The 480,904-nt window shown below is 39.6% G+C and overlaps 2 protein-coding genes and 1 pseudogene across 8 annotated transcripts; 1 reads left to right on the forward strand and 2 right to left on the reverse strand.

Moving 5' to 3' along the window:
- The first annotated feature begins 34,920 nt into the window (after positions 1 to 34,920).
- KCNIP4 (potassium voltage-gated channel interacting protein 4) lies at positions 34,921 to 439,219 on the forward strand. Of its 3 annotated transcripts, XM_054729845.1 has the most exons (9): positions 270,698 to 270,809; positions 340,159 to 340,260; positions 363,296 to 363,420; positions 408,621 to 408,690; positions 416,551 to 416,621; positions 431,357 to 431,464; positions 433,377 to 433,481; positions 434,336 to 434,398; positions 439,018 to 439,219. In XM_054729845.1, the coding sequence occupies exons 1-9, from the start codon at positions 270,698 to 270,700 to the stop codon at positions 439,063 to 439,065; spliced, it is 804 nt and encodes a 267-aa protein (XP_054585820.1). In that variant the 3' UTR covers positions 439,066 to 439,219. The 3 variants fall into 3 exon arrangements, with proteins under 3 accessions (XP_008138406.1, XP_054585820.1, XP_008138405.1); XM_008140184.3 differs by lacking the exons at positions 270,698 to 270,809; positions 340,159 to 340,260 and adding an exon at positions 34,921 to 35,020; XM_008140183.2 differs by lacking the exon at positions 340,159 to 340,260.
- LOC129151025 (high mobility group protein B1-like) lies at positions 327,353 to 327,972 on the reverse strand (annotated as a pseudogene).
- Positions 439,220 to 440,463: 1,244 nt separating the features above from the next.
- On the reverse strand, positions 440,464 to 455,393 carry PACRGL (parkin coregulated like). 5 transcript variants are annotated; one of them, XM_028143602.2, is made up of 11 exons: positions 455,234 to 455,393; positions 453,735 to 453,780; positions 452,845 to 452,911; positions 452,543 to 452,703; positions 450,445 to 450,512; positions 448,897 to 448,987; positions 447,687 to 447,821; positions 447,105 to 447,212; positions 444,436 to 444,516; positions 441,870 to 442,090; positions 440,464 to 441,026 (listed from the first exon to the last, which is right to left on the reverse strand). In XM_028143602.2, exons 3-10 carry the CDS (start codon positions 452,894 to 452,896, stop codon positions 442,034 to 442,036), a joined length of 753 nt encoding a protein of 250 aa, XP_027999403.1. In that variant the 5' UTR covers positions 452,897 to 452,911; positions 453,735 to 453,780; positions 455,234 to 455,393; the 3' UTR covers positions 440,464 to 441,026; positions 441,870 to 442,033. The 5 variants fall into 5 exon arrangements, with proteins under 5 accessions (XP_027999403.1, XP_008138402.1, XP_054585796.1 ...); XM_008140180.3 differs by lacking the exon at positions 453,735 to 453,780; XM_054729821.1 differs by lacking the exon at positions 453,735 to 453,780 and having other exon boundaries at positions 455,117 to 455,393.
- Positions 455,394 to 480,904: the final 25,511 nt, after the last annotated feature.

Genomic DNA, 480,904 nt, shown 5'->3' on the forward strand with positions numbered 1-480,904 from the left:
CTTAAGTTCTCCCTTAGACTCAATTTTCTTTTTAAAATGAGAAAGATACTGCCTGCAGTGTACAGTGATTACTGGTTAGAGGAGGTCAGAAAGATCATTATACAAAAGGATGTTACAACTTCACAGAATTAGACATATGCAAAGTAATTGAGTAGTTGATGAAGATGAGCATATGGAAGTACTAGAGGAAATATGAAATATTATAAAAATGACAAAGGATTTTCTATACAATCAATTCTGTTCTCTCTTAGGCACCAGTTATGCAATTCTAAATTCTGTATATATTCTAAGAGACATTCCGTTGGCATATCCTACTCAACATATGTAAAATCCAACATCTTATGTTTTGTGATCTCGTTGCCTCGTGATCTCATTCATGGCAGCAATAGCCAAGGTAAAAAATCACAGAGGATCATGAATACTTTCATCCTTGTTTCCTAAAAATAGATCTTCAATTGACATTTCCTCTTTACTATGCCTTTCAAATTCTCTCATCTATTGTCATGCTTTCCATCTCCATTTCTTCAGAGCCCATATTTAGATCTATCACTCACACTCAGGAAATTGTTGTTTCTGCTTTCCTCTTCATTCAACATTCCAGATGAAGTCGCCACAAGCATGATTCTGCCTTTATTATGATACTATTTAAATAAATCCCATTCCTTGATTGTATTGCTTAGTTTTCTGCTTTTTAATCTTCTAGTAATTGCCTTTTCATATTCTATATTCTAACTAAAGCATTCTACCTGTCATTCTATGAATTACACGATGCAGTACTGCTTCTGTGTTGATTCCCACCATTTACTCTGGAATAATTTTTCTCTCATTCTTTCTGTAGATACTCATCAGTATAAGATGAAGAAATAGCTATTTCTGTAATTGGATAACACTAAGTTATCATACTGTCACTTAGCCAAAGTCAACTACTTATGATCATGTTTTATCTACCTAGCTGCAAAACACTTTGCCTCTTTTGTTTTGTTTTAAGTTAAATAAATAAATTAAAAATAAGACTGCCATATTATCTAGCAAAACAACATCACCAGAGGATATTTTTCCATTGCTTTTGGAGAGAGTGAAGGGAGAGGGAGAGACAGAGAGAGAGAAACATCGATGTGAGAGAGACACATCAATTGATTGCCTCCCACACATGCTCCAACCAGTGCCGGGGATGGAGCCTGCAACTGAGGTACCTGCCCTTGACCTGAATCAAACCTGACACCCTTTAGTCCATGTGCCAACACTCTATCCATTGAGCCAAACCAGCTAGGTCAGGACTTCATCTCTTTAGAGACAGTCCTTGTGGGTCTTCGTGGGCTATGGTAACTCAGGCAGCACAAAACACACCCATGGTGGCATTTATTCCCATGAAGCTTCCTTAGGTTCCTGCACTTTACCAAGGCTAGCTTCCTAGCTCTCTTCTCATTTGATAATTCTGTTTCCTTCCAAAGCTCTGCTTATTTGTCAGATTAATTTGTTTCATCGAGTATAATGAAAAAATATGTGAGTAGCAGAATCAGAGGAAGATCTTAGTAGATGTGTTTTTTAATCAGGGCCATGAAGGGTTAACATGTCCTTGAGGGAATAGCTATAACACTATTAATCACACATTAATATAATTATTTTGGGATAAGAGTTAGTGAATGTTTACTACATTCATTTTGTGTTTAACTTTCAAAGTAACTCTTTAATGATGATATATAGCAGGCACTGTAAATTACCTATCAAATTTTTATGTTGGCATCTCCCTTGGGAAGAGAACCTGATTTTGTGTGGGGTAACAATGTACTCAGCAAAAATATTTAATCTTTCAGTTTACCATACAACAAAGTATCACCATATTTTTTTGGTTTTGGCCAGAGTTTCCTTCTGAATAAAAACACAGTCCTACAAAGGGAATTATTTTGACCTCTTCTTCCTTGTTTCTGCATCATACTCAGAAACAATGTTTAGTGATAAAGAGCTATTTTAAAACCAAGGACAGAAAATACATATAAAGAGTGGTAGAAAGTGTTCCCTCAAATTCTTTGCCCGTTTTTATTTTATTTATTTATTTTAAAAAATATATATTTTATTGATTTTTTTACAGAGAGGAAGGGAGAGGGATATTAGAAACATCGATGAGAGAGATACATCGATCAGCTGCCTCATACACACTCCCCACTGGGTATTTGCCCACAACCAAGGTACATGCCCTTGACCAGAATCGAACCTGGGACCCTTGAGTTCGCAGGCTGACACTCTATCCACTGAGCCAAACCAGTTAGGGCTCTTTGCCCATTTTTAATTAGTTTGTTTGTTCACTTGTTTGTTTGTTTTCCTAATGAGTTCTTTGTACTGTACATATTTTGAATTGAATATGTACTTTACAAATTGGATATGTACTTTACAAATATTTTCTCTATTCTTTTATTGTGATGATTTCCTTTACTCTGAAGAAGCATTTTAGTTTGATATAGTCAAACTTATTTATTTGCTATAGACTTTTTTTTTTTTCAAAAAGAGACATACAAATGGCCAATAGGTACATGAAAAGGCATTTAACATCACTGAATATGAGGGAACTGTAAATAAAAATCACAATGAGCTATCACCTCACACCTGTCAGGATGTCTGCATAAAAAAAGACAAGAGAAATTCTGTGAGGATGTAAAGAAAAGACAACTCTTGTATAATGTTGGTAGGAATGTAAAGTGGTACAACCATTATGGAAAGTAGTACAGAGGGTCCTCAATAAATTAAAAATAAGACTGCCATATTATCTAGCAAGCTTACTTCTGGGTATACATAAAAAATTATTATCTTAAAGAGATATCTGTGCTCCCATTTTCATTGTAGCATTATTCAAAATAGCCAAGGTACAGAAATGAATGGATAAAGAAAATGTGGTATACAAGAAAATACTATCCAGCCTTAGAGGAAATGCTGCTTTTTGCAACCACATGGATAAACCTAGAGAGCATTATGTTAAGTAAAATAAGCCATATAGAGAAAAACAAATACTGCTTGATATCACTTTTATATAAAATCTAAAACAAATAAAGTTGAATGCATAGAAATTGAGCATGGAATGGTGGTTGCCAGGGGATAGGGAAGTGGGGAAAGGTTGATGAAAGGCTACAAACTTGTATTAAAAGATGACTGAAGTCTGAAGATCTAATATATAACATAGTGACTATAGTTGATATACTGTATTGTATAATTGAAATTTGCTAAGAGACTATAACTTATTTTCACACACACAAAAATAGGAGATATACAGATAGCAAACAAGAATTTTAAAAGAATGTCCACTTCATATGTCATCAGGAAAATGAATATTAAAACAACCATTATACAACTATTGGACTGCCAAAATCTGGAACACTGACAATACCAAATATTGGAATAATAGGAACTCTCACAAATTGCTGGTGGGAATGCAAAATAGTTTAGCCCCTTTGGAAGAAAATTTGGCAATCTATATATATATAAAAGCCTAAGCTACTGAACAACGGAACAACCAGAACAACCAGAACTACCTGAACAATGGGTGGCTATGACATGCACTGACCACCAGTGGCAGACGCTCAACACAGGAGCTGCCACCTGGTGGTCAGTGTGCTCCCACAGTGGGAGTGCTGCTCAGCTAACCCACCCATCCCTGCAGCAGCCACTCACTCCCTCAGTAATCCTGCAGGTCCGATCTCCAGAGAACAGGCCAGGCACTGACAGACCAGCATTGCCAGCATGATTCTGACAGTACTGCCAGCCTCCTGGAATTCGGCCTTAGGTACCAGGGCCACTTCCCCTCCCTAGACACTCCTCAAGGGAGAAACAATATAAAAGCGGCCGTCAGGTGGCTCCTGACAACCAGTGCGAATATCAGTGGGATGGATCCAGATCCCCTGGAGAGCTGAACATATCCCGGCCCTCCACCTCTAACCCTCTGGGGAATCCCTGTACATGAATTCGTGCATCAGGCCTCTAGTTTCTTATAAAACTAAACCTACGTTTACCATACAATCCAGCAATTGAGCTCCTTATATTTACCCAAAGGATATAAAAATTTATGTCCACCTACATACCTTTCCACATATGTTTTTAACAACTTTATTCATAGCTGCCATAACTTGAAAGCAACAAGAAGGTATGTTCCCTAGTATGTGGTACATCCAGACAATGGAATACTCAAGATTTTAACCTCTGTATTTTGCTTGCTAGGTCCATGCTTTTAACCCATAATAATTTATTATATTCAAAATTTGACAGACTATTTTTCAAAGCGAAATTCTTAGCTATTCTTGCATAAAATGATGGGGCTTCTTAGAAGGCATTTGATTTCCTCCTAGGAATAAAATTTATTTTTGTACTAAAAATATTGGACTTGCCCTAGCTGATTTGGCTCGGTGGATAGAGCATCGGCCTGCTGACTGAAGGGTCCCAGGTTCAATTCTGGTCAAGGGCACATGCCAGGGTTGCGGGCTCGATCCCCAGTAGGTGTCGTGTGGGAGGCAGCCAATCAATGATTCTCTCTCATCATTGATGTTTCTCTCTCTCTTTCTTCCTCTCTGAAATCAATAAAAATATATTTAAATATATTTTTATTGACTGGGAAGACTAAGATTCCATCAGGTTCTGAGAGTTTTCTATATACCAAGTATGACTAAAACAATAAACTCTTTGAAACCCACCTACCAGAATTCAAAAAATCCAGAAGAGAATGTTCCTGGGAGGTAGTCACCTTCGAAGGCTACATTCTTATTTCAACAGCGCTTCCTCTCAATTTTCAACCCCCTGGGCAGTGCTGTTTGAGAAGTGTCTATCTAGTCAAGTTGATGAGCCCCACAGAAACGAGCTTTATTGCTTCATTTTAAAGTGAAAATAAAATGACCATCTGTCTTAGTTATAGATTTGATCCCAAATTGCTTTGGGGATGATTTAAAAATCAAATCATCCACAAAATGATGAACACTTTGACATAATGGAAAACACAATGTTCCTTGGCCTCATGCGCCAGAACTTGCCTCACTCCTGGTACTCTAGCCACACCCACCTCTTACCTCAGCTCCCTCCACTCATTTGCTTTCAACATGGAGGGTTTCTGGAGGATCTCGCTCAATGAAACAAGTCAGACCGAAAAGGACAAGAAGGATATGATTGCACTCATATGTGGAATATAAAATAAAAGGCAACAAAAGAACAAACACAATAAATAAATGAACTCATAGACACAGACCACAGAAGAGTGGGTTATCAGAGAGAAGGGGGGTGGGTGTGTGAAAAGGGTTAAGAGGGTCAAATATAAGGTGACAGAGCAGACTAGACTCTAAAATATCCTGGTATGGACTGAGCAATTTTGGAGTAAAGGCAAAAAAAGTGCAATCACTCAGATGGGCATTTTGAAGGTGATGGTTGCTATTTGGATCTATACTTTTGGAATGTTTGATTAAGAAAATAAAAGGACAAACACCCTATTCTGCCCTAGCTGTGAAACGTGGGGTGGAGGGTACAGACTTCTTCTCATGGGTTTTTGTCCGACAAAGATGAAGAATAAATTTGTGGACTAACAGATTTCTTTAATAAAAATGTAGAAGTTTATTGGAAGCATATACAAACTTCATCGGGCAGAAGTGTCCCCAAAAGGGACCCCTTAGGGAGGGGCCCCAAATGGGAAAAGCCTGCTCCCTGCCTCTCTCTCTCTCTCTCTCTCTCTCTCTCTCTCTCTCTCTCTCTCTCTCTCTCTCTCTTTTCTTTCTTTCTCTCTCTTGGGAAAAATTAAAAAATCCTGCCTCGTGTCCCTTTTTCCTCCAGTTTATATATGCTGCAGTTCTTTGATTCTTTATGCTCCATTCTAATTGGACCCCTTCTCCACTTTATGATCCTATGTTCTTCTAATTGGTCACTCTTTTTGCAGAATATCAGCTTCAAAGGCTAAAGCCCACATGGTGCCTCCCCACCTTTTCTCTCCCTTTGTCATGAAACATTCCTCTATTCTCTGTGACAAGATGTTTCCTTTTTCCCTTCATCCTCTGATTTTTCTTTATCTCCCTTACCCTGTGGCATTTCTTTATCCTTTGTACAAGTAAGGTAAGCATTTTGGAGTCTCCAAGCTGCTCAGGTCGGTACTGCTTTTGATCTACCTTATAATTGCTTTAATTGCTCAGGCTAGAGATACCTCTGTCCTTCACATATGCATTCCTCCCCCATGAACCCCCTTTATTCCCTAAGACTCCCTAAACCTACCTGTTGTATCTCTAAAATTCCTTTCAGCAGGGTAGCTCTATTGGCTAGATCAGTGGTTGGCAAACTCATTAGTCAACAGAGCCAAATATCAACAGTACAACGATTGAAATTTCTTTTGAGAGCAAAAATTTTTAAACCTAAATTTCTTCTAATGCCACTTCTTCAAAATAGACTCACCCAGGCTGTGGTATTTTGTGGAAGAGCCACACTCAAGGGGCCAAAGAGCTACATGTGGCTCGCGAGCCCCAATTTGCTGACCACAGGGCTAGAGCATCATCCTGATTCACCCAGGTTGGGGGTGGGTCCCCATTCAGGGCACATACAAGAATATACCAATGAATGTATGAATAAGTAGAACAATAAATTAATGTTTCTCTTTTTCTCTGTCTCTCTCTAAAATCAAACAACAACAACAAAACACCACCCTATTCTGTTGTAGTGATGTTCGTTTTATGCCCAGTTAACTCGGAATAAAATGACTGCTTTAGCAAAATATGGTCAGAGAAATATTGTGACACGCAAGAAGAATCTCAGAAGCAAAAGACACATATTTAGAGTGCCAGCTTGTATATCTTGGATTCCTTATGTGGTGGGGGAGTGTACAAATATTCCCTGTGTCATTCACTGAGTGTGTCATTCTCTCATATCTAGTACTAGCCTCCCACGCAGGCCCAGGCCCAGAGAGTGCCTGAGGCAAGGGAGATGATTCACTGAGTGAGTTTTTGGTTTTGTTTTGAAATTTTTTAGTAACTCAAAGTATTGTGAGATTTTAAAGGTAAAGGACCCCAGAGAACATCTAGTGTTTGGTTCACAAATGAAGACACCTAGGTGCTGAGAGGTACAGTTTTCTCTCAAGGTCACAAAGAAATTTAGGGAAAAAGGGGGGGAGACAAAATCTGATGTACATTTTTCCACTTTATTATATGAGGTGACTGCTAGTAGGTACCGGTGAGCTGGATTAGAATTCAACTTCTCTCTTCATCTAGTTGCACTATGGTTCTCAACCTTTCTAATGCTGTGACCCTTTAATACAGTTCCTCATGTTGTGGTGACCCCAACTGTAAAATTATTTGTGTTGCTACTTCATAACTGTAATTTTGCTACTGTTATGAATCGTAATGTAAATATCTGTGTTTACTGATGGTTTTATGCTCTACAGCATCAGTTCTCAAGCTGTGGGTCACGACCCACAGGTTGAGAACCACTAGCAGGGTCGCCTAAGACCATCAGAAAACACAGATATTTACGTTATGATTCATAACAGTAGCAAAAATACAGTTATGAAGTAGCAATGAGAATAATTTTATGGTTGGGGGTCACCACAACATGAGGATCTGTATTAAAGGGTCATGGCATTAGAAAGGTTGAGAACCACTGCACTAGAGTCTGTGAGGGGCAGATGCTCCCTTAAAGTGAAGAAAGGAGAGTGTTGGGAATCTCCCCAAAAGAAATGAAACATGTGTCTATAAAAGGACTTGCAAGCAAATATTTACAGCAGCTTTATTTGTAATAGTGACTCATATGCCTGTCAACTGGTGAGTAGAAGAATAACATATAGTAGGTTGATGGAATGGAATCCTATTTAGCAATAAAAAGGAACGAAGTAGTACTGATTCTTGCTTCCACAGGGATGGACCTCCACATTATATGATGGGAAAGAAGCCAGACAAAAAGACAACCTATTGTATAATTTCATTTATATGAAATGTATGGGAAACATAAATCTATAGAGACAAAAAGTAGACTGTGGCTGTGTGGGCCACAGGGGCATAAGGGATCTTTTCAGGGTGATGAAAATGTTCTAATGTTGGGTTTCACTGATGGTTGTGCAACCGTGTCAGTTTGCTAAACGTCATTCAGTCATGCATGTAAACAGGTTGCAAATTATACCTTAATAAAGCTGTTTTAAAAAATGAGGAAGGGACAGAGTATATTCTTAAAAGACCTAAGGTTATTTGCCTCCATTAACTCCAGCAGCTACCCTGTTATCCTTCCTCAGAACTTATATTCTTAAACCTCAGGATATCTTAAATTTACATCTCTTCAGACACATTATTCTATGGCAAAACTAACTTGGTTTTTTAACATCTTACTACATAGTGGGCATTTTGCTTATTTTGCCTCTTTATTCCTCACCACAACTGTATGAGGTAGACACTTTGTTCGCCCTATTTTAGTGATGAGGAAACAGTGATTTGCTTAATGTCACAAAACTTGAACAAAGTCGAGTCTTGAACCTTGATTTCCAGATCCTGAGTTTCAACCACACTCCACTGCTTGTCTACCCGGTGCTCTATGAATGGCTATGAGTGGCTGTTGATGAAAGAAGAGGAGTTTTGGGGGCTGCCTTCTGGAACTGGCTTTGCAACAGACATTTGCCATTTGTATTATGAACTCTTTTTGTCAAAGGTTTAGTACATTTAGCTTTTATTATTTCCTGAAATTATTTTAAAGTGATATGATAAAGTAGTGGTATAAAAAAACCTCAGGATTTTTGGACTGAATTATTAAAGAATAAGCAAGTGCTTTCCCTTTGGCCAGAGTCATAAAATACTTAGTCTTACCGCCAGAAGGATTCATTCTTTCTAACACATTTTTAACTTACTCTGGCAGGTTTATGTAAGAGATTTTTATTAATTACATTTTTTGGTTATTTTCAAAGACAGAATGCCATTGTGTTGTCATGTTTGTTTTTTTTCCTTGACATATTTATTTTTAAAATTCCCTGATTTTAAAAATCATGATGAAATGCCAGCAAGAGGTAGAAACTAAGTTTAAAGAATTGTTTTGATAATGCAGAATGGAAAAACAGTAAAACACTGGGATTGTTAGATTCAGAAATGTAAGTTAAAATCTGAAAATGATATTAACAGTTTGAGAAACTTACTTTCCTCATCTTTTCAATAGAAATAATACTATACACTTTAGAGTGCTAGTGTAAATATGAAAAGTATATGAATGTGTGGATATATAAACTCAATTAGGGCCTGTCCAGTTTATTTATTTTAATTATTCTATTGCATTAGTTGTTCAATACATATTGCTTTAAATGCTTTGCTCCTTACTGGTCTCTGGGGATAAAATGGCATGTGAGACTCTTCTTTGCCTAAAAATGTTTATAATCTAGGAGGGAAGAAAAATAAGATCCAAATAAAGAGAAGTGTTATTTAAGAAAAGTTACCAATTGTGTTCAGAGTTTGGAATCAATCAAATAAGATGATGAGAAAACTGAAAAATTATGTATTACTGCCAGGTTGAGAGCACAGGTATTTAAATAGTGTGGTCAAGGAAGGTCTCTCTGAGGAAATGTTATTTGAACTGAGACCAGAATGCCAAGAAGGAACTAACCATGCAAAGATGAAGGGGGAAGAGCATTCAGGAAGAAGGAACAACATGTGCAAAGGCTCTGAGCAGGGGAGGAACTTGTGTTGTAGGAACTCAAAGATCACTAAGGCTGGAACATTGTAGGATCTATTGGAGAGGGAGGCAATACATGAGAGGTCATCAAAAGGAGTTGGGGTTTTTTTCTATAAAAATGTGAAGCCACTGAATGGCTATAAGGGTTAGGGTGACCCAATATATATTTTAAGAAACCACTTTGAATTGAAAGGAGTAAAAGAAGGAATAAGGAGGACAGGTAGGAAATTGTTTTGATACCAAATAATTAATGGGGATCTTTTTTATGTTTTTTTATTTCAGAGAGAGGGAGGGAGGGAGAGAGAGAGAGAGAAACATCAATGATGAGAGAGAATCATTGATCAGCTGAGTCCTGCATGCCCCCCTCCCCCACTGGAGATCAAGCCCACAACTCAGGCATGGTACCTTAACCAGGAATTGAGCCAGGACTTTCTGGTCATAAGTTAACACTCAGCCACTGAGCCAGACCAGCTGGAGGAAATCTTTCTTAATGCAATTCATTACAGGAGATAGAAAGAAGGGTTTGGTTCGTTGTGATGAGTTCTCAGCAGGGCATGTTAAGGGATGGTTGAGAGGGGAGAGAGAAAAGGCAAAGCCAAGACCACATCAAGGTTACTGTGGCCGGGTTTCTGACTGGAGATATTGGACAGTGCCATTTTCAATGATGCAGGGCACTGAGGGTTGACTTGAGAGTTCTCTTTCGGACATATCAGGTTTGAGATGTCTCTGAGAAATTCCAATGGAGATGATTCATACTGAGATAGAAAAGAAATGTAGAATACAGGGACTTTGGAGATGGAGATAAACACGTGATAATATTGAATGCCTGTAGTTAAATGGTGAAGAAAGCTCCATTCTTCTAACAATAACCTGTCAGATTCCTTGGATTCAGCTCCATATAGTATATCATATTAATTAGCTTATAGTACCCGTGTATATAAATATACATTCCTAATGGGTTTTGCATTTTTGGAAATAGACAATCAAATGTATTGATTATTATTTTATTTAAATAAACTGTTCTGGATTAATACTATATGGCTTTAAAACGTTTAGAGATCAATGGAATCACTTGATTTGGGCTTGCTTGTGGATAACACTACTACACTGCACTGTTGTTTTTATAGTATATCCTGTACAAGTAAGTGCACTTACTGTCATCGTTATTACTGATTGAGGACCTACTATGTGCCATACATTGTTACAAGTATGAGGAGGCTGAGATCATGTCCGTTCCCACAGAGCAAGTTGAATTAGGAGAAGACACACATGTGAGCAAATCATTATTACAAAATGGGTTAAATGTCATATTCTGGGGTGATAGTAAAGACAAGGGATCAATAAACTTCTAACAAGTAGAAAATATTTTATGAGAAAACCTGGCATTTAAGTTGAACCATGAAGAATGAAGGGAGATTTTTAGGAAGACAAGATAGGAGAGAGTACTCCAAGAAGCAGGTATGAATAAGATAGAGAAGGTGAAACACAGAGGGAAAGACATCATGTGGATAAATCAAATAGTGAGTGTGGTACGTAGTAGGGTTATCACATATTACTCAGTAAATATCTGTTGAATGAATGAATGAATGAGCCCAATCGTTTTGCATATGCAGTTCAATTTTCTGAGCTCCAATTTCTGGGCAAAGGAAATAGGAGAAGGACTTCATGTGTATAGATTGTCTGTATTAGCATGAGATATAAACTATATAGTTGCATATGAAATTCCTACAGGCATTATAAACAGTTATTTGATAGGGTGGTAAAGTGTATATGATTGCGAGTTTGGAGGGAGCCAGATATCAAGGAAGGAAAAGAGATAAAGGAAGAAAAGGAGAGTGAAAAATAATTTTTAAAAGCATCTTGAAGGGAAATGAGCATTAAAAAAATTGCAATAAAATGACACTTGGTTATAACCTGTGAAGTACAAACTATGAACTATTGGACTCAGGAAGGCAAAACACAAACCTGAATATTGGTTTTATCCAAAGAAGCAAGAAATAGACTATAGTCAAAGTTAGTAATAGGGAGTCAAAATGAGAGACTCCATCAACCAAGGGAAGCAGGATACAGTTTTATGGAGGGACAAAGCTAGACAATCAGGAGTGGAGGGAAACAGAGAAGTCAGTAGGAAAATAAGGACAGAGCAATTTGGGAGTTAATCTAATTTAATCTTAGTGCCTGACTCAGGTTTGACTTTGAAGGTACAAGTCTTAGCTTTTGGAACCAGCGCCTCAGTGTCTTAAAGGTGTAATTGAGCATTGCTGGAAGTGATGGGCAAGAAATGGCTAAGAAAAATATGGGTTCTTTTCAAAAAGCAGCAAAAGAGAAGGGGAGACATAAGACATTGCTGAGGATGGAGTGGGCAGATTCTGCTAGAATTCATTTGCAGAAGGTAATTATTCACTGAGATAGGAGTGATCAAGTTCAGTGATAATACTGATTATGTTTGAAGAGGAAGCTATAGAGCTTGTTATTTTTTAAGGACATCACATTTTTGTTGAAAACCATTCATGGAGAATATTTAATGAGGTTTCAATTATATTTGTCCAGGATTAAATGTGAAATTATTCCTTGTTTTCACTTTAAGAGAATGAATACAAAAAGCGTTCTCTAACATTATAAAATGGCAGAATGAATGTCATCACTCAGTGTTTTCATTTATTTTTGAGTTAAATTGGATAATGCAGCTGTTTAATTCTTATCTATAATAATGAAAGCATAATATGTAATTAGACCCGACGTCCTTCCGGACGACCTTCCTAATGAAGCAGGGGCTGTGAGGGAAGCCCGGGTCCTGGGTGCCGGAGGGAAGTCCAGGTCCTGGGTGCCAGAGGGAAGCTGGTGCTGGCAGCCGGGGGAAGGAAGGCCACTCTTACATGAATTTCATGCATCAGGCCTCTAGTAATTTATATAATCAGAATTCTGTAATCATAAATGTCCTCATAACTTTGATTCCACTGTGTTCCTTAACTTTATTGCTTCAAAAGAATATTTTGCAGCAGTATTCCTGTGATTCTAAGACTTACATTGAATGAGAAATTTCTATAATGCATCCATGCTGATCAATTTATTTGTGTACTCTTGTAATTACAATTACATATTTAAACAGAATGATGCTCATGTCTTAGTTTCATATTTATATTTATATTAGTCTTAGTTTTACATATCAGATATTCATGATACTTCTGCTGCATTATGATTGATTTCCCAAAAGTAGATATGCTTGTGAACATTATTGAACATTTAAATTATATAATGATTTACAAAATATTGATAATGGTCCTCACATATTTACTGTACTAACCTAAACAGGCAGGTATGCTTTAGCTTGTATAGTCTAAATATATTGCTTTTAATTATTGCTTTTATATATTTTATTGATTTTTTACAGAGAGGAAGGGAGAGGGAATAGAGAGCTAGAAACATCGATGAGAGAAACATTGACCAGCTGCCTCCTGCACACCCCCTACCGGGTTTGTGCCCGCAACCAAGGTACATGCCCCTGACCGGAATCGAACCTGGGACCTTTCAGTCTGCTGGCTGACACTCTATCCACTGAGCCAAACCGGTTTCGGCTAATTATTGCTTTTAAGTATTGCTTTCAATGATAGTGAAGAAAGAAAATTTTTCCATATGTTGGTTGGGATGAAGATCCTACTTGAGATGATCTTAAACTCATCTCAGTATTTATGGACATCTTGTAGACCTGAAAAAAATAATCTGGAATTGAGATATTTTAGGTATTGATATCATCCTCCCAATCAAATATTAGTAATTTTTCAAGTACTTTCTTCTACACAATTCTGTTTGTTTATACCTGTGTGGTCTGAAACATAATATTTCCTCTTCTTGGAGTGCTCTTCTTTGTTGGCCTGGACAACCCCTACTCATTCTTCAAGACCCAGCTTGGCCCTCACCATTTTTTGGAAGTCTTTCTTGATAAAATCTTCAGGCCCACTGTCAGCAGAACTAAACCTTTCCTCATCGGCATTTCATAGAAACATATGCCTTTCTCCAAAGTACAAATCGTGTTGTTTGGGAATTGTGTGTTGACAAATTTTCTCTTCCATTAGACCAGTGGTTCTCAACCTCTCTAATGCTGCGACCCTTTAATATAGTTCCTCATGCTGTGGTGACCCCAACCATAAAATTATTTTCTTGACCCACAGGTTGAGAATCACTAGCAGGGTCGCCTAAGACCATCGGAAAACACAGACATTTACATTACGATTCATAACAGTAGCAAAATTACAGTTAGGAAGTAGCAACGAAAATAATTTTATGGTTGGGGTCACCACAGCATGAGGAACTGTATTAAAGGGTTGTGGCATTAGAAAGGTTGAGAACCACTGCACTAGACTGTGACTCTAGAAAGCAGTGATCTCATCTTATTTTATTTTATTTTTTTGAATGTCAATGCCTAACATTACTCCAGGTCAGAGTAGGCAATACATAAATATTAGAGGGATGAAATGTATTGGAAAGAAAATCTCAAATGGCTATTTAAACTTTGATTTATTTGCTTTCTCGTGCATTGATATTGCCTCCCAATGGAATTGCAATCTATGTAAATACAGGGACTGGCTATCCTATTTCTCTGTATTTCTTGGGAGCACATAACAGCATTTTTTTATATTGTAGATAATCAAGTACTAGTAATGTATATTAATTGTCAGTCTTTTCTTAAACATTTTTTTTTTTATTTCAGACAGGAAAGGGGCGAGAGAGATAGAAACATCAATGATGAGAGAGAATAATTGATTGGCTGCCTCCTGCATGCCCCACACCAGGGATTGAGCCTGCAACCCAGGCATGTACCCTGACCAGGAATTGAACCCTGGCCTTCTGGTTCATAGATTGTCATTCAAACACTAAGCCATGCTGGCTGGGCTATTTGTCAGTCTTTTTTTTTTTCTCAACAGCATAACATCATACATGATATGAAGCATTTGTGTGGTTTGTTTTATACAGTTATCATTTATTGAAATAATCCAGATACTAGCTCTATTTTCTGTTTATAGGAGACCAAAGAAATCTAGTATATAGTTATGGGGAAAATAAATGCCAAAAAAGGCAAAAGGTACTTTGTCTTTAAGAGATGCTGTTTTATACATATAGCCATAACTGGCTTATGCATAATTTAGCAGTTGGTGAAAATTGAGCAACACCTCAACTCATGGCCAAAGTTATTGGAGATTCTTTTTAGATCTCAGTTACATCATCAACCCCCTTCAATGGACTTTAGCATATATCAATTGTTTGCTGTGTGTTAGGAGCTGGGCAACTTCCTGAGTGATAGGTAAATGGAAAAACATTAAAGATAAACAGACTGGAATTATCTTCATTCCTGGCTCATTGTCTTACTATCTAAAAGGATTTAAGGAAAAATATCTTCTTTGACCTCAGACTTTTAATGTGTGAAATGAAGGATATGAATCTTCACCTCAAGGGAGGTTTTAAAGGAGACAGGGCTGGCACAGTGTTTGTATCTAGTTGGTGCTCAACAAATGATAACCTTGTTATTCATCACAAGGAGCATCTTTTCTGTCACTTCACCATTTACAGTAGAGGCGGGACCCATGAAGGACCTCTTCAGAAGGCAGGTGCCAGCGGCAAAGAGATAATGGGACTATAGGTTGTTTCCAGATGTCTTTACTTTAATAGCATTATTATGTGTTGGAGTCTTATAATTCGGTTTCAATTACAGTAACTGTTATGTGCAGCAGGCGAGCCAAAGGTTGGCAGGTACCTTGTGCCCAGGCCTTAGATTTAATACCATTAATGGCTACTTCAGCTCCTCATTACTGTCGTCTGGTGATTTAGTGGCAGCCTTCCCCCCAGAGGTAGGGTGATGATGCCATCTCAGTGACTGGCTCAGGTTCCTGGAGGAGACTTTCATTTTGCCGGAGGACTGCCAGGAATCTGTTTCTTCTATTCCTGTGTTGGGCCCAGTACAACATGATACAGTTCCCTATTTCCTTTTCTTCTTCTTTTTTTTTTTTTTTTTTTTTTGCAATTTCAGTCACCAGAGTCATTTTACAGAAGCATTCCTTACATTCTGTGGATTCTATTTTTATTAAGTCACTCATGAACATTTATTTACTAAAATATAATGATGAGTTATATATTTTATATTTTGGAAAAAATATCCAGAAAGCAAAATCTTGCTGGTGTATTTTATAGAGAAATATATGCCAGGGGAAGAGGGGATTGAAATTTTCTTTCATCCTTCCTTCTACTCTCCCTTCCTGCCTTCTTCCCTCTCCTTTCTTCTCCCTCATTTCTTTTTCTTCCATTCCATTTTCCTTTCTCTTTTCTTCTTCCTCATACTTCTGCTCTTTTTATTCTTCTTCCCTTCTTTCCTCCTCGCTCTTTCTTCTCTTTTTGTCCTCCTCCTTCTATGTTTTATTTATTTTGTTGATTGTCCTGCTGAGCTTAATGGATCCCCTTATCCTCTTATTGTCATCTACAGTTTCCCATTTTAGCCCATTTCATCCCTGCTAGTTCTGTCCTACAGCCCATTTAGAGGTCTTATGGATTACCCATATTTCCACCCTCCTGATATTTGTAGATTTTTATCAGATCCCCCGGTTGTCACTTAGCCAAGTAATAAGCATTTGTCTCCTTTAATCTGGCCTCATAAATCAAACCGACTTTTTCCTCTAATCACTTTTTTTTTATCATTTCCTAAATGGTTTCCAATTTATCTACATCTCTTTGAAATGAATGTGCCTCAACCTCAATGCAGGGATCCGTGGCTGAAACCTTGTTGGCTGCTGTGAACAGACTTTTAACTGATGCTTGTGTACACATTTGTGTACATATTTGTATATGCCCGTGTAAGGTGATAGAAGAAAATGCTGGACTGACTTCACCAGTTATAAAGGGCATCCACCTTGATGGGGACATTACTTTCTTGCGTGCACTGGCATTTAGCAGGTTACCACACAGTCCAAGGAACTGGAGAATTCTGTACAAGGTAGTGGGGCTCATATTGGGTGGATAGCTGGTTTCCCACAGTGGGACACTGAGAAGAAGGCAGTCTTCAGAGACCCAGGGGGGCATCCATCATAAGAAAAAGAAAAATCCTGGTAATTGAGAGCAGGTACTAGAGGTAATTATTGATTTAGATATAAGGGAATAACTAGTTAAAAACTGGATTCTAAGACAGGTCACATTGCTTAGTTGAGAGTTGACCTATGAACCAGGAGGTCACGGTTCAATTTTAGTCTGGGCACATGCCCAGGGTTTTGAGCTCACTCCCTGGTGTGGGAAGTGCAGGAGGCAGCCGATCAATGATTCTCTCTCATCATTCATGTTTCTATCTCTCTCTCCCTCTCCCTTACCCTCTAAAATCAATTATACAAATATATTTTTAAGAGAACTGTATCCTAAGATCACAGTAGAACTGCAGGAAAGGTCATCCATAGTGTATCATGCATCTGTTGATTTGTTGATTCTTAAGTCTGTTCTTACTTAAGACAATTGACTCAATTAATACAGATGCAACCAGATAATCATAGTTACAAGCAAAACTAGTCTGAAGTGCAAAGAATGAGCAGTACCTGGTAGATCTTGGAAAGCTGACAGGACTCTGCTGCCGATAGACTTACCTTTGGCATTTTTCTTCTTCTTCTAATTCATCTTCTTCTAATTCTTCTTCTTCTAATTCTTCTTCTTCTTCTTCTTTTTCTTCTTCTTCTTCTTCTAATTCTAATTCTTCTTCTTCTTCTTCTTCTTCTTCTTCTTCTTCTTCTTCTTCTTCTTCTTCTTCTTCTTCTCCTTCTCCTTCTCCTTCTCCTTCTCCTTCTCCTTCTCCTTCTCCTTCTCCTTGTTCTTCTCCTTCTTCTTCTTCTCCTTCTTCTTCTTCTTCTTCTTCTTCTTCTTCTTCTTCTTCTTCTTCTTCTTCTTCTTCTTCTTCTTCTTCTTCTTCTTCTTCACCTGTGAATACAGCAAGTTCTGAGTACCACATTAGGATGTATACTTCCCTGAATTTTAGTGTACAGTTTTTTGACTTATTTCATAAGATCTCTCTTTAAATTGATCTGGTATGGCATTTGCTTTGAGTTATACTTTATCCTTTCCAGGTGCGGCCCGCCATTATCAAATTAGTAATATTCCAGACTTCATTGTTAGCAGGAGCAATTATATTGGGTTTCCTTCATAGCTTATTGATGCCTTAATTATAGTTCTGTTGTAAATAATTTCTAATTGAATGACTCTTCGTGTTTCTTATGTCCAGAAAAAAATAAAAGCTCTGGGAGGATTTTACTAACTTTGAAAAGTCACAGGATAAAGTCCATGAAGATAAAAAGAAACTTCTCTTGGTGTCCAGGCTCTGTAACAATATGAAACCCAAGTGTATGTATAAACTTGCAGTTACTAAGAATATATATCACAGAGCACTAGAAAGACAAAGGGTTTTAGAAATAAAATTTAAAAACACAGAATTGAGTACAATTTTATCTTCCACTATTTTGTGGTACAACAGTAACAAAGTACTTTGCTACACAATGCATAAGTCTCAAAAATATGAAAGTAAATAACTGATAAAATATGTAGAAAAATGACCTTTCCAAAATCCCATTTCAAACTTCCAAAATCAGGAGCTTAAATGAATGGTGAATCTAAGATGCCTTTCCCAAGTGGATTTGTAGAGGCTTGTTTCTACCCTGGGAAACAGGAAATGTTTAGGATTTCTTTGACTTACAATAATACTGTGAACTTCTGATTATCCCAGATAATATAAGCAAGGATAGTGCATAACTGAAATTCAATGATAATGCAAAAGGCTAATTCTAACCATGGATTTCAACCTCTTTCCCTAGCGAACCTTTACTAAATAAGCCAAAGAAAAATAGTCAAGTCTCTTGTGCATCATTTTACCTCACTCCTTTGCATCTCTCTCTCTTTTTGTGTGTGATGCTGTTTATCAGAGATAACATATTCAAAATATGATGAAAAGGGGCTATGCCTTGCCTGTGAGTTGGATAAAATTTGAGTTGGTTTTTATTCTAATGGCAGTGAGGACACATGGGCTTCATGTAGACGCCAGGTTATAATGATTTTATACACATGGAAACAACCTGCAGGTGGTGGCCAATTTACTCCATGCCTCAGGAGCCTACAGTTGTTGGTTAGCCATCTATGACATGCCCGGGGAGGTGAGAGAGAGAAGCTACCATGTGAAGCTCTGGCAGCTGCCAAAGTGCTCATCATATCTCCAGGGCTCACAAAGCATCCACCATGGGAGCCAACCACCGTTCTCAGAAAAGCTTACCAATAAGGATTTGGCTTTTAAAATACCATTTGCTACCTTTCTCACTGGTGCATAAGAACAGAAGTTTTGAGCATGATGGCAGCAAGAATTTAAAGAGAATTCCCAAAACGGGAGCTCTACAATGTTTGAGCAAGAATAGCATCATTGGGACCACTGCATAACATTTTGATTCTGCTTCACTGAAGAGTAGAAGAGCCATTTGGATGCTCAAGTTATGACAGTAAATAGTCACACATACATGCACTTTCTTTCTGTTCTTTATACTCATACCCTGTAACTATGTGTGTGTGTGTGTGTGTGTGAATATATATATGTGTGTGTGTGTGTGTGTGTGTGTGTGTGTGTGTGTGTGTGTTGCAGGTGAAGAGAAGTCTTTGTCTCCCTTTGTTGGTAGAATGAGTGGGCTTCTTGTGATATCCTGAGAAAAGGAATTTTCTGAGATTCAGATGAGAGGAATGAAATATTGTAAAAAAGCTTTATTTCTGTAGAATTATACCTCTGAGTCTCCAAGGTCCCATTTCCCCTTGTCCTGCCAAGAAAGAAGTATAGCTTTGGCTTCAGCAGAGCTAGCATCAGAGCCAGTGTCCACAGTTTCCATTACATGTTGGAGCAGAGTCCAGTCCAGCATCAGGCTAGCTTAGCTTGTGTTCCCAGTTGCAGTTCAGTCCATTGCATGTGGGGTCCTCAGGGCCACATAGCTATGAAGGAAACACAGTTGAATGTAAGGAAATAGGAACAAGAGAACCCCATGAACCAAGAATCACAAGAGTCACAGAGAGAAAATGCCTTGGTTTGGGGAATTCTGTATGTATCCCCAAATTTGTGTAGGCTTGCATTGGCTCCACCTATTCTGGACAATGATCTGTTCCAAGGTTTGAGTGACAGGCAATAGCTTCCCTATATCACCCCAACTGCACTGTGTGTGCCTTTTTCTCCTCTTAGTTGGACCCCTTCCCCCAGTGATTCTACAGGGACTGGGTTGGAGGTTCCCTAGGGAGTGTTAATTACAACTTCCTGGTGAAGCTGCCCAAATAACACACTTATAAAGTCTAGCCTTCCCCTTGCTCCTTCCTATTATTAATAACTAGCTAAATACAATGGTATCAATCGAGATGCATATTGTTTATTTATCAGGTTTCTGGTACTACCTAAGTATTTTTTAAAAAGGTTGATGTAAATACATATTTGCTTATTTGATTTCCTCCATGAATTTTATTGAGCTACTAGAGGCCTGGTGCATGAATCCGTGCATGGGTGAGGTCCCTCAGCCTGGCCGGTGATCAGAGCTGATCAGGGTGATTAGTGCTGGCCGCCTGGCGCGGGGAGTGGTGGGGGGACCGCGGGAGGTTGGCTGACCCAGGAGGTTGGCTGTGGGACTGCACTGACCACCAGGGGACAGCACCTGCATTGAGCGTCTTCCCCCTGGTGGTCAGTGTGTGTCATAGCATCGCTTAGACTTTTATATATATAGATTTTTTTTTTTTCCCCAAAGGAAAGTGAGTCATAAAAAATGACATAGTGTTTTTGGAACTCTGAATAACAAATCCATTTTTATAATTTTATGTTAATTCATTAAAATGATTTCTATGTTCATTAATCAAAATGTGTTGATTACTTCTATGTTAAACTCATCAGACTTTAAAAATTAAGAACGAGACAGGTGGCATGTGAATTGAGAGTTTGATAAAATCCAAGATACTGTAAAAACAATATGAAATATTCAATATCCCTGACCAGATGCCAATTTTTCTTCTCTTGTTAATGACAAGCATTTGAAAAGAACACAGAACCACCTGTCCAGTGTCTCTTGAATGATTGACCATACAAGGAGTGTGAGGGCCAGAGCAGCTCATAAGAACAAATTTATGTTACCTTTGAGAATACTATGCCAGGCAGTTTGTGTCCCTAAAGAAGGGGAATATATGAAACCCTGAGCCAGTTGTTCCCAACATAGAAGCCAACTTCTGTAAAGTTGGTTTAATAATTTGGGAGGCTGCATCCATCAGTGTGGTGGGTAGTAAGTTATTTTAATAGAGTAAATTTGAATGTTTAATACAGAGAGAAATTAATAGAAAACAGAAAGAAAGTCCCAATATTGCAGATTAGTGATTGCCTTATAACCTCTGGATTATTTTAGATGTTCTCATTGTTTTTGATTCACTCTGGACTTTCCAGTTCAACTAGCTATTCTATTGGATAAGCTTCTGTACTTCCCAAGAAACTGGCTCTTAAGATATTTTCTTCTTCGTGCATCAGTGCCATCAGGTATCAAGTTACCAGTTGGCAATATCTCGCTTTTTTTTGCACAAAAGTGATGAACAAACTCTTTCATACCAGGGTGTTAGTGATTAATGTTTTCTTTAAGTTATTTTTGGGACACTTGGAAAGCTTAATGTGGAAAATTAAATCATTAATGGTGGGATGGTAAGCTTGGTGATTCTTTGTTGGGGAGTTATGCATTAGGCTTAAATCCTCTTTGTGCCCTATAGATAACACACCATTAGTTTCTTCCCTTTTTACTTCTTGCCTTTCATCCCTTCTTCATTATTGCAACATTTACTGATCAACTAGTGTATTCCAGGCACATGTATAAATACTGAGGCCAGAAAGATAAATAAGATATGATCCCTCCTCTCAATAATTCATAGTTCCATAAAGAAGGAAGTTATGTCAACTAGCTCATAAATCTCACAGGAATTAGAGGTGAGATAAGTAAAAAGCAGAACAAAGGGGGTTAGTCTTGTCTGGTTGGAGATAGAGGCTTGTGAAGACCCCACCCAAGTAAAACATTTAAGCTGATGTATAAGAGTTCCTCAGAAGGAAAAAGAAGCAGTTGGATAAATCAATCTGGCATATTAGCTATAGCAGTAGTTCAGCATGACTGGAACCAAGGGTGTGAAGATGGATTATTGGGAGATGAGGCCAGAAAACTTCTCAGAGTTTTGGGAGGGACCCTTGCCTTGCCATGGTTTGGGAATTCATTCTGTAGTCAGTGAGATACACTGAAGCTGGAAAATATGTTCCTATCACTCGGACAACAATGTAGACTGAGGGTAGGTCAGAGAGGACAAGAGGCTTTGTGTTTTAGCAGCCACATGTTGAGTGGATATTATAGGGCAGACACGGCACTAGATTCTGGCTACACCTTGGGAGCAATAATGAGAATGATTCATGTTTTCACTTGGTACTGATCTTGGTGCGTCACTTATTTTAAGTCAACACAACAGCTCCGAGGTGTTATTATTATGTGTGTGTGTGTGTGTGTGTGTGTGTGTGTGTGTTTTATAGGAGAGGTAAATAAGGCTAAGAGATGGTATCTGCCCAAAGCTCTGTAGCCAGTGAAGTATCACATTAGTATTTGTGCCCAAGTGATGATTCCACTATGACCTATTATGATAGGAGTAAAAAGATTTCTAAGTCAGTCACAACCTTAGTGAGAACAGAGCTAGGTTACAGTTGCTATTACTACAAGAAATAGAAAAAAAATATATAGGGAGAATCTGCGCTAGAATGATTGGAATCTGAAAGCTCTTGTGTCAGGGCCCTAGACATGCAACTCTTCATCCTTTGTCAGATCGTTCTCTCTGCCTTATATATTTAATGGGTGAAGCCAGCTGGTCAATGTGCAATCAAGGGCCGAGTTGACAAGCATGCCTTTTTCTTGCCAGTTTTTTTTCCTCTTGATACTACAAGTGGCTGGTGGACAGATTCCATTCCAGGACTTCAAATCTGTGTGTTGGCTCTTGTGCATTCATAAGCCTAATAGGTCCCAAACTTAGTTTGAAAAAGAAATCATAAAATAAAATCGTTCTTGAGAATTCTATAATCAGAGGGCACCTGCTGTGTTACTTAGCAGTTAAAGTAGAAATATGTTGTGGTAGGCAGAATTCTAAGATGGCCCCAAGATTCCTTGCCCTGGTATATATACCCTATAAGTCCCCTTTCCTTTGAGTATAAGTAAAACTTGTATCTATGATAAGATACAACTACTATAATTATGGTGCTATACTGTATATGGCAAAAGTGATTTTACAGCTGTAATTAAGGTCCCTAATCAGCTGACTGAGTTCATCATAAGGGAGACTATTTAAGTGAAACTGACTTAACCATGTACTCCCTGCAAAGAGCTTACAGAGACTTGGAAAATAGGAGAGATTTTCCTACAGACATTGAAGGAGCAAGGTGCCATGTTGTACAGAAGGCAAGGCACTAGGAGCAACTTCTAGATAATAATCGTGGTCTCTGTCCAACATTTAACAAGAGAACAGGGACCTCAGTCATACAACCACAAAGATAAGTTCTGTGAACAACCGAAGATTTTGGAAGAGGGCACAGAACTTCAGATATGGTCATAGTCACATCCTACACTTTCACTTTAGCCTGAGTAGAGGACTCAGCTAACCTATAACCAGACTCTTCATCCATGGAAAGTGTGTAGTATTAAGTTTGTGTTGTTCTAAGTTACTCAGTTTGCTATGCAGTGGTAGAAAACCACAATCCAGGGAGGTGCCATTCTCTGTAATCAAAACAGCAGGTGCCCTAGCCAGTTTGGCTCAGCAGATAGAACGCTGGCCTGCAGACTGAAGGGTCTCAGGTTTGATTCCAGTCCAGGGCATATGCCTGGGTTGTGGGTTTGATCCCCAGTAGCGGTTGTGCAGGAAGCAGCTGATCAATGATTCTCTTTCTTCATTGATGTTTCTATCTCTCTCTCCCTCTCGCTTCCTCTCTGAAATCAATAAAAACAACAATAACAACAAACAAAAAACACAGCAGGTCATGCTTAACTGGCTCATTTTGATGACCCTTCAAAATAGTTTTGATCTGTTCATGACTCTATATAAATTTAATACACTATGCCTTCAATTATTTATAAAAGTTAAGCTTTAACTGTCTGAGGCCATTTTGTGTTATTTAGTGAGTTGCATTTCCATTGTGTTGATTATAATTTTTCTTTTCAGTGTGGTCCTTTTAGCAGCAAGTCTTATGTGTGTGTTTCACATAAAACATAAGCTTAATTATAATGCAAAATTTGGTTCTAGCATGACATAAATAGTACAGCATTCTATTTGAAATATTCCTTTTGAAAGCAAGGTTATTAAAAAGTGATTAAGTTAGAGTTGTTAGTCATTAAGCTACAACATATAAGTATCATGAATAATTGTCAAGTAGATTGTTCTGTATAACTTTACATAGTTTGTATTTCTTTTGTAAAACAAAATAAAAAATTATACTCTATTATAATGAGGAAGTATATGAGGAAGTATAACATGTCGACTGTAATGAGGTATAATTTGTTGGAAGGAAAATATTTGAAATAAATATGGTTAAATATATACATCTGCAACTAAGAATTCTATTAAGCAGGACTAAAATCTTTAGAAATTGCCCTGGTATAATAATCACCTAAATAACTCTTGTTTCAATTATTTGAGTCTTACATGATTTTATAATAAATGAATTATGCATCAGACAACTTTGTATCTTCTGTTACTTGTATAGTATCGATTTAGGTAAAGATTATCTCTGGAAGAGTAATGGGAAAGAGCTCCATGTGGGCACTGTTGGTTTGTTATTTTTATTGAATCTCAAACTGAAATATCTACTTTATCTAAATCAGCTTCACACATCTGAACATTGGCATCCATCATTTGCTATTTATTTTACTTTGCTTGGTTATTAAGATAGCTGTGTATCAGTGTTGTCCCTCACCTAAGTGATTACATCTGGAGCCAAAAATAGGATGTTCCAGGGATAGATTCAAGGTGGGAGCTAGGACATGGAGCAATGCGGAAAGGTTCATAGTCCTATCTCCATTTAAAAATGAATCATCAGAAAACACTTTGACGTGTACTGTTCGTAAGAATACAGATTGGTGCAGCCACTGTGGAAAGCAGTATAGAGTTACTTCAAAAAATTAAAAATGGAATGGCTTTAAGACCAAGTGATTCCTCTTCTGGAAATTTATCCAAAGAAAACTGAAACATGTATTCAAAAAAATATGTGTACCCTTATGTTCACTGAAGCATTATTTACAATAACCAAGATTTGGAAGCAACCCAAGTGTCCATCAGTAGGTGAGTGGATAAAAATGGTGTGGTACATTTGCATAATGGAATACTACTCAGCTGTAAAAAAGAAGGAAATTTTACCTTTTAAAACAGCCTAGATGGATCGGGAGAACATCATGCTAAGTGAAATAAGCCAGTTAAAGACAAGTACCAAAGAATCTCACTTATATGAGGACTCTAATGAACAAAATTAACTAACAAGCAAAATAGAGACAGGCTGACAGCTGTTGTGGGGGCTGGGAGAGGAGGTGGAGTGATTGAACAAAAAATAAAAACTAGAAAGAAAAACATGGACATGGAAAACACTGTGCTAATTGCTAGGGGGAAAATGGAGGGCATAGTGGGTATGAATAGTGATGGATGGAGACTTGGGGTGATGAACACAATACAGTGTACAGATGATGTGTTGCAGAACTATACGCCTAGAATCTGTATATTTTTGTTAACCAGTGACACCCCAATAAATTAAAAGGAAAAAACAAACTACTTTGAAAACAGAGAATGGAAACGTGTATCTATTCACCAGCAATTAAAATATATCCTACTTCTTGGAGAAGAAAAACTTTCTAGAAAAGTTGGAGGACGGTTGGAGCTCCTGTCTGTCTCAACCATGTCGAGTTTAGAAAATGTGAGACTCTCGGCTAGTTTTTAATAAGCTGGGGACATGTCTCCCTGGAGGCTGTGTTACCTGCTGGGTGAGAGTGTGTGAGCGGATGAATGCAGTGTTTCTCGTGGTGTGGTCCAGAGAGGTCCTGCAATGGAATATTTGATAAAAATGGAGTTTCATGGGCCCTTCTCAAGACCTACTAGATCAGAATCTTTGGGGAAGATCTAAATATTAATTTCTCAAATATCTAGGTAAGTCTAATGCACACTAAATTTTCAACACCACTAGGAAAGACATATGTACTTATTTTACATATGTATTTATGTAAAAAAGTTCGAGTTCTCTGTTCTTTCTTGCCAGTGCTGGGTGATATTGCTTTTATTTATAATCTTGCCCCATTTATCTTTCATCCTGTAAGGATGCACTGAAGTAGCTTCAAAGTGTTTCTGAGTCGCTGTCTACTGTTCCTCCATTTACTCCCTTTACCCACCGAGCAGGCTGCCTTTGCTATTCATCCTGAGGACAAGGTTGCCTGGTGAAGCCTGGTATAGTGTTGGTTTCTTACCATCGGGGATACTCTACTCAAGGAAGGTTGAGTGTGATTCAGTGGTGGCTGATGAGACTGACGGAGCAATGGAATATGTCCTTAAATGTGAGACTCTGAAAACCAGTTGAACCTGAGTAGAGTCTATAGTCTGAAGCTACACTGACACCTCATTGTGTCTGCCTACCCTGTGAATGTTCCAGAATGAAATGTGACTAAGATGTTCTCCAAAACCAATGCCCAGGGAAGTTATTTCAATGGTATTTAAAATTCTTTCCTTTGAAACAGGGATACCTAGATTTGCATTTTTCATAAGAAAAGCAATTTAAAATTAAGTCATTAAAGTGAATGAATTTTCTTATATTCTTTGTGGTAAAGATGGTGGTAAACTTTGTGGATGTGAGCAATGTGTTTTCTTCAGATTCCCAATATAATTGAAGATACCCTACTCCTTCCTATCCATGAGGTGGCTGGGAATACTAGTAGTATTTAGCTAATGGACTAGTTCCAGAGATTTAGCTATATAATTTATGTAAAGCAATTAGAACAGTGTGTGATGTGTAGCAAGGGCTCAATAAGTAATAACAATAATAGGTACCATTTATTGAGCATTTACAATGTGACAGCCTCTGTTCTAAGTGCTTTGCATGAATCATCTTAGCAATTCGCTCAAAATCATGAAGCTCTGAAATAGAAGACTGAAGATTTGAACCCAAGCATGCTCCTAGCCTCTTCATTGTCTGCCATTTGCATAATAAATGTGGGCCCTTATTTCTTCCCATTATTATCGAAACACATTTTTCACTGGATGCCTTACTGCTTGGTTTTATTTTGAAATTCATATTGAAGGGCCAAAATATCCTCCCTATTCTCTCAATCAGAGGATGTAGCCAGGCTTCTACTAGGATTGAGTGGCTGCCAAAGGAGGGGAATGAGTTAGAGGCAAGCACCTGATGCTCATTTTGTGTCAGAATGAGAGATGGCGGGAAGAGACTTCATGGGGGCTTTGGGGCAAGTGATATGACTGGATTTGAGTGTTTTCCAGGTGCTGGGAAAATTCTATGTCTAGTCTAGTCTTATTTTCCACTGGTCATGTAATGCAGACTGCTGTTGCTATTTAAAAAAATGCCACCAAATACCTGTATGGTTCCATTCTCATATTTCCCACTGCCACTCAGCCCAAGTGGGGTCTCCCATTCTCATGGTACTTTCCATCCTCCCTCAAAGGCTTTTTTGGCAGATGCTGCTGTGGATAGTAGTGGTTTGCAATTATATCTAAAGCAATATTTGATCAAGACCTATGGAGTCAGCCCTGAGTTTACATCTTGGGTTGGATATTTTCTGGTGTAGTCAGTCCACTAACCCTCAGTTCTTCAATTTCCCCTTGTTCAGTGCATAGGTGGCTGATGAGACTGATAATGGTGCCTGTCTCATAGAGGTTGTGGAAGGATGCAATAAAAGAATACAAATAAAGTGCTTAGGTCACTAATCTGTCAAGCAGTAATTATCCTACAAATATTAGCTGTTATCATCAAAATGTTGTTTTAATAGATTTTAAGCTTTGTAAAGACTTGAGATAGGATTTTTATCACCCATACCAACTGTATAGAACCTGGACCATAAATTTAACAAAGGAATAAATGAAAACTAATCAGAAATAAATAAGTGAAATTTTAGTTGGTTTCATTTTAGACCAGGCCAGCTAATTAAGGCTCTGAGACTGACGGAGGAGAGAGCTCTTTAGTCCATCCCCTTCACCTTCCTCACCCCCTTTAATGCCATCACCAATCTGGAATCAAAAAGACATGAATAACTAGAATCTCTTTGTACCCCGTCTCAGCTCATCAAAGGGCAGCCTCACCTCTCATTTTAGAAGAAAACATTGTTTTTTTCTTCCAAAAGCCATAATGCTGAAAACAAAGTATAAATGGGTTTACTCCTTCCAGTAACTGGTGATTTTGAATAACCTTCACTTTAGCAATAAGCTCTGAAATGCAAGAGTAAGAGTGTCTGTAATTGGGTATGTTCATTTTTCTGGAGACAGGCCAAGAGAGACTTCATGTGGCTGCAGAGCCTGGGTGATTCTCATAGTTACTTGGTTGGACCTTCTTTAATTAATTTTATTTTATATTATATATATATATTTTTACTAGAGGCCCGGTACATGCATTCGTGCATCAGTGGGGTCCTTCGGCCTGGCCTGCAGCTTCTTGCAATCTGGGACCTCTCAGAGGATGCCAAGAGCCAGTTTCAGCCCCATCCCTTCAGGCCAGGCCGAGGGTCCCCACCCATACAAGAATCCGTGCAATGGGCTTCTAGTATGCATATAAGATCTTTGGTTAATCTCTTCTGGCTTGCCCCCCTCCCCCGCTTCCCTCTGAGATTCTTCAGTCTGTTTCCATGCCTGTGTTTTCTGCTCCTGTGTTGAGTGTCTGCCCCCTAGTGGTCAGTGGCATCATAGCTACCGGACAGTTGGCTGGTAGGCCAGTCAGAATGGTCAGCCGGTTGCTTAGGCTTTTTTATACATATAGATTGATTTCAGAGAGAAAGGGAGAGGGAGAGAGAGATAGTAACATCAATGATGAGAGAGAATCATTGATAGGCTGCCTCTTGCACACACTCTACTGGGAACCAAGCCTGCAACTCAGGTATTTGTCCAGACTGGGAATCAAACTGTGACCTCCTGGTTTATAGGTGGATGCTCAATCACTGAGCCACACTGGCCAGGCTGGACCATGTTTTAAACAGTAACACCTGGCAATCTGGCCACTGTTAAGTCCTTCACATGGGAATTCTCCTGGCAGTCAGTGTGCAGCAACTGGCTCCTGATGCTTTGGGACATGGGTAATTTACTAACTCTTCCCACGCCCCTATTTCTTCATCTGTAAAATGAGAATGAAGATCTTTACCTTCTTCAAAGAATGGCTGTGATGATAGGACAGCTGGTATCCTTAGCTCAATGCTTGACAAAGTATGTACTTTGGGAAGCCGAGGAATCATTTACAAATATATAGCACATAATCCTCACAACACTCTCCGGAGGGTATATTGGCCCCATTTTGAAGACCAGCAAACTGAGGTTTAGGAAGTTCAAGTAACCTGAAGGAGGTCAAAGATCTGGTCTCTTCTTTCTATCAGTCACTCTGGTATTTGTCTTTTAAAAGGGAATAACAGGCTCTAGAGGACAGAAAAACATCAGATTAATGCTTTATTTTGATTCTAAGCTATGGCTGAAAGCTGAGAGTTATTGACAAAGCCACTCTGCCTATTTAGACTGTAATGGTCTTTCAGATGAAAATCAAAGGATAGGCGTGGGTGTTCTCCATGGTCCTTCCCATCCTCCTCACCAGTGGTGTTCAGGTATTTTGGACAGGGAGACCCTTGCCTTCCTTATGTTGCTTTTCTTGGTGGCATCATTAGCAACTACAAATTACACTCACATTAAACTCTGAGAGAAGAATATGACCACCACGTTCCAGAGGAGTGCTCATGGCTCACCTTAAAGAGAAGTGTCAGGATCACTTGTGCTGCTGTGCTGGCTTCCTCAGCATGGGCCTCCTAAGAAAGGGGGCAGAGACATCCCCGGGTCCACAGGCAGACATGGCACTCTAGATAACAAGGAGCGAGGTCCTGGCAGCTGAGTGAGAGAGCAGGTGGCTTTGTAGGCTAGGTGACAGTATCAGTTTCACTTCCATGTAACAGCTAGTCACTGCGTTTTGTGTGCCAGGCACTATTCTAAGTTCGAGGCTATCCCAGTGAACAATACAGATAAAAATCTCTGTTTTCACAGACAGGAGGTTATATTCTAACAAGAGAAGATATCAGGCAAATGAGTAAATAATTATACATGCTTGGTGGTGACAGTGCTTTGGAGGAGAGTGGCACTTGCTCGGAGGGGTGGTGACTCTGGGGTCCCGGGAAGACATGGTGTTCTACACAGTGCAGTGAGCAACGGCCTCGCTGTGATGGGGATTTTGGAGCCAAAACTGACTTAAAATCGCTTATTGATGGAGAGTTCTGGAAGTAAGCCTTCCAATAAAGGGAAGACGAGGAAAAAGGCCTAAGCTTAGTAGGTAAACCATCAGAAAGGAAGCCCCTCAGGCCCTGGGAAGGACCGTTCAGCTCCAAGGGAACCCATAGTGTAACATCCAGATGCAGTGGAAAGACCTCACTCTGGGCTTTTCACTAGCAACATGCCTATATCCAGTTCTCAAAACAGCAACATCAACTTTGTTTTAATAAAAATTGTATGTATTTTAAGGTGCACAATATATTTTATATGTATTTACATAGTGAAGTGTTTACTATAGACAAGCTAATTAACATATCCATCCCATCACATAGTTAACCTTTTTTTTGGTGATGAGAGCACCAGAAATCTATCTTAGCAAATTTTGAGCATATGCTATCATATTATTAACTACAGTCAGCAAGCTCTACTTTAAATCTCTAGAACTTATTCATCCTACATAACCACAGCTTTGCAGAGTTTGACCAAAATTTCTCCATTTATTCTACCTTTCTGCCCTTTGTAACCACCATTCTACTCTATGCATCTATGAATTTAACTTATTTTAGATTTGACATATAAGTGAGATCATGCAGTATTTTCCTCTTTGTGTCTGGCTTATTTCTTTTAGCATTATGCCCTGCAGGTTCATCCATATTGTCACAAGTAGCAGGATCACCTTCTTTTTAAAAAAATGTATTTTTATTGATTTCAGAGAGGAAGAGAGAGGGAGAACGAGATAGAAACATCAATGTTGAGAGAGAATCATTGATCAGCTTCCTCCTACACACCCCTCCCCCCCGCCCCCCACTGGGGATCGAGCTCACAACCCAGGCATGTATCCTTGATTGGAATCAAACCCTTCAGTCTGCAGGCCAATGTTATATCCACTGAGCCAAACTAGGTAGGGCAGGATCACCTTCTTTTTAAAGGCTGAATAATATTCCAGTGTGTGTGTGTGTGTGTGTGTGTGTGTGTGTGTATTCACCCATCGACAGGTTGTTTTCATATCTTTACTATTGTGAGTAATGATGTAATAAACATAAAAGGGCATGTATCTCTACGAAGTACTGATTTCATGTCCTTTTTGGATATATACCCAGAAGAGGGTTTGCTGAATTATGAGGTAATTCTATTTAAAAATTTTTGAGGAAACTTCACATTGTTTCCATAATGGTGGCACTAATTTAGATTCTCACTGACAGTTCATAAAAGTTTCCTCTCATCTACCATCTCCCCAACATTTATCTTTTATCTTTTTTATTAAATTTTTGGGATGACATTGGTTAATAAGATTATGTAGGTTTCAAGTGTACAATTCTATGATGTATGACCTTCATATTGTATTGTGTGCCCACCACCCAAAGTCAAATAATCTTCTGTCATGTAGCAATTCCAATAGGTGTGAGGCGATATCTCATTGTAGTTTTGATTTGCATTTCTCTGATGTTTAATGATGTTGAACAACTTTTTATATACATGTTGGCCTTTTTTCTGTATTCTTGGAAAAAAGTTTATCCATGACCTTTGACCATTTTTAAATCAAGTTACTTGATTCTGTGCTATGGACTTGTATAAGTTCCTTATATATTTTGCATATTAACCTCTAATCAGACATATAATTTGAAAATATTTTATCTCATTCTATAGACTGCAGTTTTATTTTGTTGACTGTTTCCTTAGCTGAGCAGAAGCTTTTTAGTTTGATGCAGTCCAACTTGTTTATTTTTGCTTTGGTTGCTATGACATCAACTTTAAATGTGAATACGAAGGACCTGATCATTGACTTTCATTTATGGGGCAAGTTCAAGGACTCCCTTGGAGTAGAAAAACAAAAAGAATCCCTTCTGGAAACTAGAGGTTGATGTGCATTTAAGCATTAATAATCTTGTGAATAAGTGGGCAGGAAGATCCATGAATTTAATTAACTACTAGTTTGGAATTTTCTCATGTTGCAAAGTTACAGGGGTTAATGGATTAATTAGAATGTTACAAAGCAGTTTGGGAGGATCATTTTGGTCATAAACTTCATTCCTAGACTGATAAATATTTATGCCAGTGTTTGGAGATTTAATTTCATTTAAGCTGTGTGGAATAATGGGAAGAAGAATGGGTTTTGAGTTGAACAGATCAGTGTTTGATTCTTGATCCCGTCACTCACTCTCCAGCAGCAGGACCTTGAGGTTACTTGTTAAACTCTCTGAGGCTTAGTGTTTCCCTGTAAATCTTACCTAATTATACCTACTTTCAGAGAGGCTAACAGGAAAAACAAAACATCTGGTATGTGGTAATTATTCAATTAACATTGACTTGTTATTCAACAAGTGTGTATACCATAGATCTGCAAAGTATAATGTGCCCTCCATGGAGGCAAGTGGGGAACATAAAAGAAAGGAAGGCATGTTTTCTGCCTTCTAGAATAGTATCCTTAAGTGTGAATAATTACACCCAAGTAGTTTTAACATAATATATCATAAGAGGAAAAATTACTATTTTTAAAAAGGGGAGATTTTTCTCCAATTCTGCTTGGAGACGTTTCATGGACACCTTTTAGAAACTTATGCGGCAGGTTTGGTGTGGAAAGGATTTTTCAAGTAGATACAGTGCGTTGAACAATGCCTGGAGATGCACAAGCTCAGAAGGAGTTTGTGGAAAGGAAGCTGAGCAGTCAGATAGAGTGGATGGACAGAAGCAGGGCTGATGAGGCACAGCCCTCAAGCTGACTTCAGCTGAGGGAGAAACTAGGATAGTTGCTGAAAGGAGCTTTGATTTTATTCAGTAGGGAAATAGGGAGCCATGGAAAGTTTTTGATTAATAGAATGACGATATGAGAGCTGCATCTCAGAATAATTACTCTGGTAACCCTGTGTGGAATCAATACAGCGCAGAGAGACTTGCAAAAACAACAACAGTTAGACCTGGCCGGGGTGCTTGGTTGGAGCGTCGTCTCATATACCAAAAGGTTGTGGTTTGATTCCTGGTCGGGGCACATACCCCCTAACTGGTTTGGCTCAGTGGATAGGACGTCGGTCTGCGGACTGAAGGGTCCCAGGTTCGATTCCAGTCAAGGGCATGTACCTTGGTTGCAGGCACATCCCCAGTAAGGAGTGTGCAGGAGGCATCTGATCGATGTTTCTCTCTCATCGATGTTTCTAACTCTCTATCCCTCTCCCTTCCTCTCTCTAAAAAAAATCAATAAAATATATATTTTTAAAAATAAATAAAACATATCCTCAGGTGAAGGAAAAAAAAGCTATTAGTGAGCACTCATTCTGTTCTGAAAGTATTACTCAATTACCTCAACAGTCCAATGAGCTAAGTGCTATTATCATACCCCTTTTACAGATGAGGACATTAAGGCATGGAGATGTTGAGTAACTTTCCCAAGGTCAAACAGCTCCTAAGAAGTCCTAGACCTGAATCCAGGCATCCTAGTGCTGGAGTCATACCCAGAACCATGACATTGCCCCATCTCGAAAGCCAAGCAGACAGACATTAGGGATTCCTGTATTGTAGCCTGCGCTGCCTTTGCCTGCTCTTTCTCCCTTTCTTGGTTCTTGTTTTGCTCATCAATGAAATTAGACACTTGAATTGGCTTTCTGAGATGCTTTATAAGACTTTTTTTTAAAAAAAAATCTGTATTTTAAGGTGGGCCTGATCTATTTGGGCAGTAATGGGGTGGGGAGTGTGGTGGAGGAGTGAATGATTGTGCAAGATAGAGACAGAAACTCCAAACAAAGTTTTGTTTCTGATTATTTTTTTCCTTCAAAAATTTCTGTGGCTCCAAATTTACTTAAACATTATTTTTTTAAAAATCATAGGAGGTACACACTATAAAAAAAATATATATATTTTGGTGTATGGAATGGAAATGAACTAATGCATAAGGTAGCCGCTAAGTTTTACAAATATTATGAATCCTTATTAGTTTATTATATCTGACCTTTGAAACTGTATGATAGTCACTCTTCAAACCAGAATATTAGTTCGCAATGACCGTGCCCTAGGATAAGGCAACTCATTGAAAAGAAAAAGGTCAGTATGCACGACTCCCTTAAGCCTATTTATTTCTCTCTGTGCTCACCTAGTGGGGACAAAATACACGGTTCACTTTTCCTGACTAGTAACCAGTGTTTCTGAAGCAGCTGAATTCAAGCTGATACTCCGCCCCTCGGCGTTTTCAGGTTTATTTCAAGACCCATGCTCTGGTCCCTGTCTGCAGCAGGAGTCCAGCCTTGGTTAGTTTCCGTTTCCAAGGCAACTGAGCAGCCCAACAAAGCCACCAGCAGCACGGGCAGGGGGCTCGCTGGACCCGGGGCCACCTAGCCTCCATCACTGCCACACGTCATGCTTCCTGGAGACCTTCTGGTGACCTCCGGGTCTTCGGGTGATCTGCGTGTTACTTCATGCGTGGCTGTCTCTCTTTGTGAGAGTGACAACCCCCAGCAAGCAAATAATTCCGACAGGCTGACTCTATCCGGCTGCTACTTCTGGCCTCTGCTACTGTAGACAGGATGAATGCATTTTCTCTCATTCACGCCTTTTCTCTCAGCCTCTCCATCTCATCACCTCTTCTCTCTCTCTCTCTCTCTCTCTCTCTCTCTCTCTCTCTCTCTCTCTCTCTCTCCGCTCTCTCTCTCTGCTCTCCGGCTCTCCTCCTCCCCTATTCCTCTGGCAGTAGCCTCTTAATGTAGTTTAATGGCTTTACAAAGAAAGCCAGGCAGACAGGCACTTCTCACTGGCTGCTATCGGACCATGACCTAGCTGACCATGAACTTGGAAGGGCTTGAAATGATAGCAGTTCTGATCGTCATTGTGCTTTTTGTTAAATTATTGGAACAATTTGGGCTGATTGAAGCAGGTTTAGAAGGTAAGGGAGTGCTTTTTAGTGACTTCTAAAAATTTTCTGTTTTGCAATAAAAATTTCTTAAGGCACCTGAAAGGAAATCCGAGAAATGTAACTCTGGGATAGACTAAAGAGACGCAAGTTGTTCAATGCAGAAACGATGAATAAGATAAACTTTTTGTAAGTTTCAATGTTTTCACAGCAAAAGAATGTTAAAACTATAAGCAACACTTTATATCAAAATGTTAGAACCAAAACTGAGGAAATGAAAGGTTTTTAACTGGTATGTCTGCTTATATTGAGGGCATTTAATTCATACTGATGTTAGATTATTTTATTCCCCCCCTCTTTTATTGCATGAGCACATTTTGCGTGGATATGCTGTGAGGTTCATCTGTTTGTTGCTATGCAAATGCATTCATCAAATGGAAATGGATATACATTTATTATAATGTCTTGTGGTTTAAGATTGGAGCCTAAGAATGACAAGCTTTGTATATGGTTGTCTTGAGACGTACTTATAATATTACCTCCGTTACATCCCCACGGAGAGTTTATGGGGCAGAGTCCCCAACTCATTTGACTGACCTTAGCATAGAATCCAAATAGCAAATTGTTTTTCTAGGGTTGCTGTGTATGTTTGTCACAGGCTCATTCTCTTTTTCTCCTTAACAATCATCTTTTGCTTTAAAAACACACGATGTGTGCTTGCCTGTATCTGCTCCTGAATTAAAGGCTTCTTGGAAAATCTGAGTAAATTTAGATTCTTGCTTTGTGACTGCTCCGAACACGCTCGGGAGTGCGTCTGCATACAGCCAGTGATTGTTTCTCTGAAGTTGTCAGAGCGATTTTTAAACGCACCCCTAGGTGATGTTTGGCGGCGTGATGCTTTCCTATTCTTCTTGCTTTAAATGTGAAACTTGAGTAAAAATGCAAATGCATATGTTATAAATGTTTTACATCCACAACTAATCCAGCCCCGCAGAGGAGGACTGCCACATGGGGCGTGAATAAGACTGCATTTACACATAGCAAACGGCAAATTATAGTAAGTGTGCCACTCCGATGTAGGTTACCAGGAACCTACCTCTGTCGCTCACTGTGGGGAGGGCTGGTGGGAGGCAGGGTTGGTTAAAGTAGTGCTAAGTTTGCAGAATGCTTTTGGTAGCCCTGTTAGATGAAAATATTTGTAGTTCTAAAGAGCAGAAAAAAAAAAATTCTGGGAGTGGTGACTGCTCTTTAAAAATGTTATCTCGTGCATTGTCATGACACCAGAAACTTGGTTTGGCGTCTGTTGATCCGTGTGTGTTATTTTACCTGGCAGACGGGAGTGAGATGACAGGTACATGGAGTTGAGTCAGTTTTCCCAGCTATGTTGAGGGAGTTGATTTACCTAATTTCATGGATGACGGGTGGTCATCCTTTAAACTCTTTTGTGAGGGTTTTTATCCTGGGTTTTGTGATGAAATCTACTCTAGTATTGGTTTTGTTTCAGGAGCTAAAACATTTACTCTCCCAAATGAGAGTGTGTGGGTTTCTCTCCTCTAAGGGCTACTAACCTTTATGATGTATTTTGTTTTTTTTTCCTTTTTCTCATTACTTGTACTTCAAACTGTACTGATTTGTATGAACAGTTTCTGTCTTGTGTTTTATAGTTTACTACATCAGCAATTTCCAGGCCAATGTCGTACTAATAATCCTATGGGGATAATGCATGTTCTCTCTTAGAGACTTCAACATCAATGCATAGCTGATTTCCAGTGTTTTTAGAAAGGGTTTTTATAGGATAAAACGTTGATAATCAATTTAAGGAGAAATGATGTTTAATGTGTAAATGGTGGTAGAGACAGAGAGTAAAGTGCTTTCCGTCTTGAAGTTTGTGTAAGACTCATTTCCAAAGTGAATGCTAGCGTCAGAAAACCTTCCAAACTAGATAAAAGTTGGCCACGTGCTTTGCTTACTGGGGATACAAAGCAAAGGAACAGACTAAATTGTTATAGTTCATTGTGCATAGTTTGAATCTGTAAATGAGAATGCGCACAACTATAACTTGTAGCCTGATTATAATTAATGAAAAGGATGAACATTTACTATCAAAATAGCAGCCTCATAGATTTTCTGAAGCTTTTCTTAAAAACAAACTCCGATGCTCATTCTATTCAGATTTATTTTCCCATTGGTATTCCCTTCCTACGCCACCATCTTACATACCTTAGTTGGGGATAATAATTTCTTCCACCTTACTTATTTGTCTGCTCATGTGTCCTAGTAGAGAAATTTGGTTATTAAGTAGGGAAATTTGAACCTAGGTTAAAGCCCTATAAGGATGGTTTTAAATTTTTTTTTCTAAACAACTAAACATTTTGCATCTAAACTTAAAATTGTTTTGCAGTGTAGTTATCATTCCAAATGTATAACACTATGTTTATAAAATGTAGTTATTATCTAAACATGTATAGAATAAATGCACTTCAAATAAATTAATAGCTTTAAAGTCTGGAATTTTTGTTTGCTTATCTTTGAGTACTTTGAGCTCCCATACTTTTGTTGTTGTTGTTGTTGCTGTTGTTGTTGTTGTTGATAATCCTCACTCGAGGATATTTTTCCATTGATTTTTAGAGAGAGTGGAAGGGAAGGGGAGAGACGGAGAGAGAGGAACATTGATGTGAGAGAGACACAGTGATTGGTTGCCTCCTGCATGCACCCCCACCAGGGCCAGGGGTAGAGTCTGCAACTGAGGTATGTGCTCTTGGCTAGAATCAAACCCGGGACCCTTCAGTCTGCAGGTTAATGCTCAATGCACTGAGCCAAACCAGCTAGGTCTTAACTCCCGTTCTTGGCAGAAAACTGAGAAGGGGGTCCTCGATGTCCAGGTTCCTTTAGTTCTAGACTAGGTCTGATCTGCATAAACTCATAATGCTACACACAGATCCGTGGCATATATGTCTAAATAAAAAGTAGTATTATTAAACATGAGAGCATAAAAACAGTAATAGGAGTACAGATTCTTACCCTGCTGCCACTCTCTTACTTTCTAAGCTCAGTAAGCCACTGTACTTCTTTAGAGTCTACAATGAGAAAACTGGACTTGATAATCTCCATGGAACTTTCCATTTTAAAAAAAGCTAGGAATAATCAGACAATGAAAGCTTGATGACTTACATAACACATACCCTTTCTTATGAAATAGGTATCAATGGCCTATTTTGGAATTGATATGCAGTGCAGCTATTGGACTAATCTCTCCTCCTATCCCATTGTGGGATAATTTATCATATCTCGGAGAGATTTTCATTGTATTTCAAGAGAATAGAAAAATGTCCTTTCCTACAGCTCTAGGATTTGACATTTGGGGCTGCTATTCGAGGCATCCTTGTGCTATAGTGTGTCAAAACTTACATGGGGCTCCAATAATAAATAAACACATCATGTTATAGTTTAATAACATTTCAAAGTTCAGTTGTTTTGGATTTTTGGTGGTTCTTTGTTTTTTTGTGTTTATTTTTGTTGTAATTTAGTTAAACTTCAATCTGTTTTCTTTTTAAGAAAAGTAATCTTAGCAGGTCAATATGAATGCAAATAACAGTTTGAACTTGAGCAAAGTGTTGAGGGTGATGCGTGATGCCCGTGTTTTGAATTCCCAGGCTCCTTCTGCCTAGTGAGGGGTGTAGGAAGCTTCAGAGTTATGCTGGTTTGGAATACTAAAACCTCGCAACAGTAAATTGCTGCTTTTCCAGCTATAAAAATGAAAGTGGTGTTTGGTTAACGCATTCCAGGGATAAATTGAATGAAAATTTTAATAGCAAACCTATTTCATTATTTCTATATGCAACACTGGGCTGTGAAAATATCTCCTTTTCATCCAAATATGGTTTAAATCATGCTGAAATAGTTACTCAATTAAGAAAGAACCATCCTTCTCCTTACTACTAATCTTGGTAAAAGGCAAAAATTTACAAAAGTACAGTAATACCCATGACTTGAAAAATAATCACTTTTACTGGTATTTGCTTTTGATAAAAAAGACAAAATGTAATCAACTGATAATCTAAGTCCTTTATACATTATGCATTACAATTACTTTGTATTTATTTAGTTCACTTTATTTAGAAGATATCTTATAATATTATAATGCAAGCTTCCTGGAGCATTCTAAATAAGGTATCACCCATATACACAGAGATGGATTTTGGAACCCAATTTCTTAATTCTCCTGTACCATTGACATAAAGGTGGACGTGTTGAGTCTGTAAATAAATTGGGCCAACTGGAAAACAGTACTGTATCCATTCCATTATGCTTATTTTTATTTTTTTAAATGTTTTTATTGATTTTACAGATAGAGGGAAAGGAAGAGGGGAAGAGAGAGAGAGAGAGATAGAAACATTGATGAATGAAAAACATAGATCTGCTGCCTCCTGCACAACCCCTACAGGGGATTGAGCCTGCAACCGGAGTGTGTGCCCTGACAGGGAATCTAACCTATGACCTCTTGGTGCATGGGGTGATACCCAACCAACTGAGCCATACCAGTCAGGCCTATTCCATGATGTTTAATGAGTACTATGGGACTGGAGATGACTAGAATGGAGCTGTTATATGATCTCAAAAAGCTTTACTGAAATTAATGAAGTAGACTCTCTTTTAATTCTCCCATAACCCTGCTGTCCCAAATACAATGGGATGAGAAATATGATGTGTATTTCACCATCTGAAAAGTCTTTCTAAACTGTAATGCTTAAGAAATATAAAAATAATTATGTTATTAGAAAATGTACGTATATTGTCTAGAAATGGAATAAAGATAATATTTATACGATTTTCATTTCTTTAGTGTTTTCTATAGTTAACATTTCCTTTCTTTCAAGAACATTAATGCTTAAAATGGGACAAAGGGACTATTGAAAGAAGTGGGTTTAGTATGTTCAGAGATTACACTCAGAGAATCCAGTTATTTTGCTTAGATTCTAATTACAGCTTTGTCTCTTAATAATCATGTGATTTGAAGCTATACTTGGCCTATATAATCCTTATTTTTAAATTCACAAAATGAAATAATAAGAAATAATATTAATGTATTGCTTTATTGAAGACTAGAGGCCCAGTGCATGATTGAATCATGCACGTGTAGGGTCCCCTACACACTTTCGCTTTCGATCATGGGGGAGCTGGGTGCCTGTCTGCTGGTGCCTGAGTGGACAGGCACCCAGCTCTCCCGCTTTTGATGGTCCGCGATGGAACGTGAGCTTGCTGTCCCAGAGGCCCCTTCTGTGCCGCAGCACAGCCATGGCGCAGACGCTGAGCTCCAGCCGCCGCTGGTGACGCGAGCTCAGTGTCCCACCGGCCCAATCAGCCACCCTGGCCACCCCGAGTCCCGCCCCCCCCCCCCCGTGCCTCCTGGCCGATTGCAGGCATAGTGAAGGTACGGTCAATTTGCATATTTGTCTATTATTAGGTAGGATTACCCATATATAAGGTGTATTAAGCACAGTATATTATTACACTGTCTATTAAAGTGTTAAACATAGTGCAGCATTAGTATTAGTGTAGCAATATCTTATTTAACCTTCACCATGGTTCTCTGGAGTAGGTACCAGCATTCTGAGTTTAGAGATGAGAAAGCTTAGACCTATGCAGGCTAAGTAACTTGGCTCACAGTTACTCAACCAGTAAATCATAAAGCTGAAATTCAAACTCAGGCCATCAGACCTTGTATTTTCTCCTGTAATTTTAATTTTCTATACCTTACAGCACAGTGGCTATAGAAAATAATTTGGTAAAGGGGAGAAAGTTTTAGGTCAATTTTCCATTAATTCTTTCTACAATCCTTTCTGGACACATTCTATATGTGAAACACTCTCAATCACTGACATCCTATATAATAAAAGGTTAATATGCAAATTGACCGAACTGCTGAATGACTGGTCGCTATGACATGCACTGACCACCAGGGGGCAGACGCTCAATGCAGGAGCTGCCCCATGGTGGTCAGTGCACTCCCACAGCGGGAGAACCTCTCTGCCAGAAGCTGGGCTCACCAGCGGGCTCAGAGGTGGTGGCGGGAGCCTCTCCGGCCTCCAAGGCAGTGCTAAGGAGCAGCGAGCTCGGCTTCTGGCTGAGTGGCACTCCAGCAGGCTGACATCCCCTGAGGGGTCCCAGACTGCAAGAGGGCACAGGCTAGGCTGAGGGACCCCCCACCCCAGTGATGAATGTCATGCACGGGGCCTCTAGTTGTTTAATAAGCATAAATGCTCATACTGACATAATAATGGTACTATTCTAAATACATCATAAAAATCATAAAACCTCTATCTTCTTATAAATAGGCAAATCTTGTAACCTAAATGAGTCTGCAATATAGTCTTATCAAATCAAGTATAGTCTTTAGTTGAGCTCCGGGGTTAAAACTGAGAAGAAAGTAGACTAAGACTGTACCCAGTTTGTATCGGGTTTGCTTCTGGATGGCAAGTAGAACTTCTGGAAATAGATGGGACAGAGAAGGGCTGGTTCTACATAAGATACTACTGAGTGAAGATGAGATGCTGAATCCAGGAAAGACCTTAATTGTGAAAGAGTTTGAGATTAATGGGGATGATTGATTACAGCATGGATGAACAAAGGTAATACAATGATCAATGTTAGATTAGGACTGTGGAGTAAGAGTATCCAGCATTGATTTAAAGCATAACAGAAGCCTCAATGGGATGTTAGGCTTAATCAGGATGGTCATCACCAGAAAATACTTCCTCCAGTCTTTTTAGTGGGTATAGAGCAAGAAAGGACACAGAGCACAAGAAAGAGAGGAGAACTTACCTTAGTTGAGAATCTACTATAGAACCAATGGGGTAAAAGGAGTGTTGCATGTGCCATGCCCTGGAATGATCGTATCAGCTATGCACGACTAGAGGTGTCACTTCAGTTTTATAGATGATAAATGGGAGGTTCAGAGAGATTAATAACTTGCTCAAGATCACAAGAAGACATAAGTGAAGGAATCTGGAGTAGTTCTAGTATCTTCATAGTGGCACTGATCCAAATGGCATTCAGAAGATAAGTATTCAAAAATAGGATAAAGTGTACACAGTAAAGAAAAGCTTTGACTAATATAAACATTTCCTACAGACTATCTCTATAAAAAAAATATATATATATATATATACATATATATATATATATATATATATTTTAAATTTGATTGTTGTGTTTTACTTCTAGTTATGTGTAGAGGTGGTCTACATAAAAATACAGCTATGATAATGAGTCCCAAAAAATATGAGGAAGGAGAAAAAAGAAAAAGTTACATCTATAATTAACATAATTGGATTTCTGATTTATCAAGTCTTTGTAGAATGTAACATCCTTTAGACATTACCAGTCCCCAACTGACCATTTTACAGAAAAGTAAACTGAGCCTTAGAAAGATGAAATGACTTGTTTTTGACAGAACTCTTCTCTGCAAAAAAAAAAAAAAAAAAAATCTGATGAAATATGCTCATCAGAAAATAAACTTTAAACATAATCTAAGTTCCATAAAACATGTATCCAAACTTTAGCTTTCCTTAGTTATTCTGCTAGTGGACCAGTCACTCTAAAGTCTAAGGATTCTAAGACTTGGGTGATGGTAAGTTTTATGCTTTCTGGTTTAGCTTTATCTTTAGAGACAGGCGTTACTACGAAGAATACTTGTGCATAAATTATGGTGTTTTCCATCTCAATGACTTGTCTGAATAAGTTAGTAATAGAGAGTCATTACTACCTGACAGCCATTCAGTAGCCCAGTGGATGAATTTCTGGAAAAGCCAGGTTCAGTACTCAATAAATGCATAGATAAATCACAAGGGCAGCTATTCTAATTGCTCATCACTCTGATTATTAAAATCAAGAAGGCAAGTCTCTCATGAACCTCACCACTTGCACCATTTCACAGAGGCCTAACCTGATATCTCTGATTGAAAGTCACCCCAAGGCTGTCAGAGGCAATTCTTTGAAAAGCGTTTGCACAGGTCAGAAGGCTCATCATCAAGATGAACCGTACTACTAAACCAATACCAATAGTGTGTTTCCGTTTTCTTACAAAGACCATAGATTATAGATGCTGAGAACACAGACTCAAACCATAATAATTATATTTAATAATAATTAAATGCCACCTCTAATATATATTAGTTGTATGGCCTTGGGTAATATGAGTTAGTATCTGTCTAGGATATAATAAATGCTTTGTATATTTTGCCATTATGTCCAAGCACCATCATCTTTTTTTTCCAAAGAAAGGAGGCCACCACTCAATATATGAAACCAGAAGCTGAATTATTTGCCTGTTAAGCAAGTGAGAGCAGTACTTATAGAATGTATTGTTCAAGTGTGTATAGGGGCTTTCCAAAGTGTGCTTACTATTAATGGAAAGTTGCCATTGTTTGATTGGGTTGGGTTTAAAATAGGTTCTGGTGTTACCTGTTGCTATAATCAAAGAACAATCATTCATTTCCTTTCTTGCAACTATAGAGCAGGGACTTTTTTTATTTTCATGGTGAATAATATTTAAGCTTATTCATGTGCCAGCCACTGTTCTAGACACTGGGGAGGCAGCTGACAGCAGAGAAACTTCTGTTCTTGCAGATTCATCTGCTAAATTTTGCGATACAGCTATAAATGCTACAAAAAATGTACAGGAGACAGATAGTTATAGTAGAATTAATTCATGCATTCATTCGGTAATTATGTGTACCTCTAGTGTGCTCCACACATTGTTCTTTGCACAATAATGAACACAACTCAAGTCCATGCAGAATGTATACTATTGGGAAAGATAAAAAGATAAACAAAGGAATATTCAATCTGATATCTAATAGAGACAAGCATAAATTATAGTAAGGAGACAGAAACTGGGGTGTTATTTATAATAGAGTGGTAAGAAAAGACCTGTCTGAAGAACTGATTTTTCTGCCAATAATTGAAAGAAATGAATGTGGAAAACAGTCAAGTCTGGAACAAGAGTCTTCCAGGCAAAGGGACAACCAAGTACAAGAGCTTTTGGCACAAAGTGTGTTTCTTGTGTCCAAGTTGCACAGGAAGGCTAGTGGAACTGCAGCAGTGAGCTAGTGAGGGTAGTAGAGGAGCAGTGGAGGGTTGGCCAAGGTCACAGCATGCAGGGCCATTGTAAAGACTGGGTTTTATTATTTGTTTATGGTTTCAATGGGAAACCATTGAAAAATTAAGATAGAAAGTCTCTATAAGTCCTTAATTCCAACTTTTTTTATAGGCCATGATATCAGTTTTCACATGGTATCTGCCTAACACAATCTCATCATGGGGTCTACTTCTGGTCATTTCTTTGTTCTGCCCCAGACACCTCCCAGGATATTGATTCATTGTATTTTTTTTCTCTCATTTATTTTATTTTTAAACTTTATTGTTGAAAGTATTACATATGTCTCCTTTTTACCGCATTGACTCCTTCTAGCCTGCACCCACCCCTGGCCTTCACCACACTGTTGTCTGTGTCCATGGGTTATGCATATGTACATACAAGTTCTTGGGTTAATTTTTTCCCACCTACCTACCTTCCCTCTGAGATTCAACAATCTGCTCCATGTTTCTATGTCTCTGGATCTGTTTTGTCAGACCTCCATTGTCTAGAAAAACTGCCTGTAATTCTCATGCCCAATCTTGAGCATATGTTCAGGATAATACATTCATTTCTCTTTGTTAAGCTAGATTTTGCCTTTTCACCTGTCCTATGGGGTGAGCAGGTCTAGTCTTCATCTCCTTACCAGGCTTCTTCAAGATCCTGTCATTGCATCTGTAGGATCAATTTAAATTGGTCTTTATTGGGTAGGCATTTTAAAAAACCAAATAATATTCCTTGAACACTTGCTATAGGACGAGTATGATGACAGTGGAGACAAAAGGCAAATTTCATGAAAAGGAAAATCATGTTGTTTTCCTTTGAGTAACCTCCTTCCCCACATATTAGCTTCAAAGATAAATATTCAAATTGGGTATATTCCAAATTGAGATGAGAATAATACCTTTATAGTCAAGATATTTATACTATTACATTTTTTTGGAACTAGCAAGAATCATAGAGACTGTAGTCTAACTTCCTCATTTTATGAGTAAATTGAGGCCGAAGGAGGTTAATTGACTTATTAGAAGTGACAAAACTAAGTGGTAGCATTAGATACATAATAATTACATCATCTACGGTAGAGTGATAAATCCTAGGCGAGGTGCTAATAATTTTACATATTTATGGTATCAAAAATAAAACCGTGTAAGAATAATCTTATTAGCCATAATTATAAGAATTCTGGTTCTGTATTTAGTTAAGGATATATTATGAACCTTTTCCCCTCACATTGCTATTTTCTAGTTTTATTCGTTTATGCCCAGGAAAGTGGGGAGTGGGGGATTCCTGGTGTGAAAGCAGAAACTAAGCTCCTGAGGAAACTGTGTTGTGTGCCAAAGTGTGACCCACAGTGGTGAAGACACAGGGTCAAATCCAAATGCCTGCTGCTCAGGCATTCAATCAGCCACCAAATGAATGAATATAGTAGGATGGTTCCAGAGAGGGTGAGCAGGAAGATGGCATCAGATGCCAAAAATACCAATAATACCTGAATGAGCACTTTGTTGATCATATCATATGCCAGGTACTTTATATGCATTATTCATGTTGACAACAATTTTTATATACTGGTTATATAATCAAAGATTTAACAACTGAGAAAGTACATACTGTGAAAGTTCCAATCACTTGCATAAGATCATACACCTAGGAGTGGTTTAGCTGGTTTCAATTTCATCCTGTCAGTTTAGAGATTATGAGTCTTCAGCCTTCACACCATCATGTACCTGCCTCTCAGGAAGGTTAAGTCAAGGTCAGAGATAGAATTACATTGAAGTAAATTAAGCTTAAGCTACGGAGGCCCTCAAGTCTGTGGGACCCTTTCTATCTCTAGTCTAAATAAATAGTAACTTCCATACCAAACTTTGTATATGTGATATTTCTTACTATTTTCTTAGAGACTCTTCTCCTCTAAATTATGTAAGATTCAGGCCCCACAAAACCAAGATTTGTCTCTTTTGAGAACCTATAACATCTTGCTTTCTTTAAAGATTAAAGTTCATGGCTTGAGATATGGAAAGCAACATCCATCCTCTAAGACAGGAAACTGGATATGAAGTTCCCAATAGGGGTTCCCTTTGTCTCTTGCCTAGCTCCATGGCTACCCAGACTTCATGAATGACAAAGTGAGGCTGAGATGATTTGGGCACATGATGTTTCCAGTTCTTACTGATTGTAAAAGGAATGTGGTCCTGTTCCCCAAAGAACTGACTCAGGAACTAGTTGAGTTTGGACCTGCAGTAAGCTCCCAGGGAGAGCATGGTCTTTCACACCAGACAGATGTAGATTTGAATTTTAGCTCCTTCATTTATTAGTTGATCCTGGACAACTTACCTAATCTCTATGAGCCTCACTTTCATCATATATAACTTAGTCATTGTTATGATGACTAGAGGTAAATGTGCTCTATAAATGTGACCATTAATTGTTATAAACAGTGTACTAGTAAAAGTCAGGTAGGACAAAAAGGGCAAACATATTTGTTTCATTTATAATCATCTAGCTATATGCTACATATTTGGAATGCCGTCCTATAAGTCTTTGTGTTTGTACTGTCCTCTTCATTTAGGACAGATGGACCCTTTCGTATTCATAAGTATTCATTGATTTTTTTCATTCATTCATTCATTCATTCATTCTATATTTAGCAAGCTCCTAGGGGATGGTGTTCTAGGGGATTTGGACATAACAGAGACAAAAACACTGAAGTCCTTGCTATTGTAGAGGAGTTGGCCTTGCTTGTAGCATAGACTCTCCTTCCCTGTATTATGTGCTAGGGAAGGGAGAGAATATGAGCATAGATGTTGGTACATCCATAATGGGAAGTTGAGAGACACTTTGTCTGATTGCTTTCTTCTCCTGTTAATATGAAGTGGGGTGAGGTGAAAAGCATTTGTGGGAAGGGAGCAATGGATATTTTAAAGAGAGAGAAAGTATAGTGTGGTCTTTTCAGAGCCCATAGAAGTGAATTTACAGAACAAATGTGAGAAGATTGCCGGGCAGCGCTTAGTACCCATTTGAGATGTGTGGTCGTAATTTTAAAAGGGGACTCTCCCTGACTCAGACAAAGTAAGCACTTTCTTGAGTACATTACTGCAAGATCATTTTTCCAGACATAGTCAAAGAGGAGGGCAGAATTGGGTACCACTGGGAGACTAGAAGAAAAAAAAAAAGCGGGAAATTAGAGGGAATGTATTTACTATAGCATCCAAATATGCAATGATAGTGGCTCCGACTGGAGGCTCAACTACAGAAGACTTAAAATTGAACCAGCTGGGAACTGTGGCTTCCAACTGCGTGACAAGGCAGAGGCCAGTGATTGAACATTTATCTTCTGTGTTGTGTGGCCATAATGCTGTACTATAAATCAAACTAACTAGTAAAAATGCTTGGGGAGGGATCCAACCAAGTGTTTACAAATACTAGTTTGTGGTGTCACCATAAATATTACTTCGTGGTGACAGTACTTGAGGAAATACTCTCAGGCTGCTCTTTCAAACAACAGAAAAATTCTTTAAAGTTGTGTTGCACTGTGCCTTCATAAATAGAGTCAACTTCAAATACACGGAGAGGAACTTTCGGCTTAAATTTTGAATTTCAAAAATAGAGCCTTACTCATGATATATTTTTAAAAACAACTCATTTGTATGTTTCTCATGTCTGCAGCTTTTAGAAACTAGTCTCTTACTAGGTTTTAGAAAGTTCAATAGTATCTAGTAGTCATAGATCCAATGTCTTACCTTCAAAAATATGTTTTCAATGGTTACCAAAATCAGTGAGGTATGTAATCTTGTATGTTCATATACACATACACACTTGTGCACAAACATATGTTTGTGTAAACATTACTAGACTCATGTGTGTGCACACCTGCACATATCACACACACACATACATATTTCGAGATCATAAGCCATGAAATTTGTCAGTTAATAAGATATAAGCCATTGAAGAACCTGATTCTTGATTCTTTTGTACCATGACCTATGAAGCTTGCTTGGGAGATACATTTGCATTTAATCATATGTCCAAGTACAAAAAAGAAGAGGGGCATAGGCAATGAGCACTGGAGAGAGAATGAAGTGTGACTCTGGGTTGAAGTGGAACAAAAAAGCCCTGACTGCAATCTCTAACTAGCTGTGTGATCTTAGGCAAGTTATTTAACCTTCCAGATCCTCCACTGGATCTTGCCACAGACTACTGTCAGAAAAGAATCACATTTAACAGAATCCCAGTGCTTAGAATAATAGTTCTGGTCCCTTGTAAGTGCCCAGGCAAGTGGTCTGATCTCTGCCTGGTTCTTGCTCACCAGGTCCTGAGCCTCCTTGAGTTTGGAAAGGCTGCCTGTCTCCTGTGGTTTCCTGGCTGCCTCCTCTCGGTCCCAACCAGATGCTCTGGCTAAGCTCGGTCCCTCCCTCACCTGATCACTGCCATCTCCCTTGGCCATGCCTCAATTCTGAATTCATTCAGTTTGGACAAGAGCCCTATAGATAAATTGCATGTTGATAAATTACCCCACTTACCTAACATATGTCACATGAGACCGGCAAGTATCACTGTGCTGAAAAAAAAATGTTCAGAATATATTTCTTAAATTAAAAGAACACATTTCAAAGCCATATGCAGAATAGTGATCCCATTAAAAAAAATACACATGAGATAGGAGAGGAGAGAATGAACACTGGAATTTTTTATTTCTTTTCTAACTTGTCCATTCTGGCATGCATTTATATAACTTTTTAGAAGGTACTTTTAAAAGGAAAAGAATATCAATATGGAATACACATCGTGGTTTGTTTTTTTTTTAATTGAAAAAACTCAGTGATCATTGGAACATAGTTATTTATTAATTTAAAATGAAAAACTTGTTATTGCTTTTAGAGAGAAACATCAATTTACTGTTCCGCCTATTTTATGCATTCATTGGTTGCTTCTTGTATGTGTCCCCACCAGGGATCAAACACAAACCTTGGAGCATAGGGTGGCTACTCTAACCAACGGAACTACCCAGCCAGGACTGAAAAGCTTTATTTGTTTAGAAAAAAAACACAAAAACCTTAAAATCGAGGCAGTCTCTGTTAGCTTTTATCTTTAAAACTAAGATAATGCAGAAGAAACACCCTGGAACTAAGGACAGGTTTTTATACCTTGAAGCCATTTTTTAACTTCAAGTCAGCTTCTGCAATGGCTGATAAATGAGCTGTCTCTATCACTATTCCTATGACAAGGAAGTTATTAAAGACTCAGGATATTGATATTTGCTTAAGAGCCTCACTTACCTAAAAGAGGAGCTCATTTTCTGCATGGTTTAGGAGGGACTGTAGTTTTATGACTCTTAGGAAAAAACCCATTTCACTCCATTGACGTGCTTTGCTTCTCTTCCTCTGAAAGGGAAATGGAGCTGGGTGTGCGGTATGTGAGCAAGGCGGATGGGGAGGAGAGTGCTGGGGGAAGTTTGCTTTCTTTGCAGTTCTCAGCTTCCCTCACTTCTGATCTTCAGTCATTTTCTTTCTAGAACAGCAGCTTGCTGCGTCCAGTGAGCACCATTCATGCGAAAACCTAGGTAAGAATTATTTATATGGGAAACCGATTAAAGAGAATGGAGTGATAGGATGAAGCTTCAGGAAGTATGAAGGCATTTAAGGCCAAGGCAAAGAGTCCATTAAATGGCTCTCTAGCAAGGAATTCTAAATATCTCTCTTACTTTTTTTTTTTCCTTTAAAAGTACTTTATAAAATGTGGCTATAGGGATGATCCTGTAATTTTCCTTTATTTATTCCTAGATTGTTGTTTCTTTTTCTTGAATAATGAATGTGGAAAAATTTGGGGGAGGGAAAAATCCCTAGGTTAAAACTGTAGACTGTGATCTGGGAAACCAAGTAAGATATGATCTGCACTTTGCCAGGACTCAGTTCTTAAAACAACTCCCCCAGGATGTTGGCATCATGGAAAGAACACAGCCTTGTGTTCATCAAGACTCAGTCACTATCCAAGGATCTGATCTTGGTTTTTCTTGGTATGAGACCCACATTGCAGAATTCTCATGAAGAATAATGAGCTAATACATGTACAATGTCAAGTGCAGCAGCCAGCTGAGAGGAGGCTCTCAACCAATACTTGATACACATTGTAGTATGACAGGTGGCCTCACAGTGCCAAGAGCACACACGCTGGAGTCTGGCGGCCTGGCTTTAAACCCTCGCCTGGGCGATTGCCAGCTTTGTAATATTGGATGAATTGCTTATCCACCCGGTGCCTCAGTGTCCTCATTGGTAAAAGGAAGATAATCATGGCATTGATCCTAGGGTTTTGAGGATGAGTTAAGATAAGAAAGCACCAGCAGTGCCTGGCCCAAGGTCAGGTCTCTGAAAACATTTCTTCTTACTTTTTAAAATAATTGTAGCATCTTTTTGAAAATCTAGTCTAAGTGGTTAGTCTATATTTTCTTTTTCTTTTAAAAATAAGCATGTTTCCTGCCTGGGCGTGGTGGCTCAGTGGTTGAGTATTGACCTATGAACCAGGAGGTCATGGTTCGATTCCCAGTCCAGGCACATGACCGGGTTGTGGGCTAGATTCCCAGTGTGGGGCATGCTGGAGGCAGCCGATCAATGATTCTCTCTCGTCATTGATGTTTCTATCTCTCTCACTCTCCCTTCCTCTCTGAAATCAATAAAAATATATTTTAAAATAATAATAACACACCTGTGCATAGTGAAAGCTTCATGGGAAGGCAGGCCGGTTACAGGTACAGTCAGCATCTTCGGGAGAAGCCAGTGCCAAGTTCACAGCTCCCCCCCCCCCCCCCCCCCCCCGGGCAGTCTTCACATAGATGTGCTTGTGCCTCAGGTAACAAAGACGGCCTCCTGAGAAGCTGGGTGTGAGTCAGCACAGATCCTGCCATGGATGGAACAGACCCAGCCCCTGGCAATCCAACACCTTTCCTTGGAAATCCAAGCATCTATTTCAGGCAGAAAGAGTTTCTAGCTTATGCATACGTCCCCTGCAGCCGTTCTTAGTAGATGCTCAAATGGACATGCATAAGGGAGCCAGACAAATGACTATAAAGTTTTACTTTTATATAGCAAAATCAAATTTTACGGGATTCATAGCTAAAATCTTTTGAGATTAACTAGATATATTTAATTTGAAGGGTTCCTACTTGATAGTAAATCAGTAGATTTCCCAGTAACCACAGTACACACAGTGGTAGAAAGGTAAGGAAGGGAAATGTCATAGCAGGAGCCCTTGTTAATCTTTATAGGTTACAGAAATCCTCCGGAGATATCTAGACTGTTTTGCAAAATAAGGTTTAAATGAGGGTCATCAGCAGTATGGAATTAGTGGAAAACCATTCGGTACCAGGTTCTGCCACACACATGCTTGGGAAAATCACCAGTAAGATTTTTCAGATGTAAATTAATTTACCTGGACCCCAGGTTCCTCATCGGTCACATGAAGGTAATAATACCTGTCTTCCCTGGCCAGCATGGCTCAGTGGTTGAGCGTCAACCTATGAACCAGGAGGTCACGGTTGGATTCCTAGTCAGGGCACATGCCCGGGTTGTGGGCTCAATCCCCAGGGTGGGGTGGTGCGGGAGGCAGCCGATCAATGATTCTCTCTCATCATTGATGTTTCCATCTCTCTCTCCCTCTACCTTCCTCTCTCTGAAATTAATGAAAAATAAGTTTAAAATAATAATATCTGTCTCAAGGGTTGTTAAGATGCTTAACTGAATTAATATATACCAGGCACTAAGAACAGTGCCCAGCCTTGCATAACTGTTTCTGGTTTTATTGTTACAGTACTTATGAGGCATTACATGAATATATTATTGTTCGCCGTTACATCGTGATTATAAAAGATAGGAACTTTGTTTAATACATATTTTCATATTTTTATAGACACATTCAAAAGTGAATATACATAGTTATTATTAGTATTATTATAATAGCGCTATCTTGAGTCATATAAGTGATACTTTGGTTTTTCCTTCCCAAATTAATGGAGGCTCATAAAATTTCAGGCAATGAGACAAACTGTCCTACTTTGGCTGAAACCTAAACAACGCTTGCCTCCCGTTAACACCCGGCAGAACAGGTTTGGGAAACGCCGTGTTACAGGCAGCAGGAGCGTGTGGAAAGAGCCTGCACATCTGGGTCAAAGTGTCTAGATTTGAATGCAAGCTCTGTCCTTAATGAGTCTGTGCTATGATTTTTCTTTTCTTTTTGTATTGTTTAACTCCTTTGTCTGTTTTCTTTTCTTTTTTTTTTTTAATCCTCACCTGAGGATATGTTTATTGATTTTAGAGAGAGAGGGAGGGAGAAACATCAGTGTGAGAGAAAAACATTGATCAGTTGCCTCCCATTTGCTCCCCAACTGGGGATGAACCTGCAACCTAGGTATGTGCCCTGACTGGGAATTGAACCCGCAACCTTGCGTTTGGTGTACTGGATGATACGCCCACCAACTGAGCAACCAAGCCATCTTTGTCTGTTTTCTTGTCAGCAACATATGGATATTTTACCCTCAGTGGCCCTTTGGGAAAATTAACCAATGGAAAGCATAAGCATAGGTCACAAACATCACGTCCCTTGCCTTCTCTGCGATGAATAGAAGGGAGCTTACAGAGGGGTTTCTGACAGACATCAGGAATCCCTAGGGAAGTGTCCTGCAAATTGCACATTGAACAGAAATATTCCTGGCTATGGTTTAAAATGGGATATAAGATGCCTCACTCTCTGAGGGTCCCTTTTCAGAGAAATACATCCAGAGACTTGTCTCTGCTTCACACTTCCTTTACCCTAAAGCAATAAACCTTATCTCCCCGGTTAGTGACTTCCAGGGCTTAAACTGTAGCCAATCCCGGGTGCCATTTATCACACCACATGCTCAGCCATGCTAATTTTCACCTGCTCAACCAATTATTGTGTCACTGTACGGGGCATGGTGGCCTTATCACAGGCAGGCATCCAGGGCAGCATTTTATTGTGTACGTGACATGCACACACAATGCCATCCAAGCCCACGTTCTGTTTCCTCCCGATGTGGTGACCTCTTGGCTACTTATTCTAAAGTTGAAAGCTCTGAGGCTGGCATTCAAACTAGGCACAATGAGGGAGATAAGAGGGAAAGGGAGGTTTGCAAGATAAGTGGAGGGCTCAGAAATCCCCCTGTGTGTCTCCATTTAAATGGAAAGGATGCTGAATTTGGGGGGAGGTCTGACAAGGATAAAGCTAGGCTCCAAGGGGCCCAGGCGGTTTTCATTTAGCATTTGTCATTTGTTATAAATGGTCCTTTGTATCATCGCGGTAAGTCAGCCACCGTGGCAAGGAGCCAGCTCCGCTGCGCTGTGCCGGGTGGCAGGCTTTGTTTATGTTTCTTTAAATTGTAGTTTCTAACATGAAATTCCAATTGTCTGTGTGATTTTATCTCTGATACAAAGGAAGTTAAAGATACACAGTAATTTCTCTGAAATTCAGACCGACTCATTTGCAACGTGTAAGTGATTGGGTCACTGCTTGCACCGAGGCTCTGAGCAAATCTTTATTCATGGAGAATGTAAATGGGTTATTCTGAAGGAGATTGGGGAGGGGAATATTTTAAATGCTGGGAAAAGTCAACTGTTTTCAAGCAACCTGCACATTTCTCAGATGCTGTTTAAATAATGCATGTAATTAAAACTTATTTTTATCTATTCATTAAAAGAAAGATTAAAGGAGGGTGTCAAATAGGCTTGACTTTGTTATCCTAGTTTGAATTAATATTTATTTTTTAAATAGATGCTAATGGATCAGCTTAGGCCCGTGGTCGGCAAACTGCGGCTCGTGAGCCACATGTGGCTCTTTGGCCCCTTGAGTGTGGCTCTTCCACAAAATACCACGGCCTGGGCGAGTCTATTTTGAAGAAGTGGTGTTAGAAGAAGTTTAAGTTTAAAAAATGTGGCTCTCAAAAGAAATTTCAATCATTGTACTGTTGATATTTGACTCTGTTGACTAATGAGTTTGCCGACCACTGGCCTAGGCCATTCACAGGGCCTCTGTATGTGCGTCTGTGTGTGTTCCTGCGTGTTTTAAGGGCAAAACATAACAAAATGTGATGCTGAAGAAAAAAAGATAGGATATCCCAGCTGGTGTGGCTCAGTGGTTAAGCTCTGACTCATGAAGCAAGAAAGAGGTTACCAATTCATTTCCTGGTCAGGGCACATGCCTGGTTTGCAGGCTTGATCCCCAGTAGGGAGTGTGCAGGAGGTAGCTGATTGATGGATGTTTCTATCTCTCTATCCCTCTCTGTTCCTCTCTCTCTAAAATTAATAAAAACATTTTTTTTTAAATAAGCTTTGCCCTGGCCAATTTGCTCAGTGGTTAGAGTGTCATCCCAAGAAAGGAAGGGTCACAGCCAAGGAAACGTATCTCCATTCCGTTGCAGACTCCATCAAGGGCCCCATCAGGTACTTATTCGGGAGGCAACCAATCAATGTGTCTCTCTCACTTGATGCTTCTCTATCTCCCTACCTCCTCCCTCACCTCTACTATCTCTAAAAAATCAATGGAAAAAATACCCATAGGTAAGGATTACAAAATAAAAAGATAGGGAGTAAAAGCACTAATGTAGAGATCAGATTATTGGTCTTTGAATCTGAGGTATTCTTTTTACTCAGGATGTGACTTGGATTAAGAGCTGTAGGAGAAACCACTGGTGTTTGCCCGAGTTGCTTGGAAATTTTTTTTCCTGATGGGTGTGTCCACTCCTCCCCACAGATGAGCTCTTGATAATGGCTCACACTTGTGACCTCCTGGAAGGATTACCCTTGGGTGATGTCACACACACACACACACACACACACACACACACACACACACACACACACACACACACTGCCTGGGACAGTAGGTATTTTTTAGCCTCACTCTCTTACCTCAAGACTGGAACACACTCTGCTCTCCTATTTATCATCCAGCGCTTCCCCTAGATTAGACTAAAGCTAGAAACTTCCTCTCTCCTTCTCTTTCCCATTCTTGTTTCCTCCACCTCATTTCCAGTTTCTGGTTTCTCTTGAAAGCATTCCCTCCATAAGCACAGCAAACCTACCGAAGCTCTGCCTCCAGGGCACCTGGCCTAAAACAAGCGGCTTAATTTCACTGTGTCAAGTTATTATTTCAGGAATAGTGTCCACAGCACCATCAGCAGCCCAAGTAAGCATTCAGTAAAGGTTATTGCTCCGAATGTTGCTGCGTTTGCTGTTGATGCAATTATGACTCCTAGAATTTGTGGCTGATGTCTTGAAGTCTTACACTATATTTACAAGTTAAATAAAAATGGGTAAATTTCAGATTTCAGAGCAGCCAATTGAAGGATACTCATTTCTGGGAACTTTCACAAGTGTTTTTATTAGGGTTAACCTTTATTAAACAGAATTTATTCCCTGTGCTTAGTTCAACAATACTTATTTTTACATGGAATAGTCCAGAGTAGATTGTGTCTGTGAAAACTTATAGTTTAGTAAGGATATTTCACAAATACTTGAATATAATACAAGAAAGGATCAGAAGGCAAATGACAAGGGTCTAAGATATGGAAAATGGAAATGGTGTGTTATTTCAAGATAAGGAAAGGCCGCCTTCAGATTGAGTCATGAGAGAAAGACGTGTAAAGAAAGGAAGAATGGGTAAATGAGTGTATGGCCAGCTAGCCTCTTGGCTGGAGTATTTAATAACTTTATTGAATAATTTATATTCCCAAAATTTACAGACTGAAGTGTATGATTCAGTGAATTTTAATAAAGTCACATCATACCCATCTAGTATTAGAACATTTCCATTATCCAGTGGGTTCTCTCCTGCCCATTTTCAGTTCATCTCCACTTCCACCCATAGCTCCAGGCAATTACTAATCTACTCTCTGTCTTTATAGGTTTTCCTTTTCTGGGAAATTTATACAAATGTGTTCAGACAATATGTGACTTTTATTTAACACTTGAGATCCATTGATACAGCTGATATCAATAACATTTGTTTTATTGCTGAATATAGTCCATTATATGGATATACTGCATTTTCTTTAACCATTCACTTGTTGAGGGACATTTGGATTGTTTCTTTTTCTTTTTTTCTTTATTTCTTTTTTTTTAATGGATATTTTGTGGGCAATTTTTTTTTTTTTTTTTTTTTTTTTTTTGTGGAGGATAGAACTATTTTAACCATTGCATATAAGCTGCCAGTGAAGGAAATGAGTAAGGAATGGAGATGAAAAGTTTGTGTTATGGTCAAGAAGAAGTGGCTATCATTTAGCAGAAGCAAATAGCATTGGAGAGGCATGGAGAAATATGGGAAACAATGAAATCAACAACACAATTTGTCCATAAACATTAAGATAAATATAAATTTTCTAATGTTCTACCTAGAAAATATTTCACATTCAGAACATTTTGTAAAACACTGGATCATATATGTCTTTCTGGGGAATATCAATGCTCATTAGCATTTTAAAGGTTCTGAAAAATCCTGTAGGAAAGATATTAATTTTTAAAACATATTTTAAGACTTATCTAGATTTTTATTAACCTGGCATTTCACATACATAGAAATTAACCATGGAAATGGTTTTTGCTTACTAAAAATATTAATATTTCATGAATCTAGTGTTCTATGAACACATTTAAGTTAATGCGCATAAAAGTTACATGCTAGAATGCCAGGATAGGAATTATAAAGAAACAAATCGTATTATAGGGAGGTAATTTATAATCTTTCTAATCCTAGTTCAATCCTTTGATTATGGAAATGACTGTCTATTCTTGGTGCCAGTCAGTAACACATCAAAACAGTATTTTATGTCTCTCCTTTGAAAAGAGGACAGTTCTGAGCTCAGACCTAAACCTTGAAAACAAGGTTGTTTCATTGTATTTAAATCTTTAGTTACATCTTGATGGCAAATTATACTTATTTGCAATTAGAGAGTGATAAAATATTCCATTTAAAAATAACACCTTTCATTATAAGTCAAATGAATTGAACACATGGATTTTAATAGAGATATTAAAGATGGTTTTGAATATTTGAAATTTGGGAAATACAATTATAAGTTTTACCTAAGCTGATATGTCTTTTATTTATGAGAACTTCTCTGATATTAAAATAATTGAATCGTTTCATATATCTTTGGTTATTATATTCTGTTGCCTGGGAATCAGCCAGTCTATTTTTGAAGATAGCCAAGCAAACAATATGTGATGGTCTAGAACTGAAGGTTTGCTGGTGAAAGGGGAGGCATGGCTGGAAACCACTCTTAGATCAAATATGCTTTTCTTCTTTCTTTGCCTTTGATGGAAGGCACATAAAAGTTTCCACAACTCTATTTCATGGGATGCAACTAACTCATGAAAATACTAATGTGTCTCACTTAATCCAATATTCACATCAATGAGAAGTTGCCACTTGTACACAGACTACCAATTTTCAAATGATTAGAATGTAATAAAAATAGACGCCACATTCTCCTGGTGTTGTGTATATGAGTTAATATTTCCTTGTTTGATCACAATTAAATTCAGGGTATCAAACACTACTGAGAATATAAATTGAATTTATACCATATATGTGCCATGATACCACTTCAATTGCAATATCTTGGATGCCAGATAAAAGTTTACTTCAGCTCAAATGTGCCTACCACTTTCAAGATGAGCCTGTCCCTGTTTTAAATTTGGCACATCAGTATCTCACTTCAATCTTTTGTGTATCTCCTAAATGTATGTCTGCATTAGGGTACTGTAACTATAGTTATTACATCAGCAGAAGTAACTGGTATGTTTTAAAAGATAGTTTAAGCCACTGGAGAGAGTATAAATTTATCTTTTAGTAACAGGGAAATGATGACCAGGGGTTTAGAATTATAGGTGCCTATGCTATGTTTCCTCTCTTGTGTTAAACTAGATAACAACATACTTACCAGGGCATTCATGTTTAAGTCTCTGCTACAGAAGGTTCCAAACCACTATGATCCATGTGAACTTCTCCTTCTAACTTCCCCAAAAATCCTTATTCACACCATTTGTCCTGGGTCCCAGGAATAGATGGTTTTCCAATGTTCAGATTGCTTTTCATTTCAGTTTTAAGTCATTGAGGGCAAGTGTGACCCAAGTCTCATTGCTGTTTGATAGATGAATTGATTTTCATTCAATAAATACTTCTTATAGGTTATTGCAGGGAGTCTGGCCATTTGAGGAAAGCAATGAACGTTTGGGGCAGAGTATTGATATCATTTATATTTTCAGTGAGTCACAGTAGCTTCTGTCTTGCTTCATGGGGTAGGAGACAAAGCAGAAGCAGGCAAACCAGCATGGAGGGTTTGGTGGTTACCAAGGTAAAAAGTAGTGATGGCATAAACCAAGGTTGTAGAGGTCACAGGTGCTTGTTTTGTACTTTGCAACCAGCCTTATATATTTCTGCTTCCAATATAGTGTTTACTAAATATAGGATACCACATTCCTGTCTGTCTTATACCTCCACACTTTCCAAACTCTTTTTTTGCCTTTCATATCATTATATATTTTTTATTTTAAACCTTTATTGTTGAAAATACTACATATGTCCCTCTCTTTCCCCCATTGACTTCTTCTAGCCTGCTACTCAAGGCCTTTACCATCCTATTATCTGTGTTCCAAACTCTTTACCTTCCAGTAATTTAAAAAATAAAAAAAGATTTGCCTCTGCATATTTACAGAATAGTCTCAGTATCGAAGGGAATGGGTGTATTATATTGTTGCTGTGTTCAGCAGAAACATTCATTTGCATCTTATGCAGTTGAATGCATTTTGATTTTTAATAGTTTTATTAGATTTTTTAAACATAGGCGAAGAAAAATCTGGAATGGACATGGAATGCATGTTCTGCTAATAACAACATCAAAAAGCTATACAATATTCAGAAAAAAATGAGTGACTAGATACAAAATTCGGCAATCTGCCTGATAGCACTAAGGAGAAATGTGGTGATAGATTTTTGCTATTGATGGCTTTATCCCTACTTACTCATTTGTGAGTGCTAGAAATAATTGTGAAATCAACTTTTTGAATAGCACAATGCTGCTTTGTGAGATGCTTTCTTTAGCACAGAACATTTTAAAATATATATTTTTATTGATTTCAGAGAGGAAGGGAGAGGGAGAGAGATATAGCAACATCAACGATGAGAAAGAATCATTGATTGGCTGGCTCCTGCATGCCCCCTACTGGGGATTGAACCCACAACCCAAGCATGTGACCTCTACCGGAATTGAACCTTGGACCCTTCAGTCTACATGCCAACGTTCTACCCACTAGCCAAACCAGCTAGAGCACATCCTCTTAGAAGAAAAACAAATAAAATGAAATTAAGAACAGCCACTTGAGATACTCTATTTCTAAATTTTTCTAACCAGATGCAACTTTTTTTGAAACTTTAGACAGTTTCTTCTATTATAGACTTTTATAATAAACTACTGGCCTGGTGCACGGAATCCGTGCACGAAGGGGGGAGTCCCCTCAGCCCGGCCTGCACCCTCTCCAATCTGGGATCCCTCGAGATCCCCACAGGGATCGAACCTAAACCGGCAGTCGGATATCCCTCTTACAACCCGGGACTGCTGTCACCTAACCACTCACCTGCCTACCTGCCTCCTGATCACCCCTAACCACTCTGCCTGCCGGCCTGCTTGCCCCCAACTGCCCCCCCACACTGGCCTGATTGCCCCTAACCACCTCTGCCTCGGCCCCGCCACCATAGCTTTGTCGGAAGAACGTCTGGATTGTCTCCTGGAAGGTCTCCCAGTCTAATTAGCATATTACCCTTTTATTAGTATTAGATATGCCCTTATTTATAGTTCTTGACATTTTAATTTCAGATATTAGCTATTGTCTTGGTATAGAAAATGAGGATTGCATTCTCTTATAAGACCCTTTTCTGTATACCCAAGTCCCCTACAATATTTCACTTAACATTCAAGAGCTTACAGTATTACAAACACATAATATTGTTCAAAGCTCTTTAAGATTGTGTACAATGATTAGTTTCTTGTCCCTTGAATTAATAATGGTGTTTTTCGCTTTAGTTTGCTAAATTTTCTATGCGCGTATGATTTCCCAATCCCAGTCTCAATCTCAGACTGTAATTCTCCTCTCAGTGCAGAGGGGCATATCCTAAAATGCCCACAATCCATTATTCCCCTTGGGAACTCCCCTTGACACTCTCCTCTGGTCCCAGGGCCAGATGTTGTTCTGCTGCATAAGCCTCCTCCAGGCTCTCCTTACAATTCCCTTGGCCTCTCTCTTGGGCAGCATCCCGTGGCCCCTTCTCAGTTGCTAGTCCATCCAATTAATGGATTTTTGTCTTTCATTACTTCCTAAGAACAAAAGGTTATTTTTTCTAAGATTTTCATTTTCAATTTAAAAAAAAAAAAAAATTGGCCGAAACCGGTTTGGCTCAGTGGATAGAGCATCGGCCTGCGGACTCAAGGGTCCCAGGTTCGATTCCGGTCAAGGGCATGTACCTTGGTTGCGGGCACATCCCCAGTAGGGGGTGTGCAAGAGGCAGCTAATCGATGTTTCTCTCTCATCGATGTTTCTAACTCTCTATCCCTCTCTCTTCCTCTCTGTAAAAAATCAATAAAATATATTTTAAAAAAATAATAAAAAAAAAAAATTGTCATTACATGTGACCTATAGTTTGTGTTGGAATTACAAGCTGGTGGACAGTTTCCCTCAGAATTTTGAAAGTTTTACTTTTTCAGTGTCCCAGGACCTTGTTTAAGACTCCATTGCCATTGTTTTAATCTAAACTGTTTCTTTATTCCCCTCTGGAAACTGTTAGTGTTTTCCCTTTACCATTTTCCCTGTGGTCTGAAATTCCAAATCACATGCCAATGTGGGGTCCTTGTCTTTTTGCTTGTGCCTTTTGTAGGCCTTTGCAATTTGAAAACTTAACCCTTTAATTCTGGGAAATAGTTTTGCTTTATTTGTTTGAAATCTATTTCTCCACTATTGATTGTACTGTTTTCTTTCTGTAACTTCAATTAGTCAGATATCGGGCATTCTACATTGATCTGGTAATTTTCTAACTGTTTCTCTCCTATTCCCTAGCATGTTTCTTTATACAAGAATCTCTTAAATTTATTTTCTATCTTTTTTAATGAATTCCTTTTTATGTCTGCTAACACATTTTCTGATTTTACCAGGTTTCTTATTACCCTGTTTCTTTTCTTACAATGACTACTTGTTCTTGTGTGAGATTTTAAAAATTTTATCTGAAGCTTTCATATATATTTTTAAAATTTAGTTATTTTCTTCTTCCTGTACTGAATATTTCCTCTGAATTCCTTTTATTACTTATGTTGGTCTTTGACTTTTCATCCTGGGCTCGCTATGAATATTTCAGAGTGAGATAATAACATGCTGATTGCATCACCTGTGTGACTGAGCAGACCGTGTTTATTAGTGGCTTTTATTTTTATGTCTGCTCAGTTAAAAATCCAGCCATTTAATCAAAAGTCCTGAAATGTTCCCATCTCTGGGTCTTTTCTCTGGGGCCAGAGCTGATTTCCTATCACTTATCAGGTGGAAATTGGATTAGGCTGTATGAAATAGGAATCTAACTTTAGTTGCTCCAACATATCAGGTTGTCTCCTCTCTCATTAGAAAGGCTGGAGTTGTGCACAAGTTGCATCTTTATCCACCAGCACACTTAGCATATGGCTTTCACACCCACATTTGTCACTCACAGTGTCAACATGGTTGCTCCAACCTCCAACCTCATGTCTAGGTTCCAGACAGGAAGGAGAATCTTGAAGCAGGAAAGGGTAGCACCCATATTACAATAAATGAAGGAATAAACATCCCATAAATCTGTAGCAAACTTCTCTGCCCAAAACAATTTCATTAAACTATTTCTAGTTGCAAGGGCGTCTGAGAAATTGGGTTTATAGCTGGACCACTGTTAACCTGAACAAAATCAGGCTTCTATTAGAAAGGAAGAAGGTAAGACAAGAGGGAAAATATGGAATAGAAAAGCTAGCAGTGCCGGCTACATGAAATAAAACAGATACACACATCATCCAAAGGCTGAGTTGAAAAGATTCAAAAATAATATATTGTGTGCACTATTGTTATCTTTTGTTTTTCTTATCCTCACCCAGTGATATTTCCATTGATGAGAGATAGAGATAGAGATAGATAGGTAGAGAGAAAGAGAGAGAGAGAGAGAGAGAGAGAGAGAGAGAGAGAGAGAGAGAGAGAGAGAGAGATCAAGATGAACGTGCAAGAGAAACATGGATTGGCTGCTTCCCATATGCTCCCTGACAGGGATTCGAACCCATAGCCTTTCTGGTGCACAGGACAATGCTCAACCAACTGAGCTACCCAGTTGGGCTGCACTATTATTATCTTAGGATCAAATGATGAATGAAAATTTGGCTTTGGGAGGTCATCACAGGGTGTGATGTGCAGATGATGTGTTGTGAAGTTGTGCACTTAAAAACTTATATCATTTTATTGACCAATGTCACCTCAATAAATGTAATTAAAACAAAGAATCTGACTTAAAGGAATTCAGTGTATTTATGTGCCTGCTCTAATAGTAGGATTATTACTAGCATTTATTACTAGCATTATTATTAGTAGCATTTATCCAGGAAAAACTCTGTTAGGTGCTCCACTGTGCTCCCTAGCTCTCTGTAGAGTTAGCAAACTCTTCTATAACTAAACTGTAATTACCTTAAGTGCAGTGGCTGAAATGTATTCATCACTGTAAATTTAGCCTCTAATATATTGCTTGACAAAGAGTAGGTATTTGATAAGTATTTAAATAAACACATAAAATATGGCATAGCTGTGTAGATTAACAAGCATGACTTAGATGAGGCCAAGCTAATATGTTTACCAAATCTATATGCAAGCCAGGCTTCAGCTGGTGCCTCTGAGGCCTTTGGGAGGTAGATGGGATTGCTCTCGTGGCTTTGGTAAACCTAGCCTCAGATGATGCCAGTGGACTCCTGGTGACTTTTGCTCTCCTGGCTCCTCTGACCCCAGGCCATTGTGGACTGCACTGTACCTCACTGACCCAGACATAGAGCTCACCATGGTCTTCAAAAATTATCCATTAGGGACATAAAAGATAAGTGACAAACACTGGCTCCCCTGAAGCTTTTAGGGAGGAGGGAGAATTCTTCTTAATGTTTACCATACAGAGACTTATCATAGGATTGCTGGGAGGATTGCATGGATCCCTGTGTTTCATTTAGACCTGCCCTGCATCAAGATTATTAATAATGGCCTGCATCAAATTATTAACAACTTCACAACTCTTGCATGCTTTGAGTGCTTATCTCAAAACACTAGGCTGCATTCTGTGAGTTCAGGTTCCCTATTTTATATTTTTATCCATCTACTTATCACTGTGATCTAATGTGACCAATTGCATTTAGTATGAGCTTAGAAAATTATATGTTGAACATGGATGCCCAGATTTGTGAACTTATAGAATGCAGTATCTCATAAGGAACCCTGGACTAAAAGTTAGAAGACTTGGGTTATGATCATGGGCTTTGCCATGAGCGAGCTTTGAGAGTCCACGGGGTCTGGGAAAAACATTTTTCCTCTAAGGATCGCAAATATTGTAATATCCTATCTAATAAAAGGGTAATATTCAAATTGACCGTCACTCCAACACACAAGATGGCTACCCCATGTGGTCAAAGATGGCTGCCCCCATGTGGATACAAGATGGCCACCACAAGATGGTCTGCAGGGGAGGACAGTTGTGGGTGATCAGGCCAGAAGGGGAGGGCAGTTAGGGGTGACCAGCCCTGCAGGGGAGGGCAGTTAGGGATGACTGGGCCTACAGGGGAGGGCAGTTGAGGGGGACCAGGCTTGCAGGGGAGGGCAGTTGGGGGTAACCAGGCCTGCAGGGGAGGGCAGTTGGTGGGGGACTAGGCCTGCAGGGGAGGGCAGTTGGGGGTGACCAGGCTGGCAAGGGAGGGCAGTTAGGAGTTACCAGGCCAGCAGGGGAGGGCAGTTAGGGGCAATCGGGCAGGCAGGCAAGCGGTTGGGAGTCAGCAGTTCTGGATTATGAGAGGGCCTAAACAGGCAGTCGAACATCCCTCAAGGGGTCCCAGATTGGAGAGGGTGCAGGCTGGGCTGAGGGACACACACACACCCCACCCCCATGCATGAATTTCGTGCACCGGGCCTCTAGTATGTAGTGAAAAGACTGAATTAGAAACCTGTAGACCAAAATGCAGATCCATGAGAGAGCATGTAAAAATCAGTGAGTGCCCATTAAACATAGCTTTAGACCAATAAGGCTAAACATTAACAGAAGGGCCCCGACTAGTCCTCTTTTAGGAATTTCCCCAGGTTTGATGAGATTCAGTAATCAATTTTTTTTTTAAATTTTGGCATTATTTGGATCAAGATTGTCACATTTAATTTTTTTAAATAATCCTTTGTTAATGGGAGGAAATAAATCAAATTAACAATATTTATAGTGATTTTGAAGGAAGATTATCCCCTTCTTTTCTAGAAATCAAACAGAAATGGGACAACCAAATACACAAATGCCAGCTGAGAGAATATTTGGGGGAGGGCCAATAAATTTAAAACTTGCTGCAATGTTTGAATATTTGCCCTTTGGCCTCCTGAGTTCTCCAGGTGTTGGGAACCTATGCTTAGAATGAACAGATATATTTACCAAATAATTCACCATATTTGAGGAAACACAGTGATTTTCATTGGAATTAAAGGCCCTATAGTTCTGTGCTATTTTAAGTAAAGCCAACTAGGAGCCCCTGTAATTGAAATTTTCCATTGTATAACCTTTTAGATATATGACCTTCTACATTGAAGTTGGACGTGATTATTACAAGTGTTCTCAATTTCCTTTTAGCTCTGTTGGTCTTAAAGGACTCTAAATAAATTTGTTAAATGTCATATCCCAAAGGGAAAAATCAATTCTCTCTTTGTGATTAAATTCTTAAATTCTTCCTTAAATTGTTGATTGTTAACTGAGACGTGGTGTCCAAAAAGCACTCATCCTGAGAAAGCCTTCAAGGATAAATTTTCTTTCCTTGTTCCTCCTTGATTTGTTCCACAATATTTTAATCTTTCACACATAGGCATGGTGCTTCACAACATATAGGTTTTTATTTATATTCTCTAGTTTGGTTTTCACAACACATCTGCTTCATAGGGCATATATAATTTTGTTTTTATTTTTAATAAAATATTAAATTTATGCAGAAAGAACTTAGGTGATTTTTTCCTAAGGTCATATAGTCCTGTAAGCAAAGCCTTTGTTCAGTTTAATCATCATCAGTTTATTCTGTAGGAATTTATGGAGTGCACCCTATCCTATCGCATACCAGAAACAGTGCTATACACTTAACATTCAGATACAAACAAGACCTTGCTCATGGGGAGCTCCAGTTTATCACACACACATGCACACACACATACACATATGCAGCATACATAGAGTGTAGAGAATGCAATAGAACCATATACAAGGTCCAGCTGTATAATACAGAAAGATGTGATCAATTCCCATAGGGTTTGGGTGGAATATGGGCGTATCCATAACAGTGTCAGAATTCAGTGTATGTGGAGCTTAGAAGCTCTGCAATTTGGATAGAAATTGGTGTTACATTATTTGTCTTAAATACGTTATAACAAAATTTATGTAAAATCAAGGAAATGTTAATTGCCCTAATCTCACAGAATACAAAGAAGATGATGCCAGTAGGCATTCTTTCTCACTGTCACTGTGGAAAGATAAAGCTGAAATTCCTGGTTGAGTGACTGCTTAGGTGGAAATGGCTTTCACTGAGATGGGGTAATAAAGGAAGGAATGGAGATTGGGTCATATAGGTGTAGGAAGTCAGGCTTTCCACCCGGAGATGACTCAGCAGCAATCTCTCCATTGCACCATGTCGCCTTCACCCAGCATACCTTTTATTAGTAACAATCCACAATAGAAAGAAACTTCTCTAGAAGTAGAGGGTCTATAAGTGGACTGATTCAGCAGGTACTTGGGGTGTAGTGGGTAAACATTACATTGATGTGCTTCTTAGAAGAGGTCAAATTAATATGGAAAATATTTATTCAATATCCTTTTTGACTTTCAATGTACTATTTATAATGAGTAACAAAAAGTAGTGGTAACTGTATTGTTGACAAAGCAGCACCTTAAGAATCTGCCTGTATTGTCTTTGGCAATGAAATGAAATGAGACACTATATGTAATCCAGCCACGTTAATCATAAAGCTATCGCCACTAAATGCTTCATCTAAGTAAAAGTGATATTGTTATGTAAATGTGGATTCCAAGATTTGCTTAGTCTTATAACTGTGCTGGAGATAATTGATAATTGGCTCTAAAGGAAAAAATCAGAAGACCTTAGAATTCCATTAGTATATACACGCTTCATCATCCTAATGGCAAAAAAGAAGTGTCTGTATAAAATATTTATATGTATAACTTACCTAGTAAAATAATGACATTAATGTGAGAAATGAGAAATACAATGAGAGCGGTGTCATGGCTTATGGAGGTGAGAATTATTGAGCGAATTATATATAAATACCCTGCCTTCTTTACTCAGTTTAGCCTTTAAAAAAGTTCATTCATTTCTTTAATTGCTCTATAGGATGAAGAAAATACTTAAATTACTGGAAAAGGGATTTTAAAATTCATATTCAGGAGGTGGTAAAAAATGGTGATAAAGAGCTTCTGGCCTGGGGTTTGCTGCTCAGTGTCTTAATCTGTAAAATGGAAATAGTAAAAATTCCATTGAATAGGTTGCCATGACAATATATTTGCACACAGAATGCTCACAGAAAGCACTCAATAAATATTAACTTTGTCATAATTTAGTGTTGTTTTTACATATGAATAAATCATAGCCAATTCCAGCGTAGTATTTATGATATGCCAGATACTAACCTCAGTGATTTTCATATAGTAGCTCACTTACTTTTCCAACAACCCTATGTGACGGGTACTGCTGTTAATAGATGATGAACAAAGGCACAGAAAGGTTAAGAAAAACATCCAAAAAAAACATATCAAGCGGGGAATGGAACCCAGCAGTCTGACTCTGGGCCTGATCACTATAAGATAAATCCTTCAAGATACATTGCTAGTAATGTAGTCACCACAAATAATAATGCTATGGGACTAAGAAGAGACATTGATCACATTATACAGTTTCAAGATAATGATGGCTCTTTAAAAAAAGTGGTCAATAAGTAATATGTATGGGTGCTACACTTTGTGAGAGCTCTCCTAGGTTTAGCTCTCTGCCTTGCCCTACTCCAAGAGCCTTTTTTTTGATTACTAATTATTTGCTTTCTCATTCTTGATAAATTACTGCCAAACCACTTGTGAATTCTTTTCCTTGCCTGTTTCATCAAGAGTTTCTGTCCTATTTTCTTTCACTGTGAGCTTTTGAGCAACCTGCTGCCTGTTATAGAAAGATTTTAATTCTTCCATGGATCCCAGCCTTCTAGACAGGCTGCTCAAAAGCACCAGGCAGTGTTTATGAGGCCAAGACCACCCCCAGGTTTATACCTCCTCCCCCCACCCTCGTGATCAAAGACTGGAAGTCCCCCAGTAGGCCTCTCCTTCTGGCTTCATCAATCCTTTGGACACCGTTAGTATAATTACTTCCAAGAACTATTTATAAGCACTGGCACCCTGAGAATCACAAATAACACATGTTAAGAATGCAGATGAACACAAGTTGCATGAGTAATGCCACATTCCCTAAAATTATATGAATCAAAGCATGAATCAGTTGTTTTGACTGACTACCAATAGCTTTTGCTGTGTCTAGAGGGCAAACTCAGTATTTAGAAATGAGAAGCAATTCTTTTCTATCTGATTGCCTTCATTCCACCAGGGAAGACAAAACTAGAGTAAAATGGAAGATCAACACAATGTTTCTGATTCATCTTATCTATCAAAGCAAGAAGTAAGAGTTATGCCATGAATCTTCTAGACTAAAAACTATGTCCTTGGTGTCTGACCAAGTTGAAGCAAAAATAAACTGCTGAAGAAATAATAAATAAAATTTTGGTTAATGATCTTGTAGAAGGACTTTCTATATGCATCAGATTTTATATATTAAAATCAGTTGACCAGAAATAAAACACTCGTTCTTAAACCATAAAATTAAGAAGTACTAGTATTTCAAGTTGAACCAGCATGCTTCTCTCTATCCCAAACTGAATAATGCAGCATTTCTCCTTTTGCAGGGGAAAAATTGTAAATAGAGCTTTTGCAATTTCAAGTTTTCTTCTATAATCTAACATTAAATTATTGTCTGCTGGAAAATTCTGAAAAGCAATAACTTGAATGAGCAAATAGCAAATATTTATCTATTGACAGGGAAACCAAGAAAGAGTAGTAGATCATATTTTGATGGCTTTGCATTTCTTAATATGTACAGATAATTATTACATGTAAAATATTCTTACTTTCTGTAATTTGAATTGACCTTAGTCCATTTGGTAGAATTAAATCTATATCTATTTCATACTATTATGCTACCGATAGCATGGTTACTAGATACTTTGTCATCTGAACATTTTTGAGTTGCTGTCGTCCCCTTAGCAAAAGTCACCTCTCAGGCCTGTGAGTACGTGCGCACATTAGCAAGGTGGTTTCTGCAGAATTGCTATTCCTTGTGAGATGAGAATGGGTCTAATGGGGCCTCATGCTTTCTTCAACCAAAGCTGCTCCACGTTTATCCTTTTCATTTTGGCATTTTGGCTTTCATAAGTGCTGATTTGATAAAAAAAGCCAATTACTAGAAAAGGTTGAGAACCACTCTCTTAGTGTTGTTGTTTTTTTAATATGTCTTTATTGATTTCAGAGGAAGGAGAAGGGACAGGGATAGAGACAGAGACATATCAGATGAGAGAGAAACATAGATTGGCTGCTGCCTCCCATGCGTCCACTACTGGGCATGTGCCCTGACCGGGAATGGAACTGATAAACTCTTGGTTCATGGGTCAAAGCTCAACCATTGAGCCACACTGTCTGGGCTGTCCTAGTGTTTAAGATCACTCAGAGCTTGAAGAGTCTGTGAGATTCTGAGACTCTCTGGTGACCAATCTATTTAAATGGAGTGTGAAAAGCTATCATCTACCACCTACATTCCACCCCAACTCATCTGATTTAAGTATTAAGATGCCCCACAGGATAAACACAAATGAGCTTTGCTCAAAACCAGAAGAGTAATACAGGGAAAATCTAAGGTGCACTTCATTTAGGATCTATTCTTAATCTGTTTTTGGGGGGTCACATACACAACCGAGAACAATTCTGAAAATCATGCAGCTGTTACAGGTGGTGCCTTAAGTTGAGCTCCGACTGCCAGAATCCCTGTTCTTTCCATGCAGTCTTCATTGTTTTTCTACTCATCTATTGAGCCATTTGGTTTCTCTTCCCTCCTTGCAAATTTCTGATTTAGTTGATGTGAGTCCTGTCAGTGATGGCAGTATTCACCCAGGCCACTCTAAGCACGGAATGAGCATACATTAGGAAGGGAAAAACTTCCAGATGGATTTCTTGGATTTGCCCACATAGAGTAAGTCCCAATGGCCATTACTTGATATACTCAGTCAGTCACCAAACCCTGTCTATTAAATACCCCAATTATCTTCTGATCCAATACATCATCTTCCTAGCAGCTCTAGCCCTTCTTCCTCACTATAGCTAAATTATGATTATACCACTCTCCCCTATGAAACTAAGCCAGACTCTTTAACAGGGTGGATGGGCCCCTGCTCATTGTTCAGTCTTAAATTCTTAACCTATCTTCTTGAAACTCTGCCTCCCATTCATACCGAAGTACTTGTTGGTCCCTAATCAAGAGAACATCTGCCAGTACTTGGACATTTGCAATGCTATTCCTCCTGCCTGATAGACACCCTGCACCATCCTTTCCCCCAATTTCCGAATCTTGGTTATCCTCCTCAATATCAAACAAATGCCCCAAGCCTGTGAGATATTTGAACTAAGGCACCTCAAACTGTCTCCATCACAATCCTTAGCACAGTAGATTTGAATCATCTATTTCCTATTCAAACTCCAGACTACTGAGCCCTTGAACTATTATATTTAGGCATTCCGTTACCTCTTGCCTATCCATCCCCACTCCATCCCTAAAATACTGCTTAACATAAAATAGATGTTTAGAAAGCATTGGTGAATGAATTGCTCCTTAGATCAAATATCCCTCAGGTTCAAAGACCACATGCAAAAGAAATCTTCCCCTTGACTTAAGCAGAAGACAATACACATCTGTAACTCCCTGTTCCCTCCTGCCACCTTCAAGACAAAGTCAAGCTCATTAATTAGAGCTCTGCCAGTGATCTGTCTTCCAAATTAATTTTATAGAACATTAGTGGCTAATTAGTGAAAGAAAACATGTTCTATTAGTGTTACTGTAAGAAAACATTAGAATGGAAAATGCAGCCTTATACAAACGTTCTTGAATGTTGACAGCACTGTGTTTGATGGTAAAAGCCTCTGTATTTCACTTGGTCCCATTAAAGATCAGTAAAACCTGTTTATGTGCAGTCGGAGACTTTGTTTTCATCCAAAAACATTATTATGCAAATAGTCGTTTTCAAAATACACTCTACGACTTGAATATTTATTCAGTTAAAGAAAGCTCTGCTGTTGAAATCTCAGAAAATGTAAATGTAAAAGATTGATACGTGAGAAGCCCGACTCATTAAAAGTGACCTTTTAAAATATGTTTTAAAACTTAGCTGCAGGATTGTTATGTTTACACAGGAGAGATGGTATAAAAATAACTCTGAGAGAGATTTTTAAAATCTACCTTTCCTATTCAGGGCCTGAGATTACTCAAACATAGGGGCTGTGACATTATCCTCCTGAGAGAACTAAAAAGCAGCTTAATGCACTCTTCAATGAAAATCAAATTCAATTAAAAGTACACCTAAAACAGTAGGAAACTGTCATTATGAATAGTATCCTAGGTAGGCACATTCAATAAGAGAAATTTTTTAAAATATATTTTTATTGATTTCAGAGAGGAAAGGAGAGGAAGAGAGAGATAGAAACATCAATGATGAGAGGGAATCATTGATTGGTTGCCTTCTGCACATTGGACTGAGCCCACAACCCAGGCATATGCCCTTGACCAGAATCGAACCTGCGACCCTTGAGTCCCCAGCCGACGCTCTATCCACTGAGCCAAACTGGTTAGGGCTCAGTAAGAAAATTTTTTGAGTCAGTCCTATTTGGAAAAAATATATCTAAACTTGCGCCAATATCCATCATTTTTGTCAACACCAGATTATCCTACAGTGGTGATAGCTGAATTTGACACTGGTCTGTACCATCTCATTTAATCTCATCAGTAGCCTATATTATGGTAGCTATTGTCTCTGTTTTATAGATAAGGAAATTGAGGCTTGGAGGGGTTATGTGATTTGCCCAATATCTCACTAGTAGTAAGTGACAGACCTGGGATTCAAATTTCATCCTGACTGACACCAGATCATCCAAGTTATCCCCTCTGCATTATACCCCTTTCTGTTATCCAGGAACTGTCTTCAGATGGTATCAGTTGTCCTCAGTGTTTGTTTTGTTCATTTTGCTTGCTTGGAATTCTGCTTTTAAATAATATTTTGTTAGTTTAAGTCACATGATGATCTCAATAAAGACAGCATTCTATAAAAACCCACAGATAATTTTGGGCAGACATAAACTGGACTAGTAAAACCAATGTCTTTATTGTCCACAGCAAGCTCTGAGATGTGGCATGTTTATTTCCCTAAAAGTTATGCCTAACTTCAAACACTTATGTGATTAGAGCTAACACCACAGGCATAATTAGTATGGGTTCCCTAACATTTGGAAAGACTTGAATTCTTGTTCTGTCACTTAATATTCCTGTGACTTGAAATGAGTATGTAAATCTCTGTAAATGCCTATTTTTTCAGCTGTGAAATGGGACAAGCATTGGTTTACTGAGAGGACTAAATGAGATAACACCCACAAATTGCTAGCATACTAGAAATGAGCAAAGCTCAAGAAATGTTAACTAATTATTACTACAATCTTCCTGAGTTAATTCCCCAATAAATATTTTACTTAGAGGTAATTTACACAGTTCCTTAGGCCTTTAATATTTTATTGTTTCTTCAGTCCCAGGCTACATAAAAATTGATTATTCCATGTGTTCAAAAGACAAAAATAAATAGTGTGTATTTATTTGCTCTTCCACTCATCAAATGAGGGACGACTGATGGCTTTCAATTTAGAGCAAGGATTTCTGATTGTGAAGGTTATTTTTGATTGTGCTTCTATCTCTCTGCCGCAGAGGTCAATACTTTCACTGAAAATAAGCTACTACAAATCTGACCATTCCAAACAAAATTGGTTTGTGTGCTGCTATTATTTCCCAGAATCTCCTTTCTCGTAATAGTTCATTCTTTCAGGCTCTTGCCCTCTTGCCTGACTCACTCCTGTAGCAGTAAGTAGTTTCCATGATTTCAACTGCACTCAATAAAATCCATTCTCTACCTTGTGATCAGAGTGATCTCTGTAGATTGCAAATCTAGTCATGAAATTTTTTCTGTCTTGACATTCTCTAAGCGTACTTCATGGATAACATAAAGTAAGAATTTATTTTTACCCTAAAAAACCCCTCACAGCCTGACTCCTGTTAACTGAAGGCCTTCTATCTCACCAGTTCTCTTTTCACTCCTTCTACAAATATACCCAGGCATGTAACAAACAGCTTCTCATCTCCCTGCTTCTGCCTGTTCTCTTGCTTCTGCCCAGCTCCCTCTTTTTCTTCCCTTTATTTCCTTCTTGGGTGGAGTCCAAATCATCTCTGGAGACTCACCTCAAATGTTACATTCCTGTGATCCTTTTCCTGGTCCTCGCAGTCTGATACGAGATTGAATTAACTCTTCCTTTTCTACATGCCTGTAATATCTTGTGTCCATTTTATTCTAGCTTCAATCTCTTTTATTTATTGAACAAACTTCTCATTCTGTTTTAGACACTGTCTTAGCATTTTACAAATAATAACTCATTAATCTTCTGGACAACTCTAGGAGTTGGGTGTGGTATTTTTACTATCATTTTATACCTGAAGAGACTCAGGCACAGAGAGATCCAATAACACAGTTAGTAAGTAAAAGGTAGAGCCAGCACTCCAAATCAGCAGGGAGGATGCTGAGAAAAACTTCAACACTGTGTCCTTAACCACTATGCAAACTATCCCTGCCCCTACACTGGTGTTGGAAGGACATTTTCCGGTTCTTATTTTGGTGCGTCTATCTCATCTCAAGTGCGTACTTGCTATATGTGGATGTTGGCTACATATAAGTAGTTTAATATATTAAAAATTCAGTGCGATCTCTAAATCCTTCCCTTGGCTTTTCATGACTTCTAGACCAAAATTTATTTTGTAAAACACTGGGCAACAGAAGAGCTCTTTTAAAACTTCCCTCCACCCGTACTAAGCCCCTATCAAAGCATCTCCACTATTGTTCTTGGGGCACAGAAAGCAAAGAAGTTCCCTGATCCTCAGCACTCCTCATACGTAGCAGAACATGAGCTACGATTTTGGGGTCAGACAAGGTTGTGTTACAGGACTGACTTCCCAGAGCAGAAAGCGGTGATGGCATTTTGAACATCATGACCAGCTGGAGCTGGGTAGTGGCTCAAATAAGTCAGGGCATTGTAGGATTCTGTTGTCTGCTTTGAAGACCCATAAGTTTACTCTTTTCACTTGATTAATTTCCCAGAGGATGACTCGAGCTAAGCACACCTCACAGAGGACAGAGGCAGCACTATGCGAGTGTTGTGGTCAGACTTGGGTTCTAGTAGAGTCTTCACCATGTACAAGCTGAGTGACCTTGGGCACATTCTTTAGCTCTGAGTCATATTTTGCTTCTTTCAAAAACATGGATAATGCATTTCCTCATAAAGATATATTCTGGAATTTAATAAAATATTATATTTCTATCTTAGTACTACCTGGCACATAGTAAACTCTCAAAGGATAATGACATTTTGTAACAAGTACAATTGTCACATGGACAGCGTACACATGACCAAATAGGCTATCCTTATAGTCAAGCTCTCATGAAAACCTGGATCCCAATCAGAAGCTGCTTGATGTGTTGCTGGTGGAAGTAGAATTCTTCCACAGAGTCGCAAGAAAAGCATCTTGGGAACTCGTGCATAGGAGGATATGAGCAATAGTGGAAAGGTTTATTGGGGTGAAAACAAAGGATGCACCCAGGTACCTGATGTCTCATCCATCACTAAGTGGCTCAGCTTCCTCTCCCTGCAGAAGAAGCCCAGCCTCTGGGGTTGCAAACTGGCAGAACTTCTCTGTGTCTCATTTCCCCATCTGGACATCTGCCTCCACGGCCCAGTGGTGCCCAGATTGGGATTAGCTGACACATCTAGACCCATGTGGCTGCTACTGAGAACACATGAACGTCTTGGGCCTTTGTTCAGCTTTGATTATATTATCTTGGGTTTGGGAAGGAGGAAGCTTTCTTTCAAACTATCCAATCTCTTTCATAGGCTTATGATGGGCTCTCTCCATAAACAATCCCCTTTCTCAAATTTTCCCAGGCTAGACTCCTCCCCTTTTTGGTCACTATTTTAGCTTCTGTGCAAACCTTGGCATAGGAATTTCCCTTTTAATGCCCTCCTGTCCCTGCCCCCCCATAACCTGTTTAATTTATGGGAGGGGCTGCTTTGCTTGCCATTGGAAAGAGAGTCTGGAGGATTGTTAACTCTCTTGGCAGGGCAATGGGTCTGTCCCCTGGAGTGTCTGTAAAGCTGCCCCTTCCTAGTTAATCAGGCTTAGCCAGCCATCTCCCTTCTCTTTTGTTATTACCTAACTAGATGACTACTGTAACAGATGAATGCCCTGGAAACCAGAGAAGGCACAGGTAATTTAGCCTGGATGAAGAGGCACATTGGGAAATGTTTTGCTAGTTATTTAATCATTCTTTAAATAAATATTAATTAGGCAACTAGTATTGCCCAAATACTCTACTAGATGCTGGGGATGGTTCAAAAAAGAAAGATTCAATCCCTGCCCTCAATTTCTTCATAGTCCTGGTGATGTAGGCAATACATAAGTGAACAAGCAACCCAATGAATAATAACAGCTTTGACCCATGCTAGAAAAAACAATAAACGGTGTGTGTTGCTGTGGAATAATGGGTAAAAGTTGGAGTGTACGCTTAGCTTGCCTTCCCAGAAGCAGATCCTGAGATGAGATTTTGTGTCAATGTGATTTATTACAAGGTGTTCCCAGGGAAAGATGGTAGGGAAGGGGGAAGGGGGGCAGGAAAGGAAGGAGGACACACAAGAGTGCAGTATTAATCAGGGACTCAGAGGGCATCACTGGTCAGTCCTGCAGGAGAGCTGCCAGGGAATTAGAATTCCAATGCAGAGTTGAGCCCATCATGAATCCAGGATGTTGAAACATTCGTACCCTTCATCCATCAGGGACTGGTTAAGGCTGCATCCTGGGATGGACGGGGATATAAATCCATACACACGTTCAACTCTCAGTGTATAACCAAAGCCATCTGTCTGAAAGTCATCCTTGAGCAGAGAGACACATTTTCTGGCATTTGGAAGTGAAACGGCACTGGGAGTTCATGTTCAGGAAGATGAAAGGGAGACCCAAGGTGTTTCGGACAGAGTGCTGACAGCAGCTGCTATGGGGGTGTCATCTGGTGAGCTGACGTTAAAACCAGGACCTGAGAGACTGGAAGGATTCAGCCTTGTGAAGGACAGGGAGACGTTTTCCAGAAGAAGGAACTGTGTGCAAAGCATTGAGATGGGAAAGAGCATCATGTGGTTAAGGAACTGAATGGTTCTGTATCTTGGAACATAATGAGTGAGAGGGAAAATGTTGAAAAGCTGAGGCAGTATCCAGAATCCAGAAACTTGGGGGCCATGGAAGGGAGTTAGGATTTACTTATTGTCTGAATCATTAAGTCTTCTGACAGGCATTCAGGGAGTAATTGGTAAAAGTAGTTCATATACAGGTTTGGGAGTTTGACAGTTCAGAGTTCAAGTCCCAGTTTTACTACTAGCTATAAGTGTCATTTGGGAGACTATTTAACTCTTTGAGCTATAGTTGGACCATCTGTACCATAAGGACAGAAAAAATCCAACCTAACTCATGGGATGGTTAAATGGTACCATCCATGTGAAATCATAGCTGAGTGGCGGGAACAGAGTAGGCCCTCAAAATATGCTTGCTATTATTATCATGATCAGTGTCATTAGTGTTTCAGTCTCTAACTACAGAACAAAATAATGCCCCTCTTAGGTTATAATGTCCATTCGGATAAAAACCAAACAACTGTGTCTAGGACTTCCTAAACTAAGTCACAGCTTCATGCAAATCTAGGAATGTTTCATTATCATCATGCATCTGATAGCCTAAAAGCATTCCAGTAGGGGAAGGGATATTATTTAGGTTTTAAATAAGTGAGGCAGATAACATTGGCAAGAGGCAATCTTAGAGTAAGGAAGATGTTGTCAGTTTTTTGTTGCAGTGTTTTATTTTTCATTTTTTTCTTTGCATTGTTCAGGTAATTCAAAACAGAAGTCAACATACAGGAACACTGTAACACTTTCAAATGCATGCAATTAATTGAGAATAGTAAAGGCATCAAGAATTCTATCAATTACACTCTTAAAGAGGTGAAGAAACCCATAGTTAATAACTTTGGATTATAATGTATATCTCCTCCCAAGAAATCCTCGTATTGCTGATGTGAACAGCTGATTAGCTGGGTTATATCCCTCTGTCTTTGTCTCTCTCTCTTTCTCCGTCTCTCTCTCTCTTTTCCTTGCTAAGGTGAGTCTGCATTTTCTTGGATCCTGTAATGCCTATTTTAGGAATTAGTAAATCAATATTTGAGCATCTATTACATATTGGATAACATCAGAGTTTTATGAGAAATACTTGAGGTTGAGAGTTATTTATCCCATATTTACCAACAACTATTTTTGTGTCAGTCCTGCCTAAATTTTCATGTGATTACCAATAAATAAACCACTTAATGGAACTTTGCCTAAATATGTTCATATGTGATGTGAGGCTAGAACTCCCATCTCTACTCTCTCATAGCTGCTCCGAAGCTAAAATTAAATGACAGGTGAGAAAGTGTTTTGAAACACTAAGACTATTTTTGGAAACTTCTGTTGTTACCATTGCTATGCAATTTAAAATAATAGAAATAAATCTGATTCGTTGGACAAACTAATTAAAGCAGCTGAGGAAAGCTAGTGGATGAAAGGAGATTTGATGAGAGGCAAGAAAAAAATCAGAATAATTTGAGAGTTTGAAGTCACCCAAACCATCCATTTACTGCTCTCCTCTTTCTGATGACTCTAACCGTGTTTGAGACCAGTTATTTTCCAACTTTAGTGTGCATCAGGATCATGAGGTGTTGAATCATGAATTGTTAAAACACAGATGACTAGACCCTCCACTGGAGTTTCTCCTTCAGTTGGTTTGGGGTGGGGCATTTCTAACAAGTTTCAGGGTAAGCTGATACCGCGAGTCTGGGGAACATGCCTAGAGAAGTTAAGGGAGCCCCTGCTCTTGCCGAGCTTGCAAAGCAAATGAGGAGACAAAGTTGAAATAGATGAAAAAAGCATTCTAGCCTTAAGCTCCAGACACAGTGTGTCAGTATCGACTCTCTGAGGCATAGCAAATCTAACACGCCAAAATGGAACTCTTGCCTTCCGTACACAAGCTCGTTCATCCTCTAGTCTTTCCCACTTCGGTTGATAACACACTCTCAACCCAAATAATCAAATTAAAAACTTAGGGGTTTGTCTCAGCAACAATTCCCAAGCTATTTGTCCATTTATTTAGCAAATGTTTAATTATTTAGCACCTACTGTATATCAGTAACTGTTCTAGATCCTGGGAGATAGAGAAATGACCAAAATGAAGTCCAAGTGCTCAAAGAACTTAACTTTTGTATATAAAATATAAAACACTAAGTAAATCAATAAGTATATAGCATATACCATATACTATAATCAAAATATGAGCATTTCATGCCATCACCATTGCCACCCCAATTCCAGCATCATCTCTTGCCTGGTCTACTGAAATGGATTCGTAATGCGTCCTCCTGCTTCCACTGTTCCCTGATATAATCAGTAATCCAGCTTTCAAAGGACCCTTAAAAGTATTTATCAGATTATGGCATTCTCCTACTAAAATCTCTTGGTCACTTTCTTTTGCATTTAGTATTGAATCCAGTCTCCTTAATTAGCATGGCATCTAAGACCTCTCCAGACTGTCTTACTTAATCCCTTTGCCATTGACAAGCTCCTATGGATTTCTTTCTGCCCCTTTGACATACTAAATTCATTTAAACCTCAGGGCCTTTGCACTTGCTATCCCACCTTAATGTAACACTTTTCTGAGCATCTGATTTTCCTTGTCATCATTTAGGTCTTAGTCCAAATGTCACCTCCACAGAGAAGTAGCTTCTGACTCCATTTCTAACACACTTCACTGCCCCAACTCAGTGTTTTATTACTTGTTTTTATTCCTTCATAGCAATTTGCTGCTCTCTGATACTATTTAGATGGATAGATGACTATTACCAGTAAACTGTAAGCTTCATGAGGACACTGACTTCCTCAAACTTGTTCCTTGTTCTCTCTCTCCAGTGCATAGATAAGTGCCTAACTTAGCATACACACCCATTTGAAATTAACCAAATAAATAAATGGATGAGTAAAGCACTATGACTGTCAAGGTGTCTCTTCAAGTCGCTGTCAAGTTTCCCAATGTCAGTGACCATGTTTATTTCATGTTTATACCCAGCATTTAGCCCAGTGCTCTGCATACAGCTGATGCTCAGCAAATGTGTTCTACGTGAGTAAATAAGTAAAACAAGCATTCCACTTCCTTACACCTCTGTGACAACATCCTAAATTATATATTAGTTTTTCTTTTTTAGAGGTAAAGATTCTGAGGGTTAAAAAAATTTGAGGAGCTTGCTTAAGTAGAGGCAAAGAACAAGAAAAAAGACAAAGAAAAAGAAAAACAACAACAACAACAACAAAAAACAAAGGTTGAAGATTGAACATCCCAGAGGCTGAGGAGCAGAGAGTTTAGGAGGATAAAATGTCAGTGAGCAGATGTTGAGGAGAAGCTGAACATTGACAAATGGATTTGTCCTGAAGACAGATTTTGATAAATTTGAAGAGAGCTGAGTCAGGAGGAGAGTGGAGTTAAAGCAGGAAGAGGTGATGAGAAAATAAAGAGGATAGGCATCAGAGAGATTAAGAACATAAAGACAAACCACTTCAAAGTCAGATATTATTATTACTTGGAAATGCGGTATAGAATTTAAACATATTTAAACAAAGGTAAGATTAGAGCTAGTGGAGAAGGAGAGTCCAGGATGGGGGCATGAGTTTGGGAGTGAAAGTGGCCCAGGCAGTGAGAAGTGGTGAGAAGTTAAGGAAAAGTGGCCACTGCTTCCAAAGGTGTGGGAATGATGGACATAGGCAGGTGCAAGGATATGATGCAGTAGACAGGGCAGAATTAGAAGAACCCATCCACGTGAACTTGGACTTGAGAAGAAGTGATGGGGCACAGGTAAGGAGTCAGCTTCCCCTGAAGTCAGAAAGGCCTGGAAACTTCAAGAGAAAATCATTGAAAATAGTGGCTCATTTATGGATGAATCAGGAATGAGTGAAGGTGATTATCTGGTGAGTATGGATCATATTAGAAGATAGAGAGAACGACCATGAGGGGCCAGGACCTGATAATTACTAAATGGAATATGGTGAGTGTTGGGAGGAAAGTGTTAAATTTGAGAAAAAATAAACCTAGGTTTGGTTACTGGTTTCACCCATTTCTAAATATGTACTCTTGAGCAAGTTATTGCCTCCCTCTCCATGAAATTTCCTCTCCTATTATTTGTCAAGATTAAAAGAGAGAATGTGTACTCAACACTTAGCAGAGGAGCTGGAGCAAAGAGAAAAGCTCAGAAAAATAATAGATTAGTTAGAGTAAAGCAAGGTCCAGAGAGGTTCTTCCACCGCTCTGGCATCATTTTAAAATTTAATATGTATGAGTCACTTGGGAAAATGCATAACACAGCACTGTCTCCCTCTATGGGATTCTGAGTCTGTAGGTCTGCAGTGGGGCCTGGGGAGATGCATTTGTACTAAGCTAACATTCTACTGACGCTCTTAAGCTGATGAGTCACAGTGAGAGGAGCCATGAGAAATGAAGCAGTGATTGATGGAGTTGCATACTATGAAGCCAGCATTCTATAGTTACAATGGTAATGGTATAATAGCCATGTTTGATCCTCTAGAGCAGGGTTCTTACTCAGTAAATACCTGGAAAACTATTCATTTGTTCATTCATTGGTTCATTCATTTATATTTACAATGTTGTATATCCCCAACTTCTATCTAGTTTCAAAACATTTTCCTCACCCAAAACCTATACCCACTAAGCAGTTGCTTTCCATTTCCCATTCTCCCCTGCTCCTAACATCAACCAATCTACATTCTGTCTCTTTGAATTTACATATTCTGGATATTTTATATAAATGGAATCATGTAGTATAAGAAATTTTGTGTCTCATTTCTTTCACTTAGCACAATGTCTTGCATAATGTCTTTGAGATTCATCCATGTTGTAGCCTGCATCAGTACTTCACTCATTCCCATTTATATCTGAACTAGAGTGCATGAAATTCATGCATGGGTAGTGCTGGGGTTCTTGTCCCAGCATTACAAAGGGTTCAGCAATCTGGAGAAAGGAGCTGCTGCGTAGATCAAGAAGGAGTCCTTAGACGAAAGATAGTTTTGAAAGGCATTGGGGGTCAGAGGAGCTTTAGCTAAAGGAGCTAAAGACTACCTCCTTGACTCTTGACCCTGCTTTTATTAACACAATTTGTCCTAAGGCAAGGTGGAGATAATACACTTCAAAGGGTAGGGTTTACAGAATCATTGTAAGATTGGGGAATAGCCTACAGCTGTTCAGGTGTTTGGCCAACAGGAGGCAATAACATGCAGATTGAAATGCCCTGAGCTGTCTGGCAGCAAACAATTATCCTATTCAGGTTTGGGGAAGATGCTTTTTAGCCATTCCCAGATGATTCAGCCCTGCTGACATGCTGAAATTGGCTTCTGACAGGGTAGTGTCCCTGGGCCTGGTTGGAGATCAGGGCTGATCAGGCCTTTCTTTCCCTGGCTTCCTTTGTTCTGTGCCACCCCCTGGTGGTCAGTGCACGTCATAGCAAGTGGTCAAACTCCCAAGGGGAAAATTTGCATATTAGTCTTTTATTATATAGGATGATATTTAATGTATGCTTATACCACGTTTTGTTTAGCCATACACTGATTGTTGGGCATTCCTTTTCTGGGACTGATGGAGCATTCCTCCATGGGGCTCTATGCTCAGGTCGTACTCAATAATGCGGGCTGGGAACTGGAGAACAAGCTGAGATTCTAGAACAGGTTGAATAATTGGTATGAGTGAATTAGCTCAGTCCTGCCTCCCATGTGGCCAGAGACCATGAGGTCATAAATAGCCTATTGAACATAGTCTACTTTTCTCTCCCCAGATGAATGCTTTCTAGCAATGCCTGAAGCCAGAGGCAGTGAGGGAAACATTTTATCCTTGTTGGCTGAATAGTGCAGCTGAATGAGCCAAAAATGAGCCTCACAGTCACCTGAGAAGGGGCTCAGGGTTTGTTCAGGATGCATATGATCCAGGAAAAAAAGAAAAGAAATTGCTGAAGCAATTATTTTAATGAAAAGGACCCTTCAGTGTCAGGCCTAGACAATATCTTCTCCACAGACTACTCATTGATGTCTCATAGAGGTCCTTTGATGGGAGGCTTTATACTTCTGTAAAAGCTTACTTTGGGGGAGTTCAAAGTATTTTCCAGGGACTTGCTCATAAGCCCTTTCAACCCCTTTGTGGGGTGTCTGGTTAGTGATCTTCTCATCTCAAAGATGATAGGAAGCAGAAATACAGGGTGGTTAAGTAGTGTGTTCAAGGCTTATCTTTCTGTCTTTTAGAATAGGATCCAAGGCTCCTGGTTCCCAGGGCCCTCACTGTTGGCCCTGTCACCTCCCTGCCCTTTCATCACAAGAATAACATATAATAGTTACTAAAAAAAATATCTGCCAACATGGAAGATGGATATTTCCAGTTTAGTAACTGCCCGAATTGTGTTTTCTATCAGGGTCACAATGTCATTATTGATTCACCACATGGGGGACTTTTGCACATTAATTTTTATTATTTTTGTTGGATTTCACAGTTGTGTTAACATTGTCAGTATTTGATGAGCTGTTCATAAGGTGCTATACTAAGCGGGTGGGATGGAATGGTACACTTTCATATCGCATGCAATTTCATTGTCACAGAAAGGGTTTTATAAAGCAACCTCGAGCACATAGTGTCAATGCTCAACCACTGAGCCACACCAGGCAGCCCTGGATGAAACTTTTAATTAATACTGTTGGTTTGATTGAATAGTTCTCTAGTCATTAAACCTTATTTTAGCACCCCAACATCATATGAGGCCCACAGTGCTCTGAGTATAGGATGAATATCAAAATATCTGAATTACTGTTGTGTACTTATCATTTATTTTATCTGTTACATTATAAAAGGGATGACTGCTAGCAAAATCCAAGTAATAAATTTGAGCCCATAGAGAAGGATTTAAGATGAAAAGGAAACACTTTCTTCTCTCTATCACTTTCCTAAAATTGTCTGCACTGTGCTACAATCTATCATATTTTAACAATATCTCTTGGATAACTTTTCTTTAATTCCAACTATATAAATCTAAATTTTTTTTTCTTACAAGGCACAACACTGTTTGGCTATATAATAATTTATTTAATTAAATCCCCTATGTGGAAATTTAAGTTGCCTGCAGTTCTTTAATAATTAAAAATAGCTGTAATGAATTAGCAGCCTGGTATATATGCAATTTTATGTGTCAAAATAGAGGATACAGTTGTAGATAAGGAATTTCTAGAATAAAGTATACCTATAGATTATATATGTACTGTATTTTTCCATGTATAAGATGCTATTATTTTCTAAAGTCTTTAGAGGGGAGTCTCATACACGGAAGTCAGCCGAGGAAGGAGCAGCATGGTGTGTAGCTGCCCATACCTTGTCAAAAAGGCATCCTCCAAACATAAGCATTATTGTTACTGGTCAGCTGATGCTGTAATTGTAGGTGGAGGTGGAGAGTGTGCAGATGCAACAGGGACCAGCACATTCTGAGCTCATAAAGCTGTCAAAAAATTAAAAGATAAATACCGGTAAGTGATTATTTTACTCTGCAAAATTCAAACTGAATGTAACCAGCTATGCAAAAGAGCATGGAAATAGAGCTCTAGAGAGATAATTTGGACTTCCTTCCACTGAGTGTGTGAACAGACAGTGGAGAAAACAGGAAGAACAACTCCTTAAGATGCCAAAAAAGAAGAAGGCCTTAAGAAGAAAACCAGCAAAATGTTTAAAATATTGATTTCTAAATTTTGGGTTGGAAAATTGAGGGGCATCTTATACATGGGGGTATCTTATACATGGAAAAATATATATTTTAAAATATATACATATTTATAATATATACAGATATATGTGAGTATGATATATATTTATATATGTAATATAGTTATATAATTTTACATAATCTAGATATTTGCTATAACTTTTTCCTGAGGAGATTTAAAACAAAAATTATAACCTTTCAAACCCTAGCATAAAGTACCTGCTGGGTCAGAATCTTCTAAGGTGTTTGCTAAATATTACTTTTTTTTTAAGCCAAGCAATTAATTATGAATCACAGCTCACTTACATCCTCCATTCCATTGGATCTCCAGCCAAAAAACAGAAACATCTGTTCAAAATTTCTATTCTGTATAAAAATATAACTTAAAATCATATAGACAGATCAATTTTTATATAAACATTACTCTTGATATAGTACTAATGTCATTATCAAATTGTTTGTCCTGCATGTTGCTCCTAGAACCAGCAATAAAATTCAGCAAAATAGTAGGTTTCTGCTTCATGGGACAGACAGTGCTTAGTCACTAGTTTTAGTGACTTGTCAGAAGTGTCAGGCATCCACTCATGCAGAATCCTCGTCATTATTGCATATGGCAGTTTCGAGCTGAAAATGAAAAGAATTGAACTGTAACTCTAGGGAAGAAGTTTTGTTCTACACAGAACTTTCCAAGTATGTAGAATTTTTTTCTAATTCTCATTATGATGAATAGTGATTTTGTGCAGATATTAATATGTTTAATATTAGTATTGAGGTTTTGAGCAAGACTATAGTTGTCTGGGTGCTTTTTGACCATATGTGGTTTTGCAAAGAACCAATCTTGGAAAATAAAAATGTAAGAAAGAAAAGGGACGCTTCAGCCTTCCTGAATAGTTTACGGCTCCCTTTCTCCTTTAACAAAATGTATTTCTTGGATAAGATCTCAACTCAAAAGGCTTATGGGATATCAAGAAATCACCGCTCTGAACCCTTCCTTATTAAAAAGTACACAGACACCAGCTTTGTCACAAGGCAGTGCTTTTGGTTATCAGGAAGCTATTGTGCTTGCATAGAATAATTAAGTCACTGGCTATGAGCTTTTTGAATATTTCAAGGGGAAAATTATCTCATAAAAAGTATTATACAAGTCTGAACATAATCAATGTTATTGGCATATTCAGTTTTTCATTACCAAAATATTGCTACACTGTGGAGCACCATGCTGATTTGAAAAGTGATGAAATTTAAATATAAATATTTGTGAATCGTCTAAAGGAACACTTTCAAATAATTCTATCATATTAGTACACATATTTCAGAGAAAAACAAAATGTTTGGAGTGGGGAGGCGTACATTGGTGCGAAGGGGAAAGTTGCTATCACCTGAGAAGAAATTCTAGATTATTTTGTATTTTACTGTTAAGAGTGAGGACACAAATTTAAGAATTTCAGGGTGCCTGTAGTTACCATGACTAACGTCAAACAGCCAGCTACTGTTGTTCTCTTCTACTGTGCCCAGGTTTAGGTCTCCCAGCAGAGAACCAAGTTCATGTTCAAATGCCACAACTTATTAGACAAGTTAATCTTGGACATGTAATATATCTGTGAACTTTATTGTCTATGAAATGATTAAAATTGTATCAGTTATTTCACAAGTTGCTGAGACAGTTAATTATTATTGGACATGCAAGTACTTGGCACAGTGTCTAATACAGAGGAAGCATTATCATTCTCAACAATTGGACACATCTCTGGGGACATTGTGGTTAGTTATCCCTCAGATAACTGTTCCCAGTCCCCATGCTTTGGAAATCATTTGTGACAAGAGAATAAAGGGAAAAGGAAGGGGAAGAAGTGATATAAGAAGTGATATTTATGGGTGGATGTGCTGTCCTAAACACTCTTCTAGCCCTAGCCAATTTAGCTCAGTGGATAGAGAGGGTTGGCCTGTGGACTGAAGGGTCCCAGGTTCAATTCTGGTCAAGGGCATATACCTTGGTTGCAGGCTCCTCCCCAGTCCAGGCCCTGGTCAGGGCTCGTGCAAAAGGCAACCAATCAGTGTGTTTCTCTCACATCGATATTTCTCTCTGTCTTTCCCTTTCTCTTCCACTCTCTCTAAAAATCAATAGAAAAGTATCCTTGGATGAGAATTTTAAAAAATAAAAAATGATAAAACCACTCTTCTAGGTACTTGAGATGCAATATTTCATTTAATCTTTTCACTATTCTTACAAGGTCAAGAAAATAAGCTTAAACAGTTATTACTTGTCAAAATGCACAAGGTTAGCAGGGTTTTGGAGGAAATATTTGAAACTTAGTCAGTCTGACTGCAAGATTGGAAGGACTAAGACTCAGTACTGAGATACATATCATTGGCTTTATCTTCTTCAACACATGTCATCTTCAATACCATCACTAATGAAAGGAATGGCAGTTTTGAACTTTGACACTTTTATTTCAAAGTATAGGTTTTTATACCTGTCACTTTCTGTTTTCCAAGTCTCCTTTACTTAAATGTGTATATTAGCACGTTGGAGGGACACCCGATATAATAGCATCATTGGCTTCCAAGGAATGAGCATTTCAGCTTCCTTCATTCTATTGAGTTGGCATTGATCTATGCCAGATAATCTATCCATCTCTACTCTAGACTTAACAGAAAATATGATTGTCTAGTCTAAACTGAAGATAAATTTATCCAGTAGATTATTCACTGCTATACAGAGGAAGCATGTGGTACTTGCTAAATTTTTCACTCGCAAATCACTTATGTTGTCATGATAGAAAGACATAATAGAAAAACCTTGACTTTAAAATTAGTATATTCTGGTTCCAATCATACTCAACCACTTCATGAATGTTTGACTTTGAGAGTTATTTATCCTCTTGAGTCTCAATTGTCCATATCAATTTGAACAATAATAGTATCTATTCCCTGGAATGAATATTTGGATAAATGAGATTATGTCTGGAAAGCCCTTGTACTCTGCTCGGCCCACATTAAGCCTTTCAAAATGGTACATGGCATCAAAAACTGCTGAGCACCCATTTATGGAACTGGGTTCCATTAACACCTATAATGGGAGTAGATTAATCCCAGGAGATAAATTAGATACTTAGGCACTTCTATAAAAGGAAAAAGACATAAGTTTATGTATATTATTACCATGCAATTTGCCTGGCTGAAAAATGCAGCATTTAGAAATTCTCCCATTATCGGGGCTGTGGGCTGTCTAGGTGATCACTAGTGAACAAATGGATAATCAGAGAAACCCAATTAACAAGTCTACGCAAAGATCCCTGGGGAAAGAAGTGAACTTAAGCACAAATCATTTTCAAGATGATCTTTGTATATTGTGTGTTGGCTAATTGGCTGGACTTAACTTATTCTTGCTCTGCTCCTTTGAGGCCAGCAGCCAAGTGAAGAGCTTCAGGAAATGTTTACAAAATCCACATTGTCAGTGTCCTTGGAAAAACAGAAAAAAAGATATGAAGCACTGGGCTCACACACACACACATGAATATTGAGGTGGGCCTGAGTCCGACCACCCCATTTTAAATGGGGCATGCAGTCTCTGGTGACCACAGTCCTCACTCCTCACAACACTGCACGTGCGCTCATACCAAGCAGGACTCACTTTTACATGACCTGCTCACCCCCCATAGGCATTCAAGTGTTTGAGCCACCTTAAATCTTATGTATATTAAGATTGCTGTAAATGTATATATAATCTTGCTGTAAATACCCTTTGCCCACACCTCTCCCATCCATGCATGCTGGGACTGGTTCCTAGAGAATGATACCAGAATCACACCTTTCTCTTTTAGCTTCTGTAAGTCATTGCACTTCCATTTCAATATTTTTTAAATAGTCAGGTCATAACTTGTATGGAACAACTAACCAAAGGAATCATATATATAACAGAATTTGGGGTGGTTTAGAAATTTGACCTGTTGACGTGTAGCTGTGTGACCTCTAAGCGTGTCATGTATCCTCCAGGCCATATGGTATTTATTATGTAAAGGTTTGCTTAGGTGATGTACAAAGTCTCTTCCAACTCTAAAATCCTTGGAGCTAGTGAAATGCCTAGTTTCCCTTGTTCATTTTATTTCTATTTTAAGCTCAACTTCACTGACTTGGGATAAGCTTTCTCCACAACCAGGATATTAGTAATATAATCCTTATCTCTTGCGATCTCTGCAAGAACTAATTAATAAATAATGTGAGACAGATGAAATACGAAAAGAAATGGAAAATTACTTACTATATTTTCAGAATTGCATTTTAAATGGTAATAGTTGTGAGTCTATGTTTCACTTATGAACAGAACTTGGGCTATTTAGTGCTTGTAAAAAAAATATTAGTTCTAATTTTACATTTCTTTTCCCCTGAAGAAGTAATTTTCCCTTTTTATTATTTTCAACTTTCATTATAAAATCCTTTATAACCCAGTGTGTCTGTTGAAATCAATCTTTTGGTCCTGTACTCTTCATGAGAATTAAGGGTTTGCAATAATGCTTCTCCCGCTCAATCTCCCAAGGGCCAACACAGTTCCTGGGAAGGGGTAGGCACTTTGAAGCTGCCTACTGCTTGAGTGAAGGAGGAAAAGCAAGAATAGCTTCAATAGTAAATATCCCATGGCAACTGTGTGGTTTAGACTGATGAGGGATTTCCAGTGATTTCAGACGCCATGTCTTCAAAGGTTTTGCTTTATCACTCATAGGTATTTTGCGGGATACCTCACATAACAATTGCTCTAAAACTAAGTTTTTGTTAACAAAACTGGCTTATGGCTTGGAAGTGTTTGGAGGGGTGTGTTGGTATCTTTCATATTGGACTAAGGAGGCGGCAGATGAGATCAAGGCTGCCAGGCAGTTTGTCTTCTGGGCGTTTCAGGGTATGTTTGAAAGAAGAGAACTTCCAGCAACCCAAGGCAAGACCTGTATGCCACCTGTGTGTAGGGAAGGAATTTGCTGATGCTCTGTGGTTGCACATCCCTGGATATTAGCCAATAGTTCTCATTTGGAGATTTGATTGGGAATGGATATGTTTCACTGGTCATATGGTTGTTGGCCACATTCAATTACTTGTAGAATTAATAGCAGCTTGTTTCTTCAAATCCAATAAGAGGGAGAGATGGGAAGAAGAAGAAGAAGAAGAAGAAGAAGAAGAAGAAGAAGAAGAAGAAGAAGAAGAAGGAGGAGGAGGAGGAGGAGGAGGAGGAGGAGGAGGAGGAGGAGGAGGAGGAGGAGGAGGAGGAGGAGGAGGAGGAGGAGAGGAAAGGGAGGGGGAGAGAGAGAAGGAGAGAGAGAGGGAGGGAGAGAGAGAGACTCTAGCAATACAGACATGACAGCCTTATATAATGCAATCATGCACATTGCATATTCTCTTGGTTTGAATCAAGTCACAGATCTCACCCAAACTCAGAAAAGAGAGTTGCACAACTTTCAGCAGGTGAGGGTCATGAAGGGCCACCTGTAGCATCTGCCTGCCCCATGTTTCCTTCAGGTCCTCTCTTTCTTGGTGTGGGCCCTATTGCTTCTCTTGAATTCCCAGTTCCATGTCTGACATATTCTACTTCTCCTTCTCCTCTGACCCCTGTTTTTAGTTTTAGACATGATTTCTCCCTTAAAATCTTATCACACTTCGTCTATAGGGATTTTGCATGTTTTTTCACAGAACAAGTGTTTATGAATTGCCTAGTATATGAAAATTATTAAAAATGGAATATGTAAAAATAATCAACCGAGGCAAAAACAAAGCAAAATACTTTATTCATGAAGCTTACACTCAAAACTCCATGAATAGGGGATACCTATCTGCTTACCCTAATTAAAAATGAATATAAACAAGTGAGCAGTTGTAATTCATCCAAGTGCTATAAAGTGTGTGCAATGGAGGCATGTGATATAGTCAGGGGCATGGTAAAGGCCTGGCAGAGTGATCCTTCAGAAAGCCAGTTTATTCCATATTGCCTAGAAAGGGCAAGGGAATGACATCTATTTTCTCATTTCAACATCACAGAAATCTAATAAGGTACTATATAAGTGACCAAATTTATTAAAAAAAAAAAAACTGAGGTCAATTAAACAGTTACAGATGAAATAGTTTGTAAGTCATAAATGTGAGATTTGAGCCCAGATCTTCATCCCAATAATATCAATGCTCCAGATTGTTATTCATATGTAATACAAAGAAATGTATTTCTCTTTTTATTTTATCCTTAATTTAGAAATATAACTTCCGTGTAATGGATTTGGGCAAATTATCTATCTTTGTTGACTTTGATTCAATAGCATTTGAGAATTTTTTTGAGTAAATTTGAATTTCAGTAGTACATAAACAATATTCAATTTGTCATTTTATTAGTAATGAGATGGAAGTTTTAATTATTGTTTTGGAGGACTTAGCAACTTAAAGAATCAGGCCTCAGAGATGCCTCTCATTTAAATGTGCACTTTAATAAAGCATTTGTTCTAAAAGTTGAAAATATTCTAATAGTTTCAACTAACCTCAAACTTAAGTATTTTGTGATGCATTAAAAGAAATATTTTTAGAGTCAGAACTCATCAACATTGGCACAGAATGAACATGCTAAGTCTCAGTTTGAAAGAGAATTCAACTGGAAAGACATTTTCCTCTCTGTGGGATATTTAGTGTGTTTATATTCAGTATTATAAATAGAATAGATCCATAGCCAGTTGTAAATGGCTTCTTCCAAAATTACTTCTTTCTAGTTGTGTAAATGTAGACTCTCTGTCAGTGTAATATAGTGTCATGGCTAGTAAACATTTATCTATCCAAAAAGAAAAAAAGTATTCAAATTATGGAATGATTTATAAGGAAGCTATTTTAGGGGTGGCTTTGGTCTTTAGTCATTGGTAGCCTGGTTTTAGTGGTAGTGGTGCAGGACACTCTACTCTGTGTTCTCTGTAAACAGACACCTTCAGTCATTGTAACAACCTGTGAGATGGTGACTATTATTATGCCCATTTAACAGATATCCCAGATGCAGAGTCCCAAAACAGTATAGTATTTGCTCAAGGTCTAACATATGTGTACTGTTTACAGATTGCAAACCTTTTTCTTACACAAGATTGTTTTGTTCGTTGTTTCACTTCCCATTTCTTTGCCCTTTCAACAACCCTGGTTGATGAGGAAGATAGAGAGACTATTTCTATGTCCATAATGGAGATGAGCATCCTGTAGTTTTGGGGGCTAAGTGCTCTGTACCATGGTAAGAAGCCTAGTGTTTGGGTTTCTGTTTGGTACCTAGAAGGCACCAACTGTGGAGCTTTAAACAAAACAAGACAATACAGAACAAACACAAAACCCCAGCGTTCTCCAGAGAATGACAAATCTTGACAAAGAACGGCAAAGGAATTTCCTCAGAATATAAATAAAAGCCCCAAGGCCTCTCTGATGTATTCGTGGCATCTCTTCACAGCCCCTTGCACCCCATCTGGCTTATTCCTCCCCAAAGACCAGAGTTTGTTAGGCACTCCATTCTATATTTCTTTAGTCTACTTTTTTTTTTTTATCTGAAGACTCATCCACAAGCCTATGACTTGACTCTCACCCCTACCTAAATGTCAAAGGATGGAAGCGCTCACCACTCAAAAGGACAAGGTTTTATAAATAACATACTTTCCTGGGTATAAAAGGTAATTCATGTTGGCTTTAGAAAATTTTGAGAAGTCTTTAGAAAAGCATGAATAAAAAGTTTTCTTTCAAGCTACCCTATTTACCACTATTAACTTTCGGTTTTATACATTTCTGTGAACAACATAGTACTATTTCTGTGAACATACACACTGCTTGTAGTGCACTGCACACACTGTAAGTAAACTGCTTTTTTTTACCTGACAATATGCTATATACCATCAATGCACTCTCCTGTCATTAAATATTCTTCTGCACCATCACTGTAATAGCTCTGTAGAATGTCACACAGATAAGCATATAAGGACATACATTAATTTATTTAACCAGTGCCTTATTTTGACCTATTTAGAGTCTTATTGTCAAGTTGTCAATACTATAAATAACAATGCTATGGATATCCTTATGGATAAATATGTGATTGCATCTCTTCTTATTTCCTTATTGTAGACTTTGACAAGAAAAATTACTTTGTTAAAGCAAACGTGCATGGTTATGAGAAAAGTGTCTCAACAATTTTCCATAGTATGGCATTCTTAAACTGTGAGGAATATTGGGGAAGGTATTTTTAAGGTGGTTACCCTGTTGGGAAGTAATTTTTCATTCACTCTCTTGCCTCTGATTCCCCAGTTTCTCTTTTTTCCCACTGTCCCCATTCTCTAGTTTAATCTACCATCACCTTCCAGACTTACATGGAAGCCAGAAAGTCTTTCCTAAGGGACCATACCCCGTACTACACCTGGGGTTTCTCAGACAAATCAACAGGGTTTGAGGCTAGGAACTGGGAAGCAGTATCAACAGATAAAAAGGCATAAATGACAGGAGAAATCCTGCTGGTGAAGAATTTTATTGTAATGAGTGACTTACTGTAATAAGTCACTATGCTCCATAGGATCGCTTGTCTGCTGCAGTGGCCTGAATGTGTGAAGGAATGTAAGAATTCTCTTTGCAGGAAGCTACTTTGAAGTATGAGGGCTTGGTAAGACCAGGAATTGAATTAGATTGCTTATACTCTAAGGGACTTTGAAGATCTATGTTGTTTAAGTCCTACTTTAATGTACTTTATTGTCTTCGCAACACTTGTAAATATCTGATTTCATTTATTTATGTGCTTTTTCTCTATCTACTCTCTTGTTAGAAGGTAAACTCATGGGATAGGTACATTGCCTAACTTGTTCTCTTTATATCTCCATCTGCTAACACAGCATACAGCATGTTTTGATTTCAGATAATATTGTTGGGATAAAAGAATGAAAGATTTATTATATTTCTCTGACCCCTTGAATGTCAACATTTTCGGTATGTAATAAATTAAGTACTGATAGATTTTTTGTTTTGTTTTGTATATGGCATCGGATATCTTCTTTGTATATATATCTACACAGTTTTATGGCTTTCTCCTGAAGGACAGAGAGACATAATGTAGAGGAAAAAATTGCACCGACCAACCAAATGCATATTTAAAGAGCAAACTAAATAGCTATTTATTAAATATTCGTTCACTAACTGGAGACTACCGTATTTTCCGGCATATAAAACGACTGGGTGTATAGAAGATTTTCCTGGGTTAAAAAGTCGTCTTATACGCCGGAAAATACAGTAATTAAAATTATGTCAATTTCTGATTTTAGCACCAGATCTAACTTTCTGGATCTGGCATTCTGAGATAAGGCTTACTGACATTTTATTGAGAAACTCTTTCAATCAGGGTAAAACCATGCTTATCTCAAGTGTGGTCAATACAAGAATTTGAATGAGGAGAAAAACCATTTGAATGAGGAAGAAAGTCAATGGAATCAATGATTTGTAGGTTAAGACTCAAATGTTACATTTCCCTATTGATGGATTTAAATGGTTGTAGTATATTTAAATGGAAAAAAATAAATCAAATTTACCATATAAAAGTAATGTGATTATATCAATACAAATGCTCTGCCAGTCCTACATGTCCAGTTCTTTGTTAATGGAACTCATCTTTCTGAATTCTTACATTTCATACTCACATTGCTACCAGTGTTATTTATATATGCCTACTTGAGTTGCTTCTTAAAAAATATTTAATTAATGCAGAGCTTAGAGAGTAGAAAGAAAATGCAAAATCAAGACCATTAGGGTATGACCAAAGAAGCCATTTATTTTCATTAAACATGACTGTAGACTATCTAGATTGGAGGCTGAATATATTTCCAACTACAGTGTTTCATCTTCTTTTCTCTCAGTGTCTGATGACATCAAGACTGTCCCCAGACAAAACATCCTCCTAGGAGCTGTTTCTCCTCTCTAAGGCCCCAGACATTGGCTATGCCCTGCATCTAAGCCCCTTCCATAGACTGTTAAAATGCTCTGTGTCTATAAATATTAACTGATCACTTGCTATTTACCAGTCACTGTGATGTTGTTAAACAAACAAAAAATCCCTGCCTCAAAGAACTTGCTTTCTAACAGATTCATTAACCAAATAAGCAATTAAAGCTATGATAGAATTCTGGGTAAATGAAAATTGCAGAGAGACATAAAGCAGGGTAAATAAAGATCTTATTTGATCTTTGCCTCTTTTATTTTTATTTTTCACAGCTCTTCAGCTCATACCTTCCTATCAGTGATATCAGACTACTTAGTTACCCAATTTTCTCTTTCCTTTTTCTTTTTCACTCTACACATCACTGGAACATCTTCAATCTTGGATATTCTTTTAGAACATTTCTGATCATCTTTCAAACTCCAGGTTTAGTGTTGCCTCTCTCTAACTTCCCTGCCCCTTTTACTTATTGTTACATTCCTCCATAGCTATTCACCTCATTCTCTACCACCAAACCTCATCTATTATATATATATAATATTTCATTTTAACTAATTAATGCTTTATTAGATTGGGGAATTTCTGTATTAGATTGGGAAGTTTTCTTGAAATCAAGAAATAACTCTTTAAAAAAATGCATTGTACAGCATGGGTGCTCCAAGAATGGTTTTGAGTGAATGAATGAATGAATGAATGAATAAATGAATGAATAAATGAATGAAATTCTTCTACTATACCTTAAACAATGAATTAAACCCCAGATCTAGGGCAGTGCCTAAAACCCAGAAAGTTCTCAATAATAATTTATTTAATAAGTTATGTTAAAATGTAAAAATTATTGAATGATACATAAGAAATAATTCTTAAATTTGGATAAATTTTTCCTATAAGACACACTCGAAGTAGCCAATTGTTATAATTGATTGCTCCACAATTGCTTTTATTAAATTATTCCTTCTTTACCTATAACATAGTGATTGATAAAGAATTTCATAAATAGATTAAAATATTGTCTTAATTAAAACATTATATGTTAGTCCATTTTTGTAATTCAACAGGTCAATTACATTGCTCTTCCATGTGTACTAGTACAGGGCCTGATTCTTCCAAGTGACAGTGATACTTTATACTAAAGTTGAAGTCTTTGCTAGGGTATTTGTACCTGTGCTTAACAGGGAAGGAATAAAAGCAATATCTCCGACAGATGGCAGGATTTGAACACAGAGGCGTGCATTCCACCCAGCAATTTATCAGCAATGGTGATTCAAGGTACCTTTGTCAAATACAAGCAGTGAGGTAAAGAAAAGGTGATTTCATCTCACTAAAGAAAGCAGCACTAACCTGCTCAGATTATTTACGTGTGCCCTTGGCTATCAGGCAGCTTTCTCTCTTCCTCTGATTGAGTGCATGTACTTGTCTGGTCTTGCCATTGACCACAGTTGGAAAAGTCAGTCATCTGTGTCATAAGGTTTGAACACAGGAGATAAACAGACCTGAACTTCCACAAATTATCAATGTTATTGCTCTTCCAAGTGCCACACCATTCTCTGTGGCACCTTCTGACAAATGGTTTCCCATCTTTATCAAATGAAAAAAAGAATGCTAAGTGATATTCTCAAGAGTGGGCAGTGACATCTACAGAGACATGTAAGTAATCATCTCAAATCTTCCTGTAAATACTCATAGTCCACCCATTGAGCAGAACTTAATGACTGCTGATTACTACCAGAAAGAGGAGTAATAACAATTTGTTTTTCACCAGAGTCAGCTCAGTATTGAAGCACAGTTCCAAGAAGTATTGGAACCTTAGAAACTTCATCTTTATCAAATAATATACACAATTAAAATATATCCTATACATATTCACAGATTACACCTTTCCTTCACAGGAGCAACTTTTTTTTTTATGAATGAAGCATTGTAATTTGGGAAATAGCACCTCAGATAAAATTTAACAAATGTGCATGGAACCTGGAACTACTTTATATAAGAAAGATACATCTACAGAAAGAGTGCAACATTCTATACTTGAAAAATGTGATGAAACTCAAATTTATTTATACTAAAATGATGTTGATTTACCCAATTTTAGTGCATCAAGGGAACAATTTAGTACAGTTGCAAGACTCTTTATTTGATATATTGGTTGGTTAAATGATTCTTAACACAAGTGGATGACAGCTGCCTGAAAGTATAGGAAGAAGTCTAGAGGGAACCACAGTGAGAGTCTCAGGACTATGCCAGGGAGAAAAATCAAGTGGGAAAAGCAATCAGATAGCTGGAATATTCCAGTGAGTCAGCCTGGCCTTTTGAATATTAGCATTGTATATCATTTATCATTTACTTTTTAACATATGTAGTGTTTGCCTTTGCTTATGAAATTATTTTATTTGTTTGCAAGAAGTATCGCTTCTTTACACATGCTGAATTATATCCCCCCCTTCCTGAGTACCCCTGTTTCATCGTGCCCTTTATTCTCTAGCAATATGAGCAGCCTGTACCTCCCGCATACACCACACAGCTGTTTCTGGCTTTGGAGCCTCTGTGTAGGCAGTCCCTTCAGCCTAGACACTTCCCTCTGGCCCTGTATCTGGAGGCCTCTCCTGGGTTTGCTTATCTTTTTATTCTCAGCTCAATAGGCACCTCATGAAAAATGACTCCCTTGGACACTGTGTCCTCTTCTACTGTGAGCTGTGTATCCCCTGTTCACCTCCTGCATCTCTCAGTGCAAAACACTCCTTTGCACTTGCCAAACAGCTAGATAACTACTTGCTAATGTATCACTTTCTCTCAATAGACTGCAAGGTTTTGGGAGTCTGGGAAGGTATGACCAGAGTTTAATAGACCCAGAAAACTCTGTGTAGGCAAATGAATAAGTAAATAATTGATTGTGGGTCAGAGGAAGGCCCAGTGCTAGGTACCTACTAGAAGATAAAGCATATCGATTCTGATCTCATAGAGTTTGCATGGATGGTAGGTGATGTGCCTACAATTCACCATGTTTGGGGACATAGCCTCTAGTGCCAGAGAGAGAGAGAGAAAACAAAATACATTAGGAACTTAGCAGATGCAGTGATGATCCCAACTGTGGTATGACCTCTAGGGACTTTATGACAAGTATGGCGTTCAAGCTAAGCATTGAAAAATAGCTTTTTAGACAGCGATGGGCTGGTGGGGCAGGTGAGGTCACTGGGGAATTGTGAATTGGGGAGAACTTCAAGGTAGAAAGAGAAAAAGCATGACTGTATAGCATGAAGGCATGAAGGTATATAAGTCTAGGACTCATTAAAAAAATAGTAACTAATTCAGCTTTGAGGCAGGGTTGCAGACATAATTGGATCATTATGATGAAAACAACTAGGAAGTTAGATGGGCATTAGATCACAGAAGCCTTGAGTGGCCATGCAAAGAGACATCCATCGTTACAGGAGTGTGACCGAGGAGAGGTGTGCTTGGAGCTCTGCCTTTACATGGTGAGCCCTGCCTGCCCAGTCTGGACAGGCTCTATGTGTCAGGAAGTCAATGTGGGGCATCATGAAAACACACTGCTGAGGAACAGTCCCTGACTGGATAAGGCACAGGAGGAAAGAAAATGATATAAATATAAGAACAAGCCCTAACCAGTTTGGCTCAGTGGATAGAGCATCGGCCTGTGGACTGAAGGGTCCCAAGTTCGATTCCGGTCAAGAACATGTACCTTGGTTGCGGGCAAATCCCCAGTAGGCGGTGTGCAGAGGCAGCTGATCGATATTTCTCTCTCATCGATGTTTCTAACTCTCTCTTCCTTCCCCTCTGTAAAAAATCAATAAAATATATTTAAAAAATAAAAGAATAAAAATATGACTTATTTATTTTTTACTATTTTTTAAATATATTTTTATTGACTTTAGAGAAAAATCAAAAGTGGAGAGGGAGGGAGAGATGATAAATTAGTGATGAGACAGAATCATTGATTGGCTGCCTCCGGCATGCCCCACACTAGGGATCAAGCTGCAACGCAGACATGTGCCCTGACTGGGAATCAAACCTGGAATCCTGTTTCATAGGTCAATACTCAACCACTGAGCAACACTGGCCAGGCAAAGAACAGAAGTGTGATTAGAAAGGAGGAGGTGACAGATCTAGTGCAATCTGATGGAAACAGTGGGAAACCAGTCTTATAAGATGGAGGTAGTTACTGGCCTTCAAGGGAGCAGGATGGAGAAGAAAAGAACTAAAAATGGTTTTGATGTTTCTCTGAGAGACTCCTCTTGTGCCTCAACCAGGATGAACAGGGCACTTATTTGTGTTCTAATAACATTTGATTTAAGTTGTTGTAAGAGAGCGCTACTCAAATTGTAGTCTGCAGGAATGGGGCTGTTTTGCAAACTGCAGGCCACTCATTCACAAGGACAAAAGTACTAAATTGTTCATAAGCATTTAGAAGCTATGACAGCAATTTCTTACTGTCATCACATCCATCAGTGCTATTTTGAACTTTGCAAAAGTATCTGTGTAGAATGAATTGGGAAGAAAAAAATGAAATTTATCTTTCACTGTAGACAGTTTGAAAAATATGTTCTGTAAAACCATTCAGTATCATGGGACTCAAGTATAGTTCATCTGTCTAGTTCTTTAGTAGCTTATCAGTTCTGTGTGGAAAGTAGAGGGATGTATTTGAATCTTTATGCACACGGAGTTTCAAGAATGGGAGCACAACACAGGATCAATAAATAATTAAAATGGAATTGACCCTGATAACTCAGTAATATTTTATGGTTATGAGAGCAGTTTCAGATTGGCCACTTGGGGTAGAAGTCAGAGATCCAGAATTTAGGGATAGACACAAGCAGGAATAAACACAAACATATGCCCACAAGCAGACAAGAGACAATCCACATTAGATGCCATAAAAGAGAGAAGAGCAGTGAAGAAGAGTTAGAATAGATAGACCAATTGTAGTTTCAAACTTTGCAGAAGAAGCTCCTAGAGAACAGGTTCAAGGTGTGGACAGAGGAGGGGCTAAAACAGAAATAATCTTCAAAATCACAGGGCAGTGAGGTCTCATTGATGGACACATGTCCCTTCTGGGATGTTGGCTTCTGTTCCTAACTAAGTTAAACATCTATTACCACAGAACTGAAAAAGTGCTTCCAGTTTCCAAGATCCCTGAGTGTGATCCATCTCAAAATAAGCAACTTGGTGTCCTTGACCCAACAGAACTCTGCTCCAGGAGATAACTTTCCCTAAGAAAGACAGATAATTATTGATTTACTCCAACATGTTCAGTACGTTAACAGATGGAAGCTGTTCTGAACTAAGGGTCTGCTACAAACCTGTGCAAGCTTTTGTTGTTACACTTGATCTACCTAAAGAATTTTAATTAGTTTCCATCTGTGAAAATATAACATTGAAATATTCTGAATGCCCTGAGCTCTTTGTAAGCACTGGACTTTGTTGCCAAAGTGACAATTTGCAAGGAATCTAGGTCATTTTGTAGAGAATCAAAATCTGGAAAAACTTGAAAGGATTTTAGGGATAATCTAGCCAAGGGTGACTAAGACACTAAGTATAGCAAAATCAGTAATTGAAGTTCACATTATGAGCTATTTCAGATCAATAATAATGACTTTTTGCTGTCTGTAAAACCCTGAACACTATCCACTATACTTCCATGCTTCTTGGTTAACTCTGCAGTCATTGCAATGTAGATTTCCCAATAGGTAAAAACTTCTCCCAGACCTCAAAAAAAGTTGGTTATTCTGGAAAACAATTCTGATGTGTCATTTTTGTCATTACCTCATAACTATAGGAGACCTCTCTGTGTTTCAATATATTATAGCATTCCATGATTAAGATATGTACTACAAATAAATGGGAGTTAACATTTGCATAATAAAATCCATACAAATAACACAACTTTACCATAAATAAATGACTGTACATTATTTATAAGTTTTAAGGGCATTTGGAACTCTCTGTTTCTCACATGCAAATTTTAGGTTTTTAATTGTTTCATTAAAATCCTATGTGGCCACCAAAAGCTCATTAGAAAACAAGATACTGGAATCTGGCTCTGTGAACTTGCACATCTCATCTTCATAGTGAGGTGCATATAGTATCTATCTTCTTGGATTCTTATAAAGATGATTTAAAGTAATTCATGTCAAGTGTTTATCACAATGTCCAGGACATGGTAAGCACTCTATAAACGTTAACCACTGGTATTAATAATTAGGAGATGGACCTGTCAGGAATGTTGCAGGGGGGGTTCTTCTTGAGGGAGGAGATTGGACTTGATAATGAGTAGTATCTTTTACATTTGAGATGCTGTGACTCTTGCAGTCCTTCCTGGTTTAGTTCATTGGCAAGTTGACTAAGTCTTTGTCTTTATCTCCAACCAAGTCCTGCTTTTAAATATCTTTTCCTAAAACAAACTAACCAATGGACTCAAATATCATTGCATTTCTCTTCATGGTTGTCAAGTTCTTGGTATTTATTGAAAACAAAGGAAACAAACCCAGAGTGAGCATCTTGTGTACCATGATCATTGCTCACGTCACTTAATCAGCATCCTGTGAGGGGGTAATGTCATTGCAGACCATGGATGAGGAATAAATCCTAATATATATTAAGTGATTCACCCAAAGTCCAACATAGGGTGATCAAATAATTTATTGTATTAATTAGAACACTTTTGAGAGTAAAAGGAGGCACTATTAATGATTATGATGGATCAATAGTTATGAATTGGGACTATCTCATGTAATTTGGAGTATATAATCATTATTCCTGTAGATGAAAAAATGTTGTAGTGGTAGAATTCAAACACAGGAAAATTTCTAGCATCCTGTGTCTAATTATAATTATGTAGAAAAAAATATTTCTTGTTATAATTTTATTATACTGGGCTAAGAACCACTGCCCCAATACAATTGAAAACTGGGACACTAATATGAAAATCTGATGACCTGAAGTGGAGAAAAGATTTCCATAGGCTCTGGAGTTGGTACATAAAGGGGATTGTTTGTTAAAGGCTGACTGTTGTTTGTGCCAGATTCATATGTTGATGCCCTAGGCCCCATTGTGATGGTATTTGGAGGTAGAGCTTATGGGTTTAGATGAGGTTGTGAGGAAAAGACCCTCATGATGGGATTAATGCATTCATGAAAAGATGAGGAGATGTGAGATCTCTCTATCTCTCTTTCTAAATGCACCAAGCACAAACCAAGTGAGCCACAGCAACAAGTTGGCTTTCTAAGTCAGGAGAAGGGTTTTCAACTGACACCAAATTTGCCGGCACCTTGATCTTGGACTCCCAGCCTCCAGAACTGTCGTAAATAAATTATTCTGTTTATTCCACCTAGTCTGATATTTTGTGGTAGCAGCCCAAACTGCCTAAGACAGGAACAATATAACAATATGAAGGCACAATCTTGAAGTGTTGGGAGATCCTTAAAGCTGAGGACAAGGCAACTAATAGGTGAGAGGGGAGAGAGAGGAGAGAAAGAGAGAGAGAGAGAGAGAGAGAGAGAGAGAGAGAGAGAGAGAGAGAGAGAGAGAGAGAGAATGGGAATCCAGATATAAGCTAATAAAAACAATTATCTTGGTTTTTATCCTAAATGTGTTGTTGGGTTGCCTGGAGAAGAGCCCCTGGCTGGTGAGTAGGTGGCCTCAGCAGATTTTATAGGGTGAACTATGACCTTCATAGTAGACATGGGCAGCTAAAGGTAAACAAAAGAGTAAGAATGATGTGGACTATTTTTCCTCTCAGCAGATATGCTAACCAGTCAAATTAAAGACTGTTATGCAAAGAAAGACATACACTCATAACCAATATTGGTCAACTAAATAATTTTGGAAAAAGTATCACTGACATAGTGCATTTGAAAATTGAAGAATAAGGAAGAAATCATTGTCACTCATTGCATTCGCTGGGTAATTTGTCTTTTTACCAACAGGTAATATGTATTGAGACCATAGATCATGCCAAGTACTGTTATACATGCTTTGTATGTATTTACAGATTCAAACTATGCTGTGATGTAGATGATGCCTTGGTTTCCATGATACCTTTTATATGTAAATCAGGCAGATTAATTTCACATACCTTCTGGAACATAATAACTTACAGCAATACAAATGTATTCTTTTATATATTGTTCTGGAGGTCAGAAATCTAAAATGGGTTGGCAGGGTTAGTCTTTATGGAAGCTCTAGGTGAGAAATTGTTTCCTACTCTTTTCTACATTCTAGAGGCCACCTAACCTCTTTGGCTCATGGTCTTATCCTCCAACTTCAAAGCCAGAGCATAGCATATTCCAAGCTCCCTCTCCCTCTTCTTCTGTTAACACATTATCACCTTTGAAAGACCTTGACCCTCCTGCCTCCCTCTTATAAGGACTTTTGTGATTCTATTGGGGCACTAAATAATATAGAATAACTTCTTCATGTCAAGATACTTAATGTAGTTACATAGGTCAAGTAAAGTAACATATTGTCTCTGCCTTCCACAACAGTGTCCAAGCCCAATTCTGGCTGCAGAACCTGCTGCCTTAAGCCAGTGCAACACAGTGCCTGAAAATTTTTCAATAAATAATGTATCTCACGTGTGTTATATGCCATGTACTTGCCTCATGTGGAATACACAACACTGAAGAAAATAACCATAAACCTGCTCTCATATGAAATGCTGGCATTAAAAAATACATAATCAGTGTTTAAAAATGTGTTAACTTTTAAAGCAAAAAAGAGTATGCTATTAAAAAGAATACTGGATGGCCTGGCAGAGTGGCTCATTAGTTGAGCATTGACCTATGAACCAGGAGGTCACGGTTCAATTTCAGGTCAGGGCACATGCTCGGGTTGTTGGCTCAATTCCCACTAGGGGGCATGCAGGAGGCAGCCAATCAATAATTCTCTGTCATCATTGATGTTTCTATCTCTCTCTCCCTCTCCATTACTCTCTGATATCAATAAAAATATATTTATTTTTAAAAAGAATATTGAAGACAAGGAAAGGACAACATTGCAAATTCAAGTTGAAGTGAAATTTAAGCAAAAATCCAAAGGATACAAAGTTTACAGTTATTTTCATATAAATAATACCTGATTTTTTTCCACAGAGTTTACTGACAGTAATTATATTAAGAGATGAAATCATGGATGATTCCATCTTCTTGTTTCTGAACCTTAATTTTCTGAAATTTATATAGTGATTCCCTTTAAATTAGAAAAATAAAAGTAATTTTATTTTGTGAAAGGGGTGGATTGTGTGTTGTTCTTTAAGATAGAATCTGTAGAAAAGTTCCTCAGTCATGCGTGAAAGTGAATACTGGGCCTATTTCAAAACTGTTTCTTGTTCAAATGCATTAAAAACCAATGCTTCCTTAGATGTTACATTCCTCTTTATACTCAATATCATGCTACCATGAAAGAAAGTATGAAGTCAGCACTCAAAAATTGTAAAATATTTGGGGTTATTTTAAAGATTTAGCTTTTTCTGATTATACTATTTTAATTTCAAGTTTGTTTATATTTTGTGTATGGGAAGGACACTGCCTAAACTGAAATCCAATTCTAGTCACTTCTATTGCTCTAAGAAACACATCCAGTCTGTATTTAGAACTAAATAGTGTTTCTAGCTCAGTAGAAAAAGAAAAAAACAAAACACCACACACACACACACAAAACAAACAAACAAACAAAAAAAAAAAACAGGCCTCTTTCATCAATGTTTGATCTGATAGATGCATCTTAATGCTGGTCAGCTTTCCGCTGAATGTTCCCATAGACAATGGTTTTAAGAACTTGATATGAATAAAGGAGAATGGAGAAAAGAAATAATGTATGAATATTTATCTAGGTGGTCATGTCTATTTGGCTGCCTAGATTTAGATCTTCACATTTTATTCATCTATTTCTCTGAGCTCTTAACCATTCTCCCCTGGAATACTGAAATGCATACCTAATCAGCCTCTCTCCCCAGTCCCCCCCCATCCTGGCCTAGTCTTTAACCCACTGCTGCCAGAGAAACCCACTAAAATGATGTCTCACCACATCCCTCCCTGCTCCAAAAGCCAATGTAATGCTACAACTAGTTATTGTGTGACAGGCATTGTGCTAGGGTTCATGAGTCTCTCAGCATGAGTAAGAAATAGTTTCTGCCCTCAAGAAATCTCAAAGAGTTTTCGTTTGCAATCCAGTAGGAAAAAAGAAATGTTTGAACAATAAGTTCTAACACAGGATGGGATGACATCAGTGACCACTGGAATCTAATGCAACCATGTAATGAACAATGAATTATTTAAAAGCCTAACCTCTAGCTAATTAGACTACTGAGAGCCCTTTGTGTTTAGTTTCAGTCCTTCTAGATTTAGCCAATTTCTTGGAGTTCATGAACTTTCATCTCTTGGTCTTTTTCAGATGCTGCTAAAGAATTTTCTCCAATAGGACATTTTTTAAAGGCACGTTTAAGAAAATTCAAATCATCAGTTTGTTCGATGATGATGGGAATATATTAACTGATATGCCTGAAAAGTTCAGAACTACTTCTAAGCTTTTAGAAATTATCTAAAAGTAGAGCTTCAGGTGAGGCTTAATCCAGCAACTAAAATATCACACCTGAGTCCTGGTTTCATTTTTCTATACCTTCCATGTTGAGGACCCCTGGCTATTCTAGACTATTCAAGAAGGGCCAAAAGGGAAGTCCTGGACCCCAAATCCATCTACTGATTGCAAAAAATATTCTGTTTTCTAGGAGCCTAACACAGTTCCTCAACCTTATTCTCATTGCCCTGAATTGAGCCACAGTCCCAGTTATGAACCAGTCATCATTGGATAATTATATCTATTGCCTTAACCCAATTTAGGATTATCTCCAGAGTTGGTGGTGGTGTCAGCTATAGCTGCATAGCAAATATGGGGGAAGAGTGCTTACCTAGAGGGAGAACTGGTACTATTTTAGCAAAGGAAGGACAATTAAACGGGATGGCAAAATAAATAATAAAATAACGAATTAATTAAAAAACCAAGTAAGTATTGTTTGGTTTTGCCCTGCCACGTGGCTCAGTTTTTTTTTGTGTTTTTTTTTGTTTTGTTTTGTTTTGTTTCTTTTGTTTTTTAGCCTCTTTATTCCTGGACAATATTTTTTACGTTATCTTCTTATGCTGTAGAAGGAATCCCCAACTCAAATGCTCTTTAAATTCAGAAAGTCTGTCTTCTCTATTGTATTTTCTCAACAAAACCTGTCACTGTATTTTGTACAGAACAAGCACTCAAAAACTTTATCATTCCTTATTCTAAAAATGCCCACTTTATCATTCTACTGAATTTATTCTTCTTAAAAGTGACCCATGTTCTCTCTAATTTTAAAGCTAAAGTCCTCTCTATATCTTTTCAGAGCTTCTTTCTTTTAAACAAATTTTATATATTTTTTATTGATTTCAGAGAGGAAGGAGAGGGAGAGAGAGATAGAAACATCAATGAAGAGAGAGAATCATTGATCGGGCTGCCTCCTGCACACCCCACACTGCGGATCAAGCCTACAACCCAAGCATGTGCCCTGACCTGGAATTAAACCTTGACTTCTTGGTTCATAGGTCAACACTCAACCACTGAGCCACACCAGCTGGGCAGGGCTTATTTCCTTTTAGCTCATTTCTTCTCAGAACTGAATAATATTTCATTATCTGGATTTTCCACACTATTTATTCACCTACTGAAGGACATCTTGCTTGCCTCCAAGTTTTGGCAATTATGAATAAAGCTGCTATAAAAATCTGTGTGCAGGCATTCATGTGAGTGGAAATTCCAAGGAACATGATTGCTGAGTCACATGATAAAAATGTACTTAATTTTGTAAGATACCACCAGTCTTCCAAAGTGGCTGCATAATTTTATATTCCCACCATCAATGAATGATCTGATAGATGCATTCCACTATGAATGAAAAGTCCTGTTGCTCCACATTCTCACCAGCATTTGGTGTTCTTAATACAACTAGAGTTGACACTTGAACAACATGGAATTTAGGGCATCGACCCTCCATGGAGTTATGACTTTTGACTCCCCCAAACTCAAACTATAGTATCCAAGGCCAATTGGTTCCACAACCCTCCTCAGATGCCAAAATCCACAGATGCTCAAATCCCTTACATGAAATGATGTAGAACAATGCATACAGTTTTAAAAACTAATTTATATTATCAATGAGAAAATATTTCCAAAATTCCTAAAAATATTGTCAAGATTTGTAGTCACCGTCTCTGGAATCTAATTTGGGTACTTCAATCAATGACCTCCCCCAGGGTATAGACTTAACTATCATACACATATACAGAAAATATTTTATTGAGACATTATAAAATTAGTTATAAAAATATAACAAAAACCCTAAATGCAGGTCCTTCTCAACGTTTGTAGTGAGAGAAACCCTCCACTGAACGCACAGATTTTTATCCTGCATTCCAGGAGACTACTCCATGAACCTCAGGGCCTCTGTGAATCCTCTATAATTATATGAAAAATCATAGTGTGTGTGCCTTTTCCTAAGCAGATAGCGTATAGGTTTTCTCGTCTTCCTTCAAGTGTCAATGCCCTATGGGAGGTAAAGAACAAATTCTTCCTTCATTATAGATGTAAAAACTGAGACCCATTCCTTCATTTACTCATTCATTCATATAAGAAATATGCAACAAAATGGCTTCTACATGCCAAGCATTATGCTAGGACCTAGAAACAGTGGTAAAAAAGTTGAGAGCAAATTCCCTATAATCATGGAATGAAGAATACAGATAATAAAAAAAGATAACTATATATGGCATACATAATTTCTGGTACTAAAAATTCTGCCATTAGTCAATCATTTAGTTTTTAAATATTTTTTATTGATTTTTAGAGAGAGAGGAAGGGAGAGGGAGAGAGAGAGCAATGTGAGAACAAAGCATCCATCAGTTGCCTCCTGCACAGGATCAAGCCCGCAACCCCCGCATTCCCTAACTGGGACTCTTAGCCATGATCTCCTGGTGCATGGGATGATGCTCAACCAACTAAGCCACACCAGCCAAGGCAACCCTTTCGCTTTTATATCTATACAAAGAGTTAGTAACCAAAAGTTACTTTGGATACAGTGAGTAAACATTAGATGACCTCATATTGCACAGTTCTGGATCATTCCAAAGTCTGCATTATTAACCTTGTCTTTTTTTTCTAATGGGCTATGCCCAGTCACACATATTTCTAACAGCCTACTGGACATCATCAAGTAAATGTCACATTGGCTCCAATAAATCAAGATTTCCCAAAATGTAGTTCACATATTCATGTCATTGACCCCCTCCATGCCTTTGACCTAGCCCAGCCCCAGCCCAATTTTATTCCTTTTTACCCTATTTGTATGTAGACCACCATCAAACCTCACTCCACCCATTTAAGCTCAGTTTCTCAAAACATATATTTTTATTCTTTCTTTCCCCCTCCCAGTGCACATCCATCATTTTTCAAGTCTCACTCAATGATCTCTCACTTCCAAAGGTGAATTTTAAATGTGCATTTTAAGAGTTAGCTTCTAATTAGGTGACTGGACCGCTAAAAGCCTTTTATGTTTCATAATAGCTTCTCAAACCAAGGTTATGTTCCTTTGGTCCTTAATGTTTCTGCACTGTGTGCCCCCAACTTGCCTTTGCACACATACCTCCAACCACTCCCAGAGCTGAGCCCCACTCCCCGCCAGGGCACTTCTCTGAAATTGTTCTGTGGTCTCACTTTTGTGCCTTTGGCAGTGATATGACTGATAAGTGATGGCAGCTGTTATAATTACTGTTGAGCATTTATTGGGCCACTGGGCTAAGTACTTTGCAATTATGATTGGCAGGTTGATAACAGTGCTAAGAATTTGAGCTCTGAATGCCAGCTCTGCAACCTATTTAACCGAGAACCTTGGTCAGTTACTTAAATTCTCCACCTGTTTCCTGATAGGCAATCAGACACAACAACACCCTAAAAAAATAAAAATTAAATTAAAATAAAAGAGACACAGCACACCCATCTAATAGGTTTTATCGAGAAGTGGATATGATAATGTAGTTTCTCGCCTTGCCTGGCATACAGCAATCACTCAGTGAAAGTTAATTGTTAGTAGCATTATTAAAATTCACAACAGGTCATCAGAGTAGTAATTATTATCTCTATTTCTGTGGGAGACTTACCTGAAGGATGGATACTGCATACTATTCCCCTGTTAGATTGTCTCATTCCCATTTGAGCATGTCAAACATTTTTGCAGGTTTTTTGCACCTTCTTCACGAAGCCTTTAATTGGTTTTCCTTCCATAAATATCATTATTATTGTTTATATCTGATCCAGGATAGTCTTCACATCATAGGGATATTTCTATATGTGTTGCATATTCCTAAATTAGATAGTACATAATTCCTTTGGGAGACCAGGTATTAGGATAGAAAGAAACAAGTCTTGGGGTACAGGACCCAATTTTTAATTCTGGCTCTGCCACTTCTTAGCTGTGTGACATTGAGCAAGTTCCTAGCCTCTCTGATCCTCAGTTTTCTTATCTCTAAAATGGCAACAATAATGACTTCTGGTGTGTTCTGGAAAATTAAATAAGCTGGCAAAGGCATAGCACATCATACAGCGCCCGCCGTGTAGGCAAGGTCCAATTCAAAATAAGTTACCCTCTTACATTCTCCTCAAGAGAACAAATTTATTCAGCCTTGTATTCTTCATAGTAGTTTTCACACTGTCTTACAAATATTTGGTGCTTAGAATATATCAAATTAAGCTAAATCATTGTGACATCCAGAGATAGCATATGACAATAGAAACAGTGAGGATATGTTGTGATATAAAGATAGTAGCTTATGCATGGTTGCTATGATGTTTTCTTCTTATGATGATGTAATAACTGCAGATCAGAGTTATCCCTGGGGTGATCTCTTACAATATCTCTTATAAACTGCTAGTGTGGAGAATTCATCTTAGTGAAATCCTCTCTGCAGTGAAATAATTTCTCACTAGTCTTTGTATTCCTTGAACTTTGAAGATACCTACCATAGACTTAAACTTTGAATTATAATTATTAGTTTACATTGTCATATTTTAATACAAAACTGTCATTCCCTCAAAGAGAGCCCTGCCCCCTCTTATTTGTCTTCTATCCCTAGTGCTTGACACAGCACCTAGGCTGAAGCATGAGCCAGGTACCAGGCTTTGGTCCTCAGGGAGCTGAGGATATAGATGATCATGATGGAGGATAATCATACCCTGGCATGCGAGGAGTTCCAGGTGAGCAGCGGGAAGGAGCCTCCCACGTAGGTGAGGAGTCCAGGAATTCTTTCGGAACAAGTGATGCATGCCCTGTTCCAAGAGACAGGAAGAAGACGGTGTTACTATGAAAAGAACCCTCATTTGTTTGCTTCAGTGCATGTGTCTTTTAGTGAAATCTCAAAGAAATGTAGGTTACAACATTGGCTATTGAGCTTAAAGATGAAAAGGCTCGCATGTTTCATTACAAAAAAGCCGCAGCACTTGTTAATTGAAGTATGCTCATTAATGGAAAAAATTATACACCAATGAAATGAAGATACCTTATAAGGTTGAGCTTTATAAATCAGATCCTTTTAAGTTACTCTACAGAGTTCCATTGTTTCAAGCTCATCCTTGAAATGATCAAATAGGTCTTTTGAAGACTTCCAAGAACATGTCAGAGTGAAGAGAATATATTCTGTTATCACCCCAGGTAATTTGTGAACGTGAGTAATTAGATGCCATGGCCGTTGGTATGTACCTGTAGGATTAAGTGCAGGTACAGTTCTGTAGAGAAGGGCCCTCAGTGCTCACTGCTTTGATATCAGTATATATTCTTCTCACTGGTATTTGGATGCTGATGCCCTTGGGACTCATAATGGGAGGTTATAAGATAAATACTATAAATCTTTCCAAAAACTTCAACAAGGGCATTTGCTAAAAATTGGCCCCACAGCCCTTGAAAGTCTGTGTAGATGAATCACCATCTGCTTGTCTATCCCCAGAGTTCAGCGCAGTCTCTGGAAAGGTCTGATGATAAATGAGAAAACAGTGCGAAAAACGCAACAGGTGTAGACTGGAAGACAAGGACTGAGGGTGGAATTTCATTTTTGCAGTACAATTCATATATACACATATATATAAACACTGAGTGGCCAGATTATTATGATCTCTGAATGTATAATAATCTGGCCACTCAGTGTATATCCTATATAATAAAAGGCTAATATGCACATTGTCCCCTCGACCAGGAGTTCGACCAGAAGGCAGGCCGGCCAACCGCCCATGTCCCCTCCCCCTGGCAGGCTGGCCAGACCCCACCCATGCACGAATTCATGCACTGGGCCTCTAATATATATATGCATTCAGAGATCATAATAATCTGGCCTTTATATGTATATAAAGGTTTGCAGGGTAGTCAAGATTTAAATTAATGGGAGATAAATTTGTATACAAAGGTAAGGATGTATATCTACGTATATCTCAGCTTCAAGATATGGGGATTAATGTATCTTTTTAAAATGATGGAATGATGAGCTATATTCATGTAATACAAGTAATCACACATGTAGAAACTATATTCATCATTTAACAAAAATATAAGTAATCTTTATTCTGGGTACTGAAAATAAAAAATTATATGACAAAATCCTTGTTCACAAGGAAGTCAGTATAGTAAAGGTGGTGAGCAAGTATTCAGTGAGCTTACAGTGTGAACAGCACAATGAGAGAAGCAAGAGACAGGTGGAATTTTGCCAAACAAGATGACATCTGAGCTGGGATTTGTGATTAGAAATGGGTCACATATGATGTATTGTTCCAGGTCCAAGGAGAGAATAAGTTAGCATTTGAAATTATTATTATATTCTTACCAAGTAAAACTTATAACCAGCCTGGCACAGTGCTAAATGTTTTACATATTTTCTCCTTATGGCTACAAGGTGAGTGCACATATGTATTTCCATTATACAGATAGAAAAACTGAGGCACAAGGAGAGGAGATATCAGTTGTGTCCAATCACATATTACAAGGTCAGGATTCAAATCCAGGTCTTTGTCAATCCAATGCCTGAGCTGTAATTGAAAAATATACCTGTATAGGGATATTAGACCTTCCTGGAGAAGAAAGGTGAAAACTGGATAAGTCAAAGATTTTTTGGAAGAGCGGAGCTAGGACTGGCTCCTGGGAGTTGTGTGGAAGGCAAAAAGGCAGAGGGTAATGGTAGGGCATTTTGCCTGAAGAGCTGAGCATGTCTGAGACATGGTTTGCTCTTGTGTGAGCCAAGTCCTTCTGATTTTCTGATTGTTTAGCATTACAATGGTTCAATCTTGCTGGTTCTTCCAGACTTCCATTGGATTAGATGGCATTTCAGCACTCCAGCATAGGACAGAAAAGCATCCCCACTCTACCCCATGCATTCTAGGATAATATACGATGATACCCTCCATCGCTGAAGCAGCTGGGAAATGATGATTGTTACTCGTTTCTGAACTTGTAACCATGTTTCTCAACCATTTTTCATTATTGTTCTCCTTAAGAAGCTTTTTTAGAATTTTTTTTTATTCAACACCAATTAAATTATACCCCAGATATGTTGCATGTCCATGCATGTATTGTATGCAAATCTGTTCTTTGTCCATAAAAAGAGTAAGATCTTTCACCAAGAACTAATTTTCACCCCTTGGGACTGATACATCCCTTAAGGATTATGAATGCCCCCATGCTATGCCTGTCCCCTAATTTGCATTCTGTTGTAATAGAGACAATGAGGACTATGGAAACAGACAATTTGGAATCAAACTAGCTTCCAAGACAAGTTGCCTCACCTGCCTGCATACAATTTTTTTCCATGAAAAATGGTGATCAGATAAATACCTAGGAAGGTTTTATTAACAGATTAACTGAGATAACCCAGAAGCAAAGACAATAGGAACTTAGAAAATATGACTTTCTCTTGTTACGGTGATATAGCTCCTTTTGAGATCAGCCTCTATCCTGCATTTTTTCATCTGCTGACTTGCTTTCTTGTCTGAGAGGACAGAAGCAAGGAGGCAGAGTAACCACAGGAAGAATTTAATACTTGGCAGACCAATCATTCCATATACACAAAAGATAAGAAATGCACACTTTTTATAGCAATGCATATGAAGGTAATTATAATATACATTTGAAATATTTTACTTCATAGATGTAAAATATTTTACACTCATATTCTACAATATTACTTGGTGAAACATAGAAATGGCATTATTATTCTCATTTAAGTGTAAGAAATGCTAGCCCTGGCCAGTGTGGCTCAGTTAGTTGAGCATCATCCCATGTAACAAAAGGTCACTGGTTCAATTCCTGGTCAGGGCACATGCCCAGGTTTTGAGCTCTATCTCCGACTGGGGGTGTGGAGGAGGCAGTTGATCAATGTTTCTCTCTCCCTCTCCTTCCAATCTCTCTAAAATCAGTAAAAACATATTTAGAGGGGAAAAAAGTATAAGAAATGTCAGATATCATGTGGCCAACCCAAGGACACATAGTAAGAGATTGTGTAGCTTGAACTCCAATTTCAGTGATTCTAAATCTAGAGCTAAACTACACTGTTGCTTATTATTACCTGCAAATCCTCACTTTTCAAGCATAAAATCTAGTGAATTGTCAAAAATTCTTGCAAATCTATAAGTAGGCTTCAATTTCCTTCAATTTTAATAATTCTCCATTGGTAAATATTACATTTTATGCATGTTACATTGGGAATCTCTATCCCTAACTTTCACTGAGATCTTATTAGTTCTTTGAATAATATTTGAAATTAAACAATTTTTTATCTAAGAAAGGATTGGAGAAAATAGTATCTCTTTTCATGGGCTTAAGGTGGAAGGATTGAAAATTGTAGACCTTTTGACAGGTACTAGAAAGGAATACTGAAGTAAACTTTTCATAATGATACAAAGTTTTGCACATAAGATGCATTATTGAGCAATAATGATCAAACTGATTTTTTATCACCTACCTTATTAGATAAAGTTTACCTCTAGCCATTTTCTGCAAATGCCCAGAGATATAGAAGCATGGAACAGAATGTCAAATCGCAGAGGGAAGGCGAGGCTGGGTGGAAAGAGATCAACCAAAGAACTTGTATGCATATATACATAACCCATGGACACAGACAATAGGGTGCTGAAGGCCTAGGGCAGGGGATGGGGGTGGGCTAGAAGGGGCCAGTGGGGGGAAAAGGAGGATATATGTAATTCTTTCAACAATAAATATTTAAAAGAAAATAAATAATTTAACTTTAAAGGACAGTGGTAATTGGAATGTAACTGGTAATTATTATATATAAAGTGTCTTCTTTTCTATGCCTGGATCTATGCAAATAATAGACTCCTGGCTTTCAATGGCACTCAAAGATTGCTTTTAACCTGCACTGTAATTCTCTACACTATTTTGATGGTAGAAAAATCTCACCACAGGAGAATGCTATACAGAATACTAAATCCCCAAAGCACAGCCCCTTCTTTTATATCGGATTGGGCAGTTTAATAAGAGCATCAGCTAAGAACAAAACTGCTCAGAAATATTTAGAGCAATAAAAGAAAAGAGGCAACAATTCTTAAGGAGCCAAAAATCTACCAGGCAGCTAGCTAGTCGACTTAAGATAACTTTCCCATTATTCTGAAATCTTTGAGGGCACCCCAGTATAGGTTTCTTTATTAATAGCTCCCCTGCCATCCGTTATTTAGGCATCATTTCATATTAAATCACCAAAGTGTCAGTCTCCAAAAGCAATTCCCCGGAGAGTTTGAAATAGTCATTTGACAAGAAATTGTCAGAAGAGCTTATTTTAACTGGTTAAGAATGTGGACATGAACAGTGCTCTGTTTATAGATAAAAGCATAACATAGATTAAAAATTAATTATTAAAGTTTCTTAGAAGAATCTGTACTTAAAATTTGATCTATAAATAATGGAATTATATTTATTTGTTAGAGGACTATATTTTATTAGTTATCGTGAACCAAAATATAATATAGTGAAATGTTATCAAACATCTACTACATTTCCAACACTGAACAAGGGACTAATCTATAATAATAAAAGCATAATATGCTAATTAGACCAGAGGTCCTTCAGGACGACCTTCCAGATGAAGCCAGGGCTGTGAGGGAAACCTGGGTCCCGGGTGCCAGAGGGAAGCCAGTACCAGCAGCCAGGGGAAGGAAGGCCTACTTTTGCATGAATTTCGTGCATTGGGCCTCTAGTAGGGATATAAAGGAACTACACAGATTATGTCTCTGACTTTCAAAAGCTTACATTCCTAATGGGGAGCTAAATATATATATATATATCCTAGAAAAAAATAAAATTACATTTGATTAAATGACAAAATATGTGGTAAGGATTTGCATTACTGAAAGATAAGTAAAAAGAGTGAATTCAGCTGGTGTGGCTCAGTGGTTGAGCACTGACCTATGAACCAGGAGGTCATAGTTTGATTCTTAGTTGGGGCACATGCCCAGGTTGTGGGCTCGATCCCCAGTGTGGGGCGTGCAAGAGGCAGCCAATCAATGATTCTCTCATCATTGATGTTTCTATCTTTCTCTCCCTCTCCCTTCCTTTCTGAAATCAATAAAAAATATATTTTTTTTTAAAAAGTGAGTTCAGTATGCATGATAATTGCAGAAGGCTTTAGGAGAGGATCCCAGTAAAAAAAGGATAAGCAGAAGAAAAGGACTGTCATGACTAGAAAAAATAAGAATCAAAGCACAAGAGCAGAGGCTGAGCAAGGCATGACTATGGGCCAGAAAGGCTGGGAAGATTGACTCATGTTAAGAACCAAGAGACATGTGGTGGATGCAAAAGTTAGAGAATTATGAAGAGATTATTTTGTAACTATTTTGGAAAGGATCTATAGGTGATAGGGACATTACCAGATGCTCACAAACTGCATTGGCCTATCCTATGATTCTTAGAGAGAGCAGCATGATGCCACAGGGTCTTTGTTTAAGCATCATGAGAAGGAGGGAGGACCATTAGGAAACTATATAATAATCTAGGAATGGGGCAAGAGGTCCAGGCACACAGAATGGAGGACACAATAAGTATAAAGGAGGATACATTTCATAAATTGCATTTTAATTAATGCATTGCAATTGATGGAAAGTAAACACTTTTAAAAAATGGAAACTGGTTGAAAAGGCTCTTTCTCTGAAGATTTCCTGTCATAAAGTTATTTAAGAGGTAAATTACTTTAGGAAGATGTCACACTGATGATTTAGTATGGAATGAGGCTGAAAATAATGGATGGCACCAGAGATATTAACAAAGGAACACGTATTTTTTGATGCTGCCCGCCATTGCCTGGGGAGTTGGCCTGGTCTAGAAATTTATCACAAAGTAATTTGCTGTCTTGGCTGTTAGCTAGCTCAAGACTGCTTGATGGTTTGTACTTTGCTTGTTATGGGCATGTGTATTGATTGTTAGTACACTAATGATGCATAATATTGTGGAAAGTTTACAAAGTTTAAAAAAAATTAAGGATAAATCCTGCAGTCCTACCACCCACAAGAAGTATTGTTAACATTTTGGAATATTTTGTCTTATAGATCTGTATACATATCTACTTGTTGTAAGAAGCATTTCTGAGAGTAATTTCTTTTCTGCCATCTCTCTGTGCCCTGGCTTATCTTTAACTCTTGTTTTCTCTTTTATGTTTAAATATACTTATTGGAATACATCATAACTTATAAAAATAAAATCATAATATATCTCCTAGTCCCACAGTATGGAAATAAAGACAATCCCTCTACTTTCTGTAAAATTCAAGAGACCTTTATGGACACAGTCAGTGAACACCTGGCTAACTAGGAATATGTCTAATTTCCAGTTTTAGGAAAGCAAATGTTGTCAGAGAAGTAATCACTCAAGTTGCAATGGGTTACCTACAACCATGACAATGTCACATTTTTAGGAGGTGAATGGGTAGAAGTAGCAACACCAAAAATGCCAAAGTCTAAAGGAACAATGAGTACAGTTATAGACCTGTAATGCCAAGGGACACCAAAAAGAGCTCTGTAATCATTAAAGGCACAGGATCCCCAATTGGACAGCTTTGGGGGAGATGGGGGAGAGTCCTGTCTCCACTTTCCTTACCAGCTGTGGTGTGAACTTGACCTCTGTAAGGATCAGTGTGTTCTCTTTTGGGAAATGTGAATACAAATATTCATCTCATGGGTTTGTTCTGAAGAGTAAATCAGATGATATTTTTAAGTGCCTGCCACAATGCCATCTCTCAATTCTATTTGAATCAAGATGCAATATCACCCTTAAAGCAATAAAGCAACTGAGCTTCAGAGAAAAAAAGAGACTTACCAAAGGGCATGTGATGCATCAGTGGCAAAGAGAAGGCTTGAATCAAGGTTTGATTCTTAGCCCAATATTCTTCCCACTGCAGCAAGAAGCCGTTCCCTTACCAATGGATGGGGAGAGCGTGCAAGGAGACGTTCAGAAAACGTCAAATTCCCCCAAATTAATGAACTGTGGAACTCTAGATCTCAACCAGGACATCTGTCCATGATGTATTTGCAACCATTTAAAGCCAAAAAGAAAACACCTCTCAATATAGTCTGACATTCAGGAAGGGTCACAGCCACTTAGTATGACTAATTTGGACTTAAACCTTTTAGCGCCTGCCATCTCCAGAAATAATTTATTATCCTGACATTACGTAAAAGAAGTAAGAACAAAACAAATATTCAAACTGGCATTTTTAAATATGTCAGAGAGTCCCCAGTCTTTTTATCAAGATGAACCTGTTTGGTACCTGTCAGGGAGTGTGGCTTATCTAGATGCGGCAGGAAGCAAAGGTTATCTTTAACACAATGGAAAAGGGCAAATGAATGTTAACATTTAATTAAAGCCTGGGGAAAAGAGTGGCAAAGGGCAGGTCAGGGTAGGAAGAATGGTGCTTGTCAGTGCCTTAAGGAGGCAGGCTGGGTGAGCACACAGGCAAAACCTGTATGCAGACAATTGAATCAGTAGCCCTCTTGGGGTGACCAACTTACATGACAGTTGTTTGTCTTCAGAAGGGAGCGTAGGAGAAAGCAGGCATTCACTGCAGTGGTTAAATGTGAGGACTTTGAAGTCAGATCTGGCTGAACTTGAGAAGCACCTCGCAGACTAGGTACAAGCAAGGACTGGCAGCCAGACCACCTGTCTCCAAACACCTGCTATATACCACTTACTGTGTGACCTCAGGCAAGTCACGGCATCTCAGTTTCTGACTTTGCTCTTCTCTAAATTGGTGATAATGCTCAGTCATGCAAAAGTTAGGAAGATTAAGCAAAGGGGTATCTATTTGTAAAACATACGGCAAGTATTAAATATTCAGTATTTGTTAAATATAGTCCTGCATTCTAGGCCCACCACTTCCTTGTTTCATTGCCAAAAGGAGTTACTGAGCCTTAGACTTTTCTGGGAGATGGGTCTGATGGGTCTTATCACGGTGCCTGGCTTATATAGTTGTGAATGCGCAGCACCTGGCATACACCGGTCAAATTATTATTATCTTGGTTTTTTTTTTCACCACCTAGAACAGAAGCTCTGAATCAGAGGCTCTGTCATGTTTCTCTTGGGGTCCACCTCAAAGCTTTCTCCATTAATGTTTGTAAAAAGAGTAATAAGTTATAGAACTGCAGATAAAATACACTATATACATATAGCACAGACACATTCATGCCCAAACTTAGAACATGCCTTCAGAAAATAATTACATACAAGATATGCATGGAATTATGCTCAGAGAATTGTAAAATGTTGAGGTTCAATCCACACAGTAATATGCTTTCTTGCATCCTTGACAGATGGTCATCAGCTTTTCACTGAAACTTCCAACAATCCATAGTTAAATCTTCCATGGAGTAAATATACTACTTTTTATTTACATTCCAGTGGAACTTTTAAAAACAGCTCTTTGGTAAAAATGAAAAGCCTCATTTATTGTACTTATTCTTGAGCCTAGCTCTATTACTGAATGGGAAGTCCTTTGAGATAAGGGATAAAGGATTACTAACTTACTCATATTTATATCTCCTGACTACAAATGTGATACTCCTATGCCCCTAGAAGATGCTCAGCAAGTGTTTATTGAGCAAATCAATTAAATGATTAGAGATCTCATATGATGTTTCCCTTTTGGAGAATGTGGCTTATAAATCTTATACATCAAAGATATATATATATATATATATATATATATATATATATATATATCACTTATATTTAAAATCTTAAAATCTAAAGAGATCAATTTTAATTTCCCAATTAAAGGGTTACATTTAGATTGTTTCTTAATACTTGACATTTTGATTTCATGGATTATTAGTCCTTAAGGAAAGTGAAAATTGTCTAGCGATTTTACATATTGGGAATCCAAAACCAATCATTAGCACAGCATGGACTTGAAGCTGGGTCACTTGACTCTTATTCCCACTGCAAACACTTTACTCTGTATAAAGCTCCTTCAACCTACAAAGAGCTGTGGCTTTTTTATCCTAAAATCTATGCTGTAGAAAGAACAAACATGCTCTTATGGTTCAGAAAGAGAGGAAGTCTCAAAGAAAGCCAAGGACATCCTGTATCAGGGGAGTAATAAAGCTGGGAACTCAGGTCTTCAGATTTAATTCATCTTTTTTCTATCCATTGGACCAACTAAGCCAATGAATGTAAAAATGGAGATATCTTTAAAAAATGAAAAGAGTGGAGGAAATGCAAACTAAAGATATATCCAAAGGAGGTGTTGATAGTCAAAGTCAAAAGGATTGCCTACTGCCTTGGCTGGTGTGGCTAACCAAACTCGCTGGCCATGAGTTTGACATGCTTGAGTTAGAGCATCAGCCTGCAGATGGGAGGGTTGTGGGTTTGATTTCAAGTCAAGGGCATGTACCTGGGTTGCAGGTTTGATCCCGACCATGGTTGTGGTTTGTGCGGTAGGCAACCAATCGATGTGTCTCTCTCACATCAATCTCTCTCCTCTCTTTCTCTTGCTCCCCCTCTCCTCTCCCTTCCACTTTCTCTTAAAATCAATAGAAATAAACATCCTCTGGTGAGGATTAACAACAACAACAACAAAGGATTGCCTGCTCAGTACCCTCTTTAAATCTCAATTGGACAATTCTGAGGGCAAGGACAACTGAGCTCTGCAATGGAAACCAACCCAAGGATGAGCACAAAACAACTCCCCCCCCCCTTCTTTTTTTTTTTAATTTATGAGGAAAATACTATTTCCCTCTACTTAGGGGCCATCTTGGGATGGAACACAGGGAAAAGAGAAGCAGCTCTCCCAGGGAATTGAACTTTGGATACTTTTTCTTACCAAATCTTAATTAATATACCACTCTCATCTTCTGTGCTATCTTCATATCACTTGTATCATTAAAACATGTGAAAATGCGTAAAGAAATTCAGAATAAATATATATGAGGTAGTTTCGTGGATATAATGTCTGACATAAGGTTCTTGGAAGGAAGCATGCTGACTTACCTTGCTTCCCTGCAGAAGTGCCTGCTCCCCACAGAGTGTGAGCCAGCAGGAGTGTGAACAGGGCAGTTCCCTGCCTTTCAGGCCAGCAGCTCTAGGGCATGCAGGTTCAGCAAGAAGATGTGTGCCTGCCCAGGCAGAAAGGAGTCACAACGATCTTAATGAGGCATTGCCACTTGGCTGCTCTCAGTTGGAATCAAAGTAAACAAGTTGTCTTGTAGAGGGTGAATAATTAACAACTCTGAGGACTAAAATAAGAACTATGATTATGGCTCTTTTCTTTGATTCCTGAAGTAATCCCATTTATTGTAATGTTCCTCTTTCCTGTCATCATCCAGTCAATAAACATTTTCTGAAGACCCACGGACACCATGATTTTGTGGGTTTATTTTGAGTTTCTTCCAGCCATGCCTCTCTCTCCCCATAGGGCCAGGAAGATCTGACCACCTGGAGACTAAACTCTGCCTTCTATTCCCAATCTGAGTACTCTTGATATCAGAATGTCTTACCAAGTGGCTCAAGTCTGCTTCCATGGACTGCCTGAGCCACTTTCCTGAGTCCAACTTCTGAATGGGGGGTTGCACAAAAGTTCATGTAATTCGATCTTGGAAGATTAGCCAAGTTCTGATGGTTTGTGGAGGGTCTGAAATGAGCCTGGACTTAAGGCTGGAGTGTTCATTTGTATGCACACAAAGCTACACATTGTGCAGGAATTAACTTGGGGTGAAAATGAGACCAGGCCATGGGCCAAGAGATTCCATGGATGTTCTTGTCATGGCCCATACATATGAGAAGTAGGTCTTCACAATTAATCTTCACAATACATCTATGAAAAACAGGTGATATATTGTGTCCACCCCACAAAAGAACAAACTGATTCAAAGAGTGGTTAAGTGACTCTCTAAGCTCTCAATACTGGTCCCCCAAATAAATAAACATTCATATACACTGAGTGGCCAGATTATTATGATCTCTGAATTCATAATAATCTGGCCACTCAGTGTATATCTTATATAATAAAAGGCTAATATGCAAATTGTCCCCTCAACCAGGAGTTCAACCAGTAGGCAGGCCGGCCAACCGCCCATGTCTCCTCCCCCTGGCCAGGCTGGCAGGACCCCACCCATGCATGAATTCATGCACCGGGCCTCTAAAAATATATATATACACACACACACACATATACATACACTGAGTGGACAGATTATGCATTCAGAGATCATAATAATCTGGCCACTCAGTGTATATCTTAATCATTCTCCAATTCCAGGTGCCTGTATACTCCTGATTAAGTCATTTCTCTGTGTTCTGATTATCAGTTATGGACAGAAGGGAGGGCTTATGATAGCAATGGCTCTTTAGGTCAAAACTCTTTTTTTTATATATATATTTTATTGATTTTTTACAGAGAGGAAGGGAGAGGGATAGAGAGCTAGAAACATCGATGAGAGAGAAACATCGACCAGCTGCCTCCTGCACACCCGCTACCGGGGATGTGCCTGCAACCAATGTACATGCCCTTGACTGGAATCGAACCTGGAACCCTTCAGTCCGCAGACCGACGCTCTATCCACTGAGCCAAACCGGTTTCGGCTAGGTCAAAACTCTTAGTGGTGCATTCCTTCAGATAATGTTAACCACAGGAAGGACTCGCGGGGGCGGGGGTGGGGAGTTGATGAAACACTAATTTGGAGTTATTTTGACAAGTGAAAATAATATGGTTGGAAATTTTTACTTGGAATGCCAAATGTCTGTTTTATGGAGTAATTTGGGGCTTAGTATCCTTACCTGCGTTTTCTGAATATATATATATATATGAATGACAAGAAGGTCTTCAAAGAGTTTCACAAATACAGGGTGTCCCCAAAAATGTATACACACAGTTTGAATAATTATAAAGGCAGTGTTTATTAACATGCATTTGGTTTTCAAAATTGACCTATCAGTTGTTGAAGTGTGTATACTTCTTTTAGGGGACACTCTGTATTTGTTAATACTCCTTTTAAAAATGTTTTGTAAAAAATTTCTTGACTCCTTAAATTAAGTTGTTGAAGTTGTGACTCCCCATTCTAAGATTTCAGGCAATTTTTTAGTTTCCTTTACTTATTAACACTCAAGCATATCTGTGCTCCTAGGAGGATGGTGCTAATCTAATTCAATTCTACACTAGAGATGGGACCCAGTGTAGAATTGTAAATAAGTAACTTAAATGAGAAAGTTCAGAAAAATATAGACTGTTCATATAGGTTTTTGTTTCTAACTTCAAAGAATCACAGCTCAGTATCAGTTTATGCAATATTTAATAAGCATGTAATATGTGCCAGGCATTTGGATTGGTGCTGAACTGGCTTTTTCTTTGACTTTCCTTCTGTCACTACTCTTTAATATATAAGAGCAATAAATATAGCTGGGTTGTATATTAATAGCAACTAAGTATCAGATCTAGATTCAATGCCATGTATTAGCTCTGAGACCTTGGTAGTATATTCTCTAGATCTCAACTTGGAAAGAAATCTGTGAAAATTAAGAGATTTTTCAATCTCAAAAGGTTGTGAGATTTAAAGATCTAAAATATATGAAGGAATCCAACACAATGCATTGAAATCAAAATAAGTGTTAAATGATGAAGGCGTGAATATAGCACTACAAAAAGTTATCACCATGGGAATTCATAAGTCAGTACTGATATCTACTAAAGAGAGATGTAATATACCCTATGAACCAGCAATTCCAATTCTAGGTATAAGCCCAAAAGAAGAGTGCATACATCTACTGCAACATGTGCAAGAATGTTCACAACAGCTTAGTCATATTAACCAAATAATGGAAACAACCCAAGAACTAGTACAGACCAGTACAGTAGAATGGATAAATTGTGATGCAGTCATGTAATGGGAAACAATGCAGCAAAATAAATAACATTAGACACCACAGTCTACTGCTAGACATGGATTAGTCTTACATATAGTATAATGAAGAAAGAAATGGGCATTAAAAATCCCATTGAGTATGATTCCATTTATATGAATTTCCAAAACAGACAAAACTAATCTTTGCTGCTAAGTCAGAATATTTTACACCTGGTACAGGCAGGTACTTACCGGAAGGGATATGAGGAAGTCATAGGATGGTTAAAAACATTCTATATCTTGAAGTTTGTACGTGTGTGTGTGTGTGTGTGTGTGTGTGTGTGTGTGTGTGTACAAACTAGTCAACGTGTACATGTAGGATATGTGTATTATCTATCTCAATATTAAACTGAATAGAGAGACAAGACTATATCTATTTCTCTGAATAATGAGCATTGTGTGAAATTGGGCCTAGATCTTGGCTTTGCTTAGTATTTGCAGAGATAGGGCCCAGTGTAAAATGAAAATACAGGCTTCTTGTTCAAATACTATTAAGAATTTCATGATGGCAACAGCAGAACATTTATCCAAGTGTGGGAACATTCTAAGCACTGGGCCCTGTGTGACCACACAGGTTGCACACCCACGAGGCCAGTCCTGCACAGAGATAACTCGGAAAATATCCTTAAAAGTAAGAAAGTCTTGCCAGGACTGGGCATCTCCATGGTATAAAATGTATGACGAAAATTCCTGGTTCTGCCAGGAAAGCATAATTTTGAGTGAAAGAGGTCATGCCCTATTGATCAGGATGACCAAGGCCCTGTATTGAAAAGGCCACAGGATACATACTTATTATGGGAAAATACAAAACCAAGATTCGATAGATTTACTTAATTAAAAAGGAAAACATTTACATGAGAGTTATAAATAGCAACATATGTTCTATTGAAAGGAAACATGAAGTGAACACATGCCAGGAAAGACACATTGAAATGGTACAGTGTTAGTAAGCTAGAGTAGAGCAGCATATGGATCAGTGATAACTTTTACTTCCCTGATTGAGAATTTTTAATGATGTTTTCATGTCACTTGAGTTATTAAATAGACTAAAATCCTTTAAGAAATCCGTGCCTGCAGAGTGAAGTGCTTGACACAGAGAGTGAGATGAAGAGATCATGGGAACAAAGTCTGGAAACTACGAAGGGAGGCTGGGAGGCTAGGGCATGCTCCACTGCCTTTGTTGCCTGCAGTAGTGATGCTTCCTCCCAACAAAGTAAGAATCAGCCAGCAGGTGTGATCAGGGAGTCACCTGCCTTTCAGAGAGACAGACTCCCTAGTGGGAGATGAGGGTTTGACACACAAATGAGTGTCTACTTGGGAGGGGGGAAAGTCACATTGTTCTTAATGAGGCATTGCAACCTGGTGGGTCCTACTTGGGATCTGAGTGAAGAAAGTTTTTCTGTGGATGGTGAATAACTATCAACCTTGGGGAAGAAAGCAAAACAGAACAAAACAAAATAGAGTAACTTTGTTATTGGTTCCTTTCTTTGGGTTCTTGAAGGGCAGTTTATGTGCCCATTGATTTCACTGCCTGTTTCCTACTACAAACAATAAGGACCTTTTGCAGACCCAGTGGCATAAAGCAAGCCCTCTATTAATGTTCACTGACTCTGAGCTGCTCGGGTTCACAAATGAATGTGAGCCTTGAGACTTTCTGTAAAATTTTTCAGCTTCTTACTGGATGGCTATATTGTCAGTACCTCTCTATTCAGCAAATATTGGTAGCATGAACTTTTCAAGGCTTCAGAAGGCTGCTGGCCTAAATGAGGCTTTACTCGCATTAATATTTGAATTTATTCTGACCTGCATTGCTTTGGCAATCATCTCCTTTATTATATCTGGATGTGCTGAGGGGTGTTTCATACGTGCTCACCCACACTGCTGGCTTGGCCTCCTGGGAGGCAGTCACAGCTCCTGAAGCCATTTTGAAATCTGTCCCTCATCACTGACCTTATGAAAGGGGACACTATGGCAGTGAAGATTCTTTGGATGAGTGATAAGAGGAGAATCAGCCCTGGCCAGTTTGGCTCAGGGGATAGAGCATCGGCCTGCTGACTGAGGGGTCCCAGGTTCGATTCTGTCAAGGGCATGTACCTTGGTCGCGGGCACATCCCCAGTAGGGGGTGTGCAGGAGGCAGCTGATCGATGTTTCTCTCTCATCGATGTTTCTAACTCACTATCCCTTTCCATTCCTCTCTGTAAAAAAATCAATAAAATATATTTTTTTAAAAAAGAGGAGAATCATATGAGGCCAAGGAGAATATTGAGAAAATATGATTAATCAGGAGGAGAAGTTTCCCTTTAAGAAGAGACACTTGTGCTGAAATTTAAAGGATGTGTAGTAATTAACAAGGCAGCATCAGAACAGTGGGTGGAAAATATGCTAAAGAAAAGTGGCTGCTGTCACAACAAAACACCCTGAAATATCAGTGCTTTCACACAATAGCTGTTTTTTAAACTTTATTGTTGAAAGTATTACCTATGTCACTTTTTCTTCCCTATTGACTCCCTCGACCCCGCACCCCACACAGCTGCTGTTTATCCCTTGCTTCCATAGACAAAGATGGCATTAGGGGGCATCACACAGTCTTTCAAAAACCCTGGCTGACTGAGGTTCCACCAACGTCAGTGCTTGACTTTCAATGGCCATTTGTGCATTGACAATCCAGAGGCAGAAGGGCGAGGAAAAGAGCATGGGGATAGTGTGGGGAGATTTTACGAGTCCAGTCTGGAAAAGGTATATAAATAACTCTTCTACACATATGTCAGTCATCCTGTCTGAGGAACAGGGACATCAAGGATGGCCAAACCTATGGAGGAATTAAAATTTTAAGGAAATAATTCCAAGTTCAGAAACTTTATAGATTATAACTGAGACCATTAGAATCCGAGATAGTTTCTCACTTGTAACTGAGTTGAGATATAGTCTCATTCCTCTACTCATTTTTTCACACTTTGTCCATTTATTCTTTGAACATCCATCAGGTCCCTACATTGTGCTAGGTCAATAATCAATAAACCGCATTTTTCTGTGGTGCTTAATAGGGTGGACACGGTTCTAAACGGAAATATTAGGTGACATAGACAAATTTTATGCATTTCACATGGTGGATAATCATTTAAGGAGAAAAATGTAATTGCTTATTGGTGATTAAATGCTTATCAATACAGAACAGGTAGAATTAGGGAAAAAGTCTGAAAGTAGGGAATTTATATTTTTCTTGGGGGGGGGGAAAAAAACACTTGATAAAATAAATTGTAAAAGTATCTTTAGTGCAATTCCAGTTCAATTATTTCATTTTGCTCTGTGCTTGTAGATGTCCCAGGCCTAGTCATTCAAATTACTGTACATAAGCCTCCCTTTCACTCACAGAGAAACCCAGGAGATTGAGTAGCTTTATTAATCACCAAGGAAGATGTTAAGAAACATGTAATGACTTTGACATTCCTCTTTGTAGTTTTAAAATAAATTTTTAAATTGCAAGATGTGATCAATAATGAATGACTACTAATGAGGGGTTTGTGGATCCAGAAATCCCTGAAGTATGGGGAAATGTGAGATTTGTCCTTATTTTTGACAATTTGGAGCCAGGTGGCTGATAAAACATGTTTCTAAATGTGAGCAGGACCCTGTTTAAAATCCGTGCCGATCAGCAAATAAATCCATTAGCTTAGTTTACATCCACATTTGAACAACTGTCCTGCAATCTTTCCTTTCTCCTTGGCTCAGCTGTGACACATAAAGAAAGCTTTAAAAAGAGCTTGAATAATTAAAATAACAAGCAATTAACTAATTGATCCTAAAGAGTATCTTATACAACATCAACGGCATAATTGCAGCCATTTTGTAGGGCAGCCTGGACTATGATCATTTGTGGGTCTTCGTTTTTACTCTTCTCTATTAAATAACCAGACAAAATAATTTCGCAGACACAAATTTTTACTGGTACTTTGAACATTTGACCTTATTTCAGTTGCTGTCTCTCACCTCTGTCCCTTTCCTCACTACATCTATCTGGACCTGTTCCTTTCCCGACTCCTGCCAGGCCAGGTAACAGGTTATCCATTAAGTGTTAGGGGAACTCTTCCCTTATCATCTCTTCTGCCTTTTGAAGACTCTGTTTCTAGGGGTCCTCAAACTTTTTAAACAGGGGGCCAGTTCACTGTCCCTCAGACCGTTGGAGGGCCGGACTATAGTTTAAAAAAAAACTATGAACAAATTCCTATGCACTCTGCACATATCTTATTTTGAAGTAAAAAAACAAAACAGCAAAAACTCCCACATGTGGCCCGCGGGCCATAGTTTGAGGACGCCTGGAACTTTAGACACTTGTTCTAGGCTGCCATAGCTTCCCTCTGTGTGCCTTGCATAGTTAGGACCAGCTGAATAATTTGAATGACCCAGTGAACATGAAAATTCAGGGCCTGTGTTGAAAAACTAAGTATGTCAAGACAGCAATACCAGGACATTAAGCCAACCTTTCTGAGTAAGGGATCCTGTGTGACCATGAAGCCAGCCCTGATCATAGCACTGTCCTGTGATCGCTGCTGCCCTTCCCTCTGAGGTTAGAGCTGCACAAAGCAAGAACCCGGCATAACTTGGTCTCTGTGTTACCTGCAGACACAAGTGCCTTCGGTGTTGGCCCCCAGGACTGTATAAGACAATGAAGACCACCTGCAATTTTAGTTCCAAAAGAGGGGACAGGGAGAGAGGAGCTCAAGGAAATGGGGGAATTAGATATTGTAGGATTAAATATCATGATCTAAGGAGCACCTAGTGACCTGGATTCTCCTGTTTCTGCGATTATATCATCTCCCTCTCTCTAGCCCACTCTTTTGGAGCCACACTTGCCCTGTTGAACATGCCCTTTTTATCTCTGCCTCAGAGCCTTTGCATAGGCTTTGCTCTTCTCCAACAGAGCCACATGGTTCTGTAAATCTTTTAGGTCTTTACTCACATGCTCTTTCTTCAGAAAAACCCTCCCTGGCTACTGCTAGCGCAACTAACTACCAACAGGCACTCTCCATTGACTTAAGTTTATTTTATCGCCCTGACTATTATTTAAATTTATATTTGTTTCATTTCCACTTCCTGTCTCCTGTCTCTAAAATGGAAGTTCCATCAGGCAAGACTGCTGTCTCTCTTGGTTTCCACTGTATCCCAGAAGGAAAAATAAACTACAGCACTTGATACCTCCTAAGCACTTGTTGAATAAATGAATAACTAATGAATGAATATTTCCAAAATTACCTCTTGCCTAATCTTATTTATTTGGCAAAGATGTTTAAATAAAAAACTGTTATTCTGCCCTCAAATGCAAGGGGTTTATAAACTGTGACCCAAAGGCCAAATCTAGCCCAACTGTTTTGGTAATTCAAGACATAACTATGCCCATTCCTTTTTAGTCATATCAGTATTTACTTTTATGAAGCAATGGCAGAGCTGAGTAGTTGCAATACAGACTGTATGGTCTGCAAAGCCTGTTTAATCTTTGAATTTTAAGTGAAATCTTTGAGTTTGCCAACCTCTGAGATAGAGCACATACCACTTGAGAATGTAAAATCACCTTTCTATAAAATCAGTTCAGAATCATCTACATTAACAAAACAAACAAAAAGTAAAACAACTGCAAAAAGAACATTTACATTTTTTAATAAAGGACTTGCACATTTATCTGCCTTTAAGTGAACAACAGCTCCATGTGAGTCTGTGGTAATAGGATAAATCTATGTAAATTTGATAAATCTGCATACTGTAGTTGTTACTTGGAAATAGAAGGAGCAGGATAGGGGAAAAACAAAGAAGATAAGGCAGAAAAAGACAAGAGCTGTGTAAAGAGTCAGGAAGATGGAGACCAAAAGGAAGTGCCAAGAGGAGCAGAGAGGAAAACAGTTTGATGGCTCCTCAAAAAGTTGAACATACAATTACCATATGATCCAGTAATTCCACTCCTCAGTCATAATCAAAAGAATGGAAAGCAGAGTCTCAAACAGATACTTTACACCAACATTCACAGACACATTCTTCACAATAGCCCAGAAGGTGGGGGGTGGGGGGGGTGGGGGGACAAAAACCCATGTCCTCCAATAGATGAATGGATAAACTAAATGAGATGTATACACGATGGGATATCATTCTGCCATAAAGAGGAGTGAACTTCTGATACTACAACATGGATGAACTTAGAAAAGATTATGCTAAGTGAAATAAGCATTTAAAAAAAAGATAAATATTGTATGATTCCTCTCATGTGAGCCAGAGTAGTCAAGTTCACAGAGACAGAGGGTAGAATAGTGGTTACTGGGGACTAGGGAGGGGAGGGAAGGGGATTATTACTTCATGAGTATAATTGTTATTTGGGATGATGAAAAGTCTCTAAAAGTAGTGATTATGGTTACACACTCTTGTGAATGTACTTAATGCCACTGAATTGCACACTTAGAAATAATTAACATGGTAAATTCTATGCCATGTATATTTTACCACAATATTAAAAAAAAGAAGAAGAAGAAAAACAGAGGCTGGAAACAGAGATACTTGATTCCTTTATGTCCCTAAAGACTCTCACAATTACAGAAAAAATGTGCAGAGTCCAAGACAACAGCTTATGGAGAAGCAGAAGTCTCTCCTTGTGGAGGGGAGAACTGGGGAGGAATGGAATTAGGTGTTTAGCTCAGACTTTTCTAAGCAAAGTGTTGAAGGAGCAGCTGGCCCCTCCTCACTGCTTATCCTAAAATGCAAGATGATAAAATGAATTGAAGACAATGGTTAAGCAAAAAGGAACCAGAACTGAAGAACATTCTCAGCCTGTCCACATTACAAAAAATAAGAAACTTTGTTTGCAGACAACACTAATGGTGTAGACTGGTTGATGAGGAGGTGAGTGTGTGTTTGAAGCACAGAACTAATCAGCCACCCCTGTAAGAAACCACCAGTTTGAACTCAGGGGGAGGAGATGGGACCTAACAAAGGAAAGCTGGGAATGCCTGCTATCTTCCAAGAAAAGGCAAGAAGGATCCTGAAGGCATTTCAAAGATTTCCAAGGCCATGGCCTAGGCTCCAACAGAAGCCATAGAGGTAGGGCCACTTAGATACATAGGGGAACAATCTCCATCAGGCAGAGAGCCACAACATGGACAGCATCATGCTAGGTTGTGAGTGATATTGCCATCCCAGTGAGTCTGGAAAGTAGAGCCTCGAGCCTTAACATTGCATGGATCTACCTTACAAAGTTTTGGACTTACCTGGGACTTGTCCCTCCTTCCTTCGCTCTGATTTTTTTCTTTTGGAAGGGAATCTCTATCCTACGCCTCTCCCATTATTGCATTTTGGAAATACATAACTTGTTTGGTTGCAGAGGCTCACAGCTAGGATTGCCTAAGATTAGCTGAACTTCGAGATTCATCCATACCTGATTTAGATAACATTTAAATGAAACTTTAGAGTTGGTGCTGGAACAAGTTAAGATTTGGAGGTTGTTGGAATGGAATGAATATATCTTGAATGTGAGAAGGACATGGGTTTTGGGGGACTGGGGCTGTACAAACATCTGAGCCACAGAATTCTACCAGAATGATATGGATTGAATGTTTGTGTCCTGTACAATTTTTTTGTATCCTCTCCTAAATTCATATGTTAACGCCCTAATGTGACAGTTAGGAGAGCTGGAACTTTGGGGAGGTGATTAGGTCAAGATGGAGCAGCCCCCATGATGAGATTAGTGTTCTTGTAAGAAGAGGAAGAGAGTTAGCCTTTTCTCTCTCTCTGCAATGTGAGGAGATGATGAGAAAATGATCATCTATAAACCTGGAAGAGGGCCTTCACTAAGATCCCAACCTTCCTGGCTCCAGAAGTGTGAGGAATAAATGTTTGTAGTTTAGGGCACCCAGTGTATGTCATTTTGTTGCTGTAGCCTGAGCAACTAGGACAAGAGTGAAGTGGTAATTGAGTGAGATGAGAACTGTCATTAGTACTGTGGGTGTAATTAGGCTCTGTGTTCATTTTTTCTTTTGATATTATAATTTTAAATCCACATTAACAGAACATAAAAGCATGCAAGATTCTGTGCACTTATTTTATGTTCACAGTTACTATCCATCTCCTCAACGTAAAAATAAATGTAGAGTTTATTATCTTCGAATGTTTCTAAAACAGGGTATGATTCATAATTAATCCATACGTTTAATGGAATGTTTTTCTCAGGAGAGAAAAAAGTTGGGACTTTTTTCTCATGATGTGCCACCAAATTGATGTCATCATAGAATTAAAGATGCATAAAAATTTAATGAAACTATTTACCTATAACAAAATGCTGACATTACATTCTGGTGAAATACTCTACGATTATATTCCTCTTTTGAACTCTAATAAATTTGCCCTCTGGGTATAATTGGATGGCTGCTTATAAGTTATACGTCTAGAGAAAAAGATTCAAAATCAATTCATGTCCTTAAGAATAATATAAAACAATGTGAAATGGATGACTATTAGGGAGAATTATGACCCAAGATCTCTATGTGGAAGCATAAAAATAAATCATGCGTTGAGGTCATGCCATTCTAGTGAGGAAAACAATCAGAAGAATAACACAAATAAGGATTTCAAACCATGCATTGTATGCCTACTATGTGCCAGGCTGTGGACTCTCGGTTTTACACAAACCCAGATATTTCAGGAGAAGGGTATAATGACACTGAAAAATCAGGAATGAAAACTTTGCTTTCTTTGAAATATTTTAAGCCAAGTTATTTGAGACCAACCTTGCCACCCTTAAATTGGTTCCATCCATCATTTAAGAGCTTACACTGCTCTGTGGAAAACTGCCTCATCTGTGAGGGATTGCTCATCTTCCAACAGTGGTACAGCTGTGTTTCATTATTGGGTGCACGGGCCGGGGTGAGTAAGTGGGTCCCTGGTCCTCATTTCATAGTTAACTAGCCTCGTGCTATTGCACATGTGACCACCCTCTTTCAGCACTAGAGATCACCGCCCTGACACGCTCAGGAGGGGATTGTATGGCACCAGTGAAACCAACTGACCTAGGGCAGCACCCGGTAAGTGCTTTCCCTGCAGCGCGTATAAAGCGTCAGAAAACCACCTTCCGTTATTAAGCTGCGTGCAATTGGCCGTTTATGAATTCTTTCCAGGCTCCATACGTGGCAGCTTAAGATTCTAGTCTCATGTTCCTTTAGCCCTAGCCGGTTTACTCAGTGGATAGATCATCGACCTGCAGACCAAAGGGTCCCGGGTTCGATTCTGGTCAAGGGCAGGTACCTTGGTGGCAGGCAGGAGGCAACCAATCCATGTGTTTCTCTTACATTGATATTTCTCTCTGTCTTTCCCTTTCTCAAATATATAGTGATCTCTTCTTCCTCTGCTACCAAATACACAAAGCTCTCAGATGAAGGTGACACAGAGTGGCGGCTACGCGATGTGGTATTTGCTGCCCCACACTTGTGAATGCTATGGAGGTCTATCTTTGTTCAGAATATCTCTGTGCTTACTGCAAACAATTCTCATTTGGACCATTTTGCTTTTTACTGTAATAAATGACACAGACATGGAATACATGGAGGGTTTGCTTGGCAACATAATCCTAGCAGGCTGAATCTCAGGGTGACGCTAATATTTCTGAAAGCCATAATTCTCGGATCTACCAGGATTTGCCTTCCTTTCCCTATCCAGGGAAGGATTACTGCTGACAAATTGTAACTCCTTTTCCAAATATTTACTTTCTTTCAAGGTTTCCGAATGAAACCTTTGAAACTCACAAATAAATGCGAGGAAAGCTAGCAGAGCAGCTGTGCCATCGAAATGTCATTACACATTTAATTTGCATGCACCTTGGTAGGTGGAACAATAGGTAAATAGATTCTTAAACTCTATTGACCATTAGAGTTTCTTTATTCTAGTCTTTTATTTTATTTTTATATTTTAGGAATGGCAAGTAAAGTACAGTGTCCCTATGTTTACTTTCAAAGCCTGTGGAGTTTAGGATATCAGTGGATAACTGTTTGCTAACCTTTCTCTTTTGGTTACTGTTCATCTTTCCCTGTTTATCATTGGATCACCAGCACCTGATCCCATGTCTGAACACAGGAGTTGCCTGCCCAGCCCCCACCTCCTCCACCCCCAAAAAAACACACAAAAAAAACAGAAGAAATGACACTAAGTTCAAACTGGTTAGGGAGCTGTACACGCCTGCGTGCTTGGTGAGCAACACCTTACTCCAGACCTGAAATCATGCTACCCAGGTCTGCTGGAGAGAGATGAGGCTTCCTGTGTTCCGCTTGGTTCAAAGTCAGGGCAGGGAGTCTGTGATTGGCATGTCCCAAGAGTATTTAGTAAATAGCACTTAGTAAAGGAAACAATAACAATATCACTGATTAAAAATAGTAAAATGCCCTGGCCTGTGTGGCTCAGTTGAGCACTGTCCCACGTACTGACAGGTCACTAGTTTGATTCCTGGTCAGGGCACATGCCCCGTTTTGGGCTCAATCCCCAGTAGGGGGCATGCAGAAGGCAGTTGATTGATGCTTCCCTCTCACATTGATCTTTCTGTCTCTCCCTCTCCCTTCCTTTCTCTAAAATCAATAATAAAAACATATCTAAAAAAGTAAAAATAGTAAAAAAAAAAAAAAAAAGCCACAAACTCCCCTTGTGTCCTCTTACTGGGAGAATTGCAGTATTAGAATGAACAAAATTAGTATTCGGAAGTGTGCACTGGTCAAAATCATTAACACAGGCACAGGAAGTTTAAAATCCTCTTTGCCACGCTCTTCTCATATTAAGAATCGTGTTTCTTCACAAAGATTACATTAGTGCTTTTTTTCTTCAACGTTTAACCGTAGGAAGGGACTTGCACTACAAGTTTCAGAGCATCCGTGGTCTGATGATAAACATGTTTGAATCCTTATTGGTGTAACTAAAGGCATAAAATGAAAAAAGAAATGCAAATTTCAAAATTAAAGTGAAGGGGAAAGTATCGTCCCTGAATGTAATGGTTTACCAGGCCTCTTGTTTTTGAATAAAGATTTTGTAAACCTGAATAATTACTAAAAGCACAACTTCTGTGGACATAATTTTTCTCTCTTGAGTGGAAAAAAAATTAACCGAAGAGAATGGAGGAGTTGAATTAATTGTATTTCAGAGGGGCATTTTCATTTCACATGGCAAGTGTTTGTGTGTCTTGCTTTTCTTTTTATTTATTTATTTATTTAAATTTCTTTATTGATTAAGGTATCACATATTTGTCCTCATCCCCCCCATTCCCATCCCAAACCCCTCCCCACGCATGCCCCCACCCCCCTGTTGTCCGTGACCACTGGTTAGGCTCATATGCATGCATACAAGTCTTTTGGTTGATCTCTCCCCCTTACCCCCACCCTCCCCTACCTTCCCTCTGAGGTTTGACAGTCTGATCGATGCTTCCCTGTCTCCGGGTCTGTTTTTGTTCATCAGTTTATGTTGTTCATTATTTCCCCTAGATGAGTGAGATCATGTGATATAGCTATCAGAGGACAGCCTTGTGTTGAAGAAAGCACCATCCTTAGTGTCCTGTCATTGGGCTTTTAAAACATAAGTAGGAAGCATTTTTATATTGCTGATGGACATAAGCTGCTGCTAGCCACATTATAATTTTGTCCTTTGAAATATTAATTTATAGCCAAACCATGGTGGCTCAGTGGTTGAGAGTCTACCTATGAACCAGGAAGGAGGTCATGGTTCGATTTCCAGTCAGGGCACATGCCCGGGTTGTAGGCTCAATCCCCAGTAGGGGGCGTGCAGGAGGCAGCCAATCAATGATTCTCTGATTCTCTCTCATCATTGATGTTTCTCTCTCTCTCTCTCCCTCTCCCTTCTTCTCTGAAATCAATAAAAAATATATATAAAAATTCATCAATTCAAAATACTCTTTTCATAATGCATGTTTAATTTGCTGAGGACTAAACTGAATTTCTTAGTGATTCTCTGGAGACAATCTAGTCATATATTTTCGAAAAAAATAATGTAAGAAATGTTAATTACCACTTCTAATATATTTTCATGCTAGTCGAGAAGAGAGAAAAAGCCTTACTTTGATTCAATGTCTTATTTGATTCAAGAGTTTATTTGGACTGTCTGGCTGTGGTTGCATGCTATTGAAGATGTAGCGGGTTAAGTGCGTAAAAGCAGGATATGGTGAGTCGAAGTTTTTGCTTTGAAGATTTGCTTTTCCCCTGCTGACTCATTCTTCAACTCAGTGCAAACTGCCCCCTTTAGTAAAAGGGCATCGGTAGGCATTTGCAATAAAAATGCTTTGGAGTGATGTGATCCCTACTCAAAACTCATGGCGAAGATTAATGCTTAACAAAATTATTAAATATGACAAGCCTTTCTCCAACCCAGCTATGTGCCAGGTGCTACATGGTTTGTAAAAGTTTCCTCATTTGTCTGTCACAACAACCTGATGAACTGGGAATTGGTGCCAATTACTGTTGTTGGTACTACTAGATCCATTTGACAGATGGGAACATTGAGGTTCAGAAAAGTTGAGTGTATTTCCTAAAGTCACAGGCCTGTAAAGTACATGGTCAGGTTTCAGTTCCAGGGCTATTGGGCTGCAGAGCCTGTGTTCCTTGCACCCTTGCTGGGAGGCTATTCTGTATTTGTTGTCATTCTGCATCAGGCCAATTAGGACAGGAGCAGTATGTTGTCAGGACGCATTAAGCATAGAAGTTCACAACCCGCAGGCAGAGCAACAACTTGCCGACGGAAGGAAATGCTAGAGAATGAGTCAGGAGGATCTAACTCCTAATGCCAGTCATCAAATTGCTGGTAAAGACGCACCTCCAGGCAATGTGTCCCTGACAGTGGTTCTCTGTTCTTTTGAGTCATCAAAATCCCATTAAATTTCTCACCAAGTTTCCTCTGTGCCTAGCATAGGATAGGCATGCATACTTAAAACAACAAAACAAAAGCCAATTTCAAAACATCAAGATGGACGTCCCTGGCTGGGTAGCTCAGTTGGCTAGAGGGTCATACCAATATGCCAAGGTTGTGGGTTCCATGCCCAGTCAGGGCATATGCAAGAATCAACCAATGAATGCATAAATAAGTGGAATGACAAATGAATCTCTCTCTCTTGTTTCCTCTCTCTAAAATATATATATATTTTTTAAATTAGCTAGAAGACATCTCAGAATGAATGAGCAGGTCTCACCCTTAGAAATTATATACCCTTTGCAACTTGCCATAGTCTCTAAAATGTCCCTTTACCCTTAATAAATATCAATTAGCTGACTGTGTATTTAATACCTCAGCCATTTAAAAAATCATTTTAATTTTACTGTCTACAGTCACACATGGTTAGCTTCTTTAGAATTTTATATTGGCTCTGTGTGGAATGAGAAACTAAAGTGTACATATAAGCTAACTATATTAAAATATAAATATCATGCTATGATCTTGAGGATTGTCAGAGATGGACCATATACCCGTATAAATGATAACTTTGACTTTTATTGGCTGAGCTATCCTTAGAGGTTTAACAAAATAAATACTTATTGCCATATTTCCCAGAAGAAAATGAAATGAGGACATGCTCGCATTGCCTTAAGCAAAACATATGGAATCTAGAAAAAAAATAAAATATGAAGCCCATGCTATCCTAAAATATGATGTTTGGTGGACATTTTTGTTTGTTTGTTTGCTTTAATCCAAAACTTAAGTTGGGCTACTGGGGAAAAAATGGGTTGAGAAAGACAGGAAGGTACATTGTATGTTTTATTTAAGGGCATAAAGTAGAGCTAGTTTGTATATTATCCAAGTCCTTTAATTATTGGATTTTTAAGTAAGATTAGGAATTTGAACCAGTTTCACTTAGAAATGCTTGACAAGCTGATGTGTACTACTCAGAAGAATGTATTTTATCAGCATCATCTCTCCCCTATCCCACCTCTACTGGAGGCCCCCGACACACTTCCCCAGAATAAGAGGACTTACGTTGAAGATCCTCTGACGTTTGCAGTAGTTCTGTGGCCACAGCAGGAGCCTCTGCTGGAAAGGATTTGTATGTGTCTCTAGGCTTGTCTAGTGCAAGGGATTTAGGCTAAGAAAAGTGTACACATCTCTCATCAAATAATTGATGCCTTATAGCAATTTGGTTGTAATCTCTAGGACAGGGGTGGGGAACCTCAGGCCCTTGGGCTGTACTGAGAAATCATTTGGTCTGGCCCTGCCCAGGCATTAGAGATGAGTTAAGTAAATGTTTGACCAAATATAGCACGCTAAGTTTTAAGTTGATAATTTGTATGGCCCATGAATGATGTTATAAATATCCAAATAGCCCTTGGCAGACAAAAGTTCCCCACCCCTGCTCTAGGATAATAAAAGTTTGGAGCAGAATTTTTTTTCAGAGTAAGAGGATAGCAGAGTGAAAGAGGGCATAACTATATTTTAAAGGGTATTGAGGATACATGCTTGAAAATTTGGACATGTTGGCAGGAAAGCAAATAGAGGTGCACAGTTACCTGGAAATAAGAATGGGGCTATTGGTGTTGAAATCAAGGACAGAAGGCATCTCTTGGTAATCTAGACAAGAGAGAGTCGGTGTTTGAAGCCATCACTGGAAGCCGAACTCGTCTAGTAAAAGGGTCTGAAATGAAGGTAGCAGTGGAGAAAAGTGACAGAGCTTGTGCTCAGCCAATGGAAATTGCTAGTTTTCTTTCTGTTATTGCTTCTCATAACTGTCTGCTGGCATGGCTGATGGCTGGTGTGGATCCATTTGCTGCTTGTGGAAATGAGTGAAAAGGGTGTTAAATTCCTCTCAAATAAAGAAGATGAACTGGCCCTAACCGGTTTGGCTCAGTGGATAGAGCGTCGGCCTGCAGACTAAAGGGTCCTAGGTTCAATTCCGGCCAAGGGCATGTACCTTAGTTGCTGGCACATCCCCAGTAGGGGCTGTGCAGGAGGCAGCTGACTGATGTTTCTCTCTCATCGATGTGTCTAACTCTCTCTTCCTCTCCCTTCCTCTCTGTAAAAAATCAATAAAATATTTTTTTTTTTTAAAAAGAGGATGAACTAGTAGTATTTGCTCCTAAGGATTAGTTGAAATGGTCCATGAGGATCATCATGGACTAGTTACCTTTCTCTCAGAGACAGGACAGGCTTTTCTTTCACATTTGCAGAAACTCGTAAGACATGCTTTTCTATCCCCATTTCACAGATGAGTAAACTGAGGCAGGCAAAAGCATGGAGCTATGAGTCTGGGAGGAAAAGTAGAACAAAAGCTCCTGGCAGAGTGCCAGGTAAATATGCAAGGAAAACGTACAAACCTTCTCTGGATCTAGGGCTGAGATCCACAGGACTTAGAACAACAAAAGCTTCCTGAGAACTGAAGTCTGAGGCACAGGAAGAGCCAGCTTTCTTCCAAATCTGAGCACATTGGGTTTTAGAAAAACCCAGCTTTGTTTTAGAAGTCAAACAAAGAGTGACGTGTATTCTGTCTTGCTCAATATTTGTGTTTCTAGACATGACACTAAAGGAAAACTTTTTTTTTTTTTTTTTTTTTTTACATCTCTTAGAATTGTGTGTGTATTAAAATTACATTTTCCTATTTGGATGTGCTTACCTAGTACCACCTGGTGGCAGCTAAAAATATTTCAGGAAAGGAGAAGACAACATTCCCAGTTTCTCAGATTCAAACTGCAGTCTCAGGAGGGAGAGGCTAAGCACTGAAAACATTATTGGGATGGGGCCACGTGTGTGAGGTGGTTTGAGCTCAGCAAAGAGCTGCCACTGCAAGCACTGGTCATGTTGCCAATGTCAAGAATGACCCCGCTTTTATTAGGAATGCATTTTCAGGTGAATTTTCTTTAGCCATAATTGATAGAAGTTTATTTCTTCATTCTCTACCTCCCTGATCCAAAATATAGATGCATAAGACAGTTGGCTAGTGGTAGGAATGCCAAGTAAACCATGACAGCAGAGAACAAACCTAAGTGGAACATACAAAGGTGTCAAACCTATCACCTTGGCCTCGTTAATATCAGGTTACAGCTAATTGTGCTAACAACACTTTCAGTCTCTCCCCCATCATTATGTAATAATGACTTTCTTTTTATCACTGGCTTAAATTGCTCTTTTAGATCTAGTCCCTTGAAATTTCTTATTTTCCTCTAGGCACTCCCCTATAAAATATTTATTCAACCAATATTAAGTATCCACAATTGCCAAATGCAATGCTAGATACTAGGGGTTTAACATTGAATCAGAGGGTTCAATTCATATTCTCATAGTTTTAATGGAAGAAACTACTTCTATTACTACTATTACTACTACTACTACTACTACTACTACTACTAATAATAATAATAATAATAAGTGCTACTCATGCCACGCTTAGTTCTAAGTGATTTATTTTGATTGATTCATTTAATTTTCCCAACAACCCTATTAGGTAGGTACTATTTTTATCCCAAATTTATTAATGAAGAAACCGAGCACAGGTAAGCAAGTAACTCACCCATACTCACCAAATCAATCAGTGGTAGAGATGAGATTCAAAGCCAAGCTGACTCCAGAATCTATTCTTAACCAGTGGTTTCTGCTGCCTTTCAATGTACAAGAAAGCAAACAATAGACAAGAACATTAATAAACAGATTTACAGTCATTTACAAGAACAAATAATTACTTTAGAATTTACAATAATTTGTAAAATAACTTACATTAGCAAATGAGCCATCAGGAAAATCAAATATAGTAATAGGGATAGAGTCATGGTCTGAGAAGTGAGATATGAGTATAGAGGGGGCTTCTCCATCCAGGCTGGCCAGAGACACTAGAGCTGGGATCTGAGTAATAAGAGAGAATCCATTCTGTGAAGATCAATGGGGAAGAGCCTCCCTGGCAGAAGGAACAGCGAGTGCAAGGGCAAGAGGGATGTGCAAGAAGGTTCAGGGAGCAAAAAGATGGCTCCTGCCCTTGGAGTGCTGTGAGCAAGGATGTGGAGATGAAGTTGGAAAGAGAATAAGAGCCTGATCCTGCAGAGCCTTAAATGTGAAGGTGAAGAGTAAGAAAACGTGTGGTCTGACTCTGCCAGTCCCTCTGAAGAGACACATTCTAATTTCCATGAGAAATCACTGGGTGGCTTTGAGCAAGGAAATATGATCCCTTCCATCCTTCAGATTGCTTCTGCTGAAATGTTTTCCCTTATTCACAGCTTCTGTAGGTGAAATACAAGATATTTCACTAGGTACATAGGTGACCTACATCTAATATCCAAAATGCCCATGGCTGGCTCTCTCATTGGAAGGCCGAAACCCTTCTTTCTCTTGACTTTTCTTTCCCAGACATTCCTTTTTTTTCTAATTGGTCTGAATGTCCGCATACGGCATCCTTATCAGAGAAGGTGCAGCCATAAATACATCTTCTCTGATTAAGGGCTGCACTAGAGGCATTTCAAAAGTGCTGAAAGCAAATGAAATCATGTTTTATCACTAGAAACTGGAGACGGTTTGGCATTTAGTAAAGCAAATGTTTGACCCAAGGGCACCATTGTATCAGTGTTAGTCATGATTCTCTTCTATGTTAGTACCATCTTGAAACTGAATAAAACTATCTGATGAATAATATTCCCACCGTGAATGTGAAAGGGCCAAAGGAAAGAATTACAGTATCTGTAGTAATGGCACAGTGAGGACAGAAGGAAAGCTGCCTAGTTGTCATAAAGGAGGCAGGGAGCATGCCTCTTCAAGTACACGGAGTCTGCGAACTTAGTCTCCACAGTATCTACCACATATGCTTGACTTAAGTTTACCTATTAGATTGAAAATTCTCTAGACATCAAAGTTTGACTTTTTTATTACACAACAACAATCATAATATTTTGTAATGTATAAGGTATATATTTGAATGGATGGATGGATGTAATGGATGGATGGATGTGTGGATGGATAGCTGTTTGGATGGTTGGGTGGATGGATAGGTACATGGATGAATGGGTGGATGAAAAGGGAAAAAAAAAAGAGAGAGAATTCAAAGGTCTTGAGAGTCAGAGTGCAGTCTAGGTAATGTTCCTGCTTATAAAGAAACCTTGGTGTTGGTCAAACCAGATGATGTAACATGAGATCAGGAACTAAAATATCATTGATAATCAGTCTTAGGAGAAGGTTAAGCTTTCGTGTCTAGAGAATAGCTGATTTCTAGCTCTCCTGTTTCTAAGGGTGAATCCAGACAAGTCAGGGATATTTAATCAAATGATATTAATTGAGGACAAAACTTGTCATCCTATCTTGACCCTCTCCTAGACTGGGTATAGGTCTTAGTTTAGATGTCCTTATGTCACTTCCCTCAGAAATATATTCCTGATCCCCAAGACAAGTTAAGGGCCCATCCCAGGTGCCTCTACTGTACAAAAATATACCATCATTTATATGTACATGTCATATTGTTTCAAGCTATACCCTCAGTGTTTAAAAGCAAGTATATACTAAAATTATTAAGAATGTCGCCTCTTAGTGGGAGAAGTCACCCTCTGCCTGATTTTCACACTTAAGACAGATCCTTCTCTTCTAGGATAAGCCTATAAATCTATCCTTATCCTTGTAATCAGGATATTGGGATGAGCTAATAAAATGATAGATAGATAGATAGATAGATAGATAGATAATAGATAGAATCTGAATTTTTAATAGGCAGTATATGTGAACATATAATATAGTCATTCTTTTATATATTGGCCTAGAAGCATTCAGAGGGGAAGGGGTATGGGGGGGCACTTGAAGGAGAAAAGCTATTACAACTTGCCGGCATTGCTCTTTGTCTTTCTATTGAATCTACATAATAAAAATAAGTAAACATTTTAATTTGAATATATCTGTAAAAGTAGGTCTATGATATATGCTCCAAAATGATTAATTTATATTAATATGATATATATATGATTTTGTTTTGTTCTTGTGTTCTGTTCCCAATACACTTCATTTATTTTTTTCCTTAGCTATCCATCTACTTAAAACACAGTCTAGAGCATCTACCTCCAGTTCTTCCCAGTTCATTTCACCTTCAACCATCTGTGCTTTTTGTTTTATTAGCTTTTTATTTTATTTTACAAAATTTTCACTAATAAACATATATATATCTTACTTTTTCATCAAAAATTATGTATTAATATTTCTAAAGCAGAACTCTAAATGTATAGATAGTTCTACTGTTTATTATAAATCAATCTAGTTTTTTCTTATTTATATGCAATGTAAATGAAAAAGTACTATTGGAATTCTAGTCATAAGCTTTGGAACCAGAAGTCTGATTCATGTAATTAATCTGGAACTACTTTAGCAGCATTTTAAGTGTTTGTTTATGGATTTTGGAAGGATGTAGATGTCAGATTTATAAGAATTTGAGTAATTGTGTTTTTAGGCACTTATTTTTAAATGGTGTCATCATAAACATTTTAGTGTATTTTGTGGGCTTGGTGTCTGAGTGATTAGATGCAGTGGAAAGAGTACTTGGTTTCTTAATAGCCTGTTACAAGCCCTTGATGGAAAAAAAATATTTATTGCCTGAACAGTTTCCTCAACTGCCACCATTATTGTAACCTCGGTGACCTGCTCTGTACACTATATTGAAGGTTGAGTGAGCAGAAAGTTAGAAGCTGCACCAAAAGAACAGAGTAAAGAATGAAGCAATGTCTGGTGGAAGGTCAATGGAATCACTGTAGCCTAGCCTGAGAAATGAGTCTTTAAAAGAATACTGCATGTACTTCCTCAAAGATAGAAAGAAAGAAGAAAACATGGTAGAAAATACAGATGTTTGGTGTTGAAAGGGAATGCTAGAGGGGCTCTCTTCTGATAATCCCTCTTCTGACTGCCACAGGAAATAAGTTCACCTGATGAAAAGGAAGTTAAGAATGCAGTTGACTTGAGGAGATAAAGTTTTGGAATAATCCATTTTCTGCAGGGGACAGTATGCAAAGTGGCATAAATACCAACTTACACTTTTTTGTTCCCAATCATATGCTAGGAATGAGTCTCAGGATATTAGTTGTTTATTTCATGTAATTTTTTTTTTTGCCAACTCTGAAAAATAAGAATGCAAATGAAAAATTTAAGCTCATAGAACTTGAGTAACTACTACAGGCACATGGTTACTATACCTGAGCATCATTCTAGACCTGTGCAGTCACTGCCATCATGTCAAAGACATTAGCAACGATGGAACTGACATCAAGTGGCACCTGGAATCACCATGCTCGAATCTGGGAAACACTGTTCTGGACAAGAAACAATAAAGTCTTCATTTTTACTAATATTTCTGTTTTTCAACTAGAGAAAGAAGTAGAGAAAAAAAGCCCACTGACTTTCAAGTATATTTTCTAACTTGTAATTGCAAATAGAGTCAAAAGTAAGCCTTGAAAATGCCTTGTGGCCTTTGCAGCCCCCAGATAAACACTTTCATTAAGAGGTAGGATCTTATTTCTAAAGCAGATAATTAGAATATGTTGTCACAAAGATGGAAATGATAGTGTCTTATGCTAAGGAAGTCCATAGGGTTTTGTAGCTGAAGTAGGTTGAGGCTTTAATAGTGGAAAGAGGTTTCTGATAAACCTGCCTGGGGCATGCTAAGAGATAGGTCTTGTTCAAGCTGTGGTTAACAGTTGAATGCTGAATTTAATTTCAAAACGTATAATAGCTTGGGGAAATTATTGGAAACTTAGTTTACAGTTTTATTTTTAGATATGCTATAATTTTAATGCATGAAGTAGTTTTTAAATATTCATTCATTTAATAGCTATGTTTTAACCTCGAATATGTACAGGGTGCGTGCAAGGTAGAGGATCAGATAGAAGAAATATAATGATGAACATAAACTTCCCTGACCTTGGGATCTGTTCCCCATAATATACAGTCTGATAAGACATCACACACCTAGTTTATGCTTAAAACATTCTTCTTGAACTAGAACTCCAAAGAACCCAAACATCCACCCTACTTTTTAAATTTTAGAATTCAGAGAGTGCTTAGGAAGAACAAATATCTTCCACCAGATTGTATTCTCCATGGGGTCAAGGTTCACTTTATTTGTACTCTAAAATGAAACAGTGTCTGTAGACAAGTAGGTACTCAGTGATTTCAATAAATAAACCAATTGCACCAGTCATGCTGGCCCAGGGATCTGAAATTCTCACCACTGAAGTAAATTCTGTTGCGGATTTGGAAGTTATCTTCAGAGTAGAGCCTGTTAAAATGTAAATATGTATTATTTGAGAGGTATCTCCTCATTGGATGCCTGTTTTTCAGTCACATGATTAGATTAATAGATGAGATAGCTGAAGTTGTGAAAATAGACTCTAAGGGAAGGAGAGAAATGCTGGATTTACTTTGATATAGTAGGAGGGGGCTTGAGGTTTGCAAAGAACCTTAAAATATGAGAACTAGAAAGCCCATTAAATGTCACAATTCAGTAGGATTTTTTTTTTCAGCTGTGGTAGTACCTACCTCTTTCAAATGAGTTGAGAACAGGACCCCAATTTATTTCAGTTATTTAAGTGTAGAAGATCTCGCAGCCCCCACTTAGACTCCTCTTGGTCCCCTTGCCCATGGAAGCTTGTGGGGAATCACCAGACCCAACTGTGAAACCAGGAATCTACTCCAGCTTCCTCACTTTTCAGAAGAGCGAGTCAAGGCCATGTGAGTTAGATTACCTTTGCAGGACAGTGACCTTGATAGGATAAGAATTTAAGCTATTCTCTTGGTCTTAAATCCCATTCACGTCCACAGGAAAGGAGCACAACTGATCCTAGGTTTTTGCCTAATTGTCTTGTTTACATTGGGCCAATGTTAAAGAAAAATTGCACTGGACAAGTTAGACAGTCAAGGAAAGCTTTATGCAAGACTATTGCAAAACGGGATCTCTATTGCAATAGAGAGAGATTGTACTCAACTCCTCTGTAAAAAAAAAAAAAAAAAAAAGTGGGAGGATTTTTAAGTGTTGGGGTGAAGTAATAGAAAAGTACTAGAGGGCCTTACAGGGCTGGTTGGTCAATGTTATGAGCCCATCTGTGTTTTCTAATTGATGCTTATCCAAGGTAGGCTCCTCCTCTCCCACAGAAACTTGAAATAGGGATCCTATCTTTGTTGATGATAATATTTCAAAGGGGGGTGTGTAATCAGATCCTTGAGGTTAAAACATTTCTTGGTTTTAGAAGATTTACATCTCAAAGGGTCAGGGAAAGAATTATAACTTCATTTTCTAACATAAATGTTCTAAGAAAAGGGAAATCAGGGGCCTACCATCAATAAGAAACTTGTCTAAAGTTTAGTGAAGGTGAGGGGATTTCAGTGCCCTCCTTTGTAAAGAGCAGGTAACAAAACCACATCTTAAGAAAGTTTTTGAAAATTACATGGGTTAATATTATAATGCATTTTTATTTTTTAAAATATATTTTATTGATTTTTTTTTATAGAGAGGAAGGGAGAGAATAGAGAGTTGAAACATCGATGAGAGAGAAACATCAATCAGCTGCCTCCTGCACACCCTCTAACTGGGGATGTGCCCGCAACCAAGTTACATGCCCTTGACCCGGAATCGAACCTGGGACCCTTCAGTCTGCAGGCCAACGCTCTATCCGCTGAGCCAAACCAGTTAGGGCTATAATGCATTTTTATATAAAGAACTTTATATCGTAGAAATATCAAATACAAAGAGCCTATTAGAGCTCATCAGATGAAACCAGCTTTGGTAAAAAGAGTAAGTGAAATAAAGGGTAAAACTAATAATCCCTGATGTTTTACAACTCCCTAATAAATGTCAAGTACTTACATTATTTCTAATCCCTTACAAATTATTCTACTTTTGTAAGGAAACAAACTCTCAGAAAGGTTAAGTCTTTTTTGGTTCAAGGTCACACACCAGCAGGGGTAGATTCAATCATAGGACTGGCTAACCTCCGAACCTTTCCCCGCCCCTAAAATGCCAAGCTTTTTATCAGAAATTGTATCCTGCCCAAGGCCAGAAAACACACACCTCTATAGTTACCTGTCCGGGAAGCTGAGGGGTCAACTTTTTTTGTTGTTTTGTTCCCAAGATTTTAGGGTTTGTTTTTTGTTGTTGTTGTTTTTGGTGTTTTTGGGGTTTTTTTTTTTTTGTGGGTGCTGAAATGAGTGGCAAAAATTGAGTGGACCCATTGACTGGACAATAAAGCTATTCAACTGCCAACTAAGAGTTATAAGGGTGCAATCTGACATTTTCTGGAACAAGCCATGTGAGCACTTAAGGACATCTGTGCCCCATTAGGTGGCAGGCAGGTGACCTTTTATTCCTTGCCTTCTATACTTGGTGTGAGCATGAAAGGAGTAGAGTGCATAGAGACAAGAAAAGCTCTCTGTTGTAAGCAAGAGCACTTAACCTCCTTGGGCACAGCAGGGTAAGGAGGATTTTATGAGAAGTCACCTACAAAATAATAGCTTTTCTTTGTTTAGACTGCAGCATGTGACTTCCTCTCTCCCGCTGCTTATCAATTCAAGGAAAGCCCATTCAACAGTTCTGCTGGAGATGTGATTTAGGGGGTGAAATCACCTAGCTGAGGTCAGCAGCTCTCCACAGAGGACTGAACTGCCTTGGGGGTTAAGCTACTTTCACTAGGAGGCTATGACTGTGGACAAAGCAATTTTTTTCCCTCTGAGCCTCAGTTTCCTACTCAATATAAAGACGTCAACTAAATCACTTCTAAAATTTGTTTCTTACAGTCTTGTAATTAGGATTCTAGGGAGCTGTCTAAATGATGTTTCTTCTCAAGACATTTTGGCAATTACCCCAGCCAGAAGAGAGCCTTCCTTTTCTGAACTCCCATCCCATTGACTGTTGGAACCTCTCAGATACACTGCCCTCTTCTTTGTTTGTGTGAGAGGCAGCCTGATGTGGTGGGAAACACCCAGAGACCGGCAGATCTATACCTATATGCTCAGTCTGCTGCTTCCCACTTGTGTGATATGGAATAAGTGCTCCACCCTCTGAGCCTCAGTTTCCTTGTCCATAAAATGGAGGTATAGTGGATATTTTGCAAGTGTTTTCTTTTTTCTAGAACTTTGTAAAATACCTTTCCTATAATTGGAGAATTCCCCATTTTAGGAATCTTCCTCTCCAAATTTAAGCCACAAACTCACTTTTCCGTCCTACCTTGCAGCTAGGCTTCAGACACCTGACCCAACCCTCCACCAATCAGATGCCTCATCATAACACTTGATATGAAGATGAGGAAGTGCCATTAAGAGTCCACAAGAGTACAGGAAGAGTCACTCAGGTTCCAAGCAGAGAAGTGTTAGGGATTTAGGTTTTAAGCGTTAGCTGTGTAAGTTTTGCACCAGTAGTCCTGGGTGACATGATTGGCCATTGAGCCTGACCAAGACTAACCCAAGAATAATTCTCCGGATCTCTCAGAAATTCTCAGGGCTACTTAATATTCTTTAATAAATTCTATTTTGGCCCAAACTCAGTACAGTGGGGTCTGCATTTAAAACTGGAATATCTGACTGTTACATGTGGATAAGCATACCTATCATGTAAAGATGGTTTGAAGATTAAATAAGGTCAGTAGTGCACTGAACCGAATACATGGAACAGAGTCAGGCTTTACAATGGTATTGTGTTTTACGATCTTTGCACATTGAATGGTCTCAAATAAATTGAGAGCTCCTTGAAGACTACTATGCATGTTGTACCAAGGCCCCATGTTCAATTCTTAGAAGGAATCAAAGAAACATTAATAATTGTCTTTCTCTTAAGGACATTATATCTAAATAGGAGCAGCAATAAAACTTGAGCTCATGTGTTAGATTATCTGCAGTCCATTCCCATTTTTAAAGCCCTTAGCTCTCCCACTAAGTTTACAATACATAACAATCCTATACCTCTGTTATTTTTCTCTGTAAAATAATATTTAAAATAATATTTTTTCTTACCTTATATGGCCATGTGAATATTAAATTAGTTAATTCAATTGAAGCATTCAGAATAGAGTCTGGTACATAGTAAGTGCTCATCAGATGTTGGCTCTTAGGAAAGTTAGATAACTAGGCTAAGTGTCAATAGAATTATTAAATGATCAGAGTTTACAAAGCACAAGTTCCCAGTTGCGCAAAGAGTAGAGTGATGTCCTTGTAGAAATGTCACCTAGGGCTCAGTGTCTTGTAAACTTGTGAGAACTACCATGAACCGAGCACATACTGAGATCCAAGAACTCTAATCCCCTTGCACACCCATTATCCCATTCATTTCTCCCAGGAAACATGGAGCTAATGATGACTATTCCTGATCTACAAATAAGAGACTGCTTAGTGACATGGTCAAGGACCCAAGCTAGAAAGAAGGGCCAGGACTTAAATCCAGGCTCTCTGACCCTAAATCCATGTTCTTAATTCCTGCTCCTCAATTCTGTGGGAGATTTGGATTCTCCTGACCAAGTGATTCTGAGTGAATTTTATCTTCCCAACCCTTCTAAAAATGCATTTGGCACTTATGTGGTATATAGGAACATGGTAATTCCAATTATTTCAGAAAGTGTAATGGTTTGGAAACTGTCAAGGAAGAAGAGTCATCTTTGGGTATAGTTATTTAAAAGCAGGACAGCTTGTACCTGGCCAGGTAGCTCAGTTGGTCAGAGCATCATCTCGATATGCCAAGGTTGTGGGTATGATCCCGGTCAGGGCACATATAAGAATTAACTGTTGATGCACAAATAAGAGGAACAACAAACTGTGTTTCTCTCTCTCTCTCTCTCTCAAATAAAAGCAGGACAGCTTTAGTACTCTATCCTTAAAAAAGAAAAGGAATTGTCTATCAGTACAGGGTACCATTTCATTTTGAAGAATCTCCTTTTATTGAGTCTACATAGTCACCATTTGTTTAGGAGCTTGTTAACAGTTATTTTAGGAAAACATTGTTGACAATTTCCTAATGGATAGGGTTTTCTTCTTTATCTCAACAATTTAAATAAAACTCACTTTGCCATGGATGCAATTGGATTGGCCATTTACCCACCTGAAAGCATGTTTAAAAGTTGGCAAAAATAATCAATAGAGAAAATGAAAGCATTTATGTAGATTTATTTGTAAGTCAATACTTCAGTTGTTAATGGCAATTGAATTGAAAAGTATTACAATCTCTCAGAATAGGAGTTAAAGCTAAGGAAACCAAAATAGTTGGCATATTAAGCAAGTTCCTAAATCATAACCCATTTTCCACTTAAAAATCAAATCCAGTGTTGATTAAATGCAGCTGTTATAGAAATAGGAAACATCTGACACAGGGAATTAAAGAATAATTAGAATGACAAATCAAACTTTTATATCAGTAAAAGGGGAAGTTTACTTTTTACATATAAAGATGTATTTCAGCTGATATCTAAGCAACAGATGTATTGTCATAAATTGCCCCCCAGAGATAAAGGATCCCCAGTCAGTACCATCCCATCACCAAACATGGCTGGGATAAAGGCAATGATTAAAAGAAAATAATATAGGATTGGTCTAGTACAGAAAATGAGACCACTGCCTGTCCCTCCTTTTTTTATTCCTTCCTTCTTTTTTCCTTCCTTCCTTCCCTCCTTCCTCCTTCCTTCCTTTCTTCCTTCCTTCCTTCCTTTTCTTTCTCTTTCTTTTTTATATTAAAGAGAAAAATGATCTTCTAATCAAGCAAGTGGACAAAGGAATCCCTTTAGGAACGCCCTTTATTTAAAAAATATATGTAATTAGCTACCAGGAAGTCAAGGTGGATTAAAAGCTGTCCAAATTTCTTATGATAGTAGGTACAGGGTGACAAGATACTGATTTCTTGAGGACATTGAGGTGGCTTCATCAAAGTACCAGCAGTCATCCCCAGGGCCATGAATCACTGCATAATTTCTGTCCATGTACTTTCCTGTTCACAAAAGAAAATATGGGAATGCAATTGTCAGTAATAACTAGAAATGACAGTTCATCAGCTTTGTGATCCTCAGTCTCATTGTAAATCTTAAAGAAGTATTGAGAAGTGGTAGGTGAGCAGGACTTTCATTTTACATTCTGCACTTTTGGGGATAATTTGAACTTTTCTTAGGCATGAGAAAAATATATAATTTTGTAAATATGCATTAAATAAAAGTGACTACTGCCCAGCTCCTGTGACTCAGTGGTTGAGGATGCTGGTTCAATTCCCAGTCAGGGCTCATACCTGGGGTGTGGGCTCAATCCCCAGTAGGGGGCGTGTAGGAGACAGTTGATGAATGTTTCTCATGGATGTTTCTATCTCTCTTTCCCTTCTTCTTTCACTAAAAATCAATAAAAACATTTTTTTAAAGTGACTATTGATGACAAGTGATTGACTAATCTTTAAGAGGCAATAATGCTTTGAATTTCAGTGTTGAAGAAAATATCAGCAATTAAGCTTTTAGAATATAGTCTCTTTATTTCTACACAGCAACAGAAAAGGTAAATTTTTAGCAATAGTATTTGAGGGATACTAGTTTTTTGTGCGTGCCAAACTTATCTCTAGCCCTTATGAAAATGTTTGAGTGAATGATGGGAAACAAATAATTTAATGAATCTGAAACATATTTTAAATCAGGAAAATCCTAAATGATAATTCTTTTTGTTTTATATTTTTAAATTTTTAAATTAAGGTATATTGACATATAATAAACTGCACATCTTTAAAATGTTTAATATGACAGAGAGCTAAGGGCCAGATGTGATTGTATCAGCCTGTGGAAGTCATTAGTTATAGTTCTAATTTTAATGAAATCTTCATAATTCTTTTACAGAGATTGAGTTACTTAGAGCTTGATCAGTGGTGTCGGTGCCACTAGGATTCATAATTAAAATCACCCTGCTGTAGCTAGCAATATTTAAGTTTTTGTGGAAGACAGGTTTCCAACGCAATTGCCCTAGCAAAGGTACTTTTCTTTAACACACATTATGAGTCTTAAGTTTTGAGTTCTTGCAGCATTAAAACAGATACTTCAATATTACAGAAAGGCTCTCTTTGCCTGCTCACGAGTAAAATTTAGATTGAAACATAATTCTGTGATGACAAGATGGGGAATGAGTGTAGAGATATGTTTCAGTAACAGGGCTGTAAATGTTATATTCATTAGCTTCTGTGTCAATTAACAAGAAGTAATGGCTAGCTTGGAGCTTGTCTTGTCAAACCACCAGAGTCAACAGATTGCCTCTCTTTCAAACTCCTTTATTAACTACTTATTAAGACTGATAGTCTCTAAATTTAGGTCTACTTTTCTACCAGGGTACAATTACACAATACGGGGCTTATAAATTTCTGATTTGATTCAATTGAACTTTCAATAATTTTCTTATTGAATGGGTAAACACACACACACAATTTTATACTCACAAGGTATCTTAGCATAATAACCGCTTGAATCATGCTTTTATTTCTGGCTCCCTTTGCAGTCATCCCTTCTCTAACACCTACATTCACTCACACACTCCAAGACAAGGGTAGTGTCTTTTACTACAGTCTCAGCCTGGTATTCATCCCCAGCTTGGGACCAGGCTAATTGAGATCATAGTCAGAAAAGCTTTCCCAGAACATCAAAGTCTAGCGTGGTTTTGCAAGTGACCCAACATAGATCCTTCCCTAACTGGCCTCCCTCTGTTCAGTCTTGTTTTCCTCCAAACTTGTTTCCACAGTGTCTCAAGAGCACAAATGGGGTCAAGCATTATCCTGCTTAATGACACCCCCATCATTTATTTTATTTTATTTTTTAAAATATATTATTGATTTCAGAGAGGAAGAGAGAGGGAGAAAGAGACAGAAGCATCAATGATGAGAGAGAATCACTGATAGGCTGCCTCCTGCATGCCCCATACTGGGGACTGAGCCCACAACCCAGGCATGTGCCCTGACCTGGAATTGAACTGTGGCCTCCTGGCTCATAAGTGGACGCTCAACCACTGAGCCACTCTGGCTGGACACCCTCATCATTTTTAAATCAATCCCAAGCTGCCCTGAGTTTTAAATATCCTAGGTGTCAGATGGAGCTCCCACTTCTTGGAATCTAGAGGCCTGCTTCCCGTCCAACCTCGCCCCTTTCTGCTTGCTGCCCTGTGAAGAGTCTCATGCCCTCTCCAAGGTCCCGGCAGGTTCCAGCGTACCTCTCACTCCTAAACCTGCTCTCCACTCAATTACTTTTCACTCCACCTGTGGATCCTAACAGGTAATTCTGTCTGTTCATCTCTGTCCTGATGTTACAACAGATATGGAACTTGCTTTGATTTCTACAAATGAAAAACAAAACACTAAAAATGTATGTTTGTTTTTTCTTTGTGGAAAGATGATACTGAATATTTGGGGATGGGGTGATAAGGAGCATTTTCAACACAGCTGAACAAACAAAATATATCTTCTCAGAAGTCTTTGCCCGTCCCCCGCCCTTCATATTTCTATCCCTGCTCTTTTTTTCTTCCTGCTCCTTCTCATTGTTTTTCTTGTGTCCTTAGTAAAGCATAAAATCCAGTTTCTTTTCAAAGTGGAGCAGCTAGCATTCTGTTTTCTTGATTTCACTGCCTGCTACCAGCTTTCCTAAACAAAGCTTATTTCCCTCCTAATAGGGATTCTTGGGCCAAGTACTAATGAAATATAGATTATTTGACAGTCTAAAAATTCTTTCTTTCTTTATATCAGCAATGTTCTCTTTCCAAACTTCACATCTTTGTTTCTGCCAAAGTTAACTTGGGATTTCTGGAATGGCCCAGAGTGCTCTCATCTACAGAATTTTGAAAATGTTGCTACCTCTTCTTGGAATCCACTTCAGTTATGAGTTTGGATAATTCCTCTTCAACTTTCAGGTCTCACCTAGAATATAACTCCGTGGTAGAGTTCTGTGGTTCTAGAGCAGCCACTTAGAGCACATTCAAATATACATAGTCATTCCGGTGACTCAGATGGAATACTCTGACCCCTTTTATCTCTCTTGAAGACAGCGAGGTTTATAAATCTAATCCTCACCTCCTAAGACAAAGTTTGCACATAAGAGTATTTCAAGAAATAGTAAAATGCATAAATGCATGAAGGAAGAAAGAGACAGAAATTCAGAGTTGTGCTAAATTGTTCAATCCAAAACTATAAAACCCTTTCTAATTCACTGCCAATGTCTTTGATCAAAGGAGACCTGTCTCTTTGTATAATCTTCTCAGCCTTTTACTGCATTTAGAGTTTCTAGAACATTTCAAATGCAGGGAGTGAGACATAATCAATTATGATTTTAGTTTCCACACTTATGTAATTCCTCTTAAGCAAAGTATTTTGGTTCAAATAAAGCTGCTGGAAAGACAGTTCTAAGCCGACAATTCATCTTTTAATGCAGCATACTCAAAGCCAATTTAATTCACGTCTTCTTTTACTGTATCCAAATTTGACATGTTAGAAGTAGTGCAATTTTCTGTTCAGCAAAGTTTGAGTGTTTATCAAAACAGATAGATTATTCACATTGCCACTCAGAATAAATAAAATAATTTAGCAAATTGAATTGTGCTGTCTTTCTCAGTAGGGATAAATGGTCTGTTATTTGCTATAATTCTTCACTTTACTTGGCCTTTCTTAATGTTGTTTACTTCAGCTGCTTCTTTTTTTTTCTTCTGGAGTATCACATTTTGAATTTAGTTCAGTTCTCTTTTAGGAACAACACTGTTTGAGCTGAAAAAAAAAAACAACCCAATAATAATGCATCTTGACAGCAGAAGATTACTGTTTTTATTTAACTACTAGAGGCCCGGCGCACGAAATTTGTGCACTTGTGGGGGGGGGGTCCCTCAGCCTGGCCTGTGCCCTCTTGTAGTCCAAGAGCCCTGGGGGGATGTCCAACTGACGGCTTAGTGGGCCTAAGCCATCAGTCGGACATCCTTAGCATTGCCACGGAGGCAGAAGAGGCTCCCACCACTGCCACTGTGCTCACCAGCCGTGAGCCTGGCTTCTGGCTGAGCGGCGCTCTCCCTATGGGAGCACACTGACCACCAGGGGGCCAGCTCCTGCATTGAGTGTCTGCCCCCTGGTGGTCATCATGCATCATAATGACCGGTCATTCTACCATTCAGTCATTTGCATATTAGCCTTTTATTATGTAGGATGCACTGTAGATGAGGCCCCCTAGAACCAGAAGAAATGCAAAAAATTCACTGTTAACTCATTCTTGAATTGCCCACACTTAAAATCAAATTGCCCCACCCGCCCCCCCACCCCGCCATGGGGCGTGTGCTGCACCTTGGGAACCACTGGGCTTGACACTTTTCCTCTCTGAGCTTCATTTTTGAATACATATGCATATACCATGGGAACTGTAATCTCTTCTCCGCCTACCTCACTGGGTTGTCATGAGGTGGTTCTGAGCTAATAAGCCTAGAAATGTTTCATCAAGTAAGTGATGTCTAAAGGGGAAGGGATTGTTATTTTTAAGCTCACGGGTACCCTCAGCAGGTAGCAGGTGCTGATTAGGGGAGGAGGGCATGATTGTTTCCTGGGACTGTTGCTATGGAAGCTTTGCAGAGGGTTCCGCAGGCCTCAGAGGGGCGGGCTCTGGCCAACAGCCCTGTAGTGGTGGTCATCTCTGGAGGTGCTGGTGGGGAGCAGGGCATTAGGGGGGCACTTTGTGGGCAGCAAGGCTGAAGGGGGAGTAACTGTCAAACCTTCCCACTTGGCACCATTCTTTAAATTGTACATGGCTCTTTTGCAGCTGTACCTGCTCAGGGCGGGGCTCCAATCTCCTGGAGCCAGGTCGGGGCTGGGCCAGGACAGAGCCAGGTGGGCTAGGAGGGTGGGTTTAGCCCCACCCCCAGCGAAGTTCAGCATGCTTCAGCTGCGGAGACAGCACTGCTGCTGGCTGCGGGGGAAGGGTCTGACCCTGGGGAGCCACTCAGGCCTGCCTCCACCCGGGTCTGGAGTTGTAGGCAGGAGAGGCGTGACCGGCCCCAGCAGAGGGGCCCAGCAGTGGCGGGCTGTGGGCCCCGGGTGCCTCAGGGGTGCTGACAGGTGGTCGCTGGCGTGCTATTGTTGTGGGCACCCCTGGTGGGAGTGGCGGGGAAAGAGATCGGGAGTCGGAGGTGTGGGTTGCAGCTACCCCTGAGGCTGGGTCTTCTCCCTGTCTGGTCAGCCTCCCAGACCCCCAGGGGTGCGGGGGCTGGGGTAAGGGTGTCCGTGCAGGGGGGATTGGAAGAGCTCCCTGTGACCACTTCCTCTTCCTTCTTTGCAGTCCAGGCTCCTGCCAAGCACTCTCCTCAGACCCCCAGGAACTTGGCTCTGGCCGCCCGCCCCCTGCTGCATGCGCAGCCTCCAGCTGGTCTGTCAATATGCAAATTGGTCGTTACTGGGACACCATAATGGACAATTAGCATATTACCTCTTTATATGTATAGATGCTTAACTTTGAAAAATAATTGGCATTTGGTGAAAGTATTACATGATGGAATGGTGTAAGCATGCCTTGATATTAGATAAACACAACTGACATCATTGAATACATACAGGTTATACAGGTTGGTGACACCATTTAGTCATCTAAGTATGGCTTTGGTAGTGTCAACATTCCATAGTTTTACATTATTAACTCCATTATTCATCTTCCTGTCCAACATCCTAGCAATTGTTGACTCAGTTTTTCTCTTTGAAAGTTGTTATTTTTGGATAGATTATTCTTTTATAACAAGTATCAATGTTTAAAAGCATGTGATTTCATAGCCTAAAGATAGACAATACAATATAACAAACATAAACATTGTCCTAGGTTTAATCTACTCAGCAAAAAGCAAAAATGTTGTCATTAGCCAACATTTTTCCAATTTTCATGCTATGAACAGACAAATTGAGTACTGTTTAGTTTATAATTTGGAAGAAAAAGTTGCTAATAATTTGTATAGGCATAAACTTACTTAAAATGCCAAACTATATGGATATATTGCTTGATTTTTCCTATCATCTTTTTTTTAATGGTTTAATCTGTAACCTCAAAAAAAAATCTTGCTATAGGTCTATTTTTGAAACAAATGAGGAATAGGTGCATGTTTAAGAAACTTTGATAATAAAGTAAGATAAAGTTTGTACTAGAAGCCAAACAACTTTGGGGAAGTCCATATGTCAATAGACTTACCAGTGGTAGCAATATTCAATTGGTAGATCATTCAGGGGCCAGGTTGGGAGGAGATGGAACACACACATTGGGTAATTTGAGAAGAGTTTAATAAAGGGCATAGAGAAACCATAAGGAATAGTACAGTCTCTCAAACCAGGGCAACTGGGCAATCTGAAACCTGAAGAAAGGAAGGAGGAGGAGCTGCTGGAGCCTGGCAGGTGTTGGGAGTAGGGGATGTATAGAGGTCCAAGAGATTAACTGTGACCTTTGGTCAAGGGGTGCACCCAACTGCAGCCAGGCCTCAGGGAAGACTTTTAAAAATCCCATCTTTCTCTCCTCCTCCCTCTCAACTCAGACCAGGGCAACCCAGGGGCTGAACCCAAATGGAAGCCAGTGATTTGAGAGTCTTTGACACTCTGATTTACTTCGCAAGACTGAGAGCAGGTGTGTGGAGGGATACAGGGAGGGTCAGACAGAGATGCACCACCCAGTAAACAAGAGAAAACATGGAGGATGTGCTTATGGAGCAAATGGACCAAAAATTGTTTACTTACAACAGCCTTCATTGTACTTATTATTAAATCAACTCCCAGCTTGTTTTGAATATAAAAATGTAAAATATTATTTTCACTGAATATCCTATATAATAAAAGGCTAATAGGCAAAGCGACCGAACGGTGGAATGACCAGTCGCTATGATGTGCACTGACCACCAGGGGGCAGACGCTCAATGCAGGAGCTGCCCCCTGGTGGTCAGTGTGCTCCCACAAGGGGAGCTCTGCTCAGCCAGAAGCCAGACTCACAGTTGGCAAGCGCAGCCATGGTGGCAGGAGCCTCTCCTGCCTCTGCGGCAGTGCTAAGGACCCCGAGGGGGATGTCCAACTGCCAGTTTAGTCCCGTGCTGGCCTAAGCCAGCAGTCGGACATTCCCCGAGGGGTCCTGGACTGCTAGAGGGCACAGGCCTGGCTGAGGGACCCTCCCCCCCCCCCCCAGTGCACGAATGTCATGCACCAGTCCTCTAGTGCAGTGGTCGGCAAACTCATTAGTCAACAGAGCCAAATATCAACAGTACAATGATTGAAATTTCTTTTGAGAGCCAAATTTTTTAAACTTAAACTTCTTCTAACCCCACTTCTTCAAAATAGACTCACCCAGGCCGTGGTATTTTGTGAAAGAGCCACACTCAAGGGGCCAAAGAGCCGCATGTGGCTCGCAAGCTGCGGTTTGCCGACCACTGCTCTAGTGTGTGTATTTATATAATTTGCTTTATTTCTCAGAGATTTTCCATGTGCAAACACATACCTCTAATAAGAAATTTTCTGAGGGCTCTATCTATGGATGGTTACTTGGGGTCTGTAAGACTGTGATATAATGTGACAGAAAGTTGATTCTTATCATTTTAGACATACAGAAGGCACTCCTACCTGCATTTAGTGGGAAACCTATATAATAAAAGGCTAATATGCAAATTGACCAAATGGCAGAACAACTAGTCACTATGATGCACACTGACCACCAGGGGTCAGATGCTCAATGCAGGAGCTGCCCCCTGGTGGTCAGTGTGCTCCCACAGGGGGAGCGCCGCTCAGCCAGAAGCTGGCCACATGGCTGGGGAGCACAGTAGCAGTGGCAGGAACCTCTCCCACCTCCACTGCAGGCAGGCGGTAAGGAGCAAGGGGTCCTGACTGTGAGAGCCCCACACTGCGAGAGGGTGTAGGCCGGGCTGAGGGACTCCCCACCCCCCAGTGCATGAAAGTTGTGCACCGGGCCTCTAGTGTAAATATAATGCTGATGACGGATCCACCCTCTGTGCCTGACAGAATCATATTTCTTCATACCAGTGTTCCACATTTAAGGTATTTTCTATTTCTCAGTATCTGAAACAATTATTTTAATGATGGACTTTAGAAAGCCAACATATAACTAAGAACGACAGAATGCATACTTTAAAATGAATCGCACATCCTGACTTAAACAGTTTTATTTAAGCACAAAGATATAAGTAATCAATTGCAAATAATACATAGACATATTTGCAGTGTGGACCTGATGTTTATTCCCAGCCTCACTTAGCTAAGGGTTCAGTGAAATCTTTAGGTATGTGTGACTTTGATGAGAATTTAAGTATACATTCAGTCCTCTTTTAGACATAAGTTCTGAGATGAATACATATGTGTGCCTGCCTTCAACTTTGGACATGGAAGACTATAGGAAAATGAGAAAATGTTCCATAAAATTACCTTCTACTAGGAAAAGAAAGGAAAAAATGCATTATAGTTCTACCTGACTAAATGGTGTTTTACATTCTATAGCTCTGTTTTTTGTAAAAGCATAAATAGCTTTTTCCTTTGACCCTCCCACAAAAAAAAAACAAAAAAAAAAAAAACTACAAGGAAAAAGAAATTGTTCTCTGTGGCTTAAATTTTAGGATCCACTCCTTTGTGTTTTAGGTAAATGTGAACTAAATATAGTGAAAACATATAGTGCTTTTTCCTCATTCACAGTTTTAGTCTCCATTTATAGCACCAATTTTTAATACCCAAACATTTATGTCCTCCATAATATTCACAGTGTAATCCTTTCATCCTCAAGTCATTACATGGCATTAGGGTTATTACCACTCTAAATAGCTGTGAACATTTCTAAAGAGTCCACACCTCCCATTTGTGTCAGTAGCTGCTCAGAAAGCATGAAAAAAGAGAGGGATGTTAGAAAGCAAGGCTTGGAGATGGACAAGAAGGAAGTCACCATTGATCTTAGATATCCCTGATTAAGTACAACTAGCACACCCGGGAGCCAGCAGGGCCCTCTGAACATTGGTTGAAAATGCATTTCTGAGGCAGCAAGTAGCAGATGATTAGACATCATCTTTCTTCCTGAGTCTCCAATGGGGTGGATAAAACCAAACAACAAACAAACAAACAAACCACACCATACGCCAGGAATATATGTAACTAAAATTTTCCAGGTTGCAAAAATCATTACTAATCGTTCCTAAAGCTAGCCAATTTATCACCACTCTGTTGATTTACATGTGACCCAAACTTCTTTTCATTGAAGATCTAACTATTCCCTGAGCAAATAGTACAGAAGCTGATTGGGTCTCCAGCAGCCATCTCCTACCAAGGTATCTAATATCCATCAGCGCTTGGCCTATGGTAAAGCAGCCAGCTCTAAGTAAGGGGTTAATTTTAAAGTGGCATGCTTTAACTTCAAATCGCATTGCATTTTGCCCTCTAATCTGGTATTTTAAATCTAAAAACAGTGTTTTAAATTTCTGGTACTTCAGTCAAATTGACTCTCTGGGAGATATTTGTTCTGTGACTTGAACTTTTGTTACAAAAGACACAAAGCCCCTATGAGAAGCATGGGGTATTGGAAAGTGTATGGACTCTGGAACAAGACAGGCTGTCTAACTAATTTAAATGAGTGTACCTTTCTGCACTTCTGTTTCTTCACTCTAATAATAGTGTCATAACTTGGTGACCCTGGGAAGTAGGCCCTGAGTGGTGCTTAGTATGCAGAATATTCACTGTGGTATGTTCCTGGGATCAGCACCCATGGAAGGAGGGGAGGGGAGTCAGTGGGCAGAGGATGATACAGAAAGAAAATGCAGTCTCAGTGTGAGAGCGGAAGCCAGAATGCCTGTCAGACTTGTCCCAAGGTGGGGCAAGATAGAAAGCTACTGTGCTATTGGACGTGGATGACCCTGGGAAAGGCATGGTCATGTGGTCTGCAAACAGCACTCTTAGAAGCTGGAGAAGATGTCCTGCTTTGAAGGGACATCTGTCTGGGCAGTACATTCTAATTCATAGTTTTTCTAATGAAAGTTTTACCAAGCAAGTACTCAAAAAATTATTGGTTTTCTTCTTATTTTACCTAAAATACTTCTGACTGGTACAATGACACTGAAAGTAAGTTACTTTTATTTACTTTCCTTAAATATTCTTTCTTATTTTTCTTTCTGTTCGTTTTCTTCTTTTCAGAACATAAAGCAAGTAATTGAAGCAAGTAATGAATTTGCTATAGGTTGAATTGTGCCCCCTTCAAAATTCATATGTTGAAGGATAGTCACTCAGAATGAAACTGTATTTGTTGGAACCTCTGTTAAAGAGATGATTAAGTTAAATTAAGCTGTTAAGGTGGGTTGTAATCCAATTCAATTGGTGTTCTTATAAGAAGAGACTATTTGGACACACAAACAGACACCAGGGTTGGGCTCCCACATAGGAAAGACTATATGAGGTGGCCATTTGCAAGCTAGGGAGAGAGGCCTCAGAAGAAAGGAAATTCGCTGGCACCATGATCTTGGACTTCTAGCCCTTAGAATTGTGGTAAAATAAACTCCTGATGTTTAAGCCACCCAGTCTGTGGTATGTCATTATGGCAGCCCCACCAAACTAACAGAGTTTATATCAACTCATGACTCAGTTTTCCATTTCCTAATTATTGCCCCAGTGAAAACCCATAAGTAAATGCAAATCTTGGGGTCACATGGGACATTATTTGAAGCACAATCAGAAACAAATGCAAACTGCAAATTCAAGTCCCCAAATACATAGTTAGCATTAGAGTACAGGAATTCTATTAGTTTTCTATAGTTACTGTAACAAATGACCACACACTTCATTTCACTTGAAGTAGTTCATGTTATTTTAATGGCTTATTATATCACAGTTCTGGAGGTCAGAAGTCCAAAATGAGTTTCACAGCATTAATATTAATGTGTTGGCAGGGCCGTGTTCCTCTCTGGAGGCTCCAGGAGAGAATGCTGTGTTTTGTTTTTGTCGTTTTCATCTTGAGGCCACTCACACTCTTTGATGCATGGCCCCCTTTCCTCTTCCAAATCAGCAAGGGCATCAAGTCTTTCTCACGCCACATCACTGACACCAACCCTCCTGCCTCCCTGTCTGTTTCATTTGTGACCCCAAGGAATGCATTGGACGCACCAAAATAACCCCGGGTAATCTTCCCATCGAGATTCTTAATTTAACCACATGTGCAGTCCCTTTTCCATGTAGGTAACATGTGCACAGGTCCTGGGAATTGGAGCTTGCTCATCTTTAGGAGGCCAATATTCCACCGACCACAGGGATATAAAACTTTGCGAGAGAACACAGGAAAAGTGGTTTCACTCTGTATGAATAAAGGGTTCAGAATTTGAGCTTATAGGTAATTCCCAGAATAAATAAAAATGAGAACAGACTCTATAGCATGAGAAAGCACATTTGTGTTGGGAGAAATACAAGAATATACAGTTTGTCATTCAAAGCAAGATATGAATACAATAAGATGAAGTTAGATGGGAGAATCAGCTGGAAAATGGGGCATCTGAACTGTGTTTTAAGACAGTAAGACTATTTAAACAATTTACATGAAATTTATAGGAAGTAGGGAGGAAAGGAAATTGAAAGAAAGAGAATTCAGGTGGCAGAAATAGCCACTGCAACATCATGGAGATGATGTCACTGAGTATATTCATTTTGATTCCATCCTAGGGGATGCAAAGCCTATATTGGACATATGGTCATCAAAAGTTTCTGCTAGATTCAAAGTTGAGGCTTCATGGATAGAAGGATTTTAGAAAGATAAATTTTTCATTAAACATTATTTCTAAACATGCTCATCTTAAAATCCAACGTTTTCCATTACTATAGAAAAAGTTTCCTAATTACTAAATTTTCCACTACTTTTTTTCCATTATCATGTCAATAATCTAACCATAATTATCCTTTATCAAGTTCTTAGGTGCCAACACAGTAGTAAATGCTGAGTTAGGAATTGTTTTACTCACTAGACAAGGAACAGAGATTCCAACAAATTAAAATATTACTTTAAATTACACCAAGGCAGATCTAAGACATTTCTCTGAAAACAACTTTCTTATAAGATTCAAGAAGCTAAAATAGTTTGCCAGTTTATAAAAGTGCACAATCAAAAGAAACCTGTTTTCCCCCCTAAAGATATGCCATATTCAAATTTTAAATACATAAAAAAAGAAAGAAAGAAAATGGAGGAGAGGGGAGAGAAAGAATCGCATCAGAAAGGCTTGAAGAATCAACTGTTTTAATTTGAGAGATCCCACTTGCAGGTCTCTTTGATGGGGAGCTCCTCTAGTGGACCAATGAGTAGTCAGGGACCAAAATTCTGAGAGGTCTCTAAGCTCATAATGCACTTGAAAACTAATTTTGAGAGTTGATCATTCACCACATTCACCCTGATCTTTATTGTTGAAATATTTCACCAACGGGTCAGGACAGAGTAAGGGGACATTGGCCAGTTGTAACATGAGCTCAGTAAGTAGGAGTGAGCAAAGGATGGAATGCAGAGGGCAGTTTTGAGGAGGGGCTAGAAGTTCACAGGGAGCAGGCTCAGGAAGCAGGTCTGGGCACAGCACAAACATACCTGGGGTTGAATAACATCAACAGTATGAAGGTAAGAGGGGTCTTGTTGCAGGAAGAATAGTTATAAACAAATGGAGAAGGTTCTCAAAGAGAAGGGACAGTAACCATTAAAGACATTTTGTTACACTGATAGTGTGACCTGAATAATCCTTCCCTTGAGGTTATCAGGACTCAGGGGTCTGACTGAACACTACAAAATATGTCTGTTGGGCCCTCCAGCATTGGTGCTGAACTTGATGTGTTGGCTTGGATTGAAAGACAACCCACTAACATGTCTCAAATAATATAAGTCTCTGAACTGCATCTCTCTAAAGTTTTAATCAATCTAGGCTCCCAAGATGTTCTCTCAGGGAGAAGTGGAAGAGAGGAGAGGAACTGTCTGGGACATTCTGGTTAGGACTAATCTCTACCAATTGGGTAGTTTCCTCTCCATTCAGTACACTGTAACTTTCAGCTCACAGACCCAGTGACAACCTAATCCATATTTACTGAACCAGTAAACATGGAACAACAGTCAAATCACATTTTGGTTGGGTAATGTTTGAAAAGAAGAATGCATTGTTGTGTCTGTGTACATTGCTGATGCCATTGTTCCTTATAAGAATTATCCTTCACTAATTCTCCCAAAAGATTTCTAGCTTCCTCCAGTGGTTGTTTATTCTTCAGGCAAGTCATTAGGTGGGGAACAGAAGGTCAGAAAACAAAGCACTTTGTACCACAGGCCATTAAACAGTTGTAAATAAAATAAAAACATGGGGATTTGTTGGGACCTTAGGGTAAGCCAAGCATCCAGAAACATTTTGAGGCTCGGAAAATTTAAGACATTATTTTAAATTACACAGTTAGTGTCAGTGCGAGGGCTGTGCTCTAACAACAACTGTCTCCAGGTATCTGCAGAGTGAATTTTAAACCTATGATAAAATAACTTTGTTTTGGAAAACATTAATAATTTAAAGTTAGTTTTCGATTTAAAAAATCACATAAATATACATAATTAAATTTAAATTTTCTTTTAGAATTCTGATAACAATTTTTGATTTTGCAGTATATCGAGGTGCTAATCCCCAATTGGATTTGTCAGTTTTCCTACAAAACTGCAAGTGTGATGGCCAATAGAAAACTCTGCACCAAAAACTGTTGACTAACTTACTGCTTGCTGAAATATATGCTACAGCCCAGTGGTCCTATTACATAAAGGTCTTAAATATGGGAATTAATTAGTTAAATTAGGTAGTCACAGAAGAGCAAATATTGCATGATTCCACTTACCTGAGGTATCTAAAATAGTAGAACTATAGGAAGGAAATGGTAGTCAATTCCTGGAAAGGAAATGCAGACTAAGGGGAGGGAGAGGTGGAGAGCTGCTGTTCAGTGGGTATAATGTTTTAATTACACAGGATGAATAACTGCTAGAGGTCTGCTCTACAATGTTGTGCCTACAGTTAACAGTGCTGTGTGATGCACTTGAAATTTGTGAAAAGTGTAAATCTCATGTTAAGTATTCTTACCACATTAATTGCATGTCTTTGCTTTAGGGCTCCAAAGATCCTCATTAAAATAAGTTATTCTGTGTAATATCTATCATAGCCTATGAAGTCACTTTAACAACTGCAATTATCTAGCATCAGTACATACCCTTTTGCAAGCACTGTTATCTTTCCTCTTTGAACCATTCCACATCTTGATTGAAGAGAATATGCCTTTGACCACCAGAGAGCAGCAATGATATACTTTATAAGAGTAAGTCCAGGGAACTTGACCATCTTTGCTAAAAGGTCCACTTTGTGAGATCTACACTGACTCTGTTTTGAGTGACCCCAGTCTTTAACTGGCTCATTGTGAAAAGATCCCTGAGATTCCCGGAAATCAGCACATGAGGCTGTTGCTGCTGGCCTGGGCCTCCTTCCCATCTTTTATCTTGCTGGTGCCATGGGTAGTGTTGGACCCAGCTGGCAGCTTTGTCTCTTGGTGCTGCCAGCAGGGGCCGGTTGTCTGGGTCAAGAAGTGCCACTGCATCATGGTGGTTTCTGCCATCGTTGCCCAGTTGTGTTCAAGGACATAGGTTATGGTGCTTCATGGAGCTTGCATGATATTGTATGTTGACCCACAATATGGCCTTCTTGTGGAAAGGGCTATTAAGGACCTTTTCGGATGGTGAAAGGGATCACATTGATAGAGAAGTAGACAGGGGACATAAGTTTGGGGGATAAGTATTTTTAGAAAACAGGAATAGAAGAGATAGAACAGGAACCTAGAAAAAAGGAGAAGAAAGAACCTGTGAGGAGAAGTCAAAGAAGAGAGAATTTCAAAAGTAAGATGTCCAATTTTTAAATCACCTTGGTGATGATGAAAATGAACTTGGGAAAGTTATTGACTTTGGAAATAGATGGTTTGGGGGGAATCTCAGAACAACTTTGGTCTCATTTTGAGAACTCCAGTTAGATTACATGGGTTGGAGGGAAGTGGGTAAGAAAGAAGTATACAGAAGAAAGTGGATGTCAAATCACCTTGGGTAAAAGGAAAGACAGCTTTTGCTCCAATTCAGGATGGAATAAGAAAGGTATGAATAATGACACAGAGAGACTTTGCAGTGGAACAGAAATTAATGACCCCAATCTGCTCAATAAAGCAGAAGGCCTTGACTTTCTGGTGTATGTGTGTTTGTTATTTACAGTGTTCATGGCCTGAGAGCAGAAATAGAAAATGAAACACAACTTAATAAAAGGAATGCTGTAAAGTTCCATGATTTTAGCTGAAATCATATAGCATGCTATGTGCTGTATGTGGTAGAAACAGAATAAATTGTAGTAATATTACTTAATTTTCTGAAACTGACAGTATTCAGAAGATAATGACTCATAATACTTACTGAGTAGCACTGATTAGAATGGTGGAAGATGAAGAAGACCAAGGAACCCAAGGAAGGGATGGTTGGTTGCATTGTCTGACCTTGGAATCTGGGCAAAACAGAAGACAAAAAAAAAAAGTGGCAGGGCACGATGAACTGGGGACTAGTTTGAGAAAGTGGGAGTTGCATAGGACTCCATAGGAATACAGGATGCAGAGAACTGGAGATGTCCTCCTCATTTTCCAATTGCTTCCCCAATCGGCCTTGATTCCTTTTAGTTGTTGGCACGTGGATGATAGTCAATCCATATTTGCTAAATAAATTAGTAATCACTACTAAACCCAGGCTATTTTAAAAGTAAAGTATTGAAGTTGAATATGCCAGGAAATAAGCACCTTTTGTAATAAATAGGAAAAACCTAGAAACATTTAAAATAGAAATATCTGAACTACACTTTCCTCTGCCCCACTCCCAGCCATCACCACAGAGAATTCGTAGGATCATGTGATAATCACCAGTGAGGCAATTAGTGAATTCCCTTCCCTAGGAAAGGTTTTTTGACATTTTACAAAGACTCATAACCATTTTCCAAATCAGGAAATCAATAGTATTCAACTACCATCCAATCCAGGGACTCCATCTGAGCAGCCAGATCTGGAAGGCAGATTCTGTCTAAGTTTAGATTGAAATTATGTTAGATAAAGTGTATGTTATATTGTTTACAAAAACACCAAAGTTCTTTTAACATTTTTATTGAAACACCAGGGGCCCAGTGCATGAATTCATGCACCGTGAAAGGAACTGTGAGCTGCGAGGCTGCTGTGGGCACAGTGGCGGGTCTCGGCCCATCCTCTGTGCCCCCACCTGGACCTTCCTGTCGAGGCCTTCCTGGTCCCCTGTCTGCTGAAGCACCCTTTCCACTCCCACTGCTCCCTTGTGCTGATGGCGCTGGCCCTGCTCGCACCCTTTGACAGCACAGAGCAATTGGGGCCAGCGCCAGCAGCAGGTGCGAGTGGGGCTGGCACAGTCAGTGGGGGGGAGTGGCAGCTGCTACCCCAATTGCCCCTTAGGAGCAGGGGAAGGTGGAGAAGTTCTGAGGGGCTATGGGGGCCAGCAGCTGCTGCTCGCACCTACTGACAGCACTGAGCAATTGAGGCTGGCACTGGGCATCGGCAGCGGGTCCAAGTGGCAGCTTTGGCGCCAGCAGCAGGTGCAAGCACTGGGCAGGACCGCGGCACACAGGAGCAAAGAATTTTCAGTAACCACCAGAGGCTCGCCCCAGTGACAGTGACCAGCGCCCCAGGCACCTTGGTCTGGCGTCCCTGCTCACGTGCTTCACCATCCTGCCATGGCTGACGCCCACCATGTACCATGTGCGCCCCCTAGTGGTCAGCGCATATCATAGTGACCAGTTGTTTCGTTGTTCAGTAGTTCCACCATCCGGTCTATTTGCATATTAGCCTTTTATTATTATATAGGATAATGTGCATACAGGAAAGTACACATATCTTAAGTTTACATCATGATAAATTTTTACAAACCGGACACACTTGTATAACCATTGCCCAGATCAAGTACATAACCAGCATCCAGAAACCACCCTCACGTTCCCTTCCAATCTCAAGGCCCTTCCTCTGTGATTTCTTATTTGGTTTCTGTTCTCTGTGTAAATGTATGACATAGAGTATGTACTCCTTTGTTGTTAGCTTCATTTGCTCAAAATCATCTTTACCACTGTCATCCACCCTGTTGCATGTGTCTATAGGATTCGTGTTTCTGTGGTATCTCATGTATGACAAAGCCATAATTTTACTATTGGTTAGAATTTTGTTTTTGTTTTTTCTGATTTATGGCTATTAAAAACTGTGCTGCTATGAACAACCTACCACATACCTTTGGTGAACATGCATGTGCATTTATGTTGGATATGTAAATAGGGTGCAATTACTGGGTCATAACATATGATATGTTCAGCTTTCTATACTATAGTACTTCAAAGCTACTTACAGCAAGATATACAAGGTGGGACAAAAGTAGGTTTACAGTTATATAAAAATTTGTATAGAAAATGAAACAATAAGTAATAATACAAGAATAAACTCTGTATTTAGCATATTCACAACTGTAAACCTACTTTTGCCCAACTCTATAAACTGCAAACATGTAAATAGCAGAACCAGGGCAAGTAGCCAGAGCTGTTAACCCCACTCTGATAATTGTGTTATCACCAATGCATTCACTTTTAATATATTTTTACGGAGCTCTTACATAAACAGTGCTAGGCATTGTGGATATAAATAATTAACAGCTTCCACCTCATGTCTCTACTTTCAAGGACTGTACAGTAGGGTGGGATCTACTGAGGACTAGGATGGACCACAGAATAAATTGTTAATGCAAAGGAGGAGGACCAGCATTGCCCAGTGGAGTAGCTCCTTTGAACTGGAGCTTCTGATTGCATTTTGGAGAATGGCTAGGAACTGCACTCAGACTAAAGGAATAGAGAGAAATTTTTGCTTGTTCAGCAGTTCAGAGGCAGGAAAACGGAGTGCAGTCATTCTGAAACCCAGCTACCCATTAGAATCATCTAGAACATTTTAGAAATGTGTTCTAATATCTGATATCTACCTCAGAACTATTAATTATGACCAATTAATGCAGATAAGACCTAGGTGTCTGTAATTATTACAGTCTTCCCAGGTGATTCTAAAGTAAGGTCATGGTTGAGAATCACCAGTTTAATAGATTTAAAAACTCCGAATTGTTCAATATGGTTTATGCATAGGATAGGAGGGAGGAAAGAGTAATTTTTAAAAATGCTAGAATGGAAGGTTAATAGTCAGACCATCCAGGGCTTCTACCTTGGTCAAAGGGTTTTGTCAGGTAAAGAAAAAAAAAAAAATCAGGCCCTGGCCAGGTAGCACAGCATCATCCTAATTCAGCAAGATTGTGGGTTCAATTCCTGATCACAATACAACAAAAATTAAGTGGAACAATAAATCTCTCTCTCTCTCTCTCTCTCTCTCTCTCTCTCTCTCTTCTCTCTCTTTCTCTCTCTCTTTCTACAGCCCCTTTCTTTCTCTCTAAAATCCTATATTATAAAAGAGTAATATGCAAATAGACCATACAACAGAATGACTGGTTGCTATGCTGCGCACTGACCACCAGGGGGGCAGACGCTCAATGCAGGAACTGCCCCCTGGTGGTCAGTGCACTCCCACAGGGGGAGTGCCACTCAGCCAGAAGCTGGGCTCACAGCTGGTGGGTGCAGCGGCAGTAGCAGGGTCCTCTCCCACCTCTGCAGCAATGCTAGGGATATCCACCTGCTGGCTTAGGCCCCCTTCCTGCAAGGCCTAAGCCGGCAGGCAGACATCCCCCAAGGGCTCCCAGACTGTGAAAATGCGCAGGCTGGGCTGAGGGAAACTGCCACCCCGATGCACGAATGTCATGCACTGGGCTTCTAGTGAATGAATGAATGATTCATCAAATTAAAAAATCACATGGGCACTTTTTATAATATAGTGAACACATTGTTAAGAGTAAGTAGGGAGTGGTGTTTAAGATGTCTCCCAGGCAGGGATGTATAGAACCGTGGTCGGCAAACTGCGGCTTGCAAGCCACATGTGGCTCTTTGGCCCCTTGAGTATGGCTCTTCGACAAAATACCACGGCCTGGGCGAGTCTATTTTGAAGAAGTGGCATTAGAAGAAGTTTAAGTTTAAAAAATTTGGCTCTCAAAAGAAATTTCAATCGTTGTTCTGTTGATATTTGGCTCTGTTGACTAATGAGTTTGCCGCCCATTGGTATAGAACATCCTTTACATTCACACTGGTTTAATTAGCATTTCTGCTTCAACACCTGTTATATATTATCTCGCAGTTTTTGACACATTTGTCCCAAGAATATCAACTCATACCAAACAAAACATTTTAAATAGCAAGCTTAGAAAATCTGTTTCTAAATAGTTTAAATTCATTATGACCCCAGGTCTGTGTATATCTATACTGTGAAGAAAAAACAAAACAACAAAAACTCCCCAACGTTGAGAACTTCTGTAAATTCACTACTATTCCCAAGGTCAACAACAGCCAACTAGTTCACCATTTCGGAGGTGGGGATTTTGGATGCTAGCAGCTGCTGTGTGAGCAAGGGAAGCCCGAGTGAAAATAGGAGATGTCTATACCTGAACTATACCCCTGCAGGAAAAGCAGTAGAGTGTAGAGAAAAATAGTGGTTTCTGTGGCCACAGACCTCCATTCCTGTCTCCTGAAACCCCAGTTCTATCCATGCCCAGCGGGGTGATCCTAGAGACAGTCATTTGGCCCTTCTGAACCAAGGTTGTCTCATCTGTAAAATGGCAGGGGAACAAATGTTTTATTGAGTGTAAATTCTATCCCAAGCATCGCACAGATGCTTTTAACAAGTATAACCTTATTTAATCCCCCAATGACTGAATTGCTATGAAATAGTTAGCATTGATAACCCCATTTTCATACCAGGGAAAGGAAGCTTAGAACAGAGGTGACCAACTCCAAACCTGATCTTTTATTTATCACACAAAACATATCAAGAGATAGCATTTTCTCTGTTTCTGGGGTGGCAGTAAGATACATGAAAAAGAGACACAATCGTAGTGCATCTTACTGATCCGAATATAAGCACACAAGAGGCCTATACCTATTGGAGCATGTTGTAAATGAGCATTTTGTAATTATGTGAGAATGCAAGTAATCATGCCTTCTGTTGCTACACAAAGTATTTATTGAGCACCTACTCTATGCCAGGTCCTTCCCAGGCACTGTGTATGTGTAGAGGTTGGCAAATAACGCAGGCAAATCTTCACACTCACTAGTCTCTTATGGAGGCAAACGATTTCAGGGAGTAGTGTCCTCACCCTCCTGTGTGGCTTGGAAGAGAGAGAATAAAGGCTGCTACAGATGATCTTTTTTTTTTTTTTTTTTTTTTTTTTTTAATGAATCTTTATTGTTCAGATTACAATTGTTTCTTCTTTTTCCCCACATATCTCCCCACCACCCAGTTCCTACCCCCCCTCTGCCCTTACCTCCCGCCCCGCTGTCCTTATCCATAGGTGTATGATTTTTGTCCAGTCTACAGATGATCTTTTATGTGGAGTGGCATTTCTTTATTTAAATAAACTATTAGCAGACATAGAACCTCCATCTCATGTTTTGAAGTGTCACCTACTTTAGAAGCAAATACTCCTTTGATTTTTGCTTTGACAACGTTTTTTTAATGAGGGGAAAATTAACTTGAAAGCCGTGCGTTGCTGTTCTCTTCATGCCATGAGAGTGTCTGTGAGCACGAGCTATTTCCCTGATGATGTTCCCCCTTTATCCCTGTGAAAGCTTGTTTGTGCCCTCCTGTGTTTTCATGTTCTAGCTTCTCCTTGACACTCTTTTTAATACCAATGACTGAGCAAGCCAATATGATTTATTCGAATCCCCTAGCTTATTAAATCAAGCACTTGGAGGTCAGTGTTAAACAGAAACAGACCAGGAATTCTTTTAATAAACATAGATGGTTAGGCAAGGCTAATGTGATGGGAGCCAGAGGGACAGAGACTTCTGTCTTGGGACATCTTCAGTATATACTCTTATAAATATCGATTGAGGCAGATAATGAAGTTGTTGGCCCTGAAGCTTGGATTGGTGTTTATTTACTTTTGTAAACTTTTGAATCTGCAGGACAATATGTTTAAAAATAGTGACTGATCAAGGAGAGGCTGCAAACATAGAGAGGAGAACGATAGCATCCAAATGGAGATAAAGCAAAAGGAGAATGCCACTGACTTAGTCATTCAAGAGTGTGATTTGCGCCCTGGCCGGTGTGGCTCAGTTGGATGAGCATCCTCCCGTGCACTCAACAAGAAGTCACAGGTTCCATTTAGAGTCAGGGCACATGCTCAGGTTGTGGGTTCTATCCCCAGTAGGGGGTGTGCAGGAGGCAGCTGATTGATGTCTTTCCCTCTCCCTTCCTCTCTCTAAAAAAAAAAAATCTATAAAAACATTTCTTTAAAAAAGAAATGTGATTTGCTCAGCAAGATCCCTCTACATTGACAAATAGATGCTGACAAGGTCCCTCAGAATTTCTGTTTACTCATTTTATTTATTCAATAAACATCTGTTGAGCAGCTACTATGTCCTGGGTGATATTCTAGTATGGGGATACTTCATTGAACAGGACAAGCAAAGTCATGCCACTATGATGATTATATTCTATGGGGCATCTGATGGGGTGGAGAAGGTTTGTGGGGGAATGAGGAAGAGTAGATAGGGGTCTGACAGAATGACAGTGTAGAGATAAACAAGTACAAGTTAATGAATAAGATAGTGTTAGATAGGAAGAAATGCTATGAAAAAAATAGTCATGAGGGACATGGTCAAATATGACTTTGTCTTTATGTTGAGGTTGATGCAAAAGCAGACCTTGAGACAAGGAATTGGAGGCCAGTGATTTATTTGAGAGTTGACCTCAATGAGTGTGATAAGAGAGTAGGGAAGTGAGATAATAAAATGAAGAAAGCCAGGTGAGACTAAAGAACACTCTCTGTCTGGCAGTGGGATGCTGAGAACCGTTGCCCTGTGTGGGGACTATCAGTTGGGTACTGAGGACAGGCTGGGGAGCAGGCTGGCATTTGCAGATATCAGGTGGAGGGAAGACCTCTTGGAGAGGATTCTCTTGAGTTGAGACCTGCATGAGGAGGAAGGCTTGGGCTTGTGAAGATCCAAATATAGAATATTTTAGGTAGAAAGAGTAGCAGATGCAAAGGCCTGGAGATTAAAACGAGCTTGGCCTATTATAGGAACATTCAGACTAATGCTGAGCCTGATCATGGAGTGCCTCCCTGAAAGTATGTTAAGGGGGAAGATATGGACATTTCAGGGAAACATATATGAGAAGGCTCAGCTACCAGGAGAGGGTAGACTTCCTTTGATTTATGGAAATGAATAAAGACTGTTCAATGAGAACACATATAGGATATTTATTCAGAGTTTGCTGTACCAAAAGACTCAGAGACTCAAAAGCAGACAGAGGAGTAGGAAAGCTTTATGGTGACAAAAAAAGGAAGGCTTCAGGTGTGCTCTGGTTGGCAGTTGTTGGCCCAGGAAGCTGGGGGCGGGGCACCTTCTGTGATTGGTTTGGGAAACATATTGAGCTTTCTCTGGTTGGTTCTGAGTTGGATGCAGGGACAAAGGTTAGGAAAGCTGGCAATCATTCTTCAAGTCCTGCCTGTTCTAATTTGATTGCTGCAGAGTTTATGGATTGGCTGTTTGAACTGGTTAGTAAGGTGTTTGTGGGTCAGAGTTTTATTGTTACATGTGGTTTGGCCACAATATTTATACAGTGTCTCTCAGCTCTATGAGGAACAGGTAACACTAGTTGAATAAGGCAGTGGTTCTCAAAGTTTGGCATGACCAGATTGAACTACACACATTGATAGACACACACACAAACACACTGCAAATCGGTGCTTGATTAGCATTTATAGTCTTGTCTAGGTTCTTTTATCTATGTCTTTGGGTTGACTGTGACTAATAGGAAAGATCTGGCTTCAGAGTAGAAGATAAAACTCCCTGGCCTACTCCGCGTGCTAAGCACCTAAAGCACTGTGACAGCAACAACACATTAAGGATAATAGGGTGAGGGAATTGGGGAGCATAAAACAAAGAAATGGACCAAGGAGCCCATCTGGGCAGCTTAAGGCAGTTTGATGCACTCTGTGGCTTCCTCAATGTAGTCTCTATTATCATGAAGTGAGTTAGCCTGAATGGGCATTTTCAGAATTCTGTTGCTGCCTCTCTCTGGGAAATTCACTCTTTGGCAAGTGGTATGGTCAGGGTAAATCAATTTTGACAAAATTCTTTTCATTAGTTTCTCTCAGTGGCCAATTAAAGATTATTGTTAGTTTTATGTAAATAAAAATGTCAGTACTGCCCATCTGGTGTGCCTCAGTGGTTGAATGTTGATCTATAAACCAGAAGGTCCTGGTTCAATTTCCAGTCAGGGCACATGCCTAGGTTGTGAGCTTGGTCCCTAGGAGAGGGCATGCAGGAGGCAGCCGATTCGTGTTTCTCATTGATGTTTCTATCACTCTATATATATACTAGAGGCCCGGTGCACAAAATTTGTGCACGGGGGTCCCTCAGCCCAACCTGCACCCTCTACAATCCTCAGGAGCTCTCAGGGGATGTCCTACTGATGGCTTAGGCCCACTCTCCATGGTTCTCTGCTCTCTGCGGGCCTGGAGGTTTCGCTGCAGCCATGGAGATGAAACCCCCATGCCCTGCTCTCCACTTTCTGCCGGCCTCCCCATGCACCATGCAAAGGAAGCCCCAATGCCCTGCAGTGTGCTCTGTCTGCCAGGCCTGGGGGCTTTGAGGACACCGACACACTAAGGAAGCCCCCATGCCCTGTTGTCCAGGCTCTGTTTGCAGGGCCTGGGGCTTCCCTGCTGCCGCAGAAGCCACCATGCCCTGCTGTCCCGGCCCGGCTCTGTTTGCAGGGCCTGGGGCTTCCTCACTGCCATGGAAGCCGCCATGCCCTGCTGTCCAGGCCCTGACTGCCATGTCTGGGGGTGGATAAAAAACCCCTCCAGAGGCAGATCCAGTTTTGCTGCTTGTGCTGACAGGCTGGACACTCCAGCAGCAGAGCTGAGCCGACTGGGTGCCGCCATCTTGTGGCTATGGGGCTGCCATTTTGTCGTGGAGTGATGGTTAATTTGCATATTACTCTATTATTAGATAGGATCCCTTTCCTTCCTTTTTTTCTAAAAATCAATAAAAGCATATTTTTAAAATGTCAGTACCTACTTATTTTAAAAAATAGAAAATGAAAAGATGACACATTATTGCATTAAATTGTCCATTAACTCATTTGTTACCTAATCGTCAATAACTTAGTCTAGAGAGCAATGGTTATTACACTTGGCTGCATATTAGAATCCCCTGCCCCAACAGAACCTCAGAGTAATAAATCAGAAATATTGGGAAATGAACCCATTCCATTGAAAACTCCTCAGGTTGAGTCCAATGTCCAGCCAAAGTTAAAGGTTGCTGATCTAGACTTAGGCCTCGTGGTTCAAATCCCAACTCTGCTTATTAACTGAGCAAGTTACTTAACCTCTCTGACCCTCATTTTCCTCATCTGTAAAATGGTGATGGGAATTGCCTCTACCTCAAAGGACTTTAAGGAGGATTCGGGGAGATAATATATAAAAATACTGGTAGAGTTCCTGACACATAGTAAGTTATATATTGGTTTTATTATTATTTCATTCAATTTTAATATTATGATTCCCTATAAAAATAAAGAAATAATCCTATATAATAATAGACAAATATGCAAATTGACCATACCTCCGACACACCCACAGCCACGCCCACAAGCCACACCCAACATCCAATCAGAGCGAGTATGCAAATTAACCCAAACCAAGATGGCTACAGCCACAGAGAGCAAGGTTTCCTAGGTAACAGAGGAAGCCAAGCTTTCTGCCAGCCATTGCAGGCCTAAGCCTCCACTCAAGCTACAAAGTTTCGATTATAGAAGGTAAACAAATTCAAACAAATGGCGGCAGAATGGAGCTTGAGAGAGCAGGCCAGGGTTGCTGCCGGCAACAGGGGAAGCAAAGCTTTCCACACTCCCTGGCCAGGCCCACCTGCTTAAGGCAACAAAGTTTCAATTATAACCCCAACAGAAATGCCTGCGGGCCTTGGAGGGAGCCCCAGGCTTGGCTCTGCTCCAGGCTACAAAGTTTCAATTGTAGAAGGAAAATAAATTCCAGATACCAGGGCCTCTGCTTGCATTGCCAGAGGGGGTGGCCGGCCTGCAAACCACCACAGGTCCCTCACTCAGGCCGACCCATGCCCCAAGGGTACCCCACCCTGATCAGGGACACCCTTCAGGGCAAACCAGCTGTCCTGCCCCCATGTGGACACAGGATGGCCACCACAAGATGGCCAGCAGGAGAGGGCAGTTGGGAGGCACCTGGCCTGCAAGGGAGGGCAGTTGAGAGGGACCAAGCCTGCAAGGGAGGGCAGTTGGAGGTGATCAACCCTGCAGGAAAGGGCAGTTAGGGGTGACCAGGCCGGCAGAGGAGGGAAGTTGGGGGCAAACAGGCTGGCAGCAGAGTGGTTATGGGGTGATCAGGCTGGCAGGCAGAAGCGGTTAGGGGCAATCAGGAAGGCAGGCAGGCAAGCAGATGGGAGCCAGCAGTCCTGGATTGTGAGAGGGATGTCCGACTGCCCGTTTAGGCCCGATCCCAGGGATCGGGCCTAAACGGGCAGTCGGACATCCCTTGAGGGGTCCCAGATTGGAGAGGGTACAGGCTGGGCTGAGGGACAACCCCCCTCCGTGCACGAATTTCGTGCACCGGGCCTCTAGTAAAATATAAGGCAATATTTAACTAATTTTAATACTGGGAAGAATTACATTTTGTGTAGCTATGCAAATAAAATGATGGTGCTATGAGAAAAAGAAAATTTATGGAGGGCATCACTGAAGTAGGAACAATTTACTTGGGTCTCAAGTATTTTCTTTCATTAATTTGAGCTAGGAAGAATAAAATTTATTTATTAATAACTTAGATAAAAATCTTATTTTAAATAAACCAAAAGAACTGCTCAGTTTGTTTTGTTTGTTAATTTTTATTTTTCTTGGTGGGGTGGGCATGAATGAGACAGATGAGGAGGATAGATTTAAACCTTGGGACATATCACACTTTGGCAAAATCCCAGAGGAGAAAATAAAAGTTGGTTAAGTCCATGTATACCTATCTTCCTGGGTAAATAGGGATAAAAGAGATACTGGATAGGCCAAAGGTTGCCATGTCTGGTTCCTTTTCTAAAGGATTTTGCCCATAGTCCCTGCTAAGGAAGTTGTAATTGTCATTGTCAATAGCATTTTCTGCACAGGTAGTTTGATTCTGTTCATATATCTTCATGTTCAGATATCTGTTTGACCAAGACAGGGCATGTTATCTGTGGCAGCCAATCTATGTCTGGAAAATAGTCTGCCAAGTGTGCCACCCATCAAGAATAACTTTAGTTAGAACCAACCACATGTCTGTCTTGGGAATGGCAAACTGAAGGTAGGATGAAGTGTAGCAAGAGCGTGTAGCAAAAATGGAAAGATGAATGGAGGGAGCATGAAGTTGCAGAAGATAAGTGAAAGCAGAGGCCATAACATAGAGGAAACATATCCAGAGGAAAGTGTGATGTTGTTAGTTATTAGAGGCAGAAGCTGTAGAACAAGAGATAGGACATGACAGTCATCATAACAATGTAAAGTCAATAATTTCAACTTGCCAAAGAAGAGATGAAACATCCTGATGCCTGAAGCTACCCTTTTGAATACAGAACGAGGTCCTGATCTCTGCAAAGTCTAGAGCTGTTCCATTGCCTCGTGGTGTCTGACTGCCTGAGACTGACTGGCTTATTTTCATGCTTCCTCAACTGTCGTTTCTCCTCCCGACATGACAGGAGACAGCAGGAATGGGTCTCTACTCCTTGGATGATTAAATGAATGACTGCATGAATGAACCTAAGAAAACTAGAACAAAGAAAATCTTTGCCAAATGGAATCTTACAAGTTTCATGGATTCTAAGGGAGTGAGTGCATGCTTGTAATCTAAGGTATAATCAAGGTTTGTGGGACATGAAGTTTAAACAGTTTGGAGGGGCCTCTTTAAGAAAAGAAATTTAGCTCTAATCGGTTTAGCTCAGTGGATAGAGCATCGGCCTGCAGACTGAAAAGGTCCCAGGTTTGATTCTGATCAAGGGCATGTATTGCTGGCATATCCCCAGTAAGAGGTGTGTAGGAGGCAGCTGATCAATGTTTCTCTCTCATCAATGTTTCTACCTCTCTATCCTTCTCCCTTCCTCTCTGTAAAAAAATCAATAAAATATTTTAAAAAAAAAAAAAGAAGAAAAAGGAATTTAACCCAGTCCAGTCGGTGTGGTTCAGTGGTTGAGCTTTGGCCCATGAACCAGGAGGTCATGATTCAATTTCTGGTCAGGGCACAATCCCCTGTAGGGGGCATGCAGGAAGTAGTCAATCGATGTTTCTAACTGTTTATTCTTCACCCTTCTTCTCTTTAAAATCAATAAAAATATATTTACAAAAAGAAAAGGAATTGAAACGATCTTATTTGTTATATATAAATAGTATATAAAATTAGCTGATGCTGAGTAAACAGGAAGCCCTAAAACTTCAGCTTCACTAGCCACATGATGCACCTGGTATGAAATGGAGGGGAGAAGAATGAAAAGGAAAAGTGAAGTATTTCCAAACTCATCTTTTTCAGTTTGCCTAGGCCTGACCCTGGCAGAAACTGGAAATTCTTGTTATTTGTTGACAGTCATACTAAATGACATTATGACTTTAGCAATTGGATGGGGCCTTCTTCAAAGACTTTTGGTCACATGTGTGTCCTTAAAAGTTTATTTTTGTTAAAGTTATTATTGGACATTGAGCATTTGTTTATCTTGCTGAGGCTCTAATACATCTTATTTCATCCTAATGATATATAATATTGATTGTAAAATAGTTCTGTTCACTCACTAGAAAATATTTACTAAGGTTTGCTTTTCTTTTTGGGACCCACTTATTCCCAAAGGCTGAAAATTCAATTTATTATTATTGCCCCGTCTTTCAGTATAGTGCAGAAATATTTTTGGATTTGACTTTTTTGGTCTTTACTTATTTTAGTTTTATAATTAAACTCCTACTGAAGCTGAATTGTCAAACATTTTAATGTGTTGAAAAAATATCTGTTTAATCCATCTTGCTCTTTTGAAGTCACTGAAAACAATGTAAAATGTCTATAAAATTCATGTGGTAATATTTTACTATGCTTAAAATTTGTTCTCATTTATTCACTTAAAGAGTAAGAATTTATTCAGAGTCTTCTATGAGCTCAATATTCTGCTTTGAGGTAAAAAGAGAAGTTATTAATCCATAGTCCCTGATTGCAATTAATAAGCGTTTCTTTTAAATAAAATATAAATATAGGCTACATGAGACCAGCTATTATTACCTACTAGAAGCCTGATGCACGAATATTTGTGCAAGAATGGGCCTTCCTTTCCCTGGCTGCCTGCACCACCTTTGCTCTGGCCGAAGCCGCCTTTCCACCTTCCCACGCTGCCCAGAGGCCCAGAGCTGCTGGGGCGGTGCGGAATGCCTGTGTCGTTGCCATGGCGATGACGCAAGCCTCCTGCCCCACCCCTGGCTGCTTGGTGCCTGCATATGCAAATTAACCCACCATCTTTGTTGGGTTAATTTGCATACTCCTGATTGGCTGGTGGACATTGCGAAGGTATGGTCAATTAGCATGTTACTCTTTTATTATGTAGGTAGTAGCTAAAGTGTGGATGCTAACTCTGATTGCAGCTATATGAAGTTGTGCATGGTTAGAGATATGACCTGGAGGTTAATGTGAGAACAGAGTAACAGTGGGATCCTGGGAAGGAGAGGCAGGAATGCAGTTGAGAAGAGCACTGTTGGGAAAACCATGTGAAGAAAAGCAACAGCAGCCTGCTGAGCCATGGCAGGGGCTTTCAGTCAAATGGCCTGGTAGTGGGGAGCACCTGTATAGAGGACTGGTGAAAATAAAGAATTAAAGTACCGTACTTTCCAGCATATAAGACGACCTTTTAACCCAGGAAAATCTTCTCAAAAGCCAGGGGTCTTATACGCCGGAAAATACGCTATTTAAAATTTAGAATTAAAGTGAATTATTGCCAAATGATGGGTGGGTTACTGTATTTTCCGGCATATAAGACCCCCAACTTTTGAGAAGATTTTCCTGGATTAAAAGGTCGTCTTATACCCTGGAAAATACGGTAACAAGAAGCAGCCAGGTTGCTGTAAATCTTAAGATTTTTTTACTACCCTGAAATAAGACATGAAATCATTGAGAATTCTTGAGTGAAGGAATTATTGTTCTACGAAGGGTTTAATACCTATGTATTTACAAGTCAAAGAGATTTGTGTTTGATTAATATCTCTGCAAGTTACCAGTTGTGTAACTTTGGATAAGTTCCTTAAACTTCTTAAACCTGACTTTCATCATCTGTAAATAAATGATGGTATTAATGTTTCCTTGTTTCATGGTAATATTATGAATTTTTAATAAAGTAATGAATAGTAAATATTTAGTATTGGCATCTGGGGACAAAGTAAACACTCAATGTATAATAACTTTTGTCATGATTCCCAAAGTCATAGTCCAGTGTGGTTAGTATTTCAATGTTGATCATTACCCAAACAGGAAAATAGTGAATTTTTTTTTTGTTTTTGTTTCTATAATATATTGAGTTTAAGACAAAATGAAAATATTTAAAAAAAAAGATAAAATGGAGCATGTAGTAAAATATTACCAGTAAAAGCAATATGTGTATTTTTGGGTCACATTATTCTAGTTAAGTCCCTGGATAAGTCAGAGTAGTTTGTGATACTATTGATTTGGGTGCATTGTGTATTCACAATAAGGGGAAATGAATTAAAGCAATTAGCAGATTCATTTTTGTCTCAATTTTCACTTTTGGTTGCTAAGAAAACACTGATGAGTTATGATTGTTTAAAATGAGCCATTTGGATAATTGCATTCGCTCAGGGCTTAGTAGTATACATGTGGGGAGAGGCCAAGGAGGAGGCTCTGCTTTGGATATGAGCACTTCTGTCCAAATACTTTATTATCTTCTGAAGCTGTGGAGTTATGGAAAGGGCTCTGATAAGATTGAATCAAGGATAGGAAACAGGCTACAGATGGGTCTGGACTTTATCCATTTCTCTGGCTTTTCCATTTTCAGCCTGATCCTTGTGACCAATTGAAAGAAAAGAGGAAAAAAATCTCAATTCCAAATTTAGATCAAAATATACTAACTTTGATTATTTGATGGAGAAAGAGACTAGTCATGACACATGAAGTTAACCTTTTGCACTCGGATGTCGAGTGTGATGGTTATTGAATGTATCAATAATTTGAAATATTAAAAAATCCAAATAAATAAGTTTGTATGAAAAGAAACTCCATTTTTTTATTCTACTGCTGCGCTTTGTAAAATCTGGGGTATTTAAAAAATTAAATCCCGAGTAGAATAAATGAATCGAGAAAAAAGCAAGCGAGTGCAAAGGGTTAAGCTGGCCGAAACCGGTTTGGCTCAGTGGATAGAGCGTTGGCCTGCGGACTGGAAGGTCCCAGGTTCGATTCCAGTCAAGGGCATGTACCTTGGTTGCGGGTACATCCCCAGTAGGGGTTGTGCAAGAGGCAGCTGATCGATGTTTCTAACTCTCTATCCCCCTCTCTTCCTCTCTGTAAAAAAATCAATAAAATATATTTTAAAAAATGAAAGTTAAGCTGAACTATTTCTTGGTATAGTTCAGAAGCTGAATTTGTTATGGTTCCTTCTTTGCATAAAAAAAAAAAATCAGCCACTGAATCTTGTTACCTATTCAAATATTGGTCATTGGTGAAAATCCTCGTCTCTTACGCATGTTTGAATTCAATCCAGAATAGTTGCATATTGGAGCTGTGTAACTGTTTTCAGTGCTTGAACAAAACATGGCGAACAATCTCTCCCAGTAGTGGAGCCAATTGTGATGTTAGAATCCCTTAGCCTAGATTAGGTCCAAGAGGGGCTAACTGAAGTGTGTCTTCCACACTCATCCACGAAGTACATCTTTCCTTTTCCCCACATATGGATACAATCTCCCCAGTATATTTCATTCATTCTTCAAAAGCAAAAGAGAAAAGTCAAAGCATAAACAAGAGAAGGGAAATCATTTTGTCAGTTGATGCACACAACAAAAGGAAAGATCCCTGCTGTTTGCCCCACTGAATTACAGACCTATGTCTGTGTGAAATCCAACTTGATGAAATATTCTTTGTCATTGTTGCTGAAAGAACCTGTGTCTTTGGGAGTTCTACCTAGAACTATACTGTGCCACCTGCAAAGTTTCTCATAGTTTCCTTCTATTTGCAGCTTCTCTGTACAGTATCAGATATTTCCCTGGAATTTAAACTCGTTGGAATAGAAATTGTCAAACATGTCAAAATTCTTATTTTCATGTTTTAAGTATCGGTAGCATGTACGGAGTACCTTCAGTAGAGAAGACATTCTCCCCGAGGGTTTACAATCTGGGAAAAATTAGAAAGCAAGTGATCAGATCTCAAAAAACAGTAGCAAATTGGCTAGGCTATGTGGCTATCAGTGGGATGAAACTGTATGTTCTCTATGGATGTTAGAGGAATAGGAAAGACATTGAGAGTGATCCCCAGGGGCCAGATGAGTATGGAAACAAGCTTCCCTCTTCTGGTTCCTAATCAAACCTGCCTGTAACACCTTTTCAGATCTGTTTTCTGAGCCACCCACTGCCTCTGCCCACCACATCTGTTTTCCTTATACATTTTTTTTCCTTTAAAAATGTCAGTTCGTGTTTACTTTTTGTAAGAGAGTAGTTTCAAGAAGGCAAGCAGTGAGTTTCGAAAAGCAGCTAAGATCAGAAGAAGGGAAGACTAGAGGGAGATCACAGAGAGGACTGTAGAAAAAACCCACATGTCAAGATGCCCCAAAACTTTTGGCTACATTGAAGTTTTGTGGGAATACATTTGAAAAATGTCTCCTCTGATACAAGATCTCATTCAATGTAGAAAACAATGGTATGATTAAAAGAAATCCTCGTGATTATCCTGTCCATAATTTAATAAGGATAAGTCAGCAACCAATTTACTTGGTTATATATATATATATATATATATATATATATATATATATATATACTAGTAGCCCATTTGCACGAAGATTCGTGCAATAGACCTTCATTCACCTGGCTGCCTGCACCAGTTTTCTGCCGGCACCAGGGACCCAGGCCTTGGCTGTGGCCACCGCCTTCTGCCTTCTTTCAGGGTCGAGGCTTGGCGCCGGGCGGTGGCCTTGGGCTCGGCCGCACCCAACATCCCTGCTAAGGATCGCAGGAGCCAAACCCCAGTGGTTTCCTGCGATCCGTGCAGGCTCCCCGCTGGTGCCCAAGGCCGGGAAAGCCTCCGCCCGAGGCTTTCCTGGCCTTGGGCTCGGCAGAACCCAGCTTCCCTGCTAGGGATCGCAGGAGCCGACCCCCAGTGGTTTCCTGCCATCTGTGCAGGCTCCCTGCTGGTGCCCGAGGCTTTCCGGGCCTTGGGCTCCACCACACCCCAATGTCCCTGCAACGGTTTCCTGGTGGGCGTGGTTGGTGGGCGTGGCTTGGTTGGTGAACGTGGCTTGGGCGTAGCAAAGGTGCAGTCGATTTGCATATTTGTCTATTATAAGGTAAGATATATATATATATATATATATATATATATATATATATATATATATATATATATGGCATTATCTCATGTAACTTTCACTAAAGACCTACTGGAGACATAATATATTTTAATTTTATGAATGAAGAAACCAAATCTCAGTGAAATTTTGTAATTGACCCAAGCTCATAAAACTAGTCAATGAAAAAGATGTTACTTAAATCCAAGTTCCCTTGACTTCGAATCCTGGTTTTGTCTCCTCAAATTAGGCTATCCTACCTAATAAAAGAGTAATATGCAAATTGACCCTAACTCCGCTACACCCACAAGCCATGCCCACAAGCCATGCCCACCAGCCAATCAGAGTGAGTATGCAAATTAACCCAACCAAGATGGCTACAGCCACAGAGAAAGTAGGAGGGAGGCTTGGGTTTCCAAGGCGATAGAAGAAGCCAAGCTTTCCCCTGCCCTGGCTGGCCTAAGGTTCCACTCAAGGCTACAAAGTTTCAATTATAGAAGGTAAACAAATCCAAACAGAAATGGCTGCTGGCCACAGAGTGAGCAGGAGGCTTGGCTCCGCTCCAGGACACAAAGTTTCAATTGTAGAAGGTAAATAAATTCCAGATACCAGGGCCTCCACTTGGGTCACCAGGGGGCGTGGCTGGCCTGCAAACCACCACAGGCCCCTCGCTCAGGCTGCCCCGAGCCCCAAGGGAACTCCCACCCTGATCCGGGACACCCTTCAGGGCAAACCAGCTGGCCCCCACCCGTGCACCAGGCCTCTATCCTATCTAATAAAAGAGTAATATGCAGATTGACCATCACTCCAACACACAATATGGTTGCCCCCATGTGGTCAAAGATCCTGTCCCCATGTGGACACAAGATGGCCACCACAAGATAGCCAGCAAGGGAGGGCAGTTGGGAGGCACCCGGCCTGCAAGGGAGGGCAGTTGGAGGTGATCAAGCCTGCAGGGGAGGACAGTTAGGGGTGACCAGGCCAGCAGAGGAGGGTAGTTAGGGGCAAACAGGCTGGCAGGGGAGCAGTTAGACATCAATCAGGCTGGCAGGGGAGTAGTTAGGGTGTGATCAGGCTGGCAGGCAGGCAAGCAGTTGGGAGCCAGCAGTCCCCATCCCTCGAGGGGTCCCAGATTGGAGAGGGTGCAGGCTGGGCTGAGGGACATCCTCCCGCCCCTATGCACAAATTTTGTGTACCGGGCCTAGTCTATTCATAATAATTTAATAGTCCTATTAATAAAATGAATATAGTGTTCCCCCCTAATCCATGGGACATACAATCCAAGACCCTTAGTGGATGCCTGAAACCAAAGATAGTACTAAATTCTATATATACTATGTACTTTTCTATAAATATACATACCTATGATAAAGGTAATTTATAAGTTAGGTACAGTAAGACATTAACAATAATAACTAGTTATAAAATAGAACAATTATAATGAACACTGTAACAAAAGTTATGTGACTACATTTAGCCAGTGCCACTCAGTGGTTGAACATCGACCTATGAACCAGGAGGTCACGGTTCGATTCCTGGTCAGGGCACATGCCTGGGTTTCGGGCTCAATTCCCATGCAGGAGGCAGCTGATCAATGATTCTTTCTCATCACTGATGTTTCTATCTCTCTCTTCCTCTCTGAAGTCAATAAAAATATACTTTTAAAAAGTTATGTGACTTTGGTTATAGGTCTTATGGGTCAAGAGTCTCTTGCTGAAGTCTTCCTATAGTTCAATGCTACATGGCTCAACATGTCATCAATTGGAAAACGTTTTCTGTTCATTCCTTTCTTTTTTTATTAAATGTATTGGGGTGACATTGGTTAACATGATCAGCCTTTTCTGTCTTAACTAAGGACTTATCATGCACTGAGGCTGTCACTTTTACAGTTTGAGGTACCACAGCAAAACTAGCTTAAACTGCTTTTCCCTTCTTCACCATTTCATGGATAGGTTTGTCCTCACTGTAAACCTTAGTAACCTCAGCATACAATCCTTTTTCCTTACTGAGTGAATAACTTTCATGTTTTCACTCAAAGGAAGCACTTTATGGTTTCTTTTGCCATGTCCAAGTTGCTGACCTCACTACTCTTGAGTTTTGGGTCCATTAGTCAGTAAAATAAGTGTTATTGGAACACAAGTATTATGATCCCTGGACAGTTGATCTGATAAGCAAGTCAGCTACTAGTGACTAATGGGTGGGGAGCTTCTGCTTCGAGGAGAAAGCTGGGCAAAGGGATGATTCACGAGCTAGGGAGGATGGAGCGGGATGCATAAGATTTCGTCACACTACTCAAAATGGCTCACAACTTAAATCTTATGAACTGTTAATTGAATTGTGGTTGTTTTTTTTCTGGAATTTTCCATTTAATATTTTTGGACTGTGGTGACTGAAACTGTGGAAAGCAAAATTGCAGATAATTGTAGTATTCAAATACTACATGGCAAGAATGAGGAGACTAATATTTAATAAGGATAAACATTTAATCTATCTAATCTGTGGATTTACTCACATCTTTCGGACTGTGCATGTCTCAAAATGAGTATATTGTAGAAAGGTAACAAAATGAGAGTAGGAAGAGAAATCCATAACTACAGGACTAGTCCCTGTCTCAGTTGGAAGATTGTGTGGTTGAAGGTAATTGGAGAGAACAGCAATGTTCTCTGAGCCAACAAAGGCAGTGCTGCTTACAGCCACGATTGCTCCCAAAGAAAGAGCATTCTGTCTGAAGACTTGAATAGCCTTTTGTCCAGATTTAAAATCAGAGTCAAAAGTAGAACTGATTACTTGAGAAAATTTTGTATATCACTTAAAATAAATTGATTTGTTATCAATTTGTAGGTCACAGATACCCAGGAGTTAAACTACACTAAACTTTCACATTTATATCCTCAATCCAGAACCATATATTGAGATGCATGCTAGACGCCTGAGTCAATGGGGTGAGGTATGTTTAAGACTGATCTCATTATCTCCCACCTATACCCAATATTGCTTTCCCTCCAAATTTTCTCTCATGGCCCATGCTCCATTGTCCTTGAATTACAATATATTGTTAATATTTAAGATTGCAATTTATAATTAGTACAATAGTTCTTTTATTCCTCTATTCAACACATGTTTATTGAACATCTATATGCCAATCAGCAGAGCTGATAGAAATTTCTACCTCAACAAATGCAACATATACAGTAATGATATACAGGTAGAAATTTCTAATATTTTACGAATGCTGGGCATATTATTTGTAAAAAAGCAAACATCAAACAACCTACATTATATTACATTGTCATTTGTCAACATCCCTCCTGAAGAAGTTGCTCTAATTCCTATACACAAGGTTGTACAAAGACAATGGATGGCAAATGAATCACCAGGCTCACTCTTGTGATTTTGGTACATTTGAGCCTCCAGACCTTGGCCTCTTCTTTCTTGGCCCTATCTTTCTACCCAACTTAGTTCAATGGAATCTATACTAATAATCTATACTAATAATAGAGGAATATGCAAATTATCCAGGACACAATCATGTTACCACTGCTCAGCAGGCGGCATGCACAGCAGGAGTGGGTAGGAGAGGACTGCTATCACCAGGAGGGCCCCCTCAAGACCTGGCCCCCACCCAGCCCAAGGGCAGACCCCAGTAGAGGCTTCCCCTGACGGAGGCTCACATAGGCCTGCCCAGCACTAATGAGATGTTGCCTGCATGCATCCCCGCCCAGCACTGGCGTGAAGCTGCCTGCCTGCGTCCCTGATCGGGGAAATGATGCTGCCTGTGTGTGTCCCCGGCCTGGGATGTGACACTGCCTGCGTGCATCCCTGTCCAGCGCTGATGTGATGCTGCAGGGTGGGGAGGGGACATGGCTTGACGGGTGTGCGGCCCACAGGGTCTGGGTCTTGCCGAGTGGGGGTGGGGCTGGCCAGGTCTGGGTCTCAAGTGATTTCTCAGCATGCACAGGTGTGGGTTACTTGACTCTGGGTCCCGTGGCATGCCCCAGACTCTGACAGGAGGGAGATTTTTATATACATTTTACTCATTTTCTTTCGTCTCTGACACTTCTATTATAGAGAAAGGGCAAATAGCAATGTTAAAATATGTCCTCTAATTAATTCCCTTTTAATGTGTACGAATTTCGTGCACCAGGCCACTAGTTTATCATATTTACCTAGTTATCTACTACAAACTAATAATAGAAAAATTATCACCTTCAAGGAAAATTTCATGTGCAATTAGATGCTACCTATTTCTTCACCTTCCCAGCTCAAAGCAACCATTAATCTATGTTCTATATCTATATATTAGCTCTTATTTTGGACATTTCATAATGAATGGAATCTTTGTTTATTTGGCTTCTTTCACTGATCATAATTTTTTTTAGGTTCATCCATGTTGTAGCATGTATCAAAATTCAGTTATATTTTTTATGGTTGAATAATGTTTCCTCATATGGATACACCACATTTTGTTTATTCACCTTCTAGGCATTGGGTTGTTTCCATTTTGGGGGCTATTATAAATAAAGTTGCTATGAAGATTTATATACAAGTCTTGTTGTGGATATGCATTTTCATTTCTTTTGGGATGATGTGTAGGACTGGAATTGTTGGATCATAAATGTTAAGTCTGCATTTATTAAAAAATTAAAGTTTTTAAGACATGCTATTTGTTGGGGGAGTGGTTGGTAAAATTGCTTGTTGTTTTGTTTTAATTTTGAGGCATCTGGAGTTTCATGACTGAATGGAAATTGTCAAAAGCTTTGTGGAAAAGGAGTCACTTAGTCCCATTGTTTATTCAGCTCTGAATTGGCCGTATATTTTCAGTTCTGAAAGGATCTGCAGGCAGAATATCCTTTCAGGACTTGCATTCATTCCTGCTCATGAGATCTCTCTATCAGATTCCATAGCTACTTGTTTCACTGCACAAACTGAAAATGCTAAGAGGCTTTATTAAACAATTAGAAATGGTACCTTCTTTTTAAGTTAAAATTATTGTAAGTGAGACAAGTGTATATCAAGAAAGAACCAAATAGGTATTTACAAATGTATATATTGAATACCTAAAATATAGAATATAAGGCAATCAACATTCAAAAGAACTATTTTCAAATTAATTCTCAAAAACCAGCTTTAGTTCTTTTGATCATTATACTTGTTGGTTTCTATAATTTAATTATGTTTGGTGTCCAAATGAGGAGATATGTGACAAAGACAACACAGAGTGGCAAAGAGTGTAAAAGCTGAAAGAGCCTACAATGAGTATAGCCTTAAATAGCCCGTTACCTGCATAGTGAATATTAGGGTCCTTTCAAAAATAGAAGAGGTAGACAGCTGTGAGTTGAACAAGATAAATTCAGGATTTGGCAACATATTGGTTTTTAGAATCTTATTTTTTTTTCTATGTCAGTGAGATTAAAAAAATTAAAAAGGCACGGCACTAAGAAATCGGAGTAAGTCATGAAATGGGCCAAGAACAAGTGGGGATAGATGAACAAGAGTATCCACTCATCACCAACAGTTTGGTAATTGCATTGTCCTGGTCATTGTTTAGTATATTTTGCCCCTTTATCATAAAAGCAACGTAACCTTCCTTTGAGCATTTTTGTGCATGGTAAAGTTAAATCTCTCCAGAGAGTCCGTAGGTTGTTAATTTTATATTAGTAAAACACAAAGATAAGCCGAGTGGCATGCTCAGATTTGTAAACACACTTGGTAGGAAATTGTCATGTATACATTATGTATTAGGAGTTACCCAATTTCACTCTTGCTGGCTTCTTGGGAATTTTTGTTTTAGCATCTGCGCTAAATTTCCTTGGCCACGGCGTGCAACAGGGCATTACAACCAAGCAGCTGTGCATGCGCACAGAACGCCTCACCAATAACACCTGCAGCATCTGCCTCTCCGTAGCTCCCCGGAGGCAGCATCTTATTTATCAAAGTGACAGATTAAAATGAAATAAAGTCACATACACTTGTGAGGGAATAAACAAAAGATACAAAACAAACATTTACCTCGATGGTTGTTAGACTTGGGGGGGAAATGGAGAAAACAAACTAGAATATCTTTCTTACACACTAACAACGCATAGGGTACATATTTAAGGTAATAGTTTGTACTCAATTATTGCAAAGCAACACAGTTAATTACTTTTACTTAATTGATACTTGGTTTTAAAGAATCAGAGTTTTCTTTAATCTTAGATTATGCCCACACCTAACCTGACTGCTAAAGATAAGATGTGGTCAAAAAGAGGTCAAGTGAAATGAAGGACTTTTTAGTCTTTTATTAATCTTCATAAAAAAGGATACTATTAACTCAGCCCCTGCCCCTGAGAAAAACCATCTTTTAACCATATGTTACTGTAGTGAAACCTCTGTGTTTCTCCTTGAGTGGGAAAACTCATATCAAGGGTTTTCCAAACTAACCTGTTCCTCACGTTCCCTGTGTGTGTATTTACTGTCTAGACATCAGTAAGTGATCACACATGTACACATTCACACACATGCACACTGTTTCCTAAGCAGCTCGTGTCTGATCCCCAGGATGGTAAACCTACCATCCTCCCTATTATATATATTTGAAAAATTAGAACTATTTTTTAAAATATATTTTTATTGATTTCAGAGAGGAAGGGAGAGGGACAAGAGAGAGATAGAAACATCAATAGTGAGAGAGAACCATTGATCAGCTGCCTCCTACACACCCCCCACTGAGGATTGAGCCTGCAACCCAGGGCATGTGCCCTGACCGGGAATCGAACTGTGATCTCCTGATTCATAGGTTGATGCTCAACTACTGAGCTACACTGGCAGGGCAGAGCTATTTTTATTCTTCCCCTTGCCTCCCCTCATGCCCCCACCTCTAATTAATTCTGAATGTTAGCATTTTTGCTGTTGTTCTGTTCCACACAGTTGCCAGTACTTTTCCATCCTATTTGTTCCATCAAGAAGAACATGCCCTCGTAGCAGTTAAGGACACAGACTCTGGCTTCCTAATCCTGGATCTGGCACTTCCTTGTGGTGTAAGCTTGGGCAAGTGTGTCATCATCTGTGCCTCAGTTTCTGCATCTGTACCCTGAGTGATGCTGGCTGTTGGCAGGAAGTTTCAGCTCTTCTCTACATGAACCTCCTGTAGGACTGCTTGAGTTTTCTCCCAGCATGGCAGCTGGCTTCCCCCAGAGCAAGTGACCCAAGAAAGTACAAGGCAGGAGCCCCAAGGTCTTTTTCAACCCAGCCTCAGAGGTCAGACAACTTCCTTTTTGGAATAACCCATTGGTAACACAGGACAGTGTGGGACCTCTTCCACAGGGTGTGCGGACCAGGAGGCAAGGCTCCCTGAGGCCATCCTGGAGGCGAGCGACAATTCTTATTCACAGAGCTTTTGATTGTATTATGCTCCCCACTGAGCATTCGCTTGCATCTCTCACATCTCCACCAAAGTGCCAGCCATTCCAAAGCATCTCCTGATCGATTTTTAATGCTCCTCTTATACAATTCAGATATTACCTTTTTGTCATGTTAGATGCCCCTATCTTCTCTGATCATGCAGTTTTGCTTTAGACAAGAATTTTCATTGTATGAGGAAGTTTTAATCTTCTGTAGTCAAACCTATCAGTACTTTGGTTGCAATTTCTTCTATCATGCGAAACAGTACTATTCCTCTAAAAGGTCATAATATTTAGTTCTGTTTTTGACTAGAATACTATTTATTATTTTGAAGTAATTTTAATTCATTTGGAATTTTTTTGGCATCTGCTCTGAGGTATAGCTCTAAATTAATTTATATAAATTTTTTTCTTTTAATTTTTGGGATATCTACCTTATTTTCATTTCATAAAGTCCACTGGTCTCCATTTTGTGTAAATAGAATATTACTTATCTTTTGTAAAAGCTTTGTCATTTTATTTATGATTAGCCCATACCAATTCTGTGCCTCAGACATAAAAACTATAGTTTATAAACATGCATTTGGTTGAGTTTGACAAAATAACTGAGTGTTCAGGGTTGTTTGTTTGTTTGTTGTTTTCCCATATCTCTCTCACTGAGACCACAGATCTTGAAGTCAAAGGGGCTTGCTGGATACACTGATGTTGTAGTTGTGATGGTATTTCTAACTTGTCATCCCAGGCACAGTGTTGCTATCTGTTCAATTGCTTTTCTAATTTTGAAGGGCATTTTGCATTCAGCTTACGTTGTCCTTCAAATCAGGTAAAAAATTAGCATCAAAGCATTTGTTATTGGAATACAAGTTAAGTCACATTCTGATTGTAATTAAGGGTTATTAGCAAGGTAACTCATTTTCTTGCAAACTTGAAGCCAGTTATGTCTGGATCTGGAGACACTATAGTATCACCCATTAATTATGTAGAGTGATCTGCACTTTTATGAAGTGCCATGTACAGCACAGAACCGTGTTTTTACTTTTTAATAATGGTGCCTGCTTAACTTTAAAATTTTATTGGAGAAAAATATCAAAAGAAATCTTCCTGGTGGAAAGCAAATTATTTGTGCAGCGACACACTTTTGTGAATATGTACTTAGAGTCTTTTGCATTATTTATCTTTACTTACAACATTGTTTCAAAACTTTTATATTTGTGAGGTGTTTCCTAGTGGCAGGGCGATTGCATGTCTTTGAATGATGTATTATAACTTCTACCTTCTGCATAAAAAGTTATTTTCAGATTATTTCAGCCCATATGTCTGTAATATGTTTTGTCATATTACATTTAGTCGCTTGTGCCATTGTTTCTAGACTAGGTTGCAAGTTGGTACTTACTTATGAAGTTTCCAGGGACCTGGCTAATCACCACTGGAGCCTCTTTGTTTATTTCTATTATGAAACCACATTTCCTACCACTACATAATCCACCTGGAGTGCTACAGGGAGGCAAAGGGAACCATAGTGCTTGCTTCTCATTGGTTCTCTCTCCTTCTACCAACAAGCATTGCAAATCTCAGCATGAAGTCGAGGTTGGTTGGAGGAGGGGAGGAATCATAACAGAAGTTGATAATTGACACATATGACTCTGATTCCAGATACTCAAGTTCATTCTTTAGCCATAACATACCTCTGCAAAGTAGAGGAGGTAAAAAAAGAAATACTGACTTTGCTGGGTTTGGAACTTGTAATGGATTGTGTATATAGCTTCAATATGGTGTATTTTCTGGCCAGTAGATAATTAAGTAGATGACTGCCCTTGTTAGACTGATCCCTGCTGAGGTTGCTAGAGACATTAGACCTTGAATTCTCCATCCGCAGGAGAGCAGATAGAGTTCATTATGCTTTAGGGACGGTAGTTCCTTCTGTGGTTTTTGTGAGGATTAAATAAGGTGATTCATGAAAAATACCTTTAAAGAGTACCTGGTATATGACAAGTGCTCAATAAATGGTAGTTATTTATAATTTAAATTAAAGGATCCCATTGAGTGAACTGGAATAGACAGGAAGCTGGGAATAGTAGGTAGTGTAGGTACTGATTCTGAATTCTGGCCCTGTTGTTTACTAACACTGGACTTGGGAAATTACTCATACTGTCCGAGTCTCAGTTTCTTCAACAGTGTAATGGGAACAACAATTATTCTTTTTCATGATTATGGGGATTAAATGAGGTTTATATAAATTGTACATCCGTGAGTAAAATAGAAGGCAAGGTACCTGAGAACATTCAGTAAAGGGAGTTCCTTGTTATAGGAATTGGGAGATCTGAATTCTAGCACCAGCCTTTCCATTCACTAGCTGTGAGATCTTCATGAAATCATTTTATTTTCTTACTCTGCAGTGTGTATTGCCTCCTTGTGAGGTGAAATGGCATCAATATTTGTGCATATGTATACTCTATCACTTACTTTTTTTATCATTATTAGCACTTATCTTTTAAAAAGTAATTATCCTACCTAATAAAAGGGCAATATGCAAATTGACCGCAACTTCGCTACGCCTAAGCCACGCCCACCAGCCAATCAGTGTGAGTATGCAAATTAACCCAACCAAGATGGCGGCTAATTTGCATACACTGAGGGAGGGAGAAGTGAAGACTGAAGACACCATAGAAGGAAGAGGGAGGGAAAGTAGAAAGAAAGGCGGCTGCTGGAGGGAAAGTGCGGGCGGCGCGTGCGGCCACAGAGGCGGGCAGCGGCAGGTGCAGCGGGTCAGGGGAGCAGGGGGCGGGGCGTGCCGCAGAGGCAGTGGTGGAATGCCCCGCCCACCCCGCCCCGCCCCACCTGCTGCAGCGGGAGAGGTTGGGGGGGTGGGAGAGGTGCCGGTGGCGGGAGGAAAGCCTGTGGCGGGAGGGAAGCCCGCAGGAAGTCTTGCAGGAATCTTCCTGCAAAACGGGCCCCTCGTATTTTATATTTTACCATTGCAACAAAAAAAATTAAGATACGTAGGAATAAACTTAACCAAGGAGGTAAAAGATCTGTACTGAGAAAACTACAGGACATTGAAAAAAGAGATAGAGGAAGATATAAACAAGTGGATGAATATACTGTGTTCATGGATTGGTAGAATTAACATCATTAAAATGTCCATACTACCTAAAATAATCTTTAGATTTAATGCAACCCCTATTAAAATACCAACAGCATATTTCACAGATCTAGAAGAAACACTCAAAAAATTTGTATGCAACTAAAAAATGCCCTGAATAGCCTCAGCAATCTTGAGAAAGAACAAAGTGAGAGAGATCACAATACCAAATATCAAGTTATACTACAAAGCCACTGTAATCAAAACAGCCTGCTATTGGCACAAGAACAGGCATATAGATCAATGGAACACAACAGAGAACCCAGAAATCAACCCAGGTCACTATGCTCAATTAATATTTGACAAAGGAGGCAAGAGCATACAATGGAGTCAAGACAGTCTCTTCAATAAATGGTGTTGGGAAAATTGGACAGGTACATGCAAAAAAATGAAATGACCACCAACTTATATCATACACAAGAATAAACTCAAAATTGATAAAAGAGTTAAATGTAAGCTGTGAAACCATAAAAAATCCTAGAAGAAACCATAGGCAGCAAAATCTCAGATATCTCTCGCAACAATATGTTTGCTGATACATCTTCTAGGGCAAGGGCAACAAAGAAGAAAATAAAAAATGGGATTACATCAAAATAAAAAGCTTCTGCACAGCAAAATAAACCATCAGCAAAATGAAAAGGGAGTCCACTGTATGGGAGAACATATTTGCCAATGATATCTCTAATATGGGGTTAATGTAAAAAATGTATAAGCAACTCATACAATTTAACAAAAGGAAGGCAAACAATCCAATTAAAAAAATGGGCAGAGAACCTAAATAGACACTTCTCCAAAGTGGACATACAGAAGGCCAAGAGACATATGAAAAAATGCTCAATGTCACTAATTATCAGAGAGATGCAAATTAAAAAGTAATTATATTTTAATTAGTTTTTTTCTATTTTAACTCTCAGAGTTATTCATGGTTGCACATATAGAGCCTCGCACAATGCCTGACATACAATTTGCTCAATAAAAGGTGAGTAAGTAAAGGAATGAGTGCATGCATAGGTGGAAACATGTATTTCTGTAAGAATGATGTATGTATTCACAATATTCAAGGACAGAGAAACATTGACTATCCTCATTTCACATAAGCTATGCCCAGGCATTAGAAAATTGGAAGTTGGTTGAACAAAATGTCCCCAAGGATGTTAAAGATGAATAGCATTTTTCTCTACATGAAATTACTCCTAACACAATTACAAGTGTCAAAATCAAATTTGCTTTTACTAGCATTGAAGCGTGAGATGTAATTGGCACTGACTATTAAAATTGGTCTGTTTTCGCTCTATAATTTTCATAAATTTAGCATAATAATATTTTCTTATTAGTCATTTATCAATTTTTTCCAAACATCATTGAGGGGAAAAAATGTCATTTATAATGATTTCACCTTGTAATACACATTTTATTTCAAGCCTGGTTACTTTTCAAAATGAAAACACAAAACACAACAAATGATACTAAGGTCTATAAATGTAAAAATTTATTCTGAGGTTTCAAAAATAGTTTTATTGAAAAAATAAAGTTATTGCTATAAAACTATCTATGATTAAAAATAATTTGAAAATATCCAGGGGAAAATAAAACTCAATAAATAAAACTTTTCTTCTGCCCAGCCAGAGTGGCTCAGTGGTTGAGCATTGACCTATGAACCAAGAGGTCAAGGTTCAATTCCTGGTCAGAGGCATATGCCCAGGTTGTGGGCTCGATCCCCAGTGGCGAGCATGCGGGAGGCAGCTGATCAATGATTTTCTCACATCATTGATGTTTCTACCTCTCTCTCTCTCCTTTCTTCTCTGAAATCAATAAAAATAAGCAAACAACTTTTCTTCTTTAAAGTGGAAGGTCCTAGATATCTGAACTAGCTCACTTCATGTGCATTGTCCTTAAACAATCCCTTTGGAAAGCATGTTTTTCTCTGTCACCTACCTAACTTTGGGGGATATATGTTGCTGCTTTTTATCAGCATTCATATGTCTCAGAACTAGGCATCAGGTTTCCTATTGTCCCTGTTTCAACAACATGTGTAAAGCTTCATTGCCCAATTCATTCAATAAATAACCATTTAGCACCTCTATTTGTGTCACTTTCTGGTATATGTTGCCAACTGACATCACCTTCATGGCTACCCTTATGGAGCTCCAAGTTCAGTGACAGAGACATGCCTTGCATGCATAAATACACAGTAAATACAATGAAAATTTGAAGTGAGTACCATGAAGCAAGAAGACAGGATGTGTCTTGGAAAAAGAACAATGGCAGGGATGAGGGGAGGGGGTTTGCTAATTGACAATGGCAGGATCACAGAACATCTTTCTAAAGAAGGGAAGTTTTATACTAAACTGTATATAATGATGAGTTGGAGAAGGATTGAGGTGAGGACAGTGAGTTGTAGAATATTTCAGGTAAATGAAAGAGGTAGGCATATTTTATAAACCATGCCAGAAGGATAGAAAGTTAGAGGGTATGTGTGTGCATGATGTGACACAGATTTAGCAGGGATGAGGTCATGCAGGGGTTTGGGTGATGTGATCAGGCTCACAATTTAAGTAGATCATTTTGGATACAATGTAGAGAATGAACTGGGCATTCAAGAATATAAGGGAAGATATGAGTTGGGAGACTACAGCTTCAATAGCCTAGAAATGAGGCTCCCTGCACCAAGGAGGGAGTGGGGAGTATGGAGAGAAGTGTGCAAATTTGATACATGCTTAGGGGTATTTTTTGCCTTGTAGCCTTCCCCATTTATTCACTTTCTAATGTCTAAAAACTGGATGTGTCTTTTAGTAAATAGAATTTTATGGTTTATTTTCATTTTCATCTTTGGTTGTACTTAAAATAATGACATGTTACAGTCAATTTCATCTTACTTAGATTCAATGGAATATAGTAGAATGTTCTAAAATTTTATGAGAGATTATGGCCTTAATTACTTTCCTTAACATAGGTTCATTTTTTTAACTGAGATATCTGAACATACAATAGGGAGTCACATAATACAAATAAATAATCTATTTTCAAATATGTATTCGTCTCATAAATATTTATTGTATTGAGGCACTGAGGGGGTCCCTGGAGATATGATGGTGAATATGCAATAAAATAAGAATGTCTATCTCTTGGAAGATGGATATTGGACAAATAGTAAATGCTGTTGAGTTCTGTGAAGAGTGTAGCTTGCTATGGGAGGAAAATAAGTGCCTGGTCTTGTCTGAGGGAAAAGGAAAAATATATTTAAGAAATGATATTAAATATGAGACCTAAAAGATGAGGATTCAATCTGGAGAAGTAGGAGATAGAAGTCATTCCAACCCTGTTTCCTGACACATTTGAGTAATAGAAGGGTCAGTAGTGCTAAAACACAGGGCAGAATTAAAGAATAATGAAAGATAAGGCTGGGAGATAGGTGGGACCCGGTATCCCTGGGTCTTATCTTACAGACAATGGGAAGGATAGAAGAAGGTTACATAATAATCTTGTTTTTCATTAAGGTCTGTGGTCACAGAGTGCAGAAATAATTTAGATGGTAGCAAATGGAGGAGGAGAATGGGTTCCTCAAGCCCTATAGAGAGACAACAGTATTAATCCTGAGAATGAAAATAATTGACAAATACAAGGGATATGGAGCCCACAGGACTTTGTGCCATATATGAGGGCGACCAGCTATCCTGATGTGAACAAAATCATTCCAATTTTAGTGTTGAAAATTCCAAATTCCAGGAAATTCTTCAGTTGCAGGAAAAATCATGATGTTTGGTCATCGTAGATGGGAGAACAAGAAGTCATATAAGACTCCATTTTGTGTGTGTGTGTGTGCTTGGGCAATGACATAATAGATTATGATACATTTTCTGTATCCTTGGAGGCCAATTTTTGTGTGGCAATGTCTTATGGATTTGTGTTACCAGTGAGACAACTAAGTGAACATTTGAATAAAACTTTCTGGAACTCAGAAGCAAGATCTGTGCAGTGATAGACATTTAAAACTTGGTGGATTGAAGAGGCCAGCTAAGTCATCGCATTTGGAAAACTGAACTAGTAAGATTATATTGAGGACAGAAATATGAGTCCTGAGGATTTTAACTTTATATGTGACTCCCCCAGATAAGAATAGATTGGTCAGAAATGAAATGGGGAATGTGGAGAGTTCTCAGGATACAGTGTCAATCATGCCTTCTTCATCAAAGGTGAATTCAGACATTTTTTTTTTAAAATATAAAAATAGAATTTTTAAGAAATCCTTAAAATGTGAAAGAAAGCAACACAGAACTCTAAATGGCATTACACAAGACTAGGATTCTATTCTCCCATGTCAGATGGAATGTCAGGAGAAGTCTTAGTAGATCTCAGAATACATTGGGTGGTTCTCAGTATTGGCCCTTCCCACCAGGCTGCTAATCAGCCAGAATGCTCCAGTTCTGTCATTCTCAGGCTTTTTCAGTTGATGTCCATTCTGATTAGTCAGTGCCTGGAAGGACCAGCTGTCAAATATTTGAATATCATTTCATTTCATCCATTTTTTTTGTAGAACATATATTCCTTCTTTCCACTGCCAGTGTTATGGCTCCATGTTCTGCCCCTGTTTGGATTCTAGTCCAAAATAGCCTCTCCAGAGAACCCTCTTCCTATAGAATTGTTCCTGGCAGTTTATTCTGAACATAAACTTTCTGCAAATTCAATCCAAATATTAACTCCTCTACTAAAACACATGAGTACGTGAAGAGAATAATGAGAAAAATTCATCACTGTTGGCTTTTTCTCTCCCACAGAATTAAATATAGATTATATATAATTAAACATGTTCCATCTATATTACATGACAGCTATATTTTATAAATAGATAATAACAACATTATATCTATGTATTCTGTATATTAGGTTGAACCACATCTACTTCTGCAGCCTTCTCTGCCTCTCCTTCTGAGCACATTTTTGTTCTGGGGAGACCAAAGTAAGTCATCCTCTTCAGCTCTAATTGAATTAGTAGTATTAGCTTAACCCATTGCTCATTTGTTTATTTCTGATAATGGCCTTCTGTAACATTTTTTCTTTCTTGTAAGACTTTATTTCTTCTGCCTTTTGCCCCCAACACTGAAAATTCCACTGGTGTACAGGAGAAGGGGAAATTAGACTACTCTGTGAGGCAGATGTTTGTGCTGTTGCTATAATAAAGGAAGTTGTTGGGTTAGACCCGTGGTCGGCAAACTGCGGCTTGAGAGCCACATGCAGCTCTTTGGCCCCTTGAGTGTGGCTCTTCCACAAAATACCACGGCCTGGGCGAGTCTATTTTGAAGAAGTGGCATTAGAAGGAAGTTTAGGTTTAAAAAATTTGGCTGTCAAAAGAAATTTCAGTCGTTGTACTGTTGATATTTGGCTCTGTTGACTAATGAGTTTGCCGACCACTGGGTTAGACTATTACAGAGGCTTGAGTCCATCAAAACTCTTGATAACCCAAATGATATGTTAATGAGGTTGCTCTTTGAGCGATAGATCACTCAAAAATATGGGGCAAAGGGTATATCAAAGTCCTTACAGAAATTCTCCAAAGTGTTTGTAGCTCTTAGTAGCTTTCATTGCTTAAGTGCCCCTAATGACACCCTCCACAGGAAATGGAAGTGTCTTTTTACTAATGTTAGCTCTTAGGGGCGTCTCATAGGCCTTGATGAGCTATCAACTGTTGTTTTCCTTTAAATACTTAAAAATCAGCATGAGAAAAAACCATTACAGTTATCTCTAACACAAGGAAAAAGGAATTTTAAAAATTCACTCACACCAAAGGCTGAGCCAGTCTGAGAAAGACAGTTTCTGCATTAACATATCAATTCACAACTTCTGAAGAGTAGACTGCTTGTCCATGAAAGCATCTGCCATCTGCTTTTCAAAGGAGAATTACTTTTTCAGTGTGATTAGTGACATCAGAAGGGTAGATTTATGTCTTCATTTGACATAGTGCTTTGAAAAGTTTGCAAGCCGAAGACATGATCCTTCATTAAAATGCTATTTTCAAAGAGTCTTCAACATTTTAATGTATGAGCCATTGAGTTATTCTGTTTTTACATAAAAAAAAATTCCCTAATTATCTTTTGAAAAGGTAGTGTATTGTTCAGCAGAATCAATTGCTCTTCCCTCAGTTTAGCATGCCTACGGGGTCCGGAAAGACTTGTTTTTGTATCATGTAATTAAATTACAAGTATTATATTGAAATTTCAAAGTAATGACAAATAAGCAAAACCATGTAAATTGACATGCTTATTAGAGCCACTAAATAAAAATTTATACTTTTTAAACAAGATTTAACTTTCCCTTTTATTGATAAACCAGAAGCCCAGTGCATGGATTCGTGCACCAGTGGGGTCCCTCAGCCTGGCCTGCCTGTGCCCTCTCGCAATCTGGGACCCCTTGGGGGATGTCGGACTGCCAGTTTCCGCCATGCCTGCGGGATCAGGCTGAAACCAGCATTCCAACATCCCCCAAGAAATATAGTAGTGCCCAAAGTGGCAGGCGGCTGGGGCAGCCTGCCCTACTGCGCCTGCCGCTGCTGCTGCTGGGTAGCACTGCCAGGGAAGTGGGAGAGGCTCATGCTGCTGCAGCTGCACTCACCAGCTGTTGGTCAACTGAGCAGCGCTCCCACTATGGGAACACACTGACCACTAGGGGGCAGCTCCTGCATTGAGTGTCTGCCCCCTGGTGGTCAGTGTGCATCATAGCGACCAGCCGGTTGTCCGGTCATCTGGTAGTCTGGTCGACCGGTAGCTCTGGCTCTTATATACTAGTATACAGATAATTTTCTTCCATAATTTTAACAAAAATTGGGTCTATTTGGGAACAATTTCAAAAAATACTTCCAAGGTTAATGTCAGTTTACCTTAATAAGATTTCATTTCTTCTGCCATGCCAGGATATACTAAACCCACAACAATTATTAATATTTTGAGATTAACAGCAGATGTATCAAAAAAAATACACATAACCCCTTATTAGGATATTATTTTTAGAACTTAAAATATTGATTCCTGGCCCTGGTCAGGTAGCTCAATTGGTTAGAGCAGTGGTCGGCAAACTGTGGCTTGTGAGCCACATGCGGCTCGCGAGCTGCGGTTTGCTGCTCTGTTGACTAATGAGTTTGCCGACCACTGACCTAGACTCTCGATTCCAATAATTACAGGCTGTTGTTGTTCCTTGTGATTAAGCCCCTATCCCAGTGGTCAGCAAACTCATTAGTCAACAGAGCAGCAAACCGTGGCTCGCGAACTGCATGTGGCTCACGAGCCGCAGTTTGCCGACCACTGGGTTAGAGTGTCATCCCAATACACCAAGGTTACAGATTCTATCTCCAAGCAAAGCATATACAGGAATCAACCAATGAATGCATAAATAAGTGAAACAAAAAAAATCTCTCTTTCCTTCTCTTTCCCTTCCTCTCTTTCTCTAAAATTAATCAATAATTTAAAAAAAAAATTGATTGTATGGTAATTACATTTGTACTTTTTTTCACTTTATTTCTGAAATACTAATCAGCTGACCATTGTCATCAGAAAACACTGTGAAATTAACTTTATAGCCATCCTTTATAATAAAAGCCTAATATGCTAATTGTCCAGTGACCAGTCTACTGTTCAACCAATCAAAGCATAATATGCTAATGATATTCTAAGGCCACTCAACTGCTCGCTATGACATGCACTGACCACCAGGGGGCAGACAGTCAACCAGTCGACCAGTCGCTATGACGTGCACTGACACTCCAACCAGTAGGTTAGCTTGTTGCTGGGGTCCAGCCTATCGGGACTGAGCGAGATGGGCTGCACACGCCCTGGAGCCCTCCTGTGGTCCCTCCCAGCCCCGATTGTGCACCAATTGTGCACCGGTGGGGTCCCTCGGCCTGGCCTGCACTCTTGCAATCTGGGATCCCTCAGGGAATGTCAGAGAGCCGGTTTCATACAAGGCACCAGATGCAGGGCTCACAGCTGGTGAGCACTGCTATGGTGGCGCGAGCCTCTTCGGATTGGGACTGATTGGGCGCAAGCCAGTGGCAGGCATAGTGGGGCCAGGATGAGCAGGAATGGCAAGTAGGAGCTACAGGCAGTGTTAGACTGCAGGTTTCAGCCTGATCCCTATAGGCCACCCTGAGGGAACCCACCTATACACAAGTTCATGCACTGGGCCTCTAGTACATTATAATCTTAATGGAGAGGTCCTATAAATTGAGACATTCAGACATGCAAACTTTAGTCAAGTGTTTGCACAGACTTAAAATTCAGTCCCCACAATGTGTCATGCTGCCTAATCAAAAAGACAATCTTCAGAGTCTTGTAGAAAACAGACTTTATGAACTAATAATTTTTTCAAATCATACTTGCTATGTCAGGTAATTTAAATTGGAGTTGAAAGTGAAAAAAATATGTCTGAACCCCACTGAACACTTGCAGAGAATATTTTCTATGAATTTAGTGACACTCTTTAGGCTTTGGTTAATATTTTCTAGGTTTGTTGCTTTGCTGAATGTGGGTGACTTTGTTTCTTGAAATTGGCACAAGTGGAAAACACCGTTGGTAGCTCAAAATATATTGATTGAGCACCTATAATATACAAAACATTGACCCAAAAACTATAGGGATGATAAGATTAAAATAAATTAAATAATTAAAAGAAACAAATAAAGCACCTAATGGTAACTCTACAAGATCTTATAATTTAGAAGAGACCATTATCAACATGGATGAAAGTGATAAAATAAATATTTAAGTGCTAAGTGCAATAAGAAATTGTAAAGAAAAGGTCCTATGTGGATTTAGGGAGTAGAAATCTTACAATCCAGAAAGGGCAGGGAGGAAGTAAGCATTTTTATGGAAGAAGTGACACTTGAACTGGTTTGGGAACTGCTACCTGGACATCATTAGAGATCTATTATTCTGCTTACCACATAGAACATGAGTTCAGATTTAGTGAGAAGAAAGACAAGGCTTTATTAAGGGAAATGCAATCTGGCTCGGCCAAATTGAAAATGGGGCACTTCATGGATTACCAAAGAAGTGTTCAATAAGTCTCTCTAAATCTCTCTAAAACTATCTTGAAATGAAATACAATTATTCTCCCACCTGATTTTAAATATGTGAACATAACTAATAAGCAACAAATCTGGAGTTTTAATTTAGGATGCTTCAATAAAACATGAATTTGGGCTTGGAGAATTTTCTAAATATTAGAAGATACAGGACTAAAGTAATAAAAACAAACAAACAACAAAAAAAACAAAACCACTATATTTTGACCATTTTATGAACTGATAAAGAGACCCTTGTGATAGTAAGCCATCTATATATATATATATAAGCCCAGCGACCGAATGGCAGAACAACCAGAACAACCAGTCAACCAGTCGCTATGATGTGCAGTGACCACCAAGGGGCAGGTGCTCAGTGCAGGAGCTGCCCCCTGGTGGTCAGTGTGCTCCCACAGTGGGAGCGCCGCTTGGCTGACTGGGATGAGCAGCTGCTCCCATAGTGGGAGCAGGCGCTAGCAGTCCCAGGGTGAGGCAGAGTCTCTGCACCTATCAAACACCTGAGACAACCCAGACTCTGGCCAGACCCCACCAGCTGATGCAGTCCCTTTAAGGTGTGTTCTAGAAAGAGTGTGGGGAGCTGGCATAGGCGGATGGCAAGAGGGGACATGACTGTGGCCCCCTCGGGAGGCTATCCTGATGGCTGAGGATCCTGGAGCATAGCTGCCCTGAACATCCCCAATGGTGTCACTGACCTGGCATCACACATCAAGGACATTCACCGAGAGGCTTTGGGGTACAAAGCTCTTTGCCAGGTTCCTCCAGGACACAGAACATGCCTTTACCCAAGACATTACCCCAAAATATCAGCTCAGACTAATTTCCTCATTCAGCAGTCGCTCTGAGGGCCGGTCCACAGCCGCTCAGCTGACTGGGGTCAGTAGCACTCCCACAGCGGGCCAATCCCCACAGGCCATGCCCCCTACCAGTGCAGGAATCCGTGCACCAGGCCTCTAGTTTTTATATAACTGGCCTGTAGATGAGAAGGCTAGGCTAGATGATTTCCAAGATCCCAGTGGTAACTTCCTCAAATATATTTACTTTTTATTAAATTGAGATAAGAGAACTTTGTAAAATTTTCTAAGAATCAGAACCTTTCTAACAAAAGTCTCTTATGCTAGCCCTGCCTGTAACCAATACATGTGTGAAGCAGAATAAAGCTTTATCACAAATTTAGGTTTCAGAGCACCTTGGTTTACTTTGAGGCAATAGGTACCAAAGAGTTGATATCAACACAAGTAAAGGGTGGAATCAAACCAAAGACTCCATAGGTAGTGATAACACTCCAAAACTCAAAATGTATGTGAGCTATTTAGGATGGACCTTTCATTCATCATTACTGTTTACCTTGTCATCAATGTATCTCAGTAGCTACCAGAGTCCTGGTATATTGAATGATTTCATCATTTGGGATAATTAATATAAGCATCTTTGGTCTTCTTGTTCTCTGAACTTTTTAATATTATAGAGCTAAAGGTTATAACAAGCCTAGAAAAGTATTTAGTCAATGAATTATTGAGTATCTATCATATGCCCATATTTTCTAAATGCTGAATGAGAAACAGAAAGGCATGAGAATAGGTCCTTTGCTGAGAAGTTATATTATAGCATGGGAGAGAAGATATTCATGACACAAATAGAAAACAATACAAGGCAATATATAATTAAGTGCCAAATTTTGTGGTACAGGCTCTTACAAGAGCAATAGTATTTCAGAAAAGTTGAGCATAGAGTGGGCTGGAATTGTCAGGGAAAATTCATGGGGGAGGTGATAATATTGGTAGGATCCTGAAAAATGGGTAGGAGGAGTGAAGGGGAATGACAGGCATGGGTTATATTTAGGGGACTGGCCTGATAGGAATAGATGTCCCATGTTGAAATAAAATGGGAACTAAAATTGACTCTATTTTTCATGTTGTATCTCTAAACTACATTGGATAATAAATTAAATTTTGAAAGTTTCCAGAAGAAGAAATCTCATAACTGATTTATGTAATTACATGCAAGTCTTTATTATGCCCTGTGTATGTAATAACACAGCCTTACAAATAATCTTTTAAATGTATTAGATATGTTTTCATAGCCTACAACTGTGATTGCTGATATTTTTCTCCTAAAAATTGTTGTTTTTTTGTTGCTTTTCATTTTGCTGGGAAAAGAGAATACTCAGAACTATTTGAGTAATACCAATGGCGCTGACAATAACATTTTATATTTATAAATAGCTTAATAATTTATGTGTAACTATGTGCTTCAGAAACAAAATATTAGCCAGCTACAACATCTGGGAAGTGATTTCCCAGGACAGAGTGGACACTTGTAAACATTTGTTATGTGCCAATGTATTTAGGATTAAAATACTGGCAGTATAGTTTTTAAATAAAAGTTGCAACATTCAAATGAGTGATGCCGACTCACATTTTCACATTAAATTACTTCTGAGGACACAGGCAATTACTTATTTAACAAATCACTCTGGTATTTACATCGAGTTTTTTATTCTTTCAAAGTACTTTCACCTATGCCACCTCCTTTTTGCTTCCCAACACAGTTTGTGAAGGTCTGAGAGAGGTGTGACTTCCTTATCTTTATGTCCTCACCCCAATGCCTGTCGCCTGAGTAGTGCCCCACAAGTACTCTTTATAACAACATCAAATAAAAGTATTGAGTACTTACTTGATGTTCTCTCCATCGAAGTATCCCATGGATTTTATTATTCAGGTTTTCCAAACACCTTCAGAGGCAAATACTCTTAATGATCCCATTTTGTAGCTGAGACAGCTCTAGCATAAGAAGGCAAACCACTTACCTAATCCACAGAACTAGTTAACAGAAGATCTAAGGCATATGTACACCAATATACATACTGCTATTAATCATTAGAACCTACTATTGTAGCATTTTCGGGGTGAGGGAGGGACATAAAAATGCCAAAGCACTATTTTATTGATCAGTAATCATAAAGCATCCCTCTTGAGTGCCTCAACAAAAAGTCTGGAGGTCACTTGTCATTGAAATATATTTAAAATAACATTTCTTTTTTCAAAGCAGAGACATAAATCACTAACTAAAAGCCACATTTCCTGTCAACATATCTGATTGCAGCTTGGAAATGTTGGTATTCAAGTGTGCAAAGCAGTAATGTGATAGTAAATTCCCATGATGATGGGCTGTCAGTATGAAATGGTTGGATAGCGAGAGGAGAAAACAATTACTATTTTACTGACAATCCTTGTAAAGGAATGTGAAGAAGTATACAGCTTAAGAATTAACTATGTCCAAGCTTTCATTACATCACAGTTTTCTAACACTATGTTAGTATAAATCTTTAAACTTGTAGAACTTTAAACACAAACAGTTGCCTTGATATTGACACTTGGATACAGGTGTTCAGTTTGTGAAGATTACAAATATTTCATATTACTGTAGACTCAAGGGTCACTTGGTTAAGAACATCATACATGAATAATGCTATTTTATTCTCCCTTTCCCAATAATTATTATGTGTTTTAGAAGTTATTTTTTTTAAATATATGAACTTTTTATTGTTCATCCTCTTTTAAGTAGCCTAGACTTTATTTCCCAGAATCAGGTATTCTTTCTTAAAATCCTGGATTTGGGGTAAAATTAGGTATGAACAATATCATGTACTTTATTCGACAATTCTATCACTACTCAACCAAGAGCTGAATTTTCTTTATAAATCTTCTCTTCTGAGCATCATAGTGGCCCACTGATATAGTTGCTTAATTCTGTGATTTAAGTTAGCATAGCAGCCTCCTTGGTTTTCTTCTCCCTCAATGTGATTTAAAGGTGATATTACCTTCAGAATTTATTCTACTTTGTCTGGTGGGATTTAAGCAATTTAAATTTGGGGAAATAAATCAGCCTCAGGTCCTTGTTCCATGTCTCTCTAAGAATTGCATCATACTGAAATCTGAAATTGGCATCTCTTGCTCGGTGGTATTTATCACAATCTCTACAGCATAATGTAAAGATATGGATGAAAATACTCAATACGCATTGGTTGAAAGAATAAGGGATACATTGGTGAATGGTAGATAAAGGGAAATAAATAGTGTAATTATTGACAGTGGCTTACTTCCCTAGCTCCAACTATCAAACAGGGGATTTGTTTACTGATTCCAGAACTTAAAATATTTAACCTCTATTGTGGAATGGGTGATGTGTTTGTTTGCTAAAGCTGCCATAACAAAGTTTCAAAAACTGGTGCCTTAAGCAAAAGAAATGTATTCTCTCACAGCTCTGGAGGTCCTAAGTCCCATAGCAAGGTGTCAGGAAGGCTATGGGACACTACTATTCCATGCCTCTCTCAGCTTCTGCTAGCCTCATGCATTCCTTATACCTGGTGTTCTCCCTCTGTCTTCAAGGCACATTCTCTCTATGCTTGCTTGTTTCTGTGTCCAAATATCTCCTTTTTATAAGGACACCACTCACTCGTATCGAATTAGGGGCCCACCTTAGTCCAATATGACTTCATTTTAAGTAATTATTACCTGTGGTATATGGCCTAAACTGGCAGTCAGACATCCCCTGAGGGGTCCCAAATTGGAGAGGGTGCAGGCTGAGCTGAGGGACACCCCCCCAGTGCACGAATTTCATGCACCAGGCCTCTAGTTATAATAATATTTTTAAAATACTGTGGCATATGCCTGGCCAGTGTGCTTAGTAGTTGAGCATTGAACCAGGTCTCAGTTTAATTCCTGTTCAGGGCATGTGCCTGGGTTGCAGGCTCGATCCCCGGTAGGGGGTGTACAAGAAGCAGCCGATAAATTATTCTCTCTAATCATTGGTGTTTCAATCTCTCTCTCCCTTCCTCTTTCTGAAATCAATTAAAAACATATTTAAAATGCTGTAGCATAAAAAAAAATTATGAATACATAGTATGTCAATAAAATACTTGTTCACCATTTTTTTTCAAATGGGAGAATCCAGAACTATTCAAACACATTGAATAAATATGATGCTCTCTCCTTTAATAATTATTGACAGAATCCCACAACATGTGTTTAAAACTCTGAATGTATTTTTAGATTATCAAAATTACAGTGTCCATCACTCATCCATCCACTTATAACATAAGATCTAGTATCATCTTTTATAAATTTAATCTGCCTTTCTGAGGAAATGTTAAGTTCTATTTAATTATTTTTAAATATGTATATCTTTTGATAGCCGATTATATTGGACACAATTAACTGACTTTTATCCACCTTTCCATAAGAAATTCTTACCCTCAACTCCAACTTAAGGTGCTGTAACAAATAAATACACAAATAGGAGGAGATTTCTCAATCCTGTAAAGTCGGAGCAGACCTTTCTGATTAATGAGCAGTTTTCTTTCAAGGCCATGCTTAAGGGCTCAATCTCCTTTTATCTATTGCTTTGCCATCTCTCAGGATTCAGTTTTTAACTAATCTTTGCATGTGAGGAGAAAGAAAGTGAAAACATTCCCCATGCTTACACTTTACTAGAGGCCTCGTGCACAAAATATGTGCATGGGTATGGTCCCTAGGCCTGGTAATTAAGGCCATCTTCCCTGGCTGCTGGCAGCTGGCCCCACCCCCTGCCGCCACCCAACCTCAGTTCCCTGTTCCCCATAGGGCACCTGGAGCCTGCCGACCTGGGGAAGGGACTAAGAGGTTGGCTGGCAGGCCCTGATCAGGCAATTGGGGCCTGCGAGCTGGGGCAGCTCCTGCGTTGAGCATCTACCCTACCCCCTGGGGGTCAGTGTGTGTCATAGCGACTGGTCATTCTGCCATTTGGTCAATTTGCATATTACCCTTTTATTATGTAGGATTTTTTTTTTTAATTCAGGTAACATTGCTTAATAACATTACATACATTTCTGGTGTACAACAGTATAACTTGGTATCTGTATACTCTATAGTGTGCTCACCACCAAAAGTCCAGTCACAATCTATCACTATATATTTGACTCCCTTTACTCTTTTCTCCCTCCTCCCACCCCACTCCCCTCTGGTAACCACTACCCTGTGTCTGTATCTATGAGTTTGTTTTTGTTTTATTTGTTTATTACTTTTTTTGTTTTATAATCCACATATAAGCAGACTCATATAACTTGTGTCCTCTTTTGTCTGACTTACATGCTTTATAACCACTTATGCTCATGAACATTCTATTCACATGACCTTTTATATGTAAGAAGTGCAGGCAATGAAGTTCTTGACTGGACAGCTACTTCTTAGCTTTACTCTGCACTAGACAGGAGAGTACAAATTGTTTGGTAGAAGTCTAATTGTGCAACTAACATTCCCTTCAATTGAGCAATGCACTGACCTTGTTTGTCTTATTGGAGCTGTTTCTCAGCATCCAGTCAGATGCACATGGCGTCTCTAAAAATAAAACAGTAAATTGGGTTCTTAATTTTGTGTAGAGAGATAATTCTGAGTTGAGCCACAAAATATTGTCTACTAAAAAATCTTTCTTAGTCAATTATTCAGTTGATATATTTTATGCATCTAACTCTTTTAAGCCTGTTATCAATCAGCTCAAATCTGTGGGTAAACCAATTGTTAGAATAGTTACCCAAAGCTTCTAGGAATACATTCAGTCAATGTTCTTATTTATTAATGTAAAAATTTTTGCATGTACCTATAATACCTGAACAGAGCGCTAAGAAACTGGAACTCAAATACCCAGTGTTAGGAAATAGCTTATTATTGGGGGCGGGGGTGGGGGGCGTGGGGGAGAATGTTTAGCTAACTGAGCTTTTCAAAAGATCGATAAAGCCCCCCACACACCATATATACACTGAGTGGCCTGATTATTATGATCTCTGAACGCATAATAATCTGGCCACTCAGTGTATATCCTATATAATAAAAGGCTAATATGCAAATTGTCTCCTCGACCAGGAGTTCAACCAGCAGGCAGGCTGGCCAACTGCCCATGTCCCCTCCCCTGCCAGGCTGGCCGGACCCCACCCATGCATGAATTCATGCACCGGGCCTCTAATATATATATATATATATTCCCTGAGTGGCCAGATTACTATGTGTTCAGAGATTACTATACTGTATGTGTATATATATATATATTTATATATACATATATATATATATATATATAGACACACACACACACACACACAGTGTAGTAATTAGGCTTCAACCAAATATATATATATATAATTAATATAATTGAGCATGATGATTGGACTCCATGAGGGCTTGGTAAATACCTAGCTGCCAGGCATTGGGCATTGTGGTGTTCAACTCTTCAGTTATCGCATTTAATATCCTTAGTGTTATGAGGCCAGTACCACTATTTTGAGAATTATAGGTGAGTGAAGAAACTGAAGTTTAGAAGGAGTAAGTGATATGCTCATGGACAAAAATAATACCCTGTAGAACCCATATGTGCCCAACTCTGGAGCTTGACTCCATTGACACTGCTGTGCTGCCCACTTAATTTCTGAACATTCACAGGTGATTCAGCCCATTGTCCATCACTTGCAAAAGATGGAGTTGGGAACAATGACCATACATTTTCCTCTTCTTCAGTTAGATCTCCTTTTCCTCTGTTATTCTGGACCACCATTCTTTAGACTCATTACACACTGCCCCAAGGCATGTTTCCTGATTGAACAGTGAAAGTTTGTATCTTTTCTCTTTACTGCCTTGCTAAACCCTGATTAGTCAGCTAGAAGAAAGACAGAGGGTCTAGATCAGTTTTTATCTTTATACCTGAGATCATAAAATTGTGCCCTAAGCCACATGCCTACCAAGCATTAACAGTCTTTATGAATACTTTTATCTCTTTTCCATTCTTTAGCTTATCTTTTCAATATCTCTGAATATAAAATATTATCACAATAAGTTTAAATAGCATGTTATGCCTGAAACTCTTTAATTTTCTCTTGTTTGGAAGTCAATGTGACACTTTTAAAATATGCTATTGAATGAGATACAGATAACCAACATGCTATAATAATGAGAACTTCAGTTTCCAGCGTCTTCATATGCTTTAGCTGTTATCATTGCAATTCTTATCCAGTGCTTTCCAAACAATGGATTGAAATGCATTAGTAAGTCAGGAGAATTTTCGTGTGAAAAATAGCCTAACAGAGCTAATGAAACAGATAATTCTCACATCCAAGATAACCCTAGGCTATGAGTTATTTTGGAACCACTTAAAAAGAAGTGAAAGTTAATTTCAACCTTGTAGTAAAAGTCTCTTTCAAGCCGAGATGCTATTGTTCGACTCTTACTGAGTATGATTATGAAAAACAATGATTATTCCTTTCTTAGAAAAAAATGGATTTAAGTCCATATTCACTCTTTGGGGAAAAAAATATGAGGAAATCAAATAAGGTTTAAAAGTGTTGTGTTGAGTGGTTTTATTTTTTTTTTGGCAAACAATTGTTACAGCTACATTTTACACTAACAAAGGCTTTCTTCATGAATGATGAACGACGAAAGGTATTGCAAGTGCTTTTAAAAATAAATACAAAAAAGTGATTGAAAAATCTACCTCAAAGAAGAACTGGCTCCTTTTGAATTGCTAAGGACATTCTACATGGAGGATGGCAATGTAGACAAAAAGTGTAAAAGTATTGTTGGTCCTTAATTGGTTCCCCACACAGATACCCAATGGCAACAGCAGCAGCATCCATACTGTGAAATGCAGAAATATACAGTTAATAATTTATGACTAATTGCATTACATGTAAAAATGAATAGCCAAACAATAAGTACTTCTAAAAATCTACCATGCATAAGCCACTCTCTAGATATTGTATGTCTTAGCTTCGGCTGGTACAACCAAACACCCCGACTGGCTAGCTTAAACCATAAACATTTATTTCTTATAATTCTAGAGACCAGAAAGTTTGACATCAGGGTGATAATCTGGTCAAACTCTGATGAGAGGCCTTTTCTTGCCTCCAGATGACTACCTTCTTGTACTTTTACATGGCGGGGGAGGGGAGAGAGAGAGAGAGAGAGAGAGAGAGAGAGAGAGAGAGAGAGAGAGGAGAGAGGAGAGAGAGAAAGTTCTGTGGTCTCTTTTTAAATAGGCACTAACCCTATTATGAGGATCCTACCCTCCTCTGAATCTTATTATATCCCAAAGGCCCCATGTTCTAATATCATCATGTTGGGAGTTAGGGCCTCAACATGAAAATTTTGGGAAGACACAAGCATTCAAATCATAACACTATGTCAAGAGCAAAAAGCCTTTTTTACAACATACTGCACACTGTCAAGTTTTAGTAGAAGCTCCATACTTTCATAAGTTAAAGATTGTATGCAAAATTAAGTGTTGGGATCAAAAACTTTTTAAAGGTGAGCTGGGTTTGGATACCACTCTCTTCAGTGGGGTACGGCATGAGAAGTAAATTCTAGAAAACAGAAGAGGTCAGAAAAAGAAAATCAGCCCAAGACATTCTTAATTGGATGCATGCTTCTGATCTCCAACTGTTCAATTTACCAAGTAGCTTTGCCTAATTAGAATGTCTTGAGATAAGTTTAGTATTTTTTGAATCTGAGTGATTAACCAAAGAAAAATGTTGGTTATCGCTATGAACACTTTTAATTCTTAATCAGTGTTTACTTGATTGGATAAACTACCAGATTTTTCTTAATGTGATAATGCATGTTTTTGTAAAGGAATTACGGAAGTGTACAACTGCAGGTTTCATTTAGTTTGTAAAAACAGATTTCTATTTTGAGAACATTCCTGGAAATACATGCTTCTTGCCTGACATGATATTTTTGTTTCAGCCCTTTCCTATGAGGACTTTGCTTTGATTTAACATCCCCACATTTATTTAGATATGCTGGTTTCTAACATCCTATATAATAAGAGAGGAATATGCTAATTATCCATTACTCAGTGAGGCATAATGACCGACCATGTAACCACTGGATCACAGATCTGCAGGAGGGTGGGGCAATGAACTACAAGCGGGTGGCGGAGAGCTACAAGAGAGGGCAGGGCAGCAAGCAGGAGGCGGAAAGCTACAGGAGGGGGCAGGGTAGCAAGCTATGAGTGGGGAGAGCTACAGGAGGGTGGGGCAGCGGGCAGAGAGCTACAGGACGGCAGCAAAGAGCTACTAGAGCACGGATTCCTGCGCAGGGCTACTAGTATTAGATAAATGTTTACATATGTTTGCCTTGTAGCCAAAGAGACATTATTTTGGAATGAGGAGGAGAAACTTTCTCCTCAATTATTTTATATTAATTTAAATTAAATTGATTATGGCCATCTGCTGCAAATATTTTCTTATATTTAAAGAAGATTCTAAACCTATGTCACCATAATCCAGTCTTTTTGTATTATATTGTGATTGTGTAGTAGCCTCACATGGTTTGAAAGTAAAAGAAGATATAGAACACCTCCCTTAATATTTATATCCAGGTTTATATGACATTGCCAATTTAATTTTCATTTATTTACTTTTGTGTAAACATATTAGTACTTGCTGGTTACCTCAGGTGGGTACGACAATTTGGAGATAAAGCACACAGGGTACCTGTCCTAAAGGGTTTTGTAGCTAATGGGAACAGAAATGCTTTTAAACAAATAAATGTATAAAAGCACCTACTAGCTCCTCTGGATACTGAATAAGTGGGTATATAGAGATGAGTTTTGAGATGAATGGAGTTTAGTAATAAAGTGTGCACACAAGTTCATTCTAACTTTAGTGAAAGACTGGCTTTTTACTATTACATTGTTTTCAATCCATGGGATAAACAATGTGCCCTAGAATGTATGAATTAGGACTAAGTCTATAGACATGAGGTTGGACAGGCAAGAGTTAATCACCAGGAAGGAGTAGCCCAATTATCTATAGCTGTATAGCAAATCAACCAGAAACTCAGTAGCTTAAAAGAGCAATTCATCATTGTTACATATTACAATTGCCCTTGAACACGAAGTGGGTTTCGAATGCCAACCCCCCACACAGTCACAAATATGTGTATAAGTTTTGACTCCCTCAGACCTTAACTACTAATAGTCTACTGTTGACCAGAAGGCTTACTGATAGCATAAACTGTCCATTAACACATATTTTGTATGTTTTATATATTATATAAGGTATGCTGGAGAAAAAAAATGTTAAGAAAATTATAAGGAAGAGAAATACATTTACAGTATTTATTGAAAAAATTTGCATGTAAGTGGATCCACACAGTTCAAACCCGTGTTGTTCAAGAATCAATTGTGTTTTGTCATTCAAGGATTAGGGCAGGGATAATGTGTCTCTGTTCCATATGCCTGTGACCTCAGTGGAGATAATTAAAAGGTGCTGAGAGGCGGTTGTTTGGACATTCTCTCTCTCTCTCTCTCTCTCTCTCTCTCTCTCTCTCTCTCTCTCTCTCTCTTCCTCTCTCTCTCTCCCTCCCTCCCTCCCTCCCTCCCTCCCTCCCTCTCCCACTCCCAGCATTCATGAGATTATGCCAATCATTGTATGGTAGACACAGTGATTCCAAGAATCCCATGACTTTGTCCTCATTCTTATCTCAAAGTCTTGCTAGGATGATAAGAAAAAAAAATCATCATCAAGGGGTAAATTAATATGCTGACAAGAAAAGCCTTAGAAAAAGAGATGCACATGCACTAAATTTTAATATGATGATAGAGACGATATGTATTTGTCATTGAGAAGGTGATATAGTTTAAAACCATTGGAACTTTCTGTGATTAATGTTTGAAACATATGATTATATATTTCATGTTGATTCACTCATGTTGATACTTTCACAGATAGAGAAGGCGGCAGTCCTAAGAATGTGCCTTTTACATTTTGTTCTGTAGGGCTCCTCTTACAGAGACAGGGTGCAGCAGGTCTCATCTTGAAACAGGCTTCAGTAAAAATACCTATAAAACTGATCTTTACTAAATTAGTTACTCTCTCCCTCTCCTTTTCAAACAGAACATTTCCTGACTTGATGTCAAGTCTAAATCCTACCTGCTTCTACTCTCACTCTGACTTTGAAGCTTAAAACAGAAGTGACAAAGCATCTAACATCTTCACATGACCAGGACCAAAAGTGGGTAGGGAATATGACCCACATTTTATGAGATGTTGCAGCAAAATAGCAAGCACTCAAGATATTCCAGTGCTTCAGCCCTTCTTTCTGCTCGTGTCCATGGCTTTGTGACTTTGCTCTGCTTGGTCTACTGTATACATATTCTGTTGTTGTTGTTGTTGTTGATTTCAGAGAGGAATGGAAAGAGAGTGAGAGAAACATCAATGATGAGAGAGTCATTGATCACCTGCCTCCTACATGTCCCCACACTGGGGATGGAGCCCACAACCCAGGCATGTGCCCTCACTGGGCATCAAGTCATGATGTTCCGGTTCATAGGTCGACACTCAACCACCTGAGCCATGCCGGCTGGGCTACTCGGGATTTTTTAAATATACTCTGTCACCTCCTGTTCATGATTTTCCACATTCCTCAGCACAAATAGTAGTGTTTTCCCAGTAGAAAGCATGATAATACTGTGTCATATCACTCTTTTCATTTGCATTGTACTGCCTTTTGAATTTCAGTCAGCACAGGTAATCCCAATAAATGCATTGGAAATGTGCTGTCATTGTGACAGCCCCATCAAATAACCCTGTCAACCATATCAAATTAAAATGTTCCATTCTCATATTTAAATACCTACCACTTCACAGTCACTGGGGAAAAATCTAGCAATATAGCACCAAACAAAGGCAATAGCTAAGTTTATCAAATTACTCAGATAATCAATCACTCATTTCTGGAGTATTTCATTACTCATAAAATGATATGCCTAACACATGGCAAGTACTTTATAAATGACAGACATTATTTCCATTTGAAAGGCAAATTGTGTTTTTTATTCTTTATTCATCTTTTCCCCTTCAGGTTTCTCTGTGCATTTTTCCATGATTCCATTTACCCAACAATTAAAATATGCACTTGAGAGCTATGACTTCATGTTGGCTGTATTATCTAAGGACAGCTCTAAAATGTGCCCTTCAGCTAAACTTCTGTACAATCTATACTCAGTAGGATCCAGAGGAGAATAGCATAGAAAACCGAGACTTGTCAGCAGTTTGGGGTTGTGATTCTTTCAACTGCTTGAGGCTTGTTATACTTGCGGAGTCAGAGTTAGTGAAGAGTTGAAGAAAGGAAATACTTTGACACAAAGCAGATCAGGAATATTAGGAGTCATTTAACCATTTGTATATGCGTCTATAGACACAAGCAGTGGACCTTTTTAAATTCAAAATATCGTGGCATGTGGAGGTGGTTTCCGTTTTGGACGTGTGGCAGTTAACTGGTTAAAATATTCTAAGATTTTGCTACTCAAAGTGTGGTCCATGGACCTTCATCATTCCATCATCTGGATCTGGAAGTTAGAAAGGCAGAATCTTAGGCCCCACCCAAGCCCTACTGAATCAGTCTTCATTTAATCAAGGTCAATAATGGGATTTAGTTGAGATCATTCATGAGATATGTCCAAAGGAGGGAGGCAGGGAAGGGAGAATGCTGTTGAGTGAGCTTCCCGCCTGACCCAGCAGTGCCTGCTATTTGCATAGGGGTCATCTAATCCAATACTTACACCAGCCCCCCAAAATGGTTAGGAACATAGTCTGTATTTTATAGCTAAGGGCACAGTAGCAAGTGTCAGGGCTCTCATGAAACCCACTTCTGGTTCCTACTTTCTTCACTTCATGCTGATTCAGTCATGGAAGTTATCGGCGGCCAAATCCACAGTATGTTTTATTTAGATAAATAGTATTTGCCTCCAGATATTTACAGTTGTGCTGTCTCCTTGGGCTTTGATGATATCTCCATAGCTGTTTTCCTGTAGTTACTGTGCAGACAGAAAAGCTGAGATTTTGTCATCCTCAGAAGGTCATTTCGAGCTTCTTTGCATTTTCCTAGAATGAGTTCCAATCTGCTTGCAATTGTGTTCAGCAACAAACAGAGCCCAGGATGTGAGCTTTCTCTTGTATCTTCCCCAGATGTGGGGTTTTTGAAATATGAACTCCATATGTTTCTGGACAAGGCATTTGAAAGCCTCTTTTCCATCTGCACACTTCTCACCCTGTTTGTGTATCTCTGGGACCTGAGACCCCATTCTGTATTTGAGAAGGCCCTCCTTCTGTCTGTCTTGCTCCAGAATCCAAATTATTGGATTTATTTTGAAATCGCTTTACATGGTTAGTTTTTGTTTTTTTTTTTTTTTAATGTGAAGCTACATTTTTAAGTTTGAGACTGCCTGAGAAACCTCTGAAATAATATTTCATAGAGCAATTAAATAGAGACAGTGCACATAATGACTTATAATTCTAGGGGGCCAGTTATTTATGAAATATACAGGCCCAATGAGGAATCTAAAGAAATGGCTCAATTTCACTGAGAGTCAATGATGTATCTAGAATGTGTCAGATGTTCATATATATTATCAGAAATCATCCCTATATCACTATACAATATCAATCTTATTTTATCTGAGCAGATATTCATCTATATTATCAACAATCCTTGCTACAAAAGAGTATTAGGGTTAAAGGAGATAAAAAGCTGAGAAAATAAAGATTGTAGAGTATTGATTGGTCTGGTTTTATATGGTAATTTTTATGTTCTTCAAAATTGAGTTCCACTGAAAGTTTTAAAAAATGCATTTATCTTACCACGTGAAGAAAATTAACCGAAATATAAGTGAAAGGGGAAATAATTCTTTTTCTACTTGAAAAAGAACACCATATATTTCTAGATAAGGCATTTGAAAGCATCTCTTGTTGTTTTCATCTGCACACTTGCTATCCTGTTTGTGTATCTTCAGGGGCCTGAAATCTCATCACTACTCCCTAGTAACTTCTAATATTGATTTAGTCAAGGCTAAGCTGAAGTGTCAGTTGTATGGTTTCTTTAAAAAAAAAATCTTGATTTTCATATATATCCTGCCTAAAGTAGCATTGCAATTAAGAAGAGTATGATTATATTGTGAAAGTTCTTCGAATTTAGTCGGAGGCAATTTACGAAATGCAATGGCAGTTAAAAATCAAGATGCACTTTTGACATGTGACTATTTTCCCTTCTGTAAGAGGATTGGCTGCAATATTGTGAGTGAACTTGCCTTCTAAACCCAACTAAGAAACCCAGGTCCCCAAAGTCCCGAAGCCCTAAATTTATTTTCCTTTTTTATTATCTTTTATCCTTCCGAGAAAATAGCTGGTTGCGACCTTGTTCCCTTTAAAGTGTTCGTGGAAAGTGGCCCCTAGTGAATAATGTGACAGAGTAAACAGTCTGCTTTCTGCTATGGGAACACCAAATGTGTCAAAGAGGGAAAGTCTGAAAGCGTGTGGTTTCAGTATCAATGGAGAAAGTAGGCCTCTCTTTGAGCTCCTCATTTCCGCTCCACTAGCAACCCTTCAGAGCACTTCCTTGACAACTGCTTCCTATGTCCTCAGTTTATTAATTAATTAAATGAGTGCCAGTTGAGTAGCTTGAATATCTAAAACCATGTTAGATGTTAGGCATGTAAAGATAAATAAAAGTAAATATATCACTCCTAGGATCTTACAGCCTATATGTCTACTTTATAGACATATATATTAGGATATGTCTATAAAGTAGACATATCCTAATATATAAAAACCCAGGGTCCATAACATCCAAAATGACCAAAGGCTCCACCGACTGGAAGGCAGTAGCACTGACTGCCAAGGGGACTGGGGATCAGGCCTGTAGGGAGGCCTGGGGAGAGAGAAGCAGGGTCTGATCTGTAGCCTCCGTGGCAGCTGTTGATCAGCACTTGCCTCTCTTTCGCTCCGGGCCTGGCCAGCAGCCACGCCTCTCTTTCTCTCAGGCCTCCACTCGGGCTGCTGTTCAGCCCCACCTCGATGATCAGCAGGCCCATTGATAAGCCTGGAGATGCTGACTTGCATAGAAACCAACCAATCAGAACCAAATCTGGGTGAAGTGTGAGGAGCCAATAGCTGCCTAGGAGGCAGAGCTTTTGACGCTGACTGGCATAGAAACCAACCAATCAGAGCCTAATCTGAGTGAACTGCGAAGGCAGAACCTAAGGTGGGGGCTGAGGAGGGGTTTTAAGGGCAACAGCTGTTTGGTGTAAGATGTAAGAAAATGGTGCAATTTTTTAAAGACCGGTTTGGCAGTATAGTTCATATGGCTGGCTATCAGGCCAGATATAGGGATTATGTATTTTTGTCTGCAAAGATCATCTCCTCCTGATGAAAAAGGCTCCCCCCCCCCCCCATTTAAGCAATCCTATTCTATATGATCTACCTATACTACTAAAAGGGTAATATGCTAATTAGACTGGGTCGACCAGCCATCTTCTGGATGTCCAACTTCCTTCTGGACAAAGCCATGGTGGTGGGGGCTGAGGCAGAGGCCATTAGGGGCAAGATCAGGCCAGCAGGGGAGGGCAGTTAGGGGCAATCAGGCAGGCAGGCAGGTGAATGGTTAGGAGCCAAGGCTCTCAGATTGCGAGAGGGATGTCTGACTGCCAGTTTAGACCCAATCCCTGTTTTAGGGCCTAAACTGGCAGTCAGACATCCCCCAAGGGGTTCCCAATTGGAGAGGGTGCAGGCTGGGCTGAAGGAACTCCCCCCCATGCGTGAATTTTGTGCACTGGGCCACTAGTGAATAAATAAAAGGAATATAATTTCACTCTTCATTGTATCATTATCTTATCTTTTTTTCCCTCACCCTAGTATATGTTTTTATTAGTTTTAGAGAGAGATGAAGGGAGAGAGAGAGAGAAGAGACATTAATTGGTTGTCTCCCATATGCACCCTGACTGGGGATCAAACCCACAACCTGGGTATGTGCCCTATCGGGAATCAAATCCCTGGCCCTTTGGTGCATGGGACAATGCTCCAACCAACTGAGCCACAGAGGCCAGGGCTCATTTTATTTTCTTAATAGCAGTTATAACCTGAAATTGTCTAGTTGATTTTGTGTCTTCTACTATAAAGTAAATTCTTTGAGGGCAGGGATCTGGCACAATAGGAATGTGTTTAATAGATATAGTACAGAATGAAATACTAGGTCTTTACAGGGGACTCAAGGGCCCTTAAGTTAGTAAGTCTCTCTAGGACTAAAGGATGTTCCCTGCTTCTCTCTCTTGAAGCTTATATGTGCAGCTGTATCGGTTCTATGATTATCATGTCAAGCTTCCCTCTCAGTCTTCTATGACCGTTCTGCCTAAAGTGGCATTGCAATAAAAGAGAATGATTATATTGTGACTGTATTGTGTAAACTGTCTCACTGCAGACATGAGGATGCTGACCTAGAGAATTCACTATGGCTTGCCTCCCCATGATGCTGCTTTCCCATTTTGGACTTCAGAGCCCAAGGATACATCATAAAGGAACTAGGGCACCGAACTTGAGCATGACTTTGAATCTCATCTCATTCACTTACTGGAGTGAGTTATCAATTGCTCTGACTCTCAGACTCATCTGTAAAGCAGGAATGTAGTAGTACTCTCTTCACATCGTTGATGTTTACAAAATGCTTCACATTTAATGTGCATGAGTTGAATCTGCACATGTGCAACTAATGTTTAGAGATTAGCATCCTGTTTTCTGAAAGTGGAATTTATTATAAGTCATTCCTCCAACTTTGTGGTAGGACTTGAACTTTACCACTTTTACCCCCCACATTGCTGCCACCTGATATTGGGGCGAGGGAGTCAAAGCCTTTCCACAGCAGGCAAAGTGGGCAGTATTTGTGTGTCTGACCAGGAAGCTTTGGGAAAGTCGGAGAAGGAGGCCAGTCTTGAAGTCATATATTCATGAGACTGTTGTCTGTGCTTCTTGTATGAGTCATAAACAGCCCTGCAGCTGTAGCATTTCTGGGTTCCCCGAGCACTAAAGGCAATAAAGAAAAAAACAAACAAAAGATAATGAGATCTTTGGGGTAAATTTAATGACAACCTAAGAGGAATGTTTTATGGTGGAAGTTGTGGAAAGCATTTTTTGTTTGTTTTTCAGAGCTACCTTATAAAACTAAATGTGGTAGAAACACCATCGAAGTTATTAATGAGAAAGATCAAGCTAAATGCAACTATAATTCTATTCATTTGAAACCATGAATTTGAACTAATTTGCTGTAAGCAGTCCAAGCTGAAAGTTTGCAGGACCTTCGTCATTTTCTGCCATGCTTCTTAACTTCCTTGGTAGGCAGCAAGGATGACTTTATCAATCTAGTGTTTGCAATGATTTGGATCTAAAAAAGACAATGTTATAGTGAATCAGGTAACTTCTAACAAACACATTTTATTTTTAAAATAGGCATAAAATGATCCATGTAGCAGTTTCTAAGACTTGTTTTAAAGTTATGCCTGATACTTTTTTCAGCAAACATAGAATACAAACCTGTGCTTATCTTTTCCTTCTCAAATTATGTCTTCTTGATAAGAAATTAGCGTTTGCATGAGGCCTGGTTTATAGAAGTCATATATCTTCAAATGCATTTATTCCCAAAGTAGCATTTATGCATTTCATACCCCTTGCCTATGCTGAGTATAAAATATAATAAAAGAACAAGATTAGGATTCGATAGACACATACCACTACCGACTAATACCTCTGTGATACTGTGTAAGTTAATTAAAATCTCTGAACCTTGATTTATTCCTAGAATTGTTGTACAGAATAAATATGCAGCATAGATGAAAGGCATATCATATGTAATACAGCCCATGTAAAAGGCATGGCACATGTAATATAATATATGCAAGAGGCATAGCACACAGCTTGTCCCAAGAAGACACTAGGACAAGGATCCCTGGGCAAATGACTTATTAAAGAAGTCTTCCAGCCCTAGCCGGTTTGGCTCAATGGATAGAGTGTTGGCCTGTGGACCAAAGAGTCCCAGGTTCAATTACAGTCAAGGGCAAGTACCTTGGTTGCAGGCTCCTCCCCAGTCTGGACCCTGGTCAGGGTGCGTGCAGGAGCCAACCAATTGATGTGTTTCTGTCACATCAATGTTTCTCTCTGTCTTTCCCTCTGTCTTCCACTCTCCCCCCCTAAAAAAAAAAAAAAGAAAAAAAAAGAAGAAGAAGAAAGGAAGGAAGGAAGAAAGGAAAGAAGGAAGGAAGGAAGGAAGGAAGGAAGGAAGGAAGGAAGGAAGGAAGGAAGGAAGGAAGGAAGGAAGGAAAAAAGGAAAGAAAGAAAGGGAGGAAGGGAGGAAGGAAGGAAGAAAAGAAAGTCAATGGAAAAATATCCTTGGGTAAGGATTAATAAAAACAAACAACAACAAAAAGAAGTGCCTCCAGGAGAAAGGAGGGAAAGCATGGGGGAAGGAAGACTGGAAAGAGGAGAGAAACCAATCAAGGGTGTGATTTCAGTGTGATTCTGTAGAGAGGAGCTGTGTTGTGCAAATCACGCTTCAGAATCAGCCAAGACTTAAGAGAGCAGGGCTTCCCTCCTCCCTCATTATCAATTTGGCTACAGGATACAGTATGGCCGGAAACTCTCAGGCACTTTCCACTCTCTGCCACAGTGAACACAGGGGCTCCAGCAACCCCAAAGCCATCATCCCAAGCTGAGTCACAAATGCCGGCCATTAGGTGAAGCAAGCACTTACCGAAGCAGTGAGAGACACTAGAAGCTGGTGTGACTGGGCAACAAGGGGATCCAGGCAGAGCACGGAGGGTGTTCACTTCAACAATGCACGATAAAGTCTTAATAAACGGAAGTTCCTTTCCCTTTGTTTTCCTAAACACACACCACTTCTATCATTCACACTAGCCTCCTAGTCAGTGAAGTCTTGATATCAGAGATTCTATACTTCCTGGCTTTCCAATGGCTGCATGTGACCATCTGTGAGAATTTGCTGTGCACACAGGAACAGGAACATGAGTCGTGACTTAGGAAACTAAGATGCTTATGCATTTCTGGTTTGCTGCATGTCTCAGAGCCACATCTCTTGTTAGTAGTTGCCACAGAGCAATCTCAACCACTGTGCTTGTTTTATTTGATCATTAGTAAGATGCCATACTCTAATCTCAAAATTTTTTGATACATATTAAAATTAGCTTTGGCATTTGCGGGCAAGGTAAATGATTCATTTGGTTGGAAACTATCTGTTCTGACAAATACATCACAGAGGCAAGTGTATTAAAGGTGAGAACAAGAACCAACTAGCAACTTAGATAAGAAATTAAATTTAATGATCTCACACAAAACATTGCAAATGCCAGCCCAGACACATGTCCATTAAAAGCAAATGCAATCAAGAGCCAAGGATGCGAGAAGGGACTTGCTTTGGACCATTATCGTGTCATCCTATTGATCACGCTGGACTGTGACATGCTGTTTGTGGATTTCCCATAACTGTCCACATCTACAAATTGCTGGAGAGAAAGAACTATCCAGTGATCCCCTCCATATGGGGCAGGGCCACTGTGAGGCCCTCCAAATGTGAACCAGGGCTGAAAGCACCATGTTGCCTGACCCTAATAGCTGTACCTCTGGCGAAAGGCAATATTTCCCCAAGCTCTGTTTACTGAGCTGAGTTTCAAGAAGAGGAAGTGACATTTACTTTTAATTCATTCAGTAACTCTTTTGTCTGGCAGATAATCTCCGCAAACGCTTAGGATAACAGATGGAGTGTACACTGTGCCTTGACAATCCATGTGGCCCTCCACCGTGCCTGGCAGAGGGAAACCGTCACTGCGACAAAGTCTCTTTAGGGACGTCCTTAGCCACCCAGAACTCATCTTCTGGAAGCGTCACCAGCCACCGTGCTCAGGAACACCAGGGAAAGGGCCAGGGTGCCCCTTGATCCTAGGGCTTTAGAGACCTGGGCGAAGTGAAAGGCCTTTCTGAGCTGATTCACTCTGCATTTGAAAGTGGGAACAAAGCAGTCACAGCATCTGGAGCCCAGAGAGAGCACTCTCAGCACAGCTTGTGTTATTAGAGAGGCACGCTGCCTCCTTCTAGGACAGGAAAGCCTCCAGGAGGGTTTCTCTGTAACACTGAGAAGTAAACAAACACAAATAGATGAGGCTTCGGGGTGATAGTAATTCGATTTGGTTCTGTAATTTGGTTTGGTTCTGTTCCACGCCAGAACTCCGGGGTTCAGGGAAGGGACTGCTTTACTAGTATGAACTGAATCCTAATGACTAGAAGTGAAAAATGTCTCCCCGGCCTCGCCTGCCAACTGGTTTGGTTTAACATGGAAAACATAGATTTCTTTTTTGACTATACCCTTGCCGGCACATATTGAAAAAAAAAAAAAAAGGAATTCTATTTGTTTGTCATGTAATTATGTGTTTATGACACTTGCTGTACAAAGTAAATTTTTTTTTAACATAAATTCACTAGCTTTTCCCAGAGAAACCATATGCAGTTTCAGAGCTCACACGGTAAATATAAATCAATATTTTCTACTGTTAGTAGTTTCCACATAAGAAGAATGCCTGCTTATTGCTTTAAAGTTTGCCATGAGACAGTTTTCCCAAATTACTATTAAAATCCATATTGACCCAATATTTAAATCAGAAGATGTTTGCTTCAAATTTTTTTCTTTTTATAGAAGGATTCAGTATAGAATGTCTGTAATAATGATCTCGATCATTTATTCATTCGGTACATTTTTATGAATACCTACAATACCTGGTATATATTTGATGCCAATGACTTTGAGTTTTTCTGTACAGTATTCTAATTGCTTCCTGCTCATCATTCTTTTCTCCGATTCTATTTTGGAGATCTCAGCTATAAAGATGAAGAAAAATCTAAAAGTCACACAAGGAAACAGCACACAGAATGTGTTCCCGGGGCCAAGATGCAGTGGGTTAAAGACATCAGCTAAAGATTTCCTTTTGTTCCTTGAGGGCTGAGTTCTCAATAAACACAGCTTTGCTTGACTTTTGAAAAAGTTTATTTATTGATTATGGCCAATACCTTAAATCTGAAGGCTATTCCTTGTGATTTGAAAACCTGTGGAGAATTTTTTACTCTTCTATTGAAAGCCAGCTTTTAAATTACTGAGAATAAACAGGCTTCCTCCTTGCTAAGTGAAGACTAGAAGACACTGGGAGGGAGTTGGAAAGGGAAGCATTCTCATGTAGAATGTGTCAAAACCTATTTGTAGAAAATTTTCAATCCAAGAGTTAGAAGAAATTGAAATCTCTGTTGCCCAGCGGTTTGAAATTCGTTTTCTTTATTTTTAAAAACTATTAGTAGTGGAACATTTTCTTCAAAGGAGAGCATCCTAAATATCCAATATGTAAAACTGGAGCTTCTACAGTCCAAGGAGAGAGGGCGGGTGTGGAGTCCAGACAATAAGTGAGCAGCTGGGGCTCTATTGAGCCTCTTTGCTCAATCCCTCACCTAATGCAAAGTCTCTAAACAGCATCATTGGTTGTTATTCAACTTCTGCTTTTGATTACATCTCATAACAAGGAATTCCTTGTTTCACAAGGCAGCCTATTTAATCTTTCCACAGCTCTAGGATATTTACATAGGTTTCCTGCATTGTCATTCATTACAAATCACCAGTACAGGAGAGATTTTTAATACAAATGGGATCAGAAGTAAGGTTCCACTATGTTTATTTGTTGTCAACTCGGAAAACCCACTAACCATTCCAGCATAAGCATGAGGCAGCAGTTTCTTTGTAAAAACCCTTTTGTAGCAGGCTTCCCTGAAATAGGCTTAGTGAGTTTTACATGCAAAGTTTCTACAAAGAAGTGTATCCCTTGAATAGCATCAAGTATGTGAAATTCGACCTCAAAAAGATGTTTTTCTGAGTCTTAAGTCCTTTGAAAAAGCTCGGTATTAGAGGGGTTATAATGAAAATGCCAATTATAGACCCTTAGCAAGCAAACTTGTTCAGAAACTTGGTTCAAAAGGAAAGTTCATGGCCAAAGCAATGTTTATATATTCTCCAGCTCTGCAGATACAAGGCCATCAAGTATTGACTCATCTCAGCCTCTAAGCCCAGCACAAATGCAAATACAAAACACTCCCTTTCAAAGGGAAACCACTTAAAGGGGCTCAGATAAGAGAAACACAGAGCTTGCTTTCTTCTTTGTTTCTTTGAGGAGCTCTGGGAGAAAGATCTCCAAAATTTTCAGGGCCAGTGAGAAAAATGAAAGCGTTGTGTGGATTTTTTCCTGCCATCTCCCGTCTGCTATGGCAGGACACAAGTGCCTTCGGGAACTGCTCTCTACATGCAGTGCTGAGCATGCTCAGTGGCTCTGCCACCTGTTTTTGTAAATAGTCCATTGGAGCACAGCCAAGCTCATCCATCTCTGTATTGTCCTTACTGCTTTCAAACTACAATGGCAGACCTGAGTAATTGTGGCAAATGCCTTACAGAGCATAGTGCCTAAACTATTTCTTTCTGGCGTTTTACAGATAAAGTTTGCTGGCCTGTGCTTTTTTTTTTTTTTTTTTTCCTTTTTGTTGAATTTATTGGGGTGACACCAGTTAACAAAATTATACAGGAATTATATACACAATTCCACAACACATCATCTGTACACTGTATTGTGTGTTCACCACCCCAAGTCAAGTCTCCTTCCATCACCATTTATCCCCCATATACCCTCCTCCACCTCCCCCACCCTCTCTCCACTGGCAATTACCACACTGTTATTTGTGTCCATGAGTTTTTTTCTCTTTTGCTCAATCCCCCATCCTCCACCCAGCACCCCAACCCCACTGACAGCTGTTAGCATGCTTTCTATCTATGAGTCTGTCTCTATTTTTCTTGAAAGACAAGGGCCATATGATTTCTCTTATATGTGGAATCTAATGAACAAAATGGCTTGTGCTTTATTTTTTAAAATATATTTTATTGATTTTTTACAGAGAGGAAGGGAGAGGAATAGAGAGTTAGAAACATCGATGAGAGAGAAACATTGATCAGCCACCTCCTGCACACCCCCTACTGGGGATGTGCCCACAACCAAGGTCCATGCCCTTGACCAGAATTGAACCTGGGACTCTTCAGTCCACAGGCCGATGCTCTATCCACTGAGCCAAACATATGAGGGTGTGGCTTGTGATTTAAAAGTAGTTTCAAAGATAATTCAACACAGGACAAAGGGCCAGCAACATGGAATTGGCCAGAGAGACTAGACTACAAATAACTCGGGTTTGTATATTGCTCTTCAATGGATCCTAAGCATTTAGGCCAAGACTTTTTCTATTTGAGGAAACTGAAGCCAAGAGCAGGGAGCAGGTGAGTGGTAGAACCAATGGGAAATTGTCCTGTGAAGAGTAGCATCTTTGCATGTGTCACAGCAAAAACACACCTTTGTATGCTTGAGGTCAAAACCCATGCCCAAATTTGAATTTTAGAGAATGTAACCATGTAGCAACATTGGTCTTATGTTCATTTTATTAATCAGAATTCACAGAATAAAGGCAAAGGGTAGTAATACGATAGCAATAGAGGAGTAGAAATTAATTTCAGGCTTTGCCATCTTCTATAATTCATAAATTATTTTTATCTCTCTAAACATCAACTTATCATCTGTAGAACGGGTATTATAATAATAGAAACTACTGAGGATTCTGACATAATGAATGAAAGGTGTATGGTACAGAGTAAGAGTTAAATAAATATCTATAAAGAATTAACAAATAAATGCCTTGGTTGCCCCTCCTCCCCAACCCATCCCTGAGGAGATCCGATACCAGGACAAGGATGTAGGTGCAAGGAGTTTGTTTGGCTATGATCCCAGGAAGCTGTGTGAAGGAGTGGGAACGGGGGACAAGAAGAAATGAAAGTTAACAAAGGAATATGGGCACAGTCCCATGGAGATCCTTTTAGAGACCATGTGGAACCTGCCTTCAAATTGTCACTGTGGGACAATTCATGTCTCTTATTGGGCAACTGTCACTCCGGTGCCTTTACCTCCCTGGTAGGCATTTCACTGAGCTCAGGGAACACCCCCAGGTAGATTTGGGCAGCGGTGGTATAAATGGAACTGTCTTAGATGACTTCCAAGGAAGGTCATGGGAATATGGCTAAGATATCAACTGTATTCCCTATACCAAACAAATGATACTGCAGTCACTTTTGTTCCAGTTCTGCAAATTCTAATCAACGGATATTTCAATCTAGTAGCAATTATGAACTATACACTTTACTGAACTTCTGGAGAGGTTGTTATATCAAAGTTTGGTAACTAATTACCGATGTTATTCTAAGTAACACTGATAATGATAAAAATATCTATCCTATCTAATAAAGAGGGAATATGCTAATTGACTGCTCTGCCTTCAAAGATGGCAGCGCCCACAGCCACAAGATGGAGGCGCTCAGTCCCCTCAGCCCCTCTGGGGCAGCAGGTGCGCGGCAAGGCCGGGCCCGCCCCATGTGCCTGCCTCCGGAGTCCCCCAGTCCCCTCAGCCCCCAGTCGCCCAGGGCCAGCCCAAGGCACAGGCAAGCCTTGGATGGCAGCTGCCCAGCTGCCCAGGGCCACCCGAGGCTCAGGTAACCAGGGCAGGCCTAGACTTGTGCTGCTGGCAGTGGCAACAGCAGAGGTGTAATGGGGCGTCACCTTTCCCTGATCATTGGGTCGCCTCCCGCCCCTGAGGACTCCCAGACTGTGAGAGGGAGCAAGCCAGGCTGAGGGACCCCCCCTTCAGTGCATGAATTTTCATGCACTGGGCCTCTAGTTTTTATATAGTTTTCATTGGTTTTTGTTTGTTTGTTTTTTAGCTAGAGATGAGAGAGATGGAGAGAGAGAGGAAGAGAGAGAGAGAGAGGGATGTGAGAGTATAACATCAATTGGCTGCCTCCTGCACAGCCCCTACCTACAAACCAGGCATGTGCCCTGGATGGAGAATTGAGCTGGCAAACTTTGAGGATACTGGATGATGCCCAACCAACAGATCCACACTGGCCAGGGCAAAAGTGTCTACTTTTGTATTTGTGTGTCTGCCTGCACCAAATCTTAGTTAATATCCTGAAGTAAATATAAAGCTAGTAATTTAGGAATAAATTTTGTTGCAAAGAGTATTTGAACATATTCTCTGAAATATACCATAGACCCACAGAATTTGTTTTAAGCCTATTTTAGAAGATATTTACAAAATGTTCAGGTTCTTCTGCTTGAAAATTAGACCTAGATCTTTTGTAAAGATAGAATGTTTAACTCTTTCATCATGGATGTCAAGGGTTAAAAACATCTTAAGTTAAAGTGGAAGGAATATGCTGGATATATGCATTTCATTTTCTGTCTTGTTAGAGAAATTCACCAAGCTTTGACTACAGTTGGGGTCCAAGTTACCTTTTACTCTGCAAATCATTTTAGAGAGGTGTTGATTAGAAAAAGTGTTCTCCAACTTCTAGACTCAGCCTCATTTCAAGATAACAATGTACTCTTATTGGGCAACTGTCACTCCAGTGCCTTTAACTCCCTGGTAGGCATCTTCACTAGCCCAGGAAAAGAAAAACTAATGAAATAAATTTATAATGTTCTAGAGCTGTGTTATAAGGAACATAATTTGGTAGTTAAGCCTTGCTCCACACTAGAGCAAGGCATGGTTTCTGAGATATACATTTATTATGTAGAGTTACCTGCAGGTCACTAGATAACTTAGAACACCTGGGTCCTTCCAGACTTCACTGGTTGGGATGATCTTATATGGTATAAGAGCTCAGTTTCCAACTTTGACATGGTGTTCTTTTATTACATCCCCCCATTCTAAGTCTGCCTTAATTACATTGCTTTGCAGCAGTTCGTTTACATATTGGTTTTCCCCACTGAATTGTGAGCCTCTGTGTTTTATTGATTTGCCTATCTCTGGCATGGAGTAATTACATAATACACACTAGAAGGTACTAAATCTTTTGTCAAATGAATCATGGGCAGCAAGGAAGGAAGGAAGGAAGGAAGGAAGGAAGGAAGGAAGGAAGGAAGGAAGGAAGGAAAGAAGGAAGGAAGAGGGTGTGGGAGGGAGGGAGGGAGGAAGGGAGGGAGGGAGGGAGGAAGAAGGAGGAAAGATACCTCCAGCCACCTCACTAATCCATCTCTGGGAAGCACATTTACTTTCCCTCCTGATTACGGTATACCTGGAGTAGGAACATGTTCATTCAAGGAGGCTCTTATGGCTTCAATGGAGTAAAGGGAGCATATGGGGGTAAAAGGGCTAAGTGGAAGCCAGATGATATAATACCTTTGAGACAATTTTAAGGACTTTGCCTGAGTAAATGAAATTATGGACTATTGCAGAGTTTTGAACAGAGAAGTAGCATGATATGACTTCCATGTTAAAAGACTTACCATGCTACTTTGGAAATAGAATGTAGGGGAGCAAGGATAGGAGCAAGTAGACTGTTACGAAGCTGTTGCAGGAATTCAGGCTAGAGGAGCAGCATCTCTGATCAGGGTGGGAGAATGGAGGTGGTGAGAAGTGCTGGGACTCTGGGTGTGTTCTGAAGGTGGGCATCAGGTTTCCTGAAGGAGGAGTCCAGTGTGGTGACTTGAATGACAGGAAGGATGTGTTTTCATTAATGGAAATGAGGAAGCTATGGGTAGAGCTGGCTATGGGGAGGTCAGGAGTTCAGTTTAGCACATGTTGGTTGTGAAGTTTCTATTACACATCAAAGTGGAAATGCAGAGTAGGCAATTAATTATGCATCTGAAGTTTGAGAGGTTCAGACTAGAAATATAAGTTGTGAGTTATTGAGATAAACAAGTTATTTAAATCCATGAGGTTGGATAAAATAAAAAAGGAGTAAATAATTATAAACAAGAGGACTGAGCTCTGAGACACTGCAACAAAATCAGAATAGTGGTCCTTTCCCTCTTGAATTCAAGTTGTTACCACGTTTTTCTTCAAAGGAAAATCTGGAGTTGTTGTTTTTTTTTTTTTTACAATTTTTCATCTTTATATGCAATTAAAACAACAGATGCAATTAAAACAAAAGGTCATTGGCAAAGATCTTACTCAGCATTGGAATGATTTGATGACAAATTCATGAAGAGTTTAGCTCAAAATGGTGCACCTAAACTGATATCACTCTCAGAGTCTGAAAGGGATCCTTTCTGAAGGAGCAGTATAACTGGCAGAGCCAACTCTGAGTAAATGTGACAGCGTCAAACACAAGCATTTGTAAAAGTCCACCCTATAGTCCAACTCTATCCCAATAAAAGTAGATCATTGGCATTCCATCCTCATTACTGGAAACTATCTTGGTGCCTGTTACTTCCACCAGCCAGTAACTGCTGTATTAACTTCCTATTGTTACTAATAAATAAGATCTCAGTTAAACTTAATTACCTCTTTAAAGGCCCTATCTCCAAAAATAGTCAGCTTGGGGATTAGGGCTTCAACATATGAATTTGCAGAGCACACAATTCAGTTTATAACAATCTTCAGTTTAATCATATCTGCAAAATCTCCTTTGCTGTGTAAGGTAACATATTTAAAGGATTTAGCTTTCAAGACATGAACATTTATAGGGCATCATTATTCTGCCTACAACAACCCCAAAATTTGTATCTTCCACTTGAATGTCAATTCTGAACACCAAACCCATGTATTCAAATGTCTACTTTTTGCCAGTTTAGATATGTAAAAGGCATCTCTAATACAATACATCTAATGTTAAACTCATGAGTTTCGTCTTAAATCTGGTCTTTATTGTAAGACTACCATTTATTTTCTATTTTAGTAAATACATTTAACAGGGTTCATTTGCATAAGCCAGAAACGCAGGTATCATCTTTAAAACCCATCCTTCTTCCCTTCATTTCCATATTAATCCAAAGCCAAATGCAACCTAGGGGACGGCAAACTTTTTTAAAAGATAGTAAATATTTTAAACTTTGAGGGCCACACAATCTCTGTCCCAACTATTCAACTCTGCTGTTGTAGCCACAGACAGTCTACAATAATAAAAGCATAATATGCAAATCGAGCCAACGGCTGAACAGCAGAACAACCATCAGGACGACTGTCTGGACGACCATCTGGATGACCTTCTGGACAAAGCCAGGGCTGTGAGGGCTGAGGCAGCCAGGGCTGCGAGGACTTACTCTTGCACGAATTTCATGCATCGGGCCTCTAGTACAGTGGTCAGCAAACTCATTAGTCAACAGAGCCAAATATCAACAGTACAATGATTGACATTTCTTTGGAGAGCCAAATTTTTTAAACTTAAACTTCTTCTAACCCCACTTCTTCAAAATAGACTCGCCCAGGCCGTGGTATTTTGTGGAAGAGCCACACTCAAGGGGCCAAAGAGCCACATGTGGCTCGCGAGCCGCAGTTTGCCGACCACTGCTCTAGTATGTAATAAATAGGTGTGTCCACATTCCAGTTAAACTTTTATTTATAATAACAGACAGCCAACCCTCAGGCCATACTTTGTTGACCTCTGATTTAACCTTCCAAATCAGTTTCCTCAGTCTATCTCTATTGCCAGCTCTTTGTCTAATTGATCATCATCATCATCTCTCTCACAAACTACTGAAAGAAACTGGTCTACCCCATATCCACTTTTGAACTTCCCCCATATACTCCTCTCAGGACAGTTGGAATAATTTTTAAAAATAGAAATCTAATTACATCACACCCTGGCTTACATCCTTCAGAATTGTCCTTATTATAAGACAAAATTCTTAATGTGAGAATAAGTTTTACATTATCCAGTCCTTAAGTAAGTTTCCTTCTTCTTCCAAATGGTTTGTGGTCGGTGTCCCTGATACACTGACCCCACAACCGGCCATGCTCCCTCCCACCTCACGGCATTTACACATGGTGTTTCATCCGCTTAGGCTGCCTTCCCCCAGGCTTGACCTGATTGACTTTACCAGTCACTGTCTTTGCAGGAAAAGGAAGGTATACTACAATGGGATTCTGAATGAAATTTATGAAGGGGTTGCCATGGACCCAGCAGGGACGTTGAGGCTCCCAGGGACTAAAGAACAGCAAAAGCTGGAACCATGGAGGAGGGACCACATGGCAGGAACTGTGCTTGCAGATGATGATAATATACATAGCCACTCTGAGAACTAGAAATCAGAAGTTGGCAAGAAACAGAGGAAGAAAGATCCAGACCCTCTCCTCCCACTGTTTTAGAGTGGATGCCTCCCATCGGTTGAATCCCACCAGAAATCAGAAGGCAAGAGATCCAGAAAGAAGCAGTGTGTAGGAGCCAGGTCCCCTCATTATATGTTCTCATGGCAACTTTTTCCTTTATAAACATGCTTCAGGATTGTAATTTGTTTTTGTTTTCAGGACTCTTAGATTAATATTTATCTTTCTTTTAGAATCTACACCATGAGATGTCAAAAATTGTGCTGACCTTTCTTACAATCATATCACCAAATCCTACCCTAGGCCTAGCAAAGTGAGGGCACTAAATATATAGATATTAAATAATGGAAAGAAAGAAAATCAATCAATGAGTGAACTGTTGTCCTTGTATTCTCTCCCTCAGTTGCTCTCACTCTGTGCAGCATACTGGTGTTCCACTCAACAGCAATTTGTCTTGATATTTCTAAGTCCCTTGCTAAACATTTGGACTTAAGAACAGAATTTGACTTCATCTGCTTTGAAATTGGTCCATCCTAGGACAAGATTTCTAAGTCCTCCAGACACCCAGTTCTAGTTTGCCTCCTAAGCTCTGACCATTTAAGCAAGCTCCAGAGAGGGACCTGCCTCCTCTCTTCTCTCTCCCTGCCTCACCTGTATGGGGATCAGACAAATCAAATCCTATATGACAAAGGATAAATTATGACAATTGACATCAGATTAATTTGTGGTGACTATGTGACCTTAACATCCTAAATTCTCATACCTTTCTTTCCCTAAGAAATTGTTTATAATCTGAACTCTACCCAAGAGCTCTTTTAGCTTTTTTTAGCCACTCTCCTCTTTGGTTCTACTTAGTCCTCTCTTGTATCCTCATTCATTTTGATTCAAGTTGTCAGTTTTCTTTTTCTTTTTACATTTTGTGGACATTTTTTAATTAAAAAGCTCTATGAAGTAATGGGCACTTAAAGAAAAAAACATACTTACTTGATCTAAAAATACATTTTCTAATATAGGAGACAGAATTTTTTATCAGGATAAAGTTAGTAACAATAGAATATTATTGCACAAAGCAAAAAGTACAGTCCTGAATTAAATATTTTGGCATTCACTAAATGCCAGCAGGTAAGGTTGAAACTTTGAAGAAATCATTAAGGAAACATTTCTATTCAGTCTAAATATAGCCAATTAGTACAGATATTGGATTTATTGCTTAGTGTTTAATGACAACTTTAGAAAAGGTATTAACATGTAAGAATTTCTTTGGAAATATGTGCAGATAAATATGTAAGCCTTAAAAATTCTTCTGTAAACTCCACTGTCTGACAGGCTTAATCAGTTAACTTAGTTGTTGGAGACTATAAATAATATTCAAGATTTGCATATTTTCCAAGAATAAGATGACTTAATAAAACATGGCATTAAGTATAATTTAGTGTTTCACTAGTGGTTAAGAAGGAACCTCCTAATCAAGCCAGACTCCCAAGTCAGCCTCATCAACAGTAATCACCTTGAACCAGAGTGGAACCAGAGAATCTGTTAGAGAGGACTCTGTTGATGAAAGTGCTGTTGTACCAAGTGGTATCGAAAAACTCATTGTATTATCTAATGACGTTGCAAGAGAAAAAGCATTAATTTACCTGATTCCAAACCATATTAAATTGACAAAGGTCTGATTTTTATGAGTAGAATAAATTTATCAGTAAGATAAATGAATTAAAGGTGGACATGATACAAACATTATGAAATAGTACAAGTCACACTTGCTTGTTAGATCATGAGGTAGCTCTCTGTTTAAAGATGGAAATGTCATCTGCTTTCCAGAAAGGCTGCACCATTTAACCTCCCCCCAGTGTGAGGTTCCACTTTCTGCACATCCTCACCAGCACTTGTTCTTATCTGCCTTTTTTATTAGAGCCATCCTGGTGGGTGTAAGGCAGTCTCTCCTGATTTTGATTTGCATCTCACCAATGGTTTAAAATGCTAGGCATCTTTTCATGTGCTATTGGTCATTTGTATATCTTTGAAGAAATGTCTATTCGGATCTGTTCCTTATTTTCAAATTGGGTTATTTATCTTTTGATTGTTGAGTTGTAGGAATTTTTAAAAATTCTAGATACGTGTTCCTTGTCAGATATATGATTAACAAATATTTTCTCCCATTCTACATGTGGTCTTTTCATTTTCTACTAGTGACTTTTGTTTTGTTTTGGTTGTAGTATTTTACAACTCAAGCATTCATTCCCATTTGGTGGTTTTTTTATAAATGATTTCTACATCTCTATTGATATTCTCCATTGGATGAGATACTCTTATCATAGTTTTTTTTACTTCTTTCTTTACTTCTATAACTGTGATTTCCTTTATGTCTTTGGATATTTTTATAATATCTTAACCATTGCTTTAGTATTGTCTTCCTGTGGAATGCATTTTTATTCACATTTTGTGGGGGTCAATATATGATTTTTAAAAAGTATGGAATAGCAGGGTAAAACATTAAATACTAGTGGGAGTCATTTGGACCCAGTAATTTGTGACTTTTTAAGGAAGAAAAATCCTTTAGAATTCATTTGTTATAACTGTAGTAGGAATTAGAGAAATACCTTTTGAGTTTTTTACTGAATTATTGTATATGTGCTATTTCTGATATGCATCACAAAAAAATTAAACTTTCTTACCTAGGTCATCTAATTCCAGGTTTAAGTTTTTCTGGATTTTCATCTCATGGGGTGCTAAAGTCAGTGCAAAGGGACCACTTTATTTTTTTTTTTTTTTTTTTTTTAAATTACTTTATTGATTAAGGTATCACATATTTGTCCTCAACCCCCTCCCCCCCGTTCCCTTCCCAATCCCCCCCACACACAAGCCCCCCTCCCCCTGTTGTCCGTGATCATTGGTTAGGCTCATATGCAAGCACACAAGTCCTTTGGTTGATCTATCTCCCTTGTCCCCACCCTCCCCTACTTTCCCTCTGAGGTCTGACAGTCTGATGGATGCTGTTCTTGTTCTTCAGTCTATGTTGTTCATCTTTTCCCCTAGATGAGTGAGCTCATGTGATACTAGGAATACACTTATAGGAACTGAAAATGAGACAAGCAATAATGGTTATGCTGAGAGGCAAATGAATCAGTCTGTAGTGAGTTTCTTTCTGGGCCAACAGTTCTTTTGAGTCCCGGTTTCTATGTCCAACAGTTGTTAATGTGTTCATAACAGCAATGATACTTCAGTTCTGGATGGTGGACAAACGGCGGTATTGCAGGTCCGACCCTCTCCGGTTTGGTCCTGGGCAATCTGCAGTGACGCACATCTGCTGACTGCTAGTATGGCAAGGCATCGTCAGCGTCTTCCATCTCTGGACTGTCTCTCCCCTGACTTCATGGCTGGAGCACTCCTGTCAATTCCCCTCTATCGCAGGAATCCACATGTCTCGGAGCTGTTCTCTGAAAACATACAAACACACTCTCGACCAAAAGTTAATAAAGGAACATTTTCTATGAATTTGATTTGCGATCCTTTTTCATTTTTTTGCCCAAATGATTTTCCTTTGGCTTGTTTTGACACCATGTATGTTTTACCTGGGTGACTTGCTGTTAGCATTACAGATGAAAGTTAATTTTCTAAAGTAAAAATTTTCTAGATGTAATTTATTTGCAGGATATTTTTCCTTACATGATATTCTTCTACTATCCCCCCTTTTTTGGTTTAAATATTGGGAGGCTTTTGGAAATTTTATGCTGTAATCTTGATAGCTTTTAAATTTTACTTTTTTGCACTAAAATGTGACTGCTTTAGGTTCATTATATGTTATGCAATTTTACCATGAGATGAACTACCAATAAAAATTTTAGTTAACACTTTAGTAACAGCTTTTTTGTCCAGTACAATTGATTTTTCTAGAGTATTTGCTTATTTTGGTTGGCCAATTTAAATTAGTCTGAAAACTTGACTACTATTTTACTGTCAAATTTAATATTCTAACAACCATCTTGTTTTACCCTGTAATTATTAGTGGAGAGGATTATTTGCCTTCTTGAGTAGGCCCTGAGCATTCCTGGTGCTAGGCTGGATTTAGATATCCTAGACCCCAGTTCCCCGGATCATGGGTGCAAGACATCTCCATCAAGTCTTGTTGCGGTGAGAGGGCATCTGCTGTCGGCCAAGTCTCTGTTACCTGGGTCCCGATTTGAGCTGGGCATGTGAAGCTGAGCAGCCATGGGGGCAGGAGATCTCCTTCAGCAGGGGTGAGGGTTCAGGCCCCTGCAAACTTGGGGGGGTGAAGGTCTGTGCCCCACCTCTGTTGACCCCCAAGTTCTCTCCTGATGGCCCCTGTGCGACTGTGCCTGTCTTAGGTTGTTCCTTCCCTGAGGAATCTTACCCGTCTCTGGCTAACCAGCCATCCTCCGGGGCCAAGCAGGGTGATGTGAGGTTTAGTTCTGTCTCCTTGGTCGCCTATGCCCCCATGGCCTCCGCGCCCAGCACCTGTCTTGGGATCCCCTCGCCTGCTGGCAGGGTCCCAGCACTGATCACATATCTTGTGGAATCCAGATTTCTTCTCCAGGGAGGCCCAGCTCACCCCACTGGGCGAGAGACACATCCATGGTACCAGCCATCATGAGGTTTCACCCTTGGCATGAACAGAAGCTCAGGCAATAGCTGTGGACAATTGGATTGTGAGAAGCAGGTCCCTCTTGGCTAAAAGGGCAAGAGGGGCCAATTTAGAATGCTCAGGTGCCTTCCCAGGAAGGGACCACTTTATGTATAGTCAAAATAGCCAAAATTATCTTGAAAATACTTTAAGTATTAACCCCCTTATACTTCCTTTCCCAGTTGCATATGGCTTTGTAATTCTGTGCCAACAGATTGTTTTTGCTGTGTTTTTTTTTATTTCAATTGCAATTGACATACAATATTCATTGCAGGTGTACAACATAGTGATTATACATTTATATTATTATAACTTACAAGGTAATCACCCACCAAGTCTAGTACCTTTCTGGGGTTATTATAATTCTATTGACTAAATACATACTAAATAGGGTACTAAATACTCCTAGGCTGTATTTTATGTCCCTGTGATTATCTTTATAATGGCCAATTTCTACTTCTTTTTAAAATATATATATTTTTCTTGATTTCAGAGAGGAAGGGAAAGGGATGGAAAGATAGAAACATTAATGATGAGAGAGAATCATTGATTGGCCACCTCCTAGCATGCCCCACATTAGGGATTGAGCCTGCAAACCGGGCATGTGCCCTGACCGGAAATCAAACCATGACCTCCAAGTTCATAGGTCGACATTCAACCACTGAACCACACCAGCTGGGCAATTTCTACTTCTTAATCTCTTCACCTTTTCCCTCCATCTCCCCAATACCCCTCCCACCGGCCAATCATTGATTTGTTCTCTGTATCTATGAACCAAAGTATTATTTTAATAGCATCAAATGAAGTAGTTGGATTTGCCTACAAGCTACATAATATGAAAATTGGATTTGAGTTTATTTATTTTTGAGATGCTTGCACAGGTTGAATGTTCATAGGCTATGTTCACATATAGTTCAATCTTAGCAAGCATGTTCCATTCTCCAGTGGTTGGAGGTGTCCTGAGGAAAGGTGGAATGACTGAGAAAACAGGAATACCAAGTTATATTAAGCAGCTTAAATATATTTAAAAGGCTTAGTAGCTCTTTTCTGGAGTGATTCCCCATTCTTGACAGACTCAAATAACTCAGTCTTCAGAAAGACAAGTTGGACTCTTTCTTCCAGATCTTTTTGGCTTTGCTACTTCATCATACTAGTCATTTTATTAATTTTTAATTGACTATATTCAATTCATCTTTTCATAACCATCTGGAGGGATAAATCATGATAATAGTTTTCAATTTTCAGTTACCGTCTAGTCATAGTAATAAAAATAATGCTCTCAAAGTTTGAAAAGTGCTTAATTTTCTTGGATACAAGATATGAAATAATCTTTTTTAAATGCAAGCTCATCTATCTGAAGGATGATAAAATGGCAATGCCATCAAGTATCTAGATAAAGACTTCTCTGTGCAGCCTGAAGATCATGCACCCTTTTGGGTGGGCCAGTCATTAACAGTCTGGCAAATCTGGGGTGCAGAGGGCATTTACCTGCTTACAGACAGAAAAGGGACTGTCATCTGGAACACATCATGTTTTAAATCAAGAGTCATGTGGATAAAAAGTCCTGGCAGGTTGCTCTATTTTTTACTTTGTGAATTAATACTTACACGAGGAGCAGCCTTAGATAATGACGGGAGGAACTAAAGGATATTGGATGAATGGGAGCATTCCTAAAGGACTATATACAGAGGCAATTCCAGTCAATTTAGGGAATACAGTAGACAGTATGTTCTTCTGAGATTAATCAAGGAGTAGAAGCAGCACATTGGAGCCTGTGGTTTGAGCTTCAATATCTGCCAACTCAAAAACCTTTAAGGTATTGTATGTGTGTAGCACAGCCATGTGCTGGGGGTATAAGAGGATGTATGGAAAGCTGGAGAGGCACGCTGTGCTTAAAGACATGTTTATTCTGATTTTTAAAAGCACACTAAGGAAACGACACATGTCTACACGCCACGTTTGCCTCTTAGCTATCAGTTTCTATATCCAATTAGATACAGAGAGTGATCAGATACGGCAGATGGGGGATTCTGGCTAAACCAACTTAGCAGGATTCTTGCTAAATTCTGGGACAATCCAGAGATGAACACAGGAGTTCAAATTCAAGGCCTACTTGAAAATTTCAGGAGACCCTGAATAAATTTGGTCAAGAGACAAATCTGTCGATACCTCACCTCCAAATTTCCCAACTTTATGAAACGGCTTTGCTTTTATAAAGGCATATCATATATGTACCATCTCTGAAGCAAGTGGCATATTTAGTCACCAGATACTTGCTGAGTATCTGATGAGTGGTTGGCAACCTTCAAGGAGCTAAGGAATATAAAATGATGAAAACGAAGAAAAAAAAGTCTGTCCATTGACTCACTCCCTGTATTTTTGTTTAAGTTCTAAACCCAAATTCCAATTTTAGGCACAAAATGGACATTGCTATTCGTTATAATAGCCTAACAATGTTCCCCTTTACCTGACACACATCCTACCTAGAGAGGTCACTTCAGGTGTGAAAGGAACAGGGCGCCCCCTAGGAGGCACGGGTTGGAATTACTGAAGAGCTCCACAGTCTGGCATTGTTCATTCTGAGCTCAAAGGCCCTGTGGTATTTTCAGGACTTCTTCTCTGCTACTGAGTGGAAACTCAGAGAGCTGGCCAACCCCATGCCTGATGTCTGGAGGTCACTGGCTCATTGGAGGAAATGTAGCCCTGGAGGACCTTCATGAGCATCAAGTTGGACCCTCTGTTTTCAGCATGTGGTCAGCATAGTTAATAGCCCTCTAGCTGGCTTCTGGTTTCCACTCTCCTTCCCTGAAAGTCCTGACCTCCTTACCTAATTCCTGCAATCTTCCCACCTCCCTCCCCCCAGGGCTGAATTTCATGCCAGTGCCTGTCACATCATCTCAGATTTACCTCCTCCTAGCTCTGCTGATGTTGAAATGGGATGTATGTCACGATTCTGCTGTATTTGTGCTACATCCTGTGTTTAGACCCCTTGCTTGTTGGCTCTAGCCCAGAATTAGGTGGAGTTTACCTTACTACCTTGAATTCACTAAATGGCTGCAAGCATCCAATTATTGCTCATCTCACTTCATTCCCAGCTCCCCAGTGAGAAGTTTCCTCTGTGCTCATGCCTTGGGCCATGATATTCTATCCCTCAATTGCTCTAATTCACAGCTTTAGAGTGAGTCACACCTTTGAATTAAAGCATTAGGTTTCTAGTTAAATGTGTTACCTAGAGAAGCCAGCACATTCAGTTGTCATTGCCTATTAACATCATGGCAGGTATCAAAGCTTGTCACTGTCCCACCATCAGGAAAGGTCTTGAGGGATATAGGACAGATGTATTTTCGAAGACTGATTCATTTTCAATCTGGAAGGTAGAAATGATTTAGTCCCACTTCCTATGTCATACATAAACCCCCCTACTTTATAATACTAATCTGGTTCACCAGGTGCTTCTTGAACATTTTCTATGGCATGAAATACTGAAAATGCAAAGCACATACGATTTTGGAGAGTCAAACAATTAGATTCTTTACCCTGAACTTCAAACCACTTTTTTCTCCCCAGGAAAGCATATATAATATTATATTCAACAGATATTTATTGAGCACCTACCATATATATGCCAGAATAATGCTAGGTGCTTGGCATACCAAAAGCCACAAGGCTTGATCTTTGCCCTCTATGAGCCCATGTCCTATTGAAATGTTAGAATATTGTAAAAACTTATTGTTTCTACAAATCTCCCATTCAATTGTGCCATAGTTACTTCCTGGACAGATTAGCTTATTACATTCTTATCATGCTTCTGTTTGATTATCATTCTTTCCCTCCTTCCTTCTGAAACACTCCAAACATCAAAAGTATTTTGAAACTAGTTTGGGTCTTTTTTAAATAATTTACTACTTACGAGATAATTCATTCAGCTTGTCTCGATTATGCCACAGAAGCTAAGTGATGAAATTAGATTCTGAAAGAAATAAACACGAGCATTAAGTACATCCAAAAATATATCTGTTGAATCTAGGGATAGTGTGACAGCAAGGAAATTTTTCAAAGGCACTCTGGGAATAGGATTTTAATGGGATTGGTTATGCTTCGTTGAGGCCAAAGTTGGGAGATTCGCCTGTACAGCCAATATCAAAGAGACTTAATTCTTGTTGACATGGAGACAAAGTGAGAAAGAGAGTTTCATTATAAATGTGTTTTTCTAGTTGGAAACTAAGAAATAAATTATTCAGTAAGCACACGCATGCCCAGAGATCTGGTTACTGTGAACATTTTCTATAAGTCTAAATCACAGTCATGTATAATGCAGAAGCAGGTGCGATGTAAGTATGCAAAGTTGTTTTTTTCCCAAAGTTGGCTGTAAATAATACCACACACAAGAAGATGAAAAAGCGCTAAGAAAAATATTAACCTTGTCCAAGTATCCTAGACCCTTACAAGATTTTCAAAATAATGGCAGGTTGTGACTCAGTCAGTGATGAGAAGATGTTTCAGAAACCAAGATTGTATGAAGCCTTGAGTTCATCAGTCACACAGAATGCAAACAGGTCTATAATGCAACCAGGAAGTGAATATGGTAGAAGCAGCACTTGTAATGTTAATGAGGACGGATCATGATGCTGGCTTAGTGACTTTCACAAAAAGGCAAACATGCCAATTATTTTCAGGTTATTTTTAAGTGAATGCATTTTACTTCTTCTCTCTTGCTTCCCCTAATTATTATCAATATTATTATTTATATTTTGCCCAATTATTTCCTTACTATGCTTATCTTGTTGCTACAGTATCTGGAGACATTTAGTAGAATAAATGAGGTATATGTGCACATTATGTTTTATAAAAGGTAGATCTTGGAACAGGACAATGCAACCTAAAGTAACCTTTGAAACTGTTTGGTTTCCAGTATTACAACACTGTTAAAGAGACCTCTTTAAGAAGAAAAATAAAAAAATGAATAAGAAAATATCACAAAGAAAATAATTCTCACTGACAAAGGCAAACACATAATAAAAGCAGTGAATCAACCAACACTAAAGCTAGTATAAAGGTTAAAAGGCAAAAGTAAGAAGATCATGTTTACAATAGTAAATTAAAGGATACACATACTCACAGAAGAAGTAAAAGAAAATGAAAAAAAAAACATAAACATGGAAAGGATGAGTAAAAATGGTAGGTATTTTAGAATGTTTGAACTTAAACAACCATCAACTTAAAATACACTGCTATAAACATCGTTTTGTACATATGAAGCACATGGTAACCAAATCCAAAAATCTACGAGAGCTATACAAGAAATAAAGTGAAAGGAATCCAAACACGACACTACAGAAAGTCATCAACATACAAGAAAGCAAGAGAGTAAGAAAGGAACAGAGAAGAACTACAAAAACAATCAGAAAACGATTAATAAAATAGCAATAAGTGCATACCTATCAATAATTACTTTAAAAGTAAATGGGTTAAATGCTCCAATAAAGACAAATGGATAAAGAAGACTGATACATATACACAATGGAATATTACTTGGCCATAAAAAATAATGATATTTTACAATTTGTAACAACATAAATGAACCTAGAGGGTATTATGCTAAGTGAAATAACTCAAACAGAGAAAGACAAATACCATATGATTTCACTTTTATGTGGAATCTATAAAACAAAATAAATTTAAAAAGCAAAACAGAAACAGACTCATAGAGAACAGACTGATGGTTGTCAGATAAGAGCAGGTAGAAAATGTAAAGGAATTAGGAATTACAAATTGGCAGGTACAAAATAGTCACAGGGATGTAAATTACAGACTAAGGGATATAGTCGATAATATTGTAATAACTTTATGTGGTATCAGGTGGGTGCAAGACTTATTGAGGTGTTCACTTTGTAAGTTATATAAATATCTAACCACTATGCTATACACCTGAATCTAGTGTAATATTGACTGTCAACCATAACTGCAAAAAAAATTTAATGAAAAAAGAAAAAGAAACTGTTTTGTTTCATCAATCCTTGCCCTGGTAGCATGAAATTACCTAATATCAACTGAAATTGATCTCATTTCAAGCAAAAACCCAAGTATACAAGAAAGACAACCTTAAAAAAAATCATAACTTACATTTTCAAATATATCTCATCCTAAAAATTTTTCACCTTAATCTATGACCTTAATATACTATGCTATTATTGCTAAAAATCAGTTGGAAAATTCTATATTGTAATTGATCTTGAAACAAGTTTTGCAAGACCGTAGTGAAGGCATTATTAGTTTTGTTCACTTGGCTTGACTGTAGAACTTGTCTCCAAATACAATTTTGTTATTTCCAAAACTCACATCCATCATGTAAAGGTCAGGGATTTTTCCAGCAGACATTCAAAAGAATGTGTCACAAACTCTGCAGGCATTTCACCTGGGGAATTCAATAAGCGCTGGAGCTTCAGTAGCACCATTAAACTCAGTGCGGGCTCCCCAGAGTGCTTCTTGGGAAGGCCCCACATTTCCTTTAGATGTTTAAATGCTGGTTTTCAAATATTTCCAGCTCTAGGGAGGTGTAATTGGTATTTTAAAAACTGCACATAATTAATGTATACAATTTGGTGAATTTGGACCTTTGTATACACTTATATTGCCAACATCACAATCTAAGTAATAAATATATTCATCACCTCCAAAGGTTTCTTTTTGTCCCTTTGTTATTTTCATCTTAAAATCAAAACCCATGACTTTATAGTAACATCTAATATTATTTTAGTGAACAGGGGAAGGGAAAAAGGTGTGGACATATTCCTATCAGAAGGAATCGAAGAAAATGCCTGGTGGTGCTTTTTCGTGGCTGTTGTTGGGAGTGATGTCTGTGTGTGTGTCTCCTATGTCTTCTAATATCTTCAAGACCTTCTGTCCTTAATAAGTGACATATCAATGCCTAAGAAGCAGTAGGTATGTGAGTATAATTACCCCTCTCAGACAAAGTCGACAGTTGGTATATGCTTATCACTTCCTAAGAAACCAGGGATGAGCCTTGAAATGATGTTTTTCTGTTTTAGCACATCAGAGATCATTGTCACTTGAAAGGCAACCTCAGTATTTATTAATCTTGGGAAGGCAGTGAGTTAGATGCAGCGGTTTCCAAACAGGTCACAAGTCAGAATCCCCTGTCTGTGGAGGTAGCCTTATCCCCAGTCTAGATGAATCCTTTTCTCTCTCTCTCTCTCTCTCTCTCTCTCTCTCTCTCTCTCTCTCTCTCTCTCTCTCAATATCTGTTCTTATTTATTTGTTACTCTTAGAAAAATCTCATTGTTGACTGGACTCAGACTTAGAGGCAGAAACTCTCAGAGAGGACAGTCTATGAGATTTTTTTGGCAACTGTGCCTGGAGTGTTTCATGTGGCCTCCTTCATTCTCTTAGCCAAACATTTAGAAGATTCTGTAGCCCCTTCTTTATTTTTCTTAGCACATTGTTTCTTCCAAGCAACAGGTGAAGTAATAAGACAAGACGCTGAATCTGAGGTTTCCTACCCTCTTTATTGAGGGGATTTTCCACACCATATCAGCAGACATCATTTCTCTAGAGAGAGCGAAAAGTTTGCAGATTCTGCTGGATCTTTGGGGCCCAGGTGATGAGGCACAGTAGTATCATTGAGACCAGAAATATCTTGATCCCCCTTTTTTACAATGACCAAGTTGAGAATACTGAAATTGGCATTTACAATGCAACCCCAAACAGATTTGCACTTTGTTTCTCCAGTCCTCCTTGGTCTATAACAGGAACGTCCCTTACTCAGTAGCACGTGTACAAGGCTCTGGGTGAAGACATCCTGCTTCATGGGGAAATCCTTGTGTGTCATTGCCACCACTGATTCATACCACGTAACCCTTCCTTCTTCACCCAGAGCTTCAGCAGCAACTTCTGTGGCCATACACTTCTCATAAAAGGTACCAAGTTCACGCTCATCATCCACTTCAATGAGTTCCTGGCAGCCAGTGGCTGGAAAAGAGATGTTCAGCTTCATCATGAAGCTCCTGACCACCTCTGAGGCCCCATAAATAAGAGCTGGATGAATCTTTATAATGGGGGTGGGGTCTAGATGTTGGTGTTATTTAAAGGTCCCCATTCAATCCTCCAACCAGTGTTTGCAGCCATGAAAGGGTAGTGCAGTGAGACGTAGGTGAGGGTCCCTGGGTCACTGTTTCCTAACTATATGACCATGCACAAGTGACTTAACCTCTCTGACCCTCTGAGTCCAGATTCTAAAATAGGAGTCTACATGGCTACCCCATAGTGGTAGGATTTAATAAAGTATGCATGAGATGTATCTGGTGAACAAAAGGCTCTCAAAAGAATTTCTGTTTCCTCTTCTTTGAACACTGTTTCTCTCCCCAGTCAGTAGGAATTGTGGACTGAATGTTTGTGTCCCTCTAAAATTCACATGTTTCATCCTAAACCCAATGTGATGATATTTGGAGATTGTGCCTTTGGAGGTAATTATGATTAGGTCATGAGGGTGGGGCCCTTATGTGGGATTAGTGGCTTTATAAGGAGAAGAAGAGCTCACTCTCCCTCTCTCTTCCTGAACATACTGATTAAAGGCTGTGTGAGCACAAAGTGAGAAGTTAGCCATCTGTAAGCCAGGAAGAGAGCTCTCACCAGGAGCCAGATAAGCCAGCACCTTGATTTTAGACTTCTCAGCCGACTGTGAAAAATAAATTTCTGTTGCATAAACCAGCCAGTCTATGGTTTTTGGTATGACAGCCCCAGAAGACTAAGATGTAGGCAAACAAGATTTTTTTAAATGGCTTAGACAGTTAGGACAGTTGAGTGGATGGGGGAGTGGACAGAATATGTTCCTGTAAATAGACCCTGTGGAAGCATCTTTTCAGAGCACGTGTCTGAGGAGGCTCAGAGCAGGCAGCCCAGGTCAGCCACAGAGAGGAACCTGAGCCAGTGTTCTATAGCTGCCTTTGCAGGATATGGACTAAGATGACCTTGGGACTTGGAAATAAAGGGACCAGATGATGTCTCCTGAGAAAGAAGATAAGTTAACGTGCATTACAATAGATATGTGGGAAGAAATCAAGAGATGGTAATTAACTGTGTTACAGAGGAGTTTAGGAACAACCAAATATTTCATTAAAAAAAAATCTAGATTAGCTTAGCCAGTATGGCTCAGTGATTGAGCATCAACCTATGGTGGCTTAGTGTTGAGCCACAACCTGTGAACCAGAAGGTCACGGTTGGATTCCTGGTCAGGACACATGCCTGGGTTGCAGGCTTGATCCCTAGTGTTGTGGGGTGTGCAGGAAACAGCCAATCAATGAGTATCTCTCATCATTGATGTTTCTATCTCTCTCTCCCTCTCCCTTCCTCTCTGAAATATATATATATATTAATCTCTGTGAGAGAGGCTGGAAGTTATTATAATTCTCTACATGGAGTCCTAATCAAATATGCTTGCCCTCTCTGGATATAAATTGTGTGGGGAGGAAAGGACATGGTCGACCCTTAACACAGAAAAGGGTAGAACATCTCCAGAGCTAGAAGAAATTGGGAGAATTCAATTTCATAATGTTTCACATTGATGCTGGAAGCTCTGAAGACAGAGTTTATTGAAATCATCCTTCATGGCCATCCAAACTTACCATGAAATTTCATTCACTCATTTATGCATTCACTCAGTGAAAAAATATTTATTGAGTATCAACCATGTGCCATTCACTAAGCCAGTTATTGTGTGTACACATCATGGAGCCCACTGCATATGTTTATGGTGTAACAGGGCACGTGTGTTTGCTTTTTCTAACAAATTTCACACCTTTAATCGGATATTTTAAAAGGCTAAGAACCACAGGTCAATGGGCAAATTAGCTTACTCTGTTTAATTATTGTGATTCAGGAAACATCTCCTTTATTATTTGTGAACATTTTTTTTTTTCTGATGCACTAGTTTGCAGAATATATAAGGCAGACAGCTGAACTCCTCAGATCCCAAACTTTGGAGGAGGGTGAAAGGGATGTATAAGTCTGAGAACAGAGGTGCTTGGACTTATGTTATTTCAATGTTTCTCTTAAAGAAACACCTAGTGATTAGCACCTCGCAGTTTCCCAGAGAAAAATGCCCATAATTACCAGATGAAGTTGCATTTATTCTGACCCAAGTACTAGTACTTTTGTCAATAAGAGGTTTATTTTTAGCAAAGACATTTTCTAGCATAGAGCAGCTCTCTGGCAATCAGGATAGACAGCCTAATTTCAGCCAGAAACTGTGACAGGACTTAATGTTATGGACCCCTAAAATTGTTCATCACACGCTACAAATGAGAAAACTCCTAGAAAACTAGAAAAGGTGTTAAGGAAGGGGGGCTAGGAGCAAGTACTGTAGCAAACTTGGAGAAGTACGTGCAATTCTAAGGTGGTTTCCTTAACCAAGTATAACATGGATAATTGGATGTGATTTTTTTTCTTAAAGTTCCAGCGAGCAACAGTTTTTCTCTATTCCCATCCTGCCTGCCGGCTTCAGTCCTGAGCAGTGTTGTTTGGTGGAAACATTTCGGCAACTACCGTATATTGTAGGCTTAAACAGGTTTTTAATCATCCCAGGCAGGGGGGACATTTTATTTCAAACTAGGGGCAGGCTATGAAATTGGAGACTCATTAGGAACAAAAACAGATGAGCTCCAATTAAACTAACAGTTCTCTGCCAAAGCCCTGGTGTCTTGGAGGCTAACTTTGTTTAACTAAGGTTTGCAGAACAAACACTCCTGCCTCAGGTGTCATTATGGAAAAGCAAAGCCAGGAGGTAGCTTGGGACCTTTTAGAATCCAGGCCTCCCTTTGGCACCATTGTTTTCTTCTGAGATAATTCCTGAGAAGCCTTTGGGGCACATTAAGTTCAGATCTCTCCATTAGATTTCAGAGCCTGGTTGCATAATGATTACATTTCTTCCAGTTGCTTTACTTTCAAAATGACTTTTGCTAAACCCAGGAACATAGATACTGTCAGTCCCAGGATCAGTCCTTGGCAGCTCCTGGTCATTTGGGGGATGGCTTCTTCCCCGGAGGGGCTCTGCCATGTGTAAGATGTCCTCGGGCCTTCAGGAGAACTCTTTCCTTGCTGATTCTTCTGGAAAGAATGAGTCTCAACACTGGCTGCTTTAGTGGTAGAAAACTACTAGTAAACTCAACTCCCAGCTCTTTTGATTTTAATTGTCCAGGGACTTATTTTTTTTTAAATATACTTATTGATTTTTAGAAAGAGGAAGGGGGAGAGAAACATTGATGTGAGAGCAAAACATTCATCAGCTGCCTCCTTTGAGCCCTCTATCAGGATCAAGCCTGCAACCCAGGCATGTGCCCTGACTGGGAATCGAACCAGCAATATTTCGGTGCATGGGATGATGCTCAGCCAACTGAGCCACACAAGTCATGGTGGGATTTAATTTTTTTAAAATTTATATCCTATATAATAAAGTGGTAATATGCAAATTGACCATCACTCCAACACACAAGATAGCCGCCCCCATGTGGACACAAGATGGCCGCCATAAGGTGGCTAGGAGGTGAGGGCAGTTGTGGGCGATCAGGCCAGCAGGGGAGGGCAATTGGGAGGAACGAGGCCTAAAAGGGAGGGCAGTTAGGGGCGACCAGGCCTCTAGAGGAGGGCAGTTGGGGGCAACCAGGACTGCAGAAGAAGACAGTTAGGGGTGACCAGGCTGGCAGGGGAGGGCAGTTAGGGGTGATCAGGCTGGCAGAAAAGGACAGTTAGGGGCAATCTGGCCGGCAGGGGAGCAGTTAGGCATCAATCAGGTTGGCAGGGGAGTAGTTAGGGGGTGATCAGGCTGGCAGGCAGAAGCAGTTAGGGACAATCAGGCAGGCAGGAAGTGAGTGGTTGGGAGCCAGCAGTCCTGAATTGTGAGAGGGATGTGGGATCCCAGTGGGATCAGGCCTAAACGGGCAGTCGACATCCCTCAAGGGGTCCCAGATTGGAGAGGGTGCAGGCTGGGCTGAGGGACATCCCCCCCTTGCACGAATTTTATGCACCGGGCCTCTAGTTTATTATAAATTCCTCTGATGACTCTAATGGGAGTTGAGAACCACAGACATCAAGAGAGTTTGGAAAGCCAGACAGTCACTGCTGGGAAATTCACTTGGAGCATTTTCAGTGACATTGTCCTCAAAAACAGAGAATTTGTTGTGAAGCCTTGCCAAGCTCAATTGCTTCCAGGTGTTGCCTTTCGTTGCTTTATCCTCTGCTTCTCCCCATTCTGGACCCTAGCTTAGCACACCCAGGAGAATATACTGAATATGCTGTGCTCCTTCACACCTCCATGAATTTTCACATGCTATCCTTCCCAGGCATAGCACACACTCACCCACAACCTGCCCCATATCCCAGGAAAATTCCTTCTTCTCCTTGGAGACCGCTGCCCCCTCCCTGGCACACTGATTCTGTTCACAGCACACTTCCATTTTTCCATGGTTCTGTAGAATCATCACTGCATCTCCCTCATCGCTCTTGATATACCCCTATCATTTATCACTTGACATATCTGTTTCCACCATTAGATTATGGGCCCTTGAAGGGAGACACCTATGGCTCACTATAGGAGTATCTGAATTGAAAGTTGGTCAAGAGTGAGCTACTATCTGTCTTAAGGCCTTTGCAGTTGCTCTTCCTTCATGTGTTACTGAAAGACCTGCAAAAAGCAACTCCCAAATCTGTCCCTATCACCTAGCCCTACTTAATGTTCTTTTTGGCATTTATAGAGCATCTAAATTTCCTTTATCTTCTTGTTTACTTTAGTGTCCATCTCTCTCCTCTGGAATGCAAGCTTCTTTAAAAAAAATGTTTTTATTGATTTCAGAGAGAGGAAGGGAGAAGGAAAGAAAGATAGAAACATCAGTAAATCATCCATCAGTTTCCTCCTACATGCCCCACACTGGTGATTGAGCCTGAATCTCGGGTATGTGCCCTGAATCGAACTGTGACTGGGAATCAAATGGTGACCTCCTGGTTCATGGGTCAATGCTCAACCACTGTCCCATACTGGCTGGACTGGAATGCAAACTTCTTGAGAGCACATGACACTCTTGTCCTGTCACTTCTTATACACTGGACCTAGAATAGATTCTGCATCAACATAGGAGATGGTAAATAAATATTTGTCTTGCTCGGATTTCAAATCAGAGGGACCTGGTCTTAAATCTTGGCTCTGTTAATTCCAGTTTGTATCCCTGAGCAAGATACATAACTTATCTATGCCCTAATTTCCTCCATGCCAATGCTCTTTATTGCTATCCTCTTGATATAACCACTTTTAAGAAGGGAAAATTCTATTAAATGAGCAGATCAATCAAAAGTTGAATGCAAATTCCAGAAAAATTAAATTGTCAGGGGAAATAGTATGTTTTAGAATCACACTAATTGACAATAATTATTCACAATAATTGGATAATGTTTCCCTGACAGGTTGGCTGCTCTGATTAAATAAGAAGGTATCTGAGGCACCTAGCAAGGATCTGTTCTCTCTCTTTCACTGAGTCCAAAGTCACTCTATATTCAAACCACGCAAGAATGCTGGATACCCGCTCCCTCAAATTTGATCACTCCGTTTTCAAATGAAATTGTGCCAAACCATATTCATACTGAAATTCATCAAACTTGTCCCACTGTTCAGCATAATTTGGGAACCCATTTGGTCTGAGCTCTTAGACAAGTTATATGTTGAAAAACATTTCTATACACACACACACACACACACACACACACACACACATATACGGTATATATAATGTTTGTTTTGGAATAAGTGGAAAGAGTCCAAGGATTATTGGTTAGTTTTATCTGCCATACCTGTATGGCCAGAGAGCTTGCCAATCACAGAAAACATGTGGCTGCTTTGTCCCTATACATGAATGAAGCACTCCATGAGACCAGATGGTGTCAGGAAACTCATTAATTCTTTCTGGACTTCTGATCTGCAGCTCACATTTTAATCTGGGAACCTCTGGTGTTTTACAAGGAACCTACAGCTGTGATATAGAATCTACTCCCACAAAGGTAACATATTGAATAGGAAAAGGTCTATACCTTTGTTATTTACATCAGTAAATGAGATTTTTCTAAGCCAGAGCCAATGACATCATGTTGATCGCTTTACTTCCAGAGATGTGCCATTAATTGGTCCATCTCTCTACCTTGACTTATTTTTCTCTGTTGGCTCTTCACTATGTTTATGTGTTATGCTTAAATCACTCCATTCCCATGTCCCCTCCCTTCTTTAACATGTTTTAAACCCTTAAAGTAAGAAACACTCTTGTGCCCTAACCGGTTTGGCTCACTGGATAGAGCATCGGCCTGCGGACTCAAGGGTCCCAGGTTTGATTCCGGTCAAGGGCATGTACCTTGGTTGTGGACACATACCCAGTAGGAAGTGTGCAGGAGGCAGCTGATCGATGTTTCTCTCTCATCAGTGTTTCTAACTCTCTATCCCTCTCCCTTTCTCTCTCTCAAAAAATCAATAAAATATATTTTAAAAAAAGAAACACTCTTGTTCTCACTTCTTCTATATTTGAGATTCCCATGCATACTGCCTCCCCTTCCAAGCCAATTACACCCACATTGCAAAAAATGAAGTTAGTTTTTACTTCAGTGGGACTCTATGCATTTACAAGGAATTATCACTCACTATTTTCTTTTTGGCATAAGACTTTCCCTCTCCCCTTCCAACTTCTCTGTTTTCTCTTCCTAACAATTGTTGAGGTTCTTCCTCTTCTATTGTGTTCTCCTGGACTCTCAGCTTGACCCTGCTACCCTCTTGCCTTGGGCAGCCTCCTACATTACAATATTTTGGGCTATAGGCCAAATGTGTTGACTGTCTCTCCAGGATGTTTCCACAGTGATGATCCAATCCTGCAGTGACCTCCATACTAGGTTTACTATTTCCACATGGCCAGATGCATTCCTCCTTATTCTCCCTGATTCATCACTATCCATCAGTTACCTGAGATAGACATTGGGGAGTTACGCTTATACCATTTTATTTCTTATTCAATTAATCACTAAGTCCTGGTCATTTGACCTCTCAAAAATATTTCACTCTTCCCTCTCTACTTTATTGCTAGTAAAATTGACCTAGAACAGGCTTTACCTTCTTTTGTCAGAATATTCTAAGCATAATTGGCCTCACTATCTTCAGGCTTGGATTCCCCTAACCTCCCTTTTTCCCCTACCCCTTAAATTGATGTTTCATATTCCACACTGTAGCCAGAGGAAAATCTGACCATGTCATCCTCCTGCCTAAATTCTTTACAGCTCTTTATGAATTTCCAATGCCTTGGAATGACATATTCAGCCCTCCATGAACTGGCCACTCTATTTCCAACTGCTCCCTGAATTGTACTTTTGACTATTAAAAAAATGTTTTATTGAATTTTTAGGGAGAAAGGAAGGGAGAGGTAGAGAGAAAGGGAAACATCAATGTGAGAGCAGAACATCAATTGGCTGCCTCCTGCATGCCCCTACCCCCAGGGATCGAACCCTCAACCCAGGCAGGTGCCCTGACCAGGAATTGAACCTGCAAGACCTCAATGCACAGGATGGAATGACACCCAACCAACTGAACCACACTGGCCAGGGCTGCACTATTTACTTTTTAGTACTAATTTTCTGATAGTCCCCCAACATAGCATTTGGTTCCAGAACTCCTTATCTTTTCTTAGGCTGTTGCCTCTGCCCAGAATTATTGTCCTGACTTTATTAGCTTGAGTAATTCTTGCTTATTATTGAAGACTGTTATACCACATCTTTCTTATAAATTTTCCTTGAACATGGATATATGGATATATAACTGCTCCCACAAAAGGAATATTCACTTTGATGTAATAAAACAATATTGGCAAGAGCACCAACTCAAGTAGGCAGTAAGGTACATTCTGATCCCATCCCTGCTACTAACCAGTTGTGGGACCTTGGACAAGCCATTGTTCTAAATTTTCTTGTGCCTATAATGACTTTGTTAAGCTAGCAGCTTTCCAAAGTTCTCTCCAACTTTCAGTTCCTGCATTGTTTTTTCACCAGGGACAAAGCATCACAGAGTTGTCAATAAATCAGCACTTAGCACAACTACAAGCCTTATTTATTGATCACTCTTAAGGTAAAGTGGCTTTTATACGAAGTCAAGTCGATATATGTGTTAAATGTGTTCAAAGTAACGGCTTTACATACTTAAGAGAATCAAACCATTAGGTCAGCCTAGCCCCATCTGTGGACAGCGGGGGTGTTTGTTTTGTTTTAGTTTTAGTTTTTCCTTCCCTTGATGAAAGACACCTGGTCTGGGAAGACAGACCTTAGCAGAGGGGAGGGAACATGGATTTTTGAAGCCAAATCTGGATTCAAATTCAAAACTTACTTTGTGTATGATATTAAATAAGTTACATAACCTGTCTAGTTTTCCTCAGTACTAAATTCAAAATAATTACTACTAGAGAACAGCAATAGTCCAAGCACATGTCAAACTCCCGAAAAGTGAGAAAGTGCTCAGTTATCATCACCATCATCATTATCATCACCATCACCATCACACTAACTAGGAGACAGTGATCAGTCAGGTAATGATACTTAAATATTTCATTATGTGGGGGACATTTATATCAGCATCAAGTAACCACAAAATGCTCTAATGTTAGGTTCAGAAGCAACTCAGGATAATGCAACTCTTTTACACATAAGGGACACAAAATCCAGAGAAGTGAAAAGATTTATCTAAATATAATTCTCTAGCAAGTGATACTACAGAGACTTGAACGCCATTCTCTGGATCAAAGTTTAATCCCTACCCTATAGTTTGTGCTTCTCAAACTTTAGCTTGCATCACAGTCATCCAGATATAGTACAGGTCACTGCACCCCACCCCAGAGATTCTGATTTAGCATATCTGTGGTATGCCCAAGAATTGGCTTTTTAAATACTCTCCCAGGTAATGCTGAAGCTGTGCTTTGAGTAGCCCTGCGATGCACAGCTCTGTTCTGAATTGGCTAGGAGCAGTTCTTGGCTTTCTTATACATCTCACTCTCAGGAAGTGACAAAGAGAGAAAGATGAGGCCATAAGGCTTGATTATCCCTACCAAGTTTCATATGGGACACACCACTATCCATGAATGGAGTATGAGCTATCCTTCCATTCTTGCATTTTCCTACCACACTCTTAGACAGGAGCATTAGGTTTCAGGAACATATACTCCCCAGATTGATTTTATAAAAATTGCAGTTTGTTTTGGCTGGCGTGTTTATAGTCGTATTTGGAGCTTGCAGATGTACATTGAAATCTGCAGTGTCTGGGATGAGAAATTGGCTCTGGGCTCCTCATTTACTTCTGTGCAGCTTTTGTACTTCAGTGGTGGGAGAAAATACAGCACAACCAAATGCTAGCTGGAAAGATGACACAGGAAATGCATTGAGGAATTGATCCTTGCCACCAATTTATCTCCTCTGAGAAGAAGGAACTGAATTATATTCTCAATGTTCATTTGTTAAGTAGGCAGCTTAGCACTCCTGGCTCATATTCCCATAAAAACAATCATGCTCTTTGATCTGCATTATGGAATACAGAAGGTTTTAATGTACTTACCTGGAAACCAAATTAATATGTGTAAAATAATTTCATATGAAAAATGTCTTCATCTTGTGGCTAGAAGGCAAGGGTGGTTCAAAGAACAAACCTCTCTGCAATACTGTGTTTCTTGTGGCAGATTAGGTTTGATTTCAGTGCCAACAAATTATGTGCAAAACATAATAATACTTTAAATCTCTGCTACCTTTTCTGCTAAGAGCTGATAATATACACCTCACAGAGGCCTTGCAACAATTCAAGGAAATAATATGTGAAGACTTGCTGCTACCATATCTTGAATGAAGTAGATACTCAGTAAATGACTGTTGTTGATTATTAAGGAGCATGAATTCTCTGACTTCAATCTCTTCACTTCAGCACACATGGTATTCCCTGGTGAAAAAAGTGAAGGGATTGAGAAGTACAGATTGGTAGTTACAAAATACTCACAGGGTGTAAAGTACAGCACAGGGAATAGAGTCAATAATATTTTAATAACTATGTGTTGTGCCGGGTAGATACTGGAAATATCAGGGGAAACATTTTGTAAAATATATGACTGTCTAACCACTATGCTGTACACCTGAAATGAATACAAAATAATATTGAATGTAAACTAATTGGAAAAAAAATAAATCATTTAAATTTATTTTTAAAATCCCGTTGTCCAATTCTGCTCTCCCAGTTCAAACCCAAAATTTATATATCCTAATCAATCTCAGAATAAAAAAAAAAATTAAGAGCTCTTTATTTAAGGACCCACCTACCTTGAAATGCAGACTAATTACCTTTGTTTTAATCACTCACAGTGTTTTTGAGCTTTAATTCCTTGTTACATTTTTAATTTCCTCATATGCAATTTATGAAACAATTTTATAGTGCTTTCTCCTAGAGGACAGTTGGAATTTTTATATCTATTTACATTGTGTTACATTTAAATACAAAAGATTTAATGGTGATGTATATATTTATTAGTGTTAATTAAAGAGAGAACCATGTGTGCTTAGGAATGAGAATGTTTGTTGCTTTAAGTAGATATTTCAACAGCACTCATGTCACCTCAGTACTGGGGATAGTGAATGGTGACAAAAATCCTGCCAAATGGCATTTGGAGGAAAACAAGATAAATGAAGAAAATATATACACTATAGGATAGTTGTAATTGCTAAGAAGAATAAAAAAAAGGATTTAGAAGAGGTAAGGGAGAATTAGGAGTAGAAGAAGGTAATTTTGGATAAGGCAGCCTTCCAGGCTCAATAAGGGCATAATAATAAAACACTGACATTGTCACAGGAGTGAGCCACGTGGAAATCTGGGTAAAGACTGATCCAGGTAGAGGAAACCACAAGTGCAAAGGCCCTGTGGCAGAAGCATGCCTGGGATGATCAAGGCACAATGAGAAGACAGACAGCTTCGGCTAGAGCGAGTGAGTAAGCAAGGAGTAATGAGAGATGAGATAAGAAACTTATCCTACACAACTCATACCCCATTGTAAATGGGTTTTTACTTTTTATTTTTGGAAAAATGAGAGCTGCTGGCAGATTTTAAGCAGAGAAATCACATGATTGGGCCAATGTTTGAAAAGGTTTACTCTGGCTGTATTTTCTATAGAATAGAAAATGGGAAGGCGAGGGCAGAAACTGGGAGACAGTTTAAGAGACAGAATTCAGGAAGGAGAAACAAACAGTGGCTTGGATCAGAGATGTGGTAGTGATGTGCTGAGAACTGGTCAAATTCTGGTTAGTCCTTAGAGCCAGATGGATTTGCTATGATTTGTATGGTAACGAGAGAGCCTCCCACTTGGCATTATAGAATAGATGGCATATTCCCACCTGGAGAACTTGCCATTCTGCGTCAGGTGGAGGTGGGGAGAGTCGACTGAGCAAAAGCATTTGATTTTACGTTGCCGTAAACAAATGTTCACATGCCACTGATACTCAGTTCTGTTTTACTGCCTTCCTTACTAATGACGGTGTCCTGAAGGTGGAGATGAATGTTCTGGGGATATTAAGTCACCCATTCTAGTAGATTCCAGCTTGTGATGTGCCTGCCTTGTGTCCACCTTGTCTCTGACTAGTGTACTGTGCAGTCACTTAACTTAGTGCTTCTTGTTGCAAACCTACATGCAGCGATTTGTTCATCTCTTATAACTAATTTCACAAATAATCTCAAGTTTCAACTAAAGTGGATAAATGGTTTTGTTTGTTTGTTTGTCTATTTGTTTGTTCTCTGGAAGCTTGAACATCACCCAGGATTCTTTCCCTCTCTAGCTTTCCTGTTAATCAGTTCCAAGTATCTGGAGATTCCATTACCTCTGTATCTCTCACATCCTTCCAAATCTCTTTAGCTATTAGGCCACATTCCTAATTTCTCTCTCACTTGGATTTCTGGAACAGCCTCTCAATTTGTCTCTTTCCCTGTAGTTCAGCCACACTCACCTCCCAATCAGTTCTCTACACAATAATAACAGTGATCTTTCTAAAGAACACATTTGATGCTCTTGTGGTTCTATTTACATCCTTCCAGGTTCCCTAGTCCTCTCAAGGTTAAACAAACTCCTGTAGTACGTTTAAAGAGCCTGCGTCATCTGTGTCCTACTTACCTTAAATGCCTCATATCTTGAAACACAATTTTTGGCCGTTCAGTCCATTCACTCTATGCTGTTCCTGTCCCTTTCTCCTCAGGGCACTGAGCTCTTGGCCATGTTTCAGATGTTTCACTTACTGTTCTCTCTTCCAAAGATATATTCTCCCCATCTTTGTCTCACCCTGCTCATCCATAAGTTCTCAGCTTAGATGATAATTTTTTTTCCTAGCAAACCTGTACAATTTTAAGTGTAAGTTAAATATCCACCAATCTAATGAGCCCACAGGATGAACCAGCATTGGTTTCACTGAAATAATTAATAACTGCCTGCTTACTTCTCTGCAGTTTCCATTGTACTGTGGGCTCCAAGAGAGCAGGAGCTAGCTCACTTGTACATATGTGCCCCAATTTTGGGCACATACTGGACACTCAGTGATACTTGTAGATTTGTCTTGGATTGAATGGAAAAGCATAGAATCACAGTTGAAAATCCCTTCAAGCATTACCTTTCCCCTTTCACCACTACAATACACACACATATGCACACATATGTACTTTCAATATCCCCAAACTAATTTGTGCTAGGGTTAATTTGGAAAATTACTGGATTTCTACATTTAACACAATGGTAATCCTCTCTTTGCAGCCCTTTCTTCTCTTAATTCACTCCAAAGTCTCCTTAGATCTCTTATCACACTTGCTCTGGCACACTTAGCTCCTCTTGCTCCTAGAATTCCTTGCTCCGTTTCTCTCTCTGAATATTCTCTTACCTGACTATTTCACTCACTTCACCACTTCAACTATCACCTTTATCTAGATAAATCTAATATTTGTATCTCTAGCTCTGGCCTCTCAGCCAAGGTCTAACTTTATAATTTCTAAGTCATGAACTAAGCATCTTTGTGCATTCCCTGCTTGTGTTACTCAAACACAACTCTATAAAAAGTTCAGTTACCTGCACCTCCCTGCATGTTCCTACTTCCAATTTCATCCAGGGGTGACATGGAGTGGCTGTCCGGACCCTCAAGAGTTTCCTTTCTCCTAAACAAACCACAGACCATTAAGTGACTCTCCAATGCTCTTTATGTGACCTGTCTCCTGGCTATAATTGGTGGATATAACAGAGGTATTTGCCTGGCTCAAGGTGGGCCGGCCAAGCAGTAATGCATTTTTTGAAGTTTGAACTTTGCAGATAGATAGATGGCATGCTCAAGAGTGCCTAGAGATGAGTCACCTCAAGGGCAGCCCTCTCCAGCAGAGGTCCGCACACCACTATGTGGGCCACTCAGAGCAGCTTTCTTTCTGGTCCTTCCGACATCTTGATTATTCAGTTCATCAAAATCATTCGTTATCCTTTCACCCTTTCAATACAGTCCTACCACCTTTTTTTATTTTTTCACTAGTCAGAGAGAGTAAAATGTTGACAAAACAAGCCTCAGGTTTCACAATCAGCTTATCTTGGATGCCTCCTATCCTTGGTCTCTGCTTTATACTCTCCTGCCAGGTTTACCTCTGCATCTCTACCACTGTCTGTGCCCATCCCTTTCTGCCCACTGACACGACCTCTGGCAAAAACTCCTGCAGCAGCCTACTCACTGGTCTTCCTGTCTCTGGTCTCTTTCTTTTTCTTTCATTGTGCTTTTGCTCTTATTATTACCAGAGGAACCCCCACACTCCTATGCAAACAGGACACTGCTATGATCATGTCACTCCACTGCCCAGAAACACTTATTAGGTCCTCTATATTCAACTCTCTTATAGATACTTTGTGCCTCTTCATTATCTGCCCTCCCCCCAATTCCCAGTCTGATGATTTCTCTCTCGAGCCCACTGTACTAGAAGTTGAAGTTACTTAGTAATCTCTGATTATGATCATTGCTGGGCCAATTCATATAATTTCAATTCCCTGCACAAGAAAAGAACCTTATCATATGCCATTCATTCATTCATTCATTCAACAAATAGTTATTAAAAGCCTCTAATTGCCCAGCACTCTTCTAGATGCTGAGATTATATGGCAAATAAGATTCATAATGGGCTTACAGAAGTGTTATATGCAAGTGGAAAGAATAGGAAGTGAATGCAATAACAAAGATATAAAGAAAAATAAGTTCAGGGAGAGGAGTGAGTCTTATGAAGAGAATAAAAGAGCAATTTGATAGATTTATGGGCAGTGGTGATAGAAGACAGAATATTTCTGAATGGGTGACTAAGGAAGCCCTCTCTGAAGCCAGCATTTGAATCTAAAACTGAGTGATGAGAGTAAGCCAGACATAAGAAGGAAACAGCCTTGAGGGAAAGAGCCTTCCACATGGAAGAATCAAGAAGCACAACGGGTTTAGGCAGGATAATCTTGGTTTATTCAAAAAACTAAAAGACCATGTGGTGAGAGAACTGTGATTTTGGAGGGCATTTTGTGTGGGGGGGAGGGGGAGAGGAGGGTTAGAGGATGAAATTGATTTCAGTAAGATCAAAGAAAGGCCAATACTTGGTAAAGTTACCCCCAAAGGAAGAAACAACTACTGGAAATCTAGAAGCAGGGAAGTTATATGAAAAATGTACTCTTTCATCTATAAAGATTAATATAAATGAATTGAAGATCAATATAAAGATTAATATTGTGCAAAAAAAAACAAAACAAAAAAAAAAAAACACAGACCATGGGATGTGAGAGTGAAACCAGGAAGTTCAGATCAATGTTAGTGAGAATTATGCAGAGAGAGGTGATATTTTCAAGGTGAAGCCCATTGAATTGGATGGAATTGAGGGGTCTCGTATTTTAACATATAGTAGACACTTAACACATGGGTATAGATTCATTGAAGGAATGCTTGAACCACTACTCATGGTCAAACACAGACTCTGTGAAGCATTTCTGATGGACCTCAGCCCTCCTACGTCCCTGATCCTCTCACTACTCTGAGCGCCCACTGCACCTTAAACACACTTCCTCACGGACACCCGTATTCTTCCTGGATTTAGTGATTTATAGGCATTCCTTCCTTAACTCCCCTTCTGGGCTGTGAGCTTCTTCATGGTAGGGAACCCCCACACTCCTTGCCTATCTTGCATGGCACATACTCGGTGTCAAATCATTTGAAGAATGAATGAAGAAATGCACGAGTGAAGTGAGAGGGAAATGATGTGAAGGTCACAGTCCTCAGATAAAGCAATGGTTCCTGAGCTACAGCATCTGAAGTCTGAGGGTCTTTCCACAAAGATTGAATGATGTCACAGCTCCGTTAGTTTGCGCTCTGTCTTGGTTGGAAGACCAGAACTAATTGAGAGACTGGGGGTGGCTATGTGTCAAAGAACCGAGCCCTTTCAGACCATGTGAGGCTGGCTTTGTGAATGAGGACAGGTTCATGGTCACATCTGAGGAACAGCAGTTGTGTCTTAACCATTTTGAATTCCACTTTCTTCCATTATCAAATGCGTGTAGTAATAGAAATAGTTCAGAGATGGCTGGTGAAGAAATAATAATAATTAGTCTTGCAAGGAAAGCACTCACTTTGTACTCTGCAATGCCCTGAAGGCTTTAGCTGTACTGTGTATTAACCCCTTTATTGCTCCTGACAATAAGAGTAGGTACGCATTTTTATTATTCTCATTTTATAAATCGCCAATGTAAAGCATTTACCACAGCACCCGACACAGAAAACGCATTCTGTGAAGTCCTAGGGAAGAAAAAAAAAAAAAAATCCAGATATGGAGCCAGAACACCTGGTCCTAAAACCCAGTTTTGCTGCTGTTCATGACCTTGGATAAGGCAAACTCTCATAACCTCAATGCTCTCATTTTTAAAATAAACTGATACAGGGAATAAGTGAGGCAAAGTCTGCAAAAGTGCAAACACGTGTAAAATTACAACAAAATCCTGGATAAATGCAGGCATTTGGAAAGTGTTTGAGTTGCTCTTTTAACTCAAGTATGTAAGATACCAGCCCATTTAAAGGCAGTGTTCTTAGGAGAAAGCCCCTCATTTTCCACAGTCTTTTTACTGCCATGAATCAGTCTTTCTGAGACATGATCTGTGATTTTCTCCAGTTCAGAGCACTAACAACTTTAACTAAAAATGAAAACCTTGGTAGCTGATGATCTTACTTCAGTCCTAATCTTACCCACCCTGCAGTGTCTCGGCCAGCTACTGAGAATGTTGCCTGCGAGTGTCTTTTCTCTGCTTAGGAAGCACCTCCTGCTCCATTAATTTATGTGACCCTCCCGGAAATTCTGTAAAGAGCAACATTATCGCAGTCCATCCATTCCAGGGTTCTACTTTCTGTAACTCTAAGTTTAGTGCTGGGTTCAGGAAACCCCTTCTGTATCTAACTGCTTCCAACGGCTAAAATGAAAGTACAGTGCCCCTCTGTCTCCTCATTAGCCTACATCTTCTAAAATGTTTGATGTTCCTTTTTAATATTTTAAAATGTACTGTCTTCAGAGTCCTTTCTTAGAAAAAATTGGAAGTTCAGAGCTAAGAGGGCCAATTAAAGTTGCCCTTTCCTTTTCAAAGACAAAGTCCTTTTTCCCTATATTAAACACAAACGTTTACACTCATGCAAATACATTGCAAGTGGTTTGCTCCTATAAATTAGATTCTATCTTTTGGGTTAAATTTAGAATAGCCTTTTTTTTTTTTTTTTTATCTAAAGGAGTGTCTACTGTTACAAGTAAATTGTATGTCACTAGAGGTCCAGTGCACAAGATTTGTGCACTCGGGGAGGGGGAGTCCTGCAGCCCGGCCTGTGCTCTCTTGCAGTCTTGGAGCCCTCGGGGGATGTCTGACTGATGGCTTAGGCCCACTCCCTAAGCCAGCAGTCAGACATCCTTAGTACTGCTGTAGATGCAGGAGAGGCTCCCACCATCGCTGCTGCGCTCGCCAGGCATGAGCCCGGCTTCTGGCTGTGCGGCGCTCCCCCTCTGGGAGCGCACTGACCACCAGGGGGCAGCTCCTATACTGAGCGTCTGCCCCCTGGTGGTCAGTGCATGTCATAGTGACCAGTCATTCTGCTGTTTGGTTGATTTGCATATTAGCCTTTTATTATATAGGATAACTGTGTGTTGGGCAGACTAATGCTCCCCCTCCCCCGCCACCAAAGGCATCCAAGTCCTAATCCCCTGACCTGTGGAAATGCTGGTTTACATGGAAAGGGTAATTAAACTTGCAGATGGAATTAAGGTTGCCAACCAGCTTACCTTAAAATATGGAGATGATCCTGAATTATCCAGGCAGACACGATAAATCACAAGGATCTTTGAAAGAAAGAGGCACAAAGGTCAGGTTCAGAATAATGCCTGAGGAAGACTCAACTGGCCACTGCTGGCATTGGAGGTGGAGGTGGCCACTAGCCAAGGAATGTGGACAGGTTCTAGAACTGCAAAAAGCAAAAAAAAAACAAAACAGATTACTTCCTAAGCCTCCTAATGGAGCACAGTCCTGCCAACACCTCAGAGACCCACTTCAGACTTCTGACCTCCAGAGCAGTAAGATAAGAAATTTTGTGTTGTTTTAATCACCAACTTTGTTGTAATTTGTTACAGCAGCAATAAAAAACTAATACAGCATTTCAGTAATTTTCTTGAAATAATAGCGTTTCAAGAAAACTGGTGATTTCTAGCAGGAGTCAATCAAGCTAAAACATTGATTGACAGCAAGTTCTGGGAAATATGTAATTCTCAGAAACCATTCCCTTTCTAGCTCTCTTTTTGGAGATCAAAGAAATGGTCTTCGTGATAACTGTGTGTGTATGTCGCGTGTGCTTATACTTAAATCAAGGACCATTTAAACTTAAAAAACAAAATTCTAGAGTTTGGTGTCTGAGAAAAGAGAGAGAGAGAGAGAGAGAGAGAGAGAGAGAGAGAGAGAGAGAGAGAGAAATAAGGGGGCTTTAGAAGTGTTCTCAGAGAAGGATCTTGAGAACTCTACAAATATTTTTTTCCACATAGTCCTTAGAGCACTTTATACAGACATGATCCAGATAATCATTCAGAGTCTTTGGAGATCTGGAATGCATTTAAGTCTAGACCTGTTGAGCTCTCTTTCCGAAGTGCTGCTGTGTGACAGGAAATGAGCCAATGCAGCTCTGAGAATGCCCAGGTCAATCTACGGGAATCCTGTGCCTAAGAACTGAGAGAACAAGCTGAGGAAGTGATGATCTGGGACAGCAGGGTCCTGCCCCAAGTGAGCGGGAAGGAGTCACCAGAGCCTAGGAATAGACATTGAAGGCAGGGCCCTTGGGCTGGCTAGAGCTAGTGCAACATTCATGGAAATGCCATTGGTCACACTTTTAAACCTGCTCTATTTCTGAGGTCATTGGGAGCTACTGCTGAGAAAGTGGAATTGATGAGCTACTACGCATGTCTAGTTAAAAGAAACCCAGAGACTATGGACCGAGGAGGTGGGACTAATTCAGGGAGAAATAATTCCTTGCTCATCTCTTTTCAATAGCCTTTTAAAATCATATTTTAGATCTCTTCTCCCTGGCAGTGTCTGAGAATCCCACAGGCAGAAAACAGGCTGAATTCAGCTTGAATCTGTCAAGGTGGCTGGCACAGAGAATCACTTATCTCTTCTCCCTCTCATTTTTTTCTCCCCCTTTTCTTCCACTCTTCTCTTTTTACTTCAACTTCCCTCCTTTCTCCCACTTCTCTTCTGAGTCCCTCCTTCCCCACATCTCATTTCTTGACCTTGCTCCAGTAAAGAACTTGCTACTAAACATTTACATTTCAGTAGAGGTTAAGACCCTACCACTTGCTACCTTTCTGGATATCATTTGCATTTTAAATCTTGTTTCTCTTTGTTTAGTGGGGCCACAATAAAAACAAAACAAAACAAAAATACTGATCTTTACAAATACCTCCCCAGGGATGTAAAAACAACTCTTGAGTGAGAATTTCTGTGGTTAAATTTCAACTCTTTGACTTCTACCAATTGTCTGGGAGGAAAAACTTTTCCTCTATCCTCTTATGTTCAGTAACTGGGACCTGCAATTTATACTAACAAAAGTCAGATGAACAGGAGAAAAGATATACAATTTGATTAATACTTATGTGCATGAAAGTTCAAAGAAAAGAAGTGAAATTCAAAGAAGCAAACTCTGGAGCTTATATGTCATTTTAACAACAAAGAAAGGGAGTTTGAATTTTAAGGGATGATAACTTGGAAAAGTGACTAGGAAATATATGGGGGAAACTAATAGAAGATAAGGGTTATTTTAGCTATGGTTGTTTATGCAGACTTAACCTTGGTGCTGCCTCTCTATCTCTGGTGATAGGAGCTGTTCCCTGATTCCTGGCACAGGGTGGAGGGTGGGGAGGCATGTTCACAAAGGGAAATGTGTGCTCTGCTTTTAGTTAGATAAAAAGAGGGCAGAGAACTCTTCCTGCATCTGCAAACTTTCAATCACCTTTAGCTCAACACAATTCTTATGCCAAAATGGCATATTTTGGATTGTTCTATTCTGTTCCCTTTCAATGTTGGGTGAGGCACTTAAGTTTTTATATTTCAGTGACCTCATCTGTAAAAGGGGGTTAAAAATATTGCCAACCCTATCAGGATGTTGTGATGATTCAGTGACATCATTGATGTGATGCATATTATACACCATCTATCACATAGTAATGACTTAAAATTATTGCAATCCTCATCCTATATAATAAAGAGGTAATATGCAAATTGACCATCACTCCAACACACAAGATGTCCGCCCCAATGTGGTCAAAGATGGCCACCCCCATGTGGACACAAGATGGCTACCACAAGATGGCCAGCAGGGGAAGGAAGTTGTGGGCTATCAGGCCAGCAGGACAAGGCAGTTAGCGGTGACCAGGCCAGCAGAGGAGGGCAGTTGGGGGCAGCCAGGCCTGCAGGGGAGGACAGTTGTGGGGGTACCCAGGCCTGCAGGGGAGGGCAGTTCGGGGGGGCCAGGCCTGCAGGGGAAGGCAGTTGGGGGGGACCAGGCTGGCAAGGGAGGGCAGTTAGGGGTGACTGGGCCAACAGGGGAGGGCAGTTGCGAGTGACTAGGCCTGCAGGGGAGAGCAGTTGGGGGGGGGGGAACCAGGCCTGCAGGGGAGGGCAGTTTGGGGTGACCAGACCTGCAGGGGAGGGCAGTTAGGGGCAATCAGGCAAACAGGGGAGCAGTTAGGCATCAATCAGGCCGGCAGGTGAGTGGTTAGGGGGTGATCAGGCTTGCAGGAAGAAGCGGTTAGGGGCAATCAGGAGGGCAGGCAGGTGAGCAGTTGGGAGCCAGTGGTCCTGGATTGTGAGAGGGATGTCTTACTGCCCATTTAGGCCCGATCCCGAAAGGATCGGGCCTAAGTGGGCAGTCGAAATCCCTCAAGGGGTCCTAGATTGGAGAGGGCGCAGGCTGGGCTGAGGGACACACACCCCCATGCACAAATTTTGTGCACTGGGCCTCTAGTTATAATATAATAAAGATAATAATAATTATGATTATCTTTTGTAATCACCACCCTAAGGCCAGCTCATTAGAGTGGTATGTGACAGACACTTTTCATAGAGAGGGCACATGAAAAGGGTCATGATATGTGAGCCCAGATGTTCTGACATATTAAATTGGGGAACCCAAGAATCCACTCAGTTTAGGCATGAGGGTCCAGGAAAAGGAAATTAGAGCAGGAAAACAAACAAAACACTTAACCCATAGGGAAATAATATATTCTTATGACATTTTCTAGCTGTATTTCCAAATCATCTATTAGTTTGTTTATATTAAGATCACATACTGCACATGCTTGGATCATAAAATACAGGATAACTCTTTTCAAGATACATTAGGTGCAATGTTGCAGAAAGTTTCCTAAAGTGGAAGGCATTCTCCCACCATCACCATCACCATCATATCATTGATTCAATTGGACCACTCACACCAGAAAGTGAATGCTGAATTGTTTAATGGGCAACCATATTCATATTTTAAAGAAATCCTTTCCAGATGCATTTACTAATCTTTCAGAATGAGCCCTGAAGCTAAGTGAGACAGCTTGAATCCTGTCGTGTTTGAGTGGAAAGCTTGTCAAAAAAACACTGAGAGATCTCTCCAATTATTTGAGAAACCCTAAGATAAAGAGATGTGCTATCCTTTAGGTTACAAGAAAGGGTTGGGGGTAGAATAGAGGGCACCAGAAGGCGAAAAAATCCTAAAACTAGAAGAGACACCAAAGGTCACATGCCAACCTTGTCCACATTACTTGCTCTATCCTCTTCTCAGTTATTTTTCAAAACCTAGATTAGGCTTCTCTTTTCAATGGGGCCTTCTAGATGATGCCAATTACATTGATGTCTTGCTTCTCTTAGCTCCTAGTGACTGAGAGTAGAAAATGTTTCTTTTAGAAATAATTTTTTTAACTTTTTAATTTGTTATCCTGATTTCTCCTGTAGTTAATAATTCAAAAACAATGAAGAACTATGGACTCAAACTAATATTGTTCATTTTCCAAATCCTGTGATTGACAAATCAGTTTTCTGTACCTCTTTTAAGCATCTGTAAAATAAAACAATTGTATTATTTAATATTTAAATGACCTCTAAAGATTTATACAAATATAAACTAATAACCTTAAATATAAATTTGACTTAACTAGTTTTTACATGCATTGTTGTTCCATCTATATTTTTTAGAGACAATATGTAGATAGGTAAATCTATCTAACTTTAACAGTTTTCTCTTAACTTTATTAGTGAACTAGGGGCCCAGTGCACGAATCCGTGCACCTTGAAAGGAAGGGTGAGCCACAAAACTACGGTGGGCACAGGGGCAGGTCTCGGCACATCCTCTGCATCCCCGCCCAGCCCCTCCCGCTGAGCCCCGGTCCCCTGTCCGCTTCCACATGCTGACAGCACTGGACCCGCTCGCACCTGCTGATGGCACGGAGCCATTGGGGTCGGCACCAGCAGTGGGTGCGAGCAGTGGGATTGCCCCTCAGGAGCAGAGGGAGGTGGAGAAGCCCTCAGGGGCGATTCGGGGGGGCAGCCACTGCTCGCACCTGCTGACGACACCGAGCAATCGGACCAGTGCCGGGTCCCGGCAGTGGGTGCGAGTGGCAGCTCCGGTACTGGCAGCGGGTGTGAGCGGGGCCATTGTCGGCAGGGGGTCAAGTGGTGGCTGCTGGCCCTGATGGCCCCTCAGGAGCAGGGGAAGGTGGAGAAGCCCTCAGGAGCGATCAGGGCCAGCAGCGGGTGTGAGCTCTGGGTAGGACCATAGCATGTGGGAGCAAAGAATTTTCAGTAACCACCAGAGGCTCACCCTGGTGACAGTGACTGATGCCCTGCCTTGGTCTGGTGCCCCGCTCACCTGCTCCACCATCCTTCCATGGCAGATACCCGCCATGTTCCATGCTCTGCCACCTATTGCCGATGCCCGCCATGTTCAGCACGTACCCCCTGGTGGTCAGCGCACATCATAGCGACAGTTGTTTGGTTGTTCCTTCGTTACATCTATTTGCATATTAGGGTTTTATATAGAGAGATATATGTAAAGATTTTAGAATAGTGCTTGGCATTTATAAGTTCTCCCCAAATGTTAGCAGCTATTATTTTTGGAGTAAATCAGATACAAATCTTGATTGTGCCCCTTATTAAATGTGACTTTGTGGAAATAATTTAATCTCAGTGATCCTTGGTTTTTATTTTTCTTTGAAATAGGGATAATAACACCTAACTCTGTTTTGCGGTAAGACTGAATGAGTTTATACAAGGAAAGTACAGAATAGACTTAGAGATAAATGGGAAGGAAATGTTAGTTTATCTCTTTGGTATTCCTTTCCTTTGGAATAAAAGGGTGATCTTGGGAAGGAGGACAGCCAGGGTATATTTTAATACAACAAATAGGGGTGGAGTTTGCAAATTATTGCAACTAAGTGATAGAGCTGCCATCTGAAATTATTTTTGTTAAGTAATATGCAGGCAACTATTTCCCAAAATGTCGCTAGAAAAACACTCCTGTCCAGTTCTCCGCCATTTCTCTCAAGTTCTCAGATGACGTGCGAAATTATTTGACGGTACTATTGCCTTACAAAATCCTGCTTTGGGGACAGCATATGAAAGAGCCGGCAGTGTCCTTTGGGAGCCAGGAGATCCTGTAAGTGGAGGCAACAGAAAAGCAGTGGTAAAGGGAAGTCAATAGGTGGGGAAGGGCTGAGGCACCAACACTGTCAGCTGGTGGATCCTGTACTAATTCCATTGTCCCGAAGGGAAGTCCTGCCTAGAATCAACAAAATCATATCTGTAGGTATTTATGTGACTTTCAAGAATGGTTAGAGTTTCTCTCCTGGAAAATGGATGTGGCAATTTTTAAATACTTTGCCTAACCCTGTGAATCAAGAGATCAATTGAAAAATAGTCATTGAAATCTGTTGAGGGGTATTAAGGAAGAAGAATAAATTCGGGAATCCGACTAAGGAATGTTTGAATTCAGGAACAATTACTTTCTAGCCCTGTGACCTTGGTCAAGTCACTTAATTCCATACCTTTGTTTTTTGGGTTTTTTTCAACTCTAAAGTGGTATTGTGTATGATTAAAAGAGACAGAGTTGACTTGACCTAATTAATTTCTGTTACTTTCTCATTAAAGTTTTGACTTCCTCTAGCTTTATGTGGGCAGGAATTTCAGAGAATGGTTACTTAAGACATGTATTTTCCCATCAACTATTGAGAACTGCTTCCCGAAGCCTCACTGGCTTGTGGACATAATCCTAAACCGCAAACAACATATTCAGATGGACAGGGGGTTGGGCAGATTGATAGAAAGGTATCTCCCATTAGTAAATTACCCAAAATGAAAAGCACCATTATAAGAGCCAACATGGCGGTCTAAGTGTTTTTCTGGGGTGTGTGTGTGGGGGGGGGGGACGGCGGGGACGGTGGGGGTTGCCTTTAGACTGGATTGATGGGGAACTCTTCATGGGGAGAAGACAAGAACTGGACCTAGGGTCAGGGAGGAGTGTCAGGACCAGGGAAGAGCAAAGTCACTTCATCCATCTCAGCCCAGCCAAGCCTCGAAAGAGCTAGCAAATCTGTCACAAAACCCACAACTCCCATGTGCTGAGCAAGCGGACACCAGGGGCTGGGCACAGCTCTCCACATCTTAGTTACTATCACATCAACCATGAGAAGGAGGCAGCCACATTCTCATCTTGACCTTAGAAAACAGAGACTCAGAAATGGAGTGGTTTCTCCAAACTCACACAGCAAGCAAGTGACAGAACTAGGTAAAGTGACAGAACCCCACAGCTTGTGTCTGATGTAAAACTACTGATAATGATAAAAGCTACCATTAGTGACGGTGGCCTCCTCCGTGCAGTATTTTCCTTCTTACCCCCACCCACCTTTCACTAGGTGCATCTGGTTCTCTCTTCTTGTGCTTCCAGAGTTCCCTGCAAAGCCTTGCCTTCAAGTGCTGGTGTCTTTATTGAGCACATTCAGTTTAATACCCGCCTTCTCTATTAACCTGTAAGTCCCCAAAGGATAGGTTTGGGCAGTATTTGCCATTCTGTCATTCATGTACCATTCATAGCTCATAGTAGTAGCTTAACAATGTTAATGAAGAACTGAATGAATGAATACATGCCTATTGTCTACTAAGTGATGTGCCCACAAATTTGGCACATAAGTTAATATCTCCTATAAAATGAGCTGTGGGGCCTGGCTGGTGTGGCTCAGTGGTTGAGCATAGACCTATGAACCAGGAGGTCACAGTTCAATTCCCAGTCAGGGCATATGCCCCAGTTGTGGGCTCGGTCCCCAGTGTGGGGCATGCAGGAGACAGCCAATCAATGATTCTCATTCATCATTAATGTTTCCATCTCACTCTCCTACCTCTTGGAAATCAATAAGAATATATTTTTTAAAAATTAATTTTAAAAAATGAGCTGGAGGGCTGTTAGTTGTTGATAAATAGTTCTAATATTGATGGGCACAAAGTCAAGGCTCAGTAAATATTAACTATTATTATGAATATTGAATTACCATAATTCTCTTTAAATGGAGAAATTTAAATAAAACATTAACGCATTATAATTGCAACTTTGCAGAATAAAAACTGCTTTCAGGGAAGTGTCTTGCAGAAAGTTACACAGCAAGAAAATAGCAAAACCAGGCAATGCCCCTCAGGGCCTAAGATATTACTCATACACCCTTTGCTTCACAGTCAGTTCCAGGGGCTACAGTCCTTCCCACACAGGATGCCCCGTTGATTCTCTTCAATGGGGGTGGGCGTCAGCAGAGTGGAGGGAACCGCAGGGCAGCCTGAGGAAGCCAGTATGGTCCTGGCACAGCCCAGAGTCACGACCACGCCTGAGCTGCTTGCCTGGTTTAGAATCAAATATGTTGTGGGGTCCTTTGAGGCAGCACAGCCCTCGCCTCCCTGAGAATCACCTAGTTTCCAGGTTAAGAACACAAACTCCACGGTCCTCTGCATCAGACTAAAACAGTGTCTTTACCAAGCACCCGGTGATATTGATCATCAGGGAAGTTGGTGAAACTTTGGAGACAAGACCTCAAAGGATGCTAGTGGTACTCACTCTCCAGGGGGCAGTTACTGAACACCAGTGTTCTCACGGGGCTCCGCTCGCCCCCGCCCCCCTCCATCCATGCAAGTTTGTAAGTACAAGGGCTAAGTCAGTCTCCCTGTGTGTCAGCGACGACCACAACAGTCACAGTGGAGTCGCAGGTGGGAGGCGGCGTGGATGCTCACCTTTGACAAAGCCACTGAATCATGGATGCTTTGGCTCCTGCACTTTTCTCCCTAGGAAAACTGCCTCCGGGCTTCCACAGGGGCTTTCAGAAAAGGGTCTAGTCACCAGCCCCTGAAACTGATTTTCCCTAGCATCCCAAGAGGTGGGCTGAGCTCTCTCGCAGTGCGAGCTCTGGGAAGAGAGAGCAGCTGCTATAAGGCAGAAAGGGGACATCCGCCAGCTTCCCAGGCAGCAAACTAGAGCGCAGACAGCCCTGCCCAGCCCCGCGGCGCTATTCAGCGTGGGGGCCTCGCTGTGATCTTGGGGCAAGTTTCCTGGGAGTGTCCCTCCTCTCCACCCACACAGCAAAGTCTCCCGTTTTCCAACAGATGTCTCTTTGGCAGCTCTGAAGTCCAAGTACACGCTGGATGCAGCGCAGAGTCCGGCGCGCGCTGTGGTTGGGGGACCCCAGCAGGCAAATGCCAGCATCAGCATGAGAGGCTGGTCTTCAGCCCAGGTCGGTGCTCAGCCCGGGGGCCCGCTGCCTGGCCCGGTGCATCTGAGAAGAGCTGCTCACTTTGCCCCCTCAGGAGTCTTTGTTCCAAGCCAGACATTGCTGGGATTCTCGCTTTAACTCCCTCCACTCCAAAGGGGTCCGTCCGGAGGCTGGGATGCTCTGCCCTCTCAAAGGATGCTGACCCTGGAGTGGGAGTCGGAAGGACTGCAAACAGTGGGTATTGTTGTGATTATATGTGCATCTCTGAAGCTGCTCCATTTGCTGGGACTGATTGATTTTTCGGAAGGTAAAGTGGTCGCTCCCAGTGTGTGCCCTTGGTTTATCTGGTTCAGAAGTGGATACAGACCCTGCAGAAGTTGAGGCTGAATAACCAGTGTGAAAGTTTTAAAATATGCATGCTTGCCTTTGAGCAATTCATTGCTGTTCACCCAGATATTCGACACTGGGAGGGGAGGGGTTTGGAACCATTATCTTTCTCTTTGCAACCTCTTTGCGTTTAGGGTGATGTTGTGGGTTAAATATAAATAACAGAAGTAAGGATTCTATTTGGGGATGATAAAACAGGTTGTGCTTTTGGTTGTCAAGTTCACGTTTGCTACCACTCCTTGATGTCATTAGTAATTCCATCCTATACCCTAATTTGTGAGTGAAATACCTGTGTGTGCTTCATTAGTTAGGAGGTGGGGGGTGGAGCTGGGTTGTTGATTATGCTATAAAATGCATAAGCTTTTGGATTAAAATTGAGTTCCTTGGTGCTGGCAAAAACGTGTTTTGGATGCTTAATTTGCAAAAGTGTTTCCTTTAACATTTCCCAGTGAGCCACTTTGCTTATGTGTCTGAGAACAAAACACCCAGGACAGCATTGTTGCTACCAATAAATATTTTATCCACCTAATATTACTACCAAAATCAACCTTATTATGCAAAGATGAGAAAATAAAAAAAGTTGGTTAACTTTGCTTTAACAATGAGTGTGTGTGTGAAATACACATGACATAATTTTCTACTGAAATAATATACTTTGAATCATTTCAACTTCTATCATGTGATGTCAATTTCGTCCACATTCTCTTTTCTCTCAGGTGAAAGATTGGAGTTCTTAAACATGTCCTAATATTTCTTCCCAGTAAGGATATGATCTTTTATTGCCAAGTTATTTATGAATATTCGCTTCTCACGTTGTGTGTAATGCTGGAAGTTGATGGCAATATTTAAGCCTGCCTGTGCTATAGTCTTTCTAAGATTACATCATCCCAAAACCACATCCAGTACACATGTTTCTGGTAATATGTTAGTAATGATCAATGTATCTTATCTTCATAAAGTCCTTTATTTTTTCTACAAAGTGGTTTTATTAGGTTCTGTTTAGACCAGTAGAAGAATATAATAAGCTCTCATGTAATTTTCATACCTTTTTTTTTAAGAATTCTCTGTCAGATTCTGTTTAGGCATACATCAGAATAATATTGTAATGGGATTTAAAAAGGCTCAGAAGTTAGTTTTTTGCTTTACTCACATTGCACAGTAATTTTATTTGATCCCTGGAAGGAGAACACTGCATAGCTAACTTATCCAAGTGCTAAACAATAATCTGCATTATTTTGAGATTTCTGCCTTAATGCATTAATGTTGGTGTCAGAAGAAAATACAGATCCAATAACTTTAATTTTTATAAGTGGGATAATTTGCTTCTGTTTAACTTTATCACTGTATTAGTTTTTGTCCTCTGGACTCGGTTGAGGCATAGCCCCCAACTTTAGTGCATTATACTCAGGGTGGCTTGGATTCAGAGCTAGATGAGGTGGGCTGGACAGGAGAACCACCATGGAGGTCTGTGAGGAAAGTAACTTCCATAGCACCATGGAGTTACGTGGGAAAGTTAAATTTCATAGCACTGTGGGGGAGCACACAGTTCTTCATTGCCAATGCTGATGATGTAGAAACTTAAAGTTGAATGCCCTAAGTTTAAGAACCCTACCATTGACTCAGCTTTTCTTCTTTAAGTCCTGTTTCATGTCACTTAAACTTGAAGGTTTTTAGATGAAAACTTCTAGTATGAGTTCCAACAATCTGAAAAGTAGGTTTCCCCAACTAGAAGCACAGAATTTTAAGCTAGACTGAAACATCTCTATTGGGATGGGTATCCATATTCATATTTAAATAATATCCATATTCATGTATGAACCTATATTTCTATACACACACATATATGTAGATGTACATACATATTTATAGATATTATGTAAAATGTCCAGAAAGCTAGGCAAACTGGATTCAATGTATAAGCCTTGATCATGCTAAAATACAAGGATGCAGGTTATACAATATTTGAGGTATAACCCACATTTACTTGACAAATGAGTACTTTTTTGTTCAGAAGTACATGTTAGAAAACGGTGGTCTAGTCCAACTTTCTCATTTGACATAGGAGATAATTGCAACCTAGACAGGTTAACCGATTTATCAGAAGGCAAAGTAACTGGGAGCAGAGACAGAACCAAAACCAAGGGCTCCTGAACCTTATATGCTTTTCCTACTACAATACACTTTTCGTTTATTCCTCTTCCCTAATATTGAAAAGATAATTCATGAGAACTTACATGAAAACTTAGTGAAGTCTTGAATTCCTGAACTGCCCGCTGACACCCTATGAGATATTTGAAGGAAATGCATTCATAGGAAATAAGGTCACATAATAGCCACTTAATTTCTACAAATCTTTGACCCCAACCCAAGTATGGGAGCCAAGCATGGCATGTAAGCTAGTTAAGCCAGATCACCAGGTCACCAATTGTTATCATAGAGAGAGGATTAGAACAAAAGTAAGCCAGTAGACTTCTGACCTCCTTTTCTCTAAAGTACACTGATATTTTGACCATCTGTGACTCATATTTAATGGCAATGAATGGCCAGTCCAAGTAGAATCCAATTATGAGACTAATAAGATATGAGAACTCTGGCCTGGGCCCCTGTCTGTGTTTTATCCAATCAGAAACAGAACTTAGACTTTTTGATCACCAGCCAAGTGTAGGAACAAGAAAAAGGGCAGATAAATAGCAAACTACAAACTATTAGATTATGAGGTTCTTCATCCTTTCTACCTATAAAAGATAAAGTGACCAATAAGATCCGTCTTGATGTAGATTGCTCAACTTTTCACTGAGACTACACTGCATACAAAGTACAGCTCAGAATAAGACCAGGGAATCAGCCATTCCTTTTGGTGGAGAAGTGAAGAAGATGTGGCCCAGAGCAGAAACCTGAGCTTCTTTTAAACAACATTGAACTTGTATTTCCTTAGAAAGCAATACTTTTTCACTGGTAATACTATAGAGTGTTTTCCCCAGTGTGACTCCTTGCATGGATTAACTTAGAAAATACTTCTGAGTCTATATGAATGAGAGGGCCCACCTTAGTGTTGGGACGAAGCACTGTTGCCTTAGTATTATCGTTTGCAATGGCTAGTGAGAATTAGCTATGGATAGAAGGAGTTAAGAGAAGCATTTCTGCTCTTACCTAAATTAGATTCCAATTTTGATAAGACCCTATTTAAAACACAATTCTCCTTCAAATGAAATTCAAGGTTTAAGAAGCAAAAGCAATTTATAAAAAGGATTAAAATGACTAATGGGATTTTAATATAATGATTGTAGGTTTTACACATATCGGAGTATTCATAAGGGAAACAGGAAGAATACTCACAAGATTAATCTCATTTCACAGTTTAGCATGTATTGTATGTCTTATTGAATTTTAAATATGCACAGGGTTCTCTGTTAGGCATTGACTGAGAGAGTTGCAAGATGAATATTAAAGGAATGTACCCTCCATCAGCTTTCATGCTAGTGAGGGATACTAATTACCAAGTAAGACAGAAGGAGTAAGTGCTGGGCATAAGTCAGAGAAATGGCCTGCAGAGACACAGATGGAGTGGTGCACACTGGGAGGGGCTCAAGGGAAAGCTTCACTGAGAAGAAGCAGTTGTATGGGACATTGCGGTATGTGAACGATTTCCTGAATTGGAGAGTGAGGAGAGAGCATGCTCGGCTAAGCAAAGAGCTTGGGTTGCGACCCGGAGTTTTTGTGGATAAGGGCAGTAGCTTGTAGCACCTGGGAATGGGACTGTTGAAATGGGAGATGTGGCTGAATGGCTCACTTAGGATGCAATGTGGCAGACCAGTGTTAGGTGGGTCCACCTGGGAGTATGTGAAGACCAGTTCAGAATACGTGAGTGGAAAGCATATCCAGTTATGCTTCTAGGACAATTCAGGGGAGAGACCAGGGCAAACATCCATAGATTACCCTCCTCAATAAAATACTTAGTGTAAAGGGGCAGTTTCCATGTCCCCCCAGAATTCATGTTTAACATAATATCCTTGGCCTGCACCTGTTCTAAAATGGCATAACAGTGTTTTATGTCAGGGCAGCATTGTGTGACTTTACATATATTTCTTATGAGAAAAGAAAGAAATGTGGGGCACCCAGAGGTCATAGCTATAAATATAGAAGCTCCATTTATGGTGGGAACTTTAAAATTCTGATGGATATAGCACACATCTTACGAGGTCTTCAATTATTCTGAACTTTTTATTTTGGAAAATTTTATACACAAAAAGTATACAGAATAGCGTAATAAACTTCCATATACCCAACATCCAGCATCAGTAATTCCCAAGTACTTTGCCATTTGTGTTTCATCAATGGTTTGCATTTAAAAATAGTTCTTTATTATCTAAAATACCCTAGGCACTCTGGTAGCCCAGGATATAGATATGAATTAAAGATAGTAACTACTCTCAAGGAACTCTCAGTTGTATAAGGAGATGGGAATAGAAACCAAGAAAATGCATTTTGGTAGATAGATCGATACAAGTCAGTCTAAGATATAAAAGAAACAATGAAAAGTAATTAAGTTCAGGAGGAAGAGATCAGAGGGATCAGAAATAAGTCCCTGGAGGAGGTGACTTCTAGGCTGGGTTTCTATGGATGAAGAGAAGTTTATCAAATTCAGATGACAGAAAGGCAATTGCACAAGATCCACATGGGGACATGGCACACCAGGTGGAATGCCAGGAACAATAACCAATAAAGTGCAAAGGGGAATTGACAAAGCTTTATTTCTTTCCCTTGACTAAATAGTTAACCCTGTTGTCTAGCACAATGCATGGTGTTTAGAAGATACTCAGAAAAATTATGGCATGAGCATCATTTACTCTCATTCACTAAGAGAGAAGGTGCACTTCTACTGAAGCTCCATAATTGAGGGGCTCCTGGGCCTCCTTCAAGCCTCCCCAGTGGCCAGGAACTGTTGTTTAGTTGATTATGATTTTTTTTTTACTCTTTTTATTCTACTAGTAAGATTTCACATCAAAATTACAGATACCCACACTCCAAAGGCATCAGGGGCTGCTGTTCATTAGAACCCCGTAGCCCTGGAAAATCATTTCAAATGAGACATCCAGCAGTGAGATGAAAACGCCCAGCTGAGATGCACTCTGATTTGGCTGGAAAAGTAGCCCTTTCAATTTCATAACTAGAAAAAAGAACCTTAGATTTCTAACTGAAACGGAACTACCATGTATTATGCCCCTGCTATATGAAGGGGAACAGTGGACATGAGGGTATTTTACTGTCCTTCGGAAGTTTCAAATTGGTTAGAGACCAAACAGCTCATAAATAACTAATTCAAGACTTAAAGTGTCTGGTGAGAAGAAGCAAGACCTTTAAAACACTCAAAGAAAAGGGCCAGCCCACCATCAAGTTGGAAGATGACAGAAAAGGTTGCACAAAGATGGTGACAATGGAAATGTGATGAGTTGCAGGATCAAAAGACTTTAACAGGTAGATTGAAAGCTAAAAATAGGAATTTCAACTGTAATTTAAAAAATAAAAGCAGTTTCTTGAAGTCATTGTGTGTACTCTGATTGATCCTAAAGAGTCTATTAATCCTTTAAGATACCAAGTATCTGCTCTGACCTGGCAATGTGTTTGGTACTGATTGGTTTGGGGACTGTTATTTTTTTAGCTTTTCTTACTTTGGGAACCCATTCCCACCACCACCACCACACCCCCTCCCCCCCCCCCGCCCGCCCCACTAGGAGAGATTGTATATTTCAATGGACTGTACATTTCTATGACCTCCAGCCAAAGATCACCAGGGACACACCTGTGTTTGAACAATTTGTCTCTGTTACTCTTTGCAGAGAGGGAGAACACACACCACGGAGAACTGCGGGGCATCTCAGTAACTGGGTATTAAAAAGAATTTATGGAAATTGAGCTTGTGTTGGGGGATTACAATGTAAGAAACAGGGCTTTGCTCTGGAGTAGATGAAGTCAAGAAGCCAGGAACATTCTATGATTGGGTATCTAAAATCATATCTACAAGTATTGAAGACTAGACAGAGGCTGAAGCTGTAATTGGCAAGGAAATTAGCTATATCTGCTAGGATGGGGGATATTTGGTCATTTTTGTGATTTAAACAAAGTTTATGATTTTGCGACCTTGTTTTTATCTTGATCAATCACAAGTAGAGTAGTCTTGTCTGATGCTGATATTTTGTGAAATTGTTTATATTCAATAAGAGAATGCCAAGGCTTAGGTGATAGACCAGGGCAGCTCCCTCAGGATGTCAGGAGCTTCTTGTCCTCATGCATGATGAGGAAGAGACAGAGTGAGGTGAGGGGCAGGTGTATAGGCTATACAGCAGACAGATCTGAGTATAAATCCTAATCGGTCACTTTAAACAAGTTACTTAACCTTCCTGAGCTTGAGTTCCTTTTTTTGTGAATTGAGGCTAATAAGCCCAACCATTCCAGACTGTTAAGTGGAATAAAAATGTATAAGTGAAATATCTAGCTCAGTGCTTGGAATATACATAGGAGCCAATACATGTATCTCTTATAATTATGTTGAGATAGGATAATATGTTCAAATTCTTTGAGTTATATCAGGAGTTCTCGCACTTTACCTTATATCAGCATCACTTAGAAGGCTTGATAGAACACAGATTGCTGGGCTCCATCCTAAGAGTTTCAGATTCAGTAGATCTATGGCAGGGTCTGAGAATGTTCATTTCTAGTGATTTCCCACTTTAAGGCTGATGCTGCTGGTCCAGGGACCACCCTTTAAGAACCATGAAGTTAGGCAATAAATCCAAAAGGCCAAACCCATGATGTTTGCAGTGTGCTCCTCACGGAGTTCTTTGGCCCCTGCTGAGCTTTAATCTAGACTAGCGATTACCCAGCTTGTTCTGTCCTAAATATTTTAGACTTTGTGGGCCATACAGTCTCTCACTACTCAACTTTGTTATTGTGACACAATAGATACACAAATGAATACGTGTGTCTATGTTCTGATAGTACTTTATTTATGGACACTTATATGTAAATCTCATACAATTTTTATGTGTCACAAAATATTATTTTATTTTTATTTTTTAAAGCATTGCAAATGTAAAATAATGCTTAGCTCAAGGATCATTCAAAACCAGGCAGCAGGCTAGATTTGGCCTATTGCTATAATTTGCCAACCCCTGTGCTAGAGTTGGCCATAAAGGAACCCATTGAAAAGAGGCCTCAGGTTGGTGAGATATTACTTTTGGGAAACTTATCTGAATTTTTTGAGCCCTTGGTCTCATTGGGTAGATATGAGTCTAGCCCTCTTTGGGGGGGTCGATGAAATTATCTGTCAAATCAGCAAGTTATTTGAGTTTGTTCAATAAAATTTATTTCCTTCCCCTAATTCCACATTTCTAGGTCTATTTGGAGTTGTTCTATAAATTAAGTCATCCACATGATTTGGTCACACAATAAGTAATGTTGGGACTAGACAGGATGATTTGGGTCATCCTGTCTTATTGATTTTCATTTTAGGTTTCATTGCTTCTCAGACAAGATGGCATCATATCCCTTTTTCATTGAGGTTATAAACTCTTATCTAGTGGGTGTGTTGAAGACACATGTCAACTTTTCAAAGTAAACTGGTCCTCAGAGTGTTGTATTACACTGAACCTTTTGGGTTCTCCTAAAAATGAAAGTTATATCAATAGTGGGAAGTTCATGTCCTTTGACGTTAACAGTCCTGCTTTTTACAGGCCACATGGTCTTGAGCAAAGTATATAACCACCCTGAACTTCATTTCTCTCAAAAGCTAAATGGGGACAATAATAGTGTCTACCTCAGGATTATTATGAGAAGTAAATTAAATGCTGTTGGTTAAAATCATGCTTAGCACAGTGGCTGGCTCACAAGTTCAACAAATATTCGAAATTACTTATAATCGAATTAGTTTCATTGCTATCTTTGTTTTTCACATCTATACCTATTACTAAGCATGCTAATTCATGCAATCATTCAAGAAAAAAATGTTGTTAACTGTGATCTGGGTAGCAGGCTCTGTGCTGCTAATTGAGAATTTAAATGCGTAGTTCTGGCTAAGAGGAGCTTACATACAAATGAACATACAAACAAATCGGTTTAGTAAATTGTCCTGATCTCATATCTGTGCAAGGATTAAGGGACATAAAGCAGAGACTGACCAGTTCTATTGGGGCAGCAGGGAGAGCATTAGACAAAAACTCATAGAGGTGACCTTTGAGCTGAATCTCAGTGATACTTTTAGCACCCAGCATCACCTATTCATGGGAAATACTAAAGGCTGATGAAACCTAGTTTCACATTTTCAAGGACACATCATGTTGATCCCAGTTTCTAACTCCTGGATCACATTATTTTATTTTCTCCCACAATATCTTTTCTTAACCAAATGCCATCCATATGTTCCCATTCCATCTCAGATCTCAGATCAAAACCAGCCCTCATATAATATAATCTATCCTTTCTAATCTGAATTCAATGAGTCCTAATGTTTGTTGTACAATAACATAACACTTGATAATAATAAACCTTTATGCATTGTTTCCCAAGTCAAATCATTTGTGTTCATTTTCTTCTCTGCCTCCATACTGAGTAAGTTTCCCTTGTCTTTCCAGTGTCCAGAACAGAAAAAAAGTGTATCACAGAGGCTCAACAAATACTTATGGGTTTGTCAGCTGCATCTTTGATGGATTATCCCTTTGCATCAATGTATGTGTCTCATTTTAATCCCATCCCCATCCAGTCTGACTGGATACAGTTACAAGAGAAATTTTTTAGATTGTAAGGACTGACTCATGCTTACTCTTCTTCTGTATTACCCGCAAAATGAAACCTTCATGTCTCTGCATTTGATACCAGGGATGAAGAGCAGACCAGTGCCTACCTGTCCAATTCATCTCTGGCCACGTCTCCATCCTTGTTCTCTGCCCAACTCCAGTGTAGGTCCCTAAGCATCTCTTGCTGCATCCAACTGCCATTCTTTTGCACATACTGTTCTCTTTCCCAGAATTGCTTCCCCTCCTTATATTTCTGGAAACATATTTTCAACTGTCAACTATTACCTTATATTTTTTCTTTCTGAGAAGCATTTCTGGACTTCCTCACACAGAAAAATATATTCTGTCCCTAAGGCTTCTCTGCCTCTTCTCCCATGCTCTTTTGTGCCCATTTTATGCTCCAGCACAATCACACTCATCCTTTCCCAAGCACTCCATGCTCTTTCATGCTCATGCCTTTACTTGTATTATGAATGTTCCTTTTTCTAAAATACCAGTCCCATTGGTCTTCACCTGATTAACTCCTTCTTATCTTTTAAGCTCAGCTCAGGGTCCATCTGTTCCAGAAAGCCTCCCTTGAACTGCCTCCTTGAATTAAGTGCCCATTTCTGTTATCCCAAAGTACTCACTCTTAGCACTTCAAACTACATTAAATTCTTAATTTCTATGTCTATTCCCTTCACTGAACCACATAGAATACTTATCTCGATATCTCCTGTATCTTGTTGGAGGAAGAGGATAGATGGATAGATAATTGATAGGCAAGTCTATTAAGAGGTCCTGGTAGTAAACTTCTCAGAGATTCCATGGCAGTTGCTCAGTACTATTGAGTCAGATAATTATTTCTGGAGAATGCTGTCCTCTGCATTATAGAGTGACTGTCAGTATCCTGGGACTTTACCTACTAAATGCCAGTAGCACTTTTACCCAAACTGTGACAACCCAAAGTGTCTTTAGGCACTGCTGAATATCCCAATGGGTAGGAGAGCAGACAAAATCACACCCCCCTCCCCCATTGAGAACCAATATATTGAGGCGTGGTCAAATACAATTTGTAAGCCTTTTCATGTGAATATATATATTCATAAAACCTTAAATTAAATTTAAGTGTGAAAACAACCTAGCTTTATTGGAAAACATTAAAAACCCAAACTGAGTGTTGAGAATAGATATGTTTTTTGTTTTTATATTTTGACAAAAGTAATAAATAATCCTGGAACGTTTATAAATATAGAAAAATAAATATGCAGAAAGTGCCCCGAGTTTCACCATTCAAAGAATAACCACTGGTAATATCTTTACTTAAATAAATATTTTTAGGTTTTTTCTTCTACATGCAGATTTGTTCCTTTAAACTTAATAATACTATCTGTATCATAAAATTTTATTTTGTTTAAGTTCAATATTAGAGAATAAGTATTTTATATTAGATTTCAGATCCTTCATAAATATGTTAGTGACTATATATAATTCAATAAATTTTGTACTATAATTTAGTTATCCTGATTTTAGGGCATATAAGTTATTTGATTTTTTTTTTCAGTACTTGAAAAATTTTGTAATAAAATCTCTGTGTGTGAAGTTGCTTATATATTTAGAATTATGTTCTTAAGACAGGGTCTTAGACAAATAATTAATGGAATATGAGAATTAATGCTTTCAAGTTTCTTGACATATGTTAGATCATATTGTTTTCCACAGGGGTTGCACACATTTGCCTGCCCCACTGGAAGGTAGGAGAGTCCAGTGGTTTGTGCTTATTGCACTGTCACAATGTGCTATTAGGCGACATTTTGAAGAGCGACACTAAAGACCTTGTTAGCAAGCTCAATGTTAAGAAATCATGTGTTAGGGCTGGACTACTAATGTCTTTTAAACAGACACTAGGAATCTTAATTTATACACACATGAAATTCAAATTGTAGTTTGTATATGCTCTTTCTGTTCTGTGCGATTGTCTATCAGGACATACCCCTGTTAGCAAATGGTCTCAACCTTTTATCGATCATCAAGCCCATCTCAACCATTGAGAATTATGCTTAGTAGGTATTGGATTATTTATTAAAAGAGAATCAATGACATAGTCTTGCACTAGATGAAGTAATTGCTGAGTCTTGGTGGATTTAGGAGGAAATTGTCATGCCTAAAACCATTTCTGTAAATATTTAAATATTTCCTGAGCCTTACTAATAGATGCATTTTACTTAGATGAATTGAAATAGCAGGAAGGGAGAGTAATGCCTCTTTTTAGAGGCATGTCCATGTGCATATCAAGTCAAAGTCTGGTGTATTTTGCTCATGTGACAAAGGCTGGAACCAACAATTATAGATATTTTGAGTAGGAAGATATGAAACCCCATCTACTCAAACTCTCATGTTAAGGAATGAGTTACCTTAAAGTCCCTTCATTAATTAATGGTAGAGTTTGGCTGTAGAAATAAAACAACTCTGAGGTTAGGAGATACTGAGCCTTGAGAATAGACAGACAAATGTCAAATCTTCCCCTAAAACATGCTGGCTGTGGGTCCTTGCAAGTCACTAAACATCTCTGAACCTCAATTTCCTCCCCCATAAGATGGAGATCATCATAATGCCAACTTAATAGAGGTTCATAGCTCTTCCAATTTGTAGAGTGATACTGAGACATAGAATAATTTGGAGACAAGGCACACACCATATTGTAACTTAAATTTTCTAATAAAGACATCAGTCTCCTCTCTCCTTACATATCTATGTGAATAGAGCTGCCAAAAACTTAATTTTCTTTATCCTGATTCTGAATATTTTATATTGCAGCGGAGACTAGGTTGTGTTCTGCCACATCTCAGGTAGTCCCTCAGTATTGTTTACATCCACTTTTATAGATGAGGAAATGTGTTCAAAGGGGCTATATAACTTGTCTTGTGTATCAGCAACCAAACAGTAGAATTGGAATCAGCTACAGACTTAAAAGGCTAGAGCTTGTGTTTTTTTCCACTCTAACCTTCAGTGTAGGTGCTAATTTTTACCCCTAAATTTCTATGATAGGTGAAGAAATACTCTAAGGTCCCTGGGTTAGTAAAATCAAGATAGTACATTTGGGGTGAAGTAGTTTTTCCCAAGTCTATTTGAGTAGAATAAAGTACCTGAGTGACTTTATATGTCAGTAAACTTGTGGTTATTGATGACCTGGTCACAGAAACACTCTAATGAATAAACAGAAGATTGAAGACCTGGCAGCAATGAGGTAAATTGGCGACATGATCCCAAATTAAAGCAAATCAAAGGGGAAAATGGATAATAATAAAATAATTGGAAGACTAAAGCACCTGAACAAATACCCAAATTCCACATCTGTCTTCACTCCATTCAGCCATTCCTATATATCACTGGTGCATTGGAGAAGAAATTGGGGGAGGCTTCTAAGCATTGACTGAGAAGTGAAAGCAGGATTAGCTCCATCCTGTCATTGCAAATGTTCAAGGGGATGCAGAAGGAATTAGTCAAATGCATTCCTTCATGACAATAGAGGTTGCACAGCTAAAACTCTTTTTGAAAAGGTACCTCATTAAAAATTTGCACAATAGCTCTGGTTCCCTAACAAGGTTTTAGACTAAAATTACAATGCTCAAAATAGTAAGCTGGCCTCAATATTGTTGTATAACTCTTCTACAATGCATCAACAATAAACCTAACATATAGCTTAGCATTTTATAGGTATATTTGAGGGGGAAATGCAAGAGCAGCAAAGCAATTCTGTAGTTGCAAAATCTTTGTAAAGTTGACTTGCCCTAGCTAATATATTTTATATACATACATTTTACAGTAATAGGAACTATTCTTGCCAATGGCTGACTAAGGTGAGTGGAGAAACTTCTCTACAAAGGCAAATTTCATCACTCCACACTCCCGGGAGGACCTGAATATGCCTGTTCTTTACAGAACAACTTAATTCTAGAATAATTATTTAAGAAAAGTCTCTCAGCTCCTTTAAATAAATTTTCTCAGGCTGGAAATGGAAGAGAGTTTTTCAAGTGGATATGGGTAGCTTGAGACCTTATGCCAGAACATCTATACTATGATCACCTCTTTCACTCATTTCATTATAACTGGTGTCAGGCATGGTTTTTCCTTGTAGTGCCATGTTCTTCGCTCTTGGACTTGGCTTATGTGTTTCATAGTAAGCCACCAAAAGTCTGCTAATATATTAAGCACACTATAAATTCTGAGATAACAAGAGTATTGGTCTGAGGCCAATCCCAGGAATAGTCAGGAATACAGGTCAGCAATTGACTAACTCTGGCTTTCCTCTTCTTGTTTTGCTTCTTCACGTGTCTTCTCCTGAATATGGAACAATGCTGACTAGATTCACACTTATCTGTAGTGAGAAATAGCAGAGGCAAATCCCAAGTAGAGGGTTAAAAGTTAACTTAATTACATTTTGATTTCCTTCTCTCCACCTTCTCTTTGGTTAAATAGAATTATTTAAACTTTGTCTTGAAATAAAGTAAAAGATTAAGGTGTTTCCCTTCCCTTCCTAATTTATCTTCTACTAGGAAATATTTATGCAATGTGCCTCCTAATTAAGATAATCTTCCCTAATCATTTTCTAACATAATGATAAATGTCTTACTCTGTGAGAATTAAGATCCTTGACATTGGATTTGACCCTATTCTGTCTAACCACCAATCACTCCCTATTAGCTGTTTTTCCTTCAAAGGCTAGGAAAATTGGGTATTTTGAATAAGGCAAAAATATTTATTTTTATGGTATCAAATAAGCACTTTAAGTACACTTAATATTCAGCACATTGCTACTCATGGAGAAATAATGTAATAAGCATCAAAATGGCTCAGGATAATTTTTGTGACAGAATCTGAACCCTGAGTAGCTGGAGGAAATTACCAGAAAAAAAGGGACGAAAACAAGAGCACTCAGTTAATGATTGTCGAAGGAAATAGTGACCTTGCTCAAATTCAGTGTGAAGTGTTCTTTCTTTGAACGTTGATAGAGCAGTAAATTTTTCACTAGTGATTATATACATTATAAAGGATGATGATATCAGATGATGAAATATTTGAATCACATATTTAGCCATTGCTGGGATATACTTCTTAAACTTCCTGGTAAAATCTAATTTTTACCCCATCAATGGGCAGTGTGCCAGAGGTAGACTATGCATAGTGGTCAAGAGTGGAAAGTTGAAGTAAGTTTGAATTCTTAAGGCGCCATCTACAAGCTGTGTGATTTTGGACAAATGGTTTCGGTTTCAAAGATTCAAACTTCTCATATAAAGTTACAACAGACTGTTATTGGGTTCTTGTAAAATTTATAGGCTGAGGACCTTGTGTATGTATATATATATATATATATATATATATATATATATATATATATATATATGTGTGTGTGTGTGTGTGTGTGTGTGTGTGTGTGTGAGTGTGTGTGTATACATATATATATGCAAAAACATAGACTCAAGTAAAATTTTTCCTTTATATTCAAAATTTATTAATTGAGCAAATGTTTAAGGATATTCCCTTTCCATAAAATAAGTTATACCAAAGAAGAGTAGAATCTATTTTCAAAATTAAAAAAAAAAACCTCTTTGATATATGTGCTTAATATACATTGTCTTAGTCTATTCAAGCTGCTAAAAAGAATTACCATAAACTGGGTGGTTTAAAAACAGACATTAATTTCTCTTAGTTCTGAAAGGCTCTGTAATATACATGTACTTTAATATAATGACAATTCTGTAGTAGTGTACAATAATGCATACTCAACTATTTTTAGACTAAGTATAACAAATTGGAAAATTGCTTTAAAAAAATCTAGAGATGTTTTTACAAAGACTTTTTAAAACCATACCTTTGCCACATTCTTAACAAAAACTATAATTGAGCCTGACCAGCATGGCTAGTGGTTGAGTGTTGACTTATGAACCAGGAGGTCCACATTAGATTCCCGGTCAGGGCATATGCCTAGGTTGCAGGCTCGATCCCAAGTGTGGGTGTGCAGGAGGCAGCCAATTAATGATTCTTTCTCATCATTGATGTTTCTGTCTCCCTCTCCCTCTCCCTTCCTCTCTGAAATCAATAAAAATATATTTAAAAACATATATAATTGAGAGATTAGCATATACACCCTTCTTTACCTTGAAGAAACAGAACAATGCTTAGTAAACTGTTGACCCAAGGGCAGGAAATCAACTTGCCCGATCCGGCATTCACACCATGCTCATCTCTGTCTAATTCTGTCCATGTGTTTTTCTCCCCTGATGTTACCTGCCTGCTCTCCTCCATCCATCTGGGTCTAAACTATCTTTAGAAGTAAGCCTATTCCCCTTATATTTCTTAACCTCCTCTTTCTTAATGGTTTTTACTGCACAAAACCATCTGTCCTATTCATCTTTTACTTTTTGGCCCATTGTGTTTGTTGTATCTCTTCTCTTCAGTAGAAGCTTCTTGAGCACAGGAGATATGCACTAATATTTCTTTATCATCCATAGGACATTTAGCAGGTTCCTGGTACATGTAGGATTTCATCAATAAATCATTATTATTTAATCTGAAGATATACATATAATAGTTATATGATTCCTGAGTGAAAAAAAGTTTCCTTCATAATGGAAATACTAATTCATAAAAGAAATGCAGTAATAATTTATAATGGTGTATTATTTTATTATGTGTAAACTAGAAGCCCATTGCACAAAGATTCGTGCAATAAGCCTTCCTTCCCCTGGCTGCTGGCACTGGTTTTCCTCTGGCACCTGGGACCCAGGCCTTCGCTCTGGCCACCGCCTTCTGTCTTTGTTTTGGCCAGAGTCTTCACTCCGGCCGGAGCGCTGCTCCTGTAGCTCCCTCCACCCCCCGCCCTCCCCATCATAGCAGGCGTCCTGTCCCGCCCGGCCACTCCGTGCCTGCATGTGTGCTGCCCAGAGGCCCGGACCAGCTGGGGGGTGGGGCCACCGCCATCTTTGTTGGGTTAATTTGCATACTCACTCCTGATTGGCTGGTGGGCATAATGAAGTGGTCAATTTGCATATTTCTCTTTTATTAGTGTAGATCACTATGATATGTACTCCCATTTCATTTTTGCCCCAACTTTACAGGGAGAGAAATAATTTTGTATACCCATTTTATAGATACATAAACTGAAGGTTAGAGAAATAAATGACTTCCTAGTAATGTTCTGCCAAAACTATTCTTACTAAATGTTTATACCTTATTATGAGTCCAAATCAGATGGATAATGAATGAGTTGAATGATACTTTAGAGGTTTGAGTAAGTGTCTTAAAGCTAAAATTGCAAGATAGTTGTAAATCATGATTGCTGTCTATATTTCTTTATGTATTTTCAGCATTTCACCATGTGATTTGGATAGTATGAATTTTTACTTTTCATCCTTTTTTGTTTTCTATTGAATGAATAAAAGAAATACAACTTTTAGGCTTGTTTTTAAACAAAAGGGGACAAACTTAGCTTGTTGGTTTCAGTGTTAGTAGTGATGACCAACCTTGCTATTCTGATATCTGCATGTGTATCTGGCAATAGCCTTTGTTCTGACTATCTGTGTTTTAAAGGAAGCCAGATAAACAGCATCGCCTTTTACTGCACCTTGTTCTGAGTAAATAAGAACAAAGGCAAAGGAGATGAAAGACAAAATGGGGTCTGCTGATGATAGAAACCAGGTCAGAGGCTGTAACCCAGTGTGAGAGCCACGTGGACCTGCTGATGCATTTAGAATTAGGTGGACTGACCTCAGTTACCGGCAATGCTGCCCGGATTGGACCTTTCAGCCCACAGTCTGGGAAGAGCTGTGCTGCTCAGGAGAGACTAAGATTGGAGGAGCAAAGGAGAATCCTGCTCTGTGTGGTCATTTGGCTCCCAGAAGGACAAAATGGAGAAATTGAGCATGGCAGAAACTTTATCTTACCAATCAGATAAGTCATTTCTCTACAAGGAGGAAGGGAGTGAGGGTCAAAAGATGCCAGGATGGTTTAGAGAAGATGTGTTGTCATGGAAACCAAAGGATGGGGAAGATGTGTCTTTCCTAACACTGACCTGTTAATAATCTACAAATAAAAAGTGTTAGTTTTACGAGTTAAAGTAGACATGAATTGTTAATTTTAAAAGCCACTTCTAATCGAATGTGTGGAAATATTCACAGATTTTGTGTACAATGCATTAGTGTTTCCTTATATAGAAGTGGATTTTTTATTTGTTTGTTTTCATTGCATTTTAGGGACCACAGTTTGCTATCTGGGGAGCCCGGAGACTTGAATCTCTAGGGTACTTGATTATCATGCATATTTCCTGTTTCTATTTTCAAATTTACATCTTGGGGTTGGAACCAGCACTTGGCATTTTTAATAAACACCCAGGTGATTGTAAGGCAATTAAAGTTTATGAAACAATAATGGAAATCAGAGTTATCGAAACCAATTTTCATTTTTTAAAAACTCTTTATGTTCCAAATGTATACTATTTGATCATTTCCTGTAATAGTTTGAATTGTTGCATCTGATGAGTTTTGGGACTTTCTTTTTTCATCAGAGATCAGTATATTCATATCTCAAAACCGTTAGTGTCTTTCAAACTCTCCTAAATTGGGCCTTTTTATTCACACAGTGGACTTTGAGTGATCTGTAATAGCCTATGGAGATAGTGATGAAGTTGAATAGCTTTTTAGTTTAGGATGTTTTCTTTACTTGAGCTATCAGAGTTTTTTTTTTAATTATTAGTGTGACATTGGTTAATAAAATTATGTAGATTTCAGGGGTTCAGTTCTATAATACATCATCTATATATTGTATTATATGCTCACCAACCCAATTTAAGTCTTCTTCCATCATCATTTATTCCCCTTTACCCTCTTCTACCTCCTCCCACCCCCCTATCACTCTGATAATCACCATACTGTTATCTGTGTCTATGAGGATTTTTTTTTCTTTGCTTAATCCCTTCATTTTTTTTCATCCAGTACCCCAGTTCTCCTTCCATCTGACAGCTGTTATTCTGTTCTCTCTATCTATGAGTCTATTTCTATTTTGTATGTTAGTTTATTTTGTTCATTAAAGTCCACATATGAGTGACATCATATGGTACTTCTTTTTCTCTAACTGGGTTATATTACTTAGCAGTACTGTCCAGGTCCATCCATCTGTAAACTCAAAATAGGTTAAAGAAGGAAATCTTACCAGAGATTTAAAAAAACACACAAAACAAAACATTCCCTTTTGTTTATTAAATAGTCCTAGACATAAAAATAATTTGTTATTTCACATGTTTTAAATTTTTGTTGGGAATTATCCTTGAAAAGTTAATAAATATACACTTAAATTTTGGTGAATTTTTAAGTTCTATTTTATATTTTTCTTGAAGTCTTTTATGTCAGAGGATTTCATGTCTATTTATAAAGTAGAAAAGTAATGGAAAATATATCTTGATTTTCAAAGTGTTTTCAATAGACAAATGTTTTAAAGTTTCTTTCCATGAAATGAGTTATACAAAAGGAGAACAAAATCTATTTTTAAAAACATAAAGACTTTTATACATGTGTTTCACATACATTGTCTTAGTCCATTCAAGCTGCTATAAAAAATTACCATAAATTGGGTGGCATAAACATCAGACATTTATTTCTCATAGTTGTGGAGGCTAGAAGTCTTAGATCAGGTGCCAGCTTGGGGTTCTAGTGAGAGCCCTCTTCCAGGTTTCAGACAGTCAGCTTCTCACTGTATCCTTGCATGGTGGGAAAAGACCTAGCTCTCTGGCCAATTCTTACAAGGGCACTAATCCCATTCCTGGGAGCTCCACCCTCATGACAAAATTACTTCCCGAAGGCCACACCTCTAATCACCATCATATTGAGGTTAGGGTTTCAATGTATGAATTTGGAAGGGACACAAACATTCAGTCTATTGTACACTTGATCAAAAATCTCAGAAGTCTCTATGGGCCATTGTCTCATTCTCCCATTGAAAACTGCACACCTCCTGCCCTTTCTTCTGGGACCATCTGAGCACCTTTCCTGTTTCCTTTGTCCCCATAGCACATTATTACCTCCTAATAGACTTTATTTTGTTGCAGGGCTGCTTTGGTTGTTTTGTTGTTGTTGTTTGCTTCTGGGTGGTTCACTGTTGGATTCCTAGCTCCTAAAATAGCATGGGAACTTCATAGCTTTTTTCAATATTAGTTGAATGAATGACTGCATTTCTGTTAGAATTTCAATGGATTATAGCCTCTGCTACCTGGAATCTGTCTCAGTATGAGGGAGCCCCATTCCTTACACATGTACTGGGGTACCTGCTCCCTGTGCACGTGTCTTTCCTCAGGCATTTGCGGCAGGTGCACATAAGAGGCAGAGCAGGAGCAAGCACCACATGTCCATGACTTGAACACAAGGAGGTCATTGATGAGGTTTTCATTGAATGAGAAGGAACAGATTCTCTCTTGCTTCATGGGTTGTACCTAATTTTGTCAAAGTGTTTCTGAAGAAAGTCATTCACTGCAAACCTGGCCAACCATATCCACAATTCTTGCCTGAATTGTTTTAGAACTCTGCAGGGTGTAAGTATGTTTACAAATACTCTTGATTTCTTGTAAAATATTTTTGGAAATAAGTGGAGGATAATTTGGGATTAGGGGACATTCAAGCTGTGTCCCTGAACACCTACTTTCATTATATACGCTCTTTGTTCAATTGTAATAGTTTGGAGAACTGATAAAGAAACACCTTAGAAGTGCATACTTGTTATGGAATTTCTCCCTCCTTTGTGTACACAATATTAGTATGTCTACACTATGCCTGATGTTAAGGAAGACAATGGTGATATTAAAAATGATATACGGCCTGGCTGGTGTGGCTCAGTGATTGAGTGTCAACCCATGAACCAGGAGGTGACAGTTCAATTCCCAGCACATGCCCTAGTTACAGGCTCGAACCCCAGTAGGGGGTGTGTGTGCAGAAGGCAGCTGATTAATGATTTTCTCTCATCATTCATTTCTATCTCTTTCTTTCTTCCTACCTCTCTCTGAAGTAAATTAAAAAAAAAAAAAAAGACATAATGGCAAACACTTAACTGAAGCCTGGTGATATTCAAAGCACTTTGTTATGATCTCATTTAATCCTTGCAATACCTTAACAAGTAGATATTTCCATTTTCCTCATTTTACAGATGATACTACGGATTGTACCCAAGGTTGCACAGCCTTGGAAGCAGGGTTTGGTAGTCTGCTTGCAGATCTTATTTTTAACAAACACATACCAACTCTATTAATGATAGAATTTCATTCTGAAAGGGCTCCGGTGGGAAGAAAGATATATAAATGTCATAAAATGTGATGAAAGTAGTATGTTAGAAAGAAAAGACATCAAATTCTGTTTACTGGAGCTGGGAAATCTTCAGAGAGAGGTGATATAGTGGGCTTTGAGGGATAATTATCAGTTTTCTAGGTGGGGGAAGGGGACAAAGACTGAGGATAAAAGTAGGGAGCATGTTCATAATCAGTCGCCTTTATGATTAGCTTATTATACTAGTTTTCAGTAATTCCCACCCACACTCTTCCTTCCTTGCACATACAGTTTGAATATTTTGAAACCAAACTTTAACTTGTGTTCATTTGTAAATAAACATGTAGGCCACTGTCTGAAACCATGACATGTGAAATGCTGTCTATGTGCATATCATGATAAGATAGCATTTGAAATCATAGAAGACAGTGAACACATACTAATTATTTAAAAGGACAGTCACTTATTTTGGCCACCTATTGTCAGGAGCTGAGAGTTAGACCATGTCATTCTTTTGGACCTGTGACTATCCTCTCACATGCTATTTTTGGGTAACAATGTTAATGCACATAAAAATACCTCATTTTAAACATTTCTTCCCTCCTCAGGTCATCCACTAAACTTCATCCAGCAAGCAGTAAATAGAACCTTTTCCCACCTGTCTGAAGTAATCATTTAGAGATTTACATACACCTACTGATTTCAACATGTTCTGTTGGATTTCAATTTTGCTTGGCATCCCACAGCTCTGAAGGATTAATTCCCAGCACTGGCCAGCAATGTCAATTTTTTTCATGTCCATCACTTTCCTACCCTAGTAAGAGGGCACCTGTAAGTGCTAGTATTCTTGCTGGTGAAAATCAACACACCTCCTCCAGGTACTGTAGGATGTCCATGACACAGAGCAGGATGGAATACTTGGATGCTTCTTGTCAGCTAAATATATTTGCAACTCTAGCATAGGTTATTTTTAGAGGTGTGCATGTCCCCCAAATAGTCAAGCTCTATGGAAGAAGTCCTTTACTACACCTCTGAGACAGATGCTGTCGCTCTGCAATATGAGTGGCATGTAGGGAGTTCAGTCTTTCACTCTCTCTCAGTTTAATTGAAGGTCGTTCTTTGTATAACAACACGTCTATTGAAATCTGCCTAGGGAGAAACTACACTCCCTGTGTTCCTTTTCATCAGTTTTTATTATACAGTGAAAGGGAAAAGTCTGTACATTTTCTTGCCTTCCAGGGTAATCAGGAACTTTCCTGGCTTACTCAACAGTGTGAACGTGTTAGAAAGTACAAAGGTTCTATTGCCCTTTGGCTTCAGTGGAAGTGTTCCTTTCCCATGCATTCCCCATTAAGCTCCCTATTTTCTGGCTGAAGAAATTAGCACAGTGGTTGGTATTGTAGATGTCACATTGGATCTGTGTTCTCCTGAGGAGGCAGTTCATTGGCCATTAGGAACCTAAGCTACCACATCTTCTGGACCATAGAAGTGAATCCACAGTCCAGAGGATTTTGCATTCTATGTCACTAACATAGGACACTTTCCCATAAATGCTTATTGACCAAGGTTACTAAGGAAACCAGAGGCCCAGGTAGTAGCAATTTGTGCTAAGGTTAAAATGAGCAAATGTAATCCTTGCCTGGCTCAAGGATTTGACTTGTAATTTTCTCAGAAGAGGCAGCGGACACGCATTTTGCAAGTGTTCTTTAAAGGGGGTCACTGGTCAGACACCTGCCTGCCTTGCTTTTTCATCTAGTGTGGGCTACACCTATGCAGGAATTTGAAGCCAGAAATCAGAGAACACCATGGAAGTTTGAGAATAGCCATCAATATTTTCTAGAACATACGCAAATTAAACCATTACTTTTATATAATTTTATAATTTCTCAGTTTGGTGGTTAAATTATAATGATATTAATACACCCGGCAATTAGTGTATTTACAATGACTCTATTGGTACTCCAGAGAGCTGCCACATGCATCTCATTATTTGCTCCATAAACCTTTGTGCTAGGAAAGGCACAGATCCCATATCTGAAGTTCATGGGCACTGAAGTACATAGGTGTAAGCAACCTGTTCCATGTCATATCGTTGGTTAGTGAGGCGGAGGCTGCCTGACTAGCAGCAGGACATGGATTTTGAATTTAGACAAACATAATCATTCTAATCATTCTCTCTCTCTCTCTCTCTCTCTCTCTCTCTCTCTCTCTCTCATATTTCTTTTAAAATTGAAACATGACTATTGCTAATAAACATAATATATACATTAGACTTTTAAGACTTAGGTGAACTTCAATGTATTTTTAATACTCTATATTTTACATGCTATGCAAATATTAGTAATTATTTGTGTTATTCTGACTTACATTCAGTGCGGTTTTTACCATATCGTTCGTTCTACTCAGTTCTAGCAAAAACTGTTCTTTCAAGCACCTTATACATTTATATATAGTGCTTGGTTTGGTTTTCTTTTTGTTTGTTTTTTAGGGGGAAAGGTTATGTTTCACTTCTTGCTTTGGCTACTAGAAAACTCAGTGTCAGATTTATTGATTATTAAAAGCAGTATAGCATATTCCTTTAACCTGGCTTTATTTTATTTTTTCACTCATCTTACTTTTTAATCTATTGTCTTATTTTGCTGCAGTGGATATACATTTCTGAACACCACCTCAAATGAGGTGGAAAAAATAATGAAACAATGACTACATAATAATAATGATAAAGTCAGAGAAAACCTTTTTTTTAAAAAAGTACTCTGAATTTCAATCCATCTCACTTTTAATGGAAGTAAAAGTTTATTTGCTCATAAGTATAAATTAATTAAATAATAGCAGGCATTTATTGAATGCCAATGTAAAGCAAGACATACTGGGATTCACTGAAAATGGAAAAGCAGATCCTTCACAAAAGATTTACAGTCCAGTTTAGAAATTCATGCACAGACATGAAGTGTTAGATGTTAGAAGTTGATTTAGTATCAGTAATACACAAAGAGATGGGTTGTGTAACATCAGTCTGAGAAATAAAAATGTGAACCCACAGTTTACCTTCTTTATTCCAGTCAAATCATAAGCACCCAAGTTCACACCTTATTCTTCCCTGTTTTTCTCTTATTCAATTGGAAAAATGAAAGGAGGCTGTTATTGGATTTAGGATAAGAAGAAATGAGCGACACTCAGTAGTTGTATGAATTTAGGAAGGAATTTCTCCTTAGTGGATCTCAGTTTCCATATCTGTAATATGAAATTGGGATCCCTATCTCAGAAGTAGCTCAAGTCATCTCTCTCTGAAGTGATCATTATATTTTTTAAATCACATTATGCAAGAAAGTACAGTATTGATGATAAGTAGATTCTTCAAATGTCTTGTATAATTAGCAATTTAAAGGGACATGTTGGAAAATCATTTTATCGAGAGTAAAGAATGCTAGAGATGGAAGTAGCCCCGGCATGAATCAGGACAATCCTCTCATTTTACAGATGAGGAACCTGAGCCTCAGAGGGATTGAGAGAATTGTACAAACTTAGACTCTTAGCTGCAGGGCTGGTGGCTGAAGAGTTCTAATACTTATCATGATTTCAGTGTCCATTCACAGAAATATAATTTCTAGATGACTGGGCGGTAGAAATGTATTCTGTTCTAGGTGCTACACAGACTTCATATCAAGAGCTGTTTAAGGAAGAAAGGTTGTGTAGATTAGAGTTCAGTTACAGCAACAGGAGCATTCTATCATATTTAGAAAGAAAGGCTTTTATTACCAGGTGCTAGGTGGCTTAACAAACTAATTGCACAGGCTGGAGAAACAAGCTCTAGGGAAAACTTGTAGGAACAACTCCCAGCTCCAGACTCACCCCACCTCTACCATGATCAGAAAGCTGACTCCTGCAACATGAGACACTGTATTCAAAGCTGCAATCACAGAACTAGTCTGCCTCTGCCCCAGACTTGCCTCTCTTCCTTCCATTTAAAATTCAAGTGAAATATGGAACACTAGCTGCAAGGGAGTCTGGATAAGACAGGGTTTAATTTCCTAGTCTACAACAAAGGGTGGCTCAAGGAGGAGGTTGAAATAGATATTGAGACAATTGAGACCATCAGCCAAGAATCCAAGAAAGTGGTAAGTAGTAGGGTTAGGGGACCCAAATCACATCATATGAGGAACAATATAAAACAGGGTAACAAATAGATTCTAATTTGCCAGCCAGCTCTAGCTAATTGGCTTCCAAGAACAGAGACTTGAGGAAAATTTGAGAGATGCATCTGGGCCCAGCAGTATAAAGCCCAGGGACTCATTAGTGATGTCTGCCAGAAGCAAGAGCATGAAGCGATCAGAGTTGTATAAATGCCACTATTTCCCACAAGTCAGTTGCTGCCTGACCATCTTGGTTGGCAGACATTTCCATAATGCCTTGTGGAATATTGATGTTGTTTAATTACATCTTGATGGACTTCTTCACATTATCATGATGATTATTCTTTATCAAATAAAGCAAATTATAATTTATTTGATGAATTTATCATCTCTACACCCTGCATAGTACTTGATATATATTAACCTGATTTTTAAAGTCTCAATCATTCCATCAAAAAAAGTTCAATTGGCACAAAATGCTATCATATAGCATTGTATCAGGCTTAGTTTTTAAGGGATCTCCCTAAGTCTCCTTTAAAAAAGAACATATTTTGTCCCTGTTTACAGAATCCTAAACAGTTCATTTGAAATAACTCAGAAGGTGTACTTGTTCATGGATCATGGACTCCATGTATTACTTTGAGCCCATCCAGTGTTCACATTCTCATCATCACTTAAACTCATGTGCTCACTTGAGCTGATACTTTGTTCGTAAAAATAGTTTTGCTATAAGGGGAAACAGGTATACGTCACATAGAATGGATGCATTTAGAGCTTTGAAATGGGGATGTTGATTTATGATTTCTGCACAAAGTTTTTCTTACATCCTGCACAGAGAAGCTCTACTTCTTGAGGAAAACACACAAAGGTATTCCACATGACTCTACTTGCTAACCTGTTTAGACTACTCTCAGTGTATAGACTTAACTACATTTCTTGGAGAAGAGGAAGAATCTAGTTGACCCAGGTTTTTGAAAGTTCAAGTATATTCTTTCAATTTGTTTTTGTTATTTTTAAAATATATTTTATTGATTTTTTACAGAGAGGAAAGGAGAGGGACAGAGAGCTAGAAACATCGATGAGAGAGAAACATCGACCAGCTGCCTCTTGCACACCGCCTACCGGGGATGTGCCCACAACCAATGTACATGCCCTTGACTGGAATCGAACCTGGGACCTTTCAGTCCGCAGACCGACGCTCTATCCACTGAGCCAAACCGGTTTTGGCATCTTTCAATTTGTTTTTAAATTAATTTTTATTTAAGTATAGTTGGTATATAATCTTATATTTTTTATATTAGTCTCAGGTGTATAATATAGTGGTTCAACACTTTTATACCTTACTAGAAGCCCAATGCATGAAATTTATGCAAGAGTAGACCTTCCTTCCCCCAGCTGCCGGCACCGGCTTCCCTCTGGGACCTGGGACACAGGCTTCCCTCTGGCTGCTGGCAGGCACCCGGGACCCCAGCTTCTCTCGCAGCCCTGGCTTTGTCTGGAAGGTCATCTGGAAGGACATCCGTTCTAATTAGCATATTACACCTTTATTATTATAGATAATGTGATCACCCCACTAATTCTAGTAATCATCTATCATCTTATAAGCTTATCACAATATTGTTGACAATATAGTCAATAATATATCTTTTTTGCTATTCACTCAACCCAACACCCCCTCCCTTCTGATAATTATCCCTTTGTAGCTGACTCATTTTTGGTGATTGATAATGACTCTCTTTTGATAACTCTTCCTGGAGAAGACCAATTTGGGGGGAACATTGGTGAGGTTAAAATGAGCATGTGTGGCTATGGAATACAAAAATGGATCTCATTAACACCATCAATTCCTGCAGTAGATCACAGTGTATTTATTTTTACATTATACTAGTAGCCCTGCGCACAAATCCGTGAGCCATTAGCTCGCCAGTAGCTCCCTGCCATCCTCCGGTAGCTCTCTGCCCGCTGCCCTGCCCTCCTGTAACTCCTCCCAACCCCCATAACTTGCTGCACTGCCCGCTCCTGTAGCTCTCCACCACCTGCTTGTAGCTCACTGCCCGACCCTCCTGCTGATCCATGATCTGGTCGTTATGCAGTCAGTCGTTACACTTCACAGTTTAACGACCATTTGCGTATTACATCTTTATTATATAGGATTATTTCTGTGCTTATATGCTGTGCTAGGTTCCTGTGATATGGAAGTCTGGAGCTGTGTCTGGTTATTAGGGGATGAAGGGACAAATACTATGAAAAGGTGGATACTCTGCACAAGCTATTATGACCGTCTCTGAGGAGAGACTCAGTCCTTGAGGTGGATGACAGAGGAGGAGAAGGTAGCTCATGCTTCACTGCTGAAAACAAAGACTGTTGACTCAAATAGACAGTGATTCAAATTCACACTACACAGTTTAACAATGGCAATAAAACACTGTCACTTTTTGCAGAAAAAAATACCTTGAGATAGATTAGGGCTGAAATACTTAATATGATTTCAATCTCTTCTACTATAGAGTTTGTCATAGATAAAAATAAAAGCAGAAGTTACAGTTTTTCTTTCTTATTATTAGGAAATGTGTTTTTAGGTGCACATTATTAATAGTCATTCATTTGTACCTATTTAGAAAGTGGCCACTATGTACCAGACACCATGTCACCTAGAGGGATATAACTGTAAACAAAATATATGTTTATTATTATAGCTGGAGGAGGGGTAAGTTTGCTTTTTAACAAAAATACTCTATAAAGGATGTGCAAAAGTAGGTTTACAGTTGTGAGTATTAATTACTGTATTATTTTCCATAGGAACAACTAACTGTAGAACTACTTTTGCATCACCCTGTATTTTTTAAGAAGGAAAGAAATGAACAAATCTGGGTCCTTCAGAGCAAATGCTTGTTGACTGTTCCATTCCCAAACTCACTGTATCATCTTCAACTGCTATATAAGCCCAGAGTTTTTCTTTCGTCCATCAGAAAAATGAATTCAGTGGTTCAGTAAAACACAGTATTGCAGGCCCAGCACTCAAATGAATAGAATAGACGGTTAGTCTGCTCTCAATTATATTGAAAATTTACTACCTTTAACCCTACCAGACTGCTATACCGATTTTTCGGTAATTTCCGAATCTCTGGTGACTCCTAATTTTCAGTACTTTGCCTAGACCTATTTTGTACAATGTCTCCAAGTTCCATCTTATTCTAACCACTTGCATGTAACTAACATTTTTCTATATCATGTTGATTTTTTCTCTTTAATGCTCAGGAGCCCAGGTATAGGGGACAGTTAGATTCAGGGCCTCAGGTCTGGTAGGGTTAAGCAGAAATAGATGATGCCTTTTTTAAAAAAGATGTATGAGTGTTTTGGTGGGTGGGAGAGAGGTGGGAATTTGAATTTAATCTTCTATTAGGAAGGAAACTACATATCTAGAAGCTGCTACTTATCACTTGACATTTTTTATTTTTTAAAATAAATATTGTTCAGATGATTACAGATGTTCCTCTTTTTCCCCCCCATAGCTCCTTTCCACCTGATTCCCCCACCCCCACCCCAAGCCCTTACCCCCTACCACTGTCCTCATCCATAGGTGTAAGATTTTTGTCCAATCTCTTCCTGTACCCCTCACGCCCCCTTATCCCCAAGAATTGTCAGTCCATTCCCTTTCTATGCCCCTGATTCTATTATATTCACCAGTTTATTCTGTTAATCAGATTTTTTTATTCACTTGATTTTTAGATTCACTTGTTGATAGATATGTATTTGTTGTCACTTTGTTGTTCATAATTTTTATCTTTACCTTTTTCTTCTTCTTCCCCTTCTTAAAGAATACCCTTTAGCATTTCATATAATCCTGGTTTGATGGTGATGAACTCCTTTAGCTTTTTCTTGTCTGTGAAGCTCTTTATCTGATCTTCAATTCTAAATGATAGCTTTGCTGGGTAGAGTAATCTTGGTTGTAGGTTCTTGTTGTTCATCACTTTGAATATTTCTTGCCACTCCCTTCTGGCCTGCATAGTTTCTGTTGAGAAATCAGCTGACAGTCATATGGGTACTCCCTTGTAGGTAACTAACTGTTTTTCTCTTGCTGCTTTCAAGATTCTCTCTTTGTCTTTTGCCCTTGGCATTTTAATTATGATGTGTCTTGGTGTGGTCCTCTTTGGATTCCTTTTGTTTTGGGGTTCTCTGTGCTTCCTGGACTTGTAAGTCTATTTCTTTCACCAGGTAGGGAAAGTTTTCTGTCATTATTTCTTCTAATAGGTTTTCAATATTTTGCTCTCTCTCTTCTTTTGGCACCCCCATAATTTGGATGTTGGTATGCTTGAAGTTGTCCCAGAAGCTCCTTACTCTATCTTCATATTTTTGGATTCTTTTTCCTTTTTGTTTTTCTGGTTGGGTGTTTTTTGCTTCCTCATATTTCAAATATTTGGTTTGATTCTTGGGGTCCTCTAGACTACTGTTGGATTTCTATATATTATTCTTTATTTCAGTCAGTGTATGATTAATTTCTGATTGGTCCTTTTCCATTTTTTTGGCATTCTCATTAAGATCCTTGAAGGTCTCACTAAGTTCCTCAGAGGTCTCACTAAGTTTCTCTGCAGTTTCTAGAAGATTCTTGAGTAACCTGTGGTTTTGAACTCTATATCCAGTAGTTTGCTTTCCTCCATTTCTTTCATTTGTGACATGTTTCTTTGTCTCCGCATTTTGGCTGCTTTCCTGTGTTGATGGAGTGGCTTTGTGTGGTAGGTGACCTGTAGGGCCCAGTGGCTCAGCCTCCCCAATCACCTGGGGTGGACACTCTTGGTGTACCCCTTTGTGGGCTGGGTGCACAGTCTTGTAGTTAAGCCTTGATTGCTGTTGGTACACTGGGAGGAACTGACTTCCAGGCCAATTGGCTGTGAGGACCCGCTGTGTCTATAATGGAAGAACTGCTGTGTTGGAGACACCCTTATGGAGCAGGACTTGCTTCAGTGGGGCTTTGGTGCTCACTGAGTCTGCCTCTTGAGTGTGTCACTTATGGATGTGAGGAGTTGAAATCTGGTATCGTCTCACACTGACCTCTAGGTACACTGGTTCCTGGATCTCCAAGGAGGTGCAAGTCAGCTACTGTCTGAGGCCACCTGGCAGGAGCTACAGCAAGATCTGCAGATTTCTCCTCTTTGCTTGGGGTTTGGAAGTTTTGGAGCTGTCTGATCCAGTTGCAATTTATTAGGTTAAGCTATGAAAGGGAAGGCCATTCATATGCAAAAGCCGCTGCGCACAGTTTGGGTGGGTTTGTTAATTGGGTGGGGCAGGGTCTCAGGGAATCACTAGGGCATGGCAACCAACGATGGCTGCCAGTCAGCTGTCTCTGTGTCTCTGCGTTTCCGTGTCCCCGTGTCCTGCGTCCCAGCGCAGTAAACAACGATTCCTGTGCAAACCTCTGTGAGAAAGCCACCCTCACTTTCTGACCCGATGCCAGATGATGCCAGACAGTCCAGTTTCTCCCCGTAGGAGTCTGGGCCCCCAGAGTCTTGCTGGAAACTGGATTTCAGAACAGTTGGGAGCTTGTATCTCCTTCCCAATTGAAAAAAACAGTGCACCCAGTCGCCAGCCCGATTCGCACGTGCCTCCATACCTCTGCCTTTTCAAGCCTCTGCATCGCCTACACAGGCTCAATGAGCTTCTTTGTTTCCTTCTAGTTGTAGAACTTCTACTCCGTCAGCATTCCCATGGTTCTGGGTGATAGTCATTTTGTCTTTTAGTTGTAGTTTTGGTGTGGTTGTGAGAGGCAGCATGTACAGGTGTATACCTTATGCCACCATCTTGGGTTTTTTTTTCATTTGACATTTTTAAAAAAGATCATATGGTTAATCATTTCTAGATGATCAAAAGTTTTCTCCTCATTATTAATTCTAATCACATTTGCAAGGATTTTAAAATAAGTCATTTTACATTTCTACCAAATTGACTCAAATATTTAGACTTTCCAAGATTATTTATTAGTCAGCTTGAGCCACTATAACAAAATACCAAAGACTGGGTGGATTAAACAACAGATGTTTAGTTTCTCACATTTCTGGAGGATAAAAATCCAAGATCAGGGAGCCAGTATGGTCGGGTTCTGGTGAGGTCTCTCTTCTGGCTTGTAGATGGCTGCTTTCACACTGTTCTCTGTGCACGCAAGGAGAAAGGGAGAGAGCTTGCTGTTGTCTCTTCTCATAAGGACACTAATCCTATCAGATCAGAGCCCCATTCTGATGACCTCATTTAACCTTAATTACTTCCTTTGAGGCCCCCTCTCCAAATACAGTCACACTGGGGTTAGAGAGCTTCAACATAGGACTTTGGGGGGATACAGATATTCAGCCCATAGCAAATAGATCCACATATTACTTTAGAATGTGCGGATTTTTTTTTTTTTTAATGGAAAACAAAAAAGAAGCTGAGCCAAAACAATAGCACCAAAGCCAAAACATGCATTCTGCACTTAATGTTATTTTTCTCCTTGGTGCATTCCAGAGTCAAATTGTTTGGGGAAAGTCAAGTTGGTTTTGTAGGATTCCTAGAGAAAAGGACTATGATTGCATTAATAACTGCAGAATTTGATTCAGTGGCTATAATCTCCTTGGCTTCAACATCACATGTCTCTTTACTGCTTAGAAAAGCAAAGTCTGTGAGCCTACAAAGGGGTTAAAGCCTCTAATGGCATCACACTGGCCTGTACAGAGTATTGATTGCATCAACTTAGAATTAAATTGCCACCAAGAATCTAGTTAGATCTCTCCTCAGTGGCTTGGAGGTTTTGATTACAGAATGGCTGTGAGTGGAATGTTTTTCCAATATCAAAGAACAGCAATGGAGATTAAAAGCAACTCAGGCTTATTCATTCTAGCCAAGGAATATGGACAGAATGAAATATCCACAGCAGTGGAAGCAAATGGGACCTTTGACAAGTTTTTCACTTTCCACACAACATCTCAACTCGAAGTCAAGAAAAAGGTCAAAAGGTAAGAAGAGCTAAGAGCTGAGATGATAGGGCATCACACTAGTTAATGGCTATAGATCTTCCAAATCAAGAGGGCATTTATTTCCCTTGAAATCTCCTTAGAAAGCATTCGTATTTCCACTGTTGGCAGAGGAAATCCACGTGGGCAGGAAGTGCAAAGGGAAGACCCTCTTCCCCACCCTCTACCCCCTACCCCCAATCAGCTCTCCCACAAAGAATCTGATAGATAGCATGGAGGGGTATTGGATGTAATTTTTTAAACCAGTACAAATATAATACTTCCCATTCTGGACTTTTAAAGTGCTACAAAAGCAGTGTGACTGGTGTTCAGTATTCACAAAGAATTTTTTCTCCAATGTAACCCAAATCTCAGCCTGTCTCTTTTCCATAAAATTTGTGTAATCATACCCTTTATTCAGTAGGGTTGTATGGGATAGTAGAAAAAGGCTACATTTATACAAATATATGTGCTCAAAACATCACTTCCACTTATCATCTGTGTTCCTCTGGGGAGTTACTCTCGCCCTCTGAACTTCAGTTCTCACCATACAGAGGGGTTATGGGAATTCAATAACACAATACCCTCAAAGGGCCTTACATGTTGCCTGAAATATATTCTGTAAGGTCCTTAACTTCATTCCTGTTAGCAAAGGTATCCAAGAGACAAATTGACACTAAGGCATATCCTACCTAATAATAGACAAATATGCAAATTGACCATACCTCTGACACACCCACAAGCCACGCCCACAAGCCACGCCCACCATCCAATCAGAGCGAGCATGCAAATTAACCCAAACCAAGATGGCTACAGCCACAGAGAGCAAGGTTTCCTAGGTAACAGAGGAAGCCAAGCTTTCCGCCTGCCCTGGCCAGGCCTAAGCCTCCACTCAAGCTACAAAGTTTCAATTATAGAATGTAAACAAATTCAAACAAATGGCGGCAGAATGGAGCTTGAGCGAGCAGGCCAGGGTTGCCGCCAGCAACAGGGGAAGCAAAGCTTTCTGCACACCCTGGCTGGGCCCACCCGCTTAAGGCAACAAAGTTTCAATTATAACCCCAACACAAATGGCTGCCGGCCTCGGAGGGAGCCTCAGGCTTGGCTCCACTCCAGGCTACAAAGTTTCAATTGTAGAAGGAAAATAAATTCCAGATACCAGGGCCTCCGCTTGGGTTGCCAGGAGGCGTGGCCGGCCTGCAAACCACCACAGGCCCCTCACTCAGGCTGCCCCATGCCTCAAGGGAACCCCCACCTGATCTGGGACACCCTTCAGGGCAAACAGCTGGCCCTCACCCATGCACCAGGCCTCTATCTTATCTAATAAAAGAGTAATATGCAGATTGATCATCACTGCAACACACAATATAGCTGCCCCCATGTGGTCAAAGATCCTGCCCCCATGTGGACACAAGATGGCCACCACAAGATGGCCAGCAGGAGAGGATAGTTGGGAGGCACCTGGCCTGCAAGGGAGGGTAGTTGGAGGTGATCAACCCTGCAGGAGAGGGCAGTTAGGGGTGACCAGGCCGGCAGAGGAGGGAAGTTGGGGGCAAACAGGCTGGCAGTGGAGTGGTTAGGGGGTGATCAGGCTGGCAGGCAGAAGCGGTTAGGGGCAATCAGGAAGGCAGGCAGGCAAGCAGTTGGGAGCCAGCAGTCCTGGATTGTGAGAGGGATGTCAGACTGCCCATTTAGGCCCGATCCCACCCAGGCCTAAATGGGCAGTTGGACATCCCTTGAGGGGTCCCATATTGGAGAGGGTACAGGCTGGGCTGAGGGACAACCCCCCTCCATGCACGAATTTCGTGCACCGGGCCTCTAGTTACTTTATATTAGCATTTTCAGAAATATTACCATTATTTAAAAAATAACCCTAAGGAAAAAATAAAGTGAATCATCTCCAATAATGGAATTTCAAACAACAATGATGCTGATGTTGTTAAGGAGGAAATATAAGTGTTTTCCTGACTCTACTCAAATTATATGCACCCACTTCTCCTTGGGGGTACCCCAGGCTTAGCTCCTAAAGAGCCACATCCTGAATGGTGTGTCTAAGCAGTGTTTCCCATGGAGTATAATTTCCTTCCTTGAAGATTCTTCAGCCAGCTGGGGGTGGGGGGCGGGGTGTTGGGAAGGAATGTGCCCTCTGCAAAATAAAAGAGCTCAACAGAACAAAAATGGAGGAGGGCAGTGATAAGATACCTGGGCACTGGGCCCTGCCAAGTCCAGTCTTTTATTTCACTCAAGGAAACACTGACTTAATTAATTGAAAAATAAAGATTATTGTCAAAGCAAGCTAGAAATGAAGGACCCTGGTCAATATTTATTGAATTTTGCTTTCTTGAGCTTTTCAGCTTTCCAATATTACATTGAGTCCAACTCTTTCACGTATGACCTGTTTCTGAAATAAGTTGTGATTTAACCAGTAACCTGGCAATGTTGAGAATAAATAAGGTTCAATTCTGAAGCAGAGAAGTGAACTTCCTGTTACTTTTGGAATTGTGGTGTTGCCCCACAGATGAGAGTTATGTTTTTTTCTTTATGTCTGTGCTTCTTTAACACCTGTTTGCATGGTGCTTACTATGTTTCCTTTTTTGATCCTCACAACAACTGTGGAAAAGAGAAAAATCAAGGGTTTATCATCTCATTTTTTTCAAATATTCAAACTGAGGCTCAAGGACATTGAAAAGGACCACTCTATTAACCATTGGTTGAGTTGAAACTGGGGTCCAAGTTAATTGAAACCTTTTCCCATGGGCTAAGCCCCTTACGGATCAAACCCAGAAGAAGGATTTGATAAGAAACAAATTAGATTATGAGATGCTGCATGTAGTTGGCCTAGTATCTGGCATGCAATAAGTGTTCAGCACAAACTAGCAATTATCAATGTCATTGGTTGATTATTGTTGTTGTAATTATTTCTCTCCGTCTCGGAGGGAACCAGAATAAAGTTAAAAGATAGCTTTGCCTATCGAGACATCTCTGTGTTGAGGTTATTTTTATCCTCAGCAATCACCATGTCTTGAGTTTCTATTGCATACGGAGTGGGAGGCTAGGTTCTGGGAGGATGAAATGATAAAGGATCAGCTTAAGTTCTCAAGGCACTATTTTCCAGCTGGAAGGGGTGACTTAATGTCCAGGAGGAGCACTCAGTAGCATGAGTTAGAGATGTTCATGAAAACTTGATAACAGAAGATAGGGACTTTGAACTGATCCCTAAAGACTTAGGGAAGCACAGAAGAGATGTTGGGTACTTTAGGGAGATGCTCAGAGAGGAGGTTGTGTGCTCTCAGCATCACTTGTGTCTAAAAATAGACACAGACAGGCCCACCTCTAAAAATTCTTATTCAGTACAGCTGGATGGAATCCTAGTTTTACATGTAACAAGTTCCTTGGTAAAAACAAACTGAAGTTGCTCTTGGCAGTGGGGGACCACTGATTGCTTCTGATTAGGTATCTGGTACTAATTCACAGAGATGAACTTAAGAAGGTTGGTCAAATGTGTATGCTTACAGAAACATAGCAGCTGACATATAATAGGTGAGCTAACATCTAAAAGGACGAAAGACAGGTAGAAAGAAAAGTATTCCCCACCTTAAGTCTACTACCCTGTGCCGCTGTGTTGCGATTCCAAGATTGTAATTTCTACTCTTAGGTAGATCACTAGTTGGACTGACAGTGGTATTCTACTGCATTCAGACTGATATCCACACTCCTGACCATGACCCACAAAGCCCTATATGAAAAGTTAGAACAGCCTTTCCTACCTCATCTCCTACCTTCTCTACTCACCACCCTTCTCTCTGTTCCTCCAAACTCCCAAGTTCACCTTCACCCCCGAGAACTGGCATTATTGCCTGGGACACCCTTTCCCTTGTCCTAAATTGAATTTTCATCTTAGGGGAGCCATCCTAGTGATCAAATCAAAAGCAGAACCCCTCAGTCACTATGTCCCTCCAAGCACTTTTTAACGACCCCTATTTTCCTGGTCTTAGTTTGCTTTTTAATGTGTCTCCCTCTCTATCAGCACCACTGGATGCTAAGATACCTAAGGGTAGATTCTTGTTGGCCTTGTTCATGGCTATGTCCATAATACCTAGACTGGTGCCTGAATATAAAAATGTCTCAATAAATATTTGTTAAATGAATAGATAGGTACTATCAAGCCTCCTCTCACCTTCTTCTTTCCCCAATATTTTTATTTTTCTATCTCTTTCTCTAAACCACACTTTATTTCAGTGGCTGTCAGGAATTTGAATAAAAAGAAAGAAAGAAAGAAAGAAAGAAAGAAAGAAAGAAAGAAAGAAAGAAAGAAAGAAAGAAAGAAAGAAAAAGAAGTTGCCCAGCTGCTCTCCCCTTTCATCTTCTACCTAAGTTCATGACCCCCATCTAACACCATCTGATATAAAGGCCCATGATCTCAGGCTATCTTGACTCTGGCAGTGGAAACATGTCAGTGAGTCCCAGAGAGCCCATCCATTTTAAGAGACCTTCTGAGGTTTAGAGGAGAGAGGATTCTTTTTTTGGCAACTAGTCTGAGAATTAGGTTACAACCTAAATTAAGTAGGGCAAAATTTTTCACATAGGGCCCAGTTCTGTACCTAGACTCATGCACCTGAGTGCACACACAACCATGCAGTATTTGAGGATTCAGGTTATTTGATTTGAAATAATGGCACACACATTTGTTTGCATAAAGCTTTGACATTAATAAAATACTTTCACAGATATTTTCACATAGGCAGTTGGGAGTATCCCCATTTTACTGATGTGGAAATGAAGGGCCAGGGAGGTTTATGATAGTGCCAAAGGTTACTGAATTGGAATCCTGGAATCTAAACTGAATTCTGGAAGGTTACTTGATTGAGCCTCAGTGTCCCTCCCTGGAAAATGAGGGAGTTGAATGATCTCCAGGGCAGTACTTCTCAAACTTCAATGTGTCAACAGATCACCTGGGGTTCTTGGTTAATTGCAGTGATTATTCAGTAGGTCTGAATAGGGCTCGCTACTCTGCATTTTTAACCATTATTTACAGTTCCCCAGTGATGCCCAACTATTTCAAAGAGTGAGGCATGGGAATTAAGTGGACATGATAGATAAAGATCCCTGGGGTTCACAGGCACATGGTAGAATTGGAGCAGCTCTGCTCTAATGAACTACAGTTGTGATATTTGGGGAAATCACTTAGTCTGATTGAGCTGGTTCATGGAAATCTAATTATATCTCAGACAGCAATGATATATAATTTAAGTTTCATAAGAAAGGAGGTATTTGGCAAGCAAGACATTGAAAACAGAAAGTTGAGTTCCCCAAATGTAGTGACATTTTTACATAGGAGTAAGTGACTAAATATTGTCCCCATACCTTCTATCTTGGGATGAAGTTTAGAGGAAGAATTATCTGGCTGTAGATGAGTAGCCTGAGGCTTAGATAGGATCCTGGATTTCCTGGAGCCTTGCAAAGCCTGGGATAAATGCCCAGACTGACCCACAGCTTTCTTTGTCTCTGCCAGGGTAAGTGCAAAGCACTGTCCCAGTGGGCAAGCCTCTGTGGATTTGAATTCAGAAGAAAATGTCTGGGCTGATGAAGAGAACATAAATCATTGTATTTTAGTCTTTTCATCATCTAGAGAAGCACAAGCAGATTTTCCATTGTGCCTTATCAGGACCTGAATCCTCAGTCATTGAGGAATGTATAGTCCTCTCTGATTGGCCACTAATCACAGTGAGTGAAATGCATAGGGCAGACTTGTCTTTGGTCTATGGAAATGCAGCTGCAGTCATGTTCAAGGTGTGTCTGTTGGCCTCTGCAAGACCCCAGCCTGGATGACTGTCATGCTCAACAATGACATTGAACTGTTTCTCTAGATTGCACAGGGTGGCCAGAGAGCCCCCTGCAGGGCCGCTGCCCCTGAGAGGGACAGAGTGTTGCATGTAGGGTTGCATTTGGGAGCATGGTGAGTATCTATGTGCACAGGAATGGAGTTGGGTGCCTATTTTCACACATTTGATCGTAATCACCCAATGAGTTGGCTGGAACAGGGAGGCAATAGTCTCAGGGGAAGCAACTGGCCAAGGTATCCTGTGATTACTTATATATTCACCTTGCTACTTGATTCCTTATTGCAGCTCTCAGAATCAACTTTTCCATCCTCTGACATCTCTACTCTTCTAACTTTCCCAAGAATATGTCCCTTGCACATTTGCTCCTAGACTGGGCCCTAATGAAAATAACCTATCAATTGCCAGAGCTGATAAAAAGTGCCTTGTGGAGCTTGCATGGATTCTGTAAGCCAAGCTCTTGTTACAAAACTGATGCTGTTTCTTTCCCATTGTCCCCCCTCTTGAGTCCTGCTGTGTCATGCACTGAGGGAAACACGGGCTGTTAAATTAGAGACATGTGGGGTTCTGACACCAGCCTTGCAGCTTATTAATTGTATGGCCATTATCAATTTATTTTTTCCTCTCTGAGCTCAGTTTTCTCCTCTATTAAATTGGGTTAATAATCCAACTTGGGAGTATTAGGGGGATTACATGTAAAGTGTGTGGAATAGCCCCTGGCCCATAATGAGCATTCAGCAGCACAATGAGCATTTAACAGAGAAGCTGCAGTAGGCTGCAAATGAGTTGTAGTAAATTGCAGAGCAGGGATTTGAACCTCAGCTCTTAATTGCTAAAATATTGCCTCTGCCACAAATGGTAGCTTTGGCTATTAATAGACTAGAGGTCAGGTGCACAACATTCGTGCACTGTGTGGGGGAGGGTCCCTGCAGCCCGGCCTGCGCTCTCACAGTCTGGGACCTCTCAGGGGATGTCCTACTGCCAGCTGGCAGTCGGACATCCCCCAAGGGGTCCTTAGCGCTGCCACAGAGGTGGGAGAGGCTTCCGCCACCACCACTGTGCTTGACAGACGTGAGCCTGGCTTCTGGCTGAGCAGCACTCCCCCTGTAGGAGTGCACTGACCACCAGGGGGGGCAGCTCCTGTGTTGAGTGTCTGCCCCCTGGTGGTCAATGCATGTCATAGTGACTGATCATTCTGCCATTTGGTCGATTTGCATATTAGCCTTTTATAATATAGGATACTTAACACCCAAAAGAAAGGCTAAGGCATTATAGCGTGTGACCTGGTTGGCTGCTGTCTAAGAGTGTTTGTAGCTGAGGCTCCACAAACCAAGGTCCTGGCAGACTCTTACCTCCTGGAGAACAGAAACCTCAACATACCATATTTCTCATCAATTATATGTGGTTGGTTCTAATTTAAAGGAATTGTAATAATAAATGTCAGCATAAAATGATAGAATAAATAATTATAAGTTGAATCCAAAAATAAATGCAATGTCTATATTATATATTCTCCATGGGTGTATACAATATACCCATTTATGGTTGAAATAAAAAAGCCTCAGGCAAAATACATAAGCTTTTTAGAAAGAATGAAATAGCAGGAATTCGCTTTTATTATAGATCTACCATCACTTTGAACAAGTTATTTAAATCTCCCTATCCACAGTTTTCTTTTCTTTTTTGTTTTCCTTTTTTTGTTTGTTTGTTATTGTTGCTTCAACCTGAGCACTATGGATAATAATAACCTTGCCAAAGAGGTGTTGTGGGGACCAAAGGAGATAATACACAGAAAACACCTAGTGTTTAGCATTCTATATGTATATTTTGTTGTTGTTTTCAAATCTGCATATACCAAAATAATTATTGGTCAGTGTCACCATAGAAATGGTCAAATGCAATGTTTCAAATGAAGAAGGAAAGTTCACTAAGATTTTTTCTCTCATATTTTTATATACTGGATAAGTGATGAAATAATCTTAACTTCTTCTCTGTAACACATGTTTGCTCCTGTTTTATCAGTGAGCTCTGTTTCAAAACTAATAACAATGACATTTTAAATACAAGAATACCTACCATTCTTTAAGAGAGTTAACCTTTCCATGTGACATTTTATTGGATGTCTAATTAGCAATAGCATTTTCTTGTTTGTCATCTTAAACATAGCAGGTCCATAAGCTTCAAAAACTAACCTTGCTTAAAGCATCAATCTTTATAATGGGGGAATTTCTATGTTTACAAGTTTCTCTTCTTTTGTCCTTCTCTCTTTATTCCTTTGCCACCAGAATGTTTCATTTGCAACTTTCTGTCTGTACTAGGCTTTCTATTAATATCTATTTGTTATTAGTTTTGCTTTGAAGTAATTTTATTTATTTGTTTGTATTTTTTCTTGCCAATTAAGAAAAGTTTATCCAATTTCCACTTTTAAATAGTCAAGGATAAAACTTTGCAACCAGTCAAGCAAAGCAGAAATAAGTTCATTACCAAGACAGAAAAACAAAACTTCATATCATACTTTTATTTTATTTTACTGAAGCTCTTACCTTTAAGAAGCCCTGTTTTCATTATGCATGTCAACATGATTTAGGGAACATGCAAACAATTCAAATTTACAAATACTTACTTAGTTCTTCTAGGCTTTTCTATATAGTTCTCACACAAAAACTCTTAAATTGAGAAAGGGGAAACCACATTATTAGGCCAGGTGTTTTTAAGGCATCAGCTCATGTAATTGCAAAATAATCCTATATAATAGTGTTGCTATTCCTTTTTTTAAAAAGATGTGAATTGAGTCCCAGAATGTTTGAGAAATTTGCTCAATATGACGTAGTTGTTAAATGGTTGGCAGTGGAATGTAGTGTCTATTCGCTAAGTCCATGTTCTTTCCACAATCCTGCCCTGCCTTTCCTTCTCCAGGGACTCAGTCAATGTCCATGTTCTCTTCCAATGATTAGTCATAGGTATTAGCAGAACAGTATAGGCACAGGTAGGATAAAGACTGATGGAAGAAATAATCATTGGAACAGTCCTCTGGATAAACAGTTTTGGCCTGGATAAAATTCTTGGTTAAAGGGATGTCTCCTCTAGATGATCACTTGAAGAAGTTATTTTCTAGGAATTTTATTTTCCTAAGAAATGAGCAACAATCTGTTTGTCCTGGATAGGAAATGGTTACATAAGACATTTATTTCATGAGTTTTATAACCTGGATACTTAAAAATAAAGGTCTGGAGAAAGTATTCATCCTATTAATTCCATCTGTCTCTGAACATGAAAGTCACATGCTCTCTCTGCTCTTCTACAGAGATACGCATCACATTCAACCTAGGATGGACAAGGTGGCTTCCTAGAGGCAATGATTACTGAGCTGTGTTTTAATGGACATGTGAAAATCAGGTGATTGGAAGCAGAACTAGAGGTTTCTCGGGTAGGGAAGAACACTGTAAAACCAGAGACACACAGTCCTGAAATACTTGGTGGAAGCAGGGATCTATATAAAGTGCCAGTCAGGCAATTTTAAGAAATGTCTGGAAGTGGAATGACATACTCACACTGGCATCTTCACGGAGCATTGCTCAGGGTTTACATATGGGGAGAATAAAGCTCTGGGTAAGGAGGTAAGTTAGGGTGCTAGAGCAGGAGTTCAAACATTGATAATAGCCAGAATCAGAGCAGTAGTCATGGGGTGTAAAGAACAGATGGGAAGAGTAAGCAATAGATTCTATAAACATATCAAAGCTAAAATTAGTATCATTTTGTGGTTAGTTGAAAGTGATCTTGAGGATGGACAAAGATGATTCCAGATTTGCAGTAAGGGTGACTGGTTGAGAGGGTGGTACATTCAATTCAGATAAGAAGAAAAGCCATGTGTGCTGTTTAATGGAGAAGATTATAGGTTTTTAAATTTTAATACCTAGCAATGTGGGAAGCATGAGAATTCTAGGAGAATCTGTCTCACAGGCTCTTAGATGATCAAGTCTTAGTGTGGAGATGGCAAATGAGGACAGAGGTTGGAAGTGTCAACATAAGAAACATCTAAACCTGTAGAGAACTTTTATGAGTTTATTTGAGTCAAAACTGATGACAATTCCCAGGAAGCAAGATCTCAAATGCTCCAGAAAATATTGTGTATTTTTTTATACATTTGAAATTAAAAAGGGAAAATAAGGAAGATTACATTGAGGTAGGAGAAAACAAGGCAGGAATTGGATTACAGGATAGTTAAGATTACATGCTCTCTGGGGAGTAGTTTTGCCTTTAAGGGGTATTACTTCCAGCATTTCAAAAGTGTGTTAACCTAGATGCACAAAACAATGGACAGGGCTTGCTTAAAAACCTTTCACTAAAGAAGTTATAGGTCTGGGGCATGACTACCCACCATGATGTAGCCAGTGAGGAATTATGATTTATTACAGCACCATTTGTTTGTTCACAGAAGTGATCTCTCAAGAAAACAGATAGAGTGAGGACAAGAATAATACAATACATTACAGCAATATTTAAGGATGAGGAAAGGTAAGAAGGAATGGTGACAGATTTAGAGTGATTTACCAGAAAACCTTAGAAATTTTAGACTTTCCATAGTGTCAAATGCAACAGGAAAGTTTAATAAATGATCTTAAAATGATTTCTTGAATTTGAAGATTAGGTGATAGTAAATGAGTGTGTCAAGAATTTTTTCTAGAGGGGCAAGGGGGCATATCACTTCTAGTAGATCAAATAGTGAATGGGCAATGATACTTTGGAGAAATAATCATAAAACAATATTTCAAAACATGTTCACATAAAGATTAGGAAGAGATTGAATTTCAGCTTATCAGAGGCATGGTGTCCTTTATTTTGGGGGGACTGGACTAAACCAAGTTTCAGTAAAGACAGACAGAATGTTCTACAAAACTGGAATATGGAAAGGGGATTTTGCTTCTTTGTTTTATTTTGTTCCTATGATAAAGTATGGATCCTAGACATCTCAATGGAAAGGGATGGGTGGGGAGGCAATTTGGAATAGTTGATTAAACTGTAAGGGGTTCACTCTGGACTAGAGTTTAGAAGGGATTGTGGGATTAAAGAGTGGGAGGGGCTAGTGTTGTGCTTAGTGACCAGGGACACTAGGGAAGAGGAACTAAAGCCTCATCATATTGGTGCCTTAGCTGATTGAGGACACTAGTCATCACAGAACAGTGGCAAAGGCCAAGACAGATAAAACGTAAAAAGGATCCATGGTGACTTTCGTAATGTTAACAAAATTCCAAAATAAATTAAAAGAGAGTTTTATTCATATACAATTTGCAAGTCAAGGGCATACATAGCCCTGGTAGGAAACAAAGGCACCTTTCAAAATGGAGGGAATGGAGCAAAGTTTTTAAAGGCAACAATTGTAAGGCAAAAGCTGATTATCAGCTGCTGGGAAAACAAATGATGTAAGATCACAAACTTACATCATTCATTTTCTGATTAGTAGGAGCAACTGGACTTTTCAATAGTTGACTAACTCAGTGGTTGGCAAGTGGGGTTAGGAGATGAGAACAATGGGTGACGTATGATTGGGCATTTGTCAACATCCTAGCTCTGGTTCAGGCTTGTAGAACAAAAGCTTCAGGGTTACTTATCTATAGAAATCAAACAGCACAGAGAGACTGTTTTCTCTGCAGGCAGTTTCCAGGTCCAAGGAGCAGAGTCATGAGACTGTAAAGCAGCCTCACAGTTGAAATTGCAAAAGTAAAAATCTCGGGCCAAGAGTTATGATATTAAAGTTCTCATAACTCCTCAGTTATTAAGTGCTGACAAACACAGTATTGGAACACTGGCCAGGTTGGATTGGCTTCATGAAATATGACTAATCTTTGTGCCGATCATCAATAGAAAAGGTAACACTTTCACTGGCTCCTCCTTGTATTGTTTCTTCTGATTCAGCACCAACCTTTAGCTAAACAGTGAACTGATACTGAAAAAAAAATTCACCAGTAAAATCTTTTGTATGAGAAAAAACTAGGTAAGATTTTTTTTAGATGTTTTTATTTATTTCAGAGAGGAAGGAAGAGAAAGAGAGAGATAGAAACATCAATGATGAGAGAGAATCATTGATTGGTTGCCTCCTGCACGTTGGACCGAGCCTGCAACCCAGGTATGTGCCCTTGACCGGAATCAAACCTGGGACCCTTTGGCCCACTGGCTGACGCTCTATCTACTGAGCCAAACCAGCCAGGGCTAGGTAAGATTTGATGTGAGCACATTTAAATTCCCATTAACATTCCAGCAGACATTTGCATGAGCTCCATCTCTTTGGAACTTAAAGATGTGAATTTAGTGAAAGCCCAGTCATGCTTGGTTAGCTTTTCTTTTATTGTGCTTTAAAATTGAAAAACAGTAAACAGGATACAGTTACTATTCTATTCTAGCTTTTAAAAAAAATCTTTCTGTGATATCTTTGAGAATAAAAAAGAATTATTTTTCTTAAAAATCATGATGGTTAAGACTGTGAATTGAAGAGAGATTAAACCTATGGCTTGCCTTTATTAATTTACCTAAATAATTGTGACCTAAATATTTATCTGTAAAATACCCTGGACAGATTGGAAGCTAGACTGCTAACAGGCAAGAGTCTCACTGTGTGAGTAGCAGTAGCCTCATCCAAGAGACATCCTAAATTTACTCCAAGTCGGGGCCATGCGAAACTTTCTAAAGTCCTAGAAATGAAAAAGGCTCTGCTATTTCCTCCATTTGTACTGAAAATCACTTCTAAATGATAAAGTAAAGGCATTCTGATTTTCCTATGATAATTATGTGTTTGTCATTATGGTTGTTTTTTCCAATTTCAAATATCAAAATCTTTCAAACCTCTTTGGAGTCACCTTTGCCAGTGCCCTTGGCATGTCCTTATGAAAGGATCCAGCATGGAGTGAAGAACTTGGATTGGCTTCATGAAATATGTGTGGTCATGTACGTGGCTACACTCTCCAGGCTCGTGTTTCAGCACCAAGCCAGCCTTTGCCCCCAGAAGGCTCCCTGCCACCTTCTTTCATGGCTGCAAAGCTGTAGGGGAGGGTAGAACAGACACCAAGAAAAAGATGTCATTGTCCTTTAGGCAACAGATTCATCCACTGATATGCCTGCCTGCGATCATACCCTAAGACAGTGCCGAGGTCCGGGAGGAGCTACAGGGAAAGCTCCCAGGCATATTTGTGACTTGCACTATGTCTTTAATAACTGTGGTTTTATTACTAGCCATTTTTCAGGTACCAGCCTTGGGCTAAATTTTATTTTAACTGTTGTGTTTGCGCTGGGCGAGAAGTGGTGAGGGTTTGAAAAATAAACAAGAGGCACACATTTTCCTCCAATTGCTTATGGACTAGTTCAGGATACAAACATATGCAAAAAAATGGGAGAATAAAAAGATGAGTAGATATAGGTGGGACATGGGGAATATTGAATGAGTCTAGGAATAGATATTGTAAATCTTGATCTTGCAGACTAGAACATTGGGATTTTTGTTCATATGTATTAGAGCTCTGGACATGGAGTAAGTGTTCCATAAATATTATTTGGAATGAAAATAATCAGATTTATATAGATGAATGATAAGATATTTAGAACATTACTTTGTTGTTAGTTTTGTTTTTATTTTTGTTTTTTAAATCTATGTAATCTCAGAATCTGGCACATAAAAGATCCTGGAGGAATGAGTTTTAAATGCATGAATGATTGGAACAACCTACCCCAGATCTATTCCTAGACTATGGTTGTGTTAGATAACCTTACCAGAGTCTAAGGGGTAAATACCTGTATGGATGAAAGAGCATCTCTTCAATAAATACTGTCATAGGCTCAGGACTGACTTTATCTGGGCCAGAACTTTTCCCTTCAGCACCTCTATCTCTTCTATCAGAAGGTTATACAATGTGATTATCCTTGTTATCATTATTATCATTGCTTGAAGACCTACTAGGATCCAGTGTCTGTACTAGATATCTTCTTAAGTGAAGTTAATCCTTAAAATGACAGTTCCATGAGGTGAAAATGATTAACCCCAATTAATTGGTAAGAAGGTTGTAACTTGTGTCTGATCAAGGACCTTGTAGGCAAGAAATTTAAACTCCTGTGTTCTAATTTGTAATATGGAAATCAAATACTTCATTCGGGTTCTTATTAAATTTAAAATTACATGTACAAAATAGTTACATAGAAGTAGCTCTATCTTAAGGATTCCAGCTTCACTTTCAATTTCTACTACATTTATATCTTAACTTCTTAGATTTGTCTTCTAACAATTTCAGCATTTATTTAGGAAGTGTCTCTTTTTGTGTATGTCTTCCACACTTATTTTAATCAAGTGTATGTTTCTGATCCCTTAGATGACATTGAACTTTACTAAATCTTTTCCACCTCAATGCACAGCACACATGGGAATAGTAACGTTGAAATGTTTTCCCATTGATTGGGAAGAACTCATGATCAGGGACACCAACCATTCAGTTGTCCTGGGATTAAGGAGCTGGCTAAATTTCTTTCTGTTTTTCTATCTTTTTACCTCAACATAGTGTCTACAGTTATGGGAAAGGAAAGATTGGTGAGTTGAAATTAATATACTTCTAGTCTAAAGCAACAGTTCTTTGGGTTAACATTTGGAACATTAACTAAAGTTGGGTCTACCAGATCTTACCTTGATTACCTTTAATCGTTATTAAAATATCATGAATTGTGAGTAATTATGAGTTAAATTATAATTTAACCAGTTGCTGCTTCCGTTGCTTGTAGGGGCACATGCCTGGGTTGCAGCTCGATCCCCAGTAGCGGGGCATGTGAAAGGCAGCCCATCATGCTTCACTTTCATATCAATGTTTCTCTCTCTCCCTTTCCCTTCCCCTCTCATTAAAACTCAATAAAATATTTTAAAATAAAATAAAAAAGTAATAAATATACATATTATATATAGCATAAATATATAATTAGTACACACACACACACACACACACACACACACATACACACATACCTCTGGCAATTTTCCTCTGATTTTTTAATTTATATTTATGTCATAGAAAATAATTTTCATTCATATAAAAATCTTAGTAAAAGTCTGAAAATTAAATCTGCACTTTGGCATGCTTTATCTTGTCGACTTTAGTAAAAAACAGAAAAGGAAAAAAAAGAAGTGATGAAATTAAAACTATCTTAGAAAATCCATATTTTCTAATCATAAGATAATGTAATCTATACTTTTACATAGTTAAAAAGTGACAACAAACTGCCACATATTAGAGCATACACCAAAAAATTCATTTTTTAACTTTCAACATATTTTGCCATACACACACACACACACACACACACACACACACACACAGTTCTTAGGTTTTGTCCTAATGCATTTCTTTCTATTGTTCCTCTTAAAATTGAGTTAGTCCCCTAGAAATAAATCCTGTCTTCAATTATTAACAAGCCCTAGAACAATAGACATTTTAATATAGCACTGCTTAGACAAATAGTAGTTTAAAAATATATGCTGTGGTGTTATTTTATAGCTTTAAAAACACCCTTTTAAAAATATAGATAAAAGTGATATTTTCTATGGTACTGAAACTGCTCAGTTGTATATAACCTTAATAGTATTAGAACATTATGACTAAATCTCACACATTTCAGTTTAAACTATACTAAATACTGAAAACAACTAGAATTCAGCCTTAAATCCTTCTCCAGAAGTGAAAATGCTAGCAGGAAATTAATATTTTTGCCTTCTTCTTTTTTCTTTCCTTAGTAATGTTACTCCACGAAAGGATTAATATTACATCAAGGAAAACCCTTTTAACTTTTTATTTTTTATTATATTTCAAAGAACTGCAAACAAAAAAAAACATTATGGTCCTCAAAATAGTTTAAAACAGGGATAAATTACATTCATAATAATGAAGACCCACAAGCTACAATTACTAGTATAACTTCAAAGAAAACAGTAATTTAAATATTTTATCCCTACATACTTCTTTCTCCTCTTCTGCTCATGAAAATAATTACTCACTTTCTTGGATAAAGGCCATCTAGCCATGGTCCCAAAATAAAACCAGCAAGAATATCTTTTTAAAGGTACAATAAGGCTGTATGTTGATACTAATGGTTGATTTTATAATTTCTTGCTTTCTTTAGAGGGGTATAAACATTTATTTTTGGCTTGGTAATTATTCCCAGTACCCCAAAGCTCAATTATTTGATCAGGAGCAACTCAGCTGATAGCACAAATGCCAGCTGGTACCAAGAAATCCAAGAGAAGCTTTTCTGAGTTCAGTGCTTTCCAGGAAGATCAGTATGTGGAGGGATTCCTATAGAAACTCTGCTAGGGAAACTTGATGTGCGCCACATTGGGGGGCATAGTTTCAGAATACTGAACTCCGATTTACAGGATGAATGACTTACGAAGTGAGCTTTATGAATGGATTTCTCACATTTCCAAAGGGCTCTGCAGAGGTTGACTTCAAATGTATAGCTCTAATACCTGTAAAACACAGAGGCACACTATGTGAGGTGCTTTTCAGGAACGCAGCTCACGTTGTCTTGAGATGTACAACAGGTTTAAAATCACCTCTGTTGCTTCTGATGAATACTGTGATGGACAGTAAAATAAAAAAGAAAGAAGATTCCACATATAACTGAGCTCATGTGATACCTGTCTTTCTCTGACTTATTTCACATGATCTCACTTATATGTGGCATCTAATGAACAAAATAAACTGACAAACAAAATAGATCCAGAGACATGGAAGCATGCAACAGACTGAGGATCTCAGAGGGAATGGTGGGTGGGTGGGAAGAGATAAAACAAGAACTTATATGCATCTATGCATAACCCATGGACACAGACAATAGTGGTGTGAAGGCCTGGGGAGGGAATGAGAGTGGAAGGAGCCAGATCAGTGGGGGGAGGAGGAGGAAGAAAACATCTATAATACTTTCAACAATAAAGGTAAATTTTAAGAAATAATTTTTAATGGGGAATTCACATGATCCTCCACTTATCTTTCAAAAATATCTGTTTTGCTTACTATATTAATATATTTTAAATAATCTTGAATCAAAAAAAGAAAGGAAAATAAGCAGATTATATAAGCAATCCATACATTGTTCAAGCTTTTGTCTCCTTTGTCCAGAAGAGGGAGGGGAGACAGAGCCCCTGTTTTACTGTCGGCACCCCTCACCTGTCAAGCTTTCCTCCAGTCAAGCATTCATTGCAAAGACCCCTCAAAAGCCAGGAATCTTTCTCATCCAAAGGCCCTCAGGCATAGGGTAGGAAACAGCACATAGGCCTGAGACCGCTATCTGTATGTCCTGCCTGCAAGTTTGACCCTCGTCTGGCTTCTGAGAACTTGCATTTGGGGAGGGTTCACATTATCCCCTTCTGATGAGAGTGGCTTATTTTTCTAACTTGTTTGTACAGAAAATATGGTTTATAGTGGATTCCTGACTTCCTTGTGGGAGTGTGAAATCTTGGTACATCCTAGGCAGAGAGTGTCTATGTGACCTGCCCCCAATAGAAACCTTAGGTATTGCCTTTAATAACAATAATTCAATACATTGTCACAACTCGTTGCTGGGTAAATTAAGTTTTGTGTCATTTTAAAGCAATGCTTTTAAATCAGTAACACCCTATTTTTGAAAATGCATATATAAAAACTTTCTCTGGATTCTTGAATCTCAACTCTGGATGAACAGCTTGACTCTGGGAGCAGAGAGTTATTCTACTGGAGAAGAGTAACATGTCACATACAGAAATGTGGAGAGCTCTATATTTATTGGATTCAGTTCATTCACTTTTTATTCCCTGGGCTAAAGAGTGATGGAATTCAAACTGAGAAGAAAATTAGCCCATTGGGTAAATGCAATTTTTAAAAAATACTGCTTTTATAAATCATTGGCCAACTGGGAAGTGCCCACCTAGGAGAGCCAGGCACCACCTGCTATGTTTGATTTAAAATTGATAATTTAACAGAGCGGGACTTCAAGGGCTGCCCTGAAGCAGAGAGGGGGTGACCACAGTCTGCTCAAAGAAGTAGGCTCCGCCAGTTGAAGGAATAGCTGATCATGAAGTTACAGGCTCCTTATGTAGGAAGCCTACATTGATATATGAGAGGCCATGTATCTTTGTGGTGTCTCACGTAGTGATTTCATAAAGGTCTCTTTAAAGGCATCGCTTCCTCAGAGTACCTGCCTCTTATTGATCAGTTATTAATTATGTGATATGGCGGACACTGGACAAGTGATTAAGAGCCCTGAACCCAGAGATACATGACTGGGGTTCAAGTCTTGGCTCTGCTACTTATTGAGTGACCCCAACAAGCTGCTTTATATCTCTCAGAGTCTCAGTGTCTTCATGTTTAGAGGGGGTGATAGTAATGCCTTCTGCATAGCGTTGTTGTGAAGATTAAGTTAGTTACTGCATGGAAAGTCCTCAGAAGGATGTCTAACACATGGTGATAATAAATTGTTAATAGACTCATGTAACTCTAGTAATCCTTATCCATCATCATTATTACCCTTCAACAATTTTATTAGGTGCCTCCAATGAGCCAGACAACGGAGATACAACAAGATCAAAAGCAGGCATGGGCTTTTATTTTGAAAAAGAAAGACACAAAAAGGAGAGGGAGGCTGGCCCCAGAACCAGTTCCCTTGCTTAGATTGAGTTTCTACTCCCAAGCACCACTTTTATGACCACTCTCTCTGCCTACCATTAAAAATTAAGAGTTAAAAGTAAATTTAAAAACAGTCAACAAAACAAAATTAGCTTAAGAAGTGTTTCAAAGGTAATAAAAAATTGAGTTAAGACAAGAAACAAGCCAAATCTAAATTAAAATGAGAGCAATTTAAGTGGCTAAAAGCCTGGTCTTGACAGGAAGAGTAAATATAACATGGAAATGATAAATAGTGATAAAATATAAAGCTATAAAAACTGAAAAGTATAAAAGAATGCGATAAAACTTTAAAAATGCAATGAAATGTGCTGAAAAATTATGAGAAACACGACAAAAATTAAGGCAATAAAAGGACAAAATAAAACTCAGAATGATATAATAGCACAGTGATTTATCAGTAAAAAGTAAACAACCTAAAGACAAAACACAAAAAATAAAATCTCAATGAGATTGAAGATAGAAATGAATTTTCAAAGATTGAAAGAAACAGAGGCAGATATACACTGAGTGGCCAGATTATTATGATCTCTGAATGCATAATAATCTGGCCACACAGTGTATATCCTATATAATAAAAGGCTAATAAGCAAATTGTCCCCTCAACCAGGAGTTGAACCAGTAGGCAGGCCGGCCAACTGCCCATGTCCCCTCCCCCCTGGCCAGGCTGGCCGGACCCTACCCATGCACGAATTCATGCACTGGGCCTATATATATATATATATATATATATATATATATATATATCAGTTATTAATTATGTGATATGGCGGACACTGGACAAGTGATTAAGAGCCCTGAAACCAGAGATACATGACTGGGGTTCAAGTCTTGGCTCTGCTACTTATTGAGTGACCCCAATAAGCTGCTTTATATCTCTCGGGGTCTCAGTGTCCTTATGTTTAGAGGGGGTGAATTTTTGCTTATCTACTACTAATATATTTTATATAGAGATCATAATAATATAGTGTGTGTGTGTGTGTATAATTTTATAATTCTTTATTGTTGAAAGTATCACATATGTCCCCTCTTTTTCCCCATTGACCCTCTCCAGCCCCCTCCCACCTGCCCCAGGCCTTCAGCACCCTATTGTCTGTGTCCCAGGGTTATGCATATATGCATACAAGGTCTTTGGTTGATTACCTCTCACCCACCCACCTACCCTCCCCTGCCTTGACTTTCCTCTGAGATTCCACACTCTTTTCCATGCTTCTGTCTCTGGATCCACTCCATTCATTAATTTATTTTGTTACTTAGATTCCATATATGAGTACGATCATGTGATACTTGTCTTTCTCTGACTGACTTATTTCACTTAGCATGATACTCTCCAGGTCCCTGCATGCCAGAGGCTGATATTTTAAAAGTTAGCTAAGAAAGAATTAGCACCTACCTTCCCCTGCCTTCCCTCTGAGGTTCAATAGTCTGTTCATGCTTCTTTGTTTCTGGGTCTCTTTTTGATCAGTTTATTTGGTTCATTATATTCCACATATGACTGAGATTGTGTGATACTTACCTATCTCTGACTGGCTTATTTCGCTCAGCATACTCTCCACCTCCATCCATGCTGTTGCAAATGGTATGAGTTTTTTCATTGTTCTGTATCTTTTCTTAGTAAGAAATAACTGTTTTCCACTTGAAAATAGAAATTTTATCTTGGGAGACTTAGAAAACATCTGTGGCCTATAATTTTTTATTTGCATCTTTAAAATTCATAATGGAAAGAAAGGTTGCTTCCTTTTGTTTGGCTAGTTAAAGCCTGAGCTTTTAGGTTAAGAGGAAGGCACTGGGCAGTGTAGAAGGAGGACCTGGCTGAGGAGAACAGTTTTAAATCTAAGCCATGAAACTCAACGCCTCTGTTAATATTTGCCCTGTGGAAATCCAGCAGACAATTAAAATGTCAAACAGTGCAAAATAAAGATCAACAGAAAGATATTGGATTGCTCTTTAGTAAGAAAAGCAAGAAGAATAATTAAGATACTCCACTTAAATTTCATTTTGCATTGTTAAGTTCATTGTATGCCTTTGACAGTTTGCAGTGTTTTCAGATCCTTAGCCTCAACCTTGCTTTTAAGGGTTTGCTGGCTCTGTAAAGAATAATGATTCTGCATCGAGAGCAGCATACTGGTGTTAGCCTCATATACCTTTACACTAGTGGCTTATGATATCTTATTTAAAATTGCACAACGCATATACTGAGGCTAAGAAATTCTTTCCATATAAGAAATGAGCACAACATTAACTACTAATAACTCATCCTTGTTAGCACATTGTAATAAAGCATTGTTCATGTTCCTTGTCTCATTCAGAATAAAATCAAGTCTTCATACTGCCTCTGCACATACCAGAGACAATACAGCCAGTTAATTTATTCTCAATCCCTTTTTTTAAAATAACCCGATGCACCAGCAGGATGGGGCCGAGGGACTGAATTGAGGACCCCGCAGTAGCTTATTTTCCGCTAACCCTGCTGGGATTGGTTCCTTTCCCTGGAACTCAATACCCACAACTTCCTTGTGGCTTCCCACACCTCAGCATGCCCTCCTCTATCTTCTTCTCTCCTCTTCTCAAGAGAAGAGAAGTTATCTGAACTTCTTCTCAGTAGCTCTGTGACTTTTAAGAATAATTTTTTAAAGTTTATCGAACCCTAGAAGGGCCAGAGTTCCCAAAAATGTTGGCCTTTAGAATCTGGGTGTGGACAAAAATGATTAATACCCAAGATGGTAAGTCTAGAAAAATGTAGCAAGGGTTTGTTCTGGGATAATTTACTGGAAACCCACAATGAGCTAGCACTGCTTGGAAGAACTCCATAGATCAGTGTTAATGTGAAGTGAGTCTCAGAGATTGTGTTCAAAGGTTGGAATTAATGAAGAACCAAGAGAACCTCTTTAAAAGTTTTACTTTTCTTTCTTGGTGAAATACTAGTAGACAGCTAGTTATCTGCATTGAGTATCATGCTTAAGAGAGTGAGCATTACTGCATACTCACCATATGCCAGTTCTGAATCCTCATTTCATTTTACCTTTACAGCAACCTCATGTGGTTGGTATCCTTATCATTTGCAGATGAGGAACTGAAGTTTATAAAGAGTTAAGGCGTGCTCCCAAAGCCATGCAGGACATGGGAAAGCCAGGATTCAGAGTCTATAGTCTTAACCAATACTATGCTGATATCACTGGTGCCATCAACATTTAAATCTGATTATATTTTGAGAAGATTAGTGAATTGGCAGCTTATTCTTACTTAGTGCCCTCTACTTACTATCATTCACAGGGAATTGAGATACGATTCCCAAAGCAGAGGCCTTCCAGGTGACTGGTCCAGCTGTGGTCTCTAAGAAGCTTTCTACAATGTAATGTGCATACAAATTACCTGAGGATTTTATCAAAATGCAAATTCAGCCCTAGCCAGTTTAGCTCAGTGGATAGAGCGTCAGCCTGCGGACTCAAGGGTCCTGGGTTTGATTCCAGTCAAGGGCATGTACCTTTGGTTGTGGGCACATCCCCAGTAGGGGGTGTGCAGGAGGCAGCTGAATCGATGTTTCTCATCAATGTTTCTAACTATCCCTCTCCCTTCCTCTCTGTAAAAAAATCAATAAAATATATTAAAAAATGCAAATTCAGATTCAGTAGCTCAAGGGTGAGTCTAAAGATTCTGCCTTTCTAACAAGCTCCCAGCTGAGGCTGATGGTCTGAGTAGCACCTTGTGATGAGTAGCAAGAAATGTGATGGTCTTGAACCCAGCCCATAATATCTCCACCTTATGCATGTATTTAAAATGTGCCTTTTACAATGAAGGGAAAGACCTGGAATAAAGTCTCAGCTAGACAACAGTTGAGCTATACATTTCTAAGCTTCATAAATTATCTAATTTATAAAATATGGACTATAATACCACACCTGCTTATCTCATGGGACTGTTTCGATTATCAAATTAGATAGTGCTTTGTAAAGTACTCAAACAAAAAATAGCATTTGTTACTTATCATCATTAGCATGAAGCTCAAATTTGTTCAATGAAATACCCCACCAAAGTGTATATGAACCTCAGATCTATCTTGCCTATAAAAATATTTGTCAGACAAATTGTTCCGCTTGATTCTATGCATGCACAACCCTGAGGTCATGCTCAATGTAATGGCTTTAGACATCCAGAGAGTAAGGTAGGATCCATAACTTTCCTTACCCAGGAAGCCATTTTGACAGGCTTCCCATGATATTTTAGACTGAAAGCACAATATTGGCTTTCTCTCAATAAGGATATCTTATCTCAATTTCATAACTCTGGCCTGTTCCTTATTATGATCTAAGTGTGTTTTATCAGTACTGTTTTCTCAGACTATTAGAGTTTGTTGACAATGTTGGGGTCCCTACTACCACCCTTTCCCCTGCCCTGCCGACTCCCACTAACCAGCAGAGCCTACCATTGAAGACCACCAAGTCAGGGCCGGCTCTGCAAGGTTTCAAGGCTCAGCTTTTTGAGTGACAGATAGGTTTGCTAGGGTCTGGCATTTCAGATCGTCCCCATGAAATGCTAATCGTTTTTAGAAACCTTGAAAAAGTCATAACTTATTCATATAAAAGGAGCCTCTCTTTCTGCTTTGGAATTCCACCAACATCGATTCATTCATTTAACAAATGTGCATTGAACAGTCAATGCTAGGCTAGGCATGATCCTGGGAGACAGAGATGAATGAAACATGAATAGTGTATGTGTGGCCTTAGTGTTCAGACAGACCAGCTTCCTAGACACATTCCATTAGTTCTTAGACATCTGATCTTAGGCAAACTAAAGCATCCCTGAGTTAAGTGTCTCCCTTGATAAATGATTCTTATAGGACAGAGCAGGCAGACCTAGTTTTTTATGCTTCATTTTATGGCACTTCACGGACAATGTGCTTTTTACAAATTGAAGGCAAGACTCACCACCTGCAAAAAGATCACGACCCAGTTTATTGTGATGGTCTGGAACCCAACTCATAATATCCCCAAGGCATGCCTGTATTTATAATGCACCTTTTACAATGTTTAGTTATAGCAGATTTCTAAAGCATGGCTTTTGGTTTCAGAATCTATAGTCTTAACCAATAAGCAACCCTCTATCCCATGTCATGATCTGGAGGAGCCAGAGAGTCTGATAGATCCAATACAGTGGAGGGAGTTCTGATTGATAGAGATGGGCACAGAATTAGCCTCTGAGTGAAGTGACCTTTTTCTACATGTTTTCACTTTTATATCTCAAAAATTCACCTTCTTTCCAAGAAAGCATGAAGATCCCTGGGAATAGAACCCATCAAGGATCATTTAATGAGTCTATGTCATCAACAGACATTTGTAGAACTAAATTGAGTGATGCTAGGATTTTCAGGATTAAAATTTTAGTTCCACTGTGTTTCAAATAAAACCTGGTAGGTGTGAACTATAAAGGTTGTGTTTTATTTGAAGAATGTGTTCATGTTGATGTCAAGTAATTTAAGGTTTCCATAAGGCTAACAAGGATGGCCAGAATTTTTGTTGCAAGCTTTAAGGGACAGTGGATTATCTTAAAGCAATATCCAAAGCAGGTCACCACCATTTAGTCAGTCTGCCAGCTTTGAAGTTATGAATTTCTTTAAAAATATGACAAAAATGTGAGGATCACACTACTTGCACATTTTCTCATAGTGTGAGACTTTACCATTTTCATGGCACTATTTCAATTTTGCATGCAAAGTGTGACTTCACTTTATGTAATTCCAAAGAATTTTCATAGGCACGTTTTGATGTGGTCAAGATACTAGTTACTTATAAAAAGATATCACAGAGTGTCTACTTGATTGGCTTGAAATTAATTTTTTTCTTCAGAACATAGTCCCTCAGCAGCTGTGATATAGTTTAACAATGGATTTTCCTGGCTCAGTTTCTAATAAATAAAATGTTAAGCAGCAGAAAAAATATTGTGTTTTCAAGGACAATATTTCACATTGGGTGTCAGTCTAAATTAGTTACTAAAAATCAAATTAGAAGGAAGAGCTACTCAGACCCATTTAGGAACATTGATTTGTGGTCCTTGATTTCTCTGTTGAGCTGATGGAGAATTTAAGATTGAAGCATTAGGGATCTTTCCACCTACACTGTTTCATTGAATTTGACTAACTCTGAACTCACATTGACATAATCTGTGGATATCATTTGTACATCGACATGTACAATATTGTGACTAGTAACTATTGATCATTTTGATGGACTTAATGAGTCGTAAATCTGAATTTATGTTCCTTTCTAACTGCTGAGAATGTGCAAACATCTTTTTTCCAATAAAAATTTGTATTTACTTAGAAGCATTCAGAATGTCAACAAAACAGCTGCAACTTTTTTTTTTTTGCAATTACAGAGTGGTATTCATTTAATAGAACAACAATTATTTTGTATAAGCTACATTAGAACAACTGAAGATGAAAAAAAAAATACCATCCCCATATATAACTAATTTGTGCTGGGCACCAACATGAACCTGTTTTAAATTTCCATGCCAATTTACAACCCCCATATTGTACCAGGCAAAGTTAGTGGCTATTAAAAATACCACCAGGACAGGGCTATCAAAAGATATATTTGGTAGTGTGTTAACTATACAAAAACAAACAAACAAATAAAAATGTACAGTTTACAAACAAACCTTACACAGCCTTACATTTCAATTTTTTTTCTTTAAAAGGAGTGAGTTGTATACAGGGGAGATGTATGCTTTATAGACAAGAAAAAAAACTGCACTAGAACCAACTTATTCATCATTCTCTTCATCATCTTTCCTCCTCCTCCTCCTCCTCTTCCTCCTCTTTATCTTCCTCCTCTTCCTTCTTTTTCTTGCTTTTCAGCCCTGACAACTCCCTTGTTGGCCTCACCAGCTCTCCTTAATTCAGTGTGTAGCAATATCCTTTTTGTATTTCTCCTTCAGCTTAGCATCTTCTTTTCATAGGCTGCTGTCACCAGCGTTGTGATTTTACATCTCTCCCAGCTTCTTTGCAACATCACCCATGGGTGGGCTGGGATATTCTCCTGTGATGTTTGGGCGATGCTCAGAACAAAACAAGAAAAAGGCCAAAGGAGGCCTCTTGGGTGCATTGGGATCCTTGAATTTCTTTTTTGTTTCCCCTTAAGGAGGGATATAATTTTTCATTTCTCTTTCATAAACGGGCCTAGTCCAGCTTTGCCATGTCTTCAGTTTTTCCATTCTCTTTAGCAGACATGGTCTTCCACATCTGAGCACTTCTCAGGCAACTCCGAGAAGGTGACTGCAGCATCCGGGTGCTTCTCCTTGTGCTCCTCCCGGCAAGTTTGCACAAAGAAAGCATAGGATGACCTTTTGCCTCCCGGCTTTTTAGGAGCGCCTTGGCCCGTGTTTAATTACCTTAAGCACACAGTCACCCAGTGCCCAGCCGGCTCACACTTGCCCAGTGCTGTCCCTATGGAGCTCAATGTACTGCAGGTCTGTGCAAACATCTTTTCTGCTTTAAGAGATGCAAAGCAACAAGTGGACAAACAACAAAAACAAGCAACCAGAAACTCATAGACACAGAAAGCAGTATGGTGACTACCAGAGGGAAGGGGGTTGAGGGGTAGTAAAGGGTCAAAGGGGTCAAATATATGGTGATGATGACGGAAGATGATCTGACTTTGGATGGTCGGCACACAATGCAATATATAGATCATCTATCATAGAAATGTACACTTGAAGCCTGTATAATCTTATTATCCAATGTCACCCCAATTAACTTAATTTTACAAACAGAGATGTAGACCTGAGTTTGAATCCTTAGGTACTTGCTGAGGGATAAAGGAGACGTGACCTTACACCCTCTGAGATATTTCAGTTCTGTGAGTGTAAATTAAGGTTCATACCCAGCTTGCAGAGTTGTAAGAAGGAATGATAATGTATGTAAAATGCCTTATCCTCTGCCTAGCATATAGCAGGTGCAAAATAATCAGTAGTCACACTGAGAGAGCTGCTTTTTTATAAAGACCAGTGAACACTGACATCTTTATATAAAGAGCCACTCCCACAGTTCACATTTATTTATGCCACATGTTTTTATGGAGAAGCTACTGTGTGCCAGACATTTAGGCACTGGGTATCGAGCAGTGAAAACACAGAAATGCTTTCCCCTCAAAGAATGTACTATCTGGTGCAGACCAGCAGGCAATAATCATAAAAGTAAATTAAGTACACTTCACTTCAATAGTGACGGGACTATGGGTAGGACTACCAAAGACCCCACTGTACCTGGGAAGTCACAGTTTATGCCAGTTGTCCCGGTCATTATTAGTAGTGCCTTTTTTCATCCTCAGTGGTGATCCAAGTTGGGCAATAAATTTTGTGATCCGCTGTATTCATTTGCTAGGCCACTATAACAAAAGGCTGGGTGGCTTAGACAACCGCAACCCATTTTCTCACAGTTCTGGAGGCTGGAAGTCCAAGATCAAGGTGCCATCAAGATTGGTTTCTCCTAAGGCCTCTCTCTTTGCTTAGGAGACATATCAGGCAGAGACCAGCTGGTGACAAAGACAGAATGAGAAGTGTAAGTAGAATGTAAGACAGACAGATAAGTTTTGGTGGGAGGATTGTGCACGTTTTGTGGGCCATTGTAGGGAATTTGGCTGTTAGCCTCAGTAATATGAAAAGTCAACACCAAAAGTCAATTTATTGGTGTTCAATAAATATCGGAGTCATTAAATCATTAATTTGAAACCAAGATGGGAAGATCCTCACTTCTGGTTTTGTTATTTGTGAATGCTTTGACTCAATAGAGATTTACTGCCAAATATAGAACATGGTAACTCTTCAGGGGTAGAAATCCACTCTGTTGTAGTGTAAAGTGACTAATTTGCCCAGGAGGAATATACTGAGTAGCAATTTATAAAAAACTTCCAGTCTATTAAGAAGCTACCATAAGTACAACACCGACTCTATATATTAAAAGAATGTTCTGCCCTCGCTAGTTTGGCTCAGTGGATAGAGAGTTGGACTATGGGCTAGAAGGTCCCAGGTTTGATTCCGGTCAAGGGCACATGTTTGGGTTGCAGGCTCGATCCCCAGTAGGGGGCGTGCAGGAGGCAGCCAATCAATGATTCTCTCTTATCATTGATGTTTCTATCTCTCTCCCCCTCTTCCTTCCTCTCTGAAATCAATAAAAATATATTTAAAAAATAAAAGAATGTTCTGTATAAAGTAGAGGGTAACTATTTAGCCATGGTCTAATTTGACTTTTTCTGATGTTCTTGAAAATCTGTGAATTGATGTCTGTTAGTTTCCTATGGCTTCTATAATAAGTTGTGGCAAATTGAATAGCTTACAACAGAAATGTATTCTCTTACAGTTTAAGAGACCAGAGCCTGAAATTAGGGTGACAGAATGGATGGCTCCTTCTTCAGGTTCTGAGGGACAATCAGTTTTATGCCTGTCTCTTGGTTTCTGGTGGTTGCTGGCAATCACTGGCATTCCTTGGCTTGTAGCTGCATCACTCCAGTATCTGCTTCCATCATCACATGGACTTCTTCTGTGTGTGTGTGTGTGTGTGTGTGTGTGTGTGTGTGTGTGTGTGTGTCCTCTCTCTTACAAGGACTTAGGGCCCATCTAATCCAGCATGACTTCATCTGAACCAACTAATTGCATCTTATTTCCAGATAAGTCAATTCTGAGGTTCATTGTGAACTTGGATTTTTGAGAGACTATTCAACTCAGTCCAGTGTTTATGTAAAAACAAATAGAGGTCAGTTTGCAATATCAAAATTGTAAGGTGCAGTTCTTAGGAAAATCTACCTGACATGGATTGGCCCAGAACAGAACAATGTTGCTTGAGTTTGGATTCACATTTGACTTACTCAATTCAGTTGGTCTGGAGTGACCAGCATGGCTATCTTTAAAGCTAACTAGTGATTTGAATGAACAGCCAGGGCCAAGTAATTGGAATTCACAAAATTGAAAGCATGTGAGCTTTATCACTCATCTTATTTGATTTTCATCCCAAGTGTCTGACACAGTGTCTACCTCATATATACTCAATAAATATTTATTGGGTAAATTAATGAACAAATCAATTTACAGAATAAATACATTGTTGAAAGATAAGAATTGAATATAATAACCCCAAAGGGTAGGAAAGTATTTTTCGTATTGGAAGTTATAATGGATGATGTGTTATTTCTTCTAGCATTTGAAGGATTTTGCAGAAACAATTACTTCATTCATCTCCTAACTTCCTTGAGATTAGTAAGTGTCACATATTATTACCCCCATTTTTCAGATGAAGAAATTGGATCTCTTAGCGCAGCTTTTTCTTCAATTGCATTATTTTTTAATACCACCAAGAACTTGATGGATGTCCTATAGAAAATGGAATTAGAGGCAGCATTTCTAGCAAAGGAGCACAGGTCACCAAGATTTTGTACCATATTCAAGATAGAATGATTTAAGAAGCCTAACTGGGGTGGAGGGGCAGAAATAAAAACCACTGCACAAAGTAAAACATATTCTGTAGCTGAAGGTTACACAGTTGGACACCCAATAAGTGACATAGTCTAATTATTTATTAGAGCTGTTATAGTGTAATAATAGGGTAATATAGATGTCAGACTATCATACAGGAGTTTGACAGATGGACATGTGCTCATCATGTCTTGTCACTGCCACTTATAAGCTGCAAGCATCTCTCTACCCTTAACTTCCTCGCCTGTTACTTGTCCATCATAATATTCTCTGCCACATGGAGTTCTTGTGAAGGTTAAGTGACACAATGCTTGTGAAGCACTTGCCATATGGACAGTTCATCTTCTGATTGTGGCTAGAGCACTGTATTTTAGCATTATTTATCTGCGTCTTTCCTTAGGGCAAGATCATGTTCAAGTGAAGTTTAGAAGACTTTCTTGTGTTGCTGCTGAATTTATCTTCCCCATTAGAGTCTAAGTTTCATGGGAGCAGGGATGAGGTTCATTTTTGCCAATGCACCGTGAATATTTCTTGAATAAAACATAAGCTAGATTACTGCACTTCTATTCTCAAATGTCCTTTATTTTCTCCCTATTTCACTCTAAGTAAAAGCCAAAGTGCTTATAATGAACTATGAGGCTCTACAGGGTTTTGATACTAAAAGAAGCGGAATAGAATGAAAGAAAACAAATATTTTAAAAATGCTTTTAAGCATGTTTTCAAAGGGCAGAAATCAGGTAACTGGTCTATCATAAAATGAACAGGGTAGCCTAAGGTATATGAAAATTAATGTGGATGGGGGAGGGGTGGGGGAGAAAGGTTCATAATATAATGAAGGAACACTCTATTGGATAAGAAAATGAATTTTATAATCCCACATCATTTTAAAACTCAATTCACAAATTATATTTGTGTTTTCTGTCATCAGAAGAGTCAACTCCACTCAAATTTACCTAGCTTTCTGATTTTTTACTTACCCCAAAGGAAAATTTGATGTTATATTGCTTGAGCATATACTGTATATGTATATGTAAAGATCAGTGAACATGAGTCTTTTGGGAACTAAATTTTACATATCATGGGTTATTTGTGTTAGTTTGTAGCCAAGAAATAGTGCAGTAGGGTTTAGGTTTAATTCATATTTATAAAAAATTATTATTAAAGAGGCAACACTCAAGATAGACATTGGGGTATGGGGGATGCTTTAATTGCTGCTCTATTATAAAAGGTACTGCTGTCACTTTGGAAATCTTCCTCTTTGCTTTGGGTGCCAAGCCTTATACATTTCTCCCAGCATCTCCTGTGTAGGGGAAGAGAATATTACTAGCCAAGGCTGCATATAGGTAACCTCGTTTGAACCTTCTAACCACCCTGGGAGCCGCCAGGTCTGGCATTATTAGTGATGCTGTGATCCAGGCGAGGCCAAAGAGGCTCAGTGAGGTGAGGTCACTTTTCCAAGTATCATAGAAAGTGGCAGAGCTCAGATTCAAACCAGTTTTTGTTTTTTTGTGTGTGTTTTTTTCTGACTACAAAGCTGCAAGTCTTTCCACTACATGTCGCAATTAGTGTGCCCCAAATTACTTACATTGTTTCATGCTGGTAAGAATATTTAACATGAGATCTATTCTCAACACATTTTTAAATGCACAGTGCAGTTTGGCTAACTACAGGCACCACATGGTAGAGCAGATCTCTAGCACTTACTCATCCTGAAAAACTGAAAATTTATACCCAGCGAACAACATCTCCCCTTTCCCCCTGCGCCCAGCCCCAGGCAACCACCATTCTAATCTCTACTTCTAGAAATTTGCTTATTTCATTTTTTAATGGTGTGTTTTTTGTTTCTGTTTTTGGTTTTTTTAGAGAGGAAAGGATAGGGATAGAGAAATAGAAACATCTATTAGCTGCCTCCTGCATGCCCTGTACTGGGGATCGAGCCCGAAACTTGGGCATGTACTCTGAATGGGAATCGAACCAATGAACTCTTGGTTCATGGGTCCATGCTCAACCACTGAGCCACACCAGCCGGGGTGGATTTTGGTTATTTTAGATACCTTGTATAAGTGGAATCGTGCAGTATTTATCCTTCAGTGACTGGCTTATTTGACTTGGCCTAATGCCCTCAATGTTCACCCAGGTTGACACATATTCTAGGAGGTCCTTCTTTATTAAAGCTGAAAAATATCACAAAAATATTAAAATCATATTGAATTGTATACAAATGCTTACACATTGGCTTCCTATTGTATCTTTCCTATTAATTACAGCTATTTTTAAAATACCATTTTTATGATGTTGCACAATTTACATTATTTATAGTGTGATGAAGTTGGCATTTAGCAAATGAATGTACGCTCCTCAGTAGGAGCAGACCACTCTGGTTGTTAACATAGCATGACCATATAACTTGCCATCTACACCAGAACGTTTTTGAACACACAAAAGGGGGCTAACACATAGGATGTAAGGACAACTATCAAAAACCAGCACTCTCCTTGGGCAAACCAGGAGGTCTTGTCACCATACTTATAGGGACCTCCAGACAATCTCCCAAGTCCCACACAAAAGATATCCTATATAATAAAAGTGTAATATGCTAAGTGTCCAACCGATCGGGCGACCATTCAGTCAACTGCTCGACCAGTCGCTATGATGCACACTAACCACCAGGGACCAGGTGCTTTGACCAGTAGGTCAGCTTGCTGCTGGGGTCTGGTCAATCTGGACTGGGCGAGAGAGCTGGACATGCCCTGGAGCCCTCCCATAGTCCCTCCCTAGCCTGCTGGCCCCTATTGGCCCTGATCTGGACTGGGTGAGAGGACCCTCATTGGCCCTGATTGCCAGCCAGGCCAAGGGACCCCACTGGTGCACGAATTCATGCACTGGGCCTCTAGTTACCATATAAGTAAGCACTTTTGGTAATTTTTGCAGAGGAACAAAAGAAAATTGGGCTTCCATGATGGCTCTTAAAGGTTCCCAAAGAAAACTGATGCTTTTATCCTGTCGTTTTCTGCTGTGTTCTCTGGCTAGTTCTGCCAATAGAGCGGGGCAATCTCGTGGACAATGGCAAGCACTTAGTCCTGATCTGGAAAGCACTGTGGCTTTTGGTCATGCAGTTGTTCAGCTAATAACCATCCTGTCCTCAGCAGACTAAGGCTCTCTCTAAATGTTTCATGAGGCATGCGATCAACACAAAAGTAAAGCAGATGAAATGGGACCCACCCTTGATTGAGTCAGAGGCAGAGACAGACAGCCAGCCAAAGATAGAGGACAGAGAAAGGTGAAAGAGAGAGACACACAGAGACATAGAAGGACAAAGACAGACAGAGGCATGCAGAGAGAGGGCAAGGGAGACAGAGAGATGAGGAAATGACAAAGACTAAGGAAGAGAGTGAGGTGCACAGAGCTAGAGACAGAGAGAAAGACAAAGGAGCAAGACTGAGAGGCTGACAGACAGATCAGCACTTATGACAAACACATCTTCAAGTGGCAGTTCTAAGAAGAGTTGAATTTACTCTATTTGCATTTAGATTTTGTAGATCATTTGGAGCAAATTCAAGCACTCAAGCACCTTTCGGTTTCCTCCTTCTTAATTAATTGATAGATAAGAAGAGGTAATTTTATAATCAGGCAAAATGAAACAGGTCCATTAGCAAGGGTCAGAGTTCTGCCTCCAAAATTCATAGTGACACAATTAAGTATTTTCCCATGGTTTCCAGTGACCAACACTGCTGCTATCTTTCTTAAAGGGGTGACTGCAGGGTCCAATAACAATCAGTATAGTGTGGCAGCAATTTTCAGCAAGAATTATCCCCAGAGTATGAACTCCAAATTATATGGGACCCTGTTTCTTCAGGAATAAATTTGAAAATACAAAATGAACTCTGATCTGTTTTCATCAAAGTCTACTACCCTATTATGTATTCTCCTTACTTATCTATTCCTCTGCCCTGACTAATTGGGGGTTAATTAAGTATTTTCAGTATTCCACTTCAATTCCTCTGCATATTTATGAGCTGTAAGCCCATTGAAAAAACAGACATGCTGGCAAATAAGTTCACATTTGCAACCAATGAAGAATGTACTTCCCAGGCCAGGCATGAAGTCACTGCTCATGAATTTCCTTGTCAGGGATCCAGAGGAGACGCAGATGGGATCACAGGGCCATTGAAACTCCTAATGATTTTATCATAGTTGTTTATTCGTGGAAGGACATGGAAACATTACTAGCCATTTTCCTACACCACAGGCTTAGGGTCTAGGAAGCAAAACATTGTCCATAATTCAAAAGCACAAGATAGAAGCTGAACAGGGCTGTGAATAACAGAGCAGAGCCTTTATTCTCATGCAAAGCCACAGAGAATATTTGGTTTTGCTATCAGCTCTACTGCAAAAAGAAGGAAGATAAGCATGATTCTCGTTATGGAGAAATTGCCACGTCTATCACCATCGGCATTACTTCTTGAATTCATAATTCATAGCCCATCACCCACCACTGAAACCTAACACTGACATGTAGCCAGCATTTTTTGTGTGTAACAGGAAAAGCAGTCAGTGAAAAATGACCCCTTGCAATACCACTGTTGAGATGCAGAGGGTCAGAAATATGGAGCCACTGAGATACTGATGGCTGATATGTTTTCAGTAAGCTCAGACTTTGTAAGATAAAACCTTTCCCAGTGAAAAAAAAATGACTGAATTTTCAGTCATTTCCATCACAATTTAAAGTGGCCTATTAATTGACACATTTACTTTTTATTCTTTTTATTTTTTTTGTATTGCTCTATTTCATGATTTTTGAAGTGCTAGTATACTAGAAGACTGGTTTAACTTCTACATGCAGAGATAAGGGAGTTGATGTCATTTTAATTTCTAAGGCAATAAATTTGTGAATAGATTATTAAACTCAGTAGTTTATATAGCCAAATAATTACGGTATTACTTTGTCCATGGTAAGCACCAAAAATGTTAATTGAATAACTTAATAAATGAGTCATTAATTATTCCACAAATATATGTTAGCACTAATATATGTAATACTTTGAACTGCTTGCTAATAATCAAAATAAGGTAATGAGCTTTCTCATCTCACTAGATATTTTTGCTCAAATATAACTCCAATGACACCTTCCCTGGCCACAATATTTAAAATTACAAGTCTTCTCCACCACACCTCCCTACCCATCCACCAACAGAAGTTTCTAGACCTCATCCCTACCCAACTTTATATTTTGCAATTGATTTTTGTTTATTATTTTTCTTTCCTGACTATAATGTAAGATTAATTAAAGCAAGAATGAATTTTTTGTTGTTCATTGCTTGAAAACAATTTTCTCACATAGCTGGTCCAATTATACAGTTGCCTAGAGCAGGATAGCACATCCAGTAACATTAATTCTCTAAAGTCTGCAAGTAGAAATTTTCAATCTTACATTGCAGTAGGGAAGACATATGTCAAATCCATGACTGTATTATTAATTGTTTTAATTATATTTGTGATAATAAAGATAAAGGAGATTTAGATTTGTGATAAAGGAGAGATAGAGGAAACTATAAGCATACATTAGAGCTGTTCATAAACTAGTTTGGCCTGTCATGTAAGGTTTTCCTTAGAAAGTGACTACCGAACTGACATCTCAAAGATGAAGTAGGTCACATGGAGATAAAGCAACACTTCAGTTAGAGGTCATAGCATGAGGTAAGAGGAAATGTGATATACGCAACTGAAAAAAGCTATTACCTACCACTTATTGACAGTGTATTATGAACAGTTGTCATCCAACATGCTTTATATATTATCTCATTAGACTCTCATTCTAACAACTTTAGTTAGAATTTTACAACTTTACTATTACTAATTTACTTTGTTAATGAGGAAAGATTAAGAGAGATTAAATAACCTTACCTAAGGTAATAAAGTGCTGAGAACTGAATCTAGGTTGTTTTACTACAGTGCGTGAACACTCAACTACTACACTTTAAGGAAAACAAACAAATTTAAAAAAACACACACAATAATCTGATAGCACAGAGAGAGAGAGGGAGAGGAAATTATATATGTTCACATCTAGACTTCCAGGAGTTAAGGGTCTCACTGAAGAGAAAAACTATAAAAATCAGGTAGTAACCATATACAATTTCTATTTAAATACAGGGTGGGGCAAAAATAGGGTTATAATTGTGAGTATTTGAAGCAGCTTATTCTTGTATTATTACTTATTAATTATTGTATTATTTTTCATATGAGCAACAGTAAACCTTCTTTTTTCCCATCCTGTGTACTCCTAAAATGGACTTTAAATTGTGTTTTGGCAACAAAGATCCTTTGCTATTAATAGACCCTTTTGTTTTATAAAGAAAAGTCAGAGAACCAAGGAAGTTTAATAACCTGTCCAAGGTCACTCAGCTTGAGGTAGAAAAACGGGGACCAAAATCCGGGACTTCTAAGTTGTGATTAAAAACAGCAGCCTACCTGGTAGTCTCCAGGGCAGTTCAGAGGGCTCCCTCTGGAGCACACCCACCTTTCTTCCCCCTTCCTTTCATAGGGGGGCGGTTTCTCCCTAAATTCTAAGGGCCCTCCCTTCCCCACAAAAAGAGCAGTTCAAAAGATGCTCCAGAGAAGAACATCTTTAGTTACCCAGCAGGGGGTGCTGGCAGGGAGTGTCACCTTAACCCCCAGCAGTGCTAGGGAAGTAGGAAGCTCCTTCCCCATAGCCAGGCCTGGGGGTCCAGGAAGTGGTTGTAGAGAGAGTAAGCTTGGCAGGTATCAGAATTTGAGGGGAAAGGAGGAAATCAAACAACTGGCAAATATTTCTTGAGTGTCTGCCATGTGCCAGTCTCAGGGATGATTGTCAAACCTGAAGCAAAGGAGCTGGGTAAGAGTAAAAAAAAAAAACAAACAAAAAAAAAAAAACCTAAAGGCTCTCTCCTGATGCACGTGGCTGAATCTTCAGTCTAATTCTTTGTCAGAATAGGGTTCACTCTGCAATAGGGTGTGATATCCAGAACAATAGGGTATGATTGGGGAACAATAGAGAAGGTAGAGCAGAGGAGTGGGGAGGTCTCTCTTTCCTCTGCAAGTTGTCAGGATACAATAGGGATAGCTTGCCAAAGGCAAGTGTATTTGAATTGAGTTTGAAAGTCTGCATTGGCATTTAGAAATTGGTAATTGGAGGACCCACCAGATTCCCCATACAGTGGGATGGAAGCTTACAGTGACCTGAAGGGAAGAAGCTGCATCATGCTTGGGGAGTAAAGCAAAACCCAATATCCTAAGAAGGAGGTGGCTCTTAGATGGATGTGCCCTGCACAAATGTAGTAGAAAAAAGCCAACTAAAGAGTCCATGTTAGCCCGGGCAGATGGCTCAGTGGTTGAGCATCAACCTATGAACCAGGAGGTCATGGTTTAATTCCCAGTCAGGGCACATGCCCGGGTCATGGGCTCAATCCCAGATGTGGATGTTCTATCTCTCTCTCTCTCTTCCTTCCTTTCTGGGGGAAAAAAAAAAAAAAAAAAATATATATATATATATATATATATATATATATATATATATATATATAATGTTTTAAAAAAAGAATCTGTGATATGTGAATCAGATTTACTTTGTTTTACAAGTTTAAAAGGTTACCTAGATACTAATCTAGAAAATGAAATCAGGTCTTCTTTTGTTATCAAAAGTGAATTTATTCACTCGTTTGCCAGACATTTATTGATCTCCTCCTATGTACCAGACCCTCAACCAGCACCTGGGATATTGAGTGAATAAGACATTTCACACCAAATTAGTGTCAAGAGCAGAGAGGCCAACAAAGGCCAGACACTTGGTGTGGCCAATGGCTGATGGATGCCCCATTAGGAGCACTAGGGAGGGTGGTGAGAAATGCTCTCAGAGGAAGGGGGTTAGGGTATATGGTGGCAAGTGAGGTTTTTCTCCAAAGGACAACATGAAGGCTTTAAAGGGCTTTTAAGAAGGAAGTATGATCTGATTTGATTTATGTATCTACTAATTCTTTGTCATGCCCCATTCAAGAGATCTATCAGGTTTTGTAGCCAATAGACACTAATGTGGGGGGCGGGGACCAGCCCCAAAGGAAAAGAGATCAGTAGTAGCCTTTTGGTCAGAACTTCTTATAAGTATGAGATCAAAATTATTATAAAGTACAAAAACAACAAACAATACATTTGCGAGGCCCATATTATAAAGATGTTCTAACCTTAATTAAATAGCTTCTTTTGCTGTCACTTTATATTCAATACTTTACAAACTGATATGGGGGAGGTAATATATCTATCCACCTGAAAATTCAGGCTTCTGGGCATGCAGAGTAGACAAGCTGAATCTGAGTTGGACAGTCAAGTGTTGGGGACCTTGCCCACGGGATGACTCATGATTTTTCTTGAGTTCTCCCAAACTATCTCCTGAAGTCACAGACACCCTACGTCTATTCCTCGTTAACAGTTTCAGACACACCTTGCTTGTTTTGGAGTTACTCTGCTTGAATAATTCCATCCAGTAATGTCAACATGAAAGGACTGTCTCCCTCTGGGCTTGTCATCTTATGCTAATGACGCTGCATATCAAGGACATCTATTCTCTCACTTTCAGGGAAGGCAAAGGTACTAACAGGTGATTGCAGTGTGAATGATTTATGCAAAGCATCTCTCTCCTTGGTAATCAGAGATGAGGAGCAATGAGAACAGAAAACTGCCATGGGGCCCTTAATGCTGGTTTGAATATTGAAATTTCAATCCAGTTAACTCTTTCAATGATACTGGCGTTATTTCCGATCTAAGGTCAAAAAGAAGCCACCAAATTCTTGTCGCTCAGAAGATATGCTTGCATGATTCTGTTTTCACTTGCTAATCATTATGTTTAATGTAACATAAGGAAAAGGTTTGGAAATTAAAACCTAAAACATAAGAATAACAGAAAGGGGAAAGAATTTTTTTTTCCCCTCCTGGAGTCCCAACCTACTGCCTGTGATTGCCTGAGCTGCTGGCTGAGTATAGGTCCTGCCTGCTGGCTTCCTCTGATAACCATGCAGCCCGCCCTAGTTTCCCTTGGAAGACAGAGTTAACGGAACCTGTCGGTATCTTCTAGGTTTCCTCTACGCTCAGAACAGCACCAAGCGCAGCATCAAAGAGCGGCTCATGAAGCTCTTGCCCTGTTCAGCTGCCAAAACATCGTCTCCTGCTGTTCAAAGCAAGTTTGTTTGTTCCTTTGTTTCCCCAAAAATGTTTGCGTTGTTTGTTTAGGTCTGCATGCATTGCAGTTCTCTACTTCTAAAGAGAATCAATACATTTTATTCCGCAAGACCAACTCTATCGATGTGCACGTGTTTACCTAAATACCCAGGGGAACTTTTGTGCGATTTCAAGGTGCTTCCTGATTGGCAGGTGGACAGCTCGGTGTTGGTGACAGGAGCTTGGGCTTCAAAACATTTGGAAGTTTTTGTTTGATCTGAGGCTCAGGTAACTCTTGGGTCCAGAGCAGTGCACCCTTTAAAGTGTATTTACCTTGTAAATTTCTTGACTCCTCTACATGCACTTGGTGCTATAATTTAGATACTGCCAAACTTCAGAAATATCATTAGGTTCAAAAAACTACTATAAAATGAAAAACATTTACTACACAGATGTGACTTTTTTTTTTCTTTGCACACTCTCTACTTGTATCAATCAGGGTTCTCTAGAAAACAGAACCAATGCATACATATGCATACATATACATTTACATATACATATACTAGTACATGTATATACACATATACAGATATACATACATATAAAGAGATTTATTTTAGGGATAGGTTCACACTACTATAAGACCAGGCATGTCCGAAGTTCATAGGTCAGCCTGACAGGCTGGAAAATCAGACAGGATTCAGTGCTATAACCTTGAGCAGAATTCCTTCTACAGGAAACTTCTGGTTTTGCCTAAGTCTTTCCAACTGATTGGATGAGGTCCACCCACATAATCCAGGGTATTCTCATTTTCTGAAAGCCAATGGATTATAGATGTTAATCACATCCACAAAATATCTAGATAGTAACACTTAGATTAGTGTTTGATTAAATAAATGGGTTCTATAGCCTAGACAATGTGAGACACATAGACTAACCAGCATACTCTCCATTTTATCTTTCTCCAATTTCATGCCATTCTTAAGGAGTAGAAAATGAGGATCTAAAGGGAAAACCTTTATTTATTTTTTTAAAAGATGCTATACAGTCCTAGCCGGTTTGGCTCAGTGAATAGAGTGTCAGCCTGAGTATCAAAGGGTCCCAGGTTCGATTCCGGCCGAAGGCATGTACCTTGGTTGCAGGCTCCTCCCCAGCCCGGGCCCTGGCCGGGGCTCATGCAGGAGGCAACCAAGCAATGTGTTTATCTCACATCGGTGTTTCTCTCTGTCTTTCCCTCTCTCTTCTACTCTCCCTAAAAATCAATGGAAAAATATCCTCGGGTGAGGATTAATAAAGTTAAAATAAAATTAAAAAATGCTGTACATAATGAACATTTACAAATATTCTATGTATACAAACATTCTTTCATACACATTTTTTTTCAAGCATCAAAGAACAGTGGGAGTCAGACACACAGATGTGTTGTTCTTCCCCAGTTAGGAAACAAATAACTAAGAAGCTAGGAGAAACATTGTAGGTGTGGGGTTAAATTTCTGGTTTGAATATTGAAATTTTAATCAATTAACTCTTGCAATGATATTTATTTTATTCTCTTTCTAAGGTTTTAAAAAGCCATCAAATTTTACTTTTGTCATTCGAAAGATTTACTTGCATGATTCTGTTTTCACTTGCTAATCATTATCTTTAATGCAACATAAGGAAAAGATTTGAAAAGAAAAACCTAAAAATGAGAATAACCCATGTCTTCGTCTAACTCTCTTTATATACTGCCACACAGTGTTGTAGGAACTGATGGACTCAATTCATGATTTGAAAATGTAAATGCCCTGAAATTTCACTAATCTCCACAACAAAAATGGAGAAAATATGTAAAGTACTTCAAACAACCCAATACATTCCAGTCAAAAGTCCTAGAAAAAATGGTAAATCATTTCAGAGGCACTGACCAAAGGTAATATATCATAATAATAAGATTTAATTAATTCACTTAGTCATTCAACATATATTTATTATATGCCAGGCCTTGTCCTTGTGCTGGGAGAGAGAACAGTACATAAAACAGCTTTGAAAAAGATCTGTCCTGTTAGGACATTCTGTGGAGAGAGGGGACAGGACAAAATTACTTTTATGAGTAATAACCATATAGACAAAAAAAATAGAACTATGGTTGAGAAACATTGCTTTGACATTTTTCCTTCATTGAACACATGCACACCATCTCAAAAACAAAACATGACATGTCATCAACAACCCGGAGGGCCATCATGAAGAATTACGCCGAAACCTAGTCCTGCATGACACTGACGCTACAGAACTTTTTCTTGCCACAATTTTCAGCAAATGTGGGCTGTTAGAGCCATTGCTTTTATCCTTTCAAGCTGGAGTCAAAATTGCCAATGGACCAGATAGTTATCAAAATACGGTCATTTGTACAAAGCAGACAGGTGAAATGTAACTTTCAAATGGATCGCTATATTTACTTAGGGAAGAACAAAATCGCCCAGTCCTCTTGAGCATGCCTCCTGTTCCAATATTTAGTAAAGCACACAAATAAGTGGGTACACTGCAATTTCCAAGCAGATATGAGGAAGATGTCAGAACATTTCTTGAAAAAAAAAAAAGATTCTAAAAAAATGAGCAGAAGGACTCCAAAAACTATTTTTATAAAAATGGGAGTTCATAAAACTGGCTGATAGTGAACCAACACTAGACATGGCCGCCAATGTCTGCAGATATAAAACTCCTGCCTTCAGTAGCCACCGCTTTCCCCATTAGCTACCCATCACAAGAAAACCCCAGCATGTGGAAGTAAGTTACGTGGAAAAGAGACCACATGAATTCCATTGTTGTGTTACTTTACAATAGTGATTTCATTAGATCCCTATTTATGATCTGGGCCCTAAGAGATTGGACACAAACTCAAAAGATGACATGAGAACATGAGGCACAAGGCAGGTGGTACCAGAGTGGCAGGAGGAACAGCATGGGCCCACAGGTCTGCATGCTGGACCACACACAGAGAACCCTAGGGGAGGGGAGGCCTGATGGGCTAGTTCCAGGCTTGAATGACCTGCAGGGTGGCTGAGGAAATATTCTAAACCAGATCCCACGCAGCTTCAAAGCTAGGGGCTGAAAGTGAGTTTCATATAGGGCCAATACTTACCCTAAATTTCATTTTCTTATTCCAGGAAGGCAGATTGAAAAAAGATCTCTCATTCCTCTTGGCAGGAAATGTGAGATTTGTCAATATTACGCAAATAACAACAACAACAACAACAACAACAAATATTTCCTGCAGAAAATCCTACACTCCCCTAAACTATGGAGCACTTAGATTCTCACAATCAAGAACCCGAGAGTTTGGAGGAAGCATAGGAAAGACATGTAGCCATGTTTAGTTCCCAGACAGACTCTTGCTTCACCAGGGAGCAGCCTGGCTTCTTCAGGAAGCCACCCTGAAGGGGCATCCTTCCTCACAGTGAACTCAAGCCTTCCTTCTCACTTCCACCATACTCCTGCCCCTGAGAGTATTCTTCATGTCAACACTTTCTTCCACAGAATCGTCTTCCTCCTCCTCTTCCCGCTCCTCCTCCTTCCCCTTGGGGGTTGGGAAGATGAATGGTTTATTTACAAAAGTTACTCAAGTTCATGGCAGAAAATTTGGAAAGCACAAAATAGATGAGAAATCACACACACACACACACACACACACACACACACACACCCACACACTCACAGCACACAACACACTCATAGTCCTGCTATACCCCTTTCCCTTGAAGTATCAATAAATAAGTATGAACATCTTTTTCATTTCTGTGTGTATGAATGAGATCTCATCTATACCAAGTTGTTTTTTTTAAAATATATTTTTATTGATTTCAGAGAGGAAGGGAGAAGTAGAGATAGAAACACCAATGATGAGAGGGAATCATTGATCAGCTGCCTCCTGCATGCCCCACACTGGGGATCCAGCCTGCAATCCAGGCATATGCCTTGAACGGAAATCAAACTGTGACCTCCTGGTTCATAGATCGACACTCAACCACTGAGCCACACCGACCAGGCTATACCTAGTTTTTATCCTTTATTACATTGCATACTTTCATCAATATTAGCCTTGTTGTTAAAAGAATCTGAAAAGTCATTTTCAGTGGCAAACATAATATTACATTGTATAGTTATTATAAATTATATTTGACCATATTACCTGGTTTGGGAATATTTAGATTTTCTTCCCTTTTGAATCCTCCCCCTCCCCTAATATAAATAACACTGGGATAAACATATCTGTGCATATATCTATATACATATAGCTATATATGTCTTTTAGATTATTTTCTCCCAAATTTGAATTATTAGATGAAAAAAAATAAATTATGTGAATACAAGTTTCCCAATGTATATCAGAAAAAAAAATTTTTTTTAGTTGGCTTTTCAAATATTTAAACACATACAATTGCCTCCTGAACTTTTTTGTTGCATGGACTTAATATGCTCAATATTTGGAAATTATATGTATTTTATAGTCACTTGTTAAATATAGACTTAAACATTAGTACTGCTGTTTGTACCCCAAATTAAAGCATTAAAAGAAGTAGCACATGACAGTGATTTTTAGCATGAAAACCATAGACTATTCTTAAATTTTTGAAAATCAAATATATTACTCATCTATAACAAACAGCAAAAAAATGATAAGCCCAGATTCCTGTTAAACCACAAATCTTGACTTCCATGTCTGTGAAGATAGTCAGACAAATACTGAAGTCCAACTGCTGTGGAAAGGTTTGAGGAACAACAGACATGGCTTGGAGAAGGAGCTAACAGCTCTTTGCAATGGCCTCCAGTGGAGCAGGAGTGGTGGATATGATCTGCTGAGAATTAATGTGAGTGTTAGCATGTCTTCCTTCTGACACTAAGAACCCCCCAACAAGAATAGGAATAGGATAGCTACTGAGGCTGCCAACACAACACCTAGGCCATGAGTGAAGGATTAGCTCCTTCAAGTGTTTGGCCCTGCCCCCTGTGCAGCCAATTGCTCACTGCTCTGTGCAACCCCAGGCCAGGATGCAAACATGAGCACCAGCCTGATGCAGTAGCCTGATCACCATCCCTCAGTCCCAGTCCCAGGTTGTTTATATCATTCATTGGCACCATAAGCTAATAGTTGCTGAAATTAGAATCATCTTCCCTTTGTTTTATGCTTACCCACCCACCATCATCACACTCGGGTCAATTTTCTCTGAAATATCTTTTAAATTAACTTCTCCTTTTCATCTCTTGTGGTAGGGCTCTTGCTCAGACCCTCATTATCTCTTCTAACAAGTACTGAGCAAAGAAAAATGGAGGAAGAAAAATGGAGATAGCATGGGCTTCAGTGTAATCTCTGCATGATCTGAATTCCTCTCATGCCTCTTACTAAACAAAGTGCCTGAAGTTACTTAGTTAAATTCTCTGGCCCCATAGTTTCTCCTGACTGAATCATTCATCCCATAATATTATTTTGAGAGACCATGTGTGGCAAGCATGATTGTAGGCACTGGCTTTTGAGCAGAGAATAGGACATATCAGTTCACTGTCCTCATGGAGCTTTTATGGAAAGAGAGATGATAAAAATGAAAATAAAGATAGTCTCGGGAGTTGATGAATGTTATAAAAAGGTAAACCTGTGGTAATGCACTGAATGTGGGTAGAGGAACTGCTTTGCCTCATTGATGGAGTGACTTTTGAGACCCTAAAACAAGAGGAGGTCAGTAATGTGAGGGTCTGGAGAGAGAGTTCCAAGGAAGAGGAAACAGCAAGTGACAAGTTTCTAAGGAGGAAAGCCACATAGTTTATTCACAGTGCAGAAGGAAAGACCATTGTGGTCATCAGAAAAACAGGTTATTGTGGGGACTGAACAAGATCATTTATGCAAAGCACTTGGCACACGAAACAGCATGAGTATGAACATATGACAAGTTTTGACTCAGTCAAATTGATATTCCCTCCTGAGGAAGGCATATTGTCTTCCCCACACAACAGCTCAGAAAACAGGTACAGATAAGTCAGACAACTTTCCCATGATCAGAGCTGGGATTCTGACACCAGAGCCTGCTGTCTGCACCATTTTATCAGGCTGAGCTGGGGCATGGAAAGATAAAGTGAGCTACTCAGTTATTCAGTGAGGAGATATAGCCTTAACACAGCTTAACAACATTTATTTTTTTAAAGAAAAAAGTCACTAGATAATGGTAAGGAATAAATGCAAAAAAATAAAATAAACAGTTGATTGTGTGTGTGTGTGTGTGTGTGTGTGTGTGTGTGTGTTTTAATTTAAATTTGCTCTATAATAACACTAGAGGCCTGGTACACAAATTCATGCACCACTGGGGTCCCTCAGCCTGGCTTGGGGATTGGGCCGAAACCAGTTCTCTGACATCCCCTGAGGGGTCCCAGATTGCGAGAGGGTGCAGGCCAGGCCAAGGGACCCTACCGGTGCATGATCAGGGCCAGGGAGAGACACAGTAGGTTGGCCAGTGGAGAGGGACAATGGGAGGGCTCCAGGGTGTGTCCGGCCATCTCACTCAGTACCAATCGGTGGGACCCCAGCAGCAAGCTAACCTACCGGTTGGAGCGTCTGCCCCCTGGTGGTCAGTGAGCATCATAGTGAGCAGTTGAGCAGCCTTAGCATATCATTAGCATATTATGCTTTGATTGGTTGAATGGCCAATGGGTCGACCAGACACTTAGCCTATTAGGCTTTTATTATATAGGATTTACCCAGTAGAATCTCAGTGCCCTCATTGAATCAAAATACTTGATTCACCAAATTAAAACCCTATTCCAGGGGTTTTTGTTGTTGATTTGAGCAGACACAGAAGAGCAAATGCAACAAGGTTATTATAAAGCTAGACTACTCATAACCCATAAGCCACCATCATCAAATTGCCTTGGATAATTGCAAAACATAATTTCCTAACTCTACTTCAGGTTTTTGGTGTCAAACCCAGCATAACATTTCAGTGTTTTGTTTCCTGGCAGCTTATTGATCATGAAAGTTTTAGATGCCTCTCTTGGCTGAGAAGCCATCAGCATGTGGCTGTTGGATTTATTTTCAAAAAAAATGACTTGAACTGCCAACATGTTGCCAATTAAAAATACAACAGTAATCTCCAGGAAGTTTTTTAAAAAAATATTTAGCCTTCTGACAATTAATTAATCTCATGCTAACTCCTTGGTGACTTTAGCTAAAAGCTCTGACTTGGGCATAGTCAGGAAAAATTTTGGAGGAACAGAAACATAACCCTTGAGGGTTTGTAAACTTAATTTGCATATATGAAACAAGGTCCATCAACTTTATTATCTGTATGAGCTAAAAAATTTTGTGATAGAATTTTCAGATGATATTTTTACTTATTTAATAAGCACCTAACACTTACTATGTGGTTGGTACAGTTCTAAGTGCTTTACATATGCCCTGGACAGTGTTGCTCAGTGGTTGGGCATCATCTGGTGCACCAAAAGGTTGCTGGTTTGATTCCTGGTCAGGGAAGGCTCAATCCCCAATAGAAGACGTATAGGAGGTAGCTGATGGATGTTCTGCTCTCATATCAATGTTTCTCTCTCCCTCCCTCCCTCTCCCTTCTCTCTCTCTCTAAAAAAAAAAAAATCAATTTCAAAAATCTTTATAAACTAAATAAAAAAAGAAGTGCTTTGCACAGTTTAATTTATTTTGTCCTAAAACCAGTCCTATAAAATGGACACTTTATTATTCACATTTTACAAAATAGGCAACTGAGGGATGAGAGGCTAATTTGCTTGCCTGAATCACCTCATCAGTAAGAGGTGTGGGGGCAGGGGCAGAGTCTGTGTACTTTACCAGTTCTCTAGTTACATTCACTGTGTTGGTCAGTTTTACAAAATATATATATATATGCACACACACACACACACACACACACATATATATATATATATATATATATATATATATACACACACATATATATATATTTTTTTTTCCCACTTACCTACTCAACATAGGGCACCTTTGCAACGCCCATGTTGTCCAGAGAGATTGTATTCTCCTGACCTCAGTCTGATCATGTTCAAATGAGACTGAATCTCTCCTCAGTGCATTTCACAAAGAGAGAATATTTCAGCAGTGCTCTTTGAGACAGAAAAAGCAGGGGGAACAATCTAGGTACCTGAAAAGATAAAGCTTAAGATAGAAAGAATGAGAAATAGGGAGGAAGGTGAAAAGGTGCTCTGGGACCAGAATTTGTAGGTCCTTGGTGCCAACATCAGTCTGGAACTTTCTCTGCAGTAAAGGCCGAGGTAATGGGGAGTTATCCAACACATGTATTTATTTACTTATATTTCAGCTTTATTGAGCTATTTGGCATATAAAATTGTAAGATATTAAAAATGTACACCATGGTGATGTGATACTTTATACATTGTGAAAGGATTCCCATCATTTAGTTACTTAACACATTCATCACTTCACGTTTATTTAGTGTGAGGTTTTTTGTTGTTTTTTTTTATAGAGGGGGTAAGATATTTAAGTTTTACTATCTTAGAAAATTTCAATTATACAACACAGTATTATCAAATACAGTCACCATGTTCTACATTAGCTCCTCAACCCTTATCTTCCTAGAGGCCCGGTACATGAAATTCGTGCACAGAGGGGGGAAGGTTCCCTTAGCCCAGTCTGCACCCTCTCCAATTGGGGACCCCGTGGGGGATGTCCGACTGCTAGTTTAGGCCTGATCCCTGTGAGACCGCTGGCTCCTAACTGCTCACCTGTCTGCCAGCCTGATCACCCCTAACTGCCCTTCCCTGCCAGCCTGATCTTGCCCCCAACTGCCCTCCTCTCCCAGCTTGGTGCCTCCAACTGTCCTCCCCTGCTGGCCTGATCTCACCCCCAACTGCCCTCCTCTTCTGGCCAATTTGGTTATGATTGGTCAGTTTCTATGCCAGTGTCAAAAGCTCCACCTCCTAAGCAGCCATTGGCTCTCCACAGCACCCAGATTTGGTTCTGATTGGTCGGTGTCTATGCCAGTCAGTGTCAACAGCTCTACCTCTTAGGCAGTCATTGGCTCCGCACAGCACCCAGATTTGGTTCTGATTGGTCGGTGTCTATGCCAGTCAGCGTCAAAAGCTCCACCTCCTAGGCAGCCATTGGCTCTCCACAGCACCCAGATTTGGTTCTGATTGGTCAGTGTCTATGTCAGTCAGCATCAAAAGCTCTACCTCCTAGGCAGTCATTGGCTCCCCACAGCACCCAGATTTGGTTCTGATTGGTCAATGTCTATGTCAGTCAGCATCAAAAGCTCTACCTCCTAGGCAGTCATTGGCTACCCACAGCACCCAGATTTGGTTCTGATTGGTCGGTGTCTATGCCAGTCAGTGTCAGAAGCTGCGCCTCCTAGGCAGCCATTGGTTCTTCACAGCACCCAGATTTGGTCCTGATTGGTCGGTGTCTATGCCAGTCAGTGTCAGAAGCTGCGCCTCCTAGGCAGCCATTGGTTCTTCACAGCACCCAGATTTGGTCCTGATTGGTCGGTTCCTATGCCAGTCAGCATCTCCGGGCCTATCTCTGGGCCTGATTAGAAAGGCGGGGCTGAACAGCAGCCCCTGCGGAGGCTGGAGAGAAAGAAAAGTCAGGCTGCTGCTAAGTTCAGAAAGAAAGAGGGAGAGAAAGAGAGAGGCAAGTACTGACCAACAGCTGCCACTGAGGCTGCAGATCAGACTTTGCCTCTCTCTCTGGGTCTCAGCCCCCTGGGCAGTCAGTGCTGGGTCACCAGACTGTAGTGGGGCAGTCAGTGCTGGGTCACCAGACTGTAGTGGGGCAGTCAGTGCTGGGTCACCACAGCAACCCAGCACTGACTGAAGGACTTCCGGGTTGGTCAGCCTACCGTGGTGATTGGTTGTTACAACCCTGGCCTTTTATATATTGGGATAGCTAAAAGTTTGTCCAATCTTGCCCTATTCCCTCCCTCCTCCTACCTCTGTCCACCTCCAGTCCTTGGCAACCCCTTTTTCATTCTCTGTTTCTATGAATTTGACTTTTTTATTTTATTTGTTTGTTTGTTTATTTATTTTTTAAAATTCCATATATAAGTGATATCATAAAATATTTGTATTTCTCTGTCTGGCTTACTTAACTTAGCATAATGCCCTCAAGTTCCATGTATATTGCCACAAACAGCCAGATTTCCTTCTTTCTCTCACTGAATAACATTCCATTGTATATCTATATCACATACATCTGTTGATGTTCACTTAGGTTATGTCTATATCTTAGCTTTGTGAATATTTCTGCAATGAGCAAGGGAGTGCAGATATCATTTTGATATACTGTTATTTCTTTGAATATATGTATGCCCAGAAGTTTGATTACTGGTTCAAAATGGGGAATGTATCCTTTTCTGTTTGAGTTTTGAGATGGCTAGAGTTAGCCAAGAGTCAAGGGAGCTGGACACAAGTCCTACCTTAGAAGAGTTGATGGTGAACTTGAAGTCAGAGAAAAGACTAGCAAAGAATCAAGAGTAACGTTTAATACAAGACATGAACAGGGTGTCAAAACTGTCAGCAAAACCTAGCTGGGTATTGATTTCTGAATCAAGGAACCAACTGAAACTCAGCATGAGAACATGACACGATAATAAATCATAAAATCTCCACTTAAGTGAGAGAAATAAACAATGAAATGAAATCACTAACCCAAGACCTCACAATTACTCTCTGTCGAAGGAGGGGTTTCACCTCAGTGTAATGCCAGAGCATTGGGTCTTCACCATAGACTTCCCTGTCTAGAGAAGAGGACAAATGCCTCAATATAAGGAGGTGGTTATAGAAGGGAGAAGAAGGACTTGAAATGCGTGGTGAAGGTGCAACTGGAAACACTGAGTGAAAGATGGAAAACGTACAAAGTGATTCCACCAGACGGATACTGGTGCATTCAGCAAGACGGGGAACAGAGAAGGCCATGAAAGTTAAGAAGGGGTGATCATTTGATTTTAGACATGGTTTAAAGTGTCTGAAGAGCACAAGCCATTCCCAGAAGCAAGCTTTATTGTCAATTGTTGTATCTTTTTTGTTCAGGTTACCTGTGTGATGAAATCTTTTTTCTTCCCACTTGATTTTTTTCACTATGTTTTGTTTTAATTGCTAATTTGGACCAATAGGGATGGAGTGTTTTTATAAACTACTTATAAAAAGCTACATAGAGGTTTAGATTTATTTTATTTTAGTTTTCATAATGAAGATTAGTGTGTGTTTTTTAAAATATATTTTTATTGATTTCAGAGAGGAAGAGAGAGGGAGAGAGAAAGAAATATCAATGATGAGAATCATTGATTGGCTGCCTCCTGCATGCCCCCTATTGGGGATCAAGCCCACAACCTGGGCATGTACTCTTGACCAGAATTGAACCTGGGACCCTTCAGTCCACAGGCCAAACCAGCTAGGGCTAGAAGTTTAGATTTAAAAAGCTTTCTCTGTTTTTTGTCTCTTTTATTGATGATTTCATAATTGGTCACTTGTGCAATTTCCAGTAGGAGTCATAAATACCTCTTGTCCACTTGCATTGACCTGAAGAGTAATATTTGGGCTAAACATTAACAGTAGCAATGCCAGTTTCTGCTGGTGTCCTTTATACACTGACATAGGAGCCTAACACTTTAAACAGACTCAATTTTACACCCCACCAGGTCTATAAAATTGCTCTGTTGTCCGCTTAGATTGCAGGGTTAAAGTTTAACCTCCTTACTTCCAAATTGCTTTTTCTGCCAGGAGATCTAGAGCTGCAAGTGTGATGGGCAGAAGCCCTTTCGGGGAACACAGGCCCATCTTTGCTTATAAACTTTCAGAAGGAAAAAAAAAAAAGAACAAAACAGCAAGCTCTGGAGATGAACTGACAGAAGAAAGCTTATTCACCTTTTAGCAAAACATTTTCATTGGAGACTTTGGGTAGAAAAACAGCTCCACAGTACATTTTGTGTTCTCTGAATCTGCTTAGAGGTGGGCAAATTCTCCAGTGAGTGTTCTGGAGGTTATGAAACCCATGTTTAATTGAGCTGAGTGACAGGGTAAAGTCAATCAGTGCTTTAGGTGAGCAGAGGGGGCAAAAGCACGATAATAATAGCAAAAGGTATGAGTATGGATTCCGATGGTGCACCATACACTAAGCAAAATCCTTTATATACAGATTCTATTTAATCTTCAGAATTATTCAGGTGCTATTATGATCACCATTTAACAACCGAGGAGAATAAAGATTTGAGGTTTTAAGTGACTTGTCCCACATTATAAGGCTACTAAGTAGTAGCGCTGAAACTCAAGCCCAGGTCATTTAGTCATTTGACACATTTTTTTAAATTTTTTTTTCAGTTCTTTTTTTTAAATTTAATAAATCTTTATTGTTCAGATTATTACAATTGTTTCTCCTTTTCCCCCCGCCATAGCTCCCCTCCACCCAGTTCCCACCCCACCCTCTGCCCTTATCTCCCCACCACTGTTCTCATCCATAGGTGTACGATTTTTGTCCAGTCTCTTCCTGCACCCCCCATACCCCTTTCCCCCTGATAATTATCAGTCCACTCCCTTTCTATGCCCCTGATTCTATTATATTCACCAGTTTATTCTATTCCTCAGATTTTTAATTCACTTGATTTTTAGGTTCACTTGTTGATAGATATGTATTTGTTGTTCATAATTTTTATCTTTCCTTTTTTCTTCTTCCTTTTCTTAAAGAATACCTTTCATCATTTCATATAATACTGGTTTGGTGGTGATGAACTCCTTTAACTTTTTCTGTCTGTGAAGCTCTTTATCTGACCTTCAATTCTGAATGATAACTTTGCTGAGTAGAGTAATCTTAGTTGTAGGTTCTTGCTATTCATCACTTTGAATATTTCTTTCCACTCCCGTCTGGCCTGCATAGTTTCTGTTGAGAAATCAGCTGACAATCATATGGGTGCTCCCTTGTAGGTAACTAACTGCTTTTCTCTTGCTGCTTTTAATATTCTCTTTTTGTCTTTTGCTCTTGGTATTTTAATTATGATGTGTCTTGGTGTGGTCCTCTTTGGATTCCTTTTGTTTGGGGTTCTGTGAGCTTCCTGGACTTGTAAGTCTATTTCTTTCACCAGGTGGGGGAAGTTTTCAGTCACTATTTCTTCAAATAGGTTTTCAGTATCTTGCTCTCTCCCTTCTTCTGGCACCCCCATCATTCAAATGTTGGTATGCTTGAAGTTGTCCCAGAGGCTTCTTACACTATCTTCAACTTTTTGGATCCTTTTTTCTTTTTGCTTTTCTGGTTGAGTGTTTTTTGCTTCTTTGTATTTCAAATCTTTGACTTGATTCTTACGTTCCTCTAGTCTGCTGTTGGGTCTCTGTATAATATATTTTATTTCAGTCAGTGTATGTTTAATTTCTAGTTGGTCTTTTTCATATCCTTGAGGGTCTCACTAAATTTATTGGCCTTTTCTAGGAAATTCTTGAAAAACCTTATAACCGTGGTTTTGAATTCTATATCCAGGCATTTGTTTTCCTCCATTTCTTTTGTTTGTAATCTCTTTCTTTGTCTCTGCATTTTCACTGCTTACCTGAGTTGGTAGGGTAGCTTTGTGTGCTAGGTTACCTATATGGCCCAGTGGGTCGGCCTCCCCAGTTACCTAAGATGGACACTCTTGGTGCACCCCTTTGTGGTCTGTGTATACAGCCTTGTTGTAGTTAAGTCTTGATTGTTGTTGGTATCACTGGGAGGAATTGACCTCCAGGCCAATTGGCTGTATCAGCTGTGTCTACGCCGGGAGACCTTCTGTGCTGGAGAGAGCCTTATAGGACCAGACTTGCAAAATTGCAAAAGCCTCTGTGTTCAGCTTGAATGGGGTGGAGTCTCGGGGCTGAGCAGAGAGTCTTAGCTTCCCGTCAGCCCTGCCCTTGTGCGTGTGCCTCCAGACCTCTGCCTTCCGTGGCTCTCCTGAGTTTCCGCCTGACAGTCCAGATTGCCCCTGTAAGATTGTGAGTCCCCAGGGGCTCGCCCAGAACTGGGGTTCAATGCAGTTGGAACTGGGGTTCAGTGCAGTCAGGAGCTTCCAACTCCCTTCTGCTAAGGAAACACTGCGGCAACCTCCGCAGTCAGTCTTCTTTGCACGCACTCGCACACGTGCGCCTCCAGACCCCTGCCTGCCGTGGCTCCCCCCAGTCTCTGAGTCTCCATGTGCCTTTCTCTCTGCCTGACAGTCCAGACTACCCCCGTATGAGCCTGGTTCCATGGGGTTTCTCCAGGAACTGGGGTTCAGTGCAGTTGGAACTGGGGTTCAGTGTAGTCAGGGGCTTCCTTCCCCCTCCTGCCAGAGAAAGCCAGCCAGGTACTCAGCCGCCCTTCCTCTCTGCACGTGTGTCTCCATACCTCAGCCCTTTGCAGCTCCTCTGATTCTCCGTGAGCTTTTTTCTTTCCTTCTAGTTGTAGAATTTCCACTCAGCCAGTTTTCCTGTGGTTCTGGATGATGTCCGTTCTGTCTTTTGGTTGTAGTTTTGAAATTGTTGTGCGAGGAAGCAGTTTAGGTACTTCCCTATGCTGCCATCTTGGTTTCTTCTATTTTATTTTTTTAAAGTGTTTTTATTGATTTCAGAGAGGAAGGGAGAAGGGAAGAGAGATAGAAACATCAATGATGAGAGAGAATCATTGATTGCCTGCCTCCTGAATGCCCCCCACTGGGGATCGAGCCCACAACCTGGGCATATGCCCTTGACCAGAATAGAACCTAGGACCCTTCAGTCCGCAGGCTGATGCTCTATCCATGGAGCAAACTAGCTGGGGCTCAGTTGACACATTTTTATCAATACCTGCCACATGGGAGACATTAATCTTGGTGGTGAGGTTGCAGCCATGAACAAGACCATGAACCCTGGAACGAGGCTTTAGACTCTGACTGTGGTACTGTGTGAACATGGGCAGGTTTCTTACACTCTCTGTGCCAGTGTCTTCATCTTTAGAACATAATACAGTGTGCTCATGGGAATTTTATGAGTAAATGTATGTAAAATGCTTATGCAGATCAAATGCTATAAAGAGTGGTTTACTAATATTACATTTTTAGGACAAACAGGAGAAAATCTATCAAAATTCAAGAGAAGCTCTACTATTAGGGCATTGTTCCTTTAGTGTAGTATCATGGGCTATCTTTCTTTACCTCGCTTCATGTTTCACTACTTTTTAAATTTTTCTCTTTGATCATAGTTCCTCATAGCTGCTGCCTTTCCCGACAACAAGAATATCTTAGAGTATCAATCATTTTAGTCTGCCTCTGTGTGCAAGTTCAATCACATTTCTAGTTTCCTTCTACCCTCACCCCAGCATGTTTACTGTAGATTTTTCTCTCTGTGTTTAATCACTGGCAAAAATAATGTTTCTTTCCCTCACTTACAAAAAAGCAAATAGGACCCTATCACCTATAAAATAATATCTCTTTTATAAGGGACCCTTCATGACTTGTAATAATAATATGGATAATGATAATAATAAGCATTCCAATAGGTGATTATATTTTAAAATCTAAGCTGTGTAAATAGTAATTAATGTTTATAAATAAGGTAGAGACAATGCATTCATATGTGCTGTGAGCAATTTTCTTCTGAGTAGTTATATTTTATAACTGATTGAATTAAATCACAAAATTGTAAAATAATAGGTTCTCCTGGAATAGAAATTGCAATGTCATTGCCAACAAACACCTCTAACAGAACACATTCAAAATAATTGGCTGTTTTCAAAGTACTTTTCATTTTCCATGTGATATATGAATATTAAATAGGATAAAGTACAATGATAAAGGGCTTTTTTGGTCCTAACATACTTTAGGATCAGAGTTGAAGAAACACATGATTAAGTGACAGAAATTGGAGGGGTTCCAATTGGTCTGGGTGGTCTGGGAAGTGGTAGGACTCCACAGTGTTTTGATGGATGGGTTGCTTTCTACTCGTGATCTGTGCACAAACAACTTGGAGTTAACTGCTCGTACACCTTCCATGTGCCTGAAAATAGCTCCTGGTGGGTGGATAGGTGAATGGTTGTGAAGACAAGAAGAGTTGAGAGTAAAACTTTTGAAGTTGGCAAAGTTTAAAAAGTTGCTTCCATGATGGCCAGCATGGCTCATCATTGATGTTTCTATACCTCTCTCCCTCTCCCTTCCTCTGTCTGTAATCAATGAACACACACACACACACACACACACACACACACACACATGTGTGTGTATATATATATATATATATATACACACATACATATACATACATAAGTTGCTGCCAGAGCCTGTCCCAGGTCTAAACTCTCCATCCAGATAAGTCAAATATAAGAACAGGAAGAGGAAAGACATGTTTGTGTCCAATCCCAGCTCCCCCACTTATCAGCTATATAGTTGGGCAGACTTGAGCAAATTATTTAACCCTCAAAAATCTCTTTCCTCAATTGATTATAATGCCAAACCATTTGAGCATCGTTGGGGGTGGGACTAAGAAATGGGACACTCTGAGTGGATGGCTGTACAAGATTTTGATGTAGAAAGGGAGGGGGGAAATTGCATGTCATGTAAAATTGCTTTGGAAATCTTCCTCCAGGCAACTTCATCTTGTCCTGATGTGTCAGACTGAACATTAAACATCTTCTTATTCCAGAACTAGAGGCCTGGTGCACGACATCCGCAGTCAGACGTCCTTAGTGCTGCCATGGAGGTGGGGGAGACTCCTGCCACTGCCACTGTGCTCATCAGCCTGTGAGCCTGGCTTGTGGCTGAGAAGCGCTCCCCTGTGGGAGAGCACTGACCACCAGGGGACAGCTCCTGCATTGAGCGTCTGCCTCCTGGTGGTCAGTGTGCATCATAGTGACCAGTCATTCTACCATTCAGTCAATTTGCATATTACCATTTTATTATATAGGATTTCTCAGGCGTAGTTTCCAGTGCTGTAATCAAGAATCCTACAGTATTGTTTAGTGTGAAGCTAAAGTCTGGAGTGAAATTTGTCAAACTCTTCTCCAATACCTGCCACTAGACCCCGCTTCTAAATAATAACATGTAATGCATCATTAGAAGGTAATTGTTCTCATCATGATGTTATTGTCATTCTTATCAAGTCACTATTAAAGAAATTTAATAAAGGGTCAACAGTAGGAGTAAAGACTCAGAGGATGTTTTTATAAACGAGATAAAGCAATATAAGTCAAGCTGGCTGAATCTTTGGCTCAGACAAATCAATTTTAGCTCAAATAGAATTTAAAGTTATACTATCTATAATCTTTTTTATAATGAAAAATAGATTGTTTTTAAGAAGGGTCATGTTTTATTGAGAAATGGACCTCCTTATAGATACAAGTGGCCTGGTTGTGGTGCTTCAAATCGTTATGCATTTGTTTCACATTTTTTATTGAGCACTTTTAGATGCTGTTGGACCAGTGGAGCCAGTGGTCTGTCAGATCCTAGGAGAAGCCATGGAGGCAATGGCCTCACAGTGTTAGGACATGATAAGGCAAGGACTTGATTCTGTGTGCCTGACCTGTGTACTGAACCACTTTCATTTTAAAAATGTGATTTTTTTTCATAAAATGGTTTTATTTCATTAAACCATTTTTGTAATGTAAGGCCAGCATTACAGGCCTTGCTTATAAACATGTGTATTAGGACCACAGGCCTCACATTCATCTTTGTTTATAAAGAAAGATGTTCTTTGGTTATTTTCTGGAGGGAATGGCTTGACCTCGGATAGAGACAAGTGTGCATAATTATGAGTTGGGCTGTAATAAAATTCTACTGTATTTTTTTTTCTTTTCTATTTTAAGAGAAGTTGTGAGAAAGGGGAGAAAGATTACTATTTTTGAAACTCATTATGTTGTTCCCAAGTGATTTGAATTCCAATTTCTAGCCCAACTGTGTCATGGCCTAAGAGAACTGTTGACTCAGACATAGAGACTTTAATCTAAGGTGCAAAGAATAAAAAAAGACAGCCAGGAAGCTCAAGGTCTGGGTTTGGGAATTTATTGTCTGATTAAAATGAAATCTCTTAGAAGATGCATGAATTAAAATACTATTTTGTATTCAGATTATCTCAGGATGCAAAGGCAGCACTGGAATTAGCAATGCATCAAGGTATGTGTTAACCGAGGCCTGGAGATGATTCAAGAGGCCAGAGTCCTACATGGTGCTAGTTTTCATTCCAGACAAACCCCTCAGCCTCCTGGAACTTAACATTTCTCAGTGATAAAATGAGGAAGAGAAACCTTTCAGGTTTTTCCCAGTTCTGAGATTTCATCACTTTTACTGATCAGCACATCATCGACCACCATCATAGTGATCCCCTCAAGGTAGCTGGGCATGTTTCCCCTGAGGAGTTGGGGTTCAGTGGCCACCTGGTTTGTGGTTTCGATTCTTTTATTCCCTAGGCTTTTAGACCAAAATATATAACTGTTACTATCTCAAATAGCAGGTTGACTAAACTGACAATCTTTGGTGTCAAAACAAACCAAAACAAAACAAAACAGGGATTAAATCCCAGCTCTGTCGCTTACTAGCTGTGTGACCTTGAGTAAGTTGTTCAAGTTCATTGTGTCCCAGTTTATTCTTTGTAAAATACGGGCAATAACAAATCACAGAATTTTTGTCAGTATCAGAATGAGATAACATACAGCCAGGCTTGGAGCAAAAGCTCTCCATAGGATGGTGGTTTTTATTAACAATCTCAGCAAAGTGCTTAGAAAGTTGGACTTTAGATTCCTAAAGACCCTTGTCTGCTTCATTACTAACCAGCCACCTGACCTTGAGCAAGCCACTTAGAATCCCTAAGCCTCAGTTTTCTCATCTATAGATTGGGGATGATAATCACTTCTTTGATGGTCAAGGTAAAGAATAAATAATATGATTGACTAACAAATTGCCCAGCACTACCTGGGCAAACTTGGTGAATAACAAGACCTGCTTTTATTCTTAGTGTGTGTCATTTGAATACAGTTCCGAGTTTGCTCAGGCTGCCATAACAAAATGCCATAGACTGGTGGCTTAAACAAGAGAAAGTTATTTTCTCATGGCTCTGACGACATGAAGTCCAAAATCAAGGAGCCCACAGGTTTCTTTTCCTGAGACCTCTCCCAGTGGCTTGCAGATGGCTGCCTTCTTGCTGTGTCTTCGTGGCTTTTCCCTGTGCGTGTGTATCCCAGGTCTCTCTCTTTCTCTTTCTCTCATCTTTATAAAGACACAAGTTGCATTGGACTAGGGTCCTAGCTTTATGCCCTCATTTAACTTTACCTCCTTAAAGGGCATATCTTCAAATATAGGCATATTGAGGGGTTAGACCTTCAACATACAAATTACACAATTCAACCCACAGAACAGCCAGAAATCAGACAGCGGTGGGTTAAGGAGAAAGCAGGAAGTAGGAAATGAACCCAGTGGAGAAAGTCAAGTTCTCTGAGACATTTGACAATGCAGGAAAGGAGAGAGGTTGTCATTGATTTTATCATTGTTAAGAGAGCAAGTGGCAAAGCAGGAAGAACATGTTTTGTCATTAAAGACTTGGATGTAAATCTTTTCTCTCTTTTTTTCTCCTGTGTGACATCTCACCACTTTTTTTTTTTTCCACTTCTATGAGACTCAGTACTCACATGTGTAAAGAATGGACAATTATAGCTCATCTTGGAGTTACTGCAAGGACTACCATAATATCAATAGAGCCCATCTCCTGACATATAATAGGAGCTCAGTAAATGCTAAGCACTATATTAAAATCCCCCCCAAATGCATGACTTCAGTGGTGGCTGCGTCACATCATGTATTTCGCAGCAGAATCACACTGTGCTCTCCACAGAGTTTGCCTCCGGGAATCAGAGTTTGGATTGGGTTAGATGGTGTTGCATTTTTAATTTATCATAAGCTGGTGATTGCTGATGATTCCAGGTGTGTGTTTAGAGCCTGTCAGCCTCCTGGAAATAGAAACAGCCCTTTGGCAGGTAGGAGTCATTACGAAGTGAGGTACCTGTGAGCCGGGAAAACAAGAGAGCCTGCAGGCAGGCACTTCAAGTGTGCTGCTTTGAATACTGCATGTGCTGCTTTGAATATTGCATGTGCTGCTCATCCTGTCACACACAGTTAACTCAATTGCACTAACCTCTGGCGCCGGGTCTGTCATCTCAGTCTTGGCATCTGCAAGTCTGCGACAGCTGGGGAAGCAACTGTGTTGGGTGTGTGGTTCAGACTGCTGTGTGGTTACAAAGGCCAAAAAGTTAATGCGCTGTTTTGTTTCTTTCTAGTGCAAGGGCCATTAGGTCTAGACGAGGTTATGCTATGATTCAAAGGCTACTCAGAAAATCTGATTAAAATTTCCTGGACTTCTGCCTTGCTGTGTTTCTCAGAACAATGCACAGTCAACACCGTGATTCCAAAGAAGGCATTTAAGGGCCACCAGTGGTCCACAAACCTCAGTCTGAGAAATAATTTTCTGGAGGGCAGCTAAGGTTCCAGGGACTCCAGAGGAATGGAAACTCTAGCAGCAACATCATTTGTTTATTGACTCATTCATTCGTTCGCCAAATAATTCTTGAGCCACGATGGGATATGAGACTCTGTATCAAGTCCAGAGGATGTTCAGATCTGTAAGACATACTCCTGTCTTCAAGGAACTCATAATAGAGAAGACAGACACAAACTGATCACAATGTTTTGCTTTACATGCTGGATGAGAGGGAGGTAGGGTGTAGACCTCTGACCAGGGTGTCACCAGTCTGCATGTTGGAGCAATTGGGAAGGTTTTAGAGAAGAGGCAGTAATATTAGAATGGGTCATAAAAGATACACACATTTCACCAGGCGAGAAAAGGACAGAGGAATATTTTAAGCTGAGGAAATTACACTCTAAATGGTTCATAAGGAGCTTATGCCAGGACATTTTTAGAGAAAGCAGAGTCTTCCTATTTGTTATTGTTTGTTTACAGTTGATGTGTTCTATGAAACTTATTTCTCCATTGGCACCGACAATAACTACCAGGCAGCTCATGTCATTGGATTCACAGCAGTCGTAGGGAATACCATCTTCCTTCATTCTCTCTGCTCAGCACCCATGGAGGAGAATCAACTTATTCGCGCCAATGAACAACGGAGAAAATTGAAGGAGCCCATTCTGGCATTTTTTTCTTGCCTCATAAAGCCCAGCCTGAGGTCAAGCTGTTAATGCCTAGCTGCCTTTCATTGGCTACTTTCTTTTCACATCCGTTAGAGGCAAACCACCAAAATTCTCATCAATTTTATCCTTGTCAGCTCAGAGTGACTCTTGGTCTTGCCATTTTTTCATGTCCCTCTTCTTATTCTTATCCATCAATCACTATGCAGCTTTTCCAGATCACTGTTGCAAAATAAGTTATTTTGATACGAAAAGTACAAAGCAAATATTTGCTTTCACATCCTCTTTTTCATGTTGACAAGCATAACCATTCCGAGTATTTGTTTCATCGCCATTATTGGTCTTTCGCAAACCCCTTGAGGGCAGTGATGAGGACATGTGGAGATCAGACTTCCCCTGACCTTCATGTTCCTGCTAAGTGAGAGTTCTGGCCCGGAACTCTACTTCAGTGAGACAGGACAGTAAGTAGGTACACATGTTAGTGAAAGGCAGAATTATAATTTTTTTGGCTAATTTTATTGGGGTGACATTGGTTAATACAATTACATATCTTTCAGGTGCACAATTCTATGATACATCATCTGTTTAATTGAACTTGTCTTCACCACCACCCCAAGTCAAGTCTTCTTCCTTTACCCTCTTCTAACTCCCCCCACCCCTCTCCCTCTGGTAATCACCAGAGAGGCAGCGTTACTAAGTATAAAACATGATGTGACTTTTGTAATCAACAAGGACTACATTTCCAAATGACGCATGCCTTGCTGTGTTTGGAATTGGGGGTACTGGTGGCCCTGAGTCCAGAGTTGATGAGAAGAAGCTATTCTCTTGAGCTTCATCCCTTGGAGTTGGGAATCTGTAGCCAAGAGGAAGGAACATGATGGAGGGAAGCCATGGCCTCCGTACTGGGCCTGGATGCTTCTGTCCCTGATGAGTTTCTTAGCTGATGTTTGAGCTGAACTATGGCAGGAGGAATTCCTTAGGCCTCCATTGGGCCCCATTGCAAAGAGCTGGACCTCATTAAGGATGTTGTACTTTTTGAGACCCAAATACCCAGATCCTACTATATCCCAATACCTCCCAATGATCCCAATGCAAATATGCAGATTTACCAGATGTTACTTGTGGGGAAGAAGGGTTCTATGGACAAATACCCTTTGGGGTTAATTGGGTTAAACAAAGCTAAACAGAATTCTTTGCTACAGGTTCTCTCTAAATCATATAGTCCTGTGGTTTGCTCCCAAACTCTGAAAATGTTTACATTTCCCATATTTATATAGACTGAAAATTAGTTTGCATAGAGCACCTTAGAGAAATGTAGTAAATATATAATTCACAAAGTAAAGTGTGATATTCTATAATTTATCTGTAGCTGTGGATTTCCTTGTCTGCAAAATAGGGTTTGGCCAGAAGTTCCCATAGACCCAGGTTCATCCAGCATGCACCCATGGAGACTGGGTTTATGTCAGAGATACTGGCCACTGATTTTTCTCGCTTGATCTGACTACTTTATTTGAAGCCCCTGGAGAAATACTTTATTTCAGAAGAATCCTTGTTGAGTATTAACAAAGGCCTAACTCATAGATACAAAGGTGATGTCAATTGTTATTAAACGAAAATCCTGTTTTTATAACTAGTACTTGTTATATATATACAAATCCAAGGTTTTAAGTTTTCCATAATTTTTTTTTTCACTTTTCAAACTATACTGGGAAATGTTAGTATGTAATGTCTAATAACTAGAAACTATGAAAACATATTATGTAGTATTAGCTTGGCTTCATAGTGTAAACTCTGGGAAATATGCATATTGATTGGCAGTGTGAGAACCATCCCTCTGGAAAAATAATAGGCATCTAGTAAACACTCCTTTGTTTTCCTGAAAAAGCATTGGGGAGCCGTGGCTGTTCTAAGACTCTGCTTGGTTTCCCTCCGCAGACAGCGTGGAGGATGAGCTGGAGATGGCCACCGTCAGGCATCGGCCTGAGGCCCTTGAGCTGCTGGAAGCCCAGAGCAAGTTCACCAAGAAGGAGCTCCAGATTCTTTACCGAGGATTTAAGAATGTAAGAACTTCCTTTTCAATTTTACCTTCACCCCGTTCTCATAGGAGCATAGAGAAGAGAGAGGGAAAGAGGGCAATATACAGTTCTGGGAGAGCACCCCCTCCATCCCCCCCATCTACACATTCCATACCAGTCTTTCCTAGATGTGACTATTGTTGTAGCCATTTGGACTATGACTCACTTGGGCACACCAATGCTCATACATTGTAGGTACACATAAAGCAAGAATGAGCAAAGGAGAAAGGTTTACTCAATTCAGTTCTTAGTATATTTTTTCTTTTTCAGCTATAATAACATAATTTCAATAAGCCCCAATTATCTCTTCATTTTTAAACGATAGTCCGGTGTTTGACTTGAAAGTTGGCTATAAATCGGGCCCATCAAGGAAGTCCCTCCCTTGCACTGGGGAAAAGTCACCATAAATTCAATAGTTCCTAAAAGACCATGATGCCACTGACTGGACCACAAGTGTCTGTAGGTAGCCCCTGCATCCAGTCTCTGTGATCCAGGTGTGACTATGGTAACTCTAATTGAGCTTTCAGAATATATTTTTAGGTTCCTTCATGCATATTTACAAACAACCTTCCACCATCCCTCTGACTCCAGGGCATCTGTCTCTATCCCATTTCTGCTCCTTCCCACTCTCCTTGCTTGGACTTTCTAAATTTTTTTTCCGCATTACTCTTCAAAAACATGGTTCTCTGCTAACACCCAGGCCTTTGTGGGGGTACACTGGGTGGGGAGGGAGGAGCTATAATAAATCTGTTCACTGCATAAATACAGGTCTCTCATTAACAGGGATCTTGATGTGTGATGTATCTAGATGACACATACATAAACATGTCTGAAGAGAAAGGGGCTTTAGAGTTATGCCTATGCTGCTAGAATGTAGACTTCAGAGAGAGTAAGACTTACAATGAAACAGCCGCACTGACCACTGGCAGCAGCAAACCACTGAGTGAGTGGCAAGGATGGGGAAAGAAAGGAGGTCAGAAAGACCAAGTCCTGGCCCTAAGTGAATCCTAAGGACAAACTAATATAATATAGTAGAGGCCCGATGCACGAAATTTGCACAAGAGTAGGCCTTTGCAGCCGCAGTGGCTGCCTCGATCCCTCCCTCACAGCCACTGCGGCTGACTTGATCCCGCAGCTGCAGTCCTGGCTTCATCCGGAAGGTTGTCCAGAAGGACGTCGGATGGTTGTTCAAGTGTTCGGCCATTCAGTCAACTTGCATATTACACTTGCATTATTATGGATTAGAACTTCAAATGCATTCCTGTGAATACCTAAACATCTCTGCTCTAGTTCACAGATCTTATAATAAGAAAACACATTTCTTTTTAACATTGGATTGTGCATCAGATTAAAAAAAAATGATTGCTGAATAAAGGACAATGTAATCCAACCTCCCAGCATCCCTGCATTGTTGATGGCTGCTACATTATTACTCCACTGCTGTCACTGTAGGTCTCTCCATGTGGGGTCTGATGCCTTTCACCCCATTTGTTGCAAACTGGAATCATGATTACTGCTTTCATTGACCTCAGTAGCCATGTCTGCACAAGTCTTATGCAAGTCACACTTCACAAAATATTTCCCAGGGTCCAAAGGCTGTATTCTTTTATTTCTTTAATGTTTTCTTTGCCTACTTGTACTCCGTTTTTCCTTTTCTCCCCTCCCAACCTCTTATCCCAACTTTTTTCCCCCCTTTCCTACCCTTCAGATCTCTTCTCTTTCTTCATTTCTCCATTATCTCTTTTTTTTCCCTTCTGTTGTCTCTTCCTCTTGTCAATTCTTGTCTCCTTTCTTTTACTCTTTTTCTTCCTTTTTCTCTATTTTTTCCTATTCTCTTTCTTCATTGTTTTCTGCCCTCCCCCATCCCATGAAAAAATTTCCATCAGACCTTTATATGCCTAAAGCATATTTTACATACTTCTTTAGAGCAAACCATTTCACAGTTTGCTCAGAAAATATTAACTGGTGTCTCTGATAAATCCAATGAGAGTGTTCTTTTAATGTTTGTTTATTTTCCCTTAGTCAAATGTACAACTTAATTTTAAAATAGCCCTAAAATATAGGAATAAAAGCACTAAAGCAGATCAGCAGCACTCATGTTTTACAGGATGGCAGCATCAGAACCAGCTTGCCATCACAGAAAGCAAACCACCTACCCTTGATTTCCTGAACACTAATTATCTCAAGCCCTTAAGATAAAAAAATCATTTTCCTGTAACCAATTAAGGTATTCACTTTTAATGAAACCTTTTAAAACTCCCCATATTTTGATTAAAAGGATAAACTAGTCATCAACATCTTAAAATAGTCACACGGAAATGGCTTACCACAGCAAGGCACCTTGGGTAAAGATCCCCAGGGTCCTCCAGTCTTTTTCCAGCACTGCATCTCTTATAGCATTCCCTCAACTCTAACATAGATTATTAATATAAATAAGGTCTGGGCCTGGCCAGCATGGCTCAGTGGTTGAGTGTCTACCTATGAACCAGGAGATCACGGTTCAATTCCCAGTCATGGCACATGCCCGGGTTGCAGGCTCGATCCCCAGTGGGGGTGTGCCAATCAGTGATGCTCTCTCACCATTGATGCTTCTATCTCTCTCTCCCTCTACCTTACACTCTGAAATCAATTATACACACACACACACACACACACACACACACACACACACACATATATATATACACACACACACACATATATATATATATACACACACATATATATATACACACACACACATATATATATACACACACACACACACACACACACACATATATATACACACACACACATATATATACACACACACACACACAAACACACAGAGGCCCAGTGCACGAATTCGTGCACTGGTGGGATCCATCCGGCCTGCCCTGATGGGGGCCATCGGTGGCATGGCTGGCCTAGACGAGGAGCCACAGGCAGTTTGCCAATTGGCCCTGCCCTTGATCAGGGGGGAGGGCCTGCCTGGGGGGTGGAGCCAGCCAGGGCAAGGGATGCGAGCATTCCGGTCATTCTGCTGTTTGGTTGATTTGTATATTACTCTTTTATTATATAGGATATATAAATGGGGTCTTGGAGAAAAGAAAAATAGTGATGGAGGATTTCTCAGCTCCTCACCCCATCTCATTTACTGAGTCACCCCCATATTTTTATTTCTCTTACCATAGGCTGAACTGGGCCTCCAAAAGTAGGCAGCTGATAGAAATGGAGAATATAATACCATTTTTTCTTAACCATTAGTGTGACTCTGGATCATCTGGTGGACTTGATAAGCACAGATGTCTGGGTCCTAGCCCAAAAGATTATGATTTAGCAGGTCTGAGACTGAACCCGAGAATTTACCCTTTTTGTAAGTTCTCAGGTCTGCTGATGCTGCTGGTCTGGGACCACACTCTGGGAATGACTGGTATAGTGCAGACATCATAAGCTCTGATGTCACTCGGACTTGGTTCCACATGTTACTTGTTTAGGTAGCTCCTTCTGAATCAGTGGCCTGTATGATCTTGTCTTTACAAATTTGAATAATGACATGTACATTGCACAGATTTGGGTATGTTTGTTTCTTTTATCTTTTGTTTTTGCGATATAAGCATAGCAATCATGGAGTTAAAACAAAAAAGAGTTATTGTAGTGTGACCCCAAATAGTCAACCTCACTTTTGTGTTCCATCGAAGGGAGCATTTGTGGTTGGCCTATATACCTCCCAGGCAGTGATCTGGGTTTTGAGCTATGTAACTATGTATTAGAAAGGATGCAGAAAAATATAAGATATTATCTATATACTGACAGTCTCAAATTTAACTGCATGCTGCAATCAATTGGGGAGCTTTAAAAATTACAAATAGTTGGTATCATGCTTGGTAATTCTGATGTAATTGCTCTGAGAAGAAGCTTGAGCAACAAGATTTATAAAGCTTTCCAGGTAATTATAATGTTCAGCCTAGACTGTGAAGCATTGAACTGGATATATAAGGTGTAAGGTGATTCTATCATACACACACACACATACACACACACACACACACACACACACACACACACACACTCACTAATGGATCTAATTGTAATGAGTCCTATAATGTCAAATAACAATGGTTATGTTGGAACCTTATAAAGTCCTTGGTGGGTGGAATAGTTGGGTGTGTGTGAGAGGTGAGGGGAGTGGGAGTAACAGGTTTTACCTCTAGTGATTCTGATTCAATTAAGTCTGGGGTGATGCTCAAGAATCCTTTTTAAAAACAAACAAACAAAAAAACTTCTTAATAAAATAAAATTTTATTTTAATAGCTAATAGAAGGCCATGTTTGAGAACCACTGACCCAGAAGGTCATGCAGGTATTGATATATATGATTCATAAACTAGCTTTGCTGCTCCCTTTCAAAATCAAGCATAAGTTTAGTTCAATTTTAAGTGATCGTGAATGGTCTACTGGGGCATGCAGTTTTACTGGTAATATGACTATGCATTTTTCCTCTCATTGATTAATAATTTGTGGCAAATTCCTCCCATCTTTTAAGGCACATGATGAAAGACAGGCACAAATGCAAAGTGGGACAAAAGTAGGTTTACAGTTGTGAGTACACAAAACACAGAGTTTTTGTATTATTTATTAATTATTTATTAATTATTAGAGACCCAATGCATAAATTTCATGCAAGAGTAGGCCTTCCTTCCCCTGGCTGCCAGCACCAGCCTCCCTCTGGTACCTAGGATCTGGGCTTCCCTCACAGCCCTGGCTTCATCTAGAAGGACGTCTGGTCTAATTAGCATATTATGCTTTTATTATTATATATTGTATTATTTTCCATACAAACAACTATAAACTTAGTTTTGCCCCACTCAGTAGTTAAACCTATATGCTTTGGACATCTGGCTCTTTTCTGTCCCAAATCTTTGCCTGTTTTAGTTCCCTTCTCTACTTTTAATTACATTAGGTTAAATATTCAAATATATCTTTAAGGCATCACTTGAATACTTGTTAATTTGGGGGCTAAAAAATTAATACTTTTCCTCCCACCTTCTAAGTTCTTCTAGACGGTCTAATAATCAAATTAACAGAGACAGATTAACAAGATAAAAATCAAATTATAATACATGTGCATGAGGAATTCACATAAGCATGAAATATTCCAAAGAGAATGGGACAACATTGGAGATATATATATATATCAAAGGCAGGAAGAGGGTCTTAGATTTTAGAAGTGAAAATGGGTGATTTACAGGTAATTAAGGAAGAACACACATAACAGGAAAATCCTTTCTGGGAGACTCAGAAGCAATGGGACACTGAGGTTATCTATCTAACAGGCCCCTGCCTAAAGCCCTTCTATTTACCATACTTAATTCTAATTAGACTAAAGGCAACACCCCCCAAATGTCCTTTCCATCTGAATATCTTAGGCAGATAGGGAGAAGGTCAAAGGTTCTTTATGAGTCTTGTTTTCTAATTAACAGCTTAAAATCAATATCCCAAAAAGACAGCTTCATGGTGGCAAAACTTTGGTTCCTTCCATTAATGTCCTTTTCCCCTAAAACTGCTAAGTGTTAACATCTTTTTTACCTAAAAAGGTTTGCATTAGTTTTCTATTGTGTATAACAAATTGCCACATATTAGTGGCTTTAAAAGCACACCCATTTATTACCTTACAGTCTTGAGGGTCAGGAGTCCAGCAGTAATTTAGCTGGATTCTCTGCTTGGGCTCTCACTAAGCTACAATGACAATATTGGTTAGGCTGCATTAGTTTCTGGATTCTGGGGTTTATGGTTGCTGGCAAAAAACATTTCATTGTGGTTGTATTTCCAAGATCCCCACTGTGGGTGTCAACCTGGGGACACAGAGCTCCTAGGCTTCCCATAGTCTCTTGCCAATGGACCACTCACAAGTTCTCTCCTGACATAGTAGCTCATGTCTTCAAAGCTAGCGAGGTAGCTCCACTCTTAATTTTTTGAGGAATTGCCAGACTGCTTTTCATAGTGGTTGTACCAATCCACATTCCCAGCAGTGAATGAGGGTTCCCTTTTTTCCACAACCTCTCCAACAGTTGCTATTGCTTGTCTTATTGATAATGGCCACTCTAACAGGTGTGAAGTGGTATCTCATTGTGGTTTTGATTTGCAGTTCCCTAATTGCCAGTGAGGTTAAACATCTTTTCATATATCTATTGGCTGTTCCTATGTCTTCTTGAGAGAGGTGTATTTTCAGGTCCTCTGCCCAGTTTTTGATTGGGCTGTTTGTTGGTTTGATGTTGAGTTTTATGAGTTCTTTATATATTTTGGAAATTAAACCTTTGTTGGAGCTACTGTTTGCAAATATCATCTCCCATCTAGTTGGCTGCCTCTTTGTTTTATTATTGGTTTCTTTTGCTGTGCAGAAGCTTTTTAGTTTGATATAGTGCCATTATTTTATTTTTGCCTTTACTTTCCTTCCTTTTGGGGTCAAGTTCATAAAATGTTCTCTACAACCAAGGCCCATAAGTTTGGTACCTATATTTCCTTCTATTTAACTTATTGTTTTGGGTCTTATATTTAGGTATTTGATCTATTTTGAATTAATTTTTGTACATGGAGACAAATTGTTATCCAGTTTCATTCATTTGCATGTGACTTTCCAGTTTTCCCAGCACCATTTATTGAGGATACTATCTTCACCCCACTGTGTGTTTCTGGATTCTTTGTCAAAAATTATCTGTATATATGCATGTGGTTTTATATCTTGGCTCTTTGTTTTGTTCCATTGATCTGTGTGTCTGATTCTCTGCCAATGTCATGCTGTTTTGATCATCATAGCTCTGTAGCATACAACCCAGCAACCCCTTTCCTGGATATTTACCTGAAAAACTCAAAATCATGTATTCACAAAGTTATATGCACCCCTATGTTCATTGTAGCATTAATCATGGTGGCCAAGACATGGATACAACCAAAATGTCCTGAGATAGAGGACTGGATAAAGAAGATGTGGTACATATATCCAATGGAATACTACTCAGGCATAAGAAAGGATGAAATACTGCCATTTGCAACAACATGATGGACCTTGTTAGAATATTATGCTAAGTGAATAAGTCAATCAGAAAAAGCTAAGAACCATATGATTCCACTTATATGTGGGATATAAAACTGAAACTCATAAACACAAACAGCAGTGTGGTGGTTGCCAGAGGGAAGTGGGTAGGATCAGAAGGATGTCCTAATATATGGTGACAAGAGAAGATTTGACTCTGGGTAGTGGGCACACGGTGCAATATTCAGATCTTCTGACATAGAAACTCACACCTGAAATCTATATGATCATGTTGATCAATGTCACCCTAATACATTTAATTTAAAAAAAAGCTAGCAAGGGAGAGTCTTTCTAGTCCACTAAAGCAGAGTCTTGTATAATGTAACATAACTATGGGTGTGACATCTCAGCCCATCACCTTTGATAATCTATCACTCAAGGCCAGGAGATTAAAAAGAGTATGATTTATTGGGAGTCACCTTATGGTGTCCATCACAGTGGTGTTTGTAAGGAGACAGCAACCCCTGTGGAGTGAAGCTGCTGAATTTGGTCTGATGTTACATTCAAGTTCAGTTAATACCCATGCTCAGTATTGTTCCTGCATTCAGACATTTCCTTGGAGAATTTACCAAAAGTGGTACCAAACTTTTCCTTGATTAATTAATTTGAAAGAGAGAGGGAGGAGTATTAGAGAGAGAGGAGAGAGAGAGAGAGAGAGAGAGAGAGAGAGAGAGAGATCAGTTTGTTGTTCCACTTGTTTATGAATTTATTGGTTGATTTTGACCAGGGATCAAACCTAAAACCTTGTTGTATCAGGACACTCTAACCAGCTGAGCTACCCAGCCAGGGCTCCTTGGTTTCTGGAAGAGTTATTATACTGTGGCCAAAGGAACCAGCAGGAGATGAGCGTTCTTTGATGGGATTTCTCACCCCACTGGAAGTGTTTGAGAGCTCATTGCACTAAGATCTTTAAAAATAGCTGATGGGAAATTATAGGGATCCACATTTTTGACAGAGTACATTTACATAACAAGCGTGAAATCTTACTTATGGTGGAGAGGGAGTGAAGGAGAGTTTAGCACCTGAATGGGAAAGAGTGGGATATGTTGGTTAGGATAGAGAACTAACCTGCTAATTGTATAAGGCAATTACTCTTTTGTCATGAGCTCTCAGAGGCATTCTTAAGACTTTCATAGACCATTGTGTGACCTTCAGCAAATCACTTCTTCCCTGGCAGCTTCTGTCTTCCTGTCAGCAAATTAGGGATTAAGAGATCTTCCTTTCCTATCAGAAGGGAGGTGGGTAATAATGAGTTTTGTTCAGCTCTTGAAGGACTCAGATAAAAGATCTTCCTTTAGTGCAAAGTATTACTCATGTACTTCAGAGTCAAAGTATAAGTACAGAGTTAAAATGTTATTTCCTAGGCCCTACCAGAGCTTTCTGTTCGGAGGAGAAGGTGGTTGACAGGTATGAGCAGATAAATGTGGCTGCTACTCTAGCTTCCAAGGACTGGCTTGGTCCAAGTGCTCTCCTGGGTTTAACCTTTCAATTGCCATTTCCTACCTTGGACAGTTCGTTTAGCATCTTTGGATATTAAGTTCTTTGAAAATTCAGAATATCAACACCCATTTATCTGAGGTGATGGGAAATGTTTTGTATGATCCCTTTTATTTTGAGTATGGTCAATAGACATTAGAGCCCTTTAGTTCCCTCCTCTGATTCTTCTAAGTAAAAAAAATAACTAAATTTCATAAAGACTCCATGATGTCATCTTGAAGTAAAAATGATAATGCAATTAGATTCCAGTTCTGGCTCCATTTGGCAATATACTTGACCTCTCTGTGCTTCACTTATCTCATCTGCAAAAATTGGAGGAATGCTAGTAGCATCTCATAGATGTTTTGCAAAGATAGGGAATATAAAGCACAGAATACAAAACCAGACTCATTATAACACTCAAAATGTAGCTATTCTTCTTCTGTTTGTTACCATGATTATTATTATCATTAGCACCATTGTTACCATGCTGCTTCTATGAATTTTGTACTGTCCAGAAGCTCTTTCTTAAAATGTCTTTGTTCCACACTCTTGCCTAAAGACAAATTTGGAAACAGTGAACTTTATTTGATTTGATTTTACTTTGTCCTTTGACTTCTTGGAGAAAGTGAGATAGTCTTTTCCATAATGACTCCTCACAAGGGTTTTGTAAAAATCAAAACAGATAACATAATTTGTGATGTTTTCAACATATAATGCAACCTAGAGATGCAGACATTTTTAAAAAACACACAACATATATAGAAGCAATCATATACTGTACTATTCACTAGTAGCATTTCTAAAATCTCCAAAATTTCTATTCATTTTTTTCCACAACAATCCTGTAAAGAAGTTCACGTTTTTTTGCTTCCTCAAGTCACAGGTGAATTGGTCCCAGCTAATGGGGAAGTTCTACTCCAGTAGGACATTCAGGGATCCAGGTTCCTTTCAATGTATTTCCCTGCTCTCCTTGGCTGGGCTTCTTGCCCCATCTGCATTGTGTAAACTAGGTCATTTTCATGGTCATATCTAGAGGAAAGGTGAAAGAGCCGTAGAACAGCAGCAGGCAACTTCCCTTAATTTAGAGATAACACAAATGTTATATATATTACTTTCACTAACATCCCAAGCATTCATTAGTCACATGGACCAATGGGCTCCAGGGAAAGCTAGGAAATGTATTCTCTAGCTAGACAGCAGTGGATTAGATAGAAGGAGAAACTAGATTGGGGAAACAACTAGCACTTTGCAAAAGTCAATAAACATCTCTTCTATTGAATTTTCTAGAGAATATACTTAAGGTTTTCTAAGTCAATCCAGCTAATCCTCCTAAGACAATTTAATTCTTTTAAGTCTTGGAACCAAGGTGTCCATTTATTCTTCAAAATCATATAGCCATTAATGCATCAAGACTTTTAAAATAATAATAGTAAGTTTCTGTCTTCTGACTGCTTCAAGGTTTCCTGTTTCCCTTAGCACTATACATCAGAACTAAATAGTACATAACAAGTAAAGAGCAGCTTTATCCAAGAGGGTTTGTTAGTACTATTTGTGTTATATCAAACACAGTCTTCACAGCACAGAACCCAAACACAGGAGGTAGTTAGACTGCTATGCCCATCAATTTTAACAGCATTACTCCTTCTTATTCTTTTTGGAAGAACTAATTGGTTCACACAAATGTATCACTGGGAGCCCAATAAATAATTTTTCAAATTCAGCACATATTTCTTAACGAGCCTGCCATGAAACTTGGTTAAAACCAAAAATAAATCTGGGACACCATTCATCACTGCAAGCTGCTGGCAGTGAACCTACCCCATAAAGTCAGATTATTTTTCATTTTTTTTACAATTCCCACTTAAATGGGTTTATTAATATAAGCCTAACTGGCAATTACTCCTGTAATTCTGGCAGGGATTCAGATCTTAATTACAATAAATTAAGTTGCCAAAACTTTAGAAGTCTTTCAATATTACTTTTGAGTTGAGTGTGTTAGACTATAAATTATCTTAAATCTGTGTTGATTAATTTAATTTGGGGAAAATATAAAGAAAGGTAAAAGGAAAATGAGATAGAATCAGTAATTTCTTTATGCATATTATGCTAACATATAAATTATGCTTAATATATGACATCCCAACTCCCGTAGAATTTAGATTAAGTCAAAACTTCTTATCCTAAGTTCCTCCTGGTTGTTAATCCTTTCCACAAGCAAATATGAACCAATCCTTTATTAAATGCTAACTACATGTCAGGGACTTTGCCAGTATTGACACACATTAATGAGTAAAAGAGAATTGTCTTCTACTCACAGACTAATTAGAGTCTAGTGTAGGAAGCGTGAAATTAGTAAAAAAGGAAAGAAAGGGTTAACTCATAGTTTTGTCTCTTTGTATAGTTCTATTTTGTCATAGCAATATCTACTCACCATGCAGAAAACTTGAATCAATATAATCCAGAAAGAATTGTTTAAAATGCCTTTAAAACTATTGGGGAACTTCAAAGGACCATATCAATAGAGTAGATGTTGCTTCATTATCTTCTAAAAGGCTTCTTTTGGTTGTTCATAGACCCTTAGTTAACAAAAATAAATGTTTAAAGAGAACTAAAATATTATACCTACCAAATCCTTCAGGCTGATGGACCTTATTTTATAAACATTCAAATAAGAATGTTTCCAGGTCAGTAAGGTAATAAACCAAACCATTTTTTAAATATATATATTAGAGAGAGAGAAACATCAATGTGGGAGAGAAACATTGATTGGTTGCCTCCTGAATGCACCTGAACAAGTAATTGAACCCACAATCTGGGTATGTGCCCTGCCTGAGAATCAAACCAGCAACCTTTTGGTGTATGGACATTCAAGGATCCAGGTTCCAACCATTAGAGTCACACTGGCCAGGGCCAAACCATTTTTTTTCAAATGTGAATTTTCAACCACTGTACATAGGCCAATGTACAACTTTATTTCTATTTTAAATATATCATCTATTGATCTTCAAAATATTCTGAAGGAAACTTTCATAAACACACATATAATATGACCAATATAATATACATTATAGATTCAACAACAGTGAAGAAAGGAGAAATTTTAATTTTTCAAAAATGTAGGCCAAGAAAGTTACTGCTATTGGGCATCATATTTAGCCCTTAACTTCTCAGAAGGCAAGTTTTCAGCTTGGTTTTTGTTGTTTTTAGGTGTTTTTTTTGCACTGGTTTTGCATAAATGGGCCAATGATGCTCTCTCTCTCTCTTTTCTCTCTCTCTCTTTTTCTTTTTAGGTTCTCTCAGCATAGTTCCTGGTTAGGTCACTCATCATGAGGCAGTTAGCTAGTTATTTAGTCTATCTAACTTTCTAAACATTATGCCATTTCTTCTTGCAAAAGGAGATTTTTTTAAAAATGTTTGCAGAAATGTGTGTAGAAAGGAAGAACAAAAAACATTCCAACCAGTATTATAGCGACTTATCACCAAGAAAGCATATAGCATAATTTCTGCCATTAAAAATCCAACTTAAATCTTGCTACCAGAAATGTGGTCCAATACAGAGTTCTTTGTGAAAAGAAAAAAAAAAGTAAAAATTATTTGAAATAACCAAATTCCAGGAAAAGTCATGATTTGTCCCTTTGCAGTGTATTGTTACAACCTGTGGTCTGTAATTCTTTTAGGACTCTGATTTCCCCTGTTATCCATGGTGATTGGAAGTGGAGTGGGCAGTAAGTTTTTCATGGAACTAATAGTAGATTAAACACATTTTAATATACCATACACAACTCAGCAATTACTGCTTGTCAGCAGCAGAATTAAGGCACCATATATCTGTGCATTGAAGTGACTGCTAATAATGCCTACTCGGTTTCTTCTGAAACTCCACATAAAACCCAGTATTAGTTCCCTAATGGAAGGCAAGCCTTTTACTGAACACACTTTGTATTTTCATTAATAAGTGCTACTGATTTATTGGATAGATTACATTTATTGAAAACAGAATGGGAGCATGCAGTTAATTACCAGCTTTCTCTATTTAATTAGTGTTTTATGTGACTAGAATATTCTTCAGTTGATCATAGTGCTTTCTGTTAGAGTCCGATGAATGGGTGTTGAAGGGAGGCCATCTCCAGCAACACCTTGCACTGCCCTCTTCTGTGCATCACTAGTACTGCAGATTTATTTATTTTATTTTATTTATTTACTTTTTAAATCTTTATTGTTTAAAGTGTTACATATGTCTCCCCCCCCCCCCAATTGACTTCTTCTAGCCCGCCTCCACCCTGACCCCAGGCCTTCACCACCCTACTGTCTGTGTCTATAGTTTATGCATATATGCATACAAGTTCTTTGGTTGATCTCTTCCCATCCACCCACCCTGCCCGGCCTTCCCTCTGATTTAGGGAGGATGTGTGTTTCAGTGCATAGATGGAGTGTTGAGACCCACCTAATCCTGGATTCCAATCCCAACTCTGACACTTACTAGTCACTTTACCCTGGAAACCTCCCTTAACCTCATCTTCCTTATTTGTAGTGGGAATAATAGTGGTGAGGAGTCTTAAAGAAATAATCAGTAAGTGAGTGGAGAGGCTTATATGTGGCAGATACTGTTGCGGAGTTGCTGAGCCTTTACATTTCATTGGTCCAACATAAACAAAAATGGCCTGTGCTGACACTCTTTGGGTTTTGTGGTGAAGGTAAACTATACATTCAGAGCTCTGTTAATACACCTTTGAGAACAATGAAAGCCACCTTCTCAAAATTTTGCAGAGACAAATATTGAAGACTTGACCTATGTGATGATTATTTGTCCTAAAGTCAAATAATCAATGAAATAGCCAATGAGATTATGAAATCTCTGCCTTCTTTACCTGCAGACCCTGTCTTCTGCCTCTTGCTTCAGGATTCTCTCTCTTATATCAAACTGCCTCTGGAATTCTAAGTCACCTTTCCCGTCCCACATACCAAATCATGAAATCTTCATCAGCAATTCCCACATATGTACTGAGTTCGTGCAGAATGTGGAACTGCAATAAACACTTGGAAAATGGGTAGCAAGCAAATAGATGGGAGTCCTGCCCTCAAGAAGAGAATGGACCATATAACTTGGTATCTATTTTTCTACATTATTATTATAAAACCTCGACCATTTATTGGCAATTTATTTTTGGCAGAGTCATCTTAACATCAAGAGGTTTAGAAACTTCTCAAGGTCATTTAGCTAATTAGTAGATGTGACATAAATCTAACAGATACATCTAAGCTCCCATTTCAAAATCCCAGTCTGGTATTCCAATGAGAACACATAGAATGTTACAAAAATAATAATAACAATGAAAATAAATTTTAAAAAAAAAATCTTGGTCCTAAACACAGAGAGTTTTTAGCTCTTTAATATGACAACTAGGTAGAACCAGAATTCATGGTTCTAATTTTATGTAGCATGCCTGCCCCAAGGTGAGCAGTTAATATTTGTCATGCAGGTGCCATATGACATTCCAGATTATGTACAAAGGGGTTTATAAGTTAGAGAAGCAGCCTAACATAAGGATAAAGGGCATAGACTCTGGAGTCAGACTGCCTGGGTTCACATCCTGATTCTGTGACTTTCTTACTTGTAAACTTGAAGATGCCACTTTACTTCTCTGTATCTCAGTTTATGTACAAAGATGACTCTGACCTTCTCATCTAAGCAGTCAGAGAAATGGATTGACATTCTGAAAGACTGAAGGAGGACCACATATGGAGAGGAAGATCACAAGCCCCATCTTGTTTGGGGATTTAGGATGCTTTGTTGACATCCAAGGAGAATTATGGAGTTGGTAGTAGCATACTTATGCCTAGAGTTCAAGGGGAGCTATCCAAGCTGGGAAATAAATACTGGTGACCTCCATACCTAAATTATATTTATCTCCATGAGACAAGATGAGATCATCAAGGGAATAAGCACAGCTATGGTCAGATTCATGGTTTATAAATCTCACTCTGACAGAGCAGAGTCAGAGGAATGAGAGTGGAGGCTATTAGACCAGCTTGAAACCTCCTGCAACTGGTTCAAGCTCAAGCCTGATTAGCAAGGATGATAGAAAACAGCAGTAACCATGGTAATAACAAAAATGAATCATGATGTAATGCAATTATAATTTAAAAAGTGAATACAATACCAGATACATTAAAAATATAGCAGAAATGCTATGAGGGCCAGGCCCCTCTTCTTATTTTTGTGATGTGAAAACAAAGAAGGCAGAGATTAGTTTGTCTCTTGGAATTTCTGCCACTGGCCCACAAGGGAAGACTGGACTCTCATCTTAACAAATCAGATAAGACAAATTCCCCAGTGTTTTAGAGATGACAATCCTTTGATACCACCTATCGCAGAACACGTTATCTCCAAAGTCCCTACACCATGCAACTATAAGACCTCAAAAGAACACAAACATATACATATTGAAGTATCACATTTTCACTTTCTATATAGATTTTCAGTTCTAAGCCAGGCTAATTATTCTTTTTTAATCTGAATTTTGTTTCAAGTACATTACATTTGCTTTACGATGCAATTTTACAAAAGGAAAAATAACTGTGTGTGTCTATTTTGAGGATCATCAAAATGTGTATATGGATTGTTTTCACTTTCCAAATGTCTCTAGCATAATTCTTTCTTTGTGCTAGGTATGGTTTTAAGCACTTTGCATCAACTTTACAATAATATTGCACAATAATGTTCAACAATAATGTGTCATATTTAATACAAAGTGTTTATTTTAATATACAGAACACTGTGAAATACATACCATTATTGTTTCAATTTTATAGATGAGGAAACTCAAGCACAGAGATTATGAGGTTGCCTAAGAACATACAGGTAAGGAAGTGGCAGAGCTGGGACTCAAGTTTTAGAAGTCAGCCCAGAATAGATGCTCTTAACCACTGGCCATGCTCTCTATACTCTCAAATTTGTTACCCGATTCCCATTTCCACTCCCCCTACTCAATTTCAATGCCTTATTGCAAAATCTTAATTAACTTCCTTACTTTTACTCTCATCACCCCCAGCCCACCCACCACTCTTTTGTCAAAGGGGCTTTGTAAATAAAAAATCTATTGGCACCAACTCTGCTTAAATTCTTCAATAACTCTCTATACTTGTATTTAAATAAAATTTAAATTACTTTGCATGACATTCAAGGCCCTTCAAGGTTTGGTCTTTTCCCGTATTTCTGCCCTCAATTCCTGTCACTCTCTGCTTCATGTTCTATGTTCTAATCCTACAGGACTAGGTACCCATCCTTTCCAGAGCATGTGATACATTCTCTTGCCAACTTTGTAATTTAAGTCTTCTAACTCAGACATTGCATTACTCCAAGTCTCTGCCCTCCCCAGACCTCCCAGATCATTCTTTGCACCTCTCTTACAACATGGTTATACTCTGTAGTTTGTTTATTTTCCCATTTCCTTACCATACTGTGAGTGTAAGTGCTAACTTCCTTTTTTTTTTGGGGGGGGGGGCGGGTCTTCAATCCTCAATGACTTTAAAGTGATAAATGATCGTGTAGTTTGAATGCTAACTCTGTCAGTTATTTGTAACTTTGTTGTCTCATCTGCAAAATGAGATAATGATAACGCCTACATCTTCTATAGTAATAAAAGCATAATATGCTAATTAGACCAGACAGCCGAACAGCATAACAACTGTCCGAATGACCTTCTGGACGAAGCCAGGGCTGCGAGGGCCAAGCCCCTTGCATGAATTTCATGCATTGGGCCTCTAGTATATCATAAGCTCCTTGTGAGAATAAATGAGATTATTTATCTACTGATCAATAGATGATAGGAAGAAGATATAGATAGATAGGTTGATAGATAGATGATAGATAGATTGATAGATAGATAGATAGATAGATAGATAGACAGATAGAATGGTTAGCACAATTTCTGATACCTGCTAAACACCCCAAAATATTAGATTATTTTCCTACTATTATTTTGGATTATTTAACATTATAGTGTTCATGAAAGTTCCATGAATAGTGGTACGTTCTTTATTCTGGATCTACATTTGCACCCCACTTTGTATTTATAGTGCATTGGATTTAATTTCCCAATCAGTGGACTCAAGCCTGTTGGATTAATGTTATAATTGGCAGAAAAATTGTAGAGTGTTTCCAGGTGGGAGCAGCTGCTAGTTCCTCCCTGCGGCACTACAGATGTCCTTCTGCTCGAACTGTAGGCTGGTGACACTCAAAACACAGGCCTTAGCACTCGGAAAAGCTGGGCTCTCACTAGGCTACTTATGTCAAGAGGATTTGATACTCCACGAAGTGTGCCTCCAAGGGATGGCACAATCAGGAGAGCTGAGCCAACCCACTGACAAGCCACAGCAGAGGATAGCTTCGCTGTGTCTGAAGAGGACCGGACTTCCTCTGATAACTTGGAGTGGGGCTTTCATCATATTTGTGTACTAAACTAGTCTGGCTGCCTTTTTCTCATAGAGTTGCATATTCAGTTGAAAACACTGGAATTCGTACTATGTCTATTAGCTCAGCAGCCTAATGTTCTGACATTACAATTAATAGAATGTTATGGATTGGATGTTGGTGTCCCCCCCAAAAAAATTTTATATATTGAAGCCCCAACCTCCAATGCAATGAGATTAGGTAGTGCCGTCTCTGAGAGGTAATGAGGTCATGGAGGTGGAGCCCTCATGGTGGGACCACTGCCCTTATCAAAAGTGACATGAGATTTGCTTCCTCTTTCTGCTGAGGCTATGATAAGCAGACCACATGAAAAGCAGGAAGCAGGTCCCTACCAGACACCATGTTTATTGGCACCTTGAACTCAGACTTCCCAGCCTCCAGATTTGTGAGAAATAAATTTCTGATGTTTAGGCCACCCAGTCTATGATATTCTGTGGTAGCAGGCTGAACTGACTAAGATATAGGCAACGCTTTTTTTTAAGGGACCACTCCCCCTTTTAGTTTCACTATTTCTTTAGCTATTTGACATTAGAAACATTATTTGGACAGCTTTGAACCTAAGATTCCCCATCTCTAAAACTGGGCAAGTAATGTGTCACATTGCAGCCATTAGAAATCCATTCAGAACACATCTGGTACAGTAAAAGCCATATAATTTGTGCCTGGTCCATGCTGCTCAATAGCAATAAATGTCATTAATTTTCAGTTAATCTTATGAATATCCACTCATCATGAATGCATAGATCTAAAGAATAATTTGTTTTTGGTTTGGTGTTTTTCACAATTCAGATGATTGGTTTTCTGAGTATTTGGGGGACTCAGCTAGCTATTCCTTTAATTACTGCTCATCCTCCAAATTGTCTGGCATCAACCCTCAAAACAGCCACTGCCTGGAGAAAAAAACAAACAAAAACTTTTAAAATATCTGATTATATTGACAATCTAATTTTTGGTTTTAGATTTTAAAATCCTCAATAATTGCATTATCATATTGATATGCTTATGCAGGCACTTAGTAAATATTGGACACAGGCCAGGCAGACTCATAGAGGCCCAGACAAAGCTTGTTATCAGAGAGGAAGAGAGGAATGTCAAAATGAGCAACCATGAAGAATTATGACAAGGCAATAGTAAAGGAAGAAGGGAGACATGAGAATAATTAAGCTTAAGGTTGAGAGAATGAAAGGGGGATCTGAGGAAGGTGCTAGTGGAATCAGGACTTAATAGATCATGGAATATTCTCCCTAGAGGGAGGGGCATGGCAGCCACTAGAGTGACCAGGGTGGCACAGTGGGGGCAGCATGGAGCTGACTCTGCATCAGGTGCAGAGCTCATGGGAAAAGTGCTTGATGAGCAGCTGAGGAGGATACTGGAGCCAGAATGTGACGGGATTGATATCCAGGATAAAAGTTTAGGAATTTGCACTAAAGGCAAAATTTGAAATCTGCCTGGAAAACTGGCTTGAGGTAAAAGATGCTTCATACAAAGATAAGACTAGGGCTAATTCCACAGGCCCAACGCTGGTGGCTCAGGAATTACAGCTGTTAAAGTTCTGACCGACACATGTAAGCTGTGTCGTCTCCTAGGATCCCTCCTTTCTCTCTTAGTGATTGGTTGAAGCTTCCGGACATAATTTTCTCAGTAGAAAGATTTCCTTACCTAATGGTGTCAGTTCGTGTTTGAAATGAATAAAATATTGACTTGTTTCCTTGTCCGGGAAAACTGTTTTGAGTATCTCTAAATTACTACCTTCTGTCAAACTGGCCTGAACGTCAAGGAATGAATTTTTGTTTCTGCATAGAATTATGTAGACAATCCAATGTCTAAGTCTCCCCAGCCAACACAAATTCAATTTCCAAAATAAACAGAGAGTGGCTAACTGAGCCCCAGAAAGGACCTTTCCATAAGAAGATATGAAGTCCATTCTAGAGTTCCTATTAGCAGGTCTATGCAACTGGTGAAAAATCCAAGGGTTTATACAACTTCCCGAATTCTTCCAGTTTTGCCTAAAGCTTTCAAGAGGAGAAAATTCCAGTTATTTTCAAAAGGCAAATCTTCCTTTCCTGGGGAACAAGAGTACGGAGTTACTAAGTCCTCAAGATGAGATAACTGCTAAAGGGCCTTTAACTCTTTATCTGAGAACTAGTCTGTCTCCTCTGAAAACATTTTGTCCAGCTCCAGGTACTAGAAAAGCATAATGATGCTGAGTTAAGCTTTGCCGCCCAGCACCTGCCAGGGATGAGGAATCTGATTTAGTATTCCATGGCAACTGGAGAGGTCTTTCCCCTTGCCCTGGATCTGCTTCTTACAGAGCTTGCCGTGTTGGGAAGCGTCCCCTGTGTCCTTCACCCTTTTGCCTGCCATAGCTCCAAAGAAGAGGCAGTTTCTCCCCAAAGTGTCCTTCCCACCTTCTAAGAAAAGAGCATGTGAAATCTCATTGGACAGCATCTTGATAAAGGCTCAATCTTCTACTCAAAGATTTCTAAGAGCATTTTCAAGTGTATTCACTGATTAGAACTATCTATATTTGGGGATTTTAGAAGGCGAGCTGGAAATCTTGGGAAAGTTATTTCACCTCTCAAAGCCTCATGCATCTCAATACTAAAATGCAGAAAATGATGCCTCACTCAAATATATATAAGTATATTGTTTTTTAATCCTCATCTGAGGATATTTTTCCATTGATTTTTAGAGAGGAAGAGGGAAGGGAAGACAGAGAGAAATATCTATGGTTGTGTCAATCCCAGGACCAGGGATTGAGCCTGCAACCAAAGTACATGCCCTTGACCGGAATCAAACCTGGAACCCTTGGGTCCACAGGCCGATGCTCTATCCACTGAGCCAAACTGGCCAGGGCCTATTATATAATTTTTAAAGGGGCTTGGTAAACCTTGCCATCCAAACGTTGGTTATGATTCCTTGTCATTAACACTGATGATAGTACATATCTTCTGCTGGACAATGTAGAACATTTTATACATTTGATGGTCAATCTTATAATGAAGAGTTTGAGGTTGTCAAGATGTCAGTATCTCCGGAAGGGATTCAGGTTAGTGTAACATTTAAGTTTCCGGTGTTGGTGGCCAGCTGAGAGGCTCTGCAGGCTTGGACCTAGACTATATTACAAGAGCACCATGGTAGCAAGTGGGACCTAGAATTCTCACCATCATTTTATAACTTTCTAATTTTGTTACCGAGGTCACCGACTTTACCTTTCTGACTTCAGTTAGGGCTCCTGTAAAATCTGAGCAATAATATGGCACATTACAGTTCTGAGAGCTGAGACCGTTCCTTCCCCCCTTGGCCCAGTGGTTGACACATAAAACCTGCTCTTAAACGTCAGCTGCCCTCATGCTCAGTAATGGTAGGCATCATTATGTTTTTAAATAAGTCCATCAGTGAACACATAAACATATATAAATACAGTATTTCCTTATTTTTCCTCATGATTCAGATAATTTGCTTTTTTATAGCTTTAAGGATTAATGATAACCAAGTTTGAAAGCATAAGCTAATGTAGATGATATTATAAAACAATAAATTTGATAATATAATAGTAGTAATAATAATTGTAACTGTCATTCATTTCAAATTTATTCTTTGGTCAGGACTGTAGATTTAGGTATTTAAGCTAGTGTTGGCATAGAGAGAGTGGGGGGGAGGGAAGAGAGAGAGAGAGGGAGAGAGAGAGAAAGAGGATAGATAGGTAGATATTGGTTTGTTGATTATTGACTATATAAAAGATATTTGAAGGAACCCAAAAGCAAAATGTAGAAATGAATTTGAGTAGAGATTAGGATCCAAAATTGGAAACCTACCAGGAATTAATATTCATATTTCTAGAGCCATAATGTCTTTGCTTTTCTGCATCTCTGAGTCCATAGCTGAGAAATAATTTCCCCAGGTGTTCCTACAGTTCCTCTTTGTTCAAACACCAAAAGAGACAACTCGTGTCTCTGATTTCCCAATCTTGATAATCCGGTGAGCAAAGGCAAGTGGCCAGTCTGTTTTAGGTGCCCTCTCCTGATGCCCTCCAGTGCACCCCCTCTATTCCAGTCATCCTTGGCCACCAGGAAAGAGTTAATGGTTACAAATAGGGCTGCAGAGTCTCTTGCTTGTGAATTGGAGTGAGGGAGGCACAATCAGAGTTGAGTTCATTTGTCCCAGGCCAATGAACTAATAGGAGGCAGAGCCTGGTTTTTCCAGGCCTGTCTAGCCCCTAAGTTCATACTATTTCCTTTGCTGCTCTTCAGTCAGAGTGGTCTAAAGCAGTGCTCACTGGAGACTCAGCCTTGGCTTCAGTGGGGCCCAAGAGTGAGGGACTTTGTGAAGCTGGGCCTCAGCTGAGTACCCACATCCGGCTTCATGAAAAGATGGCAAGGATGTGAGAGGGCCTTTGGGGGAAACAGGATTCTTTGCCTGTGACATGAGGTGGCTTCAGACAAGTCCTTAAGATCATTGCTTCTCAGACATCAATTGTGCACACAAATCACCGGAGGTCTTATTAAAAGGCAGCTCCTGCTTCCGTTCTCCTGGGATGGGGCCTGGAAGTCAGAATGTTTAGCAAATTCCCAAGTGATGCTGTAGCTGTTGGTCCTGTCCCAGGACTACATGTGGAGGAGGTTTTAGAGAAAAGAACCAGGGAAACTGAAGTAGCAAGAAATTTGCAGCTGCCTGAACCTAACCCACAGCATGGAGAGCTGGTTCCTTGAAGGCTCACTCCTCTGTGGCCTCTCCACCCAGTCCAGTGACAAGATGAGTAACTACACCCACATGCTGGGTGGCATGCTGGCCCCGCTAAAGAAAAAGCATGCGCTGGCTAAAAAATTGTTGGCAAATAATCAGTGAGTGTTGCTGGCAGCCAGTGTGTTTGGAGTTTGTCTTATTGGGATACACAGGTTATGTTGTGCCAGAATTTTCCTTAATTCAACTTTAGAAAAACTTACTAATATGTTTGGTGAGTGGAAAAAAAATTTTTTTTGGAGAATGGAATTTTGATACATCTTGCTGATTAAAAAAACAAGTCTAGTGCACATAGAAGTCATTATCTGACAATATTTCTAAGATGTGTGGTGCTTTCCTTCCTGACAGGAGCCCGAGGCCTAATTCCCACCTCATATTTATCAGGTGCTTAAAATATGCTACCCTAAGAGCTAGGTGCTGTTTTTCTTAGCATTTTCGAGATGATGAAACTGAGGCCAAAATGTGTTACATGAGGTAACCAAGCACTGTCTGATGCTGATTTGACTCCTTCATGAAATATTTCCACACAGCCCTCCACCCCCATGGACACCCTATCCCTTTGACTTTTGGTACACACACACACACACACACACACACACACACACACACACACCCCAAGCACATATTGTAAGATACTGCTCCTCAAAGAATGGTCCATGCACCACCTTCATCAGAATCACTTGGCAGACTTGCTTAAAATTAAGCAAGACCACCTTAATCAGAATCATTAGGCTTGGCCTGTGTTGGTGTATATTTTTTATATGCATCCTAGTCAATCCTAAATGCATATTGAGTCTGAAGCCATGGCCTTATATCGTACTTAATAAGCAAAAACTGATTCAGTTAGGTATGACTACCCCCACTTAAAATTTTTCCTAAGCACTTATTATATCCATTTAATAATTGCATCTTTTTTTTTCACTGTGGGGATGTGATAAGGATGTCTCTAAGGTAAAGTTGAGAACTGGCCAACAAGCTTATTAAAAAGTCTCCCTATTAACAACTCAACTCATCAGAAGGAGAGTTCTGACTATCCCTAAACAAAGCACACTGCATCATTTGCTTTCCCACTTGGATTATTTTGGAAATGATAATGTTTGAGTACCTAACCCTAGAGAAGAATGTATGGCCTGTGATTTACTTTTTCTCTGTAAATTAAGGGAAGGTTCCATCCTCACAAGTTGCCTGGTGACATCCTTGGTGACACCAGCTACAAGTGGTTACTTAGTGTACTCCCCAGATGTGCCAAGTTCATTTTCTTCACCCATTTCTTTGCCGATGGCGGGTGCCAGCCTGCTGCCTTCCCATGTGCCTGGAAGCACCAAATGCTATAGGACTTAACGAGCACTCATCTGCATTTAATGAAAAAGTTCCAGTTGAAATTGGATTTAAAAGTTTTATGATGTTTTGCAAAAGGCAAGTCCAGGAGCTTTGCAAAAAAAAAAAATTGCTGTCTCAAATTTTTAGTATGGTAATTTTCTATTTCAAAAGCAAAAAACAATCTATCTTGTTTATGTTGCTGCTGGCTGCCTCCCCATCCTCAGCTCCCAGCTCCAACCTTTTCCATTCATCCTGATGATCACGTGTATGGGATTAAATAATGCTGGATTATGACACAATATCTGTAGCCATATTAAAGATTGAAGCTGATCAATACATTGCAACTGTAGTGAGTTTTCCTTTTCATACAGGCATAGTTTTGCTCTCTTCCTCCTTTCTTCCCACTTTCTCGCCTTCCCTCCTCCCCTCCCTTGCCCCACTTCCTTTTCTGTTACTTCTCTCTTTTTTCACTGACTCAGACAAATAAACCCACCAAAACACATTGCTTTTGATATTGTCTCTGACCCAAGGTCACAGAGAAAAAGAGTCAAAATGAAAATAGAAATCAAATCAGATCCATAAGCGGATGCCAGAGGGGATGATAAAATAAAGAACAAAGTGAATGGTCCAAGCATCTCATTTTCTCCACAAAATGACTTCCAGCTTGAACAATGGTTTGCTCTCAAGGTCTTTGTTTTCCAATAACACCAGCAATGGGGAAAATTGCTTCAAGTGATGAACTGTCCTTGCTAGGAGTGAGAAAGAGGCAGTTGCCCAGGCAGGGAGGATATTCTTGAGTGCTGCAGTTGGTCAAACACCCAAGCACCTTCACTTAAGTGAGTCAGGCCAAGTTCACACAGGTTCATGTCCAGAGGAGCACGGCTGAAGAAACCAGATTTCTCCAGCTTTGCTTCGGAGCATCTTCCCTGCACAGCGTGCTTGTCAGCTCTTCAGCAGGCAGCAGGCTCTGGGAACCTTGTTCAGGGGTGAGGGCTGAGTATCAGCCAGCTGCAGAGCAGGGAGGTGAGAACAAAGAGTGTGCACGGGAGTGGACCCCTGAGATGAGCGGCAGCTGCATGCCACCCCCATGGAGCAACCCTACATTTGTAAAATCCCACACTTTTGATGTCTAACGTTGAAAGAAAATTGCATATGAAATTGCAAGAGAGTAAGTTTATCTCACATTCCTGATCACAGGAAAGCAGGATATTGCAGTCTACGACTTCCAGAATGACAGCCATTGAAACTCATCCTGATAATGCAATTGATGGCCAGGAAAGGTAGAAAATATATATCCAGGTCACTGGGAATTTACGAGTTTATTTTAGGAGTGAGATGAGAGAGAGAGAGAGAGAGAGAGAGAGAAAGAGCCTGAAATTCACATCTAAGCAGAGAAGTTCCAGAATGCAAGTTCTTCTAGTGTTAGCCTGGCACTTCATAGCTTGTACTGTGGCCTTTCAGAGTGAGAAGGGATTTTAGTAGGCCACACAACAAAAGCATATTCTTTGAAGACTCCAAATGTTTTCCCATCCCAACCCTAGTCCCTCTAACCTCACAATTCACCCACTGAATGAAGGAGCTCACGTATGTGTTTTCTGGTTCTGGTTTTCTTCTTAACAAAACTCATGGACCACAGTCTGTCAAAGTGGCTCCCAGTTCTCAGTGATTTGCAGACTATAGCTTATTCCTGTCATTGGAGACATTAAATAACCAAAAACGAAATGTGACTTTGCCACCTCCCAAGGATTTGGTGCTTTGATACATATGATAGAGATATAAGTAGTTTTAGCTCAAGGTGTGGCACATGTAGAAAGTGTGGGGTGACACATTCCTCTTCACTCAACTCTGGGCTGCATGGAAATACAAACAATAGCCCTGACTCTAAAGAGCTCATCAATGTTGCTGAGCATCAGAAAGAACAAGGCAGGAAACAGCTGATGGCAAATAAATCATTGACACCTGATTTTAAAATCTAAGCTGAATAATTTCCAGGAAACCCACACACACAGAACTCAGATTATATTTGACGTTTAATCGATAACAGCAAAATCGTAAACCCGTTCAGCATCTATAACTGCTACTCCTCTAACAAAAAAGCGAGTGGGTTTTCTCAGGACACTTTTCAACAGGAGCAATTGGGCTCTGGACGCTCTGATATCATCATGATGGGCTGAAGGAGCATAAAGTGTGACAAGCTGGGCAATTCAGTCACTAATAAAATATAAATAATTGTGTTTATAAATAAACGTGATCATGTTATTTTAAAATATATGGATTAATGAAAATTATGACAGAGAGAGAGAGAGAGAGAGAGAGAGAAAGCTACAACAGTTGCCTCTAACAAAATCAAGGCAGATATATCATCTCAGCACCTATTGGCAGAGGTCTCTGATGTGTCATCTGTCATGTGTGCTTTATGTGACTAGAGGAGCTATCTCAAGGAGCAGATCTATTGCTTTCATGGCCTCATTAAGTGTTGTATTGATATATTTGACCTTATTGCATTTGCATAGCAATGCTCCCAGTTATATGCCATGTTCTTGCATAGTAAGAACATAAAATGGGTATGAATTCAGCTGGCAACAGAGACGAGCTGATTTTCCATTGTGTGCCAACATGATTATTCATGTGACGGCTCCCCTAAGAGAAGGATATTGAGGGAGATTTGCCCAAAGGGCCTCCAGGCTCCCAGACTTCTTACATCTACATCAAGCCAGATAAATAGAAAACCAAATGCCTGACCCACACCCCTAGACCCTTTGAGCATTGCCTTTACTGGATCACGTTTGGTATGATGTCATCAGACTATACTAGTACATAGGCTTCTGAGGCTTGCTTTTACATCTGTTGTTGGCATGCCAACCAAAGAGGAACATGTTATATTCTGTAGTGTCCTCTTTATGACAACACTGGGAGTGATTTCTTTCTTGTCTTAGCACCGAGAGCGGTTGTGCTTCTCCTGGGCAATGGTCTATTTGTGCTTTTATTTCACAAATATTGGGCGATGAGTAACGGACCACATTTTGCCGTAGCTAGAAATGTGTTTTCCTTCCTGCTGTCTGGAAATGCATCCCCAAGGGTTCTGAAGCTTTCTAAAAGATCTTTTTCATTTTGTCTTTTCTTTTCATGGTCATATTTTTAAAATGATATAAGTATATTCTAGGACAGGAGTTGGTATACTTTATTTATAAAAGGGCTAGAGAGTAAATATTTTAGAGTTTGTGGGCCACATACATCTCTGTCGCATATTCTTTTTACTTTTTTTCAACCATTTAAAATTGTGAAAAACATTTTTAATGTATGGACCTTATAAAAATAGGTGTCTAACAGATTTGGCCCACAGGCCATCATTACTGACCCCTACTGGAGAATCACTAGATGACATCTTCTTTTGAAAAATGTCCTGTGATTGCAGGGTCTGTTTGTACTGTTTGTATTGGCGCTATGTCCTACTGACATGAGGTAGTGAGAAAATAAAGAAGGCTAACATTAACTGTAAAAGACATTTTTTATTTACATGAAGGCCAAATGTGTTAAAACAACTCTACAAATGAAGATTTCAAGTCATTGAGAAGGTGGTGAGAGAATTAGAGTCAGCCCACAGCCCACAGCCATGGCAGAACCAAGCCAGCTCACATTAATGTGAGTTTGTTCCATATGGAGTGGAGTTCTGTTCTGTATTCATATTGTAAAAGGCAATTTTGTTCCAGCAAAGCATTGGCATGTGTCATATTAAATGAATGCACGAGCCTCTCCAGATCAGGACTGACTGGGCGCAAGCCTGTGGCAAGTGCAGCTAGGCCGGGATGAGTGGGAGTGTTAGGCAGGAACGGCAGACAGCATTGGACTGCTGGTTTCAGCCCAATCCCCTCAGGCCATGCTGAGAGACCCCATTCATGCATGAATTTGTGCACTGGCCCTCTAGTATTAAATGATTAGGGTTAGTTTGAAATCAGTTGGCTTTGTAATTGTGTTTATGTTTAACTTGTTAGCTTTGTAAGAATAATGCAGATCCTGCAACCCTACTCCTTGGTTCAAAACCCAGTTCTGCCATTCCCTATGTAGGTGCCCACATGTACTAGTAAGTTACTTAAGATAAATGAACTTTATATATGATTCATTAGACTGGATCATGCCACCATCTCATACACCTTGTTCATTTATTCATATTTAAGGAAGGAGATCAAGAGAAAATTGTATGTTTAAAAGCCTTCCATATATTTCTTAAGGTTGAGAAAAACTAGAGTAGTTTTGTAAAAACTAAAGGTATGCATTTTATCTTCTTTTCCCAGTTCTTATTTATTTCAAGACTTGTTTTTCTTATTTTTTGTACAGTTTTTGGTCCTTTAACATCTCTGTCTTTTCCCTACACACACATCCACATGCGCTGTAACTGGTGTTCTTAATTTTTAAATTTACTTTTAGGTAATAAAAATAAAGCATGCTTATGGTAACAAATCAAGAGTGCAGATAGATCTTCCCATCCTAACCCCACTAGAGAGAACAACTATGAATATTTTCTTGTGTTTGCTTCCAGAAAGCATTGCATTTTTCTCCAGTGCAAAAATACTATATTTTGCATTCAAAATTGCTTACATCTTTCAAGAAACAAAGGGGGTTATTTAAAAATGCAGCAATTATTGATGTGACACAGAGGGATAGAAAATGCTGAGAAGAAACCCAAATTTGATGTAGGGACTAGGAAAGGGGAGAGATAGAGAATTATTTCCCGCAAGGCTCCCAGAGATTCAAGAGAGTGTGGGCACTCCAGAAGGACATATCTTTACTTACTGCCCAAGTGTTAAATGAGCTTGTGTTCCGAAGGGTGGGAGAAAGGAAAGGCACGATACAATAAAGCTAGAGAAGGAGGCAAGAGACAGATCCCTGGCCATTCTGAATTTATGCTTTTTTTTATTTTATCCAAAAGACACTGGACTGCCAACATAGAATTTTCAGCAGGAGAAAGAGACAATTAGGACTGCAAATGGAGAAGGTAAACTCCAGAGGCTGAGAGATCAGTTTAGATCTTTTGTAGGATGTGAGTGCTAAGTGATGATATATGATGTGGCCATGAATCACAAGCCCCACCTCTAGAGTTTCTGACTCTTGGGATCTGGTATGAAGCCTGAGGATTTGTATTTCTAAAAAGTTTCAGGGGATGTGGATGCTACTGACCCAGGGACCACACTTTGAGCCACATTGGGTTAGAGCAATGGTAGAAAACAAAAAGCAGGTTTGGATGCCAAATAGATGAAGCAAGAGGAGATGAATGGAATGGGAGCAGTCAATGCTAAGTGCCATATCTGCCTGTAACATGCAGTAACTGAGTCAGGGAACCAAGGAAGAGGAGTGCTTGCCAAAGACAAAGTCATGCTGCCTTGGGAACTGTTGGTTATGGGATGATTATGATGCATGAAGGGGGAATTCCAGGGAAGGTAGATAATTGTGTTTGTAGGTGAGAAGAGCTGTCTAGACTATCATAAAATTAAAGACAAATACACACACACACACACACACACACACACACACACACACACACACACACTAGAGGCCCGGTGCACGAAATTCATACGCGGGAATACGGGTGGGGGGGTGTCCCTCAGCCCAGGCTGCACCCTTTCCAATCTGGGATCCCTCTCACAATCCAGGACTGCTGGCTCCCAACTGCTCACCTGCCTGCCTTCCTGATTGCCCCTAACCGCTCCTGCCTGCCAGCCTGATCACCCCTTAACCACTCCCCTGCCAGCCTGATTGACCCTAATTGCCCTCCCCTGCAGGCCTGGTCACCCCCCAACTGCCCTTCCCTGCATGCCCGGTTGTCCCCATCTTCCCTCCTCTGCCGGCCTGGTCACCCCTAACTGCCCTCCTCTGCAGGCTTGATTGCCTACAACTGCCCTCCCTTGCAGGCCTGGTCCCTCCCAACTGTCCTCCCCTGCTGGCCATCTTTGTGGCGGCCATCTTGTGTCCACATGGGGGCAACCATCTTGGTGTTGGAGTGATGGTCAATTTGCATATTACTCTTTTATTAGATAGGATATATATATAAAAGGTTAATATGCAAAGTGTCCCCTCGGGAGTTCGACCGGGAGACCGGGAGTTCGATTGCTTGCTATGACATGCACTGATGACCAGTGTGTGGCGTGGAATGAAGGAAGGTTCCATCTGGCAGCCAGTGGCTGGGGAAGGGAGGCCCCAGCTGGCAGCCAGAAGGCCCAGATTGGCCTTGATCACCAGCCAGGCCTAGGGACCCTTCCCGTGCACAAATTTCATGCACCAGTCTTCTAGCTATTACATAAGAGACTAAAGTCAGATGGGTAAGAGAGAATGTGAAAATGAGAAGAAATGAAAGCTCAGAATGGGACTATAGGTACCACTAACAAAGGGAAGGAGTGAGGGAGAGAGGAAAGAATGTAAAAGAGAGAAAGGGAAGAGGGGGACAGGGAGAAAGAGAAGGAAAGAGAGAGGAGGCCTTCCAGCTTTCCCTGAAGAGCTGGGTAAAGGCTGATTAATGTATCTGTGCAGGAATAAGTTCACATCTTGTCCTATCAGCTACCTGCAGGTGGCATAAAATGTCTGGCTTTGGGCCATCTGATTTTTTCACTTGCTAAAGAATAACATTATGTTGAGTTTTGTGTGTTCATTTGCTGCCTCTCAGTCTAATAAGCAAAATTCAGAGGACATCATGGATTTCATTTTGCCAGACATGTGATTTGTATAACTGATCAGGTGGACATCAGCACACACACACACACACCTGAGGAGAATGATCTGACAGCAAACCCCTAGGCAGGTTCCTGTTTGTTCCCCACCTCTGAGAAGGAAATTTGATGAAATTTTCCTGGGACACTGTATTTGACATTTCCAGGCATGATAGTCATTGATATATGGCAAACTAAGAGGGTAGTTCAATAAGGCTGTGAGACAGCCAAAACAATTAGGCTGAAATGCTGTCATCTACTGCCTTCATTTTCAAGTATGGGAGATACCTACAGCTTTTCATCTGGCCCACCAAGCTTTCTAAATGAGCCACAAAACTACATATTGAATTGTTTTAAGGTCTCCCAACTTGCAGAGTGTCTACATTATCTGTGTTTGATAATATTCAGAGGGAGTAGACAATTTACATTCTAGGATCCTAATGACATAGTGTCTTCAGGATTTGGGCCATGAAATTACCCTATAAGTTAAAAACTCCTGATAAAGCCTAAAACCTGGCACATAGTAGACATTTAGTGAATGCATTCGAAATGAATGAATATGTGCACACATGAATTAATGTACGTAAAAGAAGGAATAAAAACTCTTTTGGGGGATCCAAGCTATGTGTATTAGTTTTTCTATTACTGCATAGCAAATCATCACAGATTTAAGGGCTAAAAGCAACACACAGCTATTAAGGGACAGTTGTGTGGCTTAGAAGTCCAACACCGCATGTCTGGCTTCTCCAATGAGGGACTCACAAAGCCAAAATCCAGGTATCAGCCAGGCTGAGTAATTTTCTGGGGGTTCTGTGGGAAATGACTTCCAAGCTCAGTCTTGCTGTTGGCAGATGTCAGGTGTTCATGGCTATTTTACTGAGTTTCCTCTCTCCTTGCTGCCTGACAGGCAGGGGCTGCTCTCGCTACTAGAAGATGACATCCCTTCGTTGCCATCTAGCCCCCTCCATTGTTTTGCCAGAAAATATGATTCATACTTTCCCAGCTTCTCATTACTGGCTTATCCTTCTTCATTCAGCCAGAGAAAGCCATCTGTTTTTAAAGAGCTTCTGTGACCAGGCCAGGCCCACCCATATAATCTTCCTATTTTACAGTTAACTGGTCAACCATGCCATATAACATTACCGCATCACAGAGTACAGTCCATCAAGTTCATGCAGGGTGTGGGCTCAAGGAGGCAGGAAATTTGGGAGCCATCCTAGAAATCGTTCAACTCTGCCACAGGAGACTCTGCCACAGTCAACTCCAGGGCACACCACTGCACTTCTCTGAAGGCACAATTTGAACTTCCGAGGCATGCTTGATTTTTATGTTGTAAGTCCTTAGGGTGCAAAACCAATAGACCATTTTGTTTTCCCTTTTTGTGTTTTTTTTTTAATATATTTCTAACCTTGCATCTTTTGTACTTTTGTAACAGTTTCTATAGCAGATAGAAAAATCCTATTACCTCGCTCCATTAAATGAGCAGAATACAAATGCAGACAAAACGAGAAAATATCCCCTTAGATATATTCTAAGCTCTGTGGAAAAGAAAACTCCAGTGACACTGGAGTCCTTTTTAGCTTGTAGCACTAAAATTGAGTTTTTATATTCATTGTAAGGGTTGGCCAAGGGGAAAACCATTACACAACAGAGCTAGCTGGCTGGGGTGAGAGGGCCTGCCCTCATATCCTCTACATTAGAACAATGGACGTCAGCTCATGACGTTCTCAAGAGAAATAGAAAATATAGAATGCTTGCTTATTTCAGAATTTTCATTTCACAGGGCGCTGGATTCTTTGAACACAGAGGTTATTAAAATAGCTATTTATTGAAAAGTTTGATATTTGGAAAAACAACCTATAATGCAACATACATTATTTCCATGTATTACTATTCACTGTATCTGTTTTATGCATTCATATCTATTCGCTTAAAACCATTTTTTATTTGGAGCCCTAAAACTTGGTGTTTTTATTTCTTACTGATTTCCGTGTTTCTTATTACTCTGCATCAAAAGCTTCTCTCAAGTTTGAGAAATTAGACATGCTGTCTTGAGTCACTCTGTCAAGAATATTATGGCTATGACTCAGAGAAGGACTGTATTACTGAGAGTAATAATAGGAAATGAGTACATTAAAAAAAATAGAATGGAAACTAGAACATAGTTACTAATAGTAATGAAAAGAATAATTTTAAGAACTCCATTATTTAGTGCTAAGGGGTTTAATCATATTTTGGCAGATCTGTACCCACTTGATTTTCATAGCCACACTATGAGTAATTATTGATGCCCATTTCACAAGAGATAAAAGGAACTCTCTTTTTATGATTCTTTTGTGTTAATTTAGTAATTTTTAATCTCTTCTCTTCTCTCTCTCTCTCTCTCTCTCTCTCTCTCTCTCTCTCTCTCTCTCTATTAGGTTAGAGAGAAAGACACACATTTATTTCAAGTAATTGGTTTCCACAACTGTGATCCGGTTAAGAGCCCAAGTTCAAGTCCAAAGTTAGTTTGCTAGCAGAATGCCCTTTTTCTCAAGGGCAATCAGTCTTTTTCTAAATACCTTTAATTGATTGGATGAACCTCTCTCACATTATGGAAGGCAGTCTGCTTTACTCAAAGTTTACTGACTTGAATGCAATTCCATTTTAAAAAACCTTCTGAGAAACGTCTAGAATCATGTTTGGCCAATTGTAATAGACGGACAGGATCTGTTTACCTATTGTAGATAAAGGACTATAATAACACATGTAGAAGTTGTATTTACTTGTTTAATTTGGGAATTTAACATGAAAATGAATGATTTTATTGTTTATTTTTATTATTTTGCTGTATGCTCATTTTATTTATTTTTTGTATTTTTTATTGTTGCATTATTACAGATGTCTCCCATTCCCCCCTCTTTGCTTTCTCCCCCTCAATCCCATCTCCTGCCCCACCTTCTCCACATGAATGGATTATTTTAAAGAAGGATTAAGTGTACACTATGGAAATATGGAAGGAGGTCTTAATGCATGCCCTAAAAGTATGTTCATCCATTTTTGTTTGCTCTGAATTCACCAACTACTTACTGAACTATCTTCTGGGTATTTCTTCCTTCTCTTCTTGATAAATACACTAGGCTATTCCTTTCTTAAACTTAATCAGAGCCTTATAACTATTTGTGGGTGATTCGTTGTCTTTGCTTAGGCACTTATTCGAAGTTCTCTGTGAGCAGAGACTATAAATATGCTATTTTGGAGGCTCTGCTCTCCTTCAGCCTCCTCACTGGGACCATGCGGGGACTGCTTCCCCTGTCTGTTTTCTTGGAGCTGGGTTTCCCTCAGAGGACTTGAGCCCTATGTGTTCTCTGTCTCTTTCACTGTGCACCACAATGACAGGAGGGGCTAAATTTTGCTACCTTCAGTGGAAAGACTAGTTTTTGAATGGGAACCAAGGTGTTCCTTCTTACATAGTAAAACAGCAATCATGGCATGGTCTGGACAATATTTACAAATATTTTCTCCAATGCACTTCAGGGTTTTATTTTTTAACATAACATTTGCAAAGTCATTTGGATTAAATTTTCATGTATTTACATGTACATTCCTTCCCTTGTCTCTTATAGTTTACTAGAGGCCCAGTGCACGAAATGTGTGCACAGGTAGGGTCCCTAGGCCTGGCCAATGATCAGGGCCAATCAGGGCCTTCCGGATGCTGGCCAGGGCCTCCCTTCCCCAGCTTCAGGCTGCCAGCTGGGGCCTTCCTTCCCTGGTTGCCAGGTCCCGGCTGGGGCCTTCCTATGTTCCATGCCACCCCCTGGTGGTCAGCACACATCATAGTGAGCAATCGAACTCCCGGTCTTCCAGTGGAACTCCCGAGGGGACACTTTGCATGTTAGACTTCTATATATATAGACTAGAGGCCCAGTGCATGAAATTTATGCATTGGGGAGGAGGGTATCCCTCAGACCAGCCTGCACCCTCTCCAATCTGGGACCCCTCAGGAGATGTCCGACAGCCCCCCCCCCCCCATAGGCCTCAATCACTGGGCAGGCAAAAGGATCCCACCTGTGCACAAATTCGTGCACTGGGCCTCTAATATATATATATTATATATATAAATTAGCTAGCACAATACCAGGTGAAGAGTGTTTAGGAAAGAATAAAATACTGCAGTGGAAGGAAATATGAAGTAAAATTTCTACAAATAAAGAGGGAAGGTATCTTTTTACCAAAGTAACCTATTTTAAGATATAGCCAGACATTAAAACCTTCTTCAGTGCAAAAATGTAATTACACACCCAGACAATTATCTCAAAGTTGCTTTTAAAAGAAAAAAGAACATCCCAAGTGAGAATTTCTATTATAAATATTATATGGAAAATAAATTTAAATAATTTTAACATTATAAACTTAAAGGTTAATTATAGCTAACATTCATGGAACTACTAATGACCTAAATGCTCAAAAATCAATAAAATGTGCCTATTGATTTAGCCGAAATTACAATTTGAGTCTCAAATTAATCATTATATAATTGCCTTACACTAAAAGTAAGTGCATTGGGAAAAAAATGCATAGTTGTATAAATATATATATACTTATCTACTTTCATTATATAAAAGGCTTTCCATTGAACACTTCTTTAATGGTGCTACAAAATGCAATCAATATGAGAAGAGCAGGAAATAAATGTCTAAAATGAAAAATTGAATTGCAGGCAGAAAACAAAATCTTTAAAAAGCATCAGAAGTACAATACAGTGTTTAATACTCTTCTATATCATTCTCAGACAGCAACTCCAAAGTGCTCAACTAAACCATTGTCATCAGAATAAAACTGTCTAAAAAATAAATTGCTGGTAGCAAATCATTTGGGAGATGTGAGCATTTGAAAGGGAATTTATAGATGTAAATACCATTCTTATTATGAAACATGAAGACTGCCTTTCCGGATATAAAACATGGGGAAGGATAGCTATTACAATTTGACTATTTCCAGTTATATGTGTCCAAATGCTTATCTATATGTTAACATTTCAAAAGGGCCTCTTTGCCAATTGCACAATAAACAAATCTCTAAAACAAGACCCCTTACCTTCAGTCACTGAGCAGGATTTATGACTATGAATAATTGTCCTTTAAAGTAACTCACATGGCTATAACATCTTACAGCTTGCAAAATATTTCATACTTCTTTTCAGAGACCCTGTTTGGTAGATAGGGATGTATTATTAGGCCCACCTCAATTGAGAAAACAGATGCTACAATTATAAAGGAGTGGTCCAAGGCCATTAAAAATAGACAAAGAAAGATAAAGAACGCTAATCTAGGTCCTGTGACTTCAAGTCCAAACGTTGTTCGTCTTCACCGCATGGTACCTCTCCTTGCATCCTACGTACTACACCGCCAGGCTGATGAAAACACTTATAAGAAATTGCCAGTGACCAGACATATCAGAAACCCACAGTGTATGTTTTAGATGAGCAAGAGATAGTCATTTTTATTTTTGCAATTTTCATAAAGGAACATGATGGAAAATGACCAAGGCAAGTTTGTTGATGGTGGTAATGATTTTATCCTTTCTATAATAAATTTTTTATTTGTTTCTAACTACAAAACTAATTTATGTTTATTACAGAAAGATGGAAAATATAGAAGACTATAATGAAAAATTTAAAATCACTAATTACATGCTATTCTTTATTGATGATAGGTTTTGAAAGACCAGTCAAAGTCTTGAAATTTTTATCAAACTCATCCAAAAGTCACATTAAATAAATAAAATATATTACCTTCATTGTGTTCTGAAATTGTCTCACTCAAGTTACATCCAAGGTGTCTTGAGAATTGTATATGCTATCAAATGTACTTTCAATGATCTGAGTTCATTATCAGATCTACCAGCAGAGATCATCCCTTATCGCTGGTTTTGGACAGGGTTGCTCCTCCATCCGGGACACTAATATAGCTTCCTAAGTGCATTACATAGCTGTTTGATAAGCACGTGGATCAGAAATCCATCCCCAAGACTGGCAGCAGTGGTTAAAGAAGCACAGTAACAGAAAAAGCAAAGAAGGAAACGGTTAGTGGTTAACCTGCAGAGGAAGCCATGTGCACTTACAAAGCTAAGCGTTGGTCCTACCAAAGTCTCCACCTTCGTGAGCTGAGACTAGCCTTACTCATTCATCTACCTCTTCCCCCATTCTAATCCTCTTTTGATGAGGGATGGTTGCTAACCCTGCCTTACAGTTGAGAAGCAAATGTTAAAAGTCATCCAATGGTGTTTCCTCTCTACCAAACATCTCTCTTTCTAATGATATATATCCCCATTGGAAAGGGGAAAACCTGAAGAAAATACTGTCAATTTGAATTGTCCATCTTATTCATTTACATCTGCCTGGCTTATACCAGTGTTTTAATAGAGATTTGTTGAATAGAATTGATTTGAATAAATAAGAAGAAGTGTGAAATTGAAATTTCAAATGTTCTTCCAGATTAATTTGTTTTGTTATATATGGGGTTTTTTTTGCATCATCTCAGGTTCTTTCTGGTCTTTGAAATAACTTTCTAAAGCTCAAAGCCTTTGCTTGGGAAAATATAGTTCATAAAATAAACTAATATATCATTTCTTGGGCCTGGGGTGAGATTTTGGAACAATAACTAAGAAAAATATGAACTCTCCCTCATCCATCTGTTATCTCCTGGAGCACTAAAATGTACCAAGAGAAACAGAAGTCTACACTTACTTCTTTGTGGATTTTTGTTTGTTTGTTTTGTTCTGTTTTTACTTGTCTTTCTCTGACTGGCTTATTACACTTAGCATAATACTCTCCAGCTCCCTCCATGCTGTCTCAAAGGATAAGCTACCCTTTTTTAATTATTATTATTATTGCAGTATAGTATTCCATGGCATAAATGTACTGCAGCTTTTTTATCCACTCAAGTACTTTTGGGCACTTGGGCTATTTCCAGATCTTAGCTATTGTAAATTGTGCTTCTGTGAACATAGGTGTGCATATATTCTTTCTGCTTGGCATTTTGGATTTCTTAGGATATATTCCTAGACGTGGGGTCACTGGGTCAAATGGCAGTTCCATATTTGATTTTTTGAGGAAATTCCATACTGTTTTTTCATAATGGCTGCACCAGTCTGCATTCTTACCAGCAGTGTACTAACATTCCCTTTTCTCCACATCCTCGCCAGCACTTGTCATTTGTTGATTTGTTGATGATAGCCATTCTGACAGATGAGATGTGTTATCTCATTGTTGTTTTAATTTGCATCTCTCTGATGATCAATGAGTTTGAGCACTTTTTGCATAGGTCTTTTGGCCATCTGTATGTCCACTTTGGAGAAATGTCTATTTAGGTCCATTGCCCTTTTTTAAATTAGATTGTCTGTCTTCCTTTTTGTTAAGTTGTATGAGTTCCTTATATATTTTGGATATTAACCCTTTATCAGATGTATCATTGCCAAATATGTTCTCCCATACAGTGGGCTCCCTTTTCTTTTTGTTGATGGCTGTTTTAGTTCTTTTTACTGTGCAGAAACTTTTTATCTTGATTTAGTCCCATTTGTTTATTTTCTCCTTAGTTTCCCTTGCCCTAGGAGATGTGTTCACAAATATATTGCTACAAGAGATGTCTGAGATTTTGCTGCGTATGGTTTCTTCTAAGATTTTTATGGTTTTATGACTTACATTTAAGTCTTTTATCCATTTTGAGTTTATTCTTGTGTATGGAGTAAGTTGGTTTAGGATTATAAAAGCCCTCTAATCTTACCTTATAATAGACAAATATGAAAATTGACCGCACCTTCGCTACGCCCAAGCCACGCCCACCAACCACGCCCACCAGGAAACCGTTGCAGGGACGCTGGGGTGCAGCGGAGCCCAAGGCCTTGGGCGCCAGCCGGGTGCCTGCTCCTTGGGCACCAGCCGGGTGCCTGCTCCGATCGCAGGAGCGAGCCGACCTGGGGGGTCGGCTTGCTCCTGAGATCGGGTAGCAGGGACACTGGGTGCAGCCGAGCCCAAGGCCACCGCCCAGGGCCAAGCCGGGACCCTGAAAGAAGGTAGAAGGCAGTGGCCACAGCCAAGGCCTGTGTCCCCGGTGCCGGCAGAAAACTGGTGCAGGCAGCCAGATGAATGAAGGTCTATTGCACGAATCTTCGTGCAAATGGGCTACTAGTGTTAAATAAGCAGATGACATTTAACAAGGGAAAATATCCTCCTTTAAATGACAATAAACTAAACAGGTTCAAAATGATGCCCCACCATTATAGAAGCAACCCCCATCATAGTTACTGCCAGGTATTGCAGTCAACATTGCATATGGGTTGTCTTTATTCAAACCTCATAATAACTCTTAGATATTATTATTATTCCTATTTTAAAGATTTAAATTTTTCCCCAGCAATATAGCCAAGCAAACCCAAGAAGTTTGACTCCAGAACCCACATGAACTTAAGAAGAAATTTATAAGACTCTTAGGTTAAAACTTTGCAGTTTTTGTTGTCTTGTTTATTTACTTGTTTCCTTACACATACAATCTACAGATTTTTGGTAACTAAAATGATCAAAAATTACCAGCTGCCAAAAAAAGAGAGGTTATAATTTTAGGCTGATTTACTCCAACTATAATTTCTAGGGTAGAAGATAGAATAATATCTGGGTTCCTTTCCCTGAAATGGTTAACTTTTCTATATACCTAACTTGGGGAGCAGGAGCTCACAGTCACCTTTCATAAAGGCAAAATAGATTTCTGGAAGGAAATCTAGTCGGACTCGCACAAAGCTTCGGGAAAGAACTGTCCAGGTGTGAACTGGAAATCCAGTTTCTGGCTCTCATGGAGGGCACTGCTGCCCCCTTGTGTCTCGATGTTGTAATAAAACACTCGGCACGTTGGAGGCTGCCTCATTCCTTACAAGGGTGCATCCTCTGAGCTCCAGAGACCCCTTTGAAGTCTCTCCCCCAGCCCAGGCTCAGGGTGTCCTTTTGAGCAAAAGCCAGGAAGCACTGTGAGTCCACGCACAGCTGTCCTCTGGGGCAGCTTTTGTGACCCTTGCCAGTTAGAGAAAAACCTCTGAAGAATCGCTCTGAGGCAAAAAAGGGCAGAGACTTCTCAAGTATTTGCAACAAACAGAATTTAATTAAACAGAATAAACAATCCTTCCACTTACAGCCAAGCTTCAGAGTCTCAGGGCTACTCCTGAAATTGTAGTTTGCTGAGAGGCAAATACCTGAGGGAGGGACAAAGTATTCTTTTCCCAGAATTGGTAATAAAACGGAAGTAAAGGAATATGTGATAAGATGTGTGAGAGCTGGATTCGACCTTGCCCTGCACCTTCCTTAGGAAAGCAAATAACCCCAGGAGTTGAGATTCTTCCCCCCTTAACTCCTCACCTGTGACATTTGAATTACTTGATGAAAGTAGTTAGATTTCCCATGCTATTTTTCCCTGATGGACTTTCTTATGATCATTTATTTGTGTGAATGTGTAAATAAAGTTTGTCTCCCCCATAGACTGCAACTCCAAATGGGTGGGTATCATACTTGTCGGTCTAAGAATATTTGTTGAATAAATTACAGTCAAACCTCGGTCCTCGAACATCTCCCATCTCGAAAGATTCTGTGCTGGACAAAGTTTTCATAGAAACAATGTCTCGATTGTGGAACAAAACTTCAGTGTTTAACCTGATAACCCTTTCACTATTGTAAGACATAAAGAGGCCATCAAGGGTGCGAATGTTGCTCAGGTGTGAAAGAAACAATTATCACAGGCAATTGAAGAGGTAGAAAAACTGTTGTGGATTTGGATAAAGGAAAGCAGTGAGCCAGTGACAGCAATTCGGAGGCAGGGATATGTGAAAAAGCGAAGATGCTGCATACTGACCTCCTAAAAGATAGCCCTGGAATGAGTCCTGAAAATGATTCGCTTAAGGCTAGTAGGGGATTCGATAAATTTAAGATTTATTTATGTACTGTATATAAGAAAGGTTAAAGCAGGGAATCATTTGTGGGTCTGGAATGGATTAATTCAATTTATATTATTTCTAATGGGAAAAAAATGATTTCTTTTTTAACAAATCACTTCTCGAACAGTGTTCTGGAACGAATTAAGTTCGAGGATCGAGGTTCCGCTGTATTAGTAAATTTTTGGGGTGAATTTAATGCGGTTGAGAAATACTGGGATAATAGTTCTCCATCAGTGTATTTTTTCTTTTCTGTAGTTACATTTGCCTTTCTGGAGGGAACTTAGTAAGCTATATGGTAAAGACTTTTTAGTCAAACTCAGGTTCAAATCCCAGTCCTACTGCTCAAAATCTTTCTTATGTAGTGCAAGGATAAGCATTCATGATGGACCTCAAAACAATAATTCCTTTAGCAATTTTCTATGGATACATGAATCTTTCTTTAAAGCACTTTATATGGACTACTGCATTTTGAATGTACTCATCTAAGCATTATTAGGGAAAACTCTCCTTTAAATTAATGGATAAGGACTCCTGGGTTTCTACTGACATTTATTTCCCCTGGTGGCCTTTATCCTTCTTAGATATCATTTACAATTGCTGTATTCCTGTGCCTTTGAGGGTAAGCTCTGACAGTATTCGATAGAGTAAATTCAATTTATAATGCTAGAGAAGGAGGCATAACTCATATCTGCTTTACAGGCTCATTGCATTATATCAGACCTGCACTCTAGCGGGTTCAACTGCTTTGCTGAATACCAGTTAACCCTGGTACAGCCACATTGGTGTTACAATGACTCTGTATAAAGGAGCTCTGCTTACCAAATTCTTGGTTAATACTAGGGCTCTAATAGCTAATATTTAATGAGCAATATGATGTGCAAACAAGAGGGTTAAGATAACATAACATGCATTATCTTAATTAATTTTTATAACATTCCTCTGATGTCAATAGTTATCTCCATGTTAGAGGGGAAAATAATGAGACTTAGATTCTTATATTAAACAATTAGTCTGAAGCTACACAGCTTTTAAGTGCTAGAGCAGGGGTTCAAGCCAGTTCTTCTCCTTAACACCAGAGCCCAGGAGCATAAGCCTCCCACTGCATTATTGTAAATGCTGCTTAGCAGAACATACCAGCTCTTGCATGGACATGAAGGCATTTGTGGTATCCACGCATCAGCCTAATCCAAGAAAACCCAGACACAAGATAAGGCTCAGCAACCCACCATGTGGCTAATGGACAATTCTTCTAACCGCAACCTCAATCTCTTCACTTTGAAAATGAAGCCATTGAATAGAGTTATCTCTAAAGTTGCTTAAACTCTCAAGTTCCTTGATTTTGTGATCAATAGACAGCACTCTGCCATTTTCTCATTATAAGAACATGGGCAGTTTCTCTCTAAGGCAGTTTGCACATCTGTAAAGTGGAGGTAAGGCTAGCATCTCTTTATTCACATGACATAATACATGTAAAGCATTTAACACAATGCTTGCAACATAGAAAGTACTCCTATGTATCCGCTTGTCATCATCATCATTATCATCACCATCATCATCATGTTATTATTATAAAAATCACTACTTTATTAATACAGACATTAGTAATAAATACCAAGGTATTCATTGTACATTTAAAACTGATTTTGACCTTCACTTGATGTCAGGACACTCCCTGAAGGGACCGAAAAGGATCATTAGGGAACACCTCTGTGAGGCCCCAAAAGGCAAATGTCTCTTCACCAACTGACAGATGAGTGGCAGCTTTGGGCCAAGAAAATCTCATTCCACATTTATTGCATCCTGATCGTATCATGGTGAAGTGTTTAAGAAGCAATAAAAAAAATCACTCTCTGGCCATAATAGATTAATGTACCAGCAGGCAAAGCCCCAAGACACTCTACCATTTGATGGAGTAGTTCATTTTAACCTGACCTAAAAAGTGCCACTTTTTCCACAGCACTTTAGTGTCTAGCCATTCATAATTAAAGTGTATGTAGTAGGGAGGAAGGTACAGAGGTCCTTGCTGGACTAAAGACAATAATTTCTCCAAAAAAAAATTAAAAACATTTTCCACAAATTCTCAAACTACAACTCATGAGATATGTATTTTTTAATCAATATCCCCAGTTTTAATTGAAATGGTTTCATTTGGCTCTGGGAGCAAACAAACATTGTGTCTTTCCAAAGGAAGTATTTCCACTGACGGTTTACCAGGAGGTCACCTTTTCAGTTTTAATGGAAAACAGATGATCCTCTGGAAATTTTCAGAATGACAATTAGATTCATGAGGGAAGCAAATTATTGCTGTTTACTCATGGGATTTGGTGCGTGTCAAATCCCCATGGGATTCTGGTCAGCAGCTCCTTTAGATGTAAAAATTTCTCACAAACCAGTGGAGGTAGCATATATTGGTACAGTCTTTGCAGGAAGCAATGTGACTGTGCATAGGAAGAGCTTAAACCCTTTGGTGTTAGGATTCTTCTACTGGGATGAATCAGAAAGAATATACCCCAGGTGCAGTCACTAGAATATTCATGACATCATTATTCCTATGTAGTAAAAAATGCTGCAATCCCCTTAATATCCAACAGTATGATAAATTCAATGGGTACATTATTATGCAGCCATTAAAAATCATGATATGGAAATGTTCAGGGTATTTTGTAAAGTTAAAAATTAATAAGATACAATACCATATTCTTGTATTTTCCAAATTTTATTCATAAAGCATATTAATATACACTTATATTTGTGACCAAAATATCTTACAGTAGTAAAATTATGGGCAATTTTTATTTACTTTAATTTTTTTCTGTAGACAGCATATTTTTCACAGAACAATCATCTATATATATAAAAGCCTCATATGCTAATTGTCCCTCCGATTGTTTAACCATTTGACCAGTCGCTATGACATGCACTGGCCACCAGGGGGCAGACGCTCTGACTGGTAGGTTAGCTTGCTGCTGGAGTCCAGCCGATCAGGACTGGGTGAGACGGGCCAGGCATGCCCTGGAGCTCTCCTGCGCACCCCCACCCCCCGAGCCCCAATAGTGCACCAGTGGGGTCCCTCTGCCTGGCCTGCATCCTCTCACAATCTGGGACCCCTCAAGGGATGACAGAGAGCCAGTTTCATCCAGATCCCCGGAGGCTGGGCCGAGGGACCCCACTGGTGCACAAACCTGTGCACCGGGCCTCTAGTTTGTTAATAATCAGACAAAATGTCATTAGAACATATAATATATAAATCATGGGGGCTTATAGAAAGTGATAGTATCTTCTCAAAGTATAGATGAGTGAGGATTTCTCGCTTTCCCAAAATTTGGTAGCTCTACTGCTTCTTGGGTCCTTCCTGTGAGAGTGAAGTAGTCCTGATGAAAAAATATATCCTCAGATGTTGAAGTCTTATTGGAAATGTTAGCTTGAAAATGTCATAACTGTAACATGACACCAGGGGAGAAGACTTCATACTGCTAAATGATTTCATGAAGGTGATACTGAAGCATCAGTGGGAAATCTATTTCAGACATTTGAAGTATATTTCAGATAAGCCTCAAAGACAGACATTGCAAACAGTTTACCAAGTCTGTGTTCTATCTTCGTCTTGGACACATGAGACTTCTTTTGTTGCTTGGGGTGGACATATTCAATGATTTCTAACATAAAGTGAGAGTAGAAACCATGTGTGCCACTTCAAGACCTGGCCCATAAACACATTCCATGCACACTTCTCAAGGTATTTTCCTCTGTCTGGATAAGACAATCATAGAGACTTTAGAAGGCACGTGTTGAACATAGCCAAGCTTTCATTAGCCTCTCTCCCTTAATGACTCTCAGGAGAAGAACCATCAGTTAATCTGTACACCCACCCAACTGTTAGATAAGCAAGAAATAGACTACATTCTGTTTAATTTTTTACATATTGAAGGGCCTATTTGTTACAGCAGCAAGAGATAACCTACCTAATACAGCCACATTGTCTATCATGTACACTTAGCTGTATACATGGCCTGGCCAAATTCATTCTTGATGAAGAGGTGGAGATACCACTTTTGTGGATGAACCACTCCATGATAAAAGGTAGAGAGTAGTCCAATTGTACCATTTTTAAGTTGGCACATAAAATTAATCTTCACAATTTGCTTGCTTGCTTTTTTGCTCATTTTTTAAATTAAATAATTTATTTATTTTTGGTCCTTGGGGGTCATTATTTCCACAGGGTTCATCTAATCCAAAACTTGTGGTGACCTGGTATGTCCCAAACTCACACACCAGCTCTCTCAGGGGCTAGCTAATAATGGTGCTTTACTACAAAGCCTCCATTTCTGCCTGTGTGAATGGAGATACCCAAGTCATAGGTTTATTATAAAAATTAAGTGGGAGAAAAATACGCTGACAAGCCCTCTAACCACAAGTTTATGTTGAAATTATTTAAAATTCTGTTTATGGATCAGAGTTCCCACCTTTCAAACAAATGAATGATTAAACAGAAAATTTTTCATGTGAAGCACACTAGTTATAAGTAACTGGCTTATTGGAATAAAGAGAGACCAAATTAATAAATTAACTTTAGAGTGAGTGAACAATGATTTTTAAGGTAAAGAAGCTTTGAAAACCACAACAGATGATTATTGAAGAGCCCCGGAACAGTGTCAAAGTTAAAGTACACAGAATATTCAACCCTAAATTCAAGAACATTAACACACCCCTGAGTTTTCGCCAGTGAATCCTGGGGGAATGCCAGGTAGTTTGGAGGTCCTGTGACAACTGACCCAAGGGAGCCCAGGTTCCCACCAGGCAATAGTCCAACATCAGTGGAGTTTCCAAGATCAATATTCATGAGTCATAGATAATTCTATCCATGGGACAAAGGTGAAAATTTATTAACTTCAGGCCTCTTTCTTTTCAGACCCTCCCCTCCAGAAATTAAAAAAAATTCTGTGGTCTAGCCTCATTCAAGGTCAAACTGTTAACAGACATTAGTAATGAATCCCGGTAGAAACTTCTTAGGCCAGGCCACCTTTGACCCAAATGGAGCACCCATTTTCTCATTGAACTAAAGGTTTTCTGGGTCAGCAAGTCTTCAGAGAACACAGCACCAAGATCTAGCAAATCCCAAATCATAGGCACCTTGCAATATGCTTGGTTAATGAAAAGCAATGTCATTTCCTCTTGTTTCTTTGATAATAAGAATGTGTTCTTATAAGCAGCAGTGTAGTTTTATATGCAAAACATTTTTACATCTGCAATTCTTTTTGTCTTCCTGTGAGAACTGAGATAAGAAAACTTTATAGTGTGCTTTTATTCTCTTTGTAATAATGGCTGGATGGTTAACTTTCTTGGTGAAGCTTTCCAAGGTAGACAACTCTGTTTTTTAAAAATGCACACAAAAAAATAATTTTATGAACACTTTGTTCATATTGCTTCTCTACCACTTTTTCCAGGAATGCCCCAGCGGTGTTGTTAATGAAGAAACCTTCAAAGAGATTTACTCACAGTTCTTTCCACAGGGAGGTGAGTACAAGTGAGGACTTGTTAATGTACTCTCCGTTAAAATTATGCTTGCAATCACTTTTTCTTTTTCTTTTTTCCACTTGATGCTGCTTTGGCTTTGGGGGAGGGGCAATGTGGTAATCATGTAGCTGTCTCTCTGACCCTTCGTATACACTCTTTCTTGGTCTCTGTGGGGCAGGCTGAGCTTCAGCCTCAACCCCATGTTCTAGAACTTTCTCTGTGGTGTTTGCTACGAGTAATTGTTCATTGTTCTTCCTGTGAGGGGGAGTGAAGCAGGCATTGACCTACATGGCCATTTGGTGAGGTCAGTTCTCTTTGGGTGTTGATCTTGTATCCTAATCCCTTGCTGACTACTTATGCTTGCAATCTTTAGTTTGGTTCATCTTTCACGGCATGACTACATTTTTAAAAAATATATTTTATTGATTTTTTACAGAGAGAAAGAGAGAGGGATAGAGTTAGAAACATCGATGAGAGGGAAATATCGATCAGCTGCCTCTTGCACACCCCCTACTGGGGATGTGCCCACAACCAAGGTACATGCCCTTGACCGGAATCGAACCTGGGACCCTTGAGTCCGCAGGCCGACGCTCTATCCACTGAGCCAAACCGGTTTCGGCGCATGACTACATTTTTAATCATGATGTAGAAAAATTAATATATAGCATGCAAGGGCACTTGAGTTTCACTATATCCTAAAAACAAACTACTTACAAATTAGCATTTATCCACGAGTTTGTCTTTAGTTTAACACAAGTGGTATGATTGGTGCCTAGTACTGTGGCTCTCAAATGCACAGTACTTTTGCTGTTGTTGTTATTTTTTAAATTTATCTTTATTGTTGAAATTATTACAGATATCCCCTTTTCCCCCCATGGGCCCCTTTGCACAGCACTTTCTGACTATGACAGCCTGGTCCCATGCCTCCAAGCTCTCCCATGCATTATCGGTGTCATTTGATTCTCCCAACTCTCAAAATTAGGACAAGTGTAATTATCCTCAATTTACAGATGTGAAATCTGGGGCTTAGAGAAATTAAAACGGCTTGCTGGGGGCCACACATCCATTAAGTGGCAGATCTGGGTTAGAAACTAGATTCCTTTGAAGCCTCACCTAGGGTCCTTTCTGCTGTTTTTCTATTTTTAGGTGACCCTACTATGACCACCCTCGCCCCCCCCCCATCTGAGAAAAATGAATACCACTCTAGATATTATTTTAATTGGAAAGGAAACAGGAGTGCAAAATGATAATGCATATGTGTTAGAGATGAATGAAGGCCACTGGACCTTTCTGTTTGTCCTTCAATCGCCCATCAGGATGCCCAGCTCAGATTTGTCACACAACCAGTCTCCTGCGTGGCCATCTATGCGTTAGGTGCTGGTAATGTAAAAGTAATGAGATGTTGTACCTGCCCCCAAAGAATGTTCTAGTCTACTGTAGCAGGTGGGCCATGTCAAAATAAAGTGTCTGAGGATAGAGAGATAAAAAATACTATTGTGGAAGCCTAAGGTAGGACAATTGGAGCAGCTGAAGGAAAGGGGGAAAATGAAAACGAGGCCATCCAGACAAATTGAATCTGGGCTGATATCAGCACCATTTATCAGGCATCTGATATGTGTCAGACCCTGTAATCATGTAGCTGTCTCTCTGACCCTTCGTATACACTCTTTCTTGGTCTCTGTGGGGCAGGCTGAGCTTCAGCCTCAACCCCATGTTCTAGAACTTTCTCTGTGGTATTTGCTCACGAGTAATTGTTCATTGTTCATGCATTACCCTTCACCTTCCAACAACCCCAGAAATGATTCTCCCTTTTTAATAAATCAGAAACTAAGGTACAGAGAGGTTCATCCATTTCCTTTTCAATAACTTTTTACTGCTGTCCACTGAAAAAATTCACTATCATCTCGTAAAATAACTCAATAGTCTCTAAATTCATCCCCCTGATTCTGACTGTTCTCCCTGCTTACCTATCATGATCGATTCTCAACACAAACTGAGTGATCCTGCCAGATCATATCACCCCTCTGCTCTATCTTTGTCCCATCAGGGAAGAGGCCATAACCTACATAGGACCTACACGTTGAGCTCACTGGTGTCCTGCTCCCTCTCTGACTCATCCTTCATCATTCTCCCTGTGCACTCACTAAGTTCCAGTTACACTGGCCTCCTTACCCTTCGTTCCCCCAACATGGCCATCATATTGCTGCTCCTGGGGCCTTCGAACTTACTGTTCCTTCTGCCTGGAACTCTCTTCTCTCAAATATCCATTCAACATCTCACCACCTTTGCTTTTACTCAAATACCACCCTCCCTTAAACTGCAACCCTTAAACGTTCCCCTTCCCTGTTCCCTGTTCCCTGCTTTATGCTTTTAGCCCTCAAGAGCGCCTAATGTTATATACTATTTAACCTCTTTTTGTTATGGTTTATTGTCCCTTTCCCCACTGGAATGTCACCTCCAGGGAGCAGAGGGTTTTGTCTGTTTTGTTCACTGCTGTATCCCTAGGTTGTGGAACAAGTAGCAGAACTGGATAAGCACTCCCAGCTTACATGAGTGAATCGGTGAATGACTGAGGGACATCACCTCGCCTGGTGGCTATCGCCATACAATGGAGTCATTGCTATAACAGGCATTTTGAAAGTTTACAGCACCTAAATATTAGTTATTTCCTACAAAAATTAGATTCTCTTGTAGATTTCAATACAGTTGGTGTTAGCAATTTCAGTGGGTTGAAAGTGATTTCGTACATGGATTGTCAAAATAGAAATTTTCATTTAAGATGGCCTTTCAAGAGAAGTTAATTAGAATTCAATTCTGAGAAAACACAGTGTGGCCCATTATTATAGGAATTTAGACACGCTAAGTGAGACAACTCCCCTCCCCCATCTCATGACTTAACAGGCCCACAGACAGGTACTGACTGGTCATGGAGACCACTGCCAGATTGTAATGGTTCCAGTGTCAGTATTAATAAAGAATTTGGAATATTATTTTATTAACTCTTGTTTTTCTAGATTATTAAAAACCATGCAATTTTTAAAGAAAAATCATGCTTACTATATATTTAAGTGTCTGCCAACATATTGATAGGCAATAATATCAAAGTACCTAGCACAAATGGAAATCTTTCTTTTTTATTATCTCCAGTGAAAGTTATTACATGATACAAAATTAGATACACTTCCACATTAAAAATTAATTTTCACTTGAAAAATAACATTTTGGCATTAAAGAACATTCACTTAAGCACAATTCTTTGCAAAGGATTCTTGTTACAAAACCCGAAGGGATTTGGAGAAAAATTACTTTTGTACTCTTAAAATTTCTTTGATTATTCACGCTAATTGAATGCATAAATCTAAAAGTACCAGGCATAAATAAAGGAAATTAAATATTTTCAAGAATAATGACTTGCCATTTAAAAAGTTACTATCATGCATGCAAATTGGATCTTGCAGCACTCCTAATAAAGGGAAAAAGGCCTAAGGAAGAAGGGCATCTCCAATGGCAGGAAAATTCATACTCTGGCCATCTTCACTCTCCTGTGAATCCATTTACTTAAGTTGCTGATCTGAAAGCAACAGGTTTATCTCATTCTGAGCAGTAACAATGATGTCTCCATCCATCACAATGTCTCACCATTTCCGCCAGGAAGATTCCTTGTCTCATCGACAGAACCTCCTGCAATTTGTATTGTGTCAGGCTCTTCGTTTTCTCTGTTGCTTAGCGAGGTGGTTTACCATGCACAGCTCGGTGTTCTGGATGTCAGCACAGCTAGGTTCAACAGAAGCTTCTTATTTGCAAGGGATAGAGTCTGCCTGCTGTAAAACAAGCCGTGTGGATGCTGTATATTGATGCCTTTAGCTAGATCATTACTTTTTCAACTTTACATACAGTGGAAGCTTTAGCTCTGAGCCTACTAAGCATTTTTAAAGATCATAAAATTGCCATTTCCTGGGCTACTCCTGCTTACGGTGTAAGAATTTTGCACTTACTTTGACTATACTGGGCAGCTGATAAACAGCTATTGAAGGAATGAATGAATGAGCTACAGTTACAAAATTCTAAGTCAACAAACATTTATTGATCAGCCACTGTGTTTAAGGCACTTGAGGCACTAAGATGGGTTTGATGGACATAAATATTTTTCTTTTAATTTTTCAAATAACTATACCACTGAATATCTAGGATGATATTTGTAAGAATTTTCAGAGTGATTTGTAAAGGGCTTGTTGACCAGAAACTACTATTTATGTATATGAACCTGCCTTACCATAGCAACGGTGCCATGAACTCTATATTCAAATGCTCTATATTCAAAAGCCAATTCCATACATTGTGCTTCAATTCAGGTAGGGAGTAGGGATTTGTGGTGGGAAGAAAGAAATAAACTAGATTGGTTTCAATACTCAGAACTGAAACATGATAATCTAATATTCTGAAATGAATGTGTATCAATGGTTTTTTAATGAAAGGACTAATTGGTATGTATCATCATTGTGGTCTGGAAATAATTGGGTTAAGGTCACTGGACTAAGTCAAGAGTCGTGAGTTTTTGGCTAGACTATACCAACACCAAGGTGTGTTACTCCAGTGGTTTATTTCTCTGGGCCTCAGGTTGTTTCTCTGTGAAATGGGGACAACATTTTTATAATATCTATAAAATGTGGAACAAAGTATTCTCAGTTTTCCTTCTGCTCCAATAATCTTTATTTCTAAGAGTTGGTATTGACATGTCTTGATTTTATTACTGACTCTACCATTAACTAACTAGGTGACCTTAGCTAAGCCACTGAAAGTACCTGCACTTATTATTAAACATACATAAATAGTTAAGTGATATCCAAGATCCCCTTCTATCCTAAGAACCCAAACAGTTTCCCCCACCTGTAAGATTTCAACTTCCCAAGTAAAATTATAAAAAACTGAGGCAATCTTGGCATATCAAATTCAGTAGCTGTTTTTGTTATATGTAAGGAAATGTGAACTATCAGGTGATATGGGGGAACAGAGATTACTCATATCTTTTGAGCCTTGAACTGTATTGGAATCTAGAACTTAGGATTCTACTTATTCACCATGATAGCAAATATTTACCACTATCCATGAAGAATGCAGTCAGGTGGAACCAGACCACAGGAGTTTTGTGGACAGTTTTTCTTTTCTTCACCCATCTCTATGCCCAGCCAGATTCTTCAATGCCTCAGCTCCTTCCTCTTGCCTAGGCAAAGCAAGTAGCTTCACTCTCCTTCTTTAAAAGCTTGCAGTATCTCCAAAGGCCAGCCAGCGGTCCAGAGTTCACCTGAATCTTCAATGCCTTTCCAGACACAAATCTACTAGTCCATCGAGCATGAAGTTGTATCTAATTAGAACTCCAGTCACTTAAACTTACAACAGAGTTTACAAAAAAAATAGGAAGCTTTTTGGGTGAAAATATATTACATTTGTAAAAATAATTGATCACATGTCTTTAAAGGAGTTAAAATAAAAGTGTCTTGTCTATGAAAGAATACCTAATATTTATGGAACATTTAATATATACCTAGGACTGTTCTAAGTACTTTGCATATAGTATTTCATCTAATCTTTTCGTAATGACTCTATGAAGTACATATAGTTACAGTTTTACAGGAAACGGAGTCACAGAGAGATGAAACAACTTGTCCAAGGTCACACAGTTACTATTTGGTAGAGCTGAGATTCAAGTTCAGGCAGTCTGACTTCACTGCACTGTTAACAACTGCTCTCTGCACAGTGTGCCCAGGCTGTTAAACTGCTTCACTTCCCAGAGAATTGCAAAGGTACATTTAGAAGAACAGGAAGTCCCCTGGACCACGTTAGGGCAGACCTTGAGAGTGTATGTCCCACATGTCAAACTTTAAAGCTAGAGCATTTGAGAAGAAAGGCAATTATTTATGCCCCTGTTTGGTAAATTTAAAAAATTCTCAGCACCGTTTGTTCTGAGCCATTATTCATGGTGAATTCCACTTGCTAAGGTAAAGGCATTCACTCTGGTTGTATAAATAAGGTAACAAGAGACCTGCTTAATAAAGCTCATTATAAATATGCAAAATCTTTCTTTACTCCTTGAAAATAAATTAAATAGACGACTTGTCATCTCATATCTCCACAGGGCACTAATTTGTTCCAGAACTCTGTGTAAGAGTACTATTGAGACCAAAACAACTTTGCGAATAAAATAGACTGCCAGTTCTCAATAACTCTGTAACAGAACTTCCCAACAATTTCACTGAGTTGGTTGAATTAACTCCTGGTCCATATTCAAAGATTTCTTCCTGCAACCCATCCATACCTGATGGACATCCACTCTACATATGGTGTCTTTACATATTATTTAGACCCAATTATAGTAACTGTTTAGTTCATTGAACAGTTGATTCATATGTTTAAAAATAAGCAATTCCTTGTATCATATTTAAAGCTCAGAGATGAAAGAAAATCCCACCTTCATTTTGAGAAACTGAGTGTACAATCCACCTCATGAAATATATGGCCTTCAATATCGTTAACCACTGGGGTAAAGCATTCAGGAAAAATAATTCATAAGTAGCCATGGGCACTTGAGAGCAGGGAAGGAAGTTTGCATGACCTCTGACCTCCCTTATTTGGGGAGGACAATTATCCATTCCAGCTACTATGACTTAGTGTTTTGACAACCTTTGAAAAGCAATTCATAAAGTAAAAGGTGAATAGAAGTTTTGTTAAAATCCCAATAAAAATAAAGGTTAGAAGTTCTAAAGCAGAAATGGATTTTTAACGGAAGATGAAAGGTAGAACCAATGAGCTAAAAGGTTACAAGTTTTGTTAATATAAAAAAAGGTTAAGGTAAAAGGCTAAAACCCATGAGATGAAACATTTAAAATAATCAAGTAGATTTGATCAAGAGTCAAGCACACAAACACTTAAAAATGAAAACTGTGCACTAAGAAAAGAAAACAGTAAGAAAAAGTATGTACTTTTAAAAACAGAAAAGCACAAAGCTCAGAGATTAGGGAGACAAAGGAGAAATGGAAGAAAAAGGAAGGGTTACAGGGGGAAAAAACCTACTAAGGGGAAGAGGTGGATTTTAGAGTAGTTTATTGTCTTTAGGCAGAGTGATAAGACATTGGGGACACAGAGCCTTCCAAAACTGATTCAGAGCCCCAAATCCCACCCAGGACCCAGGCAGGGCAGGGGCTCCCTGCTGCTTGCCACTGGAACTTTTAAGGCCACACAATTCCCTTCCAACAAGGGGACAGACACTTGCCAAGTCACTGCTGGCTCAAATTTACTGGCTATGGGCTAGCCTGGATTTTTAGTGAGAAAGATCCAAGCTATGTGCCACTCTACTCCTTATTGACTGTGTGACTTCGGGCAAGTTTCTCAACCTCTCTGAGTCTCAATAGCTTACCTAAATTGTAAAATTGAGGAACGACACTAATAATAGCAATTCGTCTGTGTCTCATTAGTAGTATTTTTATTCTTTTACTTTTAGAGATAGCCCCTGCCAAGCACTAAGCAATTTCCAGATGGGTCTCACTTAATCCTCCCACCCACCTATGGTACTATGACTCCTCCAAGAGCCAGTAACATCATCCAAGACACCCAAGTGTTCAGGTCATTTCTAGCCCAAAAGTTACAAAGATGTCTGCCATGCATGGCCTCTATGTAGGTAGCTCATTCCTGTGAAACTCAAATTATAATCCTCTACTGAAAGGAGGTGGGCAACTGGGAAGAAAGCACCAGTTAAAGGAGACGAGTCAATTTTCCTGACTTGGACTAGGACTCTGGCATGTTATACAATTCTAACGTCGGATATTGAAACGCTGACTTAATGATATTCCTTTTTCAACATTTCAGACTCTACAACGTATGCACATTTTCTGTTCAATGCGTTTGACACAGACCACAATGGAGCTGTGAGTTTTGAGGTAAGTCTTAGACTTTTTCTTTAATGTGACTTGACTTCAGAAACTGAAAGGGATTTAATCTTTTTAGTTGGGAAATTTGAGCTTGATTTTTAATTTTTTGTTTTGAGCCTTTTATTCACTGTGTTTTTTTTCCACCTTTTTATCAGTTGTTGATAGTATTACATATGTCCCCTTTTTTCTCCCATTGGCCCCATTGACCCCTTAGGATCCACCCTTTCCCCCCACCCCAGGCCTCCACCACCCTATTGCGGTGTCCATGGGTTATGATTATATGCATACAAGTTCTTTGGTTGATCTCTTCCCACTCACCCACCCCTTTTATTCTTTTTTTATTATTATGGTAAGAATTCTCAACATGAGATCCACCCTTTTAACAAATATTTATGTGTGCAATACGTTACTGTTGACTACAAGTACAATGTTGTACAGCAGATCTCTAGAGCTCAGTGATCTTGCTTGACTGAAACTTTTTATGCCTGTTGACTAGTAACTCCCCATTCCTCCTCCCCCCAGCCCCTGGAAACATCATTCCACTCTTTGATTCTATAAATTTGACTGTTTTAGATACTTCATATAAGTGGATTTGTGCAGTGTTTGCATTTCTATGATGTTTTATTTCATTTTTCCATTGTTTCATATCGCAGAATTTCCTTTTTCTTTTTAAGGATGAATAGTTTTCCATTGTATGCATATGCCACATTTTCTTTATCTGTTCATCCATCCATGGCCATTTAGTTGTTTCTATATCTTGGCTAATGTGATTAGAGCTGCAATGAACATGAGAGGGCTAATATGTCTTTGAGATTCTGGCTGCAATTCTTTTGGATAAGTATTCGGAAGTGGGATTGCTGAATCGTATGGCAATTCTATTTTTAATTATTTTGAAGAAACTTCATACCATTTTCCATAGTGGCTGAACCATTTTGCAAATAGTGTGCAAATTTTCCAAATCCTCCATGTTCTCCTCAACACATCAACTTTCAATTTTTTTCATCCTGATACATATGAGGTGATATATTATTGTGGTTTTGATTTGAATTTCACTGATGATTAGTGATGCTGGGTATTTTTAATATACCTGTTGGCCATTTGTATATCTTCTTCAGAGAAATAAATGTTTAAGTCCTCAGCTCATTTTTAAAATTGGGTTACTAGAATTTTTTTAATATTGAGTTATAGGAGTTTCTTATATATTTTGGAGATAACCCCTTTTCAGATATATGGTTTATAAATATTTTCTCCTATTCTATAGGATCCCTTTTCACTTTGTTGTGCCCTTTGCTGTACAGAAGCCTTTTTAGTTTGATGTAATTCAATTTATTTATTTTTTGTTGTTGTTGCCTGTGCTTTTGGTGTCCTATCCATAAAATCATTGCCAAGACCAATGTCATGAAGTTTTCCCCCAACTTGACTTCTTAGAATTTTATGGTTTCAGGTCTTAATCTATTTTAAATAATAGTTGTGCATAGTATAAAGTCAGGATCCAATTTTATTATTTTGGGTGTGTGTATCCATTTTTTCTAACATGATTTGTTGAAGAGACTATCCTTTTCTTTTCCCCATTGTGTATTGTTGGCAGCCTTGTCAAAGGTCAGTTGACTGTATATGCAAGGATATATTTATGCACTCCTATTCTGTACCATTGACCTATATGTCTGTCTTTACGCAAGTACCATACTGTTTTGATTACTATAACTTTGTAATATATTTTAAAATCAGGAAGTGTGATGCCTCCAACTTTGTTTCCTTTTTCAGTATTTAATTGGATGTTTTTGGTCTTTTGTGGCTCCATATGAAGTGTAGAATGGTGTTTTATCAAAAACACCATTGGGATTTTGATAGACATTGCATTAATCTGCAGATAGCTTTAGATAGTATGGACATTTTAGCAATATTAAACCTTTTAGTCCATGAACTCTCCATTTGTTTGTGTCTTCTTTAATTTCTTTCAGCAGTGTTTTGTAGTTTTTGATATACAAATCTTTCATCTCCTTAGTTACATTTATATCTAAGTATTTTATTCTATTTTTTTTTTTTTGGTGCTATTGCAATTTCATTTTGGATAGTTCATTGTTATGGAAATGCAACTACTTTTTGTGTATTGACTTTATTTTCAGCTTTACTGAATTTGTTTATTAATTCTAGCAGTTCTTCAGTAGACTCTATGATTTTCCGCATATAAGATTATGTCATCTGATTTCTTTTTCCTCACTAATTTCTCTGGCTAGGACTCCCAGTACTATGTTGAAAAGAAGTGGCAAGAGTGGCTTTCCTTGTCTTGCTCCTGATCTTAGAAGGAAAGCGTTCAATTTATTATTATTCAGCATGATCTTAGCTGTAGACTTTTTATATATGGTCTTTATGATCTTCAGATAATTTCCTTCTATTGCTAGTTTGTTGTGAATTTTTATCATGGATGTGTGTTGAACTTTATCAAAAGCTTTTTTCTGCATCTATTGGCATGATCAGGTGGTTTTATCCTTTACTCTGTTAGTGTGTTATGTCATGTCTATTAATTTTCATATGTTGAACCATCTTTGCATCCAGTGATTAATCATACTTGGTCTTTGTATATGGTCCTTTTAATGTGCTATTGTTTGATTTGCTTATATTTGGTTGAAGATTTTGCATCTATATTTTCAGGCATATTGGCCTGCATCTTCTTTTCTTGTGATGTCTTTGTCTGGCTTTAGTGTCAGGGTAATGCTGGCCTCATAAAAGAATTTGGAAGTATTTCTTATTCATCAATTTTTTGGAAGAGGTTGATGCTTTAAATGTTTGGCAGAAATCACCAGTGCAGCCATCTGGTCCTGGGCTTTTCTTTGTTGGGAGGTTTTGGATTACTGATTCAATCTCCCCGTTATAGGTCTGTGCAGACTTCCTTTTTTCTTACATAATTTAGTCTTGGTACATTGTATGTCTCTAGAAATTTACTTAATTTTTCTAAGTTCTCCAGTCTGTTGGCATAGAGTTGTTTTTAGTAGTTTCTTATAATTCTTTTTATTTCTGTAGCATCAGTTGTGATGTCTCCTCTTTCATTTCTGATTTATTTATTTATTTGAGTATTCTATCTTCTTTTTAAATATGTTTTTATTGATCTCAGAGAGAGAGAAGGGGAGAGGGATAGAGAGATAGGAACATAAATGAGAAAGAAACATCCATTGGCTGCCTCCTGCACGCCCCCTACTGGGGATGGAGCCCACAATTCCGGCATATGCCCTGACCTGGAATCAAACTGGTGACCTCTTGGTTCATGAGTCGATGCTCAACCACTGAGCAACACTGGCCGGGCAAATCTTTAATCTTTTTTTTCCTCTTAGTCTAGCTAAGGGTTTGTCAATTTTGTTTATCCTTTCAAAATATAAAATAAAAATGTTTAATTGATTTTTTTTTCTATTGTCTATTTCATTTATTTCTGCTCTGATCTTTATTTTCTTTCGTCTGCTAATTTTAAGCTTAGTTTATCCTTTGGCTACCACCTTGAAGTGTACAGTTACATTATTTATTTAAGATATGTCTTCCTTTTTCATGTTGGCATTTATTTCTATAAACTTCCCTCCTAGTACTTCTTGATAATTTTTAAGCACACACACACACACACAAAAGCCCAAGAATTTATTCTTTCCATCATTGTATTGTCACAAAACTATCCTTATCTTTTAAAAGAAGTGCAAATTACAACACACATTTAGTTTGCTGTCTAATGTTATTTATCTGTTTGTACAAAAAAAGTACATTTCCCAAATTACATGACAACAATCCCAGAAGACAAACAATTTAACCTTTAGGACATCTACTATGGGTCTATAACTCTGGGAAGTTATAGTCAAAACCCTGCCTTCCAAGGCTCAGAAGAGGGGGGAGACAAGAAAGAAATGAAATATAACAGAATGCTATATTCACCAGCCTGACAATTTTACAAGGAAATCCCTTTTCAAATTATGTACATTAAAAGGTTTGTATTTAATTTTATGAAATGTATTTAATTAATTTTTGTGAAATTAAAAAATAGATAGTTTATTTCTGGAAATTTTCATTGAATAATTTTGGACTGTGGTTGACCGTGGGTAACTGAAACCAAAGAAAGCAAAAGTTATGGATGGGGGGGGACTGCTTTAGCAACTATTTATTCTGAGTCGAGACAAGAGCTGATGCAAGCCTGAACTACAATTGGGGTCACTGGAGATGAAAAGGAGGAGATAAGATCAAGAGACATGAAACTTAGTAGAATTATATTTGGGAGGTGAAGTTTATTCATTCCCGGCCAGCTGCCTGGAAGCGGGGGCTTTGTGAGGTCAGGGTGAAAGGAGAAAGGCACAGCCCTCGGAGATGTCACTCAGTCAGTGGCCACAGGGGCAGAGGCACCAGGATAGCCAAGTGCCTCCTCACAGGTGCGAGGGTCTCATGCAGATTGAATGCTGCTGAAATGAAGAATCTGGGCCAGGAACTTCGTGTCCCCTCACATACCTTAACCAATCATACCGAGGAGAAGAGAAGAGTAGAAGCTGGCAGTGGCTCTGTAGGAGGTGTGGACTAAGAAGACTGCAAGCATCAAGGCCAGGGCAGTGGGCTTTATCTCGAATGTGGCAGCAGCAGGTACCGGGTGGGGGTGGGGGGTAGAGGGGACATGTGAGAGTGTCATAGGTACCAGGGCCCCACTGATGGCAGCTTACAATCACCCCATGATAACGTTTGCATTAGTGTTTACTGCACTTAACCTACAAGATGAGTTCCAGCACAGCCTAAGTGTCACTCTACTATAGAAGTCAACGTTTCCAGTTCACCTAATGCAGTGGTCGGCAAACCGCAGCTCGCGAGCCACATGCGGCTCTTTGGCCCCTTGAGTGTGGCTCTTGCACAAAATACCATGGCCTGGGCGAGTCTATTTTGAAGAAGTGGCGTTAGAAGAAGTTTAAGTTTAAAAAATTTGGCTCTCAAAAGAAATTTCAATCGTTGTACTGTTGATATTTGGCTCTGTTGACCAATGAGTTTGCCGACCACTGACCTAATGGAGTCATTCATAGCTAGTTTACAGAGAATGAGTAAGGCACAAACTACGAGTAGTTTCATTTACTTGAAATGACTTCTGTGTCAGAAATGAAACATCAATTACCTATAGCACATTGTATCTAATTTCACATGTAAATTTAGTCTGGTGTTAATGATACGGGCCCATGCATAGCACTGCTGCTGTAATATTTATGGAAAATGCCGGTAATTATGATGAATGTTGATTGTTACTTGGAAAATTAGTTGTAATGGCTATATACTATAAGCATGCTGGTAAATGTCTTTCTTTTGAAGGCAAACGAATGGCTGGATTAATAAATGCTATATTAAAATCAAATTTAGCACTAGGCTCTTATAGTTCTTTTTCTAAATTGATTAGCTACCTGGAAGGTCTCTAGAAAACAGATGTGATTAGGCAATGAACATATTTTGAGTAGCAATAGCATCCTGACTCCACAGTAAAGAGAAATGGACTTTTCTGCTTCATTTGCTTAAAGCCTGAAGGCAGAGGGAATGAAACAAAAGGGGCCTGGATCCAGATATGACTGGATCGAAACCCCACTCTGCTCCCAAGTGGCCGTGAGACCCCGGGCTGAGTGTGTGAACCCTCTGGGCCTCAGCATTCAGGTCTATAAACCGTCAGCAGGCAAAGCTACTTCACAGGGTCATGTAAGAATGAACGAATAAGAATGTCCACCAGGCCCTAACCGGTTTGGCTCAGTGGATAGAGCGTCGGCCTGCAGACTCAAGGGCCCCAGGTTCGATTCCGGTCAAGGGTATGTACCTTGGTTGCAGGCACATCCCCAGTGGGGGGTATTCAGGAGGCAGCTGATTGATGTTTCTCTCTCATCAATGTTTCTAACTCTCTCTCTCCCTCTCCCTTCCTCTCTGTAAAAAATCAATAAAATATATTTTTAAAAAAGAAAGAAAGAATGTCCGCCAAGGGCTTGGCACCAAATACGTGCTCAATATTTTTAGACATTAAACACAGCACTTATTACATGGGAGATTTTTCTAACAAAGCCAGTGAATAATGATATGGGTGATCTTATTAAACAGCAATCTCATATCATTGAATGTATTCAAGCAAAAGCCAGGGGATTGCTCCATCTGTGATGCTGTGGAAGGTAGTTCTGCATCTGATTATATAACGAGCATTTATTGTGTGCCAGTCACTATACTACGTGTTTAAAAATAACTAACAATAATAACAGCTACACACAATAATACTAACTGACCCTTCTTCAGCAGTCTTATGAGGCAGGCCTTGTGCTGAGGGAATTACATATACTAACTTAGTAATCTTCATAGGTACTATTATCATCTTTTTAGCAAATGAATCACAGAGAGTTTGAGCAACCTGCTCAAGGTCACCCAGCTAGTAAGTAGGAGAACCAAGATTCAAACTCGGGCAGTCTGGCCCCAGAATGCACCTCTTAGTACCTGTGCATCCTGCCTGTGAGGTGTACCTGGACCTCCAGCTTGATCCGAGATCCCCAGGGCCAGCTGAGTTTTGACATTCAGTCTTGCGGATTCAGAAAGGTAAAGCTGCGCACATGCTCTCTATGTTTAATGTCTCCAGCAGGGTCTGCAGCATGCTACAGACGTGTGAGCTTTGTGCAGCAAAAATATGACAACTGATAAATGTGGCAGAGACTGCTGCTGATCATCAATGTCCATGTGCTCCACTTTGAGATCACATGACAAGGCCATAATCCCAGCCTGCCCTGCAGTTAGCTAGGCTATGATTAAGTTTGAACCCATGGGCTGTGGATGGAAGTGACCACATCTACCTGTCTCTTTCCATCTGTGGCGAGTGTGAGGTCCCAGATTTCAGTTAGGCTCACCACAAAGTAGGAGGAGTCTGGATCTCTGACTGCATGGAATAGAGCCCCCCCACACTCGTGTTTCACTGTTTATGAGTGACAAATAAGCTTATATTGTGCTAAGCCAAGAAGATTTACAAGTATTGATATAACTGTTAATGTTCTCTGATTGGCAATAAATATAGGTTACAGATAGATGATAGATAGATAGATAGATAGATAGATAGATAGATAGATAGATAGACAAAATAAGATCGATAATAGGGAGATATAGTTTAGCCTTTAGCCTGGCTGGCGTGGCTCAGTGGTTGAACGTTGACCTATGAACCAGGAGGTCATGGTTCGATTTCCTGGTCAGGGCACATGCCAGGGTTGCAGGCTTGATATCCAGTAGGGGGCATGCAGGTGGCAGCCAGTCAATGATTCTTTCTCATCATTGATGTTTCCATCTCTCTCTCCCTCTTCCTTCCTCTCTGAAATCAATAAATATTTTTTAAAGAAGTAGTTTCATGTTTGTTCACTTCAGGTTTTGACATCAAATAAGTTTAGTACCAAAATTTACCACCTCCCTCTATCTTCACAATAAAATGTAGGGGTTTTGTGGTTTTCTTAGTTTGTAAAAGAATTATAGAGGGCGGTGGTAAATTGCAGATAGAAAGTGAAGGGCCTGTATTACTAGCCACATGTTATTGATGAGGAATCCCAAGCTTGGGAGGTTAAGTGACTTGTTCAAAGCCATTCAGTTAATAAATGGCAGAACCAGGATTGAACCCAACTCTGCCTGAGTCCCTAAAATCCTATGGTTTTAAGCAGGGCTCAGCAAATTTCTATAAAAGGCCAAATAGTAAATATTTTTAACTTTGCAAGACATACATTCTTTATTATCTAATCCACTCTGCTGTTGTAGCACAAAAGCAACCACAGACAAATTCTAAGTAAATGGGCATAGCTGTGACCCAATAAAACTTTATTTACAAAAACATATTTGACCTCAGGACCATAGATTCACAGCCCCATTCTTTTTAAAATTGTTATTAGTTTTATTTTATGTTCTTTATTAAATTGATTGAGTTGACATTGCTTAACATGAACAAATAGGTTTAATGTGTGAGTTTCTATGTTACAAGATCTGTATATTGTACTGCGGGCCCTCCACCCTAAGTCCAATCTACTCCTATACCCTTTTATAGGACCCCCTTCCCCCCCACCCCTTTCCTCTGGCAACCACCACACTGCTCACAGCCCCATTTTAATCAACACAACAAACTCGCCACTAACAAGGGAGAGATTGAGCTATAATGTTTGCCAAATGATGTCTAAGGTAAACTTCTATAATGTACTTACTGAGTGTTATCACCAACCATTACATTTACTACTCAGGAATCCATCCCATCCACAAAAATCAGAGCGTGTGCTTTGAGTCAGAGGTCTGGGTTCAGTTTCTGGTTCCCCTGCTCACTGGCCACACCCCTTGGCTCAGTCACATATGTTCCCTGAGCCTCCATCTATAATATAAAGACACCAATGCCTGTTCCCTATGGTTGTCTGAGACTGACATGAAATAATACATGGAAATTGCCTAGCATAGGTCCCACACGCAGTGCTGAACTGTAGTCATTATTACTGTTAAATTTCAAAGTTCCCAGGGCTCTTTAACCCAAGAATTCCACTTCTTTCCTAAAGAAGTAAGTCAAAATAATGGGAAATAGAGAAAAATATTTTTCACAGCATCATTTATAATGAATAAAATTTTAAATTAATTTTCATATCCAGCAATAGGGAGTGTAGTTAAATAAATTACAGTATATTTTATGACAAAGACATTTTTCAAACTCCAGATTGCAACCATTAGTAGGTGGCAAAATAAATGTAGAGATGAATGACAAGAATATTTAAAAATTAATAGAAGAAAAATGGAAATAGAGTCATCACTATAGTTTCTGGTGTATAATTTTGAATGCATGTACCTCTGTGTGTGTACTCATACAAGGCTGCCATTTAAATGTAATTCTTAGTGTGGCTTTGGGTCCAAAATGTTCAAATGTTCAAAAGCCACTGTGATAGTATCCTATATAATAAAACCCTAATATTCAAATTGACCAAACAGCAGAACAACCAGTAACTATGACATGCACTGACCACCAGGGGCAGACGCTCAATGCAGGGGCTACCCTCTGGTGGTCTGTGCACTCCCACAGGAGGAGCGCCGCTCAGTCAGAAGGCAGGCTCACTGATGGCGAGTGCAGCGGCATCTCCTGCCTCCGAGGCAGCACTAAGGACCCCTCGGGGAGCAGGCCTAAGCCATCAGGAGAGCAGGCCTAAGCCAGCAGTCGGACATCCCCCAGGGGTCCCAGACTGCAAGAGGGCACAGGCCGGGCTGAGAAACCCCCCACCCCCAGTGCATGAATGTCATGCACTGGGCCTCTAGTTTTATTAGATTAAACCATATGAAATTATTATTCTTGACAAATAAGGTAAAAAAGATCAGCAACTTCATATGGTTCAATCTAATATGTAGTTATTTAAATTATGTCAAAAGAAAATTCCAGAGAAGTAGGGAAATGCTTACCATTTTAAGTGAAATAAACAGAATTTTATATATATGCCATATGACCATTACTATAAATATATGCTAAGATAGACATAAAAAAGAATGGAAATGTTAAATGTGATAGCTAATATAATTATTTGTTATTGAAATTTTCTTTAATACAGTTTTCTGTATTTTTTACATAAGCCAATCATTATATTTATGTATATACTAGAAGCCCAGTGCATGAATTTGTGCATGGGTGGGGTCCCTCGGCCTGACCAGTGATCAAGGGGAAGGGACCACAGGAGGTTGGCCAGTTGGGGTGGGGGAAGAGGCTGAGGGAAGTTGGCTATGGGAGTGCACTGACCACCAGGGTGCAGCTCCTGTATTGAGCATTTGCCCCCTGGTGGTCAGTGCACATCATAGCGACTGGTCAACCAGTTGTTCCAGTCATTCCAGTCATTCCTGTTATTCAGTCACTTAGGCTTTTATATATATAGATTTATTATCATTTGTATTTATGATTTAGTTTAAAAACTCAATTTTAATGGCCTCCAGTGAAATCAAACCAAAGAACTCTCTTTTAATTTAATTGTAATAGGGCTACAATCATTTATCAAGACACTAAATTACCCCAATAGACAGTATTGCATATCAATCATGATAAGAACATTATGTCTTTTACGTGATAAAATCAAGCTACAAATCTTGGAAAACATACTTCTTATTATTTTTTAAACACACTGATGCCTTTTATTTGTTCCAAACAAATGGAAACTTTAGGTAGTGCCCCAAATTGTATCTCTCAAATACTTTAAAGAGTAGCTCAATTACTGTGGAAGTTCAACCCCCAAACAGAGGGAGGTCACACCAGAGAAAACTAACAACCTTAAAGTAGTTTATGAAACTATGTAAACAAGCATAAAAAAAAGGAATATACTAAACACATGTGTAACTCTCCCTATTGAGTCTGCCTCTGCCTAGCTAAGTTAACCTTTTGAACCTTGGGCAGGTTATTTAATGTTGTTTTCCATCTGTAAATAGGACTTTTTCTGGCAAATTCCTCCAAATGCAGGTGGGAGAAAAGAGGACTAACGTTCTTGGCATAGTAACCAGCACTAGGCACCACATAAAGGCTTATAGATCAATAGAGTTTGTACTAAATAAGACCAGGTTATCAAAAAGTAAGTCTCTATGCCCTTTTCTTTCTTTTGCTTGATCATAAGAGAAGAGAAACCAGAATTCAGTACCCATCCTCTTATCATTTTTATACGTTAGGAAATAGGTGCAACATTTTTTTCGCAGATAAAAGTAGGATAATTGTGTAAAGTACTCTTGAGAGGTGTGTGTGTGTGTGTGTGTGTGTGTGTGTGTGTGTGTGTGTTTAATCTTGCAACTCATCCTTGACAGATTTCAATCATTCAGAAAAGCATGGAGCAAAAACCATGTAGGGCACATTGACTTTCTCATTTTCTTTATCACAAATCAGGGATCATTCCTTTTTGAAATAATCATTATTGATATTATCCTGAAAGATGGCACATTATAAGAGAGAGGAATACTCAAGGTCCATAGCTATCTTTTAATGGTAGTAGTTTCAGATTACATAGTATTTAAGAAGATGTGATTTAGATGTCAGCTTATGAATCAGGATACTTTGGTCACAAATAATAGAAAACTATACACTAACAAAAACAGTGTGGTGGCTCTATTGGATCCCAGGGACAAAAAGTCCAAAGGTAGTGCTGGCTATAGCCTAAGGGTTACAAGAATATTCCAGCAGTTCCTGGGCTCCCACCTTGATTGTTCCTGTAGATCAGAGAAGGGGCAGCATCTCCATCCCACCATTCCTAGCGGGAGTCCTGAGAACCACTCAGATGTGGACTGGGGTCAGCCACATGCCAAGTGCAGATCCAAGTGCCTTGACCAAATGGATAAACCACTTCCTGACTTTACCCATCACTAGAGCCAAAATTAAAGTGATTCTGCAGAACTGGTTGAGGAAATGAAGGACCTATTAGAAAGGCAAACAATAAAAACCCACAGGTGACTTTAAAAGTACTGTCTTTGCTCAGCCAATGTGGCTCAATGGTTCAGCATAAACCCATGAACCAGGAGGGCACAGTTTGATTCCCAGTCAGGATACATGCACAGTTGGGGTTACAGGCTCAATCCCCTATGAGCGGTGTGCAGGAGGCAGCCAGTCAATTATTCTCTCTCATCATTGATGTTCCTATCTCTCTCCCTTTCCCTTCCTCTCTGAAATCAAATATATATATACACACACACACACACACACACACACACACACACACACACACACACTAGAGGCCTGGTGCATGAAATTTGTGCACTGAGGGGGGATTCCCTCAACTCAGCCTGCACTCTCTCCAATTGGGGACCCCTTCCGGGATGTCTGACTGCCATTTTAGGCCTGATCACAGGGATCGGGCCTAAACCGGCAGTCAGACATCCCTCTCACAATCTGGGACCACTGGCTCCTAACTGCTCACCTGCCTGCCTGCCTGATTGCCCCTAACTGCTTCTGCCTGCCAGTCTGATCACCCCTAACTGCCTTCTCCTGCAGGCCTGATGTCATGCCAACTGCCCTCCTCTGTTGGCCAATTTGGTTCTGATTGGTCGGTTCCTATGCCAGCGTCAAAAGCTTCACCTTCTAGGCAGCCATTGGCGCCCCACAACACCCAGATTTGGTTCTCATTGTTCAGTTCCTATGCCAGTCAGCGTCAAAAGCTCTGCCTCCTAGGCAGCCATTGGCCACTGGTGACCTCTCTGTTGCTGACACAATGAACTCTTCTCATTCCTCAGCAGAATCTTGTACCAATACAAATAATCCCTTCTTCATGGAATTCTCTCTTCTCCCACTTCTTTTCAAGATTCTTTGCAGGCTTCTCCTCTTTTCGTACTAAGTATTGGAATTCTTCATGGCCTTTTCTTGAGTCCTATTTTTCTCTGACTCTCCATTTTATACTGAATAAAGATTGGGAAGTAAAGGAGGTATAGTGACCTAATTGTTGAAGCACCATTTGTTGAAAATACATTCTTTCCCCATTGCATGGTCTTGGCATCCTTGTGGAAATCAATGGCCATAGATGACTCAGTTTATTCTGGATTTTTAAGTTTATTGCATTGATTTGTATATGTATCTTTATGTCAGTGCCACACTACATTGTTTTTCTTTTTCAATATTGTTTTGACTATTTTGGGCCCTTTGCAATTCCATATGAATTTTAAGATCAGCTTTTCCATTTTTGCAAAATAGGTCAATGGTCTTTCTTGATAAATTTTTTAATAAAGTAAGAATTGTATATTTCCTTAACATAATAAAAGTCAGTAGCATGCTCATTGTAAAAACTTTAGAAATAACCTCATTAAATTCAGTAACTAAATAAGAATGTCTACTATGATTGCAATTACATAATGTTGTTCAGGAAGTATTATTCAATACATTTACAAAAGAGTAATTAAAAATATGAAAATTAGAAAGAAGAGGTAAAATTAACTCTATTTGTAGTTAATATGATTACAGACATGAAAAACCCAGGAGAAGCAATTGAAAAACTATCAGACACAATAGGAACACTAAGTTGGCAGCATACAAAATTATTATACAGAAATCAATAGCTTTCCCATATACTGTATAAATAAACTTTAGAATATATAATAAAAGAAAATAGCTCATTTATAACAGCAGCAGCAGGACTAAAGTATCTAGAAATAAATATGATTAAGAAATATGACCAAAACTTTGGAAAAAAAGAGAAATGTCTAGATCATGCCAGAGTTTGATGTGCTGAATAATGGCCCACCAAAGACATCCACATCCTTATTCCTGGAACCTGTGGCTATGTTACCTTACATGGGAAAAGAAGGTTTGCATGTCTGACTAAGGTTCTTGAGATGGGGAGTTCATTCCGGATGATCTGGATGGGCCCACTGCAATGACAAGGATCCTTATAAGAAGGAGACAGAAAGATTAGGGTAGGAAAGAGAAGCTATGGCAACGGAAGCAGAGGTTGGAGTATGTGCTTTAAATATGGAGGAAGGGGCCACAGCTAATCAATGTAGGTAGCCTCTGGAAGCTAAGAAGGTAAGGGAGCATATTCTCTCTTTAGATTCCCTGGAGGGAGGTAGCTCTGCCTCATCTGGACTTCAGCCCAGTGAAACCCCTTTTAGATTTTGGACCTCCAGTACTGTATGAGAATTAACACCTATTATTTTATACCAGTGAGTGTGGTAGTTTGTTACAGCAGCAATAGGAAACCAATAGTCTCAATGACAAAAATGACATGAACAAGGAAAAGGTGTTTTACAGTCCTGTGGTAAGTGCTTGAGCTCATCTCAAGCACTTGTCAAATTGATGTCATTATAATTAGCTAGTTATTAATAACAGCAAAGGAGCAAAGGGAAGGCCAAATATTATAGGCATGTCATTTTGGCAGCTTTGCCAGGAAGTTGAAGCTTTACACTCCCAGGGGTTTGACGGAGGGGAGATAGACAAATGCATGCCCAGTAAAGTTGGGGGAAGTAGCAAAGGTACTTGTCTGTCAGTCACAGCTGGGAGCAGAGGTTATTGGCCAGAGTTACCCCAACTTTCCCAATAACAAAACTGACAAAGTTGATCTGAAAATGTACCTCAACCCCTAGATATACCCTCAACTTTAAGAGGTAGATGCTATCATCTCCATTCTACAGATATGAAAATTGAGACAACAGGATGTTGTCTGAGAACACAAAGCTATCCAGTGACATAGCTGCCATTTGAATTCAGGCAGTCTGGCTTCCGGCTCCATGCTCATAACCACTGCCCACATGTACATTATAACTTGATTTTTATATACAGGTTACAATTGGCCCACATCGTAAGGACAGTCCTCATATCTTGTTAACAGATCTTTTTCATGGGAAAAGTGTTATGCATGTGTTTGTATTTTGAAACATACAGTGTTATTAGTTTTGTTTTGTTGTGTGTGTGTGTGTGTGTGTGTGCGTGCGTGTTTTGTTTTGTTTTCAGTAAAAGAATTGAATGCCCTTGCAGGGAAAAGCCAATACCACTTCTAGCATGTATCTTGCTGTTTGTGGATGTCTGTTATGATACAATTTCCAATTCCAAGATTGATTTAAGTCACAATTTTCAATTAGATGATGGGAATGTTTTCTCTAAGGAGTTGATTATGTTCACAAAGAGTAAATAACCAAGAACACAGAGATAATGTTGCTAAATAAATGGTTCAAAATCCAGTGGGTTGTAACCCTTGCTTCCATCATATAAGGGAGAATTGTATACGAGTTTGTATTTGGCTTTTTTAGAAATGTCATATCAAATTGCATTTTTTGTTTCTTTTTAGGATTTCATCAGGGGTCTTTCCATTTTGCTCCGGGGGACAGTACAAGAAAAACTCAACTGGGCATTTAATTTGTATGACATAAACAAAGATGGCTACATCACTAAAGAAGTAAGAAATATCTCACCAACAGCTATCCTTTGGGATATTTTCATTTTTAACTTCAAAATATTAATTACACATTTGCAATCTTTAATTTGAAAATAGCCCTTTCAGGAAATCTAAAATATTTCATGTAGTGGTAGAGAAATATTCTAATAGAAAATCTGGAATGGATAGGAATAGTTGATTGTGAATCTGCAAAGTAGAATTATTCGCTTGTTTCCTAATGGCATTTCAATAAACAGTATCAATGAAATATAGACTCTGGTTGGAATCAGATAGGAAGACAATGTATCCAAATCATGTTAGAATATTTGGCCTGTTACCTCTCTCCCACCCGTCCTCCCCCCGCACAACCCCCCATATAATATGCTCCACATGGAAACAGGTGTAATTTCAAGTCACATAGGTTGTGTGTGTGATGACCTAGATGACCTTTATGGTGTGGTAAATGACCTCATGGAATAGTGGGACCTCCCAAATTGTTCAGGTCCACAGACCAAATAAGATATTCAAATCAAATGGTTCGAATTTAAAAATAATTTAAAGCACAATGAGAAGCAAGGGAAAAGGAATGGTAAGTTAACTAAATTAGGATAAGGTGCAAGTAAGGTAGAAGGATCACATTACTTGAATCCTGGGACGGCTCAATCTTCTTATGCCCTGTCTTTTTCTCTGGCTCACTGGCTTTTCCCCAGAGGTGAGATTTGAACAAGAGGCCCCTCAAATAAAAGGTGTCCTGGGTCAGTGACATGAACTTGCTCTACCAGAGACAAAGGGTCAAGTGCACCTGACCACACTTAGAGCAACAAAATTAGCCTGGTCAACGGCCATCGTTTTTATTTGTGTTTCTTGAGCAGAGGACTCATGGAACCAGAATGTTTCTCATCAATGGGTGGCTGAATTAAGAACTCACGAATATTAATATTTTGTGTATACTGAGCATATCCTGGACAGTTCGTGCCTCTTGTATATTTGGTATCCAATAAGCATTTAGTACTCAGATGACTCAGGAATATTAGGTATCTCTTGGTCCTCCAATCCCTTCCTATCCCTGTCTTTGTTTAACACAAACATGCTGTTCTTGCCTCTTATACGTGACACATCTCATGAATTCTGCCTGTGGCAAACAAACTTCTTACTGCTTCTCTAAACTCAGAATACCTTTAAAAGTTACACCTATGATTTATAAACTACAGACTATTTATCATTTATAATAGAATGGAATACTCTCAAAAGTAAATGTTATATCAACCTAATCCAGATCCTTTTATGTGAAAAATTCAATATGAAGGAAACATTAAATAATAAACCTGAATGTCTAGATATTACATATTATTTTCACTAAGATTGAAAATAAGTTGAAAACTAATTTTTAATAAAATGATTAAAAAATAATGATGATATTTTAAGATGTGTCCCAGGGTCATAATATTTTGATTAATTTATGTGTGTGATTTCCTCAGTTAAAGCGATAGTGGAAGGAAAAGAAAAAAAAAACACAACGGAAATCCTAATGAGCTTTGATTTTTTTAGTATAATTCTCGTGATGTGGAGTTATATTTTATTCTCAATTAACACATTGGTAATAATCATGTAAGATCTATAATAACTCAACAAAATGAAGGTAGTCTGTGTGAAGTCTACAGAGACCCAAACACTAAGCCAGAGTTTTGCTGATCATGTTCGGTATGTCGGAATTTACTTCATGTTGAAACCAAGGTCAGAAATAATTCTTACATTCTCATTCTGCTGCCTTTAAAGCACAAAGCTGTTGCCTTTTCCTCACAACTGAAAGGCATTTAATGAAGAATCAAAGAAGAATCGGAAATTTGAAATTGAGTAGAAATACCGTTAGACTTTCTGGGTGGTTTCCTCGCATATTGCTTGCAGCCTCACGAGCGTGCCTTTGGCTTTTCAGGAGATGCTTGATATCATGAAGGCGATATACGACATGATGGGTAAATGCACATATCCTGTCCTCAAAGAAGACGCTCCCAGACAACATGTGGAGACATTTTTCCAGGTAGGGATGCATATGGAAGCCAGAGAGAAACAGAAATTAAGAAAACATTTTCTGTTTTCAAAGTGTCATGATGATTTAAAAGAATGTAAAGTAAAAGAGCGTTTCCTGAAAGGGATAAAATGATAGGATATTTACCATCCTAACAATTTAATAATTTTGGTTTTGAATAATTATAATACTGATAACTACAGAACATTCACAATATCCTAGATAGAATACTAAGCAATTGCCATGTTTCACATGTTGTTTTTTTAGTTCAGTTCTCATGAGAATCCTATGAGGTTATAAATCCTTATTAGCCCCATTTGACAGGTGAGAAGACTGAGACTTTGAAAATTACAGCAAATCGCCGGAGCTCTGGCAGGGCTGGAAGGCAGGGTTTCACCTAGGTCAGTGACTAGATCTTTACCACATTCGGTTGACAAAGAAGAGCCTAGAAGAAGTCAGCCAGATGATTCCTATGGCTAGGAAATTACTCGTTTGTTCTGAGGCAGTTCCTCCCAATAAACAAACAGTGGGTTTTGTTTTGTTTGTTTTTTTTAAAATATATTTTTATTGATTTCAGAAAGGAAGGGAGAAGGAAAGAGATAAACATCAATGATGAGAGAGAATCATTGACCAGCTGCCTCCTGCATGCCTCCTACTGGGGGTCAAGCCCACACCCCAGGCATGTGCCCTTGACCAGAATTGAACCTGGGACCCTTCAGTTCATAGGCCAACTCTCCATCCACTGAGCCAAACCAGCTAGGGCTTGTTTTTGTTGTTGTTTATCAGCTTCAGCTCATTTGGTTAAGGTGTGAGGGTATAATGGGGAAAGTCTGAATAAAGTTTTTTGTTCTTTTCTTCCTGAACAGAAAATGGACAAAAATAAAGATGGAGTTGTTACTATAGATGAGTTCATCGAAAGTTGCCAAAAAGTAAGTAATGGTAGTAAAGGAACCATCCATTTTTGCTTTTGTAACAGCTGGACTGAGTATTGCCAACTAGCCACCATGAAGTGAGAAAAATATAAAGATCACAGGCCTAAGTTTATGACTTTTACAGCTGAGGTAAGCCCACGCTCTCTAAACAATCACCAGTTTCTACGTTGAATTGATCGGCATTTGTAGAGTGCCCACAGCTGCTGTGTAGGTAAGCCCTGAAGGTGCGAAAGTCACACATAGACTGAGTTTTGTTCCCTAAATACTTTAGAGAGTATTCATCATTGAGAATAAAACTCACGGGAGATTTACATTGCTGTTTGCCTAGACTTAGCCTATAGCATGTATATTGTCAATCATATTTCCACAGCTTTAGAATTCCAGGACAGCTAAGTATTCAACACAGGCCATTCATACAGCCAATATCTCAGAGAAACATCATTGCGTTAATATGTGTGGGCAAGAAATGGCTTTGGGTTGAAGCAGTAATGGTCTTCGGTCACAAAAAAATAAAGTGCCATAATTCAGAGGGAAAATCAAGTGGCTAGCTCACCTGGCGGGAGGCCAGTTTCAGCTTACCTAGCATCCTCTGGCTCCATGTGTGGCTAGAACCACAATTCACAATTTAAAAAATAAATGTAGACAAAGACGTTTGTAGTGCTTTAGCTTTTCTATTTATGAATTGATATACTTTCCCTTTCCTGGCGCCTGCTTGTTTCTAAACTCATATTTAAGCTGGTGGACTTGGGGAGAACCGACCTGCTTAGTGCTGCTGTTGTGGCCTGGCTTCTAGGAGTGCAAGTCAGCATTAGTTCAACTACCATTTACCCTACAAGAACAAGCTCACTGACCACCATTCACATACAGTCTCCAAGTGCCCCTGTGATGTCCAAAGTATGACCCTTAGTTTCTAAGGAATATGCTAAACCAGTGGTCGGCAAACTCCTTAGTCAACAGAGCCAAATATCAACAGTACAACGATTGAAATTTCTTTTGAGAGCCAAATTTTTTAAACTTAAACTTCTTCTAACGCCACTTCTTCAAAATAGACTCGCCCAGGCCGTGGTATTTTGTGGAAGAGCCACACTCAAGGGGCCAAAGAGCCGCCTGTGGCTCGTGAGCCACAGTTTGCCGACCACAGTGCTAAACCAAACACAGCCACCGGGTAATGGTTTTTCCTAAACAATTCTTTCTTTGGTGTTGAGAGACCATTTAAAAAAAAAAAAAAAGAACAGTTGATTGATTTTTTTTACTTTTTTAAAGATAAATCTTTATTGTTCAGATTATTACAGATGTTCCTCTTTTTTCCCCCCATAGCTCCCCTCCACCCAATCCCCACCCCCACCCCATACACTTACCCCCCGCCACTGTCCTCATCCATAGGTGTAAGATTTTTGTCCAATCTCTTCCCACACCCCTCACACCCGATTCCTCCCATGAATTGTCAGTCCACTCCCTTTCTATGCCCTTAATTCTATTATATTCACCAGTTTATTCTGTTCATCAGATTTTTTATTCACTTGATTTTTAGATTCACTTGTTGATAGATATGTATTTGTTGCCATTTTGTTGTTCATAATTTTTATCTTTACCTTTTTCTTCTTCTTCCTCTTCTTAAAGAATACCCTTCAGCATTTCATATAATCCTGGTTTGGTGATGATCAACTCCTTTAGCTTTTTCTTGACTGTGTAGCTCTTTATCTGACCTTCAATTCTGAATGATAGCTTTGCTGGGTAGAGTAATCTTGGTTGTAGGTTCTTGCTGTTCATCACTTTGAATATTTCTTGCCACTCCCTTCTGGCCTGCATAGTTTTCTGTTGAGAAATCAGCTGACAGTCGTATGGGTACGCCCTTGTAGGTAACTAACTGTTTTTCTCTTGCTGCTTTCAAGATTCTCTCTTTGTCTTTTGCTCATGGCATTTTAATTATGATGTGTCTTGGTGTGGTCCTCTTTGGATTCCTCTTGTTTGGGGTTCTCTGTGCTTCCTGGACTTGTAAGTCTATTTCTTTCACCAGGAAGGGAAAGTTTTCTATCATTATTTCTTCTAATAGGTTTTCAATATTTTGCTCTCTCTTTCTTCTGGCACCCCCATAATTCAGATGTTGTTACGCTTGAAGTTATCCCAGAGTCTCCTTACACTATCTTCATATTTTTGGGTTCTTTTTTCTTTTTGTTTTTCTGGTTGGGTGTTCTTTGCTTCCTCCTATTTCAAATCTTTGGTTTGATTCTTGGGTTCCTCTAGTCTATTGTTGGATTTCTGTATATTATTCTAAATTTCAGACAGTGTATGCTTAATTTCTGACTGGTCCTTTTCCTTTTTTTTTTTTTTTTTTTTTTTTTGCATTCTCATTAAGATCCTTCAAGGTCTCACTATGTTCATCAGAGGTTTCTAGAAGATTCTTGAGTAACCTTGTAACAGTGGTTTTGAACTCTATATCCAGTAGTTTGCTTTCCTCCATTTCTTTAATTCATGACGTTTCTTTGTCTCCGCATTTTGGCTGCTTCTCTGTGTTAATGGAGTGGCTTTGTGTGGTTGGTGACCTATAGGGGCCAGTGGCTCAGCCTCCCCAATAACCTGAGGTGGACACTCTTGGTGTGCCCTTTTGTGGGCTGGGTGCACAGTCTTGTTGTAGTTAAGCCTTGATTGCTGTTGGTACAGTGGGAGGAATTGACCTCCAGGCCAATTGGCTATGAGGACCTGCTGTGTCTATAATGGAAGAACGCTGTGCTGGAGATACCCTTATGGGGCAGAACTTGCTTCAGTGGGGCTTTGGTGCTTACTGAGTCTGCCTCTTGAGTGAGTCACTTATGGATGTGAGGAGTTGAAATCTGGTATCATCTCACACTGACCACTAGGTACACTAGCTCCTGGATCTCCAAGGAGGTGCAAGTTAGCTACTGGCTGAGGCCACCCGGCAGGAGCTACTGCGAGATCTGCAGATTTCTCCTCTTTTTCTCCTCTTTGTTTGGGGTTTGGAAGTTTTGGAGTTGTCTGACCCAGTTGCAGTTTGTTAGGCTAAGCTGCAAAAGGGTAGGCCATTCATATGCAAAAGCCACTACACACAGTTTGGGTGGGTTTGTAAGTTGGGTGGGGCGGGGTCTCAGGGAATCACTAGGGCATGGCAAACAGCAATGGCTGCCAGTCAGCTGTCTCTGCATCTCCGCGTTTCCGCGTCCCTGTGTCCCGCGCCCCGCGCCCCAGCACAGTAAACAATGATTCCTGCGCACACCTCTGCGAGAAAGCCGCCCTCACTTTCTGACCCAATGCCAGACAGTCCAGCTTCTCCCCGTAGGAGTCTGGGTCCCCAGAGTCTCGCTGGAAATGAGTTCAGAGCAGTAGGGAGCTTGTATCTCCTTCCTGATTGAAAAAAAACAGCGCACCCAGTCGCCAGCCCGATTCGCGCACCTCCATACCTCTGCTTTTCTGCGCCTCTGCAGGTCCTACCCAGTCTCTATGCAATTTTTCCTTTCCTTCTAGTTGTAGAACTTCTCCTCAGCCAGCTTTCCCATGTTCTGGATGATAGTCATTCTGTCTTTTAGTTGTAGTTTTGGTGTGGTTGTGAGAGGCAGCACATACAGGTGTATACCTTATGCCGCCATCTTGGTTTCTCCAGTTGATTGATTTTTTAGAGAAGGAAGAGAGAGAGGGATAGAGAGAAACATCAATAGACTGACTCCCACATGGCCCCTAACAACTAAGTATGTGCCCTTGACCAGGAATCAAACCAGCAACTGAGCCACACCAGCCAGGGCAAGGCCATTCATTTTTTAAAGGCTCCTAAAGGCCACACAGAATTAGCTCTAATACGTCCAGAAACAGGTATAAAGACATCCCAAAGCTCCAACCTTCAGTCCTAACCAAGTTGGCTCTTAACTCACACAAACCCTGTTTCTTTCTATATGTTCAAGTCTGTGATCCACCTGGAATGTCAAAATTTACATTTCTTTACTTTTTTTTACCCCGACTCTTCATTCTGGCATCTGATTTGAGAAATATCCTCTATGAACTCCAAGTGTGATTTAATCCTCACCCAAGGATATTTTTTCCATTGATTTTTTAGAGAGTGGAAGGGAGAGGGAGAAACAGAGAAAACACCAATGTGAGAGAGACACATTGGTTGGTTGCCTCCCACATGCTCCTGACCAGGGCCAGAACCCTCAACCCAGGTACATGCCCTTGACGGGACTCGAACCCATTACCCTTCAGTCTGCAGGCCGACACTCTACCCACTGAGCCAAACTGGCAAGGGCAACACCAAGTATGATTTAAATGAACTATTTAAAGTCTGGTAGACTCAACAAAACCTAAAATGGGCTCTCCAGCTTTCTATATGGAGCACAGATAGTTGGAAAATGGCAGTACTTAGAGGGAAAATGGTGTACAGCAGGTCCTCAAATAACATAATTTCGGACAGTGTTGTTCATGTTCATTCAACGTTTTGTTATAATGTTGATATGCCATAGAGACTTAACTCATTTATATCAATTAGCTCATGGTAGAATTGGTTTCCTGTACATCATTTCGCTGTCACAGAAACTATCGGTGATGTCGAGGGTTTGTTGTCCTTGCCTTGCAAATATGCTGAATTTAATCCCGCTGTTTCTCCCTTACAGGATGAAAACATAATGCGCTCCATGCAGCTCTTTGAAAATGTGATTTAACTTGTCAAATACATCCTCAGACAAATGTGAATGATCCTACCACACAAGTGGGAGCTGCCACTTTTAGCATAGACTGCTCAGCTTGACACTGAGGCATATTATGCAAACCAGCTTTGTTTTCATATGAAGCAGTCCCCAAAAGATTTGAGTTCTCCACTTTTCAATTTGCATCCTTTTCATAATGCAAATTTCATGGGATGGTCTAAGTCATTTCACACCCTGTGGATATTCAAAAGTAATAGAATCTGGCATATAGTTTTACTGATTCTTTAGCCATGGGATTATTGAGGCTTTCACATTATCAGTGACTTTAAAATGTTTTCTGCTACTCCTTTGTATGTATTCAACCCCAGGATTTTAAATGGTTTCCTAAAACATTGGCATCTGCATTTAATTTCCAGAAATTAATTTTCATGTTTGTGTGCTGTAATTCCACTATGTACTTAAGTGAACAAGACTACCACACTAAGAAAGCAACAGTCCCAGTTCCTATGAATTTGCTGCCTTCTGTTAAAGACATTCATCTGGTGGTTTTCTAAATAATATTAGTTGATCACCAGATGTCCACATATGCCTAATAGCTTATTTAATAAGCATTTCTTAATTTTTCATAAATACATATTAAGACAAAGCCTACACGATGTTTATAATTTTGGGTTTACTCAATTTGACAGGTTGACTGTTTATTCTATTGTCACTAAGTGAAAGCCCAAGAAGGCAGGAAACACAGTGAGGGTGTTTATAGGTACATGCGAAGGGTCAGAACATCTGTCCTCCAGTCCCCGGTAATGCTTAATGAGGAGTAATTTTAATAGCACTAAAAGCCTATTGCATCTCCTCCCTGGACTCCCTCATGGCACCTTTATGTTACATGCCATCAGGGCAAAGAAACCTGACTACTCCAACGCGTGCTAGGAAGAAACAGCAAGCAGAAGTCACTTTGAAAGCACCAGTGATTCCATTATAGCCAGAACTCCAATTCCAAAATTTAGTTGAAAATGCGTATCAAGTGCTAAGCAACTCATCTGGAAGGTGTTATGATTTAGCTTCTCATACAACTCCAATAATTCAGATTCTTTTTAACACTCTCAAACCAAAATTGTAAAGTTGCCATAACATGACTAAAGATACACACACCTTCCCTGTTTTGCAGAAATATCACAAAGACCAAGAGGTTACTGTAGGAGGAAACTTGCAACTGTCTTTGCAACAATAAATCAGGTATCTATTCTGGTGTAGAGATAGGATGTGGAAAGCTGCCCTGCTATCACCAGTGTAGAATTAAGAGTAGTACAATACATGTACACTGAAACTCGCCATCGCGTGTTTGTGTAAACTTAATGTGCACATTTTGTATTTCAAAAAGAAAAAATAAAGCAAATAAAATGTTTATAACTCTACTGTATCTCAAAGGTCTTTATTCCAACAAATTTTATAATTACTAGAATAACAATATTTTTGCTTATGGTATTTTCTATATTGCAGGTATCTTTAGCTTGGATGGCGCTGAGTGCAATGAGGGAGAGTTAGAGTGAGACCAGGGCAGGCAGACGTTGTAGCTAATATGACCTGAGGACGTGACAAGTGAGACCCGAGAGAAGAGTGTACCAGGCAGGGACCCAGGAAGCACAAAAGATAGGAAGATGAGCACTTCTGCAACTATGATGCTTCAGAAATTATTTGCATCCTTTTCAGTTACAGCTGGAGACTAAAGTGAGACGCAAAGAGGTCACTCCAGGTATTGGTTTCCTCTGATGCTTCTGGAATATGACATCGCCGCCGCCCCTATGTAAGAGTGACCCCTCATGTCCCTTGGATTTGGTGCGACGACCCGTTTCTATGGGCTCCCTTCTTGCCCTGGAGGTGGAAGGTCTTCCTCTCGTTATCTATTTCTGTTCTACTCCTTCCTCTCGTAGATGATCCAGAGTCAGCTTCTACCACATCAACACCCAGGACGACGCCTGTAAATTTCAAAAGCCTTTTAAATTTAATTAATTCAACATAAGCAAGCACAACAAAATCACTGACTACATAGATTGAACATTTTACTTTCTGAATCTCTTCATGTACTGAATTCAGACTATGAAATACAAAAATAACATTTGCTTAAATACAATTGACACCTAAAGTTTAGGTAGTTTTAATGAGTTGTAATAAACAACATACTTGTAAGAGAATTTACACATTAAAAAAATTGTTAAACTATAATACTCTGGAAAGAAATTTTCCTAAGCATTCTACATTATAAAAGACATATTTACAAACAATAATTAATAGTGAATTCACAAATGTCCACTATTTTAAATTTCCATAGCCTTGATAAATATTAAATCCAGAAATGGCAAAATGTCTAGAAGTAAAGATACAGCTACAAACTGATTGCAAAAGGGCTGTTATAAACAAAAGGCACTAGAAAATAAATACAAACACTTATACCATAAACCCAACAATGGTTGTTGACACAAACCATACAAATATGAAAAATAAACCCCACAAAACTGTCCTATTATAGAACCTTTTAAATCCCTTTCCATTATTAACCATACTTTTTTTTTTTTTGTAATGTGTTTTATTGATTTTTTACAGAGAGGAAGGGAGAGGGATAGAGAGTTAGAAACATCGATGAGAGAGAAACATCGACCAGCTGCCTCTTGCACACCCCCTACTGGGGATGTGCCCGCAACCAATGTACATGCCCTTGACCGGAATCGAACCTGGGACCTTTCAGTCCGCAGGCTGATGCTCTATCCACTGAGCCACACCGGTTTCGGCTAACCATATTTTTTTGTTGTGGAATAACTTACTGTGATTCAGTGGAATTGTGCATATTCATCTGAAAATAGTAAATGATGAATGATGGCTGTGATTTACAAAAGAAGAGCCTGCAGTGAACTGAGACGGCCCCACAGGTACCCACGGCCAGCGTGTAACACCTGTCACCAGGCAGTAAGATCTGTTGCTCCCTTCTTCAACAACATATGGAGCAGTATGTTGGAATTTTAGCTTTGATGATGATAAGGCTTCCCTGTCAACAGAAAAAAAAAAAAAAGCCCCATTAGTATCATGTAGGCTCCCCCTAATAGTATTACATTTCCAAAAGCATGCCTCAAACAGTATCCAAAACTCAAACAAAACAGGATAAGAATAGGATGATGAAATGAGAAGTGAAACTTTTTTTCTGAGTTAAATAAACTGTAGGTTATCTCTTACTGTTTTTAAAAAATATGTAAGCATAGTAGTTAGGAATCAGACCACCAGCATGAATTCAATCACTTCCTGTCAAATCCGGGGTAGTTATATCTCTGTGCCTCAGATTCTAGATCTTTTGAGGGGGATAACAGCCAAACCTTCCTCTGAGGGGTGTAGTAAGTATTAAATGATTTCAATGTCTAAAAGTACTCACTAAAATACCCGGCATGTAATATGTTCCCACATATTCAATAAAGATAGGTGTGTGTGTGAAGTATGTACCTAAGACAAATGTGCATATCAACTAGAAAAAAACACAAATCAAGCTCAGAATGAACCAATCTCCATTTAAGGTGGGTTGTAAATGGATTAGTTATAAGAAAATGACACTGTGACTATCTGTAGCTGTTATTTTTTTTCCCCCTGAAGTTGAGTCTTTCCATTATTGTGATATTTGCAGGCTCTAAGAAGTGAGAAACTACCATACTGAGAAAATTCTTTTTTAAAGACTCATCTCTAAATATTTAAATAAAGAGGAAGAAAAGTAAACCTTTACGTTTTAGAAGGGAAAGAAGAGCATCCATTACTTTCATGAAGAACTACAAAGTATCCAAAGCAAGTACAACAGTCATCAAGCCCAGGGAAACTCTTTGATATGTGATCATATGCTATGTAATAATTGATGGAATTGTAAAAGGACATTGCAAGTACATCAATTACTATTAAAATATTATGTAAGATATTATGACTTCAAAATCTTGGTTTATTCTGTATTAGCATGATTCAAAACAACAAGACTGAGTAGCAAAAGAGTTACTCCCTTGCTAGCTATCTCTGAGACCCTGGATTGGCCAACTACACCCCAGGTGTTCCCCCTCTAAATCTTACTGTGCTACTTCTAAGCTTTATGCACAAACTATCCCCTCCTCCGCAGGAACATACTAACTTACTGGGCCTGCCCCTTTCTTCTTGCCCCTTCCCCACACCAGTCCACAGGATGTGTGAAAACCACCTGGGAAGAGTTTCGGATTGAAAAGCTGTGCCATCATTAGTAGGCCTCTGTTTACTTGCATTTCACAAGAAACTCATTTTCCATTCCAGTTCTCAGAGCAGCAAACACATTTGCAAGCAATATGAATTTCTTTTCTGCTGAGGACGGACACAGGGTTGGCTAGGGATGGTTTTGTGCATCACCACAAGGTGTCTAAATGCTAATCCTCTGCCTGGGACCCACAGACAACCAAGAAAGCCTTGGGAATTACTTCCTCCACACAAACTTTATTCAAGGCATTCATCAAGCAGAGAATATCTTCAATTTAAAAAGACACTGAAGTTGGTCAAATTGAATACTTTAGGCAAAGCTAAACTAAAACATGTGCCATTTTAAACTATATGATCAGACAAATTTCTTTATAATCCTTTTGAACATACCTAGAATGAAACTAAGTTGTGCAATGTTAAGATAATCACATGCAACTCTATTCACTAAGCTCTGATTAAATGTAAGCTCCAAATCAAGATGGGAACACTGCTTTATGGAAATATTTCCAAGACTAGATTATCTGAACACTTCTTTCAAAAGATGAAAACTCAACCTAGTTATTTGAGAGCACACAGATAATGAAATCCCCTACATTTCCGCACCTTCTTGCCAGTTAAAATAATTAACTGAGTCAGCCGTGTGCTGCACACACACGTGCTCACATTCCAGCAAGCATGCGCTTGCAGACATAATATCAGAGCAACCTGGAAACCTCATTTCAATCTTTGCTTATGGGCAAATTATAATTTTTTTAGACAGAAAAGATGGCAAATGAAAGGAAAAGTACTCTTTCTTCAATGAGCTCTCTACATTAACCCTTCAGTTTTATGAACTTACAAATGGTCAAAGCAAAAACACCCCAAATAAAGAAAACAAGCTGTAAAGCTGCCCCACACAAGTGCCACACAATAAGCACAGCGGAGGCGAATAGGCCCTAGGTTCACACAACCCGGGGCAGAATCCTACTGCTCAGAAACCTGCGACCCAGGAAGACAGACACTCAGGGCCCTCACATGGATAGTACTATCAGCTCCACATGGCTACTTGCCAATGAAGAGGTAATACATTATACAGTCCAATTTGCAATATGACTAAAGGTAAGAACACAATCAGGACTGAGGGAAGACTGTCCTACTTACACTTCCACCATGCTGCTCCAGCTTCTGCAATGCATTCGTGATCGGCTCTTTGAACCTCTTGTCCCTTAGTCTCTTGAATAGCTTTAAAAATAAGATTGGGGGAATGAATTGATTTTAAAAAGTAGTAATATTTACCTTAAGCATAAGTAAAGCTTCACTAAATAGTATGCCAAACTAGAAATAATGTCACTGAGTCTTTATCTATACTAATAAAAGGGTAATATGCTAATTAGACCGGGAGACCTTCCGGACAAAGCCATGGTGGCGGGGCCAAGGCAGAGGCGGTTAGGGGCGATCAGGCCAGGAGGGGAGGGCAGTTGGGGGTGATCAGGCCCGCTGGGGGGGGGGGGATGGGAGCGAGCAGGCTGACAGGGGGGCCAGTTGGGGGTGAGCAGGCTGGTGGGGGGAAGGGGGCAGTTGGGGTAGATCAGGCTGGCGGAGGAGTGGCAGTTGGGGGCGAGCAGGCCAGCAGGGGGGGCAGTTGGGGGTAATCAGGCCAGCAGAGGGGGGAAGTTGGGGGTGAGCAGGCCAGCGGGGGCAGGCAGTTGAGGGCGAGCAGGCCAGCATGCGGGGAAGTTGGGGGCCAGCAGGCTGGCGGGGCGGCAGGTGGGGGCGATCAGGCCAGTGGTGGGTACAGTTGGGGGAGATCAGGCTGGCAAGGGGGGGCAGTTGGGAGCAAGAAGGCCAGCAGGCAGAGTGGTTAGGGGCGATCAGGCAGGCAGGCAAGCGGTTAGGAGCCAGCGGTCCCGGATTACAAGAGGGATGTCTGACTGCCGATTTAGGGGATCGGGCCTAAATCAGCAGTTGGACATCCCCCGAGGGGTCCCAGATTGGAGAGGGTGCAGGCCGGGCTGAGGGACAACCCTCCCCACCGCCATGCACGAATTTCATGCACCGGGCCTCTAGTTGTATAATAAGTAGAAACAGTACAAACACCACTTGTTTTAGGCTTCTTTCAGGAAAAATCATTGAAATAGATGCCACTCTATTTGCTGGGGCAATAAATTAATTCATTTAATTATTTCAAATAATATCAATCCTACAAAATATGCTACAATGTGGTATCCAGAGTAAGTTTTCTATGAAATTGCGTATTTTTCCATTTGGTAATTTGCAAGAGCATTTGGAGAACTATGATGGAAAGCTAAGCCTCTAAACACATGTGCTTCCAGTAGTAAAAATGGGAAGAGACAACAAAGAGCATCTACATGAGTAACTGTGTAACAGTGAGAGGGCAGTCAGACTAGAAACCACAAGGGCACGTGTCCCTAGGTGTGTCCAGAATGGGCCTCTGACTGCAGGTGGGAATGACTGCAGGGGAGAGTCCAAGTGAGAGAGAATCACAGAGCAAAGAGGGAAATCACACAATGCCAACCTGTAACTGTGCTCCCTCCAGTGCCTGCAGTACTCATGCAGAGCCTGAACCCTTTATTTCAACCTCCCCAGTAAATAAAATTTGCAATACATTTCAACCGAATACTGTATTGATTTTAGTCAATTATTTTGAGTAACATGGTGAGTTATAACCTGTATTGAATTTACCTGCATTCTAGGATCTCCCAGGTAGGTGGGTCCAAGGAAAAACAATGGAACATAAACCACATGCACGCCTCAGCTCTGAACTAGAGAGATGCACGCAGACATCCTAGCTGTGGGTTAGCCCGGACAGGACCCGAATCTCTGTATCAGTGCATGCAGTGAAGGACTGCCTGCCTAAGGAAAGGTTTGGCCTTGTCCTGGCTCCTGAATGGTAACCCCTAAGCCCTTGGAATGTCCTGCCAGGTAAGACGTAGGCACAGACCATCACATCAGAGAGTCTGTGCCTACAATGTGATCTGGGTGGGGACTGTAGGCCACAGGGTGTCAGCTTAACTTAGGGAGAGACTGGAGACTAAGGTCACCCACGCAGGGAGTCCACCATGCCTGTGGACAGACCCCCAAGAGAACCCTGGACGCCAAGGCTCAGGGGAGCTTTCCCAACTGGCATACTGCATGCGCGCTGCCACTCGCCCTTGCTGAAATAGTCAGCACTGTCTGCACGACTTCACTGAGAGGAAGCTCCACCCGGCCTGGCCTGGACCCTGTTCTTCGCGGCTCCTCCCTTTGTTGATGTCAATCTGTGTCCTCTCAGTAATAAACTAACAGTGAGTAACAGATTTTCTGAGCAACATGAGTCCTATCTGTAAACTGTTCAACCTAAGGGTGGTCCTGGGGCTTCCTGAACGGCACAGTGTCCCAGTGTATAACTGTGGTAAGAACTGAACTACATGCAACAGGAAAATGTCTCATCCTGAGTGCTATACTCACCAAAATGCTTACAAAACAAAAAGATAAAAAAACCTATATTTTACACAAGAGGGTGGATAAACTCTGCTTATACTTCATAGCTAATCAACATGGGCATGATCCCATTACATTGCTCATTAATTTGGGTGCATTGCATCCCTAAATTCTGCTCATGTAGGTGCTTTCCACTGAAAATGTTTAAAGAGTACACTCTCCTTAGTAAAATGTTTTATGCACCACTACAATGATTTTGGTTAGGATGATGAGTTTTTTGGTTTTCTTTTTTTGAGGTTTTGAATCATTTGACGCCATTACATTATGAAGAGATACAGACAGTGCATGATACACATTCACAGCTGCTCTCTAATCTTTTCAGTACTCACACTGGTAAGCAGATGTTTCAGGTGGTCATTTAGAGAAGGACCCACGACGACACTCAACTGCACCAGAGCATTCAATCCTCTTTCAAACACTTCATCATCCGAATGGGCCTGTGGAGTGTTAGTTGGTCAGGAGTATAGGGATAGGAAGGGAAAGGAGAGAAAAAGGAAGGAGACGTCAGGAAAAAGGAGAAGCCAGGGGAAAAAAAGGAGAGTGAATATTCGCATTAGAAGATAATCAACCAAACCCAGAATTTTAAAAATAGCCTTTAATGCAGGACATGTAGAAGCAACACACAAATTTTCAGCTTGACTGAAACATTAACTAAGATATATCGCAGCCTGCAGAAAGACTGCTTTGAGGTTCATTACTGTCTCTAATTACTCAAAATGCCCCATTTTACTTTTAGTACATCCTCTTAACAGTGTTTGCAAGTAAGACCAACTATTCATCTGGCCCTGAAAACAGTGACCTAATTCTGCATACACATCAAAATCACAGGTAAAAAGCTAATTTGCATATAATTTGGAAGACATAAAATATCTTAAATGGACCAGAGAAAGTCCAAAGAATAAAGCACATACCAGAGCTGCCTTTAGCACAGGACTCAGTCTAGGAAGCAAAGGCACAGCTTTTTCAGGAGCATCGCGAACCAAGAGTAATTCTCTAAAACCCTCCTTTGAAACAAAGGTGTATGGATGTTTAGTCTCTCTCAGACCCTGCCAAAGACAAAACAAACAAAAAACCCACATGATTTATGCTACTAAGAAAAACTGAATCCTTACTCATGTAAATGAAAATCAAGTTTATTATTATTGTTTTCCTAATCATGATATATAATTTCAGTAATTGCATTTTTAATTAAACAGATAAATTGTGGAATAAAAGACATATATAAGACAGAAAGGATCTTTATCTACAGGAAAGAAGGGAGGGAGGAAAGGGGGAAAAAAAACAATAGGAAAAAATGAAAGAAAAATAAGGAAAAAAAAGAGGCAAAAAATATATATAGGGAATTTTAAAAAAGGAAAGAAAGGCAGGGAGAAAAGAGAGAAAAGGGACAGGGAGGGAGAGGAAATGTAAACAAAAATATATAAAAAGGAAAGAGAAAAACTGACTAGGATTCTAAAGGCATTTTGTACAAACTCCTAAACACTGCCTGAAAGCACGAGTTAGTCTACAATGTGTATTTATAAACACCACTCTATGAACGCATAATTAGTGGACCCTTTACCGTGATTTTACAATTTGTTTTCCTGACACAAATGTTAAATAATATAAAGGAACCTATCTGAAGTTTTTTTAGAAAATCTATAAAAACATCTCCATGATGTGTTACTTAAGATGTACAAGTAGGCAAAATCCTGGAGAATTCTACAACTAACATTAAGTAGTTAATATGAGTTTCCTAAGAAATACAGTGCAAAATAGGACTGGCTGTACAAGAGACCAACTATTCATTGTTATCTGATGTAGTTATTTTTAAACCGATGATGTTCTCCTAATTTGACTAGTTCAACAAAAATCTTCCTCCACGTTATGATTCTAAGTATTTATATACTTGGAGTTAAGTATGAATATTTCAATCACTTACCTACAAATCCCTGTAGACTAATCTCATGTTTATAAATATGATTAGTTTCTAATAATCATATGCCAATTATATTTAGTTACTGTTTGGCTCTGATTTCAAAAGTAAAAAATGAGATTTACTGATGAGTTATATAATAACTTTTATTGCAATTGTAAGAGATTTTCCCCCATAAACACTCAGGAGATGGAGTATTGATTTACCTCAGCTAAAGTAATAAGAAGAGGATCAAAGGAAAGATTTTCAGGAGGAGAGTCCCACTGTAATCTGTGTTTTACTGAACCATGGACCAACCTAAAATATAAAACCAGTGAATGTAACAAGAACAATATTTATCTACACTAATAAAAGAGAAACATGCAAATTGACCATACCTCTGTTATGCCCACAAGCCACGCCCACCAGCCAATCAGGAGCGAGTATGCAAATTAACCCAACCAAGATGGCTGCAGCCACAGAGCGAGCAGGAGGCTTGGATCTCCCCAGCAATGGAGGAAGCCAAGCTTCCCGCCTACCCTGGCCAGCCCTGGCCTCCACTCAAGGCTACAAAGTTTCAATTATAGAAGATAAATAAATCCTAGATACCAGGGCCTCCACTTGGGTTGCTGGGGGACGTGGCCAACCTGCAAACCACCACAGGCCCCTCGCCCAGGCTGCCCCACGCCCCAAGGGAACCCCCACCCTAATCTGGGACACCCTTCAGGGCAAACCAGCCAGCCCCCACTCGTTCACCAGGCCTCTATCCTAACTAATAAAAGAGTAATATGCAAATTGACCATCACTCCAACACACAAGTTGGCTGCCCCCATGTGGACACAAGATGGCCACCACAAGATGGCCAGCAGGGGAGGGCTGTTGGGAGGGACCAGGCCTGTAAGGGAGGGCAGTTGTGGGCGATCAGGCCAGCAGGGGAGGGCAGTTGGGAGGGACCAGGCCTGCAAGGGAGGGCAGTTGGGGGCGATCAAGCCTGCAGGGGAGGGCAGTTAGTGGTGACCAGGCCTGCAGGGGAGGGCAGTTAGGGGTGACCAGGCCTGCAGGGGAGGGCAGTTAGGGGCAATCAGGCTGGCAGGAGAGCAGTTAGGCATCAATCAGGCTGGCAGGGGAGTGGTTAGGGGGTGATCAGGCTGGCAGGCAGAAGCGGTTAGGGGCAATCAGGAAGGCAGGCAGGCGAGCAGTTGGGAGCCAGCAGTTCGACTGCCCGTTTAGGCCCAATCGAGGGGTCCCATCCCAGATTGGAGAGGGTGCAGGCTGGGCTGAGGGACAGACACCCCCGTGCACGAATTTCGTGGACCAGGCCTCTAGTATATATATAAACCTAATATGCAAATTGCCCCCTCCACCGGGAGTTCGACCAGGGTGCAACCTCCCAAGTCCCCTCCCCCCGACCAGCCCAGCCCAACCCCACCCATGCAAGAATTAATGCACTGGGCCTCTAGTAGTTATATAATAAGCAGTGGTTATCTAACACATACATACTCTTTTTGGAATATAATCATATTAGTATTATTTTATAATATGTAGGAAACCATGACTTCAAACATATTATATCTATGGGTAATTCTATTTTGGAATTAAAATTATTTTCTTCAACAATGTCCCAGGATACCAAGCCAACAGCCCCAAAGTGTAAATCACCTTTAGTTCAACCTCTCTTGTAAACAAAACTTGCAATAAATTTAAACTGAATACCGTATTGATCTTACTCAATTATTTGGAATAACATGGTGAGTTATAACCTGTATTGATTTTACCTGCAAGGAATACCACCTTTAGAATAAACAGCTGCAAATGCAGAAGGGGCTCGTGACTGTTCACCAAACTGAAATAAAATGTGACACAAACACAGTAAATATTACATTATGATCACCTCCACTTTGTGATATCTAATCAATTTTAATCCTGCTCAGGTCAGAGGTAAATGAACACCCTGACTTTCAAGCCACTTCCAACTTTCCAGTGCATCATTCTACTCAGAACAACTGAGAAAATTTATCAGTTCTCAGGACTGAACACACAAACACACTTTCTATATTTTCTTTCACCTCTAACTTGTTTCAGAAGGCGTGTAGATGCCTGAAACCATGTATATAATAAATAAAACATAGACAAATATAAATATCATAAATATAATAAGATAACATCTTTCCATCCCCTCCCTACTGTAACTGTCTAAAATGAGAAGCAGATGGAGAAGGTGTTAAGTGAGGGAAAGTATATTTGTTTTTAGTCCTCAGCACATTTCCTACTTGTCCTCCAGCTAATTATACATGGTCTGGATGGTCAGAGAACTTGTCATTTCCCAAACGGACTTTATGTATCCATAAAAATTAATGGCTTCCATTGGACAGGGGTGAGAGAGCTGGAGACTGAGTGAGACTCTCACAAACATAGGACCAGATATGTATGCTTAGATATATAACTTCATTACTTTTAGTTTTGCTACATTATTATCTTAAGAATAGGTTAATTCTGTACCTACTCGCAAAGGCAATTTAAGTGATGATCAATCATAACAGTTAAACAATCACAGCAAACATAGTTTCAATATATTTGATCAGAGACTTAGAGGCACCAAAAGTAAATATTTTACAATATGGTACTTTCATTATAATCAAAAGAAACAGTTGTTTAAATTACAAAATAGAAACTTATTACAGATAAATAGCTACAAACATTTTTAATAATATGCAGTAATTAAGTTTAGAATTAGTCCTTTTCCCTCTAGTAAAACATGTTTTCAGTAAAAATACATATATGAAATTTCATTAAAATAAAATGTCACAATAAAAGATTTATTTGCAAAGCTCAATCCATAGTAGTAATTCTGTATAGTAATTCACAGCAATAATAATATTTAATTCATCAAGTTACAATTCCTGTTAAGAGAAATATGTTTTAAAAGATTGTTTTCAAGTAAGAATCATATCAGATAAGGAAATTAACTGGAAAAAATGTTGCTTACATTGGGATAAAAATTAAGACAAATTAGGGCTGCAAATTCCCTCAGATAATATGGGGGAAAGGAAGCAACAGCAAGAAGATATCAGAGAATTCTTCAGGGTTTCAATTTCCGGGCCACTGTACAGGCTATAGAAAGAAGCAAAGGAAGACAGATACTCGAACTATTTTTTGTTTTTCTTTTCTAAGTCAGATAATGTCCTGTGCCCTTGCATACTTCCATTATATCCTTGCTTAGGTATTTGCTATGTTTTACCTGCCGTCAAAATCAGAGTATCAGCTATCCTCACAATCCCTTTCAAGGGCTGAAACCACATCAGAGTACCCTATGCAAGGTTGGGCCAAATACCTGGGGGTGCTGCACAGATGTGTTCATCTTTGGATAATCCATTAATCTATACACAATTATGTACTTTTATGTGCCTAAATCTCATGTTTGTTAAATTGCTGTGAAAAGGCAAAAGGAGGATAGTATTATAGTTAGGTTTTCTGGTGGAGCAAATTTATAGACCACAGAAAAATGGTTAGAGACCTTTATGCAACTATGGAAGCATATAATTCATCCTGTGGCAATTAAGTACAAATTTATTCATTGGTATTAGGAAGTCAAATAACCATAGCAAATGAAAAATAAAGCAATTTAGTTTATATTCTAAAAAGTCATCCACGAATGACAGAAGAGACCAAAACTGGTTAATAACAACTTTATACCTTCTCACCTCCACTCCCACATCCTCTCCATTCTTCACCATCATTATCATATGCCCTTCCTTCAGCACTACCTCAAAACTAACAAAAGAGACTTAAGACAGAATTCAAGTGGTTCAATAGTGTGCTAAGTACATACTACTTAGAAAAACTTACTGAGTCAGAAATCCCTTTTGTACTTACCGGGTTAATCGTTTTAGGGTTAAGTTTATCACTTGGTCGAGGATGGACTTTTATCGCAGCATCTGGAGAACTGGCAGACGATGAGGATGAGGATTTGCTTCGTTGAACTGTAGTCCTAGGCTTTCTCTGTGGACTTGAGGATGTCCTTTGGTCATCATTACCTAGAAAAAAAAACAAAACCAGAAAATCAACAACAACAACAAAAGGTGAAAACTATAAAGGTCACCCCACATTCCTGTGTGTAACAGAATGTGTCATTAATATAAAGTTCACTTCTTCCTTTAAAAAGCCATGCTGGGTACCTGTCACTCTGTTTCTCAACTGTGTGTCTCCATGGCCCTCTGATTTCTGCATTGCTTCCCGTCACTCCTGCAAGTTACAGGAAACTTGATGTCACAAACTTTTAAGGAGGGAAATTCACTCACAATATACACACTAAAGCAGAATAGAGTAGAAAATACAGTAAAAGACATACAGAAAAGTTATGGTAAGGAGCAAAATGCCTGGGAAGACTAATGAGAAAAATATTATATAAATTTCAATAATATCAATAACAGCAAATTAAAAACAAGCTGTAAAACATAATGTATAAAAGCAAACTTTTTTTTTCCATTCAAATTATCAGAATACATTGTTAGATACTCAGTCACAATCTTCTAGTTATATGTAGAAAACATGGGCTAGATTTTTGAGAGGAGTGGTTGGCACATCCCCTCTGTCTCCATCTTCTCTGGCTCCTAAATTTCCAAAGTTCCAAATATCAACACCTGCACATCAAGTCTTACTTTCCCAATGACATAATGAACTCTCCTACTCAATGCACCACAAGCTCCTTATGCTGAACATAACCAAACCAGAGGTTACCACACACATTTAACTATAAATCCCTTGCTAATTCAAGGTACCACCAGTTTTCTGGTCCTTCAGGCAGAAAAATTTAGGTGGTTGCTGCTTCTTTTTCCTTTGCTTCCTACACTCAGCCCTACAGATGTGTTCAACATGGTGTAATGAGGTAGAGTTCTGGGCTCAGATCTCGGTTTGCATCTTATCTCTACCGATTATGAGATTTATGAATTCAGGCAGCGTATTTAACCTCCCTAAGCTTTGTTTCCTAATCTCCTAAAAGGGAAAATCAAATCAAGCTGATCAAGGCTGTTGTTGAATAAACATGATCAGATATCAAGTTGCTCACCAGCGAAGGGTGGTTCACCGCTCCCTCTTCTGTATTTCCTTCTTTTCTGTTAATGAAAGATGTCTAGTTCATAGCCCATGATTTCCCGTTTCATCAGATGATTTCTAAATTTAAATCTCTACAAAGGAATCCTCCACCACACACACCCAGACTCATACCCAACTGCCTGCTAGTATTTCTAGGCCCAGCTTGAATCTCAAGATCCTTCCTATTTCTACTTGATTACTCTCCTTCCTTGCATGTCTCTCCAATTATGCTTAATTCATCTTATGCTCAACCACCCTTTTGAGTGCTTTTTCATTAAATAACATGAAGAGGGCGGTGTAAAGGAGTAATATTGGAAGGAAGTGAAAAATAATTGCTTTGTTTTATAAATGGTACAAGATCTTCATTCTTTTTCTTAAATATATTTTTATTGATTTCAGAGAGGGAGAGGGAGGGGTAGAAACATCAATGATGAGAATCATTGATTGGCTGCCTCCTGCATGCCCCCCCCACTGGGGATTGAGCCCGCAACCTGGGCATATGCCCTGACCAGGAATCGAACGGGTGACCTCTTGATTCCTGGGTCGATGCTCAACCGCTGAGCTACACCCGGCTGGGCAAGATCTTCATTCTTTTATAAAACAATATAAAGATTCTAAATAGATTCTAGAAACCACAAATCCACTTCACCAGAACACCTAAACTATGTCACAATATCAAAGAATTAGGGCTCCACTGTAGGACCCTCACTTTTCCCTTAGGTTTCCTTAGCTGCTGCAGGTGATTTACAGAGGCTGCAGGCATCTGTGTCAACGCAAGGAAAGCATACCTTTCCCCCCACCGTGTAGGACAGCTCATAAATCCCATCTCTTTCTCTACATGCACTTTCTTCGACACCCCGCTTTGAGACCACTGCACGAAACTGCTTGCTAAATTCTCAGGGGCAGACGCCACATTACTTCCTATCCCCTAATGTTTAGAAAGTTCCAAAAGTGTAATAGGCACCCCAACTAAAAAAGATGCCATGTTCCACCTCTGAGGTTCCTTAAATTCCACGCTACAGCGACAGAGCCCAATATCCATCTTTCTCGACCCCCTTTTACCACAAGGTAAACTAATGAGCCAGTATTAAGGGTCTTAAAATTCGCTTTCCCCCAATTTCTTGGCCTCTCCTCCTCCAATACCACACATCTGTTAATACCTACGACCCATTCAGGGCCAGGGTGTTGTCCCAGTTGGAAAATGAAGACGTGTGTTGGGGGGGAGGGGGGAGGGGGGAGAGAAACAGATTTTTTAAAAAGGGGGGTGAAGGGCAAAGCAGCGTTCAAGTGAGACGAACGCAGGCTATTATGGGCTAAAGTCCGACCCGGAAGAGTCAGGGCGCGCTCCGGGCTCACAGCGTCACCAGGGTCCTTCGCAACGCGGCCCGGTGGCCCTAGCAACAGGCCAGCGAGGAAGCCGGTTGGGCCCAGAGAGCTCGGGCGGCGTCGCGGGCTCCGGGGACTCGTTCCTACCGCACGTCTCTCCCGCTGCGACCCGCACACCAGCCGCCGCCCCGGATGGGGCTTTGGACCGGCGCCCGCTCGGCCAACAGCCACGGTTTCCGCGGCCCGCTGCCCGAGCGTGCGGAAAACAAGGCTTCCAGGGGGTCTCCGGATCCGGCGGCGCCGCGCATTGACGTCAGACGCACGTTACGCCCTCTCAGCCAATAGCAGGGAGGCCGCCGACGCGCGGGCGGAAGAGGGTTGGCCTGGCAACTAGGCGCCTGAAGTGAAAAGGGCCGTTCCAGAGCTAGAGGCGCTCGCTGTCTGGTGACCGAAAAGCCGCCGGGTGGGCGGGTGTTTGGGGGATCGGGAGCGGAACAGAGCTCAGGCTCCCGGGTCCCTGCATTGCAGCCTCTCCCCAGTCCGGGAACTTACCTCTCACACTTCTCTGGCAGCTTAAAATGGTCCGTGTTCTCCAGGTGTCTTGACCTAGGTCGTCTGAGAGCCCAGGACCATGAACTCCAGCGTCTTCTGGGGAGAGAGCCTACGCCGTCTCCCTGCCCAGCTGTGGGATTCCGTTTCGTCGTATCTTACTAATTAATATGCTATTGCATCAACTACACAATGCATCCATCCTGCATAATGAAGATGTACTATGCAAATGGTCCATACGCCGTGAAGCGTTAGGACAGGATCAGGGATCAGCAGGAGGGTGGGGCAGAGAGCTACGAGCTGGCAGGGGAGAGCTACAGGAGGGTGCAGGGCAGCAAGCTATGGAGCGGGGGTGGGGGAGTGGGGGGGTAGAAGGGGGACGAGGGGACTTGCTGGGGGGCTACAGGAGGGCTGGCAGCGGGAGAAGAGCTACTGGAAGGCTACTGAAGGGCAGCAGCAAGCTACTGGCGCACGGATTCGTGTGCAGGGCTACTAGTATTTTAATAATGAAAAGCGTGTGGTTTTGTACTACAGATAATTTTAATAAAATTGACGCTGCATTCCCCTTGCGATTCCACCAAAAACAATTTGGGGTGTCATAGTAAAGAGCCCACGCCCTTCCTGACCTGTCCACTGCATTTCTTTCTAGAGTCCTCTGCTGTAGCCAACCTTAATTTTTTGCTCAGGTAACAGCTAACTATACAACTGGCGTTTTCTGAACACCCCGGTAGCTCCATCCTTGCTACCTGGATTTCTACCCCAGAAACACCTTCACTAGAATGCTTCTCACACAATGTAGTGAGGACTCAAGAAATGCTCTTAAATAAACGAAAGGATTATATATTTTCTCTAATGTTCTGCGAACCTTGCAACAAATCTATCTGTGACAAATTTTATATATATATATATATATTGGTTTCAGAGAGGAAGGGGAGAGGGAGGGAGAGAGAGAGAGAGAGAGAGAGAGAGAGAGAGAGAGAGAGAGAGAGAGAGAGAGAGAGAGAAACATCAATGATGAGAGAGAATCATTGATTGGCTGCATCCTGCAGGCACCCCACTGATGGAGCCCGCAACCAGGGCATGTGCCCTGACGGGAATGGGACGGTGACCTCCTGGTTCATAGGTTGACACTAAACCACTGAGCCACTCCTGCTGGGCTATCTTAACTTTTAAAATTCATTATAATGTATTACCTATCTATATTAACCCTCGATTAATGCACTGTTCCTGTGGTTTCCTTATACTTTAATAATAGCCCCTTGGCAAATAAAATTGTTCTATTTTTATATCACTACATATATAAAGTTATGAACTAGATAAATAAATCTAGTGAAATTTGAAAAATCAATTTTGTTCTTATTGTTATGATGCCTATTTCACTTGTGAAAATTCCTTAATTATATCCAATTAGTCATCAAGCATTTTAAAGTAAATATCAGAGGTATTAATTACTTTAAAAAGAAAATCTGTTCCTTTTTTGTACAAATTACAGACTGACTGATCATTCCCAATTATCAGGAAATGAGATGTAAGACATCTCTTTTTTTCTATGTAATTTTCAGTACACCCTGTCAGGAAATGCTAGACATATAATCACTGAGTGTCCAAATGGAAAAATTAAATTCTAATTTTGATTATTTTCCACATGGAAAAAATTAAGCAGTGATGGTGATTACTCTGGTAAAAGTAAATGAGATCAACATGAATGAGCATAGAGAGCAGTATCGTCCAATAGAAATAAAATGTGAGTCACATTGGAAAATTTTAATTTCCTAGTAGGCACATTTTTAAAAGTAAAAAGAAACAAGTAAAATGCAGTTTAATAATATACTTTTATTTAACTCAATATGTCTAAAATACCATCAATGTGCAATAATTAAAGAAATATCAGTGATGTTTTACTTTCTTGTTATTATGCTAAGTCCTCAAAATTTCATGTGTGCATTATACAGCACATCTCAATTCAGACTAGCCACATTTCATGTCTTCAACCGCCATGTGTGGCTAGTGGCAACCACTGGAGTGTGGGAAGAGAGAGATACGTCCTCAGATAGTTGTACAAACATACAACCACATGAAACAATGCATTGTGTTAAATAGTTACAGAGTACACACTATATGTGGAACATGCCATTAGGTGTTGGGAGATCAATGCAAAATGTAAAGGGAAACTAATTAAATGAATTGGCTATAATCTCTGACTATGGATTTAGTGCAAGTAATAACTTCTTTTATGTTTCATAGTTGAATTTGGTTTCTTTTACAAATTGCCTTCTGGTCTGTGAAGAAACTTAAGCTTCTTCTCCTTGGAAATGTGTTGGGGAGGGAGTGGTGGTGAGGCCTGGAGGGGTGAGAAATCTGGTCCTCTGTTGTCACCTGCCTCTGCTGTCAGCTGCTGAGATGCACTTGGACATTTGTTCTCCTCATCCATGTGTCCTCTATCCATATAGCTTGTTCATGCATGTCACTCATCACAGATTCTCATTGGTGGTGAATTTTAAGCTTCTCTTAAACTCTCAGGAAGTATTCCATTCTTCCCATCTGAAGTGAGAGAAGCCCACCTGTTGGGTTACACACTGTGGAGATAATGGGAACCTGTAAGACTGTCTTTGAATATTTTGCCTAGACACTCCATGTGGGCATTTCTTCTGATCCTGCACCCTGCTAGGTTCAGGGACCCTTATTAGTTCTGGGACATTGCCTTGGGATCAGGATGCAGGGTGGGGAGGGCAGGGCACACTGTCCCTTTGCATTCAGATCTGGCCCTGGACTCTGAAAGATGGTATATTCTTTCAATTCTTTCAAGTAACGACTATTCCTTGAATTTGACTTTTGAAACTTCAAAGCCAAGAATTTTCTATAGTTGTCAATACTTTATGATGACAATGTAACATATGCTCTGAGTCGATAAGCATAATATAGTGCAGCTGGAAGAAGTGCAGGAAATATTATTTTTACAGAAATAGTTGTATATTTAGTTTATAACTTTGGGGGTATTTTATATGATTTTTTAAAGTCTAAGTTGTTAAAATAATGTACTATTTAAAGAGTGTTTTATTCCACTTAGTACAAGTATAACCTTTTAAGTTGAGGGTTAAAGGTAGACAACAAAGGAATGGGTTTCTCATATGTCTGTTAGAAAGTAGAACATTAACCACAATTAAAACAGTTCATTAAGTCCTAGACAATTAATCCTTGTTTGCTGATCTTGGGCTAATGAGTCCTCTTTCACAAAGTCATTTACTACAGGGCTAAAATAAATGGAAAGCCTTGACTTTGTTTCTCTGTACATCTGGCAGCTGTCCATGGTGATATTGTCAGGTTATAATGAAAAACCTGGTCACATAATTTCATTCTCTATAAATAGCAGCAACAGTTAAGAGTACCAGGTGTATGCCCAGCCGGAGTGGCTCAGTGGTTGAGCATCGACCTATGCACCAGGAGGTCAAGGTTCCATTCCCAGTCAGAGCACAGGCCTGGGTTGCAGGTTTGATCCCCAGTGTGGAGCATGCAGGAGGCAGCCGATCAATGATTCTCTCTCATCATTGATGTTTCTGTCTCTCTCTCTCCCTCTCCTTTCCTCTCTGAAATCAAATATATATATTAACGAGTACTAGGTATAGTCTTTTGCTGTGGAAATGTTTTCATTTATTTGTTTTTTAAATTTGTATTTCCAGATGGCTTTATTTCTGATCCATGGCTTATAGAGGAACCTTTATGTCATTCTACTCATAACGTGGTCCTCAGACATCATCATCATCTGGGAGCTTGTTAGAAATACAGTCTCAGTCTGCACACCAGGTCTACTGAACCCAACTCTGCAATTTACCAAGATCTTCCATGTGTGGAAACGTGCATCACAGAGAAGCACTCATTTAGGCATTTGTGAGGGAGAAGCAGAGACTACCCCTGGATGATAAACAGTAAGCATTTCCTGTTAAATTATTATAAAATGTCACCATATTAGAATGAAGGTGAATGTAATTTTCTCTTGAGGTATCATAAACAATACTTTTATAGGAATTTAGTCAATGATTACACTGAGAGTAAGAATATATTATAACCATGAGGGCTGTTATGGGTTGAATTTATCTCCCCAAAAGTCATACATTGGGGTCCTAACCTGCATTAATTTAAAATGTGACCTTATTTGGAAATAGGGTCATTGAAGATGTAAGTAGTTAAGATGAGGTGGCTGCTAGCCTTATAAAAAGAGAAAAATTGGACACAGAAACACACTCGGGGAAATACTATGTGAAGGTGAAGGCAGAAGACAAGGAACACCAAAGATGGCCAGCAATGCATCAACAGCTAAGGAAGGGGCACAGGAGAGACTCTCTCCAGCTCAGAAGGAGCCAACACTGCTGACACCGTGATCTCAGACTTCTAGCTCTCAGAATCAGGAGACAATACATTTCTCATGCGTCAGCCCCCGAGTGTGCCACGGCAGCCCTATCAAGCTAACATAACAGCCCTGAAAAACCTTCAGGGCCCCCTAATTCCTCCCATTATGTGTGCTGTCATTGTCATCTGTTGAAAAGTTATATTAAACCTAGAAACAAAATATTTCTTTGGTAAAAAACAAATCAGTTTGTTGACAAAATTGGACATATGAGCTTCAATAGGTTTCAATGCCATCCTAGACTCACACAATTGCTGAAACATACTCATATTGGCAACATTTTGGAGTTACATGTGCATGATAACCCAGGAGGAGTTGAGAGTCTCCTGTTTTGTTAATTTTTCTCCTATGGTGGGATTCATAAAAAGGGCAGTTCTCACTATAGTATTAAGCTAATTAAAAATCTAGAGTTGCTCCTTTTTGAAGCATTCTTCCTTATTAACTTAAGGGAGCAAATACTTGGTGTTTCCCAGAGCAGTCCAGAAAACCCTCAAAATAGTTAGGTACAAAATCCATACTGAGTGTTTTATTATGGTGAGTCTGGGGCCTAAGCTTGGCAAGGGAAGTGTTAAAAAGAATTGCCAAAAAGTAACCAGATGCAAGCAAAATTTATCCTATATAATAAAAGGCTAATATGCAAATAGACCGAATGGTGGAACAACTGGAACAACAGAACTACCGAACTGAACAATCAGTTGCTATGATGTGCGCTGACCACTTGGGGGCGTATGCAGAGCATGATGGATGTTGGCCGTGGTGGGATGGTGGAGCAGGTGAGCAGGGGCACCAGACCAAGGTGGGGCACCGGTCGCTGTCATGGGGGCGAGCCTCTGGTGGTTACTGAAAATTCTTTGCTCCCACATGCTGCAGTCCTCCTTGGTACTCGCAACTGCTGTCAGTGCCCGGTGCCAGTCCCAATTGCTCGGCACCATCAGTGGGTGCGAGCAGCGGCTTCTGGCCCTGATAGCCTCTGAGAGCTTCTCCACCTGCTGCTGAGGAGTGATAAGGGCAGTAGCCGCCACTCACACCCACTGATGCTGCCGGCCCTGCTCACACCCACTGCTGGTGCTGGCTCCAATAGCTCCATGCCATCAGTGGGTGCGAGCAGGGCTGGCACTGTCAGCACATGGGAGCGGTGGTGGTGGCGAGAGCAGGGCTGCTGGCAGACAGGGTACTTGGGGCCGTGGTGGGAGAGGCCAGGTGGGGCCTTGGAGGATGGGCTGAGACCCGCCACATTGCCTACTGGAGCCTTGTGGCCCACAGTTCCTTTCAATGTGCACGAATTCATGCACTGGGCCCCTAGGAAGAATATAAATAGAAAAACTAATGGTAGGCTTGGATCAGAGTGATAGCATTTAAAATCAACACTGCAACAAATAATAATTATTAAGAACTCTAAACATTTCAAAAATAATCCTTTTACTGAAATAGATTAGAGATTATGAAAAAAATGTGCAAAGATAACGGGATCCTGAGTAAAAATGTTATGTGATATAAAAATCTTATTATTCATACAAAATACACAGAAAGCACAGACTAGGTTTTACTATTTCTTCCTAAAAGAAGACTGTATATTCAAAGCACTCATTTTACTATCCAATAAAAGATTATTCTACTAACTAATTAATAGTTTTATTGGGAAAGAAAATAAATACATCGCTCACTTAACTGTGGAGTTATTTCTTGAATCTTGTAGCTTGAGGGGATAAAAAAGACTCTGGTTGGTTGGTTGGTTGGTTGGTTGAAACAAGAACCAAAAGGTGGCACTTGAAATGCCAGAGCAGCCTTATTACACTGTATAAGAAGGTAGCCAAAAACTTAGGGACACCAGAATGTTAGAGTGGATTCATCATGTGAGATCTACATACTCAGCCTGGGAGGGTGATGAAAGCCACTAGCCTAAGTGGAATGTGCTTTTCACTATGACTGGGAGAAATGAATGTGTAAAAGGAGCCCCAGCATTGTTGAAGAGCTGTGTGGTTATTTTTTATACGTCAGAAATTATAGTGGAAACTGCTGCCCCTAAACTTGGATCCCTAAATACAGTGGGGATAATTGGATGTCAGGGTGGCAGGGACCATATGGCCACACTTAATCACCAAACACAAGGTGGATGTGGTTAGCAAATTGGACAGTGGAGTCAAAGCAATAATCAGAATAGTCTGGCTCACAGAGACGTATGGTAGTGACTGACCATTGATCATAATCATGTCTCTAGCAGAGAAGTAGATAGGCAGCTTACTAAATTTTACCTGATATTTTTTAGTGGAAGAGTTTATAGGTCAAGTGAACAGAAGTCTAATTTGAATCACCAATACCAAGAGGAACATCTCCTCAATCAATTCCCAGACTTGAGTCGGTTTACAGACCCTGGACCCCTTGAATGAAAGGGAGGATGAGTTTTCTTGAGGAAGGACCCCTCCCATACTCCCCCAAATCTAAACTGTTACTCATTCTCCAAGTTGTCCCTAAAAGAGACCTATGACCTTTTTTCAGGGTGACTATATATTGTGAAAAAAAAAAGACTACTTTCCAAAGACTTTCAGACACAAGCTCTGAACTGACACTGATTCCAGGAGATTCACAGGTCACTGGGGCCACCAATCAGAGGAGCGGCTAACGGAGAGCAGGTGGTCAATGTTCTTTTACCTCAAGTACGTCCCACGGTGGTCCCAGGAGTCCCCAAAGCTATCGTTGGTTATTTCCCCAGTTCTGGAATACATAATTGGAATAGACACATTCAGCAACTGGCAAATTTTCTGCATGGATTCCCTGGCCTGTGGGGTAAAGGTTATTATAGTAGAAAAAGGTCACGTAGGAGCCAGTAGAACTGCCTTTACCTAAAAAAATAGTAAATCGAAAGTAATACCTCATTCTTGGAGGAATGGCAGAGATTATTGTCACCATCAAAGACTTAAGCTATGTAGGGGTAATGATTCCCACCACATCCTCATTCAGTTCACCTATTCGGCCTGCGCAGAAAACAGATGGATCTTGGAGAATGACAGTGGATTATCATGTGCTGAACAGGGGGTGACTCCTATTGAAGCTCTTGCAAAGCCAGAAATACACCTTCACTGTCCTACATCACAGAAGTATATCAAGCCTCCATTCCCATGCCATGATTTAGTCTATAAGGACCTTAATCACCTTTCCCTCCCACAAGATATCATACTGGTCCATTACATTGGTGACATTGTGCTGACTGGATCTAATGAACAAGAAGTAGCAACTATTCGAGACTTACTGGTAAGACATTTGTTTGTCAGATTGTGGGGAATAAATCTAACCAAAATCCGCACCTCCATCTCAGGGAAATGTCCAGGGGTTCAGTGGTGTGGGGAATATTGAGTTACTACTTCTAAGGTGAAGGATAAGTTGTTGCATCTGACCCCTCCTACAATGAATAAAAAAGACGCAATGCTTATCATGTCTTTAGATTTTGAAGGCGACGTCTTTGTCATTTGAGTGTGTTACTCTGACCCATTGACTGAGTGAGCCGAAAAGCTTCTAGTTTTAAGTGGGGCCCAGAACAAAAGAAGGCGCTGCACAGGTCCAGGCTGCCATGCAAGCCATTCTGTCACCTTGGCCATATGAGCCAGCAGTTCCAATGGTGCTGAAGTGGCACAGAGAGATGCTGTTTAGAACCTCTGACATAAAGCAATCAAGCTATTGAGGTGGATGATAAGCAGTTTTAAAACTTTTCCCAAATTCTCCCATATCCTTCATTTTTCCCTCTGCATACTTCACCTGATGTGTGTCCACTTGGCTGGACCACAAAGTCTAGATATGTGGCCAAACAATATTCTAGATGTTTCTGTAAGGAAGTTTTTGGATGAAATTAATGTTTATATTGTGGACTTGGAGTAAAGCAGATTGCCCTCTGTAATGTGGGTGGGCCTCATCCGATCAGTTGAAGTTCCAAGTAGAATGGAAGAATAACTTCTCCTGATCCAGAGGAAATTCTTTAGTAGACAACCTTTGGATTTGAACGGCAATATCAGCTCTCCCCTGGGTCTCCAGCTGCCGGTCCACTTTGCAGATTTTAGACTTGCCAGCCTCCATAGTTGTATAAGCTAATTCCTTAAAATAAATACTTCTACATATTAACACATCCTATTGTTTAGTTTCTCTGGAAAGTAATACACCCAATTCCTCCATGCTGTGGAGTCAATTCCAGTTGTCCCACTGAGCTGATTTGAAAAGCCATATCAAAGCTTGATAAAAAGGATAATCTGTGTTCTCAGCTTCCAAATCTCAGCCCAGAACTTCTCAAATACGTATTCTGTGTTGAAAGGCACTGGCTGAATTTCGTCTCTGGCTCCCACATTGAGTTACAGAGAGATCAGTGGGGGCTGGCAATAAACTGAGTAGGTCTAAAGAGCAGAGTAGAAGTATATGTCCAAGGTAGCTTCATCAGTGATGTCTATATAGTTTATAATTAATGTCAGAAAGTTAGAATGAAACATTCTTGATTAGCTATCTTTACTGGAAAGATGACCAGACAATGGTCAATTCTTGCTTTCACTATTCACTCCACACAGATCATCTTACTTCTTATTATTGTTGATATATGAATAGCGGAGATGAAATAAATTTAATGTATCATTTTATATTAGGATTTTCATTTAAATTTTAAAGAAATAAAAGCATTTCAAAATAGATAAGATACCACCAGCAGTTATTTATTTCTCTAGTCTGTAAGAGAAAAAGACCCCAAAACTGTAGTCAAATGTTAAGTATTGACCACTAGGTGGCGCTGACTCACCATCTCTCTTTTTGCTTCTCAGCCTTCAACCCCAGCTAATATTTTGTATTGTCAACTGGCAAATTGAAGAAAGGAAAAATACCAAGGCTATTTACTGATGATGTTGAACAACGCAGAGGTTTTATTAATATAGAACCAAACACATTTTGTAATTCAATTGCTAGCAAAATTATTATTTTTATTGTCATATATCTGTACCGTTAAAAGCAGAAAATAGGATCAGCATTGAAACATGTACAAAGGATATGGCCAGGCTAAATGCAATCAGCATTGACTGGGAATGTTTATCTTGATCAAATAATAAGTGCAGGGGAATGACTATAACGTACCACATCTGCTGAGCTACTTTGAAAAATTGTTTTTGACCACATATAACAGACCATTTGCATTTTCATGATTACTGCACCAAAGGACACTCATAGGACTTGCAAATGTCAAGGGAAATGCTTTCTGCTGGAGACTTTCACCCAAACGTGAAGAAAAAAGGGTCCCTGTAAGAAAATTTGCTTGGGGCCCAGGACTTAAACTTTATCATGGGTTGTCAGTTTGGGTTACATTTATTTAGCATGAAACTTGTCTAACCTATATAAAACATTCAGTGTGGTCTATAATGGTCTTTCAGCAATGGCCTGATTGCAAGGTAGAGCTATAATTAGGAATCATGGGAGACATGAATAATATGGTGCCATTATTTTAAATATCCTTCTTAGAGGCAAAATTCTGAAGTTAAAATGCAATAAGATCTTTGATAAGAGGAGAAGATCTTGGGAATTTCAATAATGGAGCAATCCAAAAAACACTGTAGGCATTCCTCCCTAAAAGTCAAGGTGAGGGAGTATTAAAAACCATTAACTGTTGAGCAAGGTATTCATGGGCCCTAAAAACATGTTTAAGAAACAGGGCAAGGAAGTAGTAATGTGCTTCTCCGGAGGAAAAGAGACAAGATACTGGTTACATTTAACAGCATCTGAGGTAGTTTTGAAGACCGTTAAGGAAGGTCACCTTGAACAGCCAAAGCTGGCATAGTAGCCCTAGCCCAGGCGGGCCCCACCCCTCAGCCTTCCCGCCCCGCCACCCCCGCCACCCCCCCCCCCCCCCCCGCCTCCTTTCAGTGGCCCAGTCCATGCTCAGGTTAGTTAAGCAGTCAAACTCTCTAAATGTGTTGGGGGGCTATCCTCCCCAGTCTTTAGCCTCATCCTGTTCTGATTCATGACTAAGCTTCTGTGAGGCTTCTTTCTCTTAAGTGTGATGAACTCGTGTCCCCCGTTGAGATAACAATGGAGGAAATGAATGCATACATGTGGGATGCTATTTTCCAGACGCCCCATCCCTGTCCCTCTCCAGGTAGCAATTAGGAAAGAGTTTTACAGAATGCTTAGCAATGATGCCCCTGGGAGTCTGAAGGAGCTAATGTCTCTCTTTAGACCATTACTACCAAAGGGTTACTTCTGAGAGGAAAACTATTTTTTGAAGATGTGAAGCGAGAGGCTGAAGTGAGGTGGGGGCTGATGGGTATTGTTAATATCTGTAAAAGCAGAAGAGAATAGGATTCAAGAGACCTCCATAAATCAAAGAAAAGGCCTTTTAAAAATAGTGATGTGCGCCAGATGGCACACACAGAAATCAATATTCTGAGTCCTTTGGGAATGGGGTGTAATTCTTTCAGGTTGCACGTAGCTTCTGTGGGTGCCTCGTTGATATTTACTGAGTCAGACTGAATATTGTGCAAGTATACACACACACAGCTAAAACAGTTACGAATGCTACAGTTATATCAGGCGTGGACAAGCAATATTTCAGCTATGGTTGCTTAATTTCCAGGACATTTATGTTCTACTTTAAATTTAACCATATAAAACTAGATTTCGATATTAAATAAAGCAATTCAAGAAAATAACAACAGCATTATGTTAAAGGGACCATTCATTCCTTCATTCTTTCACTCACTCAATACTTTGTGATCAGATAGGTAATAGTCTGCCTGTCCCTTGAAGGGGTTTATAGTGCAGTGGATGATTCTGAAGCACAGCCATGCACAGAGAACCATGACCAAGACATCTCTCAAGCAGGGTGGAGTAGGTTCCAAGGACCTCCTGTATAAAATACCTCCCTGCGCTGCCTCCGAGGCTCTGTCTCTCAATATTAACATCTCCCTCCCCTCTCCCCATTCCATTCTCCTTTGCCTTGCCAGGGTTGCATCTCTGCGGACTGGACTACATTTCCCAGATGCCAGAGGGCTCCCTATTAAATTTTCCTACAGGGGGCGCTAGAGGAAAATTGGAAGGCAGTCAAAGTGGGGAAGAGACTTGCCCATGTCTGTTGGCTTGCTGTACCACACAGTGACAGTGTCAGGCCAGTTCAGCGGCTCCTTTCAATGGACAGACGTGTGCTATACTTTCAGAAGCAGCCTTAGCATGTCCCTAGGCGACACTACCCCCACTTGGCCAGTCATCCCCAACTCTCCCCAAACTTAATCCCACCCCCACAGGCCCCAACAGCAGCCAGCAAGGCCACCTCCTCCTCAGTGGTCTGGATCCTCCCTCCAGGAATGACCCTTTCCAAGTTTCCAGGTTCTATTCACTCTATCCTGCTCCCTGTGTTCCCCAGCCCTTGTGTTAGCAGCAGGAGTTTCCTGTAGTTACTACCTCAGGTGACCGCAGTGCCCTCTTCTCACTTGTGCAGGCTTTGCCATCTTCTAATACCTTGTCAACCCCCTCTTTATATGACATTCTAGCTGTTAAAAATTGCTGATGTTTTCTGTTTTCCTAACCAGACCCTGACTAAGAGCCTCCCCATCACTCTCCTTCTCCTATGCCACTTCCCTCATTGCATTTGTTAACACCCGATGCATGAGTTATCTTCTTACTCATTGTCTCCCACACTCTATTGAACATAAGCTCCTTCAGGGCAGAGAATTGGTGTTTGCTTCCCTACCGAGTCCATAGTTCTGGGAACACTTCCTTCTACTTAGTATGCCCTTAGCTCATACTTGTTGGATGAACATAGGAATGAATAAAGAATGATGAATGAATGAATGAATGAGTGAATGAATGTAATAGTTAGGGCTATTACAGATCTACTGCTCTTCTCTTTCTACTCCCCACTATCCTATCCTATTTCCAGTCTTGTCACTCTTTTACTTTCCCTAGCCTAAACTTAGCTTTTACTGTCACCTCCTATGCTAGTTGATACAGGGATAAAACTATCAATATTGGATAGTTTAGTCAGTGATCCTCAAATGTCCCTCCAGGGGACATGTGGCAATGTCTGGAGACCTTTTAGGTTGTCATGACAGGGAGGTGAAGAGCCTTCTGGCGTTTAATGGGTAGAGGCCAAGGACAATGCTAAACATTGAACAATGTGCAGGACATCCCCCAAAAAAAGACAATTATTTGGTCCAAATGTCATTATTTAAAAACCCTGGTTTAGACGTTAACCTGTTTAGAAGCAAGGGATGCACCTTTTGGTCCTGCAAATTTGCTTCTTTGTCTGTAGAAGGCCAAGCATTCTCAATGAAAAAAGATACAGCTCGCTTGATCATGGCCAAAGACCCAGATGTTTTTGTGTTTTTCTTTAAACTGTTATTTGGAATCTTGTAGACAGAATATCCAGATGACTGGCTGAATGTTGGGCTTTGGCAGAACTCTTTTTAGAGTTATGTAGACAGAGCCCATAATTAAAAGTAGCACAGTGATATAATAGCTGGAGGGCTGGGGGTGGGGGCGGGGGCTGGGCAATAGGTTGTTTATGAAGGTGCATAAGAAATGTTTAAAAGAACAGAGTGTCTTCTTTTTATCAATTCAAATCCCATAATAGTAATTATAAGAGCCAGCTGTTTCCCACCTCCCAAATAAGCCAGAGTATAGCCATTAACTAGAGATACAAAGTTTAAAAAATGACATAAATCACTTGGGTATTTGCATTTTGAAGGTCATTTTTGGATGAACCAGGTGGTTTCCTCCTAGACCTCAATTATCAAAATCTATTTTCTTAAAAAAAAATTTGACCCACTTGGGTAATTGCTATTCTGATGAACTCCGACCCCAAGCTTCTTCCTCTACTCCCACACTTCCTTGAATAAGTTCACTCTATCATGTTAGCCACCACAATATCCAAGAGATATATTTTTCTTCTAAGTGTATGGCAGTAATCCCATTTCATATATCAAATGGAATACAAAGTACTGTGCGACTGTCATAAATTTTCCAGCACAATTCCCAGAGTCATTACTTAGTGTCATCCTCTTCCCAAACGGTACTTACTAACTTTTTAGTAAACCCATGTGAACCTTCATCCTTATTTATCATCGTTTAAATTATAACTTCACTAATCAGATAATTAAAGATGGTCATTAAAAGGACATTTAGTTGGGTTCACATACTTGCTGCTAAAATGCAGTTGTTCAAAGGCATTAAAAATTGCATATCCCAAAAGGTACCTGTGAGATTTGTCAGATCAAATAGAAATGTTCAGTTAAACTTAAATATCAAATAAACAATACTTTCTTTTTTTCATTTCCAAAGGTTATAAAACAGATGTATTTTTATTTTTTTTTAATTTAATTTTCAATTAAGGTTCACATTTAATATTATTTTATTTAGTTTCAGGTGTACAGCATAGTGGTTAGACAATTACACAATTTAAAAAGTGATCCCCCTGATAATTCTTTTACCCACCATCCATAGCTATGACAATATTATTGACTATATTTTCCATGCTGTACTTGATATCACTATAACAGTTATTTTTGACATAAGTGTGCCCCATGTAATATGTGGGACATATTGTACTAAAAATATTTTGTTGTTCATCTGAAATTCAAGTTCAACTAAATGCCTTGTATTTTATTTGTTAAATCCAATGATCCTAATGCCTGTCTTCCAAGGGCCTTCATTTTTTTTTTTAACAGAAGAAGGCAACAAGAGCCTTAGACTATAATACAAAGAGCTCACACCTATTTTTAAAAATGTTTTTATTGATTTAAGTGAAAGGAAAGGAGAGGTGAGAGGGATAGAAACATCAATGATGAGAAAGAAATATTGATCGGCTGCCTCCTGCATGCCCCCTACTGGGGACTGAATCCCCAACCCCAGGCAAATGTCCTGACTAGGAATGGAACCATGACCTCTTGGTTCATGGGTCCATGCTCAACCACTGAGCCACACTGGCAGGGCTGTTTTTGTAAACTCCTGTAATGCAGAATTGATTTCAAGTGATGTTAGTAAGCATACTTTCTTTTTTGGGGGGGGATCTGGGGACTCTTCTCTCTTAAAGGAAGAGTTGCTTGCAAAATAATGAAAATCCATATGTATGTTTACATCACTGAAAACAATGCAGTCATAAACTCTAGTTTCTAATTATAGACCCACAATATCCTGAAAACAGGCTCTGTGACATCGACCATTTGTAAAGTGCATAGTTGCTGCTTCCTTCATGCTCTAATGAAACTACAACTCAGTGCCCCTCACCCCCCGTAATCACAGTTCCATGGGGAAAACCCAAAGCTCCCCTTTTGGTTGATGATCAGTGGACATGGCATGTGAAGAAAATAACTCCTGAGCCATGTCACATATGGTCCTCGAACCAGACTTGGGCTCAGCTGATTTGATTACCTGAGTTTTCTCCTGATTAATTCTGAATGACACAGAGAAATCAATCATGAGGACAGACAAAATAATCATCGACTCAGTTGAATCAGTTCTGTAAACTTGACCTTAACCTCCTCCTCTCAACCCATGCTCATTTCAAAGAGGTTTCAACAGATATGAGAGGGGGGAAAAAAGTTGGGGAGATAATGTTTTTCTCAGAATCTGCTGTCTAAAAAGCCAATAATTTTAACTAATTCCATTAAACACAATTTACTAGCATTAGGGATCTTTTTGTTTTTCTTCTTACATTCTTTTAACCTAAATGAGAACACACACTAAGAAATCTTAACTTTATAAAACATCTACTTTGAATTGAATACCATACACTAATTCAGTCCCAACTTCGCAACACAAAATAGTTAAACAAAATTCCTTCTAATAATATATTGGTGATTTGTATCAGTGAAAACAATATACTATTAAAAAATGAAGTTACATGTTTGCCTTCCTATATTTGCAGGTATGATAACAGAAGTTTCTTCTCTCCTGGGTGAAAATTATGTCTGTTCCTCCTATAGATGCAAATATCTTCTCACTTTAAATTTTCAAAGACCAGATTCCTAAATACCACTTATTTATGAGCTCATTACATAGTGTTTGAAAGCCTGCTGTATAAAAGATACTGTTCCTGGCTACTAGACACTAATATGAGGGAGGGAAGGGGAAGGAAGCAAAGTTTTATAGTGAGCACCAAATGCGTCAAAAGCCACAGTGAGGAAGTTTTAAATGTAGAGCTGCCCTAGCAGAGTACTTCAGGTGGTTAGTGTCGCCCCGATATGGCAAGGTTGCGGGTTTGAACCCCCATCAGGGCACATAAAAGTATCAACAATGAATACATAAATAAGTGAAACAATAAATTGATGTTTCTCTCTCTTTCTTTCTCTCTCTCTAAAATCAGTCAATCAATCAATAAAATTTAAAAAGTAGAGCCAATAGGAAGATTTGAATAATTACTTATATCTAAGAAGTCAAAGAAGTCTCCTGAAAGCACTCTATGATTTGAAGAACAAATATGAGTTTGTCACCTAAACCAAGAGAACAAGTATATATCCATCACAAAAGCAAACCCCCCTCCAACTCCCGCTGAAACAGCTTGTGTCATGGGGGTATGGTATGAAACGGTGTGCTTGGGAACTCGTGGCATTTTAGGAGCTTTGAACACCAAGTATGAAGTGAAGAGTAGGAATAAGGCTACAAAAGTGAGAAGGGCATTGACATGCCCTTTGAAGTAATGATGAGTCACCTAAGAAAATCTAGGGGCTTTCAAAGGGGGCAGATTGACTCATGGGAACTCAAGGTCTGGTAGTCAACTGTTGTTCAAGGAAAAAGAGAAGTAGAAGCATCTACAGAGAGGCATCAGTGAATTTGAACGCTAGAGGAAGCTTGCTTTCTGACATATGGACAGCATTCATTCATTCATCAAACATTGATTAAGGAGCTGCTATGTGAGCACTGGGCTGGATGTTCAAAGTGGAAGACAATTAAAAGACTGTGTCTCCTTTTATTACTTTCCTAGTGCTGCTTTAGCAAATTCCCACAAATGGTGACTTAAAACAACACAAATTTATTATCTCACTGTCCTGGAGATCAGAAGTCCAAATGCATCTCACTGGGCTACAGTTGAGGTGTTGGCTGGGCTGCATTCTCTTCTGAAGGGTCTTAGGGAAAAGCTTGTTTTCTTGCCATTTGCAGCTCCAGAAGCTACCTGCTTTCCTTGGCTTGTAGCCTCCTTGTCCTTCTTCAAAGCCAGCAAAATGTCCAGTCAGATCTTTCTCACATCACATCATTCTGAACAGACAATCCATCTCCCTCTTCCACTTTTAAGGACGCCTGGATTACATTGGCCAACTTGGACATTACAGGATATTCTTCCCACCTCATGGTCAGCTGATGAGCAAACATTTCTGTCTGCAACCATAAGTCACCTTGCCGTGTAACAGCACATTCACAGGTCCAGGAATTAGGACCTGGACAACTTCGCAGGGGAGGCATTATTCTGCCAGCCACCCTCATTTTAGAAGTTTATGGTCCAGCACCAAGAAACTCTCACAGGGTGCACCACCCATAGAAGTCACGTGAGTCTGACAAGACAGGCTTGATTTGAGGAAAAGACCAGAACATGAAGGACAGGCCAGAACGTGAGGCCCATTCCACTCATCAGATGAGGTCAATGCTGAGCATTGAGACCTTGCATATTTATTGGAATAGAGAAGAAGACATTTTTTGTTTTATTTAGGTTATCCCCTATCAAAGATGGAGTAGCTTGATAAAACTAGAGGAGACAATTCACTATTAAATAGAGTAAGAATAAAAGACCAAGCCAGTTTGATGGTCTTTTCCAGGTGGGAGACGCAGTGAACTCTCAGTGGACAATCTTTTCCGGTTGCTCGGCAGACTGGCTGTGGTGGCTGAGTTGTTTATCTTTAAGAAAACACACCTATATCATTTTCCTTGACAACTACAATATAATCTGTCTGCGAGTTGTTCATCATTTTAGAAAGGGTGAAAAAAAGTCTCTTCCAGAAATTGTTTGAATCCGTGAGCCGAAATGATGATAACATCATAAGAGGCATCATAATTTATCTGGAGCATGTAAATCACCGGGGCCCCCTCTAAGGATGCTCGCTAAAATGATGAATAGCTCTGAGAGCAGTAAGATCAACCCTGAGGAATTCACCAGTGAGACTTTGACGGGAGAGCTGCCTCCAATTCTCTCCCGGTTGGGAACAGGCAATGACTTCACAGATTTGAAAGTTCAGCCTCTTAACCACTTGTTAAAACATTCAGTTTAAGACTTTACCCACAAGAGACACCGTCTGGAAAGAGTTGAACAATTATCCCAGGACACAGATCAAAATAGAAGCCGGTATGGGTAGCGCTGGCCTGCCGAACATGTGTTTTATTCACCTGAGTTGCTATGTGTCCCCTTGCTGTCGCTTTGCCAGTGTAACTAGTCTTATAGACAAATAAGCCTGCATTTTCCAAGACAATAGGTCTCTCATGTGTCTGTAGACATTTGCTGATCGATAGATAACAGTGGATTGAGGTTTTCACTGTATAACTCAGTGTAGGTGTGGATGATATAACTCTTTTTAGTTTTAATAAGTATTATGGGCTGAATGTTTGTGCCCCCTGCAAATTCCTATGCTGAAGCCTAGACCACAGTGTGGTGGTATTGGGAAATGAGGCCTTTGTGAGGTAATTAGGATTAAATAAGATCATGAGGATGGGGCCCTCACAATGCAATTAGTGGCCTTATAAGAAAAGGAAGAAAGATCTCTCCCTCTCCCCCTTCCCACCTTCTCCCTTTCCACATGCACACACAAGGGAATGGTCTTATGAGTGCACAGTGAGAAGGTGGCTACCTACAAACCAGGAAACAGGCCCTCACCAGGGACTAATCTGCTGGCACCTTGATCTTGAATTTTCAGGCTCCAGAACTGTGAAAAATAAATGTCTGTTGTTTAAGCTACCAAATCTGTAGTATTTTTGTTTTAGCAGCTCAAGCTAAGACTGTAGCTTAAGAGTAAGAAATACCTTTTAATTTTATATTGTCTGTATTTAAAAAAAAAAAAAAATATATATATATACTTATATTGATTTCAGAGAGGAAGGGAGAAGGAGAGAGATAGAAACATTGATGATGAGAGAGAACCATTGTTTGGCCATCTCCTGCATGCCCCCTATTGGGGATGGAGCCTGAAACCCAGGTATGTGCCCTGACAGGGAATGGAACCGTGACCTCCTGGTTCATAGGTCAACCACTGAGCTACACTGGCCAGTCTATATTGCCTGTATTATATGTGGTAGTATTATTACCTTACCATATTATAGCTAAGAAATAAAAGTTGGAAAAATAAAATTGTCCTGCTGAAAGGCTCCTAGCTAGGAAGCCCCAGAACCCTTGTACTGGTATTCTTGACTCCACGGTGAGAATCTTAATGTGTGCTAATCTAACTGGATTAGTTTCTTGGGTTGCTCTAACAAATGACCATAAACTGGTAGCTTAAGACTAAAGGAATTTACTGTCAAAGTTCTGGAGGCTAGAATTAAAGTGTCAGGGGACCATGCTCACTCTGAAGGCTCTAAGGAAGAATATTTCCTTGCCTCTTTCTCGATTTTGGCGGGTCCCTGCAGTCCTTACCCTTCCTTGCCTTGTCGACCCAGCACTCAATTGCTGCCTCAGTCTCTACATGGCCTATGTCCCTGTGTCTCTCTGTGTGTCCTCTCCTTTTTGTATAAGGACACCACTCGTTAGATTAAGGTTTCGTCTTAATGACCTCATCTGAACTAATTCAGTCTACCAAGACTCTATTTCTGAATTAGGTCACACTCTGAGGTCCAGGTACACATAAATTGGGGGGGGAGGGGAAACTATTCAATCTGCTGCTCTAATTTTTTTTTTTATGTCATCTTCCTCCAGTCCCTAATCTGAGCATCCTTCTTTCTTGACAGGACTCCCTCTTATTGAGCTTCTTCTCTCGCTGTGCACATTTCTCCTCCTACCCCTTCGTCATAAGGTTACCCCTGCCTTCATATGGTCTTTGCTCTGTAACAGTCTGTGTTCAAATTTCTCCTTTATTTAAGGACACCATTTATCTCAGGCTAAGGCCCACCCTAATGACCTCATTTCAATGCAATTACCTCTTTAAAGGCCCTATCCCCAAATACAGTCATATTCTGAAATATTGGGGGTTAGGACTTCAACATACGAATTCTGAGTGGACTCAATTCAGCCCATCACAGGGTGATGGAGGAGGTAGGTATGGACTTCAGAGCCGGACCAACATGGGCTCAGAGCTCAGCTCCCACTACATGATCTCAGGAAGCCACCTCCATGCTCTGGCCTCAGTTATGTCCATTATGAGGGAGGATGAATGAGACTTTGCAAGGAAGGGGTGCTGCACTTAGAGCCAGTGCTTGGCACAGAGCAGCTGGCTGACAAATGGCAGCTGCTATGCCACTGCTCATGCTCAGTGTCACCAGAACAGCCATGATGCTTCTCAGAGGGCACATCCTCTCCCACAGCCTCCCTGCTAAGTTTCCTGTAACTGGAGAACCCTCACAGAAGTGCTGGCCCAGCAGATTCCTGCCCTGTTATCAGGACAGTTGGGGACAATGACAAGTTTTCTGGTCTCCCTTTTGTCTCGGTTCCAGAGGCTGATCCTGCACTTTGTGAACCTCTCCTTGACTGTTACTGGAAGTAAGAAAAAAAGAGAGAGTGAAGAGCTGTGGTCTTTGCCTTCCAGTAATATAATGGAGTCTGTTTCCTTGGGGTTTGGCAGAAAGAGGTGCTGGTGGCAACATGACAGGGTCATGCCCTCCTGCCCACGGTTGTTGTTCCCATTGAGTGCCCCCCTCCCAGTACAGACTGGGGCCGTGGGGAGCCCACAATACAACCTGTCACCAGGCAGCCCTGGGAAACACAAATCGCATTTTGGAATAAAACAAACAAACATCAGCCTTTGAATACTCTCACGCCCAAGGTCATTAGTGTCACCCCCATGGCCTGTGGGACCCCAGAAAAACATAAACCCAGTAGGCAGTCCTTTGATCTCACACCTTCTTTGGAACGATTTAATCAATTAACCATGAAGTCCCTCCACTTCGTTTATGCAGGCCTATCTATAAAACGACTTTGGTCTGGCTGACACTTTACTGCATCCGAGATCAAAGATGGAAGCAAATACCATATTCAGCCAGAATCATTCTAAGGCTTTCCCCCAGCACACTCCTCCCCCAGCTCTTAGAAGCACTTTTCTCTCAAGGACAAAAAGTGGGGGAGGGAGGATTGGATGTTGATGGACACAAAGAAAGCTTCCTGGGGATTTAAGGAGCCCATCAGGATAAGAGGCGCGGTGGTGGCCAGCTGAGGCTGGCGGGCTAAACGCAGCTGGAACAAAGTCCGTCTTAAAAGTTGAAACTGTGGGTGGGAGGAAAAGAATAAAAGGCACTCTCCGAAGGCATTCTGAGAGTAGCCTCCTGTTTCGGAAATCTGGACATCACCGTGAGATTAATTAGATCTACGAAAGCAGGCAGTACATCTCCTGGACTCAGGATCGCAGTCTAACCTAATCGCCTGCTATTAGTGATCTACGATGCTGTCATCCTCAGGAATAAAACTCCTTCCCAGGCATGTGTGCATCGGTGAGTGGAGGCGGGAATAGAACGATGCTTCCCACCATCCTGCCACTAAAGGAAGAGTTGAAAATGAGCATTTGTAGGGAGCCTACTGTGTCTGGGGCCAGTGCTGGGAACTTGATGTATTATCTCACACTCACCGTCACGATAACCCTGCTAAGGCACAATAGACTATCCACATTCTCAGAAGATGAACCCAAGTCTCTGAGCTGTTCAAAGGCTTGCTCAGCATCAGACAGAGGCTGCAGAACCCCAGTTCTTCAATACCAGGCACTTACCATCACTCACTTGTGTAATTTTTCACCCAAGGGCTCCATCGTGTGAAAGATTTGTTCCACCATACGCCCCAACATAATTTATTTCCTTGATTTCCAGTTCAGACATCTATAACTGCTGATCATAGCGTTTGGTCAGCATGAGCTAACCAGTGTTAGGACCCTGCGCTCATACACTCCCAATCAAAATAGAGGAAAGTGCAGACTCATCGCAGGAAAATAAATTACACTGCTCTAAACGATTGAAATTAATCATAACTCTTTATTAAACACCTCTCCTATGCCAGTTGCAGTCCTGGGCACCTCACTCACCTGTCATTAATCCTTCCTAGGATTAAAATGTGAAATAGACATTACTCTCCCCAACCCACAGACACAGAACCCAGGCTCAATCAGGAGAAAGGCTTTCCCAGTCTCTCTTTGCTAGTAACTGGATTTTGAAAGTCAAGTCCCTCTCACATGGCTTCTGATCTTGACTAATTATCTTGTCAGAACACTGGTTGAGAATCCAGATGGGGAAGTGTTGATGTAGGAACTACTACTACAGCATTAAAGAGTGATATTCTTAAAAGGTTCTTCCAGAAGAGTTCTGTAAGATGCAAAGACTCACTGAATCATGCTGGTCGAGCCCTTGACCTGGAGGTGAACACCCAGTGGCTTTCCAGCACATGAAGCTCCGTGAAGCCAGCACCAACTCCCTTAATGGGCTGTTAAGTTTCATTCTTCTCTCATATTGAAAGTATGTCCTGCTGTGGTTCCCAATAGAGAAAGATAAAGGGTTATTTAGAAGCTTTTTCAAATCACTGGCTCTAACTACTGTCAAACTTAGCAAAGGAAAAATTACAAAAGAGCAAAGGAAAAGGGGTTTTCAGCCCAATTCCAAGAAGAGTCAAGAAACTGGCAATATAAGTAGTCTCTCTGGGCAGAGCTGAGCCACCATCAACATGGGAAGCTAAGTGGAAAGTTTGGGAAGGAAGAGAGTGAGCATGGCTATGGGTCCTGGGGATGGTGGTCCAGAGAGTTGGATAGGGCAAGAGCCGCCCTGCCTTGAGTCACCCTAAGAACATATGTGGTTAATGACTAGGGCTAGAAGCATTGAGGGGACTAAGAGAAGCAGATGTCTATGTGGTCAACAGGGCAACTGAACTGACCAGATGTTCTACAAAACAGGAGGGTGGCTGAGATTTACGATCCAGGAGGAAACCAGTGAGTGGCGGTGGTTCCAATATTGTAGCCAAAGCACTGGACAAGGATGCTCTCACATGTTCTGGGTTTGGAATCTCCCTTCTGAAAATAGAGCAGCTATCACAAAAAATAAAACAAAAAACAAAAACCACTCCACTTTTTCAGCATAAACACTCTACATAGGGAATAAGACAGCATCACTGATAATAGTAGCTACTATTTATTGAGTGTTTAGTAAGTGCTTTTGTTAAGTATGCCATATAGTATGTCATTTACCCTCACAACAACCCTGTAAGGTAGGTGCTATTTACAGATGGGGAAACTGAGGTGCTGAGGAGTAAAGTGACTAGCCCAAGGTCATACAGTGGATACATGCTGGAGTTGGGGGTTGAAAGTCAGACATGGGGCCTCACGTCACCTGCTAGCCAGCTTGATACGATGGCTTACAGTGCATTTGAGAGCAGGGTGCATTCAGACACTTGTTTAATCAGTGTTCCTTCCAGGGGATTAAGGGGATTTCACTCCAGGGCGAGGGAGGGAATTGAATATTCCCTTATCATAGTATTTCATTTCTAACTGGTGTCCATTTTTTTCTAAAACTTTCAATTTAAATATGTTAGCATAGTCTTAATATTATTTGATTATCTTAAGGGCATTTGACCAAACATTAGGTCTCCTTGGGGAGAAGCTGCCCCAGGAGTGAATAAACTGGAAGCCAAGTGTTTGGGAACAAAGCAGCCCAGCTCTTAAGGAGAGCCCCTAAGGACAGGTAGGTAACCTACCTGAGCATCTACTGTGCATCAAGTACCAGGTTAGGGCCCTAATAACATTCATATAAATGTCATCCACTCCCTGATTCAAAAAGAATGGGATGGCAGAATCATTCCCTCTAGTGGGAACTCAGCTGTATTTGACCTTGGTGGTATTTGAACACAAACGCTGTAATTTATACAATTACTAGAGGCCTGGTGCACAAAATTTGTGCACGGGGGGGAGGGGGGTTCCCTCAGCCCAGCCTGCACCCTCTCCAATCTGGGACCCCTTGAGGGGATCGGGCCTAAACGGGCAGTCGGACATCCCTCTCACAATCCAGGACTGCTGGCTCCCAACTGCTCACCTGCCTGTCTTCCTGATTGCCCCTAACTGCTTCTGCCTGCCAGCCTGATCACCCCCTAACCACTCCCCTGCCAGCCTGTTTGCCCCTAACTGCCCTCCCCTGCAGGCTTTATCCCTCCCAACTGCCCTCCCCTGCTGGCCATCTTGTGGTGGCCATCTTGTGTCCACAGGGGGGCAGGATCTTTGACCACATGGGGGCAGCCATCTTGTGTGTTGGAGTGATTATCAATCTGCATATTACTCTTTTATTAGATAGGATAGAGGCCTGGTGCATGGGTGAGGGCTGGCTGGTTTGCCCTGAAGAATGTCCCGGATCAGGGTGGGGGTTCCCTTGGGGCATGGGGCAGCCTGGGTGAGGGGCCTGTGGTGGTTTGCAAGCTGGCCATGCCCCCCGGTGATCTAAGCGGAGGCCCTGGTATCTGGGGTTTATTTATCTTTTACAATTGAAACTTTGTAGCCTGGAGTGGAGCCAAGCCTTCTGCTTGCTCCATGGTGGCAGCCATTTTTGTTGGATTTATGTATATTCTATCATTGAAACTTTGTAGCCTTGAGTGGAGGCCTAGACCAGCCAGGGTGTGCGGAAAGCTTAGCTTCCTCCATTCCCAGGGAAACCCAAGCCTCCCTCCTGCTCTCTGTGGCCATAGCCATCTTGGTTGGGTTTATTTGCATATTCGCTCCTGATGGGCTTGTGGACATGGCTTGTGGGTGTAGCAGAGTGATGGTTAATTTGCATATTACTCTTTTATTAGATAGGATGGTACCTCTGTAGTACTGGGAAAAGTATATACATTGAAACAGATAGAAGCAGAATAGGATGGGATAAAAATACATGTCCTGAAGGTTGCAATATTTTCTCCCTTGGCCCCTTCGATTGTTTTGCACACATCTTGAAGTGAACCCCACCCTCTTTGGAAGAGCAAAGGTCTAAAGAAAATGTTCATTCATTTCTGTAAATCTTTGAATGTTGTTAAAGTTAAATAATCAGAATGCTGTTAATTTAGATTTTCTTCTGTTGATTCTTGTAGAATTGGGTGTATTTTCCCCAAAATTTGGTTTTGGTAAAATGCCCCTGAATTAAATTACAAGGTATGCTTCTAGAACATTTGTTATTCATTTGAGGACTTGGTTGAGAATGTGATTCACTTCCTAAACCACTGTCCCTTTCCTAAACTTTGTCTCTAGCTTCAGTGTCAGTAAACTCTGTGTTTCTCCAGACAACTGATCCATTCTCATGTTCTGGACATGGGCTGTGATCATGTTTCTCACTGTTTTGGCCACGAGTTTCTCAGAATTTAATGCTCCAGCCCTTCTCCATTTCTCAAAGCTTTAAGACAGTCACATGGTAAATGTTTTGACTCTCTCTTGTTAGTAGTCAAGCCTCATTTCACCTTATCTCATTAATTTATCTTATTAGGCAAGTGACATTAGAAGAGCTGCTATTTATTGAGCTTGTCCTATGTACCAGACATATTTGGGGGTTTCAGGGGACTTCCCGTGCATTGTATATTTATAACAGTTATACAGTAAAGCAAATACTGGTCTCCAATTTTATAGATGAAGAAAACTGGAGTTGCTTGACTCCAAAGCTAGTGTTGCCTTTCCATTTTGGTTGTAGATGTAACCTACCTCAAGTTCATTTAAGACACTGATACTGATAGGTCCTCGTATCAATGAGGATAAACCTAAGAACCCCCAAATTCTAAGCTTATATATACTAGCATTGCTGTGTGAATA

This window comes from Eptesicus fuscus, chromosome 2 (assembly GCF_027574615.1).
Source record: "Eptesicus fuscus isolate TK198812 chromosome 2, DD_ASM_mEF_20220401, whole genome shotgun sequence".
Lineage (NCBI taxonomy): Eukaryota > Metazoa > Chordata > Mammalia > Chiroptera > Vespertilionidae > Eptesicus > Eptesicus fuscus.

Excerpts from the sequence above, each read along its gene's own strand:
- KCNIP4 (XM_054729845.1), top strand. The coding sequence starts at position 270,698 with ATGCTGACCCTGGAGTGGGAGTCGGAAGGACTGCAAACAGTGGGTATT. Across the intron at positions 408,691-416,550 it reads ACAGTTCTTTCCACAGGGAG|ACTCTACAACGTATGCACAT; the intron begins GTGAGTACAAGT and ends TCAACATTTCAG. Across the intron at positions 434,399-439,017 it reads TCATCGAAAGTTGCCAAAAA|GATGAAAACATAATGCGCTC; the intron begins GTAAGTAATGGT and ends TCTCCCTTACAG.
- PACRGL (XM_008140180.3), bottom strand. The coding sequence starts at position 452,896 with ATGCAGAAATCAGAGGGCCATGGAGACACACAGTTGAGAAACAGAGTG. Across the intron at positions 450,513-452,542 it reads ACCCTAAAACGATTAACCCG|TTTGGTGAACAGTCACGAGC; the intron begins GTAAGTACAAAA and ends ATTTTATTTCAG. Across the intron at positions 447,213-447,686 it reads CTGTGCTAAAGGCAGCTCTG|GCCCATTCGGATGATGAAGT; the intron begins GTATGTGCTTTA and ends AACACTCCACAG.